At 42.0% G+C, this 571,374-nt stretch overlaps 1 protein-coding gene and 1 long non-coding RNA gene across 9 annotated transcripts in view; both read left to right on the top strand.

The window, feature by feature from the left end:
- The first annotated feature begins 89,086 nt into the window (after positions 1-89,086).
- Positions 89,087-474,144, top strand: LOC128929746 (uncharacterized). 3 transcript variants are annotated; one of them, XR_013522886.1, is made up of 6 exons: positions 89,087-89,141; positions 89,379-89,582; positions 97,201-97,312; positions 264,091-264,210; positions 462,639-462,710; positions 473,662-474,144. It is a non-coding gene; the product is annotated as an uncharacterized LOC128929746 (long non-coding RNA). The 3 variants fall into 3 exon arrangements; XR_013522885.1 differs by lacking the exons at positions 462,639-462,710; positions 473,662-474,144 and adding an exon at positions 381,774-382,584; XR_008476772.2 differs by lacking the exons at positions 462,639-462,710; positions 473,662-474,144 and adding an exon at positions 280,039-284,258.
- Positions 474,145-506,828: 32,684 nt separating this feature from the next.
- Positions 506,829-571,374, top strand: part of LARGE1 (LARGE xylosyl- and glucuronyltransferase 1) — a 635,729-nt gene continuing 571,183 nt past the window's right edge. For 4 of the 6 annotated variants that reach the window (XM_035261475.3, XM_078339229.1, XM_078339217.1 and 1 more), the window contains exon 1: positions 509,262-509,684. The gene's annotated coding sequence lies outside the window, so the exon portion shown is untranslated. Of the gene's footprint in view, positions 507,177-509,261; positions 509,685-571,374 lie in introns of those variants that run through there. The other 2 variants (XM_035261739.3, XM_054245858.2) reach the window with 1 other exon arrangement.

The raw sequence follows: 571,374 nt of genomic DNA, 5'->3' as shown, positions 1-571,374 counted from the left end.
CAGTACCCCAAGATGTAGTAGCCTAGAATAACTGCCATTTTATGTTATCTCATTACTTCATTGGTCAGTGATTCAGACAGGGCTCAGCTGGATGATTCTTCTGCTCCATACTGTATCGAGTTGAGTCATTCATGGTATTCCCCTGGTGGCTGGTCTAGGCTGCAGGGTACATGATGGCTTGTTCACAGGCCTGGTGCCTTGATGGGGGTGGCTGGAAGGCTTGACTTAGGCACTCTCCTTTTACATGTAGTCTCAAGGCCTCTCCACATGCTGTGTCTTACAGGGTAGTTTGACTTCTTACATAGCTGCTCAGGATTTCCAAACAGGATTTCAAGAGACCCAAACAGAAGCTATAAGATTTCTTATGTCCTAGCTCCAGAACTACCCCAGTGTCATTTCTGTCAAATTCTATTTGTCAAATAAGTCTCTAAGACCAGTATAGATTCAATTAGACTTTCCCTGGCTGGGTGCAGTGGCTCACATGTATAATCTCAGCACTTTTGGGAGGCTAAGGCAGGCAGATTACCTGAGGTCAGGCGTTCGAGTCCAGCCTGACCAACACAGAGAAACCCTGTTTTTACTAAAAAAAAAACAAAACTAGCCAGGTATGGTTATGCATGCCTGTAATTCCAGCTACTTGGGAGGCTGAGGCAGAATAATCACTTGGACTCGGGAGGTAGGGGTTGCGTTGAGCCGAGATCCCACCACTGCACTCCAGTCTGGTCAACAAGAGCAAAACTCCATCTCAAAGAAAAGAAAAAAAAGAGAGAGAAAGAAAAAAATTAGACCCTCCTCTCCCCTCAAGCATCCATTTCCACAACAAATACTTATAAATTTCCTATTCTATGCCAAGTCTTTGCTAGCTACTACTAAGGTTGCAAAAATGATTCATTCCTGTTCCTAATCTGGGGAAATTCATGGTCTAATTGTGAAGGCAGTTGTATATTGATAATATCTGTATGGTGTGATGATAACTAATCAAAGTGAGGAATAAATGGTAAAAGAGCATAGAGAAAAGGTAGCTACCCTAGAATTGGACAAACACAAGACTTAGAATAAGTCCTATGGGCTGAATCCAGTCTGCAGCCTGTTTTTATGAATAAAGTTTTATTGGAACACAGCCATGCTTATTTATTTACATATTGTCTGTGCCTGCTTTGGCACTGTAACGGCAGAACTGAGTAGTTGCAACAGAGACTATATTACCTGAAAAGGCTAAAACATTTACTCTCCGGTCTTTGACAGAAAAGGCTTGCTGACTCTGGATCTATCTCAGTAGGTATGGCTGAATTTCAGGAACTGTAAATCCAAATTTGGGGCAATTGTTCAGAATTTGTTAGGGTATTTGGATTCTGACATTTCTCGATTTATTTTATTGTCTACCTTCATTTTTTATTTTAAAATATATTTTACTTTCGTTATATTGTATATGTTTCATAATATTTTTATTATATAAAATTGTATTTATCCAGAAACTTCTATGTGCCAACTTTATACTAGACCTTGCTTTTAAAGAAATTACAGTCTAGTCGTGGAAAATTCCACAAGTATAGTATTAATTATTAAACAAAACACTAGGCAGAAGTGTGAAAAAGGAACAAGCTTAAGATCAACTATATGCCAGTCTTTGTATATTCATTCAAATTCCACAATAACCTTATGAGCTACATATTTTGAGACCATTTCAGAAATGTGAAAACTAAGGCTCAGAGAAATAAATTCACCCAACCCAAGCCTGGTTAATAGGCGGTATAACTGAAACTTAGTTAGAAATTCACCAGTTGGTCTATCTATTTGTTCTATTACTGTTTGTTTCATTGCCGTAATTAGTATTTGGTTCTTCCTCAAATCTGCTGGTATTTTTTTTCACACTGCTATTACATTACTGACTCTTTCTTCCTTCATCTCTTTGAATATTTTAAACGTACTTAAGTTGAAAGCACCATCCCAGTCTATCCTTGGCTCCAAACAGGTCAGAATGCTAAGTAAAATGTAGCATACTGATGGCTAGACAGACAGGTACATTTCCCCAACACTGAGTTACCATGTCTACAAAATAGCGCTGTTAATTTTTATTATTATTATTATTCATGGTTCTCAGAGTGAGACTATAACATTTGCTATGTCTGACAGCATTCATTGACATTTGTTCATTTTGAAGTTTGTAATATTTTACTAGAAGCTCATCTGTAGTGGCATTTTCCTTTGTAAATTTTAAAATACGTGTCCTGATTTATGGAGACATCCTATTGAGTAGTTGAGCATTTGCCTGTACGGAGGACTTTTTGAATTTACCTGTCTGGACCGGCTTCTTCACACATTTTCTAATGTGGAGTTCCTAAACAACATGAGCAGTATTAATCTGGATTCTACGCTTTCAGTGATGACTTTCTCTTTCTCTAGCTCAGGTGATCAACATATTTCCTTGTACTGTCTCCAAGTAGTAGAAGAAAGTAAAGGTAATTTGTTATTGTTTGTTTGAAATTTCTGTGTGTCTATAATTTATTTTCTTTTGTGCCATCTGTGAATTGAGATTTTTCATAATCTATTTTTCTTGTGACCAATATTAAAGGTATTACTTTCTCTTCTTATAGTAGTTATCCTGGAAGTTTTAAGGTGTATATTTAACTTTAAACAAACCTAAAGTTTATTTTCTTGCACAATTAAAGAACTACAGAATGCTTTCTGCTGCTTGCCCTCAACTAGTAAAAATGATGTTTATTTTGGTTGTTGTTTAACGTCACAAATAAGGCATGATTTTATTCTTTTCCACATTGTAAGATTTTATATTCATCATATTTGCTTGTTTTCCTTGCTGTCCTTCCTTTAATCTCCTGCCTTTTTGAAGCTTGTTTTTCTTCTTTTTAAAGTACATACTTAGAAGGTTTCTTGGCACGAAACATTATTATTTTTTATTTTCCTTTAAAAGTATATTTAACCTTTGTTCTTGAAAGATGGCTTCTTTGAATATATATATATAATATATAACATGCATAATATATATAGATATATTACATATAGCATATATAATATATAGAGAATATATATAGCATATATTATATATATAGAATATATATAGCATATATAATATATATAGAATATATATATTCTAGATTGACAATTCTTTTCTTTTAATACTTACTACTTACTTCATTGTCATCTTATCTCCATTTTTGGGGATGAGAAGTCAGCTCTCAGTCTATAGGTCTTGTGACAGTAACATGGATTTTTGTTTTCTGGGATTTTTTTCTATTTCTGTAACTACCAAGTGATACCTTTCAGTGATTTTGAAAATTTTTCAGATAATGACCTTAAAAATATGACCTCTTTTTCCCTCGTCTTTCCATTATCTCCTTTTGGACACCAATTAATTATTGTTAGACCATCTTGCTCTGCACTTTGGGACTCCTGGCTTCTTTTTCACATTTGTCATTTTCCGTCTTTCTTGACTACTATCTTGGTAATTAACTAAACCTATCTTCCAGTTCACCAAGATTCTCATCATTTCTGTATAACGTGCCGTCTAATTTGGTCATAGTTTCTAATTCTCATTTATTCAGTCATTATTTCTAAAATTTCCATTGGATTTTTTTCCATTTTTTTTCTGACTAATTTCCATAGTTTCTTTTGGGGGGAAAGAGGATATCTTTTTCCATACTTTCAATGCTTATTTTTAAAAATATATCATCTATCCTAATTTTTTTTTCTTGCCTACGTTATTTCTAACACTGATCATCTTTATGAGTCAGTTCTGCAGTCTGAGTTTTGTTGTTATTCTTGTTGTTAATCTTCATCATGGTGACTTGCTTCTATACATTATGTAATTTGTTACTGTGAGTGCGTACTTCTTGGAATGTCATTCCTCACAGACCTGCATTAAAGCACATTCCTCAAAAGAGGATTTTACTTGCATTTTGCACTGCTAAAACACTGGACTACTTTCAACTACATTTTTGGTTTGGAATATGTTTTGGATTATAATCACATGTGAATTCTGGACCCAAATTTATGTGCAGATGGGCTTGTGGGTAGAAATTCTTTGGGAGGCTTAATCTACTTTATCCAAAAAAAAAGCAAACATTCCAACCTTGCTTTCTGAACAGCAGAGATTTATGGTTTTATTTTTCATAAATTACTTATGACAATCTTGTTTTAACTTATTGGTTCCTGATTCAACTTCCCCTCTGAGCATGTCCTAGGTTTTGTCTACCATTCTTTTGGGTGCATGGTTTGTTAAATTCCAAGTTGTAGGTCACCAGAAATTGGTAGGCAGTCTTAGAAAAAAATAAGAGTTTTCCTTCTGAACTATATTTTTCATCCTTTCAAACCTCTGGAGATTTCCTTAGCTTTTATATTTTATTCAGAATTTTAATGAATTCTGTGCCAGAAAGATTTCTTTTGGTCATCTATTTCACCTGCAAATAGAAGTCATGGGTTGTTTTTCTTTTCTTTTTTTTTTTTTAATTTTTTATTGGATTTTAGGTTTTGGGGTACATGAGCAGAGCATGCAAGACAGTTGCGTAGGTACACACATGGCAGTGTGCTTTGCTTTTCTTCTCCCCTTCACCCACATTTGGCATTTCTCCCCAGGCTATCCCTCCCCACCTCCCCCTCCCACTGGCCCTCCCCTTTTCCCCCCAATAGACCCCACTGTTTAGTACTCCCCTTTCTGTGTCCATGTGTTCTCATTTTTCATCACCCACCCATGAGTGAGGATATGCGGTGTTTCATTTTCTGTTCTTGTGTCAGTTTGCTGAGGATGATGTTTTCCAGATTCGTCCATGTCCCTACAAACGACACAAAGTCATCATTTCTGACTGCTGCATAATATTCCATGGTGTATATGTGCCACATTTTTCCAATCCAGTCTATTATCAATGGGCATTTGGGTTGATTCCAGGTCTTTGCTATTTTAAACAGTGCTGCAATGAACATTCGTGTACATGTGTCCTTATAGTAGAACGATTTATAGTCTTTTGGATATATACCCAGTAATGGGATTGCTGGGTCAAATGGAATTTCTATTTCTAAGGCCTTGAGGAATCGCCACACTGTCTTCCACAATGGTTGAACTAATTTACACTCCCACCAGCAGTGTAAAAGTGTTCCTTTTTCTCCACATCCTCTCCAGCATCTGTTGTCTCCAGATTTTTTAATGATCACCATTCTAACTGGCGTGAGATGGTATCTCAATGTGGTTTTGATTTGCATCTCTCTGATGACCAGTGACGATGAGCATTTTTTCATATGATAGTTGGCCTCATATATGTCTTCTTTCGTAAAGTTCATATCCTTTGCCCACTTTTGAATGGGCTTGTTTGTTTTTTTCCTGTAAATCTGTTTGAGTTCTTTGTAAATTCTGGATATCAGCCCTTTGTCAGATGGGTAGACTGCGAAAATTTTTTCCCATTCTGTTGGTTGCCGATCCACTCTAGTTACTGTTTCTTTTGCCGTGCAGAAGCATGGGTTGTTTTTCTAACCCCTGCATCAAAGACAGAAGAGCAAGTCAAGCTATGCGCTTTATGGAGAGAGAGCAGTTCCAGGGTTCTGCCTTAAGCAGGCCTGAGGTCTCAGTTCCTGTTCATAGGTGGGTATCAAAACCACATTCCCAGCCCCTAATGCCCAGTTTTTGTTCTAATGCAAATTTGGATATTCATATCAATCCACAATCACCTCTTTGTCTTTAAATTCACTCTTCGTGGCACCTTGGAATTATCTTTTATTGCAATAGAATACAACTCCATTTTTATTTTTGTTGTCGTTACCTTTGACATTTCTATCTTGAGTAGCGGTGAGGTGTCATCATTATGAGGACGGTTTTTCAAGTTGGACTTCCAGGCTCTCCTGGCTCCACAACTCTCTAGCTGTAATGTCCTGGACAAGTAATTTAACCTCTGTGTGTCTTATACCTCCTCATTGATCAGACAGGCACAATAACCACGCCTCCTTCTTAGGGTCTCCGTGAGGGTTCAGTGAGTCAGTCCACATAAAGCACTTAGAAGAGTCCGTGGCATATCATCTGTGTGATCGGAGCCTTAACTAGTATCAAAGGGGTATATTTAGACCAAGAGACTTTCTGCTTCAGCTTAGGCTTTTCCAGGTGGACCTCGCTTGCTCCGTGTCCAGGTTCTTTCCATTACACCATGAGGTCTACCCACAGATAGGAGATGGGTTAAGTCAGGAGTATGTGAGCTTTGCTGAGGTAAGACAGAGATCTGCTTCCTAAATTGGAGACATAAGGTAGAGGCTTGATTGTTGAATGATAAGGCAAAATTCTACTTCATATAATGAGACAAGTGTGAGGCCTAGGGCTAACAATTTAAGGAAGCACTGTTTCTCAGGGTTGCGCCCATGTGTCCCTGCATTGATATAACCTAGAGGGTTAGTGCCTTCTTAAATTGTGCTTGCTAGGCTCCTCGCTGGCTTTAGCCTGACCTGGCCCTGATCATCAGCATTGTATAGTGAGAGAATCAGAGAATTTTATCCAAAATTATATTTCTGAAAACCGACAGAGCCGTAACTGAAAGCCAGTTCGCCTGACTCCAGAGAACTTGCCCTTAAACATTGGGTGCAACTGCTTTGAGTCTGATTGAGGCAGGTATCCTGAAAACAGACTTAGAGTATCATATTCACGTGGAATTTATTCAAAGAGCTGAGACCAACTGGTGGATAACACATCTTCAAGAAATAAGACTTCACCCCATTGAGTGTTCATCTGTTAAGGGCCACATGTCAACCACAGCTGGTAGAAGACCTTAACTCCCAGGTTCTCTGTCAGTCCTACCCATGGCTCATCCGCTTTTGTTCCATTCCTCTTTGGTGGCATTTGCTGTCGCCCCCCACCCCCGTGGTGGAACGCATCTGCAAGTCCAGGGGAATAAAAGCTGAAGTCAGTGCCTGAGTAGACTTGGAGGGTAGTAAAAATTGGTCTCCACGTTTGTGATAGAATGGATCTATCAGTAGAAATTAATTGACCATAAATTAGATTAGAGGGAGAGCAGAGCCTGAATAGCTCAGTGCTCATATCCTTGGTGGAAACTCAAACAGTGCCTCATGTCTATTTAATGTTTGATCGGCAAGTATTCATTTATGAAACACAATTTGAACCTTTTCCTCTTTTCTAGGAGACAGATGAATTTTTATCTGCACTCACTATGCTTAAGATTTACGAGAACACAAGCACGACTAGACAAACTCTCCTGTGAAATTCACCTGAATGTGATAAAGAACTCTGCCGCTCAGTGGTAGGGCTCAAAAAAACAGTACCACACAATGGAGGCCTCAGAAGCAAACATCTTTCTGTGACTTTCTCCTACCCTTCTGCCTCTGACCCCTCATTCTTCCCTGAGTCTACCCATAGAAACTAGAATCTCTCTTCCCCAAGGCAGGACATGGAAACCAGAACTCTTTTTCCCCAAAGCCAGCCATCAAGGCTAAAAATAGTATTATAACTTCCCTCTACCTTTCTGTGTAAAAACTGGCCATGAAGAAATTATCTAACCCATATTGTTTGATTATTGGTCATAAAACCCTAATTCCAGAGGACCCTACCCCATACCGAGAAGGAGGAACTACTGTGCAGAGAGTCTAAGAAGAATCTAGACAGACAGCCCTCACTGGATTTCTCCACTTCGCCTATTAGCATTCAATCATATGCCTTTTGTCCAGTCATATTTCTACAGGGCTGTCCATACTTTGTTGAACCTTAGCACAAAATGGAAAGTTTCCCCTGTGTCTTTGGGTCTTCATTCTGAAGGATCCCATGTTATATAAAACAATGATCAAATAAATACGCACGCCTTTCCTCCTATCCGTCTGCCTTTTGTCAGTGATGTTCAGTGAACCTTCAGAGACTGAAGGAGAAGTTTTCCCTTGGCCTCTACGTCAGTTTCCTCAACACCTACCATGCAGAAAAGCTAAACTAAGATGTGTCAAACAGCAAGGTATCCAGTTGGTAGAGGAGCTCTTACCGAGTGACACCAGGGAGGTGTTGGGTAAGATCTATTTTAGACTTTCAGTTAATTATCTGAAAGCAGGATTCAGGAGTCTGAAGGGAGACTTGCAGGTGTGTTCCAGCAGGGGGGACTGCAAATGCTGCCCACAAAGAATGGAACAAAAGGGGATGGAGCATGGCTGGGGCTGACAGGGAACCAGGGAGGCAAGGCAGCTGTCTTCTACAAGCTGTGGTCGACATATGGCCCATGATGGATGAGAACTCAATGGGGTGCAGTGCTGTTTTCTGAAGATGTGTTGTCCACCAGTTGGTCCCAGCTCTTTGCACAGATTCCATGTGATACTCTCACCCTGTTTCCATGGTACCGGCCTCACTCATACTCAAAACAGCATCACCTAGTGTTTAAGGGCATGCTCTCTGGAGTCAGGTAAACTGGGTTTCAATCACAGCTCTGTCAGTTTTCAGAAATATAATTTTGGATAAGTTGCTGTCTCTCTGATCCTCTTACTACATAGTGTAATGATGAGGGCCATATGAGGCTGAGGCCAGTGAGGAGCGTAGAGAGCAAAATTTAAGGAGGCATAGCTGGGCGTGATGGCTCACACCTGTAATCACAGCAATTTGGGAGGCCGAGATGTGTGGATCACCTGAGGTCAGAAGTTCAAGACCAGCCTGGCCAACATGGTGAAAACCCTTTCTCTACTAAAAATACAAAATTAGCCAGGCATGGTGGTGTGCACCTGTAGTCCCAGCTACCTGGGAGGCTGAGGCAGGAGAATCGCTGGAACCCAGGAGGCAGAGGGTGCACTGAGCTGAGATTGTGCCACTGCACTCCAGGCTGGCAACAGGGCAAGACTCCGTCTCAGAAACAAAACAAAAGGCAAAAAAAAAGGGGCACTAACTCTCTAGGTTGTATTAGTGCAGGGACACCGTGGGCCCAACCCTGAGAAAGAGTGGTTTTTTAAATGTTTAGCCTTGGGCATCACACCTGCTTCATTCTAGTGGAGGAGTGACTAGTAATGATGATGTTTACCTCAGAGTTGAGATCGGATGAGAATGAAATAAAGTCTTACAGGGAAGGTTAATTACAGAGTGCCTGATACATGGAAACTGTGAGTGTTCAGGTACCCTCCTCCTTTCTTACTATACTCACCCATTCCTAGCATATGCTACTCTCATCACTCAATGGGGAGGTGACCTGAGGAATCTGTTAGAAAGTTCAAGCCTTTTAAAGGGCAAGAAAGCACCCGTTGGAAGAGACCCCTGTCCTTTTCAGAGCAAAACATGAAAGTGGGCTCAAAGGGTGAGCTCTCTGGGTAGCGGACATTTGTAAACAGTAATATACATTGTTGTATATAGAAAGAAGATGTTTTACTACTTTTTTTTGAGTTTCATTCTTATTGCTGCAGGCTGGAGTGCAATGGCGCAATCTCGGCTCACTGCAACCTCTACCTCTCAGGTTCAAGCAATTCTTCTGCCTCAGCCTCCTGAGTAGCTGAAATTACAGGTTAATTTTTGATTAGCCAGCTAATTTCTGATTTTTTAGTAGAAACGGGGTTTCACCATGTTGGCCAGGCTAGTCTCACACTCCTGACCTCAGGTGATCCACCTGCCTTGGCCTCCCAAAGTGCCAGGATTACAGGCATGAGCCCCTACACCGGGCCACATAGTTTTAAATGGTAGTAACTCACTACTGTAAGCGTCGATGGCTCTTGCTCAGTTTTCATTCCTCTCACTCTCCTTTTTTCTGGGAGAGACTACCTTTCACGACAGAAACTTAACATTAATGCCTGCTTTCTCAGACTGCCTTGCAGATATAGCAAGAACATATAAACCTGCACAGGCCACGCCAGTAGGGCTAGAGAAGTTTCAGGATGTTTCTGGGAAGAAGTTTCTTCTCTAATGAAGAGAGAAACACTTAGGATGCCTCAATGTCACACAGCTGGGACGTGGTCCTGACCTAGACTTGTTAAATTCCTATCTGTAGCTATCAGATAGTACTGATAGGGTTTGGCTGTGTCCTCATCCGAATCTCATCTTGAATTATACTCCCATAATTCCCACCTGTTGTGGGAGGGATGGGGAGGGAGATAATTGAATCAGGGGCAGGGCTTTTCTGAGCTGTTCTCGTGTAATGAATTAAACCTCACGAGATCTGATGGCTTTATAAGGTGGCGTTTTCCTGCGTAAGCTGTCTTTCCCTGCTGCCATTGACTTAGGGTGTGGCTTACTCTTCGTCTCCTGTTATGCTTATGAGGCTTCCCCAGCCTCATGAAACTGTAAGTCCAATTAAGTCTTTTTCTTTTGTAAATTGCCCAGTCTCGGGTATGTCTTTATCAGCAGCATGAAAAAAGACTAATATAGTTACTTTGTGAATGCTTGGAGTACTGGAATTTTGGAGTTGAATACTAATTTAGAAGTTAAGTCGGGCATGGTGGCTCATGTCTGTAATCCCAACACTTTGGGAGGCCGATGTGGGGGGATTGCTTGCAGTCAGGGATCAGAAACCAGCTCGGGCAACATGGCAAAACCCATTTCTACCAAAAATACAAAAAAAAAAAAATAGTCCGGTGTGCACCTGTAGTCCCAGCTACTCAGGAGGGTGAGGTAGGAGGAGTATCACCTGAGCTCAGGAGGCCAAGATTGCAGTGAGTCAAGATTGTGCCACCATGCTCCAGCCTGGGTGACAAAGCAAGACCCATCTCCACAAAATAAATTAATTAAAAGTCCTTAGGAAGCAAAATTTCGATTCAACTTTATTTCTTAAATTTGTTTTATTTCCCACTATAGTTTCTGAATTCTTCTTGAAATGTAACTTTGTCCTATCAGATCTGGTTAAGATAGAAAGGAGTTTTAACAGCTTTTGAGAGGCATGGTAGGACCTACAGGAGACCAATCAGGCCTGGAACCATGAGGAAGAACAGAGGAAAAATCAAGAAGCAAAAGGTTGAGCCCGTTGTGGGCCCACCCAAGTCTCCTGTCTTATTCACTGTGATTGTGAGGCTGGTATCATTGATCTGGAGGCTACCAGCTGGGCTGTCAGCAAGCTTCAGAGGGCAGCTCTTGGTACCAGTCTAGAGCAAACACTGGGGGTTTGTCTGCAGAAGCAATTGCTGAAAGCAGTTATGGGACACCTGCAAATTAATAGTACAGTGCCTTCATCTGGGGTGTGAGGGAGGCAATGAGAGAATAATCAGCAAAGCTTGAGCTGGGTGAGGTCAGTTATAGAAGGTAATATGGAAGACGTAGCTTGGAGATGGGGGCTCAGAAACATCACACAATGTTTTTGATCTAGGAAGGGATATTGGAGATTTTCACATTTGGTGCATTTCGATCCAATTATACTTTAAAGGGAGACAAACCTTTTCTGTAAAGGACTCAATAGCAAGTATTTTTGGCTTTGTGGGCCATAGGTCTGTCACTACTACTTGGCTTTGCCACTTTAGTGCAAAAACAGCCATAGATAATGCATAAATGAACGGGCATGGCTGTGTGCCAATAAAGCTTTATTAACAAAAATAAATGGTGGGCCAGCTTGGTCTGTGAGATGTAGTTTGCCAACCTGTAACATAGGGTCCTGAAAAGACAGATACAGTATCTCCTCTATGCCAGGCACTGTGCAAACCCTGGAAATACAAGGAAGAAAAATGTCATGGGCTGATTTTTTTTTTTTTAATAGTTTCTTTCATCCTGCTACCCCCACTTTCTTTTTTATCTCAGTCATTATCACATCTTTGCATTGAAGCATCTTTTAGGGTCGACTCTATCCTAGGAGCTTTATCTGTTATTTTTAAACTTCAGTCTCATGACATAGGTATTATTATCTCCATTTTACTGACTAAAGAAATCAAAGCTCCAGCTTGTCCAAAACTCTGGAGCTCATAGATGATAAACCTGGAATGTAAATATCAGTCTTATTTCAAACCATCTGGTTATTCTAAGAGGCATTATAGATTCAGAAGAGGGAATCTGGACATAGGCTTCCTGAAGTGAATTCTGACCATGTGACTTGGAAGTGATCTAACCTCTCTGTGACTCATTTTCCTCATCTCTAAAATGGCGACAATAGAAGCAAGTCTTTGGATATGTGATAAGTTAACATAAATGTCTTCTAAACATCCTGCAATGAACAGGGTAGCAGCTTGATAGAGTTTGGATATTTATCCCTGCCTAAATCTCATGTTAAATTGTAATCCCCAGTGCTGGAGGTGGGGGCTGGTGGGAGGTGTTTGGATCATAAGGGCAGATCCCTCATGGGTTGGTGCTGTCTTTGTGAGAGCGACTTCTCATGACATCTGGTCATTTAAAAGTGTGTGGCACCTCCTCCGTAACTCTCTCCCTCTTGCTCCTGCTTTGCCTACCGCTCCGAGAAAAAGCCTCCTGAGGCCTCCCCAGAAGCAGATGCAGGTGCCATGCTTCCTGTACAGCCTGCAGAACTGTGAGCCAATTAAACCTGTTTTCTTATAAATTTCCCAGTCTCAGATATTTGTTTATATCAATGCAAGAACAGACTAATACCCATTCTTACCCTAATAAGAATGATCTGGCCATACATGTCAATGGCACCAAGGTTTAGAAATACCACTGCAGTATTTTGAACATTGAGGACAAACAGGTGGTGAGAGGGATATATCTGTTCTCAAAGAGTTGTTTAGGGGTAAAGCCTGGACAAGAATCCATATCGATAGGATCCATGCCCTGAACTGTTTCTCTTCCCCTCTATTGCCACAGGGACAACTGTGCAGTGAGCAGTGGCAATCGAGATGGTGGGAACTCTGTGTAAAAAGCTTGGAAGCAGGAAGAAACAGTGCAAACTTTTGGTCTGGGGACAGGGTAACCTGAGTCCCTTGATTAGGATAGTCACTTGGTGTAGGAGTCACCAGGAGCAAGTGAAAAAGGTAGAAAGTGGCTCCTGGTGAAGAACTCAAGAGTTTACAAAGAGGCAGTGGGGAGCCATGCTTGGTGTTTGAGGAGTGATGCCTAGCTGTTAAAATCAGGGAAGATCTGGCTATGCAGGAAGAGACTGGCATCTGATGGATCAGCTGGCAGGGGACTGCAGTAGTCTTCTCGGAGGGCCTGATGCTCCAGACAAGATGGACAGAGTGGGGGGAAAGAGGCTCTCGGACACCTAGTGGAGGGGCCTCTGTGCGGTGACTATGTGGTTTGTGCTTTGCCTGCAATCTAAGCCAAATGGGAGCCGACGACCTCCGACCATGTGTGTCAGCTTTCCTCTGCGCAGCCCCAAGTGATTCGGTGCCTGCTAATGAGATTTTCTGGAGGGCCGTTAAAGATCATTAAAAAGCAGTTTTTGCAAACCTAATATTAGCTTTTAAGTAGTTAGCAGGGGTGAGCCCTGGCTGCTCAGTGTTAACCAAAGCAAGTGATAAGCTGCCACTCAGGAAACAGAAGGAGGCAATAGTAATCCCTTGGGTCCCAAGGACAACGTGGAGCGGGGGGGCGGGTTCTGAGCCAATTCTATTCCATTTATTTCTGTTTGAACCACAATTTTTTTCATTGCTAGAAACGTGCTAATCACTAGAGAATAATACTAGTAGTAATGATAGTAATAGAATATGTATTGAGTACTTACTCTAAGGAACTATGCTAAGTACTTTGTATAAACACTCTCTAATCCGGGAACTCAGCTGCAAAGTATGTACAATGAACCCTATTTTCCACGTGAGAACTTTGAGATGAGAAAACTAAAATCCAGATCCTTAGAATCTCACTATCTAATGGGCCAAATGCTTAAACAGATGAATGTTATATCATATGCTAAGAGTGGAAATATGCAGTCGTACTTGCTAACATTTATTGAGTGTGCCAGGTGCTGTGCTACTTTTCTTTCCAGGTAAGAGCTCATTTATTTCTCACAAAACACTATAAGATGGTTACTATAATCCCTGTTTTCCAGTTATGGAAAGTGAGTCAGAAAGCAGTTATGACAAACTTGCCTAAAATTAGACAATAGTCAGAGGACAAGAAGGATACAAACTCAGTGATCAAGTTCATTAATATCCTTAAATTCATTTTATTTCCTGAATCCAGGAGGCAGAGGTGGCGGTGAGCTGAGATCGTGCCATTGCACTCCAGCCTGGGTAATAAGAGTGAAACTCCATCTCAAAAAAAAAAAAAAAATTTCATTTTATTTACGTACTAAGCTTAACAAAAATAATTATCTGAGAAGAAGTTTGTTAAAAACGTTTCAACTCTCTGATCCACATAAAATATTTAGCAGAATTCCTGGCATATTTTACATGATTTATAACAGCCTCACCTGGGCTGTTTTGTTGACTCTTTATTCTCAGTGCCCAGAACGTTGCCTGGCACAAAATAGATCCTCATTAAATATGTACCGAATATATGTTAAAATGTCAGCTATTGTTATTGTTACTGAGGAAAGAGGAAGCATAACTTGACATCACAATGCTTGAAGTGCTTTGACAGGGCAACAAAGAGTGAGTTGTCCTTGAGTAAGGAAAGGTAACCGTGGGGAGGCCTCTCTGACTTACATAATCTATAGGATGGCTGAGATGCTGCAGGTGCAAACCAGCATCCTAAGCTTGGGAAAGCTATCTTGAGGTGTCTGGGGGAAGAGATGTGTGTGTGTAGCAGAGGTGGTTACTATAGAAGTCAACACTTTCGCTAGCAGAGGAGGTGGGAACCTGGGCTAGAAAAATTCTGTGCTGAGATCTAAGGCTGGGTCTCCTCTACAGAGGTTGCATCTCCCTGTGGCCTTAGGAGAAAGGCAGCCAGTGAGAAGAGGAGAAAATAGGAAGGGTATCTTTGGAATACCCTTCTGAGATGGACTCAGAAGTCCAAGGTGAAGAGTTTCAAAAAGGAGGTTATCAACAGTGTCAGACACTGCCGAGTTCTATTTTAGGACTCAGCTGCTCAGGGGATAGCTCACAATATCTGATCTAGCGTAGCACATATAAACACGTGTTGTATAAACTTGCTGAAGGTCACAGCGTCAGTGATAGGTTGAGGGCTTGGACTCCATCGTTTAATTCCCAAGCCTCTGTTCTTAGCATCGATTCTATCCTTAAGTCACCTCTCAATGCCTCCCTTGACTTCCGAGTTTTGCCTTGTGTATCCCTTAAACATACGTCTCCTCCATGCCCTTGATTATTCCTGGAAGGCTCATCCTTCCCTGCATATGTCAGATGAGAATTTGTTTTGCAATTTTTAAAAGGATCGGTCTTTCATGATGAAGTCATATCTGATTCTTTCCAGCTGTAAGTCATTACATGCATTTTCTTCGTCTCATTTATAATTCTTTCATAGCGCTGATCTCACTCTGCCCTTGTTATACAATTAATTGTCTATTTTTTTTTTTTTGACCCACCTGGGGCCTTTTAGGATAGGATGTTTCTCTGTATCTTGGTGTCCCTCATGACACCTGTCACAGTACTTGAGATGTAGCCTGGGATCCATAACATTTGTTAAGTTGAAATAAGACATAAACCAAGTGTATGTCTCTCCATCTGTTGCCTCCAAACTGGTCTTTAGAGATTCCTGTTGTCTATAGATCTAAGATTTACATAAAATTTAAAGGAGATGTTAAAAATAGTCTTGGGCAAAGAGATGCATGAAGGAGAGCAAAAACCTATATGTAGATCAATAGGACACTAGTTGAATAAACTTTGATATATTCACAGCTGCAACAAAGAATATGCTTATAAACAGCTATGGAATAATCCTCAGATTATATTCTGGATTAAAACAAGTAAACAGTGAAGAAAAACATGCATGACTTAAAGTGGGGGTGAAGAAATATAGATGTATTTATGCATCTATAATAAATATATTATAAATATATATTTATTTTATATTTATATAAATATTATATTTTATATATTTATATATATTTTATATAAAATATATATTATATATTTTCAATATTTAAAAAATAAATATATTATAAATGTATTTATGAGGGGAAGGTAAACAAAAAACACAAATAGCAAAGATATTACATATCTATAAGGTCAGTGAAAAAAGGTAAGGGGGATAGGGAAGAAGGGAAATATCTCTGAATATACCTGGCTTTATAGATTCAACTCTGGAACCAGGAAGATGTTTTACATAATCATAAAGTAAAATCAAATTTACAAAATAGCTATTTCTGAAAACTGAAGTCAAAGTGAAAGAAATGAGCTTAACTGTGTGTGTTGGGACTGTGGTATAACCAAACAATTATTTTCAAGTGATTTCAAAACACAGTAATTTGACTGCATCTCTAGTGGGATATACTCTGTGGATAAAAATATAAAATACATGCAAGCATCTATAGTAGTCAATGTTGATGTAGCATTGGTATGTTGATTATTTTGATACTTTTTTGGATAAATAAGTACTTAAATTATTGAGAACCAGAATTATTAGTGTAGGGGAAAGGATATAAAAGTGTCAGATTGAAGAGATTAAGTGAAAATTCCATAGTCCTGAATTTGACTTGGAACTCATTAAGCAATTCATAATTTCTTCATTTAAACCAACGACCACAAAACACCTTATGTTCCAGCCCAAACCACTGATGTAGCCTAGATACAGTGACCAACCTCACAACAGTGAACTCCCCTAGCAATCATAACATGGTCTCTAAATACCTTTTTCAGTGAAAGCAACCAGGAATCTCCAGAGAAATGTCTAATTCTAGATCTGGGAAAGGCAGTAAGGTGAACTTGAAATCATCTTCCTGGAACCCCAGAAGCCATTATAACTTTATGGGAATGTGTCAAAAACACATGGAAGCCACTTTCATGAGGCAATTATTGGCAAAAAGAGTAACTACAAAATATATTTCAATCTGTATTCATAATGATACTGAAGCCCAAACAAGATGTTTGTTTTTGATCAAGTCATTCTTTTGTCCAAAACCCTTTTCATTCAAAGCAAAAGCCAAACATTTTACAAAACCCCAAGGCCTAACTTGATCTGGTCCCCATTCATTCTCTGAACTCATCTTCTGCTTTAGCCCCGGTGGCCTCATTGCTCATCACCGGACATACTCATCATTAGACCCTCCTATCTCAGAGCCTTTGCACTGACTGTCCCCTGTCCTGAGATGTGCTTCCCACCAGATAGGCATAGGGGCCACCTTTAGTTCCTTCGGAAATAATCTCAAATGTCACTGTATTTGTTTCCCAGAGCTGCCGTAACAAAATACCACAAACTGAGTGGCCCAAAATAACAGAAATGTGTCCTTTCACAGTTTCAGAGCTTAGAACTGAAATCAAGTTGTTGTGAGGACCGTTCTCTCCTGGAAGCCATCAGGGGAGGAGCCTTTTTGCCTCTTCCAGCTTCTGGTTTGTTGGCGATCCTTGGCATTCCCCTGCCTTCAGCTGCGTCATTCCAATCTCAGCCTCACATGGACATTTTTTTTTTTTTTGTGGGTCTTTCAGTGTTTTCACGTGGCATTTTCTTGTCTGTTTATATTCAAATTTATCTCTTATAAGAACACCAAGCCAGCCCCATTGGCTTACACCTGTAATCCCAGCACTTTGGGAGGCCGAGGAGGGTGGATCACCTGAGGTCAGGAGTTCGAGACCAGCCTGGCCTACATGATGAAAGCCCATCTGTACTAAAAGTACAAAAATTAGCCAGGCATATGGTGTCTGGTGACTTGTAATACCAGCTATTTGGGAGATTGAGGCAGGAGAATCACTTGAACCTGGGAGACGGAGGTTGCAGTGGGCTGAGATTATGGCACTGCACTCCAGCCTGGGTAACATAGCGAGGCTCCATCTCAAAACAAAACAACAACAAAAAACACCAGTCATTGGATTTGGGGGCCAGTGACTGCATCTTAACTTGATTGCAACTGTGAAGACTCTATTTCCAAATAAGGTCATGTTCATAGCTACCTAGGGTTAGGTCTAGAATACTATCTTTTTGGAGGATGGAGTTTACCCATACAGTCATTTTTAAGTGATACCTCCTCTGGCCACCCCTGTCTAAAATTGTGGGCCCTCCCGTAACACCCTCCCCTCACTTTCCTCCTTGTTTCTTTAACACTGACCATCAAACATACATATAACATATATTTTACTTACTAAAAGGTAACTGCCTTCTCCCACTAGAATGTGAGCTCCAGGAGGGCAGGGAATTTTGTATCTTTTGTCCACTGCAATATCTCTAACTCTACTAGGTACTCAATAAACAATTGTTGAATGAATGTTGTGGAAAGCTAGGTATTTGGGCCTTGGGTATACACCTTCATTTCTCCTCTTGGCAGATTCATGTTGACCTAAGCACAGTTTTTTCCCACATGAGAAGCAACATTGATATAAGCCAAAGAATCCCTATAAATAGCTACATTTATCTTTCTTTTACTCTCTTCTCCTAGGTTAGTGTGTTTTGTGTTTACCTAACTACTGTTCTTGTTCTTAATTCATTTTCTGCAAGATTTTAGTTATCTTAGGGTATTCTCGACTTCCATTTCATGAAAGGGACAGGGCGGTAGTTGCTGAGGCAGGGGAAGCAAGATCTCATTGTGTCCTCTTTTTGATTCATAACTATCACTGGATCTCATGGTAATGAGAAAAAGCTCAAGCTTTTATAATTCTTGTTTGTCTTTATTTCTGCCTAAAAGGCTCCTCCCCTGAAAGCTTCCAGGAGAGAATGGTCCTCACAACAACTTGATTTCAGTTCTAAACCCTTGATTTCTCTGTACCAGTGCTTTCTGAAGTCCATTAGTGGGTAGAAAACACAGTACACTGGAATATGACTAGGGTTCTTAAAATATGTATAGAAAGGATAGAAGATACTCAAATTGGGTCAGGTAGTTTTAGTAAGCATTCTTTCCTGAAAGGTTTGTTTCAGGTATATGCATGTGTTTTGAGTATGTGGTGTGTTAGTTCTTGATGTAAAAACTGTTCAAGATAGATATTCTGTCTCCCTGACTGTTTCTCTGTCTCTTCTGCCTCTTCCAGCCCCCTCATCTGAAACACAGCAGGCCATTGTTTAGACACTTGGGGCACTCTGACTCTTCTTAATCCCAAGATTATTATTAATTGTAATTATATTAATAATTAAGTCTGTTAATCGTGCTCCTGGCCATTATAGCACAAGCTAGCACCTGACCTTTGCACTTGACATGTGCACAAGGTACATCTGGGGAGATTGTTGAGAGGCACTTCCCAGGCCCTCTCCACCCTAGGGACACTGATTTGGTAGGTCTGCATTGAGGCTCAGCATAAAAATTTTTAGTTGACTCCATGGAGATTCTGATGCAGAATCAAGAATCATGTTTTATGAGGAAATGATGAAATCAGTGTGGGTATTTATTGAGGCCAGTGAACTCTGCCTGACTTTTCAATGTTACCCATTCCTCCTGGGATCCATAAATAACTTGAGGTTGACAAACTTCACATCGGAGGAGATAAAAATGATGTTTTGCATTAAGGCAGCTTCCTTTTCTTCATGGAATTACTAATTCGATATTTCTTCCTCTTTCATTAGGGAAATTTTACTTGCACTGGCTTATAGAGAATTTATTCCCAAGTTTTGTTCCATAATAACACCACTGTGGCTCTGTCTTCAAAGATTTTCCACTGTGTGATTGTCCAGTGATTATTTGATAAAAGTCTTATGAAAAGCAGAGCCACAGACCACATGGCAGATTCTATCAGGAAGATGGGGCATAAACATTAGGGGGCTGAGCTTGTCAGCCTTGGGCAACCTCTAAGATGACACGACAGGTGTTTTCTTGGTTTTTTTCCTCTGCACAGAGAACTAAATTATAGTATCAAAGCAAAGCACCAATGTTGGAAAAGTTATCCATTTTTAGGCTTAAACTTTGCAGAGGAGATGGCAGGGCTGGTTAAGATAATGACTGAGCATACTTCCAGATCTTCAAAAGTATTACATATTTTATACTGGTAATGTTATGAATATATTACATCTGCTTCAATGCCTCATGGACTAATTAATGCCCTAGAATTCCCAAACTTTTATTGATTACTTATTTATAGGTATATGTTAACACTCAAAGCACAGAGAGTGAGGAGTACCCGGCATTGGCTAAGACTCACCTTGGATATCAAATAGAAACATGTATCACACTCTATTAAAACACACCAGGTAACAATGCAAGCAGATGACATATATTGACTGACGTAATCTTCCACAGTTCTAGAGATGATTACTTTCATGAAACCTGTTTTAGTACTGAGGAAATTAAGCACAGTGAGGTAAGTAAATTACTCCAAGTTATACTTGTGGCATTGCTAGTTGAACCCAAATAGTCTTATTCCAAAGTCTGAGTTCTCAACCACTATACGCATTTCTTCTTAATGGAGTTTACCGTCTAGTTAGAGAACGGGACAGACTTTTTCTGCAGGGTAAACAAAGGAGCAAACATTTTTCTTTTTCATGAATGAGGGGAAGTCATGAACATATAGTATTAATGGAGCATGTACCTAACCAGCGTTAAGGTTGTTATACTAGAAAATGTATAATTGATTCCAATGGATTAATGTTACCTTTCTGACAAGATGGTTAAAAGTAGATCATAGATATTTAGAGTTTTATTGGAGTTTTTCTCCCATTGTTGATGTGTGGATATGAGCTAACTGGATTTGGTGTATCTCAGCTGGGTTTGCTCATGTGTTTGCATTCAGGTTGTTGGGTTGCATTCAGGTTGTTTGCATTCAGGTTGTAGGTTGGCTGGAGGGTGGCTGGTGCCAGCTGGTCTCATATGCCAGTTTGCTGGCAAGGAGCAATAAAGGTGATAGTGCCCCATGTCTGCCATCATCCAGCAGGCCAGCTTGGACTTCTTCACGTGATGAGCTAGTCTAGGCTTATTCAAATGGCGGCAGGTTTCAAGAAAAACAAGAAAGGGCAAACCCCAGTGTACATGAAGGATCTGTGGCCACCTTTGTAATCTGCCACAGTTTTCCCTTTGCAAAATTGTATACATTTTACCCAAATGCAAAATGTTAACCAATTATAGCATTGAGGTTAAAGTATAGGAGGCACCCAACTCTAGAGCATTTAAAAGTATAAAGCAAACACTAGTATATGTGAAGGGAAAGAAAGACAGCAATACAATGATAGTAGGAGACTTCAACATCCCAGTCTCAATAATGGACAGATTGTCCAGACAGAAAATCGACAAGGAAACATTGGAGTTGAACTACACACTAGACAAATAGACCTGACATTTGCAGAACATTTTTTCCTACTGCTACAGAATATACATTTCCATCAGCACTAGAAACGTTCTCCAGAATAGACTATTTCTTAGGCCACAAAACGAATCTCAACAAAATAGGCCGGATGCGGTGGCTCACGCCTATAATCCCAGCACTTTGGGAGGCGGAGGCGGGTGGATCACAAGGTCAAGAGATCGAGACCATCCTGATCAACATGGTGAAACCCCGTCTCTACTAAAAATACAAAAATTAGCTGGGCGTGGTGGCGCGTGCCTGTACTCCTAGCTACTCAGGAGGCTGAGGCAGGAGAATTGCTTGAACCCAGGAGGCGGAGGTTGCAGTGAGCCGAGATCGCGCCATTGCACTCCAGCCTGGGTAACAAGAGCGAAACTCTGTCTCAAAAAAAAAATAGAAATTATGTCAATATTATATAAGTACATATTATATGTAATTATGTTATATGAAATATCTTTTGTGACTGCAATGTAATAGTAGAAATCAATGCCGAAAAGAACCTTGGAAACTACAGAAGCACATGAAAATTAACCTGCTCCCAATCAATCAATGGGTCAGAGAAGCAATCAAGAATAAAATTTAAAAATTTCTTGAAACAAATGAGTATGAAAATGCAATATACCAAAATCTATGAGATGCAGCAAAAGCAGCGCTGGGAGAGAGGTTTGCAGCAATAAATGTCTACATGAAAAGGTAGCGGAGACGTCAACTAAACAATCTACCACTGCACATCTAAGAACTAGAAAAACAAGAACAAACCAAGCACAAAATTAGTAATAGGAAAGAAAGAAAGATCAGAGAAATAAAATGGAGACTAAAAAATACAGAAGATCAATTAAAAATGTTTAAAAGTTACATTGGCAAACCTTTGGCTACACTAAGAACCAAATTTAAAAATCATAAATGAAAATGAGACAACTGAGACCACAGAAATACAAAGAATTATTAGAGACTATTATAAACAATTAAATGCCAACATATTGGATAAATTCCTGGACACATAAAACCTATATACAACCATGAAATAGAAAACCTAAAAAAAAAAAAAAAAAAAAAAAAAAAAAAAAAAAAAAAAAAAAAACAGTATTCAAAGCATAGTAAAATGTCTCCTGTCTAAGACAAGTCCATGAACTGATAAATTCCAATTCTACTCAAACTCTTCAACTGAAGAGGAGGGAATATTTCCAAACACATTCTTTGAGGCCATTATTACTCTGATACCAAAACCAGACCAGAATACAACAACAAAAGCAAATGACAGGCCAATATCACTGTAAAATAGACTTGAAAAAAAAATCAAAATTCTAGCAAGTGAAATTCAGCACATTAAAAAAGATCACTCACCATGATTAAGTTGAATTCACCCCAGAGATGCAAGGATGATTCAACGTAAATAAAATACATCTCCTGAACAGAACCAAGAAAAATAACCATGTGATTACTTGAATATATTGTAACAAAGCAGTTGATAAAATTCAACAGTTCTTTATAAAAACCTCATCAAACTGAGTATAAAAGGAGCATATCTCAAAATAATAAAGGCAGTATCTGACAAATCCATAGCCAAAATCTTACCAGGGAAAACTTTCCTCTAAGATCTAAAACAAGTTAAAAACGTTCACTTTTACTACTCTTAGTGAGCATAATGCTGAAAATCCTGGCCAGAGCAGTCAGTCACACAAGAGAAATAAATAAAGGGCATCCAAATTAGGAAAGAAAAAAGTCAAACTACTCCTGTTTGCAAATGACAAGATCTTTTCTAATAAAACCATTAAGACTCCACAAATAACTCTTGGAACTAGTAAATTCAGTAAAGTCCAGTTAAAAAAAAAGAAAAAAAGAAAAACCTGCAATACACAAAAGTCATTGCATATATACACCAACAGTATTTCTAAAATATGTACATCTGTTATGTAGTAATTTTAAAATCATCTAGGACTTCCTGATCTACATCACATCCAGATACAGATGAAGCTTCTTAGGTGTGGTTCTTTGAATGTGGGTATCAGTAATCTGGAGACCTTAGTAAAAGGATATCTGACCCCCATACACCCAACATACTACAGGAAGACAGCAAAGGACAACCATAAAAATGAAAATAATGGGAGACTCATAGCAATCGTGGTCCATAACAATTCTGAAATCTTGCCAGGTAAATGTTGCTCTGTCTTGTACTTTGGAGGTAAGAAATTTTTTTAACATGACCCAGTTTAACTCTTTGAAAGAGACTCCAAGTCTATTGGTTTCAATGGTCTGTTATCTTAATTATTGATCATCTTGAGGCTTGTTTTTATTTTATTTATTTATTTTTGAGATAGAGTCTCACTCTGTTGCCCAGGCTGGAGTGTAGTGGTGTGATCTCAGTTCATTGCAACCTCTGCTTCCCAGGTTCAAGTGATTCCCATGCCTCAGTCTCCCAATTAGTTGAGACCACAGGCACTCATCATGACACTCAGCTAATTTTTGTATTTGTAGAGTCAGGGTTTTGCCAAGTTGGCGAGGCTGGTCTCAAACACCTGACCTCAAGTGATCTGCTTGCCTCAGCCTACCAACGTGCTGAAGTTACAGGCATGAGCCACTGCACTCAGCCCATCCTTTCTTTTTTGTCAGAAATGACATGTGTTGGCATGTGACTAGCTTTTTTGCCCATTTGTGCCTATATAAAGGCATATCGGTCTAATCCAGTTAAAAAAGATGGATGTTTTATTGGTGCAAGTCCCTTAACACTTTGTGGGTTTATGTATCCCATTATAAGTCTATTCCACTTCACATGAGCCTTCCTCTACTCTGGGAAAAGGAGCCTAAAATTTTGTATATACTCTTTAGCCAACAATATCTGATAGGCGGTTCATTAAACCTTTCAGAGATCTTCACAGAGTGTCCTAGAGTCACAGCCTTGATTTCTTTTCCTGGAGATCGTTGCTTGCTTTGAGAATCTTTTACTGCCTCAAAAACCTGGGATGGAACAGCAGATTTATGTACCATCCACCAGATTCTGACTCTCTATTTCTACTTACAACTGAGCAGTTCTTTCTTCATCTACTCTTTCCTTTCCTGTCCTAATTATAGGCACCTAAATAAGCCTATCAACTCTTTGATCATAATAGATGGAAACATTTTGCCGGTATCTAAAAGTTTAAGTACCGTTTCTATCATCCCAGTTGCTGAAGATGACAGTGTTGTTATTTGTTCCATCCTATATATCGCAAGTCAATATATTTTCATTGCTGTTTTTGCACTACTTTCCCATTTCTGCTAGCAGCTTGCTCACCATTTGTCTAGTCTTCACTAACATTTTTCTTACCTCTTTTTAAGTCTTCATCAACTGGTCCCAAAGACAATGCACATGTTTTAGATTTTGGTTGTGGTGACACCCCAATTTTAGGAATCAGTTTCTGTACCAGTTAGATTTCACTGTGTAATGATCCACTCCAAAATATACTGGCATTCATTCTGCCCCTGATTCTGGGATCAGCTTGTTCCTCTGGTTTGGGTCAGCTTGGCTGACCTCTGCTGGGCTTGCACATGAATCTGCTGTCATCTGGCAGACCGACCAGTTACTAAATAGTTATGACCTCACTCATACACCTGGCAGTTGGCAGACTGTCAGGTGAGGCAACGGTTTCTCCCATCCAGCAAGCTAGACCAGGCTTCCTCACATAATAGCAGAGTTTTGAAAATAGACATAGGAAGTCCTAGCCAGGGCAACCAAGCAAGAGAAGGAAATAAAAGACAACCAAATAGGAAACTAAGAAGTTGAGCTATCTCTTCTCACTGATATGATTCTGTATTTAGAAAACCCCAAAGATGCCACCAAAAGGCTCCTAGAGCTGATAAACTACTTCAGCAATGTTACAGAATACAAAATTAATATATGAAAATTAGTAGCATTTATAAACACCAATAATGTGTAAGCTGACAGCCACATCAAGAACAGAATTCTATTTAAAATGCCACAAAAAGAATAAAATACTTAGGAATACTGCTAACCAAGGAGGTGAATGAATTCTAATAGCAATTACAATTACAAACACTTCTGAAAGAAATCGAAGATAACATAAATGAAAAAAATTGTGCTCATGGATTGGAAGAATCAACATCATTAAAATGGCCATACTGCCCAAAGATATGTACAGATTCAGTACTATGCCTATCAGACTACCAATGCCATTTTTTACAGAATTAGAAAAAATATTCTAAAATTCATATGGAACCAAACAAGAGCCTGGATAGCCAAAGCAGTCTTAACCAAATAGAACAAAGCTGTAGGCATCACATTATCTGACTCCAAACTATACTACAAGGCTACAGTAACCAAAACAGCATGGTACTGGTACAAAAACAGACACATAGACCAGTGGAACAGAATAGAGAATCCAGACATAAAGCCACATGCATACGACCATCTTATCTCTAACAAAGTCCACAAAAATAAGCAATGGGAAAGGACTCCCTATTCAATAAACAATGCTAGGGTAACTGGCAAGCTATATGCAGGAAATGAAACTGGACTTTTGCCTTGCACCATATACAAAAATTAACTCCAGATGGATTAAAGATTTAAATGTAAGACCTCAAACTATAAGAATTCTAGAAGAAAACCCCAAAAACTATTCGGACATTAGCCTTGGGAAATAATTTGACTAAGTCCTCAGAAGCAATTGCAACAAAAACTAACATTGACAAGTGAGATATCTAAAAAGAGCTTCTGTACAGTGAAACCAAAACCAAAATCTACTGACAAGGTAAACAGACAACCTACAGAATGGGAGGAGATATTTGCCAGCTATGCATCTGACAAAGATTCTAACATCAAGCTTCTATACAGTGAACACCAAAACCAACAAAATCCATCAACACAGAGTAAACAGACAACCTACAGGATGAGAGAAGATATTTGTAAGCTATGCATCTGGCAAAGATTCTAACATCCAGAATCTAGAAGTAAGCAAAAAATAACCTCATTTTAAAAAAATGGGCAAAAAACATTAATAGACACTTTTCAAAGACATATAAGTGGTCAAAAAACATGAAATAATGCTCACCATTGCTAACTGTTAGTCAAGTTTGCGTGAATATAAAGGAGACTGGGTAATTTATAAAGAAAAGGTGTTTATTTTGGTTCACAGTTCCTCAGGCTATGCAGGCACGTCACCAATATCTGGTTGGCTTCCGGTGAGGGCCTCAGGAAGCTTACAATCATGACGAAAGGCAAAAAAAAAAAGGGGGGGGGAGGGGCAGGTGTATCACATGACAAGGGTGTCTGAGAGGGAGGGAAGAGGTGCCAACCTCTTTTAAATAACCAGGTCTCATATGAACTCAGTGAGAACTCATAACCTTAAGGACAGTACCAAACCATTCATGAGGGATCCGCCCTCATGATCCAAACACCACCTGCTAGGCCCCACCTCCAGCATTGGAGAATTATATTTCAACATGAGATTTGGAAGAGACACACATCTAAACTATATCACTAATCATCAGAGAAATGCAAATCAAAATGGCAATGAGATACTATCTCATACCAGTCAGAATGGCTTTAAAGAAAAAAAGATGTTGGCTAGGATGTGAAGAAAAGGGAACATTTTAACACTGTTGGTGGAAATGTAAATTATAGTTCTGCCACTCTGGAGAGCAGTTTGGAGGTTCTCAAAGAGCTGAGAATTAACTACCACTGGACTCGGCAATCCCACTACTGGGTATATACCCAAAGTATATACCTGAAGGAAAACAATTTGTTCTACTAAAAAGGACATACGCACCCTTATGTTCATTGCAGCGTTTTTCAAAATAGCAAAATCATGGAATCACTCAGGTGCCCATTAGTGGTGGATTGTATAAGGTAAATGTGCTATAAATATACTGTGGAATGCTATGCAGCTATTAAAAAGAAAAAATTACGCTCTTTGCAGCACCATGGATGCAGCTAAAAATCATCCTACGCAAACAAATGCAGAAACAGAAAACAAAAGACTGTATGTTCTCCCTTATACATGGGAGATAAAAATTGAGTAAACATGGTCATAAAAATGGAAACAATAGAAATGGAAATACAAGAGAAGAAGGGGAAGAAAAGTAAGGGTTGGAAAAAAAACCTAACTATTGGGTACTATGCTTACTACCTGAGTGATGGATTCAGTCATACTCCAAACCTCTCAGCATCATGCACTATACCTCTGTAACAAACCTGGACATGTATCCTCTGATTCTAAAATAAAAGTTGAACAACAACAACAAAAAAAACCAGAGCAAGCCCTAATACATAATCACTTTTCAAGTCTGTTTGCATCACCTTTTTTGCTGTCCCATCAGTTAATGAAGCTATATGGGCAAGCTCAGAGTCAGTGGGGTAAGGGGCTATACAGGGGTGTAATTAAGGGGAGGGAAACCATGGTGGTCAGTTTTCTCAGCAGTCTACCACAGATATTAAAGTAGAAGAGAGTGGAAGGGTTTGTTTGAAATGTATCCAAAAGACATTATTACTTTCAGAAATTTATCTCAGTTCCTAAGCAGTGGCAAAAAGCTTGAAGAGAATAAAAGTTTTGAAATGTTGTTCTGTTGGCTGAGCAGATGGTACTCTTGGGAGACAAGATAAAGTGATAAGACTTTGAGATTTAACCTTCAATTTCTCACTGACTTTTGGATACAAAACATTTGCGTAAGTACTCCATTAAGGACACTCCAAGGAATGACTTGGCCTGGAAAGTGACTTTGTTTTGCAAATACACACAAGTCAATTTTACTTAATGCAGAATATCAGAGAGTTACAACACCTTGACTGAAGTATCTAATTTTTCCACCTGGGAAGCACGTCCAATAGGGACCGTAGAGAAAGAGGACCTGTGTGTTATGTGTAAATTTTTGGTGCAGCAAAAGAAGTAGCATTCAAATACAAATGTTCTCAGCAAGGCAATTTACTTCTATAGAAAGGTGCCTCTCTCAGAGGGAGCAATGGCAAGCTCACACCTGGACAAGGGAGGAGAAGGGATTCTTATTCCAGACACAGGTAGCCCCTACTGCTGTATCATTCCCCTATTGGGTAGTGTTACATTGCACAGTCTAAGCAAATTCCAATGGACTGTTTTAAAAACAGCAGGGGTACAAGCCAAAGTGGTGAGAAGGACAATTATAGGACATGTCAGAGGAGGTGACCAGGGGTGACTCAGTTCAAAGCAGGGGACCAGGGGAACAGACATGAGCTACTGATTAGAACTGGTGGAAAAGTTTGTTTACTGAAACTACAGGGAGGTTAAACTTGAAAATAGAGAATTGAAGAATAAGAGAGATGAACATACTGACATAGTAATTCTTTGAAGAGAAACTTGGAGTTCACTATATCTAACATGTGTTTGCATTGAAGGCAATGAGGCAACCTCTTTGTAGCCAGAGCTAGATTTGGGAATACACTTGTTTACTGGTGCAATATTAGAATTGGTGATAGAATGTAAATAACTGGTACTCTACTTCAAATATAATGGAAACTAAATAGATTTGGGAGGTGATGAAGGTACTACTCTGGATCCCACAAATAATTATGAACATGATTCCTTTACGTAAATATATTTTCTGTTCCAAATAAATAAACAAATGGCTTCAAAAATAACTGTTAGGGGGAACAGTGTCCTAAATTCGTGGCAGTCTGTCCTTAAATGTTCCTATCTTAAGGAATGAGATATTAAATTGTTCCTCTCCTAAACAATGGAATTCCGAATCATTTCTCTTCTGAATTGTTTCATGCTCAAGTGTTCCCCTCTCAAGCTACAGAATATTCCATCAGTCCTCTTCCAAACAATGAAGTGTGCTCAATTGTTCATCTCCCAAGCAACAAACCATTCAATGATTCAGGTGAATACATTTGAAAATTTTCCATTTCTAGCAGTATAAATTAAAGCTTGACTGGGACAATGTTTTGGGCTCAGCTTGCTAAGATGGAGTCAGGAAGACTCATGATTATTATCGTGATTCTTTGGAATAATTGGGAAACTTTTGGAATAAGAGATTTTATTGTTGTCTGGCCCCTACCTCAGATGATAATACCAGAGCTTTACATTCTCTTATCAGCTACACAGACTTGACAAGAATAGTCTCTCCATTTAACATAGAGCCTGTGGCTAGCATTAGGTATATGTCACAGCCAAGGTAAAACCAAACACTTTTTATATCTAATAGGTATTTATTGAGACCCTGATGCAGAGCTGAGTGAGTACCATCCCTGCTCTCAGGAAGCTCACAGTTGAGTTGTATAGGAAGATACAGGAAGAGAACTGGTCAGGTAGTTGCTAACTGCCCTAACTGCCTTGGCAACTTGGAGGAAGGGGGAGCTCCTCTCGGCCTGGAGAACTGAGAAAGGTTGCACAAAGAGAGGCAATCCACTTGGGCCTTGAAAAATGGAAAGCATTTTGACAAAGATGGAATAGGGAGGGTCACTGTAGGCAGAGATAAAAGTACAAGCTGTGAAAGTTCACAGCATCCATGGCAAGAAAGTCAGGCAAGAAAGTCTCCTTGAGGTTCTAGTTTCCTTGTCTCTGGTGCTTCTCAGAATTCCTGTGAGTGTAGGGCGTGAAACAAATGTTGTGAGGACTGCCTTTATTAGAGTGACCCCTGATCTGTCTTGGGCACATGGGAGAAGTTTCTGGGGGAATATAAGTAAATGATCTCTCTTTCTGGAAAAAGATTTTTCTAGTTATTGAGGAAGTATAAACTGGATATTGGGCCAGAAAATCTCCCTTAAACTCCTAAAATTAGGGGTGATGCTTATGAAAACAATACATATTCTTACTCAAAGGAAAAAAAAAATCAAATATATTAAGACAAACATCACTTATAATCTCATTGCCCAAAACCAGGAGAACATGGTGTTGCATTTGATTGCCTCATTTCTTTCCTATGTGCAGATGTACATAGATCTTAAAAATATTTGAAGCAAAATTAGATTTTTACTGCCGCTGCATGATTTGAAAATGTATTCTGCATTTTTATTTAACTTTCTCTTGTATTTTTACATATTAATATTCTTCAAAAGTATATTGCATCTTATTTGTCACATGTCACTCATGCTTACTGTGTGCCAGCTACTACTTCAATGGCTTGCATATATTAACTCACTTTTTACAGTCTCTGAGGCAGTATTTTTTCATTTATTGAAGTTTATTGTGGTAAAATAGGCATAACGTAAAATTTACCATTTAACGGTTTTCTGAGTGTACAATACAATGGGATTAAGTCCATTCACAGTGTTGTACAGTGGTTGTCACCATACATCTCCAGAAGTTTTTCATCTTGAACTGAAACTCTGTACTCATTAAAAAAGTCCCCCTTTCCCATCCCCCTGCCCCCTGGAAACCACCATTCTACTTTCTGTCTCTCTGAATTTGGCTCTCCTGGTGCCTCACGAAATGGAATTACACGTTTGTCCTTTTCTGACTGGCTTATTTTACGTAGTCAGGGCTCATCCATGTTGTCACGTGTGTGGAATTTACTCCCTTTTCAAAGAAGAAGAATACTGCATCGTATGAATAAGCTATTTTGTTTACTTGGACACTTGGTTTGCTTCTACCTTTTCGCCATGGTGAATAAGACGGCTACGAAGAAGGGTGTACAAATATCTGTTCAAGTCCTTTCAATGAAGTGCTGAACCATGTGGTAATTTTATATTAATATTTTTCGGAATCACCATATGGTGAGATAGGTTGTGTTGTTTCCATTTTGCAGATGAGAAAACTGAGGCAGAGAGAAATTAAGTGATATCCTTAATCTCTTAAGCAAAGATTGAGTTGTGCAGCCAGCAATTGGCAGAGCTGGGATTTGAACTCATCAGTTTTACCTTTTAATGTCAGTGCTCTTGGCCTCTGTAATATATTGAATATATTAAAGTATGTGTAGCCCCTTCTCTACTGTTGCACATTTAAGTTTCAGTTGGCTCTTCTGCATTAAACACAGCACTGCTTCAAATAGCGTTTATATGTATATGTTTTTTTAATAGGATAAATTTTTAAAAATAGAATCCTAGAGCTTAATCCTGGTGCTACAATGGGATGATAATTTGGAGGGTCTGGAGATGGGACAAGCATATTTTGCATGTGAGTGGAATGTGAATTGTGCCAGAGGGTGTACTGTGGTAGGTTACAAAGTTGGCCGCGGATTCTTCTTCAGAAGACTTGCCCACTGGGGTTTGCCTTCTCTTGCTTCTCTTGAAACCTGCCGCTATTTGAATAAGCCTGGGCGAGCCTGCCGTGTGAAGAAGGCTAAGCTGGCCTGCTGGATAGTGACAGACATGTGGTATTTCTGTTGCTCCCAGCCAGCAAACTTCAGACATGTGACTGAGGCCAGCTGACAGTAGCTACCTTCTAGCCAACCTGCCAATGCTCAACAACCTTGTAACAGAACACAAACACATTGGTGAGCCTGGCTGAGAGGCACTGAGTCCAGCCAGTCTAGAAGATGTACCCATTGATAAACAGGAGTGAAAACTCCCTAATATGACTAAATATGATCTTTTATTAACCACGATCTATTATCAGAAATGTAGCATAATGCCATTGGAATCAGGTATACATTTTCTAATGTGAAAATCTTATGACTGGTTGGTTACTTGCTTCATTCATACTATGTTTTATTTTTTATTTATTTTTTATTTTTGAGACATTCTTGATCTGTCACCCAGCCTGGAGTGTAGTGGCATGTTGGCTCACTGCAACCTCCACATCCTAGGTTCAAACGATTATCCCCCTGAGCCTCCTGAGTAGCTGGGATTACAGGTGTGCAGCACCACGACTGGCTAATTTTTGTATTTTTAGTGGAAATGGGGTTACACTATGTTGGCCAGGCTGGTCTCAAACTCCTGACCTCAGGTGATCTACCCGCCTTGGCCTCCCGACATGCTGGGATTACAGGTGTGAGCCATGGTGCTGCCTGGCCATTCATACTATATATATATTTTTTAAATTTTTTATTGCATTTTAGGTTTTGGGGTACATGTGCAGAACATGCAAGACAGTTGCATAGGTACACACATGGCAGTGTGTTTTACTTCCTTTCTCCCCTTCACCCACATTTGGCATTTCTCCCCAGGCTATCCCTCCCCAGCTCCCCCTCCACTGGCCCTCCCTTTTTCCCCCAATAGACCCCAGTGTTTAGTACTCCCCTCCCTGTGTCCATGTGTTCTCATTTTTCATCACCCGCCTATGAGTGAGAATATGCGGTATTTCATTTTCTGTTCTTGGGTCAGTTTGCTGAGAATGATGTTCTCCAGATTCATCCATGTCCCTACAAACGACACGAACTCTTCATTTCTGATTGCTGCATAATATTCCATGGTGTATATGTGCCACATTTTCCCAATCCAGTCTATCATCAATGGGCATTTGGGTTGGTTCCAGGTCTTTGCTATTGTAAACAGTGCTGCAATGAACATTCGTGTGCATGTGTCCTTATAGTAGAACGATTTATAGTCCTTTGGATATATACCCAGTAATGGGATTGCTGGGTCAAATGGAATTTCTATTTCTAGGTCCTTGAGGAATCGCCACACTGTCTTCCACAATGGTTGAACTAATTTACACTCCCACCAACAGTGTAAAAGTGTTCCTTTTTCTCCACATCCTCTCCAGCATCTGTTGTCTCCAGATGTTTTAATGATCACCATTCTAACTGGAGTGAGATGGTATCTCAATGTGGTTTTGATTTGCATCTCTCTAATGACCAGGGATGATGAGCATTTTTTCATATGACTGTTGGCCTCATATATGTCTTCTTTTGTAAAGTGTCTATTCATATCCTTTGCCCATTTTTGAATGGGCTTGTTTTTTTCCTGTAAATCTGTTTGAGTTCTTTGTAAATTCTGGATATCAGCCCTTTGTCAGATGGGTAAACTGCAAAAATTTTTTCCCATTCTGTTAGTTGCCGATTCACTCTAGTGACTGTTTCTTTTGCTGTGCAGAAGCTATGGAGTTTGATTAGGTCCCATTTGTCTATTTTGGCTTTTGTTGCCAATGCTTTTGGTGTTTTGTTCATGAAGACCTTGCCTACTCCTATGTCCTGGATGGTTTTGCCTAGATTTCCTTCTAGGGTTTTTATGGTGCCAGGTCTTATGTTTAAGTCTTTAATCCATCTGGAGTTAATTTTAGTGTAAGGTGTCAGGAAGGGGTCCAGTTTCTGCTTTCTGCACATGGCTAGCCAGTTTTCCTAACACCATTTATTAAACCGGGAATCCTTTCCCCATTGCTTGTTTTTGTCAGGTTTATCAAAGATTGTATGGTTGTAGATATGTTGTGTTGCCTCCGGTGCCTCTGTTCTGTTCCATTGGTCTATATTTCTGTTTTGATACCAGTACCATGCTGTTTTGATTACTTTAGCTTTGTAGTATAGTTTGAAATCCGGTAATGTGATGCCCCCCACTGTGTTCCTTTTGCTTAGAATTGACTTGGCTATGCGGGCTCTCTTTTGGTTTTGTATGAAGTTCATGGTCGTTTTTTCCAGTTCTGTGAAGAAAGTCAATGGTAGCTTGATGGGGATAGTGTTGATTCTGTAAATTACTTTGGGCAATATAGCCATTTTCACGATATCAATTCTTCCTAACCATGAACATGGAATGTTTCTCCATTTGTTTGTGTCCTCTCTTATTTCGTTGAGCAGTGGTTTGTAGTTTTCCTTGAAGAGGTCCCTTACGTTCCTTGTGAGTTATATTCCTAGGTATTATTCTTTTTGTAGCAATTGTGAATGACAGTTCGTTCTTGATTTGGCTTTAAGTCTGTTATTGGTGTAGAGGAATGCTTGTGAGTTTTGCACATTGATTTTATATCCTGAGACTTCGCTGAAGTTGCTTATCAGTTTCAGGAGTTTTTGGGCTGAGACAATGGGGTCTTCTAGGTATACTATCATGTCATCTGCAAATAGAGACAATTTGGCTTCCTCCTTTCCTATTTGAATACCCTTTATTTCTTTTTCTTGCCTGAGTGCTCTGGCTAGAACTTCCAGTACTATATTGAATAGGAGTGGTGAGAGAGGGCATCCTTGTCTAGTGCCAGATTTCAAAGGGAATGCTACCAGTTTTTGCCCATTCAGTATGATATTGGCTGTTGGTTTGTCATAAATAGCTTTTATTACTTTGAGATACGTTCCATCAATACCGAGTTTATTGAGGGTTTTTAGCATAAAGGGCTGTTGTATTTTGTCAAATGCCTTCTCTGCATTAATTGAGATAATCATGTGGTTTTTGTTTTTGGTTCTGTTTATGTGTTGAATTACGTTTATAGACTTGCGTATGTTGAACCAGCCTTGCATCCCCGGGATGAATCCTACTTGATCATGATGGATAAGTTTTTTGATTTGATGTTGCAATCGGCTTGCCAATATTTTATTGAAGATTTTTGCATCTATGTTCATCATGGATATTGGCCTGAAGTTTTCTTTTCCTGTTGGGTCTCTGCCGGGTTTTGGTATCAGGATGATGTTGGTCTCATAAAATGATTTGGGAAGGATTCCCTCTTTTTGGATTATTTGGAATAGTTTCAGAAGGAATGGTACCAGCTCCTCTTTGTGTGTCTGGTAGAATTCGGCTGTGAACCCATCTGGACCTGGACTTTTTTTGTGTGGTAGGCTCTTAATTGCTGCCTCGACTTCTGACCTTGTTATTGGACTATTCATAGTTTCAGCTTCCTCCTGGTTTAGGCTTGGGAGGACACAAGTGTCCAGGAATTTATCCATTTCTTCCAGGTTTACTAGTTAATGTGCATAGAGTTGTTTGTAATATTCTCTGATGATGGTTTGAATTTCTGTGGAATCTGTGGTGATTTCCCCTTTATCATTTTTTATGGCATCTATTTGGTTGTTCTCTCTTTTCTTTTTAATAGATCTGGCTAGTGGTCTGTCTATTTCGTTGATCTTTTCAAAAAACCAGCTCTTGGATTTATTGATTTTTTTTTTGAAGGGTTTTTCGTGTCTCTATCTCCTTCACTTCAGCTCTGATCTTAGTTATTTCTTGTCTTCTGCTGGGTTTTGAGTTTTTTTGATCTTGCTCCTCTAGCTCTTTCAATTTTGACGATAGGGTGTCAATTTTGGATCTCTCCATTCTCCTCATATGGGCGCTTATTGCTATATACTTTCCTCTAGAGACTGCTTTAAATGTGTCCCAGAGATTCTGGCATGTATTGTCTTCATTCTCATTGGTTTCGAAGAACTTCTTTATTTCTGCCTTCATTTCATTGTTTATCCAGTCACCATTCAAGAGCCAGTTGTTCAGTTTCCATGAAGCTGTGCGGTTCTGGGTTGGTTTCTGAATTCTGAGTTCTAACTTGATTGCACTATGGTCTGAGAGGCTGTTTGTTATGATTTCAGTTGTTTTGCATTTGCTGAGGAGTGCTTTACCTCCAATGATGTGGTCAATTTTAGAGTAGGTGTGATGTGGTGCTGAGAAGAATGTATATTCTGTGGATTTGGGGTGGAGAGTTCTGTAAATGTCTATCAGGTTTGCTTGCTCCAGGTCTGAGTTCAAGCCCTGGATATCCTTGTTGATTTTCTGTCTGGTTGATCTGTCTAATATTGACAGTGGAGTGTTAAAGTTTCCCACTATTATTGTGTGGGAGTCTAAGTCTCTTTGTAAGTCATTAAGAACTTGCCTTATGTATCTGGGTGCTCCTTGTATTAGGTCCATATATGTTTAGGATCGTTAGCTCTTCTTGTTGTATCGATCCTTCTACCATTATGTAATGGCCTTCTTTGTGTCTTTTGATCTTTGTTGCTTTAAAGTCTATTTTTTCAGAGACAAGAATTGCAACTCCTGCTTTTTTTTTTTTTTTTTTTTTTTTTTTTGCTGTCCATTTGCTTGGTAAATCTTACTCTATCCATTTATCTTGAGCCTTTGTGTATCTTTGCATGTGAGATGGGTTTTCTGGATACAGCACACTGATGGGTTTTGGCTTTTTATCCAATTTGCCCGTCTGTATCTTTTGATTGGTGCATTTAGTCCATTTACATTGAGGGCTAATATTGTTATGTGTGAATTTGATACTGCCATTTTGATGCTAGCTGGCTGTTTTGCCCATTAGTTGTTGTAGATTCTTCATTATGTTGAAGCTCTTTAGCATTTAGTGTGATTTTGGAATGGCTGGTACTGGTTGTTCCTTTCTGTGTGTAGTGCCTCTTTCAGGAGCTCTTGTAAAGCAGGCCTGGTGGTGACAAAATCTCTGAGTACTTGCTTGTTTGCAAAGGATTTTATTTTTCCTTCACTTCGGAAGCTCAGTTTGGCTGGATATGAAATTCTGGGCTGAAGGTTCTGTTCTTTGAGGATGTTGAATATTGGCCCCCACTCTCTTCTGGCTTGTAGTGTTTCTGCCGAGAGATCTGCTGTGAGTCTGATGGGCTTCCCTTTGTGGGTGACCCGACCTTTCTCTCTGGCTGCCCTTAGTATTTTCTCCTTCATTTCAACCCTGGTGAATCTGACAATTATGTGCCTTGGGGTTGCTCTTCTTGTGGCTTATCTTTGTGGTGTTCTCTGTATTTCCTGCATTTGAGTGTTGGCCTGTCTTGCTAGGTGGGGGAAATTTTTCTGGATAATGTCCTGAAGAGTATTTTCCAGCTTGGATTCATTCTCTTCGTCACATTCTGGTACACCTATCAAACGTAGGTTATGTCTCTTCAGATAGTCCCACATTTTTTAGAGACTTTTTTCATTCTTTTTTGCCCTTTTTTCTCTGATCTTGGTTTCTCGTTTTATTTCATTGAGTTGATCTTCGACTTCTGATATTCTTTCTTCTGCTTGGTCAATTCGGCTGTTGAAACTTGTTCATGCTGCGCCAAGTTCTTGTATTGTGTTTTTCAGCTCCTTTAATTCATTCATACTTCTCTCTAAGTTGTCCATTCTTGTTATCATTTCCTCGAATCTTTTTTCAAATCTTTTTTCAAGGTTCTTAGTTTCTTTGCATTGATTTAGAACATGTTCTTTTAGCTCATGAAAGTTTCTCATTATCCGCCTTCTGAAGTCTAATTCCGTCATTTCATCACAGTCATTCTCCGTCCAGCTTTGTTCCCTTGCTGGTGAGGAGTTTTGGTCCCTTCTAGGAGGCAAGGTGTTCTGGTTTCGGGTGTTTGCCTCCTTTTTGCGCTGGTTTCTTCCCATCTTTGTGGATTTATCCACCTTTCGTCTGAGTAGTTGCTGACTTTTCGATTTGGTCTCTGAGTGGACACCCAGCTTGTTGATGATGAAGTATTTCTGTTACTTGGTTTTCCTTCTACCATTCTAGCCCCTCCACTGTATGACTGCTGAGGTCCATTCCAGGCTCTGCTTGTCTATGGTGCACCTATAGCAGCTGCAGGACAGTGAGGGATGCTACCAGTTTCTTTTTCTGCTATCTTTGTCCCAGAATGATGCCTGCCAAATGTCAGTCTTTTGGATATAGAGGGGTCAGGGAGCTGCTTGAGGAGACAGTCTGTACTTTATAGGAGCTCAAGTGCTGAGCTGTGAGCTCTGTTGTTCATTCAGGGCTGTTAGGCTGCTACGTTTAATTCTGCTACAGCAGAACTCACACAAAAAAAACCCTTTTTTTCTCAGATGCTTTGTCTCAGAGGGATTGGGGCTTTCTTTGTGAGTGTCCATTGCGCTGTCCTGCCCAGCTAGGAGGCAGTCTAGTCACTATTTGCCTGCCAAGGCTCTGCCCTGCTGGTGTGAGGTTCACCCTTTTGCTGCAGGTCTGCCCTGCTGCTGTGGTTTCTGCCCTGCTGCCATGGGCTATGCCCTGCAGCGGAGTTTCTCTGTTGTGGCGGGTTGCCTTGGCAATGGCAGGCTGCGTCAGCAATGGGTGTGTACCTCAGTAGGGGCGGATTGCCTTGGTAATGGTGGATGCCCCTCCCCCACCGAGCTGCACCGTCCTGGGTTCAGCTGTGCCCGCAGTGAAACTCTCCACCTGGAGCGTTTGGAATCGCCGTTTTGTTTGTCCCACTGCGCTACCCCAAACGCCGTTTCACTGGAATCTCGTGGCCTGGCTCACTGTCCAAGTCCCGTTCAATCATATAGATATGCCAATCTGCCCTCTCAAGTCTCAGATTGCTGGTTCAACAGGGCACCCGGACCAGTGCGCTTTGTGCGGAGCGCCGCTGCACTACAGCACCGGCTGCTGCCTACACCAGCCAAAACCTCTGCCTGGCGTCCCACGTCTTTTATACCTGGGAATTTCCCCGTTCTGTGGGCAACAAAGATCCATCTGGAAATGCGGCCCTGACTCACCCTCTGCGCATTCACCGAGAACATGAATCCTGGGTTGTTCTCACCGTGCCATCTTGAGTCCCTCCTCATACTATATTTTTATCATGCCCTTCCTCCATTAGAAAAAAAAAGTTTGCTCTTTGTTGACTCTGCAGAAAATTGTCCTCTTCTCTAAATAGACTGTGAACTCCTTTAAGAGGAAATGTGGAGTGGTTAGTAACTCAGACTCTGGAGTAAGACTATCTGTCTTCAACTATCATTGCTACAACCACAAGTTCTGTGACTTCCAGAAAGGGGCATGAGCATTTTAAAAGACCTTGATATGGACAATATTGCGATGTTATCCTCCAAAACAGTTTTACCAATTAATCATCTACCAACTGTAAACAGGAGCGCTTATTTTACTGTGCCCTCATCAACAATGAATGTTTGATACTTAAGTATATGAATGGCGATTTGTTATGTTACTATAATTTTAAATTTTGTCTTTTATCTTGACTTCACTAAGTATTAATGAAGTAAAACATTTTCTTTGCAGTTGTTGGGCAAATGTAATGATCCTGAGTGTTGATGACCTTATTTTTCTTTAATTTTCTAAATGGCATTTGAACTTTTGGCAGGGACCTGTGTGCAGTGACACCTTCATCAGTAGATGACAAAGTAAAAAATAAAAGATAAGGTGGTAAGTCTCTTTAGGATGAACTCATATGCCGGGGTGCCTTGATGACGATGTTCTGTCACTAGTTGGGAAATTGTACCTAGCAGACTGATAGGTTAAATGACTCAGTTGCGGTTTGGCAATTTCCAGACCAATGCAATTCAAGGTATCATCTTTGGATCAGCACCAGCTGAGGGCTTGTTAGAAATGCAAATTCTACTGGAAAAGAATCTCTAAGCGGGTGGAGCCCAGGACTAGGTCTACATCTACATATTGGTAAACTTTTGCTGAGTGGTATTATCAAATACTAAGCAAAAAAAAGGACAAACTCCTGGCACATGCTATGTCATGAGTGAACTTCAAAAATGTTACACTAAGTGAAAGAAGTCAGGCACGAGACCACATATTGTATGATTCCATTTGTGTGCAATACCCAGAAAAGGCAAATTTACAAAGACAGAGCTTGGACTGTTGGTTGCCTGGGGCTGGAGGTGGGAATGAGAATTAACTGTAAATGGACACGAGGGATCTTACTGGGGCGGGGAGGATGAAAATATTCTGAAAATGATTTATGGACCGAGTGCAAAGGCTAGTGCCTGTAATCCCAGCACTCTGAGTGGTTGTCGTGGAAGAAGTGTTTGAGCCCAGGAGTTCAAGACCAACCTGGGCAACATAGAGCCCCATTGCACAAAATATAAAAATAAAATAATTTATGATGCACCCTGTACAGTTACTAAAAGTCATTCAATATTAAGTATACCTTGAAATTGGTGAATTTCATGGTATGTGAACTATACCTCAAAACTCTTTTTAAAAATGAGCTCTCCAAGTGATTCTGATGCTCAGGGACCTAGGCACAGCTGTTCCCAAACCTGATGGAAGATAAGCGTCACCTGGAGTTCTTGGTGAAAACCTGGACCCCAATCAAAACCTATCGTATTGTAATGTCCATTGGATGGCCATAGCAATTCTTATCCTTCGTGGGGTATGATTTGGAAATCAGTGAAGAAAACTTAAAGCGGTGTGTTCTCCTTTGCCATACAATGTAACTGTCGGAAGCTTTAAATGGTTAACAATAAAATATTCTATATTACAAAATAGCTAGAAGAGAGGCTTTTGAATCTTCTCACCATGAAGAAATAACACATTGGGTGAGGGATACGTTACCTTGATTGGATCATTATCCAAAATAGATCTGTTGCAAAACATCAAATTGCACCACATAAATGTGCACAATTATATCAATTAAACAACACATTAATTTAAAAAATTAAAGTACAGATGGTCACAGAAGTTTTGATTTGTTTGGGGCATGGGGCGTCTTCAGCAGTGCCCAGAAAATTCTAACATGCAGCCAAGGTAAGCGCTGTGGCCCGTGGTCATTACTGCCTAATCTTTTCAACTCCTATCTGCCCACCCAAGGGGCATGCAGCAAATTCCTGTGGTCTGGATCAGAATTTGTTAGAATTTCAGCCATTACATCTGTGTAAGGAAAATAAGTCAAAAACGGGATGTATTCTATTTATTTTCAAGGCAAATTCCTAGAAATCTCTCTATACTCCCCATCATATGTTTGGGCAGAACTTAGTCACATGGCTCTTTCTTTCTGCAAGGGAGGCTAGGAAATGTAATCATTTAGTTGGCTACTTTCAAGCCCAGCTAAAAATTAGTGTTCTGTTACTAAGAAAGAAGACAAGGATGGATATTTAAAGACAAGTAGAAGACTTGGTGACACTGATACGTTACTTATTTTTATCTTACTCATCTTTTCAGATGAAAAAACTGAGGCAGGGGCTGCTAAGTAAAATAGAAGCTGCCCAGTTAAATTTAAATTGCAAAGGAACAAGTTTTAGCATAATTATGTTCCAGATATTTTATGGAACATACTTACGCTAAAAAAAAATTCATCGTTTATCTGAAATTCAAATTTAACTTAACTTCCTGTATTTGTATTTTTGCTAAATCTGGCAACCCTAAACTATCTGAGAGAGTCTTTCTCAAGGACACTTCTTAATTGCAAAGACTGACTCGAACCCAGGTCTGTTTGACTCTGAAAATCACGTTCTTAGCTACTATGCTGTAAGTAATAATTTATCTACCCTTTATAATTTTCCACTTATGTTCAGCTTCCTTGTGTCTTTGTTTCGAGGTCCTCCTCTCTGAGATAGAGACATCTTCTTCTTTTTTTTTTTTTTTTTGAGTCAGAGTTTTGCTCTTGTTGCCCAGGCTGGAGTGCAATGGCTCCATCTCGGCTCACTGCAACCTCCGCCTCCTGGGTTCAGGCAATTCTCCTGCCTCGGCCTCCTGAGTAGCTGGGATTACAGGCACGCGCCACCATGCCCAGCTAATTTTTTTTGTATTTTTAGTGGAGACGGGGTTTCACCATGTTGACCAGGATGGTCTCGATCTCTTGACCTCATGATCTACCCGCCTCAGCCTCCCAAAGTGCTGGGATTACAGGTATGAGCCACTGCGCCCGGCACCATCTTCTATAAATAGAAAACAGGTCCACAGGACCTGATTCTAGCTCTTTCACTTATTAGCCACATGACTCTGAACAATTTACCTTCTTTGTGCTGAAATTTCCTCATCTGCAGAAATGGGTAAAATGGTAACGATGATGATAGTTCTTTATAGGGTTGTTGTGCGGATTAAATGAGTGTGCATCAAAAGCTTTTAGTATGAGGCTTGACAGAAAGTAAACGTTCAATAAATGTTAGGAGAGTTGATTCTGTTTTTCCTTGTCCCGCTGTGGCAGATGTCTGCTTGATTCCAGATCTTCTGGCTGCAAGGCCAGTGTGGTGTTGAAATAGTTAGGTAGGTACACACATCATTATAGACACTCTTAAGAAGAGCAGGAATTCAGTGACTATGTAAATTCTTGCAGTAAGTGATGTTTAATTCCTCTTCCAAGCTTAGATTCCTAGGACAATCTGTTACATCATATGGCAGATGTCTTTTTGTGCTGCTGTGTGCAGTCACTCTTCCTTTCTCCTTGATCAGTCTTCCCGGAGGTTTGTGGAACTTATTAAAGACAGAGCATATTCTTTTTCCATTTCTTTAATTTCTGATGTTTTCTCTATTATTTCATCCTTAGGCTTTTACTGTAATTTCTTGTGCTTCAGTAATTTTTAACATTTCTCCTTTGATGTCGAAATACTTAAAAAAAATTGTACAAGCATGATTTTACACACTTGTATAGATATAACTATGTACCTCTTTTTTTTGGAGGCAGTGTCTCACTCTGTTGCCCAGGCTGGAGTATAGTGGTGTGATCTCAGCTCACTGCAGCCTCTGACTCCAGGATTCAAACGATTCTCCTGCCTCAGCCTCCTGAGTCGCTAAGATCACAGGTGCCCTCCACCATGCGTGGCTAATTTCTCTACTTAGTAGAGACAGGGTTTCACCATGTTGGCCAGGCAGTCTCAAACTCCTGACCAAAAGTGGTCTGCTCGCCTTGCTTCCCAAAGTGCTGGGATTACGGGTGTGACCCACCATGCCCATCCCTATACCTCCTTTTTCTTAGACTTGTCTTTTTTCCCCAAAATGTAATCCCTTTTCCTCTACTTCCTCTGACTGTATTCTTGTATTAATAAACTAGGTTGAATTTTTTCAAATTTCTCTTAGTATCCCTATGATCACGTGTAGACTTTTATGTACATATGCATATCAAAAGTTTGTTGCTCTTGTTTATACAAATAGAATCAAAATATACAACCTTTCAACTATCTTGCTTTTCCTAGTCAGTGATGCCTTTTTGGAAATCCCTCCCAATCCTGAGATAGCCCTAATTTATTTTCTGTAATAGTCTACATAATATTCCATGGCGTGGATGGTTCAGAGTTTACTCAGGCATTGCTTTATTGATGGATATTAACTTTATTTCCAGTTCATTGCCACTTAAAATGATACTGAAATAAACACCCTAGTGCTCACATCCTTACATACTCATGTTTTTATTTCTATAAAGGGAAGTTCGAACTGCCCTTTAAAAGCCATTTTCTTGTTATATCATCTTTTCTGTTACAGCTTCTGGTTAGCTATGCTTAGCAAGTTCTCAAGGTCTCAAACTGTACATATAGTTCCCTGGACATTTGTAAGATTCGTATTCACTAATTTTTACATACCTAAATCTTTCATGTATATGTAATTACTTCCTAGAAGCTATAAAAGAAAAGATAGGCACATTTGTATGTATAAAATTTAACAATGACCTATAACAAAAACTCATAAACATAATGAACTAACTTTTAATAAGAGATGTGGAAATGTAATACTTCTAATAGATCAAGAAATAATATCTATATGATAACATTTGGCTCTGTGTTCCCCCCCCAGATCTCATCTGTGGCTCCCATAATTTGCATATGTTGTGGGAGGGACCTGGTGGTAGATGATCGAATTATGGGGGTGGGTCTTTCCTGTGCTGTTCTCATGAAAGTGAATGGGTCTCACAAGATCTGATAGTTCTAAAAATGAGAGTTGCTCTGCACAAGTCTTTGTTGCCTGCAGTCATCCAGGGACTTGCTTCTCCTTGCCTTCTACCATGACTGTGAGGCCTCCGGAGCCATGTGGAACTAAGTCCAATTAAACCTGTTTCTTGTGTAAATTGCCCAGTCTTGGGTATGTCTTTATAAGCATCGTGAAGACAGACTAATACACTATAACATTAAAATATACTTGGTGGGGTACGATGGCTCACACCTGTAATCCCGGCACTTGGGGAGGCTGAGGTGGGCAGGTCGTGAGATTAAGAGATCAAGACCATCCTGGCCAACATGTTGAAACCCTGTCTCTACTAAAAATACAAAAATTAGCTGGGTGTGATGGCACATGCCTGTAATACCAGCTACTCAGGAGATGGAGACAGAAGCATTGGTTGAACCTGGGAGGCAAAGTTTGCAGTGAGCTGAGATCATGCCACCTCATTCTAGCCTGACAGAGCAAGATTCCCTCTCAAAAAAAAATTATACACACACTCTCTTATGATCTGACAAGGAAAAGATAATATAGGCAAATAGATTTGAAAGCGCAATTCAAAATTCTCTCTTACCAAAGTCTAACTTACAGTGAAGAAGTCAATGTGTGTACATGTGTGTACAGCTGGAGCTACCATACTGACCAATGTGTAGAACACCACCAGCACCTCGAAATACTCCCTTCTATGCTTTTCTAGTCCATATGATGACCCCAACGGTAACTTCTGTTCTGACTTCTATCACCGTAGATTAATTTATCTATTCCTGAACTTTCATCAGTATGTACTTGTATCAGTCAGGGTCCATACAGAAGATGTAAACTACTGGCTTCTGTCACTCAACCTAATACCTGTGAGATTCATTTTCGTTGTATGTTGTGATTGTTAGTTCTTTTTAATTTCTGCGCAGTCTTCCATACCGAATAAACACATTTTTTCTCCTTTTTTGTTGTTGGACATTGGGGTCATTTCTAAAACTGGGTTATGAATAAATCACCATAAGAATCCTGCCTTTTGTTGGATGAGTGCATTAATTTCTTGTATATACTGATACATATATTTGTCCCTCCCCAAATCTGATGTTGAATTGTAATCCTCAGTATTGGAGGTGGGGCTTGGCAGGATGCGATTGGATCACGGGGGTGTATTTCTTGTGAATGGTTTAGCACCATCCTCTCAGTGCTCTCCTCACAATGAGTTCTCCTGAAATCTGGCTGTTTAAGTGTGTGGCACCTCCCTGTCTCTCTTGCTCCTGCTTTTGCCATGTGAAGTGCCTGTTCCCACTTTCCCTTTTGCCATGAGTAAGAGCTCCCTGAGGACTCCCCAAACGCTGAGCAGATGCCAGCACCGTGCTTCCTGTACAGCCTGCAGAACGTGAGCCAATTAGACCTCTGCTCTTTATACATTACCCAGTCTCAGATATTTCTTTATAGAGATGCAAGAACAGCCTGACATAAACACATATAGGAGTGGAGTTGTTTGGACCCTCATGACCCAGTAGCTCCACATCCTTGCCAAAATCTGGCATTGTCTTACTAGTTTTAGCTCTTCTGGTGATGATGTGGTAGTATTCTTTTGTGATTTTAATTTGCATTTCCCAATGTTGAGCAACTTTACATGTGCTTATTGGCCATTTGCAGATAAATTGGATATCCTCTTTTGTGAAGTGCTCTACTTTTTTTAAATTGGGTTGTTGAAGTTATAAAAAAAAAAATACGCTTTCTGGATGTGAGTTCCTGTCAAATATGTGCATGGAGGATTTCATCTAGTGTGAGGCTTGCCTATTCGCTTTCTCATCATTCCTTCTGATAAATAGTAGTTCTTAATTTTAATGAAATGCGAATTATCTTTTTTATCATTTATAGTGTTTTTTGTGTCCTAGATAAGAATTTCCCTTATCCCCGAAGTTTACAAAGATATCATCCTATGTTCTCTTCCAGACACTTGATTTTTATTTTTTCAGTTTTATAGTTAGGTATGTGTTGCTCCTCAAGTTAGTCTTTGATGTGACAGAGAAGCCAAGATACCATTTTTTCCCAAATGAGTAAATCACACGCTTCAGAATCATGTACTGAAAATACCACTCAATAATAATGTGTATCTCAAAATCACTAAAAGAGTAGGTGGTAAATGTTTGTACCAAAAAGAAATGTTAAGTATGTGAGGTGGTAAATAGGTTAATTAGCCTGATTTAATAATGTTACAAGTATACATTCGTCCTAACATCACATTGTAGTTTATATATAGTTATCGTCAGTTAAAAATAAAATGTAAAAAATATATAAATTTAAAAATACGTTTAAAAAATACCATTCTTTCCCCACTGAGTTGCCCAAGCGATACATCAAATAACAGTGTATGAGTCTCTATTTCTGAATCACTGTTGTCTTCCATGGTTCTATTTATTGCTGAGCCAATATTACACCCTCATGTTTATTGTAACTTGATACGCATCACAGAAATACAATAGTCGAAGCGTTTCAATTTCGTTCAAGATGTTTTTAACTACTTCAGATTCTTCCACATTTATATAAATTTTAGAATTACCTTGTGAATTTACACACACACACACACACACACACACACACCCTTCTGGGCTTTTGATGAGAGCTGTATTAATGTATATATCAGTATTAATGTATATATCAATATGAGGGAAATTGACATCTTTATTATAGTAAAACTTCTAATATATGAGCATACGAAAATGTTGCACTTCTAGAATTTGATTTTTGCTGCTATGATAAATGTTACTTTTTAAATTTTGTTTTTAAATTGTTTGCTGTGGAATGTATAAATACACTTGATTTTCATATGCTGACCTTGTATTTATTGACCTTATTAAATTCACTTATTATTCCTAAAAATTTTCTTGTAGAATCTTTTGAATTTTCTTTTTTTTTTTTTAAATTTTTTATTGGATTATAGGTTTTGGGGTACATGAGCAGAGCATGCAAGACAGTTGCGTAGGTACACACATGGCAGTGTGCTTTGCTTTTCTTCTCCCCTTCACCCACATTTGGCATTTCTCCCCAGGCTATCCCTCCTCACCTCCCCCTCCCACTGGCCCTCCCCTTTTCCCCCCAATAGACCCCACTGTTTAGTACTCCCCTTTCTGTGTCCATGTGTTCTCATTTTTCATCACCCACCTATGAGTGAGAATATGAGGTGTTTGATTTTCTGTTCTTGTGTCAGTTTGCTGAGGATGATGTTTTCCAGATTCATCCATGTCCCTACAAACGACACGAACTCATCATTTCTGATTGCTGCATAATATTCCATGGTGTATATGTGCCACATTTTTCCAATCCAGTCTATTATCAATGGGCATTTGGGTTGATTCCAGGTCTTTGCTATTGTAAACAGTGCTGCAATGAACATTCGTGTACATGTGTCCTTATAGTAGAACGATTTATAGTTCTTTGGATATATACCCAGTAATGGGATTGCTGGGTCAAATGGAATTTCTATTTCTAAGGCCTTGAGGAATCGCCACACTGTCTTCCACAATGGTTGAACTAATTTACACTCCCACCAACAGTGTAAAAGTGTTCCTTTTTCTCCACATCCTCTCCAGCATCTGTTGTCTCCAGATTTTTTAATGATCGCCATTCTAACTGGCGTGAGATGGTATCTCAATGTGGTTTTGATTTGCATCTCTCTGATGACCAGTGACGATGAGCATTTTTTCATATGATTGTTGGCCTCATATATGTCTTCTTTCGTAAAGTATCTTCTACTTACATAATTCAGGCAATAGAATAGAAGTAATAATAGTGGAAACCTTTGTCTTGTTCTTATTGTCATATTTTACCACTAGTAGGTTAATATAGGTATTTTTGAAGGTACACGTAATCAGATGAAAAAATTAACTTTTCTTTCAATTCCCAATTTACTGAGCTTTTTGTTACTTTAAAATAAGAAATGAATGTTGAATTTTATCTAATACTGTTTCTGCATGTTTTCAGATAATCGTAGTAGTTTTTGCCTTTCTTCTGTTTATAATGAATGATATGACTGATTTTTGAATGTTAAATTAACTTAGCTTTCCTGGCATAAATTCTATGTAATTGGCTACTTATAATTATTTTATTTTTATTATTGCTGTTTAGAATTTGCTACTTGATTTCTTTTTTTCTATCTTTTCCTTAAAAAAAAAAAGGGGGGGGATACATGTGCAGAACATGCAGGTTTGTTACATAGGTATATATGTGCCATGGTAGTTTGCTGCACCTGTTGACCCATCCTCTGTGGTTCTTCCCCTCACCCCCCACCCCCCAGCAGGCCCTGGTGTGTGTTGTTCCCTTCTCTGTGTCCATGTGTTCTCAGTGTTCGTCTCCCACTTATGAGTGAACACATGCAGTGTTTGTTTTTCTGTTCCTTTGTGTGTGTTTGCTGAGGATGATGGCTTCCAGTTTCATCTGTGTCCCTGCAAAGGACATGATCTCATTCCTTTTCCTGGCTGCATAGTATTCCATTGTGTATATGTACCACATTTTCTTTGTCTATCATTGATGGGGATTTGGGCTGGTTTCATGCCTTTGCTATTGTAAATAGTGCTTCAACAAACATAAATATGCATGTGTTTTTTTTAGAATGATTTATATTTTCTTGGGTATATACCCAGTAATGGGATTACTGAGTTCAATGGTGTTTCTGTTTCTAGATCCTTGAGGAATCGCCACACTGTCTTCCACAATGGTTGAACTAATTTACATTCCTACCACAGTGTAAAAGCATTCCTATTTCTCTGCAGCCTTGTCAGCATCTAGTTTCCTGACTTTTTAGTAATCACCATTCTCATGGTGGTGTTGATATGGGTTTCTCTGATAATCAGTGATGTTGAGCTTTTTTTCATGTTTGTTGGCTATGTAAATGTCCTCTTTTGAGAGGTGTCTCTTCATATCCTTTGCTCACTTTTTGATGGGGTTGTCTTTTTCTTGTACATATGTTTAAGTTCCTTGTAAAATGTGGATATTAGACCTTTGTCACATGGGTAGACTGCAAAAATTTTCTTCCATTCCGTAGGCTGCCTGTTCACTCTGATGATAGTTTCTTTTGATGGGCAGAAGCTCTTTAGTTGAATTAGATCCCTTTTGTCAATTTTGGCCTTTCTTGGAATTGCTTTTGGCATTTTTGTCATGAAGTCTTTGCCCATGCATATGTCCTGAGGTATTTCCTAGGTTTTCTTTGAGGGTTTTTATGGTCTTGGGTTTTACAGTTAAGTCTTTAATTCATACTGAGTTGATTTTTGTATAATGTGTGAGGAAGCGGTTCAGTTTTAGTTTTCTGCATATGGCTAGCCAGTTTTCCCAGCACCATTTATCGAATAGAAGATCCTTTCCCTGTTGCTTGTTTTTGTCAGGTTTGTCAAGGATCAGATGGGTTGTAGATGTGTGGCATTATTTCTGATGTCTCTGTTCTGTTACATTGGTCTATATGTCTGTTTTGGTACCAGTACCATGCTGTTTTGGTTACAGAGCTTTGTAGTATAGTTTGAAGTTGGGTAACGTGGTGTCTCAAGGTTTGTTCTTTTTGCTTAGAATGGTCTTGGCTATATGGGATCTTTTTTGATTCCATATGAAAATTAAAATAGTTTTTTTCTAAATATGAAGATACTAATGGTAGTTTGATGGAAATAGCATTGAATCTATAAATTCCTTTGGGAAGTATGGCCATATTCACAATACTGATTCTTTCTATCCATGAGAATGGAATGTTTTTCCATTTGTGTCCTGATTTTCTTGAGCAGTGGTTTGTAGTTTTCCGTGAAAAAGTCCCTCACATCCCTTGTTAGCTGTATTCCCAGGCATTTTATTCTCTTTGTAGTGACTGTGATATGGGAGTTCATTCATGATTTGGCTCTCTACTTGCCTGCTGTTGGTGTAAAGGAATGCTTCTGATTTTTGCACATTGATTTTGTATCTTGAGACTTTGCTGAAGTTGCTTATCAGTTCAAGAAGTTTTTGGGCTGAGATGATGGCATTTTCCATATATAAAAATCATGTCATCTGCAAATGGAGACAACTTGACTTCCTTTCTTCCTATTTGAACAGCTTTTATTTCTTTCTCTTGCCTGATTGCCCTGGCTAGAACTTCCAATACTAGGTTGAACAGGAGTGGTGAGAGGGCACTCTTGTCTTGTACCATGTTTCAAAGGGAATGCTTCCAGCCTTGGTTAATCATATTGCTCAGATCTTCTATAGCCACTCCGACTTTCTCTAATTAAATTTTTTCTATCACTGAGAGAGATTTGTTAGGAGTTCCAACACTTCTTGTAGTTTTGTCCAGCTCTCCCATCAGATCTGTCTACTTAAAATCTACCTATTTTAAAATTATATTAAGTACTTTCAACATCAGGGTACCTCTAGCTTCCTGTTGCGTTGACTCTTTTGTTAATATATGTCACACTTTTCTCTCATAACTCTTTAAAATCACCGTTCTGATGTTAATACAGCCTTATATGCTTTTTGTTAGTGTGTGTATATTGGATTATACATATTTTCCATCATTTCACTTTTAACCTTTCTTTTGTGTTTCAAACGCATTTCTTACAATCAGCACATAGGTAGGTCTTGCTTTCTCCAGGCTGATAATCTTTTGATTGCACTGTTTATTTTCGTTTAGTGTCGTTACTACTATAATTAAGTTGAGCAAATGTATCACCTCACTATGTGTCTTTTCTGTTATTTGCTCAAGCGCTCCTTCTTTACTGTTTTTGGGGTATTTATTTCTTTCATTAGTTCACTTTGTCACCTCTAGATTTTTGCAGTCCTATTATTCAGCATTTCCACTCAACTCCTTTCCCCTTCTCTTTGCTGTTATTACTACACATTTCCCTCAACATACACTATAATTTTTACAAGGTTTTGCCATTGTTTTTGCCTTAGACAGTGAATACCTTTAAAAAAAAGTGATCCATATATTTACCCCATTCAGTGCTTTTCAATTCCTCTTGCACTTTCATGAATCCACTTGGAATAACTTTCCTTTATTTTGAAAAGCTTCATCTATTGTAGTGTGGGTCTGCAGGTCCCAAATTCTCTCAATTTCTGTTTAGGAAGGTCTTTATTTTACCTTCATATTAGAAGAATATTTTTGGGGGGAATGGAATTCCAGGCTGGTAATTATTTTCCTTCACAGTTTTAAAGAGGCCATTTCTTTGTTCTCTGGCTTTTGCAATGCTATGCTTTGAATATCTGTCCCCTTCAAAACTCAGGTTGAAACTGAATCCCCAATATGGCAGTGATGAGAGGTGGGGCCCTTAGGAGGTGATTGGCGCATGTGGCTGCTTCTCTCATGAATGGATTCATTCTTTCATGGAAAGATGAGTTAACATGGGAGGCGAACTGATGGTTTTTTAAGAAGGGGTAGGCAGACCTGAGATAGCATATTAGCCTGCTCAGCCCCCGGCCATGTGATTCCCGGCACTGCCGCGGACTCTGGAGAGTCTCCTTCTGCAAGAAGGTGCTCTCCAGATGTAGCCCCTTGACCTTGGACTTACCAGCCTCCATAACTAAGAAATAAATTCCTGTTCTCTAAAAGGTGCTCAGTGTCAGAGATAAGCAATAGAAAATTGATTAAGACACATAGTATCTGTTAAGTGAGTTATGTTTATCATTTTTGTTTCTCTAAAGGCAATTTCTTTCTTCCTTGGGGCGGAGGGGTTGGGTTGGATTCCTAAAGATTTTCCTCCAACATTAGTGTTTAGTTTGCCTATGACATTATTTTTGAGTATTTTGTTTTTCTTGACTATGTGTATTGATGTCCTTTATCAGATTTGGAAAGCTTTAAGGAATTATTCCTTACGATATTTCTTCTATCCGATGTTCTTTTCCTTCTGGTACTTCAACTCATTGATGTTAGGCCTTCTGACTGCACCTCACAACTGTTACACTCTGCTTAGTGTTTTGCACGACCTTTTAATCTCTTTGGGATTTGATGTAGATATTTCCTATTGATTTGCCTTTGAGTTTACTCATACTGTGTCTGCTGTTAAACTCATCCGATTTGTTCTGAATTGCAGATTTTGTTTTGTGCAGGTCTTGAATGTCCATTTGATTTTGATTATTCTTGGCTGTTGTAAACACTTGAATAGTGTGAAGAAATTAATATTAACTAATATTGAGCCATCTCTCCTGGATGATGTGTTGACAGATAAGCTTTGCCAAACAAACCATACAATTCAGTGGATTGGTTTAAAATCTCAGTAGCTGTAGGTCTCTTCTCTTGGGTTTGCCAATTCTTTGTCCAGACAGGAATTCTCTAATTTCCTAATACCATTTGGGAGCAGAGTACCTTATCATGATCATTATTATCTATCTATCTATATTTTAACCCTCCTGCTTGCTTTAAACTCTTGTATTACTCTGTCTTATGCTGTCTTTTGTGTAACAGGGTAGAATCTCTCTAGTTCAATTTTATAGGTAGTAAATTCTCCTGCTTAAATGGAGGAGAGGGAGTCACTTGGCTGTGTGAAGCTAATGAGGAATTTGGGGGTCTAATGTACTTTAAGTAGAGTTTCAAGGAATTTTGGTTTTGTTCCCACCCACCTTCCCAGGTATCAGGGACCTCAATCTTTAAAGCTGTCCTGGGGCTATGCGAATAAATAGCAGTGTTTTGGGTTTGTCTTATTTTGTTTCTATTTGGCTTTCTTTTCTACAGGATTTTGGGTCTCAGCTTTCTTTGGTTTGTTGATTCCATTTTGAAAAAATTGTGCTTCATTTTTTTCTCTGAAGTTAGCCTTTCTCTTGATCATTTTACCTTCAGAGTTTATATATTTTTATATTTTACTGATACTGGAAAGTGGTCCCAATCCAGACCCCAAAAGAGGGTTATTGGATCTTGCACGAAAAGAATTCTAGATGAATCCACAGAGTAAAGTGAAAGCAAGTTTATGGAGAAAGTAAAGGGGAAAACAATGGCTACTCCATAGGCAGAGCAGCAGCGTGGGCTGCTGGACTAAGGATACTTGGAGTTATTACTTGATGATACGGTAAACACGGGGTGGATTATTCATGAGTTTTCTGGAAAGAGGTGAACAATTCCTGGAACTAAGTGTTCCTCCCGTTTTTAGACCATATAGGGTAATTTCCTGATGTTGCCATGGCATTTGTAAATGTCGTGGCACCGTGGGAGTGTCTCTTAGCATGCTAGTGAATTATGAGCATATAATGAGCAGTGAGGATCACCAGAGGTCACTTCGGCCACCATCTGAGTTTTGGCTGGCTTCTTTACCACAGCCTGTTTTATGAGCAAGGTCTTTCTGACCTATATCTTGTGCCGACCTTCTATCTCATCCTGTGACTTAGAATGCCTAATGTTCCTGGGAATGCAGCCCGGTAGGTCTCAGCCTCATTTTACCCAGCGCCTATTCAAGATAGAGGCATTGGAACCAGAGTAACTCCGACATTACTATGGCTATGGTAAAGTTTAGGAATAGAGATGGACTATATTTAAACTGAAGCCTACTTAAAATTCTTAATTACTAGAGTAATTTAAAAATTACTAGAATTCTAATTTCTGAACATCTTATTTTATACTTTCAAAAATCATTTGATTTTTTCCTTAGAGTTCTGTCTTTTCATATGGTTTGTATACTTTGATCTCTCCAGTCATTTTAAACGTACCTGTTTTAGGTTCTCATACACATTGTCTTAGGTGCTAAGCTCTTTGTCGTGTCTGCTGAATCACCTCCATGGTGGCTTATTACCTGAAAGGGTTTGTAGGTATTTTTCTGTGAGCTCATCATCTTTCGGGATTTCTTTTTTTTTTGTATAGTACAATGACACCTGGGTTACAGAAGTTTCTCCTGAGTGTGGCTCTACGTTAGTTTCTTCTGTGATCTCCAGAAATACTTACAAGCATACGGCCAGTTGCAGATCTGTTTCTTGAATGGAAGATACTGATGCCATCAGAAAGGCATATATTCAGGGCTTATATTTACATGTAGCACAGATGTTGGATTTTATGTTCTCAAGGGAAGTTTTCTTTTTCCACTCCAGCATCAAATCCGAAATGGGGTTCTTTATTTTCTTATTTTCATTGGCACCATTTTTAAATTCCTGTTTGTCTGAGCGTTAGCTCTTCATGAAGTGTGGTTCTCAATCTGAGCTTAAATCTCTGCCTGCACATGAAGACTCTAGCCCCCAGCTGTCATGACAGACGTGTCAATCTGATTCCTTTTCAGGCTGCCCTCCTTCAGCATGAAATTTAACTCACTGTCCTTAATTTTCTCCTTTTTGGTACCTATTTATCTCTTTCTTTTGAACTAAGTTATGAATTTTTGTGAGGGCATGAGGGAAGAGGGGGTTATATTTTACCCAAAATTGTAATGGCTTTTCCTGGAGTATGGTAGAAATGGAGATGGAATGGTTGCATCATCTCAATGTCGTACTAGAACTGAAAGACCTACATAATGTTCTGTACCTGGTTTTCCCTCCAAAATTGTGGAGCATTTTCTATATTAGGGCATATCATTGTCTTGAATGATTACACAGTATTTCATTACGTGTATTAGATACAGAGGTCTTAATCACTACATTATTTGGTTGATCAGAGCTTTTTGCTATTATAAACAACATTGCAACGAAGATCCATTTCACATATTTCTTACTTAAAAGAGAGGAGAATCACATAGCCAAAGCATATGTGCTTTGCATTTTAAGGTTTTTGTAGATACTTTCACAAAAATAGAGCTGTAACATCTTTTGTCCTTAGGGGAAAATGTGACTTCTCTGTTGCATGCCTCTCCTGAGAAGCATCCTTTGGATCTGAGTCCAGGTGACTCTGACAGGAGAAGAAAGAGAGAAACATGGTTCTTGGGAAGTGACTAATCTGTTTGGAGCAGAAAGTAATTGTTTTAAAACCAAAGGTGACTTTCTCCAAAATTTGAAAAAACAAAACAACCCACAGTTATAGAGAGACTCTTTTCCGAGATTTCGGCAGGGACATGAATAGATTTCAAGGACAAGACTGCATTCAAGACTTGCCACAGGCTCTGTCCCCAGCTCCAGCCTCTGCCCCTCATGCCGAGGGGGCTGTTGAGGTCACAGTTGGCTTCTCTGAGGGAAGCAGAGGATTTTCTCCTCCTCTCTGCTCAGGAGATCCATGGGATTTTTGGTTCCTTGCCTTTTTGAAATGCAAATGAAATAGGCAGTAGGTGGAGTTGAAACATCTATGGATGGCAGGTTTCTTTACAGAGATGTTTTCAAGAAGGGAAGAATGTGCTCCTGCAGGTGAGTGACAGAACCTCATACAATTCATGATTATCAGTTGAGTTTAAGGTGTTTGAAAAATGTATTTTTAACTTTTATTATGTATTTCTGTCCTCTGTGGGCATGGGGAGTGGAGGGAGGGGGAACTATCCTTGGAGGAGGGAGGGGGAACAATCCTTGGAGAAGCTGGATGCGTTTACTTGTTCATTGCACCTGCATTCCCCACCTGCTGTGGTCAACTTGCTGGTGACCTTGTTGGGCATGGGAGATTGTTACTCCTTTGGGAGCAACAAATGTGTTACAGAGAAAGCACCCCAAGTGAGGTTGATTTCTCTCTGGAACCTTGACCCCCTCAAGTCTTAGCTGTCTTGATAGCTCTCCAGTTCCTTCAGATTGGTTTAGTTTTGTCCAGTTTTTCTTCTTGTTCTTGGGGGGAGGGTTTATCTGAATAAACTCACTTTGCCAGAAGTAGGACCCCAAGTGTGTTATTTGCTGATTTGGGAGGAACTGTGGAAACTCCCTGCATTGAGTTGAAGATCTTGGGTGACTGTATTTCAACCTCAGCCTACTTTTTATAAATTGTGGCATCTTGGGGATAACTTCTTAACTTCTCTAACCTATTGTTTTCTTACCAGTAATTTGGGGATAGCCTTACCAGCAGGGAATAAGTTCCATGATTCCCTGAAACCTGTGGATGACTGAAAGTGGATAGTCTAGAATGCTATATTTACTAGATTTTTTCTTGTGTATACATATCCATGATAAAGTTTAAATTGTAAATTAAGCACAATATTTTTGCACTTTGTATCCATTATGAAGTAAAATAAGGGTTACGTAAATACCAGCACTGTGATACCGTGGCAGTCAATCTGATAACGGCGATGGCCCAAAAGTGGCTAATTCAAGTAGTGTATATGACACGGATATGCCGTTCACCAGGTTGGTTCATGGCTCAAGCAGGATATGCCGTTTACCAGGTCGGTTCATGGCTTAACATGGATATGCCATTCACCAGGTCGGTTCATGGCTCAACACGGATATGCCGTTCACCAGGTCGGTTCATTGCTCAACACAGATATGTCGTTCACCAGGTCGGTTCATGGCTCAACACGGATATGTCGTTCACCAGGTCGGTTCATGGCTCAAGCAGGATGGCTTATGATTTCATTACTCTCTTGGAACAACATGCAATTTAAAACTTATGAATTGTTTATTTCTGGAATTTTCTATTTACTGTTTTTGGAGGATGGTTGAGTAGGGGTGACAAACCATGGAAAGTGAAACTGAATAAGGGAGAACTCCTATCGAATCTTCCTCATAGGGTGATTAATAAACAGTAACATAAGGTAGAGAATGAGCCTAAAGTATTTGAAGGATGCTTAATATGTATTGTATTTACCCATGTGTTATTAGCAATAGTAATTGTTATTCTAACGGTGTCCAGCAGGGTTTTTCCTGTTCTTCTAGGATTTTGGCTAAGGTTCAAAACTGAGTAAAGAAGATAAGTATCACACATTGCAAGTTTACAAACCTGCCATCAGTTTGTATCAGCCCCCATCTCAGAGGGCTGACTACAAGGCACCCATTTAGACCCTGTCCTTAGCTCTCACCCTCTAGAGTTCTCAGACATTCAATATTAGATGAGGGTCGCAAATGAGACAAGCTGCTCTGGGGAGAAAACTGCTTAGGAAGAGAGGCCTTTTTTCCATTGTTCGTTTCTTCACCTCTCTGCTCAAACCAGAGGGACAAAGGAGAGAGTCTACAGATTATTACTTTGGTTTTGATATATCAATACTGCACCTCTGTCCTCTGCACTGGGGTCTTGTACAATACACGTCACCACACTGCTGGATCTGTAGAATGTTTAATAACGTGGAGATTAAGAGAGAGATGGAAGAGCTCATTAAAATGAGCCTTATTCTCTCCTCCAACAAGGCAGTTCCATATTCTACTTGGCATGGATAAGGTATTTAAGTGTCCTACGGATTTAAAAAAACCCAGAAGTCAACTGGGCTTGAGCTGTTTTGCTCAATTCATACTCAGTAAAACTGAGGTCTAGATGAAAGAAATCTAGTCTGTGTTCCCAGCTACTGGGGAAGCTGAGGCAGGAGAATTGCTTGAACCTGGAAGGCGGAGGTTGCAGTGAGCCAAGATCATGACATTGTACTCCAGCCTGGGTGACAGAGGAAGACTCTGTCTCCAAAAAAAAAAGGAGGGGAGGGGGTTGGGGGTTGTGTAGTATATCAACTGTATTAGGGATTGGGAAGGTGGAAAGCACAGACTTGCACTGGGTCTCCCATTTTTAAAGATGGTGTATGTATTCAGAGTTCGGAGACCCACAAGTCTCATGATTAACCAACAAGGGTTTTCCGTGAAAGAGCATTTGAATAACTGTCATGCAAAGAATCCTCAAGCCCATCAATGTCAAGGATCAGAGGCTATTGACAGAAAAAGTCCTGCCAACTCACTATGGTTTGTGCCTTTATGTGATGACACTTCTGTCTCCCCTGTTTCTCCTGCCAGCTTAACACCAGAGGAGACTCAGGGAAGAAGGAAGGTAAAGTAGAGCATTTCTCCCCACCGCTTATGGCTTAGGCTGCTCTGGAACAAGGAAGTGCTTTGAATGAGATAAAGCATTAGACATTCAAATGGTTTAAGAGTGGTGGGTTGGCGCCAATATGCCGTTAAGGAAACACAGTATTAAGGGGAAAGGGGACTTCCTGTGATACAGTTGACATTCCTACTTTTGGCAAAGTGAGCTTATTCAAATAAACCCTCTCTCCAAGAACAAGAAGAAGAACTGGACAAAACTAAACCAATCTGAAGGAACTGGAGAGCTATCAAGACAGCTTGAGGGGGTCAAGGTTCCAGAGAGAAATCAACCTCACTTGGGGTGCTACTTTCTCTGTAACGCATTTGCTGATTAAAAAGAGGGGCTTGAGAGGTTGAGCAAAAAGTGGTTAAAAGACTGCATACCGAGGCAAAGCTTCCACTCATCTCACAGACATGGAGGGGGTAAATAATTAGACTTCAGGGTTCATCAGGGAGAAACCACACTAGTAGTCGGCAGCCCTTCAGGATTTTTAATTTTAAAAGATGACAATACTTACTAAAAATGGACTTTAAAAATATTAACATGCTCAAAGATTCAGATGAATTAAAAATTTTCATCATAGAACTGGAAACCAGACAAATAACAAATTTTAATTAAAAATCCTGAAGGGGCTGCCTTCTTCTAGAAAGAGAAAACTGGAAATAGACTAGCATTTACCAAATCCTTTATGAAATAAGAACAGAGATGATCTATCTTTACCTTACTGCCAATTAGAGATAAAATGACATCCTCTCTTTAGAAAAATAACGTTTTTCAGATCCCCATTAAAGAATTATTATGCAAAACAACACACTTTCAATAAAATATTACAAAGTGTACTAGAAGACAAGACCTCGTGACAAACAAAATGAGAAAAACCAATAATGAAAAGATATTCACAGGAGATACGGATACTTAAGTCATTTAAAATGGACTTTAAAAATATTAACATGAAGCTGGGCGTGGTGGCTCACACCTGTAATCCCAGCACTTTGGGAGGCCGAGGCACGTGGATCACGAGGTCAAGAGATCGAGACCATCCTGGTCAACGTAGTGAAACCCCGTCTCTATTAAAAAAAAAAAAATACAAAAAATTAGCTGGGCATGGTGGCATGTGCCTGTAATCCCAGCTACTCAGGAGGCTGAGGCAGGAGAATTGCCTGAACCCAGGAGGCGGAGGTTGTGGTGAGCCGAGATCGGGCCATTGCACTCCAGCCTGGGTAACAGGAGCGAAGGTCTCAAAAACAAACAAACAAACAAAAAAAAAACGTGATCAGAGATTTAGATGAATTGGAAAATTTCATCATAGACCTGGGAACCAGACAGATAACAAATTAAAATTTGGAATACACAAATGCAGTAACTAAAATTTAGAGTTCAATTACTTGGTTTAACAGATTAGACGGGAGCAAAGAAAGACTAACTGGAAGATCAATTTGGAAAAAAACCAGACTTGATTATGAAGAGAAATTAATGGGGTATACAGAAAAAAATACAAAAGATACAACACTGGAGTGAAAAAGACTAACAAGTATAAGGGAAATGACAGAATGGAAGTGAGAAAGAATAAAGCAGAAACAATATTTGAAGAGACATTAGCTGAGAATTTTTCTAAACTGATGAAAGACAAACTATGTCAGATTATAGATGCTTAACAAATTTCTAGGTGAATAAATACAAAGAAAACACATGTAGACACATTATAGTCAGTTGACAACCACAGAGAAATAGAAAATGTTTAAGGTAGCCATGGCGAAGAGTTAAGATAGTTTGTATCTCAATAGAAATGACAGAGTTCAGAAGACAATATAAACACATTTCAAAGTGCTAGAATAACTGCCAACTTAAAATTCTGCTCAGAGCAAAAATGAAAGTGAAATAGACATTTTCAATTAAACCAGAATTTATTGCCATCTTCCCCATGTTAAATAAAATATCACAGATAGTTCATCATGTAGGAGAAAATATTCTCAGAGAATAGCACAGAATTAAAGAAGACATGGAAAAGCAACAGAAAAAGTAACTATGTATGTAAATTAAAAATGAAGATTTAAACATATAAATCAATAAAATGTAAAATGATAAAATAATACTTAGGGCTTAAGCTCTATGTAAAATGTGTGATCGCAATAATACAAAATGCAGGTAGGTTAAATTGATTTAAAATACTTCCACCTTTGTGTTGTCTAGGAAGTGGCATAAAAATAATTTTGATTAGCTTCTGATAAGTCAATTATAAATTTTTCATGTCTTTTGGAACCACTAAAAGGACAGCATAAAAAAAAAATACGGTTGGCAAGCTGGGAGGAGACATGATTCTTCCTTAAATCCAAAATCAAGAGATCAGAGAAAATAGAGGAGGAAAAAGTTAAAAACAAAAACAGTAAGGTTTTAGTTATAACCTCAAATTTGGGGTTATATTTAACAGTTACATTAAATGTAAATGGATTTAATATTCCAATTAAAGTCTAGGGTTTTAAAATAGAATGAAGTGCCACGACTGCATTTAAGAGATATTACTTAAATAAAAGTATATAGAGGAGTGGAAACTGTCTATCAAAGCTATATTAATATAAGAGAATGTTGAATTCATAATAGAAACTTATTTGAGATAACGTATTTTGATAACAAGATTAATATATCTATAGGATACAATAATTGTGAATGGTTTATGTATCAGACAATGTAACATTAAAATATATAAACAAATTCACAAAACCAGAAATCGTGGCTTCTGGTCCAGATGTTAACTAGAAGTTAGTGCCGATGATGATGATATCAACCGTTATTTGAAGGTTTATAGTGTGCTAGCCTGTGGGCTGGAATACTCTACCTGCACTCTCTAACATAATCCTCAAAATCAATCTCAACATAGCTTTTATTGTTTGCCACTTTAGAGGTGAAATAATGGATCCCCAAGAAAGTTATTAACTTACCCTAGGCCACAGAGCGAGAAAAGGGAGTAGAGACCAGAACCCCCACACGCACTGCCCTTTCTGCCTTCTCTGTTGCTTCATTGTTGCAGCTTGAGCTGAGGTTTCATAATATAATCATTGCAATGGATTGATGTGTAGAATACTTCAAAATTTATAAAGCATTTAAAAATTATCTTTATTTAGTCAAGTCCCCTTAACAATGGTTTTATTGCCTTTCTTTTGGAGCTGAAAAAGCTGCAGATTGGAAAAGTTAAGTGACTTCACATAGATTCATAAATTGGTTAATAGCAGAGATGTTACTTAAACAGATGCTCCGGATTGAGAGTTGGGAGATTTCTCTGCAACCTGGCAACTATGTGAACAAGGAAACAATCCCCTCCCTATGGCCTGTTCACATCCGAGAACGTGAATAAGTGTTTTGGAAGGTGCAAAATGTCTTACAAACACCTGTCTTTATGGTTTTAAGTTCAAAAGCAGGTTCCGTCCTTCCGGGTCACATATCTGTCCTTAGCACCTTCCAACCCACGCGTTAATGAGCGCACCATGGTGCTGTAGATGGAAATGACCCATGCAGGAAATCTTCTTTCCCTCCGGTGTTTCAGCTGTCTGAGGCTCTGACTTCCCACAGGTTCCCATGGTGGAGCGGACATGACAAGTTAATTCTGCAGCAGTTCAGGCTGAAGCAAGCCTGGCAGTCATGTAATGAGAGGGGCCCTGGTTGCTGCCAGCAGGAAGGAGAAAGTCAGATATGACAAATGGATTATCAGGGACACATTGTATTCGGTGGAAAAAGGAAGTGATAGCGCTTGGTTTCCCTGGAGAATGGTTCTGTCCACCTGGCATGGCTTGGTAGCAGGGGGAAAGCTGATTAGTGAGGTATCAGGCAGGCTGGTGACTGCTTTGTCATATATGGGGTTCAGGAGGGCATTTGAGGTTGACAGTTGCACAAAATATCAGAGATGGTTGCCCCCGTTTGGATTTACAGAATCACACAATCCACGTGGGCTTTGGAATGACTGACACTGAATCCTCATAGTGTTTGTTTACCCTGATCCTGATCCTTTAACCAGTCCTTCACCCCCATTCCTGTGACCCACACAATCATTGAGCAGTAAGGTAGATTGAGAAAGTGTTACTTCCCTTGGTGGTAATAATGTCTAGAGAAAGTGTTTCAGTTCAACAAAGATCACACGGCAGAATAACCATCACTGTGGAATCTATTCTTCCTCCTGCCCTGCCCCAGTTATCTTCCAATTTGCACCCAAATTTTTGCCCTGCTCCTTATCTTGAGGCTTGCTAATTGACTTGGGTATTCCTGGGTTGGCTGGCACTGTAGCAGTAAGGGCTTTGCTTTGGCTTTGTCTGTTCAGCTGTTTCCTGTCCGCTGCTCTGATGAGACAACTTCATCTGGCTGTCACCCAGGTCACACCATTATTCTTCCTAACTGGCAGCTGGCTGGGTCTCCCCTTCCAGGCCTTCTTAAGCTTTGTGCTTTTCCCTAGATGGTACAAGAACAGATATCAAGTCAACTGATCTTACCCCAGTAACTTACCCCAGGCTGCAGAGCTGGGAAGATAATGGATGTCTATTGGATGGAAATTAGGGGGAGGGCACATGGCAGATTTGGAAGAACTTTCTCAGAATTAGGGTTTGGGTGATAATACTGTATTAGGCTTTCTCAAACAGAAGCAATGGAATATACGTATTTATTTCATCCTTTGCCACTGAAAATACATATACACACACATATATGTAGGTATATGGAGAGAAGTTGTATATTTTTTATATATGTGCATATAAATATATAGATACAAATTTATAAATATTTATAGATATATGCATCTATATACCCTTGTTCTCTCCATATACCTACACATATATTCTCTCTCTCTCTCTGTCTCTCTCTCTCTCTTTCTCTCTCTCTGTGTGTGTGTGTGTGTGTGTGTGTATATATGTGTGTGTGTGTATAAAGTATATGTATATATTCAATGGAAAGGGATTAAATATACTCATGTGCTGGGATACACATATCTGTGTACATACATACGTGTGTGTATATACATGTGTGTGTGTATGTGTGTATATATATATATAGATAGATAGAGAGAGAGAATGTGTGTGTGTTCTGTTTATAGGTGCTAAGAAGTCCCCCAACCTACAGTCAGCTTGCTTTTTGAAGGCTGGAGTCCCAGGAAAGTCAGTGGTATATAATTCAGCCTGGGTCTGAAGGCCTGAGAACCAGGGGAAATGGCAGTGTAAATTCCAGCATGATTGCTGGAGAAATGAGATGACATGACGGCTCAAGCCATGAAGAAGAAGAAAAAGGGGGTCAGATTCCTCTTTCCCCTACTTTTTTGTTTACCCCATTCTCGGGAGGGCCATCTGCTTTTCTGAGCCCAAATCCTGATTCCAATGCTAATTTCATGCAAGGATGCCCTCACAGACACTCCCAGAAACAGTGTTGAATCGGGACACCCTGTGGCTAGTCAGGTTATCACATAAAATTAAGCATCACGAATATCGACACCAACGCTACTACTACTTACAGTGACAACCACTGCTACCAATGTCCGTTGAGCACTTATGTGCTGGGCTAAGTGCATTATATGAAGTGGCCCTATTACTGTCCCCCCTCACTGATTAAAAAAAAAAAACCAAAAAACCTGAAACCCTAAAAGGTTACGTAATTTTCCTGACCTCAAAGGGCAGTCAGCATTCCAAAGAGTGCAGAAAGGAGTAAGGGAAGAAGGGCTTTCTTGACTGGGTCCATGCTCATCTAAAGAGGGAGGAGAGCAGTGGGGAGTCCTCAGTAAATCAGGAAGAAACTGACGTTTCAAGGAATAGAAAATGTGACTCACACTGGCTTACTGGCACACCAGCTAGGAAGTCCCAAAGCGCTGTAGGTTTCAAGTTTGTTTCGTTTAGGGACTCACAATAGATCTGTGGCTTCAACTCTAATCTACTTCCCCCTACCCCTCTCCCCGGTGCCTTGCCCCCAGCTCTCTCCATTCTACACTGCTTTCTGGTTTCCTTTGCTCTCAGGCTGACTTCTTATATTGGTGATCTAGATGCTGACAGCTCCTGGGGCCCCTGGCTTCCCCATCCCCTGAATCAGAGTCTTGAAGCTCTTTCTTTTTTGACAACTTGAGACCTGTGCCCCCGGGAGAGCACCATGTGCTGGCCTCTCAGGAAGGGTACCTTTCTGACCCACGGACAAAGGAGTGAGAAATGGAGGCAATTGCATTTGAGTTTGTAGCCCCTGGATTTTGTGATTTTCATGATTTCTTTCAGCTCCCGTGTTATAAATATCTACCCCACAAGAAGAGAGTGAATCCACGCCAGATACACCTGCTCCCTAGCCATTCTGTCATCTCTCCAGCTGTAATTCTTAGGAAGTGATATAATCCATCCACCCCCCTCTGGAGGCAGGTGGGAAGAGGAGAGACAACTGGCAAGGGGGAGGCAATGGGCTGAAGGCCTTGAGTTGCTCTGTCTGCAGTCACTCACCCAGTCTTTGGAAGGTGCTCAGGTGGAAATACACTGAGGTTTTATCCTGCTCAATTTGTTAGGGATGTGGGAAAGAGTGGCCAGGAAAGATAGAGCTTATGGGCTATACCCAGAGCCACTGGCAAGCAGTAAGGGGCTCAGCATGAATGATTTGATAGAGCACCACACCATACCAGGAAAAAACATCATGTCCCAGCCACCTGCTCGCTCTGGCTACTGGACCAGCCTCAGATCGCAGGGAAAACGAGCCCAGGAGTAGACCTCTGTTCCAGCAAGAAAAAAATGCAAGAAGCTAGAGTAGGACATGGTCTCAGGCTGCCATCTTTGAAAGGCTGGGGTCTCTTTACGTACTCACTGTTCCGTCCGTCTTTCTGCTTCCTGCAGACCTCTTGGGTTTGACCTCATTGCCTGGCTTTGACCAGGTGCTAACCTACATTACCTTTCCCCTTTGGTCCATTTGATTCTGTTCCTTTGGGACCGGACCATCTTTGATTTCTGAATCCCAGCCCTCAACTGTTTTCATTACTGACGGCCACTCACAGAGTCATAATTGCAGCAGGCGCCATGTACTGAGTGCCTGTTCTGGGCCTTGGGCTTTACTGGCGTTATTGTAAAAACACTGCAAGTTTTGTTATTTTCATTTTGCCTATGAGAAAATGGAGGCACAGAATAGTTAAGTCACTTCCCCAGGATTTCTCAGTTTGCTAAGTAGTAATGTTAGGGTTCAAACTCATCTCTGATACCAGCGTCTTTGAGCTTTCCACAACGCTCGACTACGTCCTTTATTAAAGCAGAGCACGTGGTAGCAGAGAACCAGACTGAAAGATTATCTTCAGGTGGCAAGCGGTAGCTGCACCAGGGCCCCCAACTCTGTTCTCCGGGGTTTTACTTCCCTTGTGGGTCTCTTTCCAGCTTGTTCCTGCTATGACACGAAGCCAAACCTCCGAAAACCACAGCTACCTTTTTAATAGTTGGCTCTGAGCTTGACAAAATTTTCTTCTACGTCGTTCACACAACTGAGACAGGCTGATACGTTCGGAAAGATTTTTACTAAACAGTAAGGGAAACAGAAAGGAAATAATTGCTGCACATATAGGTGGTATAAAAATAGCCAACTTTCCAAATACACATTTCTGGCTCTAGGAATCAGTCAAAACAGCATAAAGCTTTTCTGTTGCCCAAACCTGATGCTAAGGACGTCCCCTGACCAAAACACTGCTACAAGATTCGTTTTAATGGAGCTCAGCCATATGGACACTTCTGGTGTGGGCTGGGAGTCCAGAATCTGACCCAGGGAGGGTGCATGAACAGAGGGAGGGGCAGGGCTGTAGGACCTGTGTCTCTTGGCACAGCCTCACTTTGCTGTGACCTTCATGACCACCTTCATGCTGATGCTGCTCAAATATTGTTCTCTATTCCAGTCTTCCCTCCTGAAACCTACTGGGTATCTCCACTGGAGAAGTTTCCTCAATAACTGAGTGCCTCTATATTCGAGTCCATCATCCGTCTTCCCTCCAGACTCCTTCCTACCCCTCCAGTAAACAGCCTCACCCTCCACCCAGTTACACAAGACCAATACTGGGGGAAAGCCATTCCTGACGCTTCCCCTAAGTTCAATTAGCCTTTCAATTCTAGCAGTTCTCCCCTCCCCTCCCCCAGTTCTCTCCTTTTCTCCCCATCTCCTCCACTTCTACCCGTATTCAGGTCACCTTTACCTGTTATCTGGGCTATTGTCTTAGCCTCCTAATTTGACTGCCTTCAGCTTTACCTCCTTTAACCTATTCTCCATGCCAGAGGTAAAGCCTTTAAAACACAAGTCAGATGTCATAGAGTTCTTTCTGCTTAAAGTCCTCTGGAAATTCTCTATTTCTCTTAGAAGAAAACACCAAACACAGGGCGCGGTGGCTCAAGCCTGTAATCCCAGCACTTTGGGAGGCCGAGGCAGGTGGATCACGAGGTCAAGAGATCGAGACCATCCTGGTCAACATGGTGAAACCCCGTCTCTACTAAAAATACAAAAAATTAGCTGGGCGTGGTGGCACGTGCCTGTAGTCCCAGCTACTCAGGAGGCTGAGGCAGGAGAATTGCCTGAACCCAGGAGGTGGAGGTTGCGGTAAGCCGAGATCGCGCCATTGCACTCCAGTCTGGGTAACAAGAGCAAAACTCCGTCTCAAAAAAAAAAAAAAAAAAAAAAGAAAACACCAAACATAGACTAACTATGCTCGTTTCTCTAGGCTTGTGTCTCAGGACCCCTGTTCTTCTATATCAGTCTGTTCTCACACTGCTAATAAAGGCATACCCAACATTGGGTAATTTATAAAGGAAAGAGATTTAATCGACTCCCAGTTCCACAGGGCTGGCTGGGAAGGCCTCAGGAAACTTTCAGTCATGGCCGAAAGGGAAGTAAACACACCCTTCTTCACATGGCAGCAGCAAGAAATGCCCAGCAGAAAGGGGAAAAGCCCCTTGTATAACGGTCAGATATCATGTGAATTCACTATCAGAAGAGCAGCATAGAGGTAACTGCCCCCATGATGCCATCACCTCCCACCAAGTCCTTCCCACGACCCATGGGGATTATGGGAAAAACAATTCAAGATGAGATTTAGGTGGGGACACAGCCAAACCATATCACCTTCCTGTACTTGGAAGCTTGCACTTGTGCCTGCTCTTGTCATTCTAAATAATGTTCATCTCCTCTCCTGTGCTGCTCTGATATCCGGGCCTCTGACCATGCTCTTCCCTTTAAATGAAATATGCCTATGCCAAGCCATCTTGGCTGTTTTCTCCAATGTAACTTGCTCCAAAATGTTTTCTATATTCTGTAAAATTAGGGTTAAGTGTGTCTTCTATGGGTTCTAACTTACTACTTGTAACACTGTTTAGTTGTATAGATTTCTGTCCAACAGCAGGGACTCATCAGGAAAGTAACCATATCAACTGATTCACTATCAGATCACTATTTGTCATCGCAGTGACTGAATTAGAGTAAGCACTTAATATCTGATAAATGGATGAATAGATAATATGTGCATAACAATGGGGAAAGCACAGCCTTGGAGGAGAATGATTTAATCAATATTGGCATATAAAACAAAATAGCGATGCATCTGACAAACATTTCCGGAATGTCTCCTCTGTATCAGGCTGTGTACCGGGCAATCTGGACCTGGGAGACAAGAGCCAGGACCTCCGTAATCAGCAGGACCCCGTCCCTGTCCAACAGGAGTCCCCCTGTTGCATTCTTACTACCTTGAATCCTACCTTTTAACTAGCCTAACTATGCACTGTGAATGAAAGAGTTCCAGGGCCTTGACTGATTCAGTTAACAGCAGCAGAGAAAAAAGTAGTCCTTTTTTTCCTCTTCTCTCCTTTTTTTCCCACTATTTTCTTTGGTCTCTTTATACCTCTTTAAATAAACTCATGCTGTTTCTGTGTTTCCCCCCACATTCATTTTTCTTTAATTCATTTGGATGCCCCCAGAACCCACTTTTACTGTGTTTTATTGAAGGATGCATTGGTGGGACCAGTGATAATGTATTTGCAAAGGGGGCATGTTAGTCTCGTAATCAATTACCCAGGATCCTCTCTCACTGACATACCCCACGTGGAGCATCCAGCAGAGGAGGCGCTGAGCCAGCCAAGACACTAAAGAGCTGGGAAGGAATTAGTGTTAATTCCTACCAGATACCTCCCTGTGATGTTTCTCAGTCAATAAGAGATTAGATAGGCGAGAAGGTTTAAACATAGCCATGCCTCTTCTCATCACCTGCTAATCCATTCCTCTCCATTCCCACACTAGGCCCTGGGGCAGAGGCCCTAGAAATGTATCCACTGATGCACACAGAGCCCTCCAAAGGCCTTCTTTCCTTCTCCTGGACTTCTCAGAAAAGCCCTGAGTAGCAAAGTCTTCTGGTGTTGTTTCCTGGCAAATGGATCCCTGGGAAATGTGGAAAGATCAGAAGCTGATGTGTGGCCTGTTGTGGGGGTGGGAGTGCAAGGTGAGAAAAGAGTGGGTGTGTAGATAGAAGGCAAGAAAGCCAGGGGAGGGTTCTTACCAGCTTCTTACCACTACTCTGGTCTGCAGCCTCGGTGATTGTGGCAGATAGACCCTATGATTCCTGCCTCTGGGGCTTTGGAGTTTCGTGCCTTTCTAGGATTCCCTCTCCTTCACTATGAATGGGGCTTGTTACTTGCTTCTACCTAATAAGCTTATTAAAGGTGAATGGACATCACTCCGGTGATGCCTTATGTTGCATAAGGCGTGTTCTGCTATTCTGCTGTACTCACTCGAGACTCTCATTCTCAACCTTCCCTGCTGTTCTCTCTCTCTCTGGCTGACTTTAAAGAAGCAAGTTCGCAAATCCTGCAACTGCAAGGAACTGAGTGCTATCCGATAACCCCATGAAGTTGAAAGGAGACCTCATACAAGAACATAGCTCTGACCGACAACTTGATAGCCACCTTGTGAGACTATGAGCAGAGGACCCTGACCCATACCTACACTCCTAATGCACAGAAACCATGGGATAATAAGTGTGTTGTCCTAAGCCACTAAGTATGTCATAATTGTTCTGTAGTGATAGAAACCAAACAGCGATTAAAAAAAAACAAAACTATTACAGTGACCCCTTTCCTTCCTGCTTTGAGCACCAGGGTCTTCTATCTCCTTCCATTATTAAGATGGTCTCCGCAGCAGAAGACACTGAGCCTGTTGACATTGACATGTGCTTGACTGCCTGCAGTTCAGGTTGCTCCCCGCCACCCCGTGGAGCCTTCACAGCTACAGCTCCTCGAAAGAACAATCATGAGTCTCTTCCTACTATTCATTTTAGATAGCTTGCCATTTCTTGAATTCTATTCCTCTTTTTGGGGAATGGATTGTGGTAGCACTTCTAATTTTTCTTTCTTTCTTTTTTTTTTTTTTTTCTTTTAAACTATTCTTTGTTTGACTGGCTTTCAAGACCTGCTGTTTAGGCTCCGTTAGGGGAAGAATTACTTTGATGGTCAACTTCAAAACCCCTTTATCAAAGAACATTCCATCTGGGGCAGAGTGGCTTGCTCCAAGCTAGAGGCTCTCAACTCCACCCCATGCATTCCCAGTTAAAAGGCAGCACCAGGGCCGCAGAGCCCCCGGTACATCCAAGCAGTGTTCTAGGAGGAGTTCGGATGAGCATTGGTTGGGTGTCTGAGTGGAAACAGCTTTTACTATTTTCACTTAATTCATAGCAGCATGAGCTTCAGACAGATAGAATCAGAACTAAATCTGACTGTCTTTGAGCTATTCGCAGGCCGTGAGCAAGTTATTTAACCTCTAGCCCATTTTCCTTTTTATTTTTTATTTATTTTTTTTTGAGACGGAGTTTCGCTCTTGTTACCCAGGCTGGAGTGCAATGGCACGATCTCGGCTCACCGCAACCTCCGCCTCTTGGGTTCAGGCAATTCTCCTGCCTCAGCCTCCTGAGTAGCTGGGATTACAGGCACACGCCACCATGCCCAGCTAATTTTTTGTATCTTTAGTAGAGATGGGGTTTCACCATGTTGACCAGGATAGTCTCGATCTCTTGACCTCGTGATCCACCCGCCTCGGCCTCCCAAAGTGCTGGGATTACAGGCTTGAGCCACCGCGCCCGGCCCCATTTCCCTTTTTAACATAGGATTCTTGTGAAGGTTGAATTAGGTAAGGTAGTAAAATTTCTGAGAACAGTGTCTAGCCCCTAGCTGGCTTCCAGTGAATGTTCATTTTTCCTCCGTTGTGTGCACAGAGGCGGGATGTGAGTTAGAGGAAGGCCAACATGAAATTTCTGAGGGATGAAGTGCTAAACCTCACGGCAATGTGGCTTCCTCCTCCTTCATGCTATTTCCCCCTGGTTTCCTCTCCTTTTTTCTTTTCTTTCTTTCTTTTTTTTTTTTGAGACGGAGTTTCGCTGTTGTTACCCAGGCTGGAGTGCAATGGCGCGATCCCGGCTCACCACAACCTCCGCCTCCTGGGTTCAGGCAATTCCCCTGCCTCAGCCTCCCGAGTAGCTGGGATTACAGGCACATGCCACCATGCCCAGCTAATTTTTGTATTTTTAGTAGAGGTTTCACCATGTTGACCAGAATGGTCTCGATCTCCTTACCTCGTGATCCACCCACCTCGGCCTCCCAAAGTGCTGGGATTACAGGCGTGAGCCACGCGCCCGGCCCCTCCTCTCCTTTTTTCTTTCTTTCTCTGAAATACATGCAAAGTGCTTAGGGAACAGTGCCGGGTCTCAAATGCTATTTGCTGACATTGTTCTTGTTTTTACTTTTATTGTAGTAGTCAACATCATTGTCATTGCCATCATCAGTATGATCATCCCCTCCCTGGCAGCTATTCTCCTTTCTGCAGTAGAAGTGATCTTCCTGTGCCTTTTCCTGTAATGTCAAAAGTGGGAGCCGGTGTGAATTACACTTTGTGAACTCTCCTACCATCTGGCTTCTTGTTTGCTTTTGCCAACAGGGAGACACTGTCAGGGGGAGGAAAGTCTTGAATTTGCACCGTTTTCCCGCTTTTGGCAGTGTCTTCAGAAAGGGCTGTATCCCTTTACATAATCTAAGCTTTAGCCACAGCAGCTCTCTCTTTGGTGACCATCGCCTCATCAGGGAGGCCCTTCTTTGGTGCTTCCAGTAGCAAGCACCCTCCTGCACCGCTCTAGCACTGACTAGGGCCATCTCTCCTGGGCAGTTCCAGGCCTGACTGTTTGGCATCCCAGCCATGCTGTAGCAGGTAAACTCTTGTGCTCTAATGCTCTCTCTCATCCCATGTTCCTCCAGCCCTGGGGTGGTCGCTACTTCCTGCAATGAATCATCTCTGTGTTACCACGTTATCACACCTTCTTGTATTCAGACTCTGGCAACAAGTTGAAAACTAGTTCTTTGAACTATCTCCTTTCTTTTTGAAATACCTTGTGTGGTTCCTGACTTCCTATATGGCTCCTAAAGGCAGTGACTTGTATCAGTTATGCCCATGGGGAGAGAGATTACAAATCATTTTGAATTGGAGCCTTTAGGGTAAACTATTTTCCAATGGCTTTCCAAGTTAGAACATCAGCAATGAAAATGCAAACCACTTTCAAAGTCACTTTCTCAAGTCTACAGAAGAAAGCAGAGTATATATCTCTCCCTTTTCCTTCTCTCGAAATTACTGTTGGATGTACACTGAGATTCCTGTAGCTGGTTGCCTAATCTGCTTATCTCAGTGTTGGTCTTTAGATGTTGAGTCATTTAATTCATTTCTTGAACTTTACGTGATACTTTTCCTTCTCTTTCCCTACCTCAACATCTATCTCATTCTGTTCCACTGTTATCAAAATAAACTTGAAGGAAGGGTCTTCAGTATCCAATAAACTATAATGATTTCTGAAAAGGTAATTTTTACTGAATTGTCTACTCCATGATTGAAGTTACATTTTTCCAATGAGAAAACTTTACTATGGAAAAATGTTATCATCTGCCCATTATTACTGAGGTAGTAACAGAACTAAAATTCTAAACCAATTCTGTCTGAATCCAAAACTAATAAATTAAATTATTATTCTACCATCCATCCACTTACCCATCCGTCCATCTATCCATTGGTTAAAGAGAGTTCTGTACATGCCAAGCACTGTGACACCCACAGTAATTGAGAATCAGAAGGCCTAACCTATCTTCCCTGAAATATCACAGAGATAGTTACATTCAGAGCCTGGAAGAATGGGGACCTATACTGTGATGGGGTGATGAGTAAGTGGTGGTGGAGGGCTGAGAAGACAGTAAATAGAGAAGGCGGCCATAGGTGTTGCTGGTTCCCTCTTTCTGTTCTCCAGAGACCGTTATCAGCAGCCTCCCTGGGTCTCGTAGGAGACTGGAACCGAGAACATGCTCTATTCTCAGCCTCTTCTGTTACTTTAACAACAGTAAAATACATTAACAGGAATGAATGGACTGTAATTGGAAGCAAAAAGACTCTAAGAGGCTGCGGATGAGGGGTAAGTTATTCCAGCTCCCTTCAAAACTAATGTTTTTTGCCAAACTCAGTGGCTCATGTCTATAATTTTAGTACTTTGGGAGGCTGAGGCAAGTGGATCACTTGAGTCCAAGGCTTCGAGACCAACCTGGGCAACATAGTGAGACTTTGTCTCTACAAAACATAAAAAACAAACTTTAATCTGGGCATGTTGGTGCATGCCTGTGGTCTTAGCTGCAATGGAGGATGAGGCAGGAGGATCACTTGAGCCCAGGAGATCAAGGCTATAGTGAGCAGTGATTGTGCCATTGTGCTTTAGCATGGGAGACAGAGCAAGCCCCTGTCTCCAAACAAACAAAATACCTCCCCGAAACTACTGTCTCTAGATGACTGATTTTCTCTTTGCCCCCAGTCCTCCATCTCAAGTGGTGTCTCCTTCTCTGTTTGGTTGATCTTTACCACCTTTGAATGTGGACGAGGTTTCTGGTCTACATCAGGCTCTCGGGATTGATCTTTTGAATATATCTGTCTTATTCTCTCTCCGCTTTTCCTTTTCCTTGCTCTCTTTTTTCCTTGTTTCTCTCATGGTTTCTCTGTCTGTTTTTGTAGGACGATAGTAGCTTAAAATAATAGAAAGTCTAACTTGAACTGGTAAAAACAATAAGAAAATCCATCTCAGGAAAAGTTCACATATAGGAAGCTTCCAGGGTTAGTTAATTCAGTAAGTCAACCATATGATCTGGCATCCAGGCTCTTTCCATATTTCTGCTCTTCTATTTTCAGAAGTTTTGATTGATGTTTGGACTGATTACAAATAGCCACTCAGGAGAAAAACAGGGCTAGAGACTGTGCTGCCTTTTTCTTTTCCATGTCCTGCCCTGCCTCTGCCCCTGCCTGCCTCCTCTTCCTCCTTTTCCTCCTTCTGTCTTAGAAAACAAAGTTTTATTCAGAAGCACCACAATATTAGCTTCCTCTCATGTACCATTGGCTAGAAAGACAGAGCTAATGTTCATATCCTAGTGCGTCTCTGTCAGTGGCAATTATCACAATTTGCCTGTGCCGTGTGGTGTAAAGGATGAGGTGGTGTCAGCTATTGAGAACTGTGAAGTATCTGAGATTTCACCTTATTGCTGTAGTTTCCCAGATTCTGGCAGATGACATGAGCCTCCTGAATCAGAGACAAAGCAATCTCATTGCTCCCAGTGTAGTGGGCAGCCTGAGCTGCAGGTCTGCGGTAGCTGCCCCTGCCTCCACGGTTGCACAGGGGCAGCATGGAGGAGTCAGTGAAAATGTACATCATGGTTTAGGAACTTCAAACTTGGGGAATTCAAATCTTTGTTAACATCTGCAAGAAAATCTTCTGTGAGACAATGCAAAACAGTCAAAATTATATAGAACATCAGAAGGAGAGAAACAAGGAAAACATGAAGGAGTAATGGTTAAAATTTTTTCACATTTGATGAGAATGATAGCGAATCAAAAAATGGAATGAATCCTGAGTAGTGAGTAGAGAGATTTGATGAAAATCATATAAATAGACATGAGAGTTAAATATCTGAAAACCTTTATCTAACGATAAAGACAAAAGCAGCTGGGAAGGGGACACATTGCATAAGAGAGAACAAATTTAACAATCCCAGCAGACTTCTTCTCAAAAGGTATGTGGACCAGAAGACATTGAGGTGATAAACTTAAAGAATTGAGCAAAAGGGCCGGGTGCGGTGGCTCATGCCTGTAAACCCAGCACTTTGGGAGGCCGAGGCGGGTGGATCACGAGGTCAAGAGATCGAGACCATCCTGGTCAACATGGTGAAACCCCGTCTCTACTAAAAATGCAAAAAACTAGCTGGGCATGGTGGCGTGTGCCTGTAATCCCAGCTACTCAGGAGGCTGAGGCAGGAGAATTGCCTGAACCCAGGAGGCGGAGGTTGCAGTGAGCCGAGATTGCGCCGAGCCGAGATTGCGCCATTGCACTCCAGGGTGGGTAACAAGAGTGAAACTCCGTCTCAAAAAAAAAAAAAAAGAATTGAGCAGGAAATAGGGTTTCTATAGTGAAAATATTTTTCAAAAATTAAGACTAAAAGAACACTTTTGGAAAAGTACAAACTGGGACAATTACAAATCTTGCATTACAAGAAACTTGCTCTTTAGGCAAAAGAAAAATGATCTCAGATAGGATCTGCAATCTATAAAAAGGAATAAATAACACCAGAAGGGGTAAATACTGGAATAAGTGTGAAATCCTTTTTTCCTCATTTCTAATCACTTCAAAAGTTAATTGACTGTTTACAGCAAAGCTATTTACAACATATTGTGAGGTTTATTACATTAGAAGAAAATTATAAAACAGTAACAGGACAAGGGAGGGAAAGAGAGAAAAGAAATTGGAATGATATATGATTCTTACACTATTCATGAAGTCATATAACGTTGCTTGAAGGAAGACTCTGATTAAACTTGTATATTGTAAACTTGAGAGTCACAGCTCTCAAAAAACAAAATCAAAAAACAAAATATACTGATTAAGCCAATACTGGAAATAAAATGAAATACTAAATGATACTTAATTAATTCAAAAGAAGGTAGTAAAAGGGGAAAAAATAATAAACAGAATAAAAACACAAATATTCAATATCGGGGTTCAAATCCCAACCATATTGATATTATGTCAAAATGTTGTAACTCTCCAGATACGGTCAGATTGGATGAAAAAGACCTGAATCTCTTTTTTTATAATAAATCCCTTAGATACAAAGATGCAGATAAGTTAAAAGTAACAGGATAAAAGAATACGTACTATAAAAACACTTAACGGGATACCAGAGTGTTCTTTATCCTTTAGTTATATCCAATATCTCGGTGAATATTTAAACCAATTTATAATGAACCGGTCATTTTAAAGGTGAAGAAACTTCAAAGTCAATGCTCTTACCTACTAGATAAGACTGCAGATGGTTGGAAGGTAGAAATAATATTTTACCTTCTATTGCGTTTGTGTAACTACAGTATGAGGTCTGACTCATACATGACTGAAAATTACATTTTAAGAGACTAAAGTGTGATTGGATGGGTGGATGAATAAATGAAGGAACAGATGCAGCTTACGAGGCAGTTATGCCTCATCATCCCCTCTTGTAGTGTGTACACCGAAGAGACCTCAGTTAGAAAATGAGAACAAACATTTCCATCAGCAGGTAACGAACGTCACATCGGTGATCAAGATGGGATCTGAGTGCTTTGGCGCAGGAAGCAGGGCTGAAGTTGGTTTCTAGAACCAGGCAGTGAGCTCGTCTGAGGCTCAGGGTTAGCGCTGGGCTAGATAATGCATAAACCCTTAACATAAAGCCTCTTCCTTTCAAGTCTTCCCCGTCGTTGGCTCCGAGTACTCACAGAATTCTCCACCTCCTACAATTCCCTGTAGGGTATCCTGTCTAAAAGCAGTGTCTGGTCACTTGAGAATGATATCTCAGTGAGTTATTCCATATTTAAGTGCTGCCAAAGAAGTATGTAATTACATGTGTCCTGCAATCTTAGAGCATAAGGACAACGTGCTTGAGTTATTAGCAGGATGAGCTCATCAGAGTCAGTCACAGTATATTCAGTAAACCAGCAGCACTGCACTTACCACAGTGTATTGCATTTATTTGTTTTAAAATTTCATTCTTATGATTCTTTGGATGTAAGTTATAAATATCCACTGGGGTCTGCTAAAGCCAAAAAAAAAAAAAAAAAGGATTGGGGGATTTTATTATAAAAATATAAGTGTCTCATGCAAGCCACCCAAGAAGAAGAAAACAGCTGGGCCTTAGGATAGAATCGGAACCAGAATCTGGAAGACATCAGGACGATCTCCCTAGCTCATATGTTAGTTTGATTTGAAGAATTTCTTCCTATCCTACTGAGGGCTATTTTTTTCTTGCTACTCGTTACACATACGAAGCTATTGATGTCCTCCCAGTTGAATCTTTGGTTAACATTTTCTGCATTAATAGATCAGGTGTAACCAGAATATCTTCAACCAAATTTGAAATCTCTGGAAGAAATACTCAAATTGACTAATCTTGATTCAATGTGAAGTCCTTTAGCAGAATCAAAAGTGTCACTCTCTCAGGTGACAGAAGTACTTAGGGCATTTTTTTTTTTTTTTTTTTTTGAGATGGAGTCTGGATCTGTTGCCCAGGCTGGAGTACATTGGCACAATCTCGGCTCACTGCAACCTCTGTCTCCCCGATTCAAGCGATTCTCCTGCCTTAGCTTCCCAAATAGCTGGGACTACAGGCACGTGCCGCCATACCCAGCTAATATTCTGTAGAGACAGAATGACATCGAGTTAGCGAGGATGATCTTGATCTACTGACCTCATGATCCACTCACCTCAGCCTCCCACAGTGCTTGGATTAGAGGCACAAGCCACCGCACCCAGCCAAGTGTGTCATTTTTAAACTTGAATAAATATTCTAAAAGGTATAAGCTTCCCGAGAGTAGAAATTCTCATTCATCTTCATGTATCTTGGCACGCTGCCTGGCACGCACTGAGTAGCTGAAGGGATTTTAACTTACATCTGTCTGATTCCAAAGCCCTGAAGTACCTTCTGCTTGATTTACTTTTTTTTTTTAACATCTGATACATAACTGGTTTATTCCCCTCTGTACCAGTCAATGTAGGGTAAGATACGCTGCACTAACAATTGAATCCCCAATTGTCATGGCTCAGAACAGCGATTCTTAGAGCAGCAAAAGTGTCACCTGGGCACTTGTCAGAAATGCAGGGTCTTGGTCACTACCCCGAACCTATTAATGAGAAACTCTAAGGATGGGGCCCATCAATCTCTGCTTTACCAAGCCCTCTGGGCATTTGTGATACAGACTAATTTCATCGCCTAGGATGATAAAAGTGTATTTCTCATTCACCTTTCAAGAGCATTGTGGGTGGCTCTACATTATCCTGACTTGACCAGCATATGGACCAGCCCCTAATCAGGAGGGAAAATAAAGACATGACAGACTCAGGGCTAGTTCTTAAAACCTGGCTCAGAAGTTACATCGTCACTTCTGCACACATTCCATTGTCTTCAGCAAATTGAATGTGAATGAGACAAACAATTCTGTGACAGAGAGAACATACGTTAAGAGGGAAACTGGATTATCGTATTCATTTTATCTCTCCATTTATGAGTTGCAGAGAAATGCTTGGACAAACATTTTTAAGGGTCACGAAATAATCGTAATTTTTTCCATGGCTAAGATTGCTTTGTTCAGCGTGTGTGGTCACTTTTGTAGCCCTGCATTACTGTGCATAATGAGGACAGCCTGTATTCAGAACAAGAATAAAACCTACCGTATACTTTTTCCTGTCTCTGTTCAAATGTGTTTTCTTAGAAACGTTTTCCCAGAACTGCCTTACTGAGTAGAGTTCTGTCCTAAGGCCCCATCACCCTCTCACGTGACTCATTTTCCCCACAGCACTCACATCTAGCAGAAGCTACTTTATTAGTTTAATTGCGCTGAAATTTGCTACCATATGAGCTTCATCAAAACAGAGACTTGTCTTGTCTTTTTCATGGTTTTATCCCCAGAGCTTGGAAGAGTGCCTCACACAGAAATGTTCACTAAACATTTTTGGATATGAATTTGTTGATATCCCCTGAGATGGAGCAACTGAATGCTCCCTGCTATTTAAAATGGAGTTGGGGCCTGTCCTGACTCTGTGCCAGGATCTGGGGAAGGCAGATAAGGAGGCCTACAACCTGATGCCCACACGCAGGGCCCAATATGGATTCGTGACTGCTGGGTGAGGAATTCAGCTTATTTAGGGAAGCTGGAAGCTTTCGGCTCATAGTTCCGCCCTAGCTTCTTCCTTCCCTACTTGAAGTACCCCCAGTGTTTTGAAGGAGGCTTCTCCTACTGCTTCTAATGAGAGAGATCAATTATCCTGAAGAAACGCCTTATTCTCATCTCTAGAAAGGAGAGCATTTGGCAAGCTTTGACTCCTCATTGCAGAGAATACAACGTAGTTAAGAGAAACTAGAGGTTAATTGGCCCCTTCTTTCCTCCAAAAATTAAAATATGGTGGGATATTGTGGGCATTGAAGATTAATTGCACTATTACAAGTATTATTGCTCATCTATTTTACAACATACTGTATATATATACACGTTTCTTAGTAATTGAAACAATCTCATGAGAAAAATATAAATATAACCATTTTCAGAAGAAACACTTAGGTTGAGAGAGTTTAAGTGATTTATCCAAAGCCATCTAGCTAGAGTTACGATTCAAACTAAAATACCTAGACTCCAATTCCAGGGATTACATATTTTTAACTATTTGATACAGTCTTTCTTTCTCTCTCTCTCTCTTTCTTTCTTTCTTTCTTTCTCTCTCTTTCTTTCTCTCTCTTTCTTTCTTTCTCTTTCTTTCCTTTCTCTCTCTCTCTCTCTCTCTCTCTCTCTCTCTCTCTCTCTCTCTTTCGACAGTCTCCTTCTGTTGCCAGGCTGGAGTGCAATGGCGTGATGTTGGCTAACTGCAACCCCTGCCTCCTGGGTTCAAGCCGTTCTCCTGCCTCAGCCTCCCAATAGCTGGGCCTACAGGTGTGGGCCACCAAACCAAGCTAATTTTTGTATTTTTAGTAGAGACAGGGTTCCCCCATGTTGGCCAGGATGGTCTTGATCTCTTGACCTCATGATCTGCCTGCCTCGGCCTCCCAAAGTGCTGGGATTACAGGTGTGAGACACCATGCCCAGACAGATTTTTCAAGAAAGACAAACGGCTATATTTGGAGAGGGGGGGCAGTTTCTCCCTTGAAAGAATGAGAAAGCCCTACATGACCAAATGCTATGTCCGGTTAATCACAACCAGAATAATTCTAAGATTTATACGTCGTATCTCAGTCCTTTCTGCGATGAAGTTACCTTATTTTTCTGAGTAGCTAATTACATTCCCTTTTACACATTCAGGAAACTGAAATTCAGGCTCAAAGTAATTGAGGTTCAACGCTTAGAAAGGTAGAGATAGGGCCAAAGCAACGCAAGTTAGAATTTCGGCTTCACCACTTCCGGGCTGTGTGGGTTTGGACAATTTCCTTGGCTTTTCTTAGCGAAGTCTTCCTCCATACTGCATGCCCCTGAGGGCATAGATTTTATACCTCACTGCTGATCAAGCCTGAAAATCCTGAGGTCTTTGTGACAGACCCTACTAATTACCTAGAAGTCCTTCTCTCCTGTGCCCCAATTCCTTCTCAACTAACAGAATTCAATGTTATGCAGCTGCCAGGTAGGAAGCTCCACCACCATCTTCTCATTGATGAGTCACGACTGGACTAAGCCAAAAGTGGAAATTGAATTCCTCTTCGATGGATATTGCTTTGGGGGTAGTCATAGAATCATTTTTTCTTTCTTTGAGACAGAGTTTCACTCTTGTTGCCCAGGCTAGAGTGCAATGATGCGACCTCAGCTCACTGCAACCTCCGCCTCCCGGGTTCAAGCAATTCTCCTGCCTCAGCCTCCTGAGTAGCTGCTATTACAGGCACCTGCCACCACACTCGGCTAATTTTTTGTATTTTTAGTAGAGATGGGGTTTCACCATGTTGGCCAGGCTGGTCTCGAACTCCTGATCTCGGGTGATCCACCTGCCTCGGCCTCCCAAAGTGCTGGGATTACAGGTGTGAGCCACTATGCCCAGCCCACACGATCAATTTCTGAACATGTGAAAGAGGAAAGTTGCTGGAGACTACCCTGTTGAAAGACAACAAATGGTGGATAGGGAATTATTTCTGCTGCTGCTCTCCTTCTTGTTTGGGTTGTGGAATTAATATATTTGAAAAATACTGAGTTCCCACTATGTGACAGAAACTAAAAAAAAAATCTCTAGAAAAATAGTAAACAGAACAGACAAAATCCCTACCCTAATGGAACTTATAAACTCTTTTCAAAAATAACCTGTAGTGGTGAGAAACAATACGAAGAGAAGTCAAGTAGGATGGGAAGATAGTGATGGGGTGCTGTTTTGTACAGTGTGACCAGAGAAGACCTTTTAATTAGGTTAACCTTGAGTTAAGACTGAAAAGTTGAGAGAGCAGATATCTGGTGTAAGAAAATTCCAGGTGAGAGTAATAAGGGCAAAGTCCTTCAGCCAGTAGAATGACTGGCATGTTGGATAAATTAAAAAGGTAGATCTGGCCAGGCGCGGTGGCTCAAGCCTGTAATCCCAGCACTTTGGGAGGCCGAGGCGGGTGGATCACGAGGTCAAGAGATCGAGACCATCCTGGTCAACATGGTAAAACCCCGTCTCTACTAAAAATACAAAAAATTAGCTGGGCACAGTGGCTCGTGCCTGTAATCCCAGCTACTTAGGAGGCTGAGGCAGGAGAATTGCCTGAACCCAGGAGGCGGAGGTTGCAGTGAGCAAGGGTAACAAGAGCGAAACTCCGTCTCAAAAAAAAAAAAAAAAAAAAAAAAATGGTAGATCTGAGTGACTGCAGCAGGGTGAGCTAGTGCCAAACTTTTGGACCATGACCCACAGTGAAAAATAAATTTGATATTCTGACCCAGTACACATGCACATGCCTTCACGCACACTGAATTCAGAGTTTAACAGAAGAACTCACCTTTACTATGTGTAATGCACTGTGATGGTGTCTCTTATATTTTATTCTATTTGATTAAAATGTCCTGGTTATGACTATTAGAATTGACTATATAACATTCTAGTAGGTCAGAACCCACAGTTACGCTGAGCTTGGGTGAAAGTGATAGGAATTAAGATCAAAGAGGTAATGGGAGGCCAGAGAACATGCTTTTTTTGGATTCTGCAAGCAAGATGAATGAGTAGGGAGGCTATGAGAACATTTAGAGTTAAGGAGCAATTTGCATTTTTAAAAAATGATTCCGATTGCTCTTTGGATAATGTAATATAGTAGAGCAGCAAAGGTGGAAATACAGAGCAGAGTAAGATGCTATTTTTATAGCTCACGTAAGAGATGATGGGAGCTTAGACCATTATCTTAGAGAAGTAGGAAGAGAGATACTGAGAAGTGGCCTGATTCTATATTTATTCCAAAGAAAGTTCCAACAGGATTTTCTGATAGATGTGCTGTAGGCTGATACAGGTAGAGGAAAAGGATGATTCCAATGTTTTAGACCTGAGCAACTGGAAGGAACAGGGCTGCCATTTACTGAGAAGAGTCAAACTGAGGACAAATTAGGTTTGGGAAAGGGAGTGACACTGAAAGTTCAGTTTGGGACTTGTGAACTTTGGAGACATCTAAGTGTAGATGTCAAAAAGTCAGTTTTATATTCAGGTTTGAAATTTAGTGCTGGAGAAATTGAATCACAAGTTTATAAATGGTGTTTAAAACTCTCCTGGATAATATTGCCTAGGGATTGTGGAGCAAATACAGTTAAATGATGCCTAAATCCTGAGCTTTGAGGCACACAAAATTGGGAGGTTGACAGGCAAGGAGAAACCAGCAGAGGAGACTGAGGTGGAGTGACCACAACAGTGAAATGGGGACTAAGAGTAAGCGGAGTCCTGGAAGGAAAGTCAGAAGGTGTTTCTCAAGTGATGGGCCATCCTGTGTATGAGGTGCTGTTGATGGGTTAAGTAAGAGTAAGGGCTGAGAATTGACTGTTGAATTGGGCGATGTGGAGGGCACTGGTGACTTTCAAAGGAGAGATTCAGTAGGGTGGTGCAGGAAGTGGCCCAATCGGACTGAGTTCCAGAAAGAATGGCAGGAGATGAAGAAGAGATGAAGGGTATGGGAAATTAGTTGAAAGAGTCTTGCTGTAAATGAGAGTAGGGAAATGGGATGGGATCTGCTAAGTGAGAATGTCATACTTGCGGTGTGGCCGTGTCTTTTGACAATGATAGGCCAAGCAAACTTCAGAGACTTTGAACAGGGACCTTGTATCTATGGGTACTGACTTCATTAAGTAGACAGTAACCATTCTTACTCTTTAAGCTGTCAGTCAAGCAATCTATTAATTGCAACCAAATGCATCCTAGGGGCGACTAACTGTACATTTTCATCAAACTTCAGATTCCTGGCAACAGGGTCGTGAAGTGTGGGCCTTGGAGTGAGTTCCTGAGGGGCTGCTTACCAGCTGTGTGTTCCAGGGCTATTTAACACACGGAAGCCTCAGTTTGATCATATAAACAATGGATATTACAGTTGTTCTGAATCCATAGATGTTATGCTCTGAAGATGTCCTCTGGTATTCATGTGTTGGAAACTTAATTCCCAATGCAGCAGTGTTGAGCTGAGCCTTTTTGGGAGGTGTTTAGATCATGAGGGCTGAACCCTCATGAATAGACGAATGCCACTATAAAAAGGGAAGGAGTGGGTTCGCTCTCTCTTGCCCTTCCAGCTTTGGCATGTGAGGATATACTTAGAAGGCCTACACCAGCTACCACTGGCTCGATCTGGGATTTCCCAGCCTCCAGAACACTGAGAGAAGACATTTCTGTTCTTTATAAATTGCCAGTTCTCCACTGTTTTGTGATAGCAGCACAAAACCGACTAAGACAATAGGGTTAATTAGTGGACGAAATGAGATAATCCGTAGATGCTCGTAACATAGTGCTTTTGACATCGTAATTGTTTAGTAAATATAAGTAATGAGCTTTACTTTCCATACTCTGATTTTGTAGCTTTGAACCTTCATTCAACACCTCTGCTTTTAGAAGAAATCTCTCCTATACCTTAGTCCTTGAAAGCCTACAACAGCTCAACTACCCCATCATCCCCAGTAGAGCAGAAACCTCCAAATAAATGCAGCTTTGCATAAATCTCTTCATTAGGGATCGGGGCCCAAAAGAGGAACTGCTGAGCTCTGAGTCCCGGAATTTTTTCCTGCTAGAACAATAGGGCAGCCCAGTTCTTCTCACAGCTGTCTGTCTGCCTCCCCTGCCCTGCCCTCCTTTTGGTAGTTACTCACTTCATCATCATGCCACGGTGGCGACCAGGATACGTGAGTTCTCTGTGAGCCTTCGAAGTGTATTTACTGCTGAGCCACGCTGCCTCAGAACAATTAAATCACATGACAGTTGTCAAAAGCATTGGCAGGTTTTTGGCTTGTGATTGCCAGATTCCGCTCCCTTTGGAGGCTGGCGCCTGGAAAAAATAATGACCTGCCTGGCTCCCTGCCTCATATTTCTCTGATCTTCTGCTGCACAGGCCGTTTAGTCCCTAAAGCAGGCCTGGCTTGCCTCAGGCTCTAAACTAACCACTTCTTAATTAGAAAGGAAAAAAAAAAAAAAAAAAAAAAACCTTGGATATGTAACCTGCCTGAGGATCTCATCATGACCTGTCCTCCAGTCTCATAGTGAGCCAAGCTCTTGTTTCTCCTGGTCCAGGAACTCTAGTTCTTATTCCAGTTTGACTCTGTTGTCATCCCAATCCTGAATCCCTTCTCAGCTTTTCCATTCTTCCTTCTGCAGCAGAGACCACCTGGCCTTTATATTAGGCTGAGACTTCCCTCATTTTGATCTGAGCTAGGAAAGGCGCCAGATCTATTGAGTCTAGGCATTGCTTTAGAGACTTTACATATTTTATTCCTTTTATTTACCATGTCAATTATCTGAGGAGGGTCGAGGCAGATAGGACCAGTGACTTTCCCAAGGCCACACAATAGAAGAAGGAGGATTTCTGTGGGCCCCAATGTAGGTATTGAGGGTATAAGATGCACCCGCATAGTTCAACTCTCCCACCTTTGCTTTTCTTTTCCTCTTCACTCAGGAGATCTACATCCGATAGGTAAATTCTGGAAATCTGATTCTGCTTGGTATACCAGGGGTCAGGATGACTATATGTACAAGGGTAGCCCTAAGATAATGAGTTTCTCTTACCCCCTTTTCTTTTTGTCCTCCACCTCTCTTATTCAAACTTAAATGTTGTCATCCTTTCAGTCATGAGCAGAACAGCCATCTGCTGGGCACTGGGGTTTTGGTCTATGGAACTGGAGTGGATCCCTGTTCCCGACGCTTCGAGTGAATTCTGCTTTCTTTTCTGTTAAATTTACCAGAGAGCTCTTCATGTGGTTTTTGGGCTCAAGCTCAACTAATAACATTTTGCCGAGTTTTCCCATTTGTCATCGTCCCTTGCGAGTATCTCTTTCTTGGGAAGAAGCCAACATGGCTGAATCTAAGCATTCCTTGGGTTTCAAAGACCAAAATCTTACAATGAATCTCTGAACATCATGTCTGTTAGGCTCCAACGCCAATGCTCAGAATGTACAAAACTAAGTCTATCGCAAGGCATTAAATGCAGTAATAAAGGCCTTTTCCACCGCCTGACAAAGCCCCAGTCCCCAGTTTTGATGGAATCTCCTATGTGTGATATAATGCCAAGCACTTGCTCAAACATGCTTTAATCTCTGAAATGAAATTCTATCTGCAAACTTCCTCTAGATATTCTAAAATGCTTCCAATTTCTTGTGTTTGGCTGAATAAAACGCCATTGCTTCAATAATGGGAAATACAAGTGCTTTTCAAAGGATGTACTACATAAGAAGTGTTCTTTTTATTTTATTTTTAAAAAATTCTAACAGTTGACTTTTAATATCCGATGTTTGAATTTGTAGTTAGGGATTTCTTTATGTTAGGCCAATACATTGCTGTAGCAGAAAAGAAAAGAGAGAGCTTAGGTTTATTAAAAGAGCAATCAAATGTCTTGGGGATGTTGTTCTGTGTTGTGTTGGTTGTATGGAGAAAGAGGATGCTGTAAATTTGAAAGGGGTATGCTGCATCTTAAAGACATTTGCCTTTGCAGAGCCTGAGGAACTGGCCATGCATACTGAGAGTCCCTTGCAAATCTGGCTCTGAGCTCACCCTCCACAATGTTCATGTTGATTTATCCAATCCACCATTCCTGTGCACTACATGACACCCTGAGCACTCGCTTTTCTGCACCCCATCCATCAAACTCAGTTTCCTGAGGGATTTAGGATAAAGTCTGTTCCAGCCAGCTGCTCATCCTGGTTCTAGGATGGAGATTCTGGCCTGAGTCCCGCTCCTGCTGCCTTTCATAGACTAGAAAAGAAAGTACAATAGGGAGAGTACAGGGTGTGGAAGAAGATTTTAGTTGTACCTCAGCCCATCCAGTCCATGATTTTGCATAGGAGACTATTTAGGGTAATAATAGGTACCATAACAAGCCCCAAACCCCAAATCTAAATGACAGTAGATGCAGTAGACGCTGATTTAGTGCTCATTGAACAGTTTGCTCTTTGTGCTCCTTGTTACTGAGCGGCCTCCTTTGTTGTGTGATTCAGGGACTGAGGCTCTGTCCAGTTTTGGAGCTCCATCCTTTCCTATCCCCTGCACCCCAGTCCTCTTCATTCAGCCTGCATATGAGTAAATGAAGGGAAGAAACGGCATGATCACATTTTAACCAACTCAACCTAGAGGTGATGCCACATTCCATCAGCAAGAGCACATCACAGGGCCCCACTGAGATGGCAGATTAAACTCAAAATGTTGTCTTTGGTCACTTACTTTTAAGCAATAACCTACTATTGAAGAGATAGCAGCAATCTTTGGTGGGTGTTTAAATGTCTCTAAGCCTCCATTTCCTTTTCTTTGTTTTTTTTTTTTTTTTTGAGGTGGAGTCCAGGCTGGAGTGCAATGGCATGATCTTAGCTTACTGCAACCTCCACCTCCCAGATTCAAGTGAGTCTCCTGCCTTAGCCTCCTTAGTAGCTGGGATTACAGGTGCCTGCCACCACACCTAGCTAATTTTTGTATTTTCAGTAGAGATGGGATATTGCCATGTTGATCGGGCTGGCTTCTAACTCCTGGTGATCCACCCACCTCGGCCTCCCAAACTGCTGGGATTGCAAGCATGATCCACTGCACCCAGCCTAAGCCTGCATTTTCTTACCTGAGAAATATGAAATACATTCTCCAAGGTCACACAGTTGGTAAATGATGAGGCTAAGAATAAAAGCAATAAAAGAGTAAAAGCTCCCATTCCACTTAGTTCCTGTGGTACCTCAAAACACCGTCAAAACTTTGGAAGAACGGATTAAAAGGTCAGTGCTTTTAAAGTCAGTAAAATAGTACTTCTCTCTGTGTGTTTCTCTTTCTCTCCTTTTCCTTTTTGAAAACTCTCTGGGAAGAACAGTCCTGGAACTTAAAATTTTCTGGGACAGTATGAGCATTGCAGCGTGCACTGTCCCCAGCATCTCCAGCGCTGACTCCCTCTCCCCTGGATTGCCTGCCAGTCACTCTGTCTGTCCTTCCCACTGGGTCACATGATCCTGTCCACTCACTGGCTACTGTGGAAAAGTCTGCCGTGTAAGGCGGCTGCTGATTAGTGGGGAGATGATTGAAGCTCCCTCGTGGGGCAGACAGACAGATCTGAGGGTAGTGAAAATATCTGAGTTGGTGTGAATTAAGAATTGTTGGCCGGAAACAGGGTTTCCTGCCTTGTAATCCCAGCAGTTTGGGAGGCTGAGGTGGGCTGATCAGGACGCCAGGAGTTCGAGACCAGCCTAAGATGGTGAAACTCCATCTGTACTAAAAATACAAAAATTAGCCAGGGAGTGGTGGCACACACCTGTAGTCCCATCTACTCAGGAGACTGAGGCAAGAGAATTGCTCGAACCCGGGAGGCAGAGGTTACAGTGAGCCGAGATCACAGTGAGCCGAGATCATGCCACTGTTGCACTCCAATCTGGGCAACAGAGCGAGACCCTGTCTTAAAAAAAAAAAAAAAAAAGATTTGTCTCAATAGCACTTTCCCAGCTTCAAAAGAATAATACGTTAGAAATTATGAGATGCTGAACATTTTACACCATCTCTTTCATTTAATCCTCAAAATCACCTACTGAATTAGGTACTACGACTATTCTTAGCTTTGCAGATGGGAACCTGGAGATCGGGGAGGGTAAGGAATATGCCCGGTGTTGCACAGAGCAGAAAGACAAAGACAGAGCTTGAGCCTAAGTATTGCTGGATTGTGGGCAGTTACAAGAATAGGGTGTGTCATTGCCCAGAGGCCCTAACACAGGTGTTTTCACATCCTGTGTGATGGTTAAAGTGGAGGAATATGACTTCCATCAGAGTGTCGCGATAGCAGGGGAGGAAGGAATAAATCAGCCCCAGTTAGTGGGGATTGGTTAATAACTTCACTTCTTCCTCACTGGCCACAGTGTTGCTCCAAGATGTCCCCTTTTGAAGTTAAACACATTTGCCATGGGCTGTCTTTAGTATCTTCCCCTCAGCTCTCTGGTTCCTATATCTGAAGCCCGTTTGACCTCACATATGACTGCAATAAGGGGAGATTCAGAGTCAAAGTTGAAACTTCAGAAAACTTAGCTGCAAGCTTTCTTCTCATACCGGCTTAAAGTTCTGGGACACTTATGTCTCACTGAGTCTTCTTAGTCTTAGTGACCTCATGATATGATTTAAATCATTCTGGGATGGGGTCCTGGGACAAGTGATTTTTGGCCACCTTCACTGATACCTTTTTCAACTGGGTCAAAACTCACTCTCCACATTCAAATCCCTCTGCAAGCCATCAGTTCCTGCTCCCTACAATCCAGAATGTAGAGTAGGGACTGGGCCCATTCTTTGGGAGGGAGGTGACCTTACTTCATGCTGGTAAGATCTGAAATACAGCTTTGGTGTTAAAATAGGACAGACCTCTTGAATCTTGTCAGGGTTAGAAGTATTTAAGCTTCTCTCAGGAAAAAAGACATTGCCCTACTCATCTTGCCAGAGATCTCCATATTGGAAATTTGACCCTAAGACTCAGCTAATAAAACCAAAGGCGACTTTGCCTTTGATTTTCTGGGCATTGTCCTGTGCCTATTTCTCCATCAAGGGTTTAGCAAAGCGGTGATTGATCATGAGCAAGAATTAGAAAGTCAGCGTGTCACAGAATGACAAACCTGAGTTCTGCAGCTGGCCATCTAGGTACAAATCCCCTGGTGCTACCACTCATTAACTGTGACCTCAGTTTTCTTCATATGTAAAATGTGGGTAATTTGAGTACTTCATAGAATACTCATACCTTTTGTATGTTTTTTGGTGAGGATTAGGTGCGTTATTTATGTCAAATATACCTGGAGGATTTGACACACGGTAAACAGTCAACAAATGTTAACGGATGATTATTGTGGGCATGACGTCATTTCTGAGGTGGATTTAGAATTCAGATTGGACCTGATTCCTAGCATGTTCACACTCATGTGGTGTGTAACATTTACTGGGCAATTTCTCTGTGTCCCCAGTTCTCGTCACTTACAAAATGAGGTTGAATGCCACCCCCTTTGCGGCACTTTCTCCCTTTCATGATGCCTTTGAGTTTGTTCTTCATTATCTTACCTCCTGGCTAAACTGTGCCTTCAGGATATCCCGAGACTGACCCTGTAAACAACAACAACCACAACAAAAAACAGGAAAACAGGACAAAACACCCCGTGCCTTCACGAAATACTGAGCTGACACCAGAGTGGGAACCTCCCAACTTCCTCTCCCAGTCTCCTTTATGTCAGAGGTGTGTGAACCACCCACAGCAACTCCATCTTGAATAGGAGCTGGGTAAAATGAGGCTGAGACCTACTGGGCAGCATTCCCAGGCAGTTAAGGCATTCTAAGTCACAGGATGAGATACGAGATTGGCATAAGATACAGGTAATAAAGACCTTGCTGATAAAACAAGCTACAGTAAAGAAGCCACCTCTAACCCACTGAAACCAGGACTGCAATGACAGTGGCCTCTGGCTGTCCTCACTGCTACACTCCCATCAGTGCCATTGCAGTTTACGAATGCCATGGCAACATCAGGAAGTTACCCTATATGGTCTAAAAAGGGGAGGTATAAATAATCCACTCGTTGTTCAGCATGTATTGCAGAAAAAACCGTAAAAATAGGCAACCACCTATCCTTGGGGCTGCTCTGTCTATGGAGTAACCATTCTTTCATTCCTTTACTTTCCTAATAAACTTGCTTTCATTTCATGCACTTGCCTTGAATTCTTTCTTGTGTGAGATTCAGGAACTGTTTCTGCGGGGTGTTGGGGATCCCCTTCCTGTACCACATGCTGGCCTCTGCCTGTACGCCCTGCAAAACACCTTGCAGGTAGTGGTGAGAATTTCCGGATTTATTTTGGGGGCATCCGAAGCTAACACTATGTGAGCATAGTGTTGATGGCAAAGACAGGTAAGATAACCTTCATGGGTGGTAGGAAGAGGTAAGATGTTTAGAAATACGAGTGGGAGGGAGAGTATGAAGATGGAGAGAAGAAAGAGCTGTTGGATGCTGGCATCCAGTAGAAATAGCTAGAGCCCTCTTGTTTCCAAGATCAGCCATGCATTGCCATGCATCTTCTGCGGAGATAATGGGTGATGTCACAACAGGCCTTCTGGGAAACCTGAGTACTGCTGGTGAAGGCAGCCAGCCTGCCTTCCTTATGAGAAGAGAGCTCTGGGCTCCAGCAGCTGAGGCATCCTGGTGGGTCTGGCTTACTTTCTTTTCTTGCCCATTTGACTTTTCAAGAAATCTCAGTCTGAGCTCTAGTGTTATGATCTTAAAAGAGAGAGGGAAACTTGCTGACTAAACAGTGGCAGCCTTTGAGTCAGGGTATCATGACGTTTCTGGAGCTGGACCAAAACTGTTACCCTGGCTCAGTTCCCACCATGGAGTCCTCAGGATTCTAACCCTCCCAGATCCTTCTATCCTTGTCTTCAGGAGTCCATGGGATGGCTCATAAGGATTTACCAAAGGCTGGGTCCACCATTCCCTCCTACTTCCTGGCACCGAGTATTTCCTCGTACTTGATAGAAGACGCCAGGTGGCTTCTAGCTGAAGGGTCACCCTCTCTCTACCTCCCTGCCTCTTGGTTGCTGAAGTGAGAGAATGCTCTACCTCCTTAACATCTTTCTTCTGCTCCAAGTGAGTACCTGGGAGTTCACCTTCCATTATACCTACTGACTTCTTTTCACGAGGTTTTGAAAAGACTCAGCAATGTGGCTACAGCATGTGACTATCTTGGAGCACTGACCGGCTACCTGTCACACCAGCCTGTTCTCTGGGACTTTGGTTCTCAGCCATTAATAGTATACGTACCAGGCTCCATTCTGGCTTTTCTTTGACCCTCGTTCATTTTGATGCTCTTGCAATAATCCTCTATAAAGTCTCTCTCAAATTTCTTAACAGGTACCAATTGAGTGTTTACATAGTGTCTATGGTGATATACGTAGGTGCAATTTCCGTGAAACCAGGTGAGGGACCGTGTTAGGGAAAATTGCCTGTGTTTCAAAGGCAGGAATTTCCCAGCGCCATAGCTGCATTCACTCCACCGTCGGGGAACGTAAAGTTCTTTGCCTAACTCTCCCGCAAGCGGGCTAGGTAGAAATTTCCAGGAGAGCCTCTTGTGTTCAGAAAGCCCTCCAAAAAACCTGGGAGGAGGGGCTCTGTTTGGGGCCCAAGCAACCAATCTGACATCAGAGTTGAATATCAGTCAGTCCAGAGGAAGTTTGAAAGAACTCCTCTCACTGGACAAGAACGTGAATGTGGAGCGAATAACGTCGGGGTTAAAAATGTCCCTGCTCCCTTCCCTATGCGGATTTCCCTCTCTGGGATCTCCTCCCATGGCAACCTGGGAGCCGTCTCTCCCTCTCTCCCTATACTGATATCCCCTCCGGATTCCCTTCCCACCAGCTTGGGAGCGCCCTCTCTCCTTCTCTCTTTCTGCCTGATAAATCACTCTCTGCTAAACTCTTGGGTCCACAATATTAATTCAAACAGTAAGCTCACCGCACCTCCAGGGCCCCTTCCCCCATTCCTGGGGCAAGGGAGGCCAAGGACCTGAGTGCATCCAATGGGGAGGGAGCTGAACCCCTGCGTCCTGCGACGTGGTTACACAGGGACCATGTTTCCATCTTTATTTGTTCACTGCTATATCCTCCTCCTCAGCAGAATGTCTGGCACCTGATATGAACTCCACAAATATATGCTGGGTAAACGAAGTATTTTCCAACATGTTCTCCCCTTTATCTGTCCACTGGACTCCTTTTTTTTTTTTTTTTTTTGAGACAGAGTTTCGCTGCTGTTACCCAGGCTGGAGTGCAATGGCGCGATCTCGGCTCACCGCAACCTCTGCCTCCTGGGTTCAGGCAATTCTCCTGCCTCAGCCTCCTGAGTAGCTGGGACTATAAGCATGCGCCACCACGCCCAGCTAATTTTTTATATTTTTAGTAGAGACGGGGTTTCACCATGTTGACCAGGATGGTCTCGATCTCTTGACCTCGTGATCCACCCGCCTCGGCCTCCCAAAATGCTGGAATTACAGGCTTGAGCCACCGCGCCCGGCCCTGGACTCATTCTTCTACAATATTTGAGCTGAGCCTCATCTCTTTCTGGAAGCCTGCCCTCACTCCCCCAAGTCTGATTAAGATGCTCCTCCTCTGAGCTTTCAGTAAACTGGAAGTAACAAGTGCCTGTGGCATGGCACTTTACTCAAAGTGCATAATTTATTTACATGTCTGTCTTGTGTGAGCACCTTCAAAGCAGAAACGATCTTTTATTTGTCATGTTTGATAAAGAAAAACAGAATGAATTAATGAGTGGCCTTGGTCCCTGATCGTACCATATGTTTAATCGTCGGTATTTTTATGCTCGGAATCTGGAATATCTGAATAGGCAGTGGGTCCATCGTTTAGGCTGGGATTTTAAGACTCCAAACTCATACCTACTTTGCATTTATTATTTTAGCTGGGACCTTAACTTGCTGTGAAACCAGGTAGGGCCAGGGGAGAGGGTCCAGAGTGCATGTGGATGGAACCTCTTGACTTACACCCAGCACAGCGGCCTGGTCAGTCCTAATGCTTGTTCAACTGCCGGTGAGGCGTTTCAGTGACTTCGCATCCAAGAGATTTTGCTCCTAGACTTGCTTCTGGGTTTTTGAATAGTTGATGTGACCAAGACTTTTCTTTGTATCTTAGTTCTTAGCTGTGGCACAGTATTCTGCCTGTGGAAAGGGTACCCATTTGTTTTTCTGCACAAAATTCATTAAAAAATGGAATCCTGATATAAAACCTATTCTTGTGAAGAGGGTCCTTGCTACCTTCTTTCTGGGCACCCAGCTGCTGACCAAAATTATGGGCCTGGATTTTTGCATGCCAACCCCCCGATGCCTGCCACCCCAATGGAATTAATGACCTGTCAGGAACTGGGCCCACGCTCATCTCTGGAACCAGTCTCCCGTCTCTTCCTGTTGCACCTGAGCCTGGTAGTCTAGTCCTCTTCTGTTCTGCCAATTATCAGCTTGGTGGAGAGAAGGAGAAAGGAATTTTGCATTTGGTGAAAGAAGAGGAAATACCCGCTTGCTCTCAGTGGTCTTGATGTCAGCATGGTTAAGTCAGGACATTCAGAAAGGGGGAGCACCCAGCCTTGTCATTTCCCTCATCACTGGGACAAGATGAACCATCCTGACTTTCTAGGGAACACTGTTGCTTCCTGAGCATTCTCTAGACTTTTTTTTCTTCTCATTTTAATACTCCTAAGAGCCTTGAAGAAAAGGAAGGGGCAAGTGGCTTCTTCGTAAAAATGTGATCCAGTGGTCAGGCTGTACTGCTTTTCCTGCTTTCTTTCTCTGATGACGTGTGCTGTTCTCCCGACATAGCCATTCTCTCCTTCTCTCTCCTCACTGTGTTGTCTTTCTCATCCATTTGATGGCACTCCTCTGCTCTCCACGCCATGCCATCCCATCCCATCTGAGTCCACTCTGTTGAGGCTGCTTATTGAAAGAACAGCAGTGCATTAAATAGTCATGAGCTCTGGCATCAGGCTTGCGTTCAAACCCTAGCTCTGTGTTTCACAGACTGCGTGATGCGACCTCCCCTGGCCTCCGTTTCTTTATTGTAAGTTGTGGACAATAATGTGTAATTCATAGGGAGCTGGTGGAAACTCGATGGGACACAGGCAGAAGGTGGTATAATCCACAAATCCACATACACATTATGAATGTTACAGTTACATGGAAGGCGCTGTGCTAGTAGCCACTGGGGCATTCAGCAATGGCTGATAGGCTCTCTGTTTTCTAAACTCTTGAAATTTTTAAAGAAGCAGGTGTCAGTACCCTTGTTAAAAGTCTATAGCAAAATGTGTTGTGTCTTACAAGTTACAAAAAATAGAGTGAAGGGAAATATTACAAATACATGTAACCCGGAGAGAGAGAGAGAGGGAGAGAGAGAGAGAGAGTGTGTGTGTGTGTGTGTGTGTGTGTGTGTGTGCCCATGCACACGCATAAACACATCACAGAGAATGGTGAATTTAAGCTGGGCCAGAAAACAGAACTGGTATTTTGTCCGACCAGACAGGAGGTGACAGCAGAAACTTTAGGTAAGTGATTTCACTTGTATGAACCTTAGATTCTTCAAATGTAAAACAGAGAAATGATATCCGTCTCATAAATTAAAATGAATAATAACGGCAAATGTGTATCTAGAATGTACTTTTGCTTGGACCTGTTCTGAGTGAAGTAGACACGTCATTTTAATTTTACAAAGTAGGAACTATTTTAATTCTAGTTTCAGAGTCAAGGAAACCATGGCATTGCATACTTAAATAAATGTCCATGATTACAGTACTGAGAAGGAAATGGGAAATGCTTAACCTAGGCCTGAGCGTTCCAGGGAATCAAGCTGCCTTCAGCAGGGAGGAAATGAAGATGGGGCCAGAACTATCTCTGGATTCTGGAATATGCTGCTCCTTGCTCAGGACTCACAGATTTGTAGCCTCTCCCCAGATGAATTCTGAGGCTCTATCCAGATCCCAGAGTGGTCGCAGGAAGAATAGCTAATGAAATATTTTTGCTAAGTCCTTGGTAAATGTGTAAGGGCTTCCTAAATGCTAATTTATAATTAGAAGGTACCTAAGAGAGAAGATTCTTTCTGCTCCTTAAATAAATGTGTGCTGTGAGCAATTGTGCAGCGAAGTAGAAGGAAGAGGTGAAATCAACAGCCCCAGACTCATCCAAGTCACAGCTATCCCATGGCGAGAAAATGGAACTCAGTGGGAAAAAGAAATGAAAATAAACCCCGAGGAAGAGCCGCTTTGTGTTTAAATAGTCACTTTGGGTATTTCTTTGCCTCATTTTCCTAAGAAAGAGAAGAATGTGTGTGGTAGGTGAAGTTGAGAGTTGACTTAATCAGAAATTAGTTGCAGTTAACAGAAACAGCTTTAGATGCTTTTAGCAAGAAGTCTTTTAAATACAGCATTGGAGTCTTTCGAAACCTTGGAGGGGTTAGAGGAAAAGCCATCAACTTGTGGCTGAGAACACTCCAGAACAGCACTGCAGAACGGCCTTGCCTCTGGAGGTGCCTCCTCTGCCACAACCAAGAAGGCAGGAAATCAAGCTCCAATCCTGGAAACTATTGGCTCCGGCAGCGAAATAGCTAAGCTGCCATCCAAGCACCAGGAAACTGGGATGCAGCTGCCGCTTCTGAGCCTGCAGCTGCCACTTCCAAGCCTGCAGCTGCGGCTTCCAAGCCTGCTCAGAGCTGTGCCTGGTGCTGGGTGGGCCTGCCCTTCAAGTTCTCAGGCTTGCCTGCAGACCTTGACTATACTGCTCTCTCACGGGCAGTGTTGTAGAGGTTATGTCACCTCTCCAAGCCTTAGTTTTCTCATCTGTAAAATGTGGGTAATAACCCTACTTCACAGGTTTGTGTAAGGCACGAAACAACTCATGAACAGAGGCCGGGAGAGTGTCGCCTCTGCTTAGTCTCTTCATGTGACAGTGCCCTGTGGTGTCAGGCTTGTTGAACTACACTTCCAGATCTTGCATACTCTACTCTGCCTGTCAGGAGGCTTATAGTTTCCACATGATGCAAAAAGACTGTGAGAACTGAAAGGAAATTAAGATTTCATCATGTAAATACCCGAGCAGCCCTAGTCCCCAACCCCTGTCCCACGGAGCTAATGCTTTAGGAGATCATGCTTAAAATAGTGCATCTGTCATGCAGCAATTAATTTGTTTTGTTTAAAAAAAAAAAAAGGACCTTCGGATGAGCATGAATTGTTCAGTTTTCCTACATTGAATAAATATAGTTTGAGTCTTTTTCTGTTTGTTTGAGACAGTCTTGCTCTGTCACCCAGACTGGAGTGCAGTGGCACCATCTTGGCTCACGGTAACCTCTGCCTCCTGGGTTCAAGCGATTCTCCTGACTCAGCCTCCTGAGTAGCTGGGACTACAGGTGCACACCACCATATCTGCCTGATGTTTGTATTTTTAGCAGAGACAGAGTTTCACCATGTTGGCCAGGATGGTCTTGATCTCCTGACCTCGTTATTCACCCACCTCATCCTTCCAAAGTACTTAGATTACAGGCATGAGCCACAGCGCCTGGCCAAGCTTGAGTCTTAAGTTAAAAAAAAAAAGAAAGTCAATCTCATAGGAGCAGAGAGTCGTTGGGTGGTAACCAGAGGCTGGGTAGGAGGAAAGATGGAGAAAGGGAAGACGTTTATCAAAGGGCCCAAAGCTTCCATTAACCTGGAGGGGTGACTTTTAGTGATCTATTGTATGGCCTTGTGACCACAGTCAATAATAATGCATATTTCAAAAGTGCTAAATAGATGTTTAACGTTCACACGACAAAAAAAATAATTGGTGGAGGTGATAGATATGTTAATTAGCTCGATTGAGTCTTTCTATAATGTGTAACTAGATCAAAGCATTTTACTCCACAAATAGACACAATTAGCGTGAACTGACAATTTTTTCAAATGAAAGAAAACTTGATATTTCTCTTTCCTTGTGTGGCCTCCCCTTGGTAGGGACACATTTCCACTGGCTATGGTAGCAGGATGCTCACACACAAATTCTGCCTCTGAGAGCTCAGGGGCCGGGAGCGTTGCATGCTGACTGTGGACTATGTGGGCCAGGTGAGGGCTGCCTGCTGAGGTGCTTGAACAGAGGATGGGGGAGGAGGAAGGTCCTAGAAGGAAATGAGAGTGGAGTGACCCAAGGAAGCTAGAAAGAGTGCTGGGAGGTCAGAGCTCAAAAAGGTCCTCTCTTCTGGAACTTTCTCTCCTATCTTCACAACTAGCCTACCTTATCACCATTTAACAGATGAGAAAACAGAGGCTCAAAGAGGCCCGCATCTGCACAGCAAGTTAGATGCAGAACTGGGTCTCCTGGCCCTGAAGTCCTGTCAGCCTGGTCTCCCTTGGCTGTTTGCCTCCTGCCTGGAATTCCTCCTCCCCTTCACCCCTTTATCTCCAGGCTTAGCCATTCTTACAAGAGAGCCCAGGGTTCAAACTGTTCCGCAATAAAAACACAGCCAAAATAGAGTCCCTTGGAATCCACCATAGCTACAAGCCGGACAGCTTCCCACTGTGGGTTGAGAAATAATTACTGTCGGTAATTAGAACTAAATTACTCTTGTCAAAACAGACGAAATTGCAGAACGAGTTCCGGGACGTCGAAGATACATCTGTCTCAACGGCCATTCTCCTTCCTTTGGGCCTGAGACTCATGTGGTCCCAAGAAAATTCCCTTTTAATTCTGGACTCCAGGGCGGGGGTCAGAGTCATTAGCCATCGATTGATTGGCAGAAAATGAAAGGATTCATTTTGTGAGCTTCTGTTTTTCGGGAGAGACAGGAGGAAAGCTGGTGATGATAATAGCAGCCAATGGTAGTAGTTAGAAGGAAACAAAGATGCAGCTGGTAGTGTGGGGGGATTCCAGGAGGCTGTTTTCAGTAAAGGCATTGTGCGATTACACAGACCTGAGTGACAACGGGAGGGGCTGGGGCCGGGGGGCGGAGCTAGACAGAGAGAACTCCTTTGGTTTCCTTTCTGATTATGGCAGAAATACAAGTTAATTTCAAAAAAGAAAAAGTATAAAAGCATAAAAATGGGAAGAAAAACCTGAAATCCTAATATATAGCCCTGATGATTGGTATTTATATTTGGAGGATTCTCTTCTAGTTAATTTTTTCTTCCACGCTCTCGTGTGCTCTTGTGCACTCTGGCACTCTCTCTCTCTCACACACACACACACACACACACACACACACACACACACAATGCGGGGCAGGGGGAATAGTTGGATTCTGTCTTCAACTCATCAGTTAAAAAATCCAAGTGGTGTATTATTTTACTTCTGCCACCCAGCAAATGGAGAAATTAATTTCACTTGTCCCAGGATAAGATGAATGAGCCTTTGTTCTTGGTGAAGGTGAGCTTTAGGGCTGGGCAGAGAGGCTGCTGTTCAGGGAGAGTGGGCCTGCAGCAGGAAAAAACAGCTGCTCACATTTTCTGTACTGATTCTCTCTGAGCTCCCTGGTGACCTTAGGGAGAGGAATGATCTACCCACTCATGGTCCTAGGAGCCAGAATCCAATTGATTCAGAAAAAGAACATATGCTGAACATTTTTTACCCTGAATTTTGTGGAGTAAAGTTCTGCTTGCTACCCTGATGTTTCCCTGGGTGGCACTGCTGAATAGGCAGGCTTCCCGTGACATGTTACTACACATAGTTGCTCATGTCGTGTCTGGGCTTCTGCAGGCTCCTGGGGTGGACATTTCTCAGAATGTTGGTTGGACAACATCATGGCCGGAAACCGTGGTCTCTGGAAAGAAGTGTCCTATGAGGAGTCTCTTGGCTTCACTACATCTGGGTGAGAAATCCCTGGGTTAATAGTAGATTTGCCACCAGAGGTCAAGTTCAAGACAAATGATGGCTGCTGCTGCTGCTGCTTCCACAAAAGACAAGAATCCTTTGCATCCTTTGCTCCTCACTCACTAGCAGGGTGGCCTTGTGGAGTTTATGTAACGGTTTCTGCCTCAGTTCCCACATCTGTACAATGGGGAATATAAAATTGCCTACATCAAAAATGAATGTGAGGATTAAATGAGAAAAATGCCTTTAGTTTTAGAACATCGCATGGCTCATAGCAAGTGTGTACACACACACACACACACACACACACACAATCATTGCTGTTAGACTGTTTCTCTTTTTTTGACCCAACAAATGAAACTAGAAAAATCTTTCACATACCTGTGATATTTGAGAGGGAGCTTCCAGGTAGATTCGTGATTTCTGGTACCCTATTATAATTCTTCCCTTTCTCTCCCACCCCAAAGCAGCCGCCTCCTAGGCCTTCCCTGCCACATTGCTCCCTCATTGTGCAGAATGTAGGGGAAGGCGAGATCGCCTCCAATCCTCCTTAGCTCTTATGTTAGTTCTTCAGCTGGGTCTAGGAACCAAGTTGATACCAGACAGATTAACAAGAGAAAAAAGAAAGCAGATGATACTGCTTCAGGGGGTGCAAGTCCCAAGCCTCTGTAGCTTCCACATGGTGTTGGGTCTGAGGGTGTGCAGAAGGCTAGAGTTGAGGCTTGGAAGCCTCTGTGTAGATTTCAAAGAATGTATGGAAGCACTTGGATGCCAGCAGAAGTCTGCTGCAGGCAGATTAGCAAGTTTATTATGTTTACATGTAGCTGGGGCACTTCATAAGAGAGTGACATCCAACAAAATGGCCACACAAGATGCTTTTATACATTTTAGACAAAGAACAAATTTGTGAAGAAATGTCAGGACAAAGGGGATCTGGCTAGGAGCAGTAAGTTCTAGGGGAGCCACTAGGAGACATAAAAGGGTGGAAAACAAGCGTTAATTTGGGAAGTTGATTCCAGCCCGAACTCCCAGTCTTCTGATGATGAGGGCTATTTTCTCACCCTGGTATAGGGGAGGTACCCTCCCGGAGTAATATTTATGGCTTGCTACATGTAGAAAAGGACAGATCAGCTCTCCTTTTCTGAAACTATAATTTCTCCAATGTTTTCAGCTTAAAATAATCAATACACTGATTCAGCATATTTTGGGATGGCACATCTGTGCCTTCTTAATGATCACTTCCTCCTCTCTGCACTCCTTCCCGATGCAGTTACTAAGCAAACAGTTGAGCGATCATCTGATTAATATAGAACAACATCAGGGTCCACTTAGACTTTCTTTGGACCTGAATCCCCATTTCCTGGCACAGCATGGCTGCTGAAGAGAGTTAAATATGTCACTATTGGATGTAAGTGAGCGTAATACTACTCTAAGACTTGTGATACGGTTTGGCTCTGTGTCCCCACCCAAATCTCATGTCGAATCATAATCTCCAGTGTTGGGAGAGGAACCTGGTGGGAGGTGATTGGATAATGGGGGAAGATTTTCTCTTTGCTTTTCTTGTTATAGTGAGTGCATTCTCATGACATCTGGTTGTTTAAAAATGTGTACCACTGGCTGGGCATGGTGGCTTACACCTGTAATCCCAGCGCTTTGGGAGGCCAAGACAGGTGGTTCACAAGGTCAGGAGTTCAAAACCAGCCTGGCCAAGATGGTAAAACCCTGTCTCTACTAAAACTACAAAAATTAGCCAGGTGTGGTGACAGGTGCCGGTAATCCCAGCTACTCAGGAGGCTGAGGAAGAGAATTGCTTGTACCCGGGAAGCAAAGTTTGCAGCGAGCCGAGATTGTGCTACTGCACTCCAGCCTGGGTGACGGAGCGAGACTCCATCTCAAAAAGAAGAAAAAAAAATTGTGTAGCACTTCCCTTCTGCTCTCTCCTGCTCTGTCATGGGTGGCGGCTTCTTTGCCTTTTGCTGTGATTGTCAGTTTCCTGAGGCCTGTGATTGTCAGTTTCCAGCCATGCTTTCTGTACTTCCTGTAGAGCTGTGAGACAATTAAACCTCTTTTCTTCATAAATTGCCCAGTCTCAGATAGTTCTGTATAGCAGTGTGAGAATGAACTAGTACAGAAAACTGATACCAGAGAAGTGGGGTATTGCTATAAAGATACTTGAATATGTGGAAGCGACTTCAGAACTCGGTAATGGGCAGAGCTTGGAACAGTTTAGAGGAATCAGAAGGTAGGAAGATAAGGGAAGGTTTGGAACTTCATAGAGACTTGTTGAATGGTTGTGATCAAAAGGCTGATAGTGACATGGACAGTGAAGTCTAGGCTGAGGAGGTCTCAGAGGAGATGAGGAAGGTATTGGGAACTGAAGCAAAGTTCACTCTTGCTACGCTTTAGCAAAGAGATTGGCAGGATTTTGCCCCTGCCCTAGAGATTTGTGGAACTTTGACCTTGAGAGAGATGATTTACAGTTATCTGGCAGAAGAAACTTCTAAGCAGCAAAGCATTCAAGAGGTGGCCCGGCTACTTCTAAAAGCTTACACTCACTTGCATAAACAAAGAAATGACCTACAACTAGAATTTATGTTTAAAAGAGAAGGAGAAGATAAAAGTTTGGAAAATTTGCAGCCTGCCTATGCAGCAGAAAAGAAAGACCCATTTTCTAGGGAGAAAGGCTGCAGAAATCTGCACAAGTGAAGAGCTGAATGTTAATAGCTAAGACGAGGAGGAATATACCTCCAGGGCATTTGCAAGACCTTCATGGCAGCCCCTCCCATCACAGGCCTAGAGTCCTAGGAGTCAAAAGGACCTACTGCTCTTTGCAGCTTTGGGACATGGCGCATGGTGTCCCAGCCACTTGAGCTCTAGCTGCAGCTAAAAGGGGCCAATGTACAGCTCAGGCCATTGCTTCAGGGGGTGCAAGCCCCAAGCCTTGGTGGCTTCCACGTGGTGTTGGGTCTGTGGGTGTGCAGAAGGCTAGAGTTGAGGCTTATAAGCCTCTGCCTATAAGCCTTCCATATATTTCAAAGAATGTATGGAAACACTTGGATGCCCAGCAGAAGTCTGCTGCAGGGGTAGAGCCTTCATGGAGAACCTCTACTAAGACAGTGCAGAGGGGAAATGTGGGGTTGGAGCCCTCACATAGAGTCCCCACTGGGGCACTGCTTAGTGGAGCTGTGAGAAGAGGGCCACCATCCTCCAGACTCCAGAATGATAGATCCACCAACAGCTTGCACCATGCACCTGAAAAAGCTATAGGCACTCAATGCCTGCCTGTGAAAGCAGCCTTGGGGGCTACCCTGCAGAGCTACAGGGGTGGAGCTGCCCGATGCCTTGGGAACCCATCCCTTTCATCAGTGAGGCCTGAAAGTGAAAAATGGAGTCAAGGGATATTATTTTGGAGCCTTAAGATAAGTGCCCTGTGGGTTTTAGACTTGCACGGGGCCTGTAGGCTGGCTGTTTGGCCAAATTCTCCCTTTTGGAATGGAGGCATTTACTCAATGCCTGTACCCCCATTGATTTTTGGGAGTACCTAGCTTGTTTTTGATTGTTCGGGCTTGCCTTGTCTCAGATGAGACTTCAGCTTGAACGTTTGCGTTAATGCTGAATTAAGGCATGATTGTGTTTTGAAATGTGAGAAGGACATGATTCTTGGGAGGGGCCAGGGATGGAATAATATGGTTTGTCTCTATGTCCTCACACAAATATTATGTTGAGTTGTAATCCCCAGTGTTAGTGGAGGGACCTGGTGGGAGGTGGTTGGAGCATGGGAACAGATTTCCCCCTTGCAGTTCTCATGATAGTGAGTGAGTTCTTATGAGATACGGTTGTTTAAAAGTATGTAGCAACATCCCCTTCTCTCTCTCCCTTCTGCTCCCACTGAGAGATGTGATACTTTGCTTCACAGCTCCACAAAGCAGTGCCCCAGTGGGGACTCTATGTGAGGGCTCCAACTCTGTATTTCCTCTTTGCCTTCTGCCATGATTGTAAGTCTCCTGACGCCTCCCCAGTCACAACTCCTGAATAGCCTGCAGAACTGTGAGTCAATTAAACCTCTTTCCTTTATAAATGATCCAGTTTTAGGTAGTTCTTTATAGCAGTGAGGGAACAGATGACTACAACTTGAATCTTATTTCTACTGGAAAAGGCAGTCATTTGGACACTTTGGTTCTTTAATTATTGGGAGCTAACTAACTTTGTAACATGCCTCAGTGTCTATGTTTAGGGATCTATGCTCTACTCTGCATTTTCTCCTATTTAAGTAATGAACGCTGGATAGAGACCTTCCCAACTCTAGAAAGAGAAACTAAGTCATCTCTTTTGGACAACAGACAGGTGACAGGAGTTGTCAAGGAGCTACACGCTCTCCCTCCGATCAGAGAGTAAAAGATGGCTCACGGAGCAAACATCGTCTGGCTCCCTGCGTCTGGCTCCCTGCTTTCTGTTTCAGACCCAGAGGACTCTGTGCGAGGGCTTTCTCATTACTCTTGATACAGACGTTCTTGTCCCTCTGTTAACGGGAAGCTGGAGGTAATTACCAGCAGAAGTGAAGCTCTGTGAGGCACATTAGGCCGGTAAACACTTCCCTCAACCACAGAGTGTGCCTCTAATTAGGCAGTTGCTGATGAAAGGAGTTCAGAATCTAGTTTAAGGGCTTGCTTAGGCCAGAAGCATCTTCCAGCTGTTAAGCGGTCTGAAATGGCGTGGGAGGAGGGGCAAAGGGGATGGGAATGGAAAAAGGTGGAGAGGGCAGATGAAGGGTTAGAAGAGAGGAAATGAGGAGAAATGGAAGAAAAGGAAGCAGAATTCTATTTTCTTTCTATATCAGTTACAATAGCACCGGACTTCATTTTGATAGGCTGGAACATCAGTTCTTAGAGTAATAACTGAAAAAACTATTTGTCATTGTCTAGTATAGATAAATGCCTGCCTAATCTGTAACCCGGGAAATCTCCAAGGTTTATATCTAAGAGAAATAAATATATATGCCCATCAAAGTTCACATACAAAAATAGTTAATGGCAGAACTATTCATACTAGACCCATCATGGAAACAACCCTAAAGTCTATCAACCAGGGAATAAAGAGAGCCATTGCAGTGTTCCCTACGTGAGGCACCACACAGCACTTTTTAAAAGAAACCAGCAAAGCCACTGCTGCTGATGAACATCACGTGGTGTGTTGAGCCAAAGAAGACGGACACAGAAAAGGTACATTCTGTGCAATTTCTTTTTTATCAAATCCAAGAACAGGAAGGATGAATCTATGGAGACAGATCAGAATACTGATTATTTCTTATGAGGAGAATATTAACTAAGAAGCTAATATCCTAGGAAGGAGAATAGAAGCTTCTGGGATACTTTAAATGATGGTACCTTGATCTGAGTGTGACTACATGGATGTAAAAACTACATAAAACATAAAGTATTCTACAAAAATGTAAAAGTTGAACATTTGAATGTTTTACTATATGTAAGTTAAAACTCAAAACAACATTAAGAAAAGGAAAAATACATCTTTACTAAAATAATAGGTAAAAAATACTCTTTTTTTTTTTTTTTTTTTTTGAGACAGAGTTTCGCTCTCGTTACCCAGGCTGGAGTGCAATGGCGTGATCTCGGCTCACCACCGCCTCCTGGATTCAGGCAGTTCTCCTGCCTCAGCCTCCTGAGTAGCTGGGATTACAGGCACACGCCACCATAGTACAACCTTTCATTTGTTTAAATAAGAAAATCTTTCACATATTCATCTGTCTTAGGCATTTTTTTGTGGAATTGCCTGTGCATATTCCAACCCAGGCTCCAGTTGGAATCTTTGTTCATATCTCGCTGACTCAGGGAGCCTTGTTAAATGTTCCTGAATCCTCCAGTTGTTTGTTGCAAATCTTTCCCTCCAGTTCATCTTTGATTATTTTGATGATTTTTATGTAGAAAGGGTTTAAAGTTTTAGGTGATCAAATCTATCTTTTTTTTAAATTGTCTCAGCTAGCTCTTTCATTACCCAATGAAAGAACTAGCTTTCTTCCATCCCATTTTCTTTCCAAGCTTCTTGCTTTTGAGAAACTGATGGAAGGCAATGTAGTTGGAGCAGCAGAGCTGTGGCGAGGAAACAGGGCGGGAGGAATGAGGCAGCACAGGTGTTGCTTTTGGGGATAAATCGTGAGTGCACAGAATGGTCAGGAAGGGAGGTAAATGGAAATAATACAGAGAGTTATGGGTTGTGAGTGGCACATGGGCTGCTGGGAGGAGAAAGCATGGGAGGGATGCAAACCAGAAAATCTATGGAGAGGATTGCAGTGGTGCTGGGGAGGTGGGGAAGCTTAGAGATGGGCTTTGGTGCTCTGTCACCCGTGGGTGAAGTGAGCATGGCCAGGACTAGTGAGGTGGCAGCAGAGATGGAGAGGTGGGAAAGGTCAGAGATGGGCTTCTGCAGAATCCCAGGTGGTCCATGGGGGCATAACTGGGACTTAGGAGGTGGTAGCAGAGATGGAGAAGTGGGTGGGGAGTGCTAGAGATAGGATTCAGCACCAGGTCCCAAATGGGCAAGTGGAGAGCATTTTAAGCTGGCGAGGTGAAAGCAGAGTTGGAGGTGGGGTAGGTTGCCAATGATCTTCAGCACTGGGTCCCATTGGACTTGGCAATGGAGGGACCTGGGGAGACATCGTGGCTGATCTGAGATGGCTGGGCCCTTACCCATATGGCAGCTGCTAGATTTCTGGGTTTGTGTATTTGCTGTTTGTTTTTGGTTTTAACTCTTTATCAGTCCAGAATTAGCTTTTAGAAATTCAGTTGAGACTGCAATTTTATTCCCTTCACCAAGTGGTAGAAATTCACTACTGAATGTCTCCATTAAAATATACTTAATAACAATTATTGCTCCCTCATTATTTTGTGAGGCTTTCCGTGTGGGTTGGTTATGAACCAGTGCTGAAGCCCACCTCTAACCTTCCCCTCTCTAAGCCTCACTTCTTTATCTCTGCTACCACCTTCTCAGCTGTCATCTCACCATGACTCACCTCTACTGACCTTTATTCTTTTGCTTCTATCACACAATTTTGATGTTCTATGTTTTGATCTATAAATCTTTTTGTAGGAAAATTATCTCCTGAACCCTCGTTTTAAAAAGTTCTCAGGGCTGGGCACGGTGGCTCATGCCTGTAATCCCAGCACTTTGGGAGGCTGAGGCAGGCTGATCACGAAGTCAGGAGATTGAGACTATCCTGGCTAACAAGGTGAAACCCATCTCTACCAAAAAGCAGAAAATTAGCCTAGTGTGGTGGTGAGTACCTGTAGTCCTAGCTACTCAGGAGGCTGAGGGAGGAGAATCTCTCGAACCCAGGAGGTGAAGGTTGCTGTGAGCTGAGATTGCACCACTGAACTCCAGCCTGGGTGACAAAGCAAGACTCCATCTCAAAAAAAAAAAAAGTTCTCAGCTGTTTTCTCATGACTATTTTGTTTATATTATTATTGCTTTTTCACTCAGGTGAACTTAAAAATCCAGTAATTAAGTTCCAAAAAAAATCCACTAAGAATTTAATTGAAATTAAATTAAACTCAAATTAATTTCAGAAGAATTAAAGTACAATTTTTCTCATCCATGAATATATTTTTGCCTATATATTGAAAATACTTACTGTTATTTTTCAGCAAATTTTTGGGTAGATCCCATCAATTGTACTTATTTTTCAGAGATTTTTCCTCAGAATTTTACATGTTGTTTACCATTCTGAATGGCTTTGTCATTTTAGCATAGATTATTGCTAATATATACAAAACATACAGATTTTAAAAATACTTCTATGAAGTTAAAAGATACATATTTTCCAAATGGATTCATTGGAGTCTTACAAGAACATAATTGCACTATTATACAAAATATTTTTTTCCTTTCCAATCATATATTTTTCAGGTTTCATACTAATTACATTACTCATAATTTTCAGAACAGTGCAATGTGTGATCAAGCTTGATCATGGGCATCTTATGTGTTTGCTTTTGCCTCTGGTTTTTTTTTTTTTTTTTTTTTTTTTTTTTTGAGACAGAGTTTCACTCTTGTTACCCAGGCTGGAGTGCAATGGCGTGATCTCGGCTCACCACAACCTCCGCCTCCTGGGTTCAGGCAATTCTCCTGCCTCAGCCTCCTGAGTAGGTGGGATTACAGGCACGCACCACCATGCCCAGCTAATTTTTTGTATTTTTAGTAGAGATGGGGTTTCACCACGTTGACCAGGATGGTCTCGATCTCTTGACCTCGTGATCCACCCGCCTCGGCCTCCCAAAGTGTTGGGATTACAGGCTTGAGCCACCGTGCCCAGCCTTGCCTCTGGTTTTAAAAGAAATTGTTTTTAGTTTTTCACTGTTATGAATAATGTTGACTTAAGAGATAAAGTTTTACTAGGGTTAAAAAAAAATTCAATTTCTTAATTTTCCCAGAAAACAAATTTTGGGATTATAGAATATACTTCAAATTGACATTTGAACTGAGTTTTATTTACTGTCTTTTCATCCCCTACTAAAATTATAATTCCTGTTTTTCCTTAAAAATATTTATGTAAAATGTTGCATTAATCTCTTCATAAATGATCCTTGCATTTCCTGGATAAGCCCTACTTGGTCATTGTAAATCTTTTAATTTTGCTGCTGATTTTGGTCCAGTAATATATTATTAAGGATGTTTGCATCACTTTCAAATTTTACTACAGATGTCTGTTCCCCCTTTTCACATTTTGGACTCAGGGTTATGTTGGATTTATAACATAAAGTAGGCATTCATGTTATTCTTTGCCTAGAGCCATTTCAATAGCATGGAGATTTTAGTTCTCTTGAAAGTTTGAATGAAATCTCAAAACTGTCTGGCACAGGAGTTTCTGTAAAGTAATTCTTTGATAAATTTTTCAGTTTTTCATAGTAGCTTCTTTATTCGTGTTTTCTACCTTTTCTTGAGTGAACTCTTTAAAGTGTCTGTTTCTCCAGACTTTTTCCATTTCCCTGAGGTTCTGAAGTGTAAGTGCATAGAGTTGTTTATAGCTTTTAATATTTTCTACTTATCAGGCACAAAACTTCTTTTCTCATTAAAATTATTTTCCTAATTCAACATGTCAGGGGTGTCCATTTTATTAGTCTTTTCGAAGAGCCATATTTTCCTTCCATATAAAAAGATCATGAAATACGTTCTACCTACAAAAGACTGCATTTGAATGTAGATATTTTAAAATGCTAAAACTAGGCTGGGTGCCGAGGTTCATGCCTGTAATCCCAGCACTTTGGGAGGCTGAGGAGGGTAGATCACCTGAGATCAGGAGTTCAAGACCAGCCTGACCAACATGGTGAAACCCAGTCTCTACTAAACATAAAAAAAAATTAGCTGGGTATGGTGGCAGGCACCCATAATCCCAGCTACTCAGGAGGCTGAGGCAGGAGAATCTCGAACCTGGGAGGCGTAAGTTGCAGTGAGCCAAGATTGTGCCACTGCACTTCAGCCTGGGCCACAAGAGTGAAACTCCATCTCACACAAATAAACAAAACAAGAAAAACCCCTTTGGGAGGCCAAGGTGGGTGAATCATGAGGTCAGGAGTTCAAGACCAGCCTGGCCAAGATGATGAAACCCTGTCTCTACTAAAAATACAAAAAAGTTAGCCAGGCATGGTGGTGGGTGCCTATAATCTCAGCTACTTTTAGGCTGAGGTAGAGAATTGCTTGAACTGGGAGGTGGAGGTTGCAGTGAGCCAAGATTGCGCCACTGCCCTCCAACCTGGGTGACAAAGTGACACTCTATCTCAAAAAAAAAAAGCTAAAACTTAAACATTTTGTTCTAATCTTAAGGTAAATTGAACTCATCCTCTCGAAATAGCCCCTTCCTCCTCCACGGAGAAAAAAACACATCCTTGAATAGCGTACAAGTCACTGCCGTATTTATTTACAACATACGTACTTTTTCATAAACAAGATTACTGGCCAGTTTTACTGTTATTTTAGGGAGTTGACCCATACTGTATGATTCTTCTGTTTGGCATAAAGTTTTTGAGGTTCGTTGAAGTCTATGCATGTAGTGGAGTTGATTGCTTTTTCACTGTAACATGGTATTTCCTTGCATAAATATTATATAATTAATTTATCTCTTCTGCCCTGGGTAGACAATTAGATTGTTTCAAATTTTTTTTCTATTAAAAACAATGCTGCTTTGAATATTCTTACACATATTCTCTGGTATCCAGGTGCTAAGACTTGCTGAGATATATAGGAAGGAGTTATGTGGTGAGATCATAAGGCATTTGGAGTTAAACTTCATTTGGTTATAACCTTTCCTGAAGGGGTTGAGCCATTTTATACTGGCACTGGAAATGTGCAGGCATTCCCCATGCCCTATACCCTCACCACATTTGATGTTACCAGGCTTTTTAATTGTTGCCAAACCAGTTGGTGCAAAATCAGATGCTAGCGAGTGTTCAATCTTGTTGGCATTTTGGAGATACGTTTATTAATTATTAAAATAGGCCACTAATGCACATGATCAACATCAAAATCTTTTGATCTCTGTTTTCAGTGTATTCATTTCCAGCCGTTCACAGCCAGAGCTAATCATTTGAGTCAGTTTTCCTAACTTCCAGAACTTCTTTACACAAATGCAGGTAGGATTACATTCTCTTAACTTCTTTATATACCCAAAGGGTGACATTATGTACACAGTTTTCTACGTTTTCACTTAATGGTTTCATTTTCACATCTTCAAAAATCAGTATGTAAATAACTAGTTAACTTCATTTCTTTTTAGCAGCTTAGTAAATTCTGTTTTATGAATTTGCCATATTCTACTTAACCAATTAATGGATGTTGCATTAGTTTCAGTCTTTAGTTACCGCAAATAATACCATAACTTACCATGTAGAATGGTCATTTCACTGATTTGAAATTGCTGGGTCAAGAGGTCTCGGCATTTGAAGTTTTTACCTGTAAAACTTAAAGTGAATAAATCTACTTTAAAAAGTCTGTTGACGTTTTTGTTGTGATTATGTTGAAGGTCCGAATGAGTAAGTGAAATGTGGTATGCAAGATGGCATCACTCTGGTTCAGAACTCTAAAATGGACTAAAGAAACCGCTCTAAGAAAAAATACTTGTGTAATCTGCAACTCTGCCAAAAATGTAGAAACTGCCTTGAACCTTTGGACGGGTTGAAATCGTGTAATACAATAGAATATACTAAGCTGCTAAAAAGAAATGAGGAAGTTACCTGCTATTTACATACTGATTTGCGAAGATCTCATAAACTGTTAAGTGAAAAAGTAAAATAGAAAACATTCTAGAAAACAGCTGAATTTTGCCAGTGCTGCAACTATTGAATAGAAACAACTAATAAACTATGAATTCATGTAGTAATCCAGCCCCCTCAACCAACGTAATTCTTTCAAAACAACTAGTGTAATAACACGTGGCTTCCTTTTAAAAATCCCTACTCCCTTCTTCTCTTTGGAACACAAATTAGCTTCCAGCCAAATCTGCGTCTCCCAAGTTGCAGCTCCTAAGACCTGATAAACCATGTCTTATTGCATTGCAGTCTGGGTTCTCATTTCTTCTTAGTTAAGAGATATAAAGAGTATTAAAATATTTATGAATTGGGATTTCAATATTGGAGAACATAAATCTTTGTATGTTTGCGTCTTTCTTAATATATATTTTGAATATTTTTATTCTATTTCCTAGATATTTCATCCTTTTTATTGTAATTATAAATGAGATCTCCTAAATACTGATGTTGAAATATACAAATAGTGCGTTGTGTGAATATGTGACAGATATATTGTTAGTCTAAGTCGTCAAGGAGCAGATGCCAAGACAAGAATTAGACATGCAAGGGATTTATGAGTAAAAGTGCTTGTAAGGACATGAGGAAGTCAAGGGAGAATGGGAGATACAGGCATGGCACCAAATGAATGAAGGATGATTGGGCAGAAGCATCTTACTTTGCAGCGCAGATCTCAGCAGTGTTTCGCAAGGCTATTGGGGAGTTGTTAAGCCACAGTTGTTCATCACAGGAGTGCCCAGTATTCCCTGCCATGCTTAGTCCTTGGCAGGGAACAGCCTGTGGGAAGTGTGGTCCCAATGGATACATGGTGGTAAATTGCAAGTGTAGCAGTTAAGCTTACTGTTCTCTGAAGTCTGAAAGGTACAACCTTTTGGCCCTCACAGTCCACCCCTTGCACTGCACAGGTGTTCTTCTCCACTGAGAGCTGAGAGTGACTTCTCCATGGACCCTGTCTGCTTTTCTTTCTGAGGGAAAAGAGAACTGAACCTCTGTCAGTGCAGCTGACTTCAGGGCTGCACTTGCACTCACCCTCTCTCCTCCATCTTCTGTTGTAAATTCCCTTCTCCGTCACCTTGGCATACCTTGTTGTCTTAGCTGGTAGTGTGACCTCCATCAACCTACATTTCTGGGAAATATGAACCCTTGGTATTGAGATCCTTCTCTGTCAGTTAGAATGAGGTAAGGAAGCGGGGATGGTTCCTTCTCTGTTCCTCTCTGCCCTCATGGTGTAAACGCAGCTCTACTTCCTTGTGCTTATCAAGGTCAGTTGCCCCAGCCGGTGGGGGAATTCTTCTTGTCCTCTACTGGTCCCTGGTCACAAGGGCCCTAAAGTACCCTGGTGATAGCCATACCGTGTAGTTCAGTGGAATTCTTGGGGTCCCCTGGCAAGAAGCTAACTCTTTTGGAAACCTGGCCCTCCAACCCTGCAGAGTCCAGAGTTGAATGAAAAATGGGACTCCAGGGAGTTACTAGGAGTGATGGTCACTGCAGCCCCTCATGCTGCTGTCACTTGGCTCCTGGGCCCATTCTTCCATTTGGTGATTTAATATCATACAGAGTTCTTAAATTTAATATACACATTATATACTGAAGAAGGGCTCCCCATCCTTTCTTAGCATTACCTTGAGGCTGGCACTCGAGCTGAGCTTTAGGCCGTGGTAGCACTCTGTGAGGTAGACTGCCTCTGAATAGTTGCATATATGATATGACTAGTGCAACCTATAGCCATGGGTCCACTTCCACACCTTCTCCACTTTAAAGTGGGTGCCCTGATCAGATGCTATGTACAGGATTCCATTCCCTTGGATTGGGTATTCCATAAACCCTCATCTCTCAGAAAGAGGCCTGCCTTAGTATCTTTCCACACTTTGTCATTGTTTGGAAAGCCTCAACTCAGTACACACAAGGTGATGAATTTCAGAGCACAGCAGCTGGAATGATAGGTCAATTATGTCCCCTTCAGAGACTTCGGACAAATTTTCGTGACTACCATTCCAAGCTACCTTCTTGAAATTTCATGTTGAGTTAGCAATTTTTTTTTCTGGATTAGAATAATCTAAAACAATGATGGGTTACTGCTCTCGCTTTTTAGCTTTTATGGCTTTTGGTAAATTGTGTCGTGCAATAAGTCCAGCGTATGTTAAAGAATAGTGGTGATAGTGAGCAGCCTTGTCTTGTTAAGCTAAACATTGTTTATCCTTTCCAAACTTTACACTTCCTGTTCCCTTCCAGGGTAGAAATATAAGATGGAATCTGGGTTAACTACCCAGCATTGTATGCCTAGCTCAGATATGCTATTTTTAAAAAAATGCTAAGTTGAACACATTTCCTAAACACTTGAAAAATTATTTTCATAAGAACATGTAACATGAGAGCTACCCTCTACCCAAGTCTTTAGGTGTACAATAAAGCATTAACTATAGGTACAGTATTATACAGGGAATATCTAGAATGTATTCATTTTGCTTTACTAAAATTTTATGACCATTGTTGAGTGAAGAAAATGTGGCCTAACCATGCAATAGAATACTAGTCAGTTTCAAAAGTGGAACAAATTCACCATGTTGGCCAGACTGGTTTCGAACTCCTGACCTCAAGTGATCTGCCCATCTCAGCCTCCTAGTGAAACCCCATCCCCCCAACCCTGTCTCTGCTAAAAAAAAAAAACAAAAAAAAACAAAAAAAAACAGGGTTGGTGGCGGGTGCCTGTAGTCCCAGCTACTCGGAAGCCTGAGGCAGGAGAATGGCTTGAACCCAGGAGCTGGAGGCTGCAGTGAGCCAAGATGGCACCGTTGCACTCCAGCCTGGGCAGCAGAGCGAAACTCCATCTCAAACAAACAAACAAACAAACAAAAAATTCTGCAATATGCAACAACATGAATGAACCTAATTGACATTACGCTAACTGAAATGAGCCAGTCACAGAATGACAAATACTGTATGGTTCCACTTACATGAGGCATCCAAAATCATCAAATTCATAGAACCAAAAGGTGGAATGGTAGAGATTCCAGAGGTTGAGCCGAGGAGGAACTGGGGAGCAGATACCAGACTTCTGAATCTAAAGATGACACAAGACTCTGGCACACTTGAAACTCAAAGGCACTGCAGTTTAAACACAGCCAATATTGTTTTATTCCCAAATGACTCTAAGTTAGATAAAATACCTTTTCTCTGGCCGGGTGCGGTGGCTCACACCTGTAATCCCAGCATTGTGAGAGGTTGAGGCGGGTGAATCATACGAGGTCAGAAGTTCCAGCCCAGCCTCACCAACATAGTGAAACCCTGTCTCTACTGAAATACTGAAAATACAAAAAATTAGCACAGCATTGTGGCAGGGGCCTGTAATCCCAGCTACTTGGGAGGCTGAGGCAGGAGAATCGCTTGAACTTGAGAGGTGGAGGTTGCAGTGAGACGAGATCAATCTGGGCAACAAGAACAAAAAACTGTCTCAAATAAATAAAAAGCTTTTTCCTTTCTCACTATCTATTCCCCACAGCCTCAGATACTTAGGAAAAGCTTTGCTGTGGAATGAGCTGTAGCATGCCGCATGCTGGACCCATCATAGTGCTGGTCATCTACTCTTAGTCCTAAGTTTTCCTTGCTGCTGCAGACCAGTGGCTATCACGCTTCAGTAGGCGTTGAAATCCCCAGCAGGGTTTGTTAAAACCCAGACTGCTGGCCCTACCTGGGGAGAGTCCTGAGTCAGTAGATCAAGTGTGGGGTTCAAGGATTTGCATTTCTAACAGGTTTCCAGGCCCTGCTGGCTGATGCCGTTGGTCTAGGCACTTGGGGTCCCACTGTGGTGGACCTTGCACATGCTAAGGGTAGAAAGACTTGGATGGCCAGAGTGACTGCCCAGAAGTTTACTGAAGTCACTATGGTGTTATCCTTGATGAGGTCTGCGGTCCATCTGGTTTTGTGTATGGGCCAGTGTACACTTGATTTTAGCCAAAAGGCTGAGAAGCAATGGGCAGTGTAAGTGGTGTTGCATCTATAGAAACAAATTTGCCTATGGATAAAGCTGTGATAAGCTGAATTCACCAGCCAGCATCAAATACCATGTGTGGTAGGTATTTGGCCTGGTCTTAGAAGTTAGAGACTGGCCCGTCATCAGTCTCTAAAAACTGCAAGGTCAAAATACCCTACTCATATGGTAAACTTTCCTGCCCGAGCTTACATGTTCTGCTCTTACCGAAAGACTCCGGGAAAGGGTATGTGTTTTACACTCAGTCTAACAATTCTGTCCTTTATTATTGAGAGTTAGTCAGTTTTTGTATGTGGTATACTAACTACATTCTGAATGATTTCTGTCATAACTTTTCCATATATCTTTTCCTAGCCTCACTAGTGATCCTATAGATGATGCTTTTACATATATTTCACTTTTCTTCTAGGAATTCAGAAATTGTATACTCTTTTAGTGGTTACAAGTTTTTTGTTTTTTTTTTTTTTGAGACGGAGTTTCGCTCTTGTTACCCAGGATGGAGTGCAAGGGCGCGATCTCGGCTCACCGCAACCTCCGCCTCCTGGGTTCAGGCAATTCTTCTGCCTCAACCTCCCGAGTAGCTGGGATTACAGGCACGCGCCACCATGCCCAGCTAATTTTTTGTATTTTTTTTAGTAGAGACGGGGTTTCACCATGTTGACCAGGATGGTCTCGATCTCTTGACCTAGTGATTCACCCGCCTCGGCCTCCCAAAGTGCTGAGATTACAGGCGTGAGCCACTGCGCCCAGCCTACAAGTTTTAACATACTTATTTACAACAATGTCAAATGTTAGCCAGGATCACTGTCCTCCTCTGAACAGTGCATTATAACCCTGTATTCTTCTAATGTTTGTTTGATCACCAGCCAAGGTTTTAGTGCAACCGTATTTGAGTCTAAAATTGAAACATTATTTTTGTTTAACCAGTGTTTGTTTAGATGTACACATATGTTGTGGGATATTTTACTTCTTCCTGAAATTAATCATTTAAATTCAGTTCTTTAAAAATTTTAACAGTCTATGAGTAAAAGAATTATGTTTAATTTTGCCACAGCTTTTAAGTGATATTTTTACTGCATATGCATCCTTAGTTGTCAGTAATCTTATGTAGGAAATTTGAAAATGTTATTCTACAGTCTTTATTCAGGCTTCCATTTTTACTGAGAGGGGACAGCTGCTGCTCTAACTGTTCTCTGTGTCATTTATTTTTCCTCTCAGCTTTTAAAATCTTTTCCTTGTCCATTATTGCACAGTTTGAAAAACATAAATTTAGGTGTAAGTTTCATTTTACTTATTCTGCTCATATTTCATTGGGCTTTCTAAATCGGAGCATTAGGAAATCACATTTATTAAGAAAAATTTCAGCCATTCCAATATGTCTTTCCCCTCATCTTTATTAGTGTTCTGTGGAACTCGGATTAGATACATATTAGATTTGATTTCTCGTTTCATCTGTTCTCATGACTTCTTGCCACGTTTTTTTCTATTTGTCATATCATGTTTCATTTTACATAATTTTGCATTATTTCTTCAGTTCTCTTTCAGTTTACTAGTTCTCTATTTAGATGTGTTAATATGCTCTTTAAAGGTTTCTACTTTTTGTTATGTATACTTTTTTTTGGAAGCTCTTTTTGGTTCTTTTTAAAGTCTGCTTGGTTCATTAAAATAGACATTTTCTTGAATTATACTTTCAGCAACTTTTTTTCTGAACATATAATATATATAGTATATATACATATGTATGTGTATATATGTGCATATAGTATATATTCATATATACACGTATGTATAGTATATACACATATGTATAGTATATACGCATATATACTATATGCACATATATACACACGTGTATATATAGTATATGTTGCATGTTCAGAAAAACATGTAATGGTACATGTGTGTACTATATATACTATATAACATGTTGAGTAAAACATGTAATGGTACGTACTGGTGTGTATATAATATGTGATGTATGTATATATACACCATACATATGTGTGTATATATTACATATATGTATACATATATACACCTGTGCGCATATATGTGTATATATTTTTGTATGTGGTATACTAACTATATTTTGATTGATTTAATATCATATCTTTTCTATATATTCCTAGCCTTTTTAGCCATCCTATAGGTTAAGCTTTTACATATATTTCACTTTTTTCCTAAGAATTCAGAAATTCATACATGTGCATACATATGTGCATATATGTGCATATAGTATATGTGTATACACACCATATAATATACACATGCATGTATGGTGTATATGTATAGATACACTGTACATGTATGTGTAATATAAAACAGATATGTATATACGATACACAAATTTCTCTTTCCATCTTTACAATTTCACTGATAGAATATTTGTTTTTACCAAAGATCTCAGCATCTCAGCATGCAATTTTGTTTTTATTCTTTATTAAATAGAAAACTTTTACCTTTCCACTTGAAGGGAGTACTTGATGGCCTTCTCTTTGGCATAATGTGAATCACTAACATCACCGAACTCTTGGGCTTTGGGGCTGTGATGAGGTAAAATAAGGGTTACTTGAGCACAAGCACTGTGGCAACTGACAGTCGATCTGATAGCTAAGACAGCTACGAGGACTCACTCAGGTAGCGTTACACAGTGTGGATGCACCGGACGAAGGGGCAATAGCTGTCCCAGGAACAGAGTGAGACAGCATGAGGTTTCATAATTGTATTGGTCCATTTAGTGTTGCTATCGAGGGATATCTGATGCTGGATTATGTGTTCTAAAACAACTGGTTTTATTTGGCTCACGGTTCTGCAGGCTGTACAAGAAGCATGGAGCCAGCATCTGCCTCTTGTGAGGGCTTAGGCTGCTTCCATGACTGGAAGGTAAAATGGAGCTGGTGTGTGCAGAGATCACCTGGTGACAGAGAAAGCAAGAGAGAGAGGGGAGGTACTGGGCTCTTTGAAACAGCAAGCTTATGGGGACTAACAGTGAGAACTCACCCCTGAGGGAGGGTGTGAATCTATTGGTGAGGAATCCACTCCCATTAGCCAAATGCCTCCCACTAGCCCCTGCCTCCTAACACTTCCACGCTGGGGATTAAATTGGAAAGTAAGACTTGGAGGGGACACACATACAAACTATAACAATTGTGCTACTTAATATGGCACACAATTTAAAATGTGCATTATTGCCTTCTGGAATTTTCCATTTAATATTTTCAGACTATGGTTGACCACAGGTAACTGAAACTACAGGGAAAAAGAAAACAGCTGTGGATAAAGAGGGGACTACTGTTTATTTTGATTCTAATTTCTCAGTGCAATGGTGAAGATAATTAAAACACATGTCAGTTAAACTCGGAATTAAGCATTCCCTAGGTGAACACTGTCTTTTGCTTTTTTTTTTCAAATGAGCATGCACCAAGTCTAAGAGAAACAAGACTCCATGTTGTGTATCTCTAAGAATGCGTGTGTGTGTGTGTGTGTCTGTGTGTGTGTGTGTGTGTGTGTGTGTGATTTTAATTCCCCAGTAATAGGGTTGCTCTTAGAAGGGGTCATCTTCATGCAAAGGTCTTCCATCTGCACACATTTCAGGTTTTATCTTCTTCTGATATATTATCCCAAACACACATGGAACCCTTTAAAATTCCCCCTGTACTTTGAGGGAAGACATATATTATCCAGCATTTTATGTGTTATTCTGAGAAGTCCTCTCTGGGTATCTAGACTTGTCATATTCCCATTATTAAAAATCCAGAAATCACTTCCAAAGTTTAGTTAATAACTTTAAACATTATTTTTAATTGAAAAATATCATTTCATTCTTTCTTGATGTTGATTTTGGCTATTTTAGTTAAGTTTAAAGATTAAATGCTCAGTTAATCTTATCTTCTATTTAATGAAAGATTTTAAGGGATTTGATTTTAGATAAAAGGTAACCTTTCTCCAATGGTTTTGATAAATACTGTTCTCATTTTTGCTATTTTCAAAATAGCGTGTAATTATCAATTTTCTCTCTTCTTTGTGAACCAATCCTTACTTAATAGAATGTTGTTTAATTTCCAAGTGGTTTTCTCACATTGTTTTGCTTACACTTCATGATTAATTTCTAGCTTTAATGCTGTGTTGCCAAAGAATATGGCCTCTACAATTTCTGCCATATAATTAAGTTCTGTAAACATTATAGTAGTGCTTACAAAGGTGTATTTTCTATTTGGTGTTAGTATAATTGAATATATAATTGTATTAATGTTATACTATTGAAATGATTAAATCTTCTCTTTTTTTCCACTTATTTTGTCAAAGGCTGAGAAAATTATACTGAAGTCTTTCACAGAAATGGTTTTTATGAATTTCTCATTTAACATCTAATAAGATTTCTTCATATTTTGGTCTTATTTTTAGCCTTTTATGATGTATGATTTTTAAATCTTGATGCTGGAATTAACGTTTTCTGAATTTAAATTGACCTTTTTGAAAGGATGTTTGCCTTGAATTCTGCTTTCTCTGATATTTAATCATTCTTAAAACATTTTGCTTTAAATTTGCTCAACTCTTGCTTTTTCCAACTTTTTTCTTTTTGGAGCTATACATGCTACATAATTTACCTATTTATTTAGAGCCTGGGTCTCACCTTGTCACCCAGGCTGGAGTGCAGAGGTACCCTCATGGTTCACTGCTGACTTGAACTCCGGCACTTCAATGATCTTCCTGCCTCAGCCCCCTAGTAGCTGGAACTATAGGCATGTACTACTGCGCTTGGCTAATTTTTGCATTTTTTGTAGAGATAGGGTTTTGCTATCTTGCCTAAACTGGTAACTTGGCTATTTTAAGGGATTAAGCTCTTTGAGTGTACACAGAATTGTGCAACCATTGCCTTAATGAATCTTAGGATATGTTAATGAACCTATAAAAGAAACCCTGCACTCATTGGTAGTCTCTCCCTGTATCCCTTTCCACCCTACACCCCTGAATCCTAGAAACCACTCAGCTACTCTTTGTCTTCATAGCCCGTTGGATCTTCCCACCTGACTGACCTACCTACCTTCCTTCCTTCCCTCTCCCCCTCCATCCTCCTCTTTCATTTTTCAGACCGGTCTTGCTCTGTTGCCCAAGCTGAAGTGCAGTGGTGCAATCATGACTCAGCAGTCTTGATCTCCTGAGCTCAAGGAATCCCCCTACCTCAGCCTCCCGACTAGCTGAGACTACAGACGTCCTACTGCACCTAGCTACTTTTTTATTTTTTTGTAGAAACTGTGTCTGACTTTGTTGTCCAGGCTGGTACTCAAATCCTGGCCTCAAGCGGTTCCAGTGCTCTGGCCTCCCAAAGTGCTGGGATTATGGGCCTGAGCCACTGTGCTGAGCGTAGATTGTCCTATTAATATGTTTATTTCATATAAATGGAATCATACAATAAGTCATCTTTTATGACAGGCTTCTTTTACGTTCCATGATACAGCCCATATTAGCACTTCACTTGTTTTTGGCTTAATAATTCATTATATGTATGCCACATTTTATTTCTCCTTTTACTGGCTCATGGACATTTTGAGCTGTTCCCACTTTCTGGCTGTTATGAATAAGGCTGCAATAACTGTGAACAAGTTTTAATGTGAACATGTAATTTGATTTCCCTTGGGTATATACCTATAAGTCATACTGTAACTTTAACCTTTTGAAGAACTTCCAAGGGGTTTTCCAAAGAGATTGCAACACTGTACAATCCCATCCCCAATGTATGAGTGTTCTAATTTCTCCACCTCCTCAATAACTTGGTTTTTATTATAACCTCCTACTAGGTAGGAAGTAGTATCTCATTGTGACTTTAATTTTCAATTCCATAAAAACTAATGATGTTGAGCTTCTTTTCATATAGTTAGTGACTGTTTGCCTAACTTCTTTGGAGAAATATCTATTCAGACCCTTTGCCCAATGTTCAGTTGTTTTTTTGGTCTGTCTATTGTTGAGTTGTGAGAGTTATTTATATTTTATAGATGTAAGTCCATTATCAGATATGATTTGCAAATATTTTCTCTTATTCTATGGGTTGTCAGTTTACTTTTTTAAATTTAAAATTCCCAAGTTTTTTTCAAATTTATTTATTTTAAATTGACAAATACAGTTGTACGTATTTATCATGTACAACATGTTTTGAAGCATATATACATTGGGAAAGCATTAAATATAGCTAATTAAAATAAGCATTAGCTCACACAGTTATCATTTTGTGGTTTCATACAAATTTTTGGATTCTTTTTCTATGTCTTTGAAGAATGTCATCAGTATTTTGATATGAATTGCATTGAATCTATAGATCACTTTTGATAGTATGGATATATTAACAACATTATTTCTTTCTAATCCATAAACATGGGCTAGCTTTCCATTTATTAATGTCTTTTCAGTTGCTTTCCTTAATGTTTTATAATTTTTAGTGTAAGTATTTCTTACCTCCTTGATTAAATTTATTTCTAAGTGTTTTATCTTTTTTTTTAGCTCTTGTTCTCTTGATTTCTTGTTCAGATAGTTTGCTGTTAATGTATAAAAATGATACTGATTTTCCTATTTCTGTATCCTACAACTTTGCTGAACTTTAAAATTATTTCTAAGAATTTTTTTAATGAAGTCTTTAGGGTTTTCTTTATATTAGAACATGTTATCTGCAAACAGGGAAAGTCTAATGTTTTTCTTTTCAGTTTGGTTTTGATGCTTTATGTTCCTTTTTCTTATAATTTGTTCTGTTTAGAACTTCCAGTACTGTGTTGGACATTTGACAAGAGTGGGCATCCATGTCTCGTTCTGGAGCTTAGAGGAAAATTTTTCATTTTTTCCCTGTTGAGTATAACGTTAGCTGTATATTGGTCACATACAGCCTTTATTTTATCGAGGTACATACCTTCTATATATAATTTATTGACTGCTGTTTTAATCATGAAAAGGTTGAATTTTGTCAAATACCTTTTCTACATCTGTTGAAATGATTGTATGGTTTTTGTTCTTCATTCTGTTGATATGATGTATCATATTCATTGATATGCATATATTGAACCATCCTTGCATCCATGGGATGAAGCCTACTTGATCATGGTGAATGATTTTTTTAATGTGCTGTTGAATTTGGTTTGCTCACAATGTATCAAGGATTTTTGAGTCTGTGTTCATCAGGGTATTGGCCTATAGTTTTCTTTCTTTCTTTTTTTTCTTGTAGTGCCCTTGTCTGGTTTTGGTATAAACATAATTCTGGCCTCATAAAATGCGTATGAAAGTATTTACTTCTCTTCAGTTTTTTGTTTTTGTTTTGTTTTGTTTTGTGTTTGGGAACAGTTTGAGAAGAATTGGCATTAGATTTTCTTTACATGTTTTGCAGGATTCTTCACTGAAGCCATCATGTCATAGGCTTTTCTTTGATGGAAGATTTTTTAAGTTACTGGTTCAATTTATTCATTATTTGTTCAGATTTTCTATTTCTTGCTAATTCAATCTTGGTAGGTTTTATGTGTCAAGAATTAATTCGTTCCAGATTATCTGATTTCTTGGCATGTAATTGTTCATAACAGTCCTTTATAATTCATTTTCCCTCATCTTAAGATAAATTAAAATTTTCTTTTTATTTATTTATTGAGCCATTGGTCATTCAAGAGCATGTTATTTAATCTCCATGTGTTGTGTATTTTTTTGCAGTTCCTAGTTTTGTACCATTTGGGTCAGAAAAAAATACTTGATATAATTTCAGTCTGTGTTAATTTGTTAAGACTTGTTTTCTGACCTAACATGATCTATCACAGAGGATGTTCCATGTGCACTTAAGAAGAGTGCATATTCTGCAGCTTTTCGGTGGAATGTTCTGTGTGTGTCTGAGAACACATACGGTATGTTTCTTTACTGATTTGTTGTTGTTGTTGTTCTGGATGTTCTGTCTATTGCTCAGAGTGGGGTATTGAAGTCCCTTACTATTATTGTTTTGCAGTCTATCACTTCACGTTTTACGTTTGTTTCGTATATTCACATGCTTTGCTCTTAGGTGAATACATATTTACAATCATTATATCTTCTTGCTGGATTGAAAACTTTGTCATTATATAATCTTCTTTGTCTTTTGTTAGTTTTTTACTTAAAGTCTATCTCATCTAATATAACTATTCCTGCTCTTTTAATTTCCAGTTGCATTGAATCTTTCTCTATTCCTTCACTTTTAGTTAGTGTGTGTCCTCACAAGAGAAGTCTCTTGCCAGTAGCATCTAATAGAGTCTTGTTGTTTAATCCATACAGCTACTCTGTCTTTTGATAGCATAATTAAACTATTTACATTAAAGGTAATTATGTATAGGTGAGGACCTACTACTGTCATTTTGTCAGTTGTTTTATAGTTGTTTAAAAGTTTCTTGGTTCCTTTCTTCCTCTCTTGCTGTCTTCCTTTGTGGCTAAGTAATTTTCTCTAATGATATGTTTTGATTCCTTTTAATTATTTTGTGTACCTTCTAATGGTTTTTGTTGATAGTTACAGTGATGCTTACAAAAAAAAATGGATGTGATGGTTTTATGTCTTTAATACCAGAACTTCAGGAGGTCAAGGTAAAAGAATTGCTTGAGGGCAGGAGTTCAAGACAAGGCTGGGCAACATAGTGAGAGTCCATCTCTGCAAAGAAGATTTAAAATATTAGCTGGCCATGTTGGTACATGCCTGTAGTGCTCACTACTCTGGAGGCTGAAGTGAGAGGATCCCTTGAGCCCAGGAGTTGGAGGCTACAATAAGCTATGATCATGCCACTGCACTCCAGCCCGGGTAACAGAGCAAGACCTTGTCTTCAAAACAACAACTCCCAGCCACTCCCAAGAAAACCCCTTATAGTTAAAACAGGCTATTTTAAATGGATAACAACTCCAGCTCTACACTCAACTTGTCACATTTCTGAATTTTTGATATCACAATTTACATGATTTTATATCATATATACCTTAACAAATTATAGTAATTATCATTTTTAATAGTTTTGTCTTTTAATCTTCATGTTAAATTACATATGTAATGTATCCATCATTACAGTATTAGAGCATTCTAAATGTGACTGTATATTTGCTTTTACTAGTGCGTTTTATAACTTCAACTTAAGATCTCCCTTAAGCATTTCTGGTAAGACAGATCTGGTGGTGGTCAACTCCCTCAGGTTTGGTTTGTCTGGGAAAGTATTTCTTTTTTTTGAAGAAGGGATTTGCTGGGTACAATATTCTTAGTTGACAGGCTTTTTTCTTCTTCTTTCTTTCAGCACTTGGACTGTGTTATCCCATTCTCTCGTGGCCTGTAAGGTTTCTTCTCAGAAGTCTGCTGCTAGTGTATTGGAACACTCTCATATGTTATTTGCTTGTTTTTTCTTGCTGCTTTCAGGACTCTCTCTTTGTCTTTGATATTTGACAGTTTTAATTATAATATCTTGGGGTAGTCTTTTATTTGGATTAAATTTGATCTGAGCCTTTCACCTTCATATATCTGATTATTTATATCTATTTTCTTATTTGAAAAGCTTTCTGCTATTATTTCTTTAAGCTTTCTAACCCTTTATTTTTCTCTTCTTTTTCTTGAACTTTTATGAGTCATACATTTGGTCTTTTAAATTTGTCCCGTAAATCCTGTAACCTTTTAAAATTTCTTTTCATTTTTTTCTCCTCTCCTCTGACTGTATATTTTTAGATAACCTGTCTTTGGGGGTTCACAGATTCTTCCTTCTCCTCTATAAAGTCTGCTGTTGATGCTCTGTTGGGTTACAACTGGAGCTGGGGTCTGAGGGGAGCTGGTGGACAGGTGGTGGGTAGCTGAAAGAACACTTGAGGGACCATCAGCAACTGCGACATGGCCCTATTCTCTCCCCTCTCCCTTACAGAGTCAGCAGTACAGTTATATTTTTCACAGACAACAGTGGCTCAAAGGCAGATATTAGCTCACACAAACAGGTTACATTAAATGGCTGCAAGTGTGATTACATAGAGCATGGGATTGTGTGCCTGTGCTCCAAACCCACTGCATCATGCTGTACCAGATTTCTGCCTTGCCTTACTCCTGACTGAAGCATAGCCATTTTCCTTACATGCTACCCCCTAGACTGAAGGAGTTCTCCTAGTGGGGAGATGTGCCCACAGGGTGGAACCATGGAAGAGGCCACAGCAGCAATACGGGGAGCAATAACTCACTACTAATATTCCTGCTATGCTGTCCATAATTATTAAGGTCCAGCATGAGCCAGAGCTCAGAGACGCCCACCATGTCTGCAGGGGGTCATCAGTAAGTCTCTCAACTGCCTTGATTTCCTGGGAAACTCCTTGTAAAGCTGCTGTTACGTTTTGTTGATTGTCATGGATGAAGGTACAACATTGCATTCCCAAAAGTGCACAGGTACCATCTTGGGCAGCAGTTAATATGTCTAGAGCCGTCCGGTTCTGCAGTACCACCTTCGTGGTCTGATCAACCTCATCTGTCAACAGAATGAGGGCGACTTGGGTGTAATTCAAGGCTTGAGTGGTATGCTCCACAAGGGCCATAATTTGCATTTCTGCAGTTGTGACACCTACTCCAGGGATGCTTAATGCTAAGGGATAGAGACACCAGAGGGCTCATCACACTTGGAAAAACCAGTAATGTCGTGCTTCCCTGTTATGTGGGTATCTAGACAATGTGGAAATAACAGTGGCAGTCACATAAGGCCACCCCCAGTTACAGTGGTTAGTTAAGTTGGCTGGCAAATATGGCCATCCCATGTCTCCACAGACCCCTAAACACCCAGGGGCCACAAAGACCATTGGGGTCTGGCCACAATGAGGTCACCTGCTCTACCATATTTGGTGTGGTGACATACATTTGTGCAGGCTATGATGGGCAACCACCCCATGGTGATGCGATTTTAATGCTGCTCTCTACATCACAATACCTGTGGTGGGGACACCATGTATTCTCCCAGTAACCAGCTCCATCCATCATAGATGCTTCGGGTCGGCCAGGAGGTGGGCATACCATGGGTTTTGTGGTGCCACCCCATCCAAAGCTTACCTTGTCCTGTTCCATACGTCAGCCATGGGGCCCCAAGTCTCTAACCATGTCTAGTTTTCCGTGGAAGTTGGATGTATGTGCCAGGGCAAGCTGTCTGCAGCTGTTGCTGGAAGGGTGGTGCAGATCCAGCAGTTAGAAACACTAGTCACTTCAGCATAGGTGTGGGCCCATTTCACAATGCAGGGAATGTGGAGCATGTCATCCTACAGTGAAAGCAGCAAAGCAGGCACAGGTGCTAACAAGGGTAAATCACACCCCTCAGGCAAAATACAAGCCAGTCTTTCATCTCTGGATAACAATGCAGCCACCAAGGCCTTCTGCCCTGGGTGATGGTACCACACCTTCTCAGCTCCCCGTGATTCCTTTGGGTCCTGTATCTGTGCCAAAGTCACTGGGGAGGTCATAATAGGCCATAAGAGGAGAGTCTCTTCCCTGGCTGTTTCCCTATGAATGGTCAATTGCGGAGGCCATGTATTAAATACCCAAGGAATGACATGTAAATCATACTGTAGGCCCTGTACCCTGGGAGCTACAGTAGCCAACTGTCAGCCGAGCAGGGCTGTCTATGGCTTCTGCCTTTCACAAGTGTTTCTCTTCTTGTATAGCTTCCCTGCTTATGGGGAAATATGAAGGAGAGAGGGAGTTGAAGTGACAGGAATGCCCTTCCTCCTGGGACTCTGAGACAAAGCTCTGGCAAGGTCTTTTTCTCTAGAGAAAGTCTTTCTTATGAAGAAGGCTGGGAGGTATTTCATAAGGATTACTCTTTCCTTCCCCATGCCACTGCCAGCAGGTAATCTTTGTCAGTTCTTTACCATGAGAAGAGATTCCTGGAGGCAAAATATATGACTGTGTCCGGTCTCTCTTAGCCTGGCGTCTCCCTAAGACTGGGTACCCAGGAGTCTCCCGTTCTGGGACTAGTCCACTCTCAGCCTCCAGCAGTTCATCAAAGTGACCATTTAAGTGTCCTACCACTTCCTGGCTTCAGTAGCTTCTGCTCCAGGGGAGTAAATCTTGGCTGTGACTCGCTGGATTTGTCAGTCTCTTCAGGGTGATGGTTTGCCTTCGAAATTCAGCCCTTTGATGGGTGGGAGAATAGTGATGAACTGTTTTTTAATTCGTCTGGCACTTTTAGTGTTGTAAGGAGGGGAGTGGCAGCTTCCACGACCTTTGCATTTTGGAGCCAAGCCTGAAAGTTTATTTAACTTTTTTAAGTGCCAGAGATTTACTGACATGTTTGTCGTTAGCTATTTGCCTCCCGTCTCCTCCCCCTGTACCACACATTCTAGAAGGTAAGTTCCACAAGAGCAGAGATCTTCCCCTGGTTGACGTATCTCTGCTATCTAGAATAATGCATGTTGCATACCAGGAATACAATCGTTGTTGTCCTTAAATGAATATCAATGTCTCCCCTCTGAAAAAGGGAAAACCTTGGTATTCTCTGACTCTGTTTTATACCCTCACCTCTCTCGTGACTACCCAGCCATTCACAATGATACTGATTTCCTCAAGAATTTTACCTCTGTGCTGCTGCAGATAAGCTTTTCCTTTTGTTTTTTGAAATATTTTTGGTCACTCTTTATTTAAACAACCTTGGCTTTTACTGAGTTACTTACCATCAGTCCCACGTTTCTTGGGCTCCTTTCTTTCTCTGTTTTTTCTTCCATGAATATTTTCATAAAGCGCCTTTTAAAGGTAAACACTGTGAGGTCTTAAACATCCAAGACTATATTTTGTATGAATTTTAAATTATAGTTTAGTGGAATGTACACTCGAAGTTCAATATTTTCATCCTACAACACTAACCGTGTTTTGTCATTGTCTGCTAGCATTTGGTGCTAATGCTAAAAGCCTAATATAAATAATAGCAGTGAACACTTGCATATCACTTCCTATGTGCAAGTATTATTCTAGGTACTTGGTGAGTATTGATTCATTCACTCCTCATAAATACCCTCATAAATGTTAGTATTATAGCTAACATTAGCTGTTTTTTATTAAAACAGAAACTGAGAACAGATTTTAGTGACTTGCCTAATGGTATATTGCTGGTAATTGACTCAGCTGGATTTGACCCAGACAGGGGTTAGAGACTGACCACGATACCACCATTTTAAAGCCCAATTTTTATTCGTATGCACTTGACCTGCTATTTCTCTCTGTATTTGATTTTTTCTTGTCCTTTAAGAGCTTCAAGCTCATTACATATGTCTAGTTGAGAGCTTTTCTTTGCTATGCTATCTTAGAGTCTATGAAATTCTTCAATATCCAGTCTTAATACTACTTTACTTTGGGGCATTCTTGCTTATTGTGATGGTTAATTGATTTGTTAACTTGACTGGGCCATGGGGTGCCCAGACATTTGATCAAATGCCTATGAAATTAACATTTCTATCAGTAACATGAGTGAGGCAGATGGTGCTCTTCAATGTGGGTGGGCCTCATCCAGTCAGTTGAAGACCTGAAGAGCCAAAAAGACTGATTCTCCCTCAAGTAAGAGAGGATTCCCTCTACTTGATGGCCTTCAAACTAGAACTGTGTATTTTTTCTTCCTATTTTCTGCCTCCAGCTCAAACACGGTCTCTTCCTGAGTCTCAATCCTGATGACCTATGAACTAGAACTATACCATTGGCTCTCCTGGTTCTCCCACTGGCTGACTGCAACTTTTGAAAATTGTGAGCCTCTATAATTGTGTGAACCAATTCCTTGTAAGAAATCTCTTGATGATTTAGCTACAGATCTATAGAAGTTATCTCCAAATGTTTCTGTTTCTCTGGAGAACCTACTACACTCATAATTTCTATTAGGAATATTTCTACTTGCGTTTCTTTTTAAATCTCATTCTGGATTTCTATTATCTCTCTAATTAGTCATTGATTATATGCTAATGCCGCATAAGCACCCACCCCAAAATGTGGCAACATTTAGTAACAAACATGCATTTCTCACTCACATGTCCACATAGTGTCTGGGGTGGCTCTGCTTGAGGCTTTAGGTCAGATCAGCTCTGTCCCACATATCTCTTCTTGGGACTCATATCAGAGAGGGATGGCTTCCTAGTACATGCTTCTTCTTTAGTGGTGTTGTGCAGAAGAATAATGCCCTGTCTTCCTCTTTTGAGTACAGAATCTATTGAAAAATTGTACCAGGAGTCAGAAATATTAGCTTTATTTCAAGCATAGCTGGGCTGGGAAATATGATTCTGACCTAAGCTTTTTCTGGGATTTCCTTTTTTAAAAATTGCATACTTCACTACAGAGGAGTAAAAGCCTGATCCACAGAGTGTGCCACTGAGATGGGAGCTGACTAGGAAGAAATGCTGTGCAGGCCATTAGATCTCAAGAAGAGAACAAGGCGAGGACTGAGCCATGCTCCAGCTCAGTGGTTCTCTAGTGTGGATCATGGACCAGCAGCATCTTATTAAAAATAAAAATTACTGGGCCCCACCCCAGACCTATTCAATCAGAAACTCAGGAGTAGTGTCTAGCAAACTTTTTCTTTCTTTTTTTTTTTTTTTTTGAGACGGAGTTTTGCTCTTGTTGCCCAGGCTGGAGTGCAATGGCACGATCTCAGCTCACCGCAACCTCCGCCTCCTGGGTTCAGGCAATTCTCCTGCCTCAGCCTCCCAAGTAGCTGGGATTACAGGCATGAGCTACCATGCTCAGCCAATTTTTTGTATTTTTAGTAGAGACGGGGTTTCACCAGGATGGTCTTGATCTCTTGACCTCGTGATCCACCCACCTCAGCCTCCCAAAGTGCTGGGATTATAGGCATGAGCCACCACTCCCGCTCGCAAACTTTCTTTTATTATTTCACTACTTATTTTTATTTTTTTGAGTGGCATCTCACTCTGTCACTCAGACAGGAATGCAGTGGTGTGATCTTGGCTCACTGCAACCTCCGCCTCCCAGGTCCAAGAGATTCTTCTGCCTCAGCCTTCTGAGTAGCTGGAACTACAGGTGCATGCCACCACATCCATCTAATTTTTTATTTTTAGTAGAGATGGGGTTTCACCATGTTGGCCAGGCTGGTCTCAAACTCCTGACCTCATGTGATCTTTCCACATTGGCCCCCCAACGTGATGGGATTACAGGCATGAACCACCGCGCCCAGCAGTCCAGGTAATTCTGGTGCGTACCAATGAGAAGTACTACACTAGTCCAGTGATTCTCAACCCTGGCAGCATATCAAAATCATCTGGGGGAACATTTAAAAGCATAGTCTGCTGTCCCATGAGAAGATTTTTGAGTCAAGCTTGGTATTTGTTCCTTGGCAGATAACTTGTTTCTTTGCTCTTTGTAGGATGTTCACTACAAATTCACTGCTAGTCTCCAATGAAAGAGCTTAGAAGATGCTTCCAACAGGGCTTAGTGTTCTCAGGTCTCCTGGGGACAGTGACAGTGGGTAGAAAAACATCTGGGTTTAGTATGAAATGACCCGAGTCCTAGCCCTAGCTTCCCCTCTCACCACCCATGTGACTATGCAATTCACCTAACTTTTGTTGCCTTGACTTCCTTTCCAGTTTAATTCCAATCACCTCCTTTTTAGGGTATTTGAGAGAATCAAATGCAAGACAATATAAAGAAAGTGCTTTGCCAACGAGGAAGTGTTTAGACCTACAGATGAACAGTTATTCTCCTCTATATAATGAATGTGACTAGTGGGCAGCTTCCATTCATGTGCTAGAGACTCAGCCACTGAGGACTGGTTCCCCAGATCATTAAAGATATGCCAGGGAGTTGTCTGTCTGTTCTCTTCATTTGAAAGTGGCCACTGGATAGCTTTTGCCCACCATGCTACCGTTCACCTTTCCCCTTATTACAAAATCCTCATGGGGACTTTTAATTACTCTACTTCCTTTCATCCCTGCTAGCGTCTGTGGTTTTGTCTCTGGCTAGTTACTTCTGCTGGCTTGGGTACCCATCTGTAGGCTCAAGTACTCTCTAAACCATTTTGCGTAGCTGTGCTGTGTGGCCTTATGCAGCACCTTCTCACCCTAACTATTGTATGAATAGATAACTGGGGGGGCGGGTATTGAGGGTGTGGTGCTCTCCAGTGTCAGCCCAATGCCTGTGTGACTGCAGGGACAGCTCAAACCCAGTTTCTGGACAAGGAAGAGTCTGTAGTGCCTTCTTGGGGCAAAGGGAACTTTTCAGGGAGTATGTGGATATTAACTGACAAGTAAGGCCCACAGTTAATGAGTGTACAGGCAAGAACTGAGCTCAGGTATTTGGCCCAGATCTGTGTTCTCTACTTCACATCGTTCTCTTGAGGTTAATCCCCAGGTTTAGGATTGGGTGTAGAGACTGGAATCTACACATGTTCGATCAGGGTGCCCTAACAAGGGCAATGGTAGAATAAGCTGCTCTCCTTCCTAGCAGGATGGTTACTGCTTCTCATAGTCACTGTGCAGATGAGGCGTGATATTAAGTTCTGTGCTGACAGATAGTGGGTGCTTGATAATCGGCATCTGATCAGGCAGGTCAGATAATCAACAACTTTAACTTAGCAGACATTTATTTTCTGGTATTCAGAGGAAAGCAGGGATTGTGAGGAAAGGGGTCAAGATGTCTAAGCAATTCATAGCCAAGTGAATCCAAAGTGCTCACTTCCCAATGACTGTTGAAAAATACGGTAAATTTCCTCCCTCTCTACACAAATACACGCATTTATACACACATACATGTGTATATGTATATATGTGTATATATACACATATTCACAGTAGGTATGTTGTCTTTGTATATATTTACATATATGTGTAGGTATGTACAGATAGACGATCACTACTAAAAATATGATCAACTGTCTGTGTGTGTATATATACCTGTATATATAATAATGAGAACATAATTGGTTCTCATTATTCTCAGTAATTATCTTCTCTCTATACATACATACACATATAGATACACACAATATATAGTATATATACACACAATTAAGTCTCTTTTTTGCAGGCATTTTGTTTTATCAAGTAATTATGAACACTGAATTAGCAAACACTGAACCAATGCTTCTAATGGAAATACAGTTAGGTTCCTGCAAGTCCCTGGTCACAATATTTTCAAGACCCAATCAGTATATAGCCTTGTCTTTTGTGTGTAATTCTGCTGACCCCTTATTTAACAGAAATATTTATTTATTAACATCGAACTCATTGCCAATAGCATTAAAACTCATGCCTAAATGAATCTTAACTGCGTAGTCTATTTTCTTCATAAGGTACATCACAGCCTTCTTGGCTTAGACACGTGAGACAGCACTTCAGCGCTATTGTTGGGGGTCATTTAAATGGTGAAATCAGCAACAAAAGTACAAGAATATGAAAAATATGGCCCTTATTTGATTCTTCTCTTTTCTTTTTTATTAATCTGGCTAGTGATCTATTTTGTTGATCCTTTTAAAAAACCAGCTCCTGGATTTGTTGATTTTTTTTGAAGGGTTTTTTTGTGTCTCTGTCTCCTTCAGTTCTGCTCTGATCTTAGTTAGTTCTCATCTTCTGTTAGCTTTTGAGTTTTTTTGATCTTGTAGTCAACCCCTTATCTTGGAGATGAGGATAATATTTCAGAAACTGCAGGATACAGTGAAATAAGTCAGTTTCTAGGGTGTAAATCCTATATTTGCAACACACCAGCTGTGTGCCCTTGTGTAAGTTAGTTCACTAGCCTGAGATTCATTTTCACTTCTTGTGAACTGGAGAGGAATAACGTCTTCCATATGGTAATGTTGAAAAGGTGAAATGAAATCGTGGACTTAGGGATCTGGCAGAATAATGCTGGCTCCCTTCTGTTTTCAGGGTTCATCCGATAAGTTAGTGGCAGATAGGTGACTTGAACCAGAATTCCTGACTTCAAGACCAACAGCCTTCTATTCTGAGTTACCATTTTCTTAGAATCACCTGCCCTCCTCCTGCCCTGATTTGTTCTTACCACACGCTGGCTCCCAGTGGCCTCTAAGGATTGTAACTGCCTTGAAGGGCACATTGCTCCTTTCTTTCCTCACTTTAGATGCATGAGTGATGGAGCTGGAGATAATGGAGATGCTGACCTTTGAGGACTTATATAATTAATTATGGGCTGGTGCCATTAATACCTTTACCAATCAACGCAGAACTGAGTGAGAACTCTTGGTACACAGAACTCTTGGTACACAGAGGTCCCGTCTCTCTTGATTAAAGGTGATCACTTAGAAAATATGATCAGGATTCTAACAACATGCACATATAGAAGAGACCTGTCCACTGCCGCTGATTTAGCATTGCACTAACAATCAGATGAAAGATGGCCATGGCATCAAAGCAGACAGATGCCAAACTGTGAAATGAGTGTTTGTCTAAGGAGCATAACCTCATTGGACTTCATTTTCATTCTTATTACAGCAACGAAAATGGCCACATGAAAAAAAAACAGAAACACGGAAATAACACTTGTAGGTAAATTTTACTGAGACGGTGCCAGTGCCAGCCACCTTTCCATTTATTGCTTCACTTAATTCTCCTGGTAACCTTAGGAGGAGGATAATTCTGTTACCTATTATCCCCACTGCATGGGTGAGGGAAGTGAAGTCCAAAGAGGTGTCTAATCTGTGAAAATGGGTCAGTAGAGGATGGTTGTGGTGACAAGGGGTGTGTGAAAGGGTCTTAGCTTCTGTATAGGAGTGATGTGATGGTGCTGGTTTCATGGTTACGTCCAGAAAGGAAGCCAGGTTCTCTTTCTACTCCCAAGATTCAAAGGAAGACATATTTGATAGCAGACACCTAGGGATATCTTTAGCGTTCCATCAAGACATCCTTTGTGTGCTTTCTTCCTTTAGCCAGTGTCTGCTCAGAGGTTAGAAAATGGAAGGAGTTGTCATTCTTGGAGGTTGTTGGGGTAAACAGCTAATTCCCCTCTCTCCCGTGCTTGTGTTCTGAACCAGCTGAGAGAGAAAAAGGAATCCAGTGAATGGGGAGCAAGCTACTGGGGCTGTTAAAGGTAGATGAGCAAATGTGGGCTGGATGAGTTGTGACCATGGGCTTCCTGATACTGAATGTCAGAGTGAGACAGTTAACCACCTACACACAGGCAGGGGCGGGAATGGGCTCCCCAGCAGAGCAGGGGGCTTCACAGATAAACTTAGCACATGGCTGAGAACAGGCTAGTCCCAAAGAGACAGCAGAGCTAGAAGAGGCTGAAGCATGCATACCCAGTTCCTCTTCTCAAAGTTACTATCAGAGCATGCACTACCCCTGCATCCAGAGGAAGAGTGAGGTGGGCATCAGCGAGACACGGGGGATCACAGGCACCAGTTCATACTTGAGAAAATTCTAGGTTATAGGAATAAAATTTCTTCTCTAGCAAATATAAAGTGAACAGGGTGGAGGGGTGTGTGTGTTTGTGTGTCTGTGTCTGTGTGTGTGTGTGTTTCCATATGGGCAACTGCACGTGAATGTATACCTACATCAAAATTCCTAACACTGCCACAATCTAAGCAATAATTTTACTATTATTTTTCCTTGACAATTTATAGAAATTAGAACCTCATTATAGAAATTATCTCTAAATAAAAGTTCTTGAAACTATAAGTGTATGGGTCTGTCATTTGGAGGAGTAAAGCCTTTTCAGTGGCTAAACATACTTTGTTTTTCTTCTTCTCTCCAAGATTTAGCCTCATTTGACATTCAGTTTGGCTAATGTCAACTTTAGCTGGCTTATCTCGACATCTCCAAGTGTCTCACTTAAAGGCTTTGTGTTTTGGGCAGAGGTTTCTTAGAAAGACCGGTGTACACTGTAAGAATCAACAGGGCTAGAAAACTCACAGTTAAACCACGAAGGGAATAGATTGGGTGACAGTAATAGGTAAGCAAAAAAGGTAGGTATCCTCTCTACCCTCCAACTCTGTACTCCTGGAAAGAAGAAAAAAAGCTGTTTTGTCCTTAATTTTCTTTCTGAATTGAAAGATAATAACTATAAGGACACATGCACACGAATGTTCATTGCAGCACTGTTTACAATAGCAAAGACCAGGAATCAACCCAAATGCCCATTGATGATAGACTGGATTGGGAAAATGTGGCACATATACACCATGGAATATTATGCAGCAATCATAAATGAAGAGTTCGTGTCGTTTGTAGGGACATGGATGAATCTGGAGAGCATCATTCTCAGCAAACTGACACAAGAACACAAAATGAAATACTGCATATTCTCACTCATAGGCAGGTGATGAAAAATGAGAACACATGGACACAGGGAGGGGAGTACTAAACACTGGGGTCTATTGGGGGGAAAAGGGGAGGGCCAGCAGGGGGTGGGGGAGCTGGGGAGGGATAGCCTCAGGAGAAATGCCAAATGTGGGTGAAGGGGAGAAAGGAAGCAAAACACACTGCCACGTGTGTACCCATGCAACTGTCTTGCATGTTCTGCACATGTACCCCAAAACCTAAAATGCAATAAAAAAATTAAAAAAAATAAATAAATAACCAAATACACCTGATAATACTTCTAGCCGTGGAGAAGGATTCTTAGGAGGGTGGAGTACGACCGGAAAAACTCATTAATTTTAATTAAGTTAAAAACCCATAGTAATGCAATATTAGGCTTGCAATAAAGTTATCACTTCTAGAAATGGAAAAGGAATACTCTTTAAAGAAACATGATGTCCCTCCTGACACAGTTTCTAAGAGGCATAAATTGACCAGGCAAAGAGGGTAAAGTTCTACCTTTTCCACAAGTTTGAGGCTAGGCAGATAATAAAACTTGAACCTATTTATCTTGAAGTTTGCTCCTATTTCTCCCTGTCAGTGCACAGGGAGGTGGACAAGTACCAGCTTAGAAGTTACATAAAAGTGGGTTTGTGCCGGGTGCAGTGGCTCACGCCTGTAATCCCAGCACTTTGGGAGACCACGGTGGGCAGATCACAAGGTCAAGAATTCGAGCCCAGTAAGGCCAATATGGTGAAACCCCGTTTCTACTAAAAGTACAAAATTAGCTGGGCGTGGTGGCGGGGACCTGTAGCCCAACCTACTCGGGAGGCTGAGGCAAGAGAATCGCTTGAACCTGGGAGATGGACGTTGCAGTGAGCCAAGATCGTACCACTCTGACCTGAGTGACAGAGTGAGACTCCACCTCAAAAAAAGAAAAAAACAAGTAGATTTGAATCCTGGCTTCACTCAGAACTCTGTGACTCAGAAAACAGTACCTAGACTCTCTGAACCTCAGTCTCCTCATCATTAAAATAAATACAATAATAATAGTTTGCTTTAATTAGACAAATTTCTAAAAGAAACACTCAAAGACTAAGTGGTTAGTGAGAGAAAAAAATCTTTATTTGGTCAAATATTTATGGTGGCTTGAATTGGATTTTGTTATTAAAAATATGGTTGAGAAGAGCATTACAATGTTAATGTATTCTTCATTTGACAGATATTGATCGTGCACCTACTGTTTATCTGGCACACTGTGTGAGAGGGACACTGTTTGTCTTCCAAGAGGAATTCAAGGTTTCCCCTGCCTCATTTGACTCTGAAGGGGAGTTCTCTGTTAGAGACACAGTCTTGAGCTGTGACCTTGGGTTGTGTGTGTGCATGTATGTTTGCATGGGTTGCATATGTGCATGTGTGTATTTGCATGGGTTTGTGGGTGTTTGTGCATAATTACGGTAGGGAAAAAAATCATCATCTTACTGTACCTGATTGCTTTTTCCTTTGGGGATTTCTTGCTGCTAATTTAGGAGTTTTATGGGATTTATTGCCTTGTTCTGTCTTGGACTTCTCTCTGTCATCTGGGTTTTTCTTTTTTCTTTCTAATGTGTTTAGCTGATAAATCGGTGGATGCGTCTGCTTGGGAGAAGCACTCACTCCCAGGCAGGAACCAGAGCATGATTCTTAGAAAAGGAAGCTCTGGAGGTGGGGCATGGTGGCTCATGCCTGTAATCCCAGCACTTTGGGAGGTTAAGGCAGTTGGATCACAAGGTCAGGAAATCAAGACCATCCTGGCCAACATGGTGAAACTCCATCTCTACTAAAATACAAAAGAAAGAAAGGACGGACGGACGGACGGATGGACGGAAGGAAGGATGGACGGACGGACGGAAGGAAGGAAGGAAGGAAGGAAGGAAGGAAGGAAGGAAGGAAGGAAGGATTAGCTGGGAATAGTGGTGGGTGCCTGTAATCACAGTTACTCAAGAGGCAGAGGCAGGGGAATTGCTTAAATCCAGGAGGCAGAGGTTGCTGTGAGTTAAGATTGCACCACTGTGCTCCAGCCTGAGCATCAAAGTGAGACTCCATCTCAGAAAAAAGAAAAAAAGGAAGCTTTGTCAAGGCCACTTAGGCCCATTCTTTAGGATAAAGGAGCTGATGGACTAAATGTGATAACTAGAATGGAGACCCAAAAGATTACAGTGAGGCAATTTCCTAGGATTCCTACCCTCTGAGGAACAGAATTCTCCAGTACATCAAAACCGTCTGGCTTCAAAATTGATGAAGGATGGGAAGAGGGCTAATTGGTACAGCCACAAAAAGGGATCTATTGCAGGTGCTGAAACCTGGAAATGACAGGATAAAAAGCAAAGAATGAGAGAGTTTTGAAGTAAGAAAGAACTTAGAAATGGTTTGGTCCATTCATTTCTAATCGTTCTTGTTTCTTCTGCATTTTCCAGAGGAGGAATATGAGGCCCAGGAAGGTGAGTTCCTCTTGCAGCAGCTAGCGATTGCCAAGTGTAAGAAACCAAGTTCTCAGATTGTTCCTGCATCCACTCTACACCCTGACTTTGGAATATTTCCCATGAGTGTATCCGCAGAGACTCTCCTGTGTGTTCCGTAGGCCAGGCCTTCCACTTAAACTGCATTTCTTTTCGAGACAAGTTTGTGATAGGAAAGACTGATTAGATATTGGCAGGGGGAAATCAAGGTCGACTTCTAAGCTGAGTGGTTGGGTGGATGGGAGGAGCCACCATCTGAGGCGGAGTATGGAGTTGCAGATTTGGAGAGAAAGAAAAGTTAGGATGAGTTCAGTTTTTTGAGTTGAAATCGCAGTGAAGGGCCAAGGGGGTACAACAGGAAGCTGCATACTTGATTTCAACAGACGTAACCATCTAGAAGGCTCTTCTTTTTATTTTTAACCTTTCCCAAATCTACCTTATTCTGTGAAGCAGTCCCTAATTTCCTACCTCATCCAGCTTTTTCCTGTGTGTGCCCATAACACATTGCTGTGGGTTTGTTAGGCTCTCCTTCCATTGAGTTTGGTCCTTGTATTTATGAATTTCCCTTCCAACTAGTCACCTTGAAGTGGAGTCAGCACCAAGAGTATTGTGGTTAAGGGCACAGCCTCTTGTTCCAAACTGCTCAAGTTCAACTAGAGTCTCATACATATGTATATGTATGACACAAAGTAATATATATACGTGTGTGTGTGTGTGTGTGTGTGTGTGTGTGTGTGTGTATTACTTTGGGTAATCTAACCTTTCGGTGACTCAGTTTCCCCCTCTGTAAAGTGGGAATGATGAAAAAGGTACTTTTCCAATCCAGTGGGCGTGGTATTTAGGTGAGTTAACATATACAAATGTCTTAGCACTTGGAGGAGCGATAGGGGGCCCTTCCTTTTCCCATTCCTTGTAATAAATCTTACGGTTTACTGACTCCATTCTGCAGGTTTCAATGTAGCATCTCTTCAGCGAGCAAGCTTCTGAGTCCAAATCATTTCTATTTTCCTGTGGCTCAGTAAGGACCCTATATCCTGTTTGATGTTTTGTTTGAAATTTTAAACAATTGCAGTAAGAAAAATGTATTTGAAAAAGAAACCTGTTCAAGACAAGGCAGTGAATGAGGTGAAATGTCCCCTTCACTGGCCTAAGAAAAACCTCTGGGGAGCCTTCTGACTGAAGAGGGGTCAGTGAAGACTGTGCTGAGTCACAATAATTTAAGATTCCCCTTGGAGAACAATGGATAAAAAGTGTGTATTTTAATTTTCATTCATTCATTCATTCTTTCTTTCTTTTCAAATCCTTCCCTGCCAATTCTGCCTGGCTGAGATGGGGCTAAAATGGAAAGGGGTTTTGAACCATAACTGGTGTGTCTGTAGCTGCAAATTCGACAATAATACACTTGTGATACTGAGGGAGAGGTGCGAGCTGGCAGCTTAGGATAGATTTCGTTTTCACTCTTCGTCTGCTGCCAGGAACACTGCTCATCTGTCTTCTGTGCTTTATCTCCTGGTGGGATTCAAAGCAAATGGCAGTCAGCTCAGTCTGCACTGCCTTTGCCAACCCGGAAGCCGACTTTCTCACCCCTCTTTGGCCGATAGGAGGTTGTAGCCCGGCTGGGTCTTTGGTCCTAGGTGTGGTTTATCAGGAGTCGCTGTGGTGGTTAATAACATGATGCTGAAAGGTGGAAATTTTGCGTCATTTTAGGCATTGAAGAAGTTGAGAGGGAAGGCTGAGACATGCCTGCCGTTTGGAGTCAGACCTGGATTTGAATGTTGGTCCTGCTGCCTTGAATGAGCAACATTCTTGCCTTCATTCTTCATCTCTGTAATGGGGATGTTACACCTGCTGTGCTGAATTCTGTAAGAATGAGAACAGTGAGTGCATTTAAACATATAGTTTTGGTCTGGCACTGGGGATGCCCTCAATAATGTCTCTGTGAAAGGCATTCCAGTTTCTTTTTTTTTTTTTTCTCTTAGAGATGGAGTCTTGCTCTGTCACCCGATCTCGGCTCACCGCAAACTCCACCTTATGGATTCAAGCAGTTCTTTTGCCTCAGCCTCCTGAGTAGCTGGGATTACACTGCCTGCCCCCACACCTGGATATTTTTGTATTTTTAGTAGAGATGGCGTTTCACCATGTTGGCCAGGCTTGTTTCAAACTGACCTTATAGTCCAACCACCTTGGCCTCCCAAAATGCTGGGATTACAGGCGTGAGCCACTGTGCCTGGGCCAGGCCTTCCAGTTTCTTAATAGCAAAAAACCTCTCAGAGAGAGTGATGGGCTGCTGCTGGTTAAGATAGTACTTTGCACCAACCTCCAGGTGGATACCACCTGTGCAAGATCCCTAGTTTGCAAATGTGCACAAGCTGCATTTTGGTCCCACTGGTCCCTGAAGCCACGTGCTCATCATGCACAGTGACTCTGAAGAGTGATGTCTGCATTGAGGCTTGTTCATGATTTACTCACATTGAGCTCAGGAAAAGGAGAATCAGCTCAGACTCATGTGTCATTGAAGAATGTTTAAGGATATGACCTACAAGCTAGTTTTTCAATCAATTTGCCTTCAACTTCTTTTTCTCAGGAATCTTGACTCCCAACAAATGGGAATTTTTGTTACCATGAAGTTACACCATGGTCACACCTTTGAAGGAAGTTCTTGAGCTACAGCACCTGATTGGCCATTAGGTGCTAGAAGAGCCAGGGTGTCTGTGTTTCCCTCTAGGCCCTGGTGCATATTTCCTGCAGCATCCTGGCCACTGCTTAATCTCTCTGTGCCTCAGTTTCTCATCTATGTAATGGAGACAATATTAGCACCTACCCCATGAGGTTATTTTAAGGATTTAAATGGTTCATACACCGAAGGCACTAAGAACAGTGGCAGGTACATAATGAGTGCTCAACTAACATTGGCTGTCATCACCCTGCGTTCCTGCCTCCTGGGATGTTGTGTCTTTCTGTCCTCCATGAAGGCTTCATAGATGACCCCATCCAGAAGTGCACCTGTCTCCCTCTCTAACGCATGCAGTTCTTACCAGGAGTCACACTTACATGATAATCATTTTTAGTTTGGCCTTATTTTTCTGCCCCCATTTAACGAGCTTCTAGGGATACTCTTCTTTCTGTTCTTTAAGTAATAGCTCTGTGCCCTGCTCTAAACAAATCATTGCTCATTCACTTCTTAGGTCTAAGATCTATTGGTTGTATACGATAGATACTTGTACTAGCTGAGGTTACAAAACTTTCTGAACCTAGGAAAGAACATGGATGACTAAAATCATGGCCACAAATGTCAATAGCATCTTCTCTCTCTTGCTTTTTCTCATTCTTGCTTTCTCTTCTCTGCTTCTCTACGTTAGTGTCACCCTTCCAGCTCTGCCTTATCCATGAGACTGGAACCATGGTCTCTAATAACTGCAGACATATATCTTTCTGGATGGAAAGATTCTCTTATGCCAGATTTAGGAATAAAATTCTCAGGGAGGAATTCTGGTTGACTCATCTTAAGCCAAGTTTTTATCCATTAAGCAAGCATGGTGGTTACAGATGTAATGTAAGCAAACCGCAGTTAACATTAGAACTACGTGGTGTGGAGAATGTTCCAGGTTGGATGACTGGAGAGATGATAAGTTGGTGCCTAAGTTCCCACCAGCTTAGGCAGAATCACAAGAGGATTGAGCTGGTATGGGAGGAAGGATGTGGAGAGTCCAATTTTGGATTTTCGGAGTTAGAACTATACCTAGGACATTCAGGTGGATGAATCTCAGGGCAGTTGAATATATCAATTCAAACCTCATGGGAGAGCTCAAAACTAGAGATACAAATTTATGAGTCATGGACGGTTAAAAAATAGTTTAAAAACTTCCGAAGAGGACTTTTACCTCTAAGTAGTATGTAGAGGTAAACCAGCTAACATTCCCATTCTATCAACTAGAAAAAATTTTGATGAATTGAAAAAGCACATTTTTAAAGACCTATGAAACCTGCGAAAGCGTAAAGAAGCCGATGAAACTCCAGAGAGAGAAGAGTCTTTTCTACATGAGCTGACAGTTGCCAGACATTTATTCCCTAAGAGTCTGCCATTCTGGAGGCAGGCAGAGGGTCAAGCATGGTACACACAGATGAACTCTCCTGTGGGAAAAAGAAGCCAACAGGGCATGTGATGGTCATTCAGGGCTAGTACGATGGGTGAGGAGCTAGAGATGCCTCAAAAATAGGGCTAATTTTCCCCAAGGCTAGTCATTTTCCATAAGCTGTTAGAAATACTACACTAATAGAAAAACAGAAGTTTATTCTGAAAATTTCTTACCTATATGTGTGGGATAAAACTAAAATGGTGGAATAGAATAGAGAGAAAGCTTAATTTTACTGTTACAGTCCAGACTAGATGCAAATAAAGGAAATAAGCATCCAACTAAAGTGGTTACGGATAGGATAAGTGCAAACCCCAAAGAAAGCAGAAGGAAGAAAATTAATAAACAGTAGTGCAGAAAGAGACGAAATAGAATGCAAATGTACAATAGAGAAAATAGTGCTGTTCTCTGTAAACAGTGTCATTGCCAACCTCTGGCAAGGTTGCCCTACCTCTTTCCCCACAAGAAAGGGAGGCAAAAATAATACTGTAACGAAAAAGCCATAACTAAAACTAAAACGATAATTAAGAGAATATTATGATGATTTTCTACTAATTAACTTTAAAACCTAAGTGGTCACACATTCCCAGAAGACTGTGTATTACTAAAGTGACTGAAGGAGAAATAGAAAAACTGAACAGTGGTTGACCCTGGAACGACATGGGATTGAGCTGCACGTATGCACTTACAGGTGATATTTTTCCCATCTCTCTCACTCCTGAGACAGTAAAACAAATTCCTTCCCTTCCTCCTTCTACTCACCCTACTCAATGTGAAGGCAATGAGGTTGAAGACCTTTATGATGATCCACTTGCAGTTAATGTATAAGAAACATATTTTGTTTTCTTGATGATTTTAAAACATTTCTCTAGCTTACTTTATTGTAAGAATGGAGTGTAAAATACATATACAAAATATGGGTTGACTTGATTTTATTTGTAAGGCTTCCAGTGAACAGTAGACTATTAGTCATTAAGTTATTGGGGATTTTAAAGTTACATGTAGATAATCAACTGCGTGGGGGTCAGCACTTTTAACCCTTGTGTCGCTTAAGGGTCAACAGTCGTTTTATGGCCATTATTTAAAAATAAGTAATTCTTAAAATCTATCCACTAGTGCTCAAATGGTCTTGCCTGTGAATTCTACAAAAACATAAAGAGACTGAGTATTCAAGCTTTTAAAGAATTAAAAAAGGGCTGACTTTTCTCTTTTTTGATATGAAATGTTGCTCTGTCACAGGCTGGAGGGCAGTGGCATGATCTTGGCTCACTGCAACTGGGTTCAAGTGATTCACCTGCCTCAACCTCCTGAGTAGCTGGGACTGCAGGCACCTATCACCACATCCAGTTAATTTTTTTTTTTTTTTTTTTTTTTTTTTTTTTTTTTAGTAGAGATGGGATTTCACCATATTAGCCAGCCTGATCTGTAACTCCTGACCTCAGGTGATCCACCCACCTTGACCTTCTAAAGTGGTGGGATTACAGCGCTTGTGAGCCAGTGTGCCAGCCTAAAAATGACTGACTTTTGGTGCATGCTAAGATGGAATTGGTTCCCTATGGCCCACCTTCTCCAATAGTTAGAACTAAAAACTCGGAACCCCACCCCTCAACCTTAATCAACTAGCTGAGGAATCAGAAGAGTAATTAAGGCTGCTTAAGGAAGGAGGTACAAATTTGAAAAATGACCAGTACCTGCAGTGATAAAATATTTTAAACCATATACCTGATAAAGGATTTGTATCAAGAATATGTATAGACCAGCACTTTGGGAGGCCGAGGTGGGTGGATCACGAGGTCAAGAGATCAAGACCATCCTGGTCAACACGGTAAAACCCCGTCTCTACTAAAAATACAAAAAATTAGCTGGGCACGGTGGTGCGTGCCTGTAATCCCAGCTACTCGGGAGGCGGAGGCAGGAAAATTGCCTGAACCCAGGAGGCGGAGGTTGCGGTGAACCGAGATTACACCATTGCACTCCAGCCTGGGTAACAAGAACGAAACTCCGCCTCAAAATGAAAAAGAAAAAGAATATGTATAGAAAGAACTTTTAAAACTCAATTAGAAAAAACCAAACAACCCAATTTGAAAAACAGGACAAAAGATTGAAACAGACACATCACCAAAGAAGATATAGAGATGGCATATGGAAAGACACTCAACATCATCATTAGCTGAGATTCTATTAAACAACTATTCATATGGCTGAAATGGAAAAATAGTGCAAAATGTGCATCAAAAGAAAAAAATCTTATTACCTGCAAATTTAAAATAAAATTTAAAAGTAAAATAAAATTATTAAAATTTTCTCAACTAATTTTTAAGCCTTCCATAACCTGGAAACCCAAACTCTGCCATGATGTTATTATAACAAGATTTCAGAGCAGCCTTACTCCTGCGTGTGTGTACACACACACACAAACACTCCAAATCTAGCAAAAGATGAAATGGTAATATAACATGACCAAGCTGAGTTTCTTCCAAGAATGTCTGGTTGGTTCAAAATAGAAATATTTATTATAGCCACTACATTTCAAGCCAAAGGGAAATTATTAATAAATGATCACCTCACTAGAAGCAAAAATGAATTTTTCAAAATTTCACAATTCATGATAAAATTAAAACTTTTAACAGACTTGAAATCGAAAATACATTTCATCTATACACAAAAGCCCTGTAGCAAACATCATACTCAATCATAAAATATTTAATGAATTCCATTTGCAATTGGAAAAAGACCAGAATGAGAGCTAGAACCAGTTACTTTTAACATTTTGTTGGAATCTTGTGGTCAGCAAAATAAGAAAATCAAAGATAAATGCTTTGAAAATCAAGAATCAAAGTGTCATTATTTGAAGATGACATTTTTCTTCATAAAAATTGTCAAAAAATCTACATAAAATTATAATGCATAAAAGATTTAGCAAATTTGCCAGATAAAAGATCAATATGTGAGCCAATTACATGCCTATACATTAGCAACAATCTAGTAAAAAAACGCAGTAACAAATAATGTTCATGTAAAGTTAGAATAATCAAAATACACCTAAGAGAAATTGTCCAATTATTTTTATGGTGAAATGTATAAAATGTTCTATGAAAATCTTTAAAGAATATTCACATACTTGGAAAGACATACTCTGCCAATGGGCAGGAAAACTCAATGCCATAAATGTATCAATTTTTAAAAAATGCATCTCCAAACTCACCAAAATTCAGTAACACCCCAAGATTTTTTTGTAGCATTTCATAAACTGATACTAATAATTGTAAGGGAGAACCAAGGGCCAACTAATGGTAAAGATACTCCCAAAGGCAGGGCCTGATCGCTCATGCCTGTAATCCCAGCAATTCGGAAGGCTGAGGCGGGCATATCATGAGGTCAAGAGATTGAGACCATCGTGGCCAACATGGTGAAACCCCTCCTCAACTAAAGATACAAAAATTAGCTGGGCATGGTGGTGTACAGCTATAGTCCCAGCTACTTGAGAGACTAAGACAGGAGAATTGCTTGAATCTGGGAGCGGGAGATTGCTCTTGGCCAAGATTGCGCCACTGCACTGGGGACTGGCAATAGAGTGAGACGCCGTCTAAAAAAAATATATATGTATAAATATATCTATGTACACTCTCTCTCTCCCTTCACCCCCTCTCCCTCCCTCCTTCTTTTTCTTCCTTCCTCCTCCTCCTCCCCTCCCCCAAAGACAGGAGCAGGTAGAGAAACACATCCTGCCAAATATGAAGGCTCATTATAAAACTGTAGTAATTAGTAATTGGTGCAAAAGAGACAAGTACTTCCAGAGAACATGAAGTGCTAATGAATAAACGCGTGGAATCATGATACAATGGAGCCGACGTTTCAGATCAAAGGAAACAATGGCTTATTGTACAACAGATCTTAGAATTAGTGATCTGTATGGAAGAAATGATACATCTGAAGTGTACAATAAAGCCTATGAAACAAAAAGGCAAAGCACAATATAGAAAGGGGGCAAAGACGAAATCAGGCTATTAGCAGAAAGAGATAATATGACCAATAAACACGTGACAAAACGTTCTTAACATCAATAACCAGCAAAGGGGAAAATAAATATTTTAAATGGAAAACTTTTCCAGTAACATGTGAAAAGATGCTGGTAAGGATATGGAGAAATGGGAAAGCTTTTATGCTGTTGATGGGAGGGTAAATTAGTTCAACCATTGTGAAAAACAATGATTCCTCAAGGATCTAGAACCAGAAATACTATTTAACCCAGCAATCCCATTACTGGGTCTGTACCCAAAGGATTATAAATCATTCTACATATGCACCTGTATGTTTATCACAGCAGTATTTGCATGTGCATGCATGTTGATTGCAGCACTATTTACAATAGCAACGACTTGGAACCAACCCTAATGCCCCTCGGTGATAGACTGGATAAAGAAAATGTGGCACATATACACTGCGGAATACTATGCACCCATAACAAAGAATGAGTTCATGTCATTTACAGGGACATGGATGACGCTGGAAACAATCATCCTCAGCAAACTAATACAGGAACAGAAAACCAAATACCATGTGTTCTCATAAGTGGGAGCTGGACAGTGAGAACACCTGGACACAGGGAGGGGAACATCACACACTGGGGCCTGTCGTTGGGTGGGGGTTGAGGGGAGGGCGAGCATTAAGACAAATGCCTAATACATACATGGCTTAAAACACAGATGACACGTTGATAGGTGCAGCAAACCACCGTGGCACATGTATACCAGAACCTAAAATAAAAACAAATAATAAAAAATAATGGAAATTCTTATTAAAGTTACAGGGGGAGGAAAAATTGGAACTGCTTTGATAAACCACTGGGCACTACTTAATAGAGCTGAACATGGGCATGACTCGCTACTCAGCCCTCTACAGCTAGAAGGACACTCCACCTAAATGCATCTGTATGAGTACTAAGAGGCACATGGAGAATGCTCATTTCAGCGTTGTTTTTTAAAATTGCAAAAATGGCTTAAATGCCTGTCTACTATAAAATGGATAAATAACTTGTACTTCACTCATACAAAATAAAGAAGCAGTGAAAATAACTACAGCTACAAGCACCAACATGGAGAAATTGAAAAACCATAGTGTTGACGGGGGAAGACAAGTTGCTGAAGGATACGCTCAGGTTGATGCCATTTATTCAACTTTCAAAAACAGGCAAAACTAAGTCATACATAGTTTAAGAGCCATGCATTTCTTGTAAAATTACCAAGGAAAGTAACCAAAGAGATTTCTTAAAAATCAGGACGTTTCCTCCTCTAGGAGAAAAGCATTAGCAATATTCAACTTTTCAGTCTGGCAAGTGGGTACATTAAGTTTATTTTCATTGAAGTTGTTGTTTTTGTTTTCCTTAACTGTCTTATTCATTTACTCAACAAGTACTTATTTTTGTTTGTTTTTATTCTCTAAGTTTTACACCTATATTAAATCACTTCTTTGTACCTATGACATATTTCTCAATAAAAAGAGTTAAGGAATTGACAAGGGTGGCTAAGGGGTGTGGGATTCTTTCTGGGGTGATGAAATGTACAAGAACTGTGTGCATATTAGAAGCCATGGAATTGTCTGGTTTAAATAGATCATGTATGATATATAAATTGTGTTGGTACAATATACGAGGATTAAGGTGGTTGAGGAAATATAAAAATGTAGGTAGCATTTTTGGCAATTGGGGTGAGAAGGAGAGAATAGGGAAGTCATTTGAGGGTGGTGTGGAATCAAAGGTTTTTTTTTTTTTTTTTTTTTTTTTTGAGATGGAGTTTTGCTCTTGTTACCCAGGCTGGAGTGCAATGGTGTGATCTCAGCTCACCGCAACCTCCACCTCTTGGGTTCAGGCAATTCTCCTGCCTCAGCCTCCTGAGTAGCTGGGATTACAGGCATGCACCACCATGCCCAGCTAATTTTTTGTATTTTTAGTAGAGACAGGGTTTCACCATGTTGACCAGGGTGGTCTCGATCTCTTGGCCACATGATCCGCCCGCCTCAGCCTCCCAAAGTGCTGGGATTACAGGCTTGAGCCACTGCACCCGGCTCAAAGTTTTTTTTAAAAACAAAGTTTGGCTGTGGACTTAATGAGCATGTCAGTGGAGAAGAATTTAGGCCAAGGAGGTCTTATGTAAGTCAGGATATGAACACAGCTCTTTTTATTCAAAATGGTCCTACCTCCTACAGCACTCTTTGAGTTTAAAAGGAAGAGTTTTCTCTGAACTGGTGCTCAGCCTCCTGCCAGTAATGGTCTCCGTCTGCTCTTTGGGACAAACTTTAAAAAGCATGGGGTCCTAGTAGTGCTGTCATTCCACCTGGGTGGAAACAGAAGTAAACACTAACCAAACTGGAGTCATTCAACGATTCAGTGGAGTAAGTATCTCTTGGCTGCCATGGTGGGATGGGCTTTAGGGCAGGGCAAATGGAGAGGTAACTGCTAGACAGCATTGACCTTCCTTCTAGTTGATCTGCTCGTATGTGATCTACCTAGTGACCTAGAGACCTCCGACCTCTGGAGTCCCCCAGAAATTCATTCTGATTCTTTGCAGACAGTAACATAGAGGATGTACAAGGCAAGTAGTGAGGCAATGAGTAAAGCATGTCCTTTGTCAAGGCGTCCCTACTCTGCTCTGGCACCCACTCCCCATCCCTCTGGAGAGCTAAGATTGAATTAATAATAAATTGAATCATATCTCACAGGAGTGAGCAAATAGCAAAAAAAAAAAAAAAACATTAAGCAAATCTATATTCTAAATTTGGCTCTGACATGCTCAGCTTCCTTTCAGTCTTCTGAGTCTTTTCTTCATTGGCAAACTGGAGTGTAGCGCATCAGCTCTTCCTTCCACCTCTTTCCCACTGGGTAACAGCCATCTGCATTCAATGGCATTTTCTCCATGCACAGCGGTAGAGTAGGCCCTGATTGGTCCAGGCCCATTAGGTTAATTTCATTTTGCTTTTCACAGTGATTGGTTAAGAATATCAGAGCCCTAGGCCAGTTGGCACATGGCAGTTCCTTGGTTACCAGGATTGGTTTGGAGGTGACTGAATCATGACAAAGTTCAAGATGTTTGATCATGGTGAGACAGGACTCTGCTTTCCATTGGACTTAACATTGCTGTACATCATCATTCTGTGGCCATGATGAGGATCAGCCCTGGAATGCAGCTAACACTGAGGAGCAGAACTGAGGCATATAAACAACTAACATTCTTAATACCGGGGCTACTGGATTAGCCCACACAGAAGTCTACCTTATTTCAGTCTTTCTCATCACGTGAGCCAACAGTCAACTCTGTTGTTTAATCTGGTTTGTGTTGAGTCTTCCATTACTTAAAATTTAAAAAGCCATTATTACTTCGTGGAGTTAATATTTGCCCCTCCTTTTCAGGGGGCACTGCAAGGCTCCTAGGTAATACCAGTAACACACATGGGAAAGCAGAATTAGCGTAGCTCTTACTTCTTTTCGACAAACATCGACTGTAAGTGAGAGGTAATAACAGAATCAGGAAAGCGCTGACAGCCACAGAGGAGGATTTACATCCTACTCTTACTCATGGTGCTGTCACTCACTAAACGGACTTTATTAAATCCACCTTGAGCAAAGCAACCTGTATTGCTGAGTCAGCGTCCTTCACCTGGGAAAACATGACTGAGATCACATCTGGAGTCATTTAAATCTATGTGTACATAAGTTGAAATCAAGATGTGTGCTTTATTAGTACAATAATATTTATTAAACCCCGGAATTGTTCCATGCATGGAGCTGGTATTTAATCCATTTCATTTCCTGGTCACAATAGTCATTGCTCTCATTTCACAGATAAGGAAACTGGAGCTAGTGAAGTAAAACTTCTGACATTCTAGCTGTGTGGAAGAGCAGGGATTCTAACTTGGCTCTTGCTGGATCCACAGCACGTGCTTTTAACTGCTGAGTAAGGTGTGGTTTTATTCATTCAACAGGATTTATGGGGACTTGTTCTATTCCAAACCTTGATTTAGACCAGGATGATAGAGAGATGAGCATTTAATTTAAATGATTTCAAAATCTAGAGAGGGAGAGAGCCTAGAAAAAATATATTAATATGTATTCCTGTCCTGTACCCTCAATGTAGCAGGCACTTAATATATATTTAATGAAAAAATGAATAAGTGAAAGACTATCAATATGCATATATGACAATGAAAAGTTTCTGAAAATATAATTAAATTTCAAAGACAAAACTCATTCTTTAAACACTAAAACAGTATTTAAGAGCTGGAGGCTTTAACAAGAGTCTTTCTGTGATTTTCATGGGTTCTTTGGATTTCTACCCACGATCACTGCACCTCAGTTGCCAAGGGTAACTGCACCAGGGGTAAGCAGGGCTTCAGATAGGTAAATCTTGAAATGAGTTTCAAGATGCTCTGAAGTCTCCATCTTCCTCCAAGCCAAAGATGGAATGGAGAGAAGGAAGGAAGTAGCATAACTTGTTCCATCGCACCATGTTTCATTGACACGAGTCAACTCATATGTGATGAGTGTGACATCTGCATAATGAGGAAGTCATATTCATGCACAATTTTCTCCAGTACATTGTTGCTTTGATGTCATCAAGAGCATGTTTTCCCACAGCTAAAGAAGGTCCTAAAACAGAAGCCAAATACACGTGTAATGGCTAGCCTAAAGGCTTTAAGAACGCCTGTGCTTTCCCAGTGTTAAGCTTCTAGAGGATCTGCGAGGACATTTTCCTTGTATTGAGTCAATGGATTTAGGAAGAAGCCTACGTCCTGGGTTGTATTTTAATTTTGATGAAATTGTCAAAGGATTTATAAGAACCAAGATGTAAAGCCACTGAGGATCGACTGTGCTCTAGAGACATTTGATTGCAGAAAGTTAATTATGTTAATATTTGTATTAGACCTGTTACTGTTTTCGAGTGTGCTCTAGCTTCAGTTTTGAACGGTCTTCCCCAATCTTGCTCTTCCTGTGAATCTTTGTATTTTTGTCGTGCAGTTTTATAATTGCAATACATTAGAGCACAGAATGTTTTAACTTTTAAGTTCAGGGATCCAAGTTCAGATTTGTTACACGGGTAAACTTGGGTCATTTGGGTTGGTTGTACAGATGATTTTATCACTCAGATATTAATCCTAGTACTCATAATTTTTGCTGATCCCCTCCTGTTTCCCACACTCCACCCTCTGATGAGCCCCAGTTTGTGTTGTTTCCCTTTATGTGTTCATGTGTTCTCATCATTTAACTCCCACTAATGAGAAAATGCAGTATTTAGTTTTCTGTTTCTGTGTTAGTTTGCTAAGGATAATGGCCTCCAGATCCATGCATGTTCCTGCAAAGGACATGATATAGTTTTCTAATGGCTGCATAATATTCCATGATGTATATGTACCACATTTTCTTTATCCAATCCACTATTGATGGGCACTTATGTTGGTTCCATGTCTTTGCTATTGTGAATAGTGCTTCAGTGAACGTGCCTGTGTGTATGTCTTTACAATAGAATGGTTTATATTCTTTTGGGTATTCATCCAGTAATGCGATTGCTTGGTCTAATATTTTGTTCTTAGGTCTTGGAGGAATTGCCACAGTGCCTTCCACCCTGGGAGAACTAATTTACAATCCCACCAACAATGTAAGCATTCCTCTTTCTCTGCAAACTCACCAGCATCTGTTATTTTTTGACTTTTTAATAATGGCTATTCTGACTGGTGTGAGATGATATTTCATTATGGTTTTGAGTTGCATTTCTCTAATGATCAGTGATTATAAGCTTTTTTTCATGATTGTCTGAAAAAAAAACTTGGCTTCGTGTATGTCTTCTTTTGAAAAGTGTCTGTTCATGTCCTTTGCCCACTATTTAATGGGGTTGTTTATTGTTTTTTCTTGTAAATTTGTTTAAGTTTCTTATAGATGCTGAATATTAGATTTTTGTCAGATGCATAGTTTGCAAAAACTTTCTCCCATTCTATGGGTTGTCTATTTACTCTATCAATAGTTTCCTATGTTTCACAGAGCTCTTTAGTTTCATTAAATTCCATTTGTCAATTTTTGGTTTTGTTGCAATTGCTTTTGATGTTTATTGGTATTATCATATGGTTTTTGTCTTCAGTTATGTTTATGTAATTAATCACATTTAGTGATTTGCATATGTTGAACCAACCTTGCATCCCAGGAATTCAGCCTACTTGATCACAGTGGATAAGCTTTTTGAAGTGCTGCTGGATTTGGTTTGCTAGTATCTCATTAAGGATTTTTGCATTAGTATTCATCAAGGATACTGGCTCAAAGTTTTCTTTTTGTGTGTGTGTCTGCCTGTTTTTGGTCGGATGATGCTATAGCTTCATAGAATGAGTTAGGTAGGAATCTCTCCTCAATTTTTTTTGGAATAGTTTCAACAGGAATGGTAGTAGTTCTTTGTACATTTAGTAGAATTCAGCTGTGAATCCATCTGGTCCTGGGCTTTTTTTTTGGTTAGTAGGCTATTTCTTACTGACTCAATTTCAGTGCTCATTATTGATCTGTTCAGGATTTCAGTTTTTTCCTGTTTCACTCTTGGGAGGGTGTAGGATTCCAGGAATTTATCTATTTCTTCTAGATTTTCAGGTTTATGTGCATAGTGGTGTTCATAATATTATCTGATGGTTGTTTATATTTCTGTGGGTTCAATGGTGATATCCCCCTTGTCATTTCTGATTGTGTTTATTTGAATCTTTTTTCTTATTTGTTAGTCTAACTAGTGGTCTCTTTTATTAATTGTTTCAGAAAGCTAGTTGCAGGAATTATTGACGTTTTGAATGACTTTTCATGTCTCAATCTCCTTCAGTTCAGCTCTGATTTTGGTTATTTCTTGTTTTCTACCAGCTTTGAGATTTGTTTTCTCTTGGTTCTCTTGTTTCAGGTCTGATGTTTGGTTGTGAACTTGTGATCTTTCTAAATTTTCGACGTGGGCAGTTAGTGCTATAAATTTCCCTCTGAACACTGCCTTAGCTTTGTCTCAGAGATTCTGGTATGTTGGATATTTTTCCTCATTATTTTCAAAGAACTTCTTGATTTCTGCCTTAATTTCATTATTTACCCCAAAGTCATTCAGGAGGAAATTACTCAATTTCTGTGTAATTATATGGTTTTGAGTGAATTTCTTAGTCTTAATTTCTAATTTGATTGCATTTGGCCTGGGAGATTGTTGTGATTTCAGTTCTCTTGCATTTGCAGAGGAGTGTTTTACTTCCAATTATATGATCAATTTTAGAGTATGTGCCATGTGGCATTGAGCAGAATGTATATTCTATTCTTTCACGGTAAAGGGTTCATTTGATCCGGCACTGAATTCAGGTCTTGAATATCTTGGTTAATTATCTGTCTCATTTATCTGTCTAATATTGTCAGTGAGGTGTTAAAGTCTCCCACTGTTATTTTTTGGGATTCTAAGTTTCTTTGAAGATCCCTGAGAACTTGCTTTGTGAATCTGGGCGCTCCTGTGATGGGTACATAGATATTTAGAATAGTTAGATCTTCTTGTTGAATTGAATCTTTTACTGTTATATAATGCCCTTCCTTATCTTTTTTGATCTTTGTTGGCTTAAAGTCTGTTTTTTCTGAAACTAGGATTACAACCTTTGCTTTTTTGTTTTCCATTTACTTGGTATATGTTTTTTCCCATCCCTTTATTTTGAGCCTATGTGTGTCACTGCATGTGAGATGGGTCTCCTGAAGACAGCATACCAATGGGCCTTGGTTCTTCATGCCAGTTGCCATCCTGTGTCTTTTAATTGGGACATTTCGCCCATTTGCATTCAAGGTTAGTATTGATAGGCGTCGATTCGGTCCTATCATCGTGATGTCAGCTGGTTATTTTGCAGACTTGTTTATGTGGTTACTTTATAGTGTCACTGGTCTGTGTACTTTGTATGTTTGTGTAGTGGCTGGTAACAGTCTTTCCCGTCCATATTAATGCTTCCTTAAAGAGTTCTTGTAAGGCAGATAAGTGGAACAAATTCCTCAGCATGTGCTTGTATGAAAAGACTCTTCTGCTTTACTTATGAAGCTTAATTTGGCTGCATGTGAAATTGTGGGTTAGAATGTATTTTCTTTAAGCATGTTTAATATTGGCTCCCATCTTTTCTGGCTTGCAGGATTTCTGCTCAGAGTCCACTGTTAGTCTGATGGGCTTCCCTTTGTAGGTGACGTTAGTTAGTCTGATGGGCTTCCCTTTGTAGGTGACGTTACCTTTATCTTTAGCTGCCTTTAACATTTTTTCTTTTATTTTGGAGAATCTGATGATTATGTGTCTTGGGGATGATCTTGGGAAGTAACTCTTAATAGACTTTTCTGCATTTCCAGAATGTGAATGTTTTATAATGCAATTACAAGTATTAATAGTAGCATAGACCAAGAAGAGGAAAGAATCTCAGAGCTTAGAGACTGGCTTCCTGAAATAAGACAGACAAGAATAGAGAAAAAAGAATGAAAAGGAATGAACAAAATCTCCAAGAGAGATGGGATTATATAAAGAGATCGAACCCACAACTCACTGGTGTCCCTGAAAGAGATGGGGAGAATGGAACCAACTTGGAAAAAAATTTCAGGGTATCATTCATGAGAATTTCTCCACCCTAGCTAGAGAAATACTCTTAGGAGTATTTGTGTGTATCCCAGATGCCAGACAGGATCTTCCCACCTCTTGTTGTCTAAATGAGATGTTTTGGCCTTCATCCTAGTCATCAGAAATTCAAAGTTTCATTCTGTATCTTTGGTGATTCCCAGGGGCTTATATTTCTCATGGCTGCTTCCAGCATTCGTTTCTGGATTCCTCACTTTGTGAGATCTCTCACCCCCTAGTGCTTGGCATCTCAGTTTCTACATGGTCAACTTAGATGAAAACCTCAGCCTCCTATACGCATATTCACTGACACATAATAGGCTCATATGAAGCTGTATTTGTGTTGGTTGACTTTACCAAAGACTTCTATAAAACAGGAAAGCTCAAGCATGGTTGCTATCTCAGGCACATCACTTCAAATGGCGTATCTGCCAGCTCTGTTCATAAAAGTAGTTTAGGCTTCAAATCACCAGGGATGCCTTTCGCTTGCCAACCAGCTGACATAACATGTCAGCTTCATGAAGTACAACTGGTTCTTTGCTCTCTTCTCTTTTCTCTGTTCATTTATTCTCTTAACCAAATTTCCCTTCCTAGGAAGAAAAAACTATTCCTCTCCTTTATGTTCTTCTCTTTTATCTCAAGCAGAATGACTTCTTTATTGCTAGAGATTTGCTAACACCCATGATTTCAGAGTGCCACTTTCTGCCCCAATAAACTAAGGCATTTTCCTGAAGAAAAAAAAGTTTTCTTCTTAAGAAAAATTATGCTACCAGATAGTAAGATAATGCATTTTCACTCCCGCTGTACTTCTAAAGACTTTTGCCTTCTAGCAAGGATATAAAAGATTCAGATTCAGTTCAGTGGTGCTGACGCAGACCAGAGGCCAGATGGTCCAAGGGTTTTTGTTGCTTTCCCTGAGCTGGGATGTGATCTCTATGCTCTTTCCCTTGGTGCTATGGACCCTGAAGTCTTGTGTTGAGATGGCAACAGCATAAGATGGCAGCACCTCCGTTAATCAGGTATTAATTTGGTTCCTGAGAGATTCTGGGAAGCAGAGCCTTCCTGCAGATTAGCAGGGCACACAGGGCAGAAGCAGAAATCAAACTTCACGGGTCTGAGGGGTGATGCCTTTGTTTTTCCTTTCTCCCTCACTACTTACCTGGCCTCACGTGTCTGGAGCATATCACTTGGTGGCCACTCTTTGCTTCTTTTCTGTGTTTTCATACGTTGCTAAATGACGAGTCCCTTTATCATAGATGATTTTAGTTGGATGTTAAGAGTTTGTAAGAATAAACATTTTCTGACATCTCTGTACATGTTTGGCAATTGAATTTCCTATTTCTACTACTGTTCACCTTTCTAGAAAAGCACCATTTGCTCATCCAAAAAGCATGCACTTCTTATTTATTAGAAGCCTGAGATTTTGCTAGACCCTGGGGATTTAAAAAAAGATACAGATATTCTCAGAGCGGTCTGGTATCACTTCAGCATTGGCTGAAGATTTTTAATTCATTTATTGATATGCTCATTATTCAAACTACATTCAGTCTTCGATGTACCCTGATAAGCACAGGTACTTCCACAGCAAACCAGACAGGTACACTCTCTGAACCTCTTGGATCTTGAAGTCTAGGGGCAAATGCAGAAAGCAAACAAATATCTGTAAATGCTGAGAGTTTAAAAAGGGAAAATTCTCATAACTGATAATGATGGCATTTTTATTATATGTCAGGACTGTTCTGTGCGAGTTACGTTATAACATATTTAATGATCACAACATGACTTTCCCACAACATGACATGACAGCGAAACACAGAGAGGTGAAGTAACTTGTTCGAAGTCCATAGCTGGTAGGTGGTAGAGGTGGGTACAAATTCAAACCTAGTGGTTCCAGTGCCCAGCCTCTTAACCACTCCACTATTCACACACAATTTGAGGGGTGATATTCTGACTGAAATCATAAATGTGGGTTACAGTCCCTAGGTGAAGAGTCCAGGGGAGCATATTTTGGGTACGAGAGAGTTGCGTGCTGGAGAGCTTGGCCTACCAGAGAGCCTCTAAGGGAAGTCCAGAAGTCCTGGAGCGAGAGGGCACATCTGCTGCTGCTGCCTCACACTGCTCAGCTACCTCCACACCCCTTGTGCCAGCTCTTCGGGGAGTACCTCATGGTGTGCTCAATAGGAAGGCTTAACACTCCTTCCAGCTCTTGTCTTGAGAGTACAGGTAAAATCTACTTGTGGAAGAGGGTTATGTGTCTCCACATAACCCTGGGAGACTCTCCCAGCCCCAGGTCATCTCCTCCAGAGAGCCAGATTTTCTGGAGGCAACAGGGGAGTTTGTTAAAGCTAGTATAATTATTGAGGGGACAGATCAAGCGTTCTCTTTGAAAGAACCATCCCAGAGATGCTTCAAAGCTGTTGACCTGAAGTCTAAAGAACCTATTGTTTTTTCCATTCAGTGGGTAGTTGATAGTTTTGTGAGCCTGTGGAAAAGAGCTTGATGGCTGAAGAAGAGCAGAGGGAGAGGCAAAAGAGGTATCCGTTTTGTTTCTTTTTGAATTGAAGGAAAATTTGTGTTAAGCCAAAGAAGGAATGAACAGAACGGAGCAAGACCCTGTCAATATTCTCCCCATTTCCTCCTTTCTCCTACCCCAGCCTAATTTCTCAGTCTTCTTCATCAGCAAAATAATACTTTGGAGACTGATGGGTGCCTGAGTTTCTTGATTCTCAAACCCTGGGAATCTGCAGATCATCAGGGCTGGGCAACTGAATAGCATTTGTGGACATGATATGATCATGTCCACATGGAAACATTTAAACTCCATTTATTTACCACCACAGGCAAATATTCGTGTATCTGCTTTTGCATTCATTCTATGGATATGCTTTGAGGTTGGATTTTGAATAAAATCTAAGGCGGGTACCACTTTTAAACTGTGTGTCTTTAGACAAGTCATTCATCCTTTCTGAACCTCAATTTGGAAAACAGAAAAATAAATATGACCACTCAGGGTTTGGGAGAGAATTAAATGACATAATTTATGTATTATAGTACTCAATATGTGGTAGGCATCATTAGTATATTTATAACTGTGACTAAAGGCTGGGTTTTATTATAATCATTAACTGAACAAATAACTATTAAGTAACTACTTTGGGTCAGTTCGGTGCTATGCTAGCTCCCTTAAAGAAGAGGAAAGAGGCCGGGCACAGTGGCTCAAGCCTATAATCCCAGCACTTTGGGAGGCCGAGGTGGGTGGATCACGCGGTTGAGAGATCGAGACCAACCTGGTCAACATGGTGAAACCCCGTCTCTACTAAAAACACAAAAAATTAGCTGGGCATGGTGGCGTGTGCCTGTAATCCCAGCTACTCAGGAGGCTGAGGCAGGAGAATTGCCTGAACCCAGGAGGCGGAGGTTGTGGTGAGCCGAGATCACGCCATTGCACTCCAGCCTGGGTAACGAGAGCGAAACTCCGTCTCAAAAAAAAAAAAGAGAAGAGGAAACATAGTTACTACTCTTCAGAAGTGCCATCTAATCAGATAGGTAGGGCTGTGTGGGGCAAAAGCATCCAAGATTATCACAGGAATTGAGCCAAACCTGCTGAAGGAGATATGACTGGGGATGGGAGAAGGAAGTGGAAAGCTAAGCAGGAAAGAGCAGCTGGGGTGAGCTTTCTGGAGAGGCGCTTTCCCCTGAGGATAAGCACTGAATTTGTTCCATGGCAAGGAAACTACTCAGACCATGGTCCAAGTGGCTGATAAAGGACAACTGGCCTAGCACAGGAGTTTAGGCCTCTTGAAGGGCGTTCTTTCACTGCATGGTAAGAAAAAAGACAGGCAAGGAGGAAAAGAACATCTACAGATCCGATACAAAAGTATACATTGAAGAATCATGCCAGGGATTAATTAGGCTTCTTGCACAGAGATTTTGTGACTCAGAGACAAAGCCTTAGATATGATGGAGGCAGGACATTAGCATCTTGAATAGCACTGGTTCTAGGCCGGTGCAGGGTGCGGACAAAGATCCAGGACTCCTTCAGGCCATGGCCGTGATGCTAAGTCTACAAACAGTTTGGGTGCAGGGGTTTCTGGCCTCAGCATGTGAGATTCGGGATAACATGGGCCTAGAGAAGAGCAGTCTTTCTTAGGAAACCAGGAATTATTTCTCCATTCCTTGTGTCATGTATGCCTTCATCCATCCATACCCTCATCTGTCACTCAGATAGCATAATGGTTAAAAGCCAGGCTGGGCGCGGTGGGTCACGCCTATAATCCCAGCACTTTGGGAGGCCGAGGCAGGTGGATCACTAGGTCAAGAGATCGAGACCATCCTGGTCAACATGGTGAAACCCCGTCTCTACTAAAAATACAAAAATTAGCTGGGCATGGTGGCACAGACTGTAGTCCCGGCTGCTCATGAGGCTGAGGTAGGAGAATTGCCTGAACCCAGGAGGTGGAGGTTGCAGTGAGCCGACATCACACCATTGCACTCCAGCCTGGGTAATAAGAGCGAAACTCCGTCTCAAAAAAAAAAAGTCAGAGAGAGGCACAGGGATGGGGTCAGTTTTCCATTTGTTGTATATTAACTGGTGGGGGCCAAGCTATGGAAAAACACATTTACTTTTATACTTTGCTCTGAATACCTTTGGGATAATAATCCTATAAAGAAGTAACCACTCTCCATAGTGCAGTCAATGCTGTGATCGAAGCATACACAAACAGGACTGAATGACTCTTTTGGCCCTTAGAAGATCAGGAATCTGGGATTCATTCAGAGACAAGAAGATATTTAAGCTGAGGCTTGCAGGAAAAACAATTAAACTTGCGTAGGGACATGGATGAATCTGGAGAACGTCATCCTCAGCAAACTGACACAAGAACAGAAAATGAAACACCGCATATTCTCACTCATAGGTGGGTGATGAAAAATGAGAACACATGGACACAGAAAGGGGAGTACTAAACACTGGGGTCTATTGGGGGGAAAAGGGAAGGGCCAGTGGGAGGGGGAGGAGGGGAGGGATAGCCTGGGGAGAAATGCCAAATGTGGGTGAAGGGGAGAAGGAAAGGAAAGCACACTGCCATGTGTGTTCCTACGCAACTGTCTTACATGCTCTGCTCATGTACCCCAAAACCTAAAATCCAATAAAAAATTAAAAAAAAAAAATTTAATGGATGACTCAGACCATGAATTAAAAAAAAAAAACAGTTAAACTTGCTTGATATTGTAGGCGATGGAAACATAAAGCATGAAAGCCTGAGGATATAAAGGAGTGAGGCGCATTTGTAAACATCTCGGTAATGACGGAGTTTCCAGGGCTTTAGAGGAAGTAGAAAAAGAATCGAGAAGTCAGTTAAATCTTCGAGGCCTTATCTTCTCATCTAAGAAATATAGATTTAATCATGAAAGTGATGAAACTGAGGGTGCAAAGAAAAAATAGGGGTCCCTGGTTCTGAACGGTCTTCAGTTGAGTAAGAAAGAGAGACAGATGTTGGTATGCAGAATAATGTGACCAGGACGAGTCCAGAGCCAGCCCCCTTAGGCAGCCTCTGCTCTTAAGTTGTGCCCTTCTTTTGCTGATTCTCAAAGCTTCTCTATTATTCTCAGCAAACTACAGAAACAATAAGTAGTAGAGTTTTTATAGAAGGTGATGTGGGTTGCACGGGATGCAAGCCCACTTTATCCAACATTCCCATTAGCTATTTTGGAACCTTTCTCTGGCCTATTCTTCCTTCTCTATCTAGCCTTTTCATGCTTATTCCATTGTTACGTGCATTTCAACTCTTTCTCTTGGTTTGCATGTCTCCTGCAGCACAAGAAAAGTCAAGGAGTTTCTCAGATGCTGCAAACTCATGCCTTCCAAAGTCCGGGCTGTTAAAATAGCAGAGTAGAGTGGGGTGGTTTTAAAACAAAGGGATATTAGGGACTGGGACAAACTGCAGAGCCTCATCTAAGAGAACAAGAGCTACTCCACTCTGCTGGAGTGGGACTGTTTGGAAATGCTGGTCCAGTACTGCCAAATGTTTCCATTTGTTTTCAAGGAAAGAAATGTAGACTTTTAGGTAGCTCTCCAGGTTGATTTTCATTGTTCATGTTGCCAGTTAATTTAAAAATATACTGTGTGGGCCAAACACATCTGGGGGCTGCATCTGGCTACCAGCCCTTCTGTTTGTAAACTCTGAGTTAGCTCAAGCTCTTTCTTCCTGGAGCCTGCCCTCAGGCTTTTAATTTATTCTGTTGTGCCTGCTCTGTAAGTGTTGCACTGACCAAAATGCAGAAAGTGGATTGTCACAGGAGCTTTTCAGGTAGGAAGATCCCCTAGGAGGCTTGCCTATGGTCCAGATGAGAGAGGACTTGTGTGAGGCTCTGGGCAGAGATGAGCCAATAAACCTGAGCAATTAGGAGAAGAGAGCCCAGGGTGTGTGGTCTTGTCCATTTTCTGTTACTATAATATAGACTATGTAATTTATAAAGAAAATAAATTTATTCCTTTTCTGGGGTGTACAGAACACATTAATATACATTATCCTGAAACAAGTTATTGCTAGTTTTGTGGTCCCAAGCAGTGAAAATCAGACCCATAACTCCAAATATTCTGATAAGAACATGCAGATTCACTTGTATGTCTATTACATGTAAGTTATCTTAGTTATATTTTGGTACAAATACTATTTATTATTATACTTTAAGTCTGGGGTATATGTGCAGATCGTGCAGGATTGTTACACAGGTATACATGTGCCATGGTAGTTGTTTGCTACATCCATTGCCCCATCATCTACATTAGGCATTTCTCCTAATGCTGTCCTTCCCCAGTGCTCCTATCCCCCAGGCCTGGGTGTGTGATGTTCCCCTCCCTGTGTCCATATGTTCTCATCATTCAACACCAACTTATGAGTGACAACATGCGGTGTTTGATTTTCTGTTGATTTTGTGTCAACAGAATGATGGTTGAGAATGATGGTTTCCAGTTACATCCATGTCCCTGCAAAGGACATGAACTCATCCTTTTTTATGGCTGCTTAGTATTCCATGGTGTGTACATGCCACATTTTCTTTAGCCGGTCTATCATTGATGGGCATTTGGGTTGGTTCCAAGTCTTTGCTGTTTATGATAGAAATCGTTATATTATAAAGACACATGCACACGTATGTTTATGTGGCAATAAACATACGTGTGCATGTGTCTTTATAATAGAATGATTTATAATCCTTTGGGTATATACCTAGTAATGGGATTGCTATGTAAAATGGTATTTCTATTTCTAGATCTTGAGGAATTGCCACACTGTCTTCCACAATGATGAAATTAATTTACACTCCCACCAACAGTGTAAAGCATTTCTATTTCTCCACATCCTCTCCAGCATCTCTTGTCTCCTGATTTTTTAATGATCGCCATTCTAACTGACATGAGGTGGTATCTCAATGTGGTTTTGATTTGCATTTCTCTAAAGACCAGTGATGATGAGCTTTTTTTCATATGTTTGTTGGCTGCATAAATGTCTTCTTTTGAAAAGTGTCTATTCGTATCTTTTGCCCACTTTTTGTTGGGGTTGTTTGTTTTTTTCTTGTGAATTTGTTTTAGTTCTTTGTACATTCTGGATATTAGCCCTTTGTCAGATGGATAGATTGCAAAACTTTTTCCCCATTCTGTTGGTTGTCAGTTCACTCTGTTGATAGTTTCTTTTGCTGTGCAGAAGCTCTTAAGTTTATTTACATCCCGTTTGTCTATTTTGGCTTTTGCGGACATTGCTTTGGTGTTGTAGTTAAGAAGTCCTTGCCCATGCCTATGTCCTGAACAGTATTGCCTAGGTTTTCTTCTCGAATTTTTATGGAGTTAGGCCTTGTGTTTAAATCTTTAATCCATCTGTAGTTAATTTTGTATAAGGTATAAAGAAGTGATCCAGTTTCAGCTGTCTGCATATGGCTAGCCAGTTTTTCCAACACCATTTATTAAACAGGGAATCCTTTCCCCGTTGCTTGTTTTTGTCAGGTTTGTCAAAGATCAGATGGTTGTAGTTGTGTGGTGTTCTTTCTGAGGCCTCTGTTCTGTTCCATCGGTCTATATCATGCTGTTTTGATTGCAGTAGCCTTGTAATATAGTTTGAAGTTGGGTAGGGTGGTGCCTCCAGTTGTTTTTTTTGTTGTTGTTGTTTGTTTGTTTTGCTTAGAATTGACTTGGCTATGTGGGCTCTTTTTCAGTTCCATATGAAGTTTAAGGTGTTTTTTTTTTTTTTTTTTCCAGTTCTGTGAAGAAGGTCACTGGTAGCTTGATGGGAATAGCATTGAATCTATGAATTACTTTGGGCAACATGGCCATTTTCATGATACTGATTCTTCCTAACCATGAGCATGGAATGTTTTTCCATCTGTATCCGCTCTTATTTCCTTGAGCATGTTTGTAGTTTTCCTTGAAGAGATCCCTAGGATGGCTTTTTTTTTTCTGGTTTTATAAGTAAAATTCTAGTCAATGAATTCTCAGTGGTCTTTCTGAGGCTCAGTCCCAGGTGCCTTTTTGGTCTAGGTCAGCATTTAAGCAGCATATTCTCCTCAGTCCTCTGCAGTGGAGCCCCCTAGAATCACGTGGGCTTTGTAGCATTCCATGGACAGCTTTTTGCTCAGAGTCCACTTTGGCTGCAGAGTGAAATATAATCTACTTAAAGTTCTTTTCTGAGCTTCTCCCAAAGAAGTGGTTTCTTCTCTTCTCTCTCTTTTTATGTATGAAAAAGCAAATAAAAAAAAACAAAGTGTCCAAATTTCACAAAATTTCCTAATATTTCTACTCCCCAAAGTTCTTCATAACTTTCATGGAATAGTCATTTCAGCTCTCTGCCTACCTTCTTGAGGAAGGAGTTAACAATATTTTTACCTTTTAGCCTTGATTTCAGAGAAGGTCACATTGACCACTACCTTCTTCTGCAAAGGTCCCCATTCTAAAACTGAAGCCTAAAGAGACAGTCTGGGGAAAAATTATGGTGCTTTCTTATTTAAACTTAATCTTTTATGTCTATGAAAACTTTGGGTCTGTGCCACTCCATACTTCTGAACCTTTTTTCCTTCCCTTCCTAGATTTTTCATATCCCTTATATGGTCAGGTGTGTTTTTATCTTCCCCTTGGCTTGTATATCCCACTAAGTTTAAAAAAGAAAAAAAAAACAGTTTTCTCAGTTGTTACCAGCTCATATGGCTTCAAAAGTCAGGCAGTTAAAAAGAAGTGACTGCAAGTGAATCAAGAGAGAGATAGGAGGCACCTAAATGAGACCTTCTCAAGAAGCTCTCAATATCCAGGCTGTATGTGACTGCAGGTTCGTACCCACCTAGTTATAAGGTCTATAAGGAGATGAATAGTGTCTCTTCTACCTGCCATTATATCTTCTCAATGTCCATCCCACTATCTGACCAGTTGTAGGCACTGACTAAATGTTTATTAAATGAACAAATAGCAATTGGAAATCACTCAAGGAACAGATGGATTAAGAATATAGATTTGCATAAATTCTAGCTTCAAACATGGATCTGTCTCTCTGATTAGATTTCAAGTTTCTGTGGTCAAGAGCTCTGTCTTTATAGTAATGATAATGACTGCTTGCACAACGTGGCACTGCCTTGCTCGTGGTAAATCACTGTGTCTTTTCGTACTTAGCACAACCTTAGACATTATTGTAGTTATTTACAGATGGGGAAACTAAAGCTCCAAAGGGTGAAATAATGTGTCTAGTTTCTTAGAGTTTATAATCTGGTGAGTTTGGGTTTGAATACAGGTTTGTCAGCCTGAGGCACAGTCTTCTTTCTTTTATGCCATGTGCTGCCCACTTTATTTATCCTGAGTTGCACCCGTGGCTTTTTGCAGTAGAGGAAGGTACAGAGCCAAGTTGCCTGTACTGAGTCGCAGCTCTGATTTCCTTATTACTTTGTGCCTTCCCAGGAGTGGGAGTTTGGGTAAGGAGCAGTAGGTGGGGCTCAAGCCATACTGTCCTGAGACAGGGACACTGTTTTTCCATTGCTACATATTAAATTTCTGTCTGGATATGATACCTTGAATCAAATCTGTCTCTTCAAGCATACCATCATGAAATTTATCTCCCCAGGTGGCTGCCTTTTATTTTTTTTTTCTTTTGTTAACATATTCAAGAATAACCAGAGATGCAGTGTTCGGTCAGGTTTTAAGGATAATTGGCTTTGACATCTGGGGAAATGCCAAGAGGAACAGGCTGACTTCTAAGATTATTACCTTACTGGAAATTGTGGCCTAAGCTTTATTCATTCACCCAACAAATATTTATTAATCACCATCTATAAGATATGCCTCCCGCTTATAATTTTATACACTCCAGCACAGGCTTGAATGTGGAGTCCATCATTTACCGTTGACCAACATCATCCATTTATTCATTGTGCAATTATTATGTATCTTCTATGTACAAAGCAGTATGCATACATTGAGAGCAAGTTATGGCATCCAAATTTAATGGCCGCTGGGTGTGGGAGGAATGAGATAACTAAGTACTTTATAAAAGTTTCTGTAGCTTCCATACTAATGTTTGGGATAGTGGGACAGTGCGTGTGGGAAGTTTCTTCTGATCAAAAGCAAGATATTCTCCTAACCCTTGAAGGTCAGACAAGGGCTAGTCACTAAAATATGTGAAGAACAGCTTTCAAGAGGGTGCTGTTGGAAGACTCTGGGGTTTCGTCCATAGCACATGTTCTCTAAGAAGGACTACCAAGGATTCCGCTGAGGTATAGCTCTCAAGGTGTTATATTCTAATCTTGGGGCCTGAGTATTGTTGCACTGTGTGGGTCCAGTTTTCCCCATTTATGTCTACAAATATAAAATCCTTATGAGATGAAAAAAATTGTCAGGTCTTAGTAGTTATATCTATTCTTCTCCACGTCATTAACCCCACCAGGGAGCATGGTAGAGTATCCGTGGGTGGTAAATAAAATGATATATAAGGAGAACAGTTCAAATTCAGGAAGGCCAATGACAGGGTACCAAAAATAACCAAGAGTTCTGAGATGGCGGAAGAAGGTCTTTTTTTCTTTTAATTGCATTTTAGGTTTTGGGGTACATGTGCAGAACATGCAAGATAGTTGCATAGGTATACACATGTCAGTGTGATTTGCTGTCTTCCTCCCCTTCACTCACATCTGGCATTTCCCCCCATGCTATCCCTCCCCAGCTCCCCCCCACACTGTCCCTCCCCTATTCCCCCCAATACACCCCAGTGTGTAGTGCTCCCCACCCTGTGTCCATGTGTTCTCATTGTTCATCACTCACCTATGAGTGAGAATATGCGGTATTTCATTTTCTGTTCTTGTGTCAGTTTGCTGAAAATAAACGTTCTCCAGATTCATCCATGTCCCTACAAAGGACACGAACTCATCGTTTTTGATTGCTGCATAATATTCCATGGTGTATATGTGCCACATTTTCCCAGTCCAGTCTATCATCGATGGGCATTTGGGTTGGTTCCAGGTCTTTGCTATTGTAAACAGTGCTGCAATGAACATTCATGTGCATGTGTCCTTGTGGTAGAACGATTTATAGTTCTTTGGATATATACCCAGTAATGGGATTGCTGGGTCAAATGGGATTTCTATTTCTAAGGCCTTGAGGAATCGCCACACTGTCTTCCACAATGGTTGGACTAACTTACACTCCCACCAACAATGAAAAAGTGTTCCTTTTTCTCCACATCCTCTCCAGCATCTGCTATCTCCAGATTTTTTAATGATTGCCATTCTAACTGGTGTGAGATGGTATCTCAATGTGGTTTTGATTTGCACCTCTCTGATGACCAGTGATGATGAGCATTTTTTCATATGATTGTTGGCCTCATGTATGTCTTCTTTTGTAAAGTGTCTGTTCATATCCTTTGCCCATTTTTGAATGGGCTTGTTTGTTTTTTTCTTGTAAATCTGTTTGAGTTCTTTGTAAATTCTGGATATCAGCCCTTTGTCAGATGGGTAAACTGCAAAAATTTTTTCCCATTCTGTTGGTTGCCGATTCACTCTAGCGACTGTTCCTTTTGCCGTGCAGAAGCTGTGGAGTTTCATTAGGTCCCATTCGTCTATTTTGGCTTTTGTTGCCAATGCTTTTGGTGTTTTGGTCATGAAGTCCTTCCCTACTCCTATGCCCTGAATGGTCCTGCCTAGATTTTCTTCTAGGGTTTTTATGGTGCCAGGCCTTATGTTTAAATCTTTAATCCATCTGAAGTTAATTTTAGTCTAAGGTGTCCGGAAGGGGTCCAGTTTCTGCTTTCTGCACATGGCTAGCCAGTTTTCCCAACACCATTTATTAAACAGGGAATCCTTTCCCCATTGCTTGTTTTTGTCAGGTTTATCAAAGATTGTATGGTTGTATGTATGTTGTGTTGCCTCTGATGCCTCTGTTTTGTTCCATTGGTCTATGTCTCCGTTTCAGTACCAGTACCATGCTGTTTTGATTACTGTAGCCTTGTAGTATAGTTTGAAGTCCGGTAGTGTGATGCCTCCTGCTGTGTTCTTTTTGCTTAGAATTGACTTGGCTATGCGGGCTCTCTTTTGGTTCCATATGAAGTTCATGGTGTTTTTTTCCAGTTCTGTGAAGAAAGTCAATGGTAGCTTGATGGGGATAGCGTTGGCTCTGTAAATTACTTAGGGCAGTATGGCCATTTTCACAATATTGATTCTTCCTAACCACGAACATGGAATGTTTCTCCATCTGTTTGTGTCCTCTCTTATTTTGTTCAGCAGTGGTTTGTAGTTTTCCTTGAAGAGGTCCCTTACGTTCCTTGTGTGTTGTATTCCTAGGTATTTTATTCTTTTTGTAGCAATTGTGAATGGCAGTTCATTCTTGATTTGGCTCTCTTTAAGTCTGTTATTGGTATATAGGAATGCTTGTGATTTTTGCACATTGATTTTATATCTTGAGACTTTGCTGAAGTTGCTTATCAGTTTCAGGAGTTTTTGGGCTGAGGCGATGGGGTCTTCTAGGTATACTATCATATCGTCTGCAAATAGAGACAATTTGGCTTCCACCTTTCCTAATTGAGTACCACTTATTTCTTTTTCTTGCCTGATTGCTCTGGCTAAAACTTCCAGTACTATATTGAATAGGAGTGGTGAGAGAGGGCATCCTTGTCTAGTGCTGGATTTCAAAGGGAATGCTTCCAGTTTTTGCCCATTCAGTATGATATTGGCTGTTGGTTTGTCGTAAGTAGCTTCTATTACTTTGAGATACGGTCCATCGATACCGAGTTTATTGAGGGTTTTTAGCATAAAGGGCTGTTGATTTTGTCAAATGCCTTCTCTGCGTCAATTGAGATAATCATGTGGTTTTTGTTTTTGGTTCTGTTTATGTGGTGAATTACGTTTATAGACTTGCATATGTTGAACCAGCCTTGCATCCCTGGGATGAATCCTACTTGATCATGGTGGATAAGCTTTTTGATGTGCTGTTGCAATTGGCTTGCCAGTATTTTATAGAAGATTTTTTCATCTATGTTCATCATGGATATTGGCCTGAAGTTTTTTTTTCTTGTTGAGTCTCTGCCGGGTTTTGGTATCAGGATGATGTTGGTCTCATAAAATGATTTGGGAAGGATTCCCTCTTTTTTGGATTATTTGGAACAGTTTCAGAAGGAATGGTACCAGCTTCTCTTTGTGTGTCTGGTAGAATTCGGCTGTGAACCCATCTGGACCTGTGGTTTTTTGGTGTGGTAGGCTCTTAATTGCTGCCTCAACTTCAGACCTTGTTATTGGTCTAGTCATAGTTTCGGCTTCCTCCTGGTTTAGGCTTGAAAGGACACAGGTGTCCAGGAATTTATCCATTTCTTCCAGGTTTACTAGTTTATGTGCATAGAGTTGTTTGTAATATTATCTGATGATGGTTTGAATTTCTGTGGAATTTGTGGTGATTTCCCCTTTATCATTTTTTTATTGCATCTATTTGGTGGTTCTCTCTTTTTTTATTTATCAGTCTGGCTAGTGGTCTATTTTGTTGATCTTTTCAAAAAACCAGCTCTTGGATTTGTTGATTTTTCAAAGGGGTTTTCATGTCTCTTTCTCCTTCAGTTCTGCTCTGTTCTTAGTTATTTCTTGTCTTCTGCTAGGTTTTGAGTTTCTTTGATCTTGCTCCTCTAGCTCTTTCAATTTTGACGATAGGGTGTCAATTTTGGATCTCTCCACTCTTCTCATGTGGGCACTTATAGCTTTATATTTTTCTCTGGAGACTGCTGTAAATGTGTTCCAGAGATTCTGGTATGTTGTGTCTTCGTTCTTGTTGGTTTCGAAGAACTTCTTTATTTCTGCCATCATTTCATTGTTTATCCAGTCAACATTCAAGAGCCAGTTGTTCAGTTTCCATGAAGCTGTGCGGTTCTGAGTTAGTTTCTGAATTCTGAGTTCTAACTTGATTGCACTATGGTCTGAGAGACTGTTATGATTTCAGTTGTTTTGCATTTGCTGAGCAGTGCTTTACTTCCAATTATGTGGTCAATTTTAGAGTAGGTGTGATGTGTTGCTGAGAAGAATATATATTCTGTGGATTTGGGGTGGAGAGTTCTGTAAATGTTTATCAGGTTTGCATGTTCCAGGTGTGAGTTCAAGCCCTGGATATCCTTGTTAATTTTCTGTCTGGTTGATCTGTCTAATATTGACAGTGGAGTGTTAAAGTCTCCCACTATTATTGTGTGGGAGTCTAAGTCTCTTTGTAAGTCACTGAGAACTTGCCTTATATATCTGGGTGCTTCTGTATTGGGTCCATAGCTCTTCTTGTTGTATGGATCCTTTTACCATTATGTAATGACCTTCTTTGTCTCTTTTGATCTTTGTTATTTTAAAGTCTATTTTATCAGAGACGAGAATTGCAACTCCTGCTTTTTTTTTTTGCCCTCCATTTGCTTGGTAAATCTTCCTCCATCCCTTTATTTTGAGCCTTTGTGTATCCTTGCATGTGAGATGGGTTTTCTGGGTACAGCACACCGATGGGTTTTGGTTTTTTATCCAATTTGCCAGTCTGTGTCTTTTGATTGGTGCATTTATCCCATTTACATTTAGGGTTAATATTGTTATGTGTGAATTTGATACTGCCATTTTGATGCTAGCTGGCTGTTTTGCCCGTTCGTTGATGCAGATTCTTCATTTTGTAGATGCTCTTTAGCATTTGGTATGTTTTTGGAATGGCTGGTACTGGTTGTTTCTTTCTATGTGTAGTGTCTCTTTCAGGAGCTCTTGTAGAGCAGGCCTGGTGGTGACAAAATCTCTGAGTATTTGCTTGTTTGCAAAGGATTTTATCTTTCCCTCACTTATGAAGCTCAGGTTGGCTGGATATGAAATTCTGGGTTGAAAATTCTTTTCTTTAAAGATGTTGAATATTGGCCCCCACTCTCTTCTGGCTTGTAGAGTTTCTGCCGAGAGATCTGCTGTGAGTCTGATGGGCTTTTCTTTGTGGGTGACCCGACCTTTCTCTTCGGCTGCCCTTAGTATTCTCTCCTTCATTTCAACCCTGGTGATTCTGACGATTATGTGCCTTGGGGCTGCTCTTCTTGTGGAATATCTTTGTGGTGTTCTTTGTATTCCCTGGACTTGAATATTGGCCTGCCTTGCTAGGTTGGGGAAATTTTCCTGGATAATATCCTGAAGAGTATTTTCCCGCTTGGATTCATTCTCTTCCTCACATTCTGGTACACCTATCAAACGTAGGTTAGGTCTCTTCACATAGTCCCACATTTCTTGGAGACTTGGTTTATTCCTTTTTGCGCTCTTTTCTTTAATCTTGGTTTCTTGTTTTATTTCATTGAGTTGATCTTCGACTTCTGATATTCTTTCTTCTGCTTGGTCAATTCCGCTGTTGAAACTTGTGCATGCTTTACGAAATTCTCGTGTTGTGTTTTTCAGCTCCTTCAATTCATTTATATTCTTCTCCAAGTTGTCCATTCTTGTTATCATTTCCTTGAATCTTTTTTCCAATCTTTTTTCAAGGTTCTTGGTTTCTTTGCATTGATTTAGAACATGTTCTTTTAGCTCATGGAAGTTTCTCATTATCCACCTTCTGAAATCTGATTTTGTCATTTCGTCACATTTATTCTCCTTCCAGCTTTGTTCCCTTGCTGGTGAGGAGTTTTGGTCCTTTGTAGAAGGTGAGGTTTTTTTGTTTCAGGTGTTTTCCTCCTTTATGCGCTGGTTTTTTTCCATCTTCGTGGCTTTATCCCCCTGTCGTCTGAGTAGTTGCTGACTTTTTGATGGAGTCTCTGAACGGAAGCCCAGATTGTTGATGTTGATGTATTTCTGTTACTTTGTTTTCCTGCTAACAGTCTCGCCTGCCTGCTGTATGACTGCGGAGGTCTGCTCCAGGCCCTGCTTGTCTGGGGTACACTTGTAGCAGCTGCGGAACAGTGAGGGATGCTACCAGTTTCTTCTTCTGCTACCTTGGTCCCAGAATGATGCCTGCCAAATGTCAGTCTGATCAGTCCTTTTTGAGGTGACTCTTTGGATATCCAAGGGTCAGGGAGCTGCTTGAGGAGATGGTCTGTACTTTATAGGAGCTCAAGTGCTGAGCTGTGAGCTCCGTTGTTTATTCAGCACTGTTAGGCAGGTGTGTTTAAGTCTGGTGCAGCAGAACTTATAAAACCCCTTTTTTTCCTCAGATGCTCTGTCTCAAGGAAGTAGGACTTTCTTTATGAGTATCTGTTGCACTGTCCTGCCAAGCAAGGTGTCAGTCTAGTCACTATTTGCCTGCCGAGGCTCCACCCTGCTACCGCTGGGTCTGCCCTGTTGCCATGGGCTTTGCCCTGTTGCTGTGGGCTCTGCCCTGCTGTCGTGGGCTCTGCTCTGTTGGAGGAGTCTCTCTGTTATGGCGGGTTACCTCAGCAATGGCAGGCTATGTCAGCAATGGGAGTGTACCTCAGTAGGGGTGGAATGCCTCGGTAATGGCGGATGCCCCTCCCCCACCGAGCTGCACCGTCCTGGATTCTGCTGTGCCCACAGTGATACTCTCAACCCCAAGTGTTTCGAATCACCGTTTTGTTTGTCCCTGTGGGGGTAGGATCTGCCGAGCTTGATCACCTGGCTCCCTGCCTCAGAGCCCTTTTTCTTTTTTTATTTTTTAAGTTGAACCATTGACTCCCTTCCAGGTTTTTCAGTCTCCTGCTCATAGGGCACCGGGATCTGTGTGATTTCCCATGCAGCGACACACTGCTCCGGCTCAAATGTCGCTTCCTGGGAATCTCCTGGTCTGGCTCACTGTCCAAGTCTTGTTTAATCAGATGGATATGCTAATCTGCCTTCCCAAATCTCACATTGCCGGTTTAACATGGCACCCAGACCAGTGCATTTTGTGCAGCATGCCACTGTGCTGTGGCGCCAGCCAAAACGGCCGCGTCAGCCAAAAGGGCTGTGCTGGCATCCGGTGTCTTTCCCACACCTGGAAATTTCCCTGTTCTGTGGGCAACAAAGATCCGTCTGGAAATGCGGCTTGGACTCACCTTCTGTGCCTTCACTGAGAGCTACAATCCTGAGTTTTTCCTACCACGCCATCTTCTTTTCTCTCTCTCTCTTATTTTCATTTCAAAAAGAGAAAAGGTAACTCTTTCTTAACTCCCTGGGATGGAGCTTTACTAAGAAGGAAACTTCACTCTTTTCTCCACATCTTCATGGATGCATAGACTCATCTAGTTGATGGGATTGGAAAAAGGCTGAAGTTTACTTGTTAAATTGTTTTCCCCTTGTCTTTCAGGCTTATGTGTTCATCCATGCTTTAAATTTATTTGGGTACATTCTACTCTGCAAACCAAAAGAACTACATTTGGGGAAGAGTCAGGTGAAGTTTCGAGAAGGGAAAAGTAACACGCTCATCTGACCACACATCTAAGCTGCGTTTTGCTTTCCATTTGATTTTTGTGTCTGAATTTCTCAGTTGGTTCTCACCACAGACTGGAAAGATAGGCCTGCTATGAACTGACTTCCTTAAACTGGCCACATTCAAGGTCAACTGTGACTTCCCCCCTGCCACTTCCCAGTGGCTCTTTTCAGTCTTCACCTTGCCTGATGTCTCAGCAGCTTTTGACAGTCATGACCATCTCCTTCCATGTTGAAATATCTCTTATCTTTGTCTTTCCTTTCCTGGCCCGTTCTCTCCCTGGCATCTTTTATCTGCTCTGCCTTCTCCTTTCTTTAAATCTTAGATTCTTGGCATGCACAGCTAACTCCTCCTATCAGACTGTAAGTTATTCTTAAGCCATCACACATGCTTTTGTGGCATTAACTGCCACATCTAGTCTGATCCTGACCACCTTGTGTCTTCCCTGATACAGAGACATGTGGATACAACTTCTTAAGAGACATCTCCATTTTGATGTTCCATGAACGCCACAATTTCAAAAATGCCCTAAGCCAAACTTACCATCTTCTCCATCAAACCTACTTTCCTGTGATAACTGACTCATTTCATGCCATCACCAATCCCTGGAGTCAGAAGCCTGGAAGTTATTCTTGATTCTGTCCTCTCTCTCAGCAATACATTCAATCAGTTACCTATCTGGCCAGTTTTATCTTACAAATGTATTTTAATTAATTCTCTTCTCTCATCCCTGCTAGCAATCTGCCTTAATTCAAAATGTTATTATTTTTTTTTACCTGAGTTATTGCTCTGGATTTCTATTTTCTATACCTAGCTTCACCTCTAACAGATCATCCATGCAGGTACCATAGATCTTTCTGAAATAAAGAGAAGACCATGACACTTCTGTTAGGGTTCTTCGGTGGTTCCCTAAAAACTACAGGATCAGGTGCATGCTTTTTAGCACATGCCAGAAGCCCTTAAGATACTTTCTCCTCAGCGACTTCATTTCTGCCTCATACTCTATGCTCTAGTAAAACAAACTTTTTCATAAAAATCTCTACATGTATTCTGTTGCTTGTCTTATTTCTTTACCACAAAATGGCCTTCCCACATTCTTTCACCTGGATGATGCCCACTTTGCCTAGTGATCACCCCCTTCAGAAAGCATTCTGGGAATGCCTCCTTAGGCTGCTTTGATTCCACTCTTCTGTTCCTCCAGCTTATCTGGACTTGCCCGGCATTCCATTCCTCATGCTGCACTCTGCTTTCCTGCTTGGCTTCTTGGAATGACAAGGACAGTGAGTTACTCATTTTCACACCCTCAGGTCCTAGCACAGGGCCCAGCAGAGTAGGGAATCTGCGAAGTTTAATATAGTGGCATGAGCCGGGTTTGGTGGCTCGTGCCTGTAATCCCAGCACTTTGGGAGGCTGAGGTGGGTGGATTACCTGAGGTCAGGAGTTCAAAACCAGCCTGGCCAACATGGTGTAATCCTGTCTCTGCTAAAAATACAAAAATCAGTCATGTGTGGTGATAGCCACATGTAATCTCCACCACCCAGGAGGCTGAGGCAGGAGAATCACTTGAGCCCAGCAGACAAAGGTTGCAGTGAGCTGAGATGGTGCCACTGTACTCTAGCCTGGGTGACAGAGTGAGATTCCCTTTCAACAAAACAAGCAACAACAACACCTATATAGATACATATATATAGATATAGATATATAGATACAGCATTGGGCAATGCTGTGTGACATTTAGAGAATGAGAATAAAATATCACAGTGGAAGCAATGAATTAAGATACAGCCAAAAGCTCTTTCTCTAGTCTTGGGGCACAGGTTAACAGATACGACAAAATCCAAGAGTCTTGTAAAAAATATCCACATATGTTGGCCAAATCATTCTAACCCCTTCTCTCCACTCTCTCTCTTTCTGCCCTTCCCAGCTGTTCTAAAGGCATGTCTGGGTGAACTAGGATTATCCAGGGTTACTTAACCCATGGGTAATGAGATACTAACAGCAAGCTCTCCCCTTCCAGATAACCGTTGTTTTGCTAAAGTTCTTTTTTTTTTTTTTTTTTTTTTGAGACGGAGTTTCGCTCTTGTTACCCAGGCTGGAGTGCAATGGCGCGATCTCGGCTCACCGCAACCTCCGCCTCCTGGGTTCAGGCAATTCTCCTGCCTCCGCCTCCTGAGTAGCTGGGATTACAGGCACGCGCCACCATGCCCACCTAATTTTTTGTATTTTTAGTAAAGACGGGGTTTCACCATGTTGACCAGGTTGGTCTCGATCTCTCAACCTCGTGATCCACCCGCCTCGGCCTCCCAAAGTGCTGGGATTACAGGCTTGAGCCACCGTGCCCGGCCGCTAAAGGTCTTTTTGTTCCGTCTAAAGTGTCCACCAAAAGCTCTTAGTATCAGTATCTATCCATGCTGCCTGTGCTCCCATGGCGGGTCACTCCAGAGAGTTCTATCTTCCTGACCTTTCTACTTGAGGACTTCAAGCTTCCCTGAAGCCTATCAGGGGAAACCTCAGCCCCTAGTGTTTGGCACTTTGCCCATTTCTGTTTACCCTGTAGAACATGGCTTCATAACTCTTACTGTTTCCTCTTATGTTTGCATATAGCTCCATAGGTTTCAAAGTACTTGCATATGTTACACTTCCTTTAATCTTCCCAGTAGTCCTGGGGGTGAGTAGATCATATCTGAGATTATATTTCTGGTAACAGGGAAGTCCAGACATCAAGTCAGGTCCCACGATTCCAGAGGCTGTCTCTTCCAAGTAATTGCTGTAGGAGGAAAACTCAAGAATGGATCTCATACTCACCTCTCAGCTATTTGTGCACTGGAGAATCAGCACCAACCTTTACTACGCCTAAGTTAAATGTTAAACATCTCTGTATTTTTAAAACGATTTTCACTTTACAACATCATAATTTCCAAATATTATCTCCTCTAGTCCTAACAACACAGGAAAGGAAAAAGTACAGCCATCTGTTCTCTTTCTCTCTATTGTACCCACTGTACCTTCTTTTCCTGTACCCCTGTTTTCATAAGAATATCCCATTCTCCTTGACAAAGTGATTTGTTTAGGGATATAGATGTAATCATGCAAGATGAACCAGTTGGAATCTTCCATAGGTTTTCTGCTGGAATTTTGTTTAATTCCATTGGAAATAACCTTTGAGTCTGGGATTCCTGTGAGATGGAGTTTCTGCCATCTTTTATTTGACATGGAAAGACCCTACTCTGCACTGGAAAGAGTAATCAAATCTCCACTATTTTGACCGAATCCCAGGATCTGGTTTTGTCTGAATTTGGTATTTTTCTAGGCATTTGAATAATTTGAATCAGTTACTTGATAAATTCCCTTTTTTTCCTTAAGCTTGATCAAGTCATGTTTATCTCACTTGAACCTAAAGTACATAAATACCGATTTAGGGAGCACTACACACTGGGGTCTATTGGGGGAGAATAGGGGAGGGACAGTGAGGGGGGATGGGGAGGGATAGCATGGGGAGAAATGCCAGATGTGGGTGAAGGGGAGGAAGGCAGCAAATCACACTGCCATGTATGTACCTATGCAACTATCTTGCATGTTCTGCACATGTACCCCAAAACCGAAAATGCAATTAAAAAAATACTGATTTAACAGATAAGACACAGAAATTATGTAAATCTTTAAAGGGTTCATAGCTTTTGATATGGTTTGGATGTTGGTCCCCTTCAAGTCTCATGTAGAAACAAAATCCTCGATATTGGAGGTAGGGCCTGGTGATAGGTGTTTGGGACATGGAGGCAGATCCCTCATGGAATGGCTTGGTGCTGTTGTCATGGTCATGAGTGAGTTCTTGCTGTGAGTTCATGGGAGATCTGGTTGTTTTTAAAAATGGTGGCACTTACCCACCCCTTGCTCACACTCTTGCTATGCGGTGTTCCTGTTCCCCCTTTGCCTTCTGCCACGATTGTAAGCTTCCTGAGGCCATGCCAGAAGCAGGTGCTGGCACCATGCTTATTGTACAGTCTGCAGAATGGTGAGCCAAAATAAAATTTTAAAAAGAAATGACTCAGTCTCAGGTATTCTTTTATAGTAATGCAGAACAAACAAACATAGCTTTATAGTGGTATAAATGATGTTGAAAAAAAGTTCTTTTTCAGAGCAAGAATACTTTCTCTCTCTCTGTCTCTGTCTCTCTCTCACAGTGACCAGCTCAGGTCACTGATCCACAAACTTTGCTTCATGTATCATGTGTACCCTTTCTTGATTCCCACAGGGGACCTTGAAATTGAGGAACTCTGATCCAGCTTCACTAGCTGACCTGGCCCAGACCCAGAACTGATGCAGTCCTTTACTTTGTCCTTTCTCATGTCTGTGCCTTTTCTGATTGATGCAAGATTGGATGGCTCCTCTCTCAAGGGCTCTTCAGAGACTTTAGCAGCCAAGTTGCTGTTGCTTATATCTGGTCCTTCCTGAATATACAAGAACCCATTGATCAGGCAGTTCATTCATATTTCCTCTGCATCTCTGCTGTCTATGGATCTGCTTACCAGTGACCTTGTAGAACTAGGGGATGGGTGGATTCTTAGCTTTATAGGCAATTTGTTTCAGGGCAGGTGATGGCCTGACAAATAGGTTTAAAGCTATGTAGAAAGCTCTGTTTTCCAATTCAAGTTCAGGGCTGTTTCTGCATAGGTGTCTAGACAAAAATTCTTTCAAAAAGCGAGTGCCTAAGTTGGAATATTTTTTTAAATGAAGTGGGGGCTTTCCTTTAAAGTCTATAATTTGACTTTTTTGATACAGTTTGTTCTTTCTACCATCACACCAAGCAGAAGCTACCATTGAAAAATAGGCCCCTTGCGTCAATTTGCTGAGAATGATGGTTTCCAGTTTCATCCATGTCCCTGCAAAGGACATGAAATCATCTGTTTTATGGCTGCATAGTATTCGTGGTGTATATGTGCCACATTTTCTTTATCCAGTCTCTCATTGATGGGCATTTGCACATGTACCCCAGAACTTAAAGTATAATAAATTTTTTAAAAAAGAAAAATAGTCCCCTGACATCCTGACCTTTTTCTTAGGTCCAGTGTTGAACCACTTGCCAAAACTCACTTTTTCTCTTTACACCTATGTATGATTTTCCTGCATTCTAAAGATGCTCCAGGCTCTGCCTTTTGCCAGCTTTTTGAAAAGTGTTCACTTTTCATTCCATTCTACCTGTAGCTTTAGAGTTTCTGACATAATCTGAGTACATCCCAATAAGTTACAACAATAAGTGGTAAGCTAGAACCCTCAACTGTAGCCTTGTGGTTTATCTTTGCACTTCTGGTTGTGTTTCAGTCTGGCACTTCATGTTCCAGTAGTTATTACTGTCCTGGTTTTCAGAAAAGTTCTCAGGTTTCTTCCTCAGCAGGAATTTGGATTGTGCCTCTGGCCAGCCTCTTCTCCCTGGCTGGTCCTACATACCCATCAATTGCAGGCTTAGCACCCTGTATTTGCTCAGGTTCCCTGGAGTGGTCATTCTCATTCTGCTGTTCACCACAGCCTGTATCTCATTATTCTTAGGAGAGAAGAATTCTTGAATGTTGCCCTTAGGAGTACCTATGGTGATGAGGACAACATGTACATCACACAATGCAACCTGTACATTACCACATGCACTTTTTGTTATAACGTATCAGGATGTATTCAGGTTATATGTCCATCACACATTGCCACCTTTACACTTCCATGCACATCACACCTTGTAAGCTATACACTTTTACTTTTATTACATTTTATCCTCAAAACCATCCACTGTGATAAAACTTCTCATTCCCTTTTCATATATGAGAAAACTTACATTTAAAAAAAATTGATTCATTCACCTTCCGCATGCCAGATACTGGGTGAGGCGGTGGAGATACAAGTATAAAGTGAGCAGGCAGTACACCATTTCCATAAAACAGTGCCCCAGGAGTTCAAGAGGCTAGGGCTCTGTTTCGGGCTGAAGTTGGCTGAACTAGAGGCAACAGAACATGAACTTAGTCTTGAAGAATGGTTAGTGAATAATGAGGAAGAGCTCATTGGCAAATCAAAGGTGACAAGAAGCTTGGGAGAAAGCAGCTGTGTCATATCAGGGTAGTTACAGAGTAAGGCTTAGCAGAGAGCAGGTGTTCTGGTATTTGGGGAAGCTTTCAAAAAGCTTCAAGATGAGGTAACTGAGGTTCTAGGTGAGAGAACAGCTGAAGGATAGCTGGAGAGCCGTCAGTGCTATTGTTTCTGTCCTGAGAGCTATAGGCCATAGCCTGGACTCCTTCCTCTTCATTGCTTTCGTTGTCAGTTAGTATATTCAGTTCATTCTTTTTCCTATCTCCCTCATCCGTTTCCTTCTACCGCCCCACATAGCCTCTTCTGTAATTCAGGTTGCTCTTAACTTGACTAATGCAATAACATTCACTTCTCTTCCTACCTCCTCAAACATTTTCTCTGCCCAGTCACTGGCAATCATTCTAAAATGTGGCTAAAAGTGCATACTTCGGAATGTGGCAGCTCTGGATTTATATTTTATTTATACCAATTATAAAGTGTGTGACTTTGGACAGGGTACTTAGCCTCCCTGATGCTAAGTTGCCTCATCTTCCAATGGGGTAATGGCACATGCCCTGAGTGTGAACAGGAATAAAGTATACCTTGGTTCCTCCCCATCAAGGCTCCCTCCACCCACCCACTTCTTAACTTCCCCACAGTATGGTAATATGGAAACAACCTCCAATTAACTGTTCAAAGAGTTCTGGTTGGTTAGAGTTTAAGACATGGACTGTGCCATGTTTGTGAGTAGATAGAGTGGCTGTTTCTTAAAAGCCTGGTCCCCTGCATGGCTGCCATTTGGTGCTTTCCACCTCAGATCTAGGTGGGGTTGAGACTCTTCCCTGAGGGTATGAGAAGGGGTCCTAGCATCTGTGTTGCAAGGGGTGGGTTGTCTCTTAGTCCATTTGCTATAAAGGAATACCTGAGGCTGTGTAATTTACAAAGGAAAGAGGTTTATTTGGCTCACGGTTCTGCAGGCTGTACAAAAAGCATGGCGTCAGCATCTGGTTCTGGTGAGGGCCCCAGGGAGGTGGAAGGTGAAGGGGATCAGGCATCACAAGGGGAGGAAGGGAAAGAGAGATACCAGGCTCTTTTCAACAACAGGTTCTCATGGTAATTACTGCAAGACTGAGAACCACTCTTGTGGGAACGAGACCAAGCCATTCATGATAGATCTGCCCCCATCACCCTAATCCCTCTCACAAGGGCCCACCTTCAACACTGGTGATCAAAATTCAACATGAGACTCATCAAGCCCAAACAAATCGTAGCAGTGGGTATGAGGTTAAAGATAGACTACTTCAGCCTTCAATCTAGCCTCAGCCTCCTCCATCTACCTAGAGTCCTCTTGCTATGCCACAGGGTCGCCCAACAATGAATATGGTATTCTGATTCCATTTTTTTCATAGACGTTTTTCTACTATGTCTTAGAAAATATTATTTCTTACTATCATTTCTATTTTCCTATTATGTCTCTTTGAAGCCCTATAGAGTTCTACAACCTTTCTTGATCTGGCTTCAAACTTCTTTTTCCATCTTCGTTTTCTGTCTGTCAACCCCATACTCCCAAATGCTCTAGCCACACTGAAGAACCTAATGGTTACTTGGCCCCTTATGATGGTGTCGGTGTCTGTGTCTTGGCACATGTTCAGCCTTGGGGTGAACCTTCTCTCAGTTCTGTCTTTGCTTTTTGATTGTATGGAAGGTGTCTGGCAGTCTCAGGCTGAATCTTAAAGACACAATTCACATTCTACCTCCCCAAAGAGGCCTTTTGTGATCACTCTAATCAGAATTAACTACTGTTCTCTATGCCAACACACTAACTTGTACAATTTGTACAACTGCAAGATTGTTTTACCTAATTATATTTTCCACACTTGATTTTGTTTTTTAGAGACAGGGTACTCCGTTGCCCAGGTTCGAGCAAAGTGGTACTATCACAGCTCACTGCAATCTCAGACTCCTGGGCCAAAGCAATTCTCCCACATCGGCCTCTCAAGTAGCTGGGACTACAGGCACATGCCACCACACCTGGCTAATTTTTAATTATTTGGAGAGACAACATCTCACTATGTTACTCATACTGCTCTCAAACTCCTGTTCTCAAGCAATCCTCCTGTCTCAGCCTCCCAGAGCACTGAGATTATGGGCATAAGCCACTGTACTCAGCCCCATATTTGATTTTTTCTCTACTCTGTTATATGGTGAACTCTGCTGAATAGGTGGTATTGATCACTAGGAAAATGTTTTACATGAGATAAGAAAAAATTACCAATAGTAGTTAATGGAAGTAGAATAAGATACATGAATGAATATATAAAGAAGTATCTGGGCAGATGGCGCATCAGAAAATAAGGAAGAGAAACCACTGCAGATTGACATTCTTGTGATCACAAAAGTGAGATCAGCTGTGCATGTGCATAAAATTTGCCAAAAGCAGCAGAAGGTATAGATACAATGAAGTCGTATCCTGGTAATAGAGTCCCACCTAATGATACCGAAATAAGGAACCCAGCCTTATGTTAATCAATTAAATCATACCTAGCGGTAAGCAACCACTATTCTGACAAGCTCCATTTCAGAAACAGTTCTAGGGAGGTGTTCATCAAGGATGCAGGCAGCAGAGAGGGAGCTCAGGAGGAGGAGGAGGTGAGCTGTGTGTAAAGGAAGTTGCACAGGACCACATTTTTGGAATCCTCTTGGGTAAACCACTGACTTTAGTGTACTTCGTATCAATAATCAGTAAGCATTTTGTGAAGACGTATGCCACAAACGTATTACCTGACAGCACCACTGTGAGGGAGGGACATGGGGCAGGCAGAGCTCCTTCTCCTCAATGTCCATGCAAGTTGCTTGGCTTGGAGCCCTTGCCCTGGCTTGGATTTGTTTTCTTGCTCAGCCTCCTGCTTTTAGGCAGGAGTATCTGGCCTCTCAGAAAAGTTAGAGGGAACTGCATAGGTAAGTCACACATTTTTATCTTCTCATTTCTAACTCAGCTTGAAGTTTGGCTCAGAATATTATGAAAAAAAAAAATAGTAACAACAAGCTATGACTAGATGAACGATAGACCAAAACTCCAAATCTCATGAGACATACATAAAAATATATCCACCATTTATAGAACTCTGCCAACTGTCAAGGACAGTATTAAATGCTTTATACCTATTAACTTACTTACCTATTCTCATTTAAGACTCAAAGCGGGAATCTTTCTAGGATGGATACTACTATTTCTGTTTCGTGGATAGGAAAAATGAGGGTCCCAAAGGCTATGTAACTTGTTCAAGGCCAGGAAAACCACACATGGTAGAACTAACATTCAAATTAAGTCTGTGTGCTCTCAAGCCCATGCTTTTATCAATAACCACAAGGATGATATGAGCACAATTATCCAATCTGGGTAGGATGATGTGAACTTGGGGATGAGCTGATGACCACAAGTGAGTCATATACAGCTCCCATTCTATTTTGCTTCTGCCTTACCTATCAGAGAAAGTTGACTGGAAACTACTTGCCAAGAATAACAAGCCAATCTCAGAACTGTTTTAACTCCGAAGTAAATGGTTGGTATTTTCTCCCACACATGCCTGAACATGTGCAATGCCATGTGTAGAAAGAAGTGGCCAACATGTTTTCAGGCTGCAATATTGTTGGTTATGGGAGCAGATATGGGAGTTTAGAAGATCTGAATTCAAATATTGCCTCTGCTTCTTCCCCTCCCTGTGGGCTTGGGTGGGTTATTTTTCTTCTCTGAGCCAATGTCTTTGTTGAATAAATGAGTATAAGAGTATCTACCGGCCGGGCGCGGTGGCTCAAGCCTGTAATCCCAGCACTTTGGGAGGCCGAGGCGGGTGGATCACGAGGTCAACAGATCGAGACCATCCTGGTCTACATGGTGAAACCCCGTCTCTACTAAAAATTACAAAAAATTAGCTGGGCACGGTGGCGCGTGCCCTTAATCCCAGCTACTCAGGAGGCTGAGGCAGGAGAATTGCCTGAACCCAGGAGGCGGAGGTTGCAGTGAGCCGAGATTGCGCCATTGCACTCCAGCCTGGGTAACAAGAGCGAAACTCCGTCTCAAAAAAAAAAGAGTATCTACCTCATAGTATTGGTGAATAGATTCAAATTGGATGAATATACATACGGCATAGTTAAATGTACTATGTACCCTTGTAAATATTCAATATAAGCTATTATTATTATGTTATTTTGAGATGCATGTTGATACCTCTAACAGGTAAAAGAGAGAATCCTTAGGAAATGTTCATGAAAAATCAAGATTTAAAAAACTTTGCATTCATAGAACAATCAAAACTATGCAGACAGCAAGACTGAAAACACTGCATGGAAAAATACTGAAAGGAAATGTATCAAAATTTAAGAGCTAACCTTTAGAGAGGTGTATTTCTTTTCACTCTTCTGTATTTTCTAAATCTTCTGTGATTAGAAGGTAATATTTTATTAATGGGAAAATTTAATTTTATGTAATTTTTATTTTATTTTTTTGGAGACGGGGTCTCACTGTTAGCCAGGCTGGAGTGCAGTAGCGCAATCTCAGCTCACTGCAACTTCTGCCTCCCAGGTTCAAGTGATTCTCCCAGCCCAGCCTCCCAAGTAGCTAGGATTACCCTAAACCTAACCCTAACTCCTGACCTCAGATGATCTGCCTGCCTTGGCCTCCCGAAGTGCTGGGATTATAAGGATGAGCCACCATGCCCAGCCCAATTAATTTTTAAAGACTGTCTGCTTAAGTTACCTAATCCTCAAAGGAAATGTGAAGAAAAATTTGAAAAAGTTTTTGCCAGCCCGATGCCAGTTTGTGAGCAAATTTGCCTGGTGAATAGTTCACTGAGTCCTGCATGCTCCTGAAGGCACTTCTAACTGAGATGACAATATCTGGTACCTCAGGACAGCACTTCCTGAAGGCCCTAGAAGGCCAGCAAATACAAATTCATCTTTCTGCTTAATCCTCTATAACTGAAATAAAAATTCCTGGGGCTCTGGTGGAGGCTGGCTGGGTGAGTGCCACATCCTTCTCCTTAGAGGATGAGTCAAGGAAACCAAGCTACCAGAGCAGAAACAGTCCCCCTTTATCAACACTGATGGCCGGAGCAGTCATTAATTAGACAAGAGGTTAGCTTAAATATAGCAGTTAGTTAATTGCAAGTTTGACGCAGAATTCCCCGTGTTGCCGCAGCATGCAGTCTGGAAGCAGAGGTGAACAGTGGGAAGCTTTCCAGGCTCATTGTAAATGCACCAAGTGGAAATTAACATACGGCAAGGATTTGAGGGCAGAGGGTGGCCCGTTCTAGGGTTTTGAAGTCCTAGTTTAGCTTGGCTTGAATCCTGAATGACCCTTTCAAAGAGTTTGGGTTCGTTGTGTAGGAAGGCTTGCTGGAGATGGTGATGCCAGACAAATTCTGAGAGTTGAGTAGGAGAGATCCAGGTAGATTATTTATAAGACATTTGAGATCATAGGGATCAGTCAGAACGTCAGGTGCAGAAGAGGCATTTGGGGAATAGCAGGAGGATCCGAAAGATCAGGTATAGAGTATGGCAGGGGAGAAGCTGGGAGAGTGAGAATGGCTTCAGAAGGTAAAAAGAAAACAAGATAAGCAAGAGTGAAAGAGGAGTAAGAGCATGATGCAGTCAATACTTCAGGGACAGTCAGAGGAGAGAGAAATCTCTGCACCAGGGCAGGGCAGGGGAGGGGAGATTTCCCACAGGTCTCAGGAGTCCAGCTAGGAATTTTGAATAAATCATTCATTTACTCATTATGTTTTTTTCACTGTTTCTACAAATAGAAATTAAGCATCCAGTGGCTCAAGCCTGTAATCCCAGCACTTTGGGAGGCCGAGGCGGGTGGATCACGAAGTCAAGAGATAGAGACCATCCTGGTCAACATGGTGAAACCCCATCTGTACTAAAAATATAAAAATGAGCTGGGCATGGTGGTGCACGCCTGTAATCCCAGCTACTCAGGAGGCTGAGGCAGGAGAATTGCCTGAACCCAGGAGGCGGAGGTTGCGGTGAGCCGAGATCGCACCATTGCACTCCAGCCTGAGTAACAAGAGCAAAACTCCGTCTCAAAAAAAAAGAAACTAAGCATCTGCCAGAGCCTAGTGCTGTCCTATTACAGTCATAGTAGAAGAAAAGGAGAAAGATTAAAGCATAGATTACGATGACACATTGTGATTAGAGCTATGATAAAATTTTGTGGGAGATGATATAGACAAAGGGAGGAAAGAGGAATTTAGTGAAGACTTCATAGGGAATGGGGAGTTTATATATGGTTTGAAAGGATGAGCTGAAACTTGACAGAGATAAACAGAGGACATCTCATGTAGAGAGAGGAAAGCAGGAAGACAGCCAGTGTTTGGGGAAGGAAGAACAATCACAGGTGGATGGAAGGTAGATGGAAAGATGATGAAGAAAAGGGAAGCAGGGTTGAGATGGGAAGAGTTCAGATTCCTGAGTTAGGAATTGGAAAGAATTCTGTGGATTGGTGGACTTCATGATCTTTTGATTGTGTACATTATCAGTTAATAATTTTGAGTCTGTATTCCCAATACTAATTTGTCCATTCATCCAACGAAACATTACTGAGCATCTGTTATATACAACACTGCTTCATTTATCTACAGACCGGGATAGATATGTCCAGATATTATATATGGAAAGTTCTTTATCTTTTTGACACATTTTCATATTTTTTATATATGTACATACATATATATGTATACATACATATATAAAATACATAATAGACAAATACATTTATATAGATGTATATTTCTGTATCTGTAATTCAGAAGAAGTCCTTGATGATTTCTATTTTATGTATTCATAATTCAAATGAGGTCCTTGAAGATTTGTCTAATATATATATGCATATATATACTAATATATATACACACATGTATATTAGACAAATCTTCAAGGGGAGAATCATACAATTATAATTGTATGATAATGTATATACTATGTCTAATATATATACACATATATATACACATATATATACACATACATATATACACACATATATTAGACAAATCTTCAAAGGAAAAATCATACAATTATATATATATGTGTTTAAGTTAGAGGTCGTTTTCTAAGCTCTATTGAAAGGGAAGAATCATACAATTATATATATATAAAATTCCTGCCCCACTGATAATTCAGTTCCTGCCCCATCAGTAATTCTGCCTGTTTTGAAACCCGTTTCTCCTAGGTGTCTTACTGGTGTTTGATTTGACCATCTCTGCTTCACATACCTGATGGAATGAGCATTGTGTATATGTGCAGTGTGTTTGTGACCTGATGAAATGCCCTTTGCCTTCCCCACCCCCTGACACAAATAGCTAATTTTTAGAAATTAGAAAAATGTTTTGGCAACTGGATCTTTATTTATTTAAGCCATGCATTACTCTGAATGTTTTGGAAGTACTGATTGAGTTAATCTTCACAGCAACCTCCAAGGGGAAATATGATCTATTATCACTGTGTCACGGCTGGGCGTCCTGAGACACAGGGAGATTGAGGTACTGTCCAAGGTTTCTGACCACATAACAGAACTGTTGGAGAGGTAGGTTTTGAATTAGAGTTGGGTTCACCCTTCATTCATAAGTTAGTCATCATGCACATTAATAATCACGGCTGGGCATCCTGAGACACAGGGAGATTGAGGTACTGTCTAAGGTTTCTGACCACATAACAGAACTGCTGGAGAGGTAGGTTTTGAATTAGAGTTGGGTTCACCCTTGATTAATAAGATAGTCATCATGCACATTAATAATCACCACTGATATGCATTAAGACTTTACTCTCTGTGTTAAGTGTAAGAAGTGAGCTTTTGTAACACCCCAATGACAACGGAACTATTATCACCTGTTTCACAGGTGAGAAATTAAAGCTTCAAGATATTAACATTCGCTGCAAGTGAGTGATTGTGCTGGACCTAGAACCCAGGTGACTGATGCCAAAGCCCATACACATTTCCCTTGGATGCACCACCTCTAATACCTGAGGAAGACCCTTCCCTTTAACTGAGTTCCCTGCAGTATATGCTGCCATAATGCTTGAGTAAACCACTTACCACCATTATTGGTCTTATTACCATCAGTTAAGAACACTTCCAGATGCCAGGCACTGAGCTGGTATTTTAATAAACATTGTCTTCCTGAATCTTTCCTATGACCTTCTGAGAGAAACATAATTATCAACCAGTTTTCAAAATGATTTCCCCAGAGTCACATAGCTGATAAGCAGAAGAGCCAAGATTTAGAGCAAGGTGTCCCTAATTCTAAAGCCCATTATCCCACGGAGCTTCTGGCAGCAATCTCTGGACTTGTTTCCCCCTTTCTCCACCTAAGAAGAGAAAACAAGTCTACCATTGTCACATGTACATCCCTCTGTCCCTGAGCTGTCTGGGTTCCCAGAGAAGACCCCCATCAGTCATGTTCACAGTCCAAGTGACAGTGTACCTCTTCCCCGCCTGTCAGCTGAAATCTCCCAGGAACAAGGGCTTGTCCCCAGAAAGAGGATTTACAGCTTCAGCTTCATCAACCTGGCTCCAAGATGCAGTGCCCTCACCCAGCTGTCTCTTCCCCATTCATCTTTCCCAGGGTGAGAAAAGATTATAAATTCACAAAGTTTGTAATTAGGTTTTAGAAGCCAGTCCCTCCCCCATCTTTACTATACACACACACCCCCACAAACCACCTCCCACCCATACACACACACACACACATGTAGCTACTCATCTTTCTTAACTAAGGCTGCCTATACAGGGTTTTCTCCAGCATACTGTGGTGCTCAAAGCTATGGACTTTACAGTCAGACTGCCTGAATTTAAATGCTCTCTTTGATATTTATTATCATAGAGATAATAAATATTTTTTTGATTTATCAAAAAAATAGGTGATTTTGAGTGAAAAATCTCTGTGAATCGATTTTTTTACTGGCAAAATGAATATATATTAGTACCAATCTCATAGCGTTGCTCTGAAGATCAAATTACAAGTAAAGAACTTAATATGGTGCCTGTGTTCATATTAAATGTTACATAAGTGTTAGGTGTCTTGTATCATCATCATGAAGGGCATTATTAAGCATTGCTTATCAGGAGGTCTGCTTCTCAAGAGTATTCATGTTCAACCAGAAACCAGGAAAACTGTCCTGGAACGTGACCTTGAGCCCAATGTTGGGCCCTAATCCTCCCAGAGACTTTTTTTCTTCCAAAATAACAATAATCTTCATTTACTGAATAACCTGTTTTATGCTGGTCACTATAAGGCTGTAAGAAGCTGTGATGGATTGATGCTTATTTGTACTCTTCAAGCCTCATACCCCAACCCATTCTTTGCTCTTCCCTTTCTCATCTGTTTTACAAAGAGATAGTATTTCCCAAGATCCTACATTAACTGATTTCTGACTTGTTTTAGCCAATGGGAGGAATGGGTAAAAGACCAGAAGACAGGAGGAAGGGAGAAGTTAGGTGTAACAGTCAGCCACTGCTGTGTAACAAATCACCCCAAACTCAATTACAAACCATGGTAAGCGCTTATTTCTGGATTCCATGTCAGTGGATCTGCTGAGGTAACTCTTTAAGCTGTGCTTCAATTCTGCAAGTTATCAGAGGCATCTCTATTCCACATGTTACTTATTCTTCAAGGACTATTTGGCTACCCAGGCACATTTTGAGCATTGCAATAGCAAAGGTGCAGGTGGGAAAGCCTAACTACTGAAGCACATTTTAAACCACTGTTTACATTGTGTCTACTAATATCTCTTGGCCAAAGCAAGTTATATGGTCAAGACTAACATCAGTAGGGTGAAAAAATTTACTCTTCCTGTGGTGGTAGAGTCAGGCAGTAAACATCTTTGACTATTAAGTAATCTATGATACCAGGTTATTCTTCCCATATCGTCTGCGTTGTTTCTGCTTAGGGCTTTATCTTCTTTTTCTTTTTTCTTTTCTTTTCTTTTCTTTTCTTTTTTTTTTTTTTTTTTTTTTTTTGAGATGCAGTTTCACTCTTGTTACCCAGGCTGGAGTGCAATGGCACGATCTTGGCTCACGGCAACCTCTACCTCCTGGGTTCAGGCAATTCTCCTGTCTCAGCCTCCTGAGTAGCTGGGATTACAGGCATGCACCACCATGCCCAGCTAATTTTTTGTATTTTTAGTAGAGATGGGGTTTCACCATGTTGACCAGGATGGTCTCGATCTCTTGACCTCATGATCCACCCGCCTTGGCCTCCCAAAGTGCTGGGATTACAGGCTTGAGCCACAGCGCCTGGCCAGGGCTTTATCTTCTTAATGACTCCAGCTTGTCCTGACAGGGATTTGTGCTTTGAGCTTCTGCTAGGTAACTCTGACTCTTGGAATCTGGTAACACTGCCTGTTCTCTTTGTCCCTCCAGCCTAGAAATGATAGAAGTTTTTTTCTATTTGCAATTTTTGCCTTGCCTCACTACCTCTTATTTTAATTTTTTAAAATTTTCTGGGACAGAAATTCATTTATTTTTATGTGTATATTTTATTGTACTTTAAGTTCTGAGATACATGTGCAGAACATGCAGGTTTGTTATGCAGGTATATATGTGTTATGATGGTTTGCTGCCCTCATCAACCCATCATCTACATTAGGTATTTCTCCTAAGGCTATCTCTCCCCTAGCTCTCCAGCCCCCAACAGGCCCCACTGTGTGATGTTCCCCTCCCTGTGTCCATGTGTTCTCATTGTTCAACTACCACTTAGGAGTGAGAACATGCCATGTTTGATTTTCTGTTCCTTTGTAAGTTTGCTGAGATGATGGTTTCCAGCTTCATCCATGTCCCTGAAAAGAACATAAACTCATCCTTTTTTATGGCTGCATAGTATTCTGTGGTGTATATGTGCCACATTTTCTTTATCCAGTTTATCACTGATGGACATTTGGGTTGGTTCCAAGTTTTTGCTATTGTGAATAATGTTGCAATAAACATACATGTACATGTGTCTTTGTAGTAGAATATTTATAATTCTTTGGGTAGATACCCAGTAATGGGATTGCTGGGTTAAATAGTATGTCTAGTTCTAGATCCTTGAGGAATGGCCATAATGCCTTCGCCAAACCATAAGAATCGTAGCAGAAAACCTAGGCAATAACATTCAGGACATAGGCATGGGCAAAGACTTCATGAATAAAACATGAAAATGAGTGGTAACTGAAGCCAAAATTGACAAATGGGATCTAATTAAGCTAAAGAGCTTCTACACAACAAAAGAAACTATCATCATAGTGAATAGACAACCTACAGAAAATGGGGGAAAATTTTTGCAATCTAGCGATCTGACAAAGGGCTAATACCCAGAATGTGCAAGGAACTTAAACAAATTTACAAGAAAAAAAAAAAACCACCAAAAAGCGAATGAAGGATATGAACAGACACTTCTCAAAAGAAGACATTTATGCAGCCAACAAACAAATGAAAAAGGCTACTCATCACTGGTCATTAGAGAAATCCACATCAAAACCGCAATGAGATACCATCTCATGCCAGTTAGAATGACAATCATTAAAAGTCAGGAAACAACAGATGCTGGAAAGGATGTGAAGAAATAGAAATGCTTTTACACCGTTGGCGGGAGTGTAAATCAGTTCAACCTTTGTGGACTTCTATTGCTTTTATAGCAAAAACCTGCAAATTTCACAAAGTGCTAAATAGTAGGAAAATTTAATCTCCTATCATCCCAACTCCCAGTTCTTTTCCTCAGAGTTGGCACTGTCAATAGTTTTCTTTCCCTTTTCAGCCATAAAATTTACCAGAAACTTATAATTTAATACTCAGCATAGTCCTCTGAGGGAGGTGATAGTATTCTCAGTTTATACGTGAGGAGAGCATTCATTGTTCAAATTTAGAAGGTGACTGAATCTTTCTGAATTCAAATGTCATCTCGAAATACGAAAATTATAATAACTATGTACTGTTGTACAGAGGAAATGCATACAAAATGCTCAGCATAATGCATGTGAAAGTTTAAATGTTTTCTAAATAATGATGATAATATTATGACTATGGTAGTATTGTGATTATTATTAATATTTCTCAAGGTCATTCAGAAACCTAGACTTAGTAGAGACTCTACTCACAACACACATCCTCTACATTTTTATATAAACAATAGCTGTACTTACAAGAAAAGGCTGGGGCTCCTAAAAACATTTCCAAAGGTTTCTTCCGTCTCCCAGACCACTGAAGCAGGCATGAAGTCGTTGCTGTCAACACTTTTTTGTCTGGGTATCTTGACCTTTCCTTGGCTTGGTTGGAGCTATCCTAAAAGAGTCAGATGATAACTCCTCCTCCAAGAAGCCTCACCTGATTACTCTGTTTTACCAAACTCCTCCCTTATCGGTGTTCTTCTTGTCAGTACTACACTAGTCAGTATTCACGTGTTTAGCAAACTTAACAGTAGGTAAGAATTCCGAGTTTTCTTGTAAATATGCATATTCTTGGGAATTGCTCCAAACTACTTAATCTTAGGTCTTCCAGGTAAGGCCCTGGGTTCACAGTTTTAGCAAGCACACTTGGTGATTTTCCACAGGGGATCTAAGGACACTATCTAAGCCAAACTGCCTCAGTCTGACTCATATTCTTTTAGTCATTCAAGAAACATACAGAATACATACTTTATTCTGAGCACGAAGAGAGGGAATGAAGATAGATCTAAGTGAGACACTGTCAAGGACTTAGACTCAGGGTGGTGGAACTATAAAGACAATAGTAAAAGATAGTCAAAAAGCAGTAATGGTGATAACAGGGTCAAGTACAGGTCTTCGTGGAAGCAGCCTTTGGAAAATGGTGGTTAGCAGTTTGGTTATTGCTTATGTAATACTCTGACAAGGGATTAATCCTAAACTTTGTGGAGAGAGTGTGGATGCACATCAAAAGGATTAAGGTAGACAGGAGCTCATATGTGCAACAAAACACCTTCTGTGAGATCCATATTGTTTCCTCACCTACTGTAGTAACCTGGTATAACAACAGCTGTTTTTCCTGTCTTAATTTCAGTTTATATTTGGAAAATGGGTTGAGTAGAGGTATTTAAATCATGGAAAGTACAGAATAAAACACACAAACTCTAAAACATACACACATACACCATAAATTGACACCAACATGATTCTACGTATGGAAAGCAGTTTTTTCTTTTTGCAAGATGCTGGAAGGCTAAAGACGAAGAGAGCTGTGCACAACAACTGTATTCTCATAGGGCATGCTTACAATTCTGTTACTACATGTGTACATTTGTTGAACAAACAGGTAAATAAATTGTAGATAACAAGAGTCAGGTATCTCACTGTCGGAGAAGGAAGTTGAAAATAAAAGGGGAAAAGCTAAAGTGAATTTAGTGGTATTGGATTGGAATTGGAGGAGTTAGTATGAACTTACAGTTCTAAAATATATAGATAGATAGATATGGAAATATGGATATTTATGTACACATGCATTTATTTTGTAGCTTTGGCCACAGAGAGAAATTAAGCAATGTTAAGTAGCAGTGAACATCACTATCAGTAAATTCTTGGCTTCTATGTGCCATTTTCCAATAAAAACAGTGAGGACTTGGCTGGGTGCAGTGGCTCATGCCTGTGATTCTAGCACTTAGGGAGACTGAGGCAGGTGGATTGCCTGAGCTCTGGAGATCGAAACCACTTTGGGCAACAGGGTGAAACCCTGTCTTTACTAAAATACAAAAAATTAGCTTGGCATGGAGGTGTGCACCTGTAGTCCCAGCTCCTTGGGAGGCTGAGGCAGGAGAATTACTTGAACCTGGGAGGCTATGGAGGTTACAGTGAGCCAAGATCGCATCGCTGCACTCCAGCCTGGGTGACAGAGCAGACTCCATCTAAACAAACAAACAAACAAAAAACCCAAAAATGAAAAACAAGAGGAGGAGCCTGGAATATCTATCTTGTGATACCAGAAAATGAGAACCTACTCAGAAAAGGAGCTTATTGATGTGACTTAGGAGCTTACTGTTAAGGACTTCCCAATGGAAGCAACAAAATCACTGAGGATAGTGTTGAATTATTACCCATAGAATAAAACAAATGTCCCTGAATCCATAATGCCATAAATAAGTGGATAAATAAATAAATATAAGGGGGAAATGGAATAGCTTTATCTTAAGAATTCAATCAATGAAGAAGAAATGAGAAAAATACAAAATCACCTTTAGGCAAATACCACAGCAATAATTATCACAGGCATAATCTGAGAGATAAAACCCAGTAAGTATAAGTTTGAGAAGAAACAATATATTATTAATATTTTCAAACTCTCTCTCCCAGAATGTCTGTGAATTTCAAATGAAACGTATTAACTTTACAGTAACAAAACTCAGCAGACATCACCTTAACCAAGTGCTCAAGGTTCATATCACCAATAAGTCATTTTGATATCAAATTACCCTGATGTGATGAACCAGGAAGAGTATATCACCTTTGTCATATTCTTGCCAAAAATTTATAACCTCAGATCTCAAAAAGTAATCATGAGGAAACATGAGACAAATCCAAGTTGAGAGATATTCTACAAAATAACTGAATATTACATGTTAAAAATATCGAAGTCATGTTAAATTGCTAAAGGAATTGATTTTAAGAGTTCTAATGACAAAAGTATATGAGCTAATGGGTATGTTAATTAACTTGATTTAGCCAGTTCGAAATGTATACATATTTATAAACATCATGTTGTACATCATAAATACATATAATTTTTTAAATAATTTTTTCATCGTATACATTTAAGAGGTACAAGTACAGGTTTTGTCCATGGATATATAGCATAGTGATTGAGTCTAGGATTTTAGTGTAACCATCACCTGAATAATGCCCTTTGCAAACATTAGGTAATTTATCATCCCTTTATTGTGTATATTTGAGGTTTACAACACAATGTTATAAGCATAGGTAGTAAAATGGTTACTACAGTTAAGCAAATTAACGTGTCTATAATTGCACATAGATTGTTTTGTGACAAGAGCAGCTAAAATCTGCTCAACAAAAATCTCTAATACAACTTTATTAACTATAGTCTTCAGCTTGTATCTTATATACCTAGATTTATTTATTCTACATATCTGCTACTTTAAGTCCTTTGACATATGGCTCTTCATTTTCTTTCCTGATTCTCTGCCCCGGGTAACCACTGCTTTTATTCTCTGTACCTGTATATTTGACCCTTAAAACAAGTGTAGATTCTACATATAAGTGAAATTATACAATTTTTTTTCTGTGTCTGGATTATTTTATTTAGTATGATGTCTGAGTTCATCCATGTTTTAGCAAATGGCAGAATACTCTTCTTAAAGGCTGAACAATATTTCATTGTGTATATATATACATACATACACATATACATATAACGTTCCATGTGCGTATATACACACCTATGTATACAGACACACAATAGAATAATATATGTATAGGTATATATGTAATAATATATGTGTATATACTTATATAGATGTATGTACACACATAGCTACACCACACATTTTCTTTATCCATTTGTCAACAGACATTGAGATTATTTTCATATCTTGGCTACTGTAAAAAAATGCTGCAATGAACATAGGAGCATGATATTTTTATGAGGTGGTGAGTTCATCTCCTTTGGGTATATAACTAGAAGTGGGACTGCTGGGTAAAATAGTTCCAATTTCTTTAGGAGCCTCCACATTGTTTTCTGTAATGGTTGCTCACATCTACATTCCTACCAACAGTGTACATGAGTTCTCTTTTCTCCACATCTTTGCCAACATTTACTATTTCTTATCTTTTGGATAATAACCATTATAATGTGAGTGAGATGATATCTCTTCGTGGCTTTCATATGCATTTCCTTGATGATTAGTGGTGTTCCACACCATTTCATATACCTGTTGACTATTTGTATGTCTTCTTTGGAGAAATATCTGTTCAGGTCCTTTGCCCATCTTTAATTGGATTATAATATATTCATGTCTTATCTAACAATATAAAAAGAAAAAATAAGTACATTATCCTTTTGTACTTATTGCCATTATTATAGGAATATTTATGGTAACTATAAATACAGAAAGAAAATTTTATGTTACATCAATTCATTGTATGTAATTGGTGTTATAAATTGCTAATAAAGTATATGAAATACAAGAAATTATAAAATAAAATTCATAAAATACCATGAAATGAGATATTGTCACAGACTTAAAGAGACTAAGAAAATACAGCAAACGAGTGCAATGTAGAATTCTAGATTATAATCTGGAACAGAAAAAAGACATTGGGGGAAAGCTGGTCAGACTCGAATTATTTATAATGTTAACTTCCTGCTTTTGATAACTGAATTATGGTTAAGTTGTTAACATTAAGAATGTAAACAGTACTATTTTTGTAACTTTTCTGTAAGTCCAAAATTATTTAAAAATGGAAAGTTTAAAGAAAGGAAAAATACCTACTCTGGTTGCTTCGTTCACGGTGCCTGGCATACGATAGGAGCTTACTATGTGCTTGTAGGATTGTTTTGCCACCATGTCTTTGATCAACCAGTTCCCCAACTCGGGTGCTGTTCTCTCATCTCCTGTCTACTTCTCATCTGCAAGTGAAGTAGAAAGTAATATTTTGAGTATTTCCTTCATATTATGATTTTTATGTGTGGCCATGAATTATATGATTCTGATATGCACTGTTGCTCTGTGCCAACAGCATTCTAGAGAAGGAAGCACTTGAGAAAGAAACAAGGTAGATGCAGATTGAGAGGCCACTACAGTGTCCTTCAGGTGCAGTACAGGTGCTGTTGGGGTCTTAGGGAGCTGAGCCTTGGCTCCAGCATCTTACAGACACATGTGCCGCTTTGCACTCCCCAGATAGGGGGCAGCAGACAACTGAGAATGATGCCTAGGAGGCTATGGTAAGGGTGGCTGGTAGGCTCCTGGGAGCTGTCCATGGTTCTGAGATGTCTCTGGCCCCCAACCTGGCCAGGACATTGCTGTAGGTGATCTTGGATTTTGCTTGACCCTTAGGGTACAAAACACTGTGGAGAACATGTGTGTGTGTGTGTGTGTGTGTGTGTGTGTGTGTGTGTGTGTGTGTGTGTGTTTCTATTCGAAAAGCTAACCTCCAAAAAACTGCATCACTCTGGAAGGTAAAGCAGACTCACTGCAGGGGCTAGCACATGGAATGATTTAGGCCCCAGGTAGTCAACACATTTTCTTACAGTAGGTTTTGTGAAGTGTAGTTCCAAGTGTACTTGCATCACAATTTTCCCGGAGCTTGTTAAAAATGCAATTTCCAAGCTTTGCCTTACGAGACATATTAAATCAGAATCTGAAGGCAAAGGTTGAGGAATGAGAGAGGGAAGGGCTAGATAAAAATATGCATTTTAAAAAGACATCCCTAGCAATTCATATTCACTGTGAAGTGTAAAACTAATTTTATATCCAGTCCAAAGTGAAGTAGATGACAATATGTTGGGGCAAGTATGGGGGAAAAAAATCACAAGAACTGTTCATATTTATTTGTATCTCTTTATTTAAATGTTTCCATCTTCTGATATGCATTAAAATTTGCATAATATTTTGCTACATGAATATACATTAGTTTGAGTACATGGATACAATTCATACATAAATATACATGCATTTATTTATGTGTTGATTATTTCATTCAACAGGTATTTATTGGGCACTCACTATGCCCCAAGCACTGTTCTAGGCACTTCAACTGCAGTATTCAATAAGACAAAGTATTTGTCCTCATGGAGTTTATCTTTTTCTCACAAATGGTGAGCAAAGAACAGGAATAAGTGTGTTGAGGATGCATTCCCTTAATTTTTTTAACTTACTGGCTAAGTAACTTTAAAAAGTTTAGAAACCATTTATTTAGGTTTTTCAAATTGTCACAAGTGAGTCATCTCATTCTATTCGAAGCAGCTTAGGTCTTGGCAGTCAGACTGGCCATTCTTTTGTCCTTTCAGATGATGCCGCCCTCCCAAAATCTCACTGACTCCAGGAGGGACACCCTATTTCTACAATCTGGCCCCCTGCTGTGTCTTGCTGTACTCAAGAACTCTCCTGTGGCTCCATTTTCCATCCTTAGAAAAACAGACAGGGAGGGGAGTCCCCGCTGTTCTGCTGCTGTGACAATAAATGAGTGTGTGTTTTTCCAGTGCTACTGCCTTCTAGAGAAGGAGCTGAAAAAATGCAAAATGATTTCCTCCCTTAACACACACACTTTTTTTTTAATCAAAAATGCTGTTTTGTACTCTTCTGCTGTCCTCTTCCCAGGAAGAAGAATTTATTATTAGATCGGCAACTCCCTCAAACACTGAATAAAAGAATAAAGGAGAAGTGCCTGTGCTGTGTCGTGTATCAGAGGCCTCTCAGCATAATGTGTGAGTGCTGGCATGTCACCATGTTTTACAGTAACTCTGATGTTTTCACCCAAACCCTTTGAGTCAGGCAAAGAGAACTCATATTTCAACCGAAATGCAATTTGCACAACACAGAGGATAATGTAGTTAGTACTTTTAAAGCCACCACCCTCTTGGGATCCCTCACATTTCCTTCAAATCCTCATTTCCTATACAAAAGAATATTCTGTAATTAGTGTAAACAGGTCCTAAAGACCACTGGGATTGTGACTGTTGTGGGCTCAGCAGACAGAGTGATGTCACATCCAAATCCTAACAAAGCTGATTGGTCGTGAATTGTCACCTCTCCACCACGTGGGCTGAAAAGACATCCCCCAAGCAAGGAGAGGACAGATGGTTCAGCAATTTGGCTTGAACACAGTATTTCCTGCTGCTAAGAAATGATGTTGGGAAAGTGAATCTGTAGTTCCAGGGTAAGAAGCAAAGAAGAAAACTGTATGCGCTAAAAGACAGACCACTAAAGACAAATCATGCATTTATTCATGGAGCCACCAATTATTGAGCATTTACTATGTACTAGACACTGGGTCTTGTTTGGAAAACTCTGTCCCTACCGTGAAAGCTCTCTCTCTCTCTCCCTCCCCCACAAAGAGGCTCCCTTATTTCTCACTTTACATACCGGCCCGAGCCCTCCCGCCCGCTTCTGCCTTATCAGCACTCCCCAGCTCCCCTCCCGCTGCTTCTGCCTCATCAGCACTGCCCGGCTTCCCGCCGCCTGGTTTCTGCCTCATCAGCTCTCCCCAGCTCCCCGCTGCCCAGCTTCCCGCCTAGCGGTTCAAACTGACCAACAGTTGCCCACCACCTCAGCCCTCGACTTCCCCACTCCTTCAGCCCTTCAGCTTCCTATAAAACAACCCTGCCCCTCTGAGCAGGCGGCCATTTTTCCTTTTTGTCCCAGCTGGCCCACACGGAGGCTCTTTCCTCTCAATAAAGCCTGAACTTAAGGAATTTCCTCTAGCCTGCGGTCCGGTTTCTTTCCCAATGAGCCCAGTCTTCCCGCAGAGGGTAGGTCGGACAGGTCTGAAGCAACAAGCAGCAAAGGTTCAGTGCCATATCTCATGGCGTTTATAGCTGGTCGGAAACACAGACATTTAATTCGGTGATTATGGCAAAAAAAAAAAAAGTGTGATGGTGCTGCTAATGGGGAAATAGCTGAGGGCATCACACCCTGTCTTAGGCAATCCACCTGAGTTAAATAGCAAAGCATCATATACTGGGTAGCTAATAAGCAACACACACTTATTTCTCATGGTTCTGGAGGTTGGGAAGTCCAAGTCCAAGATGCCCATTGATTTTGTGTCTCTTGAGGGTCTCTTTCTTGGATCCTTTCATAGATCACACCTTCTCACTGAGTCCTCACATGGTGGAAGGAGTGAGGGAGCTCTCTGGGTCCTATTTGATAACAGCACTAATCCAATTGCTAGGGATGCTGCTGTCATGAGCCAGTCACCTCCTTATAGGTCCCACCTCCTAATACCGTCACCTTGGGCATTAAGTTTCAACATCCGAATTTTGAGGGAGCACAAATATTTAGACAATAGCACATCTCCTTTGTGAGCTTCAGAAAAGACTTCCTGAAGTTAATGATACTTAAGACACATGGATGAGGCCAGATGTGGTGGCTCATGCCTGTAATGCCAGCACTTTGGGAGGCCAAGGCAGGTGGATCACCTGAGGTCATGAATTCAAGACCAGCCTGGCCAGCATGTCTCTATTAAAAAACACAAAAATTAGCCAGGCATGGTGACAGGTACCTGTAATCTCAGCTACTCAGGAGGCTAAGGCAGGAGAATTGCTGAAACTGGGGAGGGAGAGGTTGCAGGGAGCCCAGATTGGGCCATTGCACTCCAGTCTTGGCAACAACAGTGAGACTCTGTCTCAAAAAAAAGGGGGGGGGGTAGGGAATAACACACAAGGATGAGTGTAAGTAGCAGTGTTCTGTTCTTGACTCTACTTCCTTATTTCAATTATTTCAGCCCTTTCAAAAGGGCTGTGTTCCAAATCCTGTACTAAACACCCAGAATATAGGGCTGAACAAGCCCTGGACACTGGCCTTTAGAAACATACAACTTAGTGTATGGGATGGACTTGATGAAAGGTGGTGTGAGTGAAGTGAGACGGTGAGAAGTCCAGAGAAGTGACAGGCTGCTCTTCCTGGAGAAGCCTTCATTGAAAGGATTGTCTTGAAAGAAAAGTAGGAATTTTCCCAGTGGAGTTTTTTTAAAGCTGATTTTAGGCCTTGCAGATACCAAGATATGAAGCCGTGGAAAGGCTAGAAATGTCCAAAGAGTATGATAAGTGCAGTATGAGTGAGAGGGAAGTGAGCAGGATGGAGAGGAGGAGGAAGTGGTCGGTAGGTGCTAGATTAAATAGACCCAACGAAAGAGCAAAGACGGACGCTTTCAGGCACAGTGGGACTTACAAAGGATTTTATGCATAAGAGTGTGACAATCAGATAAGCATTTTGAAAGTACCACTAAGAGGCCATTTCAAGGGGAAGCACAGGACACAAACCAAGCAGTTCAGAGTTGGTTGCATTGGTTCAGGTGATCGGTGATGAAGGCCTGAGTTAAGGCAGTGGTAGTGTTCACAGATAGGAGAGAAAGTCTTAAAACCTTTTCTGTGGGCAGATTTCTAGATTTTGGTGTCTGGTTAAATGTGAAATAAGGGGAAAAGAGAAAACAAAAGTAGCATTTTATATTCAAAGATCAATGGCTCTCCAGCTTGATTAGAATTCCCTGGGGAACTTTTAACAAATAGACATGACTAGGTTTTAACCCAAATGAATTAAAAGCAAAGTCTCTGGGGTAGAGCCCAGACGTTTCTGTCTGTGTTTTGTTTTTTTTTTTTTAGAGAGGATTTTGTTCTGTCATTCAGGCTGGAGGGCAATGGCATGATCTCGACTCACTGTAACCTCTGTTTGCTGGGTTTAAGCAATTCTCATCCCTCAGCCTTCCAAGTAGCTGGAATTAAAGGCATGCACCACCACACCCCGCTAATTTTTATGTTTTTGGTAGAGATGGGGTTTCACCATATTGGCCAGGCTGGTCTCGAACTCCTGACCTCAGATGATCCACCTGTGTCAGCCTCCCAAGGTGCTGGGATTACTGGCATGAGCCACTGTGCCTGGCCCAGGTAATTTTAATGTGTATCCTTGGTTGGGAAACAATGTTCTAGATTAGGGCTGAAAACCATGGTGCACAGGCCAAATACAGCCTGCTATCTGTTTTATTTTTAATTTTTTTGAGAAAAGTTGAAATCGAGATAATTATAGATTCACATGCAGTTGTAAAAAATAATACAGAGAGAGACCTTGCACAGTTTGCCATTTTCCTCAGTGATATTTTGCAAAACTATAGTATAATGCTGTAATCTGGAAATTGACATCAGTACAACACACTGATTATATTCAGATTTTTCCTGTTTTACTTATGCCTCGTTATGTGTTTATTAAGTGCTGCGCAGTTTTATCATGTGATGATTTGTGTACTGACAAACACATTTGTCAAGTTAACAAGCAGCTCCAACACCCAAGTATCTCTCATGTTGCGCTTTTATCAATCAGCACATTCACCCGTGTTCTCCCAACCATCCCGTAACCACTGAGTAAACTAGTCTGGTCTCCAGTTCTAAAATATTGTCATTTCAAAAATGTTATATAAATGGGATTGTACTGTAGATATCCTTTGGGGGTTGGCTTTTCTTTTATTAAGCATAATTGTCTGGAAATTCACCCAAGTTATGTTTCAATAATTTTGTATTTACGGCTGAGTAGCATTCCATAGTATGTATATGCCACAGTTTAATCATCTGTCTGTTGAAACACATCCGGAATGATTCCAGTTTTTCGCTACTACGAAGTTGCTATAAACATTCATGTGCAGGTTTCTGTGTGAACATCTTTTCCTTAGGGTAAATGCACAGGAGTGTAATTGCTGGGTAGTATAGTAACTGTATCTTTAATATTACAAGAAACTGCAAAAATGTTTTCCAGAATGGCTGTACCATTTAACATTTCCACCAGGAATGTAAAGTGATTTAGTTGTTGTTACTAATTTTAATTTTAGCTATTCCGATAGGTGTACAGTAATATTTTATTATGGCTTTAATTTGCATTTATTGATGACTAATGATGAAACTCTTTTCATGGGTTTATTTATATGCATATTTTTTTCAGGAAAATGTCCACTCATGTATTTTGCCCCTTTTCTAATTGGATTGTATGGTTTGAGAGCTGTCTCTATATATTCAAATACCAGTGCTTTGTCAGGTATATAGTTTGCAGATTTTTTCTCCCGCCCTGTAGCTTGTCTTTTTATCTTCTTCACATGAGATTTCACAGAGCAAAAGTTTTAAATTTTGATGAGATTTAATTTATTGATTTTTCTACTTATGGGTCCTGCTTTTGGTTATTAAGTTTAAGAACTCTACCTAGTCCTAAATCCCAAAGATTTTTTCTACATCTTGTCTAAATGTTTTATCAATTTTACATTTTACATTTATGTGCATGATCCATTTTCAGGGATTTTTTTAATATAAAATGACTTAGGTCAAGGTTTGTTTTGTCTATGGAAGTCCAATTGCTTAGCACCACGTATTGAAAAGAGTAACTTTCCTTTCCTGATACCAAAGGTCTGTTGGAAATATTGGCGTGGGGCTATTTCTTGGGTTCTCTATTCTGGTTCCATTGGTCTATGCATGTGTCATACCTCTACCAAAACCACACTGTCTTGATTAGCTATAAAGGAAGCTTTTGTGACAGATTGATTCCTCTCACTTTATTCTTCTTTATTAAAATCATTTTAGTTATTCTAGGGCTTGTGGCATTTTAAATAAATTTTAGAATGAGCTTATTTACATTTAGGGAAAAAAAGCATTTCTGGGATTTTGTGAGAATTAAAACTCTAGACCAGTTTGAGGAGAACTGACATCTTTCCTATGCTGAGTCTTTTGTTACATGTCCACAGCATATCTCTTCATTTATTTCAGTCTTTGATTTATTTCATCAGCATTTTGTTGTTTTCGGTATATTGCATTTATGTTTTGTTTTATAATATAAACATGTATTTTGTACATGTTTTATTAAGTATATACCTAAGTATTTCTTTTCACTGGAAAAAGATAATGTGTTTAATTGTGACTCTACATGTTTACTGTGAGTGTATAGAAATGTGATTGACTTTTGGGTTCTGCAATCTTGTTGAAGTCACTTACTACGCTTATTTATTCCAGGAAGGCTTTTGGTTTTGTTATGTTTTGTTTTTGGTAGATTTTTTCTACACATTCAGTTATGAATCATGTCATCTGCAAATAGAGCTTGCTTGCTTTCTATATGTCTGCTTTGTATTTATTTATTTTTTCTTGCCTTACCGTAGTGGCTAGAATTTCCAGTGCTATGTTGAATAGTAATTGTGAGTACGCAACTTGCCTTGGTCATGATCTTAGGAGAAATATATTCGGTATTTCACCGTTAAATATGATGTTAACTGTAGAACTTTAGTAGATGCTATTTATTGAGTTTAAATAATTTCTCTCTATTCCTAATTGCTGAGGTTTTTTTCAAACCCAAATGGCTGTTTAATTTTGTCAAATGTTTTATCTGCATCATTGATGGAAACATGGTTTTTCTTTTTTAGATTGTTAGTAGAGTATGTTACGTTTTGCCTGGTTTTAAAAGCAGCCCTGCATCCCTGGAATAATTTCTGCATTCAGTTCACTAATACTATGTTGAAGATGTTGGTGTTTATGTTCATGAGACATACGGTCTGCAGTTTTCCTAGCGCTGTTTTTAATGTGGTTTTGGTATCATGATAAAACTGGCCTTATGAGTTGGAAAGTGTTCCCTTTTCTTCTATATTTTGGAAGAGATTGTTTAAAATTGGTGTTATTTCTTATTTAACTGTTTGGTAGGACTCAGTAATGAGACTATCTGGTCCTGGATAATTTGCTTTTTCAAAGCTTTTAAATTACAAATTTAGTTTCCTTAATGGATATAGGACCATTCAGGTTGTCCGTTTCATTTTAGGTGTACTTTGGTAGTTTGCAGTGTCTGAGGAATACATCTTTATTCTAAGTTGTTAAATTTGTGAGTATAAGGTTGTCTGAATTTTTCTCCTTATCAATCTTTTAATGGCTCAGGACCTGAACTGATATTCCATTTCTTTCCCGGTCCTGGTGATGTATGTCTTCTCTCTTTTTATCTTTGTCAGTTTTATAGAGGTTTATACATTTTATTAATATTTTAATAAAAAGTTTTATTTTGTTGAATTTATTATTTTCCTGTTTTAAATCTCATTGAGTTCTGCTTTTATCACCAGTATTTTCATTTTGCTTCTTTTGGGTTTATTTTGCCTTTTAACCCTAGTGTTTTAAAATAGAAACTTAGATTATGGGTTTCTCTCCTCCTTTTTAGTGTGAGAATTTAATGCTATTGATTTTCCTCTCAGTATGCTTTAGAAGCATCGTACACATATTGCTATGTTATCCTCTCATTTCCATTCAGTTATATGCATTTTCAAAAATTACTTGGACACTTTCTCTTTGGCCTATTGATTATTTAAACATGTGTTCCCTTCCTCTTCCCCTTTCCTTCTGGAGTCTCACTCTGTCTCCCAGGCTAGAGTGCAGTAGCATGATCTCACCTCACTGCAACCTCCACCTCCCAGGCTCAAGCAATTCTATTGCCTCAGTCTCCTGAGTAGCTGATATTATAGGCACCCTCCACCATGCCTAGCTAATTTTTGTATTTTCAGTAGAGACGGTGTTTTGCCATGTTGGCCAGGCTGGTCTTAAACTCCTGACCTAGGATGATCCTCCTTCACCTCCCAAAGTGCTGGGATTGTAGATGTGAGCCACTGTACCTTGCCTGTTACTGAATTTTCACATATTTAGAGATTGTTCTATTGTTCTTCGCTGACTGATTTCTGGTCAGATAATGTAACAGTCAGAGAACAACTTAAATTTTTCCAAATTTTTTAGATTTGGTCCATGGCCCAGGTATGACATCTTGGTGAAAGTTCACTGGTTACTTGAAAAAAAAAGTATTGCCTTGCTGTTGTTGGGTGAAGTGCTCTGTATATGTCAATTTGATCATCCTGGTTCTGTTGTTCAAGTGTTCTATATCCTTACTGATTTTCAATCTAGTAGTTCCGTTAGTTGCTGAGAAAGGCATGTTGGAGTCCCCAGGTGTAACTGTGGACTTGACTATTACCGCATTCACTTACATCAGCTTTTGTTTCATGTATTTTGGGGTTTTGTTGTTTGCTATGTACACATTTAAAATCATTACTTCTTTCTCGTATACTGATGCTATTATAATAATCTAATATTCTTGGTCTCTAGTAATTTTCTTTTTTGAAATCTACTTTATCAGATATTTGTGTAGCCATTCTGGCTTTTTCTTTGAAAAATTAATGTTTGATGGTATATCTCATTTTATTCATTTACTTTTAACCTTCCTATGTTACTGAATTTTAAGTGAGTTTCTTATAAGCAGTATGAATTTGGGCATTTTTTTTTATCCACTCTGTCAATCCATCTTTTGACCTGTGTATTTAGCTTATTTACATATAAGGTAATCACTGATAAGTTAGTGCTTAAGTCTGCCATTCTTTATTTGCTTTCTATGTTTCTCTGTTCATGTTTTCTTGAAAGTTACTTGACATATTTTAGGATTTCATTTTGATTATTGTGGTGCCTTTTTTTTCTTTCTTCCTTTTTTTTTGAGGTGGAGTTTTGCTCTTACTGCCTAGGCTGAAGGGCAATGGTGCCATCTCAGCTCACTTCAACCACTGCCTCCCAGGTTCAAGTGATTCTCCTGCCTCAGTCTCCTGAGTAACTGAGATTATAGGCGCTTGCCACACCCAGTGGATTAGCTTTTGTTCTTTCTTTCTTCTTCTTCTTTTTTTTTTTTTTTTTTTTTTTAAGTAGAGACAGGGTTTCACCATGTTGGCCAGGCTGGTCTCAAACTGCTGACATCAGGTGATCCACCTCAGCCTCCCAAAATGCTGGGATTACAGCTGTGAGCTGCTGCACCCGGACTTGTTGTGGTTTTAAGTGTATCTTTTTGTATAGTTTTCGTAGCAGTTGCTTTGAGTATTACAATATACATATGTGACTGACATCACAATCAACTGGTATCATCATTTTACTATAGCAAGTAAAATATGAAAAGCTCATTTCTACTTGGGACTTGTTACCTTCCTCACTTTTAAATATCATATTCTCAAGTATCAGAAGGTGTTACAACTTTCTTTTTTTTTTTAAGACGGGGTTTCGCCATGTGGTCAGGTTGGTCTTGAACTCCCGACCTCAGATGATCCGCCCACCTTGGCCTCCAAAGTGCTTGGATTACAGGCATGAGCCACTGTGCCCAGCTACAACTTTTGTTTTAATCATCAAATAATATTTATAAGCTCATAAAGGACAGTTGGTAATTATGTATACCTATTTCTGATCTGTTTTTTCTTTCTTTTTCCTTCCCGATACTCAAATATTTGTTCTTTCTTCTTTTGCTTTCTGTTTAAAGAACTTTTTAAAGGGTAAATCTGTTAACTACGAATTAAATTTTTTTTTAGTTTTAGGTTTTTTCATTGTAGAATGTTATTTCCCCTTAATTCCTAGACGTCAATTTCGCTGGAAATATAATTAGCTATTTTCTTCTAGCTTGTACATTTTCACATGAAAGATTATCTCTTAGTTGGATTGATATTTCATTATAGGTACTGTGTCATTTCTCTCTGGCTGTTTTCAAGGTGTTTTTCTGCCTTTAGTTTTCAAAATTTTAATTAAGGTATATTTTGGTGTGGATTTCTTTGGGTCAGTTCTGTTTGAGGTTAGCTTGGCTTCTTGAATTTGTAGGTTTGTGTCTTCCACCACATTTGCAAGGTTTTCAGCCATTCTTTCTTCAAATACCTTTAGAACCATTCTCCTTTTTCTATGTCTCTACAACTCTGATGAAATGAATGTTGTGTCTTTGTTCTTTGCCCCACAGGTCATTTTTCCAGTTTTGCCTTGCTTGGTTCATGGTATGATGGATGATTTTTAGAATGTATCCACTACTAAGCCTGGTATCCAATACTTATTTTTTCAATACTTATTTTTATCCAAAATAAGTACTGGATACCAGGCTTTGTCTGTCACATTGGCAGACTCTGAGTTCTGTTTGAACCCTTTATCTCAGCAGGCCATCACTTCTGTTTAACATGTGGGTTTTGGCCTACTTTTGTAGATCATGTTTCCAAAGGATGTCTAATATTCAGAGCCTTTGCATTATTAATTTTGGTCTGCTTGGTTTATCTAGTGCTACTGGAATTCCCAATAATCCTTGCTAATCTGCCTGATGGAAGAGAAGGGATTTGCTTTGGGAGAGGGGCACTGCTTAGTGTCTCTTTGTTGAGGAGAAAAGTGGTGGAGCCCTCTTACAGGTGCTCTGAGATTATGTCTTTTGAGGGAACATGGGTGGAGCCGGAGGCCATTATCCTTAGCAAACTAACACAGGAACAGAAAACCAAATTCTACACGTCCTCACTTATAAGTGGGAGCTAAATGATCAGAACTCATGGATACAAAGAAGGAACAATAGACACTGAGGCCTACTGGATGGTGGAGGGTTCGAGGAGGGAGAGGAACAGAAAAAATAAATATTGGATACCACGCTTAGTAACTGGGTGGCAAAATAATCTGTACAATAAACTCCTGTGACACAAGTTTACCTATATAACAAGCTTTCAAATGTACCCTTAACCTAAAATAAAAGTTAAAAATAAAAATAAAATTGTGCTGTAAGCAATATAGCTAGAATTTGAATCCAGGTCATGACATTTAATGTGAAATGAAACTAGCTCACAAAGGACATTAGACATGGAATAGAGCCAAGAGATGTCTAGTAGGTTCATTTCATTCCATTGATGGGGAACCTGAGACTTACGGGGAAGAGGTGAGCAACGTCTTAAAGCTGAAATATCTGTGGCTCCAACTTTATGTTTTTCCCATTCCATCAGCTTTTAGATTGATTTACAATGCCACTGGCACTTTTTGTGGAATACAAAATTTAAAAAAAAGATACTGTTCTTATGAAAGAAAAGAGATTAGTAGCCTTTCATTTGCTGCTTTTCTCTTGCTTTTCTGCAAAAGGGAATTTGAAGAGAGGGTTTATTTTGTTCAAGGCAAAGAGTGAAGCCTTTTCATACTTTTCCAGCTGGACAGGATCACCTGGTTTCCAATTCAGGAAATGTGAATAATTGTTTATCTGGTGATTACCAACCCATGCTCCTAATCCCTTGCCCTGGGGACCAGGAAATGTGATGTTACATTTATTTATAGATGAGGTTGTGAGAAGGCAGATAGCACGTGATTCCTCTGATATGCACAAGCCATTTTCCCATCTGCTCCATGTGCAAGAATAGGGGAAGTAAGACAAGACCTTTTCTAACTCTAAATTGGGAGAAAAATCAGGCAGCCTGGGGATAATTTTCTAGTGATAATGGCCAGTGACAGGTGTGTATACACTTAGGCTGAATACCTATACCGTGTGTGTGTATGCACATGTATGTATTATGTGCATGTGTTTTGAATACTTGTGATTGTGCAAGAGGTAGAGACTTTTAGGTATGTAGAAAGATGTGTATGTATGTGTATGGAATGAGTGTGTCACATGTGGTGGTTTTGTGCATATATTTGCTCCTGTGTGGACTGTAACTTGTATAGATGTATTCGCGAACTTAGCACATACTGTTACTCATGAGCCTGAGTCATGTAGTTTACCTGCATGAAGTATGGTCATGCTTACGGCAATCCATGTGTAGGGATTTTCCTCTTAATTTTAGGTGACCAGTTCTTCAAGAAGAAAGGAAAATTCCACTCTTGACCTTTCTCCTCCTGTAGAGCTTAAGTCTAGAGTGAAATCAGTCTCGCATCTGGGCCAGATGGATCTGTGAAATGGGTTTGAGTCTGGTCTGCAGAAGGTTGTATATGGTATCCCTGAGCCATCTTCTTGAGGCCAGATTCTTTCTGAGAGAAGAGCAGAGGCAGGAGTCAAATCAGAGCTTACAGACTTGTTCCACTTGGCATTCAGTGATCTTCAGCAGAGGTATGGGTGGTGAGGCAATGGGAGGTTCATCTCCTTGAGCTGGTCAGGAAGAAGGATGGTGAGTCCTATTACTTAGTCTCCTTCTTTGGCACCCTTTTTCAAAACCAATTGGCCATAGATATATCAGTTTATCTCTGGACCCTCAATTCTATTTCATTGGTCTATATCTCTCAGTATTTTCAACATACTAGTTATGCAGACATGGAAACTATTCAAGAGACACAGCCAGATAATCTTTTAAATGCTGAAAAGGGCCTTCAGAGCCCAAGTCCATCCTCCCTGCAACATGTGGGATCCCACTACAATTTTTTCACAGAAGTTCCTCTAGCCTCAGATCAAATACCTCCCAGGATGAGGCTGCATAACTCCATTGTTATACAGCACACACAGTCCCAGAAGATGCCTTTATGGAAACCAGTTCTGTGTAATTTGTACCTCTGTTTGTCCTTTAGGCTCATAATGAATAACTAACTTTCTTTCAATTGAGGGTCGTGTGATGTAAGGGAAAGACCACCAGCTTAGTCCTGAGTTCTGATTCCACCTTGTCACTAATGAGTCATAAAATCTCAGGTAAGAGCTTTTTCTGAGTGCCATTTTCTTTATGTGAAAAGTGAAAATGGGGATAACACTCAGTGCTTCGCAGGGGTTATAGGACAGACTCAACGACATGCACACCTCAAAGCACAATGTCTTTCCAGGGTCATCCTAAGCTCTCAAGTGATGTTGTTTTTCTCTACATGACAGCACTTCAGACACGCAAAGGCAACACTCATACCCCCCCAAACCTGCTTTCCTTTGGTCCAGGGGGCCACATTTTTCTCATTGGTTCTGCGCATTACATTTTTATGGATGCTTCGAGATTCTGTTTTCCATCTAGATGTGTTTGGATTTGTTGATGCCATTTGAAAAATGTGCTGTTGGTGCCTGAATGCAGGGCCCCAGCTGTCTCTGAGCATCACAGAGGGACAGGATGCTCTCGTCTTTAGAGTGAATGAGGTAGCTCTGTTGACACAGTGGCAGCCTACCTAGCTCTCCAGAACCACATCCTGCTGTGGCCAGGCTGACTCACGGCTCACTTCAATCATTAAGTCATTACCAAAGTTCATGAGCTCTCCCAGTGCTCCCTCACCAGTATTTGAGCAAGTAATTTTCGAGCCAGAAGGGATTAGTACACATTTATAGTCACAAGGAATGAAACGTCCTTTCTTTTCCTTACTGAGGCCCTATGCAATCTGGTTCCTGCTTGCTTCTCATCTCCTAACCTCTTTCACCCTGGTCCCTTGGGTCTCTAATTCTTGCAGCTCACCAAGCCCATTCTCAGCTCGGGAAGCTGGCACAAGGCATTGGCTCAGCCAGGAAAGCTTTTCCTACTCTTAGGATTTCTCAAGTCAGTCTCCCTCTCATGGTGAAAGTCCTCCCAGACCACAAGCTTGTAAGGCTTCTCTCTCCACCTCCCTGTGCTGCATTTCATCCCACTTCGTAGCACTTACCATGGTTGGTAGTTATCTCATTGGTCAACTTGTTAGCGGTTGATCTCCTGAACTAAATTGTGAGCTCTACAGAACAGGAACAGGTACCTTGTCTATCTTGTTCATCTTTGAAACCCCAGCACCTAGCAGAGTACCTGATATATGATCAATACCAAATAAATACTTCTCAGTAAAGAATGCATGTATGCGTGAATTACTTTCTTTCTGATGCAGATAATCTAATTGAATTGTATTACTTTGTTGGAACCTCTACATTTTTTCTTTTTACTTTTTTTTGAAATGGAGTTTCATTCTATCACCCAGGCTGGAATGCAGCGGTTATGATCTCAGCTCACCACAACCTCTGCCTCCTGCGTTCACGTGATTCTCATACCTCAGCCTCCAGAGTTGCTGGGATTACAGGTGCGTGCAACCACTTCCAGCAATTTTTGTGTTTTTAGTAGAGGCGAGGTTTTGCCATGTTGGCCAGGCTGGTCTCAAACTCCTGGCCTTAGGTGATTTGCCCACCTCAGCCTCCCAAAGTGCTGGGATTACAAGCGTGAGCCACTGCACCTGGCCCATTTTATTTTTTGAATCATCCTTGCTCATCAAACACTCTCAGCACTATGTCATCTACACATTTCCTCAGTGTGCTAAATCTTCAAGTTATTGATTAAAAAATACTGATAAGGTGGGACCCAGGATGAGCATAAACAAGTCACTAAAGGCTTTTCAGCTGGGTGCAGTGGGCGGCTCATGCCTGTAATGACAGCACTTTGGGAGGCTGAGGCGGGTGAATCTCCTGAGGTCAGGAGTTTGAGACCAGCTTGGCCAACATGGTGAAACCCCATCTCTACTAAAAATACAGAAGGTAGCCATGTGTGGTGATGTGGGCCTGTAATCCCAGCTACTTGGGAGGCTGAGGTGGGAGGATCACTTGAGCCTTGGAGGCAGAGGTTGCAGTGAACCGAGATTGGGCCGCTGTACTCCAGCCTGGGCGACAGAGTGGAACCCTCTCTCTCTCTCATAAAAAAACAAAAAGACTTCAACATTTGGAATATGTTCCAGGGCTCCAGGAGGACTGCTATAGAATGGAGGAAAATGACCAGACACGAATTCAGCCCCATGAAAAGAAGCAGGAGCAAATATAGCATATCTGTCTAACCTTGCATTTTGGTTTGGATGGGCTTAAGTTTAAAAATGGATGCTGATTATTGACAGAAGCAAGAGTAATAAAGATAATATTACCAAAATTAATCTCAATATTTATGGGGACAGAACATCTTTCTGTTGCTGCTGTTTCCTTCCATGTGGAGAGACATGAATTAGTGTAACACTTCCGGTCTCTCACCTCTCACCCCCATTTTTGCCTGTGGGGAGGATTTGCTTTTTTTTTTTTTTTGATTGGCAAGTAGGGGGAAAGAACTACACATGAGTAGCTCAGCCCTTTCTCCTCCTCTCCTTTTGAAAGGATATATTGGGTACCATGTGTTTTCTGCCCCCTAAGCTGTCTTCAGTGTAGCCCCTTCCTATTTCCCCTGGCTGCCCAGTTAATAGAGCAGGCTCCCCTCTCTGCCACTTCATCATTTTTTTTTTTTACTTATCTCCAAAGTGCTCATCACATAATGTTGTATGTATTGTTATTTTTAAAAATTATTTGGCATGCCTCCATATCAGCATATGCTCTTTTTTTTATTTTTGTTTTTGTAATGTCATTCTATATTCTCAGAGCCTAGAACAAAGCGTGGAAAATAGTAGGAACTTTATAAATGCTTTTTGAATAAATGTAGCTCACCTCATTTGTAATTTACCTTAATACAAGCGCAGAAGCAAACAAAAATGAAAATAACCATTTTGAACTCCAAGATGAACAGTGTTGCTCACTCACTAGGTGGCCATCCTTTGCTAGCTGAGAAGCCCGACCAGCTCTTGTACAACTTCTGAACTTCAACCAGGGAATCTGCTCCTGCTACGGTCACAGGAGCTCTGACATTGGTAGGGAATTGGCATTCAGAACTGTAGACACATGGTAAATGACAGTCCCAGATGGGTAGGGGAGAGAGATACAGGGAGCCAGGAAGAAATATAGGAAGCCTTGCTTCTCCTCCTTTTGATGAAATGTTGTTGCAAGAATGTTTACATCTAGGAATTGTATAGATTCGGTCTAGAGACATAAAGTAGTCACGCAAAGTGTATTTTTAAATTTAAATTCCACATTAGTTGGGGTGCCGCCTGATTTATGGCCTATTCCTGCATTTACTTTTTATTGTTCAGAAAATAGTTACTGAGGACATATTGTAAAGTGCCAGCACTTTGCAAGGCGCTCAGAAAATAATGATAAAAAAAGCAGTGGGGTGGGAAGCCCAGTCCTTACCTTCCTCTCGCCATCTCTGTGCATAAACTGTTTGGTACCAGTTCACTGCCTTGCTTCCAAAAGTCCTCCAATCTCTCTCTACCTAGCACCTACAAGCTTCAGTGCACAAAAATGTTGCTCAAGAATGCACGTGTAAATAGCCAAATCTTGCCCGGTTCCTCTATCAGTGGATCTGGTGGGTCAGAGTTCTCACAATAGCTGAAAAAGCCAAGCATTTTTTTCCAAGAGCCAAGTTAGAAGCTGCAGTAGAAAGAAGCTCCTCACTCAGGAGTTTCTTCCTAGGGGGAATGTGCAAGAAACTGCCAAAAGAAGTGGGTGGATAGGGGAAAGGTTTCCAGGAGATCCTAGAAAGAGCTCGTGCCTTGGCAATAGAAAACCTGTATTGGTGAGAAGTCCAGTGTGCTGATGGAATCATCATTTAGAGATGATTAGTTTAGACACACACCCACCCCGACTTTGACAACAGAGAAAGAGTAGACCACTCAAGTGCAGTTGTACTTGTTGCATTTTCTGGTTTTATATATATATTTTTAGATGTGGGCATTTGCTTTTAAAAATGTGGAAATTATTTATTTTTACTTTTCTTGAATCAGTCTGAATGCAAATAAGTTTTTGTCCCTGGTTCATTACCGCTCCAGCCAAGCCACAGTTTCCAGGGTTGGGGTGATGGGACGGGAGGAACTCTGGGGACCTGGAGCCTGGGACAGTAAGTCCAGGAGCCCGAATTCAGCCCCAGTCCAGTGATGTTGCCCCACATATTGAATTAACATGCTGAAATAGCTCTGGCTGGAATTACTGATGCAAAGTAGTAACGTTTCTAGGAGAGCTCCTTCTTTCCCTTTCAGTTTCTGTTAGAGAAGTCTCATTTATTCGAGGCTATGGAATAGAAGCGAGGATTTTTATAGCTCAGGGAACAAATTTTATCATCCATTCCACATCTTGCCTCTGACTGGTGGAACTGAACCTTCCCAAAATAGCAAAAACTATGCCTTGTGTTTAAACTTTTCACATTATCGTATTACCAGCATATTTCATTGAATCGTTAATATGTTCCATTGTGGTAGATGCTGTTATTTTGCGGATGTGGGGACTGAGGTTCACAGAACAACTTGTGCAAGGTCACCCAGCTCAAGAGTGGCAGAAAGGACTTCTCACAAATACGGGTCTTTCGTTGCCAAACCATGAGGTCTTTCCAGGATCCCCTCGTCGATCGTTCCTCTCTCCACCCACTTCTTTTGGCAGTTCTTTGTACATTACCCCCCAGCAGAAACTCCTGAGTAAGGAGCTGCTGTCTGCTAAAGCTTCTAACTCGACTGCTGGGAACAAATGCTTGGCTTTCTCAGATACTGTGAGAGCTCCCACCTACCCGATCAGCTGAGGGAGTCGGAGGAGCCATTTTGCTAGCTTAACTGGATGCTATCATCATAACACACGCTCGCTAATTTGCCTCCAGAGTCCCCTAACCGCCGGTTTAGTGGAACATAGGGGCTGCCTTCCTTTTATCTTTTTAATTTTTGTAAAGCAAAATGCATAAACAAAAGGAGAGAACGGAACAGTCTTTCCTGGCTTGTTCCTGTACCTGACAGTTCTTGGCTAAGGCAGAGTCCTGATGTCTTACTCAAGATAGCCAATTAAAACAATAGCTTGATGAAATATCAAAGGAGCAATGTTGGAACCAGGTTTTAGGAGGCTGAGACCATGATGTGTCTGTCCTCCTGCCTCTACCATCCTGTCCCCCAGATGACAACACCTGCATTTGACCTGTGGCCTTCAACATGCCATCAGGCCACACTCCCCTGTCACCTCAGCACACTGCCCAGGATTTCATTCCTCCTGGTTCCTCTACCCTCTCAGTGCTGTCAACCCTTCATTTCCTTCTGTTTCCTCTTACTCCCTTATTTCTCTCCCATAATAGTAGTTTGTAAAAATGGCCAAGGTTCCTCACTCCTCCCTGTACTTTGCAAGCTTTTCCATGGAAAGCTAGAATCTGTTTCCCCTCCCCTCCAATCTCAACTGTCCTGTGGCTTTCTCTGGTGATAGAATGTGGCAAAGGTGACCATGTGCCAGTTCTGAGCCCAGGCGCAAAGAGGCCTTGCATGTTTCTGTTGATTGTCTTGGAAACATTCTGAGTCTCTGTGTCAACAAGCGCAGGCTATCCAACTGGATGACAAGGACTACATGGCCCCATCACCCTTGGCACCCCAGTTGAGCCAGTCAATTCCTAAAAGCAGAGATAGTGATTGACTGGCAGCTGACTACAAATTCAGAAATGGGCCTAGCCAAGACCAGAAAAAACATCCAACTGGGCCAGTCCTGTCATCTTGCAGAATTGTGAGCTAATTGGTGTTCTTAAGCTACTGAGTTTGAATGTTGTTTCTTATGCGGTAATGGCTAAACTCATACACTTCATTTTCAGACTTCTCCAAATCTTCCTCTAAAATCATTTATCACTAACACAAAGTAGCTTGATTTTCCGGCTCCAAAGATGCCCCAGAAACCATGACTGTGACAGCCATGGGAACTGCATCTCTTCCTATTCTTTCTCCAGCCGTGTGGTCCAAAGGGAGAGCTGCCATCCTCTGGCCCAGGCCAGAGATGAGCATATGGCTTCATCTGGACAAAATCCGAGTGCTTTATTCCCAAACAACAATTAGCCCAGTATGAGGGAGGGAGGGAGGGCACACGAATCAAACCAGAGCCGTCAGAGTCCTTCCCTGGAACTTTACAACTGAAGAAATGAAGGAAAGTAGAAAGGAGATGACAAAGATGTCGGCCTGAGCTACCATTGCCCAATTCCTTTGACGAATGGAGAACCTAATCTAGGAGAATAAAACTTGAAGACAGAGGTCAAATCAGAAGAGGATGACTGTGCAGCTGAGCTTTGAGTTCCTGGTGTCAACCATCCCTGATCGTGCTGTGTATTGAATGCATGAACTATTAATAATTTCTGTTTGCCTAAGCTAGTTTGACTTGGGCATCTGTGGCTTGCAATCACAGTCCTGAGCAAAGCCTTTTTCCACAATAAACAATCTTCCCTGAACCTTGAGACCTGCAGAGAGGTCTTACCTAATGAGTTCCTCTGGTTTTAGCCAAGTGTAACCTAATTTGAATAAAACTGGCAGGATGTATCATCATAGATGTTTCTTTCCATGCCTGTTTTCTTTTTATTCCTTCAAAACGTATCTGCTGTGGTGGGCAAGAGCTGGGCTACACATCTGAGTTGCAGAGACAACCCATACAGGCTCTGCCCTCAGAATGTTTATGGTTGAGTAGGGGCATTAGTGGGCAGCTAGCCAGGTTTCTCTGGCACGGTAAGAACTGTAATAGAGGGCTACGTAAGATGCTGTAATCACACAGGTTAGGAGAGAGGGCCTGTTTAGGGAAGGTCTCATGATAAAGTTGTTTTCTGTGCTAAGAATGAAAGCTAATAGTAGCTACCCAGGTGAAGGCAGAAAGTAAAGGGTGGAATACTCTTTTGAAGAGGGGACGTTATGTGGTGATGTGTGTACAGAGTCTGGAGAACTGCAGTAGGTTGAGGTGACAGATCAGAGGGTGAGGGATACAAAGAGAGAAAGAAAAGTTTGCAGGGGACAGGGCATGAATGGACTTTGGGATCATGCTGTCAAGATTGGGCTTTTTTTTCTTTTTCTGAAAGTAGCGTGGAATTGTGACAAGATTTCAATTATAGTATCAGTGGATCAGATATCTGCTTTAGGAAGATAGGCTTAGCATCTTTGTCAAGAATAGCTTAGAGGGCCAGGGGCGGTGGCGGTGGCTCACACCTGTATTCCGAAGCACTTTGGGAGGCCAAGGCGGGCAAATCACAAGATCAGGAGTTTGAGACCAGCCTGGCCAACATGGTGAAACCCCGTCTCTATTAAAAATACAAAAATTAGCTGGGCATGGTGGTGTGCGCCTGTAATCCCAGCTACTTGGGAACCTAAGGCAGGAGAATTGCTTGAACCTGGGAGACAGGTTACAGTGTGAGCTTAGATTGTGCCACTGTACTCCAGCCTGGGTGACGGAACAAGACTTTGTCTTAAAAAAAAAAAAAAACGAATAGAGGAGGCAGAGTCTGGGTAGGGAGATGGTTGGTAACTAGGAGAGAGAGATCATGGAGATCTGAGCAGTCCAAGGCAACAACCTTGGGTTTTACAGATGGGGAGGAAAGGCGGATTAGAGAAATACTCAAGAGGCAGAAGCTGCAGGAATTTGAGATGGGTAGGCTGTGGGAAGGGAGGGGAAGAAGGAAAATGTCTCCCTAAAGTTGCTTTCATGCATGACAAATTAGCCCTGAAGTGGGATCACAGGTGGACAGTGCTGAGATACTTGGGTCCAAATTCAACAGACTCCTTGACAAAAGAAATCTTCGAACAAGGCTCTTGGTCCCTCGTGTCCCAGATGACTTAGGAGCTGTGAACTCCAATGTTTGTCTCTCCAGACCCATAAACCTGTCAAAAGCTAAGCCTGTTTCTCCCCTGTGGGAAATAAATCAACACGTTCTTTTAGGGAAAAAGCAGCCAAGATTATTGGGCTTCTCCTGCTGCCCTTCTTTTCTCTCCGGGGCCTCAGCGCCTCCTGCCATGGCTGACTTGGTAGCTCTCCAGTGCCCTCAAAGAGCTGCTGTTGTGGTTGTTGTTGTTGATTCAGCTTTTGTAGTTGTTCTTGGCAAGAGAGTTGATCTGATGCAAGCTACTCCAACTTGGATGAAATTGGGAGTTCCAACCTCAATTGCATTTAATTCAACTACATATTAAAGATCCACTTCAATGCTATCCATGTTTCTATGGAGGACATGACTGAAAACATTAAATGAGCACCTAATCTTGCCAGAAAGTTTGACAGGTGCTTTACATAGAGTGTAAGTGGTTCTCTTTGGTACCGAGTGCAATGGTTCCCAACAGAGAAGGCTTGGGTTTAGATTCAAAACCTATTACTTACATTTGGGCAACTTGTTTAACTAGTCTCTGCCTCAGAGGCTTCATTTATGAAATGAAGTTGAAAGATACCTGTCTTCTGGGACTACTGTGAGGAACAGATGGCATATACTGCAAAGCTCATGGTGCAGTGCCTCCTTCATATTAGGTATGTAATAATGATGGTATATGTTATTGTCTCAGTTACGTGGCACCAAAACACTGAGAAATAGTTACGGCTAACCCTGTTTTGCAACTGGTGAGACTAAGGCTAGGAGAAGAAAATGTAAAGGTGAATGTAGGTGTGTGTGTGAGAGTGTGAGGTGGGGAGTGAGGGATATGACCAGAAAAATTGTCACTTCAGTGCTGGACTATATAAATCAAGGTAAGAGAGGAGAGATAAGGGTACAATTTCGTTAAGTTGTCACTGTAATGACCAGGAGAAAGGGAGTGAAGGCTTGAAATAGGTTAATGGTACCAGAAATGGGAAAGAACAAAAGAATAGAGAGATGCTGTGGAAGGTAAGAGCAAGTGGCTTAAATGACACTTTTTAACTGCAGAATTTCAGATAAGAGTCCAAGGTGACCCTAAGACTTTACACCTACACAGTGAAAAGGAAAAAAGGTGTTGGTGCCTATCAAGTTTATCTTTGCAGAGATGAATTAAGAAAGAGATGAGGGAATGAAAGACAGGATAGATAAGTTTAGATGAAAAACAGGTGCTCATCACAGATCCAGCATATAATCAACAGGTGAAGAAAACAGATGTTGCATAGTGGGAGTTTTCTATCATCCATAGAGGCAAGAGGATTTGAGTGAGTTCTGTGAGATAGATAGGCTGACCAAGGTAAAATTAAGATGTCATAAATAAATTCATTGAATTTTACAGTCTTCTCTAGCTTAACCCTAGGCACTGCTTAGAACCTTTGAAAGAACTAAAGAAGTCCCAAAGACAAATCTCATTTTGAAAGAGAGACGGGAGAAAGCTTCAGCCTAAATCTACCCACCCTCCCACCTACCCATCCATCTATCCATCCATCCATCCATCCATCCATCCATCCTCCCACATACCCATCCATCCATCCATCCTCCCACATACCCATCCATCCATCCACCCACCTGCCCACCCATCCATCCATCCTCCCACCTACCCATCCATCCATCCATGCATCCATCCATCCATCCATCCAACCATCCACTTATTTATTGCTCACTCAGTTGCAATTACATTTCAAGTACTGGAATATGTGGACAAAAGAGAAGTCTCTGATTGCCAGAAACTCTCATCTGAACAGGAATATAATTATATAATTGAAAATTTAACCATAATTTATAATTCTACAAAGGAGATAAGCATCACAGCTTCACATATAAATATCAGAACTTAAAGAAGTTTATTAGGCATTTTAACCTCAGGTCTCACAATGTCTTACTAGGTGACTTTCAGGAAATCCCTCCCACTTATCTACTGAAAGGTCATAGGAAAGGCCCTTCTTGCTGAGCCTCAGCTTCCACATCTGTAAATGGAGGGTTTGGAACAGATGACCTTCGAGGTCTCTTCCAGTCATTTGACTCTAAGGATTGTTCTATGGGAGACTCTTTAATCACATGACCTGGATTTGACCAGCTTTTCTCCCACCTTTTCCCCTCTTATTCTCCCAACTTTTTCTCCCTACCCTGAGCATACACAGAAAGGATCACAAGGGGATGACTTTCAGGGGAGCAGGCTGTGAATAAATCTCCAAAAGTGGCTGATATGTGAGTATAGACATGTTTGTAGTAGACCCCAGGTAAAAGCTTTCTGGCAGCTCAAATGGCTTAAGCTTTGTGATTTATTTGAGTGTAACGGCTGCTGCTTGGCTTCCTGACTCAACCTCTGTAGCTCAATAAATCTCCTGGCCCTTTTTTAAAAAAAATGACACAGAAAGGAGGAAGGAAGAAATGAAAAGAAGGAGAGAGTTTTTACCAGAGAAGAACAGGGGAAATTGTTGCCCCTGTCTTCCTCTCTTGGATCTCAATTTGTTCCTTTTCTCCTTTTCCCAGCACCCTGCATTGACCTCAGATGTTGAATGGAAGCAGCCATGATGTAGTCTACTGAGGTTTACTTCACACTCTGTGGTTGTTTCCTTTGCTATTCAGAAGCTTTTTAGTTTGTTATAGCCCTGCTTGTCTATTTTTGCTTTAATTGTCTATGCTTTTGGTAACATATCCAAGAAATCATTGCCAAGGCCAGTGTCACAAAATTTCCTCCCATGTGTTCTTCTAGGAGTTTTATGGTTACATGTCTTAAATTTAAATCTTTAATCCATCTTGAATTGGTTTTTGCATGTAGTGTAAGATAAGAGTCCAATTTCATTCTTTTGAGGTGAATATTTGGTTTTCCCAGTACCATTTATTGAAGAGACTGCTCTTTTCTCATTATGTATTCTTGGTACCTGGTCAAAGATCAGTTCACTATACAGGTATAGGTTTATTTCTGGGTTCTCTATTCCATTGGTCTATATATCTGGTATTTTTCTTCTAGTACAATACTGTTTTAATTACTAAAGCTTTGTAATATATTTTGAAATAGTGATATGTGATTCTCTAGCTTTGTTCTTTTTTTTCCTCAAGATTGCTTTGGCAATTCATGATCTTTTGTAGTTCCATGTGAATTTTAAGATTTTTTTTTTCCTGCTTCTGTAAGAACAAATGATATTGAAAGTCTGTTAGAGGTTACGTTGAATCTGTTGATCACAGAATGGAAGAAAATATTTGCAAATCACATGTTCAATAATGGAAATTATTACAACTCAATAGCAAAACCAAAACAAAACCTAATAATGTTATTTAAAAATGGGCAAAGGACTTGAACAGACATTTGTCCAAAGAAGTCATACAAATAGCCAACAGGCATATGAAAAGGTCCCTACATCACTAATGATTAGGAAAATGCAAATGAAAACCACAATGAGATATCACTTCACAAATAAAAGGATATATAATGTAATTAGCATAATGGTGGCTAATATAAAACAAAAGATAACAAATGTCAGGTAGGATATGGGGAAATCAGAACCTTACACAATGCAGGTGGAAATGTAAAATGGTACAGCCTATGTGACAAACAATGTAGAACTTCCTTAAAAAATTAAAAATCTAACTACAATATGATTCAGTAATACCACTTCTGGGTATATGTCCAAAAAAATTGAAATCAAGATCTTGAGGGTTATGTCCACTTCACTCCCATGTTTGTTGCAGCATTATCCACAATAGCCAAGATACTGAACCAGCCTAACAATCCATCAATGGTCAAATAAGTAAAGGAAAATGTGGTATGAACATACAATGGAATATTATTCAGCCTTAATAGGGAAGTAAGTCCTCTCACAAGCAGCAACATGGATGAACCTGGAGGAAACTATGCTAAGTGAAATAAGCTAGTTACAATAAGACACATATTGGATGATTCTCCTTACATGAGTTATCTAAAAGAGTCAAACTCAGAAACAGAGAGTAGAATGGAGTTTTCCAGGAGCTGGGAACAGGGGAGATGGGGAGTTGTGGTTAATAAGAGTAAAGTTTCGGGGGGAAAAAGAAGATGGCACAGTAGGAGCAACTCAGGATTGCAGCTCTCAGTGAAGGCGCAGAGGGTAAGTCCAAGCCGCATTTCCAGACAGATCTTTGTTGCCCACAGAATGGGGAATTCCCAGGTGGAGGAGAGGCACAGGACGCCAGTGCAGCCCTTTCGGCTGGCACGGCCGTTTCAGCCAGCGCCGCAGCACAGCGGCACGCCACACAAAACGCACTGGTCTGGGTGCCCTGTTAAACTGGCAATCTGAGATTTGGGAGGGCAGATTAGCATATCCATCTGATTAAACAGGACTTGGACAGTGAACTAGACCAGGAGATTCCCGGGAAGCGACATTTGAGCTGGTTCAGTGGGTCGCTGCATGGGAAATCACACAGATCCCAGTGCCCTATCAGCAGGTGACTGAAACACCTGGGAGAGAGTCAACCGCTCAACATAAAAAAAAAAAAAAAAGGGCTCTGAGGCAGGGAGCCAGGTGATCAGGCTCAGAGGGTCCCACCCCCACAGGGACAAACAAAATGGCGATTCGAAACGCTCAGGGTTGAGAGTTTCACTGCGGGCACAGCTGAATCCAGGATGGTGCAGCTCAGTGGGGGAGGGGCGTCTGCCATTAACAAGGCATTCCACCCCTACAGAGGTACACTCCCATTGCTGATGCAGCCTGCCATTGCCGAGGCAACCCACCAAAACAGAGAGACTCCGCCAACAGGGCGGAGCCTATGGCAGCAGGGCAGAGCCCACAGTAGCAGGGCGGAGCCCTGGCAGGCAAATAATGACTAGACTGCCTCCTAGCTGGGCAGGACAGTGCAACAGATACTCATAAAGAAAGCCCTAACTCCGCGAGACAGATCATCTGAGGAAAAAAAGAGGTTTTATAAGTTCTGCAGCACCAGACTTAAATGCACCTGCCTAACAGCGCTGAATGAACAATGGAGCTCACAGCTCAGCACTTGAGCTCCTATAAAGTACAGACCATCTCCTCAAGCAGCTCCCTGACCCCTGTATATTCAAAGAGGCACCTCAAAAAGGACTGATCAGATTGACATTTAGTGGGCATCATTCTGGGACAAAGATAGCAGAAGAAGAAACTGGTAGCGTCCCTCACTGTTCCACAGCTGCTACAGGTGTACCCCAGACAAGCAGGGCCTGGAGTGGACCTTGGAAGTCATACAGCAGAGGGGCTAGACTGTTAGAAGGAAAACTAAGTAACAGAAATACTTCATCATCAACAATCTGGGCATCCACTCAGAGACCCAATCGAAAAACCAGAAACTACTCAGATGACAGGTGGATAAATCCACAAAGATGGGAAGAAACCAGCGCTAAAAGGAGGAAAACACCTGAAACCATAACACCTCGCCTCCTACAAAGGACCAAAACTTCTCAACAGCAAGGGAACAAAGCTGAACAGAGAATGAGTGTGATGAAATGATGGAATTAGACTTCAGAAGGTGGATAATGAGAAACTTCTGTGAGCTAAAAGAACATGTTCTAAATCAATGCAAAGAAACTAAGAACCTTGAAAAAAGATTTGAGGAAATGATAATGAAAATGGGCAACTTAGGAATATGAATGAATTGAAGGAGCTGAAAAACACAACATGAGAACTTTGTGAAGCATGTGCACAAGTTTTGACAGACGAATTGACCAAGCAGAAGAAAGAATATCAGAAGTCAAACATCAACTCAATGAAATAAAATGAGAAACCAAGATTAGAGAAAAAAGCGCAAAAAAGAATGAACAAAGTCTCCAAGAAATGTGGGACTATGTGAAGAGACCGAACATACGTTTGATAGGTGTACCAGAATATGATGAAGATAATGAATCCAAGCGGGAAAATACTCTTCAGGATATTATCCAGGAAAATTTCCCCAACCTAGCAAGGCAGGCCAATATTCAAGTCCAGGAAATACAGAGAACACCACAAAGATATTCCGCAAGAAGAGCAACCCCAAGGCACATAATTGTCAGATTCACCAGGGTTGAAATGAAGGAGAAAATACTAAGGGCAGCCAGAGAGAAAGGTCGGGTCACCCACAAAGGGAAGCCCATCAGACTCACAGCAGATCTCTCGGCAGAAGCTCTACAAGCCGGAAGAGAGTGGGGATCAATATTCAACATCCTTAAAGAAAAGAACTTTCAACCCAGAATTTCATATCCAGCCAAACTGAGCTTCATAAGTGAAGGAAAAATAAAATCCTTTGCAAACAAGCAAGTACTCAGAGATTTTGTCACCACCAGGTCTGCTCTACAAGAGCTCCTGAAAGAGGCACTACACATAGAAAGAAACAACCAGTACCAGCCATTCCAAAAACATACCAAATGCTAAAGAGCATCAACAAAATGAAGAATCTGCATCAACTAATGGGAAAAACAGTCAGCTAGCAACAAAATGGCAGTATCAAATTCACACATAACAATATTAACCCTAAATGTAAATGGGATAAATGCACCAATCAAAAGACACAGACTGGCAAATTGGATAAAAAACAAAAACCCATCAGTGTACTGTATCTCACATGCAAGGATACACAAAGGCTCAAAATAAAGGGATGGAGGAAGATTTACCAAGCAAATGGAGAGCAGAAAAAAGCAGGAGTTGCAATTCTCGTCTCTGATAAAATAGACTTTAAAACAACAAAGATCAAAAGAGACAAAAAGGTCATTACATAATGGATCAATACAACAAGAAGAGCTAACAATCCTAAATATATATGGACCCAATACAGGAGCACCCAGATATATAAGGCAAGTTCTTATTGACTTACAAAGAGACTTAGACTCCCACACAATAATAGTGGGAGACTTTAACACTCCACTGTCAATATTAGACAGATCAACCAGACAGAAAATCAACAAGGATATCCAGGACTTGAACTCACACCTGGAACAAGAAAACCTGATAGACATTTATAGAACTCGCCACCCAAATCCACAGAATATACATTCTTCTCAGCACCACATCACACCTACTCTAAAATTGACCACATAATTGGAAGGAAAGCACTCCTCAGCAAATGCAAAACAACTGACATAATAACAAACAGTCTCTCAGATCATAATGCAATTAAATTAGAACTCAGAATTCAGAAACTAACTCAGAACCGCACAGCTTCATGGAAACTGAACAACTGACTTTTGAATGTTGACTGGATAAACAATGAAATGAAGGCAGAAATAAAGAAGTTCTTCGAAACCAATGAGAACAAAGACACAACATACCAGAATCTCTGGGACACATTTAAAGCAGTCTCCAGAGGAAAATGTATAGCAATAAGTGCCCACATGAGAAGAGTGAAGAGATCCAAAATTGACACCCTATCATCAAAATTGAAAGAGCTAGAGGAGCGAGATCAAAAAAACTCAAAACCTAGCAGAAGACAAGAAATAACTAAGATCAGAGCAGAAATGAAGGAAATAGAGACATGAAAAACACTTCAAAAAATCAATAAATCCAAGAGCTGGTTTTTTGAAAAGATCAACAAAATAGATAGACCACTAGCCAGTCTGATAAAAAAAAAAAAAAAAAGCAGAGAGAGAGAGAGAACAACCAAATAGATGCAATAAAAAACGATAAAGGGGAAATCACCATAGATTCCACAGAAATTCAAACCATCATCAGAGAATATTACAAACAACTCTATGCACATAAACTAGTAAACCTGGAAGAAATGGATAAATTCCTGGACATGTGTGTCCTCCCAAGCCTAAACCAGGAGGAAGCTGAAACTACCAATAACAAGGTCTGAAGTCGAGGCAGCAATTAAGAGCCTACCACACAAAAAAAGCCCAGGTCCAGATGGGTTCACAGCCTAATTCTACCAGCCACACAAAGAGGAGCTGGTACCATTCCTTCTGGAACCATTCCAAATAATCCAAAAAGAGGGAATCCTTTCGAATCATTTTATGAGACCAACATCATCCTGATTCTAAAACCTCGCAGAGACTCAACACGAAAAGAAAACTACAGGCCAATATCCATGATGAACATAGATGCAAAAATCTTCAATAAAATACTGGCAAACTGATTGCAACAGCACATCAAAAAACTCATCCATCATGATCAAGTAGGACTCATCCCAGGGAGGCAAGGCTGGTTCAACATATGCAAGTCTATAAATGTAATTCACCACATAAACAGAACCAAAAACAAAAACCACATGATTATCTCATTTGACGCAGAGAAGGCATTTGGCAAAATTCAACAGCCATTTATGCTAAAAACCCTCAATAAACTCAGTATTTATGGAACGTATCTCAAAGTAATAAAAGCTATTTATGACAAACCAACAGCCAATGTCATACTGAATGGGCAAAATCTGGAAGCATTCCCTTTGAAATCTGGCACTAGACAAGGATGCCCTCTCTCACCACTCCTATTCAATATAGTACTGGAAGTTCTAGCCAGAGCACTCAGGCAAGAAAAAGAAATAAAGGGTATTCAAATAGGAAAGATGGAAGCCAAATTGTCTCTATTTGCAGACGACATGATAGTATACCTAGAAGACCCCATCGCCTCAGCCCAAAAACTCCTAAAACTGATAAGCAACTTCAGCAAAGTCTCAGGATATAAAATCAATGTGCAAAAATCACAAGCATTCCTATACACCATTAACAGACTTAAAGAGAGCCAAATCAAGAATGAACTGCCATTCACAATTTTTATAAAAAGAATAAAATACCTAGGAATACAACTTACAAGGAACGTAAGGGACCTCTTCAAGGAAAACTACAAACCACTGCTCAATGAAATCAGAGAGGACACAAACAGATGGAGAAACATTCCATGTTCATGGTTAGGAAGAATCAGTATCGTGAAAATGGCTATGCTGCCCAAAGTAATTGACAGACTCAACGCTATCCCCATCAAGCTACCATTGACTTTCTTCACAGAACTGGAAAAAACCACCATGAACTTCATATGGAACCAAAAGAGAGCCCGTATAGCCAAGTCAATTCTAAGCAAAAAGAACACAGCGGGAGGCATCACACTACCAAAATTCAAACTATGCTACAAGGCTACTGTAATCAAAACAGCATGGTACTGGTACCAAAACAACGATATAGACCAATGGAACAGAACAGAGGCATCGGAGGCAACACAACGTATCTACAACCCTCTGATCTTGACAAACCTGACAAAAACAAGAAATGGGGAAAGATTCCCTGTTTAATAAATGGTGTTGGGAAAACTAACTAGCCATGTGCAGAAAGCAGAAACTGGACCCCTTCCTGAAACCTTACACTAAAATTAACTCCAGATGGATTAAAGACTTAAACATAAGACCTGGCACCATAAAAACCCTAGAAGAAAATCTAGGCAAAACCATTCAGGACATAGGAGTAGGCAAGGACTTCATGAACAAAACACCAAAAGCATTGGCAACAAAAGCCAAAATAGACAAATGGGACCTAATCAAACTCCACAGCTTCTGTACAGCAAAAGAAACAGTCAGTAGAGTGAATCGGCAACCAACAGAATGGGGAAAAATCTTTGTAGTTTACCCATCTGACAAAGGGCTGATATCCAGAGTTTACAAAGAACTCAAACAGATTTACAGGAAAAAATCAAACAAGCCCATTCAAAAATGGGCAAAGGATATGAACAGAAATTTTACAAAAGAAGACATACATGAGGCCAACAAACATATGAAAAAATGCTTATTATCACTGGTCATTAGAGAGACGCAAATCAAAATCACATTGAGATACCATCTCACGCCAGTTAGAATGGCGATCATTAAAAAATCTGGAGACAACAGATGCTGGAGAGGATGTGGAGAAATAGGAACACTTTTACAGTGCTGATGGGAGTGTAAATTAGTTCAACCATTGTGGAAGACAGTGTGGCAATTCCTCAAGGACCTAGAAATAGAAATTCCATTTGACCCAGCAATCCCATTACTGGGTATATATCCAAAGGACTGTAAATCGTTCTACTATAAGGACACATGCACATGAATGTTCATTGCAGCACTGTTTACAATAGCAAAGACCTGGAACAAACCCAAATGCCCATCGATGATAGACTGGATTGGGAAAATGTGGCACATATACACCATGGAATAGTATGCAGCAATCAAAAACAATGAGTTTGTGTCCTTTGTAGGGACATGGATGAATCTGGAGAACATCATTCTCAGCAAACTGACACAAGAACAGAAAATGAAATACTGCATATTCTCACTCATAGGCGGGTGAGGAATAATGAGAACACAAGGACACAGGGAATGGAGTACTACACCCTGGGGTCTACTGGGGGGAATAGGGGAGGGACAGTGGAGGGGGGAGCTGGGAAGGGATAGCCTGGGGAGAAATGCCAAATGTGGGTGAAGGGGGGGAAGGCAGCAAAACACACTACCATGTGTGTACCTATGCAACTATCTTGCATGTTCTGCACATGTACCCCAAAACCTAAAATGCAATAAAAAAAGAGTAAAGTTTCAGTTATGCAGATAAGCAAGTTCTAGAAATCTCCTGCATAACACAATGTGTATAGTTAACAGCATTGTATTTTGCAAAATACATTTGTTAAAACAGTATATTGTATGTTAAATGTTCTTCAAACAGAGAGAGAGAGAGAAGATACGGTGATGTTTTCTAGGCCACAATCTTTGCAACTACCTTCTTTCGGTGGCGTAAATGGCATCTGCCGCCTCTATTCCAGGCACCCTGCCTTCATCCTCTTCGGAATATATCATGCCTTTTCCTCCTTATTGCACAAAGGTTCTTCTTTCCTGGAATGCGCTCTTATACACTGTTCTTCTGCAAGAATTCCATCTGCCCTTCAATGAGTCTTTTCAGATTCTGTTAATTCATCTCCATCTTTGCAGTCATCTCCCTTACAGTTCTAAGGTCCAGACTCTATGGATTTAAACCCCTGTGGGCAGAGGGCAATAATGACACCTGCTACTTAAGGTCATTGTGAGGATGAAATGAGACAATTTATATACCTCTCATCTCCTTCCTGGGCCCTGCCTTCTGACTGGCTCACACGCTCACTTTTCAGCCCCAGCAGTTCTCCGTACTCCAGCCTCCCCACCCTCTGCCTGTTAAGACTTTCAGTGACTTCTCATGACTCTGCGAATAAAGACCATGGTCCTTACAAAGACTAGAAGATGAACTTTTGTATATCTGGTCACACTTATACGCCCTCTTTGGCTACACTGGTTTCCGTTGAGTTCCTCAAATCCACCTGTCTGCTTTCCAGCACAGATTTCTTGAGCCACCTGGTTCATCTCTTTGGAATTCCTCCTCAGTAACTTCTTCCCATTTTTCATATTCCTGCTGGCAGGGGATTCCCTCAGGTAAGCCCTTGTATTCACTTCCTGGGACTGCTGTATCAAACTGGGTAGCTTAAAACAGCAGGAATTTCTTCTCTCACAGTTCTAAAGATTGAAAATCTAAAATTATTCAGTAGGGTTGGATTCCTCTGGAAGCTCTGAAGTTTGGCAGCTGCTGGCAACCCTTCATACTCCTCAGCTTGGGGCCTCCTAACTCCATTCTCTCCTTCCGTTTTTATGTGGCCTTATTCTCTGCCTCTGTGTTTCAAATTTCTCCCTCTTCTCTCTGATAAGAACAGTAGTCAGTGGGCGCATGGCATAACCTAAATCCAGAAGGGTCTCTGTTAAGGGATCTCTCTTTAAGATCTCTCTCCTAGAGCAGCACAGGAGAGAAATGTGGGGACAGAGCCCCCACAAAAAGTCCCTACTGGGGCATCACCTAGTGGAGCTATGAGAAGAGGGTCATTGTCCTCCAGATACCAAAATGGTAGATCCGCTAACAGCTTGCACTGTGTGCCTAGAAAAGCCGCAGACACTCAGCACCAACCTATGAAAGCAGCTGGGAGGGAAGCTGTACCCTGCAAAACCACAGGGGTTTTGCCCAAGACCATGGGAACACACCTCTTACATCAGCATGACCTGGATGTGAGACATGGAGTTGAAGGAGATTATTTGAAATTTTGGACTTCCATGGGGTCTGTAGCCCATTTGTTTTGGCCAACATCTCCCATTTGGAATGATTGTATCTATTTAATGCCTGAACCCCTATTGTATCTAGGAAGCAACTAACTTGCTTTGATTTTACAGGCTCGTGGGTGGAAAGGAAGTTGACTGTCTCAGATGAGATGTTGGGCTTTGGAATTTTCAGCTAATGCTGAAATGAGTTAAGACTTTGGGGAACCGTTGGGAAAACACAGTTGGTTTTGAAATGCAAGGACATGAGATTTGGGAGGGGCCAGAGGCACAATGACATGGTTTGGCTGTGTCCCCACCCAAATCTCATCTCGAATTGTAACTCCCACAATTCCTATATGTCATGGGAGGAACCCGGAAGGAGATGATTGAATTATGAGGACTACGCTGTTCTCATAGTAGTGAATGAATCTCGTGAGCTCTGATGGCTTTGAAAAAAGGGAGTTTGCCAGCACAAACTCTGTCTTTGCCTGCCACTATCCATGCAAGACATGACTTGCTCTTCCTTGCCTTCCACCGTGACTGTGAGACCTCCCCAGCCATAGAACTTAGTCCAATGAAACCTCTTTATTTTGTAAATTGCCCAATTTCAGATATGTCTTTATCAGCAGCATGACAATGGACTAATAGAAGGTCCCTAACTTAATATCTGCAAAGATCCTATTTCTAAATAAGGTTACATTCATTGGTACTGGGGTTAGGTTTTAAATGGATCTTTATGCAGGACTCAGTTCAACCCACCTTTGCTGCATTTTAATATCTCAGTTCTTATTGTAGTTGTCTCCTTACATTTATCCATATGATCATGTGGTTACTGCCCCCTACTAGATGCGAAGTTTCACAAGGACAAGAAGTATGTCTGCTGTAACCTTCGGATCCCCAGAGCCAAACCTAGTGTCAGGTACATAACTGGCAGACACATTTAAATCCTTTTTGATGTAGATAATTTTAAAATACTTAAAGATAGAGGAAATTACTTAAAGTGTTAAATTAAAAATACAGGTCATAGGCCAAGCATAATGGCACAAGCTCGTAGTCCCAGCTACTCAAGAGGCTGAAGCAGGAGAATTGCTTGAACTCAGGAGGCAGAGGTTGCAGTGAGTCAAGGTCGCACCACTGCACTTCAGCCTGGGTGACAGAGAGAGACAGATTTTGTCTCAAAAAAACACAAAGGCCGTATAATCTTTATATAGACACACAAATACACACACACACACACACACACGTTACATACACCAACATTTTAACAATATCTATAGTAAAAATGTCATTTTCAGTTATTCTATACCTTCTGCATTGTCTATATTTTATACAATGTGTTTCTTTGACATCCAACTTTTTTTGTAACTTATTTCCTACTGGAAAAAATGTGATGCTAATAGCTTTTAAGAACTTTTGGGAAAATGACTCTAGAAATATCACCACATGGCCTTTGTGATGCAAAATATACAAGGACATAGAATAAATTGCATTTCGTTCTCATTCTAAAGTCTGGGTCCAATGATTTTCAACAGAACCTTTCATAATTGTTTTTCTAATAATGATTGTTTTTTCCTAATGGACCATATTTGAGCAAAAATTGATTAGTCATAATCTTCTGTTCATGATGCATCATCATCATTGCCATGCTGGTTATATACTGTCATAATAGTATATAATTTATATACTGCTTATATAACTTATATATAAATATGTATAATTTATATATAAATGTATGTAATTTATGTGTGTTTATATAAATTATATACTTTTATGATAGTATATAATCACTTTTATAATAGTATAACTATTTTATAATTTTTTTTTTTTGAGACGGAGTTTCGCTTGTTACCCAGGCTGGAGTGCAATGGCGCGATCTCGGCTCACTGCAACCTCTGCCTCCTGGGTTCAGGCAATTCTCCTGCCTCAGCCTCCCGAGTAGCCAGGATTACAGGCATGCGCCACCAAGCCCAGCTGATTTTTTGTATTTTTAGTAGAGACGGGGTTTCACCATGTTGACCGGAATGGTCTCGATCTGTTGACCTTGTGATCCACCCGCCTCAGCCTCCCAAAGTGCTGGGATTACAGGCTTGAGCCACCGCGCCCGGCCCTATTTTATAATTGTATAATAGTATAACTATCCATGAACCTCCGCTGGAACACCAACTTTTCCATCTACTCCTATCTCCCACCCCACATGCAGCATCTAAAATCCAAACTCTGTCGGTACTCTCACTTTTCAATACCTGGGTGTCTACACTTTGCATGCCTACACTGAGCATTAAAGCCAGGGTTGTCCAGAGTGAGCAGGACCTATACAGAGGGCTCTTGTAGATCTCTTCTCACCAAGGACTATTGTCCTTTGATGAACTGTTACCTCAAAAGAGCATGACTCAGGATAGGTCCTTAATAATCAGCCGTGAGTGAGCAAATGCTTGAAACGACAGAGGCATTGGATTTTGCAATGGGATTATTCTACCCAAACCCAGCTTTCATCAGGAGGATGCCTTGGTTGATAAATGAAACCAGAAATTTCTCAGGTTGCAGGGTATCTTGACAGAATTGCTAATTGGTTGAAATAGTGGTTTCCAAACTTTGCTAAACATTGGAATTATCTGAATAATAAAAATCACAAAAATTGCCAATCCCTGAGTCCCACTTCCAACTAATGGAATCCAGCTCCTGTCAGGTGATCTTAATGTACAGCAGGTTTGGTAGTCATGGGGTTACGACAAGGCAGAGGGAGCTCAGAATGTGGAACCTCCACCCACTCTGTGTCATGATGACTTTTCACGAAGACATTGATACTCTTGCCACACAGGGCTTCCTTCCCCTCAGCTGGTGTCTGGGCAATGTGGACCACTGTTCCCATGGGACCTAGTCTGGAAAGGGCTCTCTAAATGGGGAGAGGAAACCCAGAGAATCTTGTTAGGAAATCCCTGGGCTTGGCTCAACCAAAAGGCTGGTAGAACAAGCAGTTAGAATCCCCAGAGATGGAGAGGTGAGGTGGGTGGGCTCTGGCTTAATGAAAAGTACAGCTCTCCTGAAGGAAGAGAATGACTCCAAGCTTTGGAGAAAAGGTTGAGATAAATTAACTTTAGTAAAGTCAGATGGAACAGCTTGGGTTAGCACACATATAGAAATGGGCTTGCCCTGCCCCTGAACAGATTTAAGCAACTGGCCTTTTTTTAAATGTGCCTCACATTTGAGGATAAATAATATGAAGAAGATAACTGTTAATACAACGAAACAGAAGGCACAGAGGAGAGGCTGGAATCTTTTTAGCTATTTATTTTATACGATATGGCTTTAAGAGGAGTCTCATCGTTGATGGGTGAATTAGCAGAAAGTGAATGTGCTGTTCTGTCATCTTCCTGGAGAAGGAGGTAAGCAGTTGATTCTACCTCTGGAGAAAGATGTAGATGCCCTTAGGACAGGTTTCAGAGCAAGTTGTAATCTTGGTCCAATATTTATTGTATGTTTTCAAGCACATTTCCTAACCTTTCTGAGTCTCAGTTTCCTAACAGCAGACATCCCACATTTGACCTGAAAAAAATGCCTAGAATAGGCAGTGATAAAGGACTGGTAAGGCAGACACTCTATCATGCAGTTTTCACAAGTCAGCTTACTTACAGGCTTTGGTGGAAGAAACACACTCAGTCCTTGAGTTATAAGGAGGAAGGTCGGGAGAAGCAAGCAGGTGTCTGCCTCAAAGATTGGTCTTTTAATCCAGAGGGAAAATCCTGCATCCAGATTCTAGTGAAAGAAACAATGCAAACAGAAGCTGAAGAAATGGTTTCCACTGTTGTCATCAAAAGTCTTCTTAAAACACTGGTGCTCAGACCGTCCTCTTTTGGTGCTGAGATGACCAAGGGAGATGCCAGGCTGGGGAGAGGGAGTCTGTTCCGTGTGAAATATTCAAGGCTTTGGCTCTCTGTGAGCTCCTGAAAAGGGAGTAAGTCAAGGCTGTAACTATGCTGGCAGAAGGGTGATTGGCAATGGGCATCAGAGGCAGGGATGAGGTACCATCATGGAGTGCCACAGTGTGCACTGTCTTGGTGAGGAGGAAATACTGAGAGATCAAAGCAGAAGAGCTTTTCAGGTCTCTTGAGATGCCCTGATACCATTCTTGAGCACACTTAAGTCATCATTGAGGGAAACTGACACTTTCTGACTTGAGGCAGGTGATGGGTAACAGCCTGTGCAACAGAAGTGATTGCTATTGCTATAACCCACCTGTGCCTAAGATACGATGTAGGCTGAGGATCACAGGGATGAACAGACTGGAAAGTACAGGCTTAAACTCCAAGCAGGGATTCTTTGCCTTGGCTCTGCTGGAATTTGGTGTCGGATAGTTCTTTGTTGTGTTTGAGTTGTCCTGTGCACTGTAGGATGTGTAGGAGGATCCCTAGTCTCTGCCTACTAGATGCCAGTTGCATTCTCCGAGTTGTGACAACCAAAAATACTGCCAGGTATTTTCAAATATGTCCTAGGAGGAGGAAGGCAAAATTGTCCCCACTGAAAAATCACTGACTCAAAGTGTCATGAGAATGTAAGATGCAGTATACTAAATGCCTAGCCCAGTGTCTGAATCAACAAATATTAGTTTCCTTCTCCCTTCCTGTCACTGGCTGTTCTGATCTGTTTGATGGGAAGATTCATGTGTTCACCCAGCAGGATACACGGATCTGAACTAGCTGAGATTCTAAGACGCTGTAGCCTCTTGGCTTTTTGACCTTGGGCAACTCTCTCGCCACCTGAGCTTTTCTAATAGAAAAATGAGACTCGGACTTCATGATTTTTAACGTGCCATTTCAGGGCTGACATTTCATGGTTCTTAGAATACTTGGGCCAGAATTAGGAGAAGAAAGGCTATCAAGAGTAGCCTTTGTTTCCAAGAGAGAGTGGTCAGTGGCCACTAGGAAACTGCAAAAGCAGGGTTTGGGGAAAAGCAGAGGCAAATCCTACGGCTTTGACTTCAGGGGAGATGAAAAAAGGTTCTGACTTGAGTCTCAACCAAATAAAGTCCTCCCCACCCTGTCACCATTTACAGATATCACCTAATCTGAGATTAGAGTAAATTCCGTCTTTTCTTAACAGCCCCACAGACTGAATGGTCCTTGCAGCTGGAGTACAGAATAAAGTAAATTCTGTCTTTTCTTAACCGCAGACTAAATGGTCCTTGCAGCTGGAGTAGGGAAGTCATAGGAGTTGTGGTGTTTCTTTTTTTTTTTTTTTTTTTCTTATTTTTTTATTGCATTTTAGGTTTTTGGGGTACATGTGCAGAGCATGCAATACAGTTGCATAGGTACACACATGGCAGTGTGTTTTGTTTGCTTTCACCCCTTCACCCACATTTGGCGTTTCTCCCCAGGCTATTTCTCCCCATCTCCCCCTCCCACTGGCCCTCCCCTTTTCCCCCAATAGACCCCAGTGTGTAGTGCTCCCCTCTCTGTGTCCATGTGTTCTCATTTTTCATCACCCGCCTATGAGTGAGAATATGCAGTGTTTCATTTTCTGTTCTTGTGTCAGTTTGCTGAGAATGATGTTCTCCAGATTCATCCATGTCCCTACAAACGACACGAACTCATCATTTCTGATTGCTGCATAATATTCCATGGTGTATATGTGCCACATTTTCCCAATCCAGTCTATCATCAATGGGCATTTGGGTTGATTCCAGGTCTTTGCTATTGTACACAGTGCTGCAATAAACATTCGTGTGCATGTGTCCTTATAGTAGAATGATTTATAGTCCTTTGGGTATATACCCAGTAATGGGATTGCTGGGTCAAATGGAATTTCTATTTCTAAGGCCTTGAGGAATCGCCACACTGTCTTCCACAATGGTTGGACTAATTTACACTCCCACCAACAGTGTAAAAGTGTTCCTTTTTCTCCACATCCTCTCCAGCATCTGATGTCTCCAGATTTTTTAATGATCGCCATTCTAACTGGCGTGAGATGGTATCTCAATGTGGTTTTGATTTGCATCTCTCTGATGACCAGTGACGATGAGCATTTTTTCATATGATTGTTGGCCTCATATATGTCTTCTTTCGTAAAGTGTCTGTTCATATCCTTTGCCCACTTTTGAATGGGCTTGTTTGTTTTTTTCCTGTAAATCTGTTTGAGTTCTTTGTAAATTCTGGATATCAGCCCTTTGTCAGATGGGTAAACTGCAAAAATTTTTTCCCATTCTGTTGGTTGCCAGTTCACTCTAGTGACTGTTTCTTTTGCCGTGCAGAAGCTGTGGAGTTTGATTAGGTCCCATTTGTCTATTTTGGCTTTTGTTGCCAATGCTTTTGGTGTTTTGTTCATGAAGTCCTTGCCTACTCCTATGTCCTGGATAGTTTTGCCTAGATTTCCTTCTAGGGTTTTTATCTGGAATTAATTTTAGTGTAAGGTTTCAGGAAGGGGTCCAGTTTCTGCTTTCTGCACATGGCTAGCCAGTTTTCCCAACACCATTTGTTAAATAGCGAATCCTTTCCCCATTGCTTGTTTTTGTCAGGTTTATCAAAGATTGTATAGTTGTAGATATGGTGTGCTTCCTCCAGTGCCTCTGTTTTGTTCCATTGGTCTATATCTCTGTTTTGGTACCAGTACCATGCTGTTTTGATTACTGTAGCCTTGTAGTATAGTTTGAAATTCGGTAGTCTGATGCCCCCCGCTGTGTTCTTTTTGCTTAGAATTGACTTGGCTATGCGGGCTCTCTTTTGGTTCCATATGAAGTTCATGGTGGTTTTTTCCAGTTCTGTGAAGAAAGTCAATGGTAGCTTGATGGGGATAGCATTGATTCTGTAAATTACTTTGGGCAGTATAGCCATTTTCACGATATTAATTCTTCCTAACCATGAACATGGAATGTTTCTCCATCTGTTTGTGTCCTCTCTGATTTCGTTGAGCAGTGGCTTGTAGTTCTCCTTGATGAGGTCCCTTACGTTCCTTGTGAGTTGTATTCCAAGGTATTTTATTCTTTTTGTAGCAATTGTGAATGGCAGTTCGTTCTTGATTTGGCTCTCTTTAAGTCTGTTAATGGTGTATAGGAATGCTTGTGATTTTTGCACATTGATTTTATATCCTGAGACTTTGCTGAAGTTGCTTATCAGTTTTAGGAGTTTTTGGGCTGAGGCGATGGGGTCTTCTAGGTATACTATCATGTTGTCTGCAAATAGAGACAATTTGGCTTCCACCTTTCCTATTTGAATACCCTTAATTTCTTTTTCTTGCCTGATTGCTCTGGCTAAAACTTCCAGTACTATATTGAATAGGAGTGGTGAAAGAGGGCATCCTTGTCTAGTGCCGGATTTCAAAGGGAATGCTTCCAGTTTTTGCCCATTCAGTATGATATTGGCTGTTGGTTTGTCATAAATAGCTTTTATTACTTTGAGATACGTTCCATCAATACCGAGTTTATTGAGGGTTTTTAGCATAAAGGACTGTTGAATTTTGTCAAATGCCTTCTCTGTGTCAATTGAGATAATCATGTGGTTTTTGTTTTTGGTTCTGTTTATGTGGTGAATTACGTTTATAGACTTGAGTATGTTGAACCAGCCTTGCCTTCCTGGGATGAATCCTACTTGATTGTGATGAATAAGTTTTTTGATTTGCTGTTGCAATCGGCTTGCCAATATTTTATTGAAGATTTTTGCATCTATGTTCATCATGGATATTGGCCTTAAGTTTTCTTTTCTTGTTGGGTCTCTGCCGGGTTTTGATATCAGGATGATGTTGGTCTCATAAAATGATTTGGGAAGGATTCCCTCTTTTTGGATTATTTGGAATACTTTTAGAAGGAATGGTACCAGCTCCTCTTTGTGTGTCTGGTAGAATTCGGCTGTGAACCCGTCTGGACCTGGGCTTTTTTTGTGTGGTAGGCTCTTAATTGCTGCCTCGACTTCTGACCTTGTTATTGGTCTATTCATAGTTTCAGCTTCCTCCTGGTTTAGGCTTGGGAGGACACAGGAGTCCAGGAATTTATCCATTTCTTCCAGGTTTACTAGTTTATATGCATAGAGTTGTTTGTAATATTCTCTGATGATGGTTTGAATTTCTGTGGAGTCTGTGGTGATTTCCCCTTTATCATTTTTATTGCATCTATTTGGTTGTTCTCTCTTTTATTTTTAATCAATCTGGCTAGTGGTCTGTCTATTTTGTTGATCTTTTCAAAAAACCAGCTCTTGGATTTATTGATTTTTTGAAGGGTTTTTTGTGTCTCAATCTCCTTCAGTTCAGCTCTGATCTTAGTAATTTCTTGTCTTCTGCTGGGTTTTGAGTTTTTTTGATCTTGCTCCTCTAGCTCTTTCAATTTTGAGGATAGGGTGTCAATTTTGGATCTCTCCATTCTCCTCATATGGGCACTTATTGCTATATACTTTCCTCTAGAGACTGCTTTAAATGTGTCCCAGAGATTCTGGCATGTTGTGTCTTCGTTCTCATTGGTTTCAAAGAACTTCTTTATTTCTGCCTTCATTTCATTGTTTACCCAGTCAATATTCAAGAGCCAGTTGTTCAGTTTCCATGAAGCTGTGCAGTTCTGGATTGGTTTCTGAATTCTGAGTTCTAACTTGATTGCACTATGGTCTGTGAGGCTGTTTGTTATGATTTCAGTTGTTTTGCATTTGCTGAGCAGTGCTTTACTTCCAATTATGTGGTCAATTTTAGAGTAGGTGTGATGTGGTGCTGAGAAGAATGTATATTCTGTGGATTTGGGGTGGAGAGTTCTGTAAATGTCTATCAGGTTTGCTTGTTCCAGGTCTGAGTTCAAGCCCTGGATATCCTTGTTGATTTTCTGTCTGGTTGATCTGTCTAATATTGACAGTGGAGTGTTAAAGTCTCCCACTATTATTGTGTGGGAGTCTAAGTCTCTTTGTAAGTCATTAAGAACTTGCCTTATGTATCTGAGTGCTCCTGCATTGGGTCCATATATGTTTAGGATCGTTAGCTCTTCTTGTTGTATCGATCCTTTTACCATTATGTAATGGCCTTCTTTGTGTCTTTTGATCTTTGTTGCTTTAAAGTCTATTTTTTCAGAGACAAGAATTGCAACTCCTGCTTTTTTTTTTTTTGCTGTCCATTTGCTTTGTAAATCTTCCTCCATCCCTTTATTTTGAGTCTTTGTGTATCCTTGCATGTGAGATGGGTTTCCTGAATACAGCACACTGATGGGTTTTGGATTTTTATCCAGTTTGCCAGTCTGTGTCTTTTGATTGGTGCATTTAGTCCATTTACATTTAGGGTTAATATTGTTATGTGTGTGTGGTGTTTCTTAAAGTACGTTGGTAAACAAGACCAGAGGCACTCCGTTATCAAGCAGAATGAGACTAAATGTAAGATCTGCTGTGTGTGTGTGTGTGTATGAAGTGTGTGTTTTTGTGTAATAAGGATATGGATTATCTATGGGTACTCGAGTGCGCAGCGTAGATTCCTGGTACATATGGGGTGATGTGGCATGTGGGTGAAGTTTAAGTGTGGTTGTGGGAAATCACATGTGGCTATATCTATGTGTAAGTGTGTGTGAGGTGTCAGAGGAGGGTAGATGTCATGGAGAGTACGTGTGTGTGACAGTGATTCTGGTTTATTGGTATAGAAACAGGTCAGGGTGTGAGTGGGAGATAAGTGGCTGGGTATGGCAGGGAAGGAGTTAAGTGTGTAGTTATTTGTCTGCAGGAGAGACTAGGATATGGGTTGATAATCACAGTTATAACATGCCATTGTGGATGCAAGCGTATCCGTGCACATGTGTGCAGAGCATGTATGGGAGGCTGTTTGCTGTAGAGGGGTCGAGGCTGTAATGCATGTGATAAGCGTGGAGTTGGGTATCCTGCTCAGTACTCCTCTCTCCTTCTCTTTCTCTGACATTACCCTATTTAAATTTCTTATTTATACTTAAAACTCTCTAAATCTATCTCACTTATATAATTGTTTATTTGCTTGCTACCTGGTCCACTGGAATATAAGCTTCAGAGAGCGGGACCTATCTTATATGCTGGTGTACTTTCATTTTTAGAACAGTAAATGTGGCATATGAATCAATGAATGTGGGGGATGATGTGATGGAGAGTGTCTGTGCATGTGAGTATATGTAAAACCATGGTGGGACATCTACCATGACTGTGCAAATGAGATTAGGTATCTCGTGGTCTGTAAGTTAATAAAAGGGTGATATGCTTTGTGTGTGATCGTGAACTATGTGTGTATGAGTGTGTGGGGAGATGTAAATGTGTGCCAGAAGGGGGCGTGGAAATGAGTGGTAGAGGAAGAGGGAAGGAATGTATCTGTGATTGAGTGAATGTCATTTGCTTTTAGCAATCTCCCTTGACTCACTGGGATGTATGTTGTCAGGTGCCAACTCACCTGGGGACCTGAAACTGTACTGTGTCTCCTTAATGAGGAATGCTGTCTTGACAGCCAGGTCTTAGAAGCCAAAATAGGCCAATAAGACGTAGGTGAGGTTAAGGGAAAATAGAATTCTGTGTTGTTAAGTGGTATCTCAAATAAGAAGCAGATCTTCTTAGGTGTCTGTAAGATGCTTTATGAGTGTAAGAGCCTAAAATGTAGGTGGCTTTGTTTCCAGCTGAGCCATGTGCTATAGCAACAAGTGTGTGTTTGTTCTCTTAAAGAGCTTGGACTTCATCTCAGATCCTGGAGACACTTTTTAAGACCTAGACAGTTATATTCTGAAGGCTTAAATGTCTCTACAATTTCAATTCCTTGTTTCTTCAACTAGTGAGGTTCATCTAATTATTTTTAAGTGGTTATCTTTTGCTTGCTTTTTTAGTTTTGCTAATAGAAATTCTAAGTGTTTGCTAATTCTCTTGCCCAATTCTAGAATTAGAGAAGCTTTGGGTATCTTCCCCCTTGTTTAAATGACCTCCGTGCCCTCATTTAGAATTCATCTTGAGTTCCATCTGTTTTTGCTTTTTGGAAAATACATTCTGGGCACTTCTGGACTTCTAGGTTTAGGATCCATGTTTCTTTTACCTTTTCCTGGGCTTCTCATGTAGCTGAAGGATGTTTGATTAGTTACACAGAATTTTTGCTTTTCAAGAGCGGTATAATGTTCAAATAGGCTACCCGGATAATTTTTAAAACACATTTTTTTCCTGGAAATATTTGATCAGATGGTTTGCCTTAAAATCTTCTTAGTCCAGACACTGTAGAAAGCACCTTCCCTGTCTTCATTTTTTTTTTTTTTTTTTTTTTTTTTTTGAGACAGTCTCACTCTGTCACCCAGGCTGGAGTGCAGTGTTGCAATCTCTGCTCACTGCAACCTCCGCCTCCTGGGTTCAAGTGATTCTCCTGCCTCAGCCTCCTGAGTAGCTGGGACTACAGACACGTGCCACCATGCCCAGCTAATGTTTGTATTTTTAGTAGAGATGGGGTTTCACCATGTTGGCCAGGAGGGTCTTAATCTACTGACCTCGTGATCCACCCACCTTGGCCTCCCAAAGTGCTGAGATTACAGGCATGAGCCACTGCACCCGGCCCCTATCTTCATTTTTTAACCTGTTATGTGAAAGGCATTGTTCTATAGCTTGAATATGGAATGAGAAGTGGCAGAGAGGAATATTAAGGAGAAAGAAGACAAAAAAATGTATGGCGTAGGGAAAAATATTCCGGGATGAGGAGCATCCAAAAGACAAAATTGGACCAACACTATCATCAATGTCACCATGACTGTCACCCTCATCTTCATCAATAATCGGGTAAAGGTACAGAATGTGGACATCTGTTTCTCCTCTTCTTTTGATATTAGATCCATAGTAAGAAGGTATAGGTCATTGGCCCTCTCTAAGTGTTGGCTGCTCTAATATGGCTTTCATAGAACACAAATTTTATGGAGTCACTTCTCTGCCCAAGATCATTCAGCCTCCCTGTCTACATTCAGATCAAAGCCAAGCTTTTCTGATGGCCAGCCAGGCAACACCATACCCCAGTCTCATTTGTCATGAATATTACCTCTGGTTTAAATTCATCTAGTGCTGACTGCATCTTGCCAAGCTCTATGACCTGGGTGTATAGAGATGGAAAAGAGATACAGAGTCCCTCCTCTGTCCTCAAGGAACTCACAGTTCAGCAGGAGCAGCAAGGTACTACAGAGATGATGGCGGCCAAATCTGTGTTGGGTGAAGGGGATGAAATAAAGAGAAGGAGTTAAAACGTGAAAAGGTTAAAACAGATGATTCTGGAGCCGAACCTGGGAGGATGGTACCGTTTCCAAGAGAGTGAATGGTTATAAGACAAGGATGGGGTGGCCAGACTGCTCTCTTGTTTGGACACCATATACATTCTAACTGCCAGGTCTTTGGTGGTGCCTATTTATCATTAGAAATATCTGCCTCCTCTTCCTTCCTTTATCCAAGTCCTGCCAACCCTTCAGAGACTGAATTTAATCTCAGCTTTGTCACAAAGCCCTCTGACACCACTGGAAACCTTCCCGGTCCATCCTCTCTCTCTCTTCCCTGAACTCCTGAAGTCTGTTTCAGGTCATTTTGCACAATATTAAATTTTTGGTGATGGTCTTCTGTATATAATCAGGAAGAAAACTCTGAGAACAGGAGATCCAGCTCTTCTCCTTGGAACTATAACCTGGACAAGTCAGGCAGTCTAGAGACCCAGTGTTTCCAAAAGCCAGAATATAACAGTTGAGAATATGAAGGCTCTTGTACTTGTTCAATGTGTACTTTCCAGAAAGTGACTTAAATTTCCTATACCTCAGTTTACTCATCTGTAAAATGGGGATGATGGACTAAGTTGCTGTCAGAATTAAGTAAGTTTGTATCTGTAAGGCCTAAATAACAAGGCCAGGAAAATGTGGTCAGCACAAATAAATGTTGCCTACTATTATTATCTGATTTCATTATTCCAAAGCCTTTCTATTATTTTACAGATGAAGAGAGATGTAGAGAGGAAGTGACTATTCTAAGGCCTCACAGATAGTAAGTGGCAGACTTGGGACCAGAACACAGTATGCTTTGGCCACCCCACCAGTCCCAGCCCAGTCCTTACCTCGTAGCTCCATATGTGTTTGTCAAGCAACTGACGACTAAACCCAGCCGGAAGGCCCCAGAAGAAGATCCTGGATGTGGAAAGAGAAGAGCCAAACTGTTCCAAATCCCAGTGGTCTGAACTCTCCACCTGTAGAACTGCTAACTTGCCCTTTCTAGAAGACATTGCCTATAGGCTGAAAGGAAGAAAGAGTTAGGGTGGTTTAAAGTTAATGCTCTTGGATTGGGCTTAAAAGCTTTACTTCCCTGTCTAACTTCTATTACAACCTGAAGGCAACTTGGCTTTTGCCAGCTGAAGCAGCAGCTCCATTTAAAATCCATTAGTGTTTTAATTGCAGAGAGATTGTACTCCCGCTGCCTGGCTGCAGGCTTTCACTTAGTACTGAGTACCTGAGAACCCATGTCCCAGGCAGCTAGCCAGCCTTGTCCCAGTGCCCTGCAAAGCAGAGCTGGCCTGCTGCTCTCTTGACCGTGCCCCAGCCCCTTTCTCACCTGAAGGTTCTGCAGCTGACAGACTGGCAGCTAGGGAGGCGGAAGCAATCCTGCCTTCTACGCTCTCCATAAGCACAAGCTTGCTGTGTGGTTTCGAGCACGTTAATGTGATTCTCTGGACTGCAGTCTCTTGATGATAGATAAGCAATTATTGAGTGCTTTTAATGCAGTGGGCCCATCCTAATTTACTCAACATCCCCAAAGAGGTGGTTTTATTATCCATTTTATATTCCGGGGTGCAGGCTCAGAGAGGTGAAGTGGCCTGCCCATGACCACACAGCTGATAAGCGACGGAGGCTGGACTCAAAACCACGTGACAGAATGGGAAGAACTAGAAAATTCCATAGTATTAATTCAGATCCTGCCAATACCAATGACGGTATCCTTGAGAAAATCCCTTGAACAAGCCAAGCGACCAAACTTTTATATGAAGAAAAACTTCATATTTAATACTCTGCAATATCATGGTTCCTGAGTATGCCTGCACATCCGACTGACTGTCCATTAAAGCTCTGATAAAAACACAGATTCCTAAACCTTAGCCCAGTACATCCGACTGGCCATTAAAGGTCTGATAAAAACACAGATTCCTAGACCTTTGAGCCTAGACAATCTCATATCTCTGTGGGAGGAACCTGGGAATCTGTCGTTGAGCAAGCTCACATCTGACATGCAGGAGGGTGTGCAAAGGACGGTTAGCTTTTGAGTCCTCACATTCTAGGAGACAATGCCTGTGTTCGTCAAGTACAGCGGGTTAGAGGAGAAGTAAACTAATCTCAAATGTTATCACAGGCTTTAACACAACAAAAAGTATTTCCCACTCCTGTAATGTCTGTTGTCAATGTGGGCACCTCTCCAGAGCAGCTGTCCTCCATAAATAGGAAGTGTTTCTTCATAGAAAACGTTGGTCACTTGTCTTGTTCAAGGGATTTTCTCAAGGATACTTTCATTGTATTGGCAGGATCTGAATGAATACTATGGAATTTTCTAGTTCTTCACATTTTGCCATGTGGCTTTCCGTCCACATGCAGTGGCTCCCCATCCCAGGCTGGCTTGATCTATTGCACCTCCATGGCACCATGTGCTTCTACGATGCTCTCTGGCAGAAGAGAAGCCTGGCAATGAAATACTTCCATTATGGAGGGACACGCATCACTTCTGCTTCTATTCCATTGTTCAAAGTAGGGCCAGTTCTGACATGACGGGGGCAGAGAAGGGCCATCATCCCTGTGTGTTTGGGCCAAAGTAGAGATGAACTGGGTATTGATAAACAACAGAAAGGCCTATTGTTACAATGACCTATTGGAACTGCTTGGAGAAACCGTTCATCTACTCCTGGTTGCATGGATGAGGAATAAGAGAGAAGGCCAGAGTACCAGGCATGATTCCTGGGGGTGATAATAACCACTCCTTCAATTATTTGTTCATTTACTCATTACGAAAATACTCTGAGCTTTTATTATGTGCTTGGTAATGAGCCAGGAGATGAAGAAGCACAGATGCATCATACACAGGATCCTGAACTTCAGGCATTTGGTTAAGTGGGGGGGGGGCAGACATGTAAGTGGTTAATGAAAAGAAGCAACCATGAATGCTAATCCAAGGCAAGATGAGAAAGGATTGCCCAGGTAGGGGAATAGTATGTGTAAAGCCGTGGAGACGGAAAACAGCTTGGGATGCTCACATGTCTGGGAGAATTTTTTATGGCTGGGGCTTAGGACAAGAGAAAGGAAAGGCTGAAAGATAGGGCTGAGTAGGAATGTGAAGATAAAGACCATGGGAGAATGAACGCACCGAGGGAAATAGGGAGAGACCCCAGAGGTGTGGTGCCATTTTATCCATGTTACTTACTTTTGTGTCCTGGTATTATGGTAGAAACTATTTTGGTTTGAGGTAGACTCGGGTTAGAATAATAACTCTCTGAATTATTGAGTGCGTTGGAGCAAGATACATAGTTTACTCTCTTTTGTGCAGCTGTAAAAGAATATCTGAGACTGGGTAATTTATTTTAAAGAGAGGTTTATTCAGCTTGTGGTTCTGAAGGCTGGGAAGTTCAAGAGCTTGGCCCTGGGTTCTGATGGGGGCATTTGTGCCGCTTCACAATGCGGCTGAGAAGAAGGGAAAACCTGAGGGATGTTTTGGCTTTATAACAACCTACTCTCACAGAAATTAATGAATTTACATGAGAACAAATCCTTCTGGGAGAATGGTAGGAAGCCATTCATGAGGGACCTGCTTCCATCACCCAAACACTGCCACCAGGTCCTACCTCGCAACACTGCCACCTTGAAGATCGAATTTCAGCGTGAGTTGTAGTGGGGACAAACAAACCATATTTAAACCATAGCGGTGCCTCACATCCCTGGACCTGGGAAGAGAGGAGTGAAGTTGGCGGACAGCCCCTGGTTGTCACAACTTCAGGATCCATCGCAGCATTTGCATTCTGGCCACACTCTTTCCCTGCTATTCCCAGGCAAGGATTACCCAAGAAGAACTAGGGTTGGACCATATCTGCCTATGCTGGGACTCTTTTAACAGGGCATCTTTGTTCTGGGACACCCACATCCCAGAGACGTTCCCAGAGCTGCACCACATTCCAGGCTCTTCGGACTGAGCCCCCCTTCCTTCCCACTCTCCCTTTAAAACTGTCAGACCTGCATGTGGTCTGAGACCTCCCCATGTGTTCCCGCTCTCACTTCCTTTTATCCTTAGGCACTTACCCCAGTAAGAGTCCTGGGCTTCTTTCAGCAACTGCCTCCTAGAGCACCCTAAAACCAACACAGTGTTATAATGACAATATTGTGATTTTTGAAGGAAGGTTTAATGACACAAAGTAATGGGAATACAGGAGGTTGACCCTATGTAAGTCAATTTTCTCATGAGCTCAGTTTGCACCTTAAAGCCATACGTGATAGTTAAAAATGACATAGGACTTGGTATCTTCCAGTCTTCATTTCAAATTCTGTCTTTTTGCATTTTAGCTATATAATATTTGGCAGTAACTGATCCGTATTGAGTCTCTGTTTTCTTAGGATAAGAAGTGAATAGCATCTACTTTCCATAGCAGTTCTGAGTGATTGAGGGAGAAGGTCCATATTAACATGGAGGGTCAGAAGTTATTGTTGGCCAGGTGCGGGGGCTCATGCGTGTAATCCCAGAACTTTGGGAGGCCACAAGCAGATCATTTGAGATCAGGAATTTGAGACCAGCCTGGCCCACATGTCAAAACACTGTCTCTACTTAAAAAAACAAAAACAAAAATTTGCCAGGTGTGGTGGTGTGTGCCTGTAGTCCCAGCTACTCAGGAGGCTGAGGCAAGAGTGGCTTGAACCTAGGAGGTGGGGGTTGCAATGAGCCGTGATCACCCCACTGCACTCCAGCCTGGGTGACAGAGTGAGACTCTCTCAAGGAAAAAAAAGTTATTGTTGATCATGTTTCTGAGTCCCTTTATCACTGAGAATGTCCCTTTGTCTTACCTCATGTCCTCTTTGTGTCACTTTCCTTTTTACTTAAAGGTCACATACTCATTCACAGCCAGAACCTGGGCTTTGAGTAAGGGGTTGGGCTTGCCCTAATCTGCTTACCTTCTTACTGTCCAAACTCTGTCTAGTTGTAAAATTTGCTCTCAAGTTAGATTGGATCTGAAGTCTGGGCAGGATTTCTTCAAACAGAGCAAATGAGGTTCATTCAATATAACTGAATGGTGCACCTCTGCTGTGCCGATCTGGGGACTGGGCAAAGTGGCAGGAAGGAGAGATGGTTCAGCCTTCCAGCAGGTCATGGTCAACTTCAGAACTTCAAAGTTCTCAAAGTTGAACTCAAAACTTCAACACAGAAACTTCAAAGATGCTTGATTATTGCCATTGGTATCTATCTCCTTTCGGTCCTTCACGCCTGCCTGGTGCTTTTGCACTTGCTAGTCGCTCTGCCTGGAATAACATTTATGATCAAATTCTTATTATTGAATGGTTGATTCCTTCTTCCTTCCTGTCTCAGTTCACAGGCCACCTCCTAGACAGACCTTCCCCGACCATTGCATCCCAGACCATTTTTGTCAGAATGCACCATTTGTCGTCTTCATAGCGCTCATTACACCTTGGAATGTGTTTATTTGTAGTTTTGCTTTCCTGGTGGTCTCCTACCTTCTAAATCCCCAGAGAGAATATCAAGATAGAACTTTGTATTCTTTTTCACCTTAGTCTTCGCTTTAGAATATGTTATATCTTTATATTATGTATACTCTATGCTCTACATATTCTTCTTCACTTTAGTATATATTCTTGGGGCCTAAAACAGTGTACTTTCTCAATCAGTATTAATCAATTTATTAAAGAATCACTATTTGCAAAAGACATTAGCTCATGAATATAACGAGGCTTTATTTTTTTTCCAATGGGAAAATACATCATACATGTTTACCATTAAATGGAATGAACTGGATTTGACAGGGAGCAACTGTCATACAGCTTAACTTTTTCTCCCACTGGTCTCCAACACTTCTCTGTGAGCTAATTCTTATTGTGACCCTGGAGGAAAGTCTCATGCAGGTACCATGGCCCTTTGAGTTCTTTTTGTTCCGAAGAACAATTTTATTGTGGTAAGTAAATTATCCAATCTGATATAGTGTTTTAAGTAGAACCATAAGAAATTGCCAATATTTCCGATATTTTTGATCTATGTAAATGATGGTTTTATATGGTTCAAACTAATAATGCAGAACAAAGTCAAACATAATTCAAATTTATTTATTTATTTTTGTGTGTGTGTGTGTGTGTGTGTGTGTGTGTGTGTGTGTGTGAAATACTGGTTTTTATTGGTTGGCACAAGATTGCAACCTACAATTTCAATGCCCTTCCCTCCCACACAGCTCAAATGGGAGGAAACTCATTAACATATAGTAAGGAACGGCAGGCTCACAGGTTTAAGCATTCGTTTTTACAAAAAGGAGTGGGATGCGGGGGCATAATTCAAATTTAAGCACATTCCCCTCCGGCAGCTTGAAGCTGTCCCTCAGTGAAGATGGAAAATGTGGTTGGCTCCTTAGCTCTCTCTTGATGACCTTCCACCCCACTGGAAACCTGCTTCTTGTTTCTCCTTTAGGGTTAGCCCAAATGAAGAGCGAATCAGAGGAGAAAGGCATCGTTTTATGTGGATGGCACTGTTGGAAGTTGGTGTTGAGGTGACTTCTTTCTTGGACCAGTTGTTTTTGTGTGTGTTTTTCTTGGGAGTTTCCAGCAGGGAAATTCCCTTTCTGATATCAGTGCGTTCTCTGAAGGCAGCCTCTTGTTTCCCATCAGCCACTGGGCCTCTGGTGGTCTATTCTCTGATTGTATGCCTCCAGGCATCCTCAAGCACAGAAACTTCAAAGATGCTTCAGGCAAGCTCTCTTAGTTGTAGCTCATACCTGGGCTAGGAAAATACACAGCTCTGATCCACCAGCAGTGAAAGGATGTCTTCTACCCAGCAGAATTTACAGTTCATTGATAGACTCACACCAGTCCTAATGATGCTTCGGCCCACAGGGGCACAGGACAAATTGTCCATGTGGCCCCATCGACCCTCTCTTACCCAGTTTAAAATTAAGAGGTGAACTCTCTCTCTCTACCTTAAGAGGAAAGGAGAAGAGACACTCTGCAGCACCTCACAACTCTCTCCAAAAAACTTTGGAGAGTCCTCTCCCCAAATAATTCCAATGCAGTAGTTTTGTAAGCTGGATGTAAGTGATATTGCTAGTAAAACTATTTGTATTGTGTCCTATTCAGTCCTGAATAGGGGCTCTGGCACCTGCTTTTAGGATGTGAGGCTACCCATCACCTGTTATAATACTCTGGGACTTTGGGGCCTCTGTTGAAATTCTGAGATGACAGGAAGAGCTACCTTTGACATCAGTTTCACTTACTTACAATCGTTTATCAAGTCTTAACTGCCCAGGCATTTCACTTCATAACTGACAGCATCTCAGTGCAAGCTACAAAGTACGGCTGCCTCTGAGCCTATTAGATGGAGATTCGGGAGGCAACCTAGCTGTCTGTTGGGAGGTTTTAATCAGCTTGGCCTTTGAAAAAGATGGATTACAAGAGCACGTGTGATCATTGCTGTGAGGGAGACCTTCGAAGTCAGTTTTCTGCTAGAAGAAGTTACTCAAAAATATATTGACAAACTGACCAACCACTCACAGGACTGGGTCATTTAAAAGTGGCAGTTGTTGGCAGAGCCTGACAAAGATCAAATCTCATATCTATATTTTAATGACATTGTACAAACAGTCTGACATCCAGATGCAGTGGGAAACCATGAAAGGCACTGGATAGAGTTCTAGAATTTCTGACTTTTCCAATAGCAGATACGCCAGCTATAGGTTGGTGCAAAAGTGATTGCAGTTTTTGCCATTACTTTCAATGGCAAAAACTGCAATCACTTTTGCACCAACTTAATAGTTTGGTACCTTAAAACACAAGCTTTGAAGTGAAATAAGCCCAGGTTTGAATCCCCACTTCTTCCCCTATTAACTGTCATTGGTTAGATTTTCCTCATCTGAAAACCCTAATTGATGGAACTTATTTAAACATTAAACAAGGTAAGTTTCTTAGTGCTGTGCCTTAGATATAGTAAATACTTGATAAGTATTAACTCCTGGTAATAAGGTAGTTGCTATTACCAATAAAGTAATTACAAATCCAGAAATCAAACAGCCTAGGCTTGAAATTTTGACTCTGCTACCCACCGGCAATGTAGCCTTGTCCATGAAATATGCATATTAATAAAACCTGTCCCATAGGGTTGTAGAAAGTATTAGCTCAGAGTTAATAAATATAAAATAGAATAACACCTAGAACATAGAAGGCTCAATTGTTGCCTGTTACTATCTCTAAGTCCCTCTTTTCCCACAGGAATTCCATAGATTGGAAACTGATCTATCCAACTGTATAACGCCTAATTTATTTCTTCCCCTCACAACTCTTTTATTAAGCTAGATCAAAGACATTCTTGAGTGCAAATTTGAATGTCTGATTAGTAGGCAGGAGCCTAGAAGTGCTATTGGACTAATGTCTGTCAAAAAGCAAAGACTTTGGGAATTTTTGTTAGCTCATAAAGCATTATTCCTCCAGTTTTCTTTTAAAAAATTTTGAAACAACTCCAAACTTACCAAATAAATTGCAAACACAGTGCAGAGGTTTTTTTCTTTTCCTGAACCATTTGGGAGTAAGTTGCCAACCTGATGTTGTACCACACCGAAATAGTTAGTATTTCCTAGAAACAATGGCATTCTCCTACATCCCTTGAATTGGAAAGTTAGCATTTACATATCATCACCCTCCGCTCCACACATGCATTCAGGTTTCTACAATTGTCCCAGTAATTTCCCTCAGAGTTAAAGGATTCAGTTATAAATTATATATTGCACCTAGTTTTACGCAATTTTTGTTTTCCTCAGTCTAGAACATTCCTCAGTCTTTCTTTGACTTCATGACATTGGCACATTTGAAAACTAGAGGACAGTTACTTCGCAAAATGTCTCTCAGTTTGATTTTATCTTACATTTCCTTATGATTAGATTTATAATATACATCCTTGGCAGAAACGTAGAAGTAATGCTATGCTTTTGTGACTATATCCCACAAAGTAGTGAATAATTCCATTTCTTTACTTTAAATTTTTTTTTATTTTTTGATTTTTTGAGATGACTTCTCCCTCTATCACCCAGGCTGGAGTACAGTGGTATGGTCGCAGCTCACTGCAACTTCCGCCTCTTGGGTTCAGGCAATTCTCCTGTCTCAGCCTCCTGAGTAGCTGGGATTACAGGCATGCACCACCATGTCCAAGCAATTTTTTGTATTTTTAGTAGAGATGGGGTTTCACCATGTTGGCCAGGCTGGTCTGAAACTCCTGACCTCAAGTGAGCCACCCGCCTCAGCCTCCCAAAGTGCTGGGATTACAGGCGGGAGCCACACCCAGCCTCCTTTCTTCACTTTAATCTCTTGATCAAGGTAGTGTCTGCCAGACCTCTCCAATGGAAAGTCACCCTTCCTCCTTGTGTAACTAAAGTATCGTATGGCAAAGTACTTTGACACTATGTAAATATGCCATTGGCATCAAATTTCCAAGTTATTCTTACCCATACAGATTTGTGGTTTTCTATTTCATTCCATAATAATAAAGTTATACAATAAAATAATAAAGTTATAATCTATCACTGTCACTACTCATGTTGATATTGAGGTTTTCCCTGATTGGGCCAGCAGGACTCCATTCTAATTGGTTTTGTTCCCCTTTAACATGCCCACGTTATTTCTCTCTGTCACAAGATACCCCTGGCTCATCTTACACTTTCCTTGCCCCTGCCCCTGAAATCCTCCTTTTCCCAAGGAGCTCTGGCTTCTTTTCCTGGAAAATGGTATTCAGAAACCAAGATGTGAGCTCTAGGTATGTTCATTGCTATTGGGATGTCACTACTCCCAGATCTTCTCAATGCACAGAGCCAGGGAATGCATGTATTCAGAATCACACATTTACATTTGTATCTATTGTCCACTGATAAGAAATAAACACTGCAGAGCAGAAAACAGAAGGAAACATGTTTTAATTGGGGGTCTCTGGAATTGCAATTCAGGAGACACAGGTCTAGCAAGGAGCTAAACTCTGTTTTGTCCAGGCAAGTTTACAAAGTAATAAAGTGCTGCTGTGCGTCTATACATCTTGAAGGTTTTAGCGCAGTCCATGATTGATGATGGCTGGTTAACGACTTAGGATGTCTCTTATGATCAATGTAGTTTGGCATAGCTCTCTTCAGGAGGTTGGTGATCAGGTCCAGTATAAATAGTTAAAATCAAATGCAGCTGGTTTTACAAGTTGGCCCAGTTAGACAGGTTAGAATCCATCTGGGAAGGTACATGACTGGGGTTCCATCCTCACACCCTCCCAGTTCCTTTTTAGATACTTCTGATATGATCTGTTCCATTTTGGATTTCCTTTTCACACCATTTATCTATATTAAAAACCATGAATTCACTCCAATTGTAACACAAAACTATGGTTTTTGTTTTTACTTTCTGCCTTTCCATATTTATCTCTCCCTCCTTCAGTGGTTCCCACTATCCTTTCATTATTTACTAATCAGCTCAATCCTCTGGTATGGAACCAATCTCCTGATTCTGCTGCCACCCACTTCCCTGGACCAATGACCCCTTTATTCCATCACTCACATGGGACACTGCATCGTGTAGATACCCCCTTCACCCTGCTGGTCGGACATCCCTGCATTGGGCTGCCCCCACGCAGTGGTATCTTATGAGGCACCCCCTTCCAGGTCATACCTCCTCCATTTTCTCCTGCCCTGACTCCCCACTATAAGCTGATTCCTCCCCAAAATGCCCCTGCCCTTCTTGGGCCTAAACACCCTTCAGAGATTGTCCTTCATGGACATGCTTTTCCTCCTGCTCAGGCTCTGGCTGCCCATACTGGGCAAACCTCTCACCACCCACATAGAAATAAACCCCCCACTTGGGCTCTGAATGCTGCCCCTTTGTCTGGATGGTTCCATATCCACTTGGGATGACTCTCCCTTGACATGACAATTTCCCCACATGCTTTAGACCGTGACATTTCACACACTCCTCTTTATGCAAGCCCCCCACACCATCACCCTGGAAAGACCCAGGGCCCTGCTGGAGGCAGCCTTCACCTGTGGCCCTCCCTATGCTGCCCGTGCTTGACCCCAGACTCAAGGTTACTGTAGCTTTCTCCTCCATAGGTCCAGATGCCTACCCTTTCTGCTCAGCTAATAGACTTAGGACTGAATCATTCAGCAAAATAAAAGATGATGAAAGGAGAATGGGGAGTAAAGAGGAGAAGATAATGAAGAATTGAAACAATATTTTAGGAAAAAATTTTTCTTTGACAACCAAACTCTGTTAGCACAAATATGTGCATAAATTAATTAAAAGACTAGATCCTCTAATGCCTTTTGGAAGTATCATTTAAAACTGAGTTATTTCAAGATATATTCATGCAAGGTTTTTAAATATGAAAATTGACCTAAGCCTATTGCTTATATTGTGGAGGTGCTTTAGGGATAAAAGGAGATATTAAATGTGAAGTTACTCTTCAGAGTTTAAATTGCCATCTAAGGGGAAAGAATAAAATGCTCAGGATGGTGCTTCCATTTTTCATGCACACAGGAGTTTCATATTCCAGTAGCTGCCATTATCGCTGGGAAAAGGAGTTTAAGGCTCGAATTCCTCCCTTTTACTATTCCTATCATTCATCTTCTCCAAAAATGTAGCAGAATCAATATCAGATTATTCCACCATGAAGGACGAGGAGTTGGAAGGAGGAGGCTGATCTGGTTAGATCAGCTGTTTTATAAGGACCATGATCTCAGTGGGTAGAGCTGTCAGGGGCATAAAAACATGCTATCCAAGACTACCTTGTCTTTCTTCCTTCTGCAAGTCAATCACAGCAAAGCCTCACCTATCTCTTCGTTTTCTTTCTGGCTGCTCTCTTTTCTCCCAAGGGATAGTCTGGCCCATAGATGTTGCCTTAGACTAAGGAGGTCTCCAAGAAGGCTACGGAAGCTTGGCTCTCAGCAATGGGGCAGTATTCTTCTTCATTGAAGAATGGGAAGAAATAGGCACGGGAGGCCTTTAGCTTGATTGATACAAGGCTATTTTTAGAGCCAGCAACTGTAGTAAAAAAAAAAAAAAGATATGCTACCTGTAGCTCAGTGTTGTTTTTTTTTTTTTTTTTTTGAGACGGAGTTTGCTCTTGTTACCCAGGCTGGAGTACAATGGCAAAATCTTGGCTCACCACAACCTCCGCCTCCTGGGTTAAAGCAATTCTCCTGCCTCAGCCTCCTGAGTAGCTGGCATTACAGGCATGCGCCACCATGCCCAGCTAATTTTTTATATTTTTAGTAGAGACGAGGTTTCACCATGTTGACCAGGATGGTCTTGATCTCTTGACCTCATGATCCACCCGCCTCGGCCTCCCAAAGTGCTGGGATTACAGGCGTGAGCCACCGCGCCTGGCCCAGTGTTGCTTATTATTAGAAGTTGGTTATGAGCTCAAATCTAACGTAAGTTCCCTGCCTTGTTCTTCTTTCTTTGTGTATCCAGTTCTTTTTTTTTTTTTTTTTTTAATTTTTTATTGGATTATAGGTTTTGGGGTACATGAGCAGAGCATGCAAGACAGTTGCGTAGGTACACACATGGCAGTGTGCTTTGCTTTTCTTCTCCCCTTCACCCACATTTGGCATTTCTCCCCAGGCTATCCCTCCCCACCTCCCCCTCCCACTGGCCCAGAAATGATGAGTTCGTGTCGTATCCAGTTCTTCTAAGACCTCTAAGATGGAGGTGTGGGTGGTCCTAGCTAGAGTTTCAGGCCTCTTGGGTTCCCTTCATTTACTCGAGCTATTTATCAAGTGCTATCTGCTAGGCACTTACTAAAGATACTGATACATAGTGGTGAGCATATGAGATATGGTTCTCCTCTGAAACATGGAGTCGAATGAATGACATAGGCTTTGAACAGGAAAACCATGTGTATGATTACAAATTACATCACTTGAAGATATGGCATTTGAACTAAGTAGAAATTAGCCTAATAGAGTTCAAGGAAGCATGTACCTGATGCAAGTATGTTCAAAGGCCCTGGGGCAAGAAATAATTTGACAAGTTCAAGGGACTTGAAAGGAGATGACAGTGGTTAGAGAGCACTAGTTAAGCAGTACTAGAAATGTGGAACAAGGCTGGAGAGAGGCAGCTGCCAGATGATGCTAGTCTTGTTAGCTGGTAAGAGCTTTAGGCTTTATCTTAAGTGCATGAGAACGACCGAAACATTTTAAGCAGAAGCATAGCATAATTATTTTAAAATATTCTTGCTATTTTGTAGAAAATGAGTTGAAAAGAGGCAATATTAAAAGGCAATAGGCCATTAAGGAGCTATTGCAATCATCTAGGTGTGAAATGATGACAGCCTGTATTGAGAGTGCAGCAGAAATTCTCCTATCTTTCATCTTCAGCAGTCCCAGGCCAGGCTGAAGGTGGCAGGTGCACAAGAGATTCAAAGTCATGACTTCGTGCTCATGATTAATCTCCTAACTTTTGGTCAAATCAGCCGTAATAAAATACGGTTTTTCCCCTTCATCTGAGAATCAAACTCCTTATTCTTTGCAATAGTTGGGAATATACACTGATTCATCATCCTGCATATTGTAGAGAGAAAGTGAGACGCGTGGCCCCTGGTTAGCCATACCTCTCGGTATCTATGCCTTTGTCATCTCCTCCCACTGATTGTGAGCTGGCCTTAGAAATTCTCTTCTGATGAATAGAATGCAGGAGATGGATTAGATGTCACTTCGGATATCGGATCTCATAAGGATTGTGGCTTGCTCACTTGAAGGGAAGGGAGTTACCCTGTTGTGAGCTGCTCTGTGAAAAGGCCATGTCGCTCAGGACTAACATCCAGCCAGGAGCCAGGGAGAACCTGAAGCCCACCAGCAACCACATGAGCAAAACTGGAAACAGAGTCTCCCCCAATCAAGTCTTGCTGTGACTGCTGCCCTGACTGACACTTTGATAGTAGCCTAGAGAGAGACCTTGAACAAGAGGCCTCCAACAAAACCATGCCTAGAGTTTCCCAGGAGCTGTGGAATAATGAATGTTAGTTGCCTTGACCTGATGAGCTTTAGGGTGGTTCATTGTGCGATAATAAATACCAAATGCTGCAACATTCTGGGATGGCTCACGTATTAGTTCATTGTCCCTAAAGGCAGTCTTGGGGTTTGTGGCCTAGTCTTTCACAGCTGAATGAGAGATTCCATTCCTATCGGGGACAGTCACCAGCCACAGAAGCAAAACCTTTCTGGAAATTTTGGTGATATATTTATAAGGGCCCTAGAGACCAATGTTCAGCCTTCTCCGAGGTGAGTGAATGGACGTTCAGAGAGGACTCTTTGCTCTTCAGCTCAGCAGTTTTAGTGTAGGGATAGTATCTTTTGTTTTCTAAATTCCAGATTGATTCATCATCTTGGTTTTCTAGGTTTTAAGGCAATAAGTCAGAATCTCTGATCGGAAACGTCTAGAAGACATTCAGAACTGTGGCGCTGTATTCTTTTCCTATTGCTCCTGTAATAAATACCACAAATATATTGGGTTAAACAACACATTTATTCTCTTACAGTTTTTAGGTCAGAAGTCTGAAATGAAACTCACCGGGATAAAATCTAGATATTGGCAGGGCCGAATTTCTTTCTGGAGGCTCTAGGGGAAAATCCATTTCTAGCTTTTTTTTTCCCCCAAGATGGAGTGTCACTCTGTCACCTAGGCTGGAGTGCAGTGGCACAATCTCGAGTCACTGCAACCTCCACCTCCCACGTTCAAGTGATTCTCATGCCTCAGCCTCCTGAGTAGCTGGGATTACAAGCACCTGCCACCATGCCCGGCTACTTTTTGTATTTTTAGTAGAGATGGGGTTTCGCTATGTTGGCCAGGCTGATCTTGACCTCCTGACCTCGTGATCCTCCTGCCTCAGTCTCCCAAAGTGCTGGGATTACATGTGCAAGTCACTGCACCTGGCTCATTTCTCATCTTTTTTTTTTTTTTTTAGATGGAGTTTTGCTCTTGTTACCCAGGCTGGAGTGCAATGGCGCAATCTCAGCTCACCGCAACCTCTGCCTCCTGGGTTCAGGCAATTCTCCTGCCTCAGCCTCCTGAGTAGCTGGGATTACAGGTGCGCACCACCATGCCAAGCTAATTTTTTTGGGTATTTTTAGTAGAGACGGGGTTTCACCATGTTGACCAGGATGGTCTCGATCTCTTGACCTCGTGATCCACCCGCCTCGGCCTCCCAAAGTGCTGGGATTACAGGCGTGAGCCACCACGCCCGGCCATTTCTAGCTCTTTAAGGCTGTCTGCATTTCTTGGCTCTGGGCCCCTTCCTCATCTTCAAAGCCAGCAATGGCTGGTTGAATCTTTTCTACATCACAAGACTCTGACACTCTCTCCCTTTGCGTCTTTCTTTGCTTTTAGGAGCTCTTATGATTGCATTGTACCCACCTGGGTAATTCAGGATAACAATTCATTTCAAAGTCAGCTGATTACAAACCTTAATTCTATTTGCAGTCTTAATTATGCCCTCCACATAAGGTAATACGTTAACAGTTTCATGGCATTAAAATGTGTATCTTTGGTAAGGGACATGGGGCAATTATTTTGCCCACACAGGAACTTGCCTCTACCTCTCATCTTGTTGCTTGCTGAAGAAATGTTGTAGTAACATCATTATCTTTGCCAGGAGAACATGCTCTTCCTTCTTTATGCTTTACAGTAACATGTTCAACAAGCCTCCTCGAGGCCCATTACCTTGTGAACAAGCTGTTGACCCAGTGTGTATCGAAGCTGCCACCAGAGTGGTTTCCAACCCTAGGCACTGAATCAATAGGTGGTGACTGATGCAATAGGGTGTTTGTGAAGAAGGAGGTCCACACTTGGAAATTAAATGCATACTAGCATATGCACGCACCTGGCCTCTCTTCTGGCGGTGGATGGTGCCTGGAGTGGGATGGCCACATGTTCTGCCATCCCAAGGAGGCATCTTGTCTTCATTTCCTGCAGGGTCTTTGTTAGTGGCTGAGGCTCATTGAGCCTGTGCAATGAAGTATGAGATGGGAAAGGTAGAAGAAAAATGTCTTGGTTCAGGTGCATAATTCATGAAGCCTGGATATTAATATTAATTATTCTGTCCGCCAAAGTCAGGCAAATGAAATATGCAGAGAAAGATAAATGTTGGAAGCCCAGAAACTTCAGGTCTTTTAGAATTAGTTTCCCTAAGGGTACGATTATAAAAGTACAACCAGATTTGTATAGAACTATTGTATAGAGCCAAATTAGAGCTTGCTAAGAACGTTTACATTTATTAACTTCATTATGTTCACAATAAGCCCATGAAGTTGGTGAGACAAGGAAGAGCTCCCACATTATGAATGAGGAAAGTGGACTCCACCAAAATCACAGAGCTTGACAGAAGCAGAACTGGAGATGGAATTCAGGGGACCTGATTTCAAATCCCATGTTCTCTTCATGACTTCACTCTGCTATGACAGTTTTTATATAATGTAATTAAGATAGCAAGCACAAGTTCTAGTTAGTATTATATATATAATACTATATATATAATACTATTTATATATATATATAAATATATATAATATATTTATATATATATACATATATATAATATATTTATATATATATATAAATATATATAATATATTTATATATAATATATAATACTATTTATATATAAATATATATAATAACATATATTATATATTATATATAATATGTATATATACATATATTATATATTATATATATAATATATATTATATATTATATATATAAAGTATATATAATACTATTTATAATATATATATAAAGTAAAAGCCACTGTGTTAAGAACGTTTTAATTTCTTTTGTCTTGCAAAATCTCTGTCTATAAAATGGGATATAAGTGGAGTGTATCACATATGTTTCTTGGGTGACTAAAAGAATCAGTGAACAAAGAAAAGTCAACACAATGCCTTTTCATTAAGATGATGTTGCAGGGAAAATCGTCTTTTTCCACTTATTTATTTAAGAAATGTTTATTGAGCTTTCCTCATCCTACACATTTGTTCTGAACACTGGGCTTAGAAAAGTGAGCAGACACAAATATCTTTCTCTCTTATCTTTCAATGTGGAAGGCTAAAAATAAGGACGGACTCTAGTGGTAAGATGGGGATGAGTAAGGCAGGGGAAGGGGGATTAGACAACCATGAGGGCCAAGAAAATTCTTTCTGAAGAGGTAATATCTGATCTGTGTGTAGTAAGAGAATGAGGTATAAGGGGTTCCCTGTAAGCGGGAGTGATCCAAACACAGAAAGCATGGAAAATAGCTGATGACAAGTAATGCTTAGCAACTCAGAATCCTGGCTTCCATTTTGAGAATTTTCAGTTAAGGCTCAAATTCATATTTTACTTCACTGATGCTCAGAAGGCTCTTTTATGCAAATTATCTCATTGGGAATTAGAATACATAAAAATGTTCATTCATTTCAATTCAGCAATTGTCATTTTAGGACATTATTCTAAGTAAATAAAGATAATAGAGTCAAATATTTGAGTGTTAAGGTATTCTTTTCAGTCTTATGTATATTAATCAAAATTGGTCACACTCTTATGTCCAGCAATACAGCAGCAGTCATATAAATTGTGTTTCTTTCTGTATGCTGCATTTTAATCCTCCTCTTCTCCTTCCTGCTCTTCCCCTTTCTCTTCCTTCCCCTACTTTTTTCCTCCTCCTCCCCTGGTTCTTATACTTACCCTTCCACTCTGTTTTCTCCCTCCAAAGAAAGCTACATTATCTTGCACTCAAAGGAGGGCCTAGCATTTTGAAAGATGGTATGTAGAGGGAAGTGAGAGGAAGCTCTCCTATACAAAGCTACAAAGCTACAAAGCCAGTGTTTTACTACACTGAAATACGCATATTTTCCCCCCAACTTTACCTCTGGAAATAATTTGAGATGGATTTTATCAAGAATAAATTTACCTAAGTTTCTCCCAACTGCCTAGGGACAGGATCTATAAGAGTGGGACCCTTTTAAAAGGAATTCATAGCTAGATGTTCAGTGGATAGAGTGAATTGTGACTGCAAATTGCATGATGGCTGGTTTATGTCTGTAACTTCTTATGGGAAACGTTTTGTCCATTTACACAGAAGTTTCTGAGATGGGAAAACTTTGAAGTCTTCCAGGAGATGAGTACTTACTAATTATTCTCCCATATAGTGAAAATGTACACTTTATAGGGTTTGGTTTTGTTGGGAGAGCCTATGCCAGACACTCCTTACCTTGGGCAGACTCTGGAATTTGCTGTTTGTCTCTGAGATCTATAACACTGTAAACGTTTATACCCAAGTTTCACAAAGATCAGAAAATGGCCTCCAGGCACTCGGCAGCTTCAGTGCTGTACTTGGTAGTTCTAGGTTCTTATTATGAGTACCACTGACCTTCTTTCCAGGTCAAAGCAGCATTCAAAAAGATACCAAAATGTTTTCTCCAACAATCGATAGTTGTTTCAGCAGAAAGATCGTGTGTGTTGGCAGGTGCCAGCAGGGCGGCAGGGGGAGTTGCTGCTGGGAGAAGGTATCAGGTTTATCATGTTGCCAGAAACAAAAGTCTCTCAGTAAGAAAAATAATTTGGACACCAACCTAAATTTGTTTTCCCCCAAGAACCCTTAACCTATCTGAACCATATTACACTTAACACCAAGGTAGTGGGGGTTCCCCTCTATTCTGGTTTAGTCAGACTAGAATGTAGGTGTTAGATTTAGTGCTAAGAATTTGTATGATGTTTCTGCATGACTTAGCTCCAGAATTCAGCTTTGCTACTGCTCATTCCAAAGCAGAGGGAGCAGCTGGGCTCAGGAGCAGGTGTGCAGGCAGACAGTGGGTTAAAGGGAATGAGCAGGATTTGCCTCATGAGTGAAAGTGATGAGCCAGTCCATCTTCTGCTCTATTCACCCCCAGCTTCTTCCTTCCCTTCCTAGTAAAGTGGGTGGTGTTACTCTCAGAACCTCAGAATCAACTCAAAATTAATGGACTGTCATAAATCTACATAAAATCTATATACACCATGGAATATTATGCAGCAGTCAAGAACGATGAGTTAATGTCCTTTGTAGACACATGGATGAACCTGGAGACCATCATTCTCAGCAAACTGACACGAGAACAGAAAATGAAATACCGCGTGTTCTCACTCATAGGTGGGTGTTGAACAATGAGAACACATGGACACAGGGAGGGGAGCACTACACACTGGGGTCTGTTAGGGGGAATAGGGGAGGGACATCAGGGGGTGGGGAGTTGGGGAGAGATAGTATGGGGAGAAATGCCAGATATAGGTGAAGGAGAGGAAGGCAGCAAATCACACTGCCACGTGTGTACCTATGCAACTATCTTGCATGTTCTTCACATGTACCTCAAAACCTAAAATGCAATTTAAAAAAAGAAAAAATATCTATTTTTTCTTTTCCTTTTCAGTGAGATACTTGAACCCATTACGATGTGTTATATAAAAACCACAATGGGTAAACCCTTTACTTGCATTTCTTCATACTTTGTCTAAAGAAGATATGATAACAACTTTCTCCTGGTATCTTCTAAGAGTATTACCATGAAAAAATAAAACTAAGGAAAATTGTTCCAGTTATATATTTTATTTATATAAGCGGGAAGTAGATGTCTACACATACTTGAAAGGGAAAGTCTGTCAAACACAGAGGTTGAATCACTTATCTCCCCACCTCTGCCCATCTATTCAATCAGCCATATTTCCACCAATTCCAAAAATCATGGGTCAATCTGTCATTCATAAAATTACTGTTCCTTCTACCCATTAATCTGCCCATTCTTCAGTCCATTCATCAAACTACATTCCATCTATCAATGGATTTATTATCTATCTATCCATTTGCCTATCTATCTATTCACCCATCTGTTCATTTAGATCTATTTTTAGCTTACATTCACCCATTTAACCATGTATTTGGCAATCCATTTTAGCCTATTTGAAAATATTTTGACACCGTATAAGTACAGGATACTGTACATGTATGTGAATACAAAGATATGTACCACTATAGTATAAGGCAAAATGTATGAACAAAATATTCAGGGGAATTTGAGGATAGAGCAGCCAGTGTTTCATGGGAAGGAAAATGAAAAAGAGAAGGAAGAGAAGCGGCATTTGATTTGGCACTTAAATTATGTGCAAATTTTAACAGATGGAAATTGGGTGGGTAGAGTTGGGGCTTCTGGAGAACATAGGGTTTTGAGAGTTCTTTCAATTCCCAGAGAGTTATATATTTTTCCAAGCTATATGAACCAAAAGTTCCCCTTTGGCTTAAGCTAGTTTTAGCTGCTTTTCCATTACTTGGACAAACACCATCCTGACTCTGAACAAAAACTGAATTCCCCCACCTGGTGAGTGACGATATCATGAAGCTGTGAGAAGCTTGAATCTAAATTAGAGCTTTGTCGAGGGTATTGATGATTGCCGCATAAGGCTATCAGATACCAGTGTTAAATATTTGCATTCAGGAGGTACTCACTAAATGGCTCTTACAATTCTTGTGCTTTAATTTTCCTGTGAGAGCTTCAGTAAGTGGTGATGCAGTCTTTGATTTTTTCCCCCAAGACTTTCCATTTTTTTTATTTGTAATTTTTGAAGGTACATGGTAGGTAGATAAGTTTATTTATTTATGGGATCCCTGAGATGTTTTGACACAGACATGCGATGTGTAGTAATCACACCATGGAGAATGAGGGATCCATCTTCTCAAGCATTCTCCTTTATGTTACAAACAATCCAACGGTGCTCTTAGAGCTGTTTTAAAAGGTACAACTAAATCATGACTGACTATAGTCACCCTGCTGTGCTATGAAATACTAGGTCTTCTTGGTTCTTTCTAGTTCTTTTTGTACCTACTAACCACCCCGTCTCCCTCCAGCCTCCCACCACCCCTCCCAGCCTTTGGTAACCCTCCTTCTACTCTCTCTCCATGAGATTAATCGTTTTGATTTTTAGATACTCCAGATAAGTGAGGACATGTGATGTTTGTCTTTCTGTGCCTGGCTTAGTTCACTGAACATAATGACCTCCAACTCCATCCACGTTGTTGCAAATGACAGGTTCTTGTTCCGTTTATGGCTGAATAGTATTCTATTCTGTACATGTACCACATTTGCTTTATCCAACAGCTGATTTTGTTGTTTTTTAAATTTTATTTTTGCATAAGTTATTGAGGTACAGGTGGTATTTGGTTACATGAGTAAGTCTCTGAATAATCCAAAATTATCTCTGATTTGATCTGTTCTGTGTCCCTAGCCCTAACCCTCACTGTGTCCATTTATTAATTTAGCAACTTGTTCACTGAACTTTTAATAAATGCTGACGTCTCATTTTGGGCACTGTGCAATGCGTTTTACGTATGACATCTTTAATCTCGACCCTATCAGAGAAGTGTTGTTATCCCTATTCTAAGGATGAATGATCTGAGGCTCAAGGAAACAACCTAAAGTCAAATGATTAGTAAGAGGTTGAGCTGGGATTCAAACCCATGTTTATTTAGTAACAAAGGTAATGATACCTGTTATTTACTAGCTGCCCATGTGCCAGACGTTGTAAAGTCTCTCCATACCTCATCTTACTGTAGCTCCCATAATACCCATGATGGAGATATTATTACCTTAGTGTTAGAGATGAAGGAGCTGAGGCTTGGAGAGTTCATATAACTTGTCTAGGATCACAGAGCTAGTCAGTGGAAGAACCAGCAAATGAACCCAATTCTCTCTGCCTCCAAATCCCATGTAATTGCCATAATGCCTATTTCTCTGTCAAACTCTGCTAGGGGTGATAAGAAGCATGTGTCATCGTTATAATACAGGGAATCAAAAGGGGATAATTGGAGAACAAGTGGCAGATATAGAAAAAGGGCTTGCTAAGCAGGATCAGAGAAAACTTGCATGTGGTGACTTGTAAGGTGGATCTGGATGATGAAGCAGAGGATATACCAGAGGAGGTGGCACTGTGCATCTCAGGCTTTGAGACAAAAGATGAGATATGTTGCATTCATATCAGCAAGAATGCAACATGCATGATAAAGAGTGGCCAAGCCAGTTGCAGCTGAAGGTAGGCATTCAGGATGCAGGAGCCCAGGAAGGTGGTGGTGCCATTGGGGCTTTAAGTGCCTCTCTCTTTCTGGAGACGGTTGCCTTGAGGACTGTCCTTAGATTGCCGAAGGCCCTGATTTAGCACAGTGAACAGAAGCACACAGTGAAAATCATTTTAATAAAGCCTTCTCTTCTGCTTATGCAGTTCACAGGTGGCTGGGCACAATAGACAAAATCCTGAATATGGAGATAGGAAATCAACTAATAAAAAATGGTAAGATAATATTTTTACAAAAGATAATTCAAGGGGAAGATAAAAGCTGCTTCCCTCTTTGTCTTGTGGCTTCCCTTTCTATGAAGCAAGAAGCCTAGGGCTTCTTGGACCAAGAGACAGAGTGAAGAAAATGTAGGTATTAAAATTAACAGCCAGAGATGGCTTTAGTAAAATGGAGAAATGGAGTGGTGGAGTTAAGTGATAGAATTAGCATTGCCACTGGATTCAGACTGCCTAGAATTTTTTGAGGTCCAGTTTTTCTGTTTACTGGCTGTGTGACATCAGGCAGATACACATTCTGAGCCTCAGTTTCTTAACCTTCCAAATGGGGACAATGATATCTACCTCAGAGGAATGTTGTGATGATTATAGACTTGTAACCAGCACACAGTAGCTATTCAGTAAATATTAGCTTTGTTCCTTCAGCACTAGGGGAAATAAGAAAAAGCAAAGAAAGAGAGGTGCTGGTATAAAGGGAAGGGAGGAAACCAAGGACATCAGTGTGGATGGGGAAGGCAGAATATGCTCTCCTGGGGAATTGCAACCTTTGTATTGTCAGGTCCTTTCTTTGAATTCCACCCATGCTATTTCTTGCAGCTCTGACTATGTTTCAAGTTGGAATATCAAGCATCTCTGAGTCTTCACTATAGCAATTAAGGGCTCATGAGGCCATTCTTAGGAGTACATAATAAACCCAGATACATCTGGGGTTGCCAGAAGGTTGCCATGTGGAGAACTCGGTGCTAACTACTGGAAAGGTGACATTAAAAACAGCAGTTGTGCAGAACGCTGTGGCCATAACTCTCTCCAACTGAGGGCAAGGGCTACAAAAAGGACCCAACTGAGGGAAGGCTGCTGAGGAGCTCCACACACTGCCAGGCGGGGCCTGAGATCTGGCGCCATCAGCAACTGCCTTGTGTCTCTGACTCACAACATCTTCTCACATAAAATGAGTAGTTGAATGAACTGATTTTGAATGTTCATTTCTGTTCTATTATGGTGTGATCCAATGTGAATTCAATTAAAACCTGAAAATTCTTCCACAGCCCCTCATGGTGGCCATCTGTTGAGGTGGGAGGGAAGCATGCTGGCCCTCCCCATCTCCTACCCCAAAGAAGACACAGTGTTGGAATGGCTCCGCTTCCAATTTCCACTAAGGTTATTATTCTTCCCACTCACCATCCTCTCCTATAGCACTAAGTCTGCCAGGACACTCAGTAAGTGTTGCTTGAGGGGAAAAAGGATAGGAGGAGAGAAGAAAGAAAACAAGGAAGAATGGAGGGAGAGAAAAAAGAAATGAAAGAGAGGAGGAAGGAAGATAATACATGGTGCATTTCTTTAATGCATGAACACTGCTCTTCCTGTGCCCCTGTGGCTGGAAGTGCAGGATTCTAAGTTAGCAGAGCCATGTGACACAAGGAAGCTGGATTTCCAAATAAATGTTCAATGCAGAGCTGCCCACCTGAGCCATTTGACATTTCCAGGACTGTGAAGGACAGAGAAATAAACTTCTGTTGTGTCAAACCACTGAGATTTATTTTGGTGTTGTCTCAGCACCTAGAATTAAATATCCTGATTGATTAAAGCACCAGGCTGGGCACTGTGGCTCACACATGTAATCCCAGCACATTAGGAAGCCGAGGTGGACAGATCACTTGAGGTCAGGAGTTGAAGACCAGCCTGGTCAAGGTGGTGAAACTCTGTCTCTACAAAAAATAAAAAAAATTAGCTGGGCGTGTTGACAGACACCTGTAATCCCAGCTGCTCAGGAGGCTGAGGCAAGATAATTGCTTCAACTCACAAGGTGGAAGTTGCAGTGAGCAGAAATTGTGCCATCGTACTATAGCCTGGGCAACAGGGTGAGACTATATCTCAAAAAAAAAAAAACTACCACATGCCAGTTTATGCCTGGCATATTTTGAAGAGTCAGAAAACTTATGAGGCTGTTTATGTACTGCCAGTCATGAACTGTAAAATATCAATTTTCTCTCCCTCTCTTTTCTTCCTCTCCCACCTCCTCCTCATTTCTGCATCTCTGAGAGTGTAGATCTGGCTGCCTATGATTCTCCTAAGTCAATAGTCCTGAAAGCTGAAGTTTCTGAGACTATTTTCCCTCTGTAGTATGATTATACCTAGTCATCATTTGGTTATAATAATACGCTGTCTCCCCGTTCATTTTCAGGATGGACACCTTGCAAAATGGTATTGCATCACAATTTATAAGTACATTACTGGGCATGTTCTAAGTACTTGACAATTTCTGCATAACCTAAAAATAGAACTGTTTTCGTTCTGGCCAACCCTGTCTGTGACTTAATTTGCAGGGGGCTTCATAGCTCATACGTTTCTAAACTCACACCTCGCAGCACCCTGGTGCAGCAGACCTAGCAAATACTGACTGATACACCAGCCAAGCGGTAGAATTCTGCAAAACTTGATGTAGATTTGATGTAGGGCTTTCTCCAGAAAGCCCCCTTTGCGCTGATCTTCACCAAAGTCTTCTAAAGTCAGAAATTCATGGTGTGTAGATTCTTTGTGGTAGAAACTCAAGACGGTGACTACTCTATTTGCTGTTGATGGGTGGATAGATAAGAAAATCGGGGACCAAGGAGCACAAGAGAAAAGAAAACCCCCCTAACCTGCCTATACCACCTTGGATACTGGCAGGAATTAGGGACTTCATGGGCTATGGGATTAGAAGCCATCGAGGCAGAATTAACTTAGATCTTGACAGCTATGGAAGGGCCTCACTGATGCCTGTATTTCATAAAGAATTAGCTCTTAATTAAACACACATGGTGTTGAAAAATTCACTTTCCTGAAACATTAGATTAGTTTGAATGTAACTTCTATAATAACATAGCTCTCACTCCTTTTCAGTCTAGTATGCTTTCTCAAAGCAGGTGAGAGACAGGTGACAGGTTGTACACTGTGAAACGGCACAGAATGCTCAGCCTGTGTTATCTATGCTGCAGCCTAAGGGAGGATGCTGGATTTGGGAAAGTCATTACACCAGCAGTCTGATAGAAACATAATGTGAGCCAGACATGTAATTGTAAATTTTTTAGTAGTCACAGTAAAATGCTGGTATGTTTTGGCTGTGTTTCCACTAAAATCTCATCTTGAATTATAGTTCTCATCATCCCCACATGTCAAGGGAAAGACCCATTGAGAAGTGATTGCATCATGGGGGCGGTTACCTCCATGCTGTTCTTGTGATAGCGAGTGAGTTCTCATGATCTGATGGTTTTATAAGGGGCTTTTCCCCCTTTGCCCAGTGAGAACAATGCCTTGCCTCCCCTTCACCTTCCGCCATGATTGTAAGTTTCCTGAGGCCTTGCCAGCCATGTTGAACTGTGAGTCGATTAGACCTCTTTTCTTTATGAATTACCCAGCCTCAGGCAATCCTTTATAGCAGTATGAAAATGGGATGATAAAAATATAAACAGGTGAAGTGAATCTTAATAATGTTATTTAACCAGGTATATTCAAAATACTTCAACATGGAATCAATGTAAAATATTAATGAAATATTTTATATTCTTTTACATATTAAACCCTCAAAAGCAGGTTTATGTTTCAGTTCAGCTACATTTCAGGTGCTCATTAGCTACATGTGGCTGATGTCTACTGAACTGGAGATCATAGCTCTGAGAACTGCTTCTATAAGAAGTAGCCAGGATGAGGTGGTATGAAATTCTCCAGTGGGTTCTATAGTGCCCCTGGGTAGTGAGTCTAATTTCTGACCTCTCCTACTTCTCCTTCATGAGGGCATTTTACTTGTCCACAGAAATGGGTGAGATGTCATTCAGTGCCTTCCTGACCAGGCCTCACCGGAGACATGCTGGATGGAGAAGAAGTTTGGAAGATTCCAAATGTGTACTCCACCTGTCGTCTGCCAAGGATGCAGGTAGGCTGAGGGCGGCTTTTCAGCACTGCTTCTCTCATCTGCACATTCAGTTCTGCACATGATTGCTCATAGTCCTTCTTGCATGTTCTCTAGGAATCTTCCACTCCCTCTTCCTCCTCCCCACTTTGAGCAGATGCATGTGAAAGGAAGGCACTTGTTATTTCAAATGGGGCTTGATGCAGCCTCATGAAGAACTTAAAACCAAACCATTTTCACAGGCAATCAGACCCAGGCAGTTAAAACAAACTGAGAACTCAATTACAGCCCGTTACTGTCGGATCCTGGGCTCCCACCTCTACACATACCTTGGCTTCTAGAAAAAGGAGTGGGGAAGGGCAAAGCGAACCCTTTCCGTAGCCTGCTAATAGGCTGGGATTACGGAAAAGGCCCCCCTTCTCCCATCAATCCAAGTGGGAAAGGCAAGTGAACAATTCTGCAATTTAAACAGATGAAAAGTAAATGATAGTGTTGACAAGTTCTAAGGAAAGTTCCTTTTGGACCTTGATTTAGTAGCATGGACCAAAAATGTATTTACAGTGTGTGTGTAAATGCAGACATGTATGTGCTCTCTTCCTTATAACCACGTGATGCATACATATGTCACATTTAGTGGTACCGGCAGTCAGAATGAAATGAGGTTCTAGTTTCACATGAGCGTTCTGAATGTGTCAAATTAGTGCCTTTTCTGCAAAATGCAAATGTTAATACCATCAACCACACAGAGATGTTATAAAGACCAAACATAGTCAGATTTTTATAGTTACTTTCTGATTATCTGTCTATTAATCAGTCAATCAGTTAATGGAGGCATGTGATAAGAACCATACAGGCTTGATTAATCAAATCATACAAATGTTCCCTCACATCCCTTTGGAGACATAAGTGTGTTCTGAACCATTTTTCTGTTTTAAATGCATAGAAGTTACAGATAAAATATTTTACATAATAATCAGAACATGGTTCTGTTCAGAGCATTAAAATAATAGATGATGGGGAAACCTAGTGTGTTAACCCTGAAACTGAAGTACCACGATCTGTGAGTATCAGGACCTGTTGTGAGTAGTTGGGGCTGGGGGCCTCCTTCCCTAATGGGGATGAAGACAAAGTTCATCCCATGCATGGGAAGAGTGGTACTTTTGTTGCCTACTTCAAGCCAGGCCCTGGACAGCCCATGAATTGATACCTTAATAGCTCTGCCTTTCTATCTTATACCATGACCAGGAAGATGCTAGCAGGATGTGCCTTGTGGAGACTGGGTGCCTAGTGAGCCTGGCAAGTTGATGCAGGATTATACCATGTGTGGGAGGCAGGCATCCTCTTGCAAGGCCAAGGTTGTATGCATTCCAGCACGGATATTTTCAATCTGTTAAACTTCTCTGTTTGAAGAAAACTATAATCTCCATCTCTACATGATTCCCATGAGCCTCAACAATGAATTGATAATTAGATTAATAGTTTTTCATTAAGTTTTCTTTGGTGATCTCTCATGACCACATGGCGTGCTAGCCAAACACAGTCAAAAAAGACCCAGCCCTTCTATCCTATGATAACAATAACCCAACAAAGCATTTGCCGCTCACAGCCTGCTTGAGTCTCACACCAACCCTGTGAGGAAGGGCTAATCCTCAGATGGCAAACAAATGAGGAAGCTGAGGCTGTTCAACATAAATGAGCTTCCTCAAAATCATGCAACTAGCAGGTTGTGGGCGGAGACTGGAACTTGAATCTTCTGATGTCTTGTAAAAACCCGGAAGGCACCCCATGAAAAATACAGCTGGGATGTGTAAAAAAAATACAGGGATTCCTACAGATGGCAAGACCTGTGTTGCCATAAAGGAAGCAGAAATTCTGAAGAATAAGCCTGAGAATGGAATAGAGGAAAAATATGGGTAAGGGATGAGATACGATTTCACACCCACTGGGATAAGTATAATTAAAGAAAAATTAGCTAATGTTGGCAAGAATGTGAAGAAATTAGAATGCTTGTACATTGCTGGTATAAGCATCAAGTGTTATAACCTCTGGAAAAGAGTTTGGTGGTTCCTGAAAAAGTTAAACATAGTATTACTGTATGACCCAATAATTCCACTCCTAAATATATACCCCAAATAATTGAAAACAGGGACTTAAACAAATACACGTGCGTGCATGGTTAGAGTAGAATGCCTTACAATAGCAGAAAGGTAGAAATTATCCAAGCATCCATCAATCTGTAAATGGATAAATTGTGATATAGTCATCCAATGGAATATTATTCAGCCATGAAAAGGAATGAGGTACTGATACATTCTACAATGTGTATGTATGAACCTCAAAAATAATATGCTAAGTGAAAAAACACAGAAATAAAATGTGACATCATATGACTGATATGGTTTGGATATTTGTCCCCTACAAATCTTGTGTTGAAATGTGATCCCCAATGTTAGAAGTAAGAGCTAATGGGAGGTGTTTGGGTCGTGGGGGCACATCCCTCATAAATAGCTTGGTTCCCTCCCCATGGCAATTAGCAAGTTCTCATTTCACTGGTTTCCATAGCAGCTGGTTGTTGTTATAGTGGCCTGAAGGTTGGATAGGGTGGCTCATGCCTATAATCCCAGCACTATGGGAGGCCAAGGCTGGAGGATCACTTGAGTCCAGGAGTTTGAGACCAGCCTGGACAACACAGTGAGATCTCATCTCTACAAAAAATCAGACAAAAATTAGTTGGGCATGGTGGTGTGCACCAGCTACCAAGGAGCCTGAGCTGGGAGGATTGCATGAACCTGGAAGATTGGGGTTGCTGTGAGCCATGATGACACCACTGCACTCTAGCCTGGTCTACAGAGTGAGACTCGGTCTCAAAATAAAAAAAAGAGGGGGTGCCCGGCATCTCATCTCCTCTCTCCTTCTCCCATTCTCGCCATGTGACATGCAGGCTCCCTCTTCACCTTCTGCTATGAGTAAAATCTTCCTGAGGCCTCACTAGAAGCAGATGCTGGCACCATGCTTCTTTCACAGCCTGCAGAAGTGTGAAATAAATAAACTAATTTTTAAAATAAATTACCTAGCCTGAGATATTCCTTTCTAGCAACACAAAACTGACTAATACAGACTCTATTTTTATGAACTATCCAATACAGGAAGATCCACAGAGACAGAAGGCAAATGGTAGGTGTCAGAGGCTTTGGGGAGGGCCAATGGAGTGACTGCTTAAGGGATATCAGGTTTCCTTTAGGGAAATTAAACTGTTTTAGAACTAGATAGAGATTATGAAATATTGCAAATTATACAAATTCTACTGAATTCTTCACTTTAAAATGTTTAATTTTTGTCATTTGAGTTTTGCTCCAGTAGAAAGAAACAATAGCAAAAACCCAGCCATTCTGGCCCCCAAGTTAGCAGTCATCTTATCTGGCCACAGACATGGTGTCTCTCTCACTTGGTTCCGACTGTGGAACCGGAGCCAAAATTAGGCTATCTATGCCAGAAAGAATGTGAGTTAAGGGTCAATGACCTGAGAAGTAACCACTGTACAATCAAAATGACAATTCTTTAAAATTACTGTATATCCTCTTTCCTGTCAACAGACTTTTAGCCAGCTCCCAAAATCTTCCTAATACATCATTTCTGAAGTGTAACCGTAGGGAAACTTACTTCTTTACAGAATGATTGGCACAAGTTAGAGGGGCTCGGAGTTATTTTAAAAGGAGAGGAATGATAGTAGAAATAAAGGTAGTGGAGATGAGGAAGGGATGGGTCCAAAGACATGAGGGAGGAAAAGTGAAACAGCTGTGTACATAGCCACACTCCCTGATGGAAAGCAAACTTCTCTCAGATCAAGGAGCATGTCTTATTTATCACCAGAAGAACCTATTATAGAATCTAATTTATAGTAGGCACTCAGTAAATATTTGTTTAATAAATAAACTATAAAGGAAAATACATTTGGGTTTCACCCTGTTGGCCTAACTCATGAATCATCACACTAAGGAATGGGCAGTGCTAATAAGTAATTGAGCTCTTGTGTTCATTCCATTCACTTATTCACGCACCCAACCATCGACCCATCCACCCATCCATCTATCCATTCTGTCCATCCATATATCCATTCATTTATCTTCCTTCCTTTCAAAATTCAACAAGTTTATATTGATTGCTTACCCTCTGCTGCTGCTATTTTAGAATCTGTGGCTACAGATATGAATAAGATGGTCTCTGCCCAGTAGGGGAGTTAGGAACAGAGCAAGAAGGAGCTGGAGAGGGAGGCAGAGGCTGCGCAGTGTGGGTCTTAGAGTAGTAAAGGGGAGGTCAAGCAGGTGGAGAAGTCCCCTGGCCAACCACAGAAGCAGTCTTGTTATTCCACGTGACATGGGGGAAGACCAGGGAAGCCCTGTTCCTCAATAAGCCCAAGGGACAAGGACAGAATTAGAAAGGGGAGATGAAAACAGGAGGATCAAAATCCAAAGAATGTCAAGTATAAAGTAGGGAGTAAATATTAGAAGAGGGGAAGATACAAAATAATAGCTATAGTGGAATTGTGGTGCCCACACTTATCATTATTGGGTGCTGGTTATATGGATGGGGGGAGATCTGTCTATGTTAAAGATAAAACTTAGGGTCAACGTTCACTGTGATGATACAGTGGGAGTGCCTCTTTTCTTGAGTTGCCCATGGTAGTAAGGACAGTTCCCCAAAGATGTCCACACACTCATCCTTGGAACCTATGAATATGTTGTGGTAAATGACAAAAGGGACTTCTGCAATTGCAATTAAGTTCATAGAACCGATGATAGGATATTATTGTGAATTCTGAGTGGGCCTCATCTCATCACCAGAGTTCTTAATAGCAGGGAAAGGGTTGGTGTAAGAAATATAGAGACAAGAAGAGAATTCAGAAAAATTTTAAAGCACAAGAGGGACTCAGCCTGCTGTTGCTGGGCAGGGAACAATTGGAAAACATGAGAAGAAATGTGGGTGCTTCTAGGTGCAAAGACTGCCCCTCAGACATGAGCCAGGTAGGAAATAGGGACCTCAATTGGATACACGCAAGGAACTGACTTCAGCCAGTCACCTGATTAAGCTTGGAAGTGGTTTCACTCCCCAGAGGTTGCAGGAAGGAACAAAGCCTTTCTGACACCTTTGAGCATTGTGAGACTCCAAAAAGAAACCCCAGCTGAATCACACTGTACCAGACTTGGCCTACAGAACTGTGAGATAAGTGGGTGTGGTCTCAAGCTGCTAAATTTGTAGTAATTTTTTAGCAGCAATAGAAATGAATACACTTCCTGTAACAGGAATTTGTCTCACATCAGGTGAAACAGGGCGTTCCTCCCGAGCACAGGTTATTTTTATTGTCCTACACACCCAAGAGTTAGACCACCTGGGTTCAAATCCTGCCTCTGACGTGCACTGCTGGGCGATATTAGGTCAATCTTTTAATATTTGAGTGTCCTCAGCAATAAGACTTCTGCACCTATCTTATAGGACTGTTTTAAGGAGTGAATGAGTTAACATTTTAACTTGGAACTCTGCCCGGAACAGAATAAATTCGGAAAGTATTTTACTTCTTTGTAACGATGTGTCTGGAACACAGGAGAAGCAAGCATTTCACAATGGCAGGTTTTCTTCTTGCAGTGAACACAGTGGTTTGACTACTGGCTCCCCTCTTTGGGGCCGACGTACTCATTCTTCCTGATGTTGGAGGAGATGGCTGAAGGCAGCTGCCTCACCTAAAGTCATAGCTCCCTGTCATTGCTTGGGAGCTGAGCCTGGCTCCCTGGCCTTAATTCAAGCTGACTCTGAAGGGCTATCCCAAAGTCTCTGTTGCAGTATCAGGCAGTTCCCTTTCTCAGAGGCGCTGCTCCTGAGATCATTCTCCAAGAAATCTTCTGCATATGCCTATCTGTCTCAGAATTTGTTTTCCAGCATACGTGATATAATACACTTCTCCTTCTCTTGCTCTTTTTTTGTTTCTGTTCTTGCCACTATGATTTGCAGATTGTGCACTCTGCTATAACACTGTTCTGTTTTATAAAGCACTTCTAATACTACAGCTATAAGTCAAAGTAGATAGTGTTTGTTCTGTCTTAAAATGAGAAGGTTGAGACATTAGTAGTGAGATACATGCACAGCAACAGCCAAGGCCAGGATTAGAACGTGGGGATGTAGGAGAATTCAAAGCCAGTGGCTTGCTGTTTATTACACTGAACTGACCAGCTTGCCCTTGGATCAGACCTTTGGGACGTGAACCCCATCTTTGCCTGGGCTTGAGTGAGTGTTCCCCTTGGATTTAGGGCCCCGAGCTACTTCTGCTGCTTTCCCACGCAGCAACTGCTTGGCTTCTGGGGAGGCCTCAGGAAACTTATAATTATGGCAGAAGGGGAAAAAGGGAAGCAGGCACATCTTATGTGGCCAAAACAAGAAACAGCAGTGGGAGGTGCTATATACTTTTAAACAACCAGAGCTCATGAGATCTCCACCGAAAGAACAGAACAAGGGGAGATGGTGCTAAACCATTAGAAACCACACCTACAATCCAATAACCTCCCACCAGTCCCCACCTCCAGCATTTGGGATTACATTTCAACACGAGATTTGGGTGGGGACACAGATTCAAATTATATCAGAGGGTAAAGCTTCTGTATAACTATGTGGCATTTTCTCTAGGAAATGATATTCTTTTGGGAGCAAAGTTCTTCTTCTCAGGAACAAGGGTCCCTGCCACATATATCCTGAGGGCTGCCCTTTGGTCGGACATGTCTGGAAATGGCCAATGAGGGGTGCAGATAATATTATGTCATAAAAATCATGTCTTCAAATACTATTTAATGACCCAGAAAAAATAGCTCAAAATATATTATTAAGTGAAAAGATTAGAATGGTAAACACTTTTTATTGAATTTTGTCACTAATTTTTAATATACCAGTAGGGGAAAAAAAGGCTGGAAAAATACACAAAAATGTACATAGCCATTATGTGAAAGAATGTAGAATGTATCGTCTTAATTTTTTCTCTATATATTGTTATATTTTTCAATTTTGTGCAAATAGTGGGAACCACTTCTATTATCAAAAAAAATAACCATTTAAAGAGATCCTATAAAAATCTACATTTTAAAAGGACTTCACCTTTGCAATGGAATACATTTTGGGTCTTATACTCTAACTCAGTAGAATCCAGGGGGTTTTGAGCGTTTCTTTTTCAGGTTTTTAAATTTTTAAGTCTGCTCAGTGTGTCTGGCACTGTGCTGGGTTTTCAGTCAGTAGTTCATGGCGTTAGATGGCTACATATCTAAAGCATCCAGATTGGTTCTGATTACTGAGCATGCTATTACGATTTCTTATATGCCATTCTTTACCAGCTTGCTTTCTTTTTTTAAGAAGATGGAAGCAGTGCACTCATTTTAAAAAAATAAACTTCATAAATACATAGCTCATGCCAGGTACTGGTTTAGATATTGATGGTACAGGAATGAATATGTTTCTTTTGTTAAGATGTAATATATTATGTGCTATCGTTACATCGCCTGCTAGAATTATGGGTGCACAGCTGGCGTGGGAGAACTAGCTGTAGGTTTGCCAATAAATACTGCGTGGAGAGCGTGATGTCTGAACCAGGTTTTGAGGGGTAAATAGGAGTTATTGAGGCAAGAAAAAAAATGAGAGATGTTCATTTTAGGAAAAGGCGCTACTCTAAACAGACGGACAGTTGTGAAGATACAGGATGTCTCAGGAAAATTTGTGAGATTGATGAAGTATATGGCAGGGAGAGTAAGGTGGGGCAGATTAGGAGGACTGGAATGTTGTGTTAAGGAATTCATGATTTGGTTTTCGAATAAAATGGGAAGCATTGAAAAAAGTCAGTGGCAGATGATTCAGGAATTCAGCATAAGGACATTTACATTCTAACAGGCTTATAACTGAATTGACGGGAATACCCTAATGGGTCACAGTACAATTGTTTATTAGCATATATCCCATGTACTCAGCCATGGTTCAGACACTGTGAATAATACATAAAAGTTTTTCAACATTTCCCTAGTAAGTACATTTACAGCTTGTCAAATACAGCGCACAGAATAGGAATTAACATATTAAAAATGAATATTACTATGAGACAAGACCGAAACATGTGTCTTAACTATGACAGAGTAAAACAGCTGAGAGTTCTAAGATCCTTCTACCATGTCAGTACAGTTTATAATATAATTATATGGGTAGATTCCTGTTTCCAGTAGTGGTGGACTAGGCGATACAGACTGCCGAGCAACCATGGGGGCTTTATATCCTGTACCAAGTTCTTTCATCAGTCTGTGGGGAGTTGGGGTAACTCAGCATAAAGAAATGTCTCTGAGAAGCTGGATCTGCTTTACCTTGAAAGGAGGAAAAAACAGTGACTTTGTGGGGGTGGGGGGCGGGGTGTGTATGTGTGTGTGTGTGTGTGTGTGTGTGTGTGTGTATGTGTGTGTGTCTGAATAATGCAATGATTAAAAGAACAGACATTGCATCCAGACTGCCTAAGCTCAAGTCCAAGCTTTGCCACATCCCAGTCCTGTAAGGTTGCAAATTTAATATCTCTCTGTGCCTCAGTTTCTTTATGAAGTAGGGATGCTCACATAGGCCTCATGGGATTGCTATGAGGATTTACTATAAAGCACTTAGAGTGGTGCTGGACTCATGTTAAATAATTGACAAATATTGTAATTGCTGATACGAAGGTTCATGATCATCCACTGATGAGCTAGAGGGAGTCAGAAAGGAAAAGATTTAACAGGGAGATGTGGCCATGAGGAAGAGGAGGCGTACTGGGAGGAAAAGGGTCAGGGGCAGGGGCCCTGGGTCTCAGCATCACTGCTCCCTCCTTTCCTCACTAATTTCCTCCCTTTCCCTTCCTTTCTTCCTCTGTTCCTCTCTTCCGTTTCCCTTTCCTCCCTTCCCTCTCTCCCTCCCCCCCTCCCCCTCCTCCCCTCCTTGTTTCCTTCCTTTGTTGTCTCCTTGTTTCCTTCCTTCCTTCCTTTTTTCCTTCCTTCCTCCCTCCCTCTTTCTCTCCCTTCCTTCCTTCCTTTCCTTCTTTCCTCCCTCCCTCCCACAATTATTTGCTGAGCGACACCATGTGCCAGATACTCCTCTAGCTATTATGAAATTACAGCAAACGAAACAGAGACTTGCCCTCCGAGTCCTTAACATTCTAGTGAAGGAAACAGACACATCAATTTAATGCCAGGTGGCACTGCCCACTGTGAAGAAAGACGGGATGGACTGGATGTGAGATTTGTTTCTTGAGAGTGACCCCAATCTTGGCATGGAGTAAAGAAAGTGCCAGGCCCGTGGGGAGACAGGCCCGCCGTGAGGGACGACACAAGAGTGTCCGGGAGCTGCTTGGATTGGTGAACCAGCCCTGCACTGTAGCCCGAGGATGCCTCCCCGGGGTAGTCTCATCATCCACAGCAGAGTCACCCTTTGCTCTCAGACCTTGTACATCAGGCATCTTGGAATCTCAGGACAGGGGACATCACTGTGAGTTTTGAGACCTTGTCTGCTGATATCTCCCAAGAACGTGTAATCAGCATCCTGCATGCTTGAAGTCTTCACACGCAAAGGACCAACTGCCATATGCAGATGCCTCCCAGCAACACCCAGGGCATTTGTGAGCTAATGTACAAGACCCCAAGATAGCAAGTGGAATGGGGCAGAATGTACCGTTATTTGTTTTGAGAGTAAAATTCAGGCATTTGAGAAAACTCTCTATCCCCTAGCACACTGGGAACAGAGTTCCCAGTGTGACGGTTAATTTTTTTGTGTCAACTTGTCTAGGTCACAGTACTCAGATATCTAGTAAACATGCTGTGAAGGTATTTTTTAGATGAGATTGATGTTTAGGCCAGCAGACTTGGAACAAAGCAGTTTGCCTCCACAAAGTGGGTGGGCTTTATCCAATCCATTGGATGAGCCATAAGAGAAAAAGAAAAACCTCCTTTAGGAAGAGAGATCTTCCTGTGTCTGACTTTAAACTAGAGCCACAGCATCACCTCTTCCCTGGGTTTCCAGCCTACTGGCAACTAATAAAAAGGAGGACAAACAGAGGTGTCCCCTGTCACTTCTGGCTAACTCCCATTCATATCCTTCAGCATGTCACCTCCAGAACAATGTTGTCACCAGAGTCTCAACCTTCAGTTAGATGCATTTTCACATTCTGTAATAATTGTTTCTATATGTTTCTTGGACAGTTAGGGTCATCTCATATTCATATTCATATGCTTAATGCTTGGAGAGATCCCGGCCTCTAGGGAGAAGCATGACAACATGAATGCAGTGACCGCTCAGGCAGGAGCTGTGTCTCAGTCACCTCAGAATATGCCTAGTGCCTTAGTATTGCTGGCCTTTCATACATTTTAGCCTCACTGGACTAAACTACCCAAGCCACTCCTAAAGGTGGCTGATTGTACATGAGAAAGGATGCATTACGGATTGAATTATGTTCACCCGAATTCATATGTTGAAGTCCTAACCCCCAGTACTTCAGAAGGTAACTTTATCTGAAGTACTTGAATGTCTGATGATCAGCTCAAGCTTAGCACGCCCCACACCTGCTCCTCACATAATCATCTTCATCTTGGAAAATTACAACTCTGCCTTTACGGTTGGTCAGGCCACATCCTCAAGGTCATTCTTCATGTATTTCTTTTTGTCACCAGCCTAGGTCCAAACCCATACCAAATCTGTTGTGTCTACCTTCAAAGTAGAACCTGAATTTGACCATGTGGGAGATGATGTAATTGTTGTCTAACTGTCTCGACCCCTCTCTCTGATGCTCCTCTCTGGGAAGACATTTTGTCCTTGCTCGGCTGCTCTCAGGAGCAGTCCTGTTACTTGTTTTGGTCAGTGCCTCTCTTGCAGCTGGCAATGTTTCAGATAGAAGCTACTTTGCCAGCCTGAGTCATGCAGTAAACATAATATGGTTTAGAGCCCCAGACGTTCCCTGAAGCACATACCCATCAGCAAGTAGAAAGAAGCCTTGGGTAGCCACTTCCTTCACACTTTCAGAAGGACCTCAGCCTGCTGACACCTTGATTGTGGTCTCCAGAACTGAGACGATACACTTGGTTAAACCACTCATTGTGGTATTTCATAACCACAGTCCTAGTAACCTAGGACAGGGTATACTCCACCAGCAAATGCCTCTTTTTCAGTTTACCCAGGTATCCAGCCACCCAGGTAGCTCTTTCCGGTTCTTTCATATTTAAGGAAGAAGTGATTATTTAAGTCACTGAAATATCACAGAGTTTTGACTAACTTGTTTCCTGTGCTTCCTTACTTCCTAATACAACCAGAAAATGAACTTCCTCTGAGCGTGATGCGGTACATAGTAGGTATCCCATCAGCACTTGATGACTGAGTGAATAAGTCACAGACATGTTGTGTTCACGATTTATTCACTCATTCAGCAGCATGTTCATGATTTATTCACCCATTCAGCCAGTGATGATGGGATGCCTACTGTGTGCTTACTTATTCCTCCTACTGGGTGCTTACTTATTCCTCCTAGCACAGTGAAACCAATCTTCTGCGTCCTGCTTGACTCCCTTAGATCAGCCTCTGCATTCCCTCCTAGCCCCAACTCCCTTTGAGGTTGCTATTCATTCCTTACCAGGTGCTCTGATTCATTAGCGGTTTCCATTCAAGCTATAGTGGAAAAGACACTTTCATTTGAAACCCTTGAGCATGGTGTTTTTGTTGGCTGGCTTTTCCTGCTCTAAAATAATTACTTTTTTTGGAGGTGCTGAACTTTCTCATGTTTGTCTCTTTTGTCTGACAGCCCTTTCTTTCTTTGATCCTTTCTGGAAAGACTTGTCGAGGCCCATTTAGTAATGCCGGAGGATCTCAAAGGAAAGTAAATCATTGACTATTCACACTGAAAAAGACTCTAGGAGATGCTTTTGTCCAAACTCTTCATTTCCAGATGAGGTCACAGTTTGCAAACTATGCCGTATGAATGGTAGCACACCAGTCATAAAAATAATAATAAAAGCATTTGCCGTGTCTTGTACCCTTGGAAAAGAATTTTCACTTATATGATTTGACTTTATGTTGCCTTAAGCAGAGTGAGATAATTTGGAGAATAAAATAATCAGCCTTGATGTCAGGATTAGAATTCTAATCAGTTATAATTCTAGTATTTCTACTTCTGTTCTGTGATGGGCAAGTCATGTCACCTTTCTAAACGTCTGTTTCCCCATCTGTAGATGGCGAGGACCCAGGTTTCCCCATAAAGTTGCTGAAAGACAAAAAAGTATAAAAGATCTTTGAAAATTATTAAGTGTTACAGAAATATAATATATGGTAATTTTTATTTCAGCTCTTTCTTGATTTTTATTGTTATCAGCAGAACAGGGACAGGTTTTTAAAGAGAGTTTTATTTTTAAGTGAGAAATGAATACATTGTGCCAACTATACAGGGTGCCAACTGAATTCACAGTGAGAAGCTTAATATATTGGAGATGCCACTCACCTCATGGTATTCATTCATGTGAACTTGAAATTTGAGATGTGTTTGTGTGTAAATATCTGTCTCCACCAGCACTAAGTTGCTTTGTAAAAGAAATGCTTTCTTTTCTCTATCCCCTTTTTTATTGTATGTATTCTTTATGGTTATAGAAAGTTCACTGTTTCATTCATTCAGCAAATATTTATTGATCCGCGTGTTAGAGACCAGTCAAAACACCGGGTAATGTAGCTGTTAATGAAACAAGTGTCTGCCCTCGTGATGCTTACACGTTAGATGGAGGAAAATAGATGGTAAATGTAAAGTAAAGGGTATGTCAGATAATTTTTTTTTTTTTTGAGATGGAGTTTTGCTCTTGTTACCCAGGCTGGAGTGCAATGGCGCGATCCCGGCTCACCGCAACCTCCCCTCCTGGGTTCAGCCAATTCTCCTGCCTCAGCCTCCCGAGTAGCCGGGATTACAGGCACGCGCCACCATGCCCAGCTAATTTTCTGTATCTTTAGTAGAGACGAGGTTTCACCATGTTGACCAGGATGGTCTCTATCTCCTGACCTCGTGATCCACCGGCCTCGGCCTCCCAAAGTGCTGGGATTACAGGTTTGAGCCACTGCGCCCGGCCGATGATATAAATTATGGAGAAAAATTTAAAACAGTAGCTGGAGAGGGAGTATTTGAAGATAACTGGTAAGACATTGGAACGCAGCACAGGCAAGAAGAAAGTGATGGAAGAGCCGTGGAGGTAGCTGAGGGGAAAGCAATCAGGAAAGGGAACAGAGAGTGCAAGGGTTTAGAGTGTGATCACATGATCAGACTTGGCATTCCTGGGGAATAGCACGGAGGCTCTTGTGACTGCAGTTCACTGGGTGTGGGGAGAGGAGTGGGAAAACTAATGGTACTGGGTGTGAGAGTGGCAGCATCATGTAGGGCCTTGTAAACACTTGTATAAGGACGTTGTTCTTTACTCTGAATGAGAAGAGAAGCCCTGGGAAGATTTGGAGTAAAGAAGTGATATGGTCCAATTTATGTTTTTAAAGGCTCCCTTCAGCCATGGTGTTGAGAATAAACTACAGCAGGAAGGAGTAGAAATAGGGAGGATATTGTAATACTGCCTGCAGAAGATGAGGGAGGCTTTCAATAGTATGGTCACAGTAGAGGTGATGGGAAGTGGTTTGTATCAGTCAGGATAGGCTATGCCATAGCCTATTAACAAAAGATCCCTGTTATCTCTGTGGCATAGAATAACAAAAGTTTGTTGCTTACTGAGGGATGTGTGCTTCATGGAATGTCTGTGGCTTTTTTTTCTTCTCCTTTTTAAAAAATTTTATTTAAAAAACCTTCAGTGCAATATTAGAAAGCAATATAGCCAGCTGGAACAACAATCAACAGAAAGGAAAGAGGGAGGAGGGGGAAAACCCAAGGAATCCCCACCCAGCTAGTCCCCTGGGGGGGCTGGAGGTCAGGGGCAGAGACTGAGAAGCGGGTATAGGTGGTGGGGGAGGGAGGAAAGACCACCCACCAAAATAAACAGGCAGATCCAAACATTTATATAGGAAATATCTGGCTGAACAGAAGAGGATCTTGGGGAGATGAGAAGCCCCCACAACATTTCATTTTTTTTCCCTAAAATGCCCTGGGCTGGATGGGGTCAGCCACCTGGGGTGTAAGGAGCAATCCAGTCCCCACACTGACGTGCTGAGGGGCAGATGTGTGAGTGTGAGAGAGACACAAGGGGCAGAGATGAGGACATAGAGGGTGCCCCCTCCCTGCATTCTGTTATGAGGGCTGCAGGTGTCACCATCCAGCTCCTGGACTCTTGGGTGAGATGGGGGCTAGAGCATCATAGAGAAGGATAGTCAGAGAATAGTTACATCATCTCCCCCATGGTCAAATTCAGGTTCTACTTTGAAGGTAGACACAACAGATTGGCTTGGACCGAGGCTGGTGACAAAAAGAAATAAATGAAGAATGACCTTGGGGATTTGGCCTGACCAGCTGTAAAGACAGTGTTGTCATTTTCCAAGATGAAGATGATTGTGGGAACAGCAGGTGTGGGGCGTGCTAAGCTCGAGCTGATCATTAGACATCCAAGTACAAATGGCAAGGACACAATGGATAGATGAGTCTGAAGTTCAAAGAAGAGGTTCAAGTTGGTGATACCAATTTGGGAGTCATGTTAAATGAAGAAAGAATGAAAAGTACAGAAAAGTGTAAAAGCTAAAGGAAACTTTACAAAACTAGATGTGAGCTTTAGAATCTGCCTTTATGGTCACTAAGCCAAGAAATACGAGGAAGATATCATTTGGGAATTTCCAAATTGTGACCATAGCCTTGTCTTCTAGAGTTAATATAACATCTAAATGGTTGTTTCTAGCAAGAACGTAACCCAGCCTAAGCCTTACCCTTAGCCTCCCACATGGACTCTCTGCCAGTTTAAGGTACCAACCTGTACAGTTTTTCATGATAATATATTTCCTATTATTTTACATGATTTTTAACCCAATCTGAACTCCCTGACTCCCCAGTCCAAACTCTTTCTACCATGCTGAGAATCTCAATTTCCCCCATCACTAAAAGCTACATCTGTGTTCTTCAAAGATTTGTTTTCTGGTTTAACCATGAGAAATGTTTGCACTATATCCGACCCACTCTGAAATAAGCAAATAAGCCCCAAACTTGAAGCCACAGACTTTTAGATAAGGATAATTTAGAGGCTGTATAGTGTAATGATCAATTTCATGCAAGAAGCTCCTCTGGCGCCTTCTGAACAGTCTTCTGGCCTCTGAGTTCCTTTGTAGTGATGTACTCAGCCCACATTCAACAGTTTTCCAACAGTTTTCTGCCACCAGTTCTGTGCTCGGTATCCTGGAGCATGTAGACATAATAAATAATTTGTCCCTGTTGCAAGAGACGCTGTGCTGTAATAGGCAGCCTGCTATATTTTGGAGTAGCTCTGTTAGAAATCCTTCCTAATGCGGATTCAGAAATTCAGCTCACAGTGCCTTCTGCTCATTGGCCACCCCTCCATGGTCTAATACATTATTAAGTACCAGAGGGAAAACATGCAAGTGGGAAGGGAAATTTCCTCTCCATTGTCCCTGCTAGTTTCTCTACCCAGGCAAAGGAGTTACCAGAGTAATGGGTGACAGTGAAGATCATAAATCCTACCACAAATGCCAGTGCACAGTCTCCATACATTGAATCATTGCATAAATGCCCTTGGGCTTTCCCTCCATGTTTCCTCCATGCATCTGGAGCCCACTCAATATCCAGCTTTTGTGATTTTGTCTCCTTTTTTCTTGTATGCATATCTGACAAGCATTTTGTTTTCATGATCAATGCAACAGGTCAAGGAGCTGGCGATAGGAGAATCCAATGAGACTTGAAAGAAGATGGAAATCCTAACGGATGTATAGATGAGATTTTGCTGTAACCCAGCTATATATTCTCCTTTGGGGGTAAAATACACTGGCCCAGTGAATAATACAATATTGGTTTTGAGTTTCATTTTCATTGCTCTTTGTGGGTATAATTTTCTCAAGGATTTCACAGAGAAGGGGTCACTGGGATGAGGGTAAGATTTGAGTGTTCTTGGCTTTGGTGGCTATGATGCCAGCAGAACCTTGTCCTTGTATTTAAGGGAAGAATTTGTTACCTTTCTTGACACGATCAGCCATCTGTCACTTGAATGTCACCTTCAGTATCCTCTAAAAACATTCATACCACCTGTATTTATACACTTTCAGTGGAAGAAATCTCGTTACCTTACAAAGCCACCCTTTCCATCTTCGCACCCTTATGATGAGGAAAGATTTCTTTTGTATGTCAAGGCAAGTCTGACCCTCTGTGACTTCCATCTCATGGCCCCATTTCTGTCCCTTGGGATGAAAAGGGAATAGATTTAACAAGCCGATTCCTTTTTTGTGTAAAAGCTCTTCAACTTGACTACAACCCCCTCTAGTTATGTCAAGGTCTGATAACTCGCAGAAGGAGATATTCCCAAGTGTTGGTTACTTCTCTGTAATTGACTTTTCTGCTCGGTGTTCAGGTCAGGCGAGCCTCTGTTGATCTACGGATCTGAAGTCCCTTCTATGTGCACAGCCAAACGGAGTGCAACAGCTTGGGTATGGGTATTGGCTATGAATAAAATCCGGGCTCCTGGTACCTGCCCATTTCATTTGTAATGAAATAACTTATTCTCAGGGCTCTAAAGAAGGCCTTGCATTGACACCTAAGGATTTTAACATTCACTAAGTGTACATGCAAACAACAACTTTGGTTAGGAGCCAGATAGACAGGTGGTCACTGGTATACGTGATAATCAATGAATATACACAATGTCTGTAGATAACAACAAGAAGTCTTTATACTTGTGTAAGAGTAAAAGGTAGAGTGGTAAATAGAGCAAGACAGACCCAGCTGCAGTCCTCCCTCTACCGTTTTCTACCTTTTGTGCCCTTAGGCCAGCTACTCTCTCTCTCTCTCACTGGACCTAATTTTTCTCTCATATTTGCAAACCGGAGAAACAGTATTCTCCCCACAGGAATGTTGTTAGGATAAACAAGGGAAGTCTATAAATACAATACCTGTTACATAAAAGATACTCCAGAAAGTAAGTTACATTCTTCAATTTTTTAGTTTACAAGTTATTTTAAAATATATTATTCAATGACATCTGGGATTCATTTGATCTAATTTTCAGCCTTCAGGCAGGGTCATTGCATGTATAAATACATTATGTTCCAGGAAAAAAGAAAAAAACATGTAGAGGAGATTGTGCATCCTCCTACTTGAAAGGTGCTTCCTTATGCCCAACTTTCATTATACATACTTTTGTCTCTCCATCTGTAAAATGCTTAGGTTGAACTAGGTGATCTCCAAGGTCTCAGACTCGATTCTTACTCTCATGTATTATTCCTGTAAGAGTCTAAAACTATTTTTATTCTGTTCTTGAAGGAGAAAGTGAGGAGAGAACTAACATTCTTTAAGTACCTCCTCTATTCCAGTGCTTCTGTTAAATACCCTCTTTAATATTATTTTATGCTTGCTACCAGCTTATCAGGTAGGTGTTACTACTTTTTTTTTAATGCATAGATGGAGAAGGTTGTAAAGATTAATAGATTGGTCAAACATTCATGGTTAGTAAGTAGCAGAGCTTCCTAAGCTCTGTTTGCCTCCAAAGCGTTTATTTATCCAGGATACTACTCTGAGAGGTGCCAACTATCACTCTGGGTACCCAAACGATTCATTACTATTAATCCATATGTTGGTTCCACTTTCTGCAAGCATCTTGTATTTGCTTCCAAATGAACCATTCCATACTTTCAGATGACCCATAAGTGTTTCAGTAACTATAATTGCTAATATCATTTACTCTGATATTACCCCAAATGTGATGGACTTAGCAAAGAGTAGACCCTGGTGAGGATGCCCTCCGGATTGAGAGGTGACTCGGAGGTCAGACCTACCTGGGCACCCTAAATAGAAGGTCCAAGTTTAACTATCATTTGCATAGGTAACCTCTTGCTACCACTCAGGGACAATGGGCAGTTGTAGATAAATTCCATCATGAAAGCTGTTCCAACCAAACCTGTGAATGCTACAAACAGGTTTCAGAGGTTCAGTGAGTGATTATACTAGATGGCATTTGAACAGTGTTTGCAACTTCTAATCATGCTGATGTTGAAAATTTTTGTTTCTTGACTCCAAGCTTGGCTACATAATTCTTAGGTTACAGGGAAAATACATGTAAGGTCCTATGTTTCAAAATTATTTTTAAGACTTTTAAGATGCCAATGGCCAAATATTAAACCACGTATAGGGATCTTCTGAGCATAGGGCTCTGTGCAGCTGCGTAGGTCACATACTGTTATGAACTGAACATTTATGCTCCCCCAGAAGAAACTTAGACTCCCACAGCAATAGTGGGAGACTTCCCCTGAGATTCATATGTTGAAGGCTTAACCTCCAAATGTGATGGCATTTTGAGATGGGGCCTTTGGGAGGTAGTGAGGATTAGATGAAGTCACAAAGACGGTGCCCTCATGATGAGATTAGTGACATTAGAAGCAAAGGAAGAGTCCAGTTCATGCACAGGTGTGTGTGTGCATGTGCACTCTCTCTCTCTTTCCTTTGTTTCTCTTCGTCTTTTTCTCCTTCTGTCATGTAAAGACACAATGAGGAAGAGCCACTTGAAAATCAGGAAGACGGTCCTTGCTAAGAACCAATTCTGTATGCACCTTGATGTTGGACATCCAGCCTCTAGAATTGTGGGAAATAAATGCCTGCTCTTTAAGCCACTCAGTCTATGGAATTTTGTTATAGCAGCCTGAACACAATAAAACACATGCCTATGAATCTGTACCTACCTTACTCCATAGTGTAATGCCTTTTTATCTGTTTTATACTCAGAATACCTGACTTATGTGTTCAATAAATATCAAATTAGCAAAGTGAAACTATACAAATGGTTGTAGTTTGAATATGAGCTTCCAAACCTACCACCCAGATAACCTTGAGTGTGGTATCCAGTCCATTAGAGGAACACTGATGAAAGAAATTAAACAAAACATGAATAAATGGAAAGATAGCCTATGTTCATGGATTAGGAGAATTAATATCGTTAAAATGTCTACACTATCCAAAGTGATCTACAGATCCAATGCAGTCCTTATCAAAATTCCATGACATTTTTCAGAGAAATAGGAAAAATTCCTAAAATGTATGTAGAACCACAAGAGACCCTGAGTAGTAAAAGCAATCTTGAGCAAAAAGAACAAAGATGGAGGCATCAAACTAACTGCCTTCAAATATGCTACAAAGCCATAATAATTTGCTGGGTATGGTGGCTCATGCCTGTAATTCTAGCACTTTGGGAGGCCGAGGTAGGTGGATCACCTGAGATCAGGGGTCTGAGATCAACCTGGCCAAGATGGCAAAACCCTGTCTCTACTAAAAATACAAAAATTAGCTGGGCATGGTGGTGCATGCCTGTAATCCCAGCTACTTGGGAGGATAAGGCAGGATAATTGCTTGAACCCAGGAGGCAGAGGTTGCAGTGAGCTGAGAGATCACACCACTGCACTGCAGCCTGGGTGACAGAGTGAGACTCCATCTCAAAACAAAGAAACCAAGCTACAGTAATCAAAACAGCATGCTACTGGCATAAAAACACACGTACAGACCAATGGAATACAATAGAGAGCTCATAAATAAATCTATGCAGTTATCGTCAATTGGTTTTCAACAAGGGTGCCAAGAACACATTATGGTTGCTTTTGCTGTCATTTGCGTTAACAGGGATTAACCTGATTGACATTATATTCAGTGAAATAAGCCAGACACAGAAAGTCTAATATGATTTCACTCATATGTGGAATCTTAAAAAGTTGAACTCATTAAAGTAGAAAGTAGAATGGTGGTTACTACGGGCTGGCAGGGAAGGATGGCTAGGGGAGGCATTGGTTAATGGATACAAAATTTCAGTTAGATGAGATGAGTGCCTTTAAGAGAATATTGTAAAACATGATGACTGTAGTTAATAAAATTGTATTCTTGAAAAGCACAAAGAGGGTAAATTTTAAGTGTTCTTATCACAAAAAATTAGTTTGTGAGATAATGCATGTTAATTAGCTCTATTTAGCCATTCCACAATATACACATACTTTAAAACATCATATTATAGACCACAAATATATATATGTATATATATAATCAATTAAAATATTGCATATATATATATGTGTGTGTGTTATATATATATATATATTTTTTTTTTTTTTTTTTTTTTTTGAGATGGAATCTTGCTCTCTTGCCCAGGCTGGAGTGCAATGGTATCGTCTTGACTCACAGCAACCTCCATCTCCTGAGTTCAAGCTATCTTCCTGCCTCAGCCTCTCAAGTAGCAGGGATTACAGGCACCTGCTCCCACGCTTCACTAATTTATGTATTTTTAGCAGAAGCAGAGTTTCACCATGTGGCCAGGCTGGTCTCGAGCTCCTGACCTTAGGTGATTCACCCATCTTGGCCTCCCAAAGTTCTGGGATTATAGGCATGAGCCACTGTGCCTGGCCAATATTGACTATATATATATATGTGTGTATACATATATGTATATATATGCACATATATATATAGAGAGAGACACTATATGTATATATTCAATTAAATTAATATAAATATATGTATTAAATGTATTAATTTAATTGAATATATAGTCTATATAATGTCTTTAAGTATAAATATATTTTATATTTATACTTATATAAAATATATTTGTATTTAATACATATATTCAATTAAAAATGAATACATTTGAAACCAGGAAAAAATGAGGATATCTTAAAAACAATGGGTTTATATTTCTACATACCACCAATCTCATGGAGATATGTGGCTATTGCCCTCCTTAGACTGGATAGCCATCCTCTAATCGAAATGACATTGTGTGGCTCCTGCAGGCATTTCAGTCTACAATGCTGTCTAAAATGCCATTCAAAAACATATTTAAGAGTCCAGCAATTTTACCTATGTAGGAAGCCATCTATACCCTCAAATCAAAACCAGAACCATTGTCACCGAGAAAAGCATGCCTTGGTTACTGTGCTGAGATTCGTTAGCTTTCTTTTCTCATAAAGTGTTGATTAGACAACCCAAAGTGACAGCCACACTAAGCCACCATGGTCAGAGGCAGAGCAGGTAAGAACCTGACTGCCTGAGTTTGAATTCTGGCCTTCACTAGCTGTGTGTATCCTTGCACAATTTATTTAGCCTTTGTGCCTTGGTTTTCACATCCGTAAAATGAGCTCATAGTAACTTCATAGACTGTTCTCAGCATAAAGTCCTTAGACAAGGCTTAGGCAAATCGGCACTCCATAAATGCTAGCTGTCGTCATCATAATCATCTGAGGACGGCATAAGAACAGGTGGCTTCTGCCAGGGGAGTGGATCACCCTCTGGAGGACCATCCTGATTCTAGGACTCTGTGATCATATGGAAGTTCAGAGTAACAATGCAGGAGCATGTTCCAAAAGTGCTGCTGAGTGAGTTAAAAGTTAAGTCATCACACAGATCGGCCCTGGGAAAAGCTCCAGTTTCGGTTTTGGTCTCAGACAGGTATCAGAGAAGGGCAATTGCTGCTGTATAGCCCGAGCAGAAAACGGTTTGAGCACAAGCATAAGAAAGTGTTTCTCAAGCCCCGTCCCTTCATTCCCTGACTGAGATGAAATAGGTCTTCTTTTTTTTACTTTTTTCCTCTTTTTTTGATAGGAAGGACCTCAGTCCTTATGAATGGCTCTACGTAGCGAATAATTATTTTTTCTTTTAAAATTTTTTTCTAGGGTCAGTGAAAGTACCAAGACATAGACATTCCCCATCGCTTTAGCATTCTGAATCAGTCTTCCCTAAAGGAACTGAAAAATTGCCTGGCTGGCCTATGATCCCTCTGGGATCATCCTTGAAAGGCACAAAAGCAGGACAGAGCAGAGATAAAGACAGAGTGCCAGGGCCTGCAGGTCTGGGCTATAAGGTTTCTTTACTCACTGTGTGGCTTTGGCAAGGTCACCTGCTGAACCTCAGCTTCTTATTCTGTCAAATGAAGGAAGGCATTAGCCCAAGTTCTTAAACTGCGATCCCAGAACATCAGCATCAGAATCACCCCGGAGCTTGGTAGAAATGCGACTCAGTCTCCACCCCAGACCTTCTGCATCAGACACTTTGGCAGTGGAGCCCAGCAGTCTGTGTCTGAGTCAGTCAGTCCAGGTGGCTCCGACCACACTAAGGCTGAAGAAACACTGGCATGCTACGGACTCGGCACCAGGCAGGGCTTCTGGCAGGTGTGGACATCAGGGTGGTGCCAGCCCTAAAGAACTGTCTGGGGCTGAAAACTGAGGAAATAATCGGGTCAGTTTCTCAAGGCAGAAGGCCTGTCAGTGAGTCAAAGACCTGTGCAGACAATGTCCTGCCTCCGAGTTTAGCCTCTACCACGTATTTGTTGTTTTAGCTAAGTGTGCCTGCCTGCCTGCCTATGCCTGCCTTTTCTCTCTCTCTCTCTCTCTCTCCTCACTGCAACCACCGCCTCCAGGGTTCAAGTGATTCTCGTGCCTCAGCCTCAAGAGTAGCTGGGACTACAGGTGCGCACCACCACGCTCGAGTAATTTTTGTATTTTTAGTAGAGATGGGGTTTCACCATGCTGGCCAAGATGTTGTCAATCTCCTGACATTGTGACCTACCCACCTTGGCCTCCCAAAGTGTTAGTATTACAGGCATTATGCACCCCACCCAGCCAGCTTCATATTTCTTGACCTCTTCTGACCTCATTTTGACATCTGCAAAGGGCAAGGTAGGTAAAGATATTATTAACCTGCTGAAATTCTGGGAATTAAGTCATTAAAATTGTTGGAAGTAGCTGACACATAGTAGGTCCTTGATAAATGGTAAAAATTGTTGGAAGTGGCTGACACATAGTAGGTCCTTGATAAATGGTAAAAATTGTTGGAAGTGGCTGACACATAGTAGGTCCTTGATAAATGGTAAATATTGTTTGAAGTAGCTGACACATAGTAGGTCCTTATTAAATGGTAATCATTTATTTCATTTATTTCCCGCTTAACCTCTCTGGTCTCTATTGCGATGATAAAATACATGTGTGTATGTATGTATAATTTTTTATTGCAGGAAACTCTCCCTTTGTTAGAGTGACATGGTGTTTTCTTTGAGCCACCTCATGCTCAAAAAAAGAATGTAAAGAAACCGTGCTCCTCAGGGTGTCATAACCCACAGGACGGATTACGAATCTGCTTTCAGCTTGGAACTTCTGAATTTGTCTCTTGAGGAAGCTCTCTCTTTATAGTTGACTGGAAACTCCTCAGGGTATGAGACTGGTAAGGGCATTAAAAAAAAGTAACAGGGCCAGGCACGGTGGTTCATACCTGTAATCCCAGCACTTTGGGAGGCTGAGGTAGGCAGATCATGAGGTCAGGAGTTCAAGACCAGCCTGGCCAACATGGTGAAACCCCATCTCTACTAACAATATAAAAATTAGCTGGGCATGGTGGCACGTAATCCCAGCTACTCAGGAGGCTGGGCAGGAGAATCACTCAAACCTGGGAGGCGGAGATTGCAGTGAGCTGAGTCCACACCATTGCAGTCCAGTCTGGGTGACAGTGGTGTTTTCTTTGAGCCACCTCATGCTCAAAAAAAGAATGTAAAGAAACATATCTTTTGTAACATTCCTGTTACAAAAAATAAAAGTAACAGGAACCGATGTATGCTTTGAGCAAAAGAAAAGCAGAAATGGGATCTGTATCATCATCCCAGGGCAGGAAGGTGGACAAGTCCATGCAGGAACGGTTGCTGACAGAGACCACGTTACTGCTCTTCATGGTCTTATTGCTCCATTCTCCAGCCCGCAGCATGAAGAACAGTCACCGTGGCTCCAGCATTGTCTGGCCACACTGTTTTGTATCCTCAGCTGCTTTCTTCGCCTCTGCCTTCAACAGTCTCCCAGTTCTATGTCCAAATTCCTGGGATTGGCTCACTTGAGTCCAGTGCCTCCCATCCCCAGCAAATGACCTATGGCCCAAGATACAGGATCACTTGACAAATGAAGGGGCTTGAAGAAGGCTCACCAGGATCTGGGCAGACCGTCACGCCATTCATTTTGACAGGAATGCGTGAGAAAGCTCTTGAATCCTCCTCAAGCACCAAGACTGCTCCTTACAGGCAGGTGCGGGGTACAAGCAGGATCCGCCTACTTTGTCTCTCTAGTAAATGGTGACTGTTTATAATACTAGATGCCCTCTTAAGCTTCACAGACAAGAAAGGCTGGCTGAACAGATGTAGAATATGTAAAAGGAATTTTCTATTCTATAAACACACCAAACTCCAGTGCAAACAAGAAAATATGGCACAACATAAATTACTATTATCTTCAGCACGTGTTAGGCTTAACAGCAGCTTATTGACTCTTGGTTATACAAGGCGGTTCTGCTATGATGAAAATGTTTTCTTTTTAGTTTCGCAAGAGGTAATTGAATACCAAAAAATGATTACTTTTACTTAAATTAAGGCAGGCAAATAGTGTGATGTGGAAAATGCTCTGGGATAAAAGCCTTTTCTTATTTAAGCATGAGTTAGCTGTGATACAGGCTCCTGCCGTCTGGGCTCTTGTTCTCTCAAATGCAAAATAAGGAGGTTATACCTGGGATGCCTGTCTGAGGTCCTGTTCATTGCTGATACGATCCAGGTTTTTTGTGATATCCTGTGGATAGAAATGTGACTATGTATGTATCCTAGGGATGTGAGATCAGTCATGGTCCTTGATGGAAACAAATGGCACACTCAAAGGACGTTTTGTGAAAGTGTAACACGAGGATTGGTTATGGAGGTTTGGATAGGGTTGAGAGGACTCGTAAGGGGCGATGAAGCGTCCAGAGGCAAGCAGGAATGGGAAGCTATCATCCGAGGCTAGAAGTGCTGTCATCTTAGGGTGAGGAGCCACCTGAGCTGGCAGGAAGCAGGGCCGTAAATATCTGCATCACTGGTTTCTGCCCTCTGACTCCTGCTGGTACCTCCCATAGGTTGAACCCAATCAGAAGCCAGAATACAAAGGAACCCTGGAGACAGCTGTGATACAGAAGATATAATCCACCTGCTGCGCACAGAAGGGTGGATGCCAGATCTCATGGAACAAACAGAAATCAGAGGAAGGAGAAAGGAGTGCAGTGGGTCTCTCTCACATCCTCTGTGCAGTCAGATACAGACAAATGTGCATTTGATCTCTAACACAGAATCAACTCTGCCTCTCTGGCTCTGAAGGACAATTCAGAAATCTGCCCATAGCTTGCGCCTCACTGGATGTACTTGAAGACCTCCCAGTTCTGCAGGAGAGCTCCTGGTTACGGGTCTGATCATCCGTACTCAGTTGTGACTGACTGCTTGGTTCTGGCCTTAAGGTTTTCTAAACCTTTTCTATTCTAAGCTGCAGTGAACATAAGGGAATTCAGAACCAGCACCTACTGCAGTCCTAAAGATGGCCTTCTTCCCAAAGTTTATAGAGGAGTTTATTAAGTCGACCATGTCCTTTGATTTAACTTGGTGTGACTTCCAAATATTATTGTACACCTGCTGTACCACAGAGGAAAAACAAAGGATTCTGGGTACTACCCATGAATATGCAGATAAAGTGGCCTTCTTCCCTGCTCTGTGCAGTTCTCCTTCCCTCAGACTGCCACAGTGGGTCACTGTCATGTCAGATCCCTGTTAACTTCAATAGAAAAGGCACCAGGTTTAAAAAGTTGAAGAGGAGACCCAGAGCCAAAAAATTATTAGTGGGAAACTTACATACAGAGCAGTCCAGTGGTGGCTGGCTGGACAGAAGAACCACTACTGCTTGCAGAAAGCATCAGGTGTTATAACATTTCCACTTAGCACCCTCCCTCTAACAAACCCCCCTTGGCAACATTAATTTAACTCAGAAACAAAGGCCTCAATCCCTTGTACTTCCTGTGAAACATGGCAGTACAGGGGTTCCAATGTTCCTCACTAATAAAGAATAAATCTCTAAGTTGGCCACGTCTGGATTCTTTAGCTTAGAACTCCAAACACACGCTCAGGTGTGTCTGCCGTATAGGGTTACTCACAGGATATGTCAAATGCATGCGTCTTACAGTCATCGGTGTTCATAACAGCTCTTTCTTTAAGGACTCCTGCCCCATTCACATTGCAAGTTCAGGAGTTTTCCAAAAAAAGTTTCCCACTTTTTGTGGGCTGTTTCCTTCCTCTGAGCTGAGCTTCTCCTCCGGCTCCCTGGAAAAATACTACTTTACCTTTAGGACCCCAGCTAAACTGTACCGTCTGAGAGTCAACTCAATGGGAAGTGGGGTCTCCTTCCTTTGTCAAATACCTTTTCTATTGAGGAAGGAAATGAACGAGACTTGTTTTCAGGACTGTGCTGATCACAGTAGGTTGTAGCAAAGAAATTGGTTCACGAGTTTCTTTACGTGCAAATACATTTCTTTTTTTTTTTTTTTTTTTAATTTTTTATTGGATTATAGGTTTTGGGGTACATGAGCAGAGCATGCAAGACAGTTGCGTAGGTACACACATGGCAGTGTGCTTTGCTTTTCTTCTCCCCTTCACCCACGTTTGGCATTTCTCCCCAGGCTATCCCTCCCCACCTCCCCCTCCCACTGGCCCTCCCCGCAAATACATTTCTATAGCATGCAAATTTCTATAGCATGCAATGTATTACAATTCCTAGTCTAATTATAATGCATTGCCTGCTATAAGACACTCCCTCCAGCCCCATGACAGTTTATGAATGTCATGGTAATACCTAGAAGTAACATTACATGGTTCCAATAACTCCCTACTGTTTTCTGAAACGTTTGTGAATAAAACACCCCCTATTTGGCATATAATTAGGAGTGGATATAAATATAGCTAGCCAGCTATCCACAGGTGCTCCTCTGCCTATGGGGTTACCCTGCTCTGCAGAGCAGCCAATTTCCTGGATACTGTTGCTCTAATAAATTTCTCTTCTTTCACTGCTGACTCGCTCTTGAATTCTTTCCTGTGCAAAGCCAAGATAACCCTCCCGGGTTAGCCCCAGTTTTGGGGTTCACCTGTATCAGCTTTCCTGGCAACCATGAAGGAATGAATGAACAAATAGCACAAATGGGTCTTTGCTGGCTCGGTGTAGATGAGAGGTGTGGAGCCATAACTCTGAGGGGCTGTTACACTGAGGAGCTGGGCTGTACCTGAAGGCTCTTTTTGGAGCCATCATGTTTCCTTGCAATGAACAAGCCAAGGGAACCTAATGGAAAACTTCACCCAGGCCCCAAATTAAAGACCAGTTGGAACCATTTGGCTTCCATAGATGGGTGAGTCTCCCCTTTGTTCCCCTTCGATATTGAGTGAACCAGGAAAAGGGAACAGAGCCTCTAGCTTGGTAGTCAGTTCACTGCCCTGCGTCATTTGAGTGCCCCAGACAGAAGCACATCTGGCTGGTGACATCTTTGTCATCCCTTCTCTTGGACCTTTTTCTCTTTAATCTCTAATGACCAGCCATTTTACTTTTCCACTCTTAGGGCCCAAATGACTACACTTACTGTGTTGTTGATTTCATAGAATTTGCTTTGGCTATTTAGGCAATAGTTTCCATTTTATATAAGGCAGGACAGTTTCCTTGTTTGTTTTGAATGTTTTTGTAATGGTTACTGCCAAGTTTAAAATGAGGAAACTGAGGCCAGTATAAGAACAATCAGATGCCAATTTATTTATCTCCCGGGTGAGGTTCTGTGGTCCTAAGGAAAGGGGGCCAGAGAAGTCGTGCTTGACTTCTCAGGGCAGGAGGTTTTATGGGGGTTAGAGGGGGGCTGGCCTAGGATGCATGGGGTGGGCTGCCACTGGGTAAGGCTTGGCGGGATTTCTTCAATTTTCATGGTTCAGCTGTATAGTTTAGTGCTGAGGTTCAAATGCATAGCTTGGTGCTGGGAGTGCATAGTCTAGTGCTGAATATAGACCTGGGGGAAGAATGCAGAAGTGGGCAAGGGGAGCCCGCCTGGAGGAGCCAGATGTTGAGTAATGTGTTCTCCCTGATAAACTGTTATCAGGCATAGAGAGGGGTGGGTGTTGTTCATCCGGCTTTTAGCAAGGCTGTCGGCCTTACAGTTTTCCTTTCTTATTTTAAGAGATCCCCTGCTTTGCTGACTCTGGGATACCAGAGACACCTTGTTCCCTCTAGGATTATGGGTGAAGGTCCCACTGTAGGGGGGATTGTGGGTCAGAGTCCCACAGTCACTGTTGGCCACCCACTGGATGCTCTGGGGTTTTCGGCATTTGGTGTGGGACGCTTGTTGGCTGCAACTCAAATGCTTTGGGATCTTTGGCATCCCTTTAGGATCGTGGGTTCGAGTTCCAACTTAGAGGAAACTTGGTCTGTGTCAACATCTTTTCCTGTCATCTTTGTCATTCTTCTTTTGTCCAAAACCGTAACACTTTTTTCACTTTTTGTGGAATTCAGACTTTGAAAATCCTGCCTCTTTATTTTCATCTCTCCTTATGTATTTTACTGGTGGAGTCGGTCATCACTCCACTGCCCACTCATGTTTCATAATTCACTGTTGTCACACCCCAATAACTCTACTTATGCCCTCTTTGAGGAAATTGGTGGTGGCTGCTCCATAGACCGTTCTTGGGGAAAGGGGAGGTGGAAATTTGAAAGGGAAAATAAAGGTTTGCTAGACCTAGAAAAGCTTCTGTGGAGATCCTTGTTAGACATGGGTACAGTGGCGAGCACCCCAAAGGACATGCAGATAGGGTGACTTTTAGGCAATTGGAGCAAATTCAGGTTAGACAGCTCAAAGCTAAACCCATTTTTACTGCAACAATATTTGTGTCCGATACAAATTGAAAGACCAAGAAAACTGGCCTGAAAGTAATTCTTTATGTTACTACTTCATGCTTCTGTATACTACTACTTTACAGTTGTACTTATTCTGTAAAAAGGAAGGAAAATGGGGAGAGGCCCCTCATGTAGTAGCTTTTACGGCCCTCCACCAGGGTCCTAACTTAAGCGACCACTGTAGGATGTGTCTGGCTTGTGTTACTTCCAGACATCAAGAAGCCACACTGGATATCCTAGATGACCCCTCCTAGCTACTCCTCCCAGAAAGTCCATGCCCTGACCCCAAGCCTCCTCAGTGCTGTCATTCTGAAGAGGGTCTCACCAGGCCTCCAGCACAGCATTCTGCCTCCAGATCACCAAACATCCCTTTCCTTAATCCGTCTAGCCTCAGCCAATATCCCCTGCTGCCTGAGAAGGTAAGCCCAACCAGTACCACCAGGAATGGAGGCTTATATCAGTCCCTAAAATCAAACCTATGTCCATTGGGGCAAGTAGCTGATGATGGGAAGACAATCAGAGAACATGTACCTTTTTCTATTTATGCTTTGGCTTTATGCAAGAATATGTGGCCAGTTTTTGGAGGGTCCAGCAAAGTTGATAGAGGAGTTTATTAAGTCGATCACGTCCTTTGATTTAACTTGGCGTGACTTCCAAATATTATTGTACACCTGCTGTACCACAGAGGAAAAACAAAGGATTCTGGCTACCACCTATGAATATGCAGATAAAGTGGCTGCTTGTAACCGAGGCTGTGTAAGTGAGGCGAAGTTCCAGATCAAGACCCTAAATGGGATTACCACAGGGACTCTCAAGGTCTTGAATGTAGAAATAAAATGGTAACTTGTTTAAAAGGAGGTGTGAACACATGTGGTTAAGCCAGTTAATTATGGCAACATTAGAGAAATAACTCAGGGAAAGGAGGAAAATCCCACTATTTCAGGGCCATTTCGTTGAGGCCCTCAGGAAATATATTAATGCAGATCCATATTCCCCAGAAGGGTGAGCTCTTGTAGGTGTGCATTTTATTGCTTAATCTGCCCCTGACATTAGGAGGAAGCTACAAAAGGCAGAAACCCCCAGGAACCAACTTATAAACATGGCCTTTGGAGTTGACAACACTAGGGACAGGGCAGAGGAGACAGACAAAACAAAAAAGAAAAATCCCAAAAATGCAATTGTTGGCAGCTCCCCTAAGCCCCCTGCTACCTCAGGGTTACCCATCCGGAGGCAGTGTCACCAGATCGGTGGCTAGGATACCCAGGTACAAGCTCCTAACTCAGCATCCCTGGAGGCAGAACCTTCTATAAGCAAGAGGGCCGTTGGAAAAGGGACCATCCCAAGCTCCAAAGGGAATCTTAGCCACCCACATCTGTAATGGCTGACAGAACAAAGAATGATCGGGCCCAAGGTCCTCCACGGCTCCCACTGGACACCTTACCATCTCCATAAAAGAGCCCTGAGTAACTCATGGGGTTACTCAGGGGAAATAAGTCATTATTAGAAAAAGATACTTGCACACACATGTTTATAGCAGCACAATTCACAATTGCAAAATCAAATGCTCTGGGTTCTTTGGCATCCCGTTAGGGTTGCCGGTTCAAGTTCCAACTTAGAGGACTCTTAGTCTGTGTCAACATCCTTTCTTGTCATCTTTGTCATTCCTCTTTTGTCCAGAACCATATCACTTTTTTTTACTTTTTGTGGACTTCAGACTATGAGAATCCTGCCACTCCATTTTCACCTCTCCTTTTATTGCCTTCTGGTGGAATCGGTCATCACTCCACTGCCCACTCATATTTCACAATTCACTTTGGTCACACCCTGATAAATGTACTTATGCCCTCTTTGAAGAAGTTGGCAGTGACTGCTTCACAGACCATTCTTGGGGAAAGGGGAGATGGAAATTTGGAAGGGAAAATAACTGGGTTCTTGCTAGACCTAGAAAACCTTCTGTGGAGATTGTTGTTAGATACAGGGACAATGGCGAGCATCGCAAAGGACTTGCAGATAGGCTGACTTTGGGTGATTGTAAGATTCAAATTAGACAGCGTGTGGATAAAGAAAACCATCTTCTACTAGAACAATACTTGTGTCCAACACAAATTGGAAGACCAAGAAAGTTGGCCTGAAAATGGTTCTTTATCTTACAATACTGCTTTAGAAAATCAGGGGCCCGACCCAAATGTCCATCAGTCAACGAGTGGATAAAGAAACTGTGGTATATACATACGATGGAATACTACTCAGCCATGAAGAGAATGAATTAATAGCATTTACAATGACCTGGATGAGATTGGAGACTATTATTCTAAGTGAAGTAACTCAGGAATGGAAAACCAAGCTTGGTATGTTCTCACTGATATATGGGAACTAATCTTAGCGTAGGATGCAAAGGCATAAGAATGGTACAGTGGACTTTGGGGACTTGGGGAGAAGAGCGGAAGAAGGCAAGGGATAAAGGACAACAAATACAGTGCAATGTATATTGCCTGGGTGATAGGTGTGACAGGATCTCATAAATCACCACTGAAGAACTTACTCATGTAACCAAATACCACTTGTACCCCAATAACTTATTGAAAAATAAGATTAAAAAAAATTGTAAACCATTATTTTGGAGAAGAAGAAAAAAAGCTTAAAAAATAGACCTCCCTTCCATTACACATTACTTCTCAAGTATTCTCAAGTAAACTTGTCATTTTGGGACATGGAAGTTCCTGGTAGAGCTGTTACTGTACCCCCAGTCCAGATTAGTTTGAAACCCGATGTTGATTACCTATGGAAAAAAACAATAGCCTTTGAGACCTGAAGCACAATGGGGCATACAGCCCCTGATAGTGAAGTTTCTAAAGTCCAGATGACTACAACCCTGTCAGTCCCCATGAAACACCCCCATCCTGCCTGTAAACAACCCAAATGGGGAATACAGGTTTGTTCAGGATCTGAGACAGTTAATGAGGCAGCAGCACCAGTCTACCTAAATAGTTCTTAATCTGGCCGGGCGCGGTGGCTCAAGCCTGTAATCCCAGCACTTTGGGAGGCTGAGGCGGGTGGATCACGAGAGATCGAGACCATCCTGGTCAACATGGTGAAACCCCGTCTCTACTAAAAATACAAAAAATTAGCTGGGCATGGTGGCGCATGCCTGTAATCCCAGCTACTCAGGAGTCTGAGGCAGGAGAATTGCCTGAACCCAGGAGGCGGAGGTTGCGATGAGCGGAGATCGCACCATTGCACTCCAGCCTGGGTAACAAGAGCGAAACTCCGTCTCAAAAAAAAAAAAAAATAGTTCTTAATCCTTTCACAGTATTGACCCAAGTTCCTGAAGATGCTAAATGGTTCATGGTATTAGACGTAAAAGAAATTTTCTTCTGTATGCCTTTATACCTCGAAGAAAAACAGAGACCCCCAGTATTGTTTGCATTTGAATAGACTGACTAATTCAGATGCTCCTGCTACTTCTTGGTTTACCTGGACTGTTCTTCCCCAAGGTTTTGGGGATAGACCCCATCCCACTGGGAATGCGTTGGCAACATAATTAAGGGAACTACAGTTAACGAATGGACCTCTCCCACAATATGTGGATGGCCCATTAATTTTCAGCCCTACTAGGGAAGATTCTGGGGAAAAAATACAATTCAGGCCTTTAATTTTTTTTAAAAAACAAGGGTATCAGGATCTCCCCCATGTGGCCTAGATTTCTGTTCAAAAGCTTAAATATTTGAGATACATGTTCATTCCTGGAACAAGAACCCCAGCCCAGAAATGAAAAGAGACCATCACGGCACTCCAGCTCCCTCATGCTAAGAAACAGTTAACATTTTTGGGAATGGCTGGATTTTGCCAGATTTTCATTCTCCGGTTTGAGATCATGGCAAAATCACTCTCTGAAGTTCTGAAAGGAAATGATTATGAGTCTTCAAATTGGGACGGAACTTGCCAAAAGAATTTCTAACTCTAAAAAAAAAAAACTTGGAACAGTCCCTGCTTTGGGGCACCCAAACTGAGAAAAACATTTTACCCACAATGTGGCTGAAAAATAAAGGTCAGTTTGGGTGTTCTAACTCAACAGCTAAAGCATAATTCTAGACCAGGTGGTAGCTGGATGGGCAGGACACCTGTTACTGTGGCCATCACTCCTCTATTGGTAGAAAAAGCCAGTAAGTTTACTTAGGGACAACAGTTAAATGTCATGACCACCCCCCCATGAAGTACAGGGGATCCTAGAGGCGAAACAGCATCAGTGGTTAACAGGGGGCCAGATACTTAAATATCAGCCTTCGGCTTGACACCTCAAATGGTACCTTTAAAGTATATTGAGTTTTAAACCCTGCTACCATGTTGCCAGACCTCACATCCCAAGAAACAGACCTCGAACTCATCCACTTCTGTGTGGAAACCATGGAATAGACCTACTCTGGCAGGCCTGAACTTAAAGTTGAGCCGCTGCCTAACCCTGATGTTCAGTGGTTTATAGACAGAATTTGCTTTATTTGGAGGGAGTTAAGAAGACAGGTTATGCTGTGATTAGCCGACAAGAAGTAATTGAGATCAAAGCTCCACACTTCTACTCAAAAAGTGAAATGAATCTATTATTTAGTTCTCTCCAGCTGGGAAAAGACTGAACAATCAATCTATTTACAGATTCTAAATATGAATTACTCCATGCTTATGTTGTCACATAGAGAGAAAGAGCACTATTAACAGCTGAGGGATCCCCCATACAACATCACTCTGAGATCTTGGAACTTTCAGATGCTGTCAAACTCCCAAAAGAAATACACCAGAAAAGGAGGCATCTCTATCAGGGAGAGTGCCCTGGCAGCCCAGACCACTGCTAAGGACAGGTCAGTAACATCAGCCGCTGCACGAATAGCTGATACTCCACTTGTGTTAGCGCCAACACATTGTACACCTGATGAAACTAAATGGGCTGAATTTTAAAAAATGATTCCTCAGGGTGGTTGCTAGAAAGCAACAAACTCTCCCTGAGGCTGAGCATTGAAAAATAAACATTTCCACAGATCTTCCCACTGGAGATGGGATTCTCTATTCAGACTGGTTTCCCGCATGTTACTTGGGAAGGGACTGTTTCAGACTGTAAAAAGGGTCATCAGGGCCCGTAAACCTTGTGCCCATAACAACCCAGGAAGGCACCCCATACCCCTACCCCTGTTTAAACCTGTATAACACCAAGAAACATACCCTGGGAAGACTGGCAAACAGATACTACCCAGATGCCACCTTACAGGCGGCTACAATATTTGTCAATACTTACAGACACTTTCACCGGGTAGATAGAAGCTTTCCCTAGACGGACAGAAAGAGCATTAGAAGTGTTCAAATTCTTACTTAAATAACCTCAAGGTCTGGATTACCAAAAAGTTTGCCAAGTGATAACAGACTTTCCTTCAGAGCTAAGGTGACCCAGCATGTCTTCTTAGCCTCAGGCAATACCTATCATCCTCACTCCTCCTGGAGGCTTCAATCCTCAGGAAAGGTAGAAGAGGTTAACCATGTTTTAAACAAGCCTATCAGGAAAACTCTACCAGGAGATGTCAGAGTCCTGAGTTTCTTTCCACCTATAGCCCTCTTATGCATTAGGCTGGCTCCAAAGGCAACCTTAAAACTTAGTCCATTTGAAATGATGTATGGAAGGCCCTTGATAAGGTTTGGCTGTGTCCCCACCAAAATCTCACCTTGAATTTCCACATGTTGTAGGAGGAATGAAGTGGGAGGTGATTGAGTCATGGGGGCAGGTCTTTCCTGTGCTGTTCTTGTGATAGTGAATAAGTCTCATGAGATCTGATGGCTTTTATAAGACAGAGTTTACTGCATAAGCTCTCTTTTTGCCTACTGCCATCCATGTAAGATGGGACTTGCTCCTCCCTGCCTTCCACCGTGATTGTGAGGCTTCCCCAGCCATGTGGAACTGTTAGTCCATTAAACCTCTTTCTTTTGTAAATTGCCCAGTCTTGGGTATGTCTTTATCAGCAGTGTGAAAACAGACTAATACAGCCCTTTTTAACGACAGCCCTCCTGTCTGATGAAGAGGCACATAGAAGTCACAACCATATTATCAACTTAGTCCAGGTTCAAAAAGCCCTTCAAGGATGTGGAAATAAAGCACTGCTCTTTCCCGCAAAGGAAAAGAACAGCTTCCCTGTTAAACAAGGAGACTTAGCCCTATTAAAACTTATAAAGGATCCCCAAAGGATTAGTTACCATGAAATGGAAGGGCCCCTATCAGGTATTGTCAAGCAACTCAACTCTGTTAAACCTCAGGGAATCCCTAGGGGATGCTGGCTGCATTTGTCCAGGATTAAACCCAACAGGTGTCAGAGGAAGACACCATGACGAACACTTGCAAACCCCTAGAAGACCTAAAACTGTTGTACTACAGATAGATAGATAAACAATGTACTCTTCCTCAAATAAATTCTGTCCTCTGTCCTCGTTGGGCTTAAAGGGATGGGCCAAAATGGGCACCTGTTTCCATCTAATTTTTCTCCTCCACGTGTTCTTTGTCACTTGGACCTAATGGGAGGGCAATTCACTTGTCAAATTTTCCAGCATCGTTGCCTCAGGAAGCAATCTTTCCAACTGTTGGATCTGCCACCATACCCACATGATGGAATGGCTAAGTTACAGTTTGTGTCCACTAAGATGAACATGACATTAAATCTTAGGACTTTGTAACAACACCGTTACCATTGACTGTACCAACTGAAGAAATAACCATAAGACTTGAATGTGTGTACCTCATAGACATGCATAACTGCTCTGCCCAGAAGAAGATTGACATGCTTAATTGTGCCTCTTTGGCCATCCCCTGCTGTCTCTGTAGAGCCAGTCCTTGTGAGAATACAACATAGGTTGGCACTTAGCGTCTGCCCTGGTTTACCCAATGGCTTTCTCTGCCGAATGTCAACCCGATACCAGCCATTTGTGTCCCACCTCTTATTTGGTAGTAGAGTCTAACAAAAATGAGCCCCCTTAAAACTGATGGGCACTCTGGGCAGGTATCAGGACAGTCAAGTGGGGACTTCTTTACTTACGCCTTACATGCGACTGCAATATTTGTTAATACTTATAGACACTTTCACTGGGTAGATAGAAACTTTCCCTACATGGACAGAAAAAGCATTAGAAGTTTTCAAATTGTTAAAGAAATAACCCCAAGGGGGAAAATCATTCACCACTATTAAAGGATCATTCACTGGGCCAATACACCCAGCACTGTTTTGTCCCTATGTGACAGCAATATTCTTGCCTGGGACCTACTTTGATTAACTGGTTTAACCCCACAGCCCTCCATCATGCATGTACACCTCCTGGATATGTATTCCTTTGCATTAGTCAATGGAATAAACTGTCCTCTGAAGGCAACACTGTCCCTGTCTTTTCATCCCCCTTACATACCGTAGCCTATCCTTGTATAGACAACTTTCAGTTCCAAGGAAAATATGCTGTAGGACATTTGGGCCCCAGTAAAGAAATGATCCATAGCCTTACCTCCAAAATTAGACATAAGAGAGCAATTGGACTAATCCCCCTGGAAACAGCAGTGGCTATAGGAATAGCAACCCCCTTGGGAGGCGTCAGCTACCATGAAACCACCTTAAGAAACTTCACTCAAGCTGTAGAACACTTGGCTACAAGCATAGGAGAGGGATGTCAGGGTCTCCAGCCTTCCCTAGACTCATTGGCCAACATTGCCCTCAATGATAGACTGACTTCTAGCCAACAAGTGGGAGAGGTCTGTGCAGTAGTCAGGAAGACGTGCTGCACTTAACAACTTTAGAAAAGTTGAGACCAATATACAAAAGACAGAGAGACAAGCTCCTAGTTACCTAGATATAACCAGGAAACTGACCCGAACTATTTCCGGTCAGCTATCAGAAATAGTCCACCAAGCCTCACATGGTTTTTATTCTTCCTAAGACTTTCATAGCTATCTTGTTATTACTAATCTTTGACCTTTGCTTGTTTAGCCTCCTTGTAAAGTTTGTGTCTTCTAGAACGCAACAGTTTCATGTGCAGATAATGCTGGCAGAAGGTTTCCTACCCATTCTGTCTTCCGAACTGGAAAATAAAGACTTTCTGCCTTTGTGCGCCTTAGATCAGGCATCCAGAGATTTTTACTCCTCCAATGCTAGGCAACACTTACACCGGTACAATCAGTAGGCATTTGTTGAAGAGAGGTCTTCATCCTTCCACAGTCTCTTAAGATTAAGGATGAGTATATAATTGCTGAGTGGAGAATGAGATAGGAGATCAGGTACATAGCTGTACCATCTCAACCCCTGAAGAGAGGAAAGGCATGGGCTCAGCTTGGGGAGGGGGCGTTTCTTGGCTTCACTCAGGAAAGAATTCAAGAGCAAGCCAAGAGTGAAAGAAAGCAAGTTTATTAGAGTAACAGTGTCCAGAAAAATGGCTGCTCCATAGACAGAGCAGGGCTACCCCATAGGCAGAGGAGCACTCGTGGATTACTGGCTAGCTATATTTTTACCTAATTCTAATGATAGTCTAAAAACAAAGGCAGGATTATTTATGAGTTTTCCAAAGGGTGAGGAGTTCTCGGAACCATATAAGGTAACTTCTGGGCACTGACATGGCGTTTATAAACTGTCATGGCACTGGTGGGAGTGTCTTACAGTGTCCAAATGCGTTATAATTCCTAGTCCAAGTTGAACCTCCAGTTTGGGGGTATGCTTGCATCATTTTGAACTTCACTTTAAATGTATGTATATCATGTTAATTGGGTCCTCTTTTAAGATCTCTTTCTGTTTCATCCCTGCTAGCTTAGCTGACTTCTTGCTTGTTTATTCTGAAAAATCTATCCAAGTTATGTCCTGTTCTGCTTGTCCCCACAGGGAATTACACTCCCCAGGGGCCTATGCCCATCATCTCCCAGTAGTTTCACTAAGTGTGAGGCACTGGCAGAAGATGGGATAGAAAAAAAAGCTGGCGTATTTCTCTTCCTCTCTCCCTGGGTATCTCCAGCTGCAGTATAATCTTCTGAGATGCAGCTCTTTCGGGGATGTCCTCACTGATTCCAGCTACCACTGGAGGTCTCCCCTGATGAGCTCTGGTAGTACTATCATTTCCTGGTGGCTCTGAGGCTCTAACTAAGGTTTGTAGCAGCTTTTCCTACTGGAATTTCTGAATTGCCTGCCGCTCTTTACTACTGCAACCCTGTTTGGGATTTCAGCCCACCTGTCATTTGTGTAATCAATTCCCTGTATTATATTTATAATTGCTATGGTAGTTTCTGTATTCCTGACTGGAAGTATCTGCACCATCTCAGCCCCCAAGGAGATGGCCAGGGGTTATCGAAAGAACATTCACCTGCATCCCAAAAGATGCCCAGGGTCAGTTTCCAGTTCTGTCTTTTGGATCTATTTGACTTCAGACAAGCCCTGAAATCCCTTATCCATGGCAAGGACACCTGTTTCTCAGGCTTACTGGGAGGATTTTAAGTGGATTCACAAATATAGAAATGGTGTAAGAATGACTTGGTATATGGGAAGTACTCCGTGACCTGGGATTAGATTCCTTGATATAAACAAGAAATAGATTGATCTCTCTCCCTTTTTGTAAGTTGTTGGGACTTCAGTTATTTGTGGATAAGCTCCACAGCCTTCAGATTAATAAAATAATTGGAAATGGATGGACAATAAAAAAGAAAAGCAAAGAAGAGAAAACATGTTGCTTGAATGTCCACTTCATTTTAAGAATTGTGCTAGGTCCCTTAAGTGTGTCTTCTGATTTAATTTTCCCTAAAAGTGGGGACCTAATTGTCTTTGCTTTTATGGAAAAAAGAAACTGGGTCTCAGAGATGTGTGGTAGCTTGATGTGTCCAGGATCACACACTAGTGCAATGATTAGATCCCAAATTTTGCATTCCTGGAAAGATGGAAAGAGTTCAGCTCCTTTCCTCTTTCCCCCACAGTGGGGATGCCATGTAAGAGGAAGGGAGCTGAGCTTCCTTAAAAAAAGAGAAGGAACTTACATACACATCAGGTTTTAAGATGACAAACTCACTTCCTGTTAATCTTGCAAAGCAAACCTGAGAGATAGGGGCAGGCAGAGAAAAATAAAGAAGAAGAAATTAACAGAAAGGTGATGAGCTAGAGAACTGAGACAGCCAGGAGTGATGAGGAGGTGGAAGCAGCAGAGACTGCATTGAGATAAGCAGCTGCATCTCTCTAACAGAGATTCTTCCCCCATTCTAAGGAAAATTTAATCTCCGGAACCTGTCAGGGGAGACACAATCCACCTCTGAGAAATAAGTAAGAAGGAAAAAAATGGAGGTGAAGGAGATAGAAGAAGGGAGCTCATCTCAAGGACATTCTCAACTGTGGAGGTCACCCTGTGGACGACTTCTGTTTGTCTTCCTTTTCACAGGAACTATAAGAAGTGGGCAATTAAGTGCAAGATTCAGTACTTCGCTTTTCAAGGAAAATACCTCTGCATGCAGCAAAGATGATGGTTATAGGCCGTTGGTTTCTAAAACGGCTACTTCCTCTCCAAAAGTCCTCAAATGGTGGAAACCACTCACAGTTGACCCCTCTCAGAGAATGACAAGGACACAGTCTGTCTTTGAGAAATTCAGATTCAGCTGGGCTTTTCTGTGTACCCATCCAGTGCCAGGTAGGAAGGCTTGATGCCCTCCCATTCACTGTCATCTCATCCACACCCTGAGATGCACAGTTTCCTTGCTTATCAGAGGAGGACTCTAGACTCAGAATGGAGAAATGACAGACTGAGGTAACATGGCAAATAATTTGACTCTAAGTCTTCTGGGTCTAAGCCAGGAATTATTTCCAGAAATAATGTAAACACTGCTAATGTACAAGATGACCGTAGGTGTGGTACAGGTATAAACCTTTAAAACAACGTATTAGGACTTAAGAGGTTATTACTATATTAGATGATCTTACAAAAAAAGATTAACCAATATGCTAAACTTCATACATTACCACCAATACCACTGCCTCAGAGGAAGTTAGGTATACATGTTATATAGCAAAAACATTGAGTTTCTAAGAATACAGAGTTTACTAATAAAATAATAGCAAACATTTTTATAGCACTTACTATAAATGAACCATATTCTAAGCTAGACAGAGACATAGATACAGATATGTGTGTATATAATTAGTTCTTGTGAATTAGATGCTAAGTGTACTTTCTGCGTTTTACAAATGGGAAAACTGAGGCGCAGAGAGCTCAAGAAATATACCGAGGCTCACACAGCTGATGACTGTGAAGCTTAGGGTTTACACCGAGGCAGTCTGGCTCCCGAGTCTCTTACCTCTCTGTCTTAGTCCCTATGTTAAGCTTCATTTGTCTAAAATCTGCAAGTGGATATTCTATGATGAACTCTAGAAGTGTGCAGAAACTCTGTCTCCTGAAACCATTCTGCCCTTCTTTCAGAATAATAGAATTTGAGGTCAGACACAAGGCCACAGAGAATTAGCACCACAGACTAGTCCTGATCAACAGAGAGTGAGGATTGTTGATAAACACGGTGTCCAGTTTCTGGCTCCCGCTGCCTTCTCCCCACTGTTCCATGGTGGGATGTGAAGGGGTAGGGAACACCTTGGACCATGCAAACACGGGATGCACCACAGGGAAGCCAGAACACAGAACGAAATGGACTGCCTGCTGACTTTGTGGAGAACCTGTATTCACTGCAAAATTTATGTGAGAAAGAATAAACCTGCATCTCGCTCAAACTATTCTTATTTTTAGTGTTTCTTAAACACAGCCAAACCTGTATCTTAAATCTTACGAAAAAGACCTGTCATTCTATTGCAAATCTGAAAGTGCAGCCTGATTTTTGAAGGTTGTCCAGTTGGATGTGTGGGAGCTATCCAAACCGGAAGCAGCCCTTACACAGAATAACAACAACAACGTGAGCACTGACTCTGTGCCAGACACTTTTCTAAGCACTTTGCATGTTTTAACCCATTTTAATCTTTACTATGAGAAAGATATTATTTTTATCCCCATTTCCCAAGTGAAGAAACAGGTACAGGAAATGAGAGGAGCTGGTACCAAAGCACACATGTGCAAATAGCAGAGATTCCACCATATGACCCCTGTGAAACTTAAAACTGAACAGACGTTTGGTAAACAATGGAGATAACCCTCCCCTGACATGGCAGAGGGCTGGAGGGAATACGGGTTTTCTTTCCTTGAACTTAGTTTCCACGGGGCGGTTTCCATGGCACACATGAGGTAAAGCATGCCCAGTGTGAACTTGGCCTGTTGCTTTTTCTCCCATGGGGTGTTAGCCTTGACCACGTGGTATCAGATAGGTCCTACTGCCTCAGCATTGCAGCCAGGGAGCAAGGGGAAAGAGGAAGGAGCAGGTGTGAACTGAAGTCCTCCTCCTGTCAGGAAGCCCTTCCATTGCCTGCTGGGGTTTTGTGCCTGACTCAGACCCTGCACAAGTGAGGGAGGCAGGAGGCAGCAGCTCTGAAGAGCTGGGAGATGAGAATGAAATCCATAAATCAAATGGCACTTGAACAGGCTGAGAGTCTGGAAGCTGAATTCAAACTGCAGATGCACTATGGGACTCTCAGGTTTTGGGAGAAGGAGGGGGCATCTTGCATTGAGGGCAACTTTGGCCTCCTCCCCTCTCTTACCCTCCCCTCCTCTCCCCTTCCCTCCTCTTCCCTCTCCTCCTCTCCTCCTCTGCTCTTCTCCCCTCCTCTTCTCTCCTCCCCTCCCCTCCCCACTTCTCCTCCTCTGTTCTGCTCCCCTCCCCTCCCCACTTCTCCTCCTCTGCTCTGCTCCCCTCCCCTCCCCCTCCCCTCCCCTCCCCCTTCTTCTCCCCTCCTCTCCTTCCCTCCCCCCTCCTTCCCTCCCCTCTATTCTCCTCCTCTGCACTCCTCCCCTCCTCTCCTCTCCTCCCCTCCCTGCTTCCATTCCTCTCCTCTTCTCTTCCTCCCCTCCTCACCTCTTCTTCTCTTCTCTTCCTTTCCTCCTCTCCTCCTTTCCTCCTCTTCTCCCCTCCCCCCTCCCCCTTCTCCTCCTCTGCTCTCCTCCCCCTTCCCCGCCTCTCCTCTTCTCTTTTTCTCTTCCTCCCCTCCTCTCCTCTTCTCCTCTTCTCTTCCTCCCCTCCTCTCCTCTCCTCTTCTCTTCTTCCTCCCCTCCTCTCCTCCTCTCCTCCCTTCCTCCTCTTCTCCTCTCCTCTCCTCTCCTTGCTCTAACAGTGTACTTTAAAATTCAGTGATTTATTTAGCACCTACAAAGCAAGGCACTGAAGAAGTGAGGCTCAGTTGATGAACCAAAATGAAAGAAAAAATTGAGTCTCAACTTCTGCTCCTGAGATTCACAGTTTGGGGTTAAGGTGGGGACTAGGCAAGTAAAATAATGAGGTTCTGGTGGTGGCTAAAGGTCAGTTCATACTGTTCTTTTGTATGAAGTTTAAGACTTTGGATTCCGCCTCAAAGTCATGTAAGGCACATAACATGATCAGACTTGCATCTTGTAAAAGTGATTGATGGACAGTTTTCCCTCTTTCAAGGACAAATATATCTCATGTTGGGAATGAGAGATGGGTTGGAGGCAAAGAGCAGGGAGCCAGCCTCCTGTGCTTGAATTTTGGCTCTGTGCTGTCTAGCTAAAAGACCCTAACCTCTCTGTGTTCCACTGGTAAAAGACATGTCAGGGGAGATGTCTGTTGGTAACAGACTAAAGCAGTACTGTCTTAGGGATCATTATGAAAGTGAAGTAAGTTCATCCATGGAAATTCACACAATGCCCCGCACATATGAGCCATCATCATTATCTTGAACTGTGCAACTTATTTTCAGTTGTGGGTTTTTCTTTGGCACTATTTCTGGTTCCAACTTAGACCATTCACCCTTTTTTCATGGCAGGATGTTTCATCGTGCCCTTCACTGCCCTGTTCCTTTATTTTCCCAAGGCTACATGAGTATGTCACACTTTCCAGAGGAACTAGAGGTAAACAGTTTTTAAAGCAGAGTTCTCCGAAGGATTAATCAGGAGTACACGCCAAAACTTTCTGACTTGCAACGGAGGAACCATCAAAAAGTGGGGGGGAAGCACACAAAACAATGATTCAGGTGTTCTTTTAGTGAAGGAGTCAATATAAAGGAAAAAAGGGGTAGTCAGGTATTGACTGCCAGCCTGGCTAGAACTCACTGAAGATCGCTGGATTAGTCAGAAGCATGGGTAAAAGCGCCACACTTTTTCCAACTATGCCAGGTGAAAGCCCTATTGTTGATTGAAAGAAACATCAAATAGCAAAGCGCTGCTTCAAACCACCCGTTCAAAAATTGCTCAGAAATGCCAGACAAGATTTTCTTTCCTTTCCTTTTCTGAGAGTGTAGAAGGGGAAAAGATAATCTCAAGATGACACAAAATAGGAGTTGGTCCAGAGCCTAAGGAAAAACCATCCACGCAGCTAACCCTTTCATAGGGGTTGTAACAAGGTAGTCTGTGCTGGCCACTTGGCCCATCCCAGTTCTGCACAGGGTCTGAGGTGGGTATAGGGCTGTAGGAGGTGGAGCTGGCACTCCGTGTCTTGCCAAGGACAGGTGTTGGCCAACCATTAACAATGAATCCTGCAGACAGGTTTGGGGTTCATAATCAGGACTCACATCATAATTTTCAAGGACTCTCTTTCCCAAAGAAGTTACATGTTATTATGCAGATAGGCAAGTACTTTTCCTTCTACCATCTTAATATGCTTTACAGATATTGCTTGGAATGAAAAGGAGACCCATTGCTGAACCATACATCTCTTATTGGCTACTACTGGAGCTAAAATCAACTCATAGGGTAGAAGTTTGGAAATGCACGTCCATGGATGATAACTAAATGGGAAAAAAAGATGGATCCTGAGGTGGCAGGGACCAAGTGGTGGCACTCAACCATCAAAAGCAAGGTGGGCATAGCTGCTGTACATGGATGATAACTAAAGGGGGAAAAAAAGAAGAGTAGATTTTAAAACACAATCCTGTTTATGTGCAATACCTGAGATAGTTCTAAAGAACATTTGTTGAAGGAGTATTAAACAATATTCAGTTCGCAGAAGAACCCTTTGGTAGAGGACTATTATTTGTATCTTAAAGATGTGAAGAGGATATATGACTTGCTCAAGATTGTGCAGTGTACGAATGACATTGTCTGAATATGAATATGGTAGCCAGATACTGCAGCCCTGTCCTGGTGTTTGATTGAGTTCTCATGTAGATAAATTTAGACTTTGGACACATCAGTGCTTTCTGTTAGTGTCAGAGACGTTTGAACCAAAGCAACCCCATCTTGAATAGGGACTGAGTAAAATAAGACTGAGACCTTCTGGAGTGCATTCCCAGGAGGTTAGGCACTCTGAGTCACAGGGTGAAATAGGAGGTCAACATAAGGTACAAGTCACAAAGACCTTGCTGATAAAATGGATTGCAGTAAAGAACCTGGCCCAAACCCACCAAAACCAAGATGGCAATGAAAGTGACCTCTGGTCATCCCCACTGCTCGTTATAGGCTAATTATAATGCATTAGCATGCTAAAAGACACTCCTGCCAGCACCATGACAGTTTACAAATGCCATGACAACCTCCAGAAGTTACCATATAGAGTCTAAAAGAGGAGGAACCCTCAGTTCCAGGAATTGCCCACCCCTTTCCTGGAAAGCTCATGAATAATCCACCCCTTGTTTAGCATATAATCAAGAAGTAACAATGAGTATAAGCAACTGAATGGTCCCTGCCACTGCTCTGCCTGTGAAGTAGCCATTCTTTATTCCTTCAGTTTCTGAATCAACTTGATTTCACTTTACTCTGTGTACTCTCCCTGAATTGTTTCTTATGCGAGATTCAAGAACTCTCTCTTGGGGTGTGGATCAGGACTCCTTTCTGGTAACATTAGGATCTCCAGATCACTGCTGTTCTGATTCTGTCATCCTTTGTAACAGTTCTAGGACCTTCATATTTTCTTGGCCCACTCCTGGTAAAACACTAATGTCAAATCCTTCTGTGCTGGTTAATAATGAGTGTCAACTTGATTGGATTGAAGGAGGCAAAGTATTGATCCTGGGTGTGCCTGTGAGGGTGTTGTCAAAGGAGATTAACATTTGAGTCAGTGGGCTGGGAAAGCAGACCCACCCTTAGTACAGATTTTGGTACCAGGAGTGGGGTTCTGTCTCAAGGATCTGGCCTCCATTTCATTCAAAAAGGGTACTTGTTGTATTACTCTGTTCTCATGCTGCTAATAAAGATATACATGAGACTGGGTAATTTATAAAGGAAAGAGGTTTAATGGACTCATAGTTCCACATAGCTAGGGTGCCTAACAATCATGGCAAAAGGTGAAGGAAAAGCAAAGGCATGTCTTACATGGCTCTGTTTTTAGGACATGGAAGTAGGGTTGGATTGTTCTTTTTATGTATTACAAAATAAGCAAAATAGTTTTGCTCCTTGTTCTCTTCAACAAGAGTGCCTTGATAGCTCACTGAATTTCTATAGGAAAAGTCTTTCTTCCAAGTTCTCAGAGAATCCTAACAGCCCACCTTTTGGTTACTCACTTCTTATAGTAATTACAGTCTTTAACTTTGTACTGTGTTTGTTAATAGCATGGGAAATTCCTTAGAGAAACTTTAATTGAGGTTAAATTAATAAAATCAATTTCATCTCTTACCCTCTAGCTCTTACCTACTTGTAATGTGTTTATCAGTCATTACATGAAGCTATGCATCATGTGAATGATTTCATTAAAATTCGACGTTCTCAATGCAGAGTTAACATACTTTCGTTTGGAAATATTTATATGGAAACAGTGGGCAGGAGGATTTTCATTGATGGTGGCAGTGAGCTGCGTGCATGTGTGCGTCTGGGGTGGGGTTGGGGGTGGGTTGAGGCGGCTGTCTGCCTGTCTGTCTTAGTGGAAAGAATCAAACAGAATTGTTTTCCATCTACATTTTTCTCTTGGTTTTCCTCTGACTTCTCTTGAGCCACTCTCTTTGCTTCCTTTGATAGCTTCTTTTCTCAGTGTTCCTCCAATGTGTGGGCTTCTCAAGGCTCTTTTCTAGGTGTGTGTCTCTTGTCTTTCTCAAGTGGAAGTTTTCACTTGAGTGTCTCATGGGTCCATTAGAGCCAAAATCATTGTCTTTTTTTCATCTCTCACCACAATCGCAATCCTGCCTGTCATCCTATGTTAACCATCTTGATGAAGAACACCGTCCTCCCAGTTCTTGGGGCTAGACTACATCTTCAGCAACAGTTCATCCAAAAATGGGTCACAAAATTCTGGCTTCCATCGAGACTCGAGGGATTTACCAACCAAGGTTTAGCTGTACTGACCCCTTTCGGATCTTGCTTCAGATAAATTGCATAAAGCCAATGTAAAAATAAAAAGATGACATGACTGAGAAAATGTTAATACTGAGTGTGGGACAATGTTGAGAAATTACTATTATTTTAAGTGTTATAATGACAGGGTTGTGTTTTTATTAAGTTGTCAGTTTTCAAAAATGCATACTTAAAAATTTTAGAGGCCATGTTATTATATTCAGAATTTACTTCAAAATAATCTAGTAATGGAGAGGGAAGGGGAGAAAGAGATTAATAATTAAAATCCCTGGCCATGGGTTAATGATTATTGAAGCTCTGAGGTTAATTATATCATGTTATTGGCTATACTTACGTGTGATTGAGATATACATACATATCTATGCACACGTGTATGTGTTTGTGTGTGTGTGTGTGTGTGTGTGTGTGTGTGTGTGTGTTAGGGTGTCTTAACCTCAGCATACATTTAGGGCTGGATAATTCCGTTTTGTGTGGGGTGAGGGTGCCAGTACTGTATATTATATGATGTTAAGCCGCATCCCTGGTCTCCACCCACTAGATATCAGCACCACCTCCTTCAGCTGTGACAAACCACAGATATCTCTGGACGTTGCCAAATGTCCTCCAGGGAAGCAAAATCGTTCCTGGTTGAGAAACACTGCTCCGTCTCATTAGCCTGCTTAGCAATTACCACTACTTGACTTTACGTCACATATTTATTTCTTTGGTTTGTCTTCTAGACACATGAACTGTAAGTTCTGTGATTCCATTAGCTCCATTCCACTAGAATGAAGCCTCATTAAGGCAGACACTACGTCCCTTGTGTTTGCTGCTGTATCTCAAGTACCTGGCACAGAGTAGAAAATCAATCAATATTCGGAGCATCAGTGAAGAAAACCTTTCAGAACAGGCAGATCTGAAATGTCACTTCTCAGAGAGGCTTATTGTGCTTTTGGGTAAGTTACTTCCTGCCCTAAGCTTCGATTTCCTCATCCACAAGATGGAGATCATAATAGGACCTACATACTGGGTTTGTTACAGGGGTTAAATGTAGGGTGATAATACTCGCTTGGAACAGTCCCAGTTTTTACACTGTTATTAATAATGCCATCTTTTACTCATAAAAATTGTCCTGACTAGGTGCAGTGGCTCATGCCTGTAATCTCAGCACTTTGGGAGGCCAAGGTGGGCAGATCATTTGAGGTCAGGAGTTTGAGATCAGCCTGGCCAACATGGCAAAGCCTTGTCTCTACTAAAAATACAAAATTTAGCTGGGCGTGGTGGTGCATGCCTGTAATCCCTGCTACTGAGGAGGCTGAGGCATGAGAATCGCTTGAACTCAAAAGGTGGAGGCTACAGTGAGCCAAGAATATGCCACTGCACTGCAGCCTGGGTGATGGAATGAGACTGTTTCTCAAAGAAAAAAAACTGTCCTTATTTGGATAATCAGTCATATGGTGACCTGAGCCAACATGTTAGTGTCTGTGCACTGCTTTGGAGGTACCTAGGACATGGTGATTGGGCCGTGGTCATAGCTATTATTATCCAGTATTCCCAGATGGACACTCAGTGGCCTCCCATGTGGGCAGCATGACATCCAGCTCCATCCTGTGGCTGATAAGCCCTCTGGCTGTTGCTGGTCTTTTATCCTTGACTCTCAAAACACTCTCACTGCACTCCCCCTGCTCATCCTCCAGCAAGTCCTGCCCTTTCTTCCTCAACTCCAGGACTTCCTCCTTTTCTACCTGGGAAAGCTCTTCCCCCACTATCACCTGTCTTACCTCCAACTGTCCTGCAGGAACTGCCTTAACTGTTACTTCTTCCAAGAAGACAGCCTTGAGCCCACAGACTAACATCCTTGGTTCTGTGTGGTCATAGTGTCCAGTACTCCAGTTCATCATAATTAATGCTTTACTGAACTGGAGGTTGGATGATACGATGGGTCATGATTGTGTGATTGCATTTTTCTCAATTCGGTATCCCTGGGATATACATTACATGATTCGGTCAATAATTGTTTATTTGTTGCATGCATACATTAATTAATTAAAATCAGGTCCTAGCTCTAATCCTGCTTCTGTGTCATTTGAGATTCAGTTTCCTCATTACAATGGTAACTACCTCATCCTATTAGCAATCAATATAACACCTGTAATCCCAGCACTTTGGGAGGCTGAGGTGGGCAGATCACCTGAGGTTGGGAGTTCGAGACCAGCCTGACCAACATGGAGAAACACTGTTTCTACTAAAAATACAAAATTAGCCAGGCATGATGGTGCATACCTGTAATCCCAGATACTAGGGAGGTTGAGGCAGGAGAATCGCTTGAAACCAGGAGGCAGAAGTTGCAGTGAGACAAGATTGTGCCATTACACTCCAGCCTGGGCAGCAAGAGCAGAACTCCATCTAAAATAAAATATAACAGTGTATGTAATGTCTTCTGCACATAGTGAGGCGCTGAATCTATATATGTAGATAGGGGCCACCTAGTCTAAGCCGAATTCTCATCCCCTCTCAAATAGAATCACTATTTTATTCATTCTGGCTAACTCAAGGAGTGGAAGACAACCTTAAATTTTCCCTGATCACACTCGAAGGATGAGATTCTGATAACGAATAAAAGATGATTTTGTCATAATGAGGTTTCATTTTCATATTGCTAGGTTACAAAGAAATTTCAAGGTAAAAAATAAAACTGTGGCATGTCCTAAATGGTTAATGATCCTCAGCAAGCAATCTGTCCAGCATGAGAAAGATTTCTTTTGCAGTCTGACAGCTGATCTATAATCAGGTTCTGCTTGGCTGCTATCCTGAGCCCCTTCCTACCGTTCTCCATGGGGCTCAGTGAACACCCTATGAAAGAAAAAAGTCCACATCTTTTATTACATGCATTTCTAATTTCCCAGAAGTTTCTCAACAGAGGGAGACTTGCAGATGCCTGCCAGATGTTGCTTTATCTTGTGGGAGAGGAATTCCTTCTTCAAGTGTTTTGAGGTTTACGCTTGGTAAAATTATAGAGTGAGTACTTTCTTGCCATTTCTTTTTTTCTTTTATTCCTTCAATAAACATTAATTCAGCAACCACTATCTGAGGGACTGTGATTACAAAGATAAGTAGCATAGTTTCTGCCACCTTAAGCTCAATTAAGCAGACTGTTGCAATAAAGCATGGCTAGTGCTCTGACGGGAAGTGCACAGAGTGATGCAAAAACACAGAGGATGGGCACCTAATGCATTATCTGTTGGAATCAGGGAGGGCTTCCTGAAAGAGGTGTCAGAAAGGCTAACCACAAATTAGACAGGGGGTCTTTCAGGCAGAGGGAGCAGCATGTGAGATGTCACAGGGATAAAGTAGCCTAGTGTGCAGAGGAAATAGCAAATTATTCATAAAAGAAGTTTAATGTCCTGTGTTAATTTGTTTGTTTTGCTAGAAAGGAATACCTGAGGCTGGGTAATTTTATAAAGAGCTTTATCTGACTGTTCTGCAGAGTGTACAAGAAGCATGGCGTCAGCATCTGCTTCTAATGAGGGCCTTGGGAAGTTTTTACTCATGGTGGAAGGTAAAGAAAGCAGGTGTCAGGTTGGGGGAGAGGAGCAAGGGAGGTGCCAGGCTCTTTGAACTAATCATTTCCCTGGGAACTAATAAAGTGAGAACTCACTCATTCTTGTGAGGATATCACAAAGCCATTCATGAGGGATCTGCTCCCATATACGAACACCTCTCTTTAGGCCCTACCTCCAACATGGGAGATCAAATTTTTCTATGATACTTGGAGGGGTTACACATCTGAGCCACATCCTTCCACCCCGGCACCCCAAATCCCATGTCCTTCTCACATTCAAAATGCAACCATTCCATCTCCACATTCCCCTAGAGTCTTAACTCATTCCAGCACCAATTCAAAAGTCCAAAGGCCAAAATCTGAAACTCTAAGATCAAACTCTTAGATACTTCTAAGACACAATGGTGGTACAGGCATTGGGTAAACACTTCCATTCTGAAAGGGAGAAACTGGCCAGAAGAAATGGGTAACAGACCCCAAACGTGTCCGAAACCCAGTGGGGCAGACATTAAAACTTAAATCTCCAAAATAATCTTTGACTCCATGTCTCACGTCCCATTTGGGGCCCACTGTACAAGCGTTGGGCCACCAAAGCCTCAAGCAGCTCTGCCCTGATGGCTTTGCAGGCTCCAGTCCACATGGCTGCTCTCACAGGTTGGAGTTCAGTGTCTGTGGGGTTTCCAGAGTACGGGTGCATGCTGTCAATGGCTCTGACATTCTAGGAGGCTCAAGGGAAGTGGTCTTATTTTATTTTATTTTATTTTTTTGAGACGGAGTTTCGCTCTTGTTACCCAGGCTGGAGCGCAATGGCGTGATCTCGGCTCAGCTCAACCTCCGCCTCCTGGGTTCAAGCAATTCTTCCGCCTCAGCCTCCTGAGTAGCTGGGATTAAAGGCACGCGCCACCATGCCCAGCTAATTTTTGTATTTTTAGTAGAGATGGGTTTTCACCATGTTGACCAGGATGGTCTCGATCTCTTGACCTCGTGATCCACCCGCCTCGGCCTCCCAAAGTGCTGGGATTACAGGGAAGTGGTCTTATTTTCACATCTCCACTAGGCAGTGCTCCAGTGGATACTCTCTGAGGGGACTCCAACCCCACATTTCCCCTTGGCATTGAGTTAGTATGGTCTCTCTAGTGGCTCTAATGCCATTTTTCCATTAGCAGTGCCTTAGTACAGTCTCTCTGTATGGGCTCTGCCCCTGTGGCAGGCTTCTGCCTGGAACACAGGCTTTCTGACATCCTCTGAAATCTAAGTTGGAAGCTTCCAAGCCTCCATGATTCTTACATTCTGTGCGCCTGCAGACTTAACACCACGTGGAAGTTGCCAAGGAGTACCTGTGGCCTTGTGAGCCATAGCTAGAGCTAGAGTAGCTGGGATGCAGGAGGGAGCAGTGTCCCAAGACAGCACAGGGTCTGGCTCCTGAAACCGTTCTTTCTTACTAGTTCTCAGTGCCTGTGATGAAAGGGGCTGCCTGGAAGTTTTCTGAAATACCTTTGGGAACTTTTCCCCGTTGCCTTGACTGTTTGCACCTGGCTCCCTTTAGTCCTACTATCCTTCCAACAAGCTCCTGCTCCCAGGCTGTACTTTTTTGCATACAGAGTGAGACTTTGTTAATATCTTTATATCAAAGTGGCTGATACACATAATGCAAAGTATCATAAAACATGAGGATTCTATACTGCCAATACAACTTCAATTTAAATCTGTCTAGTGGGGCTGGACTGTGAACTGCTCCAGGAAAGACTTATGTGCTTAGTTTTGTCCATTCGTTTCCCCCGTGCTAACACAGTACCTAAAATACAGCTCAGTAAAGAACTGTTCAATGAACACAATAGAATTGAACACAATGCAGTTCTGATTTTTTTCTTTTGCAGGGGACTACCTTTAAGGTTATACTGTAAATAGTTTTGTTTTTCCTGGATTGATTGCTCCTTTCTTTTCCTCCCTTAGGATGGGTAAGAAAGGAAGAGACCTTAGTAACTGATAAGGGAAAGGGGGAAGAAGCAGGGAAAAGCAAAGATGAGCAATAGGAAAAGAGTTCCAGATTAAAGAATGGACATTTGTATGCTCAGCACATGGAAATGGCTTACGTATCAGCTGAGGTATTTGATTGATAGCAATGGAAACCAAATCTGGGTAACTTAACAAAACAGATTCAATTTAAGGTTCATGGGGCCTCCCTGGCTTAGAATGAGGCTGGGAGGCTAGTCTTGGGGACAGGAACCAAGGGGGCTACCATGGAGCAGGAAGCAGGGCAGCCTAGACAGGGTGCTCCTCACAGCCAGGCTGTACTTTTGAATTTTTATAATGAAAATGCTGTTTCCTTCTTTACCACATGGCCAAGAGAAACATTTTCCAAATTTTTATGCTCTGCTTCCTTTTTAATTGTAAGTTCAAACTTTAGATCATCCCTGTGCTCTCATGTCTGATTACAGACTACTAGAAGCAGCCAGGCCACTTCATCAGTACTCTGCTGGTTAGAAATGTCTTCCACTGGGCGCAGTGGCTCACACCTGTAATCCCAGCACTTTGGGAGGCTGAGGCGGGTGGATCATGAGGTCAAGAGATCAAGACCATCCTGGTCAACATGGTGAAACCCCGTCTCTACTAAAAATACAAAAAAATTAGCTGGGCACGGTGGTACATGCCTGTAATCCCATCTACTCAGAAGGCCAAGGCAGGAGAATTGCCTGAACCCAGGAGGCAGAGGTTGCAGTGAGCTGAGATTGCGCCATTGCACTCCAGCCTGGGTAACAAGAGCGAAACTCCGTCTCAAAAAAAAGTCTTCCACCAGATCATCACTCTTAAGTTCAGATTTCCACAAAGTCCTACCTAGAACATGGACTCAAGGCAGCCAAGTTCTTTGCTATGCTGTCACAAGTGTAACCTTTGTTTCAGTTCCCAGTAAGTTTCTCATTTTCATCTGAGGCCTCGTCAGTATGGCCTTTGCCATCCACATTTCTATCGGATTTTGGTCACAGGCACTTAGTCATTCTCTAATAAGTTCCAAACATTCCCTCATCTTCCTGTCTTCTTCTGAGCCCTCCAAATTCTTCCAATTTCTGCTCATTACCCAGTTCCAAAGCGACTTCCACATCTTCAGGTATCTTCACAGCAAAATTGTACTCCTTAGTACCAATTTTCTGTCTTAGGCTATTTGTATGATTAGAAAGGCATACATAAGGTTGAGTCATTTATAAATAAAAGAGATTTATGTGGCTCACAGTTTCTTCAGGTTGTATGAGAAGCATGGCATCAGCAGACATGTATGAAGCATGGCATCATACTCCTGATGAGGGCTGCAGAAAACCACTCACTGTGGAAGGTGAAAAGAAGCAGGCATCACATGGGGAGAGAGGAAGGAAGAAAGAGAAGAGTGAGGGAGATGCTAGGCTCTTTTTAACAATCATATCTTGCAGGAACTAATACAGTGAGAATTCACTCATTACTATGATGATGGTACCAAGCCATTCACAAGGGATCTGCTCTCATGACCCAAACACCTCCCAGTAAGCCCTCCCTCCAACACTAGGATTAAATTTCAGCATGATATTTGGAGGATACACATGTCCAAACTATAATGAATGTCAATCAGAAGGCAGAAGAGCATGAGGACAAAGAGGAAAATAGGATTCAGTTTATGAAAGACTCAAGTGTCATATTCAAGAGATTAAGTTTTAAGCAAGGATGAATTCCAGTCCAAAAGACAAGGCACAGGATCAAACCTACCAATTAGATGTAGTGTTCAATGCAGTGGCAGACTGTGGGTTAATTGACTCAATCCTATGCAGCTTCTGCATCTCCGTGGTTATCATGCAGCCATATGCGGCTACATGACAAAGTTCTAGCCACACCCAAGTCATAGGAAGAATTTCCAGACAACCATTTAAAACGGACACACTTGTCCAAAACGTAGACTTCAGATCCTTTGTCTCTCTCTCTCCTTTGTCCTTCTCTCTCCTTTGTCCATGGATGCTGGGTGTGAATTCCTGAGGTACAGATGCCTTCTTGAAACCATGAGACAACCCAAAGCCACAAGAACCCAGAAACACAATTCAGACATCCTTGTATTTTCAACTCTATAACAGCAACCACCTATGGCAGATTTCTTGCTTTTCAAGAAAAATTAACTTTCCAGTGTGTGAGCAATGTTTGAAGTCAGGAATTTCTACTTTGTACAGATGTCCTTGATAGCTATCAACTTTCTCACTCTCAGTCCCTAACATGATTGTCTGCTCTTCTCAGAGTCTTCTCCTTGGTGTCCCTTTGAGCTCTCACATGGTCCTGTTTGATCATCTTTAAGAGTGAACAAACATCTCTTTTACTTCCGCCTAGCCTCCTTGCTTTTTTCCCTTTCTTTCATTTGTGTTTTATTTTTGCAAATTTCAGATTTTTTAACTTTATTTCTTTTTCAAAAGCTTGAAAATTCTCTCTCCCAACTCTGTCTTTTATCCATTCACTGCTCCCTATTCCTCACTCCACCCTCACAGGGTTTCCTTATTTATTCTTTCTTAGAATTTGTATGGGAAAAAATTTTTGCAGTTTACCCATCTGACAAAGGGCTGATATCCAGAATTTACAAAGAACTCAAATAGATTTACAAGAAAAAAAAAAAAACAAGCCCATTCAAAACTGGGCAAAGGATATGAACAGACACTTTACAAAAGAAGACATACATGAGGCCAACAACCATATAAAAAAATGCTCATCATCACTGGTCATTAGAGAAATGCACATCAAAACCACATTGAGATACCATCTCACACCAGTTAGAATGGCAATCATTAAAAAATCTGGAGATAGCAGATGCTGGAGAGGATGTGGAGAAAAAGGAACACTTTTTCATTGTTGGTGGGAGTGTAAGTTAGTCCAACCATTGTGGAAGACAGTGTGGCGATTCCTCAAGGCCTTAGAAATAGAAATCCCATTTGACCCAGCAATCCCATTACTGGGTATATATCCAAAGAACTATAAATCGTTCTACCACAAGGACACATGCACACGAATGTTCATTGCAGCACTGTTTACAATAGCAAAGACCTGGAACCAACCCAAATGCCTATCGATGATAGACTGGACAGGAAAATGTGGCACATATACACCATGGAATATTATGCAGCAATCAAACATGATGAGTTTGTGTCCTTTGTAGGGACATGGATGAATCTGGAGAACATCATTCTCAGCAAACAGACACAAGAATGGAAAATGAAATACCGCATGCTCTCACTCATAGGTGGGTGATGAACAATGAGAACACATGGACACAGGGAGGGGAGCACTACACACTGGGGTCTATTGGGGGGAATAGGGGAGGGACAGTGGGTGGGGGGATCTGGGGAGGGATAGCATGGGGAGAAATGCCAGATGAGAGTGAAGGGGAGGAAGGCAGCAAATAACAGTGCCACATGTGTACCTATACAACTATCTTGCATGTTCTGCACATGTACCCCAAAACCTAAAATGCAATTTAAAAAAATAAATTATTAAAAAATGGAAAAAACAAGGCGGGGGAAGAAGATGGCATGGTAGGAGCAACCCAGGATTGCAGCTCTCAGTGAAGGCACAGAGGGTGAGTGCAAGCTGCATTTCCAGACGGATCTTTGTTGCCCATAGAACAGGGAAATTCCAAGGTGTAGGAGAGACATGGGATGCCAGCGCAGCTGTTTTGGCTGGCATGGCCAGTTCGGCTGGCGCTGCAGCGCAGCGGCACTCCGCACAAAACACACTGGTCTGGCTGCCCTGTTAAACCAGCAATCTGAGATTTGGGAGGGCAGATTAGCATATCCATCTGATTAAACAGGACTTGGACAGTGAGCCAGACCAGGAGATTCCCAGGAGGGGACGTTTGAGCTGGCACAGTGATTCGCTGCACGGGAAATCGCACAGATCCCAGTGCCCTATCCTCAGGCAACTGAATCACCTGGGAGAGAGTCAACCGTTCAACTTAAAAAAAAAAATAGGGCTCTGAGGCAGGGAGTCAAGTGATCAGGCTCAGTGGGTTCCACCCCCACAGGGACAAACAAAATGGCGATTCAAAACACTCAGGTTTGAGAGTTTCACTGCAGGCACAGCTAAACCCAGGACGATGCAGCTCAGTGGGAAAGGGGTATCCGCCATTACCGAGGCATTCTGCCCCTACAGAGGTACACACCCATTGCTGATGCAGCCTGCCATTGCTGAGGCAACCGCCATAACAGAGAGACTCTGCCAATGCAGAGGCAGGCCACCATCACCACAGCAGTTTTAACCAAACCCATATAAACAGGACTACAGGGAATTACACTCAGCAGCAGGGCAGAGCCCACAGAAACAGGGTGGAGCCCACAACAGCAGGGCAGAGCCCACGGCAACAGGGCGGAGCCTCAGCAGGCAAATAGTGACTAGACTGCCTCCTAGCTGGACAGGACAGTGCAACAGATACTCATAAAGAAAGCCCTAACTCCCCGAGACAGAGCATCTGAGGAAAAAAAGGGGTTTTATGAGTTCTGCTGCAGCAGACTTAAACGTACCTGCCTAAGAGCCCTAAATGAACAATGGAGCTCACAGCTCAGCACTTGAGCTCTTATAAAGTACAGACCATCTCCTCAAGCAGCTCCCTGACCCCTGTATATCCAAGAGTCACCTCAAAAGGGACTGATCAAACTGACATTTGGCGGGCATCATTCTGGGACAAAAATAGCAGAAGAAGAAACTGGTAGCATGCCTCACTGTTCCACAGCTGCTTCAGGTGTACCCCAGACAAGCAGGGCCTGCAGTGGACCTCAGCAATTGTACAGCAGAGGGGCTAGACTGTTAGAAGGAAAACTAAGAACAGAAATACTTCATCATCAACAATCTGGGCATCCACTCAGAGACCCAATCGAAAGTCAGCAACTACTCAGATGACAGGTGGATAAATCCACAAAGATGGGAAGAAACCAGCACAAAAAGGAGAAAAACACCCGAAACCAAAACACTTCACCTCCTACAAAGGACCAAAACTCCTCACCAGCAAGGGAACAAAGCTGGACAGAGAATGAGTATGATGAAATGATGGAATCAGACTTCAGAAGGTGGGTAATGAGAAACTTCCATGAGCTAAAAGAACATGTTCTAAATCAATGCAAAGAAACTAAGAACCTTGAAAAAAGATTCGAGGAAATGATAACAAGAATGGATAACTTAGAGAGGAATATGAATGAATCGAAGGAGCTGAAAAACACAACATGAGAACTTCGCGAAGCATGCACAAGTTTCGACAGCCGAATTGACCAAGCAGAAGAAAGAATATCAGAAGTCGAAGATCAACTCAATGAAATAAAATGAGAAACCAAAATTAGAGAAAAAATCACAAAAAGGAATGAACAAAGTCTCCAAGAAATGTGGGACTATGTGAAGAGACCTAACCAAAGTTTGATAGGTGTAACAGAATGTGACAAAGAGAATGAATCCAAGCGGCAATATACTCTTCAGGATATTATCCAGGAAAATTTCCCCAACCTAGTAAGGCAGGCCAATATTCAAGTCCGGGAAATACAGAGAACACCACAAAGATATTTCACAAGAAGAGCAAACCCAAGGCACATAATCGTCAGATTCACCAGGGTTGAAATGAAGGAGAAAACACTAAGGGCAGCCAGAGAGAAAGGTCTGGTCACCCACAAAGGGAAGCCCATCAGACTCACAGCAGATCTCTCGGCAGAAACCCTACAAGCCAGAAAAGAGTGGGGGCCAATATTCAACATTCTTAAAGAAAAGAACTTTCAACCCAGAATTTCATATCCCACCAAACTGAGCTTCATAAGTGAAGGAAAAATAAAATTCTTTGCAAACAAGCAAGTACTCAGAGATTTTTGTCACTACCAGGCCTGCTCTTGTAAGAGCTCCTGAAAGAGGCACTACACATAGAAAGGAACAACCAGTACCAGCCATTCCAAAAACATACCAAATGCTAAAGAGCATCAATAAAATAAAGAATCTGCATCAACTAACGGGCAAAACAGCCAGCTAGCATCAAAATGGCAGTATCAAATTCACACATAACAATATTAACCCTAAATGTAAATGGGATAAATGCACCAATCAAAAGACACAGACTGGCAAATTGGATAAAAAGCCAAAACCCATTGGTGTGCTGTATCCACTGCCATGTGTGTACCTATGAAACTATCTTGCATGTTCTGCACATGTACCCCAAAACCTAAAATGCAATAAAAATAAATAAATAAAGGGAAGAAAAAAAGAATTTGTATTCATTTTCAAGCTAACAAAGACACAGACTATTCTTTCCCTCTTTGTATGCAATTCTTCTTTCATGTTTGTTTTTATATAAAGAAACTGAGAAATATTTATTATATTAATGAAAGTTTCTTATTCTTAAAAATAGATTATATTGAAGAATAATATGCACACAGAAATGTACACAAGGCATAAATTCAGTGAATTTTCACAATGTGAATGCATCTTTATGATTCCACCAAAATTAAAGAATAGAACCTTACCAGTACCCAAGAAACCTGGCCTGCTTGAGCCACAACATCTCACTGCAAAGAAACCACAGTCTGTCACCAACCAAGGAAACCACAGTCTGATTCAGGGAACCTCAGATTAGTTCTGCTTTTTTTTTTTTTTTTTTTTTTTTTTTTTTTGCTTCAGTTAAATGATACTATTCAAAATATACTCTATAGTGTCTGGCTTTTGTTTTTCTCAACATTACATTGTGAAATTCTATATTGCTGCGTGCACCAATAGTTTGTTCTTTTTTATGACTTTATAATATACCACTCTATAGATACATCACAATTCATTCAACTTACTTTTGATACATATTTAGGTTTTTTCCTAGCATTTATTCTTGATTTTTTTTTTTTCGAGCTGGAGTTTGGCTCTTGTTACCCAGGCTGGAAGGCAATGGCATGATCTCGGCTCACCACAACCTCCACCTCCTGGGTTCGGGCAATTCTCCTGCCTCAGCCTCCTGAGTAGCTGGGATTACAGGCATGTGCCACCATGCCCAGCTAATTTTTTGTATTTTTAGTAGAGACGGGGTTTCACCATGTTGACCAGGATGGTCTCGATCTCTTGACCTCGTGATCCACCTGCCTCAGCCTCCCAAAGTGCTGGGATTACAGGTGTGAGCCATCGCACCTGGTCCTATTCTTGATTTTATAAATATATTTCTCTTGAATGAAATTGCTTGGTGATATGGATTACCTATATTAAATTTTAGCAGAGTTTAAGCTCCTTGTCAACCTTTGGTATTTTCATACTTTTCATTTTAGTCATTCTGGTGGGTAGGGGGTGGTATCTTACTGTGGTTTTAATGCATATGGCCTTAACTGCTAGCATGATTGTGCATCTTTTACTTATACTTTAATGGCCATTTTTATAGCCCCTTTTGTGAAATGCCTTTAAAAATATCGTTCCCATTTTAAAATTGTGAGATTTATATTTTTCTTAGTACTTTGTGGGAGTTTTTCCTATATTTGGGATATAAGTCCTTTATTTGGATCTACCTATCTATCCATTCTCATTCTGTGCCTGGACTTTTTACTTTTTAAATATTGTCTTTTAAGTAACATAAATTTTAATTTTAACTTAATCAAATTTGCCAACTTTATCCTATACAATTTCTTTGTATCAAAGGAGCTTAACAAAATTTTGTCTTTCTCAGTGTTATAAAGATATTTTCTGTTTTTCTCTAGAAATTTTATGGTTTTATCTTTCATATTTAGATTTACTATTTATAATTAATTTTTAACAACAATATTCAGTAATCTATAATTCATTGTGATTATTTTTATTTTCTTTAGTTTCAGTGCAGTATTTGACGTAGAAGAAAATGTATTTAAAGTGCACATCTTAATAAGTTTTAATCTATGTGTGCAACCATGAAATCATTATAACAATCAAGAAAATAAGCATGGCCTATCCCAAAAGTTGATTAATTCCACATGGGTAACCCGCTGCTCCCACACTTCATCTCCAGGCACCCACTGATCCACTTTCTCTCACTATATGTTAATTTGCATGTCTAGAGTTTGATATAAATGGGATAATACGACCTGTACCATTGTTTTTTCAGCCTTTTTCACTCAGCATAATTATTTTGAAATTTATGTCATTGCATGTATCAATAGTTTAATCCTTAAATTGAACAATATTAATTTATATGGGTAAACAACAATGTGATGTCCTCCTACTGATGGATATTTAGGTTGTTATTAGTTTGAGAGGATTACAAGCAAAGCTGCTACCAACGTTACTATACAAATCTTTGTATGGTCATATACTCTTATTTCTATTGGGTAAATGCCTAGGAATATGTATTAGTCCATTATCACACTGCTAATAAAGACATACGTGAGACTGGGTAATTTATGAAGGAAAGAGGCTTAATACTCACAGTTCAGCATGGCTGGTGAGGCCTCAGGAAACTTACATTTGTGGCAGAAGAGGAAGCAAACATCTTTCTTCACATGGCACCAACAAGGAGAAGTGCGGAGAAAAGGGGGTAAACGTCCCCCTTTTAAATCTTTTATTAAATGGTTAATAAAACCATTAAATCTCATAGAACTCACTCACTATCACGAGAAAAGCATGAGGTTAACTGCCTCCATGATTAAATTACCTCCCACTGGGTCCCTTCCATGACATGTGGTGATTATGGGAACTAAAATTCAAGATGAGATTTGAGTGGGGACACAGACAAACCCTATCAGAATTGAATGCTTTGTTCATATGGATAGTGTGTGTATAGATTTTTGAGAGACTTATAAACTGTTTTCCAAAGTTATCATACCGTTTTATATTGCCACCAGCAGTGTAAGAGGGTTTGAGGTGCTCTGTATCATTAGCAACACTCAGTATGGTCAGTCTTCTTCATTTTCGATATTCTAATGCATATGTCGTGGTATCTCATTGCTTATATCTTAACTTGCACTTCCTTCATAACCACTGATAGACACCATTTTATATGTGTATCCACCATTTCATAAGTAATGGTCATTTGCAATATGTATCTTCTTTGTTAAAATGCCTAGTAAATCTCTTGCTTGTTCTGAGTTTTTTTTTTATTAATAATGAGTGTTGAGAATTCTTTATATGTTCTAAATAAAAGTCTTTTATCAGTTATGTAGTTTGCTAATATTTGCTTTAAGCAAGTTACTTGTCTTTCTCTTATCTTAAAATACGTCTTTTAAAGAGAAATTAATTTTACTTAGGTCCAACTTATCAGTATTTTATTTCTTGAATCATGATTAGTTTGTATATAAGAAATATTTGCCTTGCCCAAGATCACAAATAATTTTTCTGTATTTTCTTCTATAAATGTTAGTTTTAGGTTTTGTATTTATGTCTACTATACTTCTAGAGAAAATGTTGTATATGGTTCAAAATATGCTTAGAAATTTTTTAGAGAGATAGATAATCTATTGCTCTTATAGCATTTGTTGAAAAATCTACACTTTGTATGCTAAATTACTTTCTGTACCTTTGTTGAAAATCAGTCGATCGTATAAGTGTGGGTCTATTTTTGGAAAATCTATTTTGATCCATTCATCTGTTTATGCCATCACCATACCAACCTGACTTCTGTAGACTTACAGTAAGTTTTGAAATCAGATAGTTTAAATCCTTCACACATTTTTTTCAAACTGATTTTGACTTTTTGTTTCTTTGCATTTCTATGTGAATTGAAACCAGAAGAATCAGAGTTTGTGTGTGTGTGTGTGTGTGTGTGTGTGTGTGTGTGTGTGTGTGTGTGTTTTAGATGGAATTTCGCTCTTGTTACCCAGGCTGGAGTGCAATGGTGCAATCTCGGCTCACCGCAGCCTCCGCCTCCTGGGTTCAGGCAATTCTCCTGCCTCAGCCTCCTGAGTAGCTGGGATTACAGGCCTGCGCCACCATGCCCAGCTCATTTTTGTATTTTTAGTAGAGACGGGGTTTCACCATGTTGACCAGGATGGTCTTGATCTCTTGACCTCGGGATCCACCCACCTCGGCCTCCCAGAGTACTGGGATTACAGGCTTGAGCCACCGTGCCCGGCTAAATCAGAATTTTTATTTGAATGTGTTCCATCCGCTTGGGGGCAATCTGACAAGTTTTGAGTGTTTGAGTTTTCCAAACCATGACTATAACGCATCTCCAAATTTGTGTGGGTCGTCTATTTTTTCTCCATGAGGTTTCAGTTTTTCATGTACATATTTTTAACACCTTTGCTAGATTTATCTTTAAGTATTTTATATTTTTATGCCCTTGAAAATTGGATTATTTCTGTAAATTTACTTTTTGATTGTTCATTACTGGTATATAGATATATAATTGATTTTGTATATTGATATTATATCCTGAAACACTGCTAAAATTACATATTTTCCTGGTAGTTTTTTGTACAGTTCATATGATTTTTCAAAATGTAGATGATTATGTCATCTGAGGCTCTAAATGGTTTTATATTTTTCTCTCAGAAAGATTCCTTTTTCCTCTTCTCAACTTATTACACTGACTAGAATTTTCTATTCAATGGTGAGTAGAAGTGTTGAGAATGGACAGCTTTATGTTACTTTTGTATTTTGGAGAAAAATTATTCAATCTTTCATCATTACTTGTAGATTTTTTGTAGATATGCATTATCAGATTAAAGAAGTTCATTCTTATTTCTGGTTTGCTGAGTGAGATTTTTAATCAGGATTAGATATGGGATTTTGCAAATTTTTTTTCTACTTTTGATATTATCATATGATTTTTTATATTCAGTCTGTTAACATGGTGAATCACATTAGTTTTCAAATTTTAAGATCAGCTGATTAGCAACTATAATTCTGTTTGTAAATTTAATTCACCTGTGGTATGTGCATTAGTTTCCTATTATTGCTGTGCAAATTACTACAAATTTGGTGGCTTAAAGCAACACAGTTTATTCTCTCTTTTAATTGCATTTTAGGTATTGGGGTACATGTGCAGAATATGCAAGACAGTTACATAGGTACACACGTGGCAGTGTGTTTTGCTGCCTTCCTTTCCTTCACCCACATTTGGCATTTCTCCCCATGCTATACCTCCCCAACTCCCCCCCCCCGCTGTCCCTCCCCTATTCCCCCTAATAGATCCCAGTGTGTACTGCTCCCTTCCTTGAGTCCATGTTTTCTCATTGTTCATCACCTCCCTATGAGTGAAAATATGCAGTATTTCATTTTCTGTTCTTGTGTCAGTTTGCTGAGAATGATGTTCTCCAGATTCATCCATGTCCCTACAAAGGACATGAACTCATCATTTTTTATTGCTGCATAGTATTCCATGGTGTATATGTGCCACATTTTCCCAGTCCAATATATCATCGATGGGCATTTGGGTTGGTTCCAGGACTTTGCTATTGTAAACAGTGCTGCAATGAACATTTGTGTGCATGTGTCCTTATAGTAGAACGATTTACAGTCCTTTGACTATATAGCCAGTAATGGGATTGCTGGGTCAAATGGAATTTCTGTTTCTAGGTCCTTGAGGAATCACCATACTGTCTTCCACAATGGTTGAACTAATTTACACTCCCACCAACAGTGTAGAAGTGTTCCTATTTCTCCACATCCTCTCCAGCATCTGTTGTCTCCAGATGTTTTAATGATTGCCATTCTAACTGGCGTGAGATGGTATCTCAATGTGGTTTTGATTTGCATCTCTCTAATGACCAGTGATGATGAGCATTTTTTCATATGTTTGTTGGCCTCATGTATGTCTTCTTTTGTAAAGTGTCTGTTCACATCCTTTGCCCATTTTTGAATGGGCTTGTTTGTTTTTTTCCTGTAAATCTGTTTGAGTTCTTTGTAAATTCTGGATATCAGCCCTTTGTCAGATGGGTAAACTGCAAAGATTTTTTCCCATTCTGTTGGTTGCCGATTCACTCTAGTGACTGTTCCTTTTGCCGTGCAGAAGCTGTGGAGTTTGATTAGGTCCCATTTGTCTATTTTGGCTTTTGTTGCCAATGCTTTTGGTGTTTTGGTCATGAAGTCCTTGCCTACTCCTATGTCCTGAACGGTTTTGCCTAGATTTTCTTCTAGGGTTTTAATGATGCCAGGTCTAATGTTTAAGTCTTTAATCCATCTGGAGTTAATTTTAGTGCAATGTGTCAGGAAGGGGTCCAGTTTCTGCTTTCTGCACATGGCTAGCCAGTTTTCCCAACACCATTTATTAAATAGGGAGTCCTTTCCCCATTGCTTGTTTTTCTCAGGTTTATCAAAGATTGTATGGTTGTAGATAGGTTGTGTTGACTCTGATGCCTCTGTTGTGTTCCATTGGTCTATATCTCTGTTTTGGTACCAGTACCACGCTGTTTCGATTACTGTAGCCTTGTAGTATAGTTTGAAGTCCAGCAGTGTGATGCCTCCCACTGTGTTCTTTTTGCTTATAATTGACTTGGCTATGCAGGCTCTCTTTTGGTTCCATATGAAGTTCATGGTGGTTTTTTCCAGTTCTGTGAAGAAAGTCAATGGTAGCTTGATGGGGATAGTGTTGATTCTGTAAATTACTTTGGGCAGTATGGCCATTTTCACGATATTAATTCTTCCTAACCATGAACATGGAATGTTTCTCCATCTGTGTCCTCTCTTATTTCGTTGAGCAGTGGTTTGTAGTTTTTATTGAAGAGGTCCCTTACGTTCCTTGTAAGTTGTATTCCTAGGTATTTTATTCTCTTTGTAGCAATTGTGAATGGCAGTTTGTTCTTGATTTGGCTCTCTTTAAGTCTGTTATTGGTGTATAGGAATGCTTGTGATTTTTGCACATTGATTTCATATCCTGAGACTTTGCTGAAGTTGCTTATCAGTTTCAGGAGTTTTTGGGCTGAGACCATGGGGTCTTGTAGATATATTATCATGTGATCTACAAATAGAGACAGTTTGGCTTCCTCTTTTCCTGTTTGAATACCCTTTATTTCCTTTTCTTGCCTGATTGCTCTGGCTAGAACTTCCAGTGCTATATTGAATAGGAGTGGTGAGAGAGGGCATCCTTGTCTAGTGCTAGATTTCAAAGGGAATGCTTCCAGTTTTTGCCCATTCAGTATGATATTGGCTGTTGGTTTGTCATAAATAGCTTTTATTATTTTGAGATAGGTTCCATCAATACCGAGTTTATTGAGGGTTTTTAGCATAAAGGGCTATTGAATTTTGTCGAATGCCTTCTCTGCGTCAGTTGAGATAATCATGTGGTTTTTGTTTTTGGTTCTGTTTATGTGGTGAATTATGTTTATAGACTTGCGTATGTTGAACCAGCCTTGCATCCCTGGGATGAATCCTACTTGATCATGATGGAGAAGCTTTTTGATGTGCTGTTGCAATCGGCTTGCCAGTATTTTATTGAAGATTTTTGCATCTATGTTCATCATGGATATTGGCCTGAAGTTTTGTTTTCTTCTTGGGTCTCTGCCGGGTTTTGGTATCAGGATGATGTTGGTCTCATAAAATGATTTGGGAAGTATTCCCTGTTTTTGGATTATTTGGAATAGTTTCAGAAGGAATGGTACCAGCTCCTCTTTGTGTGTCTGGTAGAATTCGACTGTGAACCCATCTGGACCTGGGCTTTTTTTGTGTGGTAGGCTCTTAATTGCTGCCTCAACTTCAGATCTTGTTATTGGTCTATTCATAGTTTTGGCTTCCTCCTGGTTTAGGCTTGGGAGAACACAAGTGACCAGGAATTTATCCATTTCTTCCAGGTTTCCTAGTTTATGTGTATAGAGTTGTTTGTAGTATTCTCTGATGATGGTTTGAATTTCTGTGGAATCTGTGGTGATTTCCCCTTTATCATTTTTTATTGCATCTATTTGGTTATTCTCTCTTTTCTTTTTTATCAGTCTAGCTAGTGGTCTTTCTATTTTGTTGATCTTTTCAAAAAACCAGCTCTTGGATTTATTGATTTTTTTGAAGGGTTTTTTGTGTCTCTATCTCCTTCAGTTCTGCTCTGATCTTAGTTATTTCTTGTCTTCTGCTAGGTTTTGAGTTTTTTTGATCTTGCTCCTCTAGCTCTTTCAATTTTGATGATAGGGTGTCAATTTTGGATCTCTCCACGCTTCTCATGTGGGCACTTATTGCTATATATTTTCCTCTAGAGACTGCTTTAAATGTGTCCCAGAGATTCTGGTATGTTGTGTCTTTATTCTCGTTGGTTTCAAAGAACTTTATTTCTGCCTTAATTTCATTGTTTATCCAATCAACATTCAAGAGCCAGTTGTTCAGTTTCCATAAAGCTGTGTGGTTCTGAGTTAGTTTCTGAATTCTGAGTTCTAACTTGATTGCACTATGGTCTGAGAGACTGTTTGTTATTATGTCAGTTGTTTTGCATTTGCTGAGGAGTGCTTTCCTTCCAGTTATGTGGTCGATTTTCGAGTAGGTGTGATGTGGTGCTGAGAAAAATGTATATTCTGTGGATTTGGGGTGGAGAGTTCTGTAAATGTCTATCAGTTTTGCTTGTTCCAGGTCTGAGTTCAAGTCCTGGATAACCTTGTTAATTTTCTGTCTGGTCGATCTCTCTAATATTGACAGTGGAGTGTTAAAGTCTCCCACTATTATTGTGTGGGAGTCTAAGTTTCTTTGTAAGTTGTTAAGAACTTGCCTTTATATATCTGGGTTCTCCTGTATTGGGTCCATATATATTTAGAATCGTTAGCTCTTCTTGTTGTATCGGTCCTTTTGCCATTATGTAATGACCTTTTTTGTTTCTCTTGATCTTTGTTGCTTTAAAGTCTATTTTATCAGAGATGAGAATTGCAACTTCTGCTTTTTTTTTTTTTTTTTTTTTTTTTTTGCTCTCCATTTGCTTGGTAAATCTTCCTCCATCCCTTTATTTTGAGCCTTTGTGTGTCTTTGCATATGAGATGGGTTTTCTGTATACAGCACACTGATGGGTTTTGGCTTTTTATCCAATTTGCCAGTCTGTGTCTTTTGATTGGTGCATTTAGCCCATTTACATTTAGGGTTAATATTGTTATGTGTGAATTTGATACTGCCATTTTGATGCCAGCTGGCTGTTTTGCCTGTTAGTTAATGCAGATTCTTCATTTTGTTGATGCTCTTTAGCATTTGGTATGTTTTTGGAATGGCTGGTACTGGTTGTTCCTTTCTATGTATAGTGCCTCTTTCAGGAGCTCTTGTAAAGCAGGCCTGGTGGTGATGAAATCTCTGAGTACTTGCTTGTTTGCAAAGGATTTTATTTTTCCTTCACTTATGAAGCTCAGTTTGGCTGGATATGAAATTCTGGGTTGAAAGTTCTTTTCTTTAAGGATGTTGAATATTGGCCCCCACTCTCTTCTGGCTTGTAGCGTTTCTGCCGAGAGATCTGCTGTGAGTCTGATGGGCTTCCCTTTGTGGGAGACCAGACCTTTCTCTCTGGCTCCCCTCAGCATTTTCTCCTTCATTTCAACCCTGGTGAATCTGACGATTATGTGCCTTGGGGTTGCTTTTCTTGTGGAATATATTTGTGGTGTTCTCTGTATTTCCTGGGCTTGACTATTGGCCTCTTTTAGCTCATGGAAGTTTCTCGTTACCCACCTTCCGAAGTCTGATTTTATCATTTCATCACTCTCATTCTCCGTCCAGCTTTGTTCCCTTGCTGGTGAGGAGTTTTGGTCCTTTGTAGGAGGTGAGGTGTTCTGGTTTCGGGTGTTTTCCTCCTTTTTGCCCTGGTTACTTCCCATCTTTGTGGATTTATCCACCTGTTGTCTGAGTGGTTGCTGATTTTTTAATTGGGTCTCTGAGTGGACGCCCAGATTGTTGATGATGAAGTATTTCAGTTTCTTAGTTTTTCTTCTAACTGTCTGGCCCCACTGCTGTAGGACTGCTGAGGTCCATTCCAGGCCCTGATTGCCTGGGGAACTCCTGTAGCAGCTGTGGAACTGTGAGGGTTGCTACCAGATTCTTCTTCTGCTATCTTTGTCCCAGAATGATGCCCACCAAATGTCAGTCTGATCAGTCCTTTGTGAGGTGACTCTTTGGATATACGGGGGTCAGGGAGCTGCTTGAGGAGACTGTCTGTACTTTATAGGAACTCTAGTGCTGAGCTGTGAGCTCCATTGTTCATTCAGGGCTGTTAGGCAGGTACATTTAAGTCTGCTGCAGCAGAACTCATAAAGCCCCTTTTTTTTCCTTAGGTGCTCTGTCCCAGGGAGTTATGGCTCCATTTATGAGTATCCGTTGCACTGTCCTGCCCAGCAAGGGGGCAGTCTAATCACTGCTTGCCTGCAGTGGCTATGCTGAGCTGCGGTTGGCTCTGCCCTGTTGCTGTCGTGGGCTCCACCCTGTTGCTGTGGGCTCCATTCTGCTGCCGTGTGTAATTCCTTGTAGTCTTGTTTATATGGGTGTGCTCGCCTCTGTAGTGGCGGACTCTCTCTGTTATTGCAGGTTGCCCTGGTAACAGCGGTTTGCCTCAACAATGGCAGGCTGCGTCAGCAATGGCAGTGTAGCTACATGGGGGTTTAGTTCCTCGGTAATGGTGGATGCCCCTCCTGCTCCAAGCTGCACCATCCTGGGTTCCGCTGTGTTTGCCGTGAAACTCTCAACCCCTAGCATTTCCAATTGCTGTTTTGTTTGTTTTTGAGGGGGTGGGATGCACTGATCCTGATCACCTGGCTCCCTGCCTCAGAGCCCCCCCTTTTTTTTTTTTTTTTTAAGTTGAGCAGTTGACTCTCTCCCAGGTGTTCCAGTTGCCTGCTGCAAGGGGGCAGGGATCTGTGTGATTTCCCATGCAGCAACCCACTGCATTGGCTCAAACCACGTTGCTGCCCGGGAATCGCCCGGGAATCTCCCGGGCTGGCTTTCTGTTGAAGTCTCGTTTAATCAGATGAATGTGCTAACCTGCCTTCTGAAATCTCCAATTACCGGTTTAACAGGGCAACCAAAACAGCATATTTTGTACAGAGTGTCGCTGTGCTGCGGCCTCGGCCCAAACAGCCGCACTCGCCCAAACAGCCGCGCCAGCCCAGACAGCCACGCGGCTGTGGGGCTCTTACACCTGGGAATCTCCTAGTCTGTGGACAATAAAGATCCATACGGAAATGCTGCGTCCACTCGCCCTCTATGGATTGACTGGGAGCTGCAATCCTGAGTTGGTCCTACAGCGCCATCTTCCTAAGTCCACCGCAACAGTTTATTCTTTTACAGTTATGGAGTTCAGAAATCCAAAATGAATCATAAAGGGCTAAAATCAAGATGTCCTCAGGGCTGGTGCCTTCTGGGGCCTCCAGAGGAAAATCTGTTCTTTGCCTTTTTCAGTTTCTAAAGCTGTCAACATTCCTTGGCTCCTGGCCACATCACTCTAATCTCTGCTTCCTTAGTCAGATCACTTTCTTTGCTTCTGACTCCTGCATTGCTAGTATAAGAACCCCTGAAAATATATCCAGCTCATCTAGACAATCTCCCCATCTCAACATCCTTAACTTAATCCCATCTGCAAAGACCCTCTTGATATGGAAATATTTCACGGGTTCTAAGGATTATACTGTGGGCATATTTTGGAGGCCATTATTCAGCCTGTCATACTGTGTAGCCTAATACAGTAACAGGTTTGGGGGATTTGAACATAAACATATTTGGTAGCCCATTATTCTCCCTCCCATACCCTCCTTTACATATGATTGTTTCTTCTGGAAATGTTAATGGGCAAATTGGAATTTTTCTACTTCTTAATTCTTCTCTCATACTTTTCATTTATTTGTCTTATTACATTACATTCCTAGGCTAATTACTTTGTTCAATCTTTCAATTCATTAATTGACTCTTTAATTATTTTAATTCTGCTATTTATCTATTCATTTATTTTTCCTAATTATCCTATAAGTTCCAGAAATATAATTTTGATTCATAGCAGCCAGTTTTTAAATCTGCCTGAAGATATTTATTCTGAAGTGTTTTTTTCTGTGTCATAAGTTAAATTTATTTTGGGGAGGGCACTAACTCTTCTGAATATTTAGTCTGATGCATCTTTCAAGGTGCTTAGTTTTCCAAATATTTGACGATTCTTGGCTGCTCCTATTTCTAATTAAAAGCTAGACTGAACAATATCATAAGCTGGAACACACTTTATTAGTCCAAATGCATATCTCTGTTTACTTGTCGTGAATCCAAATCCAGTGTACCTAGACATTACAAGAGCATGTTATCGGTAAATACAAATAGGTGGAAGGATGCATATCCAAAGATTTTGTGTTTATCTTGAGTGTTCTATCTTGTTTCTCTGGACATCAGACATATTCCTGAAGTCTCCCAAGTTAAAGTATACTTCTGACTACTTTGTTGGAGACTGACTGCAACTTTGAAAAATAAAACCTTCTATGTGTTCAGAAGTAATCTTTATATTCTTACAAATTTACCAGCTCTGCTATGTATGTTTCCTCAGTGTCAAAACTCAAGCTACAAGGCCTTCCAAGAAAAATTGTTTACTTTGTTTGTATATTAGTTCTCAGGGCTTTTTCTCAAGAGCAAATGCCATTGCCACCAGATGTTAAATACGGAAAAGGGAGCAAAGTTCATTGCAGCAGCTGCTTCAAATTTAGTCCTTAATTGATTTCTCTGATCATGTCCCCAGATTGCTCTCCAGCTCTTTGTATTTGGTGACTCTTAGCTTGGCTATTTCCCTGGAGATTTTGTAAGAAAACTAACTTTGACTTCAGTAGTTGCTTCTCCCCAAAGTGAATTTTCTGTGCCCTCATTTTCCCTTTACGCCAATCCAATCTGCTTTCTTTTTCTTTCCCTATGTTTTTTGTCATTGTTTTCCTGTGATTTATAACCATAAGCTGAATTGCTGGGTCATCCAGTATGTTCATCTTTAACTATAATTGATATTACTACATTGTTATAAAGAGATGGAAGCAATAACAGCAGTCCTACTACAGGTAACATTTTTCTACATTCTCACAATATTTAGTGTAATCATACTTTCTGAATTTTGCTTAAGTGGCAAGTTTCAAATGGTATTTCATTGTAGTTTTAATTTCCATTCTCCTGAGCATTGGTAAGATACAGTATCTTCTCATGTTTTCATTGAATATATTGTTACCTGTTCTGTGAATTAACATTTTATTGGTTAACTTTTTTTTCTTTTCTTTTTTCTTTTTTTTTTTTTTTTGAGACCGAGTTTCACTGTTTTCACCCAAGCTAGAGTACAATGGCGCAATCTTGGTTCACTGCAGCCTCCATCTTTCAGGTTCAAGTGATTCTCCTGCCTCAGCCTCTCCAGTAGCTGGGATTACAGGCCCCCGCCACCATGCCCAGCTAATTTTTATGTTTTTAGTAGAGACGGGGTTTTGCTGTGTTGGCTAGGCTGGTCTTGAACTCCTGACCTCAGGTGATCCACCGCCTCAGCTTCCAAAATGCTGGGATTACAGGTGTGAACCACTGTGCCCAGCCAACTTTTATTTTTCTATGAATAAGGAGTTTCTCTGTGTGTGTGTGCATGTGTGTGTGTGTGTGTGTGTGTGTGTGTGTCTGGTAGTTTCAACTCATTTCAACTTTCTAATTTAATTGCTAAGAACCTTTTATGTAATTGGTATTTGACATTATCAATTTTTTAAATTCCCTAATAAGACAGTCACATATTTTTTTTCTCTGTAATCTCATAATTTGGTAAATTGCAGTAATAGACTATCCAAAGTTAAACTCTTATATTCTTGGGGCAAATAGAATTGGGGCAAAACCAATTTCATCATAATTGTGTGTATATGGAGAGAGAGAGAGAAAGAGAGAGCATACAATATTTGATTTACTAAGCTATTTTGATGTTTTAGCCTCTATGTTCATAAGCCCTAGAGTTTTCTTTTTACAGAATGATTGTCTGATATTGGTTTAAAGGTCATACTGTTCTCATAAAGTAAGAGTGATAGTATTGCTTTCATATTCTTGACTTTTCTGTGAGAGTTTCTATATTAGAATTTTCTGTTTCTTGATTATTGTGGTGAAATTCACCTGTAAAGCTGTTTGTGGTAGAACACTTCTAAATTATATTTAATTTCTTTAATAATATTGGCCTATTCTGCCTTTTTTATTGTCTGTGTTAGCTTTAGAAAGCTGTATTTTGTTTATGTTTAAGAAATTGCTCATTTAATGTTTTCCAATTCATTGACCTAACTTTGTATGAATAGCATTCTTTCATTTATCTTTTAAATCTTCCCTCCATCTATATGTGTCTCTCTTTTTCAATAAGTTCTCATATTCTTTACTTAGAACTTGTCTCTCTTTGTCTTGACAAACCATGCCAGTATATTGATAGGATTAGCCTATTTTATTAGTTTTTTAAAATAGCTATTTGCTTTGGTTTTCTCTATTTTGTTTGTTTTACATTTTATTGTTGAATGTATTTATACTGGTTTATATTTTATTTATACTGGTTTGTATTTTCCTTATTCAGTCATCTCTATCAATATTCTATTTTACTCTAGATTCTTACATGAATATTTATCTCATTTTCATATTTTTAGCCCAATTTTTAAAAACATCAGTTTTGTACTAATTGAACTTTTAGCTTTATCCTATAAAATGAGATATATATATGTGTGTGTGTGTGTGTGTGTGTATAGCATTTACATTATTAGTTTTTCTTTTTTGAAATATTTATATATTTTTTAAATTTTATTTTTCCCTAAGTTTTAGGGGTACAAATGATATCTGGTTACATGAGTAAGTTCTTTAGTGGAGATGTGTGAGATCCTGCTGCCCCCATCCCCTGAATGGTATACACTGCCCCATACTTGTTGTCTTTTATTTCTCACCCCTCCCAGTCTTCCCCCCAAATCCCCAAAGTCTGTTGTGTCATTCTTATGCCTTTGCATTCTTATAGCTTCATTCTCATCTATCAGTGAGAACACACAGTGTTTGGTCTTCCATTTCTGAGTTACTTCACTTAGAATCATAGTCACTAATCTTACCCAGATCATTGCATATTTTTAAGTGTTCTGGTCTCTGAAAAAAGAGACGTGAAACCAACAAAGATCAAAAGAGACAAAGAAGGGCATTACATAATGATAAAAGGATCAGTGCAACAAGAAGAGCTAATGATCCTAAATATATATGCACCCAATACAGGAGCACCCAGATATGTAAAGCTTATTCTTAATGACCCACAAAGAGACTTAAATGTTCTAATTTAAGTTGGATTGTGTTAAGGAGTGTGATACACGTAGTAATAATTTTTGAACATTAGTTGAGACTGGCTTTATGACCTGGCAGGCATTAATTGTCATTCATGTTTATTATATGCCTGAGAAAAATGTATATTTTTTATTTAGCAGCAGGGATCTAAGGCTCTCAGATCAAGCTTGCTAATTATGCTGCTCAACCCACTTGTCAATTGCGCTATTCTGCTCTTTTATATTCTTAGATTTTTTTTTCTGCTTTTTCTGTTGAATACTGAAAGTGGTATACTAAATTGTCTTACTGCTATCCACAGTAATTTTGAATTTTTCATAATGTGCACATAGCCATGCAAACATGCAAGTTCAGAACTACCATATTTTCCTGGTGGAGTTTATTTTTTAAATGATAAGATAATGCTTTATTTTATTACCACAAAGCTTTGATTTTGAGGTTAACATTTTAATTCTGATATTACTATAAGGCACCAGGTTTCTTCTTTCCAGAATTTTTCTTGTAAATCTTTATTCCAGTTATTTTACTTACAACATTTGTTTATCCTTATGTTTTAAATATTTTGTTTTGTAAAACACATGTAACCAAATATATTATCGTGCTTGGGCTGCTGTAACTCAGTACCACAAACTGGATGGCTTAAACACAGGAATTTGTCGTCTCATACTTTTGGAGACTGGAAGTCTGAGATCAAGGTGTCACCAGCAGTGGTTCCTTCAGATGTCTGTGAGGAAAGATCTTCCCTATGTCAGTTCTCTAGTTCCTGGGGGTTTTCTGACAAACTTCAGAGTTCTTTCATTTATGGAAGTATCAGACCATTCTCCGCCTTCATCTTCTCGTGGTGTTCTCCCTGTGTGTACGTCTCTGCCCACATTTATCTTTTTCCTAAGATCACTAATCATGTTGGATTAGGGGCCCACCCTACTCTGGTATGGCTTTGTCTTAACTTATTACATCTACAATAACTGTATTTCCAAGTAAGTTCAGATTCTAAGATACAGGGCTTAGGACTTCAACATACGAATTCTGGGAGGCAAAATTTATAACACTGGGTTTCAAAAATCTATATGTATGTACATATGTATCTAATTATATTATATACAATATTGTAAACAATTGTGTGCAGATATGTGTTTATATGTGTGTACAAACATTGTATAGATGAACGTGTATTTGAATTTATCCCTACTTTTTCACTTTTGAATTTACCTATTTTATACTTTTTTCTTGGCTTATTTTTAACTGATTAGATGATTTTCTTTTTTTCTTTTTTTTTTTTTTTTTTGAGACGGAGTTTTGCTCTTGTTACCCAGGCTGGAGTGCAATGGCGCGATCTCAGCTCACCACAACCTCTGCCTCCTGGGTTCAGCCAATTCTCCTGCCTCAGCCTCCTGAGGAGCTGGGATTACAGGCACGTGCCATCATGCCCAGCTAATTTTTTGTATTTTTAGTAGAGACGGGGTTTCACCATGTTGACCAGGATGGTCTTGATCTCTTGACCTCATGATCCACCAGCCTCAGCTTCCCAAAGTGCTGGGATTACAGGCGTGAGCCACCGCACCTGGCCTCTAGATGATTTTCTTTTTTCAGTTTTATATGTTATACACTAAATTTCTGTGCTTTTGGGGTTAATCCTTAAAATTTAATTAATCTCTGTCAGAACTATACAAGAAACTTCGAAAAATGTCACTATCGTATACTCATATGATTTAAATTATTACCTAGAAGGTTTTTATTTCTAATGTGTTATGAGCACCCTTATAAGGCAGTCATTGTTATTATAATTACTTTATATAAATAATATTTATAAAAATCTGTACATTTATGTTTTGCTTTGTTGACTATTTTTTCTTGTCTCCATGTCCTTTCTCTGGACCCAAGTTTCTTCTTCCTGATGTATGTATCTTAGATATTAATTTAGTAAGGGGCTTTTTAAAAACTCAGTTTTGTTTTTCTGAAAAACAGTCTCATGAATTTTAAGTTTAAAGTTGTTTTCTGTCTTTTCTTCTCACCTACTACACTAAATTCCTTTTTTTTATTTTTTGAGATGGAGTTTTGCTCTTGTTACCCAGGCTGGAGTACAATGGCGCGATCTCAGCTCACCGCAACCTCTGCCTCCTGGGTTCAGGCAATTCTCCTGTCTCAGCCTCCTGAGTAGCTGGGATTACAGGCACATGCCACCATGCCCAGCTAATTTTTTGTATTTTTAGTAGAGACGGGGTTTCACCATGTTGACCAGGATGGTCTCAATCTCTCGACCTCGTGATCCAACCATCTCGACTAAATTCCATTTTTGTGCTTTTCAGTATTACAGCAACATGTTCCAATGTGGATTTTCCAAAATATCAAAATACCCAGATTTTTAGTACCCAGATTTTGTTTAGTGTTTATTGTGCCTTCTAAATCTTAAAGCATCATTCCTTTGTTGACTGTAGAAAATCCTTACCCATCATATCTTTAATTCCCAAATCCCCATTCTCTCCATTTCTTTGCTAGAAATTTGCATACAGGTGCATTATAAATTCCTTCCCGATGTTGTCAGTGTTCTGGATTTTGGCCATTTCAATAGCTGTGTAGTAGCATCTCATCGTTTTAATTTGCATTTATATGATGGCATGCAATGTGGAGAATCTTTTCACATTTTGTTTGCCATATAATATATATGTATATTCTTTGGTGAGGTATCTGTTAAGGTCTTTCATCCATTTTTTAATCAGTCTGTTTGTTTTCTTTTTGTTGAGGTCCTACTTTGTATTTTTTTATTTTATATATGGTTAGTTTCTTATGATTTTGATTATGCTTTTTTTTAACTTATTTATATTCTGAATCCAGCAAATGTATTAGCCAATGTTATTGAGTGTCTAATTCTGGTGTTTGTTCTTTCTGCTGACTCTCGTTTTCTGGTTTGATTTATTTTGTTTTTAAGCTTTTCTTTTTGAACTTAGATACCTTTTTCAGTGCTGCTTCGGCTTTGAAAGCCCTGTGAAGAATGCCTGGAAGGTCCATCTCTCCAGAGAGGATTTCCATTTCCTATTAAATGGGGCCCTGGTGTGTTTCGGGTTTCTTAGACCCCAATTCTTCATAATAGAGAGCTGTGGTCATAAATATATGGGGAAGATTTTCTCCTCCCCACCCCAAAGCTCATCCTGGGACAGACAGTTTTCCTTTTAATCTCCTTTGCTGGCAGAGAGATATTCTAGTACATCATTTTACCTGCAGTGTAGCCCCTTGAGGATTCCAGGTTTACTCAGGGTCTAGGTTCCAACTTCCATTTTTAAAAGACCAAAGGCCTTGTTTTCTTCCCTGGCAGGCATTAAAACTCAAACCTCTTGGCTGGTAAGCATAGTAAATGCTCCCAGGATAGTCGCTGCATGGGTGGCGGCTTACAGATTTAATTTTCACACGTCTCTCTGTTTAGGTCCCTGAAGATATATCTTTCTTTCTCAGAAGCTCAGCTATGCATCTGAAAGAATGTTTGTAACATTTTATCTATCATTTCTAAACATGTTTTTTTCTTCAGAAGTTTTTCAGAAAGTTCCCCACATAGGCAGAAATAGAGATTCTGACTGCTTTCTATATTTTAAATATACATCAAAATTGCAGTCCATCGATGACCTTCTCTTGCATTTTTCAGCATTGTTAACAATTCATTGGTTTTTTTAGACAATACATTCTCCCTTACTCAAAGTGATTTTCATGAAGAATATATAAAACGTAGGTGAACTCAGCCTACCATCCTAATTCAATTTTTGAACTGGGTCTTGAAGGCTGAATAGAAATTTGGCAGGTGGAAATGAAGGTGAAGTTTAGGCTATGCTAAGGAAAGGCACTCATGAAAAATACACTTTACTTAGGGAATTATGAAAAGTTAACTACAGATAGTGAGCACTATCCATTAAGACAGATATGCAAGATAAATCTAAAAGTGAGATAGGTTTAAATTATATTAAAAAGGGTTTGCATGATACTACAAAGAGTCTGTTGTTCTGTTACATAATTCAGCAAATATAGTTGCCATTTTTTATTACTTACTAAGGAGCAGGTGCTGTACTAGAGATTTTATATAAGGTACTATGTTTATTCATATTTTACTAGTAAAGTGAGCCAATGAGAGGTTTAATTAGTAAAATGAGCCAAAGAAATCTGTGTACTAAGGTAACAGAGATCCCAGGAGGTGAATCCAAGATTGTATCCAACGGCATAGCTTATGAACTAAATCACTTTCTGCAGCATTCCCCAATAAATAAAAACAAATTGGTAAAAGTTTTTAAGACAAGAGTCAAGTAGTGACACTGGTTATTTAGGAAGATTATTCTGTTGATCTGGTAATGCAATGAATGCCAGAATTCTGTGCCTCTTATAGCAGCTACTTATCACCCCAGAGGAGAAAGTGGCAGCCTGGGAAACAAAAGGAAGAACAAGAGAGGACCTTACAGGGGAGTTTCACCCATTTATGCCTAGTGTTCCATTATTGGAACGCTAAGCTTATGGGAGTTATTTATATCCTACTGCTCAAGGTCATCACCACAGTCTGATTTTTCACACACACACACACACACACACACACACGTAACCTCTGGCATAAATGGGTTAAAGGTCTTTACTTTTAATCTTCATGAGATTGGTGGTCATTAGAATGTAGTAGCAAAGGAGTGAGATCCTTAAAAATTTTTTAAAGGAGCTCTTTTTTTTTTCCCCAACTTTTAGATTCAGAGGGTACACGTGCAGACTTGTTACATGGGTATATTGTGTGATGCTGAGAACTGATCTCACCATCCAGGTACTAAGCACAGTACCCAATGGGTTGTTCTTTAACCCCTTGCTCTCCTCTCTCCCTCTCCCCTCTAATAGCCCTAAGTGTCTTTTGCTCCCATCTTTGTGTCCATGGGTACCCATGTTTAGCTCCCACCTATAAGTGAGAACGTAGAGTATTTGCTTTTCTGTTCCTGACTTAATTTGCTTAGGACAATGACCCCCACAAACAAAAGGGAACTCTTCTATACCATTGATAGGAATATAAATTAGTTCAACTGTAATAACCTAACTTGTGTTAGCCAAACTGACTCCATCTTAGCTGTAATCTCCAGCCTAGCTTCTCCCTCCCTGCCACAGCCCTCACAAGTGCATTACTGAGGCACGCTGTACTCAGAGATTTGAACTGTTGAGGTTTGGGTCCTGCTGTGCTCAGTACCTGTACATCCTGCTTGGCGAGCACACCTGCTGTTGTGAATACCTCTCTTGGTGATTGACTGTATGGAAAGTCCCCCTGCTACCCCCCTAAATGATTGTATGGAAATATTCTTAGTACCCAGCAGCTATGGAAACCTCCTGCCTCCTGGTTACCAGACTCCTCCTCCTAACTTGCTTGTTCTGCTTCTGTAAAATTCTACTTCAGCTAGGCTCCCCCTCCCCTACCTAAATCAAGGTATAAAGGGAAATGAAGCCCCTTCCTCGGGAGGAGAGATTTTGAGTGTGAGCTGACTCTCAGTCTCCGGCAATAAAAGGACTCCTGAATTTGAACTCAGAGCATGGTGCTTTCCTTCTAACTGGCTTGGATACTACACAACCACTGTAGAAGGCAGTTTGGAAATTTCTCAAATAACTTAAAATATAATTACCACTTGACTCGGCAGTCCCATCGCTGGGTATATACCGAAAGGAAAACAAATTGTTCTCCAAAAAGACAGATGCACTTGCACGTCTATTGCAGCGTCATTCACAAGAGCAAAGACATGAAATCTACCTAGGTACCCATCCATGGTGTAATAGATAAAGTGATAAATATATGTGATGGACTACTATGCAGTCACAAAAAAGGAGCATTTTTATGGCTATATAGAGAATGGAGGTTAGGAGGGCAAGAGTTAAAGCAAAGAATTATACATTACTCACATACTCTGTTGTCTTTATTTACAAGTATACACTATTTGGGTCTTCTTGATTGGCAACAGAAGTGAGGAGTCTGAGAGCAGTCAGAGAGTCCAGCTGAGTAGAGTGGTCCAGGGGTGGCCGTGTTCAGAAGTGGAAAGGTGGGCAGGAGAGATGAAAATTGGAGAAATAATATGGGAGGTACAGGGTAGTATTTATGACAGCAATGCAAATGTCCTTCCCTTTGGCCAACATTTATATCCTAGGCTTCAGAAATTCTTCCAAGAACTGGAAAAGACAAATAGGCTTTGTGACGTGGGTCTATTCTATATAGATGAGAAATGATTGACAGATGTAGATGCATGTCACATGTATGCTTTCTCATTTAACATTTTAAATTTTGTGAAACAGGTATTATCATTCCCAATTTACAGATAGGAAACCATCTCAGAGACGTTAGCTAATTTTCCTAAAAGTAACCAGGAATAACTGGCAGAGGTGGAATTTGAACACAGATTTTTGGCGGGGGGTGGGGGGGCGCCTAAAAGGTATGTACTTTTTGAGGACACCATCCTGGAAAGAAGGCTTTGTTTTAATTCAGATGAAAATTGCTCTGCAGTGGATTGGAACTCAGAGGGAAGCCTAAGAAAATTGGAGTAGCCACCCAGACAGTTGCATCTGAAGGGAGCTTTCACTTTCTATAATGTTGTTAAGTGCATCGCTCTGGGATAATGCTCGCTGGTCTTGGAGATGGTCCCTTCTCCCAGAATTTAAGTTCAGTCCTAATTCTGGAGCCTCTTCTTCCCTCCTGTGGGTCAGAAGCCAGAGCTCCTGAGGTACCTATGTGCATTCTCATCAAGGCTGTGCCAAGCACTCAGTGCCCCAAGAGCCCAGGAATTCTAAACCTTCGCCTGCCCTTACTGCTCCCTGATGTGGGACCTGCTGACATCATACAATGAGAGAGCCATTTACAGGGCTTCCTGGGGGCTCTGTGAAGCAGCGCTGCTTTTAGAGTGAGCAATGCTGGGGCAAGGGTTTTGAAACTACCTCCTTTCCATTTTCACTCCTTTCTATCTCCATGGGCCCTGCATGTGTCTGTGTGTGTGTGTGTGTGTGTGCACGCGCGCACACACATGTGCGTGTGTGTGCATGCACGTGTGCATAAGAGACAGTGACAGAAAGAGCAAATATATTAATATATATATATATATAGGTGCCTACAATTCTTTGGATAAAAATATCCAACCATCATCTCTTTTGCTCCTGTTTGTTCTAAAAGTCGAAGTTTAGCGTCTTGCAAATAGAAAAAGCAGATTGACATAAGGATTCCATGCATTCATGGAATCAAAGAAAAGAACATCCAAGGAGTGGAAAAAGAGTCTAAAAGAAAGGGCAACAGATGAGATTAATTGCACCAGCTGATGCTACAAATAAATAAAGCAAGAAGGATGTAGCATCATATATCAAGAGACTGTCAATTCCTGCCAACAGAATAGGTTTCATTTACGTTTACTGAATAACTGCTCTGTATTGGGTATGGGATATTATGGGATATGAAGGATCTTTTTTCCCACCATTTCTTTCTTAATACGCTTGCAAACCTAGAAAGGGAGACATTACCAAAGATTACATGACTTATCCAGGGTCCTTCAGCTCAGAGTATCAGGGCCAGCATTCTAACACAGGTCTTTCTGATTTCCAAGTCTAGGACTTTTTCCACCATATAATCCTGCTACTTTTAGATGGAAATTGGAAATGAATAAAAGGAAACAGAGAGCCTGTGGAAGTAAAACATCACAGAAAAAAAATGGTTGAATTATGTTTATCTCTGCATCAGTCTTATCTGAGTTTATTAGTGGTACTATCACAAAACACTAGAAACTGGGCAGTAAACAACAGAAATTTAATTTTCATCATTCTGGAAGCTGAGTAGTCCAAGATCAAGGTGCCTGGAGATTTGTGTCTGGTTAGGGCCTGATTTTTGTTTCACAGATGGCACCTTCTCACTGTGTCCTCAGAGGACGGAAGGGGTAAAGTATCTTATAAGGACACTAATGTCATTCATGAGGACATTTCCCTCATCACCTACTCCCCTCCCAAAGTCCCCGTCTCCTAAAATCATCATGCTGGTGACGAGTTTTAATATGCAAATTTCGGATACACAGACTTTCAGTTCATAGCACACCTTCACACCAGATCTGTCACATGGCCACTTTTCAGCCATCTCCTCTTTGTACTTCTGTTTATTCTCCCCAGTGACATGTTCTTAATTTGCTCCCAGGAGTCTCTGTTCTGGTCTTTTGGGCCCCCCTCCAGTTTTCCAAGACCCTTAGAATTTAATTATATTTATCAAGAAAGCAATAAATGCCTCCACTGTGGTTACCAGTGAGGCAACAGGGAATGCAAATATCGACATTGAGTGGGAGGGAAAATTGGCAAGAGATGGGATCAGATGTATATCGGGGTCCGAAACGTCTGCCGGGGGGCTACCGACCTGCGGGAGTTCCCGAGACTACCAACGTAGATGTCTCGTTCAACCTGAGGGAGAGAGTGCGCGGAAGTGAAAGAAGAAAGAAAAGTGGAGTCTGGAGGTCTGAATGACTTGTAGTCAAGCAGCAGCTTTATTTTTGTGGGTTACAGCTTTTATACTTTTTTTCTTGTTACATTTACTTTAGCTCAGCATTTACTTTAGCTCAGCAGAAAAGGGGGCAAACAGAAAAGGGAGCAGAAATCACGTAAAAATAGGTGATATCGGGGGCCTGTGATAACAGCTCACAAAGCAGTTTTGAGGGGGCTTGTGATAATAGCTCACAAAGCAGTTTAAGGGTTAATATACGTTTTTCAAAGATACACAATGTAAACAAACAATGGTGCCCTTAAGGTGGCTTGTTAATCATGTTTTCCATCAGGAGGTAGAACAGAGGCTTAGCTCCTGAGAAAATATGGGCAGGGGTCTTTGCCCCTCTCAGGCACCTCAATTGCAGCAAGTCTATTGCTTACACAGAGACTAAAGGGGATATGAAAGCAGTCAGCAAAATGTCCTCATAAACCACAGGCCCTTACTCTGCATTCTGTTTGTGCCTCAGTGGCTTAGCCATTTTTACCTCAACTCAACAGCCCTTGAGAGCAGGGAGAGAGTAGCTAGGTCCAGCAGCCAAGATGGGGTGAGTCACGCTAACTGTCTCAAGCCCTTGGCACGAACAGTGCAGATGTAGAGTTTTGTGTCTCTTGCAGGTTTGGTTGTCAGGCACATAATGAAATGTATTCACCTATGCAACATACATGTACTGAGTATGTACTAAGTTCTACACATTGTTCTATTTGGCCAGGCACGGTGGCTCACATCTGTAATCCCAGCACTTTGGGAGGCCGAGGCTTGTGGATCACCTGAGGTCAGGAGTTCCAGATTAGCCTGGCCAATGTGGTGAAACCCGTCTCTACTAAAAAATACAAATATTAGCCAGGCATGATGGCAGGCACTGTAATCCCAGGTACTCGGGAGGCTAAGGCAGGAGAAACTCTTGAACCTTGGAGGCAGAGGTTGCAGTGAACCGAGGTAGTGCCATTGCACTCTAGCCTGGGTGACGAGAGTGAAAGTCCATCTCAAAAAATAGAAAAGAAAAAGACATTGTTCTTTTTGCTAGAGATTACAGCCATGAATATAATAAAATATATGTTCTACATAGTGTTTATATTCCAGTAGAAGCAGCTAGACCATAAACAAACAGTATAGCATGTCATCTGGCAACAAGGCAGTGGCAAAAATAAAGCAGAGAGTGCCGGGGGAGTTACTATTTTAGATAGGGTGTCTGGAGGAGACCTCTGAGAGGAAATGCCATATGAGCAGAGAACTAAATGAGAAGTAAGACATGGGCTTATCTGGGAAAAGAGCATTCAGTCGTGGAAACAGCCACTGCCAAGGCTCTCAGGTTACCTTCTTAGTGTGTCCAGGAAATGGCAAAACAAAACCAGACAAACAACAACAAAAAAAACTAGGTGGAGCTCTCAGCGAGTGGGTGGGGTATACGGGAGGGGATAGCAGCAGAATAGCAGGGGATAAAGTAATGTGGGCTCTGAGGCCAATTGTGAAGGTGTGGGGTTTTGATGAATAGTATGGGAAGACATGAGAATTTTGAGCAGAGAAGTGAAATATTCTGACATGTTTTAAAAGGATCTTTCTGGGGATATGTAGAGATAAGATTGTAGAACCAAAGGGCCTAAGTGGGAAGGCCAGTTAGGGGCTCGAGCAGAATTCTAGAGGAAAGAGGGCAGGGCAGGATAGTGTCTTGAATCAGGTTCAAATCAGTAGGAGTGTTGAGAAATGTTTGGATTATGAATATATATTGAAGTTAGAGCTAGATGCATTTCCAGACAGATTGGATTTGGGGTGTGATGTGAACTACAAGGAATGACTCCAACATTTTTGGACTGAGCAGATGAAACATGGATTTATCAATTACTGAGGGCTGAAGACTTGGGAGTGAAGATAAGGAGTCCATTTTGGACATGTTAATCATAAGCTGTCTATTAGATAAACAAGTAGAAATACTTAACTGGCACTTGGATATATAGACCTGGAGAAGGAGATAGGTACAGGGTACAGTTATACCTGAGACTACATAAAGCATTAGCTTATAGCCATAAAATTAACTGAGATCACTAAAGAAGCGAATGCTGTTAGACAAAGAAGTAATCAGTGACTCATTCCTGGTGGATAAATATAGCATTTAATCAACAGGAAGTTAGGAGAAACCAGCAAAGGATATTAAGAATAACTGGTGATTTGCCAGAGGCATACAGAAACTACATGAAAAATATACTTTAAAAAGAGAGGCATGGGCCGGGCACCGTGGCTCACGCCTGTAATCCCAGCACTTTGGGAGGCTGAGGCGGGTGGATCAAGAGGTCAAGAGATCGAGACCATCCTGGTCAACATGGTGAAACCCCATCTCTACTAAAAATACAAAAAAATTAGCTGAGCATGGTGGCACGTGCCTGTAATCCCAGCTACTCAGGAGACTGAGGCAGGAGAATTGCCTGAACCCAGGAGGCGGAGATTGCGGTGAGCCGAGATCGTGCCATTGCACTCCAGCCTGGGTAACGAGCAAAACTCCGTCTCAAAAAAAAAGAGAGAGAGAGACATTTGTGCCACGACACTGAACCAACCAAACCGATTCTGACACCTCAAGTACTGGAATCTGACTTCATAGAAGGACAACAGTCTTCTCACTAACGAGTGTTGGTGTCTCTAGAATAGGCGTAGGCATCTGCCTCCACACACCTTTCACAACACAAGTGGCATGGCCGGAGAAGAAAAAGACCAAAACTCAGAAAGAATTCGAGCTGACAGTGGAGGTGTGAACCCATTTGCAACATCACCTCAAGAACACCTAAAATTATTAGGCACTAGCTTAAAGGGACCCAGACACAGTAATTAAGCCATTGATGACTTCATCTGGAAATAAAATAGAAGCGTGATTAAACCCTGAAATTGTAAAGAAAGAGATTTCATTATATAAAGCAGTTATTGGGTTGGTGCAAAAATAATTGCAGTTTTTGCCATGAACTTTAATAAATTTTCTGCACTTAAAGTAATTTAGAGAATGCCAAAAGAAAAATATTTGCACATCTATGAAAGGAAAGGAAATTTTTAAAACCATACCAGATATTCTACACAGGAAAAAAGATCGATGACCAGATTGAAAACTTAGCGAAGGATAGCAACATAGAGCTATGGAGAAAGAAATGTAAATGACCAATCAATAAGTAGAAAGATGTTAAATATCACTCGCAATTTAAAATTGCAAATTTAAACAATGATATCATTTGTCACCTCTCAAATGTGCAAATGCTAAAAGGATTGATAATGTTCAACTTTGTCAAGGGTACAAAGAAATGGAAACTCTCAAACCTGGTTGGCTGAAGTGTAAACTTACACATTTTTATGGAGTAATTTGTCAATATCGATAAACATTTTAATACATTTTGAATTTTAAAATAGTTTTAGATTTACAGAAAAATCAAGAAGATAGTACAGAGAATTTCTATATGCCCCACACCCAGTTTCCCCATTAAGATATTACATTACTATAGTACATTTGTCTCATCTAATGAACCGATATTGATACATTATGACTAACCATTACTTCACTCACATTTCCTTAGTTTTTACCCAATGTGCCTCTTTCATTCCAGGATTCGTCTAGGACACCGTTTTACAGTTAGTCATCATATCTCCTTACACTCCTCTTTGCCATGACAGATTCTCAATCTTTCCTCTTCTTTCCGATGACATCGACAGTTTCAAAGAGTGCTGGTTAGGTATTTTACAGAAGGTTCCTCAGTCGTGATTGTTGGATTTCTTTTTCATGTCTCAACTAGGATAATATGATCTTTCTTGGGAGACAGATCAAAGAGGTAAAATACCATTATTATATCATATATGAATAGCATAAACTCTCAATATGACTTCTTATGGATGTCAGTCTTGATCACCTGGTAAAAAAGTGCTTCTCAGGTTTCTCCTCTGTCTTCTGTTTTTTGTTTCCTTTTGTTTTTTTCCCCCTTTTCCGTCCTGTACTCTCCGGAAAGACGTCACTATGTGCGTGCAGTCCATACTTAAAGAGCGGAGAGGTTTGCTCCAATTTCTTGAAGGTGGATCGTCTACATAAATTATTTGAAATGCTTCTACATGGGAGATTTTTGTCTTTTCCTCTGTTTATTTATTCAATAATTCATATCAGCTTCAATTTGTAGATTTTTACTTTTTACTCTGTGTTACAAGCTGATACTACTTTATTTTGTTGCTCAAATTGTTTCGAATTGTTTAAAACCCACTTTTCTATTTTCTAGCATTACAAGGCGCTCTAGGCTTATCTTGTATATTTACTTCTCCAGCCTTAGAATCAGCCATTTCTCTAAGAATCCCTAGTTCCTTTTATTAGAAAATGATAAAGGAACTGAGATTGGGGTAAAGGCCGTGCTTATTGCTACTATGATGTCTTTGCTTTCAGGTCTTTCCAGCTGACAAAATGAAAAGATAAATGTGTGTATACTAAACTCTTTATGTATACATATTTTTAAATATTTATGCTTCTATGTGTAAATAGCCTTATCTATATTAAGCAACATGAATTCTTACTGAGGTCTCCAATTCTAATTCACTGCTGCATGGATCATTCTAGCTTTTCTCCCTAGCTTGTTTGTACCTCCCACTCCAGCAGTGAGAAGCCTGTCTCCACCATCCACCATCTATTTACTTAATTGTTCAACTGCAGCTCAATTTACATGTATAATGGTTTTGGAATTGTTAACCCATACCTCCTGGGGAAACAAGTTCATCCACTAGAATAGAGGGCTCATGCACAGTTCATTTTGCCTTCAATCTTCCAGATTCTGTTCATTTCCAAAGTTACTTAGGTCAGCACTTCCGTCCCCTACTTTCTTCAGTGAGGTTGCTTCATACACGTTATATATGACTGTTTTATCACAGTCTGCATTCCATCCTGGGATCTCTCAACCAACTAAATGACCGCCTGCCTGAAGGTCTACTCTTTGTGCTGTAAAGTTCTATGGATTTTGGCAAATGAATAGAGTCGTGTAACCAAAATTAGAGTATCACAGTATCACCAAATACAGTTTCAATATTCCTCTGTTCCTCACCTAACCAGCCCCCTCCCACAATCACTTACTGATCTGTTTACCATTTCTACATTTTAGCCTTTTCTAGAATATTATATAATGTTATACAACATGTGGTGTGTTTTAACTGGCATTTTTCACTTAGCAATATGCACCAACCTTCGGTCTCATTTTTGTGAGGTTTAATAACTCATTTCATTTTGTTGCTAAATCGACTTCCAAGTATAGACGGACCAGCGTTTATTAATCTGTACACCCATTGAAGAAAATCCTGGTTGCTTCCAGTTATTGACTACTGTGAATAAAGTTGCTATAAACATTTGCGTTCAGGGATTTGGGTGAACACAAATTTTCAGCTCAATTTTGGCAATTCCTTACACAACTGTTGGATTATTTGGTAAGACTACATTTAGCTTTGTAAGAAACTGCCTAACTGCCTTCCAGAGCAGCTGTACTGTTTTGCATTCCCATAACAAGGAATAAAATTTGCTGTTACCCTGCATTCTTGCCAGCAATTGGTATTGTCAGGTTTTTGGATTTTAGCCTTTCTAATAAGTCGTTAGCTGTATTTCACTGCCATTTTCATTTCCATTTCCCTAATGACAAATGATTTTATGCATCTTTTCCTCTGTTTATTTTCCATCCATCCGTATAATCAGTCCCCTCCTCCAGCCAAATACCTGGCAACTTTGGTTTGCCTTCTTTGGTGAGATGCTCAGATCTTTTGTCCATCTTTTTAATTGGATTATGTGTTTTCTTACAGAGGTTAAGAGTTCTTAATATATTGTGGGTGCAAATCCTTTATTAGATATATGTTTTGCCAACGTTTTCCTCTATCCTATTGTTGTACTGGACTGAGCATAGAAAGTCAACACCAAGACAAAAGTATGCCAACTTGAAGGGTCTTTATTGCCAGAGGCCACGGAGGACTCGCATCTCTCCAACTCATGGCCCCGAAAGGAGGGTGTCAAGACCTTTCATACCCATAAACCACCTTGGGGGTGAGGGTGAGGGTGAGGGGGTGGGAGTGAGGGGCTTTAGACATTCTAAGGGCCAGTGGATTCTATAAATCACCTCCTGGGCGGGGGTGAGGGTGAGGGGCTTCAGACATTCCGATTGTCACTTAAGTGGTTCACAGATGTCAAGATAAGCGTAGTTAACACATGCCTGGGTAGGGTGGAAATTACAAACCTTAATTACTTATTACAAGTCGCAGGGGCCAAGATGGTGTGGGTTTGGACTGCTTGCCTGTCACATTAGGGGTTACAGAGAGCAGTTTCAACAGAAAGCCGAGGTATGGTTGAGGCAAGCAGTTTTATGGGGCTTTTACCATGTCACATTGACTGTCTTTCATTCTGACAGTGTCTTTCACAGAGCAGAACTTTTTAATAGAGTCCAACTTATCAGTGTTTTCCTTCATAGATTGTTCTTTTGATTTTGTGTCTAACAATTCATCACTAAACTCACTTGAAATGTCTTTGGCCCTTTATCAGAATAAGTTGGCTATGTTGTGCGGGCTCCCTGTTCTGTTTCATTGACCTTTGTGTCCATTATTTGCCAATGCCATACTGTTGTGATTACCATAGTTTTATAAATCATAAAGTGAGTCACGTAGCTTTGTTTTTCTTCAGTATTCTTTTGGCTATTCTAAGTATTTGATCTTTCCCCATAAAATTTAAAATTAGTTTGCCTATATCGGCTAATAGGTTGTTAAAATTGTATTAATATTGCATCCATAAATCAAGTTAGGATTAATTAATATCTTAATAATATTGAATCTTCCAATTTATGAGCATGGAATACCTTTCCATTCATTTAGGTCTTAAATTTCTTTCATCAGTGTTTTGTAGTTTTCCACATGCAGATCCTATACCTGTTTTGTTAAATTTATACTTAAATATTTTATTTTTATTTTTGGTGGTTTTCTTTTTTTTCTTTTTCTTTTTCTTTTTTTTTGAGACAGAGTTTTGCTCTTGTTACCCAGGCTGGAGTGCAATGGCGCCATCTCAGCTCACTGCAACCTCCGCCTCCTGGGTTCACGCAATTCTCCTGCCTCAGCCTCCTGAGTAGCTGGGACTACAGGCGCGTGCCACCATGCACTGCTAATTTCCATATTTTTAGTAGAGACAGCGTTTCACCTTGTTGACCAGGATGGTCTCGATCTCTTGACCTCGTGATCCACCCACCTCGGCCTCCCAAAGTGCCGGGATTACAGGCTTGAGCCACCGCACCCGGCCCGGTCATATGATTTTTTTATGCCAGCCTGTTGATAAGATGAATTATATAGATTGATTTTTGAATGTAGAACCAGCCTTCCATCCTTGAAATAAATCCCAAATGGTCCTGATGTATAAATAACTCTTTGTATACATTGTTGGAATGAATCTCTTAATATTTGATTGAAGACATCTTAAAAAAATCTGTGTTCATGAGAGATATTGCTGTATAGATTTTCTTTCCTTAATGTCTTTGTCTGGTTTTAGTATTAAGATAATGCTGGCTTAAGAGGTATGTAAGTTTTTTATACACACACACACACACACACACACACACACACATCACATTTTGTTTATCCACTCATTGGTTGACAGGCGTTTAGGCTGGTTTCATAACTTCGCAATTGTAAATTGTGCTGCTATAAACATGCATGTGCAAGTGTCTTTTTCGTATAATGACTTCTTTTCCTCTGGGTAGATGCCCAGTAGTGAGATTGCTGGATCAATGGTAGTTCTACTTTAAAAGTTCAGAAAAAACTCTTCTAGACCTTGGCCTAGGCAAAGAGTTTATGACCAAGAACTCAAAAGCAAATGCAACAAAAACAAAGATAAACAGATGGGACTTAATTAAACTAAAAGCTTCTGCACAGGTGAAGGAAATAACTAGCAGGGGAAACACAACCCACAGAGTGGGAGAAAATATTTACTAACTCTGCATTCAACAAAGGACTGGTATCCAGCATCTATAAGGAACTGAAACAAATTAGCAAGAAAAAAAACAAATAAGTCCATCAAAAAGTGAATAGACAATTCTCAAAAGAAGATATACAAATGCCCAAGAAACACATGGTAAAAATGCTCAACTCCACTGATTATCAGGGAAGTGCACACCAAAACCACAATGTGATACCACCTTGCTCCTGCCAGGATGGCCGTAATTTAAAAATCAAATAATAGATGTTGGCATGTGTGTGGTGAAAAGGGAACACTTTTACACTGCTGGTGAGAAAGTAAACTAGTACAACCACTATGAAAAACAGTATAGAGATTCCTTAAAGATTTAATTTTTTTAAAATTGTATTATTCTTTTTAGAAGTAGGGTCTCCCTCTGTCACCCAGGGTAGAGTGCAGTGGTGTGATTATAGCTCACCACAGCTTCAAACTCCTGGGCTAAAGCAATCTCCCACCTCAGCCTCCTGAGTAGCTGGAACTACAGGCACATGCCATCATGCCCAGCTAATTTATGTTTTAAAAATTCTTTGTAGAGATGAGATCTCACTATGTTGACTAGTCTGATCTTGAACTCCTGACTTCAAGTGGTCCTCCAGTTTTGGCCTCCCAAAGTGTTGGGATTACAGGTATGAGCCACTGCATCTGGCCCTCCTGTTACTGAGTTTTAAATGAAAAATAAGCATTGGGTTTTGCTGAGTTTCTCTATTTCTTGCCTATTTTAAATGACATTGATTTTTAGCTCTATTTTTCTTCTGCTCACTTTAGGCTGTTAGACTTCTTTCTCTTATTTCCCAAGTTGGAAGCTTACTATACTAATTTGCGATTTTTTCTAATATATGCATGTAATGCTATAAATGTCCCTCCAAGAACTGCTTTTGAGGCATCCCACACATTTTGATAAGTTGCATTTTAATTTTCATTTGGTTCAAAAAAAACTTTTTTTTTCTTTTTTTTTTTTTGAGATGGAGTTTCACTCTTGTTACCCAGGCTGGAGTGCAACCTCCACCTCCTGGGTTCAAGCAATTCTCCTGTCTCAGCCTCCTGAGTAGCTGGGACTACAGGCACGTACCACCATGCCCAGGCAATTTTTGCAGTTTTAGTAGAGATGGGGTTTCACCTTGTTGACCCGGATGGTCTTGATCTCTTGACCTCGTGATCCACTCGCCTCAGCCTCCCATAATGCTGGGATTATAGGCATGAGCCGCCGCACCCGGCCCAGTTCAAAAATTTTTAATTGATTTTGAGACTTCCTTTTTTAATTAATCAGTTGTTTAGAAGTGTGTTATGTAAAATCCAAGTACTTGGGGATTTTCTAGTTTAATTTCTTGTTTCATTCCATTGTGATGGAAGAACACATGTGGCATAATTTCTGTGCTTTCAAATTTCTCCATGTGTGTTCTTTGGCCTAGAATGTGGTCTATCTTGGTGAAAGTTCCATGTGAAGTAAAAAAAGAATGTTGCATTCAGCTGTTTTTGAGTGGAATATTCTATAAATGTCAATTAAATTAAATTGATTGATAATATTATTCAGACAATTTTATCTAGGGTTCCCCAAATTTCCTCCCTTTCTCCACTTTTTTTTTTCTGTGTCCTGACCTAGAAACAAGAGTTCTTAACCTGCTCTGTTGACCTGGACAGCTGCATGCTTTCCCCTGCAGGTTAGAACCCAAACTGGGGATCAGGAGCCTGTGGCTCACACATAGAATCCCAGCACTTTGGGAGGCTGAAGCAGGTGGATTGCATGAGCCCAGGAGTTGGAGACCAGCAACATAGTGAAACATGTCTCTACAAAACATACAAAAATTAGCTGCACATGGTGGTATGCACCTGTACTCCTAGTTACTTGGGAGGCTCAGGTGGGCGGATCACTTAAGCTCAGGGGGTCAAGGCTGCAGTGGGAGGCGATTGCACTACTGCACTCCAGCCTGGGCGACAGAGGAAGACCCTGTCTCAAAATAACAAAAGAACCCTAGACAGGGTTTTGAATATTCCCAGGTATTGAGAATGGACCTAGACATAAAATGCAAAACTGTAAAACTCCTGGAAAATACAGAAGAAATGTAGATGACTTTGGATTTGACAATGACTTCTTAGATAAAACACCAAAAAAATTACTGATAAATGAAACTTCATTAAAATTAAAAGCTTATGCTCTGTGAAACACACAGAACAAAGAATTAGGCCACAAATTGGGAGAAAATATTTGCAAAAGACATGTCTGATAAAGGACTATAACCCAAAATATATTTTTGAAAATCTTAAAATTTAAACAGTAAGAAACCCTACAACCATATTTAAAAATAGGCAGGAGATCTAAATGGACACCTCACCAAACAACATACACGGATGGCAAATAAGCATGTGAAAAGCTGCTCAACATCATGTGTCATTAGGAAATTGCAAATTAAAAATGAGATATCACTACATACCTGTTAGTATGGCAAAAATCCAGAAACTGAAAACACCACATGCTGGTGAGGATGTGGAGCAACAGCAGCTCTCCACAGTTGATGTTAGCCAAAAGGAACGCTCATTCGCTGCTGGTAGGAATGAAAGTGGTCCAGCTACTTTGGAAGACAGTTTGGCAGTTTCTTACAAAAGTCTTACGTATAATCTAGCAACACGTACTTCCCTGATACTTATGCAAATGAGTTGAATACTTAGTTCACACAAATCCTGCACCTGAATGTTTCTAGCTGCTTTATGCATAATTGCCAAGACTTACAATAAAAAAAGATGTCCTTCCGTAGATGAATGGATAAATAAACTGGTATATCCATACCATGAATAACGATGGTTATTTGACACTACATGAAAAGACATGGAGGAAACTCAAATCCATGTGAGTAGAAGAAATCAATCAGAAAAGGTTACGTACTGCGTGTGTCCAACGGATGCAGAACAAGCATTCCCAACATTAAGTCTTAGCCAGGGAAGGTTTTTGGCTTCACCCAGGAAAGAATTCAGAAGCAGGCGGGTGGTGTTAAGTAACAACTTTTATTGACATGGCAGAGGTGTCCAGATAGCAGGTCAGAGGCAGGTCTGCACTCATATTTAGCCCCACTTTTAATTATATGCAAATTAAGGGTGGTTTATGCAGAAATTTATAGAGTGAGGGTAGTAACTTCTGGGCTGATAGGTTGTTGCCATGGAAAGGGGCAATAACTTCTGGATGTTGCCATGGCAATTGTAAAATGATGTGGCACACTGGTGAGCATGTGTTATAGGGAGGTGTTTCTGCCAAGACCTGTTTTAGCTAGTCCTCAGTTTGGTCCGATGTCCAAGCCCACCTCCAGAGTTGAGTTCCACTTCCTACCTCACAACAATATCACATTCTGGGAAAGGCAAAACAATGGAGTCAGTAAAAAGATCAGTGGTTACCAGGAGTTGTGGGGAGGGGTAGGTGAATAAGCTGAACCTAAAGAAATTTTAGAGTAGTGGAACTATTCTGTATGGTACAATAACGGTGGATGCATGCCATTACACATTTGTCAAAACCTGCAGAATGTATGACACCAAGAGTGGACCTCATGTAAACTGTGGACTTCGGGTGATGATGTATTAATGTAGCTTCAGTGATGTAATAAATCTACCACTGTGGTACATTTATGCTGATAATTGGGGAGGTTGTGTGGGAGAAGGGGGTACATTTTCTGCTCAAGTTTGCTGTGAACCTAAAACTGCTCTAAAAAATAAAGTATATTAAAACACACACACACACACACACACACACACATATAACAATGCTGCACCTCTTATTTTATTTGTAAAAAAAAAAATAGGCCTCAGGGAATATAAAAATATACTGACGAGATTTGAACTGAAACTTTTGCATAACTGAAAAATGATTATCAGGATTGAGTAAGCTTAACCAATGATATGATTCCTCTATTTCAACTGTGTATTATTTATTCTTATAATTTTGATGACCATTAATGGTGGATATGCAGGTCATTCAATGACCAAATATCAAAATACACTGAATTGTGAACCAGATCTTCAAATTGTTATATTTTCATAAACCATGATTTCTAAAAGTAATAAAGCCTATTTGAATAGACACATTTTAATAAAATAAGATGCATGCATAATTTAAAAATAAATAACATACGTTTTGGGGATACTTGGGCATGCATTTTTAACCCTCTTTGGGAGTGTGTGATCCAAAAATTTGTGAGTTACTGATTCAGAGGGCCAGACACACTCGTAACTAAATAGTCATGTTGTCAAGATCAGTGACATGGGGATTTGAAGCCCAGTGAAGGGTCATTTTTTATTTCTGCTTTGGAAAGCATCAGCAGCATTAGCATATAACTTTTATTTACTTTTATTTTAAATACAAAATGTCCATGGGCCTTGAGGAAAGCACATTTACCTAGCAGTTTGAAAATGCCCACATTTTGGGATTGAGGTCTTTTTCCTGTATATAATTTCCTGTATATAATGTCCTGTATATAATGCAACATGTAGTTAATGCAAAAATAATATCTACCTAAGGGACAAAAATTCTTTCAGCTATGCCTTCTTGGCTGCTCCCTCACCCAGCCTTTAAAATTTATTCCTGTTTCCTACTTTCTATTTCTTTTATTTCCCCAGAAACAAAGTGCAAAATCTTTGGCATCCGTCTGTGTAAGGGGCACCTGATAACACATTAGGCGGCCACTCTTTTATTTCTGGGAGAGGAGAGGACAGTAAACCAGAAAATAGAATTGCCATGTGGAATAGTGCTGATGCATCTTTTCCTCACACTTGCAGAGGTTGTAAGGTACTAAAATCATGGAGTTTTAGCCCAGCAAGAGACCTTAGAAATCATCTAATCTAGTCTCGTTATTTTAAAGATGAGGAAATTTAGTCTCGGAGAGTTTTAGTGGCTTAGCCATAGAACCATCAGTTTGATGTAACTCATCGATTACAGTCTAATACTTTCACTTACAACTGGGGACACTCAAATTCAACAAGTTAAGGGACTTTTCCAAGATTAAACAACGCAATGGGGGATTTAAGAGGAGACCCCAGTGTTTGGACTCTCAGAACCCTATGCTGGATTGACAGCCCCTTAATCAGGTAAGATAGTACAGTCTAAAGAAATAAGGACTGAGAAAACAAGAATGCTGAGATCCATCAGGTCATCAAGTCTCAGTGTGCATTTCCTCACTGTATAAAAAAGAATTTGGCTGACTTTTTATCTCACCATACCTGGAGGTAACCTCTAAGCCCCTGGAATTTCCCCAGGGATAGGGGTGTCTGTTATTCGTGGTGGGCCCTTCAGACTCCATCTGATACTTTTTGCTAAGACATCCCGTTCCTGTCTCATCTCCCTTACCGCAATGTCCTTCCCTTCCATCCATGTTGCAGTGAGTGACAGGATTGCAGACTGTTTTATGGCTGATAGTATTCTATTGTGCATACATACCACATTGTCTTTATCCATTCCTCTGGACACTGAGGTTGGACCCTTTGGCTATTGTAAATAAAGCTGCATAAACATGAGGGAGCAGATGTCTCTTTCATAGACTTATTTCCTGTCCTTTGAATAAATGCCCAGTAGTGGGATTTCTGGGTCATATGGTCGTTCTCTTTGTAGTTTTTTGCGGAACCTCCATACTGTTCTCCATAGATAAACGTTCGAGATGATGGTTACGCTAATTACTTGATCTGATCGCTATGAATTGTTTGTATCACAACATCACTATGCACCCCATAAATATGTACAATTTTACATGTCCATTAATTATTTTTTAAGCTCCAGTGTGCTCCCCTGGCTGGCAGTTTTCCACACTGTAGTGGGAAGGAAATGCATCTTTAGGGATGACAGGAGTTTCGCATGGGAAACTCTCCCAGACCTCACCCTATGCTTCTCCCTTTGGCTGGTTTTGATTTGTATCATTTGGCTAAAGTAACGTTGTAACAGTAAGCAAAGGACTTTACTGAGTTCTATGGGTCATTCTAGTGACATTACATCATCTGAGGAGGTAGTGGGAGCCTCCGAGTTTGCAGCCAGCTGATCAGACGCGAGTGTGGCCAGGGAACTCTGGAACCTGTGGCTGCTGTCTGAAGTGAGGGCAGTCTCGTGGAGGGCTGTGCAGGTATCCTGCGAAGTTTGCTCAGCCTTGCCTATGTGGCTTTAGGCAAAAGGAAAGCGCTCATGTTCCTAAAATTCTAAAACTTTGGGCAGGGCGCCTTGGCTCACGCCTATAATCCCAGCACTTTGGGAGGCCAAGTCGGGTGAATCACCTGAGGTCGGGAGTTCAAGACCAAACTGATCAACATGGAGAAACCCCGTCTCTTACTAAAAATGCAAAATTAGCAGGATGTGGTGGTGCATGCCTGTAATCCCAGGTACTTGGGGGCTGAGGCAGGAGAATCGCTTGAACCTGGGAGGCAGAGGTTGCTATGAGCCGAGACTATGTCATTGCACTCCAGCCTCGGCAACAAGAGAGAAACTCCATCTCAAAAAAAACAGATTCTAAACTTTGGGGAGTAAGGAGAGGAATGAGTCTGAAAAATACTAAGGTTAAAGCAATGAGATATTCTGCTTTCCTTTTGCCACAGAAACTCATTTTCTCTAAACTCCAGCAGTTACTGCCTCGTGCCAGCTGCACTTAAAACAGTTTCCCAAGGCTCTCAGCCCACGACCTGTTATTTGAAACATCCCAGCAGATCCTCAGTGTAGAACATAACACAGCCGTGTTTTGTTTTGTTTTGTGCTGGGGCAAGATTGATTATTTAGAAAGCAAGATAAAAATCTTTTAGCAATTTCTCTCACGTAGACAAAAAAAGCAAGCAAGCCAGCAAGCAAGAAAAAAAAATCCACCTAATTTCTTATCTTGGGTAACTGCTGGTTTGCTTTTTGCCAAACAAATTCAGGGATTACTTGAACGCTGGCTTGAGTTCACAGATAGGTTGTCTGGCTCTCCCCTCTTCAGGAAATCAGGCTCATCCTGCTTTCATTACCTGTTTGGAACAGCAGGCAATTTTTGTGCCCAGGCGTGAATCCTGGAAGACAAAATGGAATCACTAAAAATACAGCTGAACTAGGATGTGGAAGGCAGGAAAGAGCAGGCGTGTAGTAAGAACCAAGCTTTACAGGAAACTAAAGATTACTATTATTGTTGCTGTTGCTGATTTTGTTTTACTTGGTTTTGTTTGATTGTATTTGATTTTTTTTTTTTTTTTTTTTTTTTTTGAGACAGAGTCTCTTGTTGCCCAGGCCGGAGTGAAGTGGCACACTTTTAGCTCACTGCAACCTCCGCCTCCCGGGTTCACACAATTCTCGTGCCTCAGCCTTCTGAGTAGCTGGGATTACAGGCACCTGCCACACACTCAGCTAATTTTTGTATTTTTAGTAGAGATAGCGTTTCACCATGTTGGCCAGGCTATTTTCGAACTCCTGACCTGAAGTGATCCACCCACCTCAGCCTCCCAAAGTGCTGGGATTGCAAGCATGAGCCACCATATTGAGTTTGTTTTAAAAGAGAATATATTGTAACTACAAGGTCTGGAAAATGCAGTAAGGAAATGAGGTGAAGCTGCTTCTAGCATGTAGACAAGAGGAAGTCTCTGGAATCAGGTACTCATTCGGCACTCACTCTGACTTCATCACCCTCTGTCAGCTGGATTTGCTGAGCTCTTCCCTGGCAGGCCAAACCCATGGGGAGCAGACAGCACCTTGGGAGCTTGATCTCGTCCAACTGACAGGGGATGGGACTTGTTCTGCCACTCTTGTCTTACAGCAGGAGTGCCTCAAGAGAACCCTGGCCATTTTGGCAGGGGAGGAGGGGGTGTTAACTAGGCTTGTTCTTATAGAAAATAATGGGCTGAGAGGGGAGATTCTCTTCTTCTTCACAATTTATGTCAGATGTAACCCTCTACTCTGTGAAAGATACAGATTTGGTAATTAAAGATGAAGGAATTTAATTAATTTCTAAAAGTATTTATGGAACAGGTACTATAAATCTGAAAATGAGCTGAGAATACAGAACAGAGGGGAGAATAAGACATTGTTAGCAGAGGGATAGTCCCATAGGTGAAAAATAAGCATCTCATATAATGAGAGTTAAAGTAGACAGATGTGCGGGTTCCATGGGGGCGGAGATGAATGCCTCATTCTGCAGAACAGAGACAATGGAGAAGGAAGAGAAGAAAGCATCCAAACTGGAGGTTATTTGACAATGTGGAAAGGGGAGGTTTCTCAAGTCCATCAGATTAGGTGCAAATCTCTTCATCCAACTTTGTGTCCCTGGGAAAGTCACTTAACCTTTCTGAGCCCCTATTTGATCAATATTATATAAAGCGCATACCCACATCATGAGGTTATTAGGATTAGACAAGATCTTTCAGACTAGTCATCTAGAGCACTGCCTGGCCCAAGGTCAGTCCCCAGCAAATGACAGCTCAGTGGCTATAATTGAGGTCAAATTGGATTTTGTCATTTTGGTGGGGAAACGGAGCTGTGGGCTCCATTGAGTGGGATGTAGAGAAGCAAGAGATGACTCAGATCTCTCATTTGAACAATCAGATACTGAGGACAAGCACAATTAAGTCTGGAGAACAAAGGCAGAACATCAGTGTGTTTTCGGATCAGTAGCAGTTAACATGCTGTGGGGTGTCACGGTAATCACGGAGGAGGAACAGGAAGGAGGTGCCAGTTGGACTGGCCCAAGGCAACTCTTGAGCTATCAGGAAAGCTCAACACCTTCTCTGTTTCCATCTTTGTACTTCCTATCAGTCAAGCGGAGAACCATTCTTTCCCATGATTCAGACTGTATCCTGCCAGGTGCGGTGTCTCACACCTGTAATCCCAGCCCTTTGGGAGGCCGAGGTGGGTAGAATAAGAGGTCAGGAGATCAAGACTATCCTGGCCAACATAGTGAAACCCCATCTCTACTAAAATATAAAAACATTAGCTGGGTGTGGTGGGGTGCGCCTATAGTCCCAGCACTCAGGAGGCTGAGGCAAGGGAATCACTTGAACTTGGGAGGTTGAGGTTGCAATGAGCCGAGGTCGCACCACTGTACCCCAGACTGGGGACACAGCAGACTCTGTCTCAAAAAAAAAAGTAAGGTTAAATAAAGGTCATATGATGGAACCCTGATCCGTTTACATTAGCCTCCTATTTCCAAGCAGAAACACCAGAAATCTTGCATGCTTGCTCTTTCTCTGAATGCAGGCACTGAGAAAAGGCCATATGAACATGGAGCAAGAACCAGCCACAAAAACAGCTCTCACCAGTAACTGAGTTGGCTGGCACCTTGATCTGGGCTTCCCAGCCTCTGCAACTGTTGGAAAATACATTTCTGTTGTTTAAGCCACCTGGCCTGTGATTTGGCAGTCAGACCTGATTAAGACAGAAGGGTCTCTGTGTCATTTAGTTATTGCTATATAACAAACCACTCCATAACTAAGCAGTTCTTAGATATTAATCGTTTATGATTTGTAGCAAATCTGCTGGTCTGGTGGCTCACACCTGTAATCTCAGCACTTTGAGAGGCCAAGGAGGGTGGATCACCTGAGGTCAGGAGTTCAAGACCAGCCTGAACAACATGGGAAACGCTGTCTCTACTAAAAATACAAAAATTAGCTGGGCGTAACAATGCATGCCTGTAATCCCAGGTACTCAGGAGGCTGAGGCAGGAGAATCGCTTGAACCTGGGAGGCAGAGGTTGAAGTGAGCCAAGATCATGCCATTGTACTTCAGCCTGAGCGACAAGAGCAAAACTCCATCTAAAAAAAAAAAAGTCTATGTTTGTCAGGGGTTGGCTGATCTAGGCTGGTTTCAGCTGTGATTAAGTTTACTCTGTGTGTCTCTCATCCTCTTGCTGGGATCACCAGGGACGGTCTTTCTCATGGTGGTAGCGCAGGTAAGGGAACAATGGAAATGCACCCATGTTCTTGGAGCTGGCATATGGTTTCTTCTGTCTCATTCTATTGGACAAAGCAAACCTTGTAACTGGAACTTGATTACTTCTGCCTTGTTCTGTTGGCTAACGTAGGCCAAATAGATGAGCTCAGAATGATAACAGGAACACATTGCCAGGTTTAATGACAAAGGTGTGAATACATGGAGGGGAAGAAAATTGGGATCATGAAGGCAGTCTAACCAATCCTACCACATCCAGGTTTCAAACCCAGGTCTCCTTGGGTCCTGGCTAGGGTTGTTTTCACGACAAATTACTTACTGTTTTAATGAGAAAGACATGCACAGACATCATCGCTCTTAGCTATCTGAAGGACTGAGCCTCAACAAAGCAAAAGACAGGCAGGGTGGCTATCACAGCCAACACTTCCAGTGTGCTTCACCCCCTCAATCTCACTCATGTGTTATCCATTATATGGATATCCTTATATGTGTTGTGCATTCCCTGTGCATCAGGCTCTTGCCCCCACACCATTTGGAAGGTCATCGTCCTATGCTTTCAAACTTGAGTTCCTGAGTTTTCCTAGTCTTCCTCCAATTTCATCCGAACCTGCTCTCAGGAGGCTTTGCTATAAGAAAAAAAGCTGATCCCTGAATTCTGGTAACTTTTACTCAAACAAATAGCTACTGAGTATTTAATCTATACATGGCTTTGTGCCTGGTGTTGGGCTGCTGGTCTCAGAAATGAATCATAGAGCCAATTCTTAAGGAGTATACACTCCAGAAGGAGAAATAATACATACACATAATTAATTGTTTTTAGTCTCTGTGCAAAAAAAAAAAATTTATATATATATATATATATATATATATATATATATATATGGTGCCAAGCATTACCCTTAAAAGGTGGATTGCAATGATAAATCAGAGAGAGCCACAGGCCCTACCCTGCTAAAGTTTAGATTTTACTGAGGACGCAAAGTAGATCAGAGAATACCAGGAAAATATGATATTTCTGTGAGCTGAGGAGAGCTAGGTGAGAAAGCAGAGGGGGAAGGTATGGGGTGTGGGACAGGTAACAATTAAGTGGGTCCATAAAATTCATACTGGGTCGTTTATCAGCAGTATTAGTCCTCTAGGAATGTGGTTAATAGAAAGGCTGGGTTTGAATCTTTAATTCTCAGAGGAAAGGCCAGGAACCTCTCTTCAGTGGTGTGCTAGTAAATGTTTAAAACCAGTTTTCCAAAAACAGAAAAAGAGAGTAAGGGAGAGAGGGAAGGAGAGAACGAGAGAGGAAGGAAGGAAGGAAGGAAGGAAGGAAGGAAGGAAGGAAGGAAGGAAGGAAGGAGGGAAGGAGGGAAGGAGGGAAGGAGGGAAGGAGAGAGGGAAAAAGGAAGGGAGGGAGAGAGGGAAAGGAAAGGAAGGGAGGGAAGGAGGGAGGGAAAAGGAAGGGAGGGAGAGAGGGAAAAGAAAGGAAGGGAGGGAGGGAAACCCAGCTAGCTCTGCTTAGCAGCATCTTCAATGGTGTAAATAATTCCGCCGTGGCCTGCTTTGAATTGCCAGCATGGTACCAGTGAGAAGCGGTGTGCAGTAGCATACCGCTTTCTAGTATTTTCACCACATAGACACAATTAACGTGATATCCTCAAAAGCATCCATAATAGTGAAATGTAGTAAAATAACTAGAAAGTGATGAGTTTTGAATGCTTCTGTTTTAAATATCATTTATTTAATTGATAGTGTATATAATTTAATTTGTAACAAGGCTGCACTTCACAACCAACCCACAAGATTTCTAAACCTCTGTGTGCCTTGGCTCTTCCAAGTCAGTGTGAGCCATCACCAAGACAGCAGAGTTTCTGTATATCAATGTCTCCTTTATAAAATGAATCCTATTTATTTATAAATGGTTCCATAGACTTCTTTTAAGGATTAAATAAGATGGTTCATAGAAGACATTCTGCATCTGGAAAATTATAAACACTAAGTAAATATTGGCTATCACTATTATTCTTGCTCTCATTAAGTTTATTTATATGTAAAGTATGAATAGGATGAATACCAAGAAGCGTTCATGGGTGAGTGAGGCACTGGGCGACAAGGCCAGCCTTGTGACAATCTGGTCAGTTGCTGTAGCCTGCCACTGACAGTGGACATGGACACCATCCTCAGATGTGAGCTTGTTCGTCACTGGTGCCCTGAGGGCATGGCAGTTGCACACACTGGCACATGAGTTCTTCTGCGGGGAATTGGGAGTGTGGCTAAACCTAGGCTGGGGATAACCCATCCTACACGCTCAGGCTGGAGACCGCCTCCTGGCTCCCTTCTGTCCTAGTGCCGCTCACATATCTGGCTTCTTGCTCTCCCAGACCCTTAGACACCCCAGAACTCTGCCACCTTTTTCTTTCTTCTGCCCCAAGGACCCTCAGAGAACATGGGCTCAGGAATAAAGCTGACGTTTACCCGTAAGTGCTGCCCTGTAGCAGACCTCTTTCCAAGTACTTTATATGGATTTAATCACCGGGTCTTCACAAGTTTGGATGAGGCAAGCACTAGTTTCATTTCCATTTTATGGATAACAAAACTATGTCCAAAATCAGTCCTCAAGTGAGTGAAAGAGCTGAAATTTGTACCTCACTGTTGGTTTCAATACCCATAACCTTTCTTCCCTAGTGAGCTGCACTGTTTGTGACCTACTGTTCTTGTCATCGCATGCTTTCATCATAGGCGACAGCAGCATAGAAGCCAGGAAGATCAATATTTTACGGTCTGGGGTTTTATTTTATTTTATTTTATTTTATTTTTTAAGACAGAGTTTTGCTCTTGTTACCCAGGCTGGAGTGCAATGGCACGATCTCGGTTCACCGCAACCTCCGCCTCCTGGGTTCAGGCAATTCTCCCGCCTCAGCCTCCTGAGTAGCTGGGATTACAGGCACGCACCACCATGCCCAGCTAATTTTTTGTATTTTTAGTAGAGACAGGGTTTCACCATGTTGACCAGGATGGTCTCGATCTCTTGACCTCGTGATCCACCTGCCTCGGCCTCCCAAAGTGCTGGGATTACAGGCGTGAGCCACCGCGCCCGGCCCGGTTTGGGATTTTAATATATTTTTGGCAGCAAAGCAACTGGACTCTCTTCATTGCTCTTTGCTCCATCTTGACTTAAAATGATTACATTGAATTCTGTGGCCAACAGTGGAATGGTGGTAGTCATTCTTCCAACAAACTTTTTTAAAGTGTCTTCTGTGCACTGTCTGGTATTGGCGTGTGCACTTTTAACGCAGAAGAATGAGGTAAGACAGAGTTGCCCAAGAGGTATGCAGCATAGTGCAATGGTAGAAAAAATACCAGGGGCTATGTTTGAAGAAGGTGAAATGTACAATTTTCTCACTCAGACATTTGGATACTTTTATAAGGACCTAAAGACATAATTACAGGACAGTGTAATAACTGTAGTAACCAAGGTTGGTGCAGAGACAGAGAGGAGAGGAAAGGGCATTTCACACAGAGGGAAAAACATGTGTAAAGGGAACAGTCAAAAGAGTATTTTTAAGAATAATTCCAAAAGTGGAAAAGCAAAACATCTAACAGAGAGGAGTCTCTGCTCCTAAGAGTACAGGTTATAGGTAAAAACAGGAGAAAATTAAAATTGAGCATGATGCAATTACAGAAGCGTGTTAGGGAGGTGATAGTGGTGGATCACTGGGTCCTCCCCTCTGGGTTTATAGGTGGCAGGACTGAGATGGAAGAGTCTGATGTCACGGTTCTCATAGAGCAGACATTCAAACCTGGCTCTTCTCATTGCCATTTCAAATAACATTTTGCAATCTTGTAATGTAGAGGAAAAGGGAACTCAGATCCCTGAGTAATAGGGAATCTAGAATTCATTTGAGATGCAAATTCTATTAAAGGTGACAGAGTCTCATTTGGGTAAACAGTTGCTCAGAGTGTTTAGGGAATCACGTTGATTTCCTAAACAAAATAAGTAAATGCTCCAACTGTGTACATGTAGACAGCATCCAAAGAGGAAGGGGCACAAACCTGATGAATTTAGAGAGGACCTGCTGGTGGGAACACAGCAAGTCACTGGCAGGGTTGGGATTCGAATGTTTCTTTCTAGGCTCTCAACCTAGCACTTGTTATCCGTGAGCAAAAGTCCTAATTATCTCTTTGCAACAGAAAGTGCTCCTTGGTCTATAAAGTATCCCAGTAGTTATTCTTAAAGAAAGAATAATTTACAAGACAAATGAGTGCCTCTTTAAAACTTCCTGCATGATAAAAATCAGAAATAGCAAGAGTTTAGCATTGCAGCTGCTAATGAGAAAACAATGAGCAGTGGTATTTGCATGCAGGCTGTGATAATGCACATTTCCAAGCCTCACTTGTGCCCAGTCTCCTGCCCAGAATTGCTCCTCTTTTCCTTCATATCTACCTAAAATATACCAATCCACCAAGCACTGCGTCAAATCACACTTCCTCCATGAGAACACTCCGAATACCTGCAAAGACCACTTCCACTATCTGCCGTCCCAGAGCATGAAAGGGAAATTGACTGTAAGAAGGTCAGAAGCCAAGCCTGTGCTCACTTGTGTTTTTCCCTCTTTGTTTTTTGTGGAAATGTCTTATCATCATGATGAGAGAGCATGTTCCTCAAGGGAAAAACAGTATGTCTTCTCTTTCTTGTAAGTCCCCTAATGAAAGTTAATATATGGGGCAGTGCTTAGAAAAAGAAATGCTCACTAGGCTCATTCAGTAAACATTGCATGGCTTATGCTAGAATATACAGGTATACAGATGAACAGAACACTACCCCCACCCTTGAAAAGCTGCCACTCCCCTGGGAATAAAGATGTTTAAAGAAATGGAGCAGAGTCCTATTACAGAATAAATCTGTGTCCCTCAGCACACAACACAGACTTGCTGAGGTCTCTGAGTTAAAGAGCAAAGACTCAGAGTTCAAACATAAGGCCAAGGGAAACATCCGGGCATTCTGAGGTTACTGCAGGTGGTCGCTCCTACCCGGGGCAGAGAGTCTCTGGAAGCTGTCCTCAGAGGGGTGTCTGACCCTTTGTGTTTTGAGATCCTAAAATAAGACCCACCTTAACCTGAGAAGAGGACCAAGAGAAAAGGAAAACCTACATTCTAGGGCCACAGAAGGACTCAGCATGCTGTCCTGACCTGAAGCCAGCCCAAAGACACATTCTTTCTTTGCATGGGATCGCACAGCTGGATTGAAGGACATGTTTTCCAAGCTCATGGCAGTACCTTAAATGGATGGCCCATGTTCAGCAGCTGTGCCCCAGCCCTACCTTCGAGGAGTCTCCAGTCGGCTTCCACTTCTGCAAACCAGAAGATGATGCATGCCAGCACCCTCTCCACTCCTCAGACACGGCTCACCCAGGCTGGCTTCTATTCACTGACAGCACCCTTCCCTGTGGGGCAGACGAGAGCAGAAAGAGCCAACCTGGACTTGCTTGCTCATTAAATATGGAACCCCTTGGTACCACTGGGATGAGCCAACCCAAGGATGTTACCAGTAGGAGCATGGGAAAGGTTTGAACCCCTAGGTTGAGGGCAGTTTAGGAGGCATTAGTTATGCCCAGCTCCACCCCCAACTGCACGTGAACGTTGGAAAGAATACTTAATTATACAGTAGAAAAGAGCATTTAAAAATCAAATTTATTAAGATAGACTTTAGATGCAATAAATAAGTACATCCATTTTAAGTGAACAGTATGAAGCATTTTGTTATATGTATCTATCCATATAACTAGTGAAGGCATAGAATAATCCCATCACCCCACACAGTTCTCTCCTGCCCCTTCTTTATCAACTGTCTTTGCTTCCCCAGCCCAGATACCCACTGATCTGAGGCTTATCACTACAGACAAGTTTTGCCTCTTCTAGAACTTCCTATGCATGGAATTATACAGTGTGTTCTCTTTGGTGTCCAGCTTCATAGGCTCAGTATAATTGCTTCCAACATTTTATTAGAAAATTTTTCAAACATGCAGAAAAGTTAGAATTTTACAGTAGATTCCTAACCAAACTCTACCGTAAGATTTTTATTCCCTGCTTTATTGCATTTCTATCCATTTATCCACCTTTTATTCATCTACCAATCCACCTTATTTTTCATACATTTCAAAGTAAATCGCAGACACCAGTTAACTTACTCCTAAATACGTCAGGAGGTTTTACTAATTGAAGGCAATATTTGTTATATATTTTCTTTTAAGGTGAAATTAACATACAATAGAACACAAAAATGTTTAATGTATATATTTTTTGAGATTTGACAAATACACATATCTGTGTTACCCAAACCCCTATCAAAAAGCACAAAATTTACTCTAGAATTCCCCCATGCCTTTTTCCAGAAAACTCCTTCCACCCCCCACTGCCAAGGCAACTTCTGATTTTTTTTTTCTACTATAGATTAGTTTGGTCTGTTCTAGAATGTCATATAAATGGAATCACACCGCATGTACTTTTTTTTGTAAGCCTCTTAGCATATTCCTTTGAGCTTCACCATGTCCATGTATTATCAAAATTTCATTCTTTTTTATTGTTGAATAGTATTCCATTATATCAATATGCTGTGAGGTGTTTATTCTCATTGACAGACATCTTGACTATTTCTAGTTCTGGTCTATAAAGCTGTAATAAGTGTATGTATACAATTGTCTCTATGAACATGTTTTTGTTTCTTTTCATTAGGGAAATACCTGGGAGGAGAAATTCTGGATCATAGAGTAGGTGTAAGGTTAGTTGTATAAGAAACTGCCAGACTTTCTCTGAAGTTTCAGTATCATTTCACACACATGCCAGAAACTGATGAGAATTGCACTTGCTTCCTGTAGGACCAAATTGTATGATTCTGGGTTTCTTTTGTTGCTTCCTTTCTTCTTTTCTCTCCTTTATTTATTTATTGTTTCAGTTTAGCAATTCCCATTAGTGTTTAGTGATTTCTCACTATAGTTTCATGTGCATTTCCCTTTAGATGTGCTTACGGGTCATTCATACATCTCCTTTGGTGACATGTCTGTTCAAATCTTTAACTCACTTTTTAAATTTCTTTTTTTTTTTTCATCTTCTTATTGTTGAGATATAGAACTTATTCATAAAATTTGGATACAAGCCTTCTCTCTGTATACATAAAAATTTTTTAATCTAAGTGGCTTGCGTTTTTCATTTTCCTTTTATCGTTTTGAATTTTGCTGTATATATCTAAGGTATACAAGATGATGTTTCAACATACATAGAAATAGTGACAAGGCTACTGTTGTCAAGCAAATTAACACACCCATTATCTGACATAGTTACTCCCCTTTTTAAATTCAGTGCTTTTTGAAAAGTAACATTTTCGGTTTTTAATACTTTTCTTTAATGGCTGGTACAGTTTTGATGTACTTTCAAGGAAATCTTTGCCTGCATCAAGGCCATGAACCTTTTTCTACTGTATTCCTTTTTTCCAAGAAATTTTACAGTTTCAGCTTTTACATATAGGTCTATAATTCATTTTGGTTTTTCTCGAGGTAGGATTTGAGATGGTATTTGTTTATACAGGTTCTTTAGAAATGTGTGGGAGTGTTAATATTTATACCTTAAATATGAATTAGAATTTACCTTCGAAGCCCTCTAGGCCTGAAGTTTTTCTGGGGGGAAGATTTTAAATTATTTACTCAATCTCCTCAGTAGATATAGGTCTTTGACTGTTCAAATCTTTAACTCACTTTTAAAATTTCTTTAAATTTCTATTTTCTCCTTAATTGTTTTTATTTACACATTTCCAAAAGAATTTTCATCTCATCTAGACTGTAAATGTATTTGAAGCAATTGTTTTTAACATTTGTATTATCATGTGATCTCTCTATTACTCTCACCTGTTCTTAAGGGGGCTCCAGAAGGCCCGATATACCATATACATGTACCATACATAGAATAACAGGAGAAACGCAGAGAAAATGTGGAAGCGTATAGGGAATTATTTCCTTTTTTTTCTTTTCTTTTTGTTTTTTTTTGAGATGGAGTTTTGTTCTCGTTGTCCAGGCTGGAGTGCAATGGTGAGATCTCGGCTCATTGGAACCTTCACCTCCCAGGTTCATGCAATTCTCCTGCCTCAGCCTCCCTAGTAGCTGGGACTACAGGTGCCAACCACCATGCTCGGCTAACTTTTTGTTGTTTTTGGTAGAGACAGGGTTTCTTCCTGTTGGTCAGCCTGATCTCGAACTCCTGACCTCAGGAGTAATCTGCCCGCGTTGGCCTCTTAAAGTGCTGGGATTACCTCCCAAAGTGCTGGGATTACAGGTGTGAGTCACCACCCCTGGCAGGAATTATTTCTTGAAGTGGCATTGAAGCTTAGATTTTAGAGATGAGAAAGAATTTTTAAGGTAAGGAGGCAATGCAGAGAGGGCGAACAGAGGGAACCGCATGTGCCAAGAACCTGTGGTGAGTGAGAGCCTGACACCCTCAAGGCATCGTCACTTCAGTGCAGTGGCTTTAGAGGAAGATGATGTGAGCTATGAGAGAATTAAACAGGAGCCCTGAAGATTTTCTCAAATTCCTATTTTTGTGTTATTTTATTTATTATAGTTGTCTCTATCACAAGAATATAAGCCTTGTGAATGCAGGATTTTCTGCCCATTTTGTTAACTATTATATCCTCAGAACCTGGAATAGCTCTTGTGATGTAGCAGGAATTTCGTACGTTTTTGAGGATTGAATGAATCAATTAATCAATACCTGAATTTGTCCCCAGGAAACATGTTTTCTCTAAAGATGAAAAAATAACAAAGCTGAGTTAAAAGTCCTAGGAGGTTGCCAGGCTCTCCAGTGTCCAGCCCTGTAGCCCCAGCCTGTCAACGTGGGTAATTCACATCAGTGCATAGATGGTTATAAGGTTCTCTGTTCTAACAGTGGCACCACCAAGCTTCTATGTAAGGAACAAGAAAAGGATGCTGGTTGTAAGCTGACCATCAGAATTAAATGCACTAATGAAATATTTGAATTTCCCAGGGTGATTCAGAGGCTCCCTCCTCTGAGCTTCTGTGGTAACCTGTAAACAGCTCCTTTATTACACACATTATATCTCCACATACATTACTACACACATTATATCTCTTCCTTTTGGAGGTGCAAGGAGAGAGCTTGAAAGCTAAGAAGTTAGAAAGTAAATTTGCACCGTTTCATGCCACTATCCTGTGGAATAAAAGAAATTCCACAGCAGGAAATTCTTTTAGCTTTACCCAACTGGGACATTTAGAAAGTTACCAAGCCTCACCACCATTTAGCTCAGATGGTTGAGGCAAGTCTTCCATTTTACAGATGGGGAAACTGAGGCTTTGAGAGGCAAAACAGCTTGCCCAATGTGACACAGCCACTCCAAATGAGGAAGGGGTGACATTTAGGACTCATAACTCAGTGTCCCGTAACACACAGCACCGGCATCAGCTTCTTCATGATCCTTCCTTTGCTCCCTGCTAGAATTGCTCATTCTTCTCTCTGTGTCACCTTCGCACACAGAGATCAGTGAGCCTCTGTAGTACCTGTTTACAAGCCTGTCTTCTCGTGGTCAGAAACAGCACATAGCAGGTGCTTGGTCTGGTTACTCATATATCACAGCGGTTACGAATACAGGAATCCGGAAGTACATTTAAATCCCAACTAGGTAAACGCATTAGGTAAAGTAGGTACCTAATGTCCATTAGGTAATGTAAACTTGAGGCATGAGAGGTTTCTCCATGCCTCAACTTCATCACTGGTAAAATCATGCACATTGAAGTCTGACACAAAGTGCGTGTTCAATGATTGTTAGCTATTACTACTGTGAATAATATAGATTTGTCGAACATCATTTTCAGGCTAACCTACAGATTCCCAAAGACATAGTCATTTAGGAATCCTGACTGGCTAGGCCAGAGTCCCATCTGGACCCATGTTAAAATAAAGTTGGAAGAAAAAATAAATTACTGGACTGCGTGTGCTAGTCCATGTGGGGGGCAGAGATAATTCAGCCTTCTGCAAATGAAAATGAATCATCTTGGCTTTGCTCAGCAGGCAGGCAGCAAGAATGCCAGTTGCTCCCTTCCCAGCCACTGGCGGGATTGTTCAGGAAATGAAGAAAGAAGAGGGGATTGTTAGAGGAGGCAGCCTCACGAACTACATCCTCCGCATCAGATAGGGGCATTATTGACTTCCTCTTGGTCCATTCCATTACCACTTACTTAGCCCACCCATGGAGGCAGTCTCTCAGCATAACAGCCCCATGCTTCTAGCATTATTCTTCTTTAGATTAATCTGGTTTCAATACATTCCAATAATACACACTTTTATCTAGGACTGCTAAAAAAAAAAAGCTATCTGCTCAACAATGGAAATGGAGTCTAAGGCATTCTATGCATATGCTAAAAATGTCTGCTCTCGAGATAAACACACAATGTGTGTGTTTTCTTTTGTATCTCTGAGAACATTTTCTGAATAAGTGATGGTCCATTTCCTGAGTCTCCTTCTCAAAATTATTAACAAAATTGCAATCCTTCTTCATATAGAGGCAAAGGTCTTTACTTTTGGTCCCAAGCATTTTGTGATGTGCCCTCTACAAAGATACTAGTGAGAGTTACATGACATGGGTGAGGTTCATGTCCATTTTTCATGTAAAACAAAATTGAGACACAGAGCCCCTATAGGACTGGGCCAAAGTCATAGCTACAACTAGAGATGGATTTTCCTATCTTGCAGACCCACAATTCTACAGTAATGTGGTAGATGCCTGTTTACCAATCAACATCCATTTTCCCTTTCTTCTCACTAAAAGAGGACACCAATGTGCCCAGCTAAAAATACTCACCTTTCCATATTTTTCTGCAGCCAACTCTAACCGTGTGGCTATGCCCTGGTGATGTGAAGTGTTTGAAAAACAATCTTAAAGGATGCAGACTCAGCATTCCCTTCAGCCTTGTAGTCCCCTCTGCCTTTTTTTTTTTTTTTTTTTTTTAATCATTTGGGCCTCTAATGTAAACATACCAGTCTGGAAGTGCAGCAGCTATCTTGGGATCATGAGGTGACGCTGGGGCCAAATGCTAAGGATGGAAGAGAGAAATGATGGAAAGAGTCTAGTATCCTATGGCATTGTGAAAGCTGCATCAACAGGAAATTGCCTGTTCCTACCTGCTCCTGACGGCATTAATCTGGACTATGTGTTCTAGCATGTTGGGGAAGCAGAGATAATTCAGCCTTCTGCAAATAAAAATTAATCATCTTGGCTTCTTTGCTCAGCAGGCAGGCAGCAAGAACGCCTGTTTGTTTACTGAGTGAGTTGTTGCTGCTAAACATGAGGCCTAAACTGATACGGAACACAGTGTTTCTCTTTGAACTGTAATGTCCTTTCTTTCCCTTTGATACAGTTTGGATCTCTGTCCCCACCCAAATCTCATGTTGGATTGAAGGTGGGGCCTGGTGAGAGGTGACTGCATCATGGGGGTGGACTTTTCACAAATGGTTTAGGGCCATCCCCTTGTTGCTGTCCTCGCCACACTGACTTCTCTTGATGTCTAGCTGTTTAAAACGGCGTAGCACTTAGCTTGCTTTCTTGCTTCTGTTCCCACCATATGAAACGCCTGCTTCCCCTTCACCTTCTGACAGGCTTAGAAGCTTCCTGAGGCCTCCCCAGAAGCAATTCCTGGCTTTATGCTTCTGTACAGCCTGTACAGCTGTGAGCCAATTAAACCTCTCTTCTTGTAAATTACCCAGTCTCAGATATTTCTTAAAGCAATGCAAGAATAAATTAACACATTCGGTCAATCAAATAAACTCCTGTTCTTCTTCTAAAGCTCTGCTCAGGTGCTCCCATATCTGTGAAACCATCTTTCAACTTCTGAGAGTAATTTAGGGGCTCCCTCCTCTGAGCTTCTGTGGTATCCTGTAAACAGCTTCTTTATTACACACGTTGTATCAGGCAGCAGAGCATTTGTATGTCTGTTCTCTCCCCCCAAACACCTGCAAGGACAAGTACAACTTACAGTCCCAGACCTGTCACTCGGTAACATTTTGTGTAATTAATTGCTGTACCTACTTGGCCTCACCCACATTAATCACTGCGTTTTTGTTATCTTTTTGGAAATCTGTTGGCCCAACTCTTAAATATTGATGTTTTTCAGTCATATACTCTAGTTTTCTTCCCAGAATGACCTCATTCAGTCTAATAATTCATCATGCCATGAAGATGCTGATGCCCAGCCCAGATTCCCACTTAGGAATTTTCAGTCCAGGTTCCCTCTGCAGCACCTCTATCATAGAGCTCACTGGTAGAAATAAGGCTCGGAGTCATCAGGAAAAATAAGCACTTGGATAAAGGATTTTTGAGTAAAGTGAGTTTACTCCTGGGTAGAAGGGTGCCTCCCGTATGGCTAGGTGTCTCGAGAGTATTTGGAACAAAGGAGAGTAGAAGCTTTTGTTTTTAGCGTTACTTTTTTCTTTTGTGTCCTTTCCCCATTGGCTGGGGTTGGATCGCACCATTTCAACTAGACCCGATTGGCTAAACATTTTTTTTTTTTTTTTTGAGACGGAGTTTTACTCTCGTTACCCAGGCTGGAGTGCAATGGCGCGATCTCGGCTCACCGCAACCTCCGCCTCCTGGGTTCAGGCAATTCTCCTGCCTCAGCATTTAAACTTTTTTTTAGATAAGGTGGGCATGTGATTGGAGAGAAGGGAGGGAGGAAGGGGCCATCTGTGGCGAACTAGAGAGCCAGCCTTTTTTTTAAGTCGGGAAAGGAGTGTAAGCTGGTGTTGATAACGCCACTGTTGTTGTGGCCTGTCTGGGCATGTAGTAAAGTCAGAAAGAAGGAAAGGAGAAGACAGTGCTGCGAGTACTGGGAATGAAAGAATATAAAAGGGTGAGGAGGCTGTTTGAAGAGAAACCTTGTCAGATCTCACACTCACGTTGGTGTGGTCCACTAGTTACCTGCACTGTGTGGGCAGCCCACCTGCCAGGGTTCCAGTCTTAGCTTTACCACTTATTAAATATGTGACTTTGAAGGGTTCTTTGAACTCTCTCTGCCTGTTTTCTCCTCTATCAGTGAGGAAAACAATAATACTTAGAATTTTTATATGGGTTACAGGCCTCACCATACATGTAAAGTACTTGGAATCATCCAGGTTCATGGTAACTGTTGGCTGTTATTTTTCTCTTTAGAGCAGCATACCCGGGTGCCCCATAGACCCTTCCCCTCAGTGTATTCATTCTCAGCTCACCTCTTTCTCCTAAACACAGGAGGCTGCTCACCTTCCTATATTCTCTCTCTTAGTTAATGTCATCATCTCTCTAGTCTCCCTCGCCAGAAACCTAAGTTAGACATTGCCTTCGCCTTAACTCCTCCTTTCTAAGTTGAAAAAGATTTGTCAACTGGTCAAACATATTTCCTGAGTATTTTTGAGTCCATCTTTATATCATAGAACTGGTCAGACACGGAGCATCTTGAGTGAATTATTGGGATGGTCTCCAGCTTGTCCCCCTGCTCTATTTTTGTGCCCATGAATTGCCTCCACCACATTTTGGCCATAATCACCTTTCCCTTGTGCAAATAAGATCATGCTTCTTCCGTATTAAAATCCCTCAATAGCTCCCCATAATCTCCAGGATCATGATTTCAACCCCTAATCAGGAGCATCTCCTCCCTGCCTGCTCTGTGCCCATCTGTGCAGTTTCACACTCCCACATGGCTGCACCACGGAGTATGGCCATCTTGAATGTCTCTTCCTCAGATCCACCATGGTAATTCATGCTTTCATGCCTTTCATTACATTTTTCTTTCCTTCTGCTATGCCCTTTTTCTAACCTGCTTCCCCTGCCCAATCTAGAGGATTGATTTTCTGCTCCTTCTTCAAGTTTTAGTTTGCCTGTCACTATGTTACACTATGCTTGTGTATTCCTCCAAGATTTCTCAGACAGATGAGGGGCTCCTGGGCTCCATATTCAGATGCATCTGTCAAATTGAAATCTCACAGGATGGTAACTGCTTTTTGGCATGACTCTTTTCTTTAGATTATAAACTTCTCATAGACCAAAACAAGGCCATTTTTGTCCATCTTTGGGGCTGTAGTGCATAACCCAGTGCCTGAAATAGTTGTCACTTTATAATAATTGTGGAATAAGTCAGGGGTTCCCAAGCCCCAGGGAACCAGGCAGAGCTTCATCTGTGTTTACAGCCATTCCCCACTGCTCACATTACCACCTGAGCTCCGCCCCCTGTCACTTCAGCTGTGCCATTAGATTCTCACTGGAGTGTGAACCCTATTATGAAATTCACATGGAAGAGATCTAGGTTGCACACTACTTATGAGAATCTAATGCCTGATGATCTGGGTAGAGTTGAGGCAGTGTCAGTAGCCCTGGGGAATAGCTGCAAATACAGATTAACATTAGCAGAGAAGTTTGACTGCACGGAGACCATATAAATCAGCTGCTTGTAGGCTCATATCAAAACCCTATCTGTGAGTGGCAAGTGACAAGTTGCATCTGGTAGCAGGCTTTGAAGGGGCAAGTGAGTTGATGTACTTCAGTTGTGTAGCTACATCTGGTGGTAGACCCTAAGTCAGAATCTGACACTTTAGTCTGTACATGGCCTGCTCATTATTTTTTTATTATTATTTTATTTACCACTTCCGTAGGGACCTGTTTCCCACAGTACACACTTGTCTCAGTCAGTTCTGGTAAGAGCACAAGCTAACTCCAGCCAAAATGAGTAAAAAGCAAATGTCACTGGAGAGTTTCTTTGTAAAGGGGGAAAGACCCAATGATGAAACAGAAGAAGACTCTAAGACTGCCAGCAAAAGGAAGGCTGCATTTGAAAGAAAATACCAAGAGTCCTACTTAAATGACAGCGTCGTTGCAACAGGGGGTTCATATTGCTCAGGCCTGCTTTGTATGATATGTGGTGACCAGCTATCCCACAGAGCCACGAAACCTTCAAAACTGCCTTGCCACGTGGAGACCAAGCACCCGACATGAAAAGGCAAGCCTTTGGAGTTTTTCCAAAAGTGAAACATGTCGACACAAAGAACAGAAGCAGTTGTTGAAGGCCACCACTTCATCAAATGAGTCTGCAGGGAGAGCGCCATTCGCAGTCGCTAACCGCACTGCCAACGCTAAGAAGCCCTTTACTATTAGTGAAGACTTGACCCTGCCTGCTGCTAAGGATATTTGTCATAAATTTTTTGGAGACACTGCAGTTCAAAAGGTGACACGTGTTCCTCTTTCAGCGAGTACCGTAACTGGAAGAACTGATGAAACAGCGGAGGATATCAACGCACAATTGTTAGCGAGGATGAATGAGTCAGCATGGTACACAAACCAGGTTGGTCAGCCTACCGATGCTGACAATAAGGCAACAATGCTTTTTTTGTGTGCAATATACTTTTCAGAACGGTGCACATGAGAATGTGTTATATGTACTTTTGTTGCCAACGAACGCCACAGCTGCAGAACTATTCAAGTCTTAGGATGATTACATATCAGGAGTACTGAATTGGTCATGTTGTGTTGGTATATGCCTAGACAGAGTGGCTGCCATGACTGGACGGCTTTCTGGTTTCCCTACTCGGGTCAAAGAGATCGCTTCTGAATGTGAGTCTGTGCACTGTGCATCCATAGAGAAGTGCTGGCTAGCTGAAAAATGTCACCTGATGTGATTAAAATTATCAGTTACATGTTAAAGGACACGCCCTTAATTCATGTCTGTTTGTGCAGTTCTGTGATAAGGTGAACACAGAGCACATACATCTTCTCTTATAGGCAAAAATGAGATGATTTTCTTTTTTTTTTTTTTTTTTTGAGTTGAGATTTCACTCTTGTTGCCCAGGCTGGAGTGCAATGGCGCAATCTCAGCTCACCGCAACCTTCGCCTCTTGGGTTCAAGTGATTCTCCTGCCTCAGCCTCCTGAGTAGATTACAGGCATGCACCACCATGCCCGGCTAATTTTGTGTTTTTAGTAGAGACAGATTTCTCTGTGTTGGTCAGGCTGGTCTCGAACTTCCAACCTCAGCTGATCTGCCCACCTCGGCCTCCCAAAGCGCTAGGACTATATATGCATGAGCCGCTGCACCTGGCCATGAGATGATTTTCTAAATGTAGATCACTGGCCAGAGTTTTTGAGTTCCCAGAGCCACTCTGAGATTTGTTTTAGAAAAACAGTCATCATTGGCAGCACATTTCAATGACACAGAATGGGCTGCAAAACTTGCTTACTTGTGTGACATATTCAACCTGCTCAGCGAGCTCAATCTGTCACTTTCAGGGGAGAACGACAACTGTGTTCAAGTTGGCAGATAAAGTGGCTGCATTCAGAGCCACACTGAAATTATGGGACAACGAGTGAACATTGGGATTTCTGACATGTTTCAAACATTAGCAGAATTGTTGAAAAAGACTTAGCCGGGGCCTTCTTTCCCCCAGCTGGAGCATGATCACCTATCTCAGCTTTCAAAAGAGTTTTAGCAATACTTCCCATCCACGAATGACCCCTGAACTGAGAAGGAATGGATTCCTGACCCACTTGTGAAAACGCCAAGTGAATCAACTTTGTTTGTGCTAGAAGAGGATCACCTGCTTGAGACCGTACATGATGGTAGCCTTAAAAGTATGTTTGAGACAACTTCGAATCTCCCTATAGTCTGGATTAAAGTCAAGGTGGAATATCCTGACATGGCCACAAAAGCACCAAAAAGCCTGCTGCCATTTCCAACATCCTCTCTTTGTGAAGCAGAGTTTTCTGCACTGACAGCGACCAAAAAGAGATTATGGAGGAGACTGGACATAAGCAACACACTTCGGGTGTCACTGCCTCCCATCACCCCCAGCTACAGGAAAACAAGCTCAGGGCTCTCACTGATTTTACATTATGGTGAGCTGTATAATTATTTTATTATATATTACAATGTAATAATAATAGAAATTAAGTGGACAGCAAATGTAATGCATTTGAATCATCCCCAGACCATCCTCACCCCATCCCCATGGATTATGGAAAAATTGTCTTCTATGAAACCCGTCCCTGGTGCCAAAAAGGTTGGAGACTGTTGGAATCACTAGCTATCTATTCTAAATAGCACTGTTTGTTTCACGGATCATCCAAGCTGGACGGATTTCAGTTACTTCTCATTCTACTCTTTTTACTTCACAGAGAAACACCTGTGGTTCAGAGGAGGGTGACTTGCCTAAGGTCACACAGTAGGTTAGTAACAAAGAGGGGAAGAACGCCAGGCTTCCTGGTCCCTAGCCACAGGTCTCTTCTGCCGTGTTTCTATTATACATGGATGATATATTGGCAAGGTTATAGATGCAGTTATGTATACCAGAAACACAAAATAATAGAAGATGAAATGAGATGGTTAATTTTCCCTCCATGACAGTCTGCCAGTAGCAATTCCAAGGCTAGTATAACTCCCCAAGGTGAAAGAGACTCAGGCTTTTTTTGTCTGGGGCTTCATCCTCCCTCAGGTGGTGGTCTCAGCCTCATTGTCCAAGGTTACTCACCTTGGATGCTGCTTATCTTACTCACAAGGTCACTTATCTGTGCTCCAGTCAGCAGGGAATGGGTAAAAGAAGAGGAGGAAAGATACTTTTTCCCTAAAGGCATGACCAGAAATGGCATACAACACCTCTCCTCATGTACTATTGACCAGAACTTAGTTATGTGGTAACACTTAGGTTCAAGGGCTGGGAAAATGTCAACTCTGCCTGTGTGGTCAAATGTTAAAAACTGTGGCTTGTACCTGTAATCCCAGCACCTTGAGAGGCCAAGATGGGAGAATCCCTTGCAGCCAGGAGTCCAAGACCAGTCTGGACAACATAATGAGATTCCATCTCTGATTTTTTTTTAAATTAGCTGGGCATGGCAGTGTGTACCTGTAGTACCAGCTACTTGGGAGGCTGAGAGAGAAGGCTCCCTTGAGCCCAGGAGTTTGAAGCTGCAGTGAGCTATGATCATGCCACTCCATTCCAGCTCTGGGCAGCAGAGTGACATCATTCTCAAATGTCTCAAAGAGAACCTTTTTATTTAATACTAACAATGAGCTTATTTAAAAGGTAGAGTTAATTGATTGTTCTTGCTTCAAAGATTTCAATAAAACTGAGGCCCGGGGAACGGTTAAAATACTGGCTTTGATGTCAACAGACTTAAGTTTGAATCCTGACTCTGCCACTTACTGATTACTGGATTGGGGGCAAACTGTAGAGCCTTTCCACATTCCAGTGGTCTTAAGTGACATCTTATTTCCTCATAGAATTGTTGTAAGTTCTAATAACCTGGAAAATACCTGACACACGTTCCTGGTACAGAGTAGTCTCTGCTATTCTTACAGGACACGCTCAAGGCGTTATTTGAGAGCAGAAGACACTGGTCCAGCCCAACACTGTATCCTCACACCCAACACAGTCTGATGCAGAGTAAGCCCTGGTAAATATTTGTTGGAAAAATAAATTAAGTTAATGAGTCAGAACTAGAATGCAAATGGCTTACACTTTATGCCCCATGCTGTTTCTGTGCTGCTAGAATGCCAGTTCTCTTTATACTCTTGATGATCCTTCCTCTCTGAAGATGAACTTCAGAATCTACATTGAATCTGTTCAGATCCAAGGGTGCCTCATCAACAGGTTCCTGCCAGCAGCACCCAGAGCTGGAGCAAGTACAAGCCCTCCAGGGGCATATTCAATGCCTCTCACCTGGGCTCTGATGAGGCAGAGAGCCTGGGAGAAATCACCTCTCGCATTGCCCAGAGCCGTGTGCCCCAAGTTATCTCCCCACAAATCAGCAAAGGACACTGCAAACCCAGGACTGAATCCAGCTGGCTGCCCACCCAGACACACTTGCAATTTCTCTTCCAAATGAGAGGCCGTCTTTGTGTCTCCTTCATGCCGATCTTGTCCCCCTGACCCGTGCTAGTTTTCTAAGCTATGCCATTCCTAGATTGTGCACAGGCCATCATCTAATTACAGCCACTCCTTGCTTCCAAAATAAGTCAGCAGCTGGCAACTCATCATAAAATTAGAATTCTTGCTCAGGAACAGAGACGGGCAAAGGAACAGCAAGATCTCAGGAGGAAATGAGGGGATGTGGTAAAAACATGCATTTGGCCTCAGAAGATCTGCATTGAACTTGCACCTGAACTTTCAGAGCTGGTGATCTGGGTAAATCACTTAAACTCCCAGAGCCGCATAGGTGCCACCTGTATAATGAGGATATTCTTCTATCCTGCCATGTATCATATCACTGTTCTCACAGAGATCTTGTGGGATGAAGGAGCCAATTCCTTTTAATCTGTTAGATTCAGAAAAATAAAGGGCTTATCATCCCTGGAGAACTAGGGATTTGGAAATACTACATGCAGTGTGTCTTATTCCTAGCTAGACAGTAAGCTACATAGTAAGAAGAAGGCATTCTCTTTCCATGATTCTAAACATGACCAATAAGTCAGCAAGGGGCTCTTTGCTCTTTAAGTCTGAAAGATTGACTTTTGTTTCTATCCCACGCACTGAATTTCCTATAAAATTTAACATGATTAAGGAAATAGGAAGGAATAAAAGTATAAATGAGGAGCAAGAGATGAACAGAAATGACTAGGTATATTTGCAAGAGAACCAACCAGGTTTTGAAGAAGCCCAAAGATCATAATACACTCATGTGCCACATATCCTTTCAGTTAACGACAGACTGCAGGTACAGCGGTGGGCCCATAAGATTATAATGGCACCGAAAACTTCCTATGTCTAGTGATGTCTTGGCACAATGCATTTCTCACATGTTTGTGGTGATACTGGTATAAACAAGTCACTGCCAGTTGCATTAAGAGCATGACACATAAAATTATGTACTGTATGTAATATTTGATGATGATAACAAATGGCTATCTTACTGGTTTATGTATTTACTATTTTAATCCCTATTTTACGGTGTACTCGTTCTAATTACAGAATAACAAGTTGAATGTACAACAGCCTTAGGCAGGTCCTTCAGGGGGTATTCCAGAAAAGGCCCTGTTATCACAGGAGATGACAGCTCCATGCATGTTACCGCCTCTGAAGACCTCCTGGTGGGGCAAGGTGTGGGGGTGGAAGACGGTGATATTGGTGAGCCTGACCCTGTGGAGGGTTACACTGGAGTGCATTTGTGTTTTAGTTTTTAATAAAAAAAAGTTTAGAAAGTTAAAAAAGAAATAGAAAAAAAGCTTATATAATAAGGATTTAAAGAAAAAATATTTTTGTACAGCTGCACAATGTGTGTTTTTAGCTGTGTTATAACGAAAGAGTCAAAAGTTTAAAAAATTTGAAAGTGTATAAAGAGTTCCGGTAAGCTAAAGTTAATTTATTATAATAATTATTATTTATTTTTGTTATTTATTTATTATTACTTTTTGAGATGGAGACTTGCTGTCTTGCCCAGGCTGGAGTGCAATGGCGCGATCTTGGCTCACTGCAACGTCCACCACTTGAGCTCAAGCAATTCTTCTACATCTGCCTCCCAAGTAGCTGGAACTACAGGTGCCTGCCATCACATCCAGCTAATTTTTGTATTTTTAGTAGATACAGGGTTCCACTACGTTGGCCAGGCTGGTCTTGAACTCCTGACCTCGTGGTACACCTGTCTTGGCCTTCCAAACTGCTGGGATTACAGGCGTGAGCCACCATGCCCAGCCTAATTTATTATTGAATGAAGGACAATTTTAAATAAATTTAGTGTAGCCTAAATGTACAGTGTGTATAAAGTCTACAGTAGTGGACAGTAATGTCCTAGACTTTCATCTCTGCTCACCACTCACTCACTGACTCACCCAGAGCGATTTCCAGTCCTGCAAGCTCCATTCATGGTAAATGACCTTTATAGATGTACCATTTTGTATTGTACCTTTTCTATATTTAGATACACAAATACTTGCCATGTGCTACAACTGTCTACAGTATTCAGTACAGTCACGTGTCATACAGGTTTGTAGCCTGGGAGCAACAGGCATACTATATAGCCTACCAGCTAGAGGTGTGTAAGTACACTCCATGATGATCGCACAATAACAAAATTGCCTAACTATGCATTTCTCAGAATAAATCCCCATCTTTAAGCAACACATAGACTGTATTAAAAGAAGAAAACTTCAGTGGCTCACGCCTGTAATCCCAGCACTTTGGGAGGCCGAGGCGGGTGGATCACGAGTTTAAGAGATCGAGACCATCCTGGTCAACATGGTGAAACCCCGTCTCTACTAAAAATACAAAAAAAAATTAGCTGGGCATGGTGGCGGGTGCCTGTAGTCCCAGCTACTCAGGAGGCTGAGGCAGGAGAATTGCCTGAACCCAGGAGGCGGAGGTTGCGGTGAGCCGAGATCGCGCCATTGCACTCCAGCCTGGGTAACAAGAGCGAAACTTCATCTCAAAAAAAAAAAGAAAAAACCTTTAATAGGCAGATTAGATAGACAAATTCATATGCTATGAAATTTAGAAGAAAAATAGGGACTTTTAAAATTGTAAGATAAATCTGAAGAAATAAAATAGAATGGGTCAGGTGCGGTGGCTCAAGCCTGTAATTCCAGCACTTTGGGAGGCTGAGGCGGATGGATCACGAGGTCAAGAGATCGAGACCATCCTGGCCAACATGGTGAAACCCCGTCTCTACTAAAAATACAAAAATTAGCTGGAGGTAGTGGCATGTGCCTGTAGTCCCTGCTACTCGGGAGGCTGAGGCAGGAGAATTGCTTGAACCCGGGAGATGGAGGTTGCAGTGAGCCGAGATTGTGCCACTGAACTCCAGCCTGGCGCCTGGCAACAGAGTGAGACTCTGTCCCAAAAAATAAATAAATAAATAAATAAATAAATAAATAAATAAAGTGTAGCACAGAGACAAATCAATGCAAATCATAGAGGAAATGTGAAGCATAGAGGAGAGAGGCACATTTAATTGTATGTAAATTAGAGTGCTATCGGAGAACTAATCAAGAGACTGGGGAGAGAGTAATTTATGGGTTAAAAAATAAGATGGGGGTGTGCACAGTGGCTCATGCCTGTAATCCCAGCCTTTTGGGAGGCTGAGGCAGGAGGATTGCTTGAGCTCAGAAGTTTGGTATCAGCCTGGGCAATATGATGAAACCCTGTCTCTACAAAAAATGCAAAAGTTAGCTGGGCATAGTGGCACATGCTCATAGTCCCAGCTACTTGGGAGGCTGAGGCATGAGGATGGCTTGAGACCAGGAGGTGGAGGTTGCAGTGAGCCAAGATTGAGATACTGGCTTCCAGCCTGCCTAGCAGAGTGAGAACCTGTTCCAAATAAAAGATCGAACTAAAGTGATAGCAAAGGCATACAAACAAGGAAGGAGGTCATCAGACTTTAGGAATTCTAAGGTCCTTAACGCTTTTCAGGAGGAGAGTAAAGACATTGATTAACTTTAGACTTATTAAGGGTGCATATTAAAATGCCAGGGATAATTCTTACATAAAAGGAATAATGTAAATAACCTTCAATCTAAAAGGGAAACTAGTTTGTGGGGAAAATGGTGCTGCAGCCATTTCTCTAATCTGGGCTTCTGCCTTCCATGATGCATAGCTTCCTCTCTCCATCTTTTTTCTGCTTCTCTCCCTAGACTCAGTATGGAGCCTCCCTTTACATATGAGGTACTTCCACCTGTAACTAACAAGCTTAGGGTCTGATTTCAGTCTCACAAGAAGATTGCAGGCGGGCAGTCTGTGACTGGAGTATTGGCTGCTGGGTGTCATCAAGTGTTCCGATTTCCATCATCTTTCTACTTCGTCTATTAGCATTTGGGTTTGTTGCCTCACGATCGTAAGATTCATGCTGAAATTTCAGACACCACATTATGGCAAAGACAGGAGAGAGGAAATGGGATTCTTACAGCATTTATCTTTTTTTTTTTTTTTTTTTTGCCAGAAAGGCCAAAACATTTCTAGAAATTCCAGGAGAATTCAGCTACTGTCTCATTGGCTAGAACCAGTTGTCTGCCAAAGCTGGTTTGTACCAGCTTGAGACATTTTTAGAGATTTTATGTGCCGGTTGTTAAACTATTGGTGCCTTGAAATCAACCATGGTAGAAGTATTTACATAATGCAAATTGGAAAATCCTAAATAGCATATCAGAACTGCTGTTGTTTTGGAGAGCTATGTCTTATCTCAGTCCTGGCTGCATGGGAGGCTAGGAATATGAATGATTCACGGAGCACATTGCCTTCCTTAGCACATAAGGGCTCTGTTTGCAAGGAAAAAGTCAATGGACACTTGAAAGGGAATGAGTAAGTTTTGCTATCAAAGACTTTGTAAAAGATTTTTAAGTTGTATTTTGTTAGGGCCTGCCTAGTCAGGATCTCTTCAATGCCTGCAGTTTCATTTTCCCAGTTACGTGAGACATGAAATTGGAGGGAAAAAAAAAATCACACCTCAGTGCATTGGTGAAGCCCTGGGCTGGGGAGGAGGGTAGATAGACATGCAGCATTGTAATGCACCATCTTTCTGCTGCCTTACTAAAACATGGTACAGCCAAAGCAAGGGAAAGATCTTAGGTTTTTTTAAGCAGTAGTTTTATTCGAGATTTTTCTTTCACCAGGCATCCAGATCCTAGAACGAACTCAAAAGGAAACTGTCAAACAACCACCCTTATTTTCCCAATGCACCCATAAAATTTTCAAAAACAAACCTATTAGCAAGATGCCCAAATACATTTCTGATCTGATAAAGCCAATCTAAACACCTTTTCCTATCTGAGGAGCCTTCAAGTGCAAACTCTTATCTGGTGATGGGCTCTTGGCAAACGTGAATTCATCTCACTTATGCCAATGAATGCATAAAGAGTCTGGGAGATTGAATGCCAATGAGTGTTTTGACTTAATGGTTATAGATAAAATCACCTGCAAGCATAATAGACTAATTAAGAGGTAGATAGATGTCCCTGAGAAGACAGGCCAAGACCAAAGGATGTCTGACCTGTTTAATCCATCTCCACTTGAATCATACCAAGTCCCATTAGCATTCCAAATTCTTCAAGATGGTCGTGTGCACCTGTGTGTACATCCATGGGGAGATTTCCTGAGGGGTTTTTTTTTCTGTTCTGTTATTTAGGATCAGAATTCCTCTGGAAGAGCCATTTGTTCACATTTGATTTGCTCTCAGAACTGAGCCATTGGTGACTTTGCTCTTAGTGAGAGCTCAGTACATGTTTACTGCCTGACATTTCTCATCCCATATAACAACATGAAGCCAGTGGGAAAGCGAGTCATTCTTATCAGCCAGCATACTTTGATTTTACATGGTAAGTGGAGCAGCTGGGATTTGTAGCGAGGTTTTTGGAAGCCAAGTTCAAAAGTCTTTCTCCTACATAACGATACCTCCCAATGGACAGTGTCATTTGCAATCATGTGTGATAAGATCTGATTTGGTGTACTCATGAAGGTTGACTCTATACCTGGGTCCATGCAAAAGAAAAGAGATCAACTGTCAAAAGTATCTTTATCACTGAAAAAAACAAAGTTTGATATTTACTTGCATCTCTCATAGAAGAATAAAGAAAATCTGATTCATAACTCAAAACAATCCTTCTTAAAAATTCCTTCTCTGTATTTTTCACATCCTACAATAGCTCTAGAGCAATGCTATCCAAAAGGACTTTCTGTGGTGATGCAAATGTTCTATGTCTACATTGCCCCGTATAGTAGCTACTACCCACATGGGACTGCCAGGCACTAGAAATGGGCTCGTGTGACTGGAGATACAAAGTTTTCATTTTATTTAATTTTACCTAATTTAGGTTTCAGTCTCATGGTTGGATGTGTCTAGTCATTGCTGTGTTAGGTGCCATAACTGTAGAACCTCTTACTCCTAATCTTCCACGTTATCACTCACATCGGCTGTCAGGTTTTTGCAGTTTTCCCTTGCTTCAGGAAGCTCCTTTTTTGGTGGTGGAGGGGAGTTTTGGGGGAAACAGAGTCTGGCTCTATGAGCCAGGCTGGAGTGCAGTGGTACAATCTCAGCTCACTACAACCTCTGCCTCCTGGGTTCAAGCGATTCTTCTGCATCAGCCTCCTAAGTAGCTCAGACTACAGGCACGTGCCACCTTGCCTGGCTAATTGTGTTTTTAGTAGAGACGGGGTTTCACCATGTTGGCCAGGCTGGTCTCGAACTCCTGACCTGCCTCTGCCTCCCAAAGTGCTGGGATTATGGGTGTGAGTCACCACGCTCAGCCCTCCACCAAGCTCTTTGTTGTTTGGTCTGCTTTACCTCTGCAGAGCTTTCTTCTTGCTCCAGCCATTGTTCACAACGCAGAAAGGCCTGGGAGCTGAAATCCACAGCTGGTCTCTCCTTTCCCCCACCCTCCATCCTCAATTTCTCATTACTCAGATTCCCAGTTCTGCACACAATATTCTGGGGGCCTCTGAGGCAAATAGAACTCTCCTAAGGGTAGGAAAGGGAGAAAAAGTTGAGTGAGAAAAGAAAAAAAATTATCCTAGAAAAAAAGACTGATTGAAATTGATTGGAAAAAAATCCCAAAATTCTCCTAAGGGGTAACAGTTAGAAGGAAGAAAGAAATGCTGGGAATTCTAAGAAATTAATAAACCATGACTATCGTGTTATTATTACACTCTAATAACTCAAGTTGTGCAGCATCTAATGGTTCAAGTGTTCCCTATACTTTTACCTTCACTATTTAGGGGTGGTTTAAAAGCACCAAGTGGGAAGAAAGTGTTAGCAAAGTTGGGAAGACACACTGGATCGGGCCACAGGCAAGCAGCCACTTTTCATCAGAAGTCATCATCCACAGCATCAGGGTCAGTAGAAGCACAGAGATCAGTGAGAGCTCACGGCAGGGAGGGGACTCAGGTGAAGTTGTGATCAGGTAATATGGCATGGCCCTTTCTGAAGACTTTGGGTCTTACGCCTACCCTCATTAGCTTAAATGGGCACAGCATTCAAGCCTGGCACCCCTGCTCTGGTTTGAGCATGGCATGGAGAACGGATGTTAGGCTAGAGGCCACGAAGAGAGATGCCAGTCGTCAACTGGAGGTGGCAAGTGCCACAGCAGCAATACCTTGCATAGCAGTGGGGACACTGAATAGAAACCTCAACAACCTGCTGCAGGTACAAAGAGGAAAAGGAGGTGGGTCTCAAAAGACAATGCAGTTTTCAATATTGATATCAATGAAACAGGATGTCTTTTCCTTCTTTTTTGCTTTCTAGTTTATCCTTCACTCTTCCAAGGCCCTTTGCCTCTGAATAGCTTGAGGCAGGGAAATCTACTCTGTTCTAAGTAGCTTATCCTCCATTGTCTTCTAAGGCCCAGTGTCTCTGAATAGCTGGAGGCAGGGAAACCTACTCTGTTCTAAGCACAAGGAGAAGAATTTGAGGATCCTGAGTTGTTTCTGGAGGGAGAAGTTGAAAGGCATAGAAAAAATGGGGAAAACAGAATTTTGCAAAACAGTGGAAACTTCAGCGGTGTGTGAAGATGGGCAGTCTCCGTGTGGTGTGGGGCCGTTGCCAAATAGTATGAGATTTTGAGTTGATGACACTGTGTGACACGCTCACTCTTCTAGAGTCTCCAGTGAAATCTACCTTAGGCAAACATGTGTTCTTTGTATTTATCTTATTTGAGAAAGAAAATAAATGTAAAAACAAGGGGCTATGTCCATGTGTAGGGAAATGCTGGGAGTGTAAGAAAGAATCAAAGGACAGATACAAAATCCAAGCAGTCAGAGAACCTCAGGAGAATTACGGAAAGGTAGGTGACACAGAAGTCAGTATAGCACTACAGAGGAGCACAGCTGAGATTCAAACCCTGGAAAGTGTGCCTTTCTTCCCTACACTTTTGACAGGCCTAGATGCAGCTATTGGACCCTCCAGGCTGTGCAGGGGGGTGAGCAACCACCCAAATGAAACCAGCCTTACTTGTGCAGACGGTTCACAACTGTCGCACACAGACGTTCTGGCTGTCACTCTGCTGGGGCGTTCCTGTTGATTATGTTTGTGTCTCCAGGCAGTGACATTCCTGTCAAATGGTGATGGAATGTCACGTCAGATTATTCCCAGCATGACAGGAAGAGACAAGCGCTGATGGAAGATGCCACTTTCCTGGTTCGGATGTACACAGTCATCACAGTAATTAATGCCACTCCACTGGCCCTGCCTCCCTATTGGAATAGACCTGAATGTACTCGGCAGACAGGGAGGGACAAGTTTCCAGGCCTTTAAGTTTAAAAGCCATGGTCTCTGTGTGGTCTGCAGCAGTGACAACTAAGACTGAGACATAGAAGAGCCACAGCCAGGGGGGTATTGTCCTGCTATGAGCCAGCTATGAATGAGCAAGTTACTTAAAATTTATAAACACCAATTTCTTAATCTGTAAAACTGGGATGAGGATAGCTAGTTTTGTGTAGTGTTAAATCATGCATCCATTTACTCAAAAAATATGCAGGATACAGTTGAATATATATATATTCATTCAATAGGTTATATATCTTCAACGGGATAACACAGTAAAGTAAATAGACAAAATCAGAGCAGGCACAGTGGTTCACGCCTGTAATCTCAGCACTTTGGGAGGTTGAAGCAGGTGGATCATGAGGTCTGGAATTCAAGACTAGCCTGGCCAACATGGTGAAACCCCGTTTCTACTAAAAATTATAAAATTAGCCAGGTGTGGTGGTGTACACCTGTAATCCCAGCTACTCAGGACGCTGTGGCAGGAGAATCACTTGAACCCAGGAGGCGGAGGTTGCAGTGAGCTGAGATCGCGCCATTGCACTCTAGGCAGGGTGACTTAGTGAGACTCTGTCACCCAACTCCCCCAAAAAACAAAATAGAATTCCCTGCCTCGAACCTTGCATTTTAGTGAAAGGAGACAGAAAATAAATAAATATTAGTTACAACATCTATTAAGAACTTAACAGAATTTCTGACATATGGAAACAATATGATAAATAGTACAACCTTTATTTCATCCCTGTGAAGGATTGGTACCAATGAGCCACCCGAGGCTATTTAAATAACTTGCCCCAGATTATATAACCAGATCTTTATTCAGCTGGGAACACTGGGGGGGATGAAAAACAAGAGGAATATATGCATGTCCCCTGCTTCTCTGATCAGCTAAATACAGGACCAGGGTGCTGAATATGAAAAGTTCTCAGAGAACCATTCCAATTTGTGGAATCATCTTAGAGCTTATGGGCCAAGTTAGGTCATATTCATAAAGGTGGGCAAGAAACATGGCCCCCACAGGACCAGCCATTCCACTGGGCCTGAGACGAAAGGCTTTCCTAGGGTATGAGACTTTCAGTGCTTAAAACAAGGACAGTTACAGGAAAACTGGAACAAATGGGTCACTGTTGCCAAGACCACAGGCAGATTTAATTTTTAAACCACATGGTGAGGATGGAGTGCGTCCAAAGGCAGCTAGGTAGGGAACACCTGCAAACTGAATGTAAGTAGTAGAAACAAGCAAGGAAGGGAAAATGTCTGAGGAAGCCTCTACTCTGAGTCAAAGCTGTCTGTGCCTGAGTCATCTTATTTCACCAATTTCTCTGGGACTGGCTTCAGAACAGGTAAGCAACGCATAGTGATCGTCTAGCTGTGCACGGCATAATCATCTGAATGAATGTGGATGGTTCGTCAATAACCGTTTAAACAAATGCTCCTCTTGGGCTGCTCATTATCTGTATCCATTAGCCATCCTTGAGCTCAGGCTCAACTCTTTAGGGTAACAGGCACTGCAAAATTAAGAAGAGTGATGAATTTGGCGTTACCTGTCCCAGCTCTGCTTCTCATAAATGGGGTGTCCTTGCCAAGACACTTAATCTCTGTATCAGATCCTCATTTGTAAAATGGAGATAAATGTTACCCTCATCTCCCCATAATGATAATGGATTCACATGAAAATCCAATTAAAGACTATGATTTTTCTTTAAGGTCTGCCAAACTTTGTCCACCTCTACTCAGACCCAAACCAAACTTTAGTTCTTACTTTATTTCCACAAGAGATCAATTGCATGACTACTCACCCTTTCATTTACCTTTAGTTCTTCTTTAAAAAATTTTATTTTCCCGTAAGTTGTTGGGGTACAAGTGGTATTTGGTTACATGAGTAAGTTCTTTGGTGGTGATTTGTGAGATTTTGGTGCCCCCATCACCCCAGCAGTATACACTGTCCCCTATTTGTAGTCTTTTATCCCTCACCCCCGCCCCCCTTCCCCCCAAGTCCCCAAAGTTCACTGTATCATTCTTATGCCGATGCATCCTCATAGCTTAGCTCCCATATATCAGTGAGAACATACTATGTTTGGTTTTCCATTTCTACCAAATACAATGCGAAGCATTATCCAGGTATGACCTGCACATTCCCGGCCTCTGCCTGCAGGTATTTTTGAAATGTAATTCTAATTTCTATTAAGGATATACATGACTATTATATGAGAAGTCAAATAGCTCTATAAGACTTATCATGAAAAACAGCAATTCCTGCCCCTGTCCTTGCCCCTACCCTGAACCTCATTCATTTGCTTCCCCAAAGGCATTTTCAACTCTTCTAGTTGTGTGTATGTGTATTTTTCAGCACTGAACTTTATATCTCAAAATATTGTATCTTTTTTTCCAAGGTGGTGAATTAGGGGTTCTTTTTAAAAAATTTTATTTTTCCATAAGTTATTGGGGTACAAGTGGCATTTGGTTACATGAGCAAGTTCTTTGGTGCCTTAGCAAAGATAAACTTGGTGAGCTTTAAGAAGGAAAATGGGAAATCCACAAGCATTGCAAAGGATATCTCAGAGCCCAGGAAGGAGAATGCAGGCAAAAAGCCCCCATGCTGACATTGGGCTGTTAAGGTGAGTGAAGCCCCAGTATGTGAAAGAGGCAGAGAGCCTCCCTCTGACTCATCTTTCCACTGGGGATCCAAGGTTGAGGAAAAGCACTTTGTTTCTCTCAATCCCTGGAGCTAACTTGCGTATGGGGTTTGGAGATGGCAGTGGAGGAAAGGAGAAAAACTAATAACATAGGGAAATAAATCCACACAAAAATAACTATAAAAAGTACAAGTCTCCAAATAAGAAAAAACTAGTATAAGAATTTCAGCACCATGACAAATCTGAATGTAGTGACATCACCAAAGGATGACACTAGCTCTCCAGCAACAGTCCCGAACCAAAATGGAAATTCAGAAATGACAGATAAAGAATTTAAAACATGGATTTCAAGGAAGCTCAATGAGTTCCAAGACAAGATTTAAAAACTACACAAACTTCTAAAGCAATCCAGGAAATGAAGGAAGAGATAAACATTTTAAAAAGAAAGCAATCAGGTGCAGCTCGGTGGCTCAGACCTGTAATCCGAGCACTTTGGGAAGCCAAGGCAGTGGAGTCCACCTGGCCAACATGGTGAAACCCCGTCTCTACTAAAAATACAAAAATTATCTGGGCGTGGTGGCGTGTGTCTGTAATCCTAGCTACTCAGGAGGCTAAGGCAGGATAATTACTTAAAACCAGGAGGCAGAGATTGCAGAGAGCCAAGATTTTGCCATTGCACTCCAGCCTGGGCAACAAAAACAAAACTCTGTCTCAAAAAAAAAAAAAAAAAAAATCAGACAGTCTAGAATTGAAAAACTCACTTAAGAAATTTCAAAATAATTTGAAAGCCTTATCAATAGATTAGAGCAAGCAGAAAAAAGAATTTTAGAGCTAGAAGACTGGTCTTTCAAACTAAACTAGTCAGACTGGCTGGGTACAGTGGCTCACACCTATAATCCCAGCATTTTGGGAGTCTGAGGGGGGCAGATTACTTGAGCTCATGAGTTTGAGGCCAGCCTGGACAACATGGTAAAACCTTGTCTCTAAAAAAAAATGCCAAAAAATTAAAAACTTAGCCAGGCATTGTGGCGTGTACCTGTAATCCCAGCTACTCAGGAAGCTGAGGTGGGAGGATGGGTTGACCTTGGGAAATGGAGGTTGCAGTGAGCCCAGATTGTGCCACTGCACTCCAGCCTGGGTGATAGAGCAGGACCTTGTCTCAATTAAAAAAAAAATACATATAGTATTATGTAAAGCAACCAAACCTATGAACTATTGGCATTCCTGAGAGATAGAGAAAAATAAAATAAGCTGAAAATCATATTTGAGGTGATAATTCAAAAAGATATTCCTAATCTTGCTAGAGACATAGACATCCAGATACAAGAAATTCAGAGAACACCTGTGAGATACTGTACAAAATGATCACTATCAAGGAATATAGTCACCAGACTGTCCAAGGTCAATACTAAAGAAAAAGTCTTAAAGGCAGTTAGAGAAAAAGTCAGATCACCTATAAGGGGAATCCATCCCATCAGGCTAACAGCAGATATCTCAGCAGAAATCTCACAAGCCAGGAGAGGCACAGAGTATATTGTCAGCATTATTAAAGAAAAATTTCAACCAAAAATTTTATATCCCACCAAACTAAGCTTCACGAGCAAAGGAGAAATACAATCTTTTCCAGACAAGCAACCGCTCAAGGAATTTATTAGTACTAGACCAAACTTACAAGAGATACTTAATGGAGTTCTAAACATAGAAACAAAAGAACACCTGCTACCATGAAAGCACACGTAAGTACATAGCCCACAGACCCTGAAAGCAGCCACACAATAGAAACTTCAAAGCAACAAGCCAACAGCTTCATGATAGGATTGAAACCTCACTTTTTTTTTTTTTTTGAAGTGGAGTTTCGCTCTTGTTACCCAGGCTGGAGTGCAATGGCGCGATCTCGGCTCACCGCAACCTCCACCTCCTGGGTTCAGGCAATTCTCCTGCCTCAGCCTCCTGAGTAGCTGGGATTACAGGCACCCGCCACCATGCCCAGCTAATTTTTTGTATTTTTAGTAGAGACGGGGTTTCACCATGTTGCAAAACCTCACATATTAATATTAACCTTGAAGGTAAGTTAACCTTGAAGGGAGACCTAAACACCCCACTTAAAAGGCAAAAAGTGGCAAGTTGGATTAAAAAACAAGACCCATCTGTTTGCTGTCTTCAAGAGAACCCCTCACATGTAATGGCAACCACAGCTTCAAAGTAAAAGTTTGAAGTAAGATCTGTCACGCAAATGGAATACAAAAAAAGCACAGGGATTGCTATTCTCATATTAGATAAAACAGACTTTAAACCAACACAGTGAAAAAGGAAAAACAAAATGGGTTACATAGTGATAAAGCATTCAATTCAATAAGAAGAGTTAAGTATTCTAAATATATATGCACCCAACATTGGAGGACTCAGATTCATAAAACAAGTACTTCTAGACCTACAAAAAGGCTTAAAGAGCTACAGCAATGGGGGACTTCAACACCCCTCTCACAGTGTCAGATCACTGAGGGGGAAAACTAACAAAGAAATTTTAGACTTAAATTTGATACTTGATCAAATGGACCTAACAGACATCTATAGAATACTCCACCAATCAACCAGAGAATATTTATTTTTCTAAATTGCACATGGAGCATATGCCAAGATTGATCATATGCTCGGCCATAAAGCATCTCAATAAATTAAAGAAAAATCAAAATCATACCAAGCAAACTCTCAGACCAGAGAGGAATAAAAATAGATATCAATACCAAGAAGATCTCTCAAAACCACACAATTACATGAAAAGTAAACAACTTGCTCCTGAGTGACTTTTGGGTAAACAGTGACATTCAGGCAGAAATCAAAAACATTGGAAATAAATGAAAGCAGAGACACAACATACCAAAATCTCTGTGATGCACCCAAGGAGGAGCTAAGGGGAAAGTTTATAGAACTAAGTGCCTACCTCAGAAATTTAGAAGGATCTCAAATATTAGTGATCTAATATCACACCTAGAGAAACTAGATATAAAATCAAATTAACCCCACAGCTAGCAGAAGACAGAAATAACTAAAATCAGAGCAGAACTAAATGAAATCGAGACACAACAATTTATACAAAGAATCAATAAAACCAGAAGTTGTTTTTTTATGATAAACAACATCAATAGACCACTAGCCAGATTAACAAAGAAAAAAGGGGAGAAGGTCTAAAGAAGCACAACCAGAAATGACAAAAGTAACATTACAACTGATCATAGAAATGCAAAGTATTATCAGAGACTATTGGGAACACGTCTCTGCACATAACCAGAAAATCTAGAGAAAAATGGGTAAATTCCTGGAAACGCACAATGTTCTAAGATTGAATCAGGAAGAAATTGAAACCCTGAGCAGGCCAATATCAGGTTCTGAAATTGAATCAGTCATAACCAACCAACCAAAAAAAGCCCCAGACCATATGAATTCACAGCTAAATCCTACCAGATATAGAAGAGCTATTACCAATCCTACTCAAATGATTCCGAAAAGACAAGGAGAAAGGACTCCTTTTTACTTAATTCTTCAAGGTCAGTATCACCCTGATACCATAACCTGGCAAGGACAATAAAAAAAAGAAAACTACAGACCAATATACCTGATGAACATACACATCAATATATTCTTGTCATTAGACCTTTGTCAGGTCCCTGGTTTGCCAATATTTCCTCCTTTTCTGTAGGTTGTCTGTTTACTCTCTTGATAGTTTCAAGCAAAAATCAAACAAACCACTAGCAAAATGAATCCAGATGCACATCAAGAAGTTACTTCAGCATGATCAAGTAGGCTTCCTTCCAGGACTGCAAGGTGGATTCAGCACGTGCAAATAATTCACAATCACAGAATTTAAAACCATATTATCATCTCGTTAGGTATGAAAAAAGCTTTTGATAAAATCCAATGTCCCTTCATAATAAACCACCTCAAGAAAGTAGGCGTGAAAGGAAGATACTTCAAAATAATAATTGTCTATGACAAATCCACAGCTAATGAGCAAACTGGAAGCATTTTCCTTGAGAACAAGAGCAAGACGTAGGTGCCCACTCTCACCACTTCTATTCGACAGAGTACTGAAAGTCCTTTCCAGAGCAATCATCAAGAGAAAGAAGTAAAAGGCATATAAATAGGAAAGAAGGTGAACTATCTCTCTTTGCAGATGACATGATTTTATACCTAGAAAACCCTAAAGACTCTTCCAGAAGGCTTCTGGCACTGATAAACGACTTCAGTAAAGTTTCAAGATAAAAATTAATGTATAAAAATCAGTAGCATATCTGTACACTGATAACATTCGAGCTGAGAGCCAAATCAACAACACAATCACATTTACAATAGCTGCAAAAAAAAAAAAAAAAAAAAAAAACACCTTGGAATCTAACCACAGGGAGGTGAAAGATCTCTACAAGTAGAACTGCAAAACACTGTTGAAATAAATTATTGATGACACAAGTGGAAAAATATTCCATGCCTATAGATCAACATCATTAAAATGGTCATACTGCCCAAAGTAATCTATAGATTCAGCACTATTCTTATCAAGCTACTAATGTCATTTTTCACAGAACTAGGAAAAAGTTCTAAAATTCATGTGAAACCAAAAAATAACCCAATTAGCTGGAGCAATTCTGAGCCAGAGCTGCTATTGCTCACTCAGCACCTGGAGGAAGTGAAGGACAGCCCACAGATGACCCACCCTGCAGGAGACGAGTCACACCTTATGGGAAAAATCGATCACAATTATCTTTCATCTTCTTTAGGTTCCAAAAGGACATCCATTTCTTTCTCCTGTTGAAACAAACAAACAAACGAAACAGGCAAGGGAGTATACTTGCAAACAAAGGAGCAGGAAACAAGATGGCAAACGCTACAGGCTTTCCTCCCATGTCAAAGGGATGATGCATCTCAGAGATGGTAGTTCAGATCCTGAAGTGCCACTCTTAATAATAGCCACAGTCTGTGTATCTTGTCTGTTTCACTGAGAGGGAAGAAAACGTTACCTAGGAGCTTAAGGGAGTCTCAGGCTCCACGTAAGAAACATTCTGAAGGGTCTCCAGTTATATTCAATCTAAAGTTATAAGCTCAAATTTCAGACATACAATTTAGCAATTGCACATCTTAGAGGAAATAATTTCACATCTCTGAGTCTTGATTTCCTTACCTATGCAATGGGAATAAAAACAGATCTGCATAGTTGTTACACTGGTTAATGAGATACATTCTAGCAATCTCATACATGTGTGTTGAATCTGATTCACAGGTTAATTTCCATGAGAATTTCCCTTCCCAGCCAGTCCTATGGTGGCACAGCTCTCAGGAAAATACTCCTCACTCCTCACACATTTCACATTTTTCACTCACACCTTATTTCGTTAAATGCTTAGGAAAGAAGCTAGTCTATAGAAATGAATTTTCAGTACAACTGAGGTTAAGATTTTTTCATTTTGAATTTTTATGGAAATAATTCTTAAAGGTAGTAATACACATATACTCATTTCCTTGCTTTCTTGTTTTTTCTTTTCTTTTCTGAGATGAAGTGTCACTCTGTTGCCGAGGCTGGAGTACAATGGCATGATCTTGGCTCACAGCAACCTGTGCCTGTCGGGTGGAAGCTGGTCTCATGTCTCAGTCTCCCCAGTAGCTGGTATTACAGGCACCCACCACCACACCTGGCTAATTTTTATGTTTTTAGTAGAGATGGGGTTTTGCCTTGTGGGTCAGATTGGCCTCGAACTCCTGATCTCAGGTGATCCACCCTCCTCGGTCTCCCAAAGTGCTGGTGGCTTACAGATGTGAGCCACCACACCAGCCTCCTTGCTTTCATAAACAGAAGATGCAGAACACAACTTACTCTTCCTAGATAGACTTAAGTTCTGTTCATTTCCTATACATTGTGTTTGATTTTATAGTAACTTCCAGTGCAAAATAAATAACTTTTTGCTTTACTAATTCTATATATTCTCATTAAATAGAAATAAAAGTTTCCTATTAACAACAACAACAAAATTCTAACACAGAGACAATTAAAACCTTCATACACACACATATCACCCTGAGAGGCTGAAAGAAAATGATTGATAGATTTTACTACATACAAATGAATCGTTTCTCCATGTCAAAATTCACATAAACAAAGTAGAAAGCAAATAGTGAACTGACAAAGTATTTACACCAACATGAGAAAATATAGTTAATATCTTAAATATTAAATTACTTCTTGCTTTTTTTTTTTTTTTTTTGAGATGGAGTCTTACTCTGTCACCCAGGCTGGATTGCAGTGGCGCGATCTTGACTCACTGCAACCTCCACCTCCTGGGATCAAAAGATGCTCCTGCCTCAGCCTCCCAAGTAGCTGGAACTACAGGTGTGTGCCACCACACCCAGCTAATTTTTGTATTTTTAGTAGAGATGCGGTTTCACCATGTTGGCTGGTCTTGATCTCGTGACTTTGTGATCTGCCTGCCCTGGCCTCCCAAAAGGACTTCATGCTTTCTAATCTTGTCTCTCTAGCCAGATGTTGAGCTCCTTGAAGGCAAAGGGTTGGCTTCAGTTTTATAGTGACTCCTATTTAGCACTAACTCATCCATCCCTTCCAAACTGAACTGGATTGAGTTGAAGAGGGCTGGATTAGAAGGTCAGTCCAGCTCTTCCTCACAGTGTCTCATGAAAAATTGGTCTTCAATCAATATTTCTTGAGTAAATAGAGCGTGCAGAGAATAAAAAGTCATTTTTTCTCTATGAAGTTCTGTGATTATATATCAGATGTCTGTAAATAGTCGAGCTATGTGTGTCTACTGACCTCTACATCAAGTCATCAGCTGTTGTGTCTCCTGCTTTCAGTAGGTCTCTCCTTCTTCCAGTGTGTGGTTTCTATCTTTTGGCCATAAGAAATCAGATCAGTTATTATCTGGCATTTTTTTCTCAATGATGGGGATACTAGAAGTAAATACAACCCTCGCATCCTTAAATAGCTCTCCATCTTGGAAAGGAAGGTAATTGACTTTGATAAGCACTCCACCAGAGAGATTCACAGTGTAAGAAGCACAAGTCAGAAGGCTTGATGGATGAATTGGGGAGAAGGCTGAGCGTCATATCTTCCAGCAAACACCTCAATTGAAAACCGAGATTGTAGGGAGATGGTGGTAAGAAGTTTGTATATTCAAAGATGGAGCCATGAAAGTTCAAAGTGTTGATCTGTATGATAGAAAAAGGGAAAAGAACATTCGTTTATCACCCACAATATCCCCTAGCCTGGTGCCAGACACTTCACGTGGGACGTGGGTTATCTAGTGATCCTCCAATGGTTCCTTTGACAGAATAGGAAACCAAGAATTTTATGTGATCAGTGTCCTGTAGCCAGTAAAAGGAGGGCTTAGGATTCAAATTCAGGTCTGTCTGTCCCCAAAGCCCATGTATGCCATTGTTCTTGGGGGAATCCTTAGAAACCTTTTCTCAGTCAACCCAAATTGTCCTGAAAGGATGTGAATATAAGGGCAATCAAAGTTCATTCTAATGTTTTCTGTTCCAGTAGAGGCGCCTGACATGGGAAACGTGGAAGCTGCTTGGGTGATACATTTATAACCATGACCTTTTTTGCAGCTTCACATTCAGACGCACTTTTCTTCCTATAGAGAGAGAAGACGTGAGTCTCAGGTTGCCTGCTTGGGGCAGGCTGACATTGGTGTTGGAAGCTCTTTTCCTGTAATTGCTTCGGGGAACCCAGTGTTTAATGACTCCTCTGATTTGAAGATGCTGTTAATCTATTCTCACTCAACATGACATTAGGTCTATTTGTTTGTTTTACGGAAATTGGCTGTATCCGTTTCTGTCCAATGTTCAGTGTTGCCCAGCAGTTTTAGAGGAATTGAGGCAAAAAAAGTTAAGAGCCAATAAAAGAGTGTTTTTCTACATGGCAGCATTTGAGGAGCTGCAGAAAGTCTTCCCAAATATTCCTTCCTTCCTCTGGGCCAACACAATGCCTGTGGTTCCACTATGAATATCAGAGTCCTTTCAGAACTGGAAGAGCCCGTGGAGACCATCCAAATGCATCTGACAGCAATGGATGAGTTAACTGAAACGCAGTGGAGGGAAAGGTCTTTCTAAGGCCATGTAGAGAAGTATGGGTGGCTGCTTCAGTCCTTCGGCCCAATGCTGGGCATCTACAAGTCACTCACTAAATATTTCTATATTTATTAGTTAAGTCTTAGAGACAGCACTTTGCAAAACAATAGAATTATTAGGGACAAGGAGGAAGTTCTAGTAGAGGGACCAGTTTATAAAAGGTCTTCCATGCAAAAAAAAATTGAGGATGTGGTTCAGGAACAGGGAATGCTAAGTGAGTACAGGGTACTTTAAGAGGATTAATGAGCTATGGGGCCAAAAAGATAGATTAGGACCACGTGGTAGAGAACCCTGAGTACCAGTGTAAGGCACTGCATTGCTCCCTCTGACCTGTCATCTGATGGCCCCAGGCCATCTGCTCAGGATGACATGTATGACTTGGATTCTCTTGAAATCCATCACCTTCTTTGAATACAGCAATATTTATTCATCCATTCCTTTAGCAAATGCTTCCTGAGTGTGTACTGCATGTCATGCACTGGGCTCGGTTCTAGGGGCCTGTTGAAAATGTGGTAAACAAGGTTCTTGACCTCATAAAACTTACATTTCCATGGGATATAGCACAACAAACACAAATAAATGAACAAGAGCATAAACCAATTGTGCCACATGCTCAGAAGAAATGAAGCAGAACATTGTGACTATAACCTAGTCTCAAGAAGTACTTTAAATATGATGGACAAAGAAGGCTTTTCTGAGAAGGTGACATTTGAACTGAGACCCCCACCACCACCAAAACAAATGAGGTGAAGCTGGCCCTGCAGAGGGATGGGAGAAGCTGGGCTCAACCAGACAAAGTATGAGTCTCTGGAGAAAAAAGAATAAGATACAAAATTCAAAGATGACCAAGGTAAACTCAGTCATGGATAAAAAGAAATGAGAAGGTCTCAGGAAGAAGTCTTTGCCATTGGACAAATTAAAAACCGGACAGATCTTAACTGTGATTAAAGACAGAGGTCTCTCAATATCTAGGTTAAGCTCAGTGGTTCTCAAACTTGAACGAGCACAAGAATCATCCAGAGAGTCAGTGCACATTATTGGGCTTTGTCCCAAGAAATGAAGAGCGTTTTTAAACAAACACCTTAGCTGGTTTTGATGCGTCATCCTTAGGACACATTTGGAGAACCACTGAACTAAAGACTCAACAAGAAGGACAGCAGTGGGCAGAGGAGGGGTGGGCTGGGACGTAGTGCCAGGGAGGAGAGTGAATCAGAGGGAGGAAGTGAAGGTGCACCATCAGCGGTCTGCTTCCACCTTGCTGCGAATGCCTTGTATCTGGCTTCTTTGTGCCCAGATTGGCAAGCTGAGTCATAATGACATGAGTGAATGATGTAGAACTCAGTTCTGGGAGCACTGGAATCCCTGAGGACATCAGGATGGAGAATGGTTGAGAGATGGAGGGAAATTATTGTTAATGGGAGCCCAATAATAGTCATCGCACCCACAATTCCCTGCATCACATCCTCTCTGAGATTCAAGTTAGAAGACAACTCCTGCTCTCCTAGGCGGATGAGGAGTTAAGCATTATGTGTTTTCAGCAGGCTTCGGGTCCCACTGGGCCAGCAGGATGTCATTGTCGGCCTGGCGTGGGCTGCTGAGGAGTGCTTCAAAATAGGGTAAAAGCAGTGGCAAAACAATTGGCTGTGTCATTCCGAACCCATCCAAGCAAATGACACAGAAGGCAAGCAGGCGTCACTATGATTTATATAAATATATGTTGCAGATTTCATTAAGATTAAGCCTGCTTTGCCGTTATCACTTGCTGGGTTGTTTTCTTGGTCCTTAATCTTTATTTGCAACTGCCGATTAGCCTCATAAAGAACTCCTGTGGCCAGGAGCAAGCCTGAGCCTCACCTTGCTTTCTTTAGGATTTCAGTTAAGGAGTGCCTACCTGGGGACGAAATCTGGAAAAGACCTCAAAATAAATCCTCTTAGGGCACCTGGAGGCAAACGAGGCATAAACAACTAGGATAAAAGCTGTCTTCAAGTCAGAGTCCTCCCTAGAGCTCCAGGCAGAGCAAAGGACCAGCTCTTCCCCTCTGCAGTCCCCACATACAGATGAGCACTCAGGCAGGAGTCACTCAAAGCAGGTGAAGGAGGTGACAGTGGCTGTCAACCCTTTCATGTCAATGAAACGAACGATTGTCATTTGAGCAATCATTTAACAATTCACTTAAATTCATTGATGAAGCTGTAGGTGGCATGCAATCACATACTCCATATACAAAGATGAAAAAATAGAAATACTACAATTCGTTGCCTAAAGGAATTAACTCTGGTTTAGAGATGGGCGCATAAACTTCATCTCAGGTTGGGAGAAGGAGGATGAAGAAATCATAATAGGGCAGCACATAGCTGGGGGATTCAGGGTTTTATAAGTTCCGGTTGGAAATGTTCAAGTCTTCTAGCAACGCCATCCTTTGTTTGTTCAAGTAGGGTCTTACACAGAGACCCACACAACTCCTGGAGTGATCTTTCTAAAATGTCAATCTGACCACATCGCTCCTTGGCTTAGAGCAAAGGTCCGCAAACTTTCTATAAAGGGCCAGTTGATATATATGTTAGATTGCATAGACCAGACAGCCTTGTCACAACTACATAACTCTGCCCTTGTAGTGCTAAAGTCAGACACGGTAAGTGAAAGAACACAGCTGTGGCTGGGTTCTGATAAAATTGTGTTTGCAAAAACAGGCGGCTGGTCAGATTTGGACCATAGGCCATAGTTTACGCCTGTCTTGGAGTCACTCAGCAGTTCCCATTCCCTTAGCATGGGACCCCACACTTTTCACAGTGGGAACTCCAGCACTCAGTTGACCACTCTGTGCCTCCCCATCCCCCTCTCTGCATCCTCTGATCCAGCCACATAGAACTCCTCTCTGTCACCTGAAAACACCATGGTCCTTCACAACATTATGTCTTCATGCGTGCTGTCCACACTCTCTGACCTGTCCCTACATTGTCAGTGAAGTTCCTATTTGTTCTAGCACATATACCCCTGACCTTACGTTGTTATTTTTGCAACATTTGACTACTTGGAAAAACTGATGATGTTCATGTCCTTCTGTCCCAGCAGAATCTGAGTTTCTCAAAGGCAGGCTCCATACATTTATTCCTTCCTGGATCCAAGCTCCCAGCACTAAGACATATTTAACAGGCGAAATGTACTACAATACATGGAGGGCAATAGACTAAAGAAACACACACTGTATCCCTGTGTCTTGTTGAATCAGAAGTGTCAAGTTCTATTTCCAAACTTCTGAGCTGGAAAAATTAACTCTAGGGAGCCTGCCTCCTTCTAGATTTTTCTTCCTTTTCTTTCTCCTTCCAATTCTTCTTTGGTTTTTTCTTTCTCTGTTATACTCTGACCTCTCACACAATGAGTACAGAATAGTGAAGGAACATTCCAAAGGTTTTATCTAGTAACTAGAAATTTTGCCTCAAGTTACTTATTCAACACACATTTTGAGTACCTTTCATATACTTAGGACACACCAGTAAACAAGGGAGCTGTGCCCTAACCTCTCAAGAAGCCCCACGTTTACTGATAGAGAAAGCAAATGAGCAGGTGATGAGACTACAGATTGGTAAATGTTATAGTAGAGACCAGGGGTAGTGGAAGCAGATGATTCAAGCCCAAACCTGGCATGGCAGGAGGTGGGAATTCAGATGATTTTTCCTTGATTAAGTGATATCTGAGGCAAGGCGTGGAATAGTCATACTAGGTAGGAGTGAGCCAGGTAAGTGGGGCAAAGAACATACCAGAAGGAGAGACAGGAAAAGCGAAGTCCTAGGAGTAAGAAAGAGGCATGAACTCAGGGAACAGAGAGCAGGTGAGCCCCAGGCAAAGTTGTGCTGGGATCAAAGTTTGCAGCACATTTCACGAGAGCCGACATCACTATCCCAGGGTTGGAACCTAGTGAGTGGGACACCCAGCTGAAGTCTCAGGAAGAAGCAATACTTGGAGTCACTCAAGTAGAAGCATTATAATTCCAGTCAGCTTAGATGAGAGCAGAGCTGAGCTACCAACTCAGCTGCTAAGCCAAGAGCTGGCAGTTTATGCATTCCAAAAATATGAGTGAGCCACAGTGACGCAGGGGGAGATACAATGATAGGAGAGACATATGAACAAGCCGGTTTCCAGAAGCCCATCAACCAGGCTGAGGCCACGGGGGCAGGAGTGCTCAGGATTAAGTTTTATACCAGGAGAGGCACTGAAGGGTCTTTCAGACACTAAAACAGAAGGAGAAAAGTGGAGGATGTAGGGAACCAGCCCCCGCATCACCCGTGGGTACCCTGAGTTCAGTGGCAACAAAGGAATGAGAAAAAGACAGATTAAGAGTGCAAAGAGTGGGACCAGGGGGCCATCACTTTTTACTCTGGAGGCAGTGAAGGCCCCGAGCTTAGGTTCACCACAGTATTTATTGGTTAAAATCACTGTGATGTATAGGGTAGGGGTGGAGTGACGGTGGGGAGAGAGTGGTGTGACCGGGGAAGGGGGGGTGTGAATCAGTGAGCCGGAACTGAATCAGTGAGCTAGAACTAGTGTGCCATTCTAAAGTTTGATAACAGTGGTGGTTTGGGAGTTTCACAAAATAAGAACATGTGGTTATCTTTAGCCTATGATCTATGTGCAGCTGGATATGGAGCCTACAAGTCTGGTTACGTCTTAGTGCTGCGAAGGGGTTTTATGTCCTTGAGCATGTTTATGGTAACAGAGCCTAGGTGACCTTGCACCGGAACATGAGGCATGGAGAGGCCTTCCTCCTCAGAGGCCTCCTGCGGTCTTCTGCAGTTTGTTGTTCCTTGTTTATATGTTACTCATAACTGACTTATGTAGGCACTCTGTCAGTCTTTTCTCCTTTGCTGCTTCCCCCAACAGAGAACAGGAAGACCTCAACTGTGGGAATCAGGGGAGAGAGCTCTACTCCCAGGTTCTGCCCACGTGTCCATTGGGGCTCATCACCATTCCATTCTGCCTGGCTTAGATACCGCTGGCTCCTGAAGTCAGTATTGCAGAGCATCATGGCTGATGTTATCTGGGTCTAGAGTCAAATATCCCTGGAGAGTAGAACAGCTTGCTTGGCCTTGTTGAGAAGCCCCAAGCCCCCAAACTTTCTAGAAACTGGCCATCATTAGGATCGATTTCGCCAGTAACATACCTGCTCTCCCTTTCAACACAGGGCCACCATTGCATCCTTCAAAATGAAACAGCACCACAGTCATGTCCTTTTAGCTGAGATTGTTTTTAACTTCCTTCTATAGCTTTCAATAATCTCTTCATGAAAACCTTGCAGAGCCTCATTCTAAGCTTTGGGGTTCTGGGGATGGAGGTTAACTCTTACCAAGAAAAAACAACACAGGCTGTCTACCAGGCAGGATTTACATACTCAGCCTCCCACCTTCTCTCCTTCTCCTCCATTTGTGACAGAGGGGGCTGCAAAAGCCTTGATCTCAGAGTGGTCTGTGGCTATGAGGTGGAAAAATACAACTGCTTTGTTGAGGACCCAAGGGAAGACTGAGCTGTGGCCGCCTGGGTCTTATCAAAGGAAAAAACGGTAACAGCACTTGTTTTTTTGTTGTTGTTGTTTTTTTTTTAATGAGTCATGCCAGGGAGGGAAAAAAAAACTTGTAAGTAAGAATTTGAAATTAAATTTGCCTAATATGCTGAGAGTTGATCCTTGGAGAAACTTTATCTTTACCGCATAGTCAAACACATCAACTTTGGGGGCACCTGGCAATTACTGCATGGCATAAATTCAATGTGTTCTTGTGTATACAATATTATTAGGCATAGAGAACAGAAAACCTCAGTGCATATTTTAGTAAACAATCCCAGATCGTGAGGAAGGGCTTCTGGGGGCTCCTCATCAACACAGCCAGCACCCAGCTTTCTGTTTCACTTTGCGGCCAGTGAAGAGGCAGGGCCCATCCAAATCCCAGTTGATGAGGCTCCTCCAGCAGCCTGGGAAGGGCTGAAGCAGAGACAGCAGACATCCTCTGCTGTCTGACGATGATTAAAAGCCGAAGAGGAGATCTCTGATAGTTTATTATCTGATAGATTGGTGATTCTCAAAGTTTGGGTGGGCGGGGGGACAATTTGTGGGAAAACCTGAAATGTACTTGTATTGCTTATCCATTAAGACCATAAAGCCAGTCTTATTTTTTCTAAAAAAAAAGTTGTTATTTCAGGGAATAATTTTACTGCCTTGCATATGTAAACACATACCTTGTCACTTACCCAAAACTATGATAATTCCATTGGAAGAATGATGTGGCATAATCATGGTGCCTTTGTCAATTTCAGGTGAATGTCAGGTATTAGTAATGGGAGAATATGTGGATCTTCAGCTCTGTTGAGAGAAAGGAAAGGAAGGGCAGAGTGTTGGGGGGGAGGTGGGGGTGGCTACTGGTCCTTTCACTGTCTCAGTTTACTATACCTTTGTCAGGTGCCAAGTACTGAGTGTTGGCAGAATGAAGGCAGCAACCACTTCATTTGCCAAGTTATACCTTCAGTAGAAGCTTCATTCCAGATGACTGTGAGACTCATTTAAGTGCTGCTTTACCAATGGGGACATTAGGCTACTAGTTTTCTCTTCTCTGATAGTAATCAGGCTTCACCGCCTTCGACTCGGCCAGATTACATAACCTATGTCAACTTTTTATCCTAGAGAGTCTGATACCTATAACCATTTCTGGTGCTAAATACTGTACTCATTAAGGTTTAGTCATAGACGATAGGACTATTCCTTTAACAATTTTTGAGAATTAACACGGGGAATTATTGGAGGAGCTTCAGGAACAGGCTGCAGAATTAACCTCCAAGAATGATGTCTAGACTGGAAATGACAGGATTGGCCACCAGAGTAAGGACCTTCTACCATCAGAAGAATGCCAGTGATCGGGAAGGACCACAGACACTCTTGTTCCCAGGGTCATGCTGAGGCTGATGGTCATTACCAGCAAGAGAATGTCTCTTACATTAAAACCTAACTTAGGCCTGATTCAAATATTGCTAAGTGTGTCTGATTATAAAATCAAGATCCGATCCAAAACTTTAGCTGCAGAGGAGTCTAGAAAATACTGTTTTCAGTTTTCCAGTGTCTTCGGCACAAAAGAAGGAATACTTCAAGGAACTGGCCAGCAGATGTGGAAGGAGCCAGGTTACAGTATTCACTCCTCCACTACCACGGGTTCCATCCAAGTTCTCGAATTATGAATTAACCAGCCAAGTGTTTGTTGCGTGTTACTGCACACAAAGTACCTTGGTGGGTACAGGGTTGTATGAGGTGTGTCTAAAGTATGATGTTTGTTGATTTCACAACTAAGACAAATTAATGGACTGGAATGAATATCTCCCTTCAAAGGGGAAACGTGTGCAGATCTTACATGGGACAGTCTGGCCACAGACCTTTTCCCGACTCCCTATTTGGAGGGCTTTATGAGCATACATTGATATATACCCTCGAAATCAGGGTCGTGGTTTTAAAACCATCCTTGTCAAAGTACTATCTCATGTTGACAATGTGCCAGGCCCTGTGCTATGTGTTTTCATGCGTTACATTACTTCAATTGCACGACAAATTGCACTGTGAAGCAGGTGCTATTCTCATTTCTATTGTAATGAAAGAAACAAAAGCTCAGAAAAGTTAAGTGACTTTTGCAAAGTCTCACATGTTCTAAGTGCCCAGCAGGAGAAGGGGACTGAAGGCTCTGTGGCTTCAAAGGCAATTATCTTCCCATAACATTAACATTTTTTTCCTTAACTAAAAGAATGGAGTGTTCCTTCCAGCCTGAGAAGCTACCGTATCTCTTGGGCTTGGATCTCAGTGACTGTCTACTGCTTCCATAAAGGGCAGCCTCTCAGTGCAAAAAGATGTCTCTGAGTTGGTTACTCTTCCTGAATAAATTCAAGTGAATATGGTCTTGGATCTGCAGCCAATCCTAAGGAGAGAGAGCAGGAATGTTATGAATCATGGATTTATTACTTTAATATTCCCAAAGCTTCCCCAAGTGGCTGACAAAGGGATAGTAATCAACTAAGTATAACAAGAGTAGGATGTACAATCAATAATCATCTAGATGTATAAGGTGAAGTGTGATTACTTAGATGTAAACATGCCGCTTCATTATGGTATCTAGGCGGCTTCCATTGTCATGTGATAACGTAATTTCTTCCTTCCTTCGCTTCTTGCTGATACAATATGATATTGAGGTTGGATATGTGAGCTCAGTTTAGTTTTGATCCCTGGCTTAGTCACTTGCTAGCAATGGGAGCTAATTATTTAATCCCTTCTGAAGTCTCAATGTTCCTCTAAGTAAAATAATAATAATAATGGTACCTACCTCACAAGGATATTCATAGGGTTGTTGAATGGATTAAATCTGATCATTCGAAAAAGGCATTAACGTACTTTTTGGTACATAGTAAACACTAAATAAACAGGAGATATCACTTTTTTTCTTAGACGCCCAGGCTGGAGTGCAGTGGCAGGATCTCAGCTCACTGCAACCTCTGCCTCCTGGGTTCAAGCTGTTCTCCTGCCTTAGCCTCCCAAGTAGCTGGGATTACAGGCATGTGCCACCACGCCCTGCTAATTTTTGTATTTTTAGTAGAGACGGGGGTTTCACCATGTTGACAAGGCTGGTCTCAAACTCCTGACCTCAGGTGATCTGCCTGCCTTGGCCTCCCAAAGTGTTAGGATTACAGGGTGAGCCACTGCCCCCGACCAGAATTTTCTTTTTATTTATCATGTACAAAACTCTGCTCTAGGCATCCTAAAAGTTCTTACCTTCACAAATTCAACAACTAATTACTGAGTGCTGGAGAATATAAAGGATTCTCATACGGTTTCAGTCCTCTAAAAGCTCAATGTGTGGCAGAGGAGATGGATCAGTGAACAAATCAACGGAGTTAAAAGTCTATGGTATCTAGTTGTCGTACACACTGTCCAGGATACGGTGCAAGCATGAGAATGAGTGGTAGTTCTACTAGGCTTTTATGTCTGGTGGGGCGGCAGGAGGTGCTTCCAAAAAATGTGATGTTTGAGATTAGTCTAGAAGGCTGTTTCCAGAGGGTAAAAAGAAAGGGAATTCCACACAGAAAAAAAAAAAGCAAGAATGAAAGCAAGCTAACATGAAGGAAACCGTAGGTACCGTGATGGGACAAATCTCAAACAAGAGGTGGGAGATGGATGGATCTAAAATCTGGGGGGAAATCACCGTAAGTAGTCACAAGCAATGTCAGCAAATGTTGCTCTAAACCATATAAATCCCAGTGCTCCCAGTGGCCCAGTCCCTGCACAAAGTCACATATAAGAAACAGGTTCATTGTCAGGAGGGAATTAATGACAATTAATTTTCTCCAGCCATCACACTTAAAAATGTCAGATCTCTCTCTGACAGAGAGCATCTCTCTCCCCAGAATCTCATACACATAACAGCTGTAGAATGTGTCTCCCCTCTCTCCACTCCACAAGTCCCACGTGCAGTTTCTTCAGTGCTATGCCCCCTCTTTCCTCCATCCCAGCCATAGCCACCTGCTAAGTGCCTGCTTTGCTCCCACCTGCTGGCCAGTTCAAGGGCGGCCAACAGGGAATTCTCAACCATGTTATGTTATAAGACAACATAGTCAGGACATTTATTTGCTGGTAAAGCCCGTGTGGGTTTAAGGAAAAGGAGGCTATCCCTAGCTCCGTGGCTCCTGGAAGGCCTCAAGTAGCGGATAATACCTGAGTTGGGACTATGACATCTGAGAAGGTTTAAACAGATGGTAAATAAGAAAAAAGCCATGTTGAGGGAGAAGGAAAGGAGCAACTGGAGCGCAGGCTGGTGTAGCATCTCTATGCCTTGGGAACAGTTGTACTCACATTGCCCTCTGCACACCTGGGATGCAGGTTTTCTGAGGCACCACAGCATTTTGGAAGTAGAAGAGACCTTAGATATTCTTTCCTCCAGCGCTTCGGCTTTAGAGATGAAATTTCGGACCAGAGAGAAAAACACACACACACGATCCTTGTTTAAAATTCCAAAATTTACTTTACTTCTTCAGTCAAAATTACAAATGAGATACAACATCCCCAGAAAACGATGATGTTACTTGTCATGAGTGTGAACATATGGAGTCACCAGATGTATGAAATAGTGGGTATGTATTTGCGTGTTCCTTTTAAAAAGAATGTACTCCTTGGGATATGTGCTTCAGGATTCATTTTAGCAAAAATGATGCAAGTGGGAGAAAGGCAGGATGGGGCGAGCAATTTAGGGGGTGGTACTTATTTAAATCTCCCTGGGCTCTGTCACTCACAAGTGGTATGGTGTTGGTCAGTTCCTTAGTCTCCCTGAGCCTCAGTTTCCCCATCTATATAGTGAAGTGTGTAATTGAACCTCCCTCCCTGTGTTGTTGTAAGGATCAGCTGAGATAATCAACATAAAGCCCTTATCACAGGGGCTGGCAGCAAGTCACTGCTAGATTGGTGGTAGCTAATATTATTAGTTCTGTTGAACAAACAAATTCTGCAAGCGCCTTGCAGCAGACTTTCTAATATGTTCAGCATCCATTTCAATTGTATTTAATGTGTTTCCCTTGTCCTCTGGGCCATGGTCCATATTTACAGGCAAGCAGCTTTGTTGGCAATATCAGTGTTGATTATGGACGACCTGGGGGCCTTCGAACTGTCCCTTCCCCAAGACAGCCATGCCAGTCAGCCCTCAGGGGAATAGCAGGGCTCTGCCAACTACACTTGGTGTGGGAAGCGTGGTCAGCAGGGTGAGCACAGCCTCCAACCTGGCTGGGCAAGGTGAGCAGGCAGATGGTGGTTCTGACACAGACGTTGCCCAGGAGAGTGGCAGCCGCTGGTGTCAGGATTTGCTAATTGTGGGCACAACGTTCACGCACAGCCCTGGAATGGCTCTTGCATTAGAAAAGATTCTTCTTTCTCGTTTTGTGGCAATTTCCTTCTCAGGGACAAAGCCTGGCTCTGTTACAAGATTTGGTTTACAGAAAAAGTCTCTTGTGCTGTGCCCAGTTTTCCAGATGGGATGCTCTTTAAACTAAAATAAAAAATTGATTTGGCCAGGTTCACCTGGTGAACCCATAAGCACGGCAGGGCTGGTTTTCCTATTTGAATGCCCCCTTTTTTCATTAAGCTTTTTCTCTTAAAGGCAAGACACACTGATTATTTAGTTTGTTCCCTGCCAGAACACTCACAAAACACATACACATCCTGTAATTGAGCATATCTATTATAATAGTTCTCCCTTCATATTTCAAGCACAGCAGTATTTTATCATGGAAAGGATCTAATCTTTAATATCAAAACTCTTGATTCTGAATTCTGGGTCTGCCACACCAGACCTTTGTGACTTTGGACAAGGGTTCCATCCTTGGGGCTCAGTCACCTTGTCTGTAATATGTGGATAAGACAATCTACCCCCTCCATCTTGCAAAGAATAAAGGAGATGAGTTATGTAAATTACTTGATATTGTGTGCCTGGAGCATAGTAATGGTCATTAAATGTCCCTGCTATTATTTCATGTAACTAGTTGCAGAACAAATAAAGTCACATCTCTCTTAATTGTATAATTAATTTCTCAAGCTTTTCATAGGACCAAATTGCCAACGAGCTGAAAAGTTCCTACTGGGGACCTCTCCATTGCTCCTGAATGGTCCAAGAATGCTTAATCAGCATGAAGGAGGAAGTTTGCTCTAAATGCTTCACAGAGAGCTGGAGAATCAGTCAGCAGGTGGGCCCCAGTTTTTGGCTGTTACTTCATACAGGGTTGACATTGAAACCTGGGCCTCCATTGGCCAAGGAGCCCATCTACTGCTGCAGGGATGCCAGTACTGGTCCAGCAGTTTTTCCAAGATGTAAGGTAAATGGCAAGGCATTCTTTATCCCCATGGCAATGTATATCTGTACTCCAGAATGTTACTGTGGGCCCATTTTCCAGGTACAGCAACACTTTAAGTGCAGGTGCTAATATAGGTTTTGTGTGGGCTGCAGTTGATTAGTGTTAATTGAGCCAGAGAAAACACACACACACACACACCTTTCCTTGTACCTATAGGATAGGCCCACAATAGCATTCTGGACTACAAATGTGCATTCCACTGTGGATACATAAATATATCACACACTAAAATACATACATACACACACACACACCCTTGTACCTACAGGATAGGCCCACAATAGCATTCTGGGCTACAAATGTGCATTCCACTGCAGATATGTAAATATATCACACATTGAAATACACACACACACACACATCCTTGTACCTATAGGATAGGCCCACAATAGCATTCTGGACTATGGATGTGCATTCCACTGTGGATATATAAATATATCACACATTGAAATACACACACACACACACACACACACACACACACACACCCCTAGCAATCACTAGGCTAGGATAATGGATTATCTCATTTAATTTTTTTTCTTTCTTTTCTATTTTTTTTTTTCTGAGACAGAGTCTCACTCTGTCACCCAGGCTGGAGTACAGTGATGCAATCTCGGCTCCCTGCAACCTCCACCTCCCGAGTTCAAGTGATTCTGCTGCCTTAGTCTCTTGAGTAACTGGGATTATAGGCGTGCACCACCATGCCCCCTGCTAACTTTTGTATTTTTAGTAGAGATCGGGTTTCACTATGTTGATCAGGCTGGTCTTGAAATCCTGACCTTGTGATCCACCCGTCTGGGCCTCCCAAAGTGCTGGGATTACAGGTATGAGCCACTGCACCCAGGCTCTCATTTAATTTTTACAATCGCTGTCTTAGTCTGCTAGGGCTACTGTAATAAAATACCATGGAGAAAGAGAGAGAGAGAAACACAGAGAGAGAGAGATCTTTCTCTGGTGCCCTCTTATAAGGACAGCAATCTCATCATGAAGGCCCAACCCTCATGACCTCATCTAATCCTGATTACCTTCCAAAGGCCTCATCTCCAAATACCATCACATTGTAGGTTAGGTATAAATTTGGTGGAGACACAAACATCCAGTTCATAACAGCCACCCTATGAGTTAGCTACTAGTATGCTTCTTATTTTATGTATGAGGAGACAGTCATAAAGAGGTGAAGTAACTTACAGTGTCTTGAACTGGTAAGAAGCAGATTCGGGCTATTTGTGTTATGAACAGAGGCAGCCTGAATCTGTATTTTCAGTTCTTATTTATTTTATTAGTTTTTACTTGAACTTAGGATTTTTAGATTACAACTTCTTGCTTGCTACTCTCGTGCTTAGCCTGCATCTGCCTGCATGGTTGAGTGAGGGGTGGGTGGGCAATGTCTCCACCAGAATGCCCCTCTTCATGACAATCCACTCTGGGGGTTCTGATGGCCTTGCTGATCTTCCATCTTCCTGGTGAACCCCTAGAGGCAGCTTTGTCTTCCCTTCTGGCAACACACCTCAGCCAAAGAGTTTTGTTATATAAGAGAGGTTCTGGCTGGGTGTGGTGGCTCACACCTGTAATCCAAGCACTTTGGAGGCCAAGGTGGGCGGATCACCTGAGGTCGGGAGTTCAACACCGGCCTGACCAACATGGTGAAACCCCATCTAAAAAAAAAAAAAAAAGAGAGAGAGGTTCTTATAACTCTGAAACATCTTTTTTGAGACGAAGTTTCAATCTTGTCATTTAGGCTGTAGTGTATTGGTATGATCTCGGCTCACTGCAACCTCTGCCGCCCGGGTTCAAGTGATTCCCCTGCCTCAGCCTCCTGAGTAGGTAGGATTACAGGTGCCTGCTACGACGCCCAGCTAAATTTTTTGTATTTTTAGTAGAGATGGGGTTTTACCATGTTGGCCAGGCTGGTCTTGAACTGCTGGCCTCAGGTGATCCACTTGCCTCAGCCTCCCAAAGTTCTGGGATTACAGGCGTGAGACACAATGCCCACAACTCTGAAACTTAAAAGCAACAGGCTCCAAATAATTGCTGGCCCTTTCACAACCCTCAGGCTTCTCAGCCTCCACTCACGTGTGCTCTTCCATCATCCAGTGGCCAGCCTGTGTACTGCCACCGACGCTGCTCCTTGCTCCTGTTCCTTATGCCTTGCCCCTGACTAGAGCTCAAACTCATTAGTACCCAAGGCCGGGGAAGAGAAAGGAGAGGATAATAGGATGAGGTTGAACGACTCCGAATACTTACAGTGGTAAAGTGTGCAGTTTCTGATGCCAGTGGTTTGTGTTCTAATCCTGGCACCTCTTGTGACTCTTTCGGCAATATATTGGACTTCCTGTGCCTCCATCCCTACGTCTGATAACTACGATCCCATTAGAAACTCATAAGGCTTTGGGGGGGGCAGTTAAATGAAACGATACACGCAAAGTACTGAGAACAATGTTTGGCATACATAAAGCGCACCATAAATGTGACCTATGAAGGGAAGTGCCTGCTCCCCCTTCGTCATAATTGTACACTTCCTGAGGCCTCCCCAAAAGCAATGCAGATGCTAGCATCATGCTTTCTGTAGAGCCTGCAGTGAACCCCCAAAGGCAGTTATAAATAGGAATCTTAGATATATCACTTAGATGTATCACTGCTTACCCACGTGACGGAGGCCAATTCCTTCAGCTTCTCCAGCTTTGGTTTCTTCATATGTAAAATGCAACAGATGAAAATAAAAACCATATTAAGGCTGAGAAGATCTGGTTTCCTGTTTCAATCTGTTTCTAATCAGCTCTGGATGTTGACAAGTAATTCTGTCTCATTGTGCCTCAGTGTTTGCCTATAAAACAAGAGAGCAGAATCAGATCATCACTAAAATCCTGTTAGCCTGAAGATATATGTTTCTATTATTTTAGTATATTGCTGGGTACAGGGTAAGTGTTCAATACCAGTGACCCTATAAACCCATAACACGTTTTTATTGTTTATATATAATTACGATTACTTGATGGGGTTGTATTGAACAGGAATAAATAAAGTTTCATTTGTTATTTACGGCACTCCTGTGTGAGAGTAATATTGATGAGGGCAGCTGGATCAGTCTGTGATTGAATTGTTATAAAGAAATACATGAGCCAGGGTAATTCATAAAAAAAAAAAAATGTTTAATTGGCTCGTGGTTCTGCATGATGCTGGCATCTGCTTGGCTTCTGGGGAGGCCTCAGGAAACTTACATTTATGACAAAGGCAAAGGGGAAGCAGGCACTTCACTTGGCTGGAGCAGGAGTAAAAGAGATAGGGGGAGGTGCTACGTACTTTAGAATGACCAGATCTCATAAGACCTCACTATTACTAGGAAATTGCCAAGGTGAATGGTGCTAAATTATTTGTGAGAAACTGCCTCCATGCCTATCACCTCTCACCAGGCTCCACTTCTAATACTGGGGATTACAATGTGATTTGAAATTTGACTGGGGACACACATCTAAACTATATCAGTAGCTAACATGGTTTCAGGGCTTACTATATTTTGTATTAAATTCCTTCCATGCTCTGCTTCATTCAGTCTCCACAATGGTGCTCTGAATTAGGTAAGATCCTTATTCCCATTGTTGAGATGAGAAAATTGAGGCTTGGAGGTTTAAGTAATATGTTTCATGTTACTTTGGTGGAGCTGGGGCTGAAGAATAGGCCATAAGAAGATGACTGCTCCATAGATAGACAGTTATCAATGAAGCCACCTGACAGAGAGAGACTCTGAGGCTCGATCAGGAAATAATAGGTCCAAATTCACTTACCAGTAAGTGGCAAGTTCAAAACCAGAATTCAGGCTTTCTCTTCCCTTATCTGGAGTGTGCTGAACTGTACAGCCTCTCAAGCCCTTTTGCTTGTGGAATAAATGAATACAAATGAAGGCTGATTTGTATTCATTTCCAGCTAACTGGCAGATTTACCCTTTCTCCGCAGCACACCTTCAACACACATATCCTCGTGTATCCTCTTTTCAGTCTTTGGGGACCTGTCATCTCTCTCTGACTTACTCCCTGGCCACGGGAAACTGAAGTCATAGCCCCGTCTCCGAACATGTCAGTTTCAGACTCCAGCAAGGGCTATGGTTAGCATTGAGAAACAGGAGCAGATCCTGTTGCTTTCCCTGGTAGTGAAATCAAAGACAGAGGTCCCCAAGTGCAGATGACAGACCCTCTCGAGACAAAATTAACCACGAGAATTCCCAGGCCTGGCAGCAGTTGTGGGAGGCTTGGGAAATTACCCAGGCTAATTAAATGTGAAATAATACATAAAGGGAGTAAGAAAGTCCCGTGTTCCCTCTCTATAATGTGCCTACATTCACAGGGCAGCTGTCATTTTGGTACCAAGTCTCAGAAAACAGCCTCAAAGGAGAAATCCAGGTAAGAAGTTCCACTCTGCTTGAACTAGAGAACAAAGATCTTACTGGAAAAGTTAATGAGTACATTAATGAAAGATAAGTAATCGTGTGGAAGGGTCAAATTCAAGGCTTAGCCCATGGAAGGAGTTTGATGAATGTTTGTTGGATTAATTCATCTATTCCTTTAATCACTTATGTCCTACATACCTGCCATCATGCCAGGTTAAGTGATAGAATTTGCAATGAAACAAGTCTGAATCCACGCCTCCAGACTGCTGCTCACTAGTTGGGTCAATCTAGAGTTGCTATCTGCTCGAATCCTGTTTCTTACATATGCATCTATTTATAGCATTTTTTGAAAATTAAGTGAAGCCAGATAAAATAATTCGGTGATGACCCCATCTGTTGATGATACGAAGGCCACTCAGAGACTCGCTCTGAATTGCACCATGCATGCTTTCATTCAACAAGCCTGCTTTTTTTCTGAGGAGCTGATCTGATCTTCCCCTCAGACTGAAAGGAACATGCAAGGCAGCTTAGAAAAGCAAAGTTCAACGTGAACACAGGAAGACATTATTTAAGCCTGAATAACTCCGCTCTGGGGAGCTGTCCTAAGGTTAAAATAATTTTGCGTGTGGATATAGTTGTCCATTGACACCAGAGGGTCAATGGACCCAACTCTCTGGCTGGAGTTGGGTTTCCCTAAAAGGAGGGGACAATCAAACTGCCAATCTGATGAGAAAGCAGATCCCGAAGTGGAAAATGAGGACCCAGAAGGTGGGCTTTCATCTGGGTGGGAAGAGAAATTCTCCCCTCTGAACCACCAGTCACGTAGGGCCTCAGGGCTGGGAGTGGCTACATGCTCAAGGACACTCTATGTGGAAAGGGTGCGCACAGTTCTTTGACCTCTGGAGGTCGCCTGGGAGGTAGGCAGAGGTCCCCTGGGACAGACCTCATAGGTGGGCCTGGGCCTGTACAGTCACATCTCAGATGTTGGAGGTCCTGCTAATGTCATTTATGTAGATGTGAGTTTTGAAATATTAATGTAAACATGATGATAATGTGTCTGCTCGGCTAGGAAATCCAAAAAAGCTCCCCCAGAGAGATTAATTCTTTTTTTCATGGGAATTGAGAACTGCATAACAGACACAATTTCTGTAATCACATTGGCTTCAAGAAAGCTCAGAGGAGAATTGGTGATCAACTCAAATATTCATTGAAAAATGTTGACCAAATGCCTACCCTGGGCCAGACTTTCAGTTTCTGTTTCCTGGCTGTACTAATTTTTTTTTCTTTTTAAATTGTTTTTAAGTTATGCCCTCTTGTCTTTTTCGTATTCTCTTGTAAGATGCCTGAAATTCTTTCTGAAACGACGAAGGGTGGAATTAAACTCTGTGATGTAACTGCTGAAGGAAACTGACACCGTCTTAAGACGCATTAACCATCACTTCTTAACACTCATATAGCTTTACAATTTACAAAGAGTTTTGTTTCCAGGATTTCATCTGATTTGCATGTCAATGTTTTGGAGTGAACAGGAATTATTATTCCCATTTTAAGAAGAAGAAACTGACTTTCAATGTGGTTAAAAGATTTGCTTAAAGGAGGTGGATCGTGGACTTGAATCCATTACAATTACACTTACTCCAGTTTTCTTTGCATTTGACCAAGTGAGATCATGTATTATGGAACATAATATTCTCATCGTACCCAGAGGAGGCCAGGCCATGTTTGGAATATGATGTTCAGTCGTATAAGCCTTGCCGTATTTGCAGAAAGGAATGGCCACGATGAAGAGCCCAGATGCTGCGTCATAGGGAGAAGTATCAAGGGGCTGGGATACCCTCAAGCAGTAATAGCCTGACCCACCTCAGATCATCAGCTGTCCTAGAGTATAGTACCATGTAGGCAGGCACTTATCCTTAAAATTTTGTGTGATAGAAATTGAGCCAATGGATGGATGGAAGAAGAATCCTGTGAGGTTGTGCTTGCCTCCTGGTTGCTTCTCTAGCATTCATTCTGCCTGCAAGGGTAAGGATAACTCGACAGAGTTGAGCAATAGAATAATATTATCTCACATAGCTGTAATTAGCGAGCTCTAGTTGGGAGGTATCCAAACATGGAATTCTTAGAAGCTCAGTGATACCTTTGTTAACTGAGTCCTTTATAGTCACCAAAAAAACTTTTCTGGTGACAATCAGGACTATACACTATCCCATTTATCTCTACCAAAGAGAGAGGAAAACATCTTCCCCAGACACAGAATATAATCTAATCTTTCCTCTTCATCTTATCGGTTTAACTTAGGCTGTAGCCTAACCCCAGACGAATTGCAGTCAGCAGAGAAATTCCATGCACTGATTAGATGAGGCTAATCAGGGATTAGGCATGGAATCTACCCAGTGATAAAGTAGCTGCCTCTGGAGTCATATGGACTGCATGGCAGGTGAGTAGATACATGACTAAAATGTTCTTGCTGTTGCAAGGCCAGAATTCAGAAGGATTACAGGGTAGCCAAGAGCAGTGGTCCCCGACCTTTTTGGTACCAGGGACTCGTTTTGTGGAAGACAGTTTTTCTATGGACAAGGTGGGGATGGGGGTGGGGATGATTGGGGATGAAACTGTTCCACCTCAGATCATCAAGCATGAGATTATCAGAAGAAACATGTAACCTGGACCCCTCTCATGTGCAGTTCACAATAGGGTTTGCAGTCCTATGAGTATCTAGTGCCACTGCTGATCAGACAGGAGGCGGAGCTCAGGCAGTAATGCCTGCTCACCAGCCACTCACCTCCTGCTGTGCAGCTGGGTTCCTAAGAGGCCAAAGATCCGTATCAGTCTGTGGCCTGGGGGTTGGGGACCCCTGGCCAAGAGTGTTTGTTACACCCTCTTCCACTCATACACTTCCTTATCACTACACTTTCCTTCTGCATCATAAAATAATGGACCATTATTTTATGGAATTCTTGACTTAGGCTAAGTCAATCGCTGTGTTTCATCATTTTGGCCCCATAAATGATTAGGTCTTAATCCTGTCTAATTAGAGTGAGCTTCACCGTTACTCCAGTTTGTTTATCTGGAATAAAAGCCCTTAATCTCTTACTCAATGTAATGATGGCGTGTAGCTAGAAGACCCTAGAAATGCTCTTGACACATTTTCCTATTACCAAAAACGTAATCTAACGAGAATGCTGACACATGGAAGATGTCAGGGCATAAAGGATTGCCAGGAAATGGAGTTGGAGCCTTGAGGGCACTATGAACCTCTGGCTCAAATTGTACCTAAAACTCACCTTAACACTGAACCTCTCGGTTACTGACGAGCAATTCTCATTGTGTTTAAAGCCGCGTTCAGATGGGCTTTCTGTTTCTTGCAACATGAAGAATCCTTGATCATACAGAAGAATCCAGTTCAATCAGATGAATATGTTTCTAATGATCAGAACTTCCCCCAAAATAAAACAGGCTGCCTCCTGTCCCCTTTGTCTTCTGTGACTGGAGGTGTTTGGGCAGAGGCTGGCTGGCCACCTGTCCAGGATGCCATAAAAAGGATTTCTGCATTGGTGGGAGGCTAAATAAACTACCTTCTAAGAACCCTGACAATTCTGATATGTGAATACCTCTATATAGCCAAGACAAAAGTGGAAATTGAGCCAAAACATGCATAGCGGAATCTAAATAAAAGTTACTTGGCCAGCACTTTGGGAGGCCGAGGCAGGTGGATCACGAGGTCAAGAGATCGAGACCATCCTGGTCAACATGGTGAAACCCCATCTCTACTAAATACAAAAAATTAGCTGGGCATGCTGGTGCGTGCCTGTAATCCCAGCTACTCAGGAGGCTGAGGCAGGAGAATTGCCTGAACCCAGGAGGCTGAGGTTGCGGTGAGCTGAGATCGCGCCATTGCACTCCAGCCTGGGTAACGAGAGTGAAACTCTGTCTCAAAAAAAAAAAGAAAAAGAAAAATTAGAATTTTTCCTTGAAGCAGAACGAGAGAAAAGGCATGTTTCATTCATTTGCTTTTTGATTATATCATTTATTCAACAGCTATGCATTAATCTCCAAATATACACTAGGCACTAAGGAAATCAAGATACTGCTTTCCTAGAGCTTTCATTCTAGTGGCACGCTGTAGTGGCATGCTAAAAGATACAGGCTTTGGATTCAGGAATGTCTGAATGTCAGTCAGGACCTCTGTAAGCCACTAACTTTGGGTTGGACTCTCTGATCTTCAATTTCTTCACTGGTTAAATGGGAGCTATTACACCTACGTCACATGGTCATGCAAAGATTAAATGAGATAATGCACATATGTGAAGTGCTCCGAAAAGACTGGGAACAAAGCAGTTAAGGAATACATGGTATTTTTCATCCATGGCTATGGCACTAACAGATATGGATTAAAGGAAAAGTTCCAGCATTTCATCGTCTGCATGGTCCCCACCAAGTGCAGATATAGTAAAACTCAGATGGTCATGCAGAAGTCTGGAAGAGCTTGATGTGAAATGAATCAGATCAATATAATTTGAGAGAGGTGAAAAATGTCTAAGCATTCATGTGTTCATTCATTCAACCAGAGTATTTTATCTCCAATGAGTTAAAAACTATTTTAGGTGCTGGGGACACAACAGTGACCAAAACAGCGTTTATATTCTACTAAAAACAGAAAGACAATAAATAAAATATAGAGGGATTGTTATAATGTTACATGGCAGTAAATGCCAAATCAGTGATACTAGTAACTGGTGCTAAGGAAATGGAGAGGAGATAGATGGACCCAAGGGTTTGGGTAACTAGAGAAGTTTTGAGTGGGAATATCAGGATGTTGGAACTAACAGGGCACATGTCTCAAGCCTTGGGGCAGACTGTGATAATGATGTGTGTAACATGGCATCTGTATTTGAAAAATCTGCAAAGGCATTGCAGGCCAGGAGAGTTGATGAACCAATCCCATCTCACAGGGGAATGGGATCTTTTTTTATTTTAATAGAAAATTTCAGCAGAGTTCAAATCCTGGTTCCACTACCTAATAGGTTTCTTTGAGCAATTTGTAACCTTGGTCATAGAGGTGAGATGATGATTCATTGAGAGAATGCCTATAATGGACTCAGCATATAGTACGCTTTCAATAAATAACAATTATTACTATTGTTATTAATACTGTGATATTAAGGCACACTACCAAGTGTATTCATTTTCTTTTGCTTCTATGACAAATTACCAAAAGTTTAATGACTTAAAGCAACACTTTATTAACTCACAGTTCTTTAGGTCGTAAATTGGATACTTAGCTAAGGATATCACAAAGCTAAAATCACAGTATCAGCGGGGCTGAGCTTTTATCTGGAGGCTCTGGAGAAGAATCCTTTCCCAAGCTCATCCAAGTTGTTGAAAGAATTTACTTCCTTATGGTTGTGGAACTGAGGTCCCCATTTCTTTTCTGCCAGGGACCGCTCTGTTCCTAGGGGCTGCTCACATTCCTTCTCACTTAGCCCCTTCTGCAAACCAGCAACATTGCCTCAAGTTCTTTGATATGGATTTGGCCGTGTCCCCACCCAAATCTCATCTCAAACTGCAATTCAAATTATGGATCACGGGCGTGGTTTCCCCCATGCTGTGCTCATGATGGCGAAAGGGTTCTCACAAGAGTTGATGGTTTTATAAATGGAGGTTTCCCGTCTCTATCGCTCTCTTACCTGCTGCCATGTAAGACGTGCCTGTTTCCCCCTCCACTTCCTTTAGCTGGGCATCAGCAGCCTTGGGCTGAATATTGGTAAGTTTCCTTCATATTAATGGCATTTTGATAAAGTAAGTCACAGATTTCTGGAGCAGGAGAGAAGGTCAATCATAAGATGCCACATGGTGATGCAAGAGCTCATTATGGGGGATGTTATACTCACGTAGATTCCACTGGCTTTCTTGTGAAGAGTGAAAGGTAGTTTCTGCATTGCAATAGAGGATGAAGCCAGATAACTACAGTCATGCATTGCTTAAAGACAGGGATACCTTCTGAAAAATGCATCCTTAGGTGATTTTGTCATTGTGTGACCATGACAGAGTACACTTACACAAACCTAGATAGTATAGGCATACAGTATAGCCTATTGCTCCCAGGCTACAAACCTGTACAGCATGTTACTGCACGGAATGTTGTAGGCAATTGTAACCCAATGGTAAGTTTTTGTGTATCTAAATATATCTCTACACAGAAAAGGTACAGTAAAGATATGGTCTAAAAGATAAAAAACGGTACATCTCTACAGAGCACTTACCATGAATGGAGTTACAGGACAAGTTGCTATAGGTGAGTCAGAGAGTGAGTAGTGAGTGAACGTGAAGGTTTAAGACATTGTACACTACCGTAGACTTTATACACACTGCACATTTAGGCTACACTAAGTTTATTTTTAAAGCATTTTTCTTTTTCCAATAATAAATTATTCTTAGCTTACTGTATCTTTTTTGCCTTATAAACTTTTTAATTGTTTCAACTTTTTGACATTTTATGATAGCACAACTCAAAATACAAACCTAGTGTACAGCTCTACAAAAATAGTTTATTTCTTTACATCCTTATTCCATAAGGTTTTTCTATTTAAAATTTTTTATTTTAGGCTGAGCACAGTGGCTCTCACCTGTAATCTAAGCACTTTGGGAGGCCAAGGCAGGCAGATCAAATGAGGTCAGGAGTTCGAGACCCGCCTGGCCAACATGGTGAAACCCTCATCTCTACTAAAAACACAAAAATTTTCTAGATGGGGTGGCATATGCCTGTAATCCCAGCTACTTGGGAGGCTGAGGTAGGATAATGGCTTCAACCCGGGAGGCAGAGGTTGCAGTGAGCTAAGATCATAACATTGCACTCCAGCCTATGCAACAAGAGTGAGACTTCTCAAAAATGATTTTGCTTTCTTAACTTTTTTGCCAAAAACTAAAACACAGACACATACGTTAGCGTAGGCCTCTACAAGGTCAGGATCATCTGTGTCACCACCTTTTACCTCCACATCTTGTCCCACTGGGCAGTGTTCAGCAGCAATAACACATATCCAGCTGTCATCTCCTAAGATAAAAATGCCTTCTTCCAGAATACCTTCCAAAGGGGAAGATGATCATAATCTCAAAAGATACAACCTGAACCCCATAATCCCAAATGCTGAAATCCTGAAAGATCAAAAGCTCAAAAATATAATTCTGGAAGATATAATTAAAAATTGTATTTAAATATATTTATTTACATTTTCAAATAAAGGTTTTATTTGAAAAACATAACAGAACATATCATAGGCCACTTTACATAATAAACTTGGCAATAATAGTCTGCATATTTTGGCAAGCATAAAGTATACATAGGTAAACTAAACAGTCCCGAATATTACAGCTATGAGCAAAGGAATCATATTCATAAAGAAATAGGTCAAGGAGCAAAATGTATAAATGTATATTACTGTCGTTGGTAATTGTGTGCACCCAGCTTTAAAACTGCAGTCATCTGACATACCATGATAGCAAACGACGTCTTTGAGATCAAGCAAAAACTTGTTGGGTTACTACCGCAGCCCCTCCACACCAGTAGCCCAGAGAGTCAAGATCGTGAGAAACTTTCTCTTTCACAAGTGCAGACATACTAAAAGGATATCTCTCCCAGCAATAAAAAAAAATAGAAAAGATATCTCTTCATACAATGAAGAAGCTTTAACATTTTTATGTACACTTATAACACTTACACACAAAGTCAATGCTGGGGTAATGCACTTTCATGGAATAGCATTTGCAAAAGATGCATAAAAGAAATTAGAACTCTCCAAAAAACCATTATACGGTTTATACCTCCAGTACTGGAAATGATAGGAAGATGAAATACAGAGCATAATGGATTGTAAAAATCATGCTGATAATTTAAAGCAGTCAAAAATAAAACTAACGACAGCAAAGAAAAAACTAGGAAGAAATTTAACATCCAAAAAGTGTATGAAAAAGATAGGTTGTGGGCAATTGCATGGAGGTATTTCATAAGAGCTAGCTAACTTCATAATAATTAACTATATTTTGATGTCTCTCATCACAATGAAGAGGTTTTTTTTTTTCTTTTAGAGTATGACTCTCCTCAGATAATAGTTCACATTCATTTTCTTTTTTTTTTATTGCATTTTAGGTTTTGGGGTACATGTGCAGAACATGCAAAATAGTTGCATAGGTACACACATGGCAGTGTGTTTTGCTGCCTTCCTGCCCTTCACCCACATTTGGCATTTTTCCCCAGGCTATCCCTCCCCAGCCAACCCCCCCACGCTGTCCCTCCCCATTCCCCCCAATAGACCCCAATGTGTAGTATTTCCTTCCCTGTGTCCATGTGTTCTCATTTGTCCTCACCCGCCTATGAGTAAGAATATGTGGTATTTCATTTTCTGTTCTTGTGTCAGTTTGCTGAGGATGATATTCTCCAGATTCGACCATGTCCCTACAAAGGACACAAACTCATCGTTTTTCATTGCTGCACAGTATTCCATGGTGTATATGTGCCACATTTTCCCAATCCAGTCTATCATCGATGGGCATTTGGGTTGGTTCCAGGTCTTTGCTATTGTAAACAGTGCTGCAATGAACATTCGTGTACATGTGTCCTTATAGTAGAACTATTTATAGTCCGTTGGATATATATCCAGTAATGGGATTGCTGGGTCAAATGGAATTTCGATTTCTAAGGCCTTGAGGAATTGCCACACTGTCTTCCACAATGGTTGAACTAGTTTACACTCCCACCAGCAGTGTAAAAGTGTTCCTATTTCTCCACATCCTCTCCAGCATCTGTTGTCTCCAGATTTTTTAATGATCGCCATTCTAACTGGCGTGAGATGGTATCTCAGTGTGGTTTTGATTTGCGTCTCTCTAATGACCAGTGATAATGAGCATTTTTTCATATGTTTGTTGGCCTCATGTATGTCTTCTTTTGTAAAGTGTCTGTTCATATCCTTTGCCCAGTTTTTGAATGGGTTTGTTTGTTTTTTTCCTGTAAATCTGTTTGAGTTCTTTGTAAATTCTGGATATCAGCCCTTTGTCAGATGGGTAAACTGCAAAGATTTTTTTCCCATTCTCTTGGTTGCCAATTCACTCTAGTGACTGTTTCTTTTGACGTGCAGAAGCTGTGGAGTTTGATTAGGTCCCATTTGTCTATTTTGGCTTTTGTTGCCAATGCTTTTGGTGTCTGGGTCATGAAGTCCTTGCCTACTCCTATGTCCTGAATGGTTTTGACTAGATTTTCTTCTAGGGTTTTTATGGTGCCAGGTCTTATGTTTAAGTCTTTAATCCATCTGGAGTTAATTTTAGTGTAAGGTGTCCGGAAGGGGTCCAGTTTCTGCTTTCTGCACATGGCTAGCCAGTTTTCCCAACACCATTTATTAAACAGGGAATCCTTTCCACATTGCTTGTTTTTGTCAGGTTTATCAAAGATTGTATGGTTGTAGATACGTTGCATTGCCTCCGATGCCTCTGTTCTGTTCCATTGGTCTATATCTCTGTTTTGGTACCAGTACCATGCTGTTTTGATTACTGTAGCCTTGTAGTATAGTTTGAAGTCCAGTAGTGTGATGCCTCCCGCTGTGTTCTTTTTGCTTAGAATTGACTTGGCTATGCGGGCTCTCTTTTGGTTCCATATGAAGTTCATGGTGTTTTTTTCCAGTTCTGTGAAGAAAGTCAATGGTAGCTTGATGGGGATAGCATTGATTCTGTAAATTACTTTGGGCAGTATAGCCATTTTCACGATATTGATTCTTCCTAACCATGAACATGCAATGTTTCTCCATCTGTTTGTTTCCTCTCTTATTTCGTTGAGCAGTGATGTGTAGTTTTCTTGAAGAGGTCCCTTACGTTCTTTGTAAGTTGTATTCCTAGGTATTTTATTGTTTTTGTAGCAATTGTGAATGGCAGTTTGTTCTTGATTTGGCTCTCTTTAAGTCTGTTATTGGTGTATAGGAATGCTTGTGATTTTTGCACATTGATTTTATATCCTGAGACTTTGCTGAAGTTGCTTATCAGTTTCAGGAGTTTTTGGGCTGAGGCGATGGGGTCTTCTAGGTATACTATCATGTCGTCTGCAAATAGAGACAATTTGGCTTCCTCCTTTCCTATTTGAATACCCTTTATTTCTTTTTCTTGCCTGATTGCTCTGGCTAGAACTTCCAGTACTATATTGAATAGCAATGGTGAGAGAGGGCATCCTTGTCTAGTGCCGGATTTCAAAGGAAATGCTTCCAGTTTTTGTCCATTCAGTATGATATTGGCTGTTGGTTTGTCATAAATAGCTTTTATTACTTTGAGATACATTCCATTGATACCAAGTTTATTGAGGGTTTTTAGCATAAAGGGCTGTTGAATTTTGTCAAAGGCCTTCTCTGCGTCAATTGAGATAATCATGTGGTTTTTGTTTTTGGTTTTGTTTATGTGGTGAATTACGTTTATAGACTTGCGTATGTTGAACCAGCCTTGCATCCCTGGGATGAATCCTACTTGATCATGATGGATACGTTTTTTGATGTGCTGTTGCAATCAGGTTGCCAGTATGTTATTGAAGATTTTTGCATCTATGTTCATCATGGATATTGGCCTGAAGTTTTCTTTTCTTGTTGAGTCTCTGCCGGGTTTTGGTATCAGGATGATGTTGGTCTCATAAAATGATTTGGGAAGGATTCCCTGTTTTTGGATTATTTGGAATAGTTTCAGAAGGAATGGTACCAGCTCTTCCTTGTGTGTCTGGTACAATTCAGCTGTGAACCCATCTGGACCTGGGCTTTTTTTGTGTGGTAGGCTCTTAATTGCTGCCTCGACTTCAGACCTTGTTATTGGTCTATTCATAGTTTTGGCTTCCTCCTGGTTTAGACTTGGGAGGACGCAGATGTCCAGGAATTTATCCATTTCTTCCAGGTTTACTAGTTTATGTGCATAGAGTTGTTTGTAGTATTCTCTGATGATGGTTTGAATTTCTGTGGAATCTGTGGTGATTTCCCCTTTATCGTTTTTTATTGCATCTATTTGGTTGTTCTCTCTTTTCTTTTTTATCAGTCTGGCTAGTGGTCTGTCTATTTTGTTGATCTTTTCAAAAAACCAACTCTGGGATTTATTGATTTTTTGAAGGGTTTTTCATGTCTCTATCTCCTTCAGTTCTGCTCTGATCTTCGTTATTTCTTGTCTTCTGCTAGGTTTTGAGATTTTTTGATCTTGCTCCTCTAGCTCCTTTAGTTTTGATGATAGGGTGTCAATTTTGGATCTCTCCACTCTTCTCATGTGGGCACTTATTGCTATATATTTTCCTCTAGAGACTGCTTTAAACGTGTCCCAGAGATTCTGGTATGTTGTGTCTTCGTTCTCGTTGGTTTCGAAGAATTTCTTTATTTCTGCCTTCATTTCATTGTTTATCCAATCAACATTCAAGAGCCAGTTGTTCAGTTTCCATGAAGCTGTGCAGTTCTGAGTTCATTTCTGAATTCTGAGTTCTACCTTGATTGCACTATGGTCTGAGAGACTGTTTGTTATGATTTCAGTTGTTTTGCATTTGCTGAGCAGTGATTTCCTCACTTCCAATTATGTGGTCAATTTTAGAGTAGGTGTGATGTGGTGCTGAGAAGAATGTATATTCTGTGGATTTGGGGTGGAGAGTTCTGTAAATGTCTATCAGGTTTGCTTGTTCCAGGTCTGAGTTCAAGCCCTGGATATCCTTGTTAATTTTCTGTCTGGTTAATCTGTCTAATATTGACAGTGGAGTGTTAAAGTCTCACACTATTATTGTGTGGGAGTCTAGGTCTCTTTGTAAGTCATTAAGAACTTGCCTTATATATCTGGGTGCTCCTGTATTAGGTCCATATATATTTAGGATTGTTAGCTCTTCTTGTTGTATTGATCCTTTTACCATTATGTAATGCCCTTTTTTGTCTCTTTTGAGCTTTGTTGCTTTAAAGTCTATTTTATCAGAGACGAGAATTGCAACTCCTGCTTTTTGTTTGCTCTCCATTTGCTTGGTAAATCTTCCTCCATCCCTTTATTTTGAGCCTTTGTGTATCCTTGCCTGTGAGATGGGTTTCCTGGATACAGCACACTGATAGGTTTTGGTTTTTTTATCCATTTTGCCAGTCTGTGTCTTTTGATTGGTGCATTTAGCCCATTTACATTTAGGGTTAATATTGTTATGTGTGAATTTGATACTGCCATTTTGATGATAGCTGGCTGTTTTGCCCATTAGTTGATGCAGATTCTTCTTTTTTTGATGCTCTTTAGCATTTGGTATGTTTTTAGAATGGTTGGCACTGGGTGTTCCTTTCTATGTGTAGTGCCTCTTTCAGGAGCTCTTGTAAAGCAGGCCTGGTGGTGACAAAATCTCTGAGTACTTGCTTGTTTGCAAAGGATTTTATCTTTCCTTCACTTCTGAAGCTCAGTTTGGCTGGATATGAAATTCTGGGTTGAAAGTTTTTTTCTTTAAGGATGTTGAATATTGACCCCCACTCTCTTCTGGCTTGTAGAATTCTGCCGAGAGATCTGCTGTGAGTCTGATGGGCTTCCCTTTGTGGGTGACCCAACCTTTCTGTCTGGCTGCCCTTAGTATTTTCTCCTTCATTTCAACCCTGGTGAATCTGACGATTATGTGCCTTGGGGTTGCTCTTCTTGTGGAATATCTTTGTGGTGTTCTCTGTATTTCCTGGACTTGAATATTGGCCTGCCTTGCTAGGTTGGGGAAAATTTCCTGGATAATATCCTGAAGAGTATTTTCCAGCTTGGATTCATTCTCTTCGTCACATTCTGGTACATCTATCAAACGTAGGTTAGGTCTCTTCACATAGTCCCACATTTCTTGGAGACTTTGCTCATTCCTTTTTGCACTTTTTTCTCTAATCTTGGTTTCTCATTTTATTTCATTGAGTTGATCTTCGACTTCTGATATTCTTTCTTCTGCTTGGTCAGTTCAGCTGTTGAAACTTGTGCATGTTTCACGAGTTTCTCATGTTGTGTTTTTCAGCTCCTTCAATTCATTCATATTCCTCTCTAAGTTGTCCATTCTTGTTATCATTTCCTCGAATCTTTTTTCAAATCTTTTTTCAAGGTTCTTAGTTTCTTTGCATTGATTTAGAACATGTTCTTTTAGCTCACAGAAGTTTCTCATTACCCACCTTCTGAAGTCTAATTCCATCATTTCGTCACAGTCATTCTCCGTCCAGCTTTGTTCCCTTGCTGGTGAGGAGTTTTGGTCCTTTCTAGGAGGCGAGGTGTTCTGGTGTTGGGTGTTTTCCTCCTTTTTGCGCTGGTTTATTCCCATCTTTGTGGATTTATCCACCTGTCGTCTGAGTAGTTGCTGGCTTTTTGATTGGGTCTCTGAGTGTACACCCAGATTATCGATGCTGAAGTATTTCTGTTACTTAGTTTTCCTTCTAACAGTCTAGCTTCTCTGCTGTATGACTGCTGAGGTCCACTCTAGTCCCTGCTGCTGTGGGCTCCGCCCTGTTGCCCGTGGGCTCTGCTCTGATGTTGTGGGCTCCACCCTGTTGGCGGAGTCTCTCTGATGTGGCGGGTTGCCTTGGCAACGTCAGGCTGCATCAGCAGTGGGCATGTACCTCAGTAGGGGCATAATGCCTCTGTAGTGGCGGACGCCCCTCCCCTACGGAGCTGCACCATCCTGGATTCAGCTGTGCCCGCAGTGAAACTCTCAACCCCAAGCATTTCCAATCACTGTTTTGTTTGTGCCTGTGGGGGTGGGACCTGCTGAGCCTGATCACCTGGCTCCCTGCCTCAGAGCCCTTTCTCCCTCTTTTTTTTTTTTTTTAAGTTGAACGGTTGACTGTCTCCCAGGTGTTTTAGTTGCCTGCTGGTAGGGTACCGGGATCTGTGTGATTTCCCGTGCAGGGGCCCACTGTACCCGCTCAAATGTTGCTTCCCGGGAATCTCCTTGTCTGGCTCACTGTCCAAGTCCCGTTTAATCAGATTGATATGCTAATCTGCCCTCCCAAATCTCGGATTGCCAGTTTAACAGGGCACTCAGATCAGCGCGTTTTGTGTGGGGTGCCGCTGCACTGCGCTGCCAGCTGAAACGGCCCGCGCTAGCCGGGAGGGCTGCGCTGGCTTCCCGTGTCTCTCCTACACCTGGGAATTTCTCCGTTCTGTGGGCAACAAAGATCCGTCTGGAAATGCGGCTAGGACTCACCCTCTGCGTTATTCTCTGAGAGCTGCAATCCTGAGTTGTTCCTACCGCACCATCTTGGAAAACTCCTCTCACATTCATTTTGTATGTGGTGCTTCTTTTTGAACATATTCTGATTCAATATACAGTAATGTGAGTATTCTCTATTGAATTTTCTTATCTTCTGTATCATGCTTCTAAATTGTTTTGGGAAAGTGAAATCCATTCCATAAGCACTCATATACGGGCAACAAATTTGGTGGAAACTATATATATATTTAATATTTTATTGCATTTTATGTTTTGGGGTACATGTGAAGAACATGCAAGATTATTGCGTAGGTACACACATGGCAATGTGGTTTGCTGCCTTCCTCCCCATCACCTATATCTGGCATTTCTCCCCATGTTATCCCTCCCCAACTCCCCACGCCCTGCTGACCCTCCCCTAGTTTCCCCTGCAGACCTCAGTATTTGATGCTCCTCTCCCTGTGTCCATGTGTTCTCATTGTTCAACACCCGCCTATGAGTGAGAACATGCGGTGTTTGATTTTCTGTTCTTGCGTCAGTTTGCTGAGAACGATGGTTTTCACGTTCATCCATGTCCCTACAAAGGACATTGGTAAGTGAACAGAATCACTGTGGCTTAAGTGTCTTCTTATGCTACCATACACATCATTATTTTGAACCAATCAGTAACTTCACTGACTTCTTCAAGCAAATATGGCTTTAATTCGTTTAGAGATCCTAGAATGTCACCAGATGGAGGGGATGCCAATGCGGGCAAACGATGTCTTTTTAAGCTGAAGTTTTCATTGTTGTTGTATTGCACGACCAACCCACTCATCTACATTTTCTGCCAAAAGCATTGGGCTAAATGAAAAACACAAATTTTATGGGTAACACTTTGAACTTTTAGAAGCCTTAATTGCCCCTAACTACAAAACTGTAATAATGTTTAGGGATTCAATTAAAATCAATTTTCTTTTTTAGACAAAGTTTCGCTCTTGTTGCCCAGGCTACAATGCAATGGCATGATCTCAGCTCACTACAACCTCCACCTCCTGGGTTCAAGCGAATCTCCTGCCTCAGTCTCCTGAGTAGCTGGGATTACAGCCACACCTGGCTGATTTTGTATTTTTAGTGGAGACAGGGTTTCTCCATGTTGGTCAGGCTGGTCTCGAACTCCCAACCTCAGATGATCCACCCACCTCAGCCTTCCGAAGTGCTGGGATTACAGATATATGCCACCTCAACTGAACTAAAATCAATTTTTTGTGTGTGCATAAAATCAATAACATGGTAGCATTTCTACCTAACATAATGCAACTATCCTGTGATTTTGAATTTTTGAGATTTTTAGACATTAGGGGTTTTAGACATTAGGGATGCTAGTCTTTTGGGATTTCAATATTTGGGATTACAGCATTCGAGATGGTGTCTTTCAGGGTACAGACCCCTTTGGAAGAAGCTGCCTGAGGCTCTTCTTGAGGAGGTACCAGTCTTTTTAGTAATGTATCTGGGGTGGTTTGCTTGATTGGTTTCTCTTTCCCATTATAAATTTACTTTCAGGCTGGGCACAGTGGCTCAAGCCTATAATCCCAGCACTTTGGGAGGCTGAGGTGGGTGGATCACAAGGTCAAGAGATCCAGACCATCCTGGTCAACAAGGTGAAATGCTGTCTCTACTAAAAATACAAAAATTAGCTGGGCATGGTGGCACATGCCTGTAATCCCAGCTACTCGGGAGGCTGAGGCAGAAGAATTGCTTGAACCCAGGAGGAGGAGGTTGCAGTGAGCCGAGATCATGCCACTGCACTCCAGCCTGGGTAACAAGAGTGAAACTCCATCTAAAAAAAAAATTTACTTTCAGCAGATGCACCGTAAACCATCCTCTGTATTGGTGAAAATCTTTCCTTGTTGGAGTCTATGTTTTCACATCTTTTAAAGCACTTGTTAGGGTCTGCAAAAGCTTCTGCTAAATCCTTCACTGTGAATTTTCTTGGGGATTCTTTTATTTTTCTCTCTCTCACTTGCAATTTCCTTTTCTCTTGCCTCTTCTCCAACTAGGTTCCTGTTACGCTTCCAATAACTCCTCATTATTCAATTCCCCAGGACCTTTAGCACATCCTCAGTATCGTCTTCCTGCACACCCAGGTTAAACTTGTTTGCCATCTCAACCACCACCTAGTGGACTTTTGCGACCTCCTCAGCCTTGGCAAATCCTCTGAAGCCAGGGATGAACTTCTTGAGCGTTATCTTTCAGATGCCATTCATACGCTTCTTGACAGCATCACCCCAAGCCCAACAAAAATTCTATTTTTTCTTTGATCTAGACTTTCTTTTTTATTTGTTTATTTATTTGCTTTTCTTTCTTTAATTTTTAAGTTGCGAGGTACATGTGCAGGATATGCAGGTTTGGTTACCTAGTTAAACATGTGCCATGGTGGTTTGCTGCACCTGTCAACCCACCACCTAGGTATTAAGCCAAACATGCATCTGCCATTTTTTCTAATGCTCTCCCTCCCTGCACCGTACCTGCCGACAAGCCCCAGTGTTGGTATTCCCCTCCTTGTGTCCATGTGATCTCATTGTTCAGCTCCCACTTATAAGTGAGAAGATGTGCCAAACCAAATTCTTTTTTTTTTTGAGACGGAGTTTTGCTCTTGTTACCCAGGCTGGAGTGCAATGGCGCAATCTTGGCTCACCACAACCTCCGCCTCCTGGGTTCAGGCAATTCTCCTGCCTCAGCCTCCTGAGTAGCTGGGATTACAGGCACGCACCACCATGCCCAGCTAATTTTTGTATTTTTAGTAGAGACAGGGTTTCACCATGTTGACCAGGATGGTCTCGATCTCTTGACCTCGTGATCCACCCGCCTCGGCCTCCCAACAAACCAAATTCTTGATGCAGGGATAGACGTCGTGATCCTTCCAGAATTGCATCAGTGTCTTCCTTAGTTGCAGCAATAGCCTGGGTAGAGGTCCTCCCCATGTAGTAGACCTTAAAAGCTGCCACTCCTTGATCCATTGGTTGGATCAAAGGGGTGGCATTTGGAAGGACAAACAACACCTTGAAACTGGAAAGAAAGAGTATATGTGGGAGCATTATCAACAATTAGCAAAATCTTGAAGGCTATGTTATTCTCTAAAGAGTAATTCTCCAATTCGCTGGTACAGCAATTTAGAAGTGCACCTTGGAAAAGGAGCTGGGTCATCCATGACTTCTTAGTGCTCCAGTACTATACTGGCCATGTGTGCTTATTGATACACTTAAAGGTGCTTGGGTTCTCACCGCACCAGGTCACAAAGGGTTACAATTTGTAGCCTGTACCATTCTTCCCAAGCAAGGCTATTATTGTGTCCTTACGAGCCTTGAAACCAAATATTGACTTGGCCTCGTTATGTATAAAAGTCATTTCAGGCGTCCCTCTCCAGAATAGGGTGGTTTCATTCATATTGAAGATTTGCTCTGGCAAGTAATTTTCTTCCACAGTCAGCTTGCTAGAATTTTCAAAATTTCATCTGCCTTCACATCAGCATGCACAGACTCACCACTTACTTTCACGTATGTCACAAAGAAAGATTCTTTAAACCACACGGGGCTAGCAGTAAATGCAGCATGGAGGTTGAGGTCAGCCTCTTCTGCAATGTCTCACACAAACTTTTTGCTTTGGCTACGATCGTCATCGTGCTAAGTGGGATGCACTTCCGTGGCTGGTCCTCAATCCAGGCCATTAGAAGTTCCTCCGTATCTGGTACAGGCCCCTTCTGAATTTTTGTTAGCCTTGTTGTCTTCAGTAAAACTCATCTTTTAACGGTTTCTGTCACTTTGTTCTTGTTCTTCAAGATTGTGACTGTAGTGGAATGGGACTTGCCTACCTGGCAAGCAATAACCGTCACTGATTTTCTACCTCTGTAGTCCGTCATCACTTTTAATTTTGTTTCCAGGCCAGTCACTTGATGTGGCCTCTTATATACAGCATTAGCCATGAATTTTGCATCCCTAGGGCCCCACAATGAACAAAACAACAGCAGAGTAAGTCAAGCACAAGAGGAAATGATGGAATGAAGAGACGGTAAAGAGATGTATAAGGTTGCTGCCCATGTAATACGACACACTATTTTTCAGTTAAAAAAGCAGCCTTTTTTTTTTTAGAAATAGAAGTACATGCTAATATAACAATGAGATGTATAGGATAGTAAAGACATAAACCAGTAATATAGTCAGTTATTATCACGATCAACTATTACAGACTGAATGTAATGGAATGTGTGATACTTTTATATGACTGGTGATACAGCAGGTTTATTCACACCAGCATCACCAAAAATATGAGTGGTGCATTGTACTATGACTTCATGATGGCTGCAGTGGCCAACCGAAAATTTTCAGCTCCATTATAATCTTATGGAACCACAATTCTGTATGTGGTCCATTACTCACCAAAATGTCATTATGTGGCACGAGAAGGTATTATTGTTTTCTTTTGTTTTGTCTTTGTTACTGGAGGTCTATTTTGAATCCTGGTTGAGCTGTAAAGGCCAAAAAATAATAACATGTTTCCCACCAAGGAATTATCTGAGGGTTAAATAAAACTATTTATTAAGTTTCAGATGCAATTCCTTGACCACAGAAGATGTCAGTAGCTTATTTAGGGCAGAATAATTATGCTTATTTTAAACAGGTTTTTTTAAAATATTTTTATAACTTTTCACATACTTTTAGCTTCTAATATTCTGTTGACAAATAATTGCACTTTCTTCTTTTTAAAAATTTAAAAATCAGAGAATATGATTTTCTCTCTGTTACACCAAAATTTTACAACTGACCTCAAATGGTTAATCTATTTCTTTCTTGTGTGTCTTCTTACAAACATATCAGAATAAGTCCTTTTTGAAAGTGTGATGCTAGCACAGGAATAGACAGACAGATCAATGGAATAAAATAGATAGCCCAGAAATAGATTCCAGTATGTATAAGAATTTAATGTATGACAAAAGATACATTATATACCAATGTGAAAAGGAAGGATTATTTAACAAATGGTGCTGGGACCTCCTGATAGCAATTTAGAAGGAAAAAATCTATTTTAAGCCCTCATTTCATATAATGCAGATAAATCAATTTTAGATGAAATGAAGAAGTAAATATAAAAATATCAAATCTTAGAAAAACTAGAGGAAAAAAAGTGAATAAGAATTCAGTCTCCACAGGAGTAAGAACTTTCCAAGCTTAGAGCAATAGAATAAAACATAAATGAAATCAACAGATTCAAGTGCTTACAATTTAATTTTTTAAATCCTAGCACAGAGACATAGGAAAGTTCAAGTCAGACTTGAAACAGTAGTTCTGGCAAATCTAAACAATGTGATAACTCTTTCTTATAAATGGTTTATAGCCATAAGGATAAACGAACACTAAATTCTAGATCAAAAAATGGGCAAAAATATTCACAGAAATTCACATCTGAGGAAAATCCACCTGATAAGCATATGGCAGAAGACCTAAGCTCATCAGTAATTAAGGGAGTAATACATTCCAAGAATAAAGAATGAATTTTTAAAACCATAGATTTGGCAAAAGTCTTTTTAAGTAAGAGCATTTAACACTGGAAAAGGTCCAGAGAAAATATCACACGTCTATTGCATGGAGTACTATGAATGTGTGTAATACTTTACAAAACATTTTAATAATTTGCACTAAGACACTTGGAAATATTTCAGCTAATTCGGGGCTGTATTTCTAATTTTCAGAATATGAGCAATTTTTTTTTTGAGACAGAGTCTCTTGTTGCCCAGGCTGGAGTGCCATGGTGCAATCCTGGCCCACTGCAACCTTGGTCTCCCAGGTTCAAGTTATTTCTCCTACCTTGGACTCCCAAGTAGCTGGGATTACAGGCACCCACCACCATGCCCGGCTAATTTTTTTTAGATTATTTTTAGTAGAGACAGGGTTTCACCATGTTGTCCAGGCTGGTGTTGAACTCCTGACCTCAGATAATCCACCTGACTCAGTCTCCCAAAGTGTTGTGATTACAGGCGTGAGCCACTGCGTCCAGCCGCAAAAAAATGTTTAAATGTTAGCATAAGAGAGAAACAGAAGAGGAGCAAATGAGCCATTAGCAAAAGATTCACTGTAGCATTATTTAAGCTAATTAATAATAATAAATAACACTAATAAGAATAAGTGAATTGAGTCAATTACGATGTATTTTCCCAGCCTTTATATTGTATTCCTACATATGTCATTCAAGGTACTAGAAGGAAACAGATGATAAAGTCAGCTTGGAATAATTTGATACAGGTTCAGAAAATAATCCATTTACAAAGAGTATATGGAGAATAAAAAACCGTCTGAGAGAGTGCTATATCCCAGAGCTAGTAACAGTAGAGCTGTCACTAGCTCTAAGCCTAACGAGGTGAGGGAAAGAAGCAATTGTCAGAACTCAGATAGAGTGGCTTGGAGAGACCTAGTCACCTCTACAGGAACTGCGACTTCTTTAAACCAAGGGACACACCATCTCAAAGCCTCCTAATATGAAGGGATCCAGCAGAATACCATTTCCCCTCTTCTCTCCATAACCTGCTCAGGTCCCCCCCATGGTAAAGCTGGAGAGCAAGTGCACATTTGAGGTCATCTGTACACATCAGCCTCCAGAGGAAAGAACAGGAAAAAGAGCACACACAGGTCAGGAGGGAGAAAACAACCACAACAGTGGAGAGAAGCAGTGTACAAGTTTGCTCTTATGGTATGATCTAAAATACTGAAATTGTTTGAGAAAATAAGAAATCAAAAAATACAATAAAATGCTAAGTTTTGCATTAAAGTCATAGAATTGTCAGTAAATTTTTCCTTTTCTTCTTGTTTTCCAAATTATGGAGTTATTAAAAAGGCAACAGCTATTTTCTTTAAACGGTGCATTTTCAGCACTGGTGTTTGGCATATCAAAAGCATTTAATACAATTTAAAGAATTGGCCGGGTGTGGTGGCTCACACCTGTAATCCCAGCACTTTGGAAGGCAGAGGCAGGCGGATCACAAGGTCAAGAGATCGAGACCATCCTGGCCAACATGGTGAAACCCCATCTCTACTAAAAAAATACAAGAATTAGCTGGGCGTGTTGGCATGTGCCTGTAATCCCAGCTACTCAGGAGGCTGAGGCAGGAGAATTTCTTGAACCCAGGAGGCGGAGATTGCAGTAAGCCGAGATTGCACCACTGCACTTCAGCCTGGCGCCTGGTGACAGAGCAAGACTGTCTCAAAAAAAAAAAGTAAAGAATCAGTCCTCTGAACCTCAGCAACTACTCTTCTCTGTCATAGTGTTAGAAAGTTGTTGTCCTCAGTCCAGGAGACACACAAATCCTTTCCCCTACCATATCATTGCATGGTAGCGTTAACTCATTTTCACTTAATATGTAATTGTTAGCCATCGCGAGCACCTTCTATACTAAGGTACCTGGGGTCAGAGCTGTAGTAAGTAAAAGAAACAAGCCATTCACTTAAAACACCTCACTCCTTGCCTCTGTGCTGGCCACAATATTTAAGGTGATGATTATAGCCACCTTCTTCCATCACCATTTTTTGTTGTTTCTCTTACATTTTTCTAGAACCTCAACAAGATGGGGGTGCTGACCAAACTTTCATTTAGTGCTGAGTCTCCAGAGATCTTGCTTTATTAGATTGCCACAGTTTTCAATTAACCAAGATTGTCAGGCAAAAAAGTAATAGGGAGACACCTTAGCAAATACCCTGGATTCTACACATGACCCGATTGTACAGCAGAAGTCCAGTTTCCAGGGATAATTGGGATCGATCTTCTTGGACAGTATGGGGCCCTCTTTCTTTTGCCTTGTTGACATAATGAGTCCAAAAAAATCCAGAGGTCAACCTCAGTGCACAAATCATCAGAACCACGACTCTCCTTGGTGGTAGCACTGCTCCTGAGGCTGGAGACCTCCAAACCCACCACTCCTAAGGTTATCAGACAAGAAGCAAATGTTCTTTGAATGGGTTATTAGTCATAATAACGCGAGCGTCCACTCTCACCTCCACCTGAACTGGCACATTCTAGCTCTATGCTTTAGCTACTGATTTAAGGTATTTATCACATCCTATAGGATTGAACCCCAACCACCCAGGTGCTCCAAGATAATGCCAATCAATGATCCTTTAATAACTATAGTAGGCCGTTCTTGCATTGTTATAAAGAAATAGCTCAGGCTGGGTAACTTACAAGAAAAGAGGTTTAATTGGCTCGTGGTTCTGCAGGCTGTACAGGAAGCATTGATCCAGAATCTGCTTCTGGGAAGGCCTATGGGGGCAGTGGATGAAACTCTAGGGAAGTCTGTCCCATCCGTACATGCAATTTACTTCTATCTTCCAGAATAACTGAGGCCCAGTCTCGTATATTCCATTTATAGTTCATAATAAAATGCCGCAATGTGAGCCAATTTTATTCACGGTAGGTGGCAAAGTGGGAGCAGACACATCACAGGGTGAAAGCAGGCGCGCAAGAGAGTGAGCAGGGGGTGAGGTGCTACACACTTTTTTATTTATTTGTTATTTTCGTGGGGATGAGGTCTTGCTGTGTTCACAGGCTGGTCTTGGTCTTGAACTCTTGAGCTCAAGAGATCCTCCTGCCTCAGCCTCCCAAAGTGCTGCAACCACAGGCATAAGCCTCCACACAAAGCTAAATGGTGAGGTCTAGGTTAAAGATTTTTCTTTTAGCTGGGCGCAGTGGCTCACGCCTGTAATCCCAGAACTTTGGGAGGCCGAGGCAGGCAGATCAAGAGGTCAGGAGTTCCAGACCAGCCTGGCCAACACAGTGAAACCCTGTCTCTACCACAAATGCAAAAATTAGCCGAGCATGGTGGCATGCATCTGCAGTCCCAGCCACTCAGGAAGCTGAGGCAGGAGAACCCCTACACACTTTTAAATGACCAGATCTCATGAGAACTCACTATCGTGAAGACAGCCTCAAGCCATGAGGGAGCTGCTCCTATGATCCAAAACCTCCCACTTAGCCACAGCTCCAGCAGTGGGGGCTACAGCTCAACAGGAGATTTCAGCGGGGACAGATATCCCAAATATATTAATAACCATGTCATGATTTTATCAAGCCAGTTGCTACTGACAAGTGGACAAACTAGTTAGGTCAATGAAGATCATGGATATGTGTCCATGGCTGCCCTTTCTTTGTCATAAAATGACTTACATGGTCAGAGGAGATGATGTGTCAGATGCCACAATGTGGATAAAGCATTCTGTCCAAGAATGCTGGCACTAACAGAGAAGTTTTGGGCAGGGAATGAAATTCATACTTGGAATCTGTGCCTATCACTGTTAGAATGAAGGGTGACCCTATTCAGGAAGGGGGCGGTGCAGTGATATCAACATTTTGACAGATAGCTGCCTGGTTTCCTCTGAACGGTGCCATATCCAGAGCTCAGAGTTGGCTTCTGATCCAGACAAAGTATGTCCTCAGCACCGCCGTAGTCAGATCAGTCCTGATGACGGTAAGACCATGATGCTGAAACCGTGAGTGGGCTCCATCCCTGCTGCCAAGCCCCTCTGTATATGAACCTATTGAGCAAACCCCAAGGTATCTAGGGAAAGAAGCTGCCTAATGTACACAAAACATTCTTTCTGGTCCACCTGAGTAATAAGAGCTTCCTCTACAATGAATGCCGTCAGGTAGGAATTTGTGTAGCCTGTAAATGTCCTCACTGTGTTTACCTACCTTGGAAGGGTCAGGTCCATAGCTCCTTTACAGACCTCTTTGTCCCCAATCTTCAGATCTTAGTTTTTTTCCCTTCAAGCAGCTAGCCAACCCATTAATCACTGTTCATAAGTCAGTGTAAGGATTTCGGCATGAGGAGCATGCTGAAATCTGAAGTATGTTTGCATTATCTCATCATCTGCTGCTCAGACTATCTTCTCTCCCCATGAATTGGGTAACCAGATGTAGAACCTAAGGTTCTGCTCATTTAAATATTTTCCTTCGTTGTTCCCTTTCAAAAACAACCAGAGTGGGGCCAAAACACTGCAGCCATCCATTCTCAGCTTATGCTGTCATATTTTCAGATCTGTCATTAAACCAGACCCATACTTTTTCTTCCTTCATTAACCAGCCATAGAGAACTCCCCGTAAAGCTGAAGGTGTGAATTGCGGGAGAGGAAGCAAAGCAGTGGATGAAACTCTAGGGAAGTCTGTCCCATCCGTACGTGCAATTTACTTCTATCTTCCAGAATAACTGGGGCCCAGTCTCGTATATTCCGTTTATAGTTTATAATAAAATGCCGTAATGTGAGCCAATTTTATGCTTCAGTGTATCAAATAACATCAAGGTCACCACGAACAGCTTAGGTCTAACAGTCACTTGTTATCTCCCGCCTAGACATTCAATCTCTACCAGGGGTCAGCGGATGCTTTCGAAATAGAAAATAGTCCCAGAGGAAGGCCTCATTACAAACCCTAGGTGTCAAGCACCTTTTGGGGCTTGCTGGAACCTCCATCTTTGCTAGAGGTGTTCCCAATTCCAATGGGTCTACAGCATTTAAAAGCCCTGTAACATTTTGCACCACAGACTGGGCTTGTTAGAGCCTTACTTTGCTCTGAGCCTCATTAGAAACTGCCATCATTATGAGTTAATCAATAAATGGGTCAGAGGAGCATGCTGAAATCTGACGTATGTTTGCCTAGAAAACACAGAAAGGCTCACCAAGCGTGGTGCCTGTTTCTTTGTGGTGGACGAGGTTAGGCACAGCAACCTGCTTATGACTTCAATGGCATAATGTTCATAAGCATAAGGGTCACTGGACCTGAAAACTACATCAGGATAACAAGCATCTGAAACTTCATGCCCCTTGTCTTCTACCTTCTTATTATTATTATTATTTTTTGTCACCCAGGCTGGAGTGCAGTGGCACGATCTCAGCTCACTGCAACTTACTCCTCCCAGGTTCTAGAAATTCTCCTGCCTCAGCCTCCCAAGCAGCTGGAATGACAGGCAAGTGCCACCATGCCTAGCTAATTTTTGTATTTTTAGTAGAGACGGAGTTTCACCATATTGGCCAGGCTGGTCTTGATCTCCTGACCTCAGATGATCTGCCCACCTTGGCCTCCCAAAATGCTAGGATTACAGGCACGAGCCACCTCTCCCGGCTTCTACCTTCTGACACGGATGTGTCTGATCGAGATATGTGGTATGTTTACTATTTCCTGCTAACCGTAACAATTAGTATATTATCATCAGGGTAACATCCCGTGATGATATTTGATAGGTCATAATCATGGCCCCTCCACACCACAATGCTGAAGGCCAACAGAGCTGACATAGGCCTAAGTCTCAAGGGGAGAAGGAAGAGAGTGGTTACTGGAACCTGAAAAGAGACAGTCATGTGAAGAAGGCTTCCTTGACAGGGGCCCTTGATCTTCAGCTGAGGAATAAAAGTCAGTCACAGAAAAGAGCAGTGAGAGAAAAAAATTACATCTGAAACCCCATCTCTACTAAAAATACAAACATTAGCTGGGTGTGGTGGTGAGCACCTGTAATCTCAGATACCCTGCCCCATCCCGGTGATGGGACAAAGAGGCTGGAATTAGGAGTGTGGCTGTTTTGGCTAAAAAACCGAGACAAAGGTAACGTTGAAGAAGAATAGGGAGCCCCCATCTGTTAAATAAAAACACTTACTGAAAGGCCTCCTTGTAATCATGCTTTGTTGCGTCCTTGCAGCCCTTAGAGACAGATGGTAGCAAACAAAAAAATGCCACAGCATGGTGGCACGTGCCTGTAGTCCCAGCTACTCAGGAGGCTGAGGCAGGAGAATTGCCTGAACCCAGGAGGCGGAGGTTGCGGTGAGCCGAGATTGCGCCATTGCACTCCAGCCTGGATAACAACAGTGAAACTCTGTCTCAAAAAAAAAAAAAAAAATGCCACAGACAGGCAGGTAGGGAAGTTCAAATGCAAAGATAGGCATTTAATTAGTCACTAAGTATCCGAGAAAAGCCAGATCCTGAGAGAGGTCCTAGCTTGAAATAGGTTCCCCAGGAAGTTCTATTGATGTCCTAACTCCTGTAATGTGAATGTGACCTTATTTAGGGATATAGTCTTTAGAGATGTAATCACTTTAAGATTAAGTCCTGTTGCGTTAGGGTGAGTCCCTAATTCAATGACTGCGCTCCTTATTAAGTAGGGGGAATTTGAATACGGAGAGGCAGGAGACAAAGGTGTTCAAAGGTAGAATGTAAGAAAGGAGACGAAGGCACAAAAACAACAAGAAAAGCCCAATCATCTTCAAGTAGGAATCCCAGAAGAAAGAATGGAGCAAATATAGGGGAAATAACAGTAACATGAGAAAGAAAAAGAAAAAAAAAACATTTCTCACAGCTGAAGGAAAGAAGCATGGCTTTGGATTTAAAGGGCATAAGAATGCTGAATGGCCTGAATGAGAAAGACAATATTTTGTAAATTGGGTACCTGGCACAAGAGGGGCTCAGAGGTAGCTGGGTTTCCGATCCTCACCCTTATCATTGGATGCCAGGTACATTACTCTGAGGAAATGGTTTCCTTTCTCCCTCGCCTTCAACGGGACTGTTCTCTGTCATCTAAAATGAAATAAAGGCATTCGTTTAGAATCGTCTTTGATTCTGGGCCTATATTTCTGGCGTATGGAATTGGAAGTGCCCATTTCAGAAGAGGGCTGTGGTGTAATTAGAGTTTATTAGTCTCTGCAGTGTGTGCTTTATCAGAAGTTCATCCAGTTTGACATAGTGTTGGCCTGTGACAGGCTAAAGCTTTAATCCCTGCCAAATTAGAGGGGAAATCACGATAAGGAACCATCTCGAGATTTTTTAATTGGGGTTAAAACATAGAAAATGTTTTTTGAAATCTCATGTAACAATCTGTTTGGATAATATTATTGGAGATGTTGACATTTAAGTGAGAGAATTATTGTTCATAAAGTGATGCAGAATGAAGATGGCAAGAATCTCTGAGCAGATAGCAAAAATAAAAAGCTACATAAAGCAGCTGATGTTTAAAATTAGCACAGCGTTCATCTGAGATGCGAGATGTCAATTTTGTAAGCATCATTCAGGGCTGGCACGTGGGGAGGTCCTACGTCTCTGGAGGAGTAGACAGTTGATGGGATTATTTTGTTAATCAACTCTGAGGAGAGAGATTTGGACAAAAACATTTTACTTGGGAAATGAAACATATTTAATTTGCTGTCTCATTCTTTGTCAGTTTGTCATTAGAGGAACCCATAGCAAGACTTACAGCAACAGCTTTCCATCAATAATTGTTTGGCAGTTACTATGCCGCTAGGTGCACCTTTCAAATTTATAATTAGGAATACTTGGCAGATGGGACATATTGATCAATAACATAGTCAATTTTCTATTATAGAAGTAAATTAATATTTCCACTGTAAAAACATTTATTTCAGTACCTCAGAACAACACTATTTATTTCCAGCAAGACGGTAACTAAGAGAAGACATAAATGTTAGACAAATTATAGTAGGCGTTTACCAAATCTTGTAACTACCTTCCATCTTCGGTATTCCTAGGAGATATCAGGGCTTAGCAACTTTCTTACAGAAAATTATTCCTAGATTTTTGCCTTCAGTCAAGAGAACTGGATCCAGGCCAGGCGCCGTGGTGCATGCCTGTAATCCCAGCACTTTGGGAGGCCGAGGCAGGTGGATCATGAGGTCAAGAGATCGAGACCGTCTTGGCCAACATAGTCTCTACTAAAATACAAAAATTAGCTGGGCGTGTTGGTGGACACCTATAGTCCCAGCTACTCAGGAGGCTGAGGCAGGAGAACTGCTTGAACCCAGCAGGCAGAGGTTGCAGTGAGCTGAGATCGCGCCACTGCACTCCAACCTGGCGCCTGGTGACACAGCAAGACTCTGTCTAAAAAAAAAAAAGGAAGAAAAGAGAGAACCGGATCCAAAAGTTCTCATGCAGTTCATCCTGTCAGGATTAACATTATCAGAAATGGAGTTGGCATTTTTTTTTCTTTTTTTATGGCATTTTAGGTTTTGGGGTACATGTGCAGAACGTGCAAGACAGTTGCATAGGTACACACATGGCAGTGTGTTTTGCTTCCTTTCTCCCCTTCACCCACATTTGTCATTTTTCCCCAGGCTATCCCTCCCCAGCCCCCCCCCACCGCTGGCCCTCCTCTTTTCCCCCCAATAGACCCCAGTGTTTAGTACTCCCCTCCCTGTATCCATGTGTTCTCATTTTTCATCACCCTCCTATGAGTGAGAATATATGGTATTTCATTTTCTGTTCTTGTGTCAGTTTGCTGAGGATGATGTTCTCCAGATTCATCCATGTCCCTACAAACGACACAAACTCATCATTTCTGATTGCTGCATAATATTCCATGGTGTATATGTGCCACCTTCCCAGTCCAGTCTATCATCGATGGGCATTTGGGTTGGTTCCAGGTCTTTGCTATTGTAAACAGTGCTGCAATGAACATTCGTGTACATGTGTCCTTATAGTAGAATGATTTATAGTCCTTTGGATATACACCCAGTAATGGGATTCCTGGGTCAAATGGAATTTCTATTTCTAGAGGAAGGGGTCCAGTTTCTACTTTCTGCACATGGCTAGCCAGTTTTCCCAACACCATTTATTAAACAGGGAATCCTTTCCCCATTGCTTGTTTTTGTCAGGTTTATCAAAGATTGTATGATTGTAGATATATTGTGTTGCCTCCGATGCCTCTGTTTTGTTCCATTGGTCTATATCTCTGTTTTGGTACCAGTACCATGCTGTTTTGATTACTGTAGCCTTGTAGTATAGTTTGAAATCCGGTAGTGTGATGCCTCCTGCTGTGTTCTTTTTGCTTAGAATTGACTTGGCTATGTGAGCTCTCTTTTGGTTTTATATGAAGTTCATGGTGGTTTTTTCCAGTTCTGTGAAGAAAGTCAATGGTAGCTTGATGGGGATAGCGTTGACTCTGTAAATTACTTTGGGCAGTATAGCCATTTTCACGATATTGATTCTTCCTAACCACGAACATGGAATGTTTCTCCATCTGTTTGTGTCCTCTCTGATTTCGTTGAGCAGTGGTTTGTAGTTCTCCTTGAAGAGGTCCCTTACGTTCCTTGTGAGTTGTATTCCTAGGTATTTTATTCTCTTTGTAGCAATTGCGAATGGCAGTTCGTTCTTGATTTGGCTTTCTTTAAGTCTGTTATTGGTGTAGACGAATGCTTGTGATTTTTGCACATTGATTTTATATCCTGAGACTTTGCTGAAGCTGCTTATCAGTTTCAGGAGTTTTTGGGCTGAGGCGATGGGGTCATCTAGGTATACTATCATGTCATCTGCAAATAGAGTCAATTTGGCTTCCACCTTTCCTATTTGAATACCCTTAATTTCTTTTTCTTGCCTGATTGCTCTGGCTAAAACTTCCAGTACTATATTGAATAGGAGTGGTGAAAGAGGGCATCCTTGTCTAGTGCCGGATTTCAAAGGGAATGCTTCCAGTTTTTGTCCATTCAGTATGATATTGGCTGTTGGTTTGTCGTAAATAGCTTTTATTACTTTGAGATATGTTCCATCGATACCGAGTTTATTGAGGGTTTTTAGCATAAAGGGCTGTTGAATTTTGTCGAATGCCTTCTCTGCGTCAATTGAGATAATCATGTGGTTTTTGTTTTTGGTTCTGTTTATGTGGTGAATTACGTTGATAGACTTGCGTATGTTGAACCAGCCTTGAATCCCCGGGATGAATCCTACTTGATCATGATGGATAAGTTTTTTGATTTGCTGTTGCAATCAGCTTGCCAATATTTTATTGAAGATTTTTGCATCTACGTTCATCATGGATATTGGCCTGAAGTTTTCTTTTCTTCTTGGGTCTCTGCCGGGTTTTGGTATCAGGATGATGTTGGTCTCATAAAATGATTTGGGAAGGATTCCCTCTTTTTGGATTATTTGGAATAGTTTCAGAAGGAATGGTAACAGTTCCTCTTTGTGTGTCTGGTAGAATTCAGCTGTGAACCCATCTGGACCTGGGCTTTTTTTGTGTGGTAGGCTCTTAATTGCTGCCTCGACTTCTGACCCTGTTATTGGTCTATTCATAGTTTCAGCTTCCTCCTGGTTTAGGCTTGGGAGGACACAGGAGTCCAGGAATTTATCCATTTCTTCCAGGTTTACTAGTTTATGTGCATAGAGTTGTTTGAAATATTCTCTGATGATGGTTTGAATTTCTGTGGAATCTGTGGTGATTTCCCCTTTATCATTTTTTATTGCATCTATTTGGTTGTTTTCTCTTTTCTTTTTTATCAATCTGACTAGTGGTATGTCTATTTTGTTGATCTTTTCAAAAAACCAGCTCTTGAATTTATTGATTTTTTGAAGTGTTTTTCACGTCTCTATCTCCTTCAGTTCTGCTCTGATCTTCGTTATTTCTTGTCTTCTGCTAGGTTTTGAGTTTTTTGATCTTGCTCCTCTAGCTCTTTCAATTTTGATGATAGGGTGTCAATTTTGGATCTCTCCATTCTCCTCATATGGGTACATATTGCTATATATTTTCCTCTGGAGACTGCTTTAAATGTGTCCCAGAGATTCTGGCATGTTGTGTCTTCGTTCTCATTGGTTTCGAAGAACTTCTTTATTTCTGCCTTCATTTCATTGTTTATCCAGTCAACATTCAAGAGCCAGTTGTTCAGTTTCCATGAAGCTGTGCAGTTCTGAGTTGGTTTCTGAATTCTGAGTTCTAACTTGATTGCACTATGGTCTGAGAGACTGTTTGTTATTATGTCAGTTGTTTTGCATTTGCTGAGGAGTGCTTTTCTTCCAATTATGTGGTCAATTTTAGAGTAGGTGTGATGTGGTGCTGAGAAGAATGTATATTCTGTGGATTTGGGGTGGAAAGTTCTGTAAATGTCTATCAGGTTTGCTTGTTCCAGGTCTGAGTTCAAGCCCTGGATATCCTTGTTGATTTTCTGTCAGGTTGATCTGTCTAATATTGACAGTGGAGTGTTAAAGTCTGCCACTATTATTGTGTGGGAGTCTAAGTCTCTTTGTAAGTCATTAAGAACTTGCCTTATGTATCTGGGTGCTCCTGTATTGGGTCCATATATGTTTAGGATCGTTAGCGCTTCTTGTTGTATCGATCCTTTTACCATTATGTAATGACCTTCTTTGTCTCTTTTGATCTTTGTTGCTTTAAAGTCTATTTTATCAGAGACAAGAATTGCAACTCCTTCTTTCTTTTGCTCTCCATTTGCTTGGTAAATCTTCCTCCATCCCTTTATTTTGAGCCTTTGTGTATCCTTGCCTGTGAGATGGGTTTCCTGGATACAGCACACTGATGGGTTTTGTTTTTTTATCCAGTTTGCCAGTCTGTGTCTTTTGATTGGTACATTTAATCCACTTATATTTAGGGTTAATATTGTTATGTGTGAATTTGATACTGCCATTTTGATGCTAGCTGGCTGATTTGCCCGTTAGTTGTTGTAGATTCTTCATTATGTTGGTGCTCTCTAGCATTTAGTGTGATTTTGGAATGGCTGGTACTGTTTGTTCCTTTCTATGTGTAGTGCCTCTTTCAGGAGCTCTTGTAAAGCAGGCCTGGTGGTGACAAAATCTCTGAGTACTTGCTTGTTTGCAAAGGATTTCATTTTTCTTTCATTTATGAAGCTCAGTTTGGCTGGATATGAAATTCTGGGTTGAAAATTCTTTTCTTTAAGGATGTTGAATATTGGCCCCCACTCTCTTCTGGCTTGTAGAGTTTCTGCCGAGAGATCTGCTGTGAGTCTGATGGCCTTCCCTTTGTGGGTGACCCGACCGTTTTCTCTGACTGCCCTTAGTATTTTCTTCTTTATTTCAACCCTGGTGAATCTGACGATTATGTGCCTTGGGGTTGCTCTTTTTGCAGAATATGTTTGTGGTGTTCTCTGTATTTCCTGAATTTGAGAGTTGGCCTGCCTTCCTAGGTGGGGGAAATTTTCCTGGTTAATATCCTGAAGAGTATTTTCCAGCTGGGATTCATTCTCTTTGTCACATTCTGGTACACCTATCAAATGTAGGTTAGGTCTCTTCACATAGTCCCACATTTCTTGGAGACTTTGTTCATTCCTTTTTGTGCTTTTTTCTCTAATCTTGGTTTCTCATTTAATTTCATTGAGTTGATCTTCGACTTCTGATATTCTTTCTTCTGCTTGGTCAATTCGGCTGTTGAAACTTGTGCATGCTTCGCGAAGTTCTTGTATTGTGTTTTTCAGCTCCTTCAATTCATTCATATTCCTCTCTAAGTTATCCATTCTTGTTATCATTTCCTCGAATCTTTTTCAAATCTTTTTTCAAGGTTCTTAGTTTCTTTGCATTGATTTAGAACATGTTGTTTTAGCCCACAGAAGTTTCTCATTACCCACCTTCTGAAGTCTAATTCCGTCATTTCGTCACAGTCATTCTCCATCCAGCTTTGTTCCCTTGCTGGTGAGGAGTTTTGGTCCTTTGTAGGAGGCGAGGTGTTCTGGTTTTTGGTGTTTTCCTCCTTTTTGTGCTGGTTTCTTCCCATCTTTGTGGATTTATCCACCTGTCGTCTGAGTAGTTGCTGACTTTTCAATTGGGTCTTTGAGTGGATGCCCAGATTGTTGATGATGAGGTCTTTCTGTTACTTGGTTTTCCTTCTACCAGTCTAGCCCCTCTGCTGTTCGACTGCTGAGGTCCACTCCAGGCCCTACTTGTCTGGGGTACACCTGTAGCAGCTGCAGAATGGTGAGGGATGCTACCAGTTTTTTCTTCTGCTATCTTTGTCCCAGAATGGTGCCCGCCTAATGTCAGTCTGATCAGTCCTTTTTGAGGTGACTGTGGATATACAGGGGTCAGGGAGCTGCTTGAGGAGACAGTCTGTACTTTATAGGAGCTCAAGTGCTGAGCTGTGAGCTCCGTTGTTCATTCAGGGCTGTTAGGCAGGTGCGTTTAATTCTGCTGCAGCACAACTCTTCGAACCCCTTTTTTTCCTCAGATGCTCTGTCTCGCACTTTCTTTATGAGTGTCCATGACACTATCCTGCCCAGCTAGGAGGCAGTCTAGTCACTATTTGCCTGCCGAGGCTCCGCCCTGCCGATGTGGTGTGGGCCCTGTTGCTGCGAGCTCTGCCCTGCAGCTGTGGGCTCCGCGGCAGGCTCCGCCCTGCTGCCACCATCTCCGCCCTGCAGCGAAGTCTCTCGGTTATGGCGTGTTGCCTCGGCAACGGCAGGCTGCGTCAGCAATGGGAGTGTACCTTTGTAGGGGCGGATATCCTCGGTAATGGCGAATGCCCTCCCCCACCGAGCTCCACCATCCTGGGTTCAGCTGTGCTCGCAGTGAAAATCTCCACCCAGAGCGTTTCGAGTTGCCGATTTGTTTTTCCCTGTGGTGGTGAAACCCTCCGAGCCCACTCGCCTGGCTCCCTGCCTCAGAGCACCTTTCTTTCTTTCTTTTTTTTTTTTTTTCTTAAGTTGAGCGGAAGGCTCTCTCCCAGGTTTTTCGGTTGCCTGCTGTTAGAGCACCGGGATCTGTGTGATTTCCCGTGCAGCTAGCCACTGCGCTGGCTCAAACACCACTTCCCAGGAATCTCCTGGTCTGGCTCACTGTCCAAGTCCCGTTTAATCAGATGGATATGCTAATCTGCCCTCCCAAATCTCAGATTGCCAGTTTAGCAGGGCACCCGGGCCCATGTGTTTTGTGCGGATTTTTGGGGAGTGCCTGCACTGCGGCGCCGGCCCAAGCGGCCGCGACTGCCGAACTGGCTGTGCTTTCGTCCTGTGTCTTTCCTACACCTGGGACTTTCCCCGTTCTGTGGGCAACAAAGATCCGTCTGGAAATGCGGCTTTGACTCACCCTCTGAGCATTCGCTGAGAGCTGCGATCCCGAGTTGTTCTTACTGCGCCATCTTGAAAACCCCCCCTGGAGTTGGCATTTATGGGAGATATAACACAATGGAATGAGCATAGTTTTAAGAATCAGAGATAGATACAGACTTAGCTTTGAACTTAAAGGCATTGCTAATTCTCTCTGAACCTTAGTTTCCCCTATAAAATGGAATCAACTCAATCCAGAATCAATTTCTTTTTTGGGAGGATGGGGAGGGGGAGACCGGAGTCTTGTTCTGTTGCCCAGGCTGGAGTATGGTAGCACAATCTCAGCTCACTGCAACCTCCAACTCCTGGTTTTAAGTGATTCTCCTGCCTCAGCCTCCCAAGTAGCTGGGATTATAGGAGCACACCAACACGCCTGGCTAACTTTTGTATTTTTAGTAGAGATAGGGTTTCACCATGTGGGCCAGGATGGTCTCAATCTCTTGAATTTGTTATCCACCCACCTTGGCCTCCCAAAATCAGGGGTTTACAAGGGTGAGCCACCGCATCCAGATTCAAATTCTTACTTTTTTACTTATACTAGCAGGGTGAACTCATCCATTTACTAGGCCTCTCTTAGCTTTGCTTTCCTTAATGAACTGTGGTGAGAGTGAAATGAAAAACATATATAAATATCAAAGCACCAAGGGCATCCCTAAAAATGTTAGTTCCTCTCCCCTTCCCTATGCTACATTATTCAAGCAATGTACAAACAGTGCACCAAGGTATAGAAGTTTGAGGCACAGCTGTGCAAAGCATCAGTCTCTTTAGACGTCATTTCCTCTAAGAAGATGAATTTCTATCCAAACGTAAAATCACATGAATGTCCCATCTTTGTCATCAATTGTTTATGGCATCTACGTAAGCAAATCCATCTCATATGTTTGTGGAGAAGCAATTATACACGAGGTATGAGAGCAGATCTTAGGAAGACCGTGTCATGACCTCCAATCTCAAGAAGGTTAAATCTAGCAGGGAAGTCTCTGCTCAATCCAAGAACAAACATAGTTATGACAATGACACCAGTGTTTCCCAGGGTGAAGGAGAACCCAGACTGAAGATTCAGGCATTTTCACCAATAGCTAACTTCTGCCAAAATGCATCAGATCTTCTATGTTGTGAGTTTCCTGGCTCCTGGGGTATGCCTTCCCCACTTGAGGAGGTGGAAGTGAGTCAGTCCTGCTCTAATTACTGACAGTGTTATCATCGGCACAGTCTATCTCACGCTGAGCTATTATCTACTCTCTCCATTGTAGCCACTTCAATACTGAAGAATGCTCAGAATCAGAATCAAACGTGGCCACTGCCTTGGGACTCCAGTCTTGGAAACCATCACACCATGATCAGGATGGACAATGGTATGACTTGTAAGGAAGATGAGAAAAATAATTTCTTGTTTGGGAAGAGAATGAGAATGGAACATCAAGAGTTCTATTTCAAACATGTTGAGTTTTACATTCCCACTCAACACCTGTGTGAAGATGTCTAGTAGAATCTTAGATACCTGAGTCAGGAACTCAAAGGAGAAGTCTGAAATAGTGAACTGATGTTGTAAATTGGAGAACTATTATTACATGGAGCTAAGTAGACCCATGAAATTATTACAGATTTCCAGAGGCAAGAATGTAGAGAAAGAAAATAAACTAACCCAGGCAAAGATCTCCTGAGCATATGCAACAGAAGAATGTACAAGATTCGGTTGGATGAAGAGAAAGAAATGCCTTCATGTAGCTCTGCATGCGAACAACGACCCTGCAGAGCACATTAGGATATCTTGTTTGGGGCTACTAAAGATACTAGCTGAGTTTTCAGACAGTGTCCCGTGGAACCCCGGGGTTCTCCAGACCTTCTGGGGGCTGCCATTTAGGGTCTAAAGAGAGGTCAGCCATGTGGGTCTCTAGTCTCCCATTGCTGCTGCAATTATAATGATTTATTTCTAGTCTCTTTTATGTAAAGAGAGAAATTCAATGCTCCTTTAAAAGTTATATTTCTTTTTTTGTTGTTTTGTTGTTAGTTAATACAGAATAATTATACATATTTATGGAGTACAGTGTGATGCTTTGATACATGTATGCATTGTGTAAAAATTGAATCAGGGTTTTAGCATACCCATCACCTCATACCTTTATTATTTCTTTGTGGCGAGAACATTCCAATTTTAATCTTCTAGCTACTTGAAATATAGAATCCAATATTGTTGATCATAGGCACCCTACTGTGCAATAGAACACGAGAACTTACTTCTCCTGTTTAGCTGTAACTTTTTATCTGTTGATAAGTCCCTCTCTACTGCCCCTTCACCCTTCTCAGTGTCTAGTATCCCTATTCTCCCCTCAACTTATACAAAATCAATTTAATGTTTAGATTCCACGTGAGTGAAATAATATGGTATTTGTCTTTCTGTGCCTGACTTATCTTACTTAATGTTATGTCCTCCGGGTTCATTCGTATTGCTCCAAATGACAGGATTTCATTCTTTTGTTGTGACTGAATAGTATCCCATTGTATTTATGAATATATATACAAGTGTATATATTTGTATACATATTTATGAATCACATTTTCTTTATCCATTCATCTGTAGTTAGGCACTTAGGTTGATTCCATATCTTGGCTATTCTAAATTGTGCTGCAATAGACATGGGGATGCAGAGATCTCTTCCACATACTGATTTCATTTTCTTTGGCTGTATACCCAGTAGTAGGATTGCTGGATCATATGGTAGCTTTATTTTTAATTTTTTGAGTAACCTCCATACTGTTTTGCATAATTGCTTTACCATTTTCATTTCCATCCACACTATCTAAGAGTTTCTTTCTCCACATCCATGCTGGCATGTGTGTGTGCATCCTCTTGATAATAGTCATTCTCATTGGAATCTTGTTGCAATTTTGATTTGCATTTCCCTGATACTTAGTGATGTTGAGCTTTATTTTGTATATCTTGGCCATCTGTAAGTCTTCTTTTGAGAAATGTCTAAACAGGTCTTTGGCCTATTTTTAAATCAGATTTTTGGTTTTTTTTGCTATTGCATTGTTCGAGTTTCTTATATATTCCGGATGTTAACACTTTGTCGGATGCATCGTTTGCAGTTATTTTCTCCCGTTCCATGCGTTGTCGTTTCACTCTGTTGCTTGTTTCCTCTACTGTGTGGAAACTTTTAGTTTGGTGTAATCCCATTTGTCTATGTTTGCTTTTGTAGTCTGTGCTCTTGAGGTCTTATCCAAAAAACACTTGCCCAAACCAGTGTAATGAAGTCTATGCTTCTTTCTAATAGTTTCATAGTTTTAGGTTTCACACTTAAGTCTTCAATCCACTTTGTGTTTTTTTTTTTGCTTATGGTGAAAGATTGGGGGTCAAGTTTATTCTTCTGCATGTGAATATCCTGTTTTCCCAGACACTTTATTGAAGAGATGTCATTTCTTCCTTGTGTGTTCTTGACACCTTTGTTTCAAATCAGTTGCTTGTATGTGCAGGGATTTATTTTGGTGTTCTCTACTCTGTTTTATTGATCTATGCATCTGTTTTTATGCCAGTATCATGCTATTTTGATTATTATAGCTTTGTAGCATATTCTGAAGTCAGGTAATTTAATGCCTCTAGCTTTGTTCATTTTGTTTAAGATTGCTTTGGCTATTAAGGGTCTTTTGTGATATCATGCAAATTTTAGGATTTTTTTTTCTATTTCTGTGAGGAATATCACTGGTATTTTTATAGGTATTGCATTGAATCTATAGATTGTTCTAGGTACATGATATTTTAACAAAATCAATTCTTCCCATTCATGAGCATGGAATATCTTTCAATTTGTTTAATGCTTTTAAAAGAAGTTGGTTTTCTTACAATATCGCAGGTCTAGGAGTACCAAGAAATGTCATCTAGATTCTGGCAGTTATGTCTGTATGACTTTGATCAAGTTTCCCTCCTCTGATATAAAATGAGGCTACTAGCCCTTCCGACTTAGTCAATTAGTTAAGAGAATCAAATAAGAAAATTTGTAAAAGTAGTTAACAGAGTGTCTGACACCTAGTAGGTTCTCAACTCTTGCTGGTTTCTTTCTTTTCTTGAATGAATGTGGACCTGGAAAAATGAATCCCAGGCATGGCAGTTGCTAGATTCTCCAGCATTGCTAGCCTGATTCCCAAGCTCTTTCATTTCCTTGGGAGTCCTTTTTTTCTACTCCCAACCTCAGCAACACACACACACACACACACACACACACACACAGGCACCTAGACACAATTTTATTTTCTTCCTGTTGCCAGCAGTGTCATGTTTTCATTTTATTACAACCTCACCTGCTCGGGCTCCCTCTCACACCCATGAATGCTTACATGGCAGTCCTGCTGGACCAGTCCTCCCCGGGGCCCAGTGAGTTCCCTGGTACTTTGCAAAGCTATCTGGTCCTGTCTGGGAACCTGCTGCAGGGAGGAAACTGCCCAGTGGACCTGTTTTTCTTAGGGGTCGGGCTTGAATGGGAGGCTTTAAGAGTTCATGAACTCTGTTTATCCCCACTTGGAGCCAGAACTGAAGATGTCTGGGGAGAGAGTTAGGTGCCTGGAGAATGGAAAGGGAGGTATTTTAGACATTCCAGACTTTTTTGGTTTTTTTTTTTTTTGAGACAGAGTCTTGCTCTGTTGCTCAGCCTGGAGTGCAATAGTGAAATCATGGCTCACTGAAACTTCAAACTCCTGAGCTCAAGCAGTCCTCCCAGTTCAGCCTCCTGAGTAGCTAGGACTACAGGCCTGAGCCACCACACACAGCTGATTTTTACATTTTCTATAGAGACAGGGTCTTACTATGTTGCCCAGGCTGGGCTTGAACTCCTGGCCTCAAGCCATCCTCCTGCCTCAGCCTCCCAAACTGCTGGGATTACAAATGTGAGCCACCACTCCTGGCTGACAAGAGAGACATTTTAAAGGCTTGATGGAAAAGTTATAAATCTCTGCTTTCCTCTCTGAGCCAGATTGTATTTTCCAAAGATGGCAGCACCATTTCCACCCCTCGGGCTCTTCTACAATGTGACCCTGACATTCCTCCATCCAGAGGTAGGATCCATTTCTCCTCCCTTTGAAATCTGAGCTGGTAGTAGGACTTCCTTATAACCAGCAGAATGTAGCAGAAGTGCTCTGTGACTTCCAATGCTGAGTAAGAAAAGACAAGGCAGCTCCCACCTGGTTTTCATGGAATGCTCCCTCTGGAGACACTCCCTCTTGGAAATGAGCCTTCATGCCACATGGAGAGGCCACAGAGAGGTGCTCTGTTGACAGGCCCAGCTGTGCACAGCCTTTGAGTCATCCCAGCCCAGGGACCAGAAGATAACATGAGTGCGAAGGAGCCTCCAGATGACTCCAGCTTCCAGTGGTCTGAGTGTCCCCAGGTGAAGCCCCAGACATTGCGGAGCAGAGAAAAACTATCCCCTTTGTTCCCTGCCTGAATTCCCAACCCACATAATCTGTGAGCTTAACAAAATGGGCATTGTTTTACATTACTTAGTGTGGGGTGGTTTGTTACCAACATTAGTGACTAGAACACCCCCACAACACATAAAATAGGTAACCATACACACACACGTGCGTGCGCGCACACACACACACACACGCATCTTCACTCGTGGAGAATGGGACAAATGTTGAAAGATCAAGCTGGGCACGGTAGCTCACGCCTGTAATCCCAGCACTTTGGGAGGCCAAGGACAGTGGATCATGAGGTCAGGAGTTCAAGACCAGCCTGGCCAAGATGGTGAAACCCTGTCTCTACTAACAAATACAAAAATAAGCCAGGCGCGGAGGCTGAGGCAGGAGAATTGCTTGAACCAAGGAGTCAGAGATTGCAGTGAGCCGAGATCAAGCCACTGCCCTCTAGGTTGGGCAACAGGGCAACACTCCATCTCAAAAAAAAAAAAAAAAAAAGAAGAAAGATCAATTTACCAGCTCTCTCTACATCCCAGTTTCTTCATCTGTCAGGTGATAGGGAAGAAAGACTCTGTGCTCCCAAAGGCCCTCCCAGCTCTAACACCCTGCTCCTGTGATCTTCCCCCACTTCCCTTCAGCCCAGGCTGGTGTGAAACCCTTTGTTTTCCCTGAGGTTTACATTGGTGACAGCTTCCCAGGACTAGTTTTACTTCAGACAGCCTCTGAGCCTAAAGGGAAAGGAACAAAGCGTTGATGGTGGAATTTCAGAGCCAGTGGATTTCTTTTATCAAGAGATAAGGAGAAATGGTTATCTTAAGTCTTGAAATTAATAGTCAATGTATCATTAGTATATAAATGAATTCTATACAATGATTATTATACATGGAGTGTTACCATATGTTGGCGCTCACTTTGGGCTAAGCATTCTTCCAGGCATTGAACATGCATTATCCAATTTAAACCTCACAGCAAGAAATCCCCCCACCCCATCATGAGTGGTACTTGCCCTGGCACCATGTTAGGAAACACAAAATGTCTGTCACATGGAGACATGAAGATGCTTGAGAATTCTGCACGGAACGTTGGTTTTAAAATCTGCTGCAGAGAAACACTTTCTGTCCTCTGAATTGAGGTGTCCTTCTGACAAAATTGGATGATAATTTCTTCATTTGCAGGGGCGACCTTAATGTAGAGGGCTTTCCATTTTCCTCCCACAATTTTTGTTTAAACATCTTTGATGTTCGCTCCCACTTGCTGGTGAAGAAGATCGGTTCTAGCTCAAAGGGAAAGCAAATATTAGAGTAATAATGAGCATGAACTTCAGTTGGACCTAGATACCAAAAAAATGAACAAAATGAATTGTCATTGACTGCTGCGTGACCTTGGACTTATCACTTAACTGTTCCATTGCTTAATCCTGTTGTCCGTAATGGGGGGGCGGGGAGTAAGCATAGCTACTCTGTTCCAGGGTTGCCTTAGCATTGAGGAGACTGTATGTTCAGCACAATGCCTAGCACACGTACACAGTTCATAAACGTTTGCTGCTTTTACTAATAATCCAGTCCTATGTCATGGTAGGCAACTTCAAGATAGATGGCAATTTTCAAAGTAATTTTGACCTGCTAGAGGAAGTTTTAGAAAAAAGGAGACTGTGTGTGTGCCCGCATGAACGTCTGAGATTTGCAAGTTAGAGAGCCTCTTCCAGGAATATTTCCATATCCTTCCTTAACTTTCCACTTTTCTTTTCTGATATAAAAATACTCTGCAGAAAAGTAATACGCTAATGGGGAAGAAAACCTTTGTAGAAGAACAAAAATAAATTCTAATCCTTAGATAAGTTACTGACCTTCTCTAAACCTTGGTGGAGATGTATATAAAGTTCTCGATAGATGTTTAGTGAAGAAAATTCTAAAAATTATTATACTAGTATTTCTTTTTCATTTTAGGATTAAATGAGATATAAAATGAAGGTACTTCTCACAGTTACAAGCTGGCAAATGTTAGTTTTCTTTGTCCACACACCTTTACAAATGCCTGGCACTTTTTAAATTAAGAAACTCCGAATTTGGGGCTTGGCACACTGTCTCATCCCTGTAATCCCAGCATTTTAGGAGGCAGAGGAGAGAGGGTGGGTTGAAGCCAGGAGTTCAAGACCGGCCTTAGCAACAAAGATCCCATCTCTATAAAGAAAAGAAAGAAAGAGAGAGAAAGAAAGAAAGAAACTCCAAATTTGATCAGTTCTTTTCATTCCTGATGAATTTTAATTCTCTATTTATCATACAGACAACAGTATTTTAGCTCCTGCATGGTTTTTCTCAAAGAAACTAAACAGGCTGCACAGAAATTAACCTAAGAGGTAGCTGTGTCTAATTTTATCACACACACATACATACACACACACAGAGACCCACACACACCTTGAATATGGTGTCTCATAACCATGAAGTCTGAGATGGTCTTGGAATCATTAGACTCTTCCTCCAGAGATAAATTCAGATATCCATATCTTCCTGAAAGAAAATCATTTGTTTCATCTTTAAAATTAAGGAAAGGGGATGGAGAATTCCAGTGGTTCTTTTTAGTGCTCAACAATTTTTACTCTTCCATTTAGAAGCAACTAACTTCTCATCATATGAGTCACCTTCCTGCCATAAATCAGGTGATCAATCCAAAAGGCCCAGTCTGTCAGCCATTTCCTAGGTAACAAACCCTAAGTGACTTTAATGGATGTCCATAACAGACAGACACCAGCCAGAGATAGAAAAAACCTATTGTTTTGAACTCTTTTTTCAATACTTTTAAATAATTAAAAACACCATCCATCTAAGCTAACCCTTAGATAAAGCGGTATGTAAAATATGATTGCATAGTGCTTTTCTGCCTTCATTAATTCATTCTAGATGGGAGAGAACCATTTACTCCAAGCTTTACTTGTCCTAAGCAAAATTTCTTCCAATCTCTGATGTGAAGTTAGAATTATCAAACCCGATCTTGTTATGTGAGTGAGTTTCACCTGAGCCTGAGCTAGTTCTCTGCAGCAGTGATGACCTCTAAGTTCCCTTTTGACCTGAAAAGTTAAACTAACTCTTTGGCGGGTGCACGTTGGCTCGAATTTAGTAACACAAGTAAGTTTAAAGGTTAGGGTCATCCACTCGGGAATCAGTCCTCAGTGACTCTTTGGCCCAATCCATCCGTTGCATGACTTTTGGAAAGGATACTTAATCTTTCTGAGACCCTATTTGTTCATCTGTAAATGGGGCGTAAGAAAAACTGGTTGTATCCTGTCGCATTGCTGGGAATCAGGAAATTCAGATAAAGCACCCGGTACAATAATAGCCGTATAATAAACACTTCATAAAGGTTAGAAATAAGTGAACAAACGTGTAAATACTTTTGGTAAATGTCAGACACCAAACTAAGATACTCACACACATGAAAATACTAGAGCTATAAAGAATTAAATGGCTCCTGAACCGAAAGAAAGAAAATAACCCAAGAATATCAGCAGCAGCAGCATAAGCAGCAAACATACCTTAAGCTCCCTCAATTTACAAAGCGGGAAATAGAGTAGAAGGAGACAGCGTGGGCTTCAGATTGAGAGAGAAGCGCATTTAGATCCTCTTCCTCTCTTAATAGCCACCTGGCCATTACTAAAATCAATTAAGACAAAGAATAGGCCAGAAGAGTCCCTGAGCAGAAAAAGCCAGTTAGGCCTCATAAGTGATTATTAACCTGGCTTGATTTGCAAACATAAGCAAAACTTAACTTTGAGCTATTTCTTTTGCATGCCTGTATTGAGTAAAACCAGAACTTCAGCTCAACCAACCAGAAGCAACCAACAATTTATAATTAGGTGACTAGGAAGTTTTCAGGGAGATGCACCAAATAAGGCACATTTATAACTAACTAATTAAATATTTTATTTCTGCATTCACTCTATAAAAGCCTGTTTTGGTTCAGTGCGTCGTGATTCATGAACTGGCCCAAAAGTTATTGTGGGCCAGGCGCGATGGCTCACACCTATAATCTCAGCACTTTGGGAGGCTAAGGCAGGCAGATCACCTGGGGTCAGGAGTTCGAGACCAGCCTGGCCTATAGGGTGAAACCCCATCTCTACTAAAAATTTAAAAATTAGCCGGGTGTGGTGATAGGCGCCTGTCATCCCAGCTACTTGGAAGGCTGAGGCAGGAGAATCGTTTGAACCTGGGAGGCAGAGGTTGCAGTGAGCTGAGATCACACCATTCCACTCCAGCCTGGGTAATAGAGCAAGACTCCATCTCAAAAAAAAAAAAAAGTTATTGTGCATCTGTTTTTCTTTTAACACCATGGGAAAGCAATCTGCCCTCTCATCTGCAAAATGAGTAAGTTTATCAGAGCTCGTGGTTGCAATCAACACAAATGGTTCAGCGATGTTAACCAAAAAGCAATTCATTAGAAGGACAATGGAGGCTGACAGAGTCCATGAGAAACTGGAAGAACAGTTTGGAAAACTGGTAAAGGTTTGTGAAGACACCAGAGGGTTAGGAGGAAGGAACCATGGAAAGACCACACAGCAGCTGCCGGCATGAATACCACCTCCAACTGGCCCTATGTCGTTGGGTTCCTGGCTCTAAATTCAAACTCCTCAGTTGTTACTGCTATGTCATTTGCAAGCTACTGCTGTCTCTGCCAGGATAAAAGAGGCTGCTTGAACCTCCATCACCAGAGGTAGATATTACCTCCACAATGACCGCACATATTGAGCTATTCCAGAAATGTGCAATTGCGTACTCAAATGGCAAATGCCCACTCTGATAGAAATAATGTCACAAAACCTTTGTTGTGAGAACAAAGGAACTAAGGTCTTTGAAATATATCACAATGCCCAGCATATAGTTGGCACCCACATGGAAACTGTTAAATTGGAAGCTGTTAATATTAGATGTTAAAAGTATATCCTCTGAGACAAACTTTAATCGACCACTTATTCTGTGCCTGGCTCTATGCTAGGCTGAGGATACACTAGTGATAATATAAGTTAATACGGTATTACATCTTCTCACCGTGTAATGAGGATGGCGGATGAGTGAATAATAATAACTGGAAATAATAATCATAACTGGAAATATCTGTGATGAGGATTCTATGTTCTGGGTAGGTATTAAATGCTCTCGACTCAAAGAGGAAGGAACTGTTCATTCTCTCTTGTGTGTCTGGATGAAGTGGGAAGGAAAGAAAATTCCTCACTGAAAGGGTAGCATTTGAGTCTGGAAGACATTCTTTTCTCCAGCTTTCCTAATACTTTGCATGCATTCTTTAAGATTTCGCTTCTAATGAAACAGCTTTGACTCTGAATCCAAAATGCTGGTTGTATGATTTGAATAGAGCAAAGCTCTGGAATGAACCCCTCCAGATGGATAAGGGTAAGAGGTTGTCAATCAAAGGAAATCTTTTTGTTTGTATGTTTCTTTGTTTTTGAGATGGAGTTTTGCTCTTTTTGCCTAGGCTGGAGTGCAATGGCGTGATCTCGGCTCACCACAACCTCTGCCTCAGCCTCTGGAGTAGCTGGGATTACAGGTATGTGCCACCACGCCTGGCTAATTTTCTATTTTTAACAGAGATGGGGTTTATCCATGTTGGTCAGGCTGGTCTCAAACTCCCAACCTCAGGTGATCCTCCTGCCTTGGCTTCCCAAAGTGCTGGGATTTCAGGCATGAGCCACTGTGCATGGCCAGGAATTCTTATATGACATTTTTTTTCTTCATTATTTTCCATAGTTATCCCTCATGTCCAAGGGGACACTTTTTCTCCATTATTAATTATCTGGCCCAAAGGAAAGGTTTTTCTTTCATTATTAATTTTTTCAATTGGTGGCCACTGTTTACTGAGGAGGTGACCCAGGTAGTATTTCCGAGTGGGTAAGCACCTGGGTTAAGGAATCAAGCAGATCCCGATATAGACCCTGCCTTTGCCTTAATTCTCCAGGTAACCCTCAGCAACTCATTGAAACAGTTTGACCTTATGTGAACCAAAGATGACAATAGCAAGCAGAGTCACAGAATTGGTGGGACATCACAGACATATACCTTTTCAGGATGATGGGTGTTCAGTAAATCTTAGCTATATTCTTACTGTAATCAGAAATGAGAGAAAGTGCTTTTTATTAGCAAAGAGAAGAGAGGGCTGCACTTTTCAAAGCCTTTGCTAAATGCTGGCAGAGACAGGAAGAAAATAAAGAAAATTCAAGAAATACCACAAAGTTCGACATAATCAAGGGCGGGTTTCTGATTCTTCCATAGCTAGCCTGTTCCATTTCACTGTTTCGTCAGGACCTATGACAGCGGCCGGCACCTACAAGGTGTTCTATACATATCTTGTGAATTATTTAATTAATGGCACCTGTTTAATCAATCAGTGAGGTTTATCCCATAACCATCACCTTGAACAACTCCAGGGGGTACTATTTATATATGACGCACATAAATGACAACATTGTGCTTCAGATTGATGGTTCTCAAACTTAGCTTGGACTTTGGAACCACCTGAGAACATTTCAAAAATACCAATGCCTAGGTCCTGCCCCTAGAAAATTCTGATTTTAATTATTTGTACCATGAGCTAGGCATCAGAATTTTCTTTCTTTCATTTTTTTTTTTTTTTTTTGAGATGAAGTCTCACTCTTGTCCCCCAGGTTGGAGTGCAATGGTATGATCTCAGCTCACTGAAACCTCCATCTCCTGGGTTCAAGTGATTCTCCTGCCTCAGTCTCCTGAGTAGATGGGATTACAGGTGTCTGCCACCATGCCCGACTAATTTTTGTATTTTTGGTAGAGACAGGGGTTTCACCATGTTGGCCAGGCTGGTCTCGAACTCCTGACCTCGGTGATCCGCTCACCTTGGCTTCCCAAAGTGCTGGGATTACGGGCATGAGCCACCACGCCCGGCGGGCATCAGAATTTTCTAAAGCTCCCAGGAGATTATAATATGCAGCAAAGTGTGAGCACCAGTTCTCCAAGAGGTTATTGTATTCTGTGTGAGGTTTTCAGCCCTGGTCTGTGCAGCAGAGTGGTCCATACTGCTCAGGTTCTGTGTTTCCTAAGATATATAGTGCCGGGAAACACGGATGACTCTGCTAGAGGTGGCGATTTATCGAGGTGAAAGAATACAGAATTGAGGTTGTGTAAACCTAAGCTTAAGTCTGGGCAAATCTCTTACTGAATTGTGTGACCTTGGGCAACTCACCCTGAAGGCCCCAAAATTCAATGAGCTATAATAGAGCGGCTGGAGGAAGGGTAGGCCTTGAATGAAAGATGATTGTATCTATATCTTCTCTGACCTTTCAGGAGTAATCACGTCTGTACCCTTCTCTCGCATTCAGAATCTGCACCAGGAGTTGGGAAAGTGCCTATGTATAGATCAAATCCAATTGGCCACTTACTTCTGTAGCTAGTTTTACTGGAACGCAGTCATGCCCATTCCTTTATGTATTATCTAAGGCTGTTTTTGCTCTACAGTGTTAGAGTTGAGTGCAACAGAGACCGTATGGCCCACAAAACCTAAAATATTTACTATCTGGCCCTTTAAAGAAAACGTTGATTGGTCTCTGGTCCAATCACCAATTAATTACATTTTATATCCTACTTTTGATAATGAAGATGGATCGTTATTTGCAAACCCCCTCCCCCATTAAGACTGAGTTCTTTGAAGTGGAGCTCCCTCCTGCAGCTTTTCTCTAATAGTAAGTACTATTTGACATTCACTTCCTGCTTTCCAAAGAACTTTGATGTGTGAGCTATCATTTCCCACAGAGTCTAGTCTAGTGTTGAGCAAACAGAAGACACAAAAATATTTGACTGATTGATTGCATTTCTCTGATTTATTTCAAGTTCTAAGCAATTGGGCCAGTGGTTATTTTTATCTCTGATGTGAAGGGTCATAAAAACCACCACAAATCCCTCTATCAAATGGGAATGGAATATTTCAAACCATTGTACAAAATGGCTTTTTGTTACATTTCTGGTTGTCACTCGTTTTTATCCAAACCTTTTATAAGCATTATGTGATTCTTCCCACAAGAGCCAGTGCCATTTCTGTAAAAGAGAACAATGTTTAGTATCAGACTTGAGTTAAGATTCCACCTTGGCCCTTAGCTTTGAGCCTTGGCCATATGGCTCATGTCTCCGTATCATTTAGAATCTAGACAAGTCAGAAACATGTTCTTCCCTCCACTTGTATGTCTAAGTTTCACTTTTCTGCCTATCAGCCCCACAGAAACAACAGTTTAGACTGGTAAATTGCTTTTTGTAGTTGTGGATGAGAGCACAGACCAATCTAAAGTCGGGTAAACTTGCTAAGAAAAAACAATGATGAAAAGCAAATGTTCAGACATGAAATACGCATGCCTGGCTGTGAAGCTCTGGAGTGATGGGACATGCCTTATCATTGGTTTGACCTACTTACAGCTCTTCTATGTAATAAACGACAAGGCACTCAATACTGTTACATATTCTACTTCTGCAAAAAGTATAGTTAATTTTAATGATGCTCTCTAGTTATTTTATGCTTGTTATTGTATGAACCAAGAAGGCCTCTTTTTTTTCTTTTTTTTAATCATTGAGTTATCCAGGGATTTTTCGTTATAAACCTAAGCTGGACTTAATGTCCAGTGCTTAATGTTGTGGCAAACAGTGATCAAGGTTGAGATTTTTACATGGGATATTTATGTAATTATTTTTGGTTAATTCTGTCTTTATTCCAGGTAGTGGATGCTTCTTTGTTGGAATCTTGTATTTTGTGCTCTATTTGTGTGTTGTTAGGAATGCGGATAATTTCTTTTAAAAAAAAACCTGCCAGACAGGGATTATTCTGCTGCTAGAAAACAAGATTAAGTGTGGAATTAAAGAAAAGAACTTGGAAAAGATTATTCCCAACTATACGAGAAGGTGATAGAGTCACTGGTAGTTCTGTACACTATTACAAGGTAACCAAAGGTCTGAATTATCTTCTCTACAATCCTAGACTTGGCAGCAGAACTGAATTCTTATATTTACATTAGAATATGGAAAAATATTGTATTAGGAGAACTCACTTCAAATTAAGTAATGAACCATGAGAACTTAAATGTGGGTACTCTTCAGAACCTCAAACATGATAGGGCTGACTAATAGATAACAATAGTCTCTCATGGTACCTATCTTATCTCATTTGATCATTACAATGATGTTATCAAGTAGCCATGGCAGGCATGAAAATCTCTACTTTACAAAAAAAGAAACTCTCCTTAAGGAAAGCAAGAGCTTTCCCCATGCATATATACCTGGGCTTTAAGCCCATAGCGGACTTCAAGACCTTTGAGGTTTCCAAACCTTAAAATATGAGCCATCCTCTGCTCCGCAGAAGAGGGTCAACCTGGTCCTAACATTTTTTCTATGCTCTCTCTTCCTACTTCACTCCACAGTCTATCCAGGTGCTGACTTTTTCTTGGTTTTGTCTCACAGCTCGAATCTGCATTTTCCCTTTGGGAATCATCACATGGTTTAACTTCCCTCTTTGTGACTAGATTTCTGGCTCCTGATTATACGTAGATAACTATCTAGTCCATGAAACTCTGCTCCCAGACTCAAAGCTATTCCTTTTTATTTAATTAATTTATTTTTTTTTCAAGACAGGGTCTCTCTCTGTCACTGAGTCTGGAATACAGTGGTGCTATCTCAGCTCACTGCAACCTCTGCCTCCTGGATTCAAGTGATTCCCATGCCTCAGCCTCCCAAATAACTGGGATTACAGGTGTGCGCCACCACACCTGGCTTTATATTTAAAGCCCAGGTATAGAACTTTTTGTATTTTTAGTAGAGACAGGGTTTCACTATGTTGGCCAGGCTGGTCTTGAACTCATGATCTCAGGTGATCCACCTGCCTTGACCTCCCAAAGTGCTGGGATTACAGGCATGAGCCACCATGCCTAACCCCAAATCTATTCCTCTTTACCCTTGGCAAACAGTGCCTACTCTAAGAGTGTATTTGGGTACTGCAAAGACGCTGTGCATGCCATTTACTCCGGGAGCTTCTGTTTAGAGACTAGTGGTAGAGACTAGAGCTCTTGCTGGGGTCTAGGGACAGAAGAGATGAGGACTATGAAGAGTATGTCCTCCATCTGGCTAGCTACAAGAGCTGGTTTTAGATAGGAATAAGATGGACAGATAGTTTTTTTGTTTGTTTGTTTCCTTGAGATGTGAGCAAAATCAAAGCTACTTTAGGGGCTAGGATGGCTATGCATTCAAGAAATATTTAATGAGCAACTACTCTGTGCCAGACACTATTAATACACACTGAAAATACATCAGGAAATGAAACAAAAAAATTCCTGCCCTCAAAGAGATTGTGTTCCATGGGGAGATGCAGATAATCAACATATAAACAGAAACACATGTTTGAGAGTTCCAGTCCTTAAACATGGTATATGTTTCTTTTTATTTTGTTGTTTTATGTATTACAGTATTGTTTCATAATTTTAGTGATTATATCTTGACTTTTATTAAATTTAGTTTTAGGTATTTTGTGTTTTTAAAGCAGTTATAAATGGAATTCAAAATTTCATTTTCCAGTTTTTTGCTTCTAATATATAAAAATAATTCCTTCTTATATTAGCATTCTATGCAACCTTGTCAAATTTATTTATTAGTTTTAGTAGTTGTTTTGTGGGTTTCTTCAATTTTTCTGTGTAAATTACCATGACATCTACAAATAGAGACAGTTCGGCTTCTTTCTTTCTGGTCTTTGTGCCTTTTATTTCCTTATCTTGCCTTATTGTAAAGGCTAAAACATCCAGTACAATATAAATAGAATGGTAACAGTGGACATCCTTGTCTTAGGGGGAATGATTCAATATTTTACTATTAATTATGATGTGAGATGCAATTTCTTTATAATGTCCTCTAACAGATTGAGGAAGTTCCCTTCTGTTCCTAGTATGCAGAGAGATTTTATCACAACCAGGCATTGACTTATGTTAAATGTGTTTCTGCATCTGTTGAAACAATCATATGGTATCTTGGTCCTCTGGTGATGCTGTAACAGAATACTACACACTGAGTAATTTATAAATAGTTGAAATTGATTTTTTATACTTTTGAAGGCTAGGAAGTCAAGATCAAGGCACCAGCAGAAAATGTGGTACTTATAAGTGTTGGAGTACTATTCAGCCATAAAAAAGAATGAGATTCAGTAATTTGCAACAACATGGATGGAACTGGAGCTCATTAGGTTAAGTGAAACAAGCCGGGCACAGAAAAACAAATGCGACATTTTATCACTTATTTGTAGGATCTAAAAATCAATACAATTGAACCTGTGGAGACATAGATTAGAAGGATGGTTGCCAGAGGCAGGGAAGGGTGGTGGGCTAGGTGAGGGGGAGGTAGGTATGATTAATGGGTACAGAAAAATAAAATGAAAAAATAAGGCCTAGTATTTGATAGCACAACAGGGTGACTATAATCAATAATAATTTAATTCCACATTTTAAAATAACTAAAGGAGTATAAATAGATTGTTTTTCACACAAAGGATAAACGCTTGAAGGAATGGATACCCAATCTTCCATGATGTGATTATCACACATTGCATGCCTGTATCAAAACATCTCAGGTATTGCATAAATATATGTACCTATTATGTACCCACAAAAATTAAAAATTGAAAGACACTGGTGAGGGCTGCTCCCTGCTTCTAAGATGGTGCCATATTGCTACGTCTTCTGGAGAGGAGGAAGCGTGCCCTGTCATCATGGAAGGGACAGAAGGGCAAGAGAACTCTCTCTTCAACCTTGAGCCCTTTTATAAGGGTGCTACTCCCATTCATGAGGGTAGCGCCTCCCAGAGGCCACACCTCTTAATACTGTTGCATTGGGAATTATGTCTCAATGTAAATTATGAAGGGGACATCATTATTCAAACCATAGCATATGGCTTTTTCAAATTTAGTCTGGTAATATATGAATTACACTGAATCTTTAAACACAGATACATTTTTAAAAAGTCAGAGAATAAATGCAATAAGGAAAACAAACAAGTTAAAGGGATTAAGGGTAATGAGATGCACTGTTTCAAACAGCGTGGGCAAAGAAGGTCTCTCTGAAGAGGAGACATTTGAGTAGGGATGGAAATAAAGTGAGAGAGCAAGCTATGCAAAAGCATGAAGGAAAGAGCATTCAGACACCAAATGGTAAAGATGAGTTTGAAGAGATAAGCAGGGGCTGATTATACAATCCCTCGGAGGCCATGGCAGGAGTTGGAGATCTTATTCTGAGTGTCATGGGAAGTCATGAATAGATTTTAAGCAGCAGAGCTCCGTGAACTGATTTACGGTTTTAAAGGAACATTACAGCTGTTGCGTGGAGAACTTAATGTGGGTGGCAAAAGCAGATGAGAAAATTAACTGAGAGACTATTTTATTATGTCACCGGGGATTATAGCATGGTATATGCTATAATAGAAAAGTAACAGGTAAAGTAGCCAAAGATGATCTATTTGGGATCAGTTTTGAAAGCTGAGTCAGTAGGCGTTGTTGTTGCATTGGGCCTGGGTTAGGGAAAAGGGAGAATGCAGGAACTCGTTGGGTTTGGAGCCTGAACAACTGGATACATGATAGTGCCATTTACTGATGAGGGAGGAGAGGATTAGAACAAAGAACCGAGGAGGATCCAAGGTGGCCGATTGCCAACATCTCGGGATTGCAGCTCTCAGTTAAAGCGCAGAGAACTAGAGGACGCCACACTTTCAGACAAATTCAGGTTGCTCACGGAGCAGAAGATCCCCAGTCGAGGAGTCACATGGGTCACCAGCACGACTCTTGTGGATGGCGCAGCGGTTTTGCCAGCACCTCCGCGCGGCAGCTCTCGGAGCAGAGTAAACAGGGCTGGCTCCCCTTCTGACCGAGGTTTGGAGGATCCACATGGGTCCCCAGCACGACTCCTGAGGCCGGCGCAGCGGCTGTGACGGCACCTCGGTGCAGCAGCTGTCAGCTCAGAGTAAACGAGACTGGTTCCCCTTCTGACCGAGGTTTGGAGCCCCAGGAAGGCAGAGTCGCCTATTTCGGACACAAAAAGGAAGCTAGACAGGAGAATCCTGGGCAGAAAATCACCATCAGTCTTAACGCCGCTGTTCTGGCCCTGGGAACTAACAACTTGGACGTCCACTCAAGAGACCTAATCTCAAAGTTGGTAATTTCAAAGACGACAGGAGGATAAATTTACAATGATGGGAAGAAACCAGCGTAAAAAGGCTGAGAATACTCAAAATCAGAACGCCTCTCCCTCTAAAGATGATCACAGTTCCACATCAACAATGGAACAAGGCTTGATGGAGAACGAGCACATCCCAATGACAGAATCACACTTCAGGGAATGGATAATAAGAAACTTCTGTGAGTTAAAAGAACATGTTGTAGCCCAACATAAAGAAACTAAGAACTTTGAAAAAAGGTTTGATGAAATCCTATTGAGAATAGACAACTTAGAGAGGAATATAAGTGAATTAATGGAACTGAAGAATACAATGCAGGAACTCCGAGAAGTATGCACAGGTTTAAACACTCGAATTGTTCAAGCAGAAGAAAGGATATCAGAGGTCAAAGTCCAACTTAATGAAATAAAACAAGAACACAAGATTAGAGAACAAAGGATAAAAAGGAATGAGCAAAGTCTACAAGAAATGTGGGACAATGTGAAAAGACCAAATTTACATTTGATAGGTGTACCTGAATGCAACGGAGAGAATGAATCCAAGCTGGAAAATACCCTTCAGGATATTATTCAGGAAAATTTTCCTAAACTAGCAAAGCAGATCAATATTCAACCCCAGGTAATACAGAGAACACCACAAAGATATTCCTAAAGAAGAGCAACCCCAAGGCACATAATCATTAGATTCACCAGGGTTGAAACGAAGGAGAAACTACTAAGGGCAGCCAGAGAGAAAGGTCAGGTTACCCACAAAGGCAAGCCTATCAGACTTACAGCTGATCTCTCAACAGAAACTCTACAAGCCAGAAGAGAGTGGGGGCCAATATTCAACATCCTCAAAGAACAGAACCTTCAGCCCAGAATTTCATATCCAGCCAAACTAAGCTTCACAACTGAAGGAAAAATAAAATCTTTTATGAACAAGCAAGTACTCAGAGATTTTATTACCACCAGGCCTGCTTTACAAGAGCTTCTGAAAGAAGCATTACACACAGAAAGAAACAACCAGTATTAGCCTTTCTAAAAATATACCAAAAAGTAAAGAGCACCAACACAAAGAAGAATTTACATCAATGAATGGATAAAACAGCCAGTTAACATCAAATGGCAGTAATCCTAAATTTAAATAGACTAAATCCCCCAATCAAAAGACACAGCCAAAACCCAACGGCATGTTACATCCAGACCTGTTTCACATGCAAGGATACACAAAGACTCAAAACAAAGGGATGGAGAAAGATTTACCAACCAAATGGAGAGCAAAAATAAATAAATAAATAAAAAGCAGGAGTTGCAATTCTCGTATCTGATAAAATATATTTTAAAGCAACAAAGATATAGTGGTAAAAGGATCAATGCAACAACAAGAGCTAACGATCCTAACACCCAGATACATAGAGACTTAGATTCAATGAGACAGAAAATTAATAAGGATATCAAGGACTCGAACTCAGATCCGGAATAAGTAAACTTAATAAATATTTATAGAACTCTCCATATCAAATACACAAAATATACATTCTTGTCAATACCACATCACACCTACTCATAGGTTTAAATGAAACATTGATTGGCCATTATTAATACCCATTTTTTTTCAGAATAAAGCAATATTTCCGTTCACCCTCCCTCTTTCTCTTCCTCTTTCTTCCTCTCCTTTGCTCATTTTTTTTTCTTTCTTTCTCTCAAAAAAAAAGAAAAAAAAAAAAGAAATCAATTCGTAAACCTCTAGATCCAGGTCGGCAATATCTCGCTCATTGCTTGATTTCCTTCCTTCCCTTCCCTCCCTCCCTCCCCGCTTCCTCCCTTCCTTCCTTCCTTCCTTCCTTCCTCCTTCCCTCCCTTCCTGCCTTTCTCCCTTCCTCCTTCCCTCCTTTCCTGACTTCCTCCCTTCCTCCCCCCACCCAAAAAAAAAAAAAACAAATGGAAAAAAAAAGAACAAAGAACCAAGATACCTGCTTTTGAAATTCAGACATTCACGTACTTAGGCAAATCCAAAATAGATGGCTGGGTATACAATTCTGGAGCTCAGAGAAGAAATGAGAGTATAAAAAAAAAGTGGAGAGTCATAAATGTAATCCCAAGGGTCTGGGTGAGTTCAGAGAGGAAATGAGAGTGAATAAAACTGTGCACTAGGAAATTGCAATGCATGAAGAGTCAGGAAGAAGAGGAAAGATCAGCTAAGGAGATTGAGATGAAGCAGCCAGTGGAGAAAGAGGAAAATTAAAAGAGTTAGGGTGGCACAAAAGCCAAGTGAAGAAAAGGTGTCAAAAAGAAGAGAGTGCCCAATATTCCTGAGAGGCCAAGTGAGATAAAGATCACAAAATTGGCCATGAAATTTGGCTGGAGGTCACGGGAACCTTGCAAAGAGCAATTTCAGTACAGACAGCCTTGTAGGAGTGCTAAATAGAGTAAATTAAAGAAGGGAGAGATTTGGAGTGGTTTGGTTGAGTGGACTGCAGTCAGCAAGTATAAACACATTTTTTACAAGTTTCATTTTAAGGAAGAGCAAAGAAATGACTCGGGCCGGGAATGAGAAACAAAACCTGAGGACAGTTTAATTTTGTGTAAACATCAGAGAGATTTCTTATATGCGTATATACGATGGGAATGAGTCAGTAGAAAGGAAGAAGTTGATGATGCAAGAAATAGACGGGATGACTGAAGGAGCAGCAAAGTCTGCAAATTGTGGGGCAGGATAAGGTCCAATGCGCAACATCAGGGACCGGCCTGATGCAGGAGCTGGACCAGTCTGCCCACTGTCGCAGCAGGGGAAGCAGGGTATGCGGGAAGCGATGAAGATGGGTGAGTAGACTAGCAAGTGTCAGGATGAGGCAGTTCTCTTCTGCTTGATTCCATCTTCACGGCACAATGAGACATGAGGTCATCAGCTGGATTGAAGAGGCTGGAGCAGGGAGTTGAGGAGAGAGAAGTTATTATTTTTTTTTATTGCATTTTAGGTTTTGGGGTACGTGTGCAGAACATGCAAGATAGTTGCATAGGTACACACATGGCAGTGTGTTTTGCTGCCTTTCTCCCCTTCACCCACATTTGGCATTTCTCCCCATGCTATCCCTCCCCAGCTCCCCCCCGACGCTGTCCCTCCCCTATTTCCCCCAATAGATCCCAGTGTGTATAGTCTTACGGGTTAGAGGATGACTGGATTAGGGAAATCAAGGACTGCCAGGCAATGCTAAAGTCACCGATGACTCATTAGCATAATTTGAATTGTGATCCACCAGCTCGGTCCCTATATGCATTTTTCTACCTCCCTGTTCTGCTATTTAGGCATAGAAGCAGAGAAGGAGGAGAGCAGAGTACATGGGGTCCAGCATGCTCGTTTGATGGAGGTGAAGGAAAGCAGGGTGTAGCATGCCACCGTTATTGCATCGCTATAAATAAATACCTGAGGCTGTGGAATTTCTAAAGAAAAGAGGCTGAATTGACTCACGGTTCTGCAGGCTGTACAAGCGTGGGGCTGGCATCTGCTGGGCTTCTGAGAAGGCCTCGGGGAGCTTTCACCCACGGTGGAAGGTGAAGCAGGAGCAGGCAAGTCGCATATCAAGAGCGGAACCAAGATGGGTGGGGAGGTGTCACCCACTTTTAAACAACCAAATCTCGGGAGAACTCACTCGCTATCTGAGGACACCACCAAGCCACGAGGGATCTGCCCCCATGTCCTAAAGACCTCAGCAGGCCCCACCTCCAACATTGGGGATTATATTTTAACATGAGATCTGGATGGGACCAAAGTCCAAACAATATCACAGGGTATTCACCAGGGATTGACTGCAGGGGTGGACAGTGTTATCTACACCGAGTAAAGGAGTGGGTGACAGTAAAACAGTGTTAGGGTGGATGGAGGCCCCAGTGAGGTTGGATGAGTCTGTTTGTGGGGGTAGAGTGGTAGTCAAGTAAATGAGCTGGGAAAACCAGAAAGAGCTTCTCAAAGCAAATGGGAAGTTTAAATGAAGAATTTGAAGACAGCCGAGCTATCGCTAAGGACAAGGTCTGTGATTTCACCATGTGAAAAGATCCCTGACATCTGAGGGTGGAATGAGATCCTGTGAAGTGAGAAGGGTATGAAATGGAGGACCGAGGCCTGGATGCTAGGTGAATCACTTACCTAAACGTTGCTCTTGAATTCTTGTACTTTACGCGTCCTTCCCCTCTGATATGTGTACAGCTTAATCCCTATCTGTTGGCTTTCTCTTACAGTTCTATCACGGCTGTCCATCTCCTGCCCACCAAGCTTTATTGTCTACGGTTTCTCACTACCCAACATGTCACACGGGCATTTGTTATTCATCACCATGCCTCAACATGAAGACAAGGACTTTCTGTGCTTTGGGTTACAGATGTAGCTTCAGAATGGAGGGACAGTGGGTCTGGAAGAAACAATGAGAAGTACTGACGACACATATCTCACCTCCTAGCCCGGAGACCCTTGTGCAGATAGAGAATATCAACCAACTCTTGAAAGGGCTGCCAGGGAGGCGGTGCTCTCAGAGGAGTTACGGCAATGAGGGGAAGGGGATGCAGAGAGTGGAGGTTTCAGCTATGGGATTTGCAAGTGTGTGTCAGAGGGCAAAGCAGATGGGTACAAAATTGGGTCAAATTAGTGGATGTGTGGGCCATGCAGAGATGTGTCCAGGGGGCCAGGGATGGCCAGAGAGGCCTGGGAGTGTGATGGTGACTGAGGTGACAGGCATGGAAGGCATAATGGGATCAATGCTAGTGGTCTTTCAGGGGAAGGTGACTTTGCAATTTTCACTCTGGACTCCCTTTTAGGGCCTGGCCTAGTGAGTGGTTTGTTGTGGGGAGGCTGATGGTCTTACCAGGAGTTCAAAGACTTCAGGGGCCTCTTTAAAGATCGTGGTGGGTTACATCATGGCGGGGGGGGGGTCTCTCCCCACCTCTGCACAGAACCCTGCACCCAAGACCTGGCAATTTGGAAAGAACTGAGTCACCCCACCCTTGCAGGGATCTAGGCATCCTCATGACATCACAGCAATGACAGCTACATGTAGGGATCCTTTAAGTGGATGCCGAAGTATAGGAGTGAATAAAGAGAAGCAGGAGAGAAGTGGAATGGAGAGATTTGGAGTCACTTCAGTTTGAGAATAAGCATGAAGTGATCCCATTCACTAATAGGTAGATAAGGCCGGAAGTCATGTAAGTTACAGACAACAGTTTTAATATCTAACGTCTCTATATCATGTCCACTATATAACCAAAGTCATTCTCTATATAACTCACATCTTGCGTTCTCTCTTTACAAATACGGCAAAATTTGCCTTTTTAAAAAGCTTCCCTAGTGCAGAGTTTCTGAAGCACTGAGATTTGGAAGGATAGCTCTGTTTTCAGAGTTACCCAGAGTTGACATGTCAACAAAGTTAGAAAGTTGAGAATCATGGCGCTTTCCCCTACAGTTGTACAAGTTATTCTTCACCAGGGCACACTTTACCAATGGCAAGAAACATCCTTTACTAATTTGAACAGAGACATTAGATAGGCAAATGGCAGTCCTGAGTCAATAAATTTGAAAGCAGAATCGAAGCATATGTTGAAGAGGCAACAGAGTACTTTCATCTGTATAAAGTGGGAGGACGTGAATCTCATTTATGGGAGGAGACATTCAGGTTAAAAGTGCAGAAAGAGACCCAGGGGTTTCTTTATAAGATCGAGAACAGCCTTTTCAGCAAGTCTTCCCAAAGATAATGTATGATGTTTTAACGTCAATTCTGCCTGGGGTAGAGGCGCTCTCAAGGTCTCTTCTAGCTCTAGTAATATATTTGCTTTTGTGTTTTCCTTCCCATTCAAAGGATTAGAATCATAACCTGATTTATCTTTGTGTGTCTGGGACCTGCCAAGAGTGAACACTCAGAATATGTTTTTTGAGGGGGCCTGGTATGGTGGCTTATGCCTGTAATCCCAGCATTTTGGGAGGCCAAGGCAGATGGATCACCTGAGGTCGGGAGTTCCAAACCAGCCTGGCCAACATGGTGAAACCCCATCTCTACTAAAAAAAAAAAAAAAAAAAAAAAAAAATTAGCCAGATGTGGTAGCAGGCACCTGTAATCCCAGCTATTCAGGACGCTAAGGAAGAAGAGTTGCTTGAATCTGGGAGGTGGAGGCTGCAGAGAGCCGAGATTGCACCACTGCACTACAGCCTGGGTGACAGAGTGAGACTCCATCTCAAAGAAAAATATACATACATGTTTTTGAACTAAATTGTATAAAATCCTGCATGTAATAATGTAAAGTTTCAGTTCTCAGGCAATTCTGAGCTCAGAACTTTAAAACCACAAAATCATAAGAGATACTAAGCCTAACTCATCTTTTTGGAAAGCACTGTATGAATTATGTTTAATACTCATTGTAGAGCTCATAAGGTAGATACAGATACCTCCCTTTTACTAATAACAATAATAATAACTGCTTACATAGTACTTAATACATGCCAGCCTATGGTTCTAGGCACTTCTACTCATGTGGGAGAACAGCCCTTTGATGTAGGTGCTATTATTATCCCCATGAAACTGATAGCGAAAGTGAGTTGCGGGAAACACATTTACTAAGTAGCAAAGCTTATAACCTCTCTGGCTCCAATGTCCATATGATTAACCGATTGATTTTATTGTCAGCCCAAATTAGTTGGTCAAAATAGCAAACACCCCAGGATCTTCCAAAACATCTATATTGATCTCATCCCAAAACCAGTATTTGTCTGAACTTTGCATCTGAAAGCTTAGGGTTCTTTTTAGTTTGTTTGTTTTTGTTTTTTGTTGTTTTTTTTTTTTGAGACGGAGTTTCGCTCTTGTTACCCAGGCTGGAGTGCAATGGCGCGATCTCGGCTCACCGCAACCTCTGCCTCCTGGGTTCAGGCAATTCTCCTGTCTCAGCCTCCTGAGTAGCTGGGATCACAGGCACGCGCCACCATGCCCAGCTCATTTTTTGTGTTTTTATTAGAGACAGGGTTTCACCATGTTGACCAGGATGGTCTCGATCTCTGGACCTTTTGATCCGCCTGCCTTGGCCTCCCAAAGTGCTGGGATTACAGGCGTGAGCCACCGCGCCCGGCTGCTTAGGGTTCTTAAGAGAAGGGAGAGTAACAAGAAATGAGAGCATGAGTCTATGAATATGTTTAATTCCAATGAAATATTGATCTTATCCCAAAACCAGTATTTCTCTGAACTCTGAATCCGAAAGCTTAGGGTTCTTAAGAGAAGGGAGAGTAACAAGAAATGGGAGAGTGAGTCTATGAATACATTCAATTCCAATGAAACACTGAAGGAAGAAAAAAAATCCCAAGAGTTTGAAAATGTTATTTCAAAGCCTGACTGCACACCTTCAATGATCAGTATGCCACCCTCACAGCAAGTGGCTTAAGTATAGATTTCCCATTTGGTCATTAACACCCATTATCTCACTCCCCCTACAGACTTGCCAAATTTACTTTTAACTGCTCTCAGCACTGAGACAGGAGGAGGGCAGGATAATGAGTCTCCACAATGTGTAATTATTATAAATGAGCAGAGATAAACTACACCTGTCAAAATAAATGATCAGCATCTGAAATCGCTGGTTTCTGCATTTGCTGTTTTGTAAACTTGAGTTATTCACCCTTGCTAGTCTCTCCCACTGTTGTTCCCAAGATATTTTTTTCCTGATCCGAGCCCCTAGAGTTAGCTCAGAAGGTGCTTGTCACCTCCAAAGTCTTCTGAGGATGAGAGAAAAGCATGAAGTAAATTGTTCCTGCAGGAAATGAATTACTTAATAACTAGACTTCCCTGAAAGAATGTCAGACATGGGTTGGCTCATTGTGGCTCAGTCTGTCAGTGTTCAGCCTTTCAGTAATACCCCCTTTTTGTTCTTTTCCTACGGTTCTGCCAAGTGACAAAGAGACAATAGCAACACAGCATAGGGGCCAAGGCAATGTTAAGTGTAACTGTATTTAGGAAATGTTCAGCCGACAGTATTTTGGAAGCGGGAATACTTATTTCCATATTCTCTGAAGTTCAAATCCAACAGATGAAACTATTGGTTTCCAACTTTCTGTGTCCACACCAGAGTAGAGTAAAATAATTGTGTATGCGGTTGTTTCTTTTGTTTCTTGAGATGGAGTGTCACTCTGTAGCCCAGGCTGGAGTGCAGTGGCGTGCTCTTGGCTCACTGTAGCCTCCACCTCCCGGATCCAGTTCAAGCAATTCTCCTACCTCAGCCTAAATCCTAAATCCTAAATTCTCCTACCTCCTAAATCCCAATTAGCTGGGATTACAGGCACTAGGCACCATGCCTAGCTAATTTTTGAATTTTTTAGTAGAGACAGGATTTCACCATTGGCCAGTCTGGTCTTGAACTCCTGCCCTTGTGATCTGCCCGCCTCGGCCTCTCAAAGTGCTGGGATTATAGGCGTGAACCACAGCGCCCGGCCATGTACGTGGTTTTTAATGATAGTACACTTACATCTTTTTTTTTTCCTGATAATTTATTTTTTTATTATCCAGGTGTACCATTCAGAATTCTTAGGATGTGAGCAACAGAAATAAGGAAAGAAGCTTTACTGGAAGGACAGTAAGGTCCCTTAGCAAGTCGCAGATTAATAGCTGAACATTCAGACAGGAACCGGGGCCACTCTGAGCATGTCAGACACAGGAACACAGTACTTCCTACAGGGTCCCCATCAGACGAATTTTAGCATCATCCATTTCGTTTGAGAGAAAATCTGTTTGGCCTTGACAGTTATGCAACTGCAAAGGTGAGTTAGAAGGATACTGTGAAAGGTGAGCCAGAACCAGAGAGAGGGAAAACAAAGAGCAAAGACAAATAAAGCTCTCACCATGGGTTTGGTATGTTACTTCATACAAGAAACCATTTAGAAATCAGCCGGGGCAACATAGCTAGACCCTGTCTCTAGAAGAAAATTTAAGAATCGGCAGGGTGTTGTACATACCTGTAGTCTCAGATACTTGGGAGGCTGAGACAGGAGGATCACTTAAGCCTAAAAGTTCGAGACTGCCCTGAGCTGTAATCACAACACTGCATTCTGCCCTGGGCAACAGAGTGAGGCTCCGTCTCCACAAAAAAAAACTTAAAATTGGCAGGGTGTGATGTGCACCTGTAGTCCCAGCTACTTGGGAGGCTGAGGCAGGAGGATCACTTGAGCCCAGGAGCTCGAGGATGCGGTGAGACAGGATGGTGCCACTGAACTCCAGCCTGGGTGACATAGTGAGACTCCAATTCAAAAAAAGAAAGGAAAGAAAAGAAAAGAAAGAAACTCTCTGCCTTCTGGAATTTGGTCCCTGTTCCAACACTCTCTAGCCCAAGACATAAACGTGTACTTCTTTGAGTTCCTGGGTGTCAAGCAGCTATTAGAAAAAAAAGACGAGCAGTAGTCAGTACTCGAGGCTGTTTGGACAAGGCTGAGTCCATGGATTGTCTGTCTCCTCATTGGACTGGCCTGTTGTGATGATTAATTACTGAGTGTCAACTTGGTTGGACTGAAGGAGGCAAAGTATTGATCCTAGGTGTGTCTATGAGGGTGTGGCCAAAGGAGGTTAACATTTGAGTCAGTGGGCTGGAAAAAGCAGACCCACCCTCAATCTGGGTGGGCACTATCTAATCAGCTGCCAGTGAGGCTGGAATAAAAGCAGGCAGAAGAGCATGGAAAGGCTAGACTGGTTTATCTTCTGGCCTACATCCTTCTCCCACGCTGGATGCTTCCTGCCTTCAAACATCAGGCTCCAAGTTCTTTAGCTTTGGGACGCAGACTGGCTTCCTTGCTCCTCAGCTTGTAGACAGCCTATGGTGGGACTGAAACTTGTGATGGTGTGAGTCAATACTGCTTAATCAACTCCCTTTACATATACATCTATCCTATTAGTTCTGTTCCTCTAGAGAACCCTGACTAATGTACCTGGACTTAGTGTAAGGAAAGTAAAGATTAGCTGGCCTCTATTTACCAAACACCCCTCATATATATTACACAGAAAATAAACACACCTAATATATATATATATATTAGTTTTTTCCTGAATTGCTATAGAGAAATACCTGAAAATGGGTAATTTTATTTTTTTATTTCATTTTAGGTTTTGGGGTACATGTGAAGAACATGCAAGATAGTTGCATAGGTACACACGTGGCAGTGTGATTTGCTGCCTTCCTCCCCTTCACCTATATCTGGCATTTCTCCCCAACTCCCCACCCCCTGCTATCCCTCCCCTATTCCCCCAACAGACCCCAGTGTGTAGTGCTTCCCTCCCTGTGTCCATGTGTTCTCATTGTTCAACACCCGCCTGTGAGTGAGAACATGCGGTATTTCATTTTCTGTTCTTGTGTCAGTTTGCTGAGAATAATGTTCTCCAGGTTCATCCATGTCCCTACAAAGGACACGAACTCATCGTTTTTGATGGCTGTATAATATTCCATGGTGTATATGTGCCACATTTTCCCAGTCCAGTCTATCATCGATGGGCATTTGGGTTGGTTCCAGGTCTTTGCTATTGTAAATAGTGCTGCAATGAACGTTTGTGTGCATGTGTCGAAAATGGGTAATTTTAAGAGGTTTAATTGGCTCATGGTTTTGCAGGCTGTACAGGTAGTATGGCTGGGGAGGCCTCAAGAAACTCAATCGTGGCAGAAGGCAAAGGGGAAAAAGGCACATCTTACATGGTGGGAGCAGGAGAAAGAGAGAGAAAGGGGAGGTGCTACAGACTTTTAAACACATAGATCACATGAAAACCCATTATCATGAGAACAGCAAGAGGAACAGTTCGGTTCCATGATCCAATCACCTCCCACTGTGCCCCTCTTCTGACATTGGGGATTATAATTTGATATGAGATTTGGGCAGGAACACAAATCCAAACCATATCACCCCCATAGGACTACTTAAAAATATCTCTCAGACACCCCCCCATCTGCTGGTGATCCTGGGGGTCGTTTAACTTTGGGGATGAATCCAGGTGTGATTGATATTCAGAACCTTTAATGATCTGCACGAAAGAGCCTCTTCTACCCCCAAGAATAGGTTCAGCCCCTCCCATGCCAGAAATTACCCCTTTAGTTGCTGGATCCTGGAAAGGTCCAGTTCTTCAGGAGAGAAGCTGGTGGTCAGGATATGGGCAGGAGCACTCAGGGGTCTCAGCACCACAGCTGTTTACCCACCAGCACAGAATGTTTCAGTATTTTAACCATCAGTATGCCTGTTTTGGTGTGTTTCTGTGTATCAGCCTGGTATACAGCCCCTGGAGGACTAAGTCTGTGGGTCTTTGGGTTCTTTAAACAGATTAAAAATCTGGCTAAGAGCAGCCTTAGCCATTGCGGCAGTTTTGACTGAAGGAGAAACAAAGGGGATTTTTCTTTTAAAAGATATGAGGCAGATAAATCCCAGCACCAACCCAATGCTTCCTCCTCCTCCCAGGTGAGAGTCCACTAGCCTTAGGAACCTGTCCTTTTCCCTGTAGTTGCAGCCTCTTGATGCTCACCTACAGCCCCGTTCTCAGGAGCACACTGGAGCACTAGTGTGGGACTTGGCATCAAGCCCTTTCACTGCTCATCTGAATCTGATGGGTTGCCCCAGTTGGAAAGCTGGGCTCCAGCTCTATTCAAGAGCTTTAGTCCCCTCTGAGTGACCCAATATAGAGAAGCTAATGAAACTCTTTGTCCCCTAAGGCCACCCTTTGTCCCTTGTAACTGGCTTCTGTTACAATAATCTGTGTGGAGTCTCCTTCCACACCCCTTATGGGGGCATGGGCTTCTCTGCATCATTTCCTGCCATTCATTCATTGGGCCACGTATAAACATTCCCTGGGGATGTCGGGATTAATCTAACACAATCCCTGACCGTGTGGAATCAAAACTCTACTCATGAGCACCAGCTTGTGCCTGGAGCTAGTCAGCCAGGCACCTGCCAATGGACCTTTGTAGAAGCGATAACCTACTTGTAAATCCAGATGTCTCCGTGTATAAAATTCCAGAAGATGTTCTCCACCCATTTGTTGGGAAACCCGAATACTGCGGTGATCACTGGAAACTGGAACATTTGGATATTAGATATCCAATATCCAACACTCTGCTACTGGGACAGGTTCCATTCCCCACAAATAGGATGGTTTTAACCCTCCCATCTCTCTCTCCCTCTCTCTCTTTCTCTCTCTCTCTCTCTCTCTCTCTCTCTCTCTCTCTCTCTCTCTCACCTTCCTTGGTCTTACTAAGTAACCAGACACATCTAGCAATGGCTCCACATCGATGTCTTAAGTTCCTCCTAAATTCTTGGTTTGTCATCATGGAGACTCCTGTGTTTTCCCTGTTCATTGGGAGGTTCAAGGCCATGGGCTGTATTAGCCTGTACTAAATGTGAAAGTTCCACTTTTCCCAAAGCCTCTGCTTTAAAATAAAAAATATAATATGTGCTTAGGGAGGTTACCATAAAAATTCATCACTAAAAATAGGTTATTAATTCAGTAGATGCCTGATTTTGAAATGTCCTACTTTGTTACCCTAAATTTCAGCCTTTGCAATATCCATGTTTGGGTAACAATTAGCTAGCATGGTGTTTACTTCATGGAACACAGGAGATTGGAAGAATTGCCAGAAATGTGTTTGAGGGTCTATTTGTCCTTCAGAGAGAAAATAGTCCCCCAAAGCAAAGCATTGCACATATCAGACAAATTTTTGTTATTCTAAAGGCAACCAAGATACATAACTGGGGATAACCAAGCAGGCACCAAATTGTCTTCTGCTGTTAGTTCTGTAGTGAAGCGAAACCTACAAAGGATAGCAGATAAGGTTGTGCCGGTTGCATGAAAGCATCTTACTAATGTCCTAAGATGTAAAGAAGAACATTTCTAGGTGCAAAAGGCCATTGGTGTTCAGCGCTTCAAAAGCCTGTCTCTCTGATTCATAAACCTGGACCTCAAATGCCCAGTGTCACCTGGTCTGACCCTCTTTCCCAGGACCATTCAGCAAACTGCATTCTCACCTGGTCCCAATTCCCCAGACTTCCAATCCCATTTCCTGTCTTCTAGTTAACAGCCTTGGTCCGCCTTGAAGACTTAATATTCAGTCCCTCTTTCCAAGCAATGACCTTGACTGACATTCAGGAGCTCTCTCCAGCTATTTTGTCTCTAGATGCAGTGGGTAAATATCTTTCTGGGTATTCCCATAGTGTCTCCATTTAAAGAGAAAGACAGAGAGAGAGAGAGAGAGAGAGAGAGAGAGAGAGAGAGAGAGGATAATTAGCCAAGCAGAGTTATTTTCTAGAATAAGCTAACATTTGTCTTACCCATAAAGCTGACAGTGACATAAGGCCATTCCCTTCAAAAGAAGCTATGAAGTCAACTACCCTTATTTCTATCTGGAATTTCATAAGGTTTTGTGCAAAAATAAATAAATAAATAAAACCCAAAAACAAAAGTCCCGATTTGCTGCCTAGGTGGTACATTGGGAAGTTGTGTGGACTTCATAGCTTGTATTTGGTTTAAGCAGCAGGACTCCCCAGCTGGTTTTTCTTGGCCCTGCTCTTGGATGTTGACACGATCTCTACAAAGAATACTTGTCACTTTTGGCTATTTGGTACGCTGTAATAATTAGTTGGCAGTTTATGTGATAGATAGCAGAACTTTTAAAAACAGATTTTTTCCTGCCCCCCCTCGTCAGAAATGCAGGGCTTAACTGTTCTTTCAGAGCATTATTGGGAGAGTTGAGGGATGGCGTGGAAACTGACACAAAACTGAAATCTGTGTGATGAATTTTCTGAAAATGTTCCACCGTGCATCTGCTTGCTAGGCAGTGAAATTTGTTGAGAAAAACATTTGCAAAGGGGAGGTGACTCCTAGATTTAATGTACTGCTGGATTTCGTTGTTGATAAAAGCAAGGAAGCAAAACCATTCTTTTGATTTCATTCTTTCAAAAATGTAAAAATTATACACCTCAGCCTTACTGTATAAATCTCTGTCAAACTATGTTTTAATAGCAAGAATTCTGGACTCTGAATTATAGACCTGAGTCTGCCCCCAGCACATCGTGTGACTTAGACCATGTACTCATTCATTCATTCTCAAATATTTATTGAGAATGCAGCTTTACTGGAGGAGGGGGAAGAGTAACTGGCAGGAGAAGAGTTAGAGATAGCAAGGACCAACAAGGGTTTGAAACTCCTCAAGAAGACAAACATATCTGAATTGCCCACTCTCCCGGCAGAGACCGAATTTGCTGCCTAAGTGGTAGATAGGTACATAGATCAAGTCTCCTCCCCAGATACAGTAAATGGATAGTGCCAAAATTAAGCACTCGATGAGTGATTTCTCTCAATGAGCTTTAAATTCGGAATGATTTGGATTCTCCTCCACTGGTGCAGAATGATTGCCATCTTGGTAAGGCTTAACCAAGGAAGATTTTCTTTTTTGTGCCTGCACTTTAGCCCTCAGATTCCACTGATTCTCTGCTGTGGCTTTTGGCAACTATAACGTGAGTTCAGACTAAGGGCTCGGCTTTTAGAACACAATTTTGCTTGGAGTAGATGATCCAAGAGCTGAAGACTGACATACTCTTTTGTTTTTTGAGATGGCGTCTGGCATGATCTTGGCTCACTGAAACCTCCACCTCCCGGGTTCAAGAGATTCTCCTGCCTCAGCTTCCTGAGAAGCTGGGACTACAGGTGTCAGGCAATTTTTTTTTGTCTTTTTAGTAGAGATGGGGTTTTGCCATTTTGGCCAGGCTGATCTCGAACTCCTGACCTCAGGTGAACACACCCCCACCACCACCGCCTCGGCCTCCCAAAGTGCTGGAATTAGAGGTGTGAGCCACCGCGCCTGGCCAACGGACATACTCTTAAATTCTGTGGGTGTGGGGCTGGTGCCAGGAAAATCCTATGAGTGCTATTGCTAAAAACCTTCCCTGCCCCTCAAGCTACTTCTCTGTTTATCTCTAAGCAGGAAGACTTCTCAAAACACATGATACAAGCCACCTAGAATAATAGAATCTGGACCTGGCGCGGTGGCTCACACCTGTAATCCCAGCACTTTGGGAGGCCAAGGCAGGTGGATCACGAGGTCAAGAGATCGAGACCATCCTGGTCAACATGGTGAAACCCCGTCTCTACTAAAAATACAAAAATTAGCTGGGCACGGTGGTGCATGCCTGTAATCCCAGCTACTCAGGAGGCTGAGGCAGGAGGATTGCCTGAACCCAGGAGGCAGAGGTTGCAGTGAGCCGGGATTGCGCCATTGCACTCCAGCCTGGGTAACAAGAGCAAAACTCCATCTCAAAAAAAAAAAAAAAAAAAAAAAGGATGTTGATGATGTGTGTTCCACGTATCACTGGTATTTCTTGAGCGTTAGGTAGGTAACCACAGAGAGCTATCAAAAAGAAACACCTTTATACATAGTAGAGTTCGAAAACCATAAAGTTGATCATTATAATTACTGGGGGACTGGAGGACCTAGGTGCATGGCCCTTGAGATAGATAGATATGTGAGAATGCATCCCGCTATAAGTAACAGAAAACATGGACTCACTCAATCTAAGCAGTTAAGGAAATTTTAAAATTTCAAATTACAAGCATCTTGAAGGAGCGTGGCTTCAGAGTTGATTAATTCAGGGTCCAGTGACATCATCAAGGACCCACATTTCTTCTGCTTTTCAACTGTACCACGGTGCTAGCTCTATCAGCTTTGTCCTTGGTGAAACTATGCCATAGGATGGCGGCTGCTATTCCAGGCATTGCCTGCAAACACTGCAATGTCCAAAGGAAGGAAAGAACCTATCTCTTCCACTGTCTCTTTTTATCAGTAGTGAAAACTATATCCCAAAGCTTCAGCATATTTCTCACATCTTATGACCAGCACTAAATCACATTTCTAAACCTATTTCCGGCAGGGGATATGTAGATTTAGATTGTAGATTCTGGTAGATTTTGACTAATTAGAATGTCCTCTTGAAGCTCAAGCTTTGCAAGCAAAGATGAAGGCGGAGTGGCCTTGGCAGTAGGCAATGTCACATGGCAGTAGGCAATATGGCGGAATTACTGCCTGGCCGGCATGTGAGGAGTAGGCAGACTGGTTGCTTTGCTTTTAAGAGTAGAGAAGGCCAAGCATGGTGGGTCATGCCTGTAATCCTAGCATTTAGGGAAGTCAAGGCAGGCAGATCACCTGAGGTCAGGAGTTCAAGACCAGCCTGGCCAACACTGTGAAGCCCCATTTCTCCTAAAATACAAAAATTAGCCGGGCACGATGGCAGGTGCCTGTAATCCCAGCTACTCTAGAGGAGAGAATCGCTTGAGCCTGGCAGACGGTGGTTGCAGTGAGCCGAGATGGAGCCACTGCACTCCAGTCTGGGCTGCCGAGCAAGACTGTCTGAAAAAAAAAAAGAAGAATAGAGAACAACCAGGCCTCCTGGGACCTTTTTCAGTGCAAAGGTATACAGAGTAGACTAAGAACGTTTTGTGAAAAAGTATTTAACAAAGGCATGGTGTTGTGCGCTAAGATCGGTAAGGGAACGGTTTTGGAAACACTGCCTCGGGCTATTTCCTGCTGGATATACATTTATGGCAACTAACCAAAAACTTTTTATGGACAATGAAAGCTCCAAACTCCTCCTAGGACCCACTGGCTGGAAGCCTCTGTTGCGCTACAAATTTAGTGAGGCTGGAGAGTAAAATGTTTAACTCCTTCATGAAAATAAACCCCCCAAACAAGTGAAACAGCCACAACAATAAAAGCCCCGCTTTTCTTTTTTCCTAATTGACTTCTTGGGAAATGGAGTAGGAAGAGGTTAATGAAAAGAGCTGGGATGAATAATTAAGGTATTGCTGAGATGTAGGAAGGGCTAGAAGAGAGAATAAGAAAGACAGACTCACAGTCAAAATCTGCGTCTTACCCTTTAAAACCCCAAGAGAGAATGCGTTTCTCTCAGAGAAACTGTGCTGCGCGACAGCCACATGTCCGATGAGGCTAGACTGCAGCATTTTTAGGGGGAAGTATCGTTGGATTAGGCACTTATCTCCATGGTGTTTTCCATGATGACCACTGAAGTTTTCAAATCAGGTTCTTGTTTACCACAATTTCAGTGGTAATCATTTATCTCCCACCTTTACCAATAATATTTTGTACTTTTAGATCAATCACAACTCTTGAGTTAGTTTTCATGAGTTAACTAATTAAGTATACACACTTCATATAGAAAATAAATATAATGTAAAATATATATTACTCTTTAAAGCCTTAAATTTATATTTAAAAATTTAAGTAGAATTTCTGAATGTTATAAAGGTAGATCAGCATACACCATCCAGCCAAAATCTGTAGCCAAAATATCAGTGAGATCACTAGTTATTTCTGACTAGTCCCAAAACCTCCAATTTTGCTAGTATCACAAACTGACAAAGAAGAGCATGAAAGCTTCTACAAACAACTAAAATGATTAAGTAGATGGAAGGATCATTCTCATACAGACGAACAATACTTGTACTTGATGGACTGAGACAGAGGGCTTTTGAGATTAGTTAATAAAATCATAAAGGTTAACAAGAAAAACAAGTCATTTATTGGCCATCTATTATGTGGCAAGCATCATACAGTGAGACTTGTCATGCACAGGGTACAGGGTTACAAACAACAGAAACTGTTTCTGGTTAAGCTGAGCAGAAAAGCACATTTTGGGAAGGAAAGGCTGGTAAACTCCGTACTGAAAACTGGCAGGAAATAACAGGGGCCAGGAAGCTGAGACCACAGGTGAGGATGTATCTCAGAGTTAGTCTGATTAGGAAACTACCACAGCTGAACCACTGCATATACCTCTCTGGCTTTCAATTGGTCAGCCTCTATTGAGTACACCATGTCTTAGCTGTCAGAGAAAGGGAACTTCTGCCCTTCCTCAGCTTCCGTATTGAAAGTGGAGTTATATCTCACCAAGGTCCTTCCAAAAGAGAATTTCACCCAAATAAGAATGTTATTTTCCAGCTTCATCCACGTCCCTGCAAAGGACATGAACTCATTCTTCTTTATGGCTGCATGGTATTCCATGGTGTATAGGTGCCACGTTTTTTTAATCCAGTCTATCATTGATGGGCATTTGAATTGGTTCCAAGTCTTTGCTATTGTAAATAGTGCTTCAATAAACATACATACCAGAGCCTGTTGGGGTGGGGGGGTGGGGGGAAGGGAAAGGAGAGTGTTAGGACAAATACCTAATGCATGCAGGGCTTGCAACCTACAAGACAGGTTGACAGGTGCAGCAAACCACCATGGCACATGTATATCTATGTAACAAACCTGCACGTTCAGCACATGTATATCAGAACTTGAAAGTAAAATAAAATATATATTTGAAAAAGAATTTATATACTGTACATTCTTAGAAATTAACATTCAAGAATACTGAGCCAGAAAAAAAGAATGAGATTGAGGTGCTGAGTAGTCTAACAGATAAGCAAATGGTCTCTGAAATCCATAACCCTTCTTCCCATATTTAAAAAAGAAAGCAGCCAGGTACGGTGGCTCATGCCTGTAATCCCAGAACTGTGGGAGGCCAAGGCAGGTGGATCACAAGGTCAAGAGATCAAGACCATCCTGGCCAACATGGTGAAACTCTGTCTCTACTAAAAATACAGAAATCAGTTGGACGTGGTGCTGCGTGCCCGTAGTCCCAGCTACTCAGGAGGCTGAGGCAGGAGAATTGCTTGAACCCAGGAGGTGGAAATTGCAGTGAGCAGAGATTGTACCACTGCACTCCAGCCTGGTGACAGAGCAAGACTCTCTCTCAAAAAAGAAAAAAAGACTAAAAGATTGCTCTCCACTCACATAATACCCATGCAGCTATCCTTTCTACAACTGAAAATGAGCTATGGAATGTTCTGGTTGAAACACTGCCTGTGGTGGGATGGTGTTCCTTCACTCTCCTGCAAGACCACCCGGGGGGGCCACCACAGTGCTAGATCTTAGCTTATGTGCACAGAGCCGACTCACAACACACCTAACTCAGACGTTTCCTCCTCTGTCATTGGAAAATCCCATGATCTCATAGATGTGGCAGCAAAGTAATAGGGGTAAGTCTACTTGGAATCTGAGCAAGGGATGGATGGAATTTATTTGTGTCTTCAGTATCATTTAGGGCCCAGTCTTGTGTGTGTGTGTACATTTTAGTCAACCAACCAAGCCATCAGTTAGAAATACTTGCAGTTATTTTAGGTCATACACTGGACTGAGTCTGAAGAATGTGTGCCTAGATCAAAATTACCTTGCAACTGACCCTTTTTTACTAAGGCTACAGTTTTTAATTGAACTCCCAGCTCAGAGCACGCTGGCATATGAGTTTATTTATAGTCATGAAGCACATAAATAGAACTAGCTGCTTCTTCAAAGATAATGACCTTAGGCAAGAGAGTCTTAATACCTTCAAGCAAAAGAAAAAGAGCCTCATCAAACATGAGGAGGAACAGCTGCTTTACTTAATTCTAAGAGGGAGAATGACTGAGGTCTGGGAGTGTCCAGTGCTCTGAATCCTCTCATATATCTCTATTCCAACTCTTGAGAGCCTGCTATTTTGTTAACAATAACCTAGTTTATACGATAAGCTAATTAAAAGACATGGTGATGCCATGAATTCAACAGACATTGCTTTGGCAATCAACAGGATCAAACTCTGCTTTTGGTTTTCAGCTGTAATAGACAGGAGATTATTTAATTACAGTCATTCAGAATTCCTGGTTTCTGAGTTTTGCCCCAACATTTCAGAGATTTGAAGATGTCATTTCATGTCTTTACATTGTCACCATAGTCCTTGAATTCCTCATGCTCCTGTAGATACGAAACACAACACAAACGTAACACATAACATTCCCTTTCTGCCTTTGTTTTTTCCATATTTTACGTTTTAAAGCTTCTCAGCCTGTTTACCCCCCCCCCCCCCCCCGCCCACCGTGGCTAACAATGTGATTTAATTACTAAGCTTGAAGCTGTAGGCCCTTCTAACCTCAGATGAAAGAAATCTCACGAAAAATAAGGAGATAAATGTTCACTCTTCCTCTCCAGCTATGGAAAAGAAGATACAATTTTGTGTGAGGATGACGCACATGAAAATATATTTTCTCAGCGAAGGGGTCTAGTAAAACTCTCAGACATGAGATGGTTTCAGTGGCCTGGAAGAGTTACCTTCAACCTCTAAGAGAAAAAAGCTGCAATTGTCTGTTATTTTAATTCTTTGCTGCCTGAATATAATATGTAGAGTGATCTCCTCATTTTTATAAAGGCTACGAATACTTGTGAAGTTTCTTTGATAAGCCAGAAGGGTTTTATTAGTACTTCTCTGTTTACTACATGCGTGGATGTAAGAAAATTAAATATATAAGAATTTTCACTCTGTTGGATTTCTTGTTTAAACAAAGTATCAGACTATTTCAATAACATCCTTTAGGTTGTTCTATGGCAGCAAACACTTACTCTGACTTCAAGGGTATCAAATGCATTGATTTAATGAACTATAAGAACACCATATACCTTAGTCTGCCAGATCCTCACAACTCCACTTAGGCTAGAAACAATTACAGATTATTCCCTTTTCCCTCATAGTCTACCATTTTCTGTAACCTACTTCACTAGTGGCAATTTCTGTGCCAATGAGTGTTCTTGGCTGCAAACATCAGACAGAAAATTATTTTATCAAAAGGTTATTGTATAGCTCACAGAATATATGGAAGGAATTGAAATTAAAGCTCAAAGCAAATGCAGCATTAAAGAAAGGTAAGACATGGTGAAACAGTGTCTCTACAAAAACAATTTTTTTAAAAATTATCTTGTTGTGGTGGCGTAACTCTGTGGTCCCAGCAACTCTGGAGGATGAGGTGGGAGGATCACTTGAACCTGGGAGGTTGAGGTTGCAGTGAGTCATGTGTTTCTTTGTGTGTGTGTGTGTTGCACTCCAGCAGCACAACACACACACACAAAGAAAAAAAAAAAGAAGGGTCTTTCAACCTTGGGTAGTCCCCTGTCCCTACAGAAATGACACACACATACTACAACAAAAACCACAATCAAGGCCATGTCTCTCAGCGAGAATCTGGTTAGGGTGGACTCTAGGTACTATCGTCCCTCGAGAGTCCCTGCTGCTGCTGCTGTTGCCTCAGATTTTTAATTCTGCTGTGTCCACCAGGAGCAAACTCTGCATGGCCCTGTATGTCTGTTTTGCTTCCTCAATTGGGACATCTGATTAGTTCAGCCTAGGTCACATGCTCGTGCTCTCCTTGAAAGAGTCTGGAGAGAGGAATATCTGCCCTGTAATAGATATTTGGGTATCTATTATCCATGTGTTCCGGCTGCTCAGGACCCTTTGACCATCTCCTAATCTCTAAGTAGTTCACCATGCCCCATGGATCCCACCTTCCCAACGTAAAAATCTGAAAAATCTCTCCTCCAGGTACCTTTGCAGCGTTGACCCAGACATGTGACCTCAGCTTCATCCATCAGCGGGAACTACACAAGAAAACAGGCTTTTTGTGGAGCACACGTTCTGTGGGGCTGCTAGATGCAAGGTTGAGTTTGTCATGCAGATGTGGCGTTGAAACTGTAGCAGAATATTGAGCTCCTAACAGGGCGGCAAACTGTAGTACTCAGGGGCAGCGCAGCAGTTTCCTCAACAGGCCAGCTCCCCAGCATGGTTTCGGCCATCGTTCCTAAGCTCTTGAGTTTATTTCTTCAGCCCTCCCAATGACGTAAGCTAGCTCTGTTCAGCTTAGTCATTCAGAACCAGTTTATTTTGATCAAAGTCAGGAGCCCTGGCTGGTGATGTGCACCTACTTCAGTTTCCACATCAGAAATTGGGACCCTGCTTCCCACTAAGACCAAAGTAATAATAGTTTCATCCTGAATAAGGATATTCTGGCTGGGCGCAGTGGCTCACACTCATAATACCAACATTTTGGGAGGCTAAGGTGGGCAGGTTGCTTGAGCTCAGGAGTTCGAGACCAGCCCGGGCAACATGGTGAAACAGTGTCTCTACAAAAACAATTTTTTAAAAAATTATCTTGTTGTAGTGGCGTAACTCTGTGGTCCCAGCAACTCTGGAGGATGAGGTGGGAGGATCACTTGAACCTGGGAGGTTGAGGTTGCAGTGAGTCATGTGTTTCTTTGTGTGTGTGTGTGTGTGTGTGTGTGTGTGTGTGTGTTGCACTCCAGCAGCACTCCAGCACTCCAGCAGCACAACACACACACACAAAGAAAAAAAAAGAAGGGTCTTCCAACCTTGGGTAGTCCCCTGTCCCTACAGAAATGACACACTCATACTACAACAATATTTCCACATGCATTCTCTCCAGCACTGATAGCAATCCTTAAATATGCTATGACTTTGTCACTTTAGAAATTAATCAAGGCTCAAAGAGATAAAGCAACTTGTGTGAAGAGCAGCAACTAAACCCATCAAGTTTCGATTCCCAGCAAGCATTTTAAGCCTGAAGTAATTCCTGACTCTTGTTACTTTCCACTATGACACCCCCTTTTGTTCATCGAAAGTACTAATACAAACACAAAACAACCACAATGTTAACAACAAGCACCATCTTCCTCCAAGAAAGCCAGTTATAACTATGGAGAGAATTTTCTGAAAGGAGATATTACGTAGGAACATTCCATAAGGTGATAGACAATGCCCTCCCTCAGAATTTCACAACGAACACAGAGGAGAGATCCATTGAGTTGGTTCTTGGGGCAGTAAAACTTTCTGTCTGAACACACATGGACTGAAGCTTCTGCTGTTCAAGCTGTGAGGGTCCAAAGCAAGTCCTTTAACCTCTTTGAGCTTCATCTTACTCGTCTGATAATGGAACCATCTCCTGTGTCATCACGGTGGAAAGATAAGATGCATATAGAGCACTCAGGGGGTGCAGTGTCTGACATATATTAAATACTAAAGAAAGGTTGGCCATTATCATCCTTGGGTGACCTTTGATAAAATGCCGAGGCATTCCACAGAGAAGCACATCAGCTGAGGTTCTGGGGGAGGTTAAAGTGATGTGGTCGAAGCCTTATCTGGGTCCGCTGGATTCTATACCTCTACCTGAGTAACTCAAGGCTGAGTTTTATTGTTTTTCCCAGAGAGAAAATAAAATCTACCCTCCTTAATTCACAGAGTCATTAAGTGAGCAAAATAAGATAATGTATTTGCAAAAAAAAAAAAAGCACTGGGGAAAAAAGTTAAGTGCCATCAAGTTGCAAGGTATTGCTGTCCTTGTGGCTGTGATTATTTCTGAAAAGCTTTTACTCTGGTAAATAGTAAGACCAGCCCTTGAAAGCCCTTTAAATACATAGGGTCTAAATACATGACCTAAGGGAAATAAAGTTTCAGGGATTTAAATTAGTCTGGCAAAAGGAAGGTTGAATAGGGTGATTTAATTATTTTTTTGTAACTTGAATATTGCCTCCACATAGAGGGTGGTGACCAAATCGTCTGGTTTCTACCAAGGTCTGAAGAATAGGAAATTAGTTTCTGGTGCAACTGGAGATTAGGTTAACCCTGAGAAAGACCTCCAGACATTCGGCTGGAAGGATTGAAGACACCGTATGTAAATGCTCTGCATGTAACATTTGCGGCTTTCCAGAATAGGAAGTCAAGGTGGATGCTTGAACCCAAAAAAAAGAGCCAGCGGTTTATAAAACAAGATGAAAGATTTTATTCTAAAGGGAAGCTGGGATGGGCCATGAGTTCTCTAAAATGAAAGCTTGGAGCCAAGCAGCTGATTGGAACTAGTCCCAGCAAATCCATGATTATTAAAAGGCCATCTTATTCCCATTGGAAGGGAGACAGGAGGGGATGAGGTGAGAGAGAATGGCAGAAACCAATTCAGTTTTGAGTCAAAGATGCATTGACAGTTTTCAAGTAACCTCCCTGTTGAGGACAGGGGATTCCCAGAATAGGGTCTAAGATTAGGCCACATGTGGAAGTCAAGTCTGCCTCACAGTGAGAATTAGAGAGATGCAGTTGAGGGCACCAGACGTACCATGACAAAGGTTTCAGCTGGGTTTCCCGCTTGTCTTCGCAGAGGCAAAAATGGAAGACACACAGAGTGATAGAATATTGTTGGAGAAAGTCCCAGAGCTGTGCTGGCGAGGACCAGCATTAATTGAAGCTAGGTTCAGTGGGACCACACTGCTAGTTGGCAATCCCTTTTTTCATCTCTTCTGATTCCCCTATGGCTGTTGGTGTCCGATTCTTCTCTTCAAGACTCTCCCTCCTACTCACTAAGCTCCAGGTGTGATGACTCTTGTTTAGTTGCTCAAATATGCCAAGTTCTCCTGCCTCATTGCTTTGCACATGCTCTACCTCCTTCCTGGAACACTCTTTGAACTCATGAATTCTCCAAATAACTCCTGCTTTGTTTATTTATGTATTTATTTTGAGATGGAGTCTCACTCTGTCGCCCAGGCTGGAGTGCAGTGACATGATCTCGGCTCACTGCAACTCTGCCTCCCAGATTCAAGTGATTCTCTTGTCTCAGCTTCCCGAGTAGCTGGAATTACAGGTGCACACTGCAATGCCTGGCTGATGTTTTATATTTTAGTAGAGACAGAGTTTCATCGTGTTGCCCAGGCTGGTCTTGAACTCCCAAGCTCAGGCAATCCACCCACCTCAGCCTCCCAAAGAGCTAGGATTACAGTTGTGAACCACCACTCCCGGCCTATAATTCCTAATTTATCTCTCAGCCTAAATGTCCCTGCCTCAGAAAGACTGTCTTTTATTATTATTATTATTATTTTACTTTGAGTTCCAGGATACATGTGCAGAATGGAATGTACACTTTGCTACGCAGGTATACATATGTTGTGGTGTTTGCTGCACCTATCAACCCATCATCCAAGTTTTAAGCCCCACATGCATTAGCTATTTGTCCTAATGCTCTCCCTCCCCTTGCCCCCCACCCCCAGACAGGCCCCAGCGTGTGTTGTTCCCCTCCCTGTGTCCATGTGTTCTCATTGTTCAACTCCCGTTTATGAGTGAGAACATGTGGTGTTTGGTTTTCTGTTCCCCTGTTGGTTTGCTAGGAATGATGGTTTCCAGCTTCATCTATGTCCCTGCAAAGGATGTGATCTCATTCCTTTTTATAGTTGCGTAGTATTCCATGGTGTCTGTGTGCCACATTTTCTTTATCCAGTCTATCATTGATGGGCATTTGGGTTGGTTCCAAGTCTTTGCTATTGTAAATAGTGCTGCAATAAACATACGTGTGTCTTTATAGTAGAATGATTTATAATACTTTGGGTGTATACCCAGCAATGGGATTGCTGGGTCAAATGGTATTTCTGGTTCTAGATCCTTGAGGAATCGCTACACTGTCAGAAAGACTGCCTTGAACTCTAACTTTGGTTATTTCCCATAGTACCTCTCTCATTTTCTTGGTGGCATTTGCCCCACTTAATAATTATGTATGTATTTGTGTTCATTTGCTTAATGTTTCTCTGTTCAACTAGAGGATACCTTTTGTGAGACAAAGAACATGCCTGTTCTGTTGATTACTAGCACCAGTCTAGAAGGGTAGGCCCTCAATCAATCCTGGTAGAGTGAATTAGCGTTCATAAAGCATGATGTCTCCATTAGAGGCATTTTCCACCAGTTTTCAGCACAGACTTTACCTGTCTTAAGCAGGAAAGAGTTAACTCCCTTCCCACACTGGTGTCCATAAAAGGATAAATCGCAAACAGTAATTTGGTTAGGCTAATGCGGCTGATTTTGTGGTCTCCCCATTCCAAGAATGTCTTCCTATGCTCTGTTGAAGTAGCCAATTATTTCCAAGAAAAGAAGCAGTATCTGAATTCCCCTTCCCCATCCAAACGCAGCCTGTTTCGGTCAGGAAGTTGGAGAATGTGCTTTTCACTAAAGTTACAGCATCAAGCACATCTTCCAGAAGCTGATGCACATGAATGGAGGCCCTAGAATCACAGGACAAAAAAAAGATAAGCTTCAACCCACTCCCTCATGAGCACGAAATAGCTTTGTCCAATTATACATTGCCTTTTACATTTTTTTTTTTTTTTTGAGACGGAGTTTCGCTCTTGTTACCCAGGCTGGAGTGCAATGGTGTGATCTCGGCTCACCACAACCTCCACCTCCTGGGTTCAAGCAATTCTGCCTCAGCCTCCTGAGTAGCTGGGACTACAGGTACGCATCACCATGCCCAGCTAATTTTTGTATTTTTAGTAGAGACAGGGTTTCACCTTGTTGACCAGGATGGTCTCGATCTCTTGACCTCGTGATCCACCCGCCTCAGCCTCCCAAAGTGCTGGGATTACAGGCATGAGCCACCGTGCCTGGCTACAATTTTTTACTAAAAAATTGTGTCTACGTAACAGCAGAAAAATAACAAACTGTACCAAACAATAACATGGCACAGTGGGCTTGTTAGTTGAGTTTTTATTTTCAACTACACAGCTGTGGGTGGAAATGGAGAAGCTTAGTCGTGAGCTACCTTTATTGGGCCTGTAGAAGTGGCAGGAGCCTGGAATTCATAGACAGGTTCTTCAGCAGAACTCCAACCACCTGGTGTTGACTCACCAGACTCTGAAAGGTCTAGACCCCACAGGTAAAGCAGAACAGGGACGCACAGGGAGAGGAAGAGCTGGGAATTGTGGTTTTTGCCGGCTCAGCTTGTTCAGAGTATCAAAGAGCCCAGGGGAAGGGAAAGAGAAGTTTTAGTCTCAGTTCAGCAAAGCCACATAAGATGCGAGTCAGTCAGGGAGGGGACTTTCAGCCCGGAGCTATTCGTGCCTATCAACCTTTTGTCCAGCTGCAGAGCTGAAAAATAGTTCAAAACCACCACTCTGAGAGCGGGGCAATGGGAAATCCATCAACGTAAGTATTAGTAAACACTGGGTGTAGATGGATTTTTCCTTACTGGAGGATAAATGAGCAGAAAGCACCAACCACACTAAGTCAGTGAAAAACACTGCACAGTAAGAGAAAGGGAAGGAAAGGGACTATCTCGAAGACTTAAAATAAGAGAAACGGTCTCCAAATGATTTACTATGGGAAATAAAGTAATGCTTTAGAATGTGCTTGACATCGATAAAACTGTGGCAGAAAGGCCAAGATGTCAAGACAAAGAAAATGAAATTAAAAGGGAGATGGGTGACATAAATAAGGATTGCAAGGAGAATGAAAAATGAAATAGAAATGGGAAAATTACAGTCTACAATGAAGCCCTCAGGAGCAGAATTTAACGTATGGAAATTTAAGTCAGTAATATGGGAGATGAACCAGGGTTGCCCTCTTAGAAGGCATTTGGGTTGACAATAATGATGATAGTGACAGTTACATTAGATAGCACATACAAAAAATACAAGACACTATCCTGAGTCTTTACCCACTCCCTCCCCAGCTCTTTAGTTAAGATTGCGAACAACCTTCAGAAAGCACCTGTGGGTTTGCTTCTCGTGGTTCAGAGATGTCTCTCCAACTTCATCTCTTACCTTTTATTCTGATCTCCTTTGTTTTTTTTTTTGTTAAAGGGCTGACACTTTCTAGAAGCAATGTGGCATGGTGGTAAAGAGCACACATCTAAACCGAATGTGGTGGCTCATGCCTGTAATCCCAGCACTTTGGGAGGGCAAGGCGGGTGGATCACAAGGTCAGGAGTTCGAGATCAGCCTGGCCAACATGGTGAAACCTGAGCTCTACTAAAAATACAAAAGTTAGCTGAGCGTGGTGATGGGTGCCTGTAATCCCAGCTACTTGGGAGGCTGAGGCAGGAGAATCACTTGAACCTGGGAGGTGGAGGTTGCAGTGAGCACACCACTGTACTCTAGCGTGGGAAACACAGCAAGCCTCCATCTCAAAAAAAAAAAAAGTGCACACATCTACACATCTAGAAATAAACTCCCTGTGTTCTACTGTTCCTACGTTACATTTGGTAAATTATCTGACTGGTTTAGGTCCTAGTTATCTAATCTGTGAAGTGGCCAGGACTGTGACAGTAATTAATACCTCACAGGCCTTACTATAATGAGCTAATGCATGAAGATGTTTTGAATAGTGCTAGTTGCAAATTGCAACTCCATGATCAGTCATTGTGGTAATTATTTACATTATCCCTGGTTTCTTCCTTTCTATTCAACCCCAGTTAGTAATTCACAGGTGATGCTTCATTTGAGGCTTTTAAGGGATGCTCTAGATTTTGGGTTCTCTCTTGGCTCCACTTTCTGGAACCCGTGGAGAAATCTTATCCTTACCTCCTGAATACTCCCCGAACCACAGTCTGGGGCTAGTATCCCAGATCCTCACGAAGGGAAGTCAAACTCGAATTATTGAAATTTTTGGAAAGGAACTACAATAAATAAAAAGTAAACGGAAGTAAGAATTATGCCCAGATTTACTCTATGGGGGCAATTTGGTTAGCACTTGGGAACTGGGGGACTGGGGAGTGCGGGGAAGGCTATATTAGGAAGCGGACAATAGACGGGGGTTTTGTGAGATTCCAGGTGAGAGATAGGATCTGAGTAAAGACAGTAACCATTTGATGAAGCAGAGGGAATGGATTTGAAGGATATTCTGGATATTCTGAGGGTAGGTTCGACAGGGATTGGTGATTGAGGAAAAACAACAGATGAAGCTCATGAAGAGTTAAGAATTTAACTTATTACCTTCTAGTGTTTTATCTTTATCTACTTGACTATGAGCCACTGAAAGAACAATAATTGTCCTTATTTTTCTTAAAATCCTGAGTGGTCAGTATAGTAACTGACACACAGCAGGGGTGTGTTTTCAACTACTCCTAGACCTAACTTAGCTTTTCAGTCTCTGATCTCTTAAACGAATGCTTTACGACGGCAATCACACCTTCTGCTTAATATCTTTGCTGTTTCTCAAAGCTTGAAAATTCTTCCCTTTACAGATGACCAAATCTTGACAAATCTTCACAGTCCAACAAAGGCTCCCTCCTTTTAGAAGTCTTCCAGAGACAAGATGGACCGTGGTAGCCTTGCTCTTTCAGATTCACGGTACTGTGTCCTCAATGCATCTTTCACGATGACTCAACGACAACTCTTCCATTTATCTAATACTTGCAGAGTCATTTAAAAATCACATCAAAGGCCGGGCGCGGTGGCTCAAGCCTGTAGTCCCAGCACTTTGGGAGGCCGAGGTGGGTGGATCACAAGGTCAAGAGAGCGAGACCATCCAGGTCAACATGGTGAAACCCTGTCTCTACTAAATATTTAAGAAAAATTAGCTGGGCCTGGTGGCGCGTGCCTGTAATCCCAGCTACTCAGGAGGCTGAGGCAGGAGAATTGCCTGAACCCAGGAGGCGGAGGTTGTGGTGAGCTGAGAGCGCGCCATTGCACTCCAGCCTGGGTAACAAGAGCGAAACTCTGTCTCGAAAAAAAAAAAAAAATCACATACAAATAAAGGCTTTGTTCCATAAATTGGATCTGGAGACTCTCAAGTATAGGAACCATATCCAGATTTCTTTCAGTACACTTTCCCCGCTACTCTCACCCTGTAGAATGCACAGCACTTGAGCATGTGAATAGTAGCTACCCCATAAATCATGGTCCACATAATCACTCAGTTTCCACACTTAAATATTCAGGTTCCATTTAAAATCTCTGTAAGTTAGAAATGCTTTTAAAATATTGTTTAAGATAAGAAATTCCTCACTTTCTAGTAGGACTGCGTAAAACACTGCCAGAAACAGTCCCTCCCTGGCATCCAGACATTCTTTAATCTCCCAAGAGAGAGAAGACCAATTCGAGGCTTGGATCTGGGAGTTTAACTGGGACATACTTACCTGCCCTCTTCTCACGGAGGTCATCAATCCAAATCCCCTGATTCTGTGAGCACAGCACACTCAGGTCCAAGCATACAAAAATCAAAGCCGGAGCTTCAAGTGCCAAGGTGAATAAAGGACCTGATACAGGAATTTAAATCATCGGCATTTCTCAAGCCAGATTCTTGCCAGAATGTAGATCTACCAAGGTTAAAGCAAGGAAGCAGACTCCATGTCCCACGCTAGAAATACTAGCAGAAACCACATGGCAGAGGCAAGGATGGGTAAAGGACCAACCGAGCAGGTGGGGGTCTCAGAAGGACCAACTGAGCAGGTGGGATCTCAGGATTTGATTGCAGATGCAATAGGAAATTAGAACCATACCCAGACCCCCAGGCAACAAAGAAAGGTATGGCTGAGCAGAACAACCACTTGATGAGTGTTGGTTGGAGGATGGGAGATTTCTTTCTTCCACAGAAAAGTGGAAGAAAGCAAACCCACTCCCTCAAGTCCTTTTATAAGAGCCATAATCCCTGCCCTCATGACTTAATCACCTCCTAAAAGTTCCACCTCTTAATGCAGTGATGCATTGGAGACATCTAGGCCTCTGTTCACACCGTTACAGTAGAGTAAATAGTTTCTAAACTGAACTGCACTCTGGAGGAAAGGGAGATCCTTGTACCCTTCCAGCAGCGGCTATAATTGCATCCAGGAATAGGGTGGATGAGAATTGCCGAGTCTGAATCATTTGGCTGTAGGTCTTTATTACCTGTATCGGTTAGGATGTTCAAGCACGAAAAGACTCAATTAAAACTCACACGACAGGTAGATGTTTTGGCTCACATAACAAAGAGCTTGGAGTCAAGACAAGTTTCAGGGTTGGTTTAACTCAGTGACTCGATAACACCAAGGATCCTAGAGCAGGTAGTGGGCACCCAAGAGCCACCTCTTCTCCTCCTTTGCTAACAAAACCCAAAAATGTTCCATTTCCAGAAGGCAATTCATGACTAGCTTAAGTGAATTAGAAGGAGAAGTCTACTAATAGAAGGGAAGTTTCTTTCTGAATGCTTTTTACCCCCCTTGCTTTTGTCCTCAGGTCTTGTCTTCTTAGTTTAAAAGAATTTAAACAAGAGACACACAGCAAAAGGGATGCAGCATAGAGCGATTTATTGCAAAGGAAGCAGACTACTCGGAAAGCTAGGTGTGGAATAGACAGTACATCCTGAGAAAAGATTGAGGACAGGCTGCTCCTAAGGATGAGACGGCAAAGACTGACACCAGGGAGACTCCCTTTTTGGGAGTCTTCCATGATTATTCATAAGGGGGTGGTGAGAGGTGGTACTAGTAAGTAAGCATGTTCTGGGTGGTCCTCTAGGTGCTCATGTACAGTAGCTGTACATCCTTGTTCATACATTGCATGTCTCCATTAGCATCCTAAATAATCCACCCAGGGATTTTTTTTGCCATTATAATGAGCAAAGGGTCAGTCTGAGGACCGGTAAAACAAAAATGCACATGCATTTTGCACAGGGGAAATTCCCAATGGGAGATAGCTTTGCCCGAATGGGCTTGACTACAGTATGAATGCTGGGGCTCACTGTGTTGATGGTGCAATTTGTATGTTTGCTGCATCCCAAAGACACGGTTACTTCCTTGACTACCTATCCTGCCTCAGTCTGGATGCTGGTTTGAGAACACAATGTCCGGAGCTCTAGCAGCCCTCTTGTGATCACGAGGAAATACGGAATGTCAATATGCTGAGGAGGCAGAATGTCAAGACTAGAAGATATTGAGTCCTTGATGAAATTGTTGAGTGGCTGCACCAAACCTGGACTTACCTACCTTGAGAGTTCTCATTATGTGAGATCATTATTATTTAAGGTGAGCTGGGTATTTCTGTTATTTGAAGCTCAAAGCATTGCTAACTGATATGGATTGAGTTTTCTGCCCCTCCATGCTCTTGCCCTCAGTGTCAGCTTTATCCTCTGTGGTGGCAAAATGACTTCAGAAATACTAAGCTTTGTATCTGTATATCACATTGGTCCAGAGGGTAAAAACACACCTTTAGTGATCCAGCATGCACAAGAGTTGTGAGATTCACCTTGACTGGACCAGCCTAGGTTTCTACTCAGCTTTGAACCAATGATAGTGGTCAGGGGTATGGAATATATTGATTAGCTTATGCTATTCAGGATCTGCCGCTGGAACTGAGAATACGAATCCAAATAAAACCAGGATTCTTTTAGCAATACCCTCCATGCCTTGCTCACATCTCCTAGGCTCACCTTGGTGATCACTTCCACCTTTGATGGGCAGTTTCCATATACACTAAAGACCTCCTACCTTAAGCACCTGCAACTACTGAGGTTATTCTCTGGCCACGGAAGCACAAGTAAAGTCTCAGGAGTTATTAATTCCCAGGAGCAATCCTCAACAGATGATGGAGTTTGATGGATAAGTACTCCTATAGGTTTCTTGACCTAGTGAGACAGTTCTTATGTTCTACATGTGTAGTGTCCCACACAATAAGCCAGCACATGTGGCTATTACAATTTAAATTAATTATTCAGTTTCTCGGTCACACTGGCCTCATTTCAGGTACACAACAATTGCATGTGGCTAGGGGCTACCATATTGGACAATGCAGATAGGTCATTCCATTGCACAGAAAGTTCTTTTGGTCAGTGCTATTCCGCACAATCTGAGCATCCTTTCAGAACTGAGCACATGTTGACCACTTACTAATTCACTGTTTCTTAGCCTTCTTTCCCTACCTGTTTTGTTTCCTCACACTTTCACTCTATCTTAGTCCATCTGTGCTGCTATAACCAAATATCTGAGACTGGTAATTTATAAAGGACAAAGGTTTATTTTTCACATTTCTGGTGGCTGGGAAGTCCAAGATCATGGCACTGGTATCTGGTGTCTGGCAAGGGCCTTCCTGCTGTGTCTTCACATGACAGAAAAGTGGAAGAAAGCAAACCTACTCCCTCTAGCCCTTTTATACGGGCCCTAATCCCTGCCCTCATGACTTAATCGCATCCTAAAGGCTCCATCTCTTAATACAATCACATTGGTGATTATGTTTCAACACATGAACTTCGGGGAACATCCAAATCACAGTACTCTGCTTTCTGGAATCACCTCCCAGATAAGCTGCTTGCCCCAAAGTCCTTGTCTCAGGGTTTTGAAGTATCCTAACTAAGGAAACACTCTTAGGAAGAGGAAAGAGGAAACGGATGTTGTCAATTACCAACAAATGCGTTCTACATTCTTGCTACTCAAAGCATGGTCCACAAGCGACAGATTTTCAGAAAAGCCGAGTTTCAGGCCTCACCCCAAACCTACAGAACCAGAATCTGCATTTTAACAAGATTCCCCAGGTGGTCTGGCTACACAGTAAAGTTGGAGATATTCTGCCTCATGGCTCTCTTAAACAGAGGGGGAGAAAACAGAAACTGATAAAACATACCCTTTACACAGGGCTTCGCGCTAAAAAGCTCCAAAAGGCATATGTCATCATCTTTCATTACAGGACTCTGGTGCCTTTACCAATGTTTAATTTTTTTTTTTTTTATTTTTCTTGAGATGGAGTTTTGCACTGTCACCTGGGCTGGAGGTACGACCTCGGCTGACTGCAACCTCTGCCTCCTGGGTTCAAGCCATTCTCCTGCTGTCAGCCAAGGAGCTGGGATGACAGGTGCCTGCCTCCATGCCCAACTATTTTTTTTCTTTTGTATTGTTAGTAGAGATGGGGTTTCACTATTTTGTCCAGGCTGGTCTCAAACTCCTAACCTTGTGATCCACCCGCCTTGGCCTCCCAAAGTGCTGGCATTACAGGAGCAAGCCACCGAGCCCCGCCTAAATCTTCTGTTTTCATTTTTGTCTTGAGGATCTTACGGCCCACTAGCTTGAGGTCCCCTTTCCTTGAGAAGAAAAGCTCCCTTTGTCCTTTGAGTTGAGCTCTTTGGAACTGATTTTTTTCCTTTCTGTCTCTAGAGGGGTTTTGACTCCCCAGTTTAGCATTTTATCATAAGGTGATCAGACAGCCAATGGCCTTTCACAGCTGGTGAGTGAATAAACCCTTTCTCCTAAAGACAATGGGCTTCTCTATCTAGGACCAAATTTGTTCTAATTAGCTGGCTCTCAGCTTTGCAGGAGCAAGTTTTCTGGATGTTAATAATGCTATTTGGAGAATACCTGTATCTCACCTGTTAATGAACATGATGTGAACATAAAATATTTTTCATTCCACAAAGAAAGACTTTATCCCATTCCCTGTCTCATGTCTCTATTCTGGATTTGCTTTGTTTTTAAATTATGTTCAAATCACACTTCCGTTAGTGTTAATTTGGTGGCTTTTGCAATGTTTTTTCATTCTTTACCAAGACGTGACTTCTTTGCTTAGCCCTGATGGAGGCATTCATTTTGCTCAGGGATGTCTTTTGATGATCGGCCTGAATAAAAGAGCAACGTTTCATGCCTGGTGCTTAATTTTTCGCCCGAAGTGTGTCGGGACGGAACATCTCTCGCAGATATTTACCTAGCAATGGTTTAGAGAAAATTAGGCTTCTTCAAACCTGTGCTGTCTGAATGCTGTTTGATTCTTGGCCCTCATAAAGGACATCTTAACTTTACCTACTGGTAAGATGTGGAAAAAATATTATGTGACTGGTAAGGATCCAGAAGCCCTGAACTTTTGATTGCTAGTTAAAAATTTTAGGCAGCTTTCTGTAAGATCAGACACGACATTTAGTTGTACTGACAAATATACCATTAATTAAGATACCGCGGTCCTTCCATACTGGCTAAGTAGCCCTTGCAGTAAGCACCCCTCCACTACCACCGGGTGCCATCCCCACTATATTCTGCTTCCATCCAACATCAACACCACCATTTCACCAGAACCCAGCACTGAAGTATTAACTCAGCACTCTGCTCTAATGCTAGTGCCCCTGTAGCTGGCTTGACTACAATTAAGTTGGCAGGTGGGTGCCCTGCTGTACAGGTTGCTGAATCTTTTAAATATTGTCTCTGTGAGAATTCAATCGTCTTGTTACTTAGCTCTTGAAGAATGTGCAAAACATTCAGAAAACAGGCCTCAAACCTTTGAAAGAACATACTGTTTAGAATGACAAAGAGAATTGCTGACTTTAAGATGGTTTTTAGGTAAACTTGTCAATGGATACAATGTTTTCTTTCTTAGAGGTGAGAAAAGAGTTGAGAAACTAAATTGACTTACAAGTCAAAATTGGACTCAGGTCCAATAACATAAAGCTAGATTTGCCTCCAAACTTTGCACTTTTTTTTTTTTTTGAGATGGAGTTTTGCTCTTGTTGCCCAGGCTGGAGTGCAGTAGTGCAAATTTGGCTCACTGAAACCTCCACCTCCCAGGTTCAAGCGATTCTCCAGCGTCAGCCTCTCCAGTAACTGGGATTACAGGCCCTCACCACACCCTGCTAATTTTTGTATTTTTAGTAGAGACAGGGTTTCACCATGTTGACCAGGCTGGTCTCGAACTTCTGACCTCATGTGACCCATCAGCCTCAGTCTCCCAAAGTGCTGTGTTCCTATAGTGTCTTTAGATTCCAGTTCGCAATATTAGGTACACAGAAAAACGGAGGTGAGAGTGTTTTCTGGCTTTCTCTTTGAGATGCCTTTAGGGCCCCCTAGTGGCTGTCTTAAGACCTCAGGTTTCTTAGGATTAGGTCGCCTTGACCCTAATAAAAAAGATGAGAGACCTTTAGGAATCTCTTCAGTGACAGGTACAGTAACTGTGTGGAGATAAATAGGTAACAGTTGGTTTAGAGAGCTCAATATTTTTTCATTTCCCGGTTCTCAGCAAAAGCTGCGCTCATTCTTTAGAAATAACATATATCACTTTACATATTTTATTCTGCATTCTCATACTATAACGTTGTGGAAATCCTTTTAAGACATTTATAACCTGGTTTGTGTCAAAGGGCTATAATTCCTAGTAACTACATCCTACTTCAGGTTTTCCATGTATATGTACATACATATTTAGTTGCTTGGACTGGGGAGTTGAGGAGCCTTACAATTTTCCAACGTAATACTTTAAACGTGGGGCTTGATGTACTAACCAGAGGGCTCAGTATGTGTCATATTTCAGTCCGACAGCATTCCTGTCATTTAAAGCATTAGCTATGCCACTGACTACAGAAACTTGCAGCCTTGACTTGATAAAGCAAAATTTTTCTACATTTAAGGTGCTTATTGACTAATGAAAGTACATACTGTGAAATCCCCTAATAAGGCATTATGTCCTCAACGTACCTTACTGACCAGCGTGAATATTGCTAGCTCCCACCCCATGGTCATAATTTTCTTAGATTCCATCTAGAGAATGCACTACACTCGAGTAATTATAATGGAACTGTTTCTTTCCTGCAGGCTTATCTTTTAGTTTCCCATGTTATTCAATTATTTCTCCTTTGCTTGTAAATTTCAGGTCTCTTCCTTTCCTCAGTCACGTTACCTTTATTAATATGCTAATGTGCTGCAATAATGCATTTTGCACCACTAATGAAGTGAAGCAAAACGTAAAAAGAAAGTACAAATTCTTGCTTTAACTTTACCCGGTTCCGGGCCGTGGGAGGGGGTGAGAGAGGAGGAAGAGAGTAGGAAGGAAGGACATTCGGCCCGCAAAAAATAAAAATGATCCCTTGTTTTCAGCGCGTTCTAGAAGAGAACTGCACGTCAGAGGAAGAACTGAGAAGCCTTCGAGCTAAGAGGCTTGGCATTAAACTTTGACACTTTAATGGTCTCTAGGATATTAGATAATATTTTATCATACAATGTTCTTCTCCGACATGGTAATGGCATCAAAAACAAATAGGATCTGCTTTGCCTGCAACGTGCACGGTGAGACTCATCCCCGCACAGATAAGACAGCAGGACCCCAGCTTCGCAGTTAACTTATCCCGAAGCTCCAAAGCAAACGTCTTTTACTTCTTCGCCGGGGACGCTGCTGTGCCACCGCTGCCTCCCTTTTGAATTCTCCTGGGCTCGGTCAGCTGCTGAGATTAGGTAAACAGCGCCCCGGAGCCGGGGCAGAGCCGGCGCTGCTGCTGCTGCTGCTGGTGGGGGTCGTTGTTTCACCAGCCTGGGGGGAAGTGGGATGGGAGGAAGGGTCCCTCCCAGCTGGGTCCAGCCAAGGGCTGAGAGTGCGGTTACCCAGGCGGGAGCCTGGTCCGGAACCGAGCAGGGGCCAAGTCTTGGAAGCCCTTGCCCCACCCCCACCCTATCCCCACCAGCTCGACCTCGAGGAGCGGGGTCAGCTCGGGACTTCGAGCTCTGGGGGCGGCCTTTTCCCCCGCGCCCCCTCCCCATTCATTCTTCCCTTGCCCCTTCCAAGAACTAGGGTGGGCTTCCCGCTGCTTCGCCGGAGTCCCGGAGCGCCGAGAGGCGCGCAGAAGGGAGGCAGAGACCCGGCCGCCCGCCCCGCAGGGGGAGGGCTGGAGACCCAGGGGGGAAGGGGACCCCAGAAGCCCTGGGAGAGAGCTGGGGAAAAATCCGGGAGCTGGATCGCGCGCTCGGAGCTCCGGTCTCCGAGTCGGAGTTGTGCAGCCCTCGGCGTCCTCTTTCTCTCCCTGCCTCTCCGCTTTCCTCTCCTCTGGGTCTTCTCTCCAGGGAGGCATCCTCTTTCCATCCATTCTCACGCCCCCGCGTCCCGACCCATTTCACCCACTCCCCCTGTGGCTTGGGAGGACTCTCGGCACCCCTACCCTCGTCCCGAGGACTGGGAGGCTGGAAGTCCATTCAAGGGACGTTGCGCGCCTGGTTCTTATGCCAGGAGGGAAAGAGCGAGAATAAAATCAGCAGGGGAGGGGCTTGGTGTGCGCGCACCGGGTGTGCGTTTGGGGTGGGGGAAACAGAAATGTAGTTCCCCCAGAGGAATAGGAAGCCTTAAACGGGATTCTCGGAAACCGAGCCCAAAAAGATGCCGTCAGAGCCCTTCACCGGGGCTCCTCACGGACTCCTGCTGCCCCGTACCCTGCCCAGCTCTGAGAGAAGCGGCGACCCGAGGCGGGGAAACTTCCTACTTCCCACCACGGCTGTTTTGTGCAATTTGGGGAGAAGGCTGCCCGGCCCTGCAAGCCAGCGAGCGTCTCTACCGCGGCAGCTGCGGGCCCGTCCCGCTTCCCTTCCCCCTCTTTTCGCGAGGCACGCCAAGCCCGAGGCGGCCGCGAGCGGCCGGGCTGTGGGGGGAGAAGGGCGGGGAGCTTCCAGCTTGCACCCTTTCATCCGGACCCGGCCCGGGATCCCGGCTCCGGGTGTTGCTTCCGCCTGCCTGCCCGCGAGCTGAAGAAGCACAGGGGAGGAGTCTCGCCGGGGGGGGCGGAGCCTGTGCGGGGGTGCCTGTTGGTCCGTGCGGCTACGGCGCTTGCCATTGGTCGGCCTCTCGGTCACGGGGTCGGGGGCGGGCCCCGAAGCGGGCGCCGGCCCCGCCCCCGCTCGGAACCCAGCCCCGGCTCGCGGTCCCCCCCGGCTGCACAGACATGACACAGACACACAGTCACTGCAGCTGCTGAGCGAGTCCGGCGCTCTGGGCACGCGGAGGCGGCGGGGCCAGCCCGGAGCCCGGACCCCAGCGCCCGCCCCTGCCGGCCCCGGCGCGGCGGCCCCCTCCTGGCCGGGCGCGGGAGGCGGGGATCGCGCGCCGGCTCCGGCCAGCGGCGCCCGGCTGCCCGCGGCGGCTGCAGCGGCCGCCCAGCTCCGAGCGCCGCGCGCTCCGGGAAGCCGGAGCATCTCGGAGGCGGCGGCGGCCGAGGCCGGCGAGCGCTCCTGGCGGCGGGGGCCGCCCGCCTCGGCTCCCCGCACCCACTGGGCCGCGATCCGTTCGCCGCGCCTCCGCTCTTGTGACCTTCCCGGGGCGCCTCCCCTGGCCCCGCGCCCCCGGCCCCGCGCCCCAGGCCGGGGCGAGGCCCTCTCCGGCGCCTCCTTCCCGCGGAGCCGCGGGCGGGCGGCGCAGGCCCGGGGGGAGAGCGCGCCGCGGCCGGCTGCAGCGCCCCCCCCGCCCCGCCCCGCCCCGCGCCGCTGCGCTCGGCGCCCGGCCCGGCCGGACTGCTCCTGCCCCGCCGCCGCGCCGGAGCCCGGGCGCCCGAAGCTGGGGGCGCGGCCGCGCTTGCCTCGCCGGGCCATTCGCGGGCAGGCCCTGCCCTGAAGGGGCGAATCGGCTGGGAGCGCGGGAGGTGGAGTCGGCCCCGGCGGCCGCTCCCTGGACCCAACCCGAGGCGGACCCAGGCCCCTGCCCATGCGGGGCGCCTCCGGCTCGAGAGAGTCCCTCGGGCCGGGAGCAGCTCCAAGCAGCGGCCCCGGAGGAAGAGGAAGAAGGGACAGTGTTCAGCGTGGACAACCCGGACCCTCGCCGCGGCATTTGAAGCCGGGGGCAGTCCCGAACTCTGCGCTTGGCACCGCCGCCCGAAGGAGGAGAGCGCCTGCCGGGACCCTGACCCGGACGCCCTGAGCCTCGTAGGTGGCGGCGCCACCCGGTTCATCCGTGTTTTCCTCTGCCTGGCGGCAGTCACGGCTAAGGTAAGAGCCCCGGAGCGCGAGAGTCGCCGCGGCGGCGCCGTGGTGTGCTGCGCCGGACAAGTTCTCCGAACCTGTGGCTGGTAACCCCTGTACTCGGGACGCCGGCGGGAGGGCGGGCACACCCTCTGCTGCCTGGGCCGGGAGCCCTGAAGAGGCGAGAGGTGGAAGCCCCCATTCTCCGACGACCCCAGGACCAGTCTCAGGGCCTGCTTCGCTTCTCGGCACACAGGCTGCTGGCAGGGAGCGAGCCACGAGGAGTTTCTGGTTAACACCAGGAGGGCAGGTGACCGCTCCCCGCACCCTCGGCCCCGCTTGTTAGCGGTGAGCACCTGTAGTTGCCAAGTCTGCTTTGGAGAGGGCCCTTTTCGGCGGTACGCAACTACCTTTCCTGGTGTGATGCTGTGAATAACTTTTCTTGTTCCTTGTTTCAGGCAGTCCGGGGCAATTTGGGGGCGAGCAGCCACAGCTTGTGAGTCCGTCTTTAGGACGGAGTGGTTGGTTGGCATTACTGTTTGCAGGGGGGTACCCCAGCCAGCATGCCCTTCCTCTTAGGCGAAGCTGGTTGTGAGGAGTGATCAATATGGAGCTATCCAGATATTCTTGTAAATATCATTGCTTTTGAAGTTTTGGAGTGAGGACTCCAAACTTTGTGTATCCACAAGTTATTTTGTTCATCGCCTTATCCTCTTTTAAATTTTCCTCTTAAGGAGCCTCAGTTGTGCAAGACTGTCCTTGCCTGTTTGAAATTTATTAAACCTATGAGCTTCCCCCGGAACAATCTGATTTTAAATGGGTCACTTCGGAGGGAACAGATTGTCTCTTGCACACTGAATCCATCCCTTGGGTGACCCTGTTTAATGGGGTTGGATCTTTTTTTTTTTGTTCTGTCCCTGTGCTGATGTACCTCGGTTGAGAAGGTTTCTGCTGAATTCAGAATCCGTGAATTTTGTCACTCAGTCCATTAAAATGATCTCCTGAGGGAGCAAAATAGCAGCTTACATTTTCCGTGAATGTCACTGGAAGTTTTACAGGGTCTTATGTAAGTGCCGAGAGAGAAAGAGAGAGAGAGAGAGAGAGAGAGACAGAGAGAGGAGTGGGGGGAGATCAGGCTCCTGCTCCCTTCAAGGGGAGACATGGAGGGGGTGGCAGGTGGGGGCGTCCACCTCCCTGACATGCAAATGCCTTTCCTCTCTGACACAGGTGTGGAGACCTGAAGTGCTTATTCACTCCGTGGAGGCAGTCACCTCAGGTTAATTTTTCTCCTCACCTATCCCATCTTCCCACCTCAGGAGTCATCTTCGATAGACTTAAGGAAAGCTTCTAAATTAAGAAAGGAACAAGAGGTGGTGTCTTTTGTCGTCCCTCACAAATGGGTGACATGAATGAATTACTCACCCACGGCACTCTGGGTCCTTACTGGGGGAAAAAAGATAGCCGGCTTTAAGATTTCACACATCTCTTAGTGTACCTTTATTTTTCAAGAGTACTTTAGTGAAAATTGCTTGTGGAGAACACATTTATCGAGCCTGTCCCGGTTAATTCCATACCAGGAAGAAAACTCACTCGAACAGAGAGGGAAAAGTCATCAAAATTTAGAGGTTAGTGGGTTTTCAAGAGTGGCAAGGAAAGGAATCCAATCCCCCTGGCAGGACAGAGATTTTTAAAGGGAAGATCGGGTCACTCTGGAGTGAGCAGTAGCTGCTGGTAATTGTGGGCCCTCCTGCTTCACTTAATGAAGTGTGCTGGGGTGTGGGTTAACTTTTTGATCTGAGCTAATGCAGACTCATTTGGTTTTATTTATTTATTTATTTGCACTGAGCGCAGTGGTGCAGTCTGGGCTCACTACAATCTTTGCCTCCTGGGTTCAAGGGATCCTTCCGCCTCAGACTGCCGAGTAGCTGGGATTACAGGCACGCGCCACCATGCCAGGCTAATTTTTATATGTTTAGTAGAGACGCGGTTTCTCCATGTTGGCTAGGATGGTCTCTATCTCTTGACCTTGTGATCCGCCCGCCTCGGTCTCCCAAAGTGCTGGGATTACAGGCGTGAGCCACCATGTCTGGCCTCCTTTGGTTTTTAAACCATACCTGGAAGGGCCTTAGAAATGAAATGAAAGGTTTTTTTTTTTGTTTTTTTAAATCTCATCGTAGGTCTCGGAAGTGCTTTCATCTCTTGGGAAGGTTGTGAAAGTTTCCTTTGTTTCTGGGTTCCTGAGCTGCGCTTTAAAGTTGATGCCAAGTGCAGGGAGGGTGTGTTCTGTAGGGTTGGCATCCTTCAGCCACCTACAGTAGCAGGACACTAGGGGGGACTAGTTTTCTTTTCTCCATCGAAGAAGAAAAGACCAGGACCCCATGTTACTGTGGTTTATCTGGAAGGTTCATGATCCTGTGGTTTATGTTGAGGGTTCATGGGATGAACTTTGCACTATTGAGTGGATTCTCAGTGCCTAAGGGATAGACTTGCTCACATCTAAAGTGTCGTTTGGACAACTCAGAACCGGTTAACTGCAAAATGTTATGTGACATTCTGAAAAGACTCAGTTACAATCTCTTAAGTATTTAAGGGCTATACAGAAGCTCTACCGTTTGAATATGATACCATCCTAACTTTAGATTCCTTAACAGTTTGTAATCAACACTTCTTTTTGCTTTTTGACTACATATTCCCTAAAATCATCATAAAATCACACAGCTTCAAAATATCTCTGCAGTGGGCTCCATCAAACTTAAAATTCCCCTTAAAAATACAAGCCTTATGCTTCGAGATGGTCACGTAACCTTTGGCAGTGTAGTTGCACTTCCATCTCTGATGCTCTCTGCACTTTTAATAGTATGAAATCGTTAGTGTCTGCGGGCCTTCCAGCAGAATTGAAAGATAATTCTGCTTCCCTGAAGAACACTGCCCCATTGCCTAGGTTTACCCAAGTACCTAGGTCTTATCAAAGGTGATCCCAGAGGTGGGGGGAGACAGGAATGATGAACGTGGATGCCTAGGGAGAGCCTGCGGTTTAGAATACTATCAGAATCCCAGCACTTTGGGAGGCCAAGGCAGGTGGATCACGAGGTCAAGAGATCGAGACCATCCTGGTCAACAAGGTGAGACCCCGTCTCTACTAAAAATACAAAAATTAGCTGGGCATGGTGGCGCATGCCTGTAGTCCCAGCTACTCCGGAGGCCGAGGCAGGAGAATTGCTTGAACCCAGGAGGCGGAGCTTGCAGTAAGCTGAGATCGCGCCATTGCACTCCAGCCTGGGTACCAAGAGCGAAACTCGGTCTCAAAAAAAAAAGGATACTATTAGAAAAACACGCAAATGTCACCAAGATATTGATCATATGGGATTCTGAAAGGCCCAGTTCGGCAAATAGATCTGTTTGAAACCTGTGAACCCACCTGAGTTATTACTTTTCCCTGAACCCTGGGGTCTGGTAGGCTGCATTTGTGACCCTTTATCCATTTGTAATGTGCATGTTTAGGTAGTTGAAGGGGAGCTACTGTTGTGATCTAGGTAAAATGGTCAGCATAAAGCTTTATTTCTAACATAAAGGCTTTATAGATTGATTCTCTTGGGCACAGTATAGCCAAGGGGTAAGAGATTGGAACAGGAAAATACCATTGCATTTGCCATTGACCACCAACAATGGAAAACCTATCCTGTGCAGGATATATGCTGTCGTCCTAAGGCATGAATGAAGCCTTATGAATTTGATGGAAGTGAGATGGCAGAAGTAGAGGTAGGAGGCTGGTCTTCCTTATGGTCATGAGCGAGTTGAAGGTGTATTTTTGGCCAGAGATTCTCAGAAAGGAGGAGCATACTGAATTCGGGGGGCAGGGCATAAGACCCAAGAGACAGAGCTCCAGACACCCTGCCATTGACACACCTTGGGGTTACAGCCACCTCGAAAAATCTGGTGGTGTTGGTGAGGCTGCTGTTGTTGGAGTACTTGCCATTGACAGGTGTTCAGCGTTTCTCTGTCATATTGGCGTGTTGAGAACAGCAGACAGCAACCAGTGAAGATAAGGCTTCATTAAATATATATATATATTTTTTGAGACGGAGTTTCGCTCTTGTTACCCAGGCTGGAGTGCAATGGCGCGATCTCGGCCCACTGCAACCTCCGCCTCCTGGATTCAGGCAATTCATTCCCCTGCCTCAGCCTCCTGAGTAGCTCGGATTACAGGCACGCACCACCACGCCCAGCTAATTTTTTGTATTTTTACTAGAGATGGGGGTTTCACCATGTTGACCAGGATGGTCTCGATCTCTTGACCTCGTGATCCACTCGCCTCGGCCTCCCAAAGTGCTGGGATTACAGGCGTGAGCCACCGCGCCCGGCCCCATTAAATATATTTTATAAGACTTTTCATCTTTTCATTTAACAAGTAGTAATAGACCATCTACCCCGTGGCAGGTGCTGTGCTCTGTCTTGAGGTTACAGAGGTTCTACATTTAGCTTCTAGTCTTTTACGGGGTTGCAGACATTCAACTATGATTACTAGCTAAGTACTGTCCTGCAGACTTGTTCAAGGGATGAGTTTGAATGTCCCAGGGTGGAAGGGAGGAAGGGGATCTTAGGTAGAATGAGCAGCATGGAAACCCTAAAGTATGTATTGTGGTGTGTATGGAGAATAGTCACAAGTTAGTGTAGCCGGAAGGTGGGATGTGCCCCAAGAGGGAAACACGGTGTTAGAAGGGAGATAATAGGATTCCATGCTGAGGGCTGTGCCCCAGCTTCTTGCTCTGTGTGTTCAAATAATGGCAAGAGTGGTTGTGAGTTAAAATCTGAGAATGCTAATTGGTTATCCCACATTGTTACTAGAAACAAAATTTTCTTTTTTGTCCATTATCATTCTACATATAGCATTTTGCCTGTTATTTAAAAACCTATTAGCAATGCAAATAAAGAAAGGGTCCCTTATCAACCCTAAGTCTGCCCTCTTGTGTACATGAATTACACCTGGCACTTTCATTATGTGATTATGCAGCAGTGGGGAAAATGACAATGTTAGTTGACAAATGATATAGTATGGAAAAAAACACACTTAGGTGAGAACAGATTCCATTTTGTCAGATTTGCTTCTGGGTAGATTTATGGTTGCGTTTAATACCTGAACGAGATTCTTGTATTACAATCATTTCAGTTCCAGTCCAAACTTCCTGCTAGAAAAGAAAGAGTTTTAGAATATTGAGAATGGGAGTATAGGTGCACAAGTGTGCTATGTGTGTTTTGTGGAATGAAGAAACTTACGGTGGGGAAGAACAAGCAACAATGTGACCGCCTGGAGGACATTAGCTAGAGATAGTGGAAGATCGCAGTTGTGGCAATCTCCAGGGCAGGTGTCTCTAGTATGTCTGTTAGAAACAGCAGCCAGAAGGGCAATGACGATAAACCTTGGAAACCTCTGTCTCTCTCCCTCTGTGAATATTACAGTGTTCACTTGCATACTGTGTGTGTGTTTGCATTTGTGTATTTGTCTTGTCTCTATCATCCAAACTTACGTTGAGTGGGAGACAGGGTGCGTTAAGTATGGTGAGGAAGAGCAAGCAACAGTGTACCCGCCTGGAGGGTATTAGCCAGAGTGGAAAATCACAGTTGTAGTAGCAGCCTCCAGGGCAGGTGTCTTTAGTGTGTTTTTTAGAAACAGCAGCCAGGACAATGGAGATAAGAGTTGGAAACTTCTCTCTCTCCCTCTGTGTGAATATTACAGTGTTCACTTGCATACCGCGTGTCTGTGTTTGCCTTTGTATATTTGTTTGTCTCTCATCCATCCCTATGTTGAGGGGGAAGCAGAGTGCTTTAAGTATGGTGAGGAAGGGTTGGGTGCGGTGGCTTACACCTGTAATCCCAGCAGTTTGGGAGGCCGAGGCAGTTGGATCACCTGAGGTCTGGAGTTTGAGACCAGCCTGACCAGCACGGATAAACTCCGTCTCTACTAAAAATGCAAAAAATTAGCCAAGCATGGTGGTGTATGCCTGTAATCCCAGTTACTTGGGAGGCTGAGGCAGGAGAACGGCTTGAACCTGGAAGGTGGAAGGTGGAGGTTGCGGTGAGCCAAGATCATGCCATTGCACTCCAGCCTAGGCAACAAGAGCGAAACTCCCTCTTAAAAAAAAAAAAAAGGCATGGTGAGGAAATGCAAGCAGCAGTGTAACTGCCTAGAGGATTTTAGCTAGAGAGAGTGGAAAGTCATAGTTGTAACAACAGCCTCCAGGGCAGGTATCTTTAGTGTATATTTTAGAAACAGCAGCCAGCAGGACAATAAGGATAAAAGTTAGAAACCTCTTTCTCCCCCGGTGTGAATATTACAATGTTCACTTGCGTGCTGCGTGTGTCTGTGTGTTTCCGTTTGTATATTTGTCTTGTCTCTATCATCCGTCCCTATGTTGAGTGGGAGACAGGGTGCTTAAGTAAGCCCGAGGAATCAGGTGTTTTTGGTCTTGCATCATCCTGTGCTAACTTGCTATGTGACCTTAGAATATTTCCTGACATCTCTGGGCTTCAGGTGCTGTCTTTATACCCTAGTATGTTATTTATTTTGTAAGTAGGAATTTAGAGACGCAGGGAGGAAAAGGGCTTGCCTCAGTCAGTTAGCTTTGCCACTGACTGTGTCACACTGACTTTGTCACAGTGGCAAAGCTAACTGACTGAGGCAAGCCCTTTCTCTCCCTGGGCCTCTAAACTGACCACTCTTTAGGTTTTCTAGTTTTCTCCCTCTGAAATGGAAAGAGCCCTGACTAGTTGAAAGGTGCACTCTTCCTTAACATTTTGTAAAGCACTATAAATACACAAGACTGAAGATAAAAATCACAGTCTTTTTTTTTTTTTTTTTTGAGACAGAGTCTCACTCCTGTTGCCCAGGCTGGAGTGGAACGGTGCGATCTTGTCTCACCATGACCTTTGCCTCCCGGATTCAAGTGATTCTCCTGCCTCAGCCTCCTGAGTAACTGGGATTACAGCCGAGTGCCACCACGCCCAGCTAATTTTTGTATTTTTAGTAGAGATGGTGTTTCTCCATGCTGGTCAGGTTGGTCTCGAACTCTTGACCTCAGGTGATCTGCCCGCCTTGGCCTCCCAAAGTGTTGGGATTAGAGGCGAGAGCCACTGTGCCTGGCCAAGAATTACAGTCTGATTGGTCATAGCCATTTTCGTACAGCAGCAGCCAGACTCGCCTGCTAACAGCTTACCTACTGTGGAAACCTGTTAGTTCTGAAATGTTACACTAGTCCTTGACCGCTATTTGAGAATTAAGTGCTTTGTGATTAAAAGCAACAGCAACAATGCTGAATATTGTAATTATTTCATAATTAAGTAAATAAAAGCTGAGTTGACCTCTCAGGATTTTCCAAAGCCCTGACTGTAACTTGGAAGGGGAAACCCATTCATTTGGCCTGAATGGGAGATTACCTTGTAGGGGAGCTGTTGGGTGAAAATGAAGGGTGTTTCGAAGAAAAATAGAGTAGAAGAGCAATTGGGTAGAGATACACAAGTCAGGAAAAATGCAAAGTGACTTAGTTTAATGCTTCCAGATTTGTGAGTTGCTAGAAGGAGGGCTCCTCACTGCAACTGAGCTCCTGGGGGTAGAAGGCATTGCTTATTGGAAAGAGAAGAGCTGAAGTAACTGCAGTGTAAATAGAAGGTTTGTTAATTCTTATCTGGGAGTTGAAGCTAAGTGGAGGAGCACTCTATTTTAGGAGAGGTGGGCATATAAAATGAGATCTTAAAACCAAATAAGTAATCGTAGTATAAAAAGATTTTTTATCTTACTAAAGGGATTCACAGCGAGTCTCCTTTTCATAGCTAATTCCTTCATCGTGTTTGAAATTATTTGATGAACACAATCATAATAGACACTTTTTGGAGCCTCACCTGTTAGGTAAAACCAAGGACTTTTCAAATATAAACTAGAATGTTTTAACAACCCACGAGGAGCCTAATATTCAGCCGTATTGCAGAAAGCAGTACAGTGGTTATGTAAACTGTCATAACCACTAACCTAACACATGGAGTTACGTCGCTTCTTACTTTTAGCAGATTGCTTATTTAACTACTGTTCTTCCTGGAGATAACAGTACTCACCGACCCACCTTCCTAAGTTCCTTAACCACCCCACATTCTACCTCTAAGAATATATCAAGAACAGAAGCGGTTTAAAAAGTAAATGAGGTAAGAGTTTCCAGGATTCTGAGTTTTTATAATTGCAGAGATACAGAATTCATTTTGTTCTGCCTGAGTATACAGGAGAGGCAGTATATATGAGACGTTAAAAAATATCAAAATCAGGTCGGGTGCAGTGGCTCACGCCTGGAATCCCAGCGCTTTGGGAGGCTGAGGTGGGCGGATTACCTGAGGTCAGGAGTTTGAGATCAGCCTGGCCAACATGGTGAAACCCCGTTTCTACTAAAAATACAAAACATAGCCGGACATGGTGGTGCGCACCTGTAATCAATCCCAGCTGCTTGGAAGGCTGAGGCTGGAAATGGCTTGAACTGGAGAAGTGGAGGTTACAGTGAACCAAGATCACACTGTTGCACTCCAGCCTAGGTGACAAGAGTGATACTCTGTCTCCAAAAAAAAAAAAAATCAAATTCTTGCTTGCCTGCTGGCTCTTCCTTCACTGTAATGGAAACATCTAGGACTTTTTGTTATTGTTGTTCCTTTATCTCTTGTGAAGCTTCCCAAAAAAGAATTTTTCCTAGGAGTGGAATAAAATGTGAGACGTTTAAGCCTCCAGAAGTAATTTTGGGCAAGCTGGAGTTGCAGGTAATCACAGGCTGGGCTGGAATTGAAAGTGAACGTGCGATCTCACCCATAATTTGAACCTCTCTTGTCACATTATGGGGCTGGGCCTTGGACAGGCAGCAGACGCAGATGGAGATGGCACCCTGACTACTGAGAGAGCTTTGCTCTTACCATAGTCCTTTTCTGAATTACCACGGCCAATTGGGAAGAAAGGACTCGGGGATCTTTCCAGCTCTCCATGGTAGCCATAGAATTTAGGAGAATTTACAGCAGAACATGGGCATCTGGGGATTTCTTTTTTCCTTTTTAAATTTTTTTTTTTTTAATTTTAAGTTCAGCAGGGTGGTGGCTCGTGCCTATAATCCTAGCACTTTGGGAAGCAGAGGCGGGCAAATCATGAGGTCAGGAGATCGAGACCATCCTGGTGAACATGGTGAAACCCTGTCTCTACTAAAAATACAAAAAATTAGCGGGCGTGATGGCGCATACCTGTGGTCCCAGCTACTCGGGAGGCTGAGGCAGGAGAATTGCTTGAACCCAGTTTTTAAAAAGGAGTGCTTTGAATGAAGAGACCTTCCAAACAGGCTTTGTGTGAGTAATTCACCTAGGTGCAGGTGGGCTAAGGCCGAAAAGGGCGTTAGCAAAGGACAGTGAGATAGGAGTTGGTTTTATAGGTTTGGGAAGGTTTTTGGGGGGCGAGATTGTCGCAGAGTAAGTTCAGTTACAGTGGTGAGGTAGGGACAAGTTCAGTTACAATGGCAGGGTTGGGTGAGAGATATTTACATTATCATAAGAACAGTTAAGATGGCAGGGTTGGGTGAGGGGCTTGTTCAGAGAAGCTTCACCACCGGATGATTAGGGACAATGTCGAAGGCAGGCAGGGGGTGGGAGACATCAGCTGAAGCAAGCAGGACTTCAGATGTTCAGGCTCCAGGCTTGCATATGGAGACCTGACACCCAGGAGGCAGAGAATGCAGAGAGCCGAGATTCTGCCAGGGCACTACCTGGGTGCAGTGCAAGACTGCATCTCAAAAAAAAAAAAAAAAATCAGCAGGGAATCTTGGGCTCTTGAGTGTTATTCTGTGGTTAGGGATTGGTGCCTTGGATACATTAAATGCGTATTTGTGATTATTGAGTAAGGTTAATCTTGCTGTGGCTACCTCGAAGCCATCCCCTCCCCTTTTGTTTTTAGAACAGTTTTGTAGATCCTCCATGTGCCAATACTGTTTGTTTAATAGCCCCCTTGACTGATGTCAGCTCTTACTGGGAATGGCATTTCGTGCTTGTTTCAGGATCCGTGATGTCAGCACGGCAACAGGCTGGTGGGACTTTTCCTTTTTTCAAGAGTGGTGCTGGCACTTAGTAGGTCTGCAGTTAGGAAGTAGTTGTGTCACACTGAATTATTTGTTTTGTGAATTAATGGTCATGTTTTCATTATTGGGGTGGAGGTGATGGGGGAGGGAGAGGTGGGTGAGTAGCAGAAGACTTAAATGGTGGTGAGATAGACTTGAAGTCCTCAAAGTCTCTCTGAGCAGCTTTTATTTTAAAAATGTGAAGGATATTTCAGATCAGATTGAATTCTGTGAAGGATCTTTGTTGTGGTTCCAACACTGATGGATTTGTAAAAAGGCAAGGAGAGAACAATACCAAAATGTGTTGCGTGCTTTCTTTTCTCTGAGTTTGTAAGGATTTTAACTTACCTGGAGTGAGAAGAATGGGCATGCTATAAAGCTCGTTCACATTTCCATGTCAGGTTGCCTTGACAATGCCTGGAAAGGCTGGGCATGGTGGCTCATGCCTGTAATCCCAGAACTTTGGGAGGCTGAGGCAGACGGATCACAAGGTCAGGAGTTGGAGACCAGTCTGGCCAGCATAGTGATACCCTGTCTCTACTAAAAATACAAAAAGTTAGCCAGGTGTCGTGGTGTGCGCCTGTAATCTCAGCTACTTGGGACGCTGAGGCAGGAGAATTGAGTGAATCCAGGAGGCGAAGGTTTCAGTGAGCTGAGATCGATCATGCCATTGCACTCCAGCCCGGGCGACAGTGCAAGACTCCTTTTAAAAAAAAAAAAAAAAGAAAGAACATGCCTGGAAAGACATTTTCAATACCAAAACCTTAGGATGGTTGTTGTCCAGCATGGATGGCGTGATTATAAAATGACGTAGAAGTAGACGGGGGTCGCGTCTCAGGAGGATGAAGTGAACTTGGAAGAATGGAGGGAGGGACTCAGTACTTGGGTCCCAGCAGGAAGAAATCTCCTGTGCCGTGTTCGTATCTTTACCCCTTTCCCTATATGACTCCCTCCCTGCTGGTTTTCTCAGTTACACAAGCGTGCTCTGATGCCTTCTCTCTGTAGGCAGAGCTGCTCAACACCTTTATTTTATACCTGTGGAAACTAAGGCTAGACATAAGGGAGGTCAAGATAATTAGTCAGAGGAGACGTGGAGCCAGAACTCAGCCTTCCCTTCTCCGCAGTATGCTCTTCTTCTACCCAGTCTGCACCCACGGCACCTTCGTCAAGTGTTTCCTTTGTGCCAGGCACTCTCTCATTGGATCATTTTTGTTACTTCACCCTAACAGCAACCCTGGGAAGGGGATATGCTCATTCTTTCTCTTGACAGATGTGGAAGCTGACGCTTGTGCAAGGCACACAGCCGTGAAGAAGGAGCCAGGACTCAACGCTCAGCTGTTCAGAATCCTCGGTTGTCTCAGGACTGACCTTGCTTCTGGCTTCCCTGCCGCTCTGGCCTTGCTGTATTTCCTGGGACCCCTCTCCAGGTATTCTCTGTTCCCAGCCTACTAGCTGTCATCTAAAAATGCCCCTTGTTTTCCCAGTTGAGTGACCTTGTTACGCTGCTCCCTTTGCTGGATCCAACCCCTCATCCTCTTGTCTCAGGCTGAAATATTTTCTGACTTTGGCACTCTGTCTCTGTGGCATTTCCTTCACTTGTCCAGCCAACATTGATCAAGCTCCTACTGTGTGCCGGTCCTGGCTTGACAGTGGAACACAGAGGTGCCGAGTCACTCATCGTGCATTCAGGCAGGAGCCTCATCTTGGTGAGGGAGGAAGAGTCTCCTAAGGGGATAAATGAAAGTCCGAGGGCCGAGGGGACAGTGTGCAATGGGTAGCATTTTGCTAATATTCTCATCTTGAGAATATTAGCATTTTGCTTGAAGAGGTCAAGGTGAGAATATTAGATTTGGGTCTTAGCGAATAGGAGATGGGAAGACAGGGTAGGAGGAGGCATCACCAAATACCAAACCAAATCAAAGGCTGTGCTTGGCCATCTTCAGCTTGGCATTGTCAGTATGTATATACTTTAATTCTTACTCCTTCACTTAGGTATTAGAGGCAGTGACTAGGCCTTGTATCTATGAAAGCACCTTGCTAAGCTCTTAGTACTTACGACTCCTTCACTAAACTTAATTTGTTAAATTAAATTCAGAGCCTCCTGTCCTTGCCCCCAAGGGACATAGTTGGAGAGCTTGGAAAAAATGTGTCATAACTTAAGCAACAATAGAAGATTAAATGAACAGTCCTGAGCAACAATAGAAAAAATGTAGCAGGTAGTTCCTGGATGTGTGCAGTGTGGAGGCTGGACACGGATGGGAAGTCAGGGGTGGGAGCTTCCTTTAGCTTCTCAAACTCAAAGGAGGGTTGTGGGACTTGAACTGGGTCTTTGGATACAAGACAGTTAAAATCTGAATGGAAGGATTAATGGAGGGTAGTTTGGAAAGCACACGTAAACCTTTTGGGTTGGAGAGGAAGCCAGCTTGGGTCTGTTAGCAAGGAGTTGCAGATGAAGTTAGGTAGGGGCTGTGGGCTTTGGGAAGGCAGAGTGACTTTTCCTTAGGAGGATGTGGTATGCTAAAGGCTCTTGTTTTGGAAGGTACACCTGCATAGTGCTGGGGGACAGGTTGAAGTGGGGAGAGATGGAGACTGGGAGACTGGTGGACAGGATTTTGTACCAGTTCATATATGAAGTCCTAAGGGCCACCGGGCTGGAACCGTTACAGGAGGACAGAAACCCAGGGAAGCTTCTGAAATTTTCTCTTGAGTCACTGGATTGTGAACATTTACTTGATATGGAAGTCTGAGATGGTTTTCGTTGCCCACTGTATTGTGGCCTTGTTGTTATAAGGTCCATTGGTGACACAAGCAGCAATTCTTAAAATAGCACTTTCTCCTTTGACTTGCCTTAGGGGAAGGAAGGGCTTTGATGAAAACACATTCTTCGGAGCCTCTCTTACTGGGGGGGTTGTTTAAATGGGCTCAGGGTTATAGAACAACCTTTTTCCTAGCCTTGGATGACTCCCAATGAGGGATATAATAGAGAAAATTCTTCTTTTCCTCATGAGTGGCTCCTAAAGCAGCTGCATGGAGCCGAGAGCAAAATGCATGGGGCACTGACATCTGGGTCCTGGATTAACCTTAAAAGTGAAGCCAGTTTCTTTGCCTCCCGTGACGGCTGGCGTTTCTCTGCCTGAGGAGGAGCTTGCTTTGAGATTACGGTACACACTCTTCAGGGTTGTGGGGTAAGCCATTCTGGATAACAGAATTTTTTAAGTAGGATAGTCCAATTCCTTACAGACAGCAAGAGTTATTTTTAATCTTTAAGGAATGAGGCTTTTTTTCTAGAATGTTCTGTGGACTTACCCTCACTGGCTCACTGTTAGCTCCTGGAAAACATCCAGCTCTCTTATAAGGACACACAAAGCTTGTTATGAACCAGCCCTGCCTTTCTCTGCAATCTTACCCTCCACCTCTGGCCACCCCCATTTCATGCATCACCAATTTGTAGCTTAATCATTCACGTCTTTACTGGCTGTTTCCCCCTAGACCTGTCAGGCTGTGCACATGCCTCTCCTGCCCAGTAAGCTCTTTCCTTCTTTATCTGCCTGGGACTCTTGTGTTTTTCCTTCAGAACCCAGCTTAGGTAGTCCTGCCTCTAAGCTTTTCCTGACACTGAGCACTGAACGGCATCTGCACCTCAGTCTGACTTCTGCTGCTGCACTTTCTGCGCCATAACCTGACTGTTTTGCTAGAGAGTGGGAGCCTTTCAGTGAAACTGCATCTTATGACTCTGGATCTTCTAGGTTTTACCATGTGCCTGGAACATGCGGTCAATACAATACATTGTTGCTGTTGTTCTAGATTTCCTTGAATTTGCTGGCCAGGCATAATGTAACCCTTTCTTGCTAAACCTTGAGTGTCGTACTGTGCTGCAGGGGCAGATGGGTTGATGTGAATTAGTCTGTCAAAGTATTCCGGAATCTAAAAATGCCTTCCCCCCTCACCAAGGACCAGAATGGCTCTTGGGCCTTCCTGGAGTACACTGACACCTTTGGGAAACTTGGCAGTGGTGGTAAGGGGGAATGCATCTTTGTCATCGCTCCAGACCTAAAAATGTCTTCACACACGCTCTCAAGGGCTGAGTATTGAAGTGGAGGATTAGAGGGCCGGAGAACATGAAGAACCTTTGTACCTTTTATGTTTAATAGCATTCCCCATTCTCTAAAGAGCCAGATGCAGAATGGCAGTCGTAACTGATGGAGAAATTATCAGACAGTGATGGGGAGTGGCTAGGGAGGATTGGATAAATTTGTGCAGGAGCTTAGCAGCAGTGCCTAAAGACTTCTCCACATAACTACATGTTTATGTTTGAATATTTAGTATTGCCTCTGGTATTTGTGAGGTCCATTTGGGTTTTTATGGCACTGCCCTTGTAAGCCAGGCATGAGTGCTGCATGAATAGGTTTGCTTAGCAAATCACAGAGGAGTGACAGAGGAGCCCTGGGCTTATCAGAGGGTTTGTGTGATCCAGGCACTAGCAAAACTTTATGAACTTGCACTTGGCATGTGGTGTTGGTTATATGGTTCATGAAACCCTGCTGCTTCTCCAGCAGTGGTCTGATTTAATCCATACCAAGGGATGCTTTCTCTGGGTCTTAGCTTTTATCATTTTCCTTTTTCTTCTGCTTGGAATTATCAATAACTCCTTTTGAAATACGGCATTTTTGAGCTCATTAAATGTGTTAATGTGTGTATTATGTTGGGAAAGCACTCAGTTATTTAGAGTTGCTTCATTCCCTTTCCCTCTTTCTCTTTGCTTTCCTTACCTTACGGTAATTGTGTTTGGTAAAACCAGAAAACCAGTGGCTCCTGGGGATAAGGAAGAGGCCACAGTCTTTTTCTTCTTAGCCGTGTCCAGAGATCTCAGAAAATTTGCAGAGACCCTGAGTGTAAAAGCAAGTGATTGCCCACTAATCACCTGAGGCAATTTTTGAGGAGTTTTCTATCCACCTTGTATTTTTCCTTACCTAGAAAATTTGAGTTCTGACAAGTAAGAGATGGGAGTCGATGAATGGGATAGGAAAGGCCCCATCCTTAGCAATTTGTAAGAACAGTACTGAGGTGTGCTTTACAAGCATGATGCCTTTTGACAATTCTCTAAGCTGAGTAGTTTCATTTTACAGCTAAGGAAACTGAGGCTTGGAGAGGTTATTTGCCCAAGCAATAAAGCTTGGAGACTGGAAATCAAATTTGTTCCTGGAATATTTGCTTTTAATTTCTTTCCTGTAATTCACCAACCCAGGTGTCCTGATACTGGAAATATACATACCCTGGGAAATACACGAAGACTTTTCATGCAGATGTGGATAGAGCTAAGGAAATCAGTTTTCACATCTCCAGCCTCACATGTGTGCCCCTCCCTGAAATTGATCAGTCTGAAACTATCCCTGTCTGGTCCATGGTTCCCCATCCCCCTTTGGCGGTTATCTTCCCCCATTTTATAAAGGCACTTCTCTTAGCCAGAGCTAGTATTGCTGTGTCATGTTGCTCTAGGTATGAAAACCTCAAGGGTAACCTAACAAATGGGACTATTTGAAGTTGATATGTGGAGGACCTATCACAGCACTGCCACGATTGCCCCTTTCCCTTTTGTCTTTTTTTTTTGAGATGGATTCTCCCTCTGTCACCCAGGCTCAGTGCAGTGGCCTGATCTCGGCTCACTGCACCCTCTGCCTCCCGGGTTCAAGAGACTCTCCTGCCTCAGCCTGGGATTACAGGCACGCACTACCATGCCCAGCTAATATTTGTATTTTTAGTGGAGACAGGGTTTCACCATGTTGGCTAGGATGGTCTCCATCTCTTGATCTCATGAGCCCCCCACCTCGGCTTCCCAAAATGCTGGGATTACAGGCGTGAGCCACCGCACTGGGCCTCCCTTTTGTCTTTTACCTGTTTAAACTTGGTGCCAGAAACAGGACATTGAAGCCCCTTTCTCATGTTAAAGAATGAATGATACAACATTTTCAGTTTTTTAAAAAAATCTTGCTGTTGGGTTTTTAAAATGAATGATGGATATCAGATTGCTAGATTCCATTTAAAACCGTGATGTGAAAGTTTTATTTTAAAATGTTAATGTTTACAATATGCTGAGAATTGTAGCCTTAGAAATTGTGTAGTTATGATGAAAACTTTATGTCAGCCTAAAAATAGGCATGGCAGTACAAGTTTTTTAAATTTCAGAATTTAAGGGCTCAGGCATGGTGGCTCACACCTGTTATCTCAGCATACTGAGAGGCCAAGGTGGGAGGATCGTTTGAGTCTAAGGGTTCGAAACCATCCCTGGCAACATAGTGAGACCCCATCTGTACAAAAAAAATTAAGAAAAAAGTAGCCGGGCATCATGGTGCATGCCCGTGGTCCCAGATGCTTGGGAGGCTGATGTAGGTGGATTACTTGAGTCCAGGAAATTGAGGATGCCATGAGCCGTGGTCATGCCATTGCGCTCCAGCCTGAGTGACAGAGCAAGATGCTGTTTCATTAAGAAAGAAGAAGAAAAGCTTAAAGACCACTGTACTTACTCCATCTCAGATACTGAAGTTTGGAGTGGGTGATCTTTAAGTCATTTTCTGTCATAGACCCTTATATACCTGAATATTTTTACCGTCCTGTGAGTACTTCACCTACCAGTGCCAGTCAACACTTTGCCCTCTAGGGTACCCATCTGCCCATTGACAGAATGGCATCAGTGATACCTTCTGTTCCCTGCATCAGTAATTTCAAGAATTTAAGGGCACAGCAAAGAATCCCTGACAGTGTGTTTTGCAGTTTTTTCTTTTTTTTTAAAGATCATTAGTTGTGTGATTTTATTTCTTTAACAAAAATTCAGAATGGTGGAATTCCATCTATTTTAGTTTGCCAGGGCGGCCATAACAAAGTACCATAGACTATGGAGCTTAAACCATATGAATGTATTGTCTGACTGTTCTAGAGGCTTGAAGTCTGTGATCAGGGTGTTGGCAAAAGCCTCTCCCCTTGGCTTCTATGTGGGTGTCTGGTCTTCCCTCTGCGTGTGTCTGGGCCCTAATCTCTTCCTTTTATTGGGACATCAGGCATAGTAGGTCAGGGCCCACCCTAATGACCTCATCTTAACTTAATCACCTTTTTAATTTTGTTTTTTGAGATGGAATTTTTCTTTTTTAGCCCAGGCTGGAGTGCCGTGGTGCAATCTCGGCTTACTACAACCTCCACCTCCTGGGTTCAAGCCATTCTTCTGCCTCAGCCTCCCAAGTAGCTGGGATTACAGGTACCCACCACTGCATCCAGCTAATTTTTTTTTTTTTTTTTGAGATGGAGTTTCTCTCTTGTTGCCAGGCTAGAGTACAATGGTGTGATCTCAGCTCACTGCATCCTCTGTTTCCAGGGTTCAGGCATTTCTCCTGTCTCAGCCTCCTGAGTAGCTGGGATTACAAGCATGTGCCACCATGCGCAGCTAATTTGTATTTTTAGTAGAGATGGGTTTTCACCATGTTGGCCAGGCTGGTCTCGAACTCCTGACTTCAGTGATCCACCTGTCTCGGCCTCCCAAAGTGCTGGGATTATAGGCATGAGCCACTGCGCCAGACCTTAATCACCTTTTTCAAGACCCTGTCTCTTAATACAATCACATTCTGAGGTTCTGGGAGTTAGAACTTTCAACATATGAAATTGGGGAGGGGATGCAATTCTACTATATCATCATCTGTTGTTTTAACGGTTGTATTTTGAAAAACAATGTACATCTCTTGTTTGAAACACAAATTAGTAACAGATTCACCTAGGCAGTGCAGACTGTTTCAGGGATGGTTAAGTTTGATGTAGAGTTTATTATTTGGGTACTGCTTTCACTTCAACAGGCGTAGAGAGAAGACAGAACGTGCAGATGAGAACTGGTGGGGGGTTTCTGAAGAATGCCTGGGGTGGGAGAGTGAGATTCGGGACCTGTCACCTCCCTTGGCTCAGTGCTTCCATGCTGGAATCGTGGCATTGTCCTTGCAGATGACAGCTTCTCTGAGATATTCTGAGGTGGACTTGGGTTGTGGAATGAGTTTTATGACTTTTTGGGGAATGGAATGGGAGGCCGCGCTACGGCCGGACTCTGTCTTTCGAGACCAACAGCTCGTACTCTTTGCATTGGAGCCGTGGACTGTCCGGCCAGGAGCTCCGCTGGGTATGCCAGCACTCCTGTGTGAGAGAGTCTTGGCATCTTGTTTTTTTTTGTGTATCTTAGGGACCAAAGTTGTCAAGTACGGGGTTTTAGGAGTTCATTTGACCCAGGTGGTAAAAGCACTCCTGTTTTGTTGAAATGATTTCTCTTCATACCCAGAGCTAATCTTCAAGGTTCTTCGTATGACAAACCAGCTTCATTGTTCTACTTTGCCAAGAAGTTGTCATTGTTCTCGCTCTTGTACTAATTACTGTTTTAATGGGGCTCGTGTGTTCATTGTCTGGTCTGTCTATGTTTAGAATGAAACATCACAGCTGAAAAGATGTGGGGAGTAGGTAGCAGCTTTCAAAATGTAGTCTCTTCACATCAAAACCTAAAATCTGCCTCCCAAGTTTTGCGTACCTGCAAACCAGAAATTTCAATACTTAATGTTTTAGAAGGCCATTTGCTATAATTCATCCATGTATCATCGCCCCTTATCTGCCAACGTAGATTGTGTTAACCGATTGGAAGACTGTCTATTTAAAATTTTAATTTTTTATAGAGATGGCGTCTCACTCTGTTGCCCAGGCTGGAGTGCAGTGGTGTGATCCTAGCTCACGGCAGCCTTGAACTCCTGAGCTCAAGGGATCCTTCCGCCTCAGCCTCCCCATTAGCTGGGACCGTAGGCATGTCTCACCTCACCCTGCTAATTAGGGGATTGTCTTAATGGATAGCATTTCACAGTCCCTAAGAGAAAAGGACATAGGATCAAGAGGTTTTGGCAGTACGTGGTTTATTGTTATTTCCAGGCTAACATTTCCTGGCTCCCCTTGGGTAAGGAGGTTATTATTATTATTATTATTATTATTATTTGAGATGCAGTCTTGCACTGTCGCCCAGGCTGTAAGGCAGTGAGGCAATCTTGGCTCACTGCAATCTCTGCCTCCTGGGTTCAAGCAATTCTCCTGCCCCAGCCTCCCAAGTAGCTGGGACTACAGGTGTGCACCACCACGGCCAGCTAATTTTTATGTATTTTTTTTTTTTTTTAGTAGAGACGGGGTTTCACCATGTTGGCCAGGATGGTCTTGATCCCCTTACCTCGTGATCTGCCCACGTCATCCTCCCAAAGTGCTGGGATTACAGGCGTGAGCCACCGCGCCCAGCCCAGGAGCTTACTTTCTTTACATTGTTTCCTGTGGTAGCCGGAACAATGTACCACACACCGAATGACTTAAAACAGCAAACATTTATTGTCTCACAGTTCTGGAGGCCAGAAGTACAAAGCAAGGTGTCTGGAGGAGTCAGCAGGTCCACACTCCCTCTCCAGTGGCTCTGGGTGAGAACCCTTCCTTGCCTCTTCCAGCTTCTTGTGATTGCTGGTAATCTCTGGTGCTCCTTGGCCAGCAGACATATCCCTCCAGTCGCATGGCTATTTTCTGCTTGTGTGTCTTCACAATGTCTTCCCTCTGTACATGTCTCTGTGTGCAAACTTCACCTATTTATTTATTATTTATTTATTTTTGAGACAGAGTCTTGCTCTGTCACCACATTAGAGTGCAGTAGCGCAATCTCGGCTCACTGCAGCATCCGCCTCCCGGGTTCAAATGATTCTCCTGCCTCAGCCTCCCGAGTAGCTGAGACTATAGGCGTGTGCTGCCACACCTGGCTAATTTTTGTATTTTTAGTAGAGATGGGCTTTCACCATGTTGGCCAGGATGGTCTCAATCTCTTGACCTCGTGATCCGTCCTCCTCGGCCTCCCAAAGTGCTGGGATTACAGGCGTGAGCCAACTTCCTGTTTTAATAAAGACAGCAGTTATATTAGATTAAGGCCCACCTAATGACCTCATTTTAACTTAATTACCTCTGTAAAGACTATTTCCAATAAAGGTCACATTTTAAGATACTTAAGTTAGGGCTTCCTCATGTCTTTTTGGGGATTATTTCTACCCTTTGATACTCTGTGAGCTTCATTTTTTTCTCTTCTGTGAAACATGGTCTGTTGTCTGTTTTCACCTTTCAGGATCAAACACAAGCTCATGAGAAAGTACTCTAGAAATTGTATCCCCTGAGTGTTGGCCAGATGCCCATTGGACATTAGAGGCTCTTCATTCCAAGCATATGACATCTAATGGGCATTTGGAGCTGACATGAGCATTTTCAGTTGTTAAGTTCTTGGGAAGTAAGAGTGTTGGACCTGAGCTGTGTATTCAGTGGAAACTTAAAGTGAGCTAGGGCTGGGCTTGCAAGAGCAGCACCGCCCAGGAGCTGAGCTGCGTCCTCTTAGAGATCAGGACTGCTGAGTTCCTCCTCATCTGACTTGCTGGCCAGTGGCTGCTGCCCTGTGGTACAATTTGAGTGTAAATCCTGAGATATCTGTTCCAACTCTTGAATCTTTCATGGGGTTAGTGGGAATGTATTCTGGTTTTATTGGTTTGTTTTCATGAGTTGTATTTCGATATTCAAAAGAGGTTCACTTGGGGCAGAAGCTAAGAATGTTTTCAGACTGCGTTTCTCTTTTGTTTCTTACTAACAACTTGTAATGGTTAGGGAAAAAAGCTACAAAACAAATAAGCCAAAAACAACCTCAAAGCCTGCACGCTGACATTTAAAGGACTTGTGCCTTTTACTTGCATTTACAGCATAGTATATATACTATGTGTATATAATAGTGTATATATACATATATACATAGTAAATATACATATATATACTATGAATATATACATCTGGATGTATCATTTGAGATGCTCAAGCACTGCAGAAGTCTCACTTTTTAAATAGATTTTCATGTTATTTCCATCAGTTGGGTCAGGGTTTCTGAGGGCTGCTGGTCATTGATCGCTGTCTCTTTGCTCAGATTCATTCCTTCATTTGCTGATTCTGTTATATGCCCAGCACTGTGCTGGACACAGTGAGGGGGTGAGTGAGGAGGAGAACAAGACAGAGTCGCAGTACCTGTTTGCATGGAGCTCTCATTCTGTGTGGCTTGGTTCATGGTGAGCACATTAGGTTGACCCCTGGCTGTCATGTTTCCAGGCAAAGCTATCCCCTTTGTTACTTGCCACCTGCAGTTCTAGGCTAAAAACTACCATATATATAACTCCACTTGGTATTTGTCGGGTTGTTACATCAAATTTCACAAAACCTGATGCATCGTTTGGTTAGAAGGAATCCTCTTTATTCTACTCCCAAGTCCGCTCAGCAGGCTTTGATGAGCCATTAAACCCAGTTCCATTTTTGATATGGGAGGGCTTGTAAGTTTTTTGCCTTTTTTGATTTTGAGTCCTTTATAGGGTATTTTGAGACTTGGGCGCCATCATGCGGGTTTTATGTCAGTGCCTCTCAGATGGGGATGAAGTTCTGGGATCAGTTTTGTTACATGGCTGCCTTGCACAGTGCCACACTGGAAGCTTACATTGCAAGAAGTGTTCTTTTCATGGCGAGATTTAGCTGTGGTCATTGAAATGGAAATGGCTGAAAGGACTGTTGATGTCTCCATACTGCAGGGAGGAGTCGACAGCCATCTTGCCAAAGAGCAAAGGGTTTTGTGGTCCTGTTCACTTCTGATAAGAAGCATAAATAGCACATCTGTCCTTAAGTACCTACCCTTCCATTCTCCTCCTGATGGATACAGCTGGGTGAGGACCTGTTTACATTGAGGGATCCTGTAAAACAACATCTTGGGATGAGGAGGCAGGAGGGAACATTTCAAGATGTCTTGGAGAATTGCATAATTTGTTGGTTTTATCTTTTTTTTTTTTTTTTTTTTATAAGAGAGTCTAGCTCTGTCGCCCAGGCTGGAATGCAGTGGCACGATCTTGACTCATGGCAACCTCTACCTCCCGGGTTCAAGCAGTTCTTCTGCCTCAGCCTCCTGAGTAGTTAGAACTACAGGAAATCCTCACCATGCCCAGCTAATTTTTGTATTTTTAGAAGAGATGGGGTTTCACCATATTGGCCAGGCTGGTCTCAAACTCCTGCTCATCTTGGCCTCCCAAAGTGCTGAGATTACAGGCGTGAGCCACAACACCTGGCAGTTTTATTTTAAGAAGAACTTTATAATGATCTTGTGGGAAGAGAGGAAGAAATATAAGTAGTATTACCTGGCTGAAAGTACTTCACACTCCCTCTACATCTCACAGAAATGCAGAGCTTTTGGGCTCCCAAGAGGGATGTGGACCAATGGGTTGCCTTATTTTGTGGATGGAGGCACTTGGGCCCAGATCAAGGGAGCCGTGTAGGGTCACACCAACTTAATCAATAAAATCCAGGCCACCTGACTTCTAGCCTTTTATTGTCTCCCTCAAGCCCAGGCTGCCTTCTGCATCATTCAGGAGCTCTTTTAAGCCTGGCTCAAGTTTTCATGGGGGCATTTGGGCCCCCCCAAATAAACTACATAGTCCTCTTGGTCATTGTTGGGTACCCTTTGGGCGGCTACAGCTTGTGGCCACGTGGATGCTGGAGAAGTGACAGGAATGGGTCTCTTGTTTTTTAAGCAGGGTCTCATTGCTACAATTATTGAATGTATCTTTTAAAGATGAATATAAAACAGTTATACCCTCCCAAGCAAATCATAAAACAAATTATGCCCTTGCCACCCAGAACTACAGAGAAACAGCAGGCTCTTCGTGGCACAGAGAGTAATGGCTGCAATATTGAGACAATGATGGGAAAACCAGGATCCAATAGCTGAAGGCAGGGAGGAAAACAGCCTCGTAATCCCCCAGGGATAATGGGTCTCACCGACAGGTCCCTGTGATTTATTGTGCTTAATGTACTTATTTTTATTTGTCCCCTTCAACACGGAGCTTTGTCACTGAAGAGATTTGATAATGGCCTGTTTGCAGTCACTTAGGCTCCCATAATAAAGCGCCACGTTTTGGCTGTGTGTAGATTCCGCTGGCTTCATTGCCATTCTCCCTTCGATGTCACCTTCACTGGCTGAGATGGGATAGATGTAGATAAGGCTGCCTCCCTTGAGTATTCGTGTCATGCTGTCCCGTCCTGACTTCTGCCTGATAGCCAGGCTTCCTCGGTGGCTCTCCAGGCCCAGTCTGCCTCCTGCTTTCGTTCTGTGCTACTTTGGGACAACAGGAAGGCACCCCTTATTCTGCCTGAAATAATAATAGATCCCTGGGACTTTTATCTTCGTAGACCACCCATGAGAGTTTACTGCTTGCAGCTTTTTGAGTGAGCAGAAATAAAAGCGGAGGAGTGGTTATGTGGGGTTTTGCAAAAGAATGGGCTTGATTTAAAGGCTGTAGTGCCTGCTCGATGTGGTAGCCAGCTGCTTTGCAAAGAAGGGTGTGTGGGATTCAACAGTTGTGAGTGAGTCAACCTGAGGCTTTCATTTCGGCTTCTTCCTGGGCTTTCAGGGCAGGGAGGTGGAAGCTCTCCCGGGAGCTCCACAAAGGAGGCGTGACTGGCTTCCTTCATGCAAAACTGTCCCTGACCTGCTAAGGTTGGGTGAAGAAATCCAGGAAGTGAGAGACAGGGGTGATAACTGGAAAATCGGCTTCTCACGCCTGTAATCCCAGCACTTTGGGAGGCCCAGGCGGGCAGATCACGAGGTCAAGAGATCAGGACCATCCTGGCTAACATGGTGAAACACTGTCTCTACTAAAAATACAAACAATTAGCCGGGTGCAGTGGCGTGCACCTGTAGTCCCAGCTACTCTGGAGGCTGAGGCAGGACAATCACTTGAACTCAGGAGGCGGAGGTTGCAGGAAGCTGAGATCATGCCACTGTACTCCAGCCTGGGCAACAGAGCGAAACTCTGTCTCAAAAGAAAAAAGAAAGCAGCTTCAACTCTTTTCTGGGGCAGCACGTGTTTCCTCTCTTTGAGGACCTCTGTCTGATACCTCACCATCAGGTCTGGTCGGCGGGGAACGTGCTGTGCTGGGTAGCATCTGACCCTTGGCCCCTGTAGCACAGCCAGGAGAGAGCTTTGCTTTCATTCTGAATACAGAGAGAGCAAGTGAGTATCTAATTACAGAAAAGTCAAACAGTAACCGAAAAAGACTCCTTTAAAATGCAGAAGGAGCAGCAAAGCGCAGCAGCAGTGGGAGCTGGGAGTGAAAGGGGTCAGTGTCCCTAGGCCTCAGTAGATGGAGTGCTGTGGACACCGTGAAGTTGGCACATTCTAGCAAGGTAATGGCATCATTGAGGGAGAGATGGTGCTGACAATAGGACGTAGCTCTCCATCACCCGGGCACCCTTTACTTTCCCTGTGCCTCTGTCAAAAGTTTTAACAGGCTCCCAAACCACTGAGCCCCAATACACAGGACATTTTGGCCTCAAATGTGCCTGTGGTACCATATGATCCAGGAATTCTGCTGAGTATATATCTGAAAGGATTGAAAGCAAAGTTCTGTAGAGATATTTGCATATCTATTTTCATAGCAGCAGCATTCCCAATAGCAAAAATGTAGAAGCCACCCAAGTGTTCGTGAACTGAAAGGCTAAACACCGTGTGGTGTAGACATACAGTGGAATATTATTCAGCCTTGAAAAGAAAGGAATCCTGTCACCTGCTACAAACTTGAATGAACTTTTTTTTTTTTTTGAGGTGAGTCTCTGTCGCCAGGCTGGAGTGCAGTGGCGGGATCTCGGCTCAATGCAACTTCCGCCTCCTGGGTGCAAACGATTCTCCAGCGTTAGCCTCCCATGTAGCTGGGACTACAGGTGCGCACCAATTACGCCCGGCTAATTTTGTATTTTTAGTAGAGACGGGGTTTTACCAGGTTGGCCAGGATGGTCTCCATCTCCTGACCTCATGATCCGTCTGCCTGGGCGTCCCAAAGTGCTGGGATTATAGGCGTGAGCCACTGCGTCCGGCCCAACATGGATGAACTTTGAGGAATATGATGCTGAGTTAAATGAGTCAGTCATTTAAAGATAGATATGTATCATTCCACTTCCATAAAGTCCCTAGAGTAGTCAAATTTGTAGAGACAGAAAGTACAAGGGTGGTTTCCAGGAACTAGGGGAAGGTGAGAATTAGGTGTGAGATTTTAAGGGGGTCAGAGTTTCAGTTTGGGAAGATGAAACAGTTCTGGAGATGGATGTTCATGATGGTTGCACAAAAATATGAATGTGTGCAATTCTACTGAACTGGTTCCTTAAAAATGGGTAAAATTCTAAGTTTTATGTTGTGTGTTTTTTACTACAGTGAAAATAAGATGTCTTTGGCAGGCCCTGTGATCCTCACAAGGATGTGCTCTTGTATAATCCCTTTTACCTGGGTGTGCAAAGGACTTGTGACTTGCTTCCAGCAAGACCATAGCAGAGGCGAAGGATGTCACTTCTGTGATTGTGTTTCCTTACATGAGAACCCATCTTTGTAGCAGCCTTGCCCTAAAGGATTTCCTTGTTGGCTTGATGAAGTTGGCATGTTGAGGGAGCCCATGTGGCAAGGAACTGTGGGTGGCTTTGAGGAGCAGAGGGTGACCCCTGCTAGCAGCCAGCAAGAAGACAAGGACCTCAGGTACAAGGAAATGAATTGTGGCAGCACAGGAGTTGGCTTGCGGGTGGATTCTGCCCCAGAGCCTCTGCAGGAGACACCTAGGGAATGTCCTGGGGACACCTAGGCTGTAGCCTTTTGAGATTCTGGATCCACAGATGCAGCTAAGCCATGCCCAGGCTCCCGCTGAGCTATAGGAACTGTGAGATAATAAATATGTGCTGTTTTGAGCCATCAACTTTGTGACAGTTTGTTACCCAGCAATAGATAACGAATACGTAGCCTCCCAGGGGACCTGCCTCAGTTCATTCCATCCTAGTTTTCCACTCTGGTCACCTCGGGTTTCCATCTCCTCCTCTTGTCCCTTGTGAGTGGGCAGATGGCCTGCTTTTCTGTTTTCTGTTTATGCTCAAATGCCCTCAGAGTTACAGCCAATTTGTCCTCCCGGTGCCTTCCCGCTCTCTCTGGTTTCCAGTTTGTGTGTCCCATCCAGAGACTCAGGGTACCAACTCTGCCCACTTCTGTGCAGATGCACTTGCCCTCCCGTCTCCCACAGCACCCCCACTGGCAGTGGCCTGACCCCATATCTTGCCTCTCCGTTATAAGGCTCCTGACACAAAATACAGGTGATCAGTGATCAGATTTTCTAGGGTGGCTATAATTTCAAATATTCTGCCCCATTTGTTATCCCCAGAAACTATTCAGCTGTCTACTTTGGTATATGAGCTCTTCCTGGGCTGACTCTGGGATAACAAGTTGAGAAGTGCCACTGCCGTTTTTTGAGCACCTGCTGAATGCCAAACACTTGATTCATGATTCTCATTGTGTTTTCCCAACTGCCTGATGAGGTGGCTGTCGTGCTGCCTGACTTAACAGAGGAGAATATCGAGACCACTTGGAGTTCATTTCCTTGTACAAGGTCACACACAGCCCCACAGGAGGTATGGGTCCAGACAAGGATGAAAACTCCAAAGCCCTGTCCTAACTTGCCTGGAGCCACTGCCTCAGAAGAGCACAGTAGTGTTTCTGCCAGCTCCCAGGTCCCAGTTTTGTTTGAAAAATGGAGTTGTTGCACACAGAGGCTACTTGGAGGTTTTTGATAGTTCATTCTGATGGACACCAGAGGGACAGTTGTTGGGTAGGGGGGCACAGCTAAAGCCTTAGATTGAAATAAGGAGAGGAGATGAGGCATCAGGAATAAGGTTGCAGCTGGGGTAGCCACCCTAGTGAGTACAGTGAGGGGTCCATAATAGTTCTCACCTAGGATGTGTACTAGAATCCTCTGGAAAGCTTTAACTCATGCTAACTTTGGGAGTCACCCCTAGAAATAGTGATTTTAATGGTTTATGTTGCATCGTGGGGACCAGGATCAAAAACTCCCCGGGTGATCCGCTAGGCAGCCAAGATTTAGAACACTGGAAAGGAGGCCTCCATATGGTACAGGTTGAGCAGGAAGTAGAGAAGACAGACCCTTAGGATAAGGGCGGGGCTTGGACCAACAGTGCAACTCCCCTCCCCATCTAGAGGCTGACCCTGAATATTCAGAGGTCAACTCCGTTTTGTCATTTGTCATTTGGACTGCGTTTTGTCATTGCTTAGAGTTCCTGGTTAAACGTGGGGTTTTCGGTGTTCCCATGTGACCTGAATACCACTGGATGAGAGGGATTAGATTGCAAACACCTTGTGGGTGGGGACCCAGTAGCTGTGCCTGCTAGAATGAATTATGTGATGCTTTACCTGTACCACTTAATTTAATGATTGATTTCAACAGCTTTTGAAAGTTGAAGCACAGAGGCCTAAGGTCACTTTGGGAGGTGAAAAACTTGGTGATTTTCACCCTATTTGAATTTGTGGCTCTCAGATAACTCCACCCTAGCCTTCTCTACCCTGCTCCTTTTTTTCCTATACCATTACTATTTGTTAATACGCTGCGCATTTATCTGAGTGTGAGCTGATGAAGGCAGGGGTTTCTGTCTCTTTGTGGTCTCAGGCACAGAGGGCTCTCAATAAATATTTGTTGAGTGAATGAGTATATGGTGGCCTCTGCTAGTGTTCCTGGATCCCGAAAGGAAATGGAATAGTTTAAGATTTGTTCCTTGGTTGAGTTCTGGGAGGAACTGCAGGATTTATTGGGGTGGTGGGAAGAGGAAGCGGGGTACAGTGCTATGGATAAATTTTGTTTCACCTATGCTTTTGGAGCTGGTGTTTTCTTTCTCAATTAGAATGTATTTTTTGTTAGCGGTTACTTTGTAATGGAAAGTGACACTTCTGCCAGTTTTAGTCTTTTATGTCTTCTAAACCGAGCCCTTTCCTCCTGCTGTGGCTTCAATGATGGATCATTCCATAAGTTCACAGAATTTAATGTGCTTCTGCTGAACCCCTAGTCTCCGCTAGATAGTTAAGTGAAAATTAACCACTGTGGGTTGGATTCAAAGTCACCTATTCACCTCCCATTTTATCCCTTTCCTTCACTTCAGGTATGCGAAACAGTGTTGCATTTTTCCTTTTTGATAACTGAGGCATGATGTGTGCCTGCATATAGGCTCCTGTTTGTGAATGGGAATACTGATTTATTTCATAATCGTAGATCCATGAAAAAATAACAGTGCGAACATACAAATTTTTGAAATGCTGCCTCTTCAGCTAAAGTACAGCGGAGTCTAGGGACCTCTAGCAAACTGATATATAACGAGGGGTGCCACTGTTGTACTGTCTTTAGAATTCACAGTGGCTGCTAGTGAAACTGGCATGCGTCTTGACAAGGCTGTGAAATGTAGCCAGTGTTCTTTCATTCATTCATTTATTCAGACCCAGATGATCATTTGACATGCATGAAGCGCCGGAATGGTGGGTGTGATAGGCTGTTTGCATTAACGGCCTCAGTTCTTCACGCCTTTCTCAATTGCTGCCTAACTCCTTTGACTTTTGACTTTTGAGTTTCACCGTGTGACTTGCTTTGGCCTGTAGTATGAGCTGGAGGAGATGATATGCCAGTTTTAAGCCTACACCTTAAAACATCTTGAGCGTTTCTGCTTTTCTGTGTGTCCTTGCTTTTGCCACAGAGAGTGTGTGTGCCCTGCTAGCTGCTGGTCAGAAGAGGAGTAGGAGAGGAGAGCTGAGCCACGCAGCCAATATATGGGCCCTCAGTGAGAAACCAAGTCCAACCTAGATCAGCCAAGGCCCAGGCAACCTGCAGGTGCATGACTGGAAGTAAGTGATCGTTGCCTCAAGACGCTGGTTTTGGGATGGTTCATTAGGTAGTATGATTATGCAGCAAATGACTGATGTGGGGGATTACTAACATGATTCAGACTTGAATCCTGGTTGGAAGAAGTTTTGTAGTTTGGTGAGGGTGGTGAAAAGGCCAGGACAAGATGGTGAACTCTTGTACATGGTAGAGAAAGTATGAAATGTCTTTAAAAAGGACTCAGTCGGCTGGGTGTGGTGGCTCACGCCTGGAATCCCAGCACTTTGGGAGGCCGAGGCGGGCGGGTCACCTAAGGTCGGGAGTTTGAGACTAGCCTGACCAACATGGAGAAACCGCATCTCTACTAAAAATAGAAAATTAGCTGGGTGTGGTGGCACATGCCTGTAATCCCAGCTACTCTGGAGGCTGAGGCAGGAGAATCACTTGAACCCGGGAGGCAGTGGTTGCAGTGAGCCAGGATCATGCCATTACACTCAAGCCTGGGCAACAAGAGTGAAATTCCGTCTCAAAAACCCCAAGAAGGACTCAGTCAGAGAAGACCTCGTGATGAGAGTGGCTTTTGAGAAGGCAATTTTAGATGATGTTGTCCAAGTCCAGAATAGAGGAACATTGACTAGGATTCTGAGTTAAAAATACGCGACATTTCAAAGTTGATTTCTCATCATGGCCAACGCATTGATGCCAATTTTCCATTAAATTTCTGATGGCATTGCTTTTGATGAACAAAAACCAGACTCTTAGAACTTAAAGCTAAGTTGCTGTCAGAGAAAAACATCTCTTTTTGATGATAGCCAGCATTTACAGTGCCTCTCACAAAGAATTTTATTCAACATAATTGGTGTGTGTACTGTGTGCCAGCGATGTGTTTGCTAAGTATTTTATAGGTATGATCTCATATAATACTCATCATCATCTTAAGAGTTGTAGGTACTAATGTTGGGTCCGTTTTCCAGGTAAATTAACCAAGCCAGAGAGGGTAAGTTACTTGCTAAAGTCATGCAGTAGCATCATATTCTCATTCTCCTTCCTGCACCTGTCTCTCCTACTAGACTGGTATCCTCTCAGTTCATTTTTTTTGTAATGGCTAGGACATAGCATGGTGCCTTGAACATAGTAGTTGCTCAAAAAGACGTCTTTGTGCAATAAAAAGTGAATAAATCTTTTAAAAAGGAATAATGGCTTCATCCATGTCCGTATAGAAAGTTGTAGCCTGGTAAGGAAATGAATTTGTGGACTAATTCCTGTAAAACAAAGGGGCAAGTTTAGTGGTGGAGATATTGGAAATTTTTATAGGCATTTGGTGTAGAGCACAGAGGAGAGCTTCTTGATTCAGCCTCAAAAGATAACATTTCTGGAACTGGTGAACTCCGAAATGAGTCTCAAATGAGGGGTCTGAATGAGGCAAGGGGGAAGCAAGGGGCCTGCCTGTTGAGGAGACGAGAGTTCACAGAACCATATGCAGCTTCCCATAAAGCACAGAACCATGTGGAGCCCAGGATAGCTTTGGGGACACGTAGGTGCTCAGTTGTAAATGTGTGTTGTTCTGACCTGTTGCAGGCCATGGCACGAGGGCAGTAAATCTCTGAGCAGCTGTGCACAATAAAGCCGTGAAAACTTGAGTGTCTATAGTCTCCTAACCCCTTTCTTTCCAACTACTCAATGCTTGTTGCTTTAGGGAAACTGAGGCAGCACACCCTCTGCCTCCGCCCCACAATTATGACCTACTGTGTCTTAAACAACCTGAGTAACTGTTGCCTATAAAGGCTGGCTTATCACGAAGGTCACAGTCCTTTTGAATAGATGTGGGAATTTTGCAGATAAAAAAACGATTTGAAAAAGCTTGTTGTAGTTTAAACCTTGACAGCATTATGTGCTGTGCCTCTTGGTTTTTGAAATAATTTTTTGATGATTCTCAGCTTGGCTCAGATGCAGCCTATACCTGTGAGATTTTGGTGAAGTTCTGTTGCAGCATCTCAAGCCTCAGTTTCTTTCATTTCTTGCAGCTTTTTGAGCCTCAGTTTTTTTCATTTGTGAAACAGAGATAAAATATGCCTCTTAGAATTGCTGTGCGGGTTAATTTGGAAAAAAAAAAAAAGCTCATTTTTTTTTTTAAGCACCAGCTATGGTGCCAGTTACTCTTTTTAGCCTCTGTATGAATGAATTCACTTGACATTTTAAATCCTCACATAAAACCCTAAGATGGAATAAATATGAATGCTAACCCCACCTTGCATCTGAAGCGTTGTGGAGTTTGATAACTTGCTTAGGGCTGCAGGGTTGGTTAGGGGAGAAACTAGGATTTGAACACCAGAATTAGGCACTTAACCCTGAAGCTGTAGCAGCTCTGTTTTCTAGAATGTGGCAGGTGCACACGGATCGCGAGTTCCCTTCTGTCTTCAGACCACTGTCATTGTTCTCTCCCAGGCCTGAGGAGCCAGTGGGCCACCTGGGCTGAGAGAGCTTGGCAGGTCCCTGGCCTGGCTCCCCGTTTATGTGGGGCAGAAACCTGGGGCATCCCTTTCAGCACTGACATGGTTGGTAGTTTGCATTTGCCTCCATGTTCCTCACCTGCCTATCTCATGAGGTTTCACACTACACAAAGGCAGGGACCGTGTTCGTTTTCCTGGTCCACACAGTGTTTCTGGCACTGAGCTTCACATCCTTTCCTCATTGAACACTCAGAAAATCATGAATGAAGGAATGAATGAAAGAATACATTTTCATTCATTTCTCCCCTCCCCTACCTTCTGATCCCTCCAGACCAACTCTCCCTTCAAGACCCAGTTCAAATGACCCCATCCGCTTGCAGGGATGTGAGTGTTGCTTGCATCTCCTTTGTTTTCTGCCCATGGGTCCCTCCGGGACCCCTGCAAACCCCAGACCCAGAACCTGCCTCTCCATGCTGGATGTTCTCAATCAATGATCTTGACGGGAGTTGATTGAACAGAGTCCCTATTTGAGAGGAGCCTGACTCTTGTCTCTGCTATACTTTAGAGGGGACCAAGAATAAAAGATCTATTTAAGGAAACCATTTCACAAAATTTTCAGATATTCCAGCTCCAGGATCTCAAACTTATGAATGGACAAGCTCCAAAAGATACAGTTTCTTTTCTCTCATTGAAAAAGATGTCATAAATGGCACTAGGAAATGCTGTTGGTGCGCAGAAGCCTGCCTAGCCCAGGAGGGAGCTTCCTGGACCTTTGCCAGGAAAATATTCAGACAGATACACTTGCAAACCTGACAGTGAAAACGGAAGACAATACAATGGAATAAGAATCTTTTTCATTTCTATTCAATGAGGGGGGTTTGAGAAAAAGCTCACAAAATTAAAAGGAGACTAAAGATGCTTCTGAAGGGAACTCTGCAAGAATTTTAGAGGCAGGTGGTATCTGTTATTTAATGTGCCAGTTCTGATTACAGATGACCATATTTACTTTCTTTTGGAGAGAGGAGGTAAGATCCTGGTTGAAAGCTCAGGCTTTAGGGTCAGGCAGATGTCGATTTACGACAGGAACTTAAATATATAACTGACTTTAAGTAAGTTACTCAAAAACCACCAGTCTCTTTATCTCTAAATGGGGTGAAGTCCTGAGTGTTGTGTGAGGATATATTTGTTTTTTGTTTTGTTTTGAGACGGAGTCTTGCTCTGTTGCCCAGGCTGGAGTACAGTGGCGTGATCTCAGCTCACTGCAGCCTCTGCCTCCTGGATTCAAACGATTCTCGTGCCTCAGCCTCCTGACTGGTTGGGATTACAGGCACCTGCCACCATGCCCAGCTACTTTTTTGTATTTTTAGTAGAGATGGGGTTTTGCCACGTTGGCTAGGCTGGTTTTTAAGTCGTGATCTCAGATCATCTGCCCGCCTTCGTCTCCCAAAATGCTGGGATTACAGGCGTGAGCCACTGCACCTGGCCTGTGTGAGGATTTATTTGAAGGTGCTTTGTAGGTAGTCGAGGGCTCCATAAATGTTAACCACCTCTCCCGTCTGTGATACAAATACTATTTATTAGTATACTTGTCCACTGTGTACACATCATTTATTGGTTGGAAGAGAAATGGAAAGGCATTTGCAAATGCAGAAGGAAGGGATTTTCTTGAGATCATTGAAGATGGTGACAAAATGGAACAGAGAAGCGTCTTCTGGGTCATATGGGTGGCTGCCTATAACCAAATTCTGGCCCTAGCTTTGCACCAGTGAGGCATTGCTTTGCTATAAAATGGTGCCTTTTCAATTGAGGAAAGAGAGTGAAGTGTGGAGGGGGCTGACTGTGGATCGGGAGCATTGGTATGGTTCCACGGTGTTGTCCGCATTGGGAAGGAACGATGGAATGAGCTCTCCATGCACAGGCGGGGACCACCATCTTCAGGAGAACCTGGTCAGCCTGGGCAGAGCAGACCATACTCCCCTGTGGGAAGTGGTGGCTTAAGTTTGGGGGAGTAGCGTCAAGCGTATGTTATGTTCACTGAAACTTGCTGATCTTCAAAAAGAACCTTGTAAGTTTGTTTTGATTTCAGGATGGTTTTAGAGCGAAAATCGTAGGCATGAGAACCTTGTCCTAGTCTGTTCAGGCTGCTGAAGTAAAAATACCATCAACCGGGAAACTTTTAAATAACACGAGTTTACAATTCACAGTGCTGAAGTGTGGGAATTCCAAGATCAAGGTACTAGCCGAGGGCCTGCTCCCTCTTGACCTTCTCATGGCCTCCTCACGTGAGAGAAGGGGTCAGGGAGCTCTCTTCTCCTGAGAATGCAAAGGGCAGTCATTCCTTTCTCGAAGCCTCCACCCTCACGATGTGAACACCTTCCAAAGGCCCCACCTTCTAATACCATCACATTGCGGGTTAGAATGTTGACAGAGGACTCTCGGGGGGACGTAGGTATTCAGACCACAGCGTACCTCATTCGGTGTTCACGCGCTGTTCTTTTCACTTGGAATTCCGTTTCCCTCACTTCCCCATCCTGGCCTCTATAACCCCTGCTCTGACCCAGGCCTCTGTTTCATTACTGCCTTTTCAGCTTATCCTCACCACCTTGCCCAGGTCAAAACTTGCCTTCTGAATTTGTAAAGCCCTGTGAGGCACTTTTCCGAGTTGATTTTAAAGGCTTCTATCGGATGTTCTGGTTCGTTTCTTTCTTCCCTGCTGTACTGGAAGCCTCGTGAGAGCGGGGAGTGTCTTTGTCATTTTCCTTGCCACTGGATCGTGCAGCGGTGAGCGCAGTGACTGGTGTTTGGTGTTCAGTAAATGTTTGCTGTGGAAGTAATTTTTTAATTTTCATGTCTTACATGTTAATGTTTTCTTTTCTTTCTCTTTTTTTTTGAGACGGAGTTTCACTGTTATTACCCAGGCTGGAGTGCAATGGTGCGATCTCGGCTCACTGCAACCTCCACCTCCTGGGTTCAGGCAATTCTCCTACGTCAGCCTCCCAAGTAGCTGGGATTACTGGCACGTGCCACCATGCCCAGCCAATTTTTTTTTGGTAATAGAGACGGGGTTTCACCTTGTTGACCAGGATGGTCTCGATCTCTTGACCTTGTGATCTACCCGCCTCGGCCTCCCAAAGTGCTGGGATCATAGGCATGAGCCACTGCGCCCGGCCCTCTTTTCTTTCTCTTTCTTTTTTTTCTTGAGACAGAATCTCCCTCTGTTGTCCAGATGCAGGATCTCAGCTCCCTGCAGCCTCCCGAGTTCAAGTGATTGTCCTGCCTCAGCCTCCTGAATACCTGGGATTACAGGCGTGGGCCACCATGCCCTGACAATTTTTGTATGTTTAGCTAAGACAGGGTTTTGCCATGATGGCCAGGCTGGTCTTGAACTCCTGCTTAAGTGATCTGCCCACCTTGGCCTCCCAAAGTGCTGGGATTATACTCCTGAGACACTTTGCCCAGTCCATTTTAATGTTTAAAAATAACGGAGTAAAAACAATGTAAGTCCAAACTAGGTTCTCCGCCAGTTTCTTTTCTGTAAATGTGGTCCCAGGAACATCCTGTAAGAAGGCCAGAGTGCCTAAGGGGAAGTGTCTGAGTCCTCAGGTGTAAGAGAGGAAAATGGGAGGTGGGAATTTATTGGGTTCTTACTAAGCACCAGGGAGCAGGATTACCGTGGGTCGGCTTCCATGGGTCTAGTCTGCACCGCGGCTTGACTGCATGGTTACCTGAGATGCTCACAGGAGGGAGTTTGAATTCAGAGATACCTGAGGTTCACACCTTATTTATTTATTTATTTACCAGAATCTCAGTCTGTCACCCAGGCTGGAATATAGTGGCATGATCTCGGCTCACTGTAACCTCTGCCTCCCAGATTCAAGCAATTCGCATGCTCCAGCCTCCCCAGTAGCTGCGATTATAGGAGCATCAGCATGCCTGGCTGATCTGTGTATTTTTTGGTAGAGTTGGGGTTTTGCTATATTGGCCAGGCTGGTCTCGTACTCCTGGCCTCAAGTGAGCCACTATGCCCGGCCACATCTTTTATGGTCAAGAAAGTCGGGCTCCAGTGGAAGATGAGTAGGAAGTAGTAGCTTGGATATTTCATCTCCTGGAGGGTAGCTGAGTTGTTTATGCCTGCAGTGAAACCTCTGAATTGGTGTCACTCACTAGATTTCAGTATAATTGTAACTTTGTTTTCATGCACGTTAACAAGCTTTGTATTGCTTTATCAATATCAGTCATTCCTTAAGGCAACCTTATGATGTTGATATGAGATAAGCATTCCTATTTTTGCAGATGAACAGACTGAGGCTTTGGGGTATTGGTGTGAACTTGGGGCTTGGGACTTCATGTGTATTTAGCTGTCTGAAGTATGGGTGTGTGCTCGAGTTCTACTCCTGGGATGAAGTCCCAGAGGCTGGAGTTGGAGCTGCCCCCTCCGCAGAGGGTCAGCTGAGATATCAGCTTGAAATAAAGTGGCTCAGTGGCAACATAATTATATTTTCAGCAACTTAAAAAAGTGATAGAGTCATTGGTTCTAGGAAGTGGAACACACAGCGTAGTGCCGTGTGGACCTGGGTTTGAAAGCGAGGGCTTTCACTCTGGCTCATGTAGATTACTTAACATCTGAGCCTTAGTTTCTACATGGGTAAAATGAGGAAGATAACGTTTAATCAGAGTGTTAGGATGAAGTGAGTTATCATTTGAAAACTGCCTAACTTACATTTATACAAGTTCCAGTCATTATTCGTATTCTTCCAAAGGTTTTACCTGCCCTTTTATTAAAAAAATTTTTTTCCCCGTGGAAAACCTCACAAATACACGTGCCGTTGGTGCCATCATGGGCTCAGGGTGACTCCGCCTTTGTACTTGGCAGGCATCTCAGAAGCTGCAGGAAGCTTGGGCTTCAGAGAACTGGAGGGGAGGTTGATTTGTGCCATCAGGAAACATAGGGTCACTCTTGTCATTGTCCTTGGTAGACAAAGGTTGACTTGTGGAGTAAGTGCATGCCTGCCACTAAGAGGGTGATTTGCAGGAGGGGAGAGGCTTTTCTTCCCTGGGCAGGCAGATTAAAGGCTGGGTTGCCGGCCCGCCTCAGTGCAAGCGGTGACCTCGAAAATCTGGCAGCTCCGCAGGATGGTGGCATCTGGCCTTTCAGGGCCTCCCCAATCTGGTCTTGCCCAGTCTCCCACAGGTTCCCTGCATAGTTGTGACATTCCAGCCAAACTACAGTCACTTGGAAGTGGTACATGCCTTCCCATGGTCAGGCCCTTTGCTTGGGCTGGCACAATATGGGGGCCTCAGAAGAGAAGTGGGGTTTGATAAGTGGGCTGCTTCTCCCGCCCTGACTTACCCTGAATGATAGCCGTATGTGAAGAGCACACTCGTTAATGCCATCAGAGGAAAGGGGGTCAACATACCGTGACCCAGGATGATGTTCCCTGCAAGCGTACAGTCGCTTTAAAGTGGTGTGTTCCCAGCAGCGTGGATGGACAGCTGCAGTAATGATTCGTACACGGAGGAAGCTGGTGTTGACCGAGGCCAATTGTATAGCCTTGGTTTCTGCCCCAAATGAGCTGACATTCTTGTTGAAGGGGAGACAGGTGGTGTGGTTGGTGGGCAGCAACCAAGCTGACTTGGATAGGTTCAAGTCTTCTCATTGATTCATCACGCAACTACTTACTATGCGCTACCGTATGTGAGGTACTGTTCTAAGTACTGTGGGACTGTTAGTAAACCGAGGAACGCGAGTGCCTGCCTTCATGGAGTTTGTGTTCTGGCAGAGGGAGAGAGACTAACAGACAAAACAAGGAGAACATACTGCCTCCTGTGGTGGTAAATACTCAGAGAGAAGAAAAGACAGATGGGAGAGAGAGGGAGGGTGGAGTGTGTGTGTTGGCAGGAGTGGGGGAGGGTTTACGCTTTTAAGCCGGTTGGTCCTGGAGAGTTTGCAGAGGTCATTGGAGCAGATGACTGAAGATGGTGAAGGAATGAGTGATGGGGCTTTCTGGGGGAAAGAGCTGAGGCCCATGCCAGTGCAAATTCCTTCAGGCCATTTTTTAACTGCTAATAGAGAGACCATAGAGGGGTCAAGTGCCTTGAAGGGAGCAAGCCCCTGAGAAAACAGTGGGAGAGGATGACAGAGAGGAACGGAGGCCCAGTTGTTCTGGGTCTTCTGGGCACAGGGGTGCATTAGAAGAGATGGCGTGAGCTGATTCATGTTTATCAGGATTGTGAGGCCACTCCTTGGTTGCGCATGGGCCCCAGGTAGGAAAGGCCGAATAAGGGACACTGCGGAGGGCTCTACTTCAGGCAGGAGATGAGGGTGACTTGGGCCAGGGAGGCATATTGGCAGGCTTTGAGAAACAGATGAGTCTGAGTCTCTGTTGCTTACATTCTCTACAACTCTGGTTGAGTTACTTAATTTTATTACACTTTAATTTTCTTGACCCTGCAATGGAAATAATAATACCGAAACTTCCTGGGAAGGCTGCAAGGTGGTAGCCAAGCGTCAGCCTGCTCGCAAGGCAGCACTCCCGCACACTGTGGGGGCTGGAGGTGTGTGCATGGCCCTTTCCATCATATCCCACTGGAACCGTCTTAAGCTGCTGAGGCTGAAACGTAAAGATAACGGCAGCTTCTTGCCGCAGACTTCTCTGGTGTTGGCATCGGAAGATATCTTTAGAAATCTTCTAACCCATTCTTGATTATTATTTGCAATCCAGGATCCAAAGAGATGAGTTTTCCCATTTACCTCATAATTCATCCAGCTGTGTGTCATGTCTCATGGCCCCCTTGGATTTGTGGAGAGATGGGGGTGATTTGTAGATCTATGTTGAGGAAAAACTGGATTATGGAGTGATTAATTAAAAGAGCGCTCCATCAGTCTATTAAAATCCTCATCATTTGGGGCTCGTGGAGTTCAAGTTAATTGTAGCCAAGGGAGAGGAACGGCAGGAGAAAATTAAAATTTCTGCCCATTTGTGTAAGCAGGGGATGCATACCTGTCGTCTCATGATCGAAACTCACAGGCTTCCTAGACATGTTGAAGGGAGGTAATTAAGTGCATCCAATTGCTCTGTGGAATGTATGAAACTTTTTTGCAAAGTACCTTATTTGTAATTCTTCGTTTCCTTATATGATAAAAATTAGCCTTACTGTTCCAGTGTTACTGATGAGAGGCCGAGTTTCATCTTTGGCGTTTTTCCTAAGATTTAGCACTGCCCCCCTGCAGAGAGGTCTCCTGGCTGGCCTCTGTCTCCCTCACCTGCCCCTTTATCACTGCTGAGGGTGCAGTGGCAGGACGGCTTGGCATGATTTAGATGTAGCCTGCACTGACTTGAAACACAAGCATTTCATTTGTCTGAGGTTACTGGCCTTTTTATTTCATAGAAGGCAAAGAGAGTTGATAGAATTTGCTGGTGTGGCAGGGGTGTTAGTAGGTCGTCTGCTCTGTGGATGTGCTGTTGGAGACTTTCATTCAGCCACATTGGGCCATCCTCGTTGTGGTACTGCCCTGAGGGCTTTGCAGCATTGGCCTCCTGTCTGGAGAGCAAGTCCCATGTGCCACTGTATGCATAGTCAGGCTCCTGAAGATGATCACTCACTTAAAGCGTTACTGTTTCATTAACCCTTTGTAGTGATGTAACTTTTTTCCTGAAACACCAAGGCTTAACATGAGTGAAATATATTCTGTAGATGGGTCTTTTTCAAAGTAAGATCCATGGGTTTGTATTCTGCATGTTTTAGGAGAGAACTGTTTAACCAAAACAATTTAAATAGGGGTTTATCTTTTGATGAATCTGAAAAACAAATGGCCGTGATTCTTTGCTGTGATAATTTGCCGTTGAAACATTTTCATAAGACTCGTGCTTTTTAACCTCACATCTCTTCTCCTTTAAAAAGCGTCAGGTTATTACCCACATTTGAGAAACCCAATTATAATTTTTATTTCTTTATCTTTCTGTTCTCAAAATCCTTTCCAGGTGATGAGGTTTAGACCAGCCTTCCCACACAGATGCTCACCTTTCCTCTGAGTCCTGCAGCTGCTCATTTGGAGAGCTGGAGGTGACTTCGCCTGGGTGACTTAATGCAGGGGCCCTAGGGGCACCAGGGCCCGCTGCAGGCTTTGAGTAGGTTGCTTGTTGAGCTGGACAGCGAGCTGAGCAGCGAGTCGCATGCACAGAAATTCTTTTTCAGCCCCAGGGGGCTCGTAACGGTGTTCTGAAAACCTGGTACACAAGAAGGCATCTGGAACGTCAGACTCTCCATATGGGAGCCTGTCAGGGAATGTCATCGCATTTTGGCCTGGCATCCTCTGCGGCGTCTTTATTGAAAGTAGAAAAAAAAAATTTTTAAGCTACTTATTAAATAGAAGAGGACAATTTGGAAGAATAACATTTATTCTTTGCAATCAGAAGGCTTAAAAAGTACATTAACATAAATACAAAGTGTATTAAACAGAATATATTCAAATAAAAAGTGTGTTAACATATAAAATAAACCTTGCTTCTTGCTTCTATCCCTCTGTTGCTGGGTTTGCTGTCCACAGACTAGTGCAAAGCAAGGCAGGTGTGAGGGAGAAGCATATACTTACGTTAAGATCTCTGTCACAAGTGAGAGGAGCAGAGGGAATGAAAATATCCACACGAAATTTTTTTTTCAGAATTTAAAGCAATATCTAGTTGACGATTCAGATGAAAACATCTCAGTCCCTTATGAATGGGAGGTTTAGCAAAGCTTTCCCAGAGGAAAGAAAACATCATGTGTGTGACATGGTTCTGCTTCACTGAAATGAGCAGAACGTGTATGTCTGTTAAGTCTAGGAGGGTGGGTCAGGCCACAGGATAGAGTAAGAGTGTACTCTTCAGGCCCCACATGGCAGAGACTGGGCATGATTTGGGCCCTGATAAGCTCTGGGTCTTTTCTTTGTCTCTTCTGGCTCTGGAATATAGTGTATTTCTCAATTAAGCCTCTGTCTCCTTATCTGAAAACTGGCATGGTAATGGCAGTCTTGCAGGATTGTTAGAATGTTCAAATGAGAAAGTATATCATAGTTTGCTCTGCTGTTTGCACCATAGAAGCTGCAGATGGTTGAGATTTTGGTCAAGAAAGACTTTTCTTTTATCTGAGCTGACTTGGGCCCAAATATTCTGAAAAATACGGCAATCATGCTGGGTCCAAAAGGCTGTAGGATTCTGTCTTTTACTTCAGTGTAAACCTGTTTTATTGGCCTTCCAGAAATGTTTGTAGAAATAAGAGCATGTTAACGTGGGTGGACACAATTTGGAGTGCTTGATTAACTCAGCAATTAATAAAAATGGAGAGGTGACAATTGGTGTTACCAAGCTACAGTTGCAGCCCATGAATTTGGCCTCTCTCCATGCAAGCAGATTGGTGGAGAAGCCACCCATGGGGAAGAACATCAGAATTCAGGAGAGTGAAGCTGGTTGGGAAAAAGGTACTTGGAACAAAAAACAGGGTGTCAAGATGAGCTGGTTGCTTATTGCATTCATTTAATCAGCGGATACTTACTGAGTAATTCTCATGTACCAGACACAGTGCCAGGAGCCAAAGATACCTACATGGATTAGGCATAGCCTCTTTGAGGAGGCTTTTGCTATTGTGGAGGTAATGGACAGGTAAACAACACTTTGTAATACACTGTGGCAAGTACAGGATAGATGTGTTTCAAGTCACGGTGAACAAAAGAAAGAGTGGTTAATTAATTAATTATTATTTTTTTCAGAATCAGAGTCTTTCTCTATCCCCCAGGCTAGAGTGCAGTGGCGTGACCTCAGCTCACTGCAGCCTCCGCCTCCTGGGTCCAAGCAATGCCACCACGCCCTGCTAATTTTTGTATTTTAGTAGAGACGGGGTTTCACCATGTTGGCCAGGATGGTCTCGATCTCTTGACCTCGTGATTTCGCCCACCTCAGCCTCCCAAAGTACTGGGATTAGAGGCTGTGAGCCACTGCACCTGTCCAGTGAATTAACTTTATGAAAAGGGAGAGAACAGTCTTGACTTTGAAGAAAAGGTGATTTGAGCCAAACCTGGCAGAGTAAGTTGCTAAGAAAAGACGTTCAGGCACAGAGGACTGTAGGAGCAAAGGCAGGGGGTCCTAAAATGAAAAGTGGATTTGCAGTTGTTAAGTGGGAAGACTGGACATGGAGACTGGATTTGAAGTCAGTAAGCTGTCCTGTGAATGGTTTCATCACCTGTCAAATGGAGATGAAGGATCCTTGTCTCATGGGGGTACGGGAGGATTCCACGTTAGTTTAGTGTGCCTGGCATGTAGTGACCCCTCCTGAACAGTCAGCGTCCTGAGGCATCCCGTGTTCTTCGATGTGCTGTATGTAAGAAGAAAAGAAGCTAGGACTAGAAATGTCACTACGGCCAAGAATTGAAAGCACCTGAATGTCATGCTGCCTGGTGACATCTCTGCAAACATTTACCCTCAGTCTTTTAAAACCATATCTTAAGCTATCAAACACTCTGATCCTATTAAACACAGCCACCCATTGGTGAGCCCAGTGACAAGTAATTGAATGTTAGTTCTGGAGTCTTTCCTGGGTGATGGCCTGGAGAGACCACTCTTAAGGATTAGATTCAGAGACGGAGGTAGATGCTCATTGAGTACTGGGAAGAGCTGAGTTCAGCATTGAATTTGATCTGGGGTTCAGATTCTGGCCTTACCTTTGTTCACCACTTGAGCTTAAGCGAGGCACTTCATCAGGTTTATGTTTAGTTTCTACATCCATGAAGTCAGTGTTTTTACATATTGAGATGTAACATTTTCTCTGAGAAGCTGGGATTGAAAATTCCTTTGAGGAAAGGAATTGACTTCCTTTAGGAAACAAGTTTGGTAAGGTAGAACAGTATCAGGTAGAAATATGATGCAAGCTACATATGTAATTTGAAATATTTTAGTAGCCACATTTTTAAAAAGGTAAAAAGAAATAGGTAAAGTTAATATAGTAATATGTTGTGTTGGCTGGGTATGGTCGCTCACGCCTGTAATCCCCAGCGCTTTGGGAGGCTGAGGTGGACCAATTACCTGAGGTCAGGAGTTTGAGATCAGCCTGCCCAACATGGTAAAACCACATCTCTACTGAAAATATGAAAAATTAACCAGGCATGGGGGCAGGCACCTGTAATCCCAGCTACTTAGGAGGCTGAGGCAGGAGAATTGCTTGAACCCGGGAGGCAGAGGTTGCAGTGAGATTATGCCACTGCACTTCAGCCTGGGCGACAACAGAGAAACTCCGTCTCAAAAAAAGATGTTGTATTTAGCCCAGCATAACCAAAAAAAAATATAAGTTCATATGTTACATTCTTTATTTCATGCTGTCTTTGGACTCTGGTATGTATTTTCTTTTCTTTTTTCTTTTTATTTTTGAGACACAGTCTCTGTTTCTGAGGCTGGAGTGCAGTGGCAAGATCTCGGCTTACTGCAGTCTCCGCCTCCTGGGTTCAAGTGATTCTCATGCCTCAGCCTCCCAAGTAGCTGGGACTAGAGGTGTGCACCACCATGCTGGGCTAATTTTCGTATTTTTTATAAAGACAGTGTTTCACCATGTTGCCCAGGCTGGTCTCGAACTCCTGACCTCAAGTGATCCACCTGCCTCGGCCTCCCAAAGTGCTGGGATTACAGGCGTGAGCCCCTGTGTCTGGCCTGTATTTTAATTTCTAGCACAGCTCAATTCAGAGCAGCCACATTTCAAGTATTCAGTAGTATTTTCTGAGATAATCGTATTGCATCCTTCCAGAATTCTAAGAAGTAATCATTGCTCCCATTTTGAAAATGGGAAAACTGAGGCACAGAGAGATGAAGTAACTTGCCCAAGGTCATACAATGAAGGTTTGAACCTGGATCATCTGTCTCCAGAGCTCTGCTGTGCTAGTTTCTTAAAAAGTGTTGGGAAAAAATTTTTTTTGGAGGAGACTTTAGGCTTCCATTTGGCATTTATACCTGAAGTGGAGGGATCATATTGACGAGACTGCACCTTGCAACAGAATTCCTTCAAATAAAATTATATGGCAGATGCACCGCCCAGGACACCATTATTATACATAGCAGGGCCTCAGTAAATGGTATTCTTTACCTTTTCTTCAGGCCCGTAAAATAAGCCTTTTTAAAAAAGGCTCTTAGTTTTGTTTACATGCAGATCTATTCCTGGCACATAGAAGATGCTTAGTAAATACTCGTGGAAGGCAGGGAAGATGCTTTCGGGTCACTGGATGTGATGATCGCTCTGAGTCTTTGGAGCATCTTGCGCATACAGTGGTACCATTACATGGTGGGTTTGTAAATACAGCCTTGGGTGAAAGGAGGCTTATGTGGAGAGATGACCAGCGTATTCCGATCTGAAGTTCTTGCTCTGAGCTGAGGACAGTCACAAAGGCCAGTTTATGTGTCCCACGCCAATGCTTTTTTTTTTTTAAGTACATTTTTATTTTATTACTTTTTAAATTTTACTTCAGTTTCTGAGGTACATGTGCAGAACGTGCAGGTTTGTTATATAGGCATGCATGTGCCATGGTGGTTTGCTGCACCTGTCATCCGGTCATCTAGGTTTTAAGCCCTGCATGCATTAAGTATTTGTCCTAATGCTGTCCCTCCCCTTGCTCCCCACCCCTCAACAGGCCCCGGTGTGTGATGTTCCCCTCCCTGTGTCCATGTCTTCTCATTGCTCAACTCCCACTTGTGAGAACATGCAGTGTTTTGGTGTTCTGTTCCTGGGTTAGTTTGCTTTTAAATAGAAGTATAGGATATTATACCAGCAGCAAAGCACAGAAGCATAAGTGTGCAGCTTGATGAATTTTCACAAAGGTAACACATCAATATCACCAGCTCCCAGAACAAGAAATAGGACATTACGAGTGCCCCAAGTGCATCCTCCCCGTCTCCTGTCACTGCCCCCTCCAAGGGCGTCAGCTCTCCTGATTTGTGACTTCATAGATTACCTTCGTGGGCCCACACTTTTGAGCAAATCCTAATGGTGAGAGTTATCATGGGGACTGGTATGGGGGTCCAGTTAGCTTCAGTCCTGTTTTATCCCCAGGACTGGGGTTCTAACCTGGTTCCCATGTTCATGGCACAGATGGTAAACTACAGCCCGCAGAAGCCCTGTGTCCTGCTGGCTCTCACAGTTAGAGAATAGATCAGTGATTCAGATGCAGAGATGTCATGCTCCAAAGCTTGCATTCTTGACCATCCTGTATGTTTTCTTCTATGACATTTTGTTCTGAAATCCCAAGATTGGGATGTTTGGGTTGAGATCTTTGGACTGAGTTATATCTGGGAGTGGCTGCTGGAAAACTGTGGAGGAGGAACCCAGAGCCCAGTTGCAGCATGCTCCTGACCCCCAGGCACTGAAGGCTGTACTTCACCTATCAGAAGTGACCTGGCTAGCAGAGCCCATTGGGTGGGCTGCCGGAGGTGTCAGGGTGTGGGACAGGCAGGCTTCTCACTGCCCTGTGTTTCCCACCTCCACTTGCTGCTGACAAGCACTCTCAGGCACTGGTGAGGGAACCTTCCATTAAACGGAGTCAGGCGGCTTACTCCCACCACAGTAAAAATGCCCTGTGCTGCCAAGCGTGAGCTAGATTCATCGGTCGCCTGCTCTGCGGCAGGGGTCATGGCTGGAGCTGCTGCCTGTCGGTTGCCGTGGATTTTAGCGCCAGTCTCGGCTCAGGGGATGCAGCAGGCATGGCAGGCTGGGGAGGGCGGTCTCTGCTCAGCCTGGAGTCCCCTTGGCGTGGTTGGAGATGGGCGTGTATGTTCATGAGGAGCTTTGCTGTCTCTGTGGCACAGTCCTCTGCTCCCACAGTTCCCCAGTCAAGAGGGACAGGTTGTGGCTGTCATTCTGCAGTTGGCCCTGGCCACAGAGAGATTTGCCAACGATTCTGGGATGGAGACACCCCCAGCTTCCTTGGCCCAGGGATTGTAGCTTGACCCATAAAGCTACAAGCAGGCAGTTCCCCAGCCTGGCTCTCTCTCCAGAATGGTGGGGATGGGCTGAGGGCAGAGATACATATTATTACACGAGGGTAAGTGCCCTGGGTCTGAAATTTAAGTCAAAAGCAAAAATAAAATTGCCCCTCTGGAGGCAATGGTTCTTATAAAATGAAGCCAGTAATATTTGTTTTAATACCAGTGAGTGAGTTGTTGAGCAGCTTGTCCTTTGCTGGCCGCTGGGTCTAACCTCATAGATGGAGCGGTGTCGCTCTGGAGCTGGACTGCCTAGGGTGAGTCCTGTATTCTCTGCTTAGCCATGTGATCTTGGACGTTTTTCAACTTTGCTGACCTTCTGTAATATGGGGCTTGCAACCGTTCCTGCCTTTTAGAGCTGTGTTAATTATTAATCCATGTAAAGCACTTGGGATAGTGTCTGACAGGTCATTGGCTCCATACACATGTATGCAATGTTGGTGGAGTCAGTTACAGTCCTCTGACTAATCCCCTGTGGTGGGTACTTTATTATTTCACAAATAACAGACAAGGAAACTGAGGCACAGGCAGGCTAAGTTACTGGCCTGAAGTTTCACAGCCAGTAAGTACCAAGGTGGAATTTGAACCCAGGGCCACCTGACTCCATACTTTTCAATGATTGTTGGGTGGAAGTAGTGTCTTACCCAAGATTTGTCACCTAAAAATGAAATAGATTTCGAAAAAGATGCCCCCAAACTCTTAACACTTCCAGTAAAAACAGGACAACTACTATTTGTTTTGTAATCCATTTAAAATAATCAGCATAGCTGCAGTTTATTGAGCAAATGGCTCCGTTTCAGCTGCCACGTGTACATTGCTTTTCTGTTTGGGTCATGCCCTGAGACCTTTGTGAAAAAGTTCTGAGGTCAGATCAAAGCGGAGGCTGATGTGCTCCTGGAGGAGGAGGTGTCCTGGGGAGTGAGGATAGTCGCAGTAGCCTTTTAGAGAAGTAAAAGCCCGATGACCAGCTTTCTGTCCTTTGTCTGCACAGAGTTTCCTTAAGATGAGGTGTGCCTGTGACCCTGGCACACTGTGTCCATCACACCTCAGCATGTCTTACATCCTTTCCTCGGATTCAGGCGGGCTGTGACAAAGGACCAAGTTAGCCAGGAAAGCGGAGGTTTTGTGTTTGACAGAGGTAGGAAGCAAAGAGTGGCCTGTGGAAATAACGTACCATCTTTTCATTTAAGTTCCCGGAGCGGAGAGGCAGGAGAATAGAGGACCAGAGGAGAAGAATAAAGGAAGAGGGAGGGAGAATACATTGCGGTGGGGCGGAATAAAGAAGTGTCAGGGTTGGGAGGTGAGAGGAGAAGGGATGCAGCTTTGTGGAGGAGGAGGGAGAGGAGGAAGAGGGAAGTGAATCCGGTGACTTGCGCTTGGCTTCTTGTGACATGGAGGGAGGGCAGGGCAGGACCAGGTGGGAGGCAGATCCTAGGCCTGGTGGAAATGAGGAGGAGGAAGGATGTGTGATGCAGATAGTGGGAGGGTAAAGAATGGCACATGAATCTGAGAAAGGATCATACAAGTTTTAGTGCCGGAATTGGCCATAGGGCGTTGTGGAGGCATGTGGTTGGCCCCTGGTCAGTGGCAGTTTCCTGTACTCCATGGTTGTGACATGCTGCCTCCTATGTTGGTAAAGAGGCTGGACCCCAGGCAGATGAGCAACCTGAGCACCACCTGCTCTGTAGTTCCACCCGTCCTGTGTCGCCTGCGTGCACCTCAGCTTCCCGGAAGGCCCCAGGACGGACGTGGCCTTCAGGGCTTTCAGCTGGGGGCAGGAAGTGCTCCATCTGACACCATTTAGAACAGACTATACAAATAACTCCACAGCATGGCTCATTAGGCCAGGAACGCTCCAGCTAATCCAGGCGTGCCTTTGTCGTGCGCTGCTCGTGCCAGGGGGTTAAAAAAAGAAATACGCCTGATCTAAGGGCCTCTTGCGGGCAGGGTGGAACACAAAGTCAGGCTGCCCAGGAGTGAGGGGCTGTGCTCTTTGGGGGCCACATTCCCCCAGCTCCAGCTCCTCTGGCCAAGTCTACGCCCTCCTCCCAGGCCTCTCACTTGCTGGGGGCAGCTCGGGCAGAGGTGAGTGGGCATGCTTTCTGTTAGAGGATCCAATTTTAATGTTAAGAGCCTTGTTTGTGTGTTTTCCCATCTAGGTCAATTCCATGGCTTTTTCTCTTTTTTTTGAGACAGAATTTCACTCTTGGCACCCAGGCTGGAGTGCAGTGGCGTGCACTTGGCTCACTGCAACGCCCCCCTCCCGGGTTCGAGCAATTCTCCTGCCTCAGCCTCCTGAGTAGCTGGGATTACAGGTGTCCGACACCAAGCCCAGCTTATTTCTTATACTTTTAATAGAGATGAGGTTTTGCCATATTGGTCACCAGGCTGGTCTCCAACTTGTGACCTCAGATGATCCACCCGCCCCGGCCTCCCAAAGTGCTGGGATTACAGGCGTGAGTCACCGCACCCAGCCATGGTTCTATACCATGCTCCAAATTCACTTCGTTTCTGGCTCTTCCTGCCAGTGTGCTCTGTAAGACCAGCTCCCAGGAGGGCCAGCCCTCAGGATGCCCTGCACTTAGCGTTCAATCTGTACATTCCGTGGAACTTGCGTCGTAGCTGTAGAAACTCAGGTTCAAGGGCATAAAGAATGGGCCCACAGCTTGTGTGTAGCTGGTGGTGGTGTTGGTGATGATGGGGATAGCGATGATGATGGTGGTGATGAAGACGGATAACAGCTGCTGTGTATTTTCTCAGGAGCTGTGCTAAATTCTTTGATGGCAAAGATCATGTTAGTAATAATAACAATAATGGATAGCATTTACTGAGTGTCCGCTCTGTGCCATGGAAGGTTCTGAGCACTTCTGGTACACTCGACCTGAGAAGGATTCTGTAAAGTGGATCCTCATATGCCCATTTCACATCAGCATCTGCATTCTTACTGCTAAGCTGAGTTGCCGCATGACAAACAAGACAGCTTGCTCTGCGTGGAGTGACCGGCCTCTGTGGGTGGGTGAGTGAGTGTCTGAAAGGTTGACATCAGGGCATGCTCTATTCTAGTTTCTTCAACTTGAAGGAACCCCCCTCCGTCACCCCCACCTCCTGCCACCCCAGTCCCTCTTTCCTTTCACTAATATTCTTTTCTTTTGCTGATTTAGAAATAGACTTGATTTCCTGGTGCCGAGACCCTTTAGATGACTTCACATTAATCACTATTGCTAATTAGCTATGAACTTGAGTTCAAGGCTCTGACCTTGACATTTTTTTTCCTGAAGATCATCAATTAACTTTATTTACTTCGTTATGGATTAGTAATCATGAGTTGAATATTTCCATTTGTTCTGTAGGTTACCAGTGTGGTTCATGCAGTGAAAAAATCAAGTGTTTCAGGGACAAGGTGTAGAGAGAAAGAGAAAAGGCGAGAATGAGGGAAGAAATAGGGGTATGTGTGTGTATGTGTGTATGTGTGCGCGCGCGCTTATGAGCCCACAGGGAAAGGAGGTTGGTAGTAGTGATGTTTAGATTAGCCTTTAAATAAGACGTTCGAAATGAAGGGTAAAGGTCTGGTACCAGATGCTCTAAAGCCATCTGCTGTTTACCTGGACAGATTTGATACCTCTCCTCTCTCCTCTAACAGCACCTCTGTCTGACTTCAGTCCTGGTACTTACCTGGATGTATGGTAATTTGGCCATTTTCATGTCTTTCCAGGTGGAGTACCTGCCAGGCTGAGTCTGTGTCTTCTGTATCCTCCTTACCTGACACAGAGCTGGCACACAATATGTGCTCATCAAGTGCTTACTGAAATGACCTAGCATAAAAGCTTTCTAAGACAGGAGCTTTATTTCACTCTGCCTGCCTTGTAGTCTACATACCCCAGGTCTTCCTATTCTGATTTCTGTTGCTGCTGTACACCTGGGTCAGGCTTAAAATGAATATAAATATACTTTAATTTGAACTAATGGGATGTATGGAAGCCACTGCCCATCTCATTAATTTGTTTGTGCCATGAAATAAATGTTTTAAGCTGCTCCTGAGTGCAGAGCATTCTATTAGCAGGTGGAATAGAAAGTTTTAAAAGAGGCGAGGGATGTGGGCTGTGACCCCAGACCTTCTGAGTTCAGTTCTAGATCAGACCCTGTTCTGGTTATAATGGGTCATAGCTCAGATGCTGGATCTGGGTTTGAATCCACACTCTACCACATACAAGCCTTGTGCCCTTATGCAAATGATTTAATCTCTGTATGCCTCAGTTTTCCTTCCTTTTTTAAAAAATTATACTTTAAGTTCTGGGGTACATGTGCACATCTTGCCGGATTGTTGCATAGGTATACACGTGCCATGGTGGTTTGCTGCCTCCATTTCCCCATCATCTACATCAGGCATTTCTCCCACTGTTACCGCTCCCCAACCTCCCCACCACCCACTATTCCTCCCCTAGCCCCCCACCTCCCAACAGACCCCAGTGTGTGATGTGTCCGTGTGTTCTCATTGTTCAACACCCGCCTATGAGAGAGAACATGCGGTGTTTGGTTTTCTGTTATTGTGTCAGTTTGCTGAGAATGATGGTTTCCAAGTTCATCCATGTCCCTACAAAGGACATGAACTCATCATTTTTTATGGCTGCATCGTATTCCATGGTGTATGTGTGCCACGTATTCCCTGTCCAGTCTATCATTGGTGGGCATTCGGGTTGGTTCCAGGTATTTGCTTTTGTAAACAGTGCCGCAATGAACATTTGTGTGCATGTGTCTTTATCATAGAATAATTTATAATCCTTTGGATATATACCCAGTAATGGGATTGCTGGTCAAATGGTATTTCTAGTTCTAGATCCTTGAGGAATCGCCACACTGTCTTCCACAATGGTTGAACTAATTTACACTCCCACCAACAGTGTAAAAGTGTTCCTATTTCTCCACATCCTCTCCAGCATCTGTTGTCTCCAGATTTTTTAATGATCGCCGTTCTTACTGGTGTGAGATGTTATCTCAATGTGGTTTTGATTTGCATCTCTCTAATGACCAATGATGATGAGCATTTTTTCACATGTTTGTTGGTCTCATATATGTCTTCTTTTGAAAAGTGATTGTTCATATCCTTCACCCACTCTTGGATGGGGTTGTTTTTTTCTTGTAAATCTGCTTTAGTTCTTTGTAGATTCTGGATATTAGCCCTTTGTCAGATGGGTAGCTTTCAAAAAATTTTTTCCGATTCTGTTGGTTGCCAGTTCACTCTAATGTTTTTTTGTTTTTTGGTTTTTGGTTTTTTTTTTGCACTGCAGAAGTTCATAATTTTAACTAGATCCCATTTGTCTATTTTGGCTTCTGTTGCCTTTGATTTTGATGTTTTAGTCATGAAGTCCTTGCCCATGCCTATGTCCTGAATGGCTTTGCCTAGGTTTTCTTCTAGGGTTTTTGTGGTGTTGGGACTTACGTTTAAATCTTTAATCCATCTGGAGTTAATTTTTGTGTAAGGTGTAAGGAAGGGGTCCAGTTTCAGCTTTCTGCACATGGCTAGCCAGTTTTCCCAACACCATTTATTAAAGAGGGAATTCTTTACCCCTTGCTTGTTTTTGTCAAGCAAGGTTTTGGTTTGTCAGAGATCAGATGGTTATAGCTGTGTGGTGTTACTTCCAAGGCCTCTGTTCTGTTCTGTTCCGATGGTCTATATCTCTGTTTCGGTACCAGTACCATGCTGTTTTGCTTACTGTAACCTTGTAGTATAGTTTAAAGTCAGATAGCATGATGCCTCCAGCTTTGTTCTTTTTGCTTAGGATTGTCTTGGCTATGGGGGCTCTTTTTTGGTTCCATGTGAAGTTTAAGGTGTTTTTTTTCCAGTTCTCTGAAGAAGGTAAATGGGAGCTTGATGGGGATAGCATTGAGTCTATAAATTACTTTGGGCAGTATGGCCATTTTTGTGATATTGATTCTTTCTAACCATGAGCACGGAATGTTTTTCCATCTGTTTATGTCAGTTTTCCCTCCTTTAAAATGGGACAGGCAGGGCATGGTGGCTCATGCCTGAAATCCCAGCACTTTGAGAGGCAGAGGTGAGCAGATCACCTCAGGTCAGCAGTTCAAAACAGACTGGTCAACATCAGGAAACCCTATCTCTACTAAAAATACAAAAATCATCCGGGTGTGGTGGTCTGTGCCTGTAATCCCCGCTACTCGGTAGGCTGAGGCTGGAGAATCTCTGGAACCCGGTAGGCGGACGTTGCAGTGAGCTGAGATTTCGCCATTGCACTCCAGCCTGGGCAACAGAGCAAGACTGTCTCAAAAAACAAAGAGGGGACAGTCATGGTGGTGTTGTGAGGTTAGGGTTGTTGTGGGGATAAAATGAGTTTGTCTGTACAGCACTTGGTACCACGTTGATCTCTGTCACTGGCATTATTTGTTGTTAATGAAGATTTAGTGACTTCATGTGTAAAACTCAACTGTGTCAGTACCTGTCTTCATAGAATTGTCCGAAGGCCGCTGAAACAAACTGGATGTCTCAAAACAACAGCAGTGAGACGTTATTGTCTCACTTGATCCCAGAAGCCGGAGGTGTGTCGGCAGGGTCATGCTCTCTGAAACCTGTAGGGTGTCCCTCCTGGCCTCTGCCTGTCTTCTTGGAGTTTGCCAGGTCTCTTTGGCCCTGTGGCTTGTAGATGCGTCACTCTGAGCCCCTGTCGTCACTGGAGTTTCTTTCTGTATGTCTCATCACACGGCCATCATCTTATAAAGACACCAGTCAGACTGGGTTCAGGGCCCACCCTTCACCAGTATGACCTCATCCTAATTGAATTTCATCTGCAGTGAACTTGTGTCCAAATAAGGTCACGTTCTGAGTGGGGTTCGGACTTCAACGCTTCTTTCTAGGAGATACACACAAGTCAACTCATAACTAGGATGAAATGCGAGACTCCACGTGAAGCATTGAACACAGAACGTAAAACAGAGCCGTGCCATCAACGCCACCCGTGTCTGTTGCTTCCCAGTCCTCCTGATGACGGCTCTTTGTGGGGTGGCTTTGGGCAGTTCTCTAAACATGTTTGAATTTCCACTTCCCATCTTTTCACGGTGATGTGGCTCGTCTTCCAAGGCCACTGAGCTACATAGTTTTCCTGGTCTGCATTGCCTCGTCTCTGAAATGGGGAGAAAGGAGAACCACCTCCCAGAAGGGACCCCCTTCCCAGGATGACATGAGGGTGCGCACGTATGTGCTGGTGGTCTGAACATGTGAGTGCTTCCCACGGTGGCTACCCCTCTTTTCCTGCCTGGCGTTTTCTCATCCAGTGAGGACCAATGGCTTTTGTAGTCCCCCTGCAAACCACTGCAGACCCAAGGAGGCTCCTCTTTTCCTTCCCAAGAGGTTGCAAAGCTCAGAGGCACATCCAGATGTGAGCAGACTTCAGTTTCCTAGACCCCGGTTTGCTTTGCAGTCAGAATGGAAAATACATTTTTTTTTTCATTTGGAAGCTGAACACATTTGCTAAAGAGAATTCTAGATATCTATGGAAACAGTCCTAATTTTAGCCTTGCCACACTTAATGCCGACTCGGAAAGTGCTGTTTTGGGTCAGGGCCCGGGGAGTAGGGAAGGTGAGTAGCCTGCAGGGATCAGATCAAGCATGGAGTAGCCAACTGAGAGACCAGAGGAGGATGCAATAGAAAACTTAAGTGGATCCAGAGCATTGGAGCCAAGGGTAAGAGAGGGCCGGAATGATGAGCATTGATCAGAAAGTTGGATTTCAAGTGAAGGGGTCTCCCCCTCTTCCTTCTTTCGCTCTCCCTGTTACATTCTGTTCACTTTTGGAGCCTGGTTCATGACCCTTGTTTCCACATCCCCACCTTTGGAATCAGCCTGTCCTGCCCTGAATGCCCGGCATCTTACAATTCTTTTGAAGTACTAGCGGCTCTCATTTAGTTGTGCCATTAATCTGTGAACCTTGTAATTCCCCTCCCATTTAGTTTTGAGCCCTTGAAGGTCATTGTCATGTCTATGTGCTGTGCTTGCCGTAGACATACAGAAAATACATGATGAGTGGGGTTTGACATGATTGGCGATTACTGGATGACCAAACTAGGGGCTGGGTAATCTCTAGAAAGGGACATCAGATAAAGGAGTTTAATAAGATGGAAAGAAACGTTTTTGAAGGGAGTAATCTACCTGTTTGGGGGAATGGAAATTGCCTGTAATTCAAGTAGGGACATGAGGCAAGGGAGGACCACGGGCAAGAGGAGGGCACAGTGTGGCAGGTGCTGGCTGGGGTGGTGAGGGGAGGAGTGGACAGTAATCCTTTTAGGCCACGTGGGGAAGCATCACCTAAGCTCATTTCAGCTCTGTCCTTCCCACCAGGTGAACTCCTAGCAGGAATCCTTGTAGAAGATCAGACACAGGCAGAACCTTGGACATCATTTTGTCTTGAAGTGTGATACTCAAGACAGGCATTTTTACATGAAAACTTGGCTATTTATTTTAGTACGTGAATAGAAACCATATATAACCCGCATTGCAAACATGTCATTTCTCAGGTGCTGCTGCTTCCAGTGAGGCAGGCCGTGGCAGTCATTTCCCTCTCGGTCCTGTGGATGGCAGGGTGCCGTGCCCACACACCCATGCACATGTGAGACCTGTAATGAGTGAAAGGCCTGTTGTCACCATTTGGAACTGAGGCTTATGCAGATGGACGAGGTTGCTGGTATGAATTCTCGCACTGAATTTCCATATGCTTTGTATTCTTTTCAGCAGGATGAAACGCACCACGGTTGTGGGAAAATTGAGCGGGTAATGTGCTGTGAGAGATTTCAGGGTGTGCAGCACGGATCCGGTTTGGCTCTTCCCTTTGAATGAGGAGGGAACTAGGCAAGGCACAGGTTGACCAGGTGGCCCTGATAGATGGTGACTGCACTGGCGCTTTGGCTGTGTCTCCTCTTCTTGTCTAGCCATCCTGGCATACTAGATAGGACATAAGCTAAGTCCTACCAAAGACTTGGGCACTTTATTTAAGTTCTCTCATGTAATCCTACTAACAGTGTTGGGAAGCATGCACTATTTTTACTTACCAAACAAAAAAGGAGCGATTGGGACTAGAGGACTTGAAATAACTTTCTGAGGCCCAGCCTGCTGGTAAGAAGTAGATCCAGTGATTCAATGTGGCTCCATCCCATGACATTTAGCTGTCAGGGAGCTGCAAACCTATGAGACAGAGCTTTCAGATTTTGGAAATAGAAATGCAGGCAGGCACATGGTGCTACTTGCTGCCTCCTGGGAAAGCCCCTTGCTTTCTTATATTTATAGAACCAGCACCAGAAGGCACGTCGCTCAGGCCGGCAGGTGAGTCCGAGGGCTGGGGAGGAGTTTTCTAGGCAGCAGGACACCTCCCTCTTGGGAGGGAGTTCCATTTGTCCAGGGCCAGCGAAAGGCTGTTTGGTCCCTCAGCTGAGTGAACAGCCCTAGCCCACAGGATGAGTCAGAGCAGAGTCCAGAATAGAAGCCAGAGGGCATGTGCGCAAAGGCCTTGTTTATCCCATTTGGATTTTAAGATTCCTGTTCACGATGATTAAGGTTTTATACATAGCACTGTTTGTTGACTGCTTTATGATCTTTTATGAGTGTCACCTGGCAACAGCTGAGTTAGCCACACCCATCCACCCTGGGGTAATTAACTCTGGGCCCACATAGGGCCCAGTTCATTGCTTGTGCATTATCGAGCCTCCTCCCCACACCCCTCATTCATTTGTCTTTGCATCCATTCATTTGTTAGAGCCCTTTTATCAGACTTTGCCTTTGTGGGTGGCAGAGGTTGGCATTTCTTTTTCATTGCTGAGACCATGTAATATGCTGGACATATTGGTGTTCCTATTAGCATAAACAATAATCGCCTCCTTTAGTGAGACTGTAAGCCCCATGAGGGCAAGGCCTTTGTTCCTTTCTATGTCTCTGGTGCCTTGAAGAATGCCTAGCCCATAGCAGGTGCTCTGTGAACATTTATTGAGGAAAAAAAGTGAATGGACTGAGTATCTGCTATGTTTGGCCCTGTGGGAGCTGCTTTCTATAAAAATCTTTCTAATCCTTGCAGCGATCCACCCTGCACCATAAGGGTGTCTGTCCCCCATTCTAGGGCTCCATCTGGTGAGTGTGTTTACCATAAGAATTATTGTGAGTGCTTGCATAGCAGATAATCCTCATTATGACTGAATCATGTAGCTATATCGTCCCCGTTTTACAAATGAGGAAATGAGGCACAGAGACCTGAGAGGTAACTAGCCCAAGGTCACACAGGCCTGGAGCTTCAAGCCACTCCTTCACCTCCATTATCAGCACTGTCCTTAGAACTTTCTGCTGGATGGAACTGCTCTCCGTCTGCACCATCCAATATAGTCACCGCTAGACATGGGTAGTTGCTGAGTACTTGAAAGATGGCTGGTGCAACTGAGGAACTGAATTTTTAATGTTGTTTAATTTCAATTAGTTTCCATTTAAATAGCCATGTGTGCGTAGTGACTCCTGCTCTGGGCAGCACAGCCCCCATATGCTGAAGAATAAGAACAGGCTGGGTACAGTGGCTCGCACCTGTAATCCCAGCAGTTTGGGAGGCTGAGGCAGGAGGAATGCTTGAGCCCAGGAGCTCGAGACTAGCCTGGGCAACATGGCGAAACCCTATCTCTACTAAAAATACAAAAATTAGCAGGATATGGTGATGTGCATCGGTAGTCCCGGCTACTTGGGAGGCTGAGATGGGATGATCGCATGAGCCTGGGATTGCAGTGAACTCAGATCATGCCACTGCATTCCAGCCTGGATGACAGAGGGGAGACCCTGTCTCAAAAATAAATAAATAAAAGAATAACAGCTACATTGACTGAATGCTTACTATATACTAAGCATTTTTCAAGTGCTTTACATGTACTAAGTGATACCAGTTAATCCTGACAACCACAAATGAATTAACAAGGGTCAGAAGTTAAATGCCTCCTCCACTCCCAAGATTTTATAGCAAGACACTAGTGTAGCTGGATTCTCCCCAAGGATGAACTCTGCCTGGCCCAGAGTTTTAAACGAGCTCCACATTTTTCTCCCTGTTTTCTCTGCTTACAGCGATGGATATCAGCTTGGAAGACAAGATCTCATCGTTGCTAATATTTGTCAGTCCCACACACAATGCTGCCTGCTATACTCCTTGGTAAAGGGTCAACCTATATTCAGGCTTGTGAACTCCCTGTTCCCACCAAATGCCTCATTCAGGTTGAAAACATTTACTTGCACAAAGTGGAGTTGTGTCAGTGTCACATTGAAAAGAAAATAGATGCCAGTATTCCTTACCAGGATGTTGTGACATGAAAACAAACACATGAAACAAAGTGTGCTTCGAGGTCAGATGAGAAGAGAAGGTCCAGCCGACGTTATCTGCAGTCTTGCTGGAGGGAACACATGGCTGCAGCTTGTGGGTATGGTGACGTTTTGCAAAGGCTCCCAGCTGTGCCTTCCCTTCTTGAGGATGGGTGAAGGGGATTGGGTTCCGGGCTAGACTTGGAACTATGGAGTGAAAGCAAAGGGAGCTTATCCTGCACAGACGTGGGAGCAGAGGTGACTGAATTCTGTTCCACAGTAGAGGTCAGCAGAACTTAATGATAACAGTGCATCTAGATGTGTTCTTTCTGCTGAGCTGGGCCTGACACCCGTGCCTGTGGCTCTTCCAGGAACTGTGAACCCACCTGGGGGTAGGCTAGAGATCCAGGTCAGGAGCAGAAGTGGGATAAAGGCGACTGAGAAAGACATGTGAGAGAGTGAACGAGTGAGAGAGAGACCTGCAGGATGCAACCACATCAGGAATGCAGTCCAAATATAGGCAGTGATTGTGAAACCCAGGGACTGCAGGCCAAGAGTGCTTTAGGTTCTGAGAGCAGGAACGGGGGAAATGTGGCTGTGGGCCTCTGCGGAAAGCCCTGTTCTGTGGGCTTCGACCACAGAAATCTACGTTTGTCTTCTGCTGCTGTCTCAAGACAGTGATACAGCCCGACTGTCCATCTGGTGGCCATCTATTCATTCATCCATCTGTCAGTCCAGCATTTGACTCTCCATTCTATGCATGGTGTTAGTGATAGTGTGGTAAACAGGGCACCATCCCTACCCTCAAGGAGCTTACAGTCTTGCCTGATAAAATGTACCTGAGCATGCATTTTTGAAACAAGTAAAGGAGTAAGACTTAGGTGTACTCCCAGACCACCTGCACCTTGCCCATGTAGCTTTCCCCAGCAACCCGAAGCCAGCATTGGTTTCTCTCCTTCCCTTCGTATCTTTATTATGTCTGTACTTCGTGTCTGTATCATGCTTTGGGCTATTTATTTATACTCAGCATAGCACTTTCTTGCATCTTTATTGTAAATAACCTTCCAGAGCATAGGGGCATTCACGTCTTCACTGGGTCCCGGCTCCGTGGTAGGCACTGATGGGGGCTCTAGGATTATTGAAGTAAATGGGAGCCCCTTGAACCTGCAAGGAGCCTGAATAGTTATCAGTGGTGTGAAGGGTCTTTTTGACCTTCCCTGCCTCCCAACTTCCTCCTGTGTCTGTCAGGTTAAGATCTCCCTGCCTGGTAGGTTCTGTACAAGCCATAGCCAGGCAATGGAAGAAGAAAGGGCAGCTGCTCCTCTCACTAGAGACGGAAGTTCCATGATGCTTTTCGTAACTCCATATGCCTCACATTCATCTGGAAGCATGGGAGGTATTAGTTAGGCCAGATGAACAGGTGTGGGATGACACTCACTGACTATGCCTTCTAGTGAAACTGCATTCCAGTGGGAACATGCCCCAGACATTGGCCTCCTCGAAACCCTGGGTAACTTTTGGTATCTTCCAGTTCAGGAACCACGATTTTCCATTTTGAAAGTACTCCTACCTCCGTGATATTTCTAATAAAGCTTACCTGAGCTTATAAGGACTCCTAGAAATGGGGATGGCATTGCCCAGGCATTGTGAGCTATCCCCTGGCCCCATCGAGAGGCAGGAGACTGTTGGGCAAGCTGAGCGTGCAGGGACCCCACCCTCTTGACTGCCAAAGGAAATGGAGACACTGGCATTATTGAGTGCTACTCTGTGGCAAGTGCTTTGTCTCAATTACCTGATGAGGTTGGATCAACCTCTATTTCAGAAATGAGGGAAGTGGGCCGGGAGCGGTTGGCTCACGCCTATAATCCCAGCACTCAGAGAGGCCGAGGTGGATGGATCACGAGGTCAGAAGATCAAGACCAAGATCAAGACCATCCTGGCCAACATGGTGAAACCCCATCTTTACTAAAAATACAAAAATTAGCCTGGTGTGGTGGAGCGCGCCTGTAGTCCCAGCTATTCAGGAGGCTGAGGCAGGAGAATTGCTTGAATCCAGGAGGGGGAGGCTGCAGTGAGCCGAGATCGTGCCACTGCACTCCAGCCTGGGCAACAAAGCGAGACTCTGTATCAAAAAAAAAAAAAAAAAAAAAATGAGGGAAGAGAGGCTTGCCAAGGTGGCATACCAGAGATCAAAGAGTGACTGAGTGGCAGAGTCGAGACTTGAACCCTATACCCTCGGCTCCCGTGTTCCTGTCTGCCATATTGCTGTGTGAGAGGTGGGAACGGTGAGTTCCCTGCTGAGGCTCAGTCTGGAGGAAATCACTTTCTGTAGCACATTCCTGTGCTCTTGGGCAGCTTGACTGACTTCTGTGTTTGAATTTTTTCATCTATGAACAAGTCTAATAATAATAGAATAGTAATTGGCCAAGTGCTTGGCGAGGACTCAGTGCATGCTACCTCTGATAGATACTAATATATAGGTATGGTAGGAATGTCAATCATCAATATTGTTTGACTGTTTTTTATTTCTGGTAACAATTTTAACCACGGACTGCCTGTTTTTTATTAATAGATTTGTTAGGTTAATGAAAACATAGCTCTCACAAAAACGTTTTATAGCACCAAGTTCACAAACCAACATCATGGTGGTCCCCGTGGACATATGACTGAACTGGGATTTGAACCCAGGCCTGGCTGGCCTCCGTGTCCCTACACTGAGGACCCAGGTGTGTGGCTCGCCCTCAGCTTTCTGTGGTCCTGGTGATTCTGCCATGGCAGTCACAGTGTCAGGTACACCCGCTCGGAGTGGGTTTATGATCCAGTTATGAAGGAGCCCAGGCCTCAGCACCGGAAAAGACGAGATTCCATCTCATCTTTGAGGAGGACTGAGGGTGACTGTCATCAATCCTCTTCCCTGGGAAGGTCACCTGTACCGTTCATGATGTTCAGATATAACCTCCCCCAGGAAGCCTTCCCTGATGACATACACACCTCTGTCACAGGGTCCCAGGTGGGGTGAGTAGAGTTTTCCTTTGCTCCCATGGCACCTTACAGGATCTTTGGCAGCCTTTTCTATGGGGGTTTGTGTAACGTGTCTTAACCACTTGCCATAAGCTCCCGAGGACAGAGGCTCTGTCTGTGTTAGGAATGTCTCTCTGGCTGGGTATGATGGCTCACGCCTATAATCCCAGCACTTTGGGAAGCTGAGGCAGGCGGATCATTTGAGTTCAGGAGTTTGAGACCAGCCTGGGCAACATGGTGAAACCCTCTGTCTACTAAAAAAGAAAAAAAAAAAGAAATGAGGGCTTACAGGCATGGTGGCGTGCACCTGTAATCCCAGCTACTTTGGAGGCTGAGGCAGGAGAATTGCTTGAACCCAGGAGATGGAGGAGAGCTGAGATCACGCCACTGCAGTCCAACCTGGAAGACACAGTGAGACCTTGTCTCGAAAAGGAAAGAAAAAGAAACGCCTGTTTCCCAAAATCCACTTCTCTTCTACTGAGGACACCGAAATGGTCTCCTTCCCCGTTCCTTTCTAGGGCCATGTGGCTCATTCTGGCTGAAGGGTGGTGAACAGAAGTGAGTTGCATAATCCCAGTGAAAGCATTTATTTGCTGGTGCAAGAGCTTCTGGGGCTGGCGCGATGTGCTAGGGGGCAGGACTGAGGGGTGGCACCAAATGCTGCGTAGGAGAGTTCTCTGGATTTGACAGTCAAGTATCCTCATGGCAACATGGAGAGGCCAGACCTGTCTGCATGGCCATTCTGGGGGTGAGGAGTCTGAGGCTTGGTGAGGTTAATTGCTTGTCCAAGGGATCTTGTACAAATTCCACGGCTTGTTCCATGACAATATGCTACCATTGGCTGTTCCTGATTCCTTGTTGTTGCTGTTAATTGTAGGCTAGGGGTGTGTGCGTGTGCGTGTGTGTAGGTGGGTGAGGAGGGAGTGAGGAACAGCTAGCCGAGTTGCACGGCTTGGTCCTTTTGCAGAGTGGGTGTTAGCAAAGGCTGGCATGCTTAGCCCAGGTGGTGGCTGTGCTTGGCCACCAAGTTAACGGAGGGAGAAACAAGTTAGCTGTTATCTCCTCGCAGATGGCAGTTTTCCTTTAATGTGGAGCTTTGGAGAGAATACCAAGATGGGGCTGTGCTTACTAACCTCTTCCTCGCTGCACAGATGGGAATAAGGGGGGTGGAAGAAAAGGAGGAACAAGAGAGGTATTCGAGGCAGAGGCTGCCTGGGCGGTGCTGCTTCCTTTCCTGCTGTCAGCCTAAGGGAACTTTGCCCTGCCTGAGATTCAGGGATGGAAGCTCTCTAGCGAGAGTGCCCAGGAGTGCTGGCCTCACACGCCAAGGACCTTGCTGAGAGTGCATGGATGTGTGGGTGAGGGTTGCAGCCGTGGTGGCGGTGCAGTACGTCTTCAGAGAGGCTTTAGAGAACGCTCTGGCTGGGTCCACAGAGTTCCCCATGCCGGCTCCTGCTTCCAGGCAGATACACTATTCTGGTTGTTGTGGGCAGCTGGAGTTAAGGACTGTCCCAGGAGGTCAGGGTAGTGGCCTGGTAGTCTGCACGTGTTGGTCTTGGCCCCACTTTGCCCTGGTGAGCGCTGAAGTCATGTTCATGTGGGCCAGGCACTCTCCTGAACACGGTTGCATGCCCATCCTCAGAAGATCCACCCCACCACCTTCACGGCTCAGGACGCTGAGTGCTGGAGAAGCTGGTCAGTTTCCTCCGCCCATGCTTGCTGCTAAGTAGAGAATCCAGTGTGGAACCAGGACATTGTGACTCTGGAGTTCCTAACACTGGGATTGCCCCTCCATTCACTTAAGTTCTCTTATTTTGCAAACAAAGACAGTGGGAGAAACAAATATTTATTTGAACATCTACTGTATGCCAGGTGCTGTGCTTAGATTGCGTACATTATCTCATTTAAGTCTTATTTTAAGCCCTGGGGTTAAGTATCATCTTGATGATTTAAAAAATTCAAAAAAGGCTGAGCATCGTAGTTCATTCATGCCTGTCATCCTAACACTACTTTGGGAGGCCGAAGTGGGAGGATTACT

Source organism: Callithrix jacchus, chromosome 1 (genome assembly GCF_049354715.1).
Source record: "Callithrix jacchus isolate 240 chromosome 1, calJac240_pri, whole genome shotgun sequence".
NCBI lineage: Eukaryota > Metazoa > Chordata > Mammalia > Primates > Cebidae > Callithrix > Callithrix jacchus.
Note: the sequence above shows the minus strand (reverse complement) of the source record. Positions and strands in the feature narration are given on the sequence as shown.